Below are 567382 nucleotides of genomic sequence, written 5' to 3'. Positions count from 1 at the left end.
AGCATCAGTGGATCAGAAGGGGCACTGAGGAGAAAGGATGTTTTAGCAACTGAGGGTAAAAGGGACCTGCTCCCAGAACAGTCCTCAGTTTCCCCTTGAGGACTTCCCCTCCCCCAGTCTCAGTCCAGTTGCTGGGAGCAGGACACCTCTCCCCAGCCCCAGTAGTAGATGCTGAGGTAGACTGGCCAATGTGGGCCACAGCCAACATCTAGGGGCAGGCTCACGACCCAGGCCAAGCCAGTGAGGGACTTCAGCCAGAGCTGTTAGGAAGGGGACACCAGCAACCTGGAGCACAGTGGGGGATGGAGCTGGTAGAGTATAAACTTTGAGTGGCTGGTACCGTGTTTGGCACCATAAATGGGAGCCAGAGATACATCAAGAGAGAAAGAGAAGAAGTTGCTTCCCTTACCACGCAGTTAAGTACCTAGATCCAACCAGGCCTGAAGCTAGCAACACCAGCATAATCCTAGAACTCTGTGCGTACGTGAGCCAATGAACACCATCCCCTTTTCTACTAACGACCACTGAACTCCGTGTGTACCCTCTGTGCACACGGGCCCTGGCAAACACGGCAAGGAGGGAAGGCTTACTTCTGCACGTCCAGGAACTCGAGCAGCTTGGTGTCAGGGAAGAGGCTCAGGTTGGCAATGCCCTGGCTGTAGAGACTGTCCTCCGTCTCGTGAAGCAGGAGGTAGAGAGTGAAGAGCTCCGAGTAGAAGCTGGGCAGCATGAGGGGCAGCACCAGGCCATGCACCTGCAGGTCCCTGAGTGACAGCAGCCAGGACAGGTTGGGGGGCGAGCAGGGTAGGGGCCCAGGGGGAGGGATCCCTGCTTGGGCTGCCCCTCCAAGAGCCCATAGAGCTCCTTGTCCCACAGCAAAAAGCGTCCCTGCCTCCTCCATCCTCTAGAAAACGCTTCCAAAGCCTGTTCTCAGTCATTCACTCCCTCGGTTGAAATCCGTGGCCCCCTGATCCTCTTGTTAGACGCTGAGAACCACTATGGCCGCTGGGGCAGGACTGGATCCCCATGTGATTGAAAGCAAAACCAGGGCCCCAGACAGAAAGGGACTTGCGGCAAAGCACTCAGCCGGCCATGACAGGCTGGTCCAGTGCTGCCTCCTCGTTTCCTGGGCTTCCTAGGACTCCAGGGGGAAAGTTCTACCTAACATCTAACCCTATCTCCCACGTCTCCTGCAGTGTGGAGACAGGCCTCCCTGATCACGATCTCTGGGCCTGAAATCTGAAGGCAAACTGTAAGGTTTGGTCTTGGGGGACGGAAGGAGACAGATTTAAGGATGCACTTTAACTCCCGCTCTGTGTGGCCTCAGGCTCAGCCCCTGCCAGGTCCTGAGAGAGGCTCACCCTCTGCACACCTGAGAGAGGAGACCGGGATGGCACCTTTACAACGAAGATGCACCTTGTGGCGGCGCCCCTGCCCAGGTGACCCAAGGAAGAGGTCATGGGTCATTCTGATCTTCAAATGGTCAACAAACAAGGCTTGGTCAGTAGCATGAGCCCCCAACACTTCCCCGGAAGTACCCCTATCCCCCAAGGGAGGCTCCAGGAGTGAAGGTGGTCCTGAGCCTGGCTGCCTCCCGGGGGGGGGACCCTGCAGACCCCACGGGAGCGGTCACCTTGTCTCCGTATCCTCGTCCTCTTCTGGAGCTTGGCCCTTGCGCTGTAAGGCCACCTGCAGCAGACCCCTGCAAACCGGTAAGACAGACTGCGTAGTTGCCACTTCCCCGAGAACCCAAGTCACCGAAGACCAGGGCGGCAGGCTCCACCCTCCAGAGCCATGGAGCGTGAGGAGCCCAGCCTCCCAGACCTCTGTAGTTAGGAAGCTGGGAGCACAGGACCTCAGCCCGAGAGTGCTAGAACTGCAGCATCTGGGGCCCCCATTTGTAACGTTAGATGGGGTCTCGGCTCAGCCAGGACTGGAGATGGGGTCTGAATCCAGAGTCAGGCCCAGCCAGCGGAGGCTGAGAGCTGCCCTGGGGTCAGGGGTCAGCCCAGGGCCTGGTCAAGGCTTGGACTCTGGCTACAGGCAATCCTTGCTATAATCTCCTACCTTCTAACCCCTTTGCTCACCAGCGGGACATTGACTGACCCACTCTCTGGTTCTTTCTCAGCCTGGAGGCACCATTCCCACCCAGGGCGCTAGGCAGAGCACCTGACATCGGGAAAGGACAGAGCCCTACCTGCCTGCTGTCATAGACAGGGCTGCTGCGTGCTGCATGTGCCACCCCACTCACCTGTAGGCAGCCCAGAGTTCCCGGGCGTGCTGCTTCACCTCTTCCTGGGCCAGTGCCTGCAGGTGCTTGTTGGCCCCGATGCCTGCGTACGTGGCCTGGAAGGTCAGCATCAGGGTCCGGAGTAGCTTTCCCAGGGGGTGCAGCGAGTTGCTCAGAGCCTGGCAGGTGCAAAGGCAACAGAGAGGAGTTCGGGGCCAGGAGGTGGAGCACAGCACGCCCCAGCGAGGCTCCCAAGGCTGCTCCCATTTCACAGATGGGAGCACTGAGGCCCTCTGAGCAGAAGGGGTCAGCACCGGGGGCAGTGAGAAGGCCCCCCTCCGTGCACACTGCCTACCCTAGGGCCCTCACCTTCCTGAGGCATTCCCGCAGGGCCCTGGGCTCCCGGTGCAGCAGTAGCTCATCTAGGATGCCTTCCATTCTGTCCGCACAGGGCTCGGGCTGGGTCCTGGAGGACCAGGCACACGCGTCTCTCACCCACGCCTGGGCCCCGGCCCACCCCCTCCAGGGAGCCTTCCTCCCCAGCCCACTCGGAGCCCCACGAACCCCCGCCCTGGCCCTCTGGATGCCCCCACGGGTGCACCCGTGCACACGCGCGCACACACACACACACACACACACACACACACACGTGTGTACGTGTCTGCACCTACCTCTCGCAGCACAGGTACTCCTGGGACTTGCGCAGCTCCCTCGAGTTCTGCACGTGGAAGCCCAGCAGGGCCTCCTGCTCGTCCCCAGGGCAGCCAGCACTAATGAAGTCCCGGAAGGGGCCATAGACACCCTGCCAGTGGCTCTCCACGGGGAAGATGCCCACACCTAGCTGCCTGCGATAGAGGCGGGGGGGGGGGGGGGTGTAGTGGTGGGAGGTAGGGATGGGGCTGTGGTGGGCAGGGCCCAGTCCAGGCCCTTAGAGAGATGGGGACGTCCCTCCTGGCCCCGAGTCAGGGCCCAGGAAGGGTGGCTGGACTGGGGGGCGCTGACCTCCAAGGCTCCAGAAGAAAGGAGAGGCAGAGAGAAGGAGAGAGAGAATCTATTCCACAGTGGAGAAGAAAGGGACACACAGAGCCCTGGAAAGATCTGGAGAGCTGGAGGCCAAGTCCAGACAGCAGGTTCTTGGCCTAAGAGAGAACAGGGCCCAGAGTCCAGGATCCTCCCACCGCACCTGGCTCCTTCCTGAGCGTGATGCAGTCGTGGCCAGCAGGCCTGGGGGTCTGGCCACGTGTGTGCCTAAGGGAGCCCCAACCTCCCACGCCACGTTCACAGATTTTCCTACACCTGCACGCCACCCAGGCTTGGCCACACCTCTGGGGTTTGCTGTCTACTCCCAGCTCCTGCTGTCAGGGAGAAGCATGCAAGCATGAAGGCTCTATTAATCAACTCTACTCCCTTCCCCCAACTGAAATGCCGCCTGGGACCAGTAGAACTACCACCCGCACCTCAACAGACATGGTAAAAGTCACCACTTGAACTACAGTTTTCCAAGGAAGAACACCGTCCCCATGGGGAAGAAGTCAATCCCCTTCTCAAAGACCCCGTGATAGTGACAATGAGTCCACTTTGCAAGTTTCCTTCTTCACCCTGGCTGCCAGGGAACTCAGAGCCAGGTTCATGCTCGGTCATAACCATCATAGGACTTATTGGTCCCTTCCTTTCCTTTAAGTTCAACTCAGACTTTTATTCTCCATTTTATTCTTGTTTATTTGTGTTGTTTTTACAAACTGTCGTGCACCCTTCCCAGAAAAAAAAGCAGGGTCTAAGCAAAGCCTCCGCATAATATTTTTCTCTGGTTTTTTGGTGTGTGAAGTTATGCCGTGGCCCTTGATCCTAAGAGTCCCTGACTTGAGGGCGTGTGACCTGAGCTCTCTGAACTCTCCAAAGAGCTAAGAGGAAATACAGAAAAGCTCCCCTGATGAGGCCTGCCTCCCTGAGAACACACACACACACACACACACACACACACACACACACACACACACTCACTCCAGAATGCACAGGCCAGGCGGCCAGCCAGGCTCTCACCTCTTACGGGTGCTGCTTGGATCTGGTGGGAAGGCAGCTGTGTCCAGCACACCCTGGGTATGCAGTCCTTTCCCTGCCCCGCTGCCAAAAGAGCCCTCCAGGGTGAAGCCATTGGGGAAGGTGACCTTGCCCTGCAAACCAGGGAAGGGAAGCAGGGACGCCTGTCTGTCTGTCCAGCCGCCCTTCCCCCAATCAGGACAGGCCTCGTGCCTGTCCATCCTGGGTCACAGAGGCTAGGGACTGACAGGTTGCCTTCCCACCATCCATTCGAGGGGCTCATCATCCTCCACACCTGCAGGAGCCCCCGACCCAGAGCTGTGCCAACGGCCCAGGGGCTCAACTCAGAGGTGGGAGACTGGGAGGGGAAGGGGAAGGGACTCTCAGGTCAGAGCAAGAGAACCACTGCTGGGGGAATTGGCAGGGGGAGGGGGGGCGGTTAAGCCCAGAAGTAGGAAGGGGCCTAGGAAAGGCGTGAGGTATGCTAGCCCTGGGAGAGGCCCTCCCCTACCTTCCCCACCCACTGCCCACACCCTCAGTCCTGGGTCCAAGCGGGGAGGTTATAGGCTCCACCCGAGGCCTCGGCGGGAGTGGAGTGGGTCTCGGTGGTCCTCACCTTCCCCACAAGGGTCAGGTCCCTGGTGAAGGTGCCCTCATACAAGGAGTCGTCTTCAGAGAGGAGGATCCCGGGGCCCTAGGGAAGGAAGCCAGAGTAGGAGCAGGGGAAGGGCCAGGAGACTGCGGGTGGGGAGGGGACGGCAGGAAGACAGGAGGTAGGCACCGACCCAGGGCAGAACAGTCCTGAGCCCTGTCACACCTCCCAGCACTGTGCCGAGGTGGGATGCCAGCCCTTGGCCTGCTGAGCACTGAGCACCAGCCCCATGTACCTCATCCCTGGGTTACCCTGAAGCACATCCTGGGACCTGGCTCCTTCTCTCCAGCAGCCTCTCTCAGGAAGCCTCCTGGGGGGCCCTTCCTTCCCCACCTATGGCTCAAGAGGTGCTGAGCTTGGAGCGCCTGGGTGGCTCAGGTGCTTAGGCGACTGCCTTCGGCTCAGGTCATGATCCCGGGGTCCTGGGATCGAGCCCCGCATCGGGCTCCCTGCTCCGCAGGAAGCCTGCTTCTCCCTCTCCCGCTCCCCCTGCTTGTGTTCCCTCTCTCGCTGTGTCTCCCTCTCTGTCAAATAAATAAAATCTTAAAAAAAAAAAAAAAAAGAAGAAGTGCTGAGCTTCTCTTCAGCCATCCCCCCTTCCCTGTCACTGATCCTTGGTGACAGCAGAGCTGACCACGCCCCCTTGTTACACTGGCTGCCAGGAAGCTCAGGGCCCAATGGGATAGAATTTGTGTCCTACTTGAATTTATTCTGTGTCTGCTCTTTTCTTCCTCCTTCAGTCCTTTTCAGAACAAAGTGGAGCATAAGCCAATGTACAAGCCGTAATAACAATCATAGTCCCCAGGCCAGAGTCCTACTATGCGCCGAAGCATCTGGCTGGGTGTGGGTGAGGCAGGAGGCAGGTGCTGGTGTGCCTAGGCTCAGGGGACCTGGGGTGAGTCTCAGCCCTGCCACTCAATAGAATGTGACACCAGGCAGGTCCTCTGACCTCTCTGAGCCTCAGTATGTCATTCATACACTGGGGACAGTGACATGATCCGCAGGGTTACTGGGAGGATGCCCTGAGATCGTGCCAGGAGGCTGAGCCCAGAGCCAGGCCTCCAGTCAGGGGTCTATAAATGTCCATCGCAGAGGCTGCAGGCATCGTCGTTACCATGCACTTCGTTCTTGCTAATTTCCCTGAATGTTTACAGTCAGTAAGTAGTGAACCTGAGTTGCTGATGGGGAAACTGAGGGGGGGAGGGCCAAGGCCAGGGTCGGTGGCTGGCAGAACGGCATTCCTGCTGAGGTTCTGGCTCCCTCTACCACCTAGGAACCCAGCTTCCTGCCCCATCCACTTCCTGCCCAGCCTCTGCTCAGCATCGGGGCCCTGAGAGCAGGGCGGCGGGGGGAGGGGGGGCCTCCAGAATTCAGCCCCAGGACAGGGAGAGGGTAGCTCAGGACACACACGGGTCACCCCACTCACCACCATCTTGTCCGCCTGGAAGGTCCCCTGGTAGCAGACACCGGCCTGGGTGACCATGACCCCTGGGCCATGGCGCTGGTCGGCCTGCCACATGCCAATATAGCGCTCGCCCCTGGAGAGGAGCCAGAGCGGGATCAGAATCATTCCCGGGCACTTCTGTGTGCTTTGCTGGCACGGTTGGGGTGGGTGGAGAGCAGGTAAGGGGCAATGATATCACCTGAACCCACTCAACTCACACGCGGGAGAGAGAGGTGAGGACCTCCAAGAGGAAGAGAGGGTGGAGGAGGGAGGGAGCCTGCCTGCAGAAGCGTATCCTGGCAGGCTTCCTGGGGGAGGTGGCAGGAAGGGCAGATGGAGTGCAAAGCCATGGAGGTAGGAGCCTACAACCGACACAACAGGTACAAGGGGGCACCCAGTGGTCTAGAAGGCTGGAGGGGTGCAGGGGCGGCACGGCAGGGGTGAAGTCTCGAATGCCAGGCTGAGAGCCCTGGGCTTTGTCTCACAGCCCAGAGAGCCGGGAAGGGCTGTGGGCCTTACGTGGGGCTAGATGGGGGTGGGGGGGGTCAGAAACTCCTCCCGGACAGAGCAAGGAGGGGCCAGAGTGGAGTGGGGAGGCTCCTCGGTCAGGGGGCTCAGGGCCCCCTCATTCTGAACCTCAGCCTCAACCAAGCCTGCGGACAGGAAGTGAGGGGCTTCGGGGGGACTCTGGGAGGACAGATGGACTGGACCCACTGACGACGGGCCCCGCGCCCTGAGGCACCCTGGTCTGTGATGGGGCTCGAGCCCTGAGCCTGCGCTCACCTGGCACCGTCCTCCTCGACACCGTATCCGCTCCGCTGGCCCCTCTCCCAGTGGCCCGTGTACTTGCAGGGCTGCAGGGCCCGTGGGGCGCTCGCAAGGACCCCAAATCCGTGCCGCAGGCCCGCCCGGAAGTAGCCCTTGTACACCTCATCAGTGCCGTACCTGCAGAGGGCCACCGACAGCTGGCCCGGCCCCCCCGAGGTGAAGCCCGGGGGACGTGGCCACCCCACACGCCCGCCCTGCCACCGGGCCGCCGGGCACTTACTCACAGATGCCGTAGCCACACATGCTGCCTTCCCGCCAGTGGCACTTGTAACAGTCAAATCTGTCCTCGGGGCCCTGAGGCACCAGGCGGATGCCGAAGCTGCCGGTGTGCGTGTGGGGGAGGACAGTCAGCACCCGGGCCATCGCCTTGACCCAAGACACCCCACGACACCCCTCCATGCCACCCCGGTGTCCCTGCCTCTGAGGGGCCCTCTCAGACAATGGGGACAATCTCCCAGGTGCTCAGCCGTCTTCTCTTCCCAAGGGCCACTCTCAGGACGCCATCCCCGCCCTGCCCCTCATGCACCGTGGGAGCACCTTGGGGCCCTGACCACTCCGTCCACGGCCCGCCCCCTCCTCTGGGCTTTCCGTTTTGTGCACTAAGGGGAGCTGGACCAAATGGCCTCAAGTTCCTGCTTAAGGTTTGGGAACCGAGGATGGGGCCAGGCTGGTGACGGTGGCAGGGGCGAAAGCCACTCGCCTGCCCACCACCCGCTCCCACAGCAGCCCCAGCCTTACCCGTGCTCCAGGCCCTGGCAAAAGTTCCCCACGTGATTCCGGCCATCGGGCCACTTCAGGGTGCCCCTGGAAGACAGTCGAGATCCACGGTCCACATATCAGGCCCGCCAGACCCATCCTTCAACACACACAGGCCCCCCCCGGCTGACCTCCACGGTGGACTCTCTCAGAGGCCTACTTTCCCCTTGGACTGGACTCGCTGCCCCCAGCCAGCCCTCTTCTCTGACCCACAGGGGCTCTCAGCCCTTCTCGACTCCAGGCACAACCGCCCCAGCAGCCTCCAGCACACTCCCCACACTCCACGGGGAGAGCTCTGGAAACATCCAGGTTCCCTTTTTCCCTTGACCCACAGGAAGCTCCGAGCTAAACTTCAAGCTTAAGTCAAGTGCTAGTCAGTGGTTCCTAGCATCCTTCTCCCCTCTTCGGACGCGGCATCGTTTTTTTCTGGGGTTTTCTTGTTCATTTTTTCCTCAAGCCCTTTCTGGAAGTAGCCAAGGTCTCAGAAACTAACATGCTTGTGAGCATCACCTCGGCAAGGCCCTTCTGCTTTCTGGGCCTTGGCCTTCCCAGCTGTATAGCATGGGGTGGGGCGGGGGGAGGAGTCACATGTTCTTCCAAAGCCCCCCTGCTTGCGGGGTCACGCAGACCCAGAACCTGCCCTGAGGCCTTGGGCAAGTCATGCCAGTCTCTGGCCTCAATTTCTGCACCTACAGAATGGGCGAGAACACGCCCCCAGAGTGTTCTTGTAAAGACTGGTGGAGATAGGAGGTCTGCGAACCATTTCCACTACCAGCTAGTGCTGCGTGGACATGAGAATTATCCTTCTGTCCTCCCAAGAACAGCAACTGCAGACCTGAAGTCTCTTCCACGTGCTCTGGGCTCATGACCATCATCAAGACTCTACACGGCACAGACCTACAATGGGCCAGGTCCTGTCCGACGGGGCTTAAGACAGACTGGGAGACAGAGTTGACCGACTGATGCGGGAAGGAACGGCCTTTGGTTGGTGCCCGGAGGTGATTAGGTCCTGTCTGCCCCTCAGATCCCCAGGAGGAGCCCCGCCTTGCTGGGCCCGGAACCCCAGTCACTCGCCTGCCATGGGGCCTGCCCCGACACCACTCGCCCTCGTAGGTGGCCTGGCAGAGCCGGCCCTCGGCGCGGAAGGTGTATGCCACGCAGCGGCAGGTGGGGGGCTCAGAAGGCTCCAGGTCCGCCCCCAGCACAGGGAAGTCCTTCTTCCCACGCAGGGCCTGGCACACAGCCTGAGTCACTTTCCACTGCCAGACCATCTGGTGCGGACAGAGGAGACACAGGAGAGGTCACTGCTATACCAGTGGCCCCTCTGGGAAGCCTTGTGGGGCAGCTCCAGACAGTCCCTCCACCGCCCCAGCCCTGTTCTGGCACTTGGCAGAGCCTCCAACTGCCCCATGCTGCTCCCTAGGGCCCTGCATCCAGAGGGGCCACCTGCATCCTGAGATCCCTGTGCAGGTTCAGGGCCTGCCCAGAGGGGCCAGACAGAACCACCGGGACCCACACAGGCCCCGATCCTGGTTTCATAGGGAAAAATGCCCTGTGCTCTGTGGCATTCTGATGCCTCACCCCAGGCTGGCCACTGCGCCTCGCTCTCTGACCATGACCCCAGAGGCCTGGCCACTCCCATGGAGCCTCCAGGGTGGTATACCCGTGCCCTCCCCCGGCCCTCCTCTCACCCCAACACCCAATTCCCAGCTCGCCCACACTCACCCGGTCCTGGGGGGCCTTGGAGCAAAAGGAGAGCTCTTCCTCAGGTGTGAGGAGGTGAAACGTGCACCTAGACAGAGGGAGGTGACGAGTAGGCCCCAGCTCTGTCCAGGAGGGTTTTCGGGAGGCCCCACCCAGCCCTGGGGGGCGGGCAATTTCATGAGGGCAGAGGGAGAGAAGGCCCGGGGTGCCTTTGGAGGGGGCTGCTCACCTGTCCTGCCCAGGATCCACCCACACCAGCTTCAGATCAAAGGTGTGGACACTGTGACCCTGGAAGAAGATGGGGCACCGGGGTCACCTAGGGCCCAACCCAGACGCTCCCCTACTGCTCTGGCCCAGGCTTGCTCCAGGCACCAACCTGCTGCCACACCACTGGGTGTCCCCTGGCCGCTCAGCCCAACATGCCCAGCACTGAGCCTGCTCCCCGTCTCCAGGACGGCCCATCTTTCCCCCTTCCCATCTGAGGGCTGGCCGGGAACCCGGGAGCAGCCTCCCCCGCCCCCCACATCCTGCTCCATCATGGCTGCAGCCGAACACCATCGGCCCCTGCTGGAAACCTGTCTTAGGCTCCTACCGCCTGGGGGATGGAAACCTCGCTGCTGAGCCGGACCCCTGAGGCCACGCAGACCACTCCCGGCTCACAGGTCCCCCCTCCTGGTGCCCGCCACACCAAGGCGCCACGGCCCTGCCACACTCACACCTTCTCAAGCCTGCCCCCAACCCCCCTCAATCTGACCCCTTGCTCACGCTGCTCCTTCTACCTGGAAGGCCGTCCCTGCTCTGAGAGCTGATGAACGCCCCTTCCTCTAAAAGATTTTGTGGAGCGACCTCCTGCCCGGCCTGGGCAGGCCAGTCACTGCCTCACTGCCCCAGGAGGAGGAGGGGGCGCCAGGCCCAGGCCCAAAGGGCAGGAGGAGGGTGGCAGATACAGGCAGGGACAAGGGTGGGCCTGGCACAGGACATGCAAAGGCCCAGAGGCAGGAAAGGGTGCAGCGCATTTAAGCGACAGCATCTCATCAGTGTACCTGGTGTGCAGAACGTGAAGTCGGGAGTGGAGGGGAACTCAAACTGAATCAGAACCCCAAAGTCAGGTTTCAGGAGACACGGGGGTTTGGGCAAGTAGCCTCCCTGCCAGGCCTCAGCCTCCCTGTCTGCAGGGGAGTCCCAGACTGACATTCTGAGTGGACAGAGAGGACAGTGCTGCAGCTACCACAGGGGCAGTCTGGGTCCGGGGGGACCGAGGCACAGTCGGGGTTACGGGCCAGGGAACAATCCCAAACCCCCGGCCTGGCTCCCCGCTAACTTCGCTGATGTCCAGAGCCCAGGTACTGCTTCCAAGTGGTGCTCCTCCCTAGAAGCCTCGTGTGTACCCTGTCCCTCCGGCCCTCCTCAGCCGCCCACGGCCACCCAGGACCTCCCATCTGCGGCTCCTCTCCTATGTGAGGAAGACAACTGAAGAGTTGTCCGGCATCCGCAGAAGGACAAACTCACTCCCAAGCATCCCATTTTCCAGATGAAGAAACCGAGGTATGTTTAGCAGGGATGCCGGCTGGCCGGGGCTGGGGCTGGGACGCACCTGGAGCGGCCTTGCCCCACCGCGCACTCCTCCTGCAGGGATGAGTCCACCTGCTGCCACCACCCTGGCGCTGCCTGCCTCTCAAGCCCTGTCCCCTCCCCACAAGCCCTGAGTTCTTGCTCCCAGCTGTCCCCCTCCCACTGCCTTCTCAGCCAGACCCCAGGCCCCCACTGCAGCCCCACGACCTCTGGTCAGCCCCACCCCGACCTGCAGCAGGACAAGGGCATCGTCAAAGAGCAGCACGCGCTCCGCCCGCAGTGGGGTGACCGTCACAGGCACATCCTGGCTGTCCTGCAGGAGTCGGCGCTCAGGGGTGCAGAGCCCATCCTGGGGAGCAGAGCAGGGAGGCACGGGCTCAGGCACCCCCGGCCTGGTGGCTGTACCCGCGCCTCTGCCGGGAGCACCAGCTCCGCCCCCCCCACCCCACAGTCTGAGCATCTCCTGGAGGCCCCCAGCTCAGCGATGGACACTGGGGTCCAAGGTCTGGAGGGGCAGCTCAACTTGTCTTGAAGCTTTGCTTTGATGCCCACCGGCCCCCTGCCCAGAGCCCCCGACAACACTCACTAGGGCTCTGCAGTCCCCACCTCTCGCTGGCGAGTCTTGTCCCCTTGCCTGTTCACCTGATTATCTACACTGCGCCCCAGGCCTGTCACACCCTCCCAGGGCACAGGGGGCTTTCTCCCCCAGCGAGGCAGTGATGTGAGGATGTGATCGTTTGGTGGCATCCCAGGACAGAGGGTCAATTCTGACCGCTCTTCCCCAGAGCCAGTTCACGGCATGGCCGGGAAGGTGCTCCACGAAGTGTCTGAGGGGGGCTGGGCAGACGGCCCTCCCAGCCACCTGCTTGGGCCACTGCTCCCACTTCCAGACGGGGAAGCGGACGCACGGAGAGTCCGGCAGGCCCCTTCCCTCCCCGCCCGGCAGGCCTCCAACTCACTCTCAGCCGGCTGCTCAGGGAGTGCCAGAGAGCCTGTGTGGCCAGGGCCTGGTCCACTGCCTGCCTCAGGAAGGACTGCAGGTTCACAAAGAGGGTGGCTGCGTGCACCACCAGCTCCCGAGTGCGGTGAGGCTGTGGGGACACAGGGCAGCTGGTGGGGGGGGGGGGGCGGAGAGCTTGTCAGAACCTCCCCCCCAACCTGTGATGCTTGCCCCAGCCCTGGCCGGGCCCGAGCTGCTCCGAAGGTCTGGATCGAAACTGAAGTTTGTCCCTTTCTCCCTGCCGGCCCTTCCTTCAGCCAAAGGCCAGGGGGAGGGTGCTTCCAGAGGGCCGCTGGGCCTGGGCCACGTGTCCTCACACCCAGTAACACGACTCTTCATCTGCTCCTGGGTCTCCGCCGGCCCCACTAAGGCACAGCCACGTACCTCAGACAGGCCAGGGCAAGGACAGGCCCTGTCGACCCCCCCCCCACAGAACACGGCCCTGTCCCCAAAGTGCGACCAGGTCCTTCTCAAACCGGGGTCCCTGAGTAAGCGGAGTCCCCGGAGCCGGGGCCCTATTTCTCTCCTCCTTCGGCTTCCCTGCAAGCCACAGGCCCAGTGAGTGGCCCCCGGCCCCCCGACGTCCCTGCTACTTACCTCCGCAGCAGTGTCCCCGAAGCTCAGCAGGAGGAGCACATACTGCTGCACGTGATGGGCCAGTGGCTGGTGGAGGGCCTGGGCCAGCACCGTGCCCACTGAGGCCTCGGGGCTCACACCAGGCAGGAGCTGCCACAGGGCCTTCCGCTGGCCCCGCCAGAACTCCCTGGGCGGAGGGAGGGCCACACACCGCCTTCACTCCCCTCCTCCATTCCCGAACCCACCGCCATCCACCCCACCCTCCACGCCCCAGCTAAGCTCCCAGATCCCAGGAGCAGTCCCAGACCCCAAACTGCTCTCCTAGCAGAGAAATACAGCCACCCTATTGGAGAGTCAATGGCAATAACCACCCACCCTGAACAGGACGGCCCCCCCTTCCCCTTCCCGGGGTCAAGCTTGGCCAGTGGATATCTGGTTTGTGCTCACGGCCCCCACAGCCTTCCCTCCCTCTCTTCCGGTGCGGAGCAGTGTGGAATTGTTAGACCCAGGAGCGCTCAGGATGAGTCATGGGCTGTGACACTCTGCTCTGGGGCTGGGACTTCCGTGACCTTCCCGCCGGGGCACCCCCCGCCTGCGCAGAGGGCCCCTGCAGCATCCTGGGCTCACCTCCTCTTCTTTGCTGCCTTCTGAAAGGCCTGCACCACCACACAGCTACTGTAGGACTCGATGTACCTGCAGACAGCACCGAAGACAGCCTGCAGGCCCAGCTCACGGCTTCACACCCAGACCCCTGCGCTGCCGGGGTCCCCGAATCCCGCTCGCTGAGTGGCTGCAGCCCCGCCCCAACCAGACAATTCCAACTCAGTCTTTCTCCCCTGGGAGGCCCCAACGCTCAGGTCTGGGGTGTCTGAGCCGGTGCCGGGCTGAGGCCCAAGCGCCTGAGGCCGACGCCAGGTGAGCCCCACCGCAGCCTAAACCCAAACCTTGGCCTAAGCCTGACCCAGGTGAGCCCTGGTGCCCAGCGGCGAGCACGCTGATGCCCAGGCCTAGCCCCAGCCTTCCTCGTTGTCTTACTCCACGTGGGCCTGCAGGACGCGCTCCGCGTGCTGCAGCAACATCAGGGACTCCAGACCCACGGTGTCCTGGTGGCACAGCCTCTCCCGCAGCGAGTGCAAGCTCTCCTCCGTCACCTCCCAGAGCCGCTGGGAGCTCCAGTGCAGCCGCTGCAAGAGCCGGAGGCACTCTCTGCCCTGGGGGTCCGAGGGCTCCGGGGCTGGGGCGGGGGGCATAACCGCAATGTGAGGGGGGGCGGCGCCCCACAGCCCAGGAGCTGCAGCCGGGGTCCTGCCTCTTCGGGGCCCCTGGGACAGGCCAGGAAGCCGACGTGGCCCCTTGAGCTCAGCAGGGACGGGCAGGCTGGAGCGCGGGGCAGCACCCTTGAGGAGTCAGTGGAGCACATATCCACCCCCCCACGAAACAGGGTCAGCACTCATGACCCAGGGCCACCAAGTACACTAGCTGCCCTGAGTGTCTGGGCTTTCTCAGGTCTGGGATATGGGGTCCGTAGGATCCCGTGGTGCCCTGGCACCCACAGATGCTCAGACAGAGCCCCCAAGTGGAAGGCACCTGACCAAGGTCACTTCACAAGTGGCCAGGGTGAGAGCAGGATGCGAATCCAGGCAGAGAATCAGGCCCACACCCTGGAAGAGGTGGGATTTTGACTCTGTGCACAGCTGGGTCTAGACTAGAGGTTCACGGCCCGACCCCTGGGGCGCCTCGGAGAAGGGAGCAGCCAGCGGCTGGAGCCAGAGCCCCAGTCTCATCGGAAGATGTCGATACCAAGTGTCCCCACTCCTGTTTGAGACGCAGAAAGCTGTGCCTCAGGAGGTCTAACAAGGTAGGACTCGGATCCCCAGGATGCTTCCTGTGTCCCCCACCCTTGCCACCGCCAAGCCGAGACTCACTGGTTTCGAGCAGGGGCAGGAGGACAAGGCTGTTGACGCGGGCGAGGGTAGCCGAGAAGACCTCCTCCAGCCGCAGCAGGGCCTCCTCCTCCGGGCTGCACATGGCCAGAGCACCGCCCTCAGGAGCTGTGAACGGGGCACAGGCCGGAGTAGGGCACCAGCGAGGGCTGGGTCAGGGCCATGCCTTCCGTCCGAGTGCCCGAGACTGCCCACAACAGGTGTGAGCAATCAGCCCGGGCAGCCTCAAAGGGGAATTTCTGGACTAGCCGCTGACGCCTGCCCTGCTCTGCCCCTGGGCCCAGCTGAGGGGACCTGACCGAGTGGGAGAGAGACCTCAGAACTGCCCAGGGAAGCATCCCTTTTTAGCCAAAAAGGCAGATGCTCTTCGAGCCCAGTTCTGGCCTGGGCTCATTCCCCTGCTCACACATCCACCATGGCTCCCAAGGGCTCAGAGTAATATCTGATGGTGCTCTGACCTCACTCCCTCTCCACCGAGTCTCTGGAAATGAGGACATACTGTCAGAGAAACCCAGCCTTTTTCTCAAGGCCATGGCTCAGGACCCCCTGTCATCCAAAGGGCTGTGTAAGCAAGGAGAGGTCTGGGGGAATAGGGAGGTGCTCTCCTGCTGGAGCCATCATGGATAGGCAAGAAATAAAGAGGCAGAGAGGAGGGACAAAGCATGCAGGGGGAGACACCATGAGAGCAAAGGATCACGGGCATGAGGGCCCAGGCTCCGAGGGTGGCCCACCAAGAGTGACCTAAATGGCCATGGGAGGAGCCATGGAGGATCTCAGGGCAAGGGAGTGGTAGGACCCAAAGCCAGACTTGCAGATGCGACGGGCGTGATGACAGCTGTAGAGGGAGCTGAGCAGTGGGAGGGTGAGGTCAGTGTGGGTGACAGCTAGATCCTCCGTGCCCCCCAAGCCCACCAACCCTACTGTGCTCAGAGGAAAGAGGGAAGGGCTGTAGAGGTGGGCAGGTGGGCTTGAGTCTTTGACCTTCCCACCCTGGAGTGAGGTACCCACCAAGCAGGCAGGGGATCCCCTGGGAATGTGGCTTTCTGATGAGAGGGAGGGGCAGCAAGCAGCCTGGGCTCCAACCCCCCCACCCCCCCACCCCAGCCTCCAAGCAGACAACTCTCTCCCACCAGAGCTGGGTGCCCTCACCAAGCAAAGTTCATCTGCCCCAGTGACCTGACCAGATGTCTCAGGGTTGAGAGTTGGAGGGGTTTTAGCCCTAGACCCTCGCACTGCCCCTCCCTGGCTCTGACGCCCTGAGGCTCTGCAGTTAGCTGAGTGGGGCGGGGTGGGAGATATAATCGAAGATGCTGGAATGGGTAGGCAACACAGACAGACCCAAAAGGGTGAAGAGGAAGGGGTCTCATCCCTCCCAGCCCAGCCCCAGGGGCACCAGAGGGCATTCCAGGCCCCTGGCAAAATCTACAGCTCCCAGGGAACAGACTTTGGGGCAGTGGGACCGGTGCCTCAGAACTCTGGCCAAGGGCCCAGGCCCAGGCATTCCTGCCCCACCTTTCCTGCTGCTATGGCTTCAGGAGGGCGAGGCCTTGGGAGGGACAGGCAGGAAGGGGAAGCAGCTAGACACCCAGACGTGGCCTGCTCTCTCTGCGGGCCCCTGCAGCAGCCCCGGGAACCCCCGCACCCCGCTCCCCGACCTGGGGCAGGTCGCTCCAGGTCAACTCAGGCAGACCAGGAGAGCCCAGCCAAGGGGCCAGGGTACAGCAAGTGTGGTCCGCCTGACCCTCCCCCATTATCTCCAGAAACGGACAGAATGGAAAAGCCCTTTGGGGGATGACTTTTCCATCCTCAGTTGGCAGCCCGTCAGTCGGGGTCTGAACTGAGAGATGAGGACACGGGCTAAAGAGGAAGAGGGTGCAGCCAGCACAGGAGGTGCGGACTAGGAACCAGATCAGGGCGAGTGCGGACCTGCAGTCAACAGCTCAAGGCTGGGAGGTCCTGAATACCAAGTATCCCCCACACTCACACTGACCTAGGACCCACCCCAGCCACCCCGCACCCGGGACATGGAGCCTCTCTGTCCCTCTCCACCTCAGACTACCCCCTTTCCCCCCCGCAGGGCTCCCCCTACCTACCTGCCTGTACCCGTGGTCCACACCTCAGCTGCTCCCACAGGACTCCCTGCTGACCCCCTACCCACTGCTCAGTCCTGGTCATGCTCCAGCTTAGCCAGAGCCCTGCTCCTCTCTATGCCTCTGTCACCGCCTCTATGAAATGGGGGTCTGATTAGATCAGAGCTTTCAAACTATCTAAGCCTTCCGGACCAACTGGTGGGGGGAGCTGCTCTGGGTGTGGAGACCTGGTCCTCAGCCTCCCTCCCCGCTCAAAGCAGCCCGGGCCCCTCAGGATGTGTCTTACAGACCCAGACTGGCAGACACGGCTCTAGGACCCTTCCAGATCTGTGGCCCCAAAGGGATGTCTACCCCTAGGAAACTGAGGCACACTGCCCAGAGAAAAGGCCAGAAGTTAAGCATGGCTAGTGAGGTTGTGGGCAGGGGAGGAAGGCTGCAGGAAGGCTGCAGATGAGGTTGGGGATTTGGCCTGGTGGCGACCACGGGGCCCTGCTCCTTGGCTAGGGAGCTTGGGGCTTCGTCCTGGAGGCAACCAAAGGCTTGAGAGCAGGGAGCAGACCAGGCATGAGTGTGTTTGGGGGTGAGGGGAAGTTCTAAGCCATAACATGACAGGGACCCAGCAGGAATAATGCCTGCTCAAACCTGGCATACCCCCAATCCACCCGGCTCTGGTCAAGGGCATGGCCTCCTTACCCTCGCCCTCTAGCCAGGTTTAGTGGTAGGTTGCACATAAGGTACATAAGGAGAAACTGAGGCCTAGGAAGGAACCGGAGGGTCAAGACACTATCTGTAGAGCACGTGCAGGACTCAGACCCACGCCTCTGGCTCCCTGTCCCACCAGGCTCACCTGAGTGAGGTGGTTAAGAAAGGCTAGGCAACTTGCCTCAGGGTAAATAGCAAATTCCCAGCAGGGCCCAGCCTCCTACCTCCTCAGGCAGCCTTGGTGCTCCCTGTGGGGCGGGGTGAGGACAGAACTGGCTAGTCTTGGCGTGCCCAGGTGAGTCAGCTGCCCGTCCCCGTGTAGATCTAACCAGCAGCCAGACCTCTCTCTCCCTGCATTCCTGGCCTCTGGCTGCGCCAGACTGCTCTCAGGCGGGGTCACTGAGGCCTCCCCTACCCTCTCCAAGGCCCCTCAGGCCCCTCAGGCCCTCAGGCCCCTCAGGCCCCTGGGCCACACCCTGTCATGGCACCCATTCTGGTATTTCCTGGTCTGGACAGGCAAGGAAGTTTTGCTTGCCACGGAGACTTTTTCCTGGGCTGCCCCAGGGTGCCCTAAACAACCAGCAAGTGCAGTGGTAGGCAGAGAGGGCTGCCCAACTGCCACAGGTGACCCCTCAGTCTCCACTTTGGCCTCTCGCCCCGCACCCCTTCTCTGGCCCTCCATAGCTCCCAGCTTCTTGTCCTAGACATCTCCCCCCACCCCCCACTCCCAGTCTCTCACAGCTCCCCTGCCCCTCCCTGCCCCCGCACACGCAGTCCCCAGAGTTTCCCAAACATGGGATCCTGTTCCGGCCACCAGGCATTTGCCCATGCCGGTCTCACTGCAGGCGCCACCTCCTCCTGGCAGTCTCCCAGGCTGGGTGAGGCCCAGGGGGCGGCCCTCGCACCCCAGGCGAGGGTGCGGAGGCTGTCCCTGCGCTGCCCCTAAACCTGAGCAGGGTGACCACGGGGCAGGGAGGACGAGGAGGTCGGAGCCCGCTGGCACGGAGGGCGCCTTGGGACAAACTCGGACGGCCCCCGTGTGAGTGCCGCCTGGGACCGTGGAGTCGTGGAGGGACGGCGACCGGCCGGCCCAAGGGGGCGCTAGGCGAAGGTCCCACCTGGAGTGAGGGGAACGCGGAGCACAGGAGCCCGCCCACAGACGCGCGACCTCCGCCCCGCCCTTACCTGTGCGGTGCGGGTGCCGGGAGCCTGGAGTGTCGCCGCGGCCGCTCGCTCCCCGCCGCCGCACACTGCCCCGCGCCGGCGCCCGCCACGCCCCCGCCCCGCCCCCGGGCGCCCGCCACGCCCCCCCCCGCCCCGCCCCGCCTCCAGGAGTTGCTCGTAGAAGTTGGGGCGGGCGCCGACGGACCCGGCGGGCCGGAGGTGGGACGCGGCGTCGGTCCGCCCCCCCGCCAGAGGTCTACTCTTAAGGCTTTTCCCCGGAGTTCTCCGGGGTCCGAAGGCTCCTGGCACCCAGCGGGAGTGAGATGAGAGGGACTGAGTCCTCCGTGCCCTGAAAAACACACACACACACACACACACACACACACACACACACTCCCTCACTCATTCGCCGGCTTGCTCACACACACACTCACTCACGCAGGCCCAGGCTAGCCTGGTTTCCCGGGAAAGGCTCCCAGGACAGCAGGCGGTTTCCAGGAAGCAGCCTGGCTTTTTTGGTCCTGGCAGGTCCTCCGGTGCACTCGCCCTGGCGCTCTGGGGCCTGGGTGCAGCCCTGCGATCTCCACCCTTACCGAATCACAAGAAACTTGAAGCCGAGAGTGGGGAAAACCGAGGCTGCCCCGCGGCCCCTTGGGCCAGATGTGTACGGCCAGCCGCTACTCCTTTCTGTGTGACCTTGGGGAAGTCCCCCTGCCCCCACTCCTGGGTCTCCACGGCCCAGTAGAGCGAGAAGCCAGCGCTTGTTTGCGCTAGGACCTGCGACCTTGGAAAGGGTGATGGAAGCCTAATCCCAGGAGGGGGAGGACAGTGGTTCAGCCTGGAACAAAGGAGCCTGCTGTCTGCCGCCTGGTCCCCCTCCAGTGGACACGCCAGTCCCCCACATCACTTCCCCTGGGACACGGGTTCCAAGGGATGACAGGAGTCATTGCCCCTTTCATGGCTGACAACACTGAGGCCAACAGGCCTGGTACAGGCAGTGGAAGAGCAGAAAGGGTGGCCCACCAACCCCTACTCAAGTCTGAGGGGTTGGGAGTCATACCCCATCCTGCCAAGCTGAAGAGAAGATCCCCAGTGGAGGGGGCACATGATGGTTCAAGGGGTTCCTTCCAGAGGAGCAGGGTCTTGGTGGGTCTGTGGGTCCCCTGGCACATGGGGGTGGCCAGGCAAGGGGTTTCTGGGGCTTGGGAGGAAGGGTCTAGGCTGGAGAATGGCCACGGCCACATGTAGAGAGAGCAAGACTCTCCAGGAGCGTGTGTTCTCACACGCGTGACAAGCAAGGCAGGCAGGACAGAGTCCAAAGCAGGAGGAAGCTGATTTTCTGTTTGGCTTCTCTGGGCCAGTCCTTCCCCTCTTTGGGTCTCGTGTCCTCATCTGTACCTGTAGCTGAGGGAGGAGCTGGGCTTGAGCAGGAAGGGACAGGCCCCCTCCGCTTCCTCCCCACGGCGCAGACTTCCTGTTCAGCCACATCTAGGGGAATAGGAAGGCTGGGGCTGGTGTTCCTTTCACCACCACACCACCCCCAGGCTGGGTGACCTCACCAGCATTGCCAAGCCCGGTATTATCATCTGCGAAATGGGGCAAAACCTGCCAAGCCTCTCTCTCTCTCTCTCTCTCGGATAGGGCCCAAGTCATTTGTAATGCCCCAAGTAGTGCCAAAAGACAGCCTCCCCCTGCCCTTGGTCCCCTGCAACATAGCTAAGGGGCCCTGCCCAGTCCCACCACAGATCTGCACACACCCACACACACCACTCCCACATCCCCTGCACACAAGTAAAGATTCCACAGCCACGGGGATGTGTGGGTGTGCACACACACCCATCTACTATTGAACACACTGCAGGACTCCCATGTAGCACATCTCAGGAGGCAGCCCTGTGCATGGCCATGCAGACATGTGCCCATCCCATGGACACAGACTTACTGCTCCACAGAACACACACTAAAACTCACACTCAGACCCACAGAGAGGCAAGTGCAGAGTACGCCTGCACTCCTGTGTACATGAGTGCCCTGGGACACAAGCACATGCTTCTGTACACAGAGGTCTCACCAGGCCCAGCCCAGCCCAGCCCCAGAGCTATTCTGGGCCAGGTCTGGGGCCAACAAGGTCAGATATGGCCAGCTCCCAGCAGGCCCCAGCCACTGTGTCACAGGCCTAGGCAGCCCAGTTCCCCGCCCCACCCCGCACCACCTCCAGCCCTGGCTAGGTCCAACATGTCCGGATCCCAGCCTAGTTCTGCGACTGGGAAGATACCCACTCCCAACCCTCTGCTTCACCAGAGCTGAGCCCTGAGCCCTGGCATTTCTGGCTCCATGAAAGAACTGTTGCAGTTTCCTCTGGCCACTATCAGCTGACTCTGCCCAGGGCTTCCAACCCAGAGGCCCAGGAGACTGGTCTGGGTCCCTACCGGAAACCCACAGGAGCTAAAAATAGCACACAAAGGACAAACAGGGTTCCGCAGGCCAGCATTCATGCCACCATGTATGGAGGGGGGACACTGTCTTCCAGGGGAGCCCGGCTGGGGAATCTGAGGAGTCTGAGGGTCTAGAGCATTGCCACCCCAGACTTGATGGGCCCTACTGGTAGGATAGGGTGCAGGGGTATCTGGGGACCTCATAAGAAATAGAAATAGTACTGGACAGGGGGCAGAACCCTGCGTTAGGGGCCACAGACCGAGTTTGAGGCCTCAGTTCCTGTGTGACCTAACGCAGGGCACAACCCCTCTCTGGCCTCAATTCCTCATAAGTACAAAGAGGAGAGGAAGAAGAGCCTTCGAAGATGGAAAAGACTTTAGCTTTCAGGGTGTTTCTCTCACTGTGGTATTTCACATTTTGGAGAATTGGGGAAAATGCAAATGTTTGACAATAGGGCATTGAACGAGGGCCGTTGGGTTTTACTACCCTGTAATATCACACTGCACAAAATCCACAATAACCACAACAGTCAGAACAACTAGCACTGCCTGAAGGCTGGTGATGTTCAGGTGCCATGATACTGTTGTTATGCCCATTTTACAGATGAGGGAATGAAGCTCAGAGAGGTTAAGTAGCCCACGGAGGTCTCACAGCTGTCAAGATGATCATGGCCCAGGAGTCTTAGTTTTAAGCTTTAATAATTTTAGAAGTTATAAAGTATAAAGCTACAAATCTATAAGAAACGTAGTTTGAAAATGTCATTACTTAAATTTTCTTCATGCTACTTTAGTTTTGTGAACTTTGGATAATAACTTCAATTTTTTCAGTCTTCTGCCATCTCTACAGGGCATTAAAAAAAAAGGACATTTAAAAAAAATGATAAATAAATAAACTTCCAAACTGCGTTTCTTATAAATCTGTAGCTTTATACCTCTGAGGTTATAAAAGCTTAAAACCGTCCTGTTTCAGGACACCCTGTTCTTTTAAGTCAGTTTGACTTCAAAGCCTGTGTGAGAGTATTTGACAGAGCCTTTGGGAGACATGGGGATCTAGGATTCTCGTGTTGGGTAAAAGCCCTGGGTAAAAAGGTATAGCATACAGCGAGATCTCAACTATGTTCAAGAGCCTGCAAAGAAAATGGAACCCATGCGGAACAATGACCATCTCAGGGAGCGACAGGGACACACGTGACTGTATTCCTTTTCAGATTTCTTCACTGAGCTTGCCCTACTTCTTGGATGGAAAGACTGAACTTTACACAGGAAACAATGTCTCCCCACCTCTCCTGGGCTGAGCCATCCTATGCTCAGCCCTCCCATATTCCTTAGTTTCATGTAATCCTCCCATGAGCCCCTTGATGAGAGCCTTGTCCTTTCCAGTCCACAGATGAGGAATTCAAAGCAGAGAGGAGTGATGGCTTGCCCAAGGCCACTGTCAGGCCCACTAACCTCAGCGCACTCCAGCCAAGCCCTCTCTGACCCTGTGTCCCAAGGGTGACCTCCCTGGCTGGTCAGTGTGGCTTTCTCAAGCCTGGCCTATAACAGATGGCCTATACCAGTGGGAGCTTCAGCAAGGGACTTGAGCTTTAGTAGAATTCCTGTTTGCCTGGCTAGGACAAGCCTGGGGAGCCTGGAGTGGCCCAGCCCACCCAGCCCCCAGACTTGGCCACCTACTGGCGAGGATCCCTTGGGCCAGCGGTCCTTTGCCAGTGGCTCTTCTGTTTTTCTGCCTGCCTTGTGTTCTCCCACACTTGTCCCCTGTGAGTGTCCACAGCTGGCCTTCTGGTCTCTGCTGTTGCTCGCCTTGGTCCTTGCCCCTCTGCTGCATCTCTGGGCTCTGAATCTACGGGGTCCCTAGTTCTGAGGTTGGGCCCAATGCCCAAAGCACCTCAGCCTGCTCCACTGTCTATGGTGATGAAGAATGAAGGGGTCCAACAGTTAGGCTGCTTCTCCAGCACTCAGCAGGCAGGAGATAAATAACAACGGAAGGAAGGAGGGGGGAGGAAGGAAGGAAAGGAGGGAGGGAGGAAGGATGGACCAGAGTAGTCTCCCCACCCCAGACCTCCCTCCTCCTCCTCCAGAGCCTTCCTGGTCTCCACAGCTCCTCAGATCCTCCCTCCCTCCAGCCCTGGGTTGTCAAGGCTCATCCCCGGGTGAGGACCAGAGTACATGTGGGCCAGGTTCAGTGTGAGGTCAGGATCATGGCTCAGACTGGAGTGACAATTGGGGCTCAGACTGGGGCAGAGGCTCAGGGTCAGCCAGAGTCAGAAAATGGTCCTCCAGGCTTTCCAGGTGGAGCCTTCCCTGTCCCATGGGGCAGCAGATGTTGGCTTCTTCAGGAACCTCCCATAGTACCCACAACTAGAGACTCTGACCATACCATCCCCTGGTCCCCATCCCCCACTCTAGCTCCGGTGTCCAGAGTGACCAGAGCCGTTTCTGGGCAGGAAGCCAGCCCAGAAAGCCCAGGACATCCCTGAGCGCCTGTCCCTATGGCAACCTGCCTGCCAACCCCCTCCCCCCCCCCCCCCCCCCCGCAACTACCGCCACAAGCCTGGGTCCAGTAGGGTTTTTCAAATTCAGAACGTCAGACTGGGAAGGGCCTCCTAGATCAGCAGATGCTAGCCCCTCCCCTTGCCCCAGATGGAGAAACTGAGGCCCGAGTGGGGCGGGGGTGCGGGTGGGGGGTGGGACCTGTTGTGCAAGGACCGGCCCCCAGCCCGTCTTCCCCCTCCCACCCACTCCCACCCCTCGGCCCGGCTATCGGGTTGGGGGAAGGGGGATCGGGACTCTGATCCCCCGGCAAGGGGGCGGGCCCTCCACCCGCCGGGAGGTGGGGGCGGGCGGCCCTGGAACCGGACACCGACGATGAATAAATGATGCTCACTCGCGGCCTGCGACCAGATCGCCACCTCGAGCGCCAGCTGGCGGGGCAGTCACCGGGCCACCCGCGCCCGGCCCCGCGCGGCAGGGTCCCCCCACCTGCGGCCGCGGGCGCGGAGCTGCGGGCGCGGAGATGGCGGGGCCCCTCTGGGCGCTGGGCGGCGCCGCCCTGGGACTCTGCCTCGCCAGGGTCGCCGGGCAGCTGGTGGAGGTGAGGCGGGGCGGCGCGGAGGGGTCGGGGAGGTTGTGGCCGGCCGGCCGGAGGCTTAGGGGACGCCTTTCTGACTGCGAGCTGGCTTTTCCCCTTCCAACTGCCCCAGCAGACCTGGATTCCTGGGGTGACACGGCCCTGCCCCCAGGCTTCCAGGCTGTGGGGGAGACTCAGCCCCCAACCTTAGGTTCCCTGGTCTGATGGGAGGGCACAGCCCCAGATTTCAGGATCAACTGTCTGGTGGGGGAGACTCACCCTGATTGTAAGGATTCCCAGTCTGGGGATACAGCTTTGCTCAGCCCTTACCTTTGGTCTAATGGGGGCCAGGGAGGGGTGGGGGAGGTATAGTCCTTGGTTTCAGTGACCTCTAGTCTAATAGGGGAGATCTAGTCCCTGGTCTTAGGGTCTGCTGGAAGAAAAAGCTTCTGCTTCCAGAGATCCTTCAGGCTCCCCTGCCTGATGGGGGAGACCTAGCCTTGGGAAGGAGGTGAGGGTTTGCCAAGCTGGAGGGTGGGGTCAGGAGACCCTTTATAGAGCAGCCATGTGTTGAGTTCAGCTCCCTGTGGGGCACTTGGCCCTGGAGGGGAGGTGCAGGCAGGGCAGGACCCAGGGCTCGGGGGATCTTACTTGGTCCTGGTGATGTTGGAGAGCCAGCCAAGGTATCTGAGCAGGGGAAGAGTCGTGGATGAGTCTTGGTGTGGAAGGAGGAGGGTAAATTGGAAGGGGGCATGTAGCTGGGAATGCTGGGGGAGCTGCTGAGATAGCCCAGCAAGAGGTAAGGAGGGTGGCTGGGGTGGCTGGCCAGGAGCGTGGCTGGGGACAGGAAGGGCTGGGAGGAGAAGAGTGGGGGCCATTGCAGCTTCCCTGTCCCCTGTTCCCCATTCCTGCTGAGCTGTGAAGGCGAGCCAAAGAAGCAGACCAGAACCAGAGCCAGAGGCCAGAGGGAGAAGGCCCGAGAGGCAGGGCTAGGGAGGAGCAGGGTTCAGAGCCTGTGCAGGCAGGGGCAGAGAGGAGAGAGCAGAGAGGCAGAAGAGCAAGGGACAGCAAGGCGCCCAGGAGAGCCCTCAGGGGCAGGTGCCAGGGGACAGGGATGGGAGAGGGAGGACAGAGTCTTATCCTGAGGACCGAAGAGGACACAGCCCTGAACCTGAGGGTCCGAGGGACAACAAGACAGAGCGCTGCACCCCGATACTAAGCCTGTCTGTGCTGCTGACCAGGGGGTGTGATCAAAAGGCTGGGCTGGAGTCAGATGTCAGCTCCAGTGTCCCTGTAAGGGGAGCCAGGCTAGCTTGAGCCCCACAAAGTGTACATGAGCCCCTTATTGGCTGCCCCGAGGCCTCAGGTGCAGAAACTGAGCTGGCCTGGGCACAGGAGAAGGCTGAGGGTGGGAGTCATGTCAGTTCTGAGCCAAGGACTCTTCCCTTCAGCCCCCAGGAACACATCTTCTCCCTGCTCATCCAGGGAAATTGCATTTGGAGTCCATCTGCCTGCCATCTGCCTACAGCCTGAGCAAGGGCCTGGCTGAGCCCAGGGGATCCAGGGAAGCACTAGGAAGATGGGTAGGGCTGGAGTCCACAGCACCACCCACGACAGCCCCTACAGGCATCAGTCTCCAGCTGATGGAGGCCGGGGCTCCCAAGCTTTAGAGTTTAGACCTCCAGCAGTGCCCACCCCAGAGATGCCCGACTCTTACCTGTTACCCTCTACCCAAGATCCCTGTCAGGGTGAGAGTATAAGCTCAATTCCCCCTGAAACAAGGCTAGAAAGAGAAGGTGTCAGAAGTGGGCACTCAGCTGCCCGGGCTCAAAATCTGAGATTCGCTCCTCTGGACCTCAGAGTCTTCCAGCCATACAGCCCAGCCGGACCAAAAACATTGAGCCTTAAGATCGGGAACCCCGCCACTGCCCAGACCCTGGCCCTGACTCTACAGACATATGTCTGACCACACAGACACCCTCCAACCACACGTGTGCTCTGTACCCACAAATATGTGCCCCAACTCCACACACATGTGCCCTGAACCCACAGAGGTGCCTGACCCCACACACATGTACCTTGACCCCACATACATGTGTCTGACCCCGCAAATGGATCCAGGCCCCTGGGATGACGCTGAGGAAGGGTATCTTCATGTCAATGTTACCACTCTGATTACGTAGAGAGAGCTTCCCAGAGAGCCCTGGAACAACCCCACTCAATTTACAGACCGAGAAATTGAGGCCTAGAGGTAAGAAGCCGCCCACCCCAGTTTACCCTGGTGAAGATAAAAGAGCTGGGGATCATGTGCCAATCCCAAGCACACAGATTACCTGGGACATGCTGAAGGGCAATGTTCTTGAGATGAAGAAGCACCTGACTTGTGGTAGGTGCCCAGTCCACGCTCATGGACCAGGGGAAAGACTGGATGGATGGTTGAGGTGTGAGTTGCCTTTCCTTCCAAGAGAGCCAGAAGAGACTGCAGGTCTGTCCTTATTCAGTTAATCAGGAGACAGTGAATTCCACAGATGCCCCAGGGTCCTCTCCCTCTGAGCATTAACCACCACCCTCCCATCCCTCAGCCAAACTTGGTGACAGAGACAGGGTCCTATCCCTCTCAGACCCACCAGGGCAGGGCCTTGTTCCCTCAGTCCCCCAGGGTAGGGCCATGTCCCCTAGACTCCCAGGGCAAGGTGGCGTCCACTGGGAAGGTGGGAGGTGGCCGACTGTGCTCAGCTCAGGCTTGTTCCAGTCATGCTTACAACGTTTGGCCTCTAGGTGTCGCTGCCGCATTGCAGACTATTTATCCGGTCCTGTCCTGGGAGGACTCTGGCCTAGCCTCTGCTCAGAAGAGGTGACTCTGGCAGGATAGGCAACTGTTGAGGTCACCTGGTGGGGGTCCTGGCCAGGCAGCAGAGCCGCAGGCCCTGAGTCCAGCTCCACACCCCACCCCACGCTGAGGATGCTTGGGAGCAAAGTCCCCCAAGGAGAGTACCAGCCTCCCCTTGTCTCTGGCCTTGGTCCTGAGACCCCATCAGCCTGCGGGGCCCAGGACTGGAGCAGGAGGGGAGACTAGCAGGCTGCCCTGATTGGGACAAGCCATTCACCTTTGCCCCTTCAGGCCTTGGTGTCCCCGAGCATCCCCAGGCTCCACGGTTCTGGGGCTCTGCTTTCTTCCCTTGCTCTAAACCTGGAACCTCCCAGGGTCCAGGGCGTTGGCTGTGACGATAAGACGCTTGATTCTAGGAGATTCTGGAACGCTCGGGCTGAGTCCTTGCTGAAACCTGGGCCTCTCTCGGCCCAGCCCCAGCCTCTGGCCTCTGCCTGGCTTCACTTCCCTCTCTCCCGACCTGCAGCCCAGCACGGCCCCGCCCAAGCCCAAGCCGCCCCCGCTGACCAAGGAGACGGTGGTGTTCTGGGACATGCGCCTCTGGCACGTGGTGGGCATCTTCTCACTCTTCGTGTTGTCCATCAGTGAGTAGCTGCTCCCTGCCCTCCCCACCCCAACGCAGCTGCAGGAGCACAGCACCCCCTGCCCTCCCCCCCCCCCCGCCAGCACCACCCCCAGGGGCTCAGAGCAGTAATTCCGGGCAGTGCAAGCAGGCCAGCCGCCCGCAGGAGGCCCACTGTGGTTTCTGGCACCTCCTGATCTACACAAAGTCCCTGTGGAGGGCTGACAGGCTGGTGGTGACCTGAAGTATTCTGCCCAACTGGGACACAGCCACATGGCAATTACGATAATTACAGGGGACTCCACTGAACCAGGATGAGGACGTGTCATTTTTCCCTATCGCTGGCCTCCTGATGCTTTTCCTGCAGTTTGGCCCGCTTAAAGGGCCCACACCCAGAGGCCCCAGCAAGGCCATCCTTGGCCGCAGCTCAGCCTAGAGGCTCCCCAGACGCCCGGCAGATGTGGCTCCCAGGCTGCAAACCATGCCTTGTCAACTCCCGTTCCCCTGGAATGACTCACACCCCCCTCAGTTAAAAGCAGGAGACCCCTTCCTCTCCTGGGACTGGGAGTTGCTGGATGCAAACTCACAACAGAAATGGGTTTGGCATGCTCCTTCAGCCTTTCCAGATCAGGGGTCTGCAGTTGGGGAAAGGGGGGCAGAGAAGTGCCAATGGATGGGGGAGGCTGCCAGGGTACAATGTAGAGTCTGACGAAGTTTCCCACACACCAAAGGATACGGGGAGACGCAGGCGAGGAAGGGAAAGAAGACCCACTCTGCCCGCACAAGCTTCTTAGAGGAGGGTCCTCTTAGCCGCACATCAGTGAGAGGATGCGTGCAGTTTTGCCAGGTGGGCAGCTGGAAAAGGCAGATGGGACGGTGTAGGCAGAGGTGGGAGGAAATGGCCCCCGCACAAGGGCTCAGATAACCCCTACAGGATTTTCACTGCATGCGCCCCAGGTCGGGGCAGCGAAAATGGCATTTAACTTCCAGCTGGAGCTGTCCCTGGATGAGGTCCCCTGGAGGGCAGCACCCCAGCGGAAGGCCCACCCACATGTAAGGACTCCAAGGGAGACAAGGACATCTGATGGGCATGTGCTTCTCCTGACACCAGGGAGGCCCTCCTTGGGGGAAAATATCCACACCCCACCATCACCATTTCTTCATGGCTGGAGTGGAAGCAGGATCTGAGCAAGAGGCTGCATTTCATTCCTGGCCAAGGCAAGAACTAGTGAGGCCTCTGGGCGGAGGCCCTGAGGATAGCTGGTTGTGGCTGTAGCCCCAGCCTAGGTGTCCAAGGAGGAGATCGTGGACCCGCCTGCCCCCCCCACCACCACCCCGCACCTCAGCACCAAGAGGCAGGGTTCAGGGAGGCATCTGCCTGCAAGAGCAGTGTAGGGTGTGGGTCCAGGGAGCCACTCTGGGGCACTCCAGGGAGCAGGAGTGAGGACGCCAAGGGGCCTCTAAACACACACTGGCCTCTCCGGGCTCTGCTCGGCCCCAGATGGGGCCTGGGGGGGTGCCTAGGGCCACACCAGAAGGTTGCAGTGTCAGACCCAAAGAGGCGCTTGGACATAAAGCACACAGACCAGCTCTTATTTTCTAGAGAAGAGTAAGGGAGAGTCCCAAAGGCCTCTGAGCCGCTGGTCACCACTCGTTACCTTCCGTGCAGGGCCCTAGGAGTAGGGATGGCACAGTCTTTCCTACCTCCCAGTCAGCCTGGGCCTCGGTGGCGTTGCTGTCTGGGGCGTGTCACCCCAGAACCTTGTGCAGAGGGCCTGGGCTTGGATGGAGGCCCCTCTGGAGGTCCCTCCAGCCTGGGGACTCACATTCCAAGCCCCTGCCTGGGCCCTGGAACTCCATCCAACACACATTGTTTTTTTCCCTTCTTTTGACGAGAAGTGACCCGGCCAGGCTGGGTGGGGCAGGCCTGGAGCGAGAGGCAGCGTCTGAGCCCTGCTCCAGGTGCCAATAGCTGAGCTCCCTTCAAAGCCCAGGCCCTGTGGGGCCTGAGACCTGCCTCTGTGGCGAGCCTGAGTAAGCATCGTGAGAGGACGTGCCCGGCGGGTGGCTGGAAGAGGTGACCCAAGCCAGCGGGATGGGGACCCGTCAGGCATACACACCGGCGCCTGGAGAAGACTAGAACCCAGCTCTTTGGATAAGAAAAGCTTGCTGTTTGCCCCTGGACAGCGCTGTACAGTCAGACCTGCTGCTAGGGTCTCCTGCAGCCCCCCAGAGCTCCTGATTGCTGGCAGCTCCCCCATCCATCCATTCGGGAGTCCAGTTCTGTCCTCAGGAACAAAGGCTTTGAGACCATCTCATGCATTCATTCATTTTTTTTTTTTTTTTTCTTCATTCTGTGAACCTGGGTGAGACTTAGTGGGGCCACAAGATTTGGCTGAAGGGGTTGCACAAGTTGACCCCCAAGGGTGCTCCAGCCCCAGCTACATTGGTCTGATCCATCTTCCCTAAAATAGGCCTGGCTTGTCCTGCTTGGCCATCCTGCCCCCAGGAGTCTGCCAGGAAGTTATGTCTTGTCATCCGATTTATAATAGGAAGCAGCCCCGTCCCCTCCCCTGAGGCCGGGACCAAGGTGGTCAGACTGTGGAGCCTTAGAAAAATAAACTCAGTCCAGCCAAGTCCCGGCAGCCCTGCCCTGTCCTGCCAATCACTAGACAGGCCAGCTCCATTCCCTGGCCCAGCTCGCGTGGGCACAGCTGCCTTCAGCAGAAAACCGCCCCTGGGATAACTGTCTGGGGTGAACGCCCCAGGGCAGGGTCTGTGCCCTCTGGTGGGCCCTCGTGGCCAGGAGAAGCCCAGGCTTGTCCTCAGTGAGGTTGAGGAGGACACGGCCACGTCCTCGGGTGTCGGAGGTCCTCCCAGGAGCCTGGGGAGGAAGCACTAGGAGCCGAGAGGCCTGGGTGGGAACACAGGACAGCCCCGGGGCGGTTACAGCTGGAGTCACCAGTGCAGGTCTCTGCCCTGCCCTCCAGGGGCCTCGATCTAGTCAGAAAGCGAGACCAGCGGCAGGACTTACGGACCTGAGACCCCCCCTTGTTCAGAAATTGTTAAGAACAGCGATTGCAGCACATAACGCCCAGCGCCAGGCCCTTCTGAGAGTGGGCCCCTGTGTGCCTGCCCAAAGTCGGCTCCGCTCAGGAGAGAGAGCTTGGAAAGAATCCCAGAGCCCACAGGGGTCTCATCCAAACGCAGAGCCTCCTTGCCAGAGACTCCTGGGTGAGACACATGTAGGCGGGTGAGGGCAGGTCTGAAATGTGGGGATCATTCCTGGGGTGTCTGATCTCCAGCCTTGGCCAAGCCTGCTCTGTCCCCCCTACAGTCATCACTCTGTGCTGCGTCTTCAACTGCCGCGTGCCCCGGACCCGGAAGGAGATTGAAGCCCGCTACCTGCAGCGGAAGGCAGCCAAGATGTACACGGACAAACTGGAGACGGTCCCCCCACTCAACGAGCTCACGGAGATCCCTGGAGGTGAGCAGGCTGGGGGGGGCAGCCCCCTCCCCCCCTCAGTCCTGCCACCCAGAGTGGCCCTGCTCCTCCCCTCCCCTGGTGTTTAGGTTCTGGTCCCTAGAGACCAGCGCGCAGAAACGGGCCCGAGTGAGGCCCGTAACACAAGGAGCTCTTCTGCAGGTGGGAGAGGTTTGGAAAGGAAGAAGCAAAGGGCTGGGTGTGGGGGGCTCTGGTGTGGGCCCTGGGACCCCCGGCCTCACTCCTACCACCCACCTCTCCTCCACCCCACAGAGGATAAGAAGAAGAAGAAGAAGAAGAAGGACAGTGTGGACACAGTGGCCATCAAGGTAGAGGAGGATGAGAAGAATGAGGCCAAGAAGAAGAAAGGGGAAAAATGAGGAGGGCTTCCTGGAGGAGGCAGCTGGGGCTGGCTAGCCCTGGGGCTCAAGTCCTGGCCAGGGTCCAGGCATCTTAGACTCCCAGCTCATCCATGGACCACAGAGGTTGCAGAACACCCTTTTCTTGGCTCCGAGGGGGGGCTGCTGAGGCCCCATCCTGACAGCCCATCACCAGGACTGCACCTGGCATCCCACCTCCCAGCCTGGGCCCCGCTCCTTTCACCTCACCCACATGGCTGCTCAGCAAAGGTGGTCTCGGGCCACTGTCCCTCTGCAGACCTGGAGTGGAGTGGCCCCGCGCCCACCCAGACACACTTCCGTCCCTTCTGCCAGGAACAGCAGTGGCTCTACAGGGCATGATGGGACGCGGCTTGCCTCTTGGAAGGAGATGGCCAAACTGCAGGGGCTGGGGTATGAGGCCACACCCAGGCCGGCCACGAGGAAGAAGAGGGTCACTAGGGGAGGCTGTGGCAGCATGAGGCTCTCAGACTTCTCTAGGTAGCAGCCCTGGCGGCCAGGGAGCTCCCCCAGGCCCAGCAGGGGTCCTGGCCGGGGAGGTGAATAGAGCGCCCGCCTGGAGGCAGGGGGACTCCGGCCCAGCAGATACCATGGGCCAGGCCACTGCCCTGGAGCTGAGGCTGCCAGACCGCGCGCGAGGCCTGGGGGTTCGGGGCTGGGAGCTGCAGGGCTGAGTCAAGGGTGCAGAAGGCTGAGGCCAGCAAGCCAAAGGGAGAAGGGAAGAAAGCCGGTAGCGGGGCCCCATCTCGGGGATCCAGGGAGCCCTGGAGAAGCCAAGGGGAGCATCGGGCTGCCGCCAGAGGTCCTTTCCAGGTGGTGGGGGGCCGTCAGGGCCCCGGGGGTTCACAGCACAGGGCACTCGGGGGCTGAGGCAGCAAGCAGCCTTCCGCCCGATGAGCAGAGCCACACACAGCCTCCTCTTCTACCACCTCAACCTTCTATCACCTCAGAGAGTCACTGCTGACCGGAGGGGGAAGGCCCAAACACCACCCGGGGACTGACGGCAGAGGCATTTCAGGAGGGTGGCAAACCCCCACCGAGGTGCGCACACCTGGGCCTGGAAACGCCAGGGTTCCTGAGCTGGGGGAGCTGCCCCGTGGCCTGCCAGGATGTGTAAATAAAGCTGAGTGCCTTCCGCTCAGACGACCCCTCAGGATGCCCTGTCCCCGGAGCATATACGTGGAGGGTGACGCCGCCATGACAGGGGCGCCGGCCAAGCAGAAGCTCCCTCCCCTGACTGTTCTCCCAGCCTGAACTGGGATGAGCTGGAGGGCGAGGTGGCAGCCAGCTGGGCATCGAGACCCCGGGAGGAAGCCGGCCCCCCTGCCCGCCCCCCTCCACTTTGTGGCCTGCAGTAGGTCTTCCATGGCCTGAGCCCCACGCTGGGGACACAAGAGGGGTCCAGTCTGGATCCTGCCCCAGAGCTGGATGACTATGATACAAGGAGAGGGATCCGGGCAGACACGGGTGCCGTGAGGGCGCAGAGAAACTGCAGAGGCCCTGCGGTGGGCTCAGAGTCAGAACCCTGACTCTGCCCTCACGGTCCGGCCTGCGGTTTCTCCCGCCCAAGGTTAAGGTTGCGGCCAAGGTCATACGACGCATACAGGCCAGAGTCTTCCTGTGTGGCCCAGGCAACCGAAGCCCAGAGGGGCAGGGACGTCCTGAGGTCCAACAGAGAAGCAGCTGATAAAGCCCCGGGGGAAGTCCATGCCTGGGCTGCATCTGCCCTGCCCCCTGGCCTCTGACCTGGGGCCTCTACTGGTCTTTCAGGGACAGGCACGGCCGCCAACGGGTAACATCTGAGCCCAGTGGGCACCTGCCCCAGGCTCTAGGCAGGGTGTGGGGCTGGAAGGTCAAAGTGCACTACAGGGCTTCAGGGCAGTGACAAGGTGTGCTCCAGCCACTGGTCAGGAGAGCCTGACTCCCACTAAAGAATCACAGCAAACACGCTCCCCTCCCCGACCCAGACAGAGCCGCACCTATACCCCAGCCTCACACTGCGTCCCAGCAGCCCAGCTTCAGCCTGGATAGTACATTCTGGACCCCAGTATCATCCCTACACACTCCCTCCACTTTCTGCGGGAGCCACCCCAAACCTATAGATGGAGGCAGACCCAGCGGCTCTGCACCTTTCAGGAGAGAACAGTCTGGAGTCCCCCCTCCCACCCCCATCTGGCTGGCTCACCTCCCACTCAGGCAGGCCCAGGAAGGAGGCAGCTTGGGGAAGAGAAGCGTTTAATTGAGCACCTCATCTCTGCCCTGCCCTGCCGGGTGAGGAGAGCTACACCTGCAGCATTCTGGGCCCAGAGGGTGAGGACGGCCCCCCGGGGGGACAGCACGAGGCTGTCAGAGGGCAGCAAGGAGGCTGAGGGGCAGTGGTAGCACCAGGAGCAGGGCCCGGGATGGGGCTGGCAGGGCCTGCCCACTGATGCGTTCCCAGATCCAGCGCTGGTAGGAGGTGACCTGCAGGTAGATGGGCGGGGCCTCGCTCTTCCGGCAGCCCGGGCCCCAGCTCACCAGGCCCACCAGGTACCACGTGGTGTCCACAGAACAGGCCAAGGGCTCACCACTTATCTCCTGTGGGGCGGGGTGTGGAACAAAAAGGGTCAGGGGGGCCAGGGGTGGCCAGAGGGAGACGTGCCCCGGTTCACACCACCTCGGTCCCACAGCACCCCCCGCAACCCAGGGAGCGGCCACCAAGCTGAGAGGTGCCCTCGAGGTCCAGACCCAGGAGACCTCCCTCAGAGGGGTTCACCTCCCCTCGCTCATGCCAGGCCCCACCCCCCTTCTTCCCACCAACCCCCCCTTCCCTCTCCTCTCCGATCTTCCTCTCCCATCTCTCCCTCCGCCCTCCCCTCCCCTCTGAGCCGGGCTGCCCTGCGCCCCGGCACCTCTCCAGGCAGCCCTGGAGGTGAGGGAGCAAGGAGGAAGGTGCTCACGTAGCAGAAGTTCTCCCTGTCCAAGTCCTCTGCACAGACCATCCGGGAGTCCACCACCCGAACCAGAGAGGGGACTTTGGAGATCTTGTGGTATAACTTGTCACATTCCTTGCTGCTCAGGACGGTGACTCCCTTCTCCTGAATGGTCCGGAACTGGGGCCACACGCCTGCAGGGACAGGTCCCCCCCCCACAGTTCAGGCTTGGCGCCCTCACTGCCGCCAGCCCGGTGGCTGTCCTCGCTGCTCCTGGCCCACTGCCCCAGCCTCTGAGGAGCCCCTCCTAAAGATTTTGGAGCAGGCTGCCCTCAGCCTGGCCTCGCTGGGCCTGGTCTCACCCCTAACAGAGTCCAGCCCACGGGGTCTGTTCCTACCTCAGCAGCTTGGCCTCTGCCCTTCCATCTCGAAGGCCTGCCCAGCCCCTCTCAGGTCCAAATCTGTCCTTCGCTCAAGCCTTCCCCAAAGGCCTCTTCCACCCTAGCTAGCCCAGACTCCCCCTCTGCGGGCCCCAAGCACTAGGTCCTTCCCTCCTTCCTCCTCTCCCTTCCTCTCTCTCTCCAGGGTGACTCTGTCTCTAGCTGGAGCCCCCCGGGGGACAGTCTTCCAACCATCCCCAGCCACTCCCCAGACGGGCCATGACAGGAAAGACAAACAGCCACCCACACCCCCGGGCTAGAGCTGCTGCGGGCTGCTTTTAGGCAAGATGACTCCGTGAAGTCAAAGGGAAGAACACCTGTCTTGTGAAAAAGAGGGGCTCCCTGAATGGACCGGGCCTTCCTAAAACTCACAAGGAAATGCTCCCTGGATAGGCCTAGGACGACACTCCTGCTCTTTGGGCCTTGCTCCATCCCTGAGGATGGTAAAGGGCTTGAGGTCCACTGGGGGCAGGGGGCTCCCAAACTCGGGGTACAGACTGCCCTTAGCCAACCATGGGGGTTTTGGGGGGGAACTTTTTACAGTCACACAACCCTGCTCCTCCCACTGCAAGATGCTCTGCTTCAAATCCTGGACGTCCTGGGATTGCATGCACACAGCAAGATATTACTCGGTGCCCCTCTGCCTTCAAGGAAGTCCTGTTTATAGGTCCTGGCCTGGGGCTCAGGGCTCATGGGCAATCTGGGACCCCGCAGGCCTGAATGGCCACAATGCACTCACTGCCCAGACGTCCAAGGGGAAGGAGACGAGAGCCCGCCAGGAAGACGTCTCAGAAACAGCTGTCCACGGAGACCCCGGCCTGCACCCGGGTCCTCTCCCCCACGCACCCCCCACCCGGTCTGGGGAGGCTCGGACTCACCGTCAAACCTGGGGAGTCCCCAGCCTGTTACAGTGCAGAGGGAGCCGTCCTTCACCTCGTAGTCCAAGCCGGGCAGGCAGATGGGCCAGACATACTTGTTGTACTTGAGTGGCCACACGAGCTTGAGGAGGGCAATGTCATGGGCCCGGCCCACCCAGGACCAGTACCGATGGGGCCGGTACCGTTTGTTCAAGATAACCTGGTACGCCGGGACGTCAGAGGTAGTCGGAGATACCTGGTCAATCCTTGGGCTCCCCACCCGCACGGAATAGGTAAAGTTATGCCTAGGGGAACAACGAGGGGAGTCTGTCATCAGCTCCAGGCACCCCACCCCAGCCTCCACCCCACCATTGCACCCCAAGTCAATCCCGGGAGGCCACCCACCTACTTCAAGCCCCCCCCCGGCCCCCACCCCGAGCCCCTCTCTCCCAGAAGATGTGAACGGGGGACCTGCACACACCCTGTGTGGTCCCGCCCTTACAACGACCCTGTACTTCACGGAGAGCAAACCCGAGGCTCGGAGAAGCCCAGCCAACAGCTCAAGGCTGCACAGCTGGGAAATGGCAGAGCTGGGACATGGACCCCGTCTCCTCTGGTTCCAAACTCTGGACTCTGTCTGGCACCGCGTGCCAGGCCCTGGAAGTGCCAGAGGCCGGGCACAATCAATCAGCCACGGCCTCGCCCTCCAGGCTCCTTTCCCAGCATGGCCCTCAGGTCTCCGGGTCGGCCCTTAGGCTTGGAGCAGGCTTTTCCACAGATGCTGCCCTCGGGCCACCGCCCTGGCCCCAGCACATGGGCATGCCCTCTCTCCGGTCCCCACGCTGCCCGGACTCCCCTGTGAGCACCTGTCTTCCCATCTATCTTCCCCAGCAACCCAAGGGAAGCGATGCGTCTGTCCCCTCTCTACCCCTAGGGCCCAGGCCAGGGCCTGGCTTCAAAGGAGGGTCAAAGGCTGCGGGTGGAAGGAAGGAAGGAATGAGTAAGTGAAGCAAAGGGTGTGGGATGGGAGAATTAGGGCCTCCTTACTGTGGCCAGGAGGAGGGAGGCCTGGCCAGCGGCTTCCGAGCCCCCATGGCCTATCTGTAGCATGACTGCTGCGGACTGGGGAGCCAGGGAAGGGAGAAAGCGCCCAGCCCTCCCTCCGGGGAGGAATCAGCAGGACTCAGCCTCCACCTGAGGAGAGCCGAAGCCAGGGTGGGGCTGGGACCACAGCGCCCTGCAGAGGGCACAGCTTGCTGCTGAAGGACCAGCGGGCAGGATGACCAGGCCCCGTGGCTCCGGACACCTTTCCACCCACCCACCTAGGCCGCGACTCACTGGATCAGGCAGTGGGCCGCCGTCAGCACCCACCGGGAGGAAATGAGGGTGCCTGCGCAGACATGCGTGCCGTTGGCCTGCACGCTGACCATCCATGGCCACCGCCGAGCCATGGCGTCTGGGTCCCTGAGGGTGGGGTCCTGCTCATGCGAGGAGCCGCAGGCTGAGGAGGAAGGTGAGAGCTTGATGCATGATGGGACCCTGCAGCCCCATCCCAAGGCGCCTTCTCTCCCCTCCCCTTCAGCCCCACCTCCTGCCTCTCTAGCCGTGGCCCGCACGCATGCGGCGATTCTCTTTTCCCACTGGGATTTCTCTTTTTCCACATGAAGACTGAGGTCTGCAGCCTCCAAAGGGCCTCAGTGCTCCCCAGGTATCCCTCCCCCTGCTCCCCCAGCCCCGGGGCCCCAGCCACCAGCCTGGTACAGCAGTGGCCCCCCGAGCTCTGACCAGATCCTTCAGAAACTCATCCGTGTTTCCATCTGGCCCCCCGTACTTCGGCCAAGGCGGACCCCTCTCCCTCCTCTGGGAACCATCCTGTGATTCAGTGAGACTACCCAAGAGAAAAATGGGCCATGGGCGTGAACAGATACATCCCGAGGACGACACCCCAGCAGCGGGCCAACACCGAAGCTACTGAGCCCCAGGAGTCCTCGGGGGAGGGCAGACGCTGCAGAGCCAGGCTCTGCTCCACACCACCTGCCAGGCAAAATTCAGTGGCCCTGACCCCAAGTATTGGTGAGGGTTCCCCGCCCAGACTGCTCACTCCTGGCTAGTGGGAGTGTCTGTGGGTGCAGCCACGTTGGAAAAGTTCTCAAACTGAAGATGCACATATCCAACCTCACAGCAGCCCACCCCCCAGTGTTTTCCAGGGGGTGGGTAGGGGATTGGGCGATCAGCGTGCATGGGCCAGCACCAGCGTGCGTCAAGCCTAACATAGGAGAGGGGGTGTCTACACGCACTAGGTCCTGTGTGAGAGGCTTTCGGGGGCCGCTTAATTGTGTGCACTGAGTTCCGGGATAAGAAGTAATTCTGGAGGTCTTCGTTCGAAATGAGAAGGTCGCATAGGGGTGCCCCCAAGACGCCCACGGGGAGGCTCCCTGAAAGCTGTGCTGGGGATCTCCTAAGTCGTTGGCTGGGAGCCTGGGTCAGTTAGTTCAGGGCGGCGGGAACATGCAGCCCACCGCAGGCTCCTCGGACTCTCCTTCCTTCCCACCTCACCGGGTCGGGAGGCCTGGCCCACAGCAGATGCTCGGTAAACCCTTGTAAAAGGAACCTCTCTTCTCACTCCCCCTGCCCCTTCCTCCTCCGGACCGCCTCCGTCGGCAGGGGTTGCTCCCGCACCCTCCTCCCCCAGGGAGTCCATCGTACTCACTGAGAAAGCTGATGTCACCGTCAGAAACAGACACGGTCTGGGTTTGGAGGGTCGTGCGCTGCGACGGGTCAGTGGGGGCCTGGTGAGGGCGGCGAGGCTCGTCTGAGGGACAGGTGACACTGGGGGCACAGGGCACGCCAGGGTCGACGGAAGCAGGCGCAGACGGTGTCCCTGGCGCTTGGCTCGCCAGGCAGCCTGCGGAAGGACGCAGAGAGGGTCAGACCAGGCCCGGTGAGGGGGTCAGACGAGGCCCGGCGAGGGCGTGGGGGTAGGGGGGCGCGGCGGGGCTCACCCGCCGGCCTCGGCGACACCAGCAGCAGCAGCAGCAGCAGCAGCAGCAGCAGCAGTGGAAGGGCAGCCGCCCCGGGGCCCCGGGGGGCCTGCCTGCGGGCCGGCGTCCTGCACCGGGGCTCCATTCCGGAGTAGCAGCTACGGCGCCGCGATGCTCCTCTCGCGACGGCGCCCCCCATCGGCCGCCCGCGCCGGCGTCCGCTGTGTGGGGAATGCGGGCGCCCCCCAGTGGCCCGCGGTGGCGCTCCCCGTGGCAGCCCACCGGCGCCCCCACCGACTTGGCCTCCCTTCTGCCGGCACCACCACGCCTCTGCCTCCTTGGCCCCTTGGTCTCGCTCCCTGCGCGTGGCCAGGCACTTCCTGGGGACCCTCAGGCTAGCGCAGCCAGTTCCTGTACCGCCTCGCTCCTGCAGCCCCCTGCCCTGGGGCTGGGGGCCTGCTTTCATCCTTCCCGTGGTGAGATGGGACACAACCCCTGGGGCTGGCCTCCAGGATTCCCAAGTGGAATTGCGGGTTCCCCACCCCCGCAACCCCCAGCCTGGTAACTACAGTGGGGCTTTGCCCCAGGGCACTGAAATTGACCCAACAAGATTGCATAATTGTAAGCAGCACCCCCGCCCCTCCCCCGCCCCCACCGCCATTCAGCAAATGCTCTTCTCTGACAGATCCATCTGCTTAGGAAAGACTGTGTTGGTGAGGTTCCTAGTCACAGATGAAGAGTGATGGCAGTAGCCAGCCGACCCTTCTGGGAGCAGAAGTCCACTTTAAGGTATGTTGGAATTGGGGGAATATTTTGATGGCTCAGTTGACGTAGACAGATAACACATTTAATAAGGAGTGTGGGAGATCCTATGAGCAGCTTTGGTTCAAAGCTGTTGGGAAATTCTAGGTGAACGTGAAATAAAGTCAGAACACTCTAACTTTGCCCGGGACCTGCGGTCTTGGGAAACACTCAGGCTGGCCATTCAGTGCTCCAATCTCTTCAAAGACAGCAAATCATACCCACTACCTTTGTGGCACCCGAAGGACAAGGGCTCTGAACCGGAGGCCCCCCCAGGTCTGAGCCGCCCCCAGGCTACCTCCACTCTGAAGGCAGGGCTCTGGCTCCCCTGGGCTAGCCTGGCCTTGCCCTCCTGAGTCTGTTGGAGGTTGCTGAGGCAGCTTGGAAGCTCAGGGGGTTGTCACCTCCCACAACTCATGCCAGCAAACACTCTGCCTTGGCCCCTTTTTCTCCCCCCATCATCATCCACGTCTGCCAGGGAAGGAAGAGGAACTGATCAGATTCTGTAGACCCTTAGGGGGATCTGAAGGGTTGGGAGAGGTTCACGGGTTCTGGAACGAAGTCCATAAATGTAAGTCCAGTCATTGAGTTTCTTGGGAAGAGAACAAATTCTCTTAGGAAGTCCTGAGGGAGCGGCTGGTCAGAGACCCAAGGGAGGGCCATGGGGACCAGGGTTGCTGGGGTGCTGAGATGATTAAGCAGGGACTAGAGGTCACAGAGTCCCACCTGGTATTTGGCAGAAGAGGAAACTGCAGCCCAGAGCGGGAAATGTGGTAAGCAGTGGTACAGGGAAGCCCCTCAGGGAGGGCTCCCCTTGAGAGGACAGACAGGCCTCCCGGAGCTGGGTAGGCTCTGAAGGGTTCTGGCCACGGTCAAGAAGAAAGGTGACTTCTGTGGCGTAAAACTCAAGAGCATCTTCATTGAACAACTTAAAAAACCAGTGGCTCTGGGACCCTCCCCCAAGGGTGCTCTGTCCTGATGTCATGCGCTCCCTGGGTCTGCACGGCTCCTGAGGGCAGACAGGGAGGAAGCAGCGGCCTCTGGGAGTGCCTGCCCCAGAAACACCGCTCACAGGAGCCACAGGGAGCCCAAGGACACCAGCAGAATGTAGCCAGTGAGGGTGACTGGGCTCAGGAAGGCAGGGCCAGCCCTACTGATGAACCTCATGTCCGTGATCTGCCTCTTGATCCAGTGGGTGAAGTGGGAGGTGCTGGTGTAGATGCCTGGGAAGCGGTGCTGGTTGCAGCTCCGGCTCCAGCTCACCACCCCCATCTGAATCCAGGAGTTGTTCACCTGGCAGACGAGGGAGCTGCCAGAGTTATCCTGTGGAGGGGAGGAGGGGAGGCATGAGGGAGGCGGAGGGAGGGCCTCACTGCAGGCTCTGCAGAAATTCACACCTTCTTGAGCCAGATCCTTAGCAAGAGCTGCCTTAGGCTTATGCTGCCCCTGAAAATGAGGCATGGCTAGAAACCTGCTCCGTGACTTGGAAGTTCTGCCCTTGGGCCCCAGCTCAGGATCACACTGGCCTCTCTCTTCATTCTCCTGCTAACTCTCTGACTAGAACCCCCCGGTCCCCACCTCTGTCCTCCCTTAAATCCCGGTGGGCCTCCAAGGTGCCACCCTTGACCACCTTCTTTCCTACACTACTGCTTTCAGAGTGACTATCTGAAATGCAACCCAGCCCCCTTTTTTTGTGCAAAGCAGGTGCGTGTATAAGAATAATGTTTATAACAGCACGCATCAAAAAGTCATAGTTGTTATGCCTGCTGAAGGTAGGTTTAAGACTTTTTTTAAGCTTCCTCTATAAGGAAGCTGTAATTGTTGACAAGCTTTATAAATCAGAAAAACAGCTTTCTCTATATTTATATACATATCTATATATATTTAATGTAATTCAAACCAAGATTTAAAGAACATAATCTAATGAAGAGTGCATGAGACACTTAAGGAAAAAAATAATAAAACTATACCTAAGAATTAAATGAAGACTTACATGAAGGTAAAGAGATATTTTGGTTCTTAGGTGAGGCGACTGAAAACAACATAAAAATGCCAATGCTCAGCATTTGGCTTTCTGCACTATGGACGACCAGATACACTGCCTGACCTTGCTGTAGATAACTAAATACGTGTGAGGTTAAAAACTTCTCATTTTAAATACACAGATGAGCCGGCAAGAAAATAAAGACTCCTCAGAGTCCAAAACCCCGGGAGGTCAGCAAAGCCCACATGGCTTTGGTCACAAGGCTATTTGTCAAACTTGGCAAAACTGACCTTCCATTTTCACAGTGTCCTTCATCGATGTGGGAGATAAAAGGCAAAACCCAGGGCCTGCACAAGGAGGAGAGCCTAAGACAAAACCTCCTGCAAAAAGTTACACCTCCAAAAAAGACCACGCCCTCTGAGGGAGGAGAAACTGGGAGCACCTGCCCTCATGTGAACTTGTGATTGGAATTCACACTATGTGGGTGGTTCCAAAAACCCAAGCCAAGGATGCCATTCAAAGTGGTCCTGGGTTAGTCATGTACCCAGAGGATTCTCACAGAGAACACCCAAGAACATTTCCTCACTCTTTAAAACATCACCCCACACACAGGGAAGTTGAGATACCATGAGCAAATGCCAGCCAGCAGAAAAAAACAAGAGCATAATTAGAAACTGCTCATCTTGAAACTCAGGGATTATCACACGTGGAAGGTTCAGAGTTTCTGGTAATGCAGCACTATTTCATAGGCTTGGGAGGGAGTGTATGGATGTTGGTTGTGTTATTCTTTATTCTCCATATATGTTTTATAAATATGCTTTTGTCTCTTCAATAGAGAGTAAAAACTATTTTAAAAGATTAAAAGGGTCAGTCCTCCTTACATTAATCTCTAAAGTTCAAGCAATTCCAAATAAAATGCCAGATGGATTTTTTTTTCAGGACCTTGACAGTCTGATTCTAAAATTGATATTGAAGGATAAGAGTCCATGAATTCTATGACAGGTCTGAGAAAGAAGAGCAAGTGGGAGAGTCAGGCTGGGGGCAGATATGACCTACTGGAGAGTTAGATATATGTCAAAGCTGTAATTACAGAAACTGTGGCACTGGCATAAAAATAGGAAAATAGACCAGTCATGCATCGGAGAGCTAACCTGATGCCTGCACGTGAGAAGTTGTAGCACATTCTCCAGAAAGCTCTGGGAAAGGGGATCTCTGTTTTAATGAGGGGAAACCGATGAAGAAAAATGAAGTTGGATCTTACCTAACAACACTCCAGAGGAATTAAAACTGTCAATGTGAAAAGTTAAAACGATAAAGCTCATTAGAAACACGTAGGACTATGACTTTGACTTGAGATGAAGCATATGTCTTAAGATAAGACTCAAAGCCCACAAACTTAAAGAGGAGAGATGTGTTGGGCTTAATTACATCAAAGCTATGACTAGTCAGTGAAGGACACCGAATCTCATTGAAGATAGGTGATGAATTAAGATAGGGCATGTACTCTGTCTAAAAGTAACTAGAAGTCAATGTTTAATATATGTAAGGACACTCTGAACATTAACAAGCAGAGAAAGAGAGTTGAGAGACTTCTGGGGAAGATGGAAGAGTAGGAGGATCCTGGGCTCACCTCGTCCCATGGATACACCTAGATATCACCCACATCAGAGTAAATAAACCAGAAAATAACTCAAAGACTGGTAGAGCAGACTCACCACAGCTAAATGTAGAGAAGGAGCCACACTGAAGAGGGTAGGAAGGATAGAAACCCAGTCAGGGGCCAAACTGACCTGTAATACTGTCTGTGGGAGGGTGGGATGCCACAGGTGCAGGGAGGAGAGAGGAGCAGACCCCCACCCCAGCCACAGGGGATGCCCTATGCAGAGACAAATGCCCATTTCATTTGGCTTTGAAAACCAGAGAGGCCTAACTTTGTGAGTCCTTATAATCAGTGGAGCTTAACACCTGGAACTTTAAAAAATCAGTGGCTCAGCTGTGAGACAGCCAGAGGGTGACAGGAAATTGAGCCCCTGCTCTTAAAAAGACAGCATAACAAACAGCCCTTGAGATACAGCATAGAAGCAGCAATTTAAAAAACACCTAGGGTATATGAGAAGGAGATTTATTTACTAATCTCAGAGTGTGTGCTAGAGGGGCAGGGATCTTTGGGAGACTTCCCCAGAAACAAAAGGTCAGCGGGTGCATTTCCCACCCCTACCCTCCCAGTCTAGATACATGGACACCTGCAGGAACCAGCCCCTTGAGAACAGTCCCCACCTAGTTTGCTAACAGTGCATCTCACCCCCACATTCTCCTATGGATGTACCCCCTCCATCCCAGCTGGCCTCAGCAGGAGTTTTCCCAGGCAGCTGCAGGTCATCCTCCTGTAGTGGACCAGCACAGACCTGGCTGGCGCTGTGCATCCTGCACCACGTTCTCCTGAAGATGCACCTCCTCCAACACACCTTTGGGAGGAGATCATCCAAAGCAGTGCCACAAGCCTGGCAGGGTGCAAGCAGCCTCAACAGGGGCCAGCACCAATCCCAAGTGACTCTTGCCCTGGAGAGAGGGGAAGATAACCACACACACCAATCCCACTGCAGACATCTGGTCTGACTGCAAGTCCCACCCACCAGTGAAAGTTTTCAGGGGACAACACCTAAAAAGAGCACCCTGCAGTTCAGTGCTACCACCGTTCTTGCAAATACCTGGTCTGACCCAACTCAAGTCCATGGCAACCCCAGACAGACCTAGTAACAACATAGGTACCAAATCCTGCCCACAACAGGCAAAGAGAACCATTGTAGATGACTGGACTGGAGGCAAACATGGCTCGGCCACAATAGTAGGGTGCACGCAACACACATAGGAGACACCCCGGAAGTGCCAGGTTCTGGTGAACAGGGAACATTGTACTGCAGGGCACTACAAAACCTCTTCTTCATAAGTCTCCTACTTGGAATAGAAGGAGATGTAGCTGACTTTCCTAACACATAGAAACAGACACAGGGAATTAGACAAAATGAGGAGACAGAGGAATATGTCCCAAGTGAAAGAACAGGACAAAATCACAGCAAGAGAGCTAAGCAAAATGGAGAGAATATGTCTGATAGAGAATTTAAAGTAATGATCATAATGGAGTACCTGGGTGACTCAGTTGGTTGAGTACCAACTTTTGATTTCAGCTCCAGTCATGATCTCAGGGTCATGGGATGGAGCCCCGTGTCAGTCTCTGTGCTCAGCAGGGCAGTGGGGAGTCTGCTTGAGATTTCTTTCCTTCTGCCTCACCCCTCTCCGCCCTGCCCCATGCACGTGCTCTCTGTCTCTCTCAAAATAAATCAATAAATCTTTAAAAAATAATAATAAAGGAATGGTCATAAAGATACTCACCGGACTTGAGAAAAGAGTGGAGGACCCCAGTGAGTCCCTCAACAAAGAGATAGAAAACATAAAAAAGAATCAATCAGAGATAAAGAACTCAATAACTGAAATTAAAAATACACTAGATGGAATTAATAGTATATTAGAGGAAGCAGAAGAATGGATCAGTGACCTGGAGGACAGAGTAATGGAAAGCAATCAAGCTGAACAGGGGAGTGAAAGGTAATAATAATAAATTAAAATAGATTAAGGGAACTCAGTGACACCATTAAATGTAATAACATTCACATTATAGGGATCCGAGAAGGGGAAGAGAGAAAAGGGGGGACAGAAAATGTATTTGAAGAAATCATAGCTAAAAATCTCCCTAATCTGGGGAAGGAAAGAGAAACCCAGATCCAGGAGGCACAAAAAGCCCCCAATAAAATCAACCCAAGGAAGTCCACACTAAGACACATAGTAATTAAATGGCAAAAAGTAGTGAAAAAGAGAAAAATTTTTAAAGCAGCAAGAGGAAAAAAAAACAGTTACACACAAAGGAAACCCCATAAAACTATCAGCTGATTTTGCAGCAGAAACTTTGCAGGCCAGAATAAAGTGGCATGATATATTCTAAGTGCTGAAAGGAAAAAATCTACAACCAAGAATACTCTATCCAGCAAGGCTACCACTCAGAATAAAAGAAGAGATAAAGAGTGTCCCAAACAAACAAAAGAAGGAATTCATTACCACTAAACCTGCCCTACAAGAAATGTTAAAGGTGACACCTTGGTGGAAAGGAAAGACCATAAGCAGGAGTAAGAAAAGGAGGAAGCACAAAAGCAGTAAAAATAACTATATCTTTAAAATTAATCCAGGGACTCACAAAATAAAAGGATGTAAAGTATGACACCATATACCTAAAGTGTTGGGTAGAGGGGAGAGGAGTAAAGAATGGGTCCAAACTTAAGTGACCACCAACTTAATAGTGCTATATGCAGAAGATGTTATATACAAATCTAATGGTAACCACAGATAAAAAAAACTGATAATAGATATGCAAAAAATAAAGAGAAAGGATCCAAGTATATCACCAAAGAAAGCCAGCAAACTGTGAGAGAGCAAGAGAAGAAAGGAACAGCGGAGAACTACAAAAACAACCATAAAGCAAGTAACAACATGGCAATGAGTACATAACTATCAATAATGACTTTGAATGTAAATGGACTAAATGCTCCAATCAAAAGACATACGGTGACAGAACAGATTAAAAAAGCAAGAATTATCTATACCCTGCCTACAGAAGGCTACTTTCAGATTTAAAGACACATGCAGACTGAAAGCGAGGGGATGGAGAAGCACTGATCATGCAAATGGAAGTGAAAAGAAAGTTAGGTAGAAAGAGAGTTAAGGGAGACTCCAGAGTGTACACCCCAGTCACCAGATCCCTGACAGTTTGGTGAGGTGGGGACCCCCACCCCCTCCCAGGAGCACCGAAGGAGGGAGATGTGGTAGGGCTTGGCAAAGTAAATCAAACTGCTGTTTAAATCTAGACTTGTAATCAGACAGGGCATGTAATAACTAAAAGTGACTGCCCAAAATGATGTTTGAGGGAGGGAAGAACTTTGACATAGGGCGTGTGGGGAGGGGGCGGGCAGGGACTTGAAAGAGTAGCCATTTAATGTGGATTCTCTAACAAATTGAGACTTCTCAACAAACAAATACAGGAGGGAATAAGTGGCATGATATCATTTATGCACGTGAAAATACACATACAGCGACCCTATGCCTTTTTGAAAGATACAGGTATATCTTTAAAGATATGTAATAAACAGATTTGAGTAGGTGCCTTTGCAGGGCGAGAATATGGAAGATGAAGGGGAAAATCAAGACAGTGATAATCAAGCTAATGATGATGACGTGAGGACCCTTACCTGAGAGAGAAGACTAACTGGACTCCAGGGCCCATAGGAAGAGAGAACCCAGAGAGAATGGTGGGGAGAGAGAAAGATCTCAAATGTGGACATTCTCTTGCCACAGTGAAATAGAACCAGAGCCCCTGACAGAATGTGAACTACCCTATCAAAGGAAAAGTAATTAACATTTAAAAATGTTAAAGTAAAAACAGAATTAAAATCTATGTGTAGAGAGAGAAGAATACCACATATGGCCAAGCCCATGGGATATGGGCCTGAATTGCACATAAGAGTCCCGGTCTAAATATTTTCGTCAAACAAGAGAGAATGAAAATAAGTTATTCACTATTGTCCTCAGTTATGTATTACCACACATTCAGCTCAAGACACTTGAAAAGGAATTAATAAAGACAAAAAAGAGATAATCCCTCCTTTAGAAAGCAGAAAATCATAGCCTTGAGAAATGAAATCAATAGCTAGTTCTTAAAAAAAACAACAACAGAATAGGTAAGCACCTTGTAAATCTTGCCAAGAAAAACAGAAAGGGAAGGAAAACGCAAATACTTCATGGTGTGAGTAGAAAAGAGGTGAGAACTGCATCCTGGGAAAATACACTTCTTCAGAATCCGAAGAATGTTTGTAACCTCCTCTTTGTGGATTTAAATTCTGGATGAAATGAGTAATTTCTAAGAAAATGCAAATCACATAAGTCCAATAATCATGGGCAAAACAACTTAAAATTTTGCCCACAACCAGTACCCCTTAAGGGAAAACAGACCCACATAGTTTCATAGGCAACTTCTGTCCAGCATTCAAGGAGCACATCATTTATATTGTTTCAAATGTTCCAGAACTTGGGCTGACATTTTTCAAGTGAAGCATAGTCTTTGATTCTGTATCTTGATACAGGGAGCGCCTTCCTCAGCGTTCCTTAAAAAGGAGGCCAGACTCACTGGAGAAAGAAAACAAAATGCAAAGGCCAGGTGGGTCATGCTGCCTTGATGTTTCTCGCAGGATGCTTCCTTCCCAGGCCGGTACCTTTCCTGGGCCCTGCACCCACAGGGCCCTGTGCCTGGCCCAGGGCCCAGCACAGGCCGTCTGTTGGATGAATAAACAAATTAAACATGTTCTAAAAAAAAAGATATTGTAAATCTGAATCTGACAGATGAATGAAACAGAAGGACACGGTGAGCAGGGAAAGACGATCCTGGCGCACAAGCTGGGCAGACTTGAGGAGTCTGTTCTCGGGGCTGACTCGGCACATTTGATCAAAGCAGGGAGGATCTTGAGAGCTGCAGAAAACACATTTTATGAAGCAAGGCATTCACTCCTGAAATAAAATGCTATAGCAGAACAGGCTGGAACGGCTCTCTCCCTGGTAGACGATACGCCAGATGAGCACCATGCTTCATGATGAAGGCCAGCAACAAGAAAAGGCCCAGCTACAAATTCCATTTGGAGACGTGCCCAGGGGACTGAAAAAAACAAACATCGTGAGCACCAAAAAGTCAAAATCGTTACTAATTACAGCTCCTAGGAGTGTAGGCCTGCAGACCCCGAGAGAGTCAACTAAAAACTCTTAGATCTAATAAAAGAGTTCAGCTCGCTCTTGTCAACAAGATATTTTCAACAGGAGGATGAGTCTGGGGGAAGGAAATGAAGAAGGTGAAAATGAAGGAAGGTGTTGTCCCGCTGTGGAGGAAGTTGTAGACGCTGATTAACTCTATTTGTTAATTCAGGTCTAAATATGTGTGTGGAAAATATAAGGTGACCAGTCGCAACCTGAAATTGAGACGTGACAACTTCTAAACCATTACAGCAGAAAAGTAGAGTGGAAAAAATAAAAATCAACCCAAAACATAAGGAGGGGGCACCAAACAAAACATTCTTCTTGGTAAATGGATTAAAGAATATTCTCCCAGATATGCTAACAAAAACAGCATCCAACTTTATGCCGTTTCACAAGAGACACACTTAAAACAAAATGACACAGTGTCTCTCAGAAGACAGAGCAATCGTTCTGGAATATAGTTCTTGCACTGCAGTAGACAAGAAAAGTCAGAAGCATACACACTGAAAAGAAGGAGTTAAATTGATCACTGTTTGCAGATGATAGGTCTCTGGACCTGCAAAATTAAAGAGAATTAACTAGATCCAGAAAGGATGCTTGTTACACACACACACATACACAAACCAAATATATAGTTCCAGCAGAAAATAAAATGAAAGAAAACACACTGCTCACAACAGAGATATAAATCACGTAGGCATATTCTTAAAGCAACAACGTGCAGCAACTTTGTGGAGGAAACTGTAAACTCCTTGCTCTAGACAGAAAGAAATAGAACAAAACAAAATCGCCACATGATTTTCTTTTTGACATTCTCCTGAGATTGTTCAGTTGGAATGCACATGGAGAACAGCCAGGCAAATTCTTTAAAAGGAGAATAATGAAGGAGGACTTGCCTGACCACAAACAAACAAACAAAAAGAAGGAATTAAATAGCTACAATAATTTAAGAAGAGTGGTGTTGGCAGAGGAATGAGACTGTAAGAGTCAGAGACAGACCAAAATTAGATGGGAATGTAGAATATAATAAAGGGGACATTTTTTTTTTTAAGATTTTGTTTTTAAGTAGGCTCTATACCCAGTGTGGGGCTCGAACTCACAACCCCAAGATCAGGAGGCACACACTCCACCAACTGAGTCTGCCAGGCAGCGCCTAAAGGGGACATTTCTAATTCATTGCCAAAAAAAAAAAAAAAAAACCTAAGTATTCAATAAGAGATTATTTGCAAAACTGGCTATATTTGGAGGAAAATAAAACAGATTGCTTCTCTCAACCTTCCAGATGAATCAAAATTGCAATATTTAAAGAAAAGAATTAAGAACATGCATGAGTGAATATGTTTATAATCTTAGGGTGGGAAAGGTACTTCTAAGCACAGCACAAAAACCACTTCACCAAGGGAAATAATGATAAATTTTTAAATAATTCTATGGAGAAAAGTCCACACTGAAAAAAGGCAAATGACAAATAGGGTAAAATATTGTAAAGCATTTTATGAAGGGTTAAAACTTCCAGTTCCCAAAGTTTTAAATAACTTTTTATTTTGAAATAATTTGAGACTCACAAAGAAGTTGCAAGTATAATATTTTTACCCAGATTTACTAATTGTTAATGTTTTACCATATTTGTTTTATATTCCCTCTCCATATGTGTGTGTGTTTATATAAAAAGTATATATATTTATAAACCATTTTAAGTTGAAAAAGACATGATGTTCCTTTACCAATAATTACTACAGCGTATAATATCCAGAGATTTTATAAATCAATAAAAACAAAAGTGGTTTAATAGAAAATCGTGAGCAAAGGACAGAGAAGAGTGTAAATGGTCCACTGAACACCTCAAGCATCTTAGTCTGGACTCCCTTTGTTCTTTTACAATTTATTTGGAAGTCGAGTTCTTTCCCTGACCCTGGGGAAGAGCTTGAGCAGAACCAGAAGTCTTTGCTCACTGTGGTTAACGTCATCGTAGTTGCTATGATGACACGGTCACAGAAACGTATCTCAGTTCAGAAATCAGAATATCCATTCCCACACAGCAATCACAATGCCAGGTTTGCTTTAAAGTAAAAGTTCTCCCCACTGCTGTCTAGGGCTTTTGGCAAACAGAAGGCCTGGGAAGGAGGAAGCCTGGTCTGTTTTCCCCATTCCTTCCCTTAAGCTCTTGACCCTGTGATACACACACATTGTGGAATGTCGGTCACACAACTACCTTTGAATCCTGATACACAGTGTATTTTGATGATTTTGTTGAAACTTCCTAATAGCCTGTTGTATAAGCAATTTACAAAATTGCCCGATTTCATGAAATTAAAGCAGAAATAAAAGTTTTAGTCTACCAGAGGAACAAAAGTTAAAATGAAAATAATGCCTAATTTTGGGGATGACACAGAGAAAGGGACACTCGTATACTGTTGGTATTGATATAAACGGATCAAATATTTGAGAAGACTAATTTGTCAATATCTTTTAAAAATTTTAAATGTGCATACAACTGATCTTGTAATTACACTTCTAAAAACTTATTAGAGAAATATTTGAACAAATGTGCAAAGATCTATTGAACAAAGATTTTTACTCTGGCATGGTAGAAAAATACTGAAATGAGTTCAGATGTCTATCAATAGGAGAATGGGTAAATAAATTATGACATAACAATATGAGAGACTTGTTCAGTATTCAAGGAGGATGGAATGTATTTATATAGACAGTCCAAGATAGTTCAAGATCTATTTCGAGTGAAAGTAAAAAATTTGAAGAATAAAATTATAGTACAGTCTTTCATTAAAGATAAAAACTAGAAAAAAACCTAAACCTTTTTTAGAGTTTCATATATGTATAGAAAGAAGTGTTAAGGATAGAAACTAAACAACTTAGAGCAGAAATTTCTAGGTAGTTTGATTATAAGAAAGTTTCATTTCCCAACTTTTTCATTTATGTACTACTTTTTTAAGGAGATGCATGCATTGCCTTTCAAATCACACTATATAATTTTTAAAATAAGGTAGTCATAAGGGAATCACAACAGTACAAAATTTAAGAGATGAAACCACGTTTAAAAGATGATTTCATGGTTTTAAATGCTTTAAAGACAAAACTAGAAAGAGTAAATCTTTTTGCTCAAGAAGACAGAAAAAGAAAACCAAATCAAGCCAAGGGAAGAGGAAGAAAAATTAAGAGAAATAGAAAACAATGAAATAAATATTAAAAACTACATACCAGGCCACTAGGCAAGTTGCAACATATTCCATATCACTGGTATCAGGCAAGTTGCAACATATTCCATATCACTGGTACTGCCATAGAGCCAATTTTATGACCACGCGACAACTGGGTCAGAAATGATTAACAAAACAAACAAGCACACATGTATTTGGAAATAAAAAAAAAAAAACACTTCTAAATAAGTCATGGGTCAAAATGAAATAAGAATGAGAATTATAGAAAATATTTAGAACTGGATAACAGTAAAAATGCTACATATTAAGATATGTGGCATTAGGCTAAAGCAGTATTTAGAGGGAAATTTGTAGCCTTAAACATCTTTATTAGAAAAGAAAAAAGTCCAAAAATACATTGGAGGTCTTCTCTATCCACTCATCTATCAATGGACACTTAGCGGCTTCCATATCTGGGCTGTTGTAAATAATGCAATAAATGTAGGGATGCATATATCTTTTCAAATTAGTGTTTTCATTTTCTTCAGGTAAATGCCCAGCAGTGGAATTATTGGATCATAAGGTGGTTCTACTTTTAAACTTTTCGAGGAAATTCCACACTGTTTTCCACAGTGGCAGCACTGGTTTGCATTCCCACCAACAGTGCAAGAGGGTTCCCCTTTCTCCGCATCCTCACCGAGTCCTGCTGTTTCTTGTGTTGTTAATTTTAGCCATTCTGACAGGTGTGGTGATATCTCATTGTGGTTTTGATTTGCATTTCCCTGATGATGAGTGATGAGCATCTTTTCATGTGTCTGTTGGCCATCTGTAGGTCTTCTTTGGAAGAAATGTCTTTTCGGGTCCTCTGCTCATTTTTTAATCAGATTGTTTGGGTTTTTTGTTTGTTTGGGGTGTTTTTCTGATGTTGAATTGTATGGGTTCTTTACATATTTTGGATATTAACCCATTATCAAAAATATCATTTGCAAACACCATCTCCCATTCCGTAAGTTGCCTTTTCATTTTGTTGATGGTTTCCTTTGCTGTGCAGAAGCTTTTTAGTTTGATGTAGTCCCAATTGGATTGTTTTCATTTTTGTTTTGCTCTTGTTGGCCTTGCCTGAGGAGACAGATTCAAAAACATATTGCTAAGACTGATGGGCAAGAGTTTACTGCCTATGTTTTCTTTTAGGAGTTTTATGGTTTGGGGTCTTACATTTAGGCCTTTAATCCATTTTGAGTTTATTTTTGTGTATGGTGTAAGAAAATGGTCGAGTTTCACTCTTTTGCATGTAGCTATTTGGTTTTTCCCAACACTACCTATTGAAGAGATAGTCTTTTCCTCATGGTATATTCTTGCCTCCTTAATTAACCTTTGTCATCGGTTAATTAACCACGTAAGCATGGGTTTGTCTGGGGGCTCTCTATTCTGTTCCACTGATCTGGGTCTATTTTTGTGCCAGTACCATACTATTTTGATTACTCTAGCTTTGTAGTATAGCTTGAAATCTGAGACTGTGACACCTCCAGCTTTGTTCTTCTTTCTCAAAATTGCTTTTTCTATTCTGGGTCTTTTGTGGTTTTATACAAATTTTAGGATTTTTTTTCTAGTTCTGTCAAAATTACTGCTGGTATTTTGATAGGGATTGAACTGAAACTATAGATTGCAATAGGTAGTATGGACATTTTAATGATTAATTCTTCCAAACCATGAGCATGGTATATCTTTCCATTTATTTGTGTTGTCTTCAATTTCGTTCATCATTGTCTTATAGATTCCAGAGTACAATTTCTTTCACCTCCTTGGTTAAATCTATTCCTAGGCATTTTATTCTTTTTGATGCAATTGTAAATGGAGTTGTTTCCTTCATTTCTTTCTGCTACTTCATTATTAGTGAATAGAAATGCAACAGATTTCTGTATATTCATTTTGTATCCTGCAACTTTACTGAATTCCTTTATTAGTTCTGTTAGTTTTTTGATGGAGTCTTTAGGGTTTTCTATATATACTATCATGTCATCTGCAAATAGTGACAGTTTTGCTTCTTCCTTAACAATTTGGATGCCTTTTATTTCTTTTGTTTGTCTGATTGCAGTGGGTATTCTGTGCTGCAAGATTGTCATATATGGCCTCTATTATGTTGTGGTATCGTCCCTCTATACACACTTTGCTGAGAGTTTTTTACTATGAATAGATGTTGAATTTTGTTAAATGCTTTTTCTACATCTAATGAGATGATCATATGATTTTTATCCTTTTGTTAATGTGCTGTATCATGTTGATTGATTTGCAGACATTGAACCATCTTTGCATCCTGGAACAAATCCCACTTGATCATGGTGAATGATCCTTGTAATCTATTGTTGAATTCAGTTTGTTAATATTCTGTTGAGGATTTTTGCTTCTATGTTCATTAGGGGTATTGGTCTATAATTTTTTCATGTAGTGTGTTTGTCTGGTTTTAGTATCAGGGTAATGCTGGCCTCATAGAATAAATTTGGAACCATTCTTTCCTCTTCAATTTTTTTGGAATAGTTTGAGAAGAATAGGTATTAACTCTTCTTTGAATGTTTGGTAGAATTCACCTATGAAGCCATCTGGTCCTGGGCTTCCGTCTGTTGGGAGTTTTTTGATTACTGATTCACTTTTCATTACTAGTAATCGGCCAGTTCCAAATTTCTATTTCTTCCTGATTAATTCTTGGAAAATTATGTTTTTAGTAATTTATCTATTTCTTCTAGGTTGTCCAATTTTTTAGTGTATTATTTTTCACAGTCGGCTCTTATAATTCTTTGTATTTCTGTGATGTTAGTTGAACTTCTCTTTCGTTTCTGATTTGGTTTATTTGAGCCCTCTCTCACTTCCTTGATGAATCTGGCTAAAGCTTTATCAATTTTATCTTTTCAAAGAACCAGCCCTTAGTTTCGTTGATCTTTTCTATTGTTTTTTTAGTCTCTATTTTATTTATATCAGTCCAATATTTGTTATTTCCTTCTACTAACTTTGGGCTTTTTTCTTCTTTTTCTTGTTCCTTCAGATGTCAGGTTAGATTGTCTGAGATTTTGTTTCTTGAGGTAGGCCTGCATCATTATAAACTCGCTTCTTTTTAGTCAAAGCATTGCTGATTTTTTTTTTTAAACTGGTCATTACTTTTGATGTTATATTATTGTTTATTCTGGTCTCTATTTTTATTTCTTTCTGATTTTTCTTTGTTATTTCCTTCCTCTACTAAATTTCAGCTAAGTCTCTTCTTTTTCTAGCTCCTTGTGGTGTAATCTTAAGTTGTTTATTTGAACTTTTTTCTTAATACAAGCATTTATAGCATAAATTTTACTCTAACATCTGCTTTTGCTGCATCCCATAGGTTTTAGAATAGTGTTTTCTTTTTCTTTTGTTTTGAGACATATTTTGACTTGCCATATTATTTCTTATTTGGCCCACTGCTTGTGCAGTAGTGTGTTGTTTAATATTTACATATTAAATATTTAATATTTACATTGTAGATTTTCCAGTTTTGTTTTATTATTGATCTTTAGTTTTGTTTCATTGTGCTTAGAATATATCCTTGGTATGTTTTCAGTCTCAAATTTGTAATATTTATCATGTCTCTTTTTTGTGATTTAATCAGGGGATTCTTCTATGTATACTTGAGGAAAATATGTATTCTATTTTCCTTGGATGGAATGTTTTCTACACATCTCTTAGAACCATGTATTATGAAATATGCTTCAAGTAAAAAATGTTCTTGTTGAAAAAAAAATAGTAACTTTAACTGAGGGTACTCATTTAAAATAAAGCATATCAGAGGGGAGGTGGGTGGGGGATGGGTGAAATCGGTGATGGGGATTAATAGTCCACTTACCATGATGAGCACTGCATAAGGATGCATAAAATTGTTGAATCACTATATTGTACACCTAAAACTAATATAACACTGTGTCTTACCTAGACTGGAATTAAAACTAAAAACAACAAAAAATTTTTAAAAAGAACTGCTTTTGCTGCATCTCAAAGATTTTGAACCGTTGTATTTCCATTTTCATTTGTCTCAAGGTATTTTTTAATTTCCTCTTTGATTTCTTCATTGACCCATTGCTTATTTGGGAGTGTGTTGTTCAGCCTCTACATTTCTATTTTTTCCAGGTTTTTTTCTTGTAACTGATTTCTAGTTTCATACTGTTGTGGTCAGAAAAGATGCTTGATAGGATTTCAATCTTCTTAAATTCAGTGAAACTTGTTTTTGTGGCCTAACATGTAATCTATCCTGGAGAATGTTCCATGTGCACTTGTGCACTTGAAAACAATGTGTATTCTACTGTTTTTTGGATGGAATGTTGTGTGTGTGTGTGTGTGTGTGTGTGTGTGTGTGTATACACACACATATATATAATATATGTATATATAAAACATTCAGTATATCTGATCTAGTGGATTGTTCAAAGGCACTGTTTCCTTACTGATTTTTTGTCTGGAAAATCTATTCATTGAGTAAGTGGTGTGCTAAAGTACCCTAATATTATTGTATCACCATGAATTTCTCCTTTCATGTCTGTTGATATTTGCTTTACATAATTAGGTGCTCCTGTATTGGGTGCATAGAATTTACAGTTGTTATATCCTCTTGTTAGATTGATCCCTTTATCATTATGTAACGCCCTTCTTTATTACATTAAGGTTTTTTTAATCTCTTTTGCCTAATATGAGTATTGCTACTCCAGCTTTTTTTTTCTTTTTGCTTCAAATCGCATGGAATATCTTTTTCTATCCCTTCACTTTCAGTTTGTATGTATCTTTAGTTCTGAAGTGAGCCTCTTATAGGTAGCATATAAATGGGTCTTGCTTTTTTTAATCCATTCAGTCAATTGGAGCATTTAGTCCATTTACATTTAAAGTAATTACTGATACTTATATATTTACTGCCATTTTGTTAATCGTTATCTGGTTGTTTTTACTGTTCTTCTTTGTTCCTGTCTTCCTCTCTTGTTCTCTTCTCTTGCGATTTGATGACTTTATTTAGTGTTTTGTTTGGATTCCTTTCTGTGGGGGGGGGATGGGTACTATTGTAGGCTTTTGACTTGTGGTTACCATTGAGCTTCATAACATCCTATATATATAACAATTTATTTTAAGTTAACATCACTTAAGTTTGAACATATTCCAAACACTACATTTTTATACGCCCACCACCTCCACATTTTATGTATATGATGTCATATTTTACATCTAGGAATCGGTTTTTGCAATGCAAGCCGTTGGGACAAATGACAGTCCACATGAGGAAGTAAATAAAAATAGTCCTCTCTCTATCTCACACCATTCACAGAACCAATATCCAAAATATAAAAATATAATAAAAAGAAAAAGGCAAACAATAGAAAATGTGCAAAATATCTGAAAAAGTGATTCATAGAAGAAGAATCACGAATGGAGAGCGAGCATGTGAAAAGAGGCATAACTGCACTAGTAACTGGGGACATGAACACAGCAACCACATTGCCATACGATTGTTCTGTTTCTCATCTAACAGAATGGAAAACATGTTATAGTCTGCCAGTACCAAAAATGTTGGCAACAGTATGGAACAGAATTCTCAAACACTGCTATAAGAATATGGATTCACACAAAACTTCGGAAAACAATTTGGCAATAACTATTAAAGATGAAGGTATGCACAGCCTGTGACCCACCAGTTCCTTGCAAGACACATCCTGTCGAGAAATTCTGGAACATATAAATAGGGAGATGTGTGTGAGACTATCTAGCAGTTTGTGATAAGAGAAAACTGAACACTGGGGCGCCTGGGTGGCTAGGTCTGTTGAGCGTCTGACTTTTGATTTCGGCTCAGGTCATGATCTCAGGGTCATGGGACGGAGCCCTGCGTTGGGCTCCATGCTCAGCAGGGAGTCTGCTTGAGAGTCTCTCCCTCTGCCCCACCCCCGCCCCCTGTGCATGCACATACCTTGCTCTCTCTCTCAAAAATAAATAAATAAAATCTTTTTTAAAAAATTAAAAAAAAAGACCTAAGATGCATTGCCATTATTACCATTATTGTGGACAAGTGCAAAGAATATTTTCTGCCCTATTTTACAGACTTGGAAACTGAAGGCCAAGGAAAGGAGATTTTCATAAGGTCACACAGTGCCCTGTGAAAAGGAAGACATGTCCCCTGAAAGCCCTCTCCCTGCCCTGGGCCACACACCCCGCACCTGACAAGAGTCCATGCCCCATTCTGAGCTGACACACAGCATGTCGTGCCCAATGAACTTCTTCTGGTCCTTCAAGAAGAGGAACTGGTACTGCTGATGGCAGGTTTCACTGTTTATGATCTTGACAGCCACCTCCTGAAGACTGTATGGGGTCTTTGGGGTTACTGAAGAGACTGAGAGAGAGAGAGATCCTGCCTCGTCATCCCTTCAACCATTTGGCATGCCTCCATCTTGAAGTTGTCCAGATTTACTAGGGTGGGAGGCAGGGCCATTTCCTGGGATGGCACTTTGTAAAGACCCTATCACCACAGCCTGACATTTTTGGAGAAAAAAAAAAAAAACCTAAGCTCATTAAAATGACTGAAGCAAGAGTATCCCCCTGAGCAACATCTAGGCACTGAATGAGGACAAGGAGAGACTCCTTCAATAATTCAGGTTTCATGAGGGTGGGGGCTGAGCACTGACTGCTCCATGGCTACCTGGCAAGATGTCAAGACCCCAGAGCCCAAAGTGTGCCACCCCCTGGAAGGCAAGATCCCACAAACACTCTTAGATTCTAGGACTCGAGGGTGGCACCCACAGAGGCCAGATCTTCAGGAATTATTGGTGCCTGGAGGTAACAAATATGCATGAATGCAGCCCAATGCCTTACTGCTTCCTGAGACCGTGGCCCATGTGCCACTTGCAGACAGAGAACCCCATTGATAGCCAAAGATCGATTGCCTGCCATGCTGCAAGGTGAGGGCTTGGCACTAGATTTAACTTCACTTTGGCAACGGAGGTTCATGCAAGCCATGTGTATCTTTTACACGAGAGCACTGTGTGTATCTTCCTAGCAACAGAGGTCAGGATAGTGTGCAGCATGTGTGAGCGCTCAGGAATGTTTGTTGATGGAGGGAACAAGTGAATCAAGGAATGAACAAATGAGAGGTGCCTGGGTGGCTCAGTCGGTTGGGCATCTAACTCTTGATTTTGGCTCAGGTCATGATCTCGAGGGTTGTGGGATCAAGCCCCATGTTGGGCTCCGGGCTGGGCATGGAGTTTGCTTGGGATTCTCTCTCCCTTTGTCTCTCTCCCCGCCCCAGCCCCCGCTCATTCTCTCTCAAGTAGATAAATTAATTAATTATTTTTTTAAAAAAGATGGGAATAAACAAATGACCCCATGCTGAAGTTGTGTTCTGAAGAGGTCGGTGTCTTGGGACCTCTGCCTGCCTTCACCCACCTCCAGTGCTTTTATGTCCCCACCCGATCACCCAGCACATGGTTCCGACAGAAAGCTTGAATCTGTTGTTGGGTAGGCAGACAGGCTGGATGAGCGGGGACCAGGAGATGGGGTCTCTGAGCTTCAGGAGGGCAATATCCTGGGATATGAGGTTGTGGAAATCCTCATGAATCACGATGCGGGTAAGCAGGAGCTGGGTGCCGTTGTCTGAGAGGCTCTGGACTCCCACCCTCACGGAGTACATTTTGGGGTCCTTGGATCTGCAAGGCCATGGGTAGGAGGCAGGTTGCCAACAGTGAGACCATAAGTGGTTGGAGAGACACAGACTGAGCACAGGGTAACCCAGCCAGGTCCCTAGTCCCAGGTCCCCAGATTTACCAGGGGGCCCCCCAGGCCAGAAAGCAAAGCCCCCGGGACTGGCTGGGTGCCCTGACTGACCTCTGCAAGCAGTGCGCAGCCGTGAGGACCCACTGATGGTGGATGAGGGAGCCGCTACAGATGTACACGCCCAGAAACAGGATGCTCACCTGCCATGGCCACTTGCCTACCTCCACCAGCTTCCCCTTCACCATCTTGCAGGCGATGTTGGTGTGACCGCAGGTCTGGAACCAGCGTTCTAAGGAAAAAGGTAGAAAGGGGACTGTGCCAGCCCCGAGCAGGTTCTCAAGCGGCCCTCCCAGCACCATACACAGCAGACCATCGAGGCAGAGAGGGCCACATTCCAGCCATTGCACAGGTGGGCGAGGGCGTTTCATACAGCCCTAAAAATGACAACCAAAGGTCCAGAGGCAACAAGTGCCCCACCTGATAAAGCAATCCGCCAAACGAGGGGGACCAGCCAGCCCCTCCATGGCTTGTTGGGAACCACCACCCCAGGATTCATCTCTGTGTGCTTGTTTACAGGGGCAGATGGTTAGAGTAGCAAAGGAGGAGACTCATCCGAGGAGTGAGTTGCCGGTCAGGGGGTAGGTGATGGGGCACAAGTGAGCAGGATGGCTTGTAGTTGTGCAGTGATGTTGCATTGCACAATTCCAGCACCCGCCTTCACAGCCCCGCCAAGGGGTGTGCTCTCTGTGACCATATGAGGAAGTGAGTAGAGATGCTTGTCGGTCCCCTCCTTGCCCCTCCCTGTCCCCAACAACAGGAGTGGGAGCAGAAGGAGCTACACGGAACTGGTTTTGAGACTGAGGCTTTGAACTGGCCTATCTTGGACTGGTATTTATTAACTGAACATTGTTGAGGACAGGAAAGGGAGAAATTCTACAGCAAAGGTTGGGGACCAAGATGAAAGACAAATAAAAAGTTTTTTTTATGTATATGGCCTTCTGTCAAGTTTGGGCTGGCCAACAAGCTGTTAACACGCAGTCATGGATCCTCACAGAGGCAAAGCTAGACAAGTGTTTACACCCGTCAGAAGCTGGCGTGGTCCCAGAAAGTCTGTTTCCCTCCGTGTGCATGCCAAGCAGAGCATCAGGGACTCAGCAGCAGTAACCAAGACTTGTCCTTGCCTGGGGGAGGGTCCATGATGCTGGTGGAGGGGTTCATTAATAAACAGAGCAAGGCTAATAATCTATGGTGGTCCATATACATTAGCAGAAGCACTTAGCGGGCCCTGCCTCATGGAAATTCCCCCCAAACCATCCTACCACGTCCCAGGGCTCCTGGTATAATGACATGTAGATGGCCGGCTCCCTTGCCACAGACTTTGTGGCTGGACACCCTCACCCTCAACCAGGGCCTTCCACAGGGTCCACGGGCACCCTCATGAGTCCCCACATCTCCATGGACTTTTGTCTTGCCTTGTTCTCTTGCTGCTCCTTTCTTGCTCGTGTCCCTGTCCGATGGTTTGCCGTCCTATGTTCCACCTCCCCCCAGGGGGAGTCACATTTCCAGCTCCTCTCATGTGCTGTGGTGGGGTCGTGGCTACCTTGTTGTTTCAGATTACAGCCTGCCCCATGGACACTGTCCCATTCCGGGAGGAAAGAGGAGTTCCAGAGGCTTGCCCTTTCCTTTCTCACAAAGCTGTGGGCCCTGCAGAACCAGGGCTCTGTAGAATGACCTTCAGCACCTAAAAAGTGACAGTCCTGGGGGGCAAATGTGGGCTTCGCCTCTGCGCTCCACACCCAGCGTGGGTTCCCCAGGCTCAGAGAACTGCCCTCCTCAGAACTCACATCCAAAACAACACCAACTCCAACCTCCTTCCTCGAAACCTCACGCAGGAATGGCAGGATTCAGCCTGGAGATGCCAGGCCCCCCCATATCTGGGGGGGAGCCATGATGGATTGGTTGGGGGCAGGAGGTGTTGCAGATCAACCTCGCCAGAGGCCCAGCCTCACCATCCCACACACAGGGGACACTCAGGGGCTCAAACAGACTCCATTGCAGATAACCTCTACCCCTTCTTGGAGCCTGGAAGTCACGCACACCCACTTACAAGCCGCACCTCGATGTCATGGCCCACACTCACCTGTGGTGACAGGAAGACCTGTTGTAGCTCATTGACCTCTGTCTTTGTAAGGTCACAGCCTGCCACCCCCACCCCCACATCATCATAGGCACCTCAGTCAGCTCTGTGGAGCAGTGCCCATCCTCACCATCCTAAAATGTCCCCGATGTCTAGCGGCAGCCCGGAGTGGGAGAACACTCACTCACTCGCTCGCTCGCTCGCTCTACAAGGCACTGGTCTGGGAAGGGGAGTCGCGCAGTGAGGGGAAAAGGAAAGGTGAGGTCCCTGAGTTGGGGAGCATGTCCCTACTCACAGACACCATGCGAGCATGTGTCCTGCCAAGTGGGAGGACGGTCAGCGGGCAGGTGACCTGAGCCAGGGCCGCCACCACCAGATCACGTGTGGTTGCTTAGTGCGGGGAGCCAAAGGGCTTCTGTCACACGGTGGCCCAAATGTTTCACCACGGAGAATCTACTGAAAACTGGTGTTGAATCCTGGCTCCACAAGTCACTTAAGTCCCCTGGGCCTTGGTTTCCTCTCGTGAAATGGGAACACTGTAAAGCCCAGCTCACAGGGGCGTTGAGACCTTAAGTCGGTAGCGTTAAGTGGTCACTCACGCCTCACGTTGTCATCCCAAGTCCTGGTCTTCTTAGATCGCGCTTCCCAAACAAGCTCATCTGGTCCATGGTTGTTAGCTTGTTCCCCAATTTCTTTTTTTTTTTTTAAGATTTTTTTTTTTATTTATTTGTGAGAGAAAGAGCCCAAGCAGGGGGAGCAGGGGCGGAGTGAGAGGGAGAAGCAGGCTCCCCGCTGAGTAGGGAGCCCGATGCAAGACTCGATCCCAGGACCCTGGGATCATGACCCAAGGCGAAGGCAGACACTTAACCGACTGAGCCACCCAGGCGCCACTATTCCCCAGTTTCTAACAAGGCTCTTCCCTCGTGGTCATGGCCACCCTGCAAACTAGAACGGCTGTGACACCAGCTGGGTCCCTAGGCTGGCACACCATGCAGGCTGGTGACGATGTGCCCCTCAGGATACAGAGAAATTTAGGCATGAGGACAGCACCCAGGCAAACAGACCCCTCCTGCCTCTCTCCCATGTCCCTAAGGCCCTACCTTCAAAATACAGTGGGGTCCCAACTCTGGCAGAGGAAAATGGAGATGTGAGGCTCTGAAGATCTCCTGGCCCACACGCCATGGCTAGCAGGTGCCCAGCCTGCACTGGTCCTCATAAAGGGACGTGGGGGTGGGGTGGGGCAGGGTGTCTCCCCTGTGTGAGAATTCTAGAACTCATGGTTTGTTTATTCACGGAAGCGGGGATTGGGCCATTGCCCCAGGGTCGGGGGCTCACCCAGCTGCGGCAGAAGCAGGATCCCGAGAAGGAGACAGTGTGGTCATGGCGAGGGCCCACCAGGGTCACTGTGGGATGCTGCCACCAGGCCCCTCCCTGGAATGATTCTCCTGGTGCCTACCCCTGAGCCTGTGACAGCACCCGGTATCTGGCCCACGACAATGCCTCCTGGGCTCTGGCTTGGCTTTGATGGCGCCCCTGTGTACCCAATCCTGAGTCTACTACAGCCCCCCTGTAGACCCCGGTGCCCGGTCCAGTCTCCTTCATGAAACCCTTCTGAGGGCACCCCGAAGGTGTAGGAACTGAGGCACTGGAAGAGGATCATGGCTCATTCCTGCTGCAGGGGGGCCTGAGCCAGAACTAGAGTTTTCCTTTCTCCCACAGGCTTGGCTCCTGGGTAGAGGAAGGCCAGGTGTTCTGGGCCTGGGAACGTGACTTTCTGAGAGGAAGCAGCTTGCAGGCCTGGGTCTTCATGAGCCAGCAGAAGAAATGCCTTCTTGGGACCGCTCCCCAGCACCTCACTGAAGTCCCCTCCCCAGGGACCCCATGCTCCTCACACTGTCCATTAGGACTGCTCACTCCTGCCCACCCCATCACCAGCATTGCCGAGGACGCAGGGTAATGAGGTTGCTGACACACTACTGGCGGGGCGGTGGATGAACCAGGCCACCATGGCGGGGAACTTCGGGATCACTTAGTAAAGCAGAGTATGTGCCTACCCCACAACCTGCTTGCGTGCCCTAGACACGGTCATGCACAGATGCAGCAGGAAAGGTATGAGAGACGGTTCATGGCAGTACTGCTGGTTAGAACCCCAACTGGAAGCTACCCAACAGCCCCCAAAGGGCTCAGCCCTCAAATGTGGAGGCTCAGAATACTCACCAGCAGTGAGTGGACTGCTACACGTAGCGATGTGGCCAATCTCAGAAACAAACAAACATAGAAGAAAGAAGTCAGACACAGAAAAGTACATGCCGCATGAAATTCAAAAACAGGCAAAACAAACTATGTCTAGAGATCCATGGCAGAAAATCAAGGAAATGATTATCCCTACAATCAGATTTCCCGTAGGGGAAAAGGGGGAGAAAGAGGGAGAGTGAAAAAGGAAAAAGAAAAGAAGGGAAGGGAAGGGAAGGAAATCCAGGGAAGAAAAACCCTCTCTACTCTCTGGCCTTGGTGGAAAATAATACTCTAAGGGGATCAATCAATGAAACAAAATAAGAAAATTCAATAAAAACCAAGCATATCCATCATCACCACCGATGTGAATACAAAAACCCTCTACTTTTTAAAAGTCAAAGATTCTTACATTGGGTAGAAGAAAAGGCCACTCACATGCTACTTATCGGTGAGCCACCTAAAACAGAGTGACAGGAAGCAGTCAAAAGTAAAAAGGCAAAAATATAGTAAGTATATGCAAGCGAAAATAGAAGTGTCAGTGTTGCTCTCTAGAGATGTGATTCAGGACCAAAGCTTTACACAGAAAAAGCTATTTCATGCTGGGAAAAGATAAAAATTAGAATGACTATGTAACATCATAAGTTCTGAACACCGATCACATAACATCCAACCTATAAAGCAAAGTCAATCAGTGATCTGCGAGAAACTGAAACACCTCACTTTAGGGGACGGCCTTCTCCGACTGTCTTTGGGGGATGAAATAGCTATAAAAACCAACCACACACTAGATTACCAACAGCACCGTGATAACCGCCCTAAAAGCTGAACAGTTTGGGCCACGGTTTTGTACCACGATGCAATGACACAGGGATTTAATAACGGAAGAGTGCGCAACTTATCTGAAATTTTTAAAAATACACTTTAACTTATTTTGTAGAAATAACATTCTATAAACTCTTCAGGAAATATTAATAATTAGAGTAATGCATTAAACACTTACTGGGTGTGTTCAAGGCAAATCCACAACCTTAAAGGCATTTATTATTGAATAACAAAGAATGAAAACAAATCAAATGCTCAAATCAGGAAACCGTAAAAGGTATACAATAAAGCCAAGTTGGGTGCCTGGGTGGCTCAGTCATTAAGCGTGTGCCTGGGGCTCGGGTCATGATCTCGGGGTCCTAAGATCGAAGCCCGTGTCGGGCTCCCAGCTTAGCTGGGAGACTGCTTCTCCCTCTCCCTCTGCCCCTCCCCCGTTCCTGTTCACTCTCTCTCCCTCTCTCAAATAAATAAATAAATTTTTAAAAAATAAAAAAATAAAGCCAAGGAAAATCTTTTGGAAACATGTACAAAATATAAAATTATACCCTAATCAATTAGAACAGCAGAATTATGAATGAACTCTATGATCTGGATCTTTGAAAAAACAAATAATATCAATTGGGACAAAGATAAATTTTATACTGCTAGGGTATAACCCACCAATATGGGTAGTAAGCATATACTTTGCACTCCTACCAAAATAGACTTGAAACATAAAGCAAGAATTGCTAGAACTGCAAGAAGTCTTAATTCTCATGGTAAACCTCTCAGAAATCGATGGATTATATAGACATAAAATATTTGAAGTGTTGAAAGGATTTGAATAATACAGTCAACAAACCTGGTTCAGTCAGTTATGGCTAGAACTTTGTTTCAAAACACACAATGCTTTCATTTCAAACACACATGAAATATTCACTGAAACTGACCAGATACTGGGCACAAATGAAACCTCAATAAAGTGCAAAACATAAAAATAATTAAATCCACACTGTGATATAATTTCTAATGAGGGGGGGAAGAAGTCCCCATCCTCCCCAAACTATCCATCAGGAGATTAAATAACACCCTTCTATGGAACTCTTGGGTTAAATAAGAAACATACCACAAAATTAGAAACAATGAATTGAATGATAATGAATGATAATGAGTTCAGTACATATCAACTCCTGCGCAATATGGCCAAAGTAAGACCCAGAGGAAATTTTATAGAATTAAGTGAAAATATTAGAAACCAAAGAAGTCTGTAATAACTGATTCAGCATATGACTCAAGAAGTTAGAAAAAGGACAGTAAAATAAGTCCCCCCAAAAGTGGGTTAGAATTACTAAAACTAAAAGAGCTTTAGTGAAATGAACAGAAAAGAAGATCTGATTACCAAAACCAAAAGTTAGTTTGTACCGTTTAGGAGTCTCCAAATAAGAGAAACTTCCACTCAAATTAGGCTTAAAACTTGTGTCCTCTCTTCAGTGGTAGCAGCTTCCTCCTGAGTTGGTCCCCTTGTTGAGAAATGGATACCAGCTGCACTGGGTGATGTACAGAAATGTTGAATCACTGTATTGTACACATGAAACTAATCTCACACTGTATGTGAACTAACTGGAATTTAATTAAAATTTTCTAAAAAATGGCTGCCAACAGCCCACATCCTTCTGCTTTCTCACCCACATTCAGAGAAAGAGTGTGCATGTCTCTCCTCTAACCATGCCTTATGCTGGCTGGGTAACCCAACTGGAGCCAGCTGTCCGGGGCACTGGACTAGGCTAACTCGGTCAGACTCCTGGGAGCTGGGAGTGTGACAGCTTCACCCTGAAGAACATGAGCAGCATGGCAGAGTGGCAGGGCTACAGACCAGGACCTGGGGTAATATGAGGGAAGGATGGAAACCATAAAGCTAAACAATAAGGTATACCAGATGGATTTTTTTAAAGATTTTATTTATTTATTTGAGAGAGAGAGAGAGCAGCAGAGGGAGAGAGAATCTCAAGCAGACTCCCCACTGAGCGTGGACCCAACACCGGGCTTGATGCCACGACCCTGAGATCATGACCTGAGCCGAAATCACAAGTTAGACCGTTAACCGACTGAGCCACCCAGGCATCCCTACCAGATGGATTTTTTAAAACGCCTATGAAATAGACAAAAATCTGGCAATTCTAATCTTTAATAATTAAGAAAGGGGAAAGAATACATATATAAATAATATTAGAAACGGGAAAGAGGCCATAGGTTCAAATTTTATCCATCAGTTTGAAATGTAAGAATCTAAGCTAAAGTAAAGTGATTTTCTACACTAAAATTACTGCAAAAAGAGGTGGGAAACCCAACTAGGCCAATAACTATACAAGATTTTTTTTAAATAGTCAAAGATTTGTCTGTCCCTTAAAAAAAAAAAAGCCATCAGACCCAGTGAGTTTTATGTGCACAATCTACCAAACCTCAGGAACCGATAATGCTGGCATTGTATAAATTGCTCTAGGGCACAGGAAAATACTAGAAAGCTTCTCAACATGGTTTATGAGGCTACCACAGCAATGACACCAAACTTAACAAATGGTGGGGCAGAGAGGAAAAGTGGAGACCAATCCAACTTTAGGGCAGAAATTCTAAACAAAATGCCAGCAAATAGAATCCACAGTGTATTATGGGATTTATCTAAGAAATGTACTAAGATCTAGTAATGAATTTCATTATGTGAACAAATTAAATAAGAAAAACCACATAATCTATCTTAATAGTTCATTACTGTGTCACCAAGGCCCAAAACAGTGCCCGGCACAGTGAAGTCTCCCAGGAAATATCTGTGAAGCACATGAAGGCTGAGGTCAGGGTCAGCACATGGACCCCCACCATTACTGCCACTATTTTACACTGTGTTAGCAGTCACAGGCAATGAGATAACAAAAGAAATAAATGGTAGGATTTTCAAAAAGGATACGACGTAACTCTCACCATTTTAGGGAATTTGATTAGCCAAAAATAAGCCAAAAGAATCCACTGAGAAACTGCTGAATTAAATAAGTCAGTTTTGCAAGATGACCAGGAATCAAGATCACTGTTTTTTTTTTTAAATCAGCAGCTTTAAAATACCTAACATATAAAATTAGAAAAAAAAATATAATGGGAGGAGATATCATCCACAATGAATATAACCAAAATTTGCAAAATACTTAGAAATAAACTCAATATTTTTCCAGACATCCATGAATAGAAGAGCCGAATGAATGGAGACATATACCATACCCCTGGTTAGGAATTCAACAATGTAAAATTAGTCTGCGTATCTAATTTCAATTCAAATACCAATAGTCTCTTTAATGAAAACTGACAAACTGATTGTAAAGTTTACATGGAAGATAAACTCTGTAGATTAGGCTCTTTTTTTTTTTTTTAAAGAGACCTTTGGCTACCATTTAACAAAACGTAACCTAAAGCTGTTTGAAACAGTACAGCACTGACCCAGGGACAAACAGATCAGTGGGAAAACAACAGAGGTTTCAAAAACATACACATGGATATGTTAAGATTTCCTTATTATAAATGCAGATATTCAAATCAGCAGGAAAAAGACAGGCGCTACAAGAAATAGTATCAATGGGATTGGCCCTGCAGTTGGAAATAGAGTTGGATCCCCACCTCACACCACACATAAAAAGAAATTTCAAACGGATTACAGAGTTATGCATAAAAAATAAATGTACTGAAATAAAAAGAAATACGGGAAGATAGCTTTTATAATCTGGAGATGGAGAAGACCACCTTCAGCTAGACACAAAACCCATAAAGTAAGTAAAGACTGACTGATTTGATTCCATAATAATTTTATTTAAGAAAAAAAGATTTATTTATTTGAGAGAGGGAGAGCACACGCAGGGGGAGGGAGAGACAAAGGGAGCAGCAGGCTTCCTACCGGGCAAGGAGCCGATGCCGGGGCTCGATCCCAGGATCTCCGGATCATGACCTGAGCCAAAGGCAGACACTTAACCTACTGAGCCACCCAGGCACCCCTTGACTCCATGATAAATTTAAATTTTAAAGGTCTGTATGGAAAACTTCCATCATTCCCCCCATTCCACATATTTCTAAAAGATAAAAAAATGTTTGTAAAATAATTGACAAAGGCTTAGTGTTCAGAAAAGATAAAAACTTTCCTAAGAAAAAGAAAAGCAACCCAATCTTAAAAATAGGCAAAGCGTATGAAGAGAGGATTTACTAGAGAAAAGGCATATCTTTTCATCAATAAACACATGAAAAGATACTTTTCCAATCAGGAAAATACAAATTAAAACAGCAATGATATAATAACGTTCTATCATTGGATTGGGCACATTTTTAAAGATTGATAATATCCATCTTTAGCAGAAGGGGAAACGTTCACTCTCCCATGCTGTAGGTATGAATGTAAACTGGCTCAGCTTTGGGGAGGAATACTCTTTGATCGTACTCATCCAAAACTATTAAATTTGTGTGTCCTTCGATGACTGTCCTGCCCTCAGCGCACTCCCAGGAAGAGAGGTGCAGAAATGTTTCAGAGTGCCCTCCCCCCGCCCCACCACATGCACGCAGCCCTGCCGCCAGGCTGACGAGTCTGAAACGGCCTAAAACCTGGTCCCGGTTACAGAGCCTATGTCCCAGCCGCACAGAACACGTGCAGTAATGTCACATGATGACTAGCTCTAAGTACTGACGGAGAAAGTTTGTCAACGTGTGTAATTTTTTTAAAAATGTGGATTATGAACAAGACATATAAAATCCCACTTATTTTTTAAGAATCATAAAGACATTTTATTTAAGGATGCCAACAGATTACTCCTGGGGAAGGGAGCAGCACTGGTGGTGGGAGGTGGTTGGGGGGGGCGGAATCTTTACATGTATTTCTGAATATTTTCAGTAAATCACAAGAATGTATTCAGAATTGCCTATAATTTAAAAAAAAGTTTTAAAGATAAAAACATAGATGATGAACATGTAATACTTCTGTAAGCAGTTTTTAGTGCCATTAAAAAAAAAAAAAGAAAGAAAGAAAGAAAGAAAGCCAAATTTGGAGCACTTTAGGTGAGTCCTTCCTACAGTCAGCCTATGAGGCACGTTTCAGCTGCTCCCTTGCAGCAGGCCCACTTTACAGATGAGGAAACTGAGGCCTCGGGCTCAGGCCCTTTTCCTATGCCCCTGCACTAGTGACATCGTAAAAACCATCAGCCTCCACTCTGGGGAGCCTGCTGACAGAATTCATTCCAGGAATCCCTGCCCTCCCACCCACCCTCAACCCCCCAGGGTCACCCAGAAAAGAGAACAGAGCCAGCTCACATTTGTACAAATTTAATCCCTGCTCTCCTGGTCCCCAACTCCAGAGCCCTTCTAGGCCACACTTCCCTTCTCCCGGTCACCCAAGGCCTAGCCATCCACCACATCCCTCCCCACTGGGATCCAGTGCAGAGCCCCATCTCCCAGGGGCCACTCTTTCCCCACCTTGACTCCTGTTGAATACAGACACATGACCTTGGTCTAACCTTGATCTGGACCCATCCAGCAGAGGCAAAGCAGGAAGAAGAAGAGAGAGCGGCGATCAAGGACCCATCTGGGGCTGCAGCAGCCAGAACAGGAGTAGGAACCAGGCAGAGGTTTGGGGGCCTGAGAGAGGCCCACTGCTTATTTGCTTCTTGATCCACTTGCTGTATTTGGTGACGCGGGTGTACACGCCTGGGTTCTCTGCTTTGGCACAGGCCTTTTCCCAGGACAACACCCCAGCCAGAATCCATCTGCCCTCGACTTCACAAGCCAATGGGCCCCCAGAATCCCCCTAGGTAAAGAGAGAAGAATAATGGAAGCTCTGGGCCCCACTGGGACCCAGGACCCCAGAGGACCCAGGATGCCCACCCTCTGACTTCTCTTGGAAGATTCTTTCACTCCCTGAGGATCTCACTACATCCTTCAGCTCCTCCTTCAGCTCCTCAGCTGTAGACCCATCCCAGAATATCAGGCAAAATCAAAGTCCCAGGGCAAGGAAGATGGGAGCAGAGCACTACCTGGTGATGGTGACAAAGAGGGAAGCCAAGCAAACGCCTCCCCGGAAATTCCCCCCTACACCCTGGGAGTCGCTCCCAACCGAAGAACTGCCAGGACCTCCCAGAGACTCACAGAGCACAAGTTTTCTCCATAATTGGTGGCACAGACCATGTCCCCCAGGACGAGGGGGGCAAGGTGGGGGATGGGGGACTTCTTGCGGTAAATCTGGTCGCACTTCTTGTTGTCCATGATAAACACCTCAGCCTCCTGCAGCTCTGCGGTCAGTGTGGAGTTCGCTGTGGAGGAGCCCAGCGGGGTGAGAAAGGACTCCTCACTCCACTCAGCCCCGGCCTCTTGCCAGGGCCCCATCGCCTCCGTTTCTGAGACTCAGCCAAGCCACGCCCCTTCTCACCGCCATGCCCTCCTTCACCCGTCTGTCCCCCTGCGGTGGGGACCGTGTCTGACAAGCCCCTCACCCTCTCAGGCTCTCTTTCCGGATCCTTTTCTCTGGGAAGCTTTGGCTTCCGAACCAAGCGGACCACGATCCAAGTTTCAGTGCAACCACTCACACACTGAGACCCCAACCACTCACACACTGAGACCCCAACCACTCACACACTGAGACCCCAACCACGTCCTGCTTCTCTCCGGCCTCTGGTTGTGCCCTCTGTCACCTGGTTACACTCGCTCCCCGCCTCTGGCATCTCAGATAGACCCCTGCCCAGAGCTCATCCCAGATCCCTCCCGGCTTGATCTCAAGGTCACCTGACAAAGTCTTTGCCTCTTTCCTCGTCAGCCTGGGCCCCCACCCACACTCAGTGACGAGTGCCCTGCAGGTAAGACACGTGTTAACTGACTTGAAGGGTTTGGTGTGCGGCAGACGCTTGGGGCTTGTCAGGTGAATGAATGAGTGGGCGAGTAAATGTAGGGTTCCCTGACTCTGAGCTGCCTGCCATAAGAGGCAAAAGATCATGCCCAGCCCAGGTGCTGCTAGACCTGGGTGAGGTGCCCACAGCAAGCACAGTGGTGTAAACCATGAGCATGGTTTCCACATGAGGTGAGTCCTAACACATCCAAAGAACCAGGGCCCGGAGGTAACAGCCACAAGCTTCCTGAGAGGCACCATGAAGGGCTCCAGCAGGCAAGGCCCCAGAAGGAAGGCGGTGCCCCCTCTGTGGTTCTGGACCCCACCCTCGACCCATCACCTCGTGCTCACCTGAGAAGCGCTGTTTAACCTGGCCCCAGCCAGTCACCCAGCACTGGGTCCCAACCTTGAGGTTGTAGCTGGGCTCCGGGAGGCAGATGGGCTGCACATACTTGCTGAAGGTGGCCGGGCTGTGAAGCTGGAGAAGGGCAACATCCCCCATGATGAAAGTCCGGCCCCAGAACTTGGGGTGCATGACGATGTCCTTCACAGGGATCAAGGCAGGCTGCAAGGGCTTCAGCTTGGAGGTGCCAAGAATCACTGAGTATTCTTTGGTGCTACAAGGAGACATACAGCCCCGGCTAGTAGATGTCAGGTTCGCCAACAACACAATGCTCCTACCTCCACTGAAGACCCTCTCCCTTGGCAGAAGCCCTGCATGATTTGCTCTGCTCACTCCATCTTCCTAATCCAGCCTGGAGGCTCTCAGGGTCAGAGGTATGACTGACTACCTCCCCATTCACTGTCCAAGTCGATCCAAGGTGGCCTCATCTCTGTGCAGCGTACGCGAGCACGCAGGTGTCGGTACACGTGTATGTTCTCGTGTGTGTGAGGGGTCGGGGGGGGGGTGTGAGGTGTAGGAGCTGTCTGCTGGGTTTCCCTGCTGCCCTGCTCAAGATACAGTCTTTGTGGCTTGGGGCTCCTGTGAGACCCTGAGCACGACTCTTCCCCATTCTGGACATCCCTTCCTCCTCCCCCTCACCTCCCGACTCCCACACTGTTTCACAGAGGAAACGGGGGGGATGCGCTAGGCCCGCGGCAGCCCCGGGTCTCCAGGCTGGGGACACAGGAGCCACACTCACCCTTGGATGCAGTGGGCAGCCGTCACCACCCAGTTGAGTTCAATGAGGGCCCCTCCACATATGTGCTCATTCTCCAGCCGGACGCTCACCTCCCAGGGCCAATGGCGGGTCACGTCCAGGTCCTCTGACCACCAGGGTCTGCCACAAACTTCAGGGACAATGTGCCAGAGAGACACAGTGACCACATACTGGAGGATGAGGACAACTAAGACCAAGACGCCCCCCACCCCAGGACAGTGTGCCCAAAGCTGTAAACCAGGGGCTTGTCCCCATTTCAAAGATGGGGGACAGGGTGGGAGAAGGACAGAGGCCTGCCCAGAGGCACTGTGCTAGACAAAAAATGACAGTGACAGAGATGCAAGGCTTCAAGACAGAGACATAAAGACATCACAGGGGAGAGAGATACTGAGACAACAGGGAGCAATTAGCAGGGCGCCCCAAAACAAGGGAGAAGCCCAGGAGGAGCCCCGGGACCAGCCGTGCATTCTCTTGTGTCTGGCTTAAGTCCCGAGGCCGTGCTCCTGAAGGGCTATAACGCTGGCTGCATCTCTTCGATGCAGAAGGCCTCTGTCCCCACATTACTTGTAGCTGAGAAAACTTCCAGACGTCTGTGTCAGAAACCATTACACAGGCCATTCAAGAAAGAGCCTCAGCATGGAGCCCACAGAGGTCCCCCACTCACAGCTTATATAGTCTTTGTCTGCACGGAGTCCCAGCACAATCAAGTGGTACGGCTGTATGAACGAACACAGATGCAAAAATTTCTAAATAGAATATTACTCAACATTATATTTTGAAAAAATAACGCACCACGATCATGTAGAGATTGTCCCAGGAGTGCAAGGGTGGTCCCACAATGGAAAAGCCCTCAGTGTATTTGCCACATAAACGGTTCTTTTTCTCTAAAGATCATATGCTCTTCTCAAAAGACATAGAAAAAGACATTTGAAAAATTCAACACATATTTATGACTAAAAAAAAAACAGAAACAAAAACACCTCTTACTTAGTTTGGAACAGAAAGGAAATCCTTAACTTTATAAAAGTTAGAGACCACAAACCTACCAGCAAATACCATATAACATTAAGGAACAGGCAAAAAGATTCTATACGGTCAGAAGCCAGGAATAATGGTACTTTGTGGGAGGAAGGCAGGGGAAGTAAACGAGAGAGCATAAGGGAGATTTGGGGGCTGGCATAGCTCTACTTTCTGACCAAGACAGTAAGTAACACAGGTGGGTTCACTGTGTGATAATTTCCTAGGCTGGACACTTAAAATTTGTGTACTTTTGTGTGTGTATATAATATTTCAACAACTTACTTTTCAAATCAGTTACTTTTCTACTCCAGCACAATCAACTAGAAAATATATTCAAAATATATCTTATCTTCCATAACAAAAAATCATAAGTACCAAGAAATTAACTTATCCAACACTATGCCAGATTGCTGTGGTGATACATTTAAAACTCCAATAAAGAAAAAAATAAATAAAGCCCTAATAAAGGACACTGAAAATGATCAGCATAAATGGAGAGACATCCCTTGCTTTTAAATAAACAACTAAACATTTCATGGTGTACTTTTTCCCAAAACTAATTGATAAAGTCATTTTCCAAGTTAGAATTTTAGGAAACTTTATAAACTTACTCCAAAATTGAAGTAGAAAAACGAAAGTCCATGAATAGCTCAGTCTCTGAAAAAGTAGAACATAAAGGGACACTTGTCCTAGCAGGTATCAAGACACATATCAAAGCCATAACAGCAAAAACAGTGTGATATTGACAAGGACAGACAAATGAAGCAATGGAAAAGAATAGAGAGCTTGAGATTGTCCTGGGGACAAAGGAACTTAATGTAAATAAAGAAGCCACTACCATCAGTGGGTGAAGGATGGATGTTGAATAGATGGTGTTGGGAAAACTGACTCACTATAAGAGATTTAAGAAAAACAAAACTGGATTCCTCCCTAGCAGCACTTGGAGATCTAAATAGGAAAGTGAAACTCTAAAGTTAACAGTAGGCCGTATGACATGGGGTGAGAAAGGGCTCCCTAGACAAAATCTCAAAACAAACCATAAAAACATCAAATTGATTAATTTTATTACATCAGAATTAAGGATTTCTTTTTTTACCCTGGGAATAAAGTTAACTGGCAGATGACAGATTGGAAGGCAATATTTGCAATATCGAAAATCAATACAAGGGCGCCTGGGTGGCTCAGTTGGTTAAGCGACTGCCTTCGGCTCAGGTCATGATCCTGGAGTCCCGGGATCGAGTCCCGCATCGGGCTCCCTGCTCAGCGGGGAGTCTGCTTCTCCCTCTGACCCTCCCCCCTCTCATGCTCTCTCTATCTCATTCTCTCTCTTAAATAAATAAAATATTTTTTAAAAAAATTTAAAAAAATTTAAAAAAAGAAAATCAATACAAGACTTTTATTAGGAATATACAAGGAGCTCTAGGAAATCAACAAGAAAAAAAAGAACAGATAATATGCAAAGGAGGACAGGCAATTTATTAGAAGAAGAAACTCAAGAGGCCAAAAGCATATTGAGACAGGCTGAAACCCATTCACAATGAGAAAAATGTCAATTAAATCAAGAAGCCATTTTTTTATGTTAGATAAAAAATCGGCAAAAAGATATAAAAGCTGCATCGTACCACGGTTGGTATGTCTGTAACAATATTACACCTTTACGAACGGCTGGTAGGAATGCAGAGAGCTGGCCACATTAGATTATGGACGGTACATAAAAGCACTGTATCAATGTACATTTTTGAAGTTGAGAAGTGGTTTATAAGCGATAAGTGAAGTTGATCAGTTGACACTGTGGTTATCTAAGGGAAGAGTCTTAGAAAAAAGCATGCCTAGGTATTTAGAGATCAGGAGTCAGGCTGTGTATTACCCTCAACTGATTCTGAAAAAATTATATATGTGTTCCTTGACCTAGCTGTATTTTTTTTTGCAGTGTTTTGTAAGTTTAAAATTATTTCCAAATTAAAAAAAAATTTTTTAATGGAACTGGTGAAAAGAGGAGGAGACAGAAAGAGATCTAGAGTATACACCATTTATGTAAGTTACAAGCACATGCCCACGAAACCACAATATGTATTTTGACAAGAACACACACAAGCAGACACACACTGAACATACCAGAAAGGTTGGGTGAGGAGGGGGAAGAGCAGCAGGGCACGGACATCAGCAGGAATAACTAATTTCATCAACCAAACAATTCATAACCAATCAGGGAGGACCTATGACATTGGCAGCCCATGAACCAGTGAGCAACCTAACCCACCATACCTGACGTCTAAGGAAAAAGGCCCTTTAGCAAGCAGGCCCTTCAGACTAAATTCCTGCTTCCTACGGACCCAGACACACCATCTCTGTGACCCTCTTCAGAACACATCCTCCCAGCAGCTGAGGGTTTTCTGAAGCAGCGGCTCACCCTACCCACCTGGTATGGAAGTGTTTTCTTTATAACCTGGAGGAGAAAAGGGGAACAGAGATGAAGCAAGAGATCACGAATTAGTTCACTCGTTAGTTCACCAAATATTCCCTCATCTCCCACCTCCATTCCCAGCCAAGACCGGCGGGAAGACAGAGTGTACCAAACAGGTAACACGCTGTCCAGCGGCGGAGACGGAAGTAAACAAAACCACCTGTGTGAGATCAGTGCAAGCACAGGGCCACAGGTTTCAGGAGAGCCCAGAAGAGATGGGGGACAGGAGGCTCCTGAGAAGCGGGGTTATTGTGCCAGGTGTTAAAAGACGGAAAGAGGGAAAAAAACAGAAAAGTGACAGTGGCATTCCTTGCAAAAGAAACACCATGGTGTATGCCAGAGCCTCCAAAGAATAAAGGACAAGGCCAAGGATGGCAAGAAATGATGGAGGAAGAGTCCGGGGTCAATCACCAGGGGCCTCATAAGCCAGGCCGAGAAGCCAAGAGACCCTCTGGGAGGAGGGAGGCCGGTGGAAGGGTGACACAGTCAGGCTTGGAGGGTGAAGAGTAAGTAGGAAGGTGACAAGACTGCAGGCAGTCCGATCCCACCAGAGCCTCTGCAGGACCCAGCAAGAAAGGAGGTGGTCTAAATGAGGAGGCAGCAGTGAGAATAGACCTGGTGAGCTGGATGTCGGACGCAGGCAGATGGCTCCGTCTAGGATGACCCCCAGTTTCTGCTTTTAGAGAGGAGTGCCTACTATCCACCGCCTTAGAGAGCTGAGTAAGAGAACCCAGTTTATAGGAAGATGAGAGGCTCCGCTTTGGACCCCAGGGAGCTGAGATGTTTCTAGGTCATGCAGCAGGCGGTTGCACTTGCAGATCCGTTGCTCTGTGAGGCGCCATCACAGGAATTGCAGCTCAGTGCCCGGGGCAAGTGAAAAGGGAACCCAGACAGCACGGCAGGGAACAGGCATGAACAGAGCATGGCTGGCCTGGGAAGCACGCGGGGAGCAGGAGAGTTACCCTGAGGCAGAGGCGAATCGGGAGGCACGGCCTGAGAAGCCAAGGGCCTCGAAAAAATGAAAACGGAGGAAGTGGTAGAAAGGTCGGGGACGGGGCAGGAATGGGCCAAGGATTCAGGGGGAAGTGAGGAAGCCCTGGATGGAAGCATGAAGTGGAAACTGCTACTTCGAGAAATCTGGCATTGAGGGGGAAGGGACGGGGAGAAGAAACTACAGCGAAGAGGAGAGGATGAAGATGGGCAAGAATTTGACGGAGGAGCACAGCGCGGGGAGGGCCTGCCGCGCAGAGCAGGGTGAGCGCGCTGACCTCGAACAGGAGGTAAGTCTCTGATTGCTAAAGAAACGGGGGGGGGGGGGGGGGAGGACGGCGTCGAGCCCTGGGGCTCGGAGGGGCCCCTGGGGGCTGGAGGCCGTCAAGGGGGACAGCACCCGGGGGCCTGCGTCTTCGGGGTGAATGAAGCAGCGGCGAGCGGGGCGCCAGGGGGAACAGACGCCGGGGATGAAGAGGGCCGGTGGGAGCCGGGTTTCAGCGCAGGGAGGCCACGGGAGGCCTGCCCGCAGCGCATGCGCAGCGGCCTGCGGCGGCGGCGAGAGAAGGGGAAGCGGGAGACCTGACCAGGCCCCGACGGGCGGCTAGGGTCTCAGCCACGACGTCCGCGGGTATGGACTGGGGAGCAAGTGGCCGCGAATCGGGAGAAGATGCGGGGGTCCTCGGCACTGCTGGTCCCCAGGAGGCGGCAGGGCGCGTGGCGCCTGAGGGAGGAGGCCAGAGCGGGGCGGGCAGGAGTCTGGCGACATCCTGGGGGGTGACAGTGGAGGACAGGGGACCAAGGGAGGGGGCACAGAGTCCCACAGGCCAAAGAGCTAGAAACGCGCTCAAGTTCGTTGACGGGGGGATGGGAGGCAGAGGGGAGGGCAGCGGGGGTGGGGTGGGTACAGGGAAGGTGGCAGACGGGGCGGACGGAGGGACACACGCTGGCGGAGGAGGCGCCGCCCTACCCGAGGTCAGCAGCGGCAGCAGCAGCAGCAGGATGCAGCGGCTCAGGCCCCAGGGCCCCGAGGCTCGAGGCCCAGCGCTGCGGCTGAACGTCAAGGTGGCCATGAGGCCCAGGAGGTGCCACCTAACGGGGCAAACACGGCGCCGCGAGCCCCGGCAGGTGATGGCGACCCTGCCGCGAGCAAGGGCGCCTCTAGCACGTGATGGAGTTCCGGGCGCATGACGGCCGCGCCAGCCCGGGACAACGCCCCGGACATTCCCCCTGCACCCATGGGCGCGTCTCCTGCATCCGCACCCACAACCTCGTGCCTGTTCCTTGAAGATGGCCTCGGAGCCCGGGATCTGAGATTGCCTCCAGGGTGGCCAACTCCATGAAAGCACCCCCAATTGCTTTAAGTTGGGGACGGTGCCCCCAGTCTCTGGACCTCTGAGGGTACCTTTGTCGCCCAGCCTCTGACACACCCTTGGTCCCCTGGGCTTGGTGCATGGGAAAGGTTTGCAAGTTATGTTGATCTGAGAATCTGAAAAGATGTGGGAAGCACAAGAAAGGAAGAGAACGGTGAGGGAATCCCGGAAGATGTCTTCAGGAAACTAACATTGGCGCTGGATCTAAGACTGGAATAAGGAGTCTTGGGGAAGTCCTGAGAGAGGAAAGGCATTCCTCTTCTTCCACGGACAACCGATCAGATGGTCGCACCCGAAAGAGATGGTGGTGGATGCCAGGCCATCCAGGCAATCCAAAATTGCAGAGCAATTTTGCAGGATACAGTCTTTGCATCTGCTGGGTGTGGCAGAATCAGGAGCAGACCACCAAGATTCCTGCTTCTCTTGTCTAGTGGCAGGGAGGGGGCGTCCAGTTCTAGGGTCCACCTAATGAGTTCCCACCACTGACAGGTGAGTGGAAGTACTGTGTGCCACTTCCATGTCACGGTGGTCAAGAGGAGGATGCCTTCTCTACTCGTGTTCATGCCGAGCAGTGGTGCCCAGAGCGGCAACACCATCACCTAGAGCTTGTTAGAGATGTAGTTCTCAGGCCCGCCCCAGACCTACAGGACTGAAAACTCGGGGAGTGGAACCAGTGATGTCTATTTTACCAAGCCAGAGAGAGAGAGAGAGAGAGAGACGCTGGGACACTGAGCCAGAGAAAGAGGGTAAAGAGCCAGTGCCTAATACAATAAATCTCACTTGCCTTCCTCCCAGTAGGAGCACAAATGTTTAACAAAATGGAGGGGACAGGGCGCCTGGGTGGCTCAGTCAGTTAAGCATCTGCCTTCAGCTCAGGTCGTGATCCCAGGGTCCTGGGATTGGGCTCCTTGCTCAGTGGACGCCAAGCAGAACTGGAGGAAAGGGCATTTGAGTAGGAGTGGGAGGTCGGAGGAGAGGCCCAGTGCGAGACCCGGAAACAGGAGGGGGGTGGGCCGGGGTGATCACGGGGCCACCAGGATGCCCAGGGGCAGCAGCAGACACAGAAGTGGGAAGGAGCCTGCTGAGTCCCAAGAGCAAGCCTGACTCAGGTGATCAATGACCCAGTCCTTGTAGAAACTAACTTCTGTATAAACTCCAGGATAATTTCTGCGACCGCAGCCAATGCCCCAACTCACAATCCCCACCTGGACCCATGTTTCATTAAGTTCACGGACCAGGGGCCCCCCAGAGTCTCCCTGGAAAAAGAGAAAGAAACAAACACAGGAATGGAAGAGAATCAACATCAGAACTGGTTGATCGCACTGTGAGGGTTGGGGAGATGGGCACACGTGGGGCTTCCCCAGGACTCCCCTGAAGGCTCCACCAGCCCTAGGTTTCTGGGAATATTTGAGAGTTGAAAACTAAGTGAAAACTTGAACAACCTCTGAGAAATACTCCTGCTTCGCATGTGCTCATGGATGCACACAAGATATATAACCAGTAGGCCCCAGGGCAACAGTACTGTTAATAATGTGTTGAAATCCTCTTCGAATGCCCCTGTTCCTCCATTGCCCCTGACCTGTCCCCCGTGGTCCTCTCCAAACCTCCCATGACCCAGCAACCAAAGGGGTACCCCTGGCACAGTACGCAGCCTCCAGAGCCCTACTCCAGCTCTAAGGCTCATGTCTGTTCTGATTGGCCGGTCCTGGGCCTCCACGGATGTGAAATACTTTGAATATCAACCCTGCATTGGAGGATCCCATAATCCTCACCTCCAACCTGAAATACCCCCTGACCTTAAACCCACAGAGCCAACACCACACACACATCAGTTCCCTGTCTCCAGACTATCCCAGACATCCCATATACACCCCATCTGATGCAGAACCCTGCCTGTCCTCTCCCAGACCTGCTCTGGGGCCCCCGCCCCCACCAGCCAGCTCAGACAGAAACAGAGAGCCCTCCCAACTTCGCCCTCGCCCCCACCCTCCCAGCAGGCAGTCACCAAGAACTCACGACTCAACCTCAGACACACCCCCTTCACCCCCTCATCGCCCCGGGTCCTGCTCGGGACCCCGCATCATCGCCTAGGTGATGGAAACAAACACCTAGCCTACAGTCCTGCCCAGATGGCGTTGAGAAACTCGGCCCAGCGCTCCAGGCCACACGGATTCCGACTGCAGCCCTCTTCTCTGGCCACCTCATTGCCCCAGACCTGGAAGACAGGCCCTACACGTGACAAGTTCCCTCAGACCTCAGAGCCGCTGTCCGTGCCGCTCCCTCTCCCTACAGCGCTGTTCTCTTTCCAAGAAATCCAAATACTCATCCTCTGAGACCCAGCTCAAACGCCCCCTCCTCCGGAAGGCACTCGGAGCAGGAGGAAGACGGTGGGCCCAGGAGGCCTGCAGGCACGCACAGGGGTCCCTGAGCTAGCACCTTTGGACGCTCGTCTGTGTGACAGGTATGATGTCTATGTGGCAGGCTTATGACGGGGCTTAACAGAGCTCATGGGGGTAAATGCTCCCACTGGCTCACACAGGAAGTGCCACATAGGGGGAACTCAATTCAAGGAACGTAGAGTATTAGGACGACCCGCCCCCAACTTCCCCACACCTTGGCAGGGCCCCCAGGCAGCAAGGAGCAGGCCCGGCCAGCTCCGGGGAGCCACGAGGGGTTCTCCCCATGAATCTCCTTCACTAAGGAGGGAAAGGAGGATGTGGCAGACCACGCAGGCCCTGGCACTTGGGAGTGAGGAAGCCTGGGGGGGGACATTGTTACCGAAGAAGCCACAACGGAGCCAGGAACTGACCTTGCAGAGACTCTTCCCTTCTCGATAGCCACAGACCATCCCTTTTTTCACTCGGTTGCGAAATGTTCGTAACCATGTCCGCAGCATCTTGTTACATTTCTTGTAGCGAAGAATGAGTTGCTCGGGCTCCTGAAGACGAACTGACACGGGTGCTGGAGCGACAAAGTCGGGGTCTGCGTGAGTGGACAGCACAGGAGTCCCTCAAACCCGCTCTGTGCCCTCACACTCTTGCCCCCTCGGAGGCGTCGGGGCAATGGATACTGTCCCATTGACAGGAGGGAACGGAGGCTGTGGGGGTGAGGGGAGAGGGAGAGGAAGAAGTAAGAAAGGTCATGACAGGAGAAGGAGGGACCCCTCAGGACAGAAAGAGCCCAGGCCTTACGAACCGGAAGAGAAAAGCAAGCATCACTCTGAGTCCCAAGAGTAAGTGACAAGTGTCCTGTGCCGAACAGAATCACAGACTCTCAGACAGGGAGTGCCCCCAAAGCTTGCAGTCCAGCCTCTTCCCCGAGATAGGAGGCCCTCCAGCCTCCCCAGGAGGGTTGCTCTGGCTCAGCCCACACCCCCTGGCGCGAGCAGCTCCCTCCCCACCAAGGGGAGGTGGGACTGGTAAGTGGGGACCCGAAGGGGCAGCCTGGGGTGCCGGTGTTGGCCCACAGGTGGTCGCACCAGGCACAGGGAGGCTGAGGCTTTAACAGGGGGACAAGAGAGGATGTCCCCACCAGGGACTTCCATGGAGGGGCAGCTCTGACTGGCAGCCAGCTCATCCCCCCCGGAGCTGAAATCCATGCTGAACAGAACCCACCATCCCTGGCCCCCAAGCCCCCACGTGCTAACATTCTCACAGCCATTCTTGTTTTAATGATTTTCTTTTATTTGAGAGAGAGAGTGCGCACAAGTAGGGAGAGGGGTCAAGGGAGAGGGAGAAGCAGACTCCCCACTGAGCGCGGACCCTGGGATCATGACCTGAGCCGAATCAGATGCTTCACCGACTGAGCCCCCCAGGCGGCCCTCATTAAGCAATTCCTAGCGGTTCGGTTACTCCCTGGCAATACCTCTCATCCTCTCTTGTCCGCCTGTTAAAGCCTCAGCCTCCCTGTCCCTGGTGCGACCGCCTGTGGGCCAACACCAGCACCCCAGGCTGCCCCTTCGGCTCCCCACTTACCAGTCTCACCTGCTGCCAGTTGGCCCCAGCCAGTCACCCAGCATTTTGTCCCACTTTCCACGTGGAGAGACCTTTCGGGGAGACACACAGGCTGGATGTACGAGGAGTAATAACCGAGAAGGCCAGCAGAATGAGGGCGATGTCATGTCTCAAAGCTCTATTGTCGTAAAAGTGATGGCAAACGATGTCTTCCACCGGAACCAGCAGCGTTGTTTCGGAATGAGAATGTACCAGTTTGTCTCCCAGCCTCACTGTATATTCCTCGTGGCTGTGGGAAAGGACATGCCCTTCCCAGAGATCCCGGAGGGTCTACACTCCCCTTTCCACAGTTTCCAGCTTCTTCCCAGCCTGGTTCCGTCTCCTCGGCCAGCATCAGGCCCTTGCCTGCTTGCACACCACATACAGTCCCCAAGCCCCGAACCACTCCAGCCAGTGGTTCTCCAAGTGAGGTCCCGAGACTACCAAAGCAGCCCCAGGGAACTTGGTAGACATGCGAATTCTCAGGTCTCACTCCAGACTGAATAAAACCTAGGGCGCCGTGACTCCTTTCCAGAGGAGGAAGGGGAAGCTCGGGGATGGGGACCCAACGGGCTCCAGGTCACAGAGCCCCTGACACTCACCTAATTATGCAGTGGGCAGCGGCCAGCACCCACCGACTGGCAATGAGAGAGCCTCCGCATATGTGTCTGTCATTGATCTGCAGGCTCACCTGCCAGGGCCACTTCCGCTCTGCGGTGGGCAATCCACTGACTATCCTCATAGACCTCTGGCCGCATCCTGGTCGGCTCACTGAAGAGAAGGGACTGGAGGTGAAGCTACTGTCTGGCTCCCCGCCCAGCGCCCCTGGCCGGCCACCAACCCGCAGAACCAGGTTTCCTCTCCAACCCTTCAAGACAGAGTCTGACCCTTGTAGCTCCCCAGCCAAGCAGCTTCCCTTCTGGCCTCCCAGGCGGACCTGTCCAGACCTGTCCAGAAGCAGTACCCTGACGAGAGAGCGTTCCAAATACAGTGGTCTGGCTGGACTCCACTGTGAGTGTTAGAGGTGCTGTAGCTGCAGTGGATATTGGCATCCGCGGGGACTCGGGGGTTCCTGGTGGCGACGGCGCCTTTGGGCTCGCTGGGGTCATTGCAGAATCCGCGCTGGGACTGTAACCCTCACCTGGGGAAGATCAGTGAGACAGGAGCTGGCCCGAGCGCACCCCTTCGCCTGCCCCTTCCCCCCGCACCCCCAGCAAACCTCCCCCTTCCACTCCCCACCCCGTGAGCAGCCCAGCACGGCCTCGCCCCCCCTCCCCCGACCCCACCGAGCCGGGGCTGGAGGAGCAGGAGCCTGAGCAGGAGGCCCAAGGGGCCGCGGGGGGACGCCATGGGCCCGCCCGCACTGCAGCCCACTCAAGGCGCCCTCTCGCGGCGTCCCGCGGCCCTGCGCTCACGTTGGCGGGACCCCGGTGCGCGGGCACAATTCCCAGCCAGCTGCACCTCCAGGATTCCCGCTTCCTGGTTATACGACCGGAAACAATCCAGGTAGTGCTCCTCGGGCGCTTGAAGATGTCGTTGCTTTTATCGACCTTAAAATAGAGATCTTCTGGGTTAAACGCCCGAGTAATCTAATCGCTGGAGCCCTTGAAAGGACAAGGACATGCATTCTACCCCATGGAAGGTGAAAAACAGAAAGGAAGTATGATAAATAGAAAATACAAAACCAAAGGGCAGTATCGAGTCCTAATATGATAGCATTTGCAATTGAGTGTGAACAGGCTGAACACACCAGACAAGCAAGAACTTTCACATTGGTAAAAAAGATAAGGTCCAGAAACATACCAGATACTAAAATAAAGAGGCAGATACATTGGTAATAAAGGAATAGGAAGGAAATACCAGACAAATCTGATGCAAAAGGAAGGTGGGATAGCAAGTTTCTATCAGATCATAAAATCAAAGGCAAAGATTACGTAAGACGGGGGAACCTGAGGGGCTCAGTCAGCTAAGCCTCTGACTCTTGATTTCAGCTCGGGTCATGATCTCAGGGTTGTAAGAGCCCCACATGGGCTCCACACTCAGGACGGAGTCGGCTTGAGATTCTCTCTCTCCCTCTCCTTCTGCCCGTTCCCCTACTGGTGCGCTCTTTCAGAAATTAATTAATTAATTAATTAATTAAAATATTATATAAGGGACAGAGAGATTTATATACAGTTAAAATAAAAAAATAATCAAGAAGATGCAATGAGGGGTCGCCTGGGTGGCTCAGTCATTAAGCGTCTGCCTTTGGCTTAGGTCATGATCCCGGGGTCCTCGGATCGAGCCCCGCATCGGGCCCCCTGCTCGGCGGGAAGTCTGCTTCTCCCTCTCCCACTTCCCCTGCTTGTGCTCCCTCTCTTGCTGTCTCTCTCTGTCAAATAAATAAATAAAATCTTTAAAAAAAAGAAGAAGAAGAAAATGAGGAGCCCTTAATATGTAAAACAACAGTTGACCAACTTCATGGGAAACCAGAGTTTTTCAAACATTCCTCTTAAGAAGCCAATAGCTTATAGAGGCAAAATTAAGCAAAAATTACAGGATATTTGGCTATGACCAGTGATAACCTTTTTTTTAAAGATTTTATTTATTTATTCATGAGAGACACACACACAGAGAGAGAGAGAGAGGCAGAGGGAGAAGCAGACTCCCCGCTAAACAGGGAGCCCGATGCGGGGCTCAATCCCAGGACCCCGGGACCATGACCTGAGCCGAAGGCAGATGCTCAAACTGACTGAACCACCCAGGCCCCTCACCACTGATGATCTAATAGCAATATGATGAATTTTACAACTACCAGCAGAGAACATTCATTCTTATTGAGCACTTAAGAAACATTCAAGAAGAAGGCCACAAAGGAAGACCAGTAAACTCAAGGAATCAACTTTATAGCTTCTGTTCTTGAGCCACACATCTATAATACTAAAATCAACTTCTACAAAAAATCCCGTAGTTCTGAAACACACAAAACTCTAGAAGATGGTCCTCCTATTAAAAAGGAAATCATAGGGGCACCTGGTTGGCCCAGTCGTTTGAGCATCTGACTCCTGATTTTGGCTCAGGTCATGATCTCAGTGTCATGGGATCAAGCCCTGCGTCGGCTCCACGGCTCCATGCTCAGCGCAGAGTCCACTGGAGATTCTCTCTCCCTCTGCCCCTCCCCCACTCACCTGCTCTCTAAATGATTAAATAAATAAAAGCTTTAAAAAAAAAAAAAGGAAATCATGAAAGGGGCGCCTGGCTGGCTCAGTGAGTAGAGCATGGGACTCTTGATCTCAGGGTCGTGAGTTCAAACCCTACGATGGATGTAGAGCTTACTTAAAAATAAAATAAAAAATTTAAAAAAAGAAAATCATGAGGTAAAAAATGACAATTTAAAGATTACTACCAATGAAAGCACTATATACGAAATATCGCGTGATGCAACTATAGTCGTCCTAGAAAGTAATGTAAAGCTTCAACCATATCAGAGCTAAAAATGCAGCTCAGAAAGTTGAAAACAATCAATGGAGTAATCCCCAAGACAGGGCTTGGGAGAAAGAAACGACTAGCAAGAAACTGCAGCAGAAGTCAATAGAGACAAAATTATGAAGAAGATGAACACAATCAGAATTTTGTTCTCTGAAAAGCTTAATAAGAGACAACATTCTAGGAAGAATGAATAAAAGAAAAAAATACAGAATAAATAAAGGGAAGCAACTTAAAGATATAACAGATATTTTTCTTTTAATTACAGAAGAATGTTATTAAATGCATGTGCTCACTTGTCCTTCCGGCCAAGATGGACTAATAGGGATTGCCCTTCCCACCTAAACAACCAAAGGTGGGCAAAAATATGAAACGACAGTTTTCAGGACACTTGACACCAGGCCACAAAGGGCAGGACCACTGATAGATGGAAACCAAATGGGATGAGTCCTATCATGGCTCTGCTTGTGGACTTCAGAGAGTTTCTAGGCCACAGTTCAGAGAAGGGGAACCTTGGCAGAATGTCACAGGCTCCCTGAGGTGATCAAGTGAAGCTGAAAAGTGGGGGGGGGCACCCCAGGCAGCTATGCAAAGAACACTGGGGGGCGGGGACAACTCTGGAGATCTGCAGAGGCTCCCCCTTGAGTACTCCCCAGTGTAGTGATCAGTGAGGGGGTGGGGGGGAACTACCAGAAGCTAGAGAGATAACCACTTGAAAGGATTAGAATTAACAATGCCCGGTGTTCACCGGGGGGCCCAGGAATAGTGCCTGTTTCCAGCAGCCAGACTGGAAAAACTCAAAGATTCACAGAGCCCTGGGTAGCATGTTCAGAGAAGTCTTGTCTCAGGCGGGCCGCCTAGGAGGCTCAGTCCACTAAGCGTCTGCCTTAGGCTCAGGTCATGATCCCAGAGTCCCAGGACCAAGTCCCACCAAGTCCAGCCTTGGGCTCCCTGCTCAGCGGGGAGTCTGCTTCTGCCTCTGTCCATCCCCCTTGCTCATGCATGCACTCTCTCTCTGTCTCAAATAAAAATCTTTAAAAAAAAAGTTCTTTTTTCAGCGAGAACTAGACTGAGAAGTGCTCCAGTCCTGTCTAACAAATCTTTAAAGCGAGCCCTGAAAATATCCATTTCTTTTTTTTTTTTTTAAGATTTTACTTATTTACTTGACAGAGAGAGATACAGCAAGAGAAGGAACACAAGCAGGGGGGAGTGGGAGAGGGAGAAGCAGGCTCCCTGCTGAACAGGGAGCCCAATGCAGGGCTCGATCCCAGAACCCTTGGGACCATGACCTGAGCCGAAGGCAGATGCTTAACAACTGAGCCACCCAGGCGCCCATGAAAATATCCATTTCTAAGTAATTTCACTGCATTCCAAATAAAGCTCAAGAAAATTTCTAGGAAAATATCAAACATCCAGGTAAAAGTCACAGTGTCTGGTATCCAGTCAAAGAATACCCAACACTCAAGGAGCATGAAGATACAATGCATAAGGAGGAGAATAGCCAATCAATCCAAAGAACTGACACAGGTGTTAAAATCACTGGCAAGAACATTAAAACAGCGATTATAACTGTAAGCTATATATATGTACTCAAAAGTTAAGTACAGATATTGAAGATGTAAAAAGACCCAAATCAAACTTCTAGATATATAAACTACCATGTGTGAGATGAAAAAAAGACAGTGACTGCTGGGATTAACATTATGTTAAACATGGCGGAAGGAAGAGATGGATGAACTTAAAGACATGACAATAAAAAAAAAGAAAATTACCAGAATGAAACACAGAGAGAAGAGGGAGTATAAAAAAATATAACACCGTGGGCTTGTGGCACTTCCACAAGGGAGAGGTGCTGCGTGGGAGAGACAAAAATATTTAAAGAAGTAATGGTCAGGTGCCTGGGTGGCTCAGTTGGTTAGGCGACTGCCTTGGGCTCGGGTCATGATCCTGGAGTCCCGGGATCGAGTCCTGCATCGGGCTCCCTGCTTGGCGGGGAGTCTGCTTGTCCCTCTGACCCTCTTCCCTCTCGTGCTCTCTGTCTCTCATTCTCTCTCTCTCAAATAAATAAATAAAATCTTTTTAAAAAAATAAAAATAAATTTAAAAAAGAAAGAATGGTCAAACATTTTTCCAAATTTAATTAAAAAAACGATTACCCCAGAGATCCCAGAAGCTCAACGAATGCCAAACAAATGAAGCTAGACGGAAGCACAACCTAATCAAGTGGTGCTCCAAACCAGTAATAATGTGAAGAGGAACACAGGGAAGTGTGACAGTAGATACCTCATCAGAAACAACACGAGCACCATTCTCAGCTGAGGTCAACAAGATGACGCCATGCCTTCCAGTTTCAGCTCTCATAGCGTAAACACTTGTTCCCAGTCTACCATGTGCCATATTTTTCCATTTTTGTGCTTTTTTTTTTCTTTTTGCTGCTGATTTTGCTGTTTAAAATGATCCCCAAGCAAAAAAATAAAATAAATAGAATGATTCCCAAGCATATTGCTTAGGGGCTGTCTCGGGTCGCTAAGGACTCCAGCTGTGATGTGCGTCGCAGAGAAAAGACATGTTAGGTGAGCTTCGCACGGGTATAAATTACACTTCTGTGTGCCCTGAGTTCAGTAATAGTGAATCAACTGAGTGTATTAAATAAGGTGTCTTTAGCCAGAAACAAACAGAAAATAAAGCTACATATTGACCACCCGGTGACAATGTTGTGCAGCAAGACTCCCAGGAATCTACTCCTGTATTTCTCTGAGGAGCAATTGTTCAGTATTTGCTAATTCAGTACTCATGGCTACTTCACAGAACATAAAAACCAAAAAAAAAAAAAAAAAAAAAAAGAAAGAAAGAAAGAAAGAAAAGAAACATGTTACTTTTAGCAACTGGGTTTGGGGTGATTGGTTACTCAGCAATAGGGAACTGAAATCCTCATTGAAACTCACATTGTCCCATGTTGGCTGGACCAAGTGTCTCAGATGGGGTTCCCCGGAAGCAGATCCTGAGCGGGAACTGTATGTGCAAAGCAGAGTGTCCCACCCCGGCCTCCCTCAGACAGCAGAGGAGTGCTCTCGGGAGATATGTGGGTAAGCGAGCAAGGGAGGCAGAACTGGGCAATGGCAGAAGCTGAGCTACAGTGCATTTGCAACTGAGGTCTCAGCTGATCCTCCAAGAAGCCCTTCCAAGTTGGCCCCAAGTGAGGCAAGTAGGCTGGGCGACACCTGTCCAAGGGTGGGATCCTGAGCGCATCCCTTCCCTCAGACGAGTGCAGCTTTTGGGAAGGCTGCAGCTGAGGCAGTATTTTCAGGAGCTGGGAGAATGATGTGCTTTCTCATGGCGTGGCAATACCGCCTGACCCCCGGGGTACCACTTCCTGTTGGCTCCTGAGTCCTTCTAATGTGATCCTGGCCGTTTGGATGGCTTCCTCGCCAGCCGGTACGACATGACGTTTTCGTCTCCTCTGACACATTCCCTGCTCCACACCCGGACATTCTGCAGATCACTTTCCCAGGAGGCCCTGATTTCTTTTGGGGGGAAATTGTATTTCAAGACCGCAATCTGGGCCCTAGGAATACTCCTTGCTAGATGTCGCTTGCTTCTTATGACCAGAAACCCCCAGCACTTTTTGTTTTGTTTCCTTTTAAATTCTAATATTTTTAGGAGAACACATTGCCCACCCCTCAACCTCCTTCTTTGCCCGTGTCATCTATATCTTTCAGAGGGTGGCTCTGCCCAGCCACCACGCCCCTGACCTGAGTAAGAGTCATCCTACCCACGGGCTCTCCCTTCCCACCTGCGGTCCACGTCTTATTCACGGCCACAGCCCAGTGCCTAACTCACAAAGGGTATTCCACGAATATTGGTTGAGAAGACTAAAAGTGGCTACCACTCTCCTGGCAGTTGGCGTCCCACTCACAGGGAGGCTCTGCCTAGCTTTTCTGGTAGCCAGAGGCAGATCTTCGGTAACTAAGCTGCTGGACTAAATTCCTGTCTCCACCCCCAGCAAGAACCACATGCTAATATCAGCATGCCACAGGGCATCCCATCTGGACCATGCACTTCCCAGAGCCAGGGACTGTTCCTACCACCGGGACTGTGACTCCTGGCTAGCCAGTTGTGGGATTCCCTCTTTGCATTTACTGAGTTTAGCTGTAACCAGCTGGGGTTTGCAAAGCACAGTGTCCCACCCCGGCCTCCCTCAGACAGCAGGTGGGACTATCCCAGACTGCTCGCTGAGGTCCTGGATAACTGGGAGTGTTAGCACTGACCATTTGGAAGGATGGGTAGGCAAGGGAGAGAGAGGCTGGGGGATGATCAGCAGCCAGTACCAGGTGACTGTGGGACACTAGATCGGGTGATTGGGAAAAAGAAACTATACACACACACATACACACACACACACACACACAGAGCCAGGCCCTTCCACCTCCCCTCCCCGTGTGGGAGCTCTTTGGGCTCAAGGCGGCCTGACACCCAGCCCACGGTGTCTCCTCAAAGCATGTCTGTTACACGGCAGCAAGGAGAGACAGGAGGCTGTGTGAGTGGGACATGCCCCAGTCTCTGTCCCCTCGCCCCCCTGCTCCTGACTGCAGGGGCTGCCAAACTCAACTATAACACTTCCAGCCAGAGATGTTGATGGCTCTAACAGGAGGACAGGCAACAGGACCCACGGGCTAAGGCCACCCATCAGATTTACATCAAGGTAGACAAGCTCCCCACCTCTGACTCTTCTAGAGTTTACTGGACACCATGAAATGCTTTTTTAAGCTACACTGGAAACTAGTTCTCTACAGAGTATGGTATACGCAACACTCCAGAACTTTCAGGAGACCAGAGCTTCAACATAAATAAGAATGCACTCCAAACATTTATTCAGTTCTGCGATCTCCGCACTCCATCACTGCCTCCACGCACCTCCGGGTGAGCCTGGATGGGGCCACTAGGGACTGAGGAAGGGGGCCCCATCACGGGGCTGCCCCAGGAGGGCCTGTGTGCCACAGGCTGGCCACGCACGGCTGGATCCGCGCTGGGGGCAGGGGAAATGTCTCCCAGCCCCAGACAGCCCGGTCAGATGTGGAAACTCCAGGCCTCACAGCTCAGCAGGGACATGGTGATGCCTCCTCCCTCTCTCTGCACAATCTGCAAGCTGTCCGCTTCGACCCAGTCTCAGGTGACAGCCTGAGACCACAGCCAGGTCCAAGGCTGCCTCACTGCTCATGAGGTGTCTTCTCTGGTAGAGGCTCTCCAAGATGGCAAGGAAGCACCGGGCTCCACCTGGCAGGTCGGCTGGCTCTCGGGCTGGGATGCTTGACCCCTCTCCTTCGGGGCAAGCAGGGCACAGCCAAGGTCGTGGGTGTGGCCGAGGCAGGTGACTGGGGGCATCAGGCTGGGACACTTTCGGGGCTCCAGCCTCGCTGGAGAGCTCCTGTGGGGCTTTCTACAGGCTCAGTGGACGCCAAGCAGAATTGGAGGAAAGGGCATTTGAGTAGGAGTGGGAGATCGGAGGAGAGGCCCAGTGCGAGACCCGGAAACAGGAGGGGGGTGGGCCGGGGTGATCACGGGGCCACCAGGATGCCCAGGGGCAGCAGCAGACACAGAAGTGGGAAGGAGCCTGCTGAGTCCCAAGAGCAAGCCTGACTCAGGTGATCAATGACCCAGTCCTTGTAGAAACTAACTTCTGTATAAACTCCAGGATAATTTCTGCGACCGCAGCCAATGCCCCAGCTCACAATCCCCACCTGGACCCATGTTTCATTAAATTCACAGACCAGGGGCCCCCCAGAGTCTCCCTGGAGAAAGAGGAAAAAAGTAAACACAGGAATGGAAGAGAATCAACATCAGAACTGGCGGATCGCGCTGCAAGGCTTGGGGAGACAGGCACACGTGGGGCTTCCCCAGGACCCTCCCTCCGCCAGGCATCCACCAGCCCTAGGTTCCTGGGAATATCAGATTTAAGGGTTGAAAATTCAGCAAACAAAATTCATATACGTATGCAAAAAAATCATGTACCAAAAAAAATGGAATATAAACAAAGAAAATGTCCATACTCTGAGCTAATCATAATGAAGAACGTCTTTACCTGAGCACACTGCCGGTCACATAGAAAGGGGTACGAAAGATGTGACTTGCATTTTTGGTATTTTCCGCCTGAATCTCCCCTCCTCTCCCAACCCCCTCCAGGCAGCACCAGGTCCTCCTGCTAAAGGATCCAGGCAGGCCAGCCCTGCCAAGCCTTGGCAGCTTGTCCCCTTGAGTCCCCTTGCCGTGAATTAAGGGTGAATGGAGGGGCTGCTGGATAACACGGGCCCCGCTGCCTGTCAGGGGACCACAGAATGGCAAGACGGCCAAGGGCCTATGAACTCACCTGGCAGGCATCCTTTCCTTGGGCATTGTAACCACAGACTGTCCCTTCCTTGACTATGTCACTACTAGTTTCCATCTGGGTTTGGAGCATCGTGTTACATTTCTCATAACGGATAATGTTTAGCTCAGCCTCCTGTAGCCTTTCGGCAGCTTCTTTGGACTGATCTGTAGAGATAATTCAGGAGTAGGTGGACCTGCCTAATGGAACGGGACAGGAGCCCCTCATACCCACTCTTGGTCTCAATACAGTGTGTTCACATACAGACACCCTATTAGGGGAGTGACTGTGGTCCCCATTTGACACCGAAAGAGATGAAGCCCAAAGCTGACGTGGGGAAAGGAGGAGGTAGGAATCAAAACGAGACCGGAGAAGGAACAGATCAGGACAGGAAGAGCTGAGGCCTTACCAGCCCCGAGAAATCAAAACCAGACTCCCTGTCACTCTGAGTATCCTTAGTAATCGTGACAGTTGTCCTGTGCATCAGTGAAGGGACTTTACTTTTGAGCAGGATCATAAACTCTTGGACAAGTAGTGTCCCAAAGGTACCAAATCCAACCTCTCCCCGGGGATGGGAGGCCCAACAGCCTCACCACGAGGAGTTCTCTGGGCTCTTTTCATTCACAGGAAGCTCCCCGTCCACCAAGGCAAGGACTTGCAGTTTGGGACAGCTCCCACGAGCAGACACATCAACACCAACACCCCACCGGCTAAAATCCACCCTAGAGAGAACCCACTTTGCTCGTCACCTGAGACCCCAGGTCCTGAAATTCTAATCGAAATCTGAAACACCATCAAATTACTCCCTACCAGCATCTTCTCCACCCGCCTCCCTTCCCCGCTTGCTAGAAAATGGCCTCCTTGCCTCCCCTTTTAGCTTGCAAGCCAACCACAGGGCACGAGGCAGCCTCTTGCCTGGCCTGAGCTTCAGGTCTTGCTTCAGTCTTACCTGCTTCGTTGAGCTTCCCCCATCCAGTCACCCAGCACTCTGTACCAGCTTGTACCATGAACGCCTTTTTAGGGAGGCACACGGGCTGGATGTGGGAGGAAAAATTCACAGGGAACTCAAGCAGAACAAGGGCAATGTCATTCTCAATTAATCCAATAGGATTGTAATGTTGGTGAATAACGATGTCTTGGACGGGGATCTCGACTGCCATTCTGGAGGTATGCTTCATGAAGATGTCTCCCAGCTTTGCCGTGTACTCCACATGGCTGCAGAGAGATCCTAGAGGCTCTACACTCCCCTTCCACATCTTCTGGGCCTTCCCAGCCTGGGCCTCTCTCCATCAACCGCTTCCCTCCCTCCATCACCACGTCCCATCCCTGGACCCCTGGTCAATCTATCCAGCGGCGCTCCAAGGCTGGCTCCCCGGGGAGGAGCGTCAGCGTCACCTGGGAACGCGTTAGAGATGCAGATGCTCGGATCCCCCTCCTGATCTACTGCATCAGAGACGCTGGGGGTGGGGGCCAGGCAATCTGTGCTTTAACAAGCTCTGCAGGTTTATCCAGGCTCGAAAGTTGGAGACCCCCCGATCTAGCCACAGTGGTCTACTACACTCCACTCTTCTTAAATATTCCCCCTCGCCAGTCTTTGCCCACACACTGCCTCTCAACTGGCATCCCTCCCATTTCTTGCCACTTGGCTTGAAGGCGAATCAGCACGAGCTTTGAACCTGATTTGGGGTCTTGACTTTTCAGGCTACCAAGGGCCCTACCATCACCTTCCTCTGACTGCAGTGTGCAGAGCAGAGTCTACGACCCCCTTTCTCAGATGAGGAAGAGGAAGCTCAGGGAAGGGGTTAGGACGGGCTCCAGGTCACAGAGCCCCAGACACTCACCCAAATATGCAGTGGGCCGCGGTCAGCACCCACCGACTGGCAATGAGGGAGCCTCCACACATGTGTCTGTCATTGATCTGCAGGCTCACCTGCCAGGGCCACTTCCGCTCTGCGGCCGGCAATCCCCCAACTATCCTCATAGACCTCTGGCCGCATCCTGCAGCAGGTCAGTGAAGGGAGGGGACTGAAAGAAAGCCACTGACAGCACCACCCGCAGAGCCGGATAATGCTCAGAAGTCTCAGAACCCTCAAAGCAAGGCCCATGTCCCCTCAGACCGCCCAGCCCACCCCCAGAGCAGCGCTCTATCCCCTAAGGCTCCTCAGAGAATGGCCACACGTCCCCTCCGAGCTCAAGCGCAGGGTTGGGGTCACTCCGAAACTCCCTTCCCCGGGAAAAGCCATCTCCCCACGAGACCCTCCCCCAGAGCACGGTCCCGGCCCCCGCGGCCCCGGCCAGTTGTCCCCGGCAGGGCCTGGCCCAGAAACATCACCTGCAGGGAACAGCGGCTTTGCTGTGGTTAGTGGCTTTGCCATGGCCCCAGCCCTGTAGGAGCCAGAGGCCCCTGGGGTGACGGCCACCACTTGGGGGGATGCGGCAGCCTCTTGGGGCCCGGGGGGCGCAGACGGTCCCTCAGCCTTCCACACGCTCGCGCCGGGGCCCTCGCGGCCGCCCCCCGACGACGACGGGGAGGTGGGCGCCGGGGACGGTGGGGGCGCCGCGGACCCCCCCTCCGCCTCACGGAGCCGAGGCTGGAGGAGCAGGAGCCAGAGCAGGAGGCCCAGGGAGCCGCCGGGTGGGGACGCCATGGGCCCGCCCGCGCCGCGCCTCTCGCCGCGCCCTCTCGCGGCGGCCCGCGGCCCTGCGCTCGCGCGGGCGGGAAACTGGGTCCCGTCGCGCCCCCTGGGGGGGGGGGGGGCCTGACCGTCGGGGAGGCTCTTCATCCGGGCACCGACCGCCGCGGCCGGGCGTGCAGCGCGCCTCGCCCCCCTCCTCCGTTGCCTGCTCGCCGCCGAGATCTGGTCCGCCGGGCGGACTCGAACGCGCTGCCCCGGGCGGCACCGAGCGCTGCCTTGGAGATGACACTGGCCCTCCGCGGGAACAGAGCCCTGAGCCAAGTGCAAACGGAAAGCGCGGTGAGATCTCACGACCCACGGAACAGACTGGCGAAGATAAACAGTCGTACAACACCCAGTACTGAGGCGGCTGCAGAGGTACTGCATCACTCAGACGTTGTGGTAGGAAAGTAAAACACTACAGCCACTCCGGAAGACAGACTGGCAGTTTCTTATAAAACAAAATATGCGATTCCCATACGACCCAGTCATTGCATTCCTGGGCATTGACCCCAGAGAAATAAAGCTGTATGTACACACACACACACACACACACACACACACACACACCCACACACACACACCCCTGTACGAATGTTTTTAGAAGCTTTATTCTTAATAGCCACCCTCTGGAAACAACCCTGTAGTAGACAGAATACTGGCTCCCCAAAGATGTCCGTATCCTCATCCCTGGAACCTGCGAATATGTTACGTTACGTGGCAAAAGGAACGTGAGTAAGTTAAAAATGCTTGAGCAGGGACATTATCCTGGAGTACATACATAAAAGTGGCCACAATGTCTTGCAGTTCCTCCTATCAAGAAACGAAGTCAGGCTGTGGTATGAGCAGCCTATCCCTTGGGCTACACGACCCTGCAAACCCCATGGTGCTAGAGTTTGCGGTGGTAAAATAAAAATGCTGGAAGGAGTCTCTGCTATGTCCTAATTATAGAGTCACAGCATAGACTCCTGCAGTACTGGAGCAAGACCACACTGTCTGCAGCTGACAAATTTGAAAAGCAACTCCTAGCACCCTACTGCACCCCGGAAGGAAACTAACTGCCAGACCAAGGAACATCAAGTAACTGAGAGTCTCATGCCTCCTATCATAAAGTAGATATTCAGCCAGACTAAACAAGCCATAAACTCGGCCGGACAAAGTAATTCATCGTTCAATGGACAGGAGACATTTGGAACTGGATTATTACGACAGGTCTTGAAGACACAAGTAAGTTGCACAAAAATAATGGCCTAGACCTCCATATTTCCTGCTTGTATTGAATTAAAGTTTCTCCCTCACTTCGTACCCATAGCCTTATAAGGAGTATCCTATGACCAGCTGATGAAAGGAAAAAACCAAGGCCTAGTTCACAGTTGGACTTAAAATCTCAGTGCCAGTTGAAAACAGACTGTTGTTGCACTAGAACCTCACTCAGGGGTGGCCCTGAAAGGCAGTGATGAGGAGAAATCCTGTGCATAGAGCTTCAAACAGTACACCTGGTCATCAACTTGGTATAAAAAGAGAAGTGGCCTGAATAAGAATATACATGGACCCCTGAGCGGTGATGAATGGGTTGTTTGGTTGGTCAGGGGCTTAGAAAGAGCAAAACTCCATGATCTGGGGGAAGAAGCACATGAATGGACCTATGGCAGCAGAAACAAAGTGTGTAGCCTTGGGATGCCTGGGTGGTTCAGTGGGTTAAGCATCTGCCTTCAGCTCAGGTCATGATCCCAGGGTCCTGGGATTGAGTCCCACCTCGGGCTCCCTGCTCACAGGGAGTCTGCTTCTCCCTCTCACTCTGCCTCTCCCCCAGCTTGTGCATACACACGCTCTCTCTCTCCCAAATAAATGAATAAAAATCTTAAAAAAAAAAAAAAGTATGTAGCCTTTTCTCTTCTGCACCAGTGCCCGCCAATGTGTGGCCACTCAACAACCAAGTGGATAGGATGACTCCTCCACTAGAGATCAGCTAACACTTGTCCTTGTCAACCTCCATGCTTGCCCAGTGTGTCCAGGAACAGAGTATTGTGTTGGCAGGATTGGAGGCTATTCATTCACCCAATAAAGCAACGTGGGCTTCCTCTTACCAAAGCCGGCATAGCTACTACTCCTGCTGAATGTCCAATCTGTCAGCATCAAGGTCAACGCCAACCCCCTGAAATGCTACATCCCTGAAGGAAACCAACCAGCTATTTGGTGGCAAGATGATACCGATTTCTTTCCACCCCGGAGGGCTAGCACTTCATTCTTACTGGGATTAATGCATTTCAGTACTCGGTAGTACTATGTTATGTAGGATCCCAAGATGCTAAATCAGACACTCCATGAGTCCACTGATAGTGGTGCTGGCAAAGACATGATAGGTAGACAACACTTTACATCTTTCCAATAATTAAATACTTTTGTGACAACAGGAGTGATATAAGTAAATGTGATTTTTTATATTGTGTAATGAAACGTGTCAACATTTGGAAAATCTACGTAACTACATAACTAAATCTACATGACATAGTTTTCCAAAGATTTTACAAAATTAGGTATGGTACAAGATCCATTCAAGGTGAAAGACCAATAAATTTTAATGGAATGGGTACAAAAAGTTCAAAGAGTTTCATATTCTACATTACAAGATATTTAAAAATGGGAAGTCTTTAATATTTCCTAACAACACTACCATTTCTGGCCCACCTCATGTCTGTACAGACCAATTTCCATCTGATATCATTTTCCTTCAACCTGAAGAACTTCAGAATCTCTTCAAGTCCAGGAAGGAATTCGCTCAGCTTTTGTTTGTATAAGTCTTTACTTCAATTTCATATTTGAAAGATATTTTCATTTGATGTAGAATTCTACCCTGACTCACTTGAGGATGATCTTCTCTCTACTATTTTCTAAGTTGCATTGTGTCTGGAGAGAAGTCTGTAGTCATTCTTATCTTTTCTTTTCTTTTTTTTTAAGATTTTTTATTTTTAAGTAATCGCTACACCCAACGTGGGGCTCAAACCCACAATCCCAAGATCAAGAGTCACAAGCTCCACTGACAGAGGGATTCCTGTACAGCAGGGATTGGCCAACTTGCCCTGTAAAAGACAGACCGTAAATATTTTAAGCTGTGCAGGCCACACATAGACTCTGCCATATATTCATTTTAAAAAGCAACTCTTTAAAACTGTGTAAATCATTCTTAGTCCTATACAAAAGCAGGCTGTATCTGGAATTGGCCCCCAAACCATAGCATGGTAACCCCCACTCTACACGATTCTGACCTGCAAACTCCAGATGCCTAGCCTTCCTGAGCCCCAATCTGTCTCCTTAACTTAGTGATATCATTGTGTTCTGTTTGGGTTTCTCTCCCTGTTTCATGTGAAAATGGCCTCCGCTTAGGAAGCCAGGAGAATTGTAGGGTTCATCTCACTTGTTACCCTTCTCTCTAGGGTCATAGTCCTACATTGTCATACAATGCTCTTAATAATTCTAGTTTTCCAAAAAAGTAGAACAACCGGGTTCCTATGTATATTCTTGGTGTATTTTCACTTTTGATAATGAGTAACCCTGCTTCATTGTGTGTCTTTTGAATTACCTGTGTCATCTGCAAGAGTTACGACCTTGGATGTCAATGATTCATGTGTAAATCTATTTTTCTTAACTCATGATGCCAGTTTTCAAACTAATTTTACCAAACTACACTCCCACCATCAGTATATGAGTCTTTCTATTAATCTCCATCTTCTCAACACTTACCGCAACAGTTCTGTTTTTTCTCATATGGTGGGCATAAAATTATATCTTAGTATGGTTTTAATTTGCATTTCCCTGGAGTATATTTTCATATCTTTCCTGGCCATTTGTGCTGTCTTTCTATAAAGTGTTTGTAACATCTGCCCAATTTTATATTTGGATTGCTTTTGAAGTACTTCTTATTGAGGTTTTTTTTCTTTTAATGCATGCTAATCCTTTGTTAGTAATGCCTGCTCCAAATACCATTTTGCAATCATGATTTGTCTTTTCAGTTTATTACAACTTTTGATGAATAAAAGTTCATAGTTTTAGGGGCGCCTGGGTGGCTCAGTCATTAAACGTCTGCCTTCAGCTCAGGTCATAATCCCAGGGTCCTGGGATAGAGCCCCACGTCCAGCTCCCTGCTCAGCAGGAAGCCTGCTTCTCCCTCTCCCACTCCCCCTGCTTATGTTCCCTCTCTCACTGTCTCTCTGTCAAATAAATAAAAAATCTTAAAAAAAAAAGTTCATAGTTTTAACGTAGTCAGAAGAGCAATCTTTCTCTTTATCATTTATGCTTTTTTGTGTCTGCTTTTAAGAAGCCTTCCCTAGGGGCACCTGGGTGGCTCAGTCGGTTGAGCATCTGCCTTCTGCTCAGGTCATGATCCAGGAGTCCCGGGGTTGAGCCTCACGTCAGGCTCCCCACTCAGTGGGGAGTCTGCGTCTCCCTTTGACCCTCCCCCCCTCATGCTCTCTCTCTCTCTCACTCTCTCTCTCAAATAAATAAATAAAATCTTTTAAAAAAAAGCCTTCCCTATCCTGAGGTCTTAAAGATATGATCCTGTATTTTCTTCTAAAAGTTTTAAAGTTTTGTTTTTGATGTTATGTCTTTTATCCACATTTTTTTTTGTTTATAGGGAGAAAGGAATTCAGTTCATTTATTTTCCATTTAACCATTTATCCCAGCACCGTGTACTGAATGGCCCATTATTTTTATTAAAGTATAGTTGACATATTCTTGATTACTAGAGCTTTTGAGCAACAGTATGTGATAGAATGCATTCTCCCATCTCGACTTCTTCTTCATTAGGGTTTTGGCTCTTCTTGGTACTCCATATAAACTTTAGGATAAGTTTGACAATTTTTTTTAAACTGTTGAAAATTCTATTCAAATACGCATTAAATCTAAGGAACATTTTGGGGAGAATTGGCACCTGCGTGCTATTGAGCCTTCTTATTCATGAATTTGGTGTATCTCTATTTAGGTTTTCCTTCATGTCCTTCAATAAAATTTCATAAATTTTCTCACAAAGTCACACACATCTTTCAGAAATGCAATTACATTATTCTATTCAACAATCTGATCAAATTATTTTATCAATTTTGATAATTTGTCGATTCTTTGGGGTTTTCTATATTGAAACAACCAAGTCATGTACAAATAATTATATCTTTTCTGTAGTGGATACGCCCTTATTCTTCTTGATATGTTCTCTCATTCTGTTAGGACTAGTCCTGTCTTGCTATTTTTTAAAGAAAAAAGAAAAACCTACAAATTAGAAATTATCATTGTTTTACACAGTCATGATTTTAGATATTTGTTATTACTTGTTGTTTTACTCACTATATTTGTTAAGGTAAAGGCTAAAGTGTGGTAACAGAGATATCCCAAAGTACAGTGGTTAAAAAAAAAAAGTTTATTTCTCTCTTACTTAACAGTCCAAATGTAGGCAGCCAAGTCCAGTTCTGCCACCCTTAACATGGGCACACATCTCTGCATCCAAGATGGCACCTCCATCTTTCTCATCTTCCCCTTTAGAAAGGGGAAAGAGCCAAAAAACACACTCATGTCCCTTTGAAGGTCATCCCCCCAAACAGCACACTACTTCTACTTACATCTCATGGAACATAACTTAAATACATGGTCACCCTAAGCTTCAAGGGAAGCTGAGAAAGGCAGTTTTTAAGTGCATAGCCACCCAGATCACCTGGGATCCATTTTACCTGTTTGGTGTACCCATCTCCCAACTATTGGTACTAGGAATTCCTACCTGCATCCTTCTTAGGAGGCTTACATGGAGCCACATTACAGAAGGTGACTAGGAATTGTATTCCTACCTTCCATTCCTCCAGTCAGCCTGTAGCCAAAGACATAGTGGTACAGGGCACAAAAGCCCAGCTCCCTTGCCTTAAGTCTGATGAATTCTATAAAGTAGACTCCAGGATCTTGCTTAGCCTAGACTTCACCTATAATCACATTCTTATTAAACTTCTTGCCTTTTCCTAGCCTGCTTCCCTCACATCCACACAGGTTTTTCCTGAAAATAACACTCTTAATAAGTTACTTGAACATGAATCCCTGCCCCAAAATTTGCTGGTAGCCCAGTGGATGCTGGAGCTGGCTTGTCCCAGCTCATGAAAGCCAACTGTTAATTGTCAGGAATTTTATGAGCTGGTTGTTAAACACAGTCATTAAAATTTAAATTATAAAACCTATAATTAAAGAAATTACACTAAAAACAAAGGTAATAAATACTCAAAATTCATTACTTCCTAGTTATTTTTCTGAATTTTCTAATTACCTGTGCTCTTGAGGTGAGGTCTACTACAGGTGTATGGTAGAACTTCTATCTAATGGTATACATCTCTTCCCAACTCCAGATTCAGTAATGTCATATTGGTAGCTTGAAATCAGCCATGGTGGGGGCACCTGGGTGGCTCAGGCAGTTAAGCATCTGCCTTCGGCTCAGGTCATGATCCCAGGGTCCTGGGATGAAACCCCGCATTTCATCAGACTCCTTGCTCAGTGGGGAGTCCGCTTCTCCTTCCCCCTCTGCCCCTACCCACCAGCTTGGGCTCTCTGTCTGGTGTACTCTCTCTGGCATTCTCTCTCTCAAATAAATAAACAAAATCTTTAAAAAAAAAAAGAAAGAAAGAAAGAAGGAAGGAGAGGAAGGAAGGAGAGGAAGGAAGGAAGGAAGGAAGGAAGGAAGGAAGGAAGGAAGGAAGGAAGGAAGGAAGGAAGAAGGAAGGAAGAAGGAAGGAAGGAAGGAAGGAAGGAAGGAAGAAGGAAGGAAGGAAGGAAGGAAGGAAGGAAGGAAGGAAGGAAGGAAAGAAGGAAGGAAGGAAGGAAGGAAGGAAGGAAAGAAGGAAGGAAGGAAGGAAGGAAGGAAGGAAGGAAGGAAAGAAGGAAGGAAGGAAAGAAGGAAGGAATCAGCCATAGTGAAAGTATTTATACTATGGAAATCTGAAGAATGTCATAAATCTGGGCTTTTTTCCCCCTCCAGAGCTGATCGTTAAGTATTTGCTGGCACAACACTAGACATCGGGTCATTGCATAAGACACGTACTATGCAAGAGGAAGAGAATGGACACTGGGGCCAAACTAGAATATGTCACATTAACCTGTTTCTTTTTTTTTTTTTTTGAGGTTTCAATATTTTATTCAAGTTTTACTTTAAGTGATGTTAATTACAGCATTTGAAGGGGAGGATCTAATTCCACGCAAAATGGAAGACTCTAAAATGTACCCATTAAACGGCTAAAAAATAAACCAAGTGGCGAGACTAGAACAAGTCCAATTTAGATTCCGAGTGTTGTCACAATGTGATTACAGTCACAGAGACTCTTCCCAGCTCAGAGCTGGGACTTTTAGAGGCCATTTCATACTCTGGTGCAGGGGCAGAAAACCACAACATGAGAGGGAATTAAGTCCTGAATTAGTGGCTTTATCACATCCATCTTCTCTAACCCAAAATGGCACAAAAGAAACAGCTACCACAGCCTGCAGACTACTTTTGGTGTAAAAGAGGTAATGGACTGGGGTGGAAACAGGTCAGGAAAAATCTGTCTAAAAAAGTCTCTTTCAGATGGGTTTATACACACCATCAGTGAGTCTCTCCTTCCTTCGGGTAGGAAACCCAGTTCAATTCTCAGGAAGTCATAATTTCATTCATGTACTCCATACCAATTAACAAAGTGCCTATCAATTATCAGCTTTTGCTGATAATTTGCAGCCATTTCTAGATAGAAAAGAAACCTGAACTCCCTGGAGGGGCCACCAAGCTCCCCCCAAGTCTACAGCTGAAAGGACTTTTCGTGGACTTGCGTTTCTTCTGTACCTCTGAAAGGGTAACACCTTAAAGCTGAATCATCTTTAACATGGAGGTCTAAAATGATACTTAGCAATACTTGCATCCCAGACATACAACATTAAAAAGGTACACTAAATTCTGAAGGTAGCTAGGCTCAAAATAGTTTAAAATTAAACGACTGTACAGTATTCATTTATGCCTAAAATTCCAGTCCTAGACCAAGCTTGTGGCCACCAGCATTGACATTCTTGCCATCCAGCAGAGCTGATAGGGTCGGTTTGATACCTGGCTTTAGGGTCTGAGTATATCCTAAACCTATCAGGCTGGAGTTGTTCACTTTAGCTGAGAAGCAGGCGTCAGGGTCGATCTGATACTTGGCCGCTATTCCAAAGTGAGTATTACTATTTCCTGCTGTTCAGGCCAGATAGACAGTGGTCTCTAACTTCTTGTTCACCTTCTGATAAATGGAGCCACCAAATTCTGTCCCATCGTTTACATTAGTGTGGAGCTGGAATTCGTCAGTCTTGTAGACAACTGCAAAGTTGCTCTGGGTCACTTGAGACTTTGCAGTCTCAAAATTCATCTGGTAGCCAGCCAGCCAGCCATCATATCCCAGCACCACAGCACCCGGACTGAAGGACCTGCAATGTCGAAATCCACGTTGCAGCCCAGGTTGATGTGCTCCCGCTTATACCCTGTCTTGATTTTAGCATTTTTTCCCCCTGTGTTTGGTGAGAAGGATGAATCAAAGGTCAGCTTCAGTCCATGTGCAAGCTGATCTTCCACAGTGATCTCTGTGCCTAGAGTGTTGTCAATGTTCCATTTCTCTGTAAACGTCAGACCATATTCGGTCCATCTGTACTTGGTTTCCAGACTGCCCGTCACTTTGGTGGTCTCAGTGTTGGCTGAACCTGAGCTTGTAAATTCCAGTCCATTCTCAGATTTTGTTTTCAAGTCAAGTTTTATTAAGCCAAATCCATAACCCTTGGTGAAGACATCCCTGGCAGATTTGCCAAGATCAGCATACGTGGGAGGCACAGCCATCCTCTGCTCAGGGGCAGTGGCGGTGGGCTCAGAGGCTGCTACCGCGGAGCAACCTGTTTCTTTTTAACTAGGAAAAATTTGCATACGGTTAAATAGATCTTAAGTGCACAATCTACTGTTTTAATAAATATATAGATCCACATAACCACCACTTCAGTCAAGGTATAAACCATTTTGAAACCCCAGAAAATGCCTTTGTGCCTTCTTCACGTTCATCATAAGCAACCACTGATCACCTATTGTGCCTATTTGGTCTTCATATAAATGGAATCAGAAATCTGTACTCTTTGGGTCTGGTTTCTTTCACTCAACATAATGTTTTTGAATTTCCATCCATGTTCTTGTGTCTACCAGCAGTTTATCCTTTTTTTTATCGCCAAGTAGTATTTTCATTGATTATCATTTATCAGTTAGCAGACACTTGAGTTGTTTCCAGATTCTGGCTATTATGAATAGAGATGCTATGCACATTCATATATAAGTCTCTGAGTGGATATTTCTGCTATTTTCTTCCAGCCTGTGGCTTTGATTTTCATTTTCTTAACAGTGTCTTTTAAGGAGCAGAATATTTTCATTTTGATGAAACCCAATCATTTATTTTCTTGTCTAGTTCATGCTTTTTGTGTCCTATATAAAGAATCTTTGCCACTCAAGGGTCACACAGACTTTTCTGCCTTTTTCTAGAAGTTTTCTTAGATGTAGGTTTTACATTTAGTTCTAGAATCCTTTTTAAGTAAATTTTTACATATAATGCAAAGATTCGGGGTTTTTTTTGTTTTGTTTTGTTTTTACATAGGAATGTCCCATTGTTCCAGTATCATTTATTTAAAAGACTATCCTTTCCTACATTGAATTGTCTTGGCACCTTTGTTGAAACCAACTGGCCGTATATGTGTGGATCTATTTCTGGACTCTCTATCCTGTTTCACTATCTATTTGTCTGCCCTTATGCCAACACCAAACTGCCTTGATTACTACACTTTTATGGTAAGTCTTAAAGCATAAGAGTTCTTTCTGTTGTCCTCTACATCCTTTGCTTTTCTGTATACATTTTAGAATCAACCTGTCAGGGGCGCCTGGGTGGCTCAGTCGTTAAGCGTCTGCCTTCGGCTCAGGTCATGATCCCAGGGTCCTGGGATCGAGCCCCGCATCGGGCTCCCTGCTCAGCGGGAAGCCTGCTTCTCCCTCTCCCTCTGTCTCCCGGCTTGTGTTCCCTCTCTCGCTGTGTCTCTCTCTGTCAAATAGTTTTTTTTTTTAAATCTTAAAAAAAAAAAAGAAAGAATCAACCTGTCAATTTCTACATAAAACTCCACCTTGAAAAACATGAAAAAATTGGGAGGTGTAACATGACTGAATTTCAAGACTAATTATAAAAGCTACAGTAACTAGGACACTGTAAAGTTGGCATAAGAATATAAAGATAAAGATATATATACAAATAGATAAGGAACTAAATAGAGAATCCATAAAAAGATGCACATATATGCTGTCAATTTCTGATGAAGTACCAGTGCAAATCAATGTGAAAATAAATATATTTTCAACAATGGTACTGGAACTGGATAAATATTAAAGATACAGAAAAATATACTTTGATCCCTATATCTCATACCATGCTCCCAAATTAATTTATAGACCATAGACCTAAACGTAAAAGCTAAAATCATAAAGCTTCTAGGAGAAAAAGTAGAAGAAAAAACTTCACAGCCTCCAGCTAAAAGTGAAAAAAGTGAAAAAAATCACAGACTTAGGATTCCACTCAGAATATAAGAAGACTTCTTAGAAGTCAGCAATAAAAAAATAAGCATCCTAATTAAAGATGGGCAAAAGAACTGAAAACATACTTCATAGAGATATGCATATGACCAATAGCACATAAAAAGGTGTTCAATATCTTTAGTTATAGGGAAACAAATAAAAACCCCAATGTAGTACCATTTCATACCTATTAGAATCGGACCCCCCCCAAAAAAAGTCTGAGGACCAATGAGGATGTGGATCAACTGGAACTCTTTTATGGCTGGGAATAGCGTAAAATGATACAAATAATTTGGAAAACTCTTTGGAAATTTCTAATAACATTAACCATACATCAATTTCATGAGCCAGCAGTTCTGCTCCTAGATTTATTCCCAAAAGAAGTGAAAGCACATAGATACAAAAAAGTCTTGTACTAGAATGCTTATTAGCAGCTTCATTCATAATAGCCCCAAACTGCAAACAACCCAAATGTCCACCAACAGGAGAATAAACCAACTGTGGAATATTCATGTAAGAATATTACTATTCACCAATAAAAACGAATGAACTAGGGGCGCCTGGGTGGCTCGGTCAGTTAAGCGTCTGCCTTCGACTCAGGTCATGATCTCAGGGTTGGAAGATCGAGTCCCACATCAGGCTCCCTGCTGGGTGTGGAGCCTGCTTAAGATTCTCTCTCTCCCTCTCACTCTGCCCCTCCCACCTCCCTCTCTTAAAAAAAAATATATATATAAGGTTCAATAACATGCAAATAAGCTGATAATAATCAGAATAGTGGTTACTTCTGGGAAGGGATGATTAGAAAGGGGCATAAGAGAATATCCTGGTAATCCAGGATATGCAAATATTTTCGATCATGATTTGGAGATGGTAGCATGGAGTATACCTCTGTTAAAACTCATAAAATTGTATATCACCATGTGTACATTTTGCTATATATAAATTACACCTCAATAAAGAAAATAATAATACAGAAATGCATTAAGAAAGAACAGTCGTTCATCAACATAAGCTTTTAACCTTACCGATCTTTAAAAATGAATAGAAAAGGAAGCAGTGGTGTATAGTGAAGTGGGAATTAAAAAGAATTTAGCCTAGGGGCACCTGGGTGGCTCAGTTGGTTAAGTGTCCGACTCTCAATTTCAGCTCAGGTTATGATCTCAGGGTCCTGAGATGGAACCCAGCATTGGGCTCTGCACTCGGCAGGGCGTCTGCTTAAGATTCTCTCTCCCTCTCCCTCTGCCCTTCGCCCCCTCCCTAAAAAAAAAAAAAAAAAAAAATTAGTCTAAATAAATGAGTTTAAAAACTTATATTCATATAACAATCCAGAAATAAAGCTCCACATGATACCCACTGAATTGGTTAGAATGAGATTTTTCTATAAGTAACTGAGACAGAAGATGACAATGGCTTAATTAAAAAGAGTTTCTTCCTCTGTTGCATGAAGAGCTATGATTGCAGCCCTACAAATTCCAAGGAGCCGAGTTCCTTCCAAAATCCTGCTCTGTACCCTTAGCATGTTCCTTGTGTCCCAAGATGGGTGCTCAAGCTCCGGTCACCATGTACACATTCCAGCCAGGAGAGAAGAAAGAGATCTGAAGAAGGGCTTGTCCTCCATTAAGGATATTTCCCCAAATTCACACCCAACATTTCCGTTTATATTTTATTGGCCCGAATTAGTGCCACACTTAGATGTATGGGACTTGGAAATACAGTCTTTATTCTGACTGGGTATCTATCCAGAAGGAAAGGGATGGAAGGTGTCAGAGGCGACAGTTATGGATCCAGACCCCAGTCCACTTCTTTATTCACCTAAATATTCACAGGCTCTTTCTTCTCTCATGCAAAAGGCACTAATCCCCTGCTAAAAGAAAGTAACCTCAAAGTTTCAAGAACAGGGAAGGAAATTGGGAGCAGTGGGGTAAATGCTCCTCATCGTGACAGACGGCTGATCCGGGACCACACGAGAATGAAGGAAAGGAGCCAGCACAGAAACGGTAAACGCTCAACCTGTCCTCTCCCCGAGCCTCAGGCCGGTGTTCTTCAGAGCCAGGCCAAGGCAATGTGGTGCTCAAAGCAGAAAATAAGGGCTGCAGTTTGCAGGCACTGCCCTGACCTCTCTCTTGCTTCCACTCTCTCTCACGTCCTCCTCCCTGGATGCAATGGCCAGCAAACTCAGCTACGAAGCTCCCTGCGGAGATGCTGGTGGCCGTGAGGGGCACAGCAGCAGGACCCAAGTGCTAAGACCATCTGTCGGACCCATATCAGAGTAGATGAGCGCCTCCCCTCTCACTCTAGAGTTTAAAAAGCATCATGAACACATTCCTAACTTAAATGTGAGATAACTTCTCCTCAGTGTCCCCACACCCCAGACCAGGAGAGAGACAGAACACGCAAGTGACAATCCAAACATTTATTCAATTGACACCTGAGATCTCTGCACTCCATCACTGCCTCCACACACCTCGGGGTGAGCCTGGATGGGGCCACTAGGGACTGAGGAAGGGGGCCCCATCACGGGGCTGCCCCAGGAGGGCCTGTGTGCCACAGGCTGGCCACGCACGGCTGGATCTGCGCTGGGGGCAGGGGAAATGTCTCCCAGCCCCAGACAGCCCGGTCAGATGTGGAAACTCCAGGCCTCACAGCTCAGCAGGGACATGGTGATGCCTCCTCCCTCTCTCTGCACAATCTGCAAGCTGTCCGCTTCGACCCAGTCTCAGGTGACAGCCTGAGACCACAGCCAGGTCCAAGGCTGCCTCACTGCTCATGAGGTGTCTTCTCTGGTAGAGGCTCTCCAAGATGGCAAGGAAGCACCGGGCTCCACCTGGCAGGTCGGCTGGCTCTCGGGCTGGGATGCTTGACCCCTCTCCTTCGGGAGCAGGGCACAGCCAAGGTCGTGGGTGTGGCCGAGGCAGGTGACTGGGGGCATCAGGCTGGGACACTTTCGGGGCTCCAGCCTCGCTGCCACTTTCTCCTGTGGGGCTCTCTACAGGCTCAGTGGACGCCAAGCAGAACTGGAGGAAAGGGCATTTGAGTAGGAGTGGGAGGTCGGAGGAGAGGCCCAGTGCGAGACCCGGAAACAGGAGGGGGGTGGGCCGGGGTGATCACGGGGCCACCAGGAAGCCCGGGGGCAGCAGCAGACACAGAAGTGGGATGAGGAACACCACTGGACACAAAGAGGCAGCCTGGTTAATCACTCCAACTATCCACTCAGCATAGCAAGCAATATCTGTATAAACTCCAGGCACATCGCCACGACCACAGCCAATGCCCCAGCTCACGATTCCCACCTGGACCCATGTGTCCTTAAATTTACAGACCAGAGGACCCCCAGAGTCTCCCTGGAGAAAGAGAAAGAAACAAACGCAGAAATGGAAGGCCATCCATGTCAGAGCAGGCTGACTGCAGCATAAGGCACTGGGTAGTCAGGCACATGGGGACCTTCCCGGGGGACCTACCAGGCCCACTTTTCTGTGAATACGAGAACTGAGAATTGAAAAGTTAATGGGAAGGGACAGCTGGCTGGCTCAACCCTGATCTCGGGGTTGTAAGTTTGAGCCGCACACTGGGTATAGAGAATACTTAAAAATAAAATCTGAAAGAAAGAAAGAAGGAAGGAAGGAAGGAAGGAAGGAAGGAAGGAAGGAAGGAAAAAGAAAAGAAAAGAAAAGAAAGAAGGGAGGAAGGAAGGAAGGAAGGAAGGAAGGAAGGAAGGAAGGAAGGAAGGAAAGAAAGAAAGAAAGAAAGAAAGAAAGAAAGAAAGAAAGAAAGAAAGAAAGAAAGAAAGAAAGAAAGAAAGAAAGAAAGAGAAAGAAAGAAAAAGAAAGAAAGAAAGAAAAAGAAAGAAAGAAAGAAAGAAAGAAAGAAAGAAAGAGAAAGAAAGAAAGAAAAAGAAAGAAAGAAAGAAAAAGAAAGAAAGAAAGAAAGAAAGAAAGAAAGAAAGGAAGGAAGGAAGGAAGAAAGAAAGAAAGGAAGAAAGAAAGAAAGAAAAAGAAAGAAAGAAAGGAAGAGAAAGAAAGAAAAGTTAATGGGAAAACTTTAATATCCTTGGGAGGATATTATGACTGGTCATTTCCCAAACCAGAGTGGCTGTTAAACACTTTGAATATCACCTCTGCATGAGAGTCCCCTAAATCCATACATCTAGTTTAAAGTTTCTCTAGAACTCCTAACCCATAAAGCCAGCTCCCTCCATATTTGACGCTCCACTCCCAGACATCCCATATACACCCCATCTCCCAGACCTGCTCTGGTGCCCCCGCCCCCACCAGCCAGCTCAGACAGAAACAGAGAGCCCTCCTAACCTCTCCCTCGCCGCCTCCTCCGGAAGGCACTCGGAGCAGGAGGAAGACGGTGGGCCCAGGAGGCCTGCAGGCACGCACAGGGGTCCCTGAGCTAGCACCTTTGGACGCTCGTCTGTGTGACAGGTATGATGTCTATGTGGCAGGCTTATGACGGGGCTTAACAGAGCTCATGGGGGTAAATGCTCCCACTGGCTCACACAGGAAGTGCCACATGGGGGAACTCAATTCAAGGAACGTAGAGTATTAGGACGACCCGCCCCCAACTTCCCCACACCTTGGCAGGGCCCCCAGGCAGCAAGGAGCAGGCCCGGTCAGCTCCGGGGAGCCACGAGGGGTTCTCCCCATGAATCTCCTTCACTAAGGAGGGAAAGGAGGATGTGGCAGACCACGCAGGCCCTGGCACTTGGGAGTGAGGAAGCCTGGGGGGGACATCCTCAATGTGGAGGTGGAAAAGGGTCCATGAAGTTACCTGACAAGAATTCTTCCCAGCTTCTTTATAGCCACAGAGCATCCCTTCCAGTACTACACTCTTCTTTGTTGTTATGGCTTTCTGAATCATCGTATGACACCTTTCATGGTGCATGATGTCTTGGTCGACCGCATGGAGAACAGCTGTAATGGGGTCGCCGCCTACACGGGAAGAAACTCAGCAGTGGGTGGTTGTGCCCAGGCGGACAGTAAGACCCTCAGCACCTAGAATCCACTTTGAAAAAAGCAGGGCAGTGGGTATTGTCCCCATTTGGCACCGGAGGAAACGGAGGCCCAAAGTAGACAGGGGGAGAAAAGGCTCAGTCGGTTAAGCGACTGCGTTCGGCTCAGGCCATGATCCTGGAGTCCCGGGATCGACTCCCGCCTCGGGCTCCCTGCTCGGCAATAAGTCTGCCTCTCCCTCGGACCCTCCCCCCTCTCATGCTCTCTCTCTCTCTATCTCATGCTCTCTCTCAAATAAATAAATAAATAAAATCTTTAAAAAAAAGAGAGAGAGAGAGAGAGAGCATAAAGAAGAGCCAATCCGGATGGGAAGAGGGCAAGGCCTCACCAGCCCGAGAAATGATAATCAAGCATCTGTTACTCTGAGTATCAACAGTAATAGCGACAGGGATCCTGTGCATCAGCAAAGTGTCTTTACTTTTGAGCAGGATCACGGACTCTCGAAGGGGTAGTGCCCCAGAGTTACCAACCCAGCCACTTCCCAGAGATAGGAGGCCCTACAGCCTCAGCAACAGAGACCTGGCTCTGCCTACACCTAAAAGCACAGGAAGCTCCCTGACAAGCAAGGCCAGTACTTTCGGAGACGGACAGCTCTGACGGGCAAACAACTCATCACCTGCTGAGCAGATACCCACCCTGGAGAGAACTCAAAGCCTTTGGCTCCGTCCCTAGGGAACCTAAAAATACCCCCACACCAGACAGTCATGGTCCCTCACAAATTTACAGAAAGAGACTTCACCCAGGTGTCTCTTCTCCTGAGAGCAGCTCCGGTCCCCGGGACCCGTGCCTTTCCTTAAATGACTACCATGAAATATTTGTGCTGCAACAAAAAACCTCTACCAATTTCCAGGCTCAAGCCAATCAGGAGCCATTACTCTGGCTGCTGCTAAACTGCCCCCCCCCCTCCAGGCAGTCCGCCTCCCTGTCCCTCTCTATAGACTTTTTGCCTACTTCAGGGTTGGGCTGCCTCCCTCTTCCTGGGTATGCTACCTGCCTCACAGTCTCACCATATTCCTCTTTTCTGCCCCATCCGGTCACCCAGCACGTGGTCCCAGCTTCCACCCGGAAGGTCTTCTGAGGGATGCATACAGGCTGGATGGTCACAGTGAAGTTTACAGGGTGGAGGAGCTGGAGAAGGGCAAGGTCCTTTTGAATGGTTCCGACTACTGAGAGCTCGGGGTGGATGATGATGTTTCGGACAGGGATCACCACACTGGTGATTTCTTTATAGACACTCTGACCTCCCATCTTGACACTGTAGTGGAATTGGCTGTGGGAGAGAGGACATGCCCCTCATAGAGACCTCTTCCACACATTGCAGATGCTTCCCAGCCTGGCCCCAACGCCCCTCACCACTCTTTCTACCGCCCTGTCACCCAACAGCCCTCCTTAATGCCTCTCGACATTGGTATGCTCATCCAAACGATTGGTTTTGTTCACTAAATTAGTACTCCTAGTAAGGAGACGGCCAGTGCCCAACCCAGCCTGTTTCTCGGGGACGCGCGCCCTGCCTGGGTTGGACTGGGTTTGGGTTTTGTCAAGTTGCTAGGGCAACAGAACCTAATGGGTATTTGAGGAGAGCAGGGCCGGCTTCAGAACTCGGTCTCTACTTGTCACTCCTCACCTTAAAATACAGTGGCCTGCAGTCAGCACCCACTGCTGTGTGATGAGGGAGCCTCCGCACACGTGTTTCTCGTTGATCCTCACGCTCACCTGCCAAGGCCACTTCCCCTCTTCGGCCTCCTTTCCTCCCAAGATTTTCGCAACTACTTGGCCACACCCTGGGGTGAGAACAGCGTGGGAGGAAGAACCTCAAAGAAACAGAGCCCGGGCTTCCCGGGAGAGCACCAGGTGCCCCTCGGACAGGGTGGGTAAAGGCCTCGGCCTCTTAGACTCCAGCGCAGTGCTGCCGAGTCCCCAGGCCCTGCACCCGCAGACCTCCAAGGCCACATGGCCTCCCGCTCAGACTCCACAAGTGGGGCTGCATTCCTCAGGCCCTCGGGGCACGGGAGGGGGGACCCCTGGCTCCCCCAGACTCCCCGGGGAGCACCGGCTCCCACTCGCGGGCCTCAGCCCCCTACGAGGCTCCCAACACCAGGCGTCACCTGGGATCAGTTCCACCAACTGGGAGAATACAGCAGCCTCTTGGGGCCCCGGGGTCGCAGACGGTCCCTCAACCCTCCCCAGGCTCGCGCCGGGGCCCTCGCGGCCGCCCCCCGACGACGACGACGACGGGGAGGTGGGCGCCGGGGAGGGTGGGCGTGGCGCGGGCCCGTCCTGCGCCGCCTCCAGCGGGGGCTGGAGGAGCAGGAGCCAGAGCAGGAGGCTCAGGGAGCCGCCAGGTGGGGACGCCATGGGCCAGCCGGCGCCGCGCGTCTCACGGTGGCAGGTGGACCGGTCCACGCAGGCGTGCGCGCGGCGGAAACGGCGGCTCCTGGCGCGGCGGGCCTGAGTGCGAAACATCGCACCCCCAGGTTCACCCGGGGCCTCTCTCCGCTCCGAGTCCCGCCGTACCCCGTCCAGGCCGCAGGGGCCGGGGTGCTTCCGAAGGCACTGCCCTTGACAGGGACCTCCCGGTTCCGGGGACACCGCCTGATGCCCCTGCCCCTTCTGGTGCGGTCTCTGGGCTGGAGCTGTTGAGGCCAGGCGGCCGGAGCATTACCCGAGGAGCCTTAATTCTCCATAATGGTTCCTCGGCTCAGGACTTCACCCACCAGACCGAGATTTTGGGGTGGGGGACTATACAGATTAAATAGTTCAGACAAAGGAGTAGGCTGCTGTTCTATTTCAGTGATAGTGGCGCCTTAAAAAATTAGCCAGCACCAAAGATACCCGCAAGTCAGTCCATTCTTCTTAGCGCTTGGTCCCCGGCATCCGTCCTGGTGGCGTGTCCTTTGTCTTTGTGGCCTAAAGGCTTCTGCTAGGCCTCTGCCTCTCTGGGCTTCAACCTCCCCGTTGGAGTCAGGGAGAAAACAACAATCACAGCTTCTGAATTGCAGTACTTCCCACTTTTCCCTGGCCAAAACGGGACAGCCAGTCACAGTGTTTTTCAGGAATGGGGATGCTCCCCCTGGCAGTTTACGTCTCAACATCCTGGTGAAGGGGTTATTCTCTCGGGCCTTCTTGGAGGTTGGAGAAGTGAGGGAGTAGGTCATACATCATGAATCCCTTCCAATATTCTCCACTCTCTCTTTACATTCCATTCTCTATGTTAAACCAAGGAATTTCTGGCATATCAACTTCCTTTAGTGTGGTCCACCATTGAGTTCAGGCTTCAAACAACCAGCATGTAGAGGCTGCAACATGTAGAATCATGCCCACCTGTCTGAACCAGGAAACCGAATTCAGAATTTCTGGTACGTGTACTCCCGATAAATGTGGGTTCAGGCCTCCCCAGTCAAGCAAGAGTCCTTAGAATCCAATCCTATCATACACCTCTGGTTTGTTCCGATGTAGACGAGAAAACTCTTGCAGTTCTTTTTGTAAGGAAGGCTTCTCCTCCTGGTTATACTTTGTACCTGTCCAAGAGCATGCTGGGATCTTACTCCAGTTACTAGGTCTACACGCAGGGAAGACCTGGCAGGGGTGATACAGGTAAAGAGTTGGCATGCACTTATAATGTCCTCAGATGAAGTCAATACAGTGTCTCTAAGGTAAAGAGGACCAGCCTTATCAAATGGGAGGAGGCACTATTTCTACTGGCAAGATAGGTTCAATCTGGCTGAGGATGAGGGTGTCCTAAATCTATCCAAATGTACCCCCGTTTGAATTTTCAGGGTCTCTTTCCTGACCAATCCCCTAACTTTTCTTTAAAAGTTCTGATGAAGCTGTTACTTCAATTTATGTTGAAACTCAGCAACCCAAAAGATTGGATACTACATCTTATTTTCATTTCAACTGCATCAACCCTACAGTTCTGCAGTATATGAACTTATTTTAGGGAAATCAGAGAAGGCTTTAATCCAAGAAGTTAAATCTCCAGATTGCCATTTTCTATCTTTAAAATCATCAGTGCAATAAGAAATAACCAGCCCTTTTCACAATCTTTGTATTCTTCATTTCCACAATAACATCTATTGTGGCAGTCTTTGTGTTATCTTTTAATGAACTGTCAAATGTGAAGCATGGGCTAGTGTAAGACTTTAGAACTTCCAGGAGCTGCAGACACAAGGTGAGCTTGCACCCACTCATAGGGCCTTCTCTACAAACTCCCATCAGGTGTTCCTGAGAAAGATTTGCGGCAGGGCAAGAGACCAGAGAAAGCCTTGCTTACAGTACAGGCATTAGGGAGGGGAGCCGGAGCTGCTGTGAGAAAGGCATGATGTGTGGCCTGAATCCTTCAACTCTGTCCCCCATCCCACCAGGCAGCCAATACAAGACCCAGGCCAGCAGCAGCCACTGCCACCACCCCCACTGTCACTTTATGTGACCAGGTGAGGGGCACAAACCTGTCATTTTCAGGGCACAAGTTAAAGCCTACTATAGCTGGGTAAAGAGAACATAAAATAACGCCTACGCCTAAAGGGGGAGCCAGATCTTTGGAGATCTCCTATGCTGGGGGAGAATCAAGATTACTGAGAAGACCTCATCTCTGAGAGCCAAGAAGATAGGACCCGCCTAACAGTGAGGCTGAGCCAGAAAAACAAAGAATGCCTTCACCTCCACTACCAGGCTAGCAAGTGTCCAGGAACAAATAACAGCAGTTTACTGCTGGGGGGAGGAGTAAAAGCATGGAAAGGCATCCTCTTTGACACATAAGCACAGAGAAGACTGACAGCTGAGTGTAGAACAGACACAGAAAAAAATCCAACTAGTCAGCCATCATTCAAAGCAAAAAAATAACGGAAGAATTCGAAGCCTGGTACATAAGGAGGGTAACCACACAACAAAAAAACTTGGCATGATTATCTCAAGACTCTCTACTAAAGAGAAGACTTGCCCATTTCTGAACATATTGTTTGTTTTAAAGATTTTATTTATTTCTTTGAGAGAGAGAGTACAAGCTGGCGGAGGAGGTGGGGGAGAGGCAAAGAGAGAATCCCAAGCAGACTCTGCACTGAGCGTGGAGCCCGACGCAGGGCTCGATCCCAGGACCCTAAGATCATGACCTGAGCTGAAATCAAGAGTCGGACGCCTCACTGACTGAGCCACCCAGGCGCCCCATGAACATATTGTTTACGGAAGTCTCTATTCACCTACGCAGAATGACTAGCTTTCAAACAAAAATGATGAGATACACAATGAAAAGGAAATTGACAACACACTGTCAAGAGACAAACCAATCAATAGAACCAGATTCAGATAGGACATGGGGTTTAGAACTATTACACAGGGAATTTTAAATACTAGGATGAACATGCTCTAGCTGCCATCTTGCCCGTCCCCCCGCCCACCTGCATGTGTACACCTAATCTCAATCTCAGCTGGTATGTCCGAAATGCCCTGAGTGCCTACCCTGCCCCCCATTTCCACTCCAACAAGAGCGGAACTATCATGAACCAGGAGAAACTCACCAAGCTGCAAGCACAAGTGTGCATTGGTGGGAAAGGAACTGCTCACCAAAAGAAGGTGGTTCAAAGACCAGCTCCAGCAGATGATAAAAAACTTCAGTTCTCCTTAAAGAAGTTAGGGGTAAACAATATCTCTGGTATTGAAGAAGTGGATATGTTGCAAACCAAGGAACAGTGATCTATTTTAACAACCCTAAAGTGTAGACATCCCTGGCAGCAAATATTTTCACCAATTCAGGCCATGCTGAGACAAAGCAGCTGACAGAAATGCTACCCAGGATCTTAAACCAACTTGGTGCAGACAGTGTGACTCATTTAAGGAGACTGGCTGAAGCTCTGCCCACACAATCTGTGGATGGAAAAGCACCACGTGCTACTGGAGAGGAGGATGATGATGAAGTTCCAGATCTTGAGGAGACTTTTGGTGAAGCCTCCAAGAATGAAGCAAACTGAATCGAGTCAACTTCTAAAGAAGAAAAACCTTGAAGAAGTTACTGGGAGCTGCTACTTTGTAATTATGACTGCTTTTTAAAATTTTGATCATGGACCTGATAAAAATCTAGGTCTCTAATATTTTTAAGCCCAAGCCTGTTGGACATTGCAGGTCTTTTCAGTTTTTGCTTTTACACAATTCATTCTCTGCAGCTAATTAAGCTGAAGAGGCCTGGGAATAAAGTTTGAAACAAGGTTAATAAAGTTCTTTATGTAGTATACATACATACATGCTATGATGAACATATTTGAAGGCTCTAGTTCAGAGGTCAATAAATGTTTTCTAAAGAGGGTCAAATAGCAAATATCTTAGGATTTTGAGGTACAAGTAAGGATATTATGTAGGCTTCTATAAAAAGAAGGAAGGAAAATTTTCCATGAAAATATAGTAATAATAGTAATTGGATATAACATTTTGTAATACCAATGTAATGAGAAGAATTTGGGGAGAATAACATTTTACTTAATTGGTTCAAAATTAGTGTTCTCCATCATCAAAATCAATTGCAAATTTTCTGTAATGGTGATCTATAATGGTATTTTATGCATTTAATCTTTTTAATGTCTTTTCGGGGCACCTAGATGGCTCAGTCATTAAGCCTTTGCCTTCAGGTCAGGTCATGATCCCAGGGTCCTGGGATCGAGTCCCACATCGGGCTCCCTGCCCTGCGGGAAGCCTGCTTTCCCTCTCTCACTCCCCCTGCTTGTGTTCCCTCTCTCACTGTGTCTCTCTCTGTCAAATAAACAAATAAAATCTTTAAAAAAAATAAAATGTCTTTTCATGTAGATAAGTGCTGCCCAATGCTGACATTAATCTGTGAATATATAGCTTTGAGCATATTCTTCACTTGGAAGGCATTTATTGAGCTATATAAGGTTTTTCTCTTGATATTTGCCTTTGTCATGTCATTAGATTGCAAATTAATCATTTCACTGAAGTTTAGGTGGAAGCTGCTCAACTACACTTAACTGGATTTTGAAATATGTAAATTTCCTTTGCAGCGCTTACACAGAGGTCCAAAAACTACTTCTGGAGTTGTAGCAGAAAGCTCAGAAAATACATTCACTGCAAATTTGTGTGGGAATGCATATCTTGCTTGTTTTAACTTTTCACAGCACGAGAACTGTATAAAGCAGCTTGACATAACTTCTGATTCAAAAAACATTAGCTATCACCAAAATGACTTTACCGTAGGATAGACAGCAACAGAAAACTAGCAGAGGATGAGAAAGAAGAAGAGAGGATACCAATATAAGGTCCTTGCACTATTTAAAAAGCAGATACTATTGTTTGAAAGAGGAGGGCAATTAGTTAAAGATATACACTGTAAACTCCAGGGAAGCCAGGGGAACAAAAAGTTAAATAACTATCAATAAGACAATAGCAAAGATAAAATAGAATCATAAAAAACATTCCATTAATTTCAAAGAAAGCAGGAATAGAGAAAAAGAGATGGTACAAATAGAAAGTAATTGGCATGATGGTAGATTTCAATCCAACAATATCAATACTTGCATTAAAGCTAAGTGTTCTATTAAATGAATTAATGCTTCTATTACATAAATTAAAACAGATTGTCAGACTGGATTTTTTTTCTAAAGCACAACTCAACTATATACCCACCTTAAATATAAAAACATAGATAGGTTATAGGGAGAGCAACAGAGTATGATATACAATGCAAACACTAATTAAAAGAAGGAGTAGCTATATTACCATCAGGCAAAGCCAGCCTCAGAACAAAGGGTATTACCAGGGATAAAGAGACATTAATTACAGAATGATAAACAAAATTCTAAATGTGTATGCAGCTAAATACACCTAACAACAGATCTTCAAAATTTACAGAGCAGGGAGAAAAAGACAATCTAGCCAAAATTAGAATTCGGAATTTCAATATGTCTTTCTTAATAATTGATAAAAACAAGTACACAGAGAATTAGTAAGAATATGTAAGATCTGCAAAACACTATCCATTAATTAGATCTAATGGACATTTATAGAATACTCTATCCTAGCAACAGCAGAATACACTTTTTCTTCCCAGCATACGTGCAACATATACCAAGAGAGAGCATATTATGATCCCTTAAACAAATGGTAATAAATTTAAAGAACTGAAACTATACAAAATACATCCTCAGATCATAACAGAAATTAGAAGCCAATAACAGAAAAATATCTCGAGGAGCACCTGGGTGGCTCAGTTGGTTAAGTGTCTGACTCTTGATCTCAGGGTTGTGAGTTCAAGCCCTGCATTAGAGCCCAGCATGGAGCCTACTTTAAAAAAAAAGAAAAGAAAAGAGAAAAAAAGAAAAATATCTTGAAAATTGCCAAATTTTTCAAAAAATTTTTAAAACTTTGATTTTGGGGACGTCTGGGTGGCTCAGTCGGTTAAACGTCTGCCTTCGGCTCAGGTCATGATCCCTGGGTCCTAGGATAGAGCCCCACGTCTGGCTCCTTGCTCAGGGGAGAGTCTGCTTCTCCCTCTCCCTCTGCCTCTCCCCCCTGCTTGTGCACTCACTGTTTCTTGTGCTCTCTCAAATAAATAAATAAAATCTTAAAAAAAAAAAAAACTTTGATTTTGGACTTCCAGAATGTCTTCATGAGAAACTTGGTTGATTCCCTCCCTAAAGAAAAAGCTATTTAACCGGTGAAAATTATTTTTTTAAAAAAAGAAAAACTATTTCAGGTCTCTGGAAATTGTCCTATGGGTATACAAAACATTGAGAAATATTTATATGAGAAAATCTACGTTTTGTAGATTGGTAAGAACAGCAAGAGTCTGTGGCATTTGAGCCATGACCACCTCCCATCCCCCCTCCTTAGCTCCATATTATGGAACTCTACTCTGGACAAGTGGCCATGATGATGGGATCTCCTTCTCCCCCAGCTAAGATTTCACTTCAGAAGAAGCAAGTAGCTGGTGTCTCTCATTCCGCCAAGTCCATCGGCAGAAGCCCTGTTCCAACAGACATGCCCAAGAGAACTGGGGCTCCCTTCCCTCACTTTGCTCCTGCTCATAGGGTAGAAGCTCTACCCCAGGCACTGCAGGCTGAGAATCCTGGGGCTCCAGTTGCCCCATCCCAGCTCACTGTTAGACCAGAGGTTCCACCTTGGGAAGGGCAAGTGAGAAGACCGATGGGATTGCATCCCTCTCCCCGGTGCCCACTCAGAGAAGAGCAGTTTCACTCCAGGAGAAGCAAGATGCCATCCCCATCCTCAGCTCTGGTATAGCAGCACAAACATTCTGCCCAGGAGGAGAGGCAGGCTGAAAGGAGTGTGCCCTGCCGCTCTGCCTGAAGTAACTGAATTTATTTGGAACAGACGGTAGAGAAATTCTTGCCTAGGGGAGTTTTTTAAAAACGGAGATCATCTTGATGAGCAATTAAGAGAGTTGATAGTTCCATAATCCTGGCAGCTAAAAGTGAAACAGAAGACTAGCTCGAAGTTGAACACAGAAAACGAGTGAAAGAGAGAGAGTCAAAAACACTGTACACATACCTTTGTGCACAAGACTGCAGTCTCAGGAGTGAATGGATAAGGAACTTCCAAGCTACTAGTCCCTGGCTGAACATGTAGGGGAAAAGTAAATTCCCTAAGCTGTGAAAGCCATCTCCAAGAGACACACACATATCCAGTGGTAAATAGTGAAAATAAAACTGACCAAAGGAGATTACTCACCACCATTTACCATTGAGTGGCTTATGCTGATCCAGGGAAATAAGGGGAGGGGGGGAATCTGAGCAGGAATATCAGAGGCTGCAAAATGAAAGGGAAGCACACTTTACAGAATTATCGTACCCAAGTCACTAAACAAACAAATGACCAAATAAACACCACCACCATGAGTCTGGGGTGGGGTGGGGCGGGGGGACATGGAACCAGTGTCCAGATTTGCTACAACATATTACATGTTGTCCGCCTTTCAATGACAAAATTGCAAGACATGCACAGAAATAAGAAATACACAGAAAAAGAGGTGGATAATAAAAAACTCTCCTTAAGGGGACAGTGTTATATTTCAACTCATGCAAGAAAGCATTTCACGAAATGTAACACATTTCCATGAGAAAAACATTCAGGAAACTAGGAATAGAGAGAAACTTCCTCAGTATGATAAAGACCATATATGAAAAACCCAGAGTGAACCTCCTACTCAATGGTGAAAGACTAAAAGCTTTTCCCTAAGATCAGGAATAAGACAAGGATGCCCACTTTCATCACTATTTAACATAGTACTGAAAATCCTAGCCATGGCAATTAGGTAAGAAAAAAAGCCCCCCCCGCAATTCACAAGAAGGAAGTAAAATTATCTCTGTTCACAGATGACATGATCCTACATATAGAAAATCATAAAGATTTCACAAAAAAGAAAAATCTGTTAGCAATAATAAACAAATTCAGAAAAGTTGCAGTATACAAAATCAACACACAAACATCTATTGCATTATCTAGTGCATACACTAACAGTGAACAATCAAAAAGGAAATGAAAAAAAATCCCATTTCCAATAACATCAAAAAGAATAAAATACTTAGGGATAAATAAATTAAATAAATGTAAGCAAGGAAGTGAAAGAACTATACCTTGAAAACTATAAAAATATTGCTTAAGGAAATTAAAGACTTTAAACAGAAAGACATCCTATATTCATGGATAGGAGAACTTAATGAGGTCTTGTTAAAATGACAATATTATCCAAAGCAATCTGCAGATTCAGTGCAATCCCTATCAAAATCTCAATGACTTTTTTTTGCAGAAATGGAAAAACCCATTCTAAAATTCATATGGAATCTCACGAACCCCAAATAGCCAAAACAATCTTGAAACAGAGAACAAAGTTGAAAGACACATTTTCTGATCCTGAGGATGGCACAGCACAGAGCAGTGAAATACAGGTCCTGGGTGTACCCACGGAAGCCACCTGACCTCTGAACTCCTGAGGAACAGCCATCCATTGTCTTTTTTATCCTCAGAGACACTTGCCATCAGTGTTCTGTTCCTTACCACAGAGCATCTTCTGATTTATAGGCATTCATTTGACTTCCCCTTTTGGAGTCTGTGCATGACCCTCCCGGTCCCCAAATCCACTTCCAGGCCCAGTTTGGGGACAAAGCCTTCTGCCCCTACCCCAGGGAAGCCATCAAAGCTACATGATGGAGATACTGCTCATGGAGGCTCTTCTGAAATTTTAAATTCTCAGTTTCATGAGGGGAAGGTAGGAAAGTAGGGGGAGGAAGAAACAGCAGGGGAAGAAGGAAACTAGAAGGGAAAAGTAAGGAAGGGAGGGGAGAGGAGGGAAGGGAAGAAGGAAAGGGAGGAGGTAAGGAGAGCATAGGGAGGCAAGGAGAAGGGATGTGGAGGGAGGGAAAGAAAGGAAGAAACCGAGTTATACATAGGTGGGAAGATACAAAGGGCATCATTTGCAGAAGACAGAATTGCCTTCTAAAACGAATCCAAATGAACTGACTGAAAAATTAATCAAACTATAAGAAAATAGACTAAGAGGGCTGGGGGGAAAGACCAGCATTCAAAATCAATAACTTGCTATCCTGCAGCAGTAACACATTAGAAAATATAATAGAAAACAAGATATTCCATTAATGATAGCGACACACATTTTTTAAGAAGATTTCTTTCTTTTTTTAATTTTATTTATTTGTCAGAGTGAGAGCGAGAGAGAGCATAAGCAGGGGGAGCAGCAGAGGGAGAGGGAGAAGCAGGCTCCCCGTTGAGCAAGGAGCCCAATGTGGGACTCGATCCCAGGACGCTGGGATCATGACCTGAGCGGAAGGCACACGCTTAACCTACTGAGCCACCCAGGCTTCCCCGCGACACACATTTTTTAAAAAATGCATAGGAAGTGGCATTTCACCCTTGGCCCAGGCTCCTCTGACCCCTTCTTAACCCTCTCCTCCTCACTAGTAGGGCTCCAGCCACACTCACCTCCTTGATGTGCCTCACTGGCGGCTCCCTCTGCCCCCAGACATCCAGACAGTTCATTTCCTCCCCTCCTGGGTCTAAACCAGGGCTGGCAAACTTTTTCTATAACGGGCCAGATACTAAATATCTTAGGCGTTGTGGGCCAAGAGACACAACCGAGAATATCATACACATACTTACGTAGAAACAGAGAAAACAGGCTTCCGCAAAATATCGATAGATGAAAAAAATATATATATTTATAGATGAAATTCAAACTGTGTAACAACCGAGGACTGTTTTTTGTTTTTATTTTTTGGGTAACAGGTTTACGAAGGAGAAGAATGGAATTCTTTTAAGGGGATACCATCAAAGTAAAGTGTTTTCCAATCACGGAACTGATTGCAAATGCTCTTCTGTAAGAACCAATCTCAGCTAAGAGGTGATGGGTCACACTTGGTCTGTACTCAAATGTCACCTCATGGGTGAGGCTCTCCCAGGACACCCTCTCAAAAGTTGTACCCCCCACCCAGTCTTCCGTCTTAGCCTCTTGATTTTCTCCGCTGCACTCTGTCTTTTACTCCCGTAGACAGTTACTGTCCCTCCCTTCCATATGTAAACTTTATGTAGGCGGAGTGTGTCTTGCCAGTACCTGAAACGTGTCTGGCACATGGCAGGCACCCGATAACCACCTGCTAAATGAATGAAAGCACAGAATCCTAGGAAAGGGAGAATGTGTGGATACCTCTAAGCGTTTAGAGCAGTGCCCGGCACATGCTGGGCTCAATGAGTATTAGTCACGGTTATTTTAGGACGGACCCAAGCATCTGGAAAGTGCAGGCCCCAGAGCAGACACACAGAATGTTCCAGCCACCAGACACCCCCACCGCCCGCCTGCCTACCTGCCTGCTGAATCTCCTCTCTCTGTCTCCCTGCTCCCTCGGTGGCTCCTGGTCTCTGTCCCCCCCCCACACACACTGGACCGTGGGTTCCCCCCTCGGGCTCTCTCAGTGTTTGTCCCTCAGGACCAGCTCCCAGGGCTCCTCCCCTGCACAGGGCCTGGGGCAGACGCTGCACTCACCACCCAGATGCCTTAGCTCCACTCTCCTCCATTCTGTCCCCCACCCACCCCACCCCCTCAGGGCCTAAAAATCCTGGCGCCCCATGTCTCCCTCTGTCTACCTGCACCTCAACTCAGCTGCCTCTCCTGTGGAAAGCCTTCCCTGACACCCTCCCCAGGCCCCTGTGCTGACCCTTCACTCTGCACTGTCATTCTGCCTGGACACCTGAGCCGGCCCTATGTACCCCGGGCTGACAATTCCCCAGGCCCTACCCCTGCCTCCCCAACCCTGCTCCAGGAATCTCAGGCCTGATCTCTGACCGCCCCCCCCCCGCCCCCCAGCTCCCGAAAGCCCCCTCCCCCCTGCCCTCTGAAAATTACTTGTCGCTGGTCCCCTCTAATCCCACAAACAGCCCCATCCTACGCCGGAGGAAATGCCTGGTGAGGGGTTGCGCACTCTGCCAGGTCACACAAGGAGGCAGGGGGAAAGCGGGACCCTGGGCAGGGGTTTGGGCAGTACTGGCCCAGGGTACGCGACAGCAGACAGGAAGATGGACAGAGTTTTGGGTGAGCCGCAGCTGAGCAGGGACTCGAAAGCTCTCGGAGCCTCTCCTTCTCCGCCCGACTTCTCCGCAAGACCAGGCGTCAGGGGCTCACCCAGGAACCGGCTCCCGCCCCCTGGCCCGGCGCCAGCCGTCATCCCCGTGAGGTCAGCCACCGGCCCGCGATTTCGGGGAAATACCAGCTCCTTATTAAAACCAGGCGGTGGTCGGGCCCCTGCTGCCTCCCCAGTAGAAACTAGGGTGTTTGTTCCGAGAGGAACAAGAGTGGGCAGGGCCTGGCCAGGGCCGCGGGCGGGAGGCTTGAGCCGCTGCACCTACCTGGCCGAGGGTCCGGGCGCCCTGGGGAACCCGGGAGGGTGGGGGGCGCACCCCGAAGTTTGGGCAAGGGCAGCCGGGTGAGGGGGGCGGGGGGGGGAACTCGGCACGGGAAAGCGGAGCCGACCAGAGAGGAGGGGGCGTGGGCCGGTGACCCGGAAAGCACGCGGGGACAAGGGGGGCAGCCCCCCCGTCCGGCCGCCCCCACCAGCACCGAACGCCGGCGGCGGGTCGGGCCGCTGGGAAACGCCGGCTGTGGGGGTCTCCGGCCCTCCCCTTCCGGGCGCGCGGCGCGCCCCGCAGCCCCCCGGCCCCCAGCCGCCCGCCGCCTCCTGCAGGGGGCGCCCGAGGGCCGCGCTGCCGGCCCGGCCCCGGCATCTGGAGCGAGTTAGGCTGGGAGGCCCGCGGGCGGCGGCGTGAGCTCATCCCGGCCCGCCCGCTGCGGTCCCGGCGCTGGAAGGGAACAGAACAGAAGCGCCGCGGGCCCGCTCGGGGCAGCGCGGCGGGAGCGTGACTCCTCCCGGAATGTGGGTGTGAATGCAGAGGCGGCGGTATGTGTGTGTGTCGCTGGCGCGTCGCCGAGGGAGGGCCGAGCCCCGGGAGCCGGCCGCCAGCGTGTGTCGCTGTGGGTCACCGTGTGCCGTGGCTGGCGAGGCTGTGTGTGTTCCCGTGGGGGAAGCGCCGCGTGTGACAAGTTACACACATCCCAGCACATACGCATTCCACCAAGTGCACAGGAGGGAGGTGGCCGGCTCCGTGGCCCAAAGCTGGGACTCCCGGCTGCCTGCCCCTGAGCCCGTGTGTGTCCCTGTGCTCGCGTGCAGAAGCCCCGAGCCCGCCCGCCGTGCCCCAGAGTGCGGGGGCAGGGCCCTGCGCCCACCTCCCCTCTGCCCAGACGCAAACATACTCTTCCTAGTCACTGCCCCAGGCACTCTCCTCCTTCGGGAGGGAAGGCGAGCCCTCTTCACTCCAGGGTCATGGCTAACAGTGACTCACAGAGACCACGTGGGGAGACACACACCCAACATTCATATAAGAAACACTTCCTATTAGCAGGACTCCCGGCTGGGAGAACCAACCGGCAGTTTGCAAGGTGGTGGCAAGGCTTGGAGAGGCTACTTGGTGAGAGAGGCTCATCCCTGGCCAGGGTGGGGAGCAGGAGGGGCTGGAGGGCGCCGAACCCCGGCGCCTTAGGTGCTCCAGCCCCCTGCAATGGGCCCTGAGGTTACTGCACAGGGTATGAAGGGCCTCGGAGGCCCCAGGACTCCCAGGGCCAGGAGCCAGGGTGGGGACATGGCATTGTGGTCGTCACCAGACAGAGTGGGGACCTGGGGCTAGAAGAGGTGCCTCGGAGAATCCCAGGCTCCCCTGACCCATCAGGCTGGTCCTTGCCTTGGGCCCTCACCTAAGGGATCAACTGTCTCAGCTTTGGGTACTGTAGTCCCAGCTGTGCTAGAGACCTCAGGGAGTGGCCCTGGCCACCCAGCACCCACCAGCCTTCCTGGCTGGGTTTGCGGCCCTGTCACGCCCCCAGCCTCCTCCCCTCACCCCCCCCCCCCGGCCCCCAGCTGGGCAATGGCTCTGAGACAAGGACCCTGCCTTGCAGGACGGGGCACATGAGCCCTCCACCCTTCCTCACCAGCTATTGCTCCTGGGGCCCAAAGCACACGTTTGCAGAGGGTTGGCCCAGAGCTCTAGGCCTCTGAGCTGCCTCCACATCCCCACTGGTGAGACAGAAAGGACACGCTGTCCTGGGTAGGCCTCCACAGGAGGTGGCTCTGCATCTAAAGGGACATGCATCTATGGCAACCACGGGGGTCCTCAGCTCCCCAGACACTGGGACAAGCTGGGTGAGGGATTTTTTTTAACTGGAATGACTCTGGTTTGTATAACCAGAGCTTCCAAATTACTTAGCAAAACATGTTTGCTTTTTAATTAACATGTGCTTGCAAAACAATGGTTTTAATTAAAGTGGGTGGGGAGGAGAAGGGACAGGAGGGAGAATATTTCAAGGAGCTCCAAGTCCCGGGCCAGGCTTCTTAAAAATAAAGTGGGAGCTTTGCTCCAAGCCAGCAGAAGCTGGGAGGCCAGGCAGGCTCCTTGGGAAGAGCCACAAGAACAAGCCTTCCTGCCCTCCACAGCTCTCCAGCTCCCTTGCTGAGAATTCACCTTTTCGCTGATGGTCTCAGTACTCACTTACCCCACTGTTCCCTGGGCTCCCTGGGAAGGGGGTGGCCTTTTAGGAAGCTGTTTCACAGGTAGATGAATGGGGATCCACCAGATAAGAGCCAGGGGACAGCATAAGCGAAGATATGAGAGTGTGGGCCTTGTTGGGGGAACATTAAGGTCCCTGGGGAAGGAGAGAGCAGAGGTGGGGGAAAGTGACCCGTGAAAAAGCCAGGTCCCCCCAGACTGGTGGACTGGAAGGGTAGAGCGGGACCGGGAGATGCTGACGTCCAAGCCCCAGGGAGATAGGTAGGGGAAGCTGAGCTGGGGCCAGGGATATAGGGGGTGGAGGGAAGGGTAAAGCTACGTTGGGCAGAGTAAGGGGAGGGCCTGCAGGGACTAGCAGCGGTAGGTGGCCTGGACTGGGGACTCGGGGCTTCTGGTCAGAGGCTGCGCGGCCCCACTGCGGGTTTGGTCAGTCCAGCAGGGGGCAGCGTTGGCCCCATCATCCTGGACTCAGGAGGCACCCACCCAGTCCCAGCCAGGAAAAGCTTCAGGAAGAGTAAAATGAGATCATCCGTCCAGGTCAGCTGCGCTTTCTCCCGTTTCTGACTTTTAGACCCAGCCCTGGGGTGCAGCCCAGGGTCAGAGGTCAGCACCGGGATGGGACGGTGCCCCCTCCCCCGACACACATGCGGACAGAGGGAGATTGACAGGAAGCTTTTAGGGAGTGAGGGGACGCCCAGGGTTCAGATCAGGTGGCCCCAAACCCCCAGATCCCGGTGGCCCCACCCAGGACCCTGTTTCTCATTAGGGGCCTTCCAGACTCCCCCCAGCCCGCGCCCCCACTTGAAACGTGCCTCCCTGTACTTAATTCATTGCGCCAGGCAGGGTGGGAGGCCCAGTGGGCGGGGGTTATTTTTTCCCCTGAGCTCAGACATTCCTGGCTTTATTATTCTCCACATTTCAAAGCAGCTGTCGCCTCCCCCTACCGCCCCCAGCCCGAAGCTCAGAGTCCAGAAGGGGCCTCTCCAGGGCTCAGAACACCAGAGGCTTCCACACCTCCAGCCCAACACAGGAGAGAAACTGAGGCTCAGAACTAGAGCACCAGGGCAACCTGCAGGGACCTCCCCCAACAGTCTGCACCTGAACTTACCTAGCCCGAAACTTGGATCCTCATGTGTGCCCCCCACCACCCTGTCACCCTCTGTAACACTGTGTTCCCTGACTCTCTTAACCCTACCTTCCACACTGGTGACCTTAGAGGCCCCCTCTCCAATGCAGAGCCAGCCCTGCCGTCCCCCGGCCGGGAGCAGGTGCAAGGACAGTTCTCAGGGTCTCTGCCCTGCTCCGGGCCTTAACAAACAAGAGCTCTGGCTGGGTCAGCCGCCTGACGGAGGGCAAGGCCCACCCTGGATCAAGGGATCAACCCAGAGGATGGCAGGGGTGGGGTCAGCCTAGAGAGTCACCTAGAAGCTAGGCCAGGGAGCAACAGTTCTAAGGACCCAGTTTTGGAGAATCAGGGAGGCCCTGGACAAATTTTTGCCCCACATCAGAGAGCCACCCACCTGGCCAAGTGCCTCAATAGGAGGTGAACTCCCTGTTGCTGGGGGTGTTCAAGCAAACAGCAGCTCATCAGACTTGCCCTGGAAAAGAGGTTGGCCCAGGTGTCTGAGGCCCCTTCCCATCCAACTCTGAGGTCAGAATCTGGGGCTGGCAGGGAAGGTACCCACTCCGGATTAACAGAATTAGGGGTCCCTCCTTGCTCACTCAGGGATGGCAAGGCAGGTCTGAAAGCACAGGCCAAGGCACAAGGACCAGGAGACCTGGGAGCTGGACCAAAGCCAGAGCAGGACCTGGCGAGGACATTTTCTTTGTGGGCTCACTACAATGTCGTGGCACCTGGGGAAGAACTGGGAGCCCAGCAGATACACCATCATCGTGTACTGATCTGACCCAGGGGGTAGGGTCTGACCCAGGCCCTACTCCCAGAGCCTGCTGGGGTCAGGGTCCCCACCTAGGGGAGGGACTCTGCCCACAGGGAAAGCTGAGACAGGAGCCCAGGTGGGGCAGGCAACCTGGGGGTGCTGAGGACTGAGTTTCGAGGCCACTCTTGGTATCATTTTGCCTCTGCCGGCCCTACAGCCAGGCACGTCCGCCCTGTGTGGGGGGCTTGAGGGCTGGATCCTCAGGTGCCCAAGAGGGTAGGAGTCACTCCTGATGTGGGCCCAGAGCGTTCTCGCCGTCCACACAAGCCTGGGGGCCCCAGGACCTGCCCGTACCTCCAGCTCTACTCTTCAGACCTACCCCAGGGACCCCCTCACTACAGGAAGACACCATCTGGGGGATGGACTGCACAGAGCCTGAGCTCCTGAGAGAGGAAGGAGGGGTCATGGGCCGGTTGGCCCAGAGCTGGTGGATGTGGGTATGTCTCCCTCATGGGGGCTCCCAGCCCTGGGCCCCTTCGCTCAGACCAGGCCATGCGGAGGGATGTGCCCATGTTCCCCCTTTATCTGTCCCCCAGGCCTGAGCACTGTTTCTCTTCCCAGGGCTAGAAACCATGGGGTATTTGTGCCTTCCTGCCTCGGCCGCCCCCACCCCGCCCCCGTGCTACTACCACTGGCTTCCCACCTCCAGCTGCAGGGGGAAACAGGTATAGGCACCCACGGGTTCGGGGACATTCGGAATCACAGGATCCCAGACACTGCCATGGAGGAAGCGGAGGCATCATCCCCACCCCCAGCCCCGATCTCCATCAGTGCCCGCCTGTCTCAGGGGCTCATCTGCCCCTCTGCAGGGTCTCCACTCCCCTTTGCATCCCACCTGGCAGGGCCAGGCCTGTCAGTCACCCCAGGCATCTGATAATTACACTATGCGTGAATGAATGAATGAATGAATGAATGAGTCAGTTCAAATGAGCCTTGGGCCTGGTAACGATGGGCCCCATTCAAGGGTCTCTATGCAGGGATTTGGGTAGATGTTGATTGCAACAAACTGTGAGATTTTCTCAAAACTTAAAATTTGACTTCTAAGGTCTGATTTTGCCAACTAAAGACATGAAAACAACAGCCACCAGCTACCATCACCATTGTTTTGTAAACAAAAGGATATTCTCAAGACAAAAAAAAAAACAGTAGGCCGCATGGGATCTTGGAAGAAAGACAGGCCTTGAAGATGCAGAAATTGAGCTTCACAGCAAGGCCATGGGCCACCAACATGGGCCTTCCTTTTCTCTCATGAAAACTTTCTTGGACATTGTCACAAGCTGGGCCCTGGGGCTTGGAGACACCCATATGCTTCCAACCTCTACCAGCGCCAGAACCCCTTTTGCAGCATTTGTGACTGGAACTGGTTTCCCTCTGTTTGCACACCTCGGGACAAGGTGCTCACTACCTCTTCCAGTTAGCTCCAAAGCTGGGGATGTCATTCTGGAGCACCTTTATGTGGCTTCCCAGCCTACTGTGGGAGGGAGAAAAGGGACCACAGGGCAAGTGAGATGGAAGAGGTGCTGGGGGAGGAAAGGCAGTGGTCTCCAGAACCAGGGCATGGGAACCGTGTGGGGAAAGGGCAGCTCATATTCAGCTGGCCCGAAGTATAAAAATTCAGAAAGTTGGTCAAGACCTGACACGTCTCCCCAGCTCTGGAGTTCCAGAATCTTCCAGCTGCCTCGCCCCAAGCCCCCACCCTCTAGAAAGGCTCTGGCACCCTCATTCTCACCGAGACCTCACTGGACAGATGAGGTACCCAGACCCACGGGCCAGAGAAGGGGACACAGGTTGGAAGAAAATGGTGGCCCTCGAGGTGTCTTCAGCAAGGTGGGGGAGGAAGGGGGCAGGCAGGGGCCCTCCCAACCCTGACCTTCTAGGCCTTCCCCTGTCCAAGGGGCCCTGGGCCCTGGCTGCTGAGACCGGAGGGGGCCTGTTGGGCAGCCGGCCCCGGGGAGCCTCGTGTACGCACACTCACACACACTCCACATTCCAGCCGTGCTCTGTCAGCGTCAGGGCAAACCAGGATTGTGTGGCTTTGGGAAAGCAGTAACGAATAACCCCCCAACTTGGGTGAGGGCGGGCCTGGGGCCGGGAGAACCCTCAGGGAGCCACTTCAGTGCCCGGTCACCGGGTTCAAGGTCTGGGGTTTTCCTGCATTCTCCGAGGCCACCGGGTCAGCAGTCCTGGGCATGAGGCTGGCCCTGCGCCCAGGCAGGCCTGTCCTGGCCCCCTCCCCTCAACCCTCCCCACCACCCAGGGCCTCAGGACGCACAGCGCAGCGCTCCAGCCTGGTGCCCCCAAGCACCCACTTCCATGGCATGAGGGCGGCAACTCACACCCCCCACGGCCTGATTTCTTTTGCCTCTCCTCTGAAACTCCTCTGCAGCCCACCCCACCCTGCCCCTGACTTCATACAGTCCGTGGTTGGACCCTTTTACTCCAGCCCCAAGTTCTCTTAAGATGGTCACCAGCTTTCTGTCGGCCCCTCTGCTGTGGAGCACTTTGGGCCCTAGCACCCAGTTTCTCATACCCGCAGTCTGATTTCCTTTCTTCTCGTGGCCTAGGAAGATCTTCCTCTAATACTTGATGTCTTCAAGACCCTGGCTGACTTCATTCTACCTCCTCGGCCTGAGTGTCTGGCCTTCTCGGCCACCCAGTTAAGTGCTATCTGCTCCATGTCCCAGGGGTGACCCCTTGAACCGAGGATGGCGTCTGGGGAGAAGCTGCAGGGTGTAGCAGGCTGCCGAGAGCCAGAAGCAGCCAAGCAGGGATGTTGGAGCAGAGGAGGGACAGTTGGTTCTGGGGTCCTGAGGCTGACCACCACCCCCGGCCGCCAGTTTCCCTGGGCTGCCCCGCTGACCCTCTGGATCAGCCTGGACCAGGACTGAAACCAGAGGTGAATATTCCTGCCACCTTAGAAAGACCTCAGAGATCAGGCCTCAGGGATGGGGGAAGGGAGGCATAGAGAGACCCCAGATTGGACCCCATCTTACAGAGCACGGGCCCCGGCCCTCGAGGCATGGAGGGGACCAGGTTAACAGGGGCACCAACCCTCTGCCCCCTCCAATCCCTTTCCACCGGCCACAGGGCCACAGGCTAGACCACCCTGCTTGAGGGGGGAGCTGGGACAGTGTTTATGTAACTGTGGGGAGGCCACAGCCCGGCTGGCAGGGCTACCCGCTCGGCACCGGCACAGACTCAGCAGAGCCCCCCAACACGTACACGCTTAGACACACATGCCAACAGACACAGACATGCGCACACGCAGAGGCACACACACTTGTGCAAATGCACAGACCAGCGGCACACACAATATACAGGCATACACGCACCCACAGATACACTCACAGGCACAGATACACAGGCCCGCCTGTGGGCACGTGCCCACGCAAATACACGGGGACACACGGAAATATGCATTCCACCCAGCAGAGGTGGGGGACGAGGGATGCGGGGTGAGGAAAACGCTCAGCCCTGCAGCCGAGTGGCACCCTCGGGGTCCCCCACCTGTCCACTCTGACACCTGGACCTACAGCCAGTGACCTGAGTCCAGGAATGACAGCCCCCCTGGGACAGAGACCTACTCCAAGTGGAGTAGAACCCCAACAAGTGGGGCCAACCCACCCCAGCCCGAGCACATCAGACACAACAGCCCCCGCGTACCCCGACCGGCCACCTCCAGCCTTTCCCCCGCTTCCTCCGCAGTCTGCAGAGGACGACTGGCCGGTCTGGGCTGCAAAGTGTCTTGGGGGAATGTGTGGGATTCTGCCTCCCTTCCAGGAGCCAAGGGAGCCTGGGAGCACTGCAGGACCATCCTGAAAACCAGAGCAGGGACAAGCATCCCTGAGAGAGCTCATATCCCCAGGGATCCGGGACATACATGAACTTGGAGGCAGGGTCCCTTCTTGCCTGAAGATGACAGGACAGGTGCAACCCCCTGCCCGCAGGACCCCAGCCCAGGGTGGGCATCCCCAGAACGAGAAGGCTGCGACCTCCCAGTCCCATGTGGCCCCTGGAGACTTTTGACAGGGAGCTCAGCCATTCCAGGAAGGAAGTGGCTGGGGCAGGCAGGAATGGGGAGCGGGGAAGGGGGCAGGCAGAAAGTGGGGGGACTGCCCAGAAGGTTATCAGCCCCTCACGAGGCTCCCCACCCTGATTGGGACCAAAGGGAGGTCCTGCTTTCCTGGGGGGGGGTCCCCAGGCCCAGTTGTCCAGGGAGGCTCGCCAGAGTCCAGCAGGGTCACACGTCCACAGGAGACACCCCGACTAGCAGAGGCCGCCACAGCAAGGCCACACGTGCCTCTGTTCCCTGCCCCACCAGCCAGCCGGACTCTGCACCATAACGAGCAGACCCTACAGTCCCTCACCTGCCACCCCGAAGGGGATCTGGGGCTGGAGTGGACTGTGTGGAGACAAGGAAAGGAACCAGAAGGCCTCAAAAGCCTCAAAATCGGCCCAAGATGTTGCTAAGACTGGTTTCAAAGGGACTTGCAATCTGACCGCTTCTCATCTCCACTGGGCCAAGCACAGATTTGCTTCTCTCCCCCGCACCCTCCTGCCTCGTCCCCCCGCTTCTGCTCGTGCCCCCCCAGTCTACTCTCCTTCCACCTGGGGCCAGAGTGATGCTGATAGAGTCTCCCCCCAGCACATGCCAAAGCCCTTGCCGTGGCCACAGGCCCTCGGTCACCTCTGTGACTCAGGCCCCACCACCTCCCCATGGCGCTGTCTGCCCCCATCTCAGCGGCCTTTGTGCCCCCAGCAGGAATGTCTTCCCTCGATGCCCACGCAGCTGCCCAGAGCAGATGCTGAAGTGCCCCACACGAACAAACGTTCCAACCTGCCTAGGAGGCCCTGCCCCAACCGGTGAAGACCCGAGTAGCTGGAGAGTCTGATTTCCTCATCCCCTCAGCAGGTCAAGTCTCCTGGAGGTGCCCAGAGGGCCCAGGCCCCCCTGTCCACAGTGCTCTCTGCTCCCGGCCCCCGTGGAGACTTCCTTCCCTTCTAGTGGCTCTCCCATGCTCCCCGGGGTCACCTCCTGGGGAGACGACTTGCATTCCAGCTCGGTCTCAGCTCTGCTTCTGGGGAAGCGCAGCTAAGACACTCCATCGAGAGATGGAGTGTCTCTTGCTTATTTCTCCGCTTTAACAGCTCCTCACTCGCCCCTGCCCCCCAGCCCCCTACCACCACCATTCTACTTTCTGCCTCTATGAATTCGATGACCCAAGGTATACCTCCTTTAAGTGGAGTCACACTGTGTCATCTGGGTCTGGCCTATTTCACTTGGCGTAATATCCTCAAAGTCCATCCATGTTGTAGCAAGTGTCAGAATGTCCTTCCTTCTTTGGGGCTGAAGATTGGGCTGTTGTGTAGAATACATTTTGTTTATCCATTCATCTGTCGATGCGCACTTGGCTTTTTCCACCCTGGGGCTCTATCAACATGGGGGTATGAGTATCTCTCTGTCCCTGCGTTCAATTCTTTGGGGAAGGCACTTAGAAATGGCATTGCTGGATCATATGGGAACGTGTTTTAAAATTTTGTGACAACCCTCCATAGCGTTTTCCGCACCATTTTTGGCGGCTGCACCATTTTGCGTTCCCACCGACAGCACCCGCGGGCTCCGATTTCTCCACATTCTCACAACCCTTGTTACTTCCTGTTTCTTGAATAAGAGCCCTCCTAACTGGGTGTGAAATGGGATCTCCCGGCGGTTTGGATTTGCATTGCCCTAACTAGTGATGTCGAACATCTACACACATGTTAAATGGCCATTTGTAGATCTGCTTTGGAGCAATGTCTATTCAAGTCTTCTGCCCGTTTTTGAATGGGGTTGTCTATTATTTTGCTGTAGACTTGCAGGAGTCCTTTATATATTCTGGGTATTATCTCCTCTCTTTTTAAGTCTTTTGCCTGGCTATTACCTTCTCCGGTCATCACTGGCCTCCTGATTTAACATGTCAGCCCCTCCCAGCTCTTACACACACACACGCGCCCGCCCGGCCTCTCCCCTACTTGGGTCCCTCCTCAGCCTTTATCACTGGCTGACACACTTTATGGGCGGTGATTTGTCAGGTCTTTGTGAGCTCCGTGAGGGCAGAGGTTTTGACTGTTTTCTCCACTCTGGGGTTCGCAGGGATAGGACAGAGGCTGGCACTCAGGCGGTGCTCCAGAGACTCAGAGACAATGAAAGGAAGATGAGACAGACTCCTGCAGAGACGCTCACACCCCTCGCATATACAGCCTCACATACGCTGCTGGCACATGCCCCCCACACACTCATACTCACGATCCCAACATGCTCGCAGGCAGGTCCCCACACCACACCAATGCCCACAGGCAGCCCGAGCTCTGCTCGTCTTCAAACCCACTCGCGCAGGCTCCCCTCCCACGCAGACGCGCTCGCATGCACCCTGATGGAACTGCCCTGACCTGGGTCCTCCTGGCCTGCAGGCTGATTCCTACCCTGTGTGGCCCACTCCCCATTCTGAGCCCTTGATCTCCCCCACACCCCCTGTCCCTAGGGCCCACAGCCTCTCTGCATGGTGGGTCACCTTCTCCAGGAAGCCCCCTCTCACTCTCCCCACTGGGCTCCGAGGGGAGGGAAGGAGGGCCTCCCCCCGCCGCCTGAGCAGGGTATGGGCAATGGGGCAGGGATTTGCAGGAGGTGTATGTACCTCCTTCTGTCATTGCAGGGACTGCACACTTATCTTCTGTTGAGAAGCCCGGGGCTAGGGAACCCACTGCGGACCCCAGATACTGCCCCAGTAAAGCCTCTTCCTCTGGCCTACAGCCACACCACAGGCACAGTGCCTCAGTTTCCCCATCTGAGCCAGTCGGGAGTCTAAGGACCCTTCAATTCTGAGAGCCTGGGGACAAAGTTAGCTCCCGCCCTGCCATTCATTCCCAGGGTGCCTCAGGTAAGGCCATTCTCTGCTCTGGGCCTCAGTTTCCCCACCTATGACATGGGCAGCCCTGGGCCAATGCCCCATGGATCCCTGATTGCTGGTGGTGCCACCTCCTGAAGGGAGAAGGGGAGGACAAGAGCAAGGGAGGGGCACCCAGCCCTCTTCCAGCTCAGCCCTGCTCCTACCCCAGGATCCTGGTGGGCAGGCTCAGAGGGTTTGGGATAGTTTTGCGGGGGAGCAAAGAGGCAGGATTTCGGCATGACTCCCCTCATTTTGTCCAGGGCTCACCATGTGGGGCTCATAAATTTTACAGAAACAACCAAAGGGCCACAGAGGGGAAAGAAGGAAGGAGAGAGGGAAGGGAAGGAAGGAAGGAAGGGAGGAAGGGAGGGAGGGAGGGAGGAAGGAAGGAAGGAAGAAAGGAAGGAAGGAAGGAAAGATGCCATTTATTCATGAGGCCCATAGGGTGAGGACAGAGATGCACAGCTTGTAGGGGGAGATGACAGGCACCCAGAGGTCTGCAGGGCCGGTGGAGGGGGCTGCTGTAGGAGTCTCGATGCGCTCCCCTCCTCCCCACAACTCCAGGTGGCTGGCGTCAGCACCATGAGTGGGGGATGAGCTGTCCCCAGCATGGGCTCTCCCTGAGAGTAAAGGTGGGCACAGGTTACAGTGGATGGGATGGGGTGAGAGAGCGGGGCGTCAACTGAGAGCTGGGCTCGGTGGAGATGGGGAGGTAGCAATGCAGGATCTGGAAGCTGGGGCATGAGGCGACAGCAGCTGAGGTCGGCAGAGGCCGCAAAGGTGGCAGCAGGTTTGGAAAGGAGTGGAGGTCTCACCTGGGACGAGAGGTTCAGCTGGCCATGATGTGCTTCACAAAAGCTGCAAAGAAGGGCAGAGCAAGTGGCAGGGGTTGAGCACCCAGTGGCCATGGGCAGGAGCCCAGGGTCCCAGTGCCCCACCCCAGCCCCCAGCCTGCCGAGCTAGCGCACCTTCATAGTTGATGCAGCCATTGGAGTCTTCCTGCCCCGCCATCAGTTTCTCCACCTCATCTTCTGTCAGCCTCTCACCTGGCCCGGGAGGCTGAGTCAGCACCGTGGGAAGGGTATGAATTCGGGGGGGGGGGGGCGGCACAGAGCCCCTCTGGATGGTGGGATGCCTCCCTAGTACTCCCACACCTCACTTTGGCACAGTCATCCCGACTCACAGGGCCTTGGCCACCACCCCCATTTCTGAGACCAGGAGAATCAATGACAAGTCAAAAACAGGGGAGACCTGGGTTGCAGGACTGGTGCACCCTCCAAGCCTGGGCTCTGTCCATAACAGTCCCGGCTTGGTGTTCAAGTACCCAGCACACACTGTCCCCTTTTTTCAGCAGGCTGCTGGGGACCCCTTCCATCAAGAGGAAGCCAGGCCCCCCATGTCCCTGGAAGCAGTCCCTTGGGGCAGCCTTTTGAGGCTAGAGGAAGGGCCCATGGGGCGGAGCTGAGGGCCTTGGGGGATGATGGTGGAGGAGACAAGGAGACAACATCTCTGTTCTCCAGACAAGTCTGCCACTTTCCTGCCTCTGGGTATTGTGTGCTACACTGGTCCCCCCACTGGAATGGGGGGGGACCGCCTACCCCCAGCCACACACGCGCAAAACCCCAGAGACCAGCCCAGGGCCAAACACACCATAGGAGTTCAGTTAATGTCTGGTGCAGGGAAAAGTTGCTTTGAGCAGATATAGTAGGTGCTCAATAAACATTTCTGTACGAAAATCTCCTTTGAGAAAGGGGTCAGTCAGCCAGATGATGGAGTCAAGATGCCCAAGAAGCAGACCCCTTACCTACTGGGCCACTTCATTGCTGTGTCCCTGGAATCTGACCTTGAGACCATGAACACCAGGACTGAACCGGTCATGCTGGATGCACCACACTGCCCCCGGCCTCCGACCCTGTCCCCAGAGCTGTCCTTATCCCCCTTCGTTTCCGTGAGCTGCACCAACACACTTTCTTTGTCCCTACCTAAACTTCCAAACTCCCCACATCTCTGTCACCTGCCATGGAGGGCCCTGGACCATGTCACTCTGTCCATTTCACAGATCAGATGCGGGCTCCGCGGGTGACAGAGGGGCCTTCCCCAGGATGCCTCCCCGAAAGGAGGAGTGGGGGTGAGGAGAAGGGGGCCCTCACCTAGCGTGGCCAGCACGTGGCGAAGCTCGGCGCCCATGACCGTGCCGTTGCCCTCCTTGTCGAAGACCCGCAACCCCTCCACAAAGTCCTCGTAGGTGCCCGTGTCCTTGTTCTTGGAGATGTGCTGGAGCATGGGCAGGAAGGTGTCGAAGTCCATCATCTTGGTGTTGAGCTCTGGGGAGGTAAGGCCTCTCTGAGGGGCAGGGCAGGCACAGCCGTCCCCCCCGGACGGCAGAGTGCAGAGCTACTGCCCTCACACAGTCCCAAAGCACTCTACACCAGCTGGCCATTTACAAACCACATCCCCATCACGGGACACTCTACAGTCAAGCGAGACATGCATCATTTACGTAATCGTTTGCTGTTCACAGGGACAGTTTGCTGCTGGTTTTCTTATAGACCCCACCCTCCCCACCACCGGGGATTGCTCAGGAGCAGTGGGGCCAATCAGAGAGCTTCCCTGGGACTGTGCAACCTGTGGAGGGGGCCTGGGTCCCATGCCTCCCTGGGGCAAAGTGGCAACCCTGGCAACCCTCTTGTGGCAAAAGTGGCGAGGGAGTCTGGCCCCGAACGCCAGAGAGACATGGCGGAGACCAGGAGGTGGCCACTGAGGCTGGGTGGCGAATGAGCATGGGGCGGGATGGTTCTGCAAACTCACTGCTTGTTACCATGTCAGCACAGCCTGAGACCTGCCTCTGTATGCATGAACGCATACCAACCTTCCTGCTTTGGTCTCCCTAGGACACGGAGCACCTCGGCCTGTGTAGGGTTCTGGCCCAGCGCCCGCAGGACGTCCCCGCACTGCCCGTACGTGATCTTCATCTCACACTTGGGCGTGCGGTCAAACAGCATGAAGGCTTCCTTGAACTCTGCCAGGAGAGGGTGTGAACTGTGGACACTCACAGAGTCCGCCCCACTCACCCCACACTGGCCAGACTCTCAGACTGGGGGCCCTGGGTCCAACCCTGCAGCCCCTGGGCTCAAGACCCTCACTTACCTTCAATCTGCTCCGGTGTAAACTCGATCTGAAAGGAGACCCCAAAGATTCTGAGTGCCCGGCTCAGAGGGTGGGGCCAGATCTCCACCTGCACGCTCCATGGGCACAGCCCAGGCCTCAACCTCTTGGCTGCCCCATGTGTCCCCCTGGCTCTCCCCCATCGGGCTGGCCAGTGAAAGCCAGGAGGCTTTGCCAGGAGGCTGGCAGTCTCCCCCTGCCAGCATCCCAGCTTCTGCCCCCATGACCTGCCACCTACCTTGGCACCTTCCTGCCTCCTCACCCCCCCCCCCAGTCTGTGCAAGCTGAGGGCCTTGGGTCCGCGTGTGCCCAGACCCTGATGGCTGGTGGGCCATATCTGGGGAAGGGCGAGAAGGCTGGCCTGGTGCCCTGAGTCCCCAGCCCAGGGCAGCCCACCTTACCTGATGCCCTTGGTCTGAAGCCAGCAGATCTGACCAGGCTGGCTTTGCCACCCCCCAGCAGGCCTGGGGCTCGGTGGACAAGGCTGTCCACATGAGTGAGCGTGGGTTTCTGTCAGCATGAGAGCATATCCACAGGGATGTGTGCGTGTGCACGCACCCGCGCGCGTGTGTGTGTGTATGTGTGTAAGATATGCCTGTGGGTGTTCACACACGTGTGTCTGCAGGTGTTTTACATATGCTTGCCCTTCACAGAGACCTCAAGGCTGGGCGCTGTCACTCACATGGCCCTGACTACACCTGGGTCTTACACACCCCACCCACAAGCCCCGGGCAGCCCCCACCCCAGCACAGCCTGGGGACACGGTGGTGGTATTGAGTGTCTACTGAGGCCACATCAGAGAGCCACTTGAGGTCAGGAGGCCTCCTGGGACCCGGTTTCCCCCTCCTCACTGGATACCAGGTCTATTTTTATCACTGGAGTCACTCGCCCCAAGGTCAAGGTCGCAGGAGGGAAAGGAGCTTGGGAGAGAGGGCATGCCTGGCACATCTCCCACTGCCGCTCCCTGGGAGCCCCACCAACCGGGCACATCCCGGTGCAGAGGGATATCCTGCCCGGCCACCTTGCCATGCTCGTCTCTTCTGGCTCTCGGATTCAACGCTGTGTTGGAAGAACAACTTGTTGCTCCCGGCCCCTGACACCTCTCTCACCACCAGGAAGCCTGCTGAGGTTAGACTCCTGAGCCTCCTGGCAAAGCCTCCTGCCTTTCACTGGCCAGCCCGATGGGGAGAGCCAGGGGGACACATGACGGGCTTCACTGTGCCCTCCCCTCACAGGGGAGTCTGTCAGCCGGTGAGACTGGACCAGGGCACCAGGGGGCCCGCGGGACACAAGCTTAGACCCTGGGGGTGGTTGGGGGCTCAGAGAGCCAACTCCAGGGCACATTTTCCCCAAACAGTTCCCAGGAGCCTGCAAGGAGGGCTTCTTGTCCCATGTCACATCTGAGGAAGCCACGCCCCAGAGCAGGGAACAGGATGGAGCAAATTTGGGATTGGAGCCCATGTCTTGAGGGACAAGGTAGCCCCCACCCCCGGAAGGGATCACAAAGATAGTCTGTGCAGTTGGGCTTCAGGTCTGGCTGGACAGGCAGGAGCCGTGAGGAGCTGGGAGGACTCCACAGGGCCCCTCAGCCAGCAGCCCGGACAGCGGTGACCGGTGGCCAGCCAAGAACAGGGAGCAGGCAGGACACACGGTGCGTGCCACTCTGCAAATGTCACGGGAGTCACGGCTCTTCCTCCAAGTTTAGGCTCGGAGAAAGACTTCTTAACTGGGGACGGGCTCTGGGTCCACTGGTCACAGCCCCAAGACCAATTTCCTGAGTGAACTACTCAGCCTGTGCCTCAGTTTCCCCACCTAAAAGCTGAGGTCCAACCAGCTCTGGGGCTCGGCCACCCTGGTAGGGGTGAGTGTGACCCAGCCTGGGCAGGGGCCTCACTTCCCCATGCCCCCCACCCCGGTCACCCTGGGGGGCTTGGCATGGACGTGACACCCCACAGTGGAACAAGGGGGGGGCCTGCCCTGTCTTTCCTGCCGAAACCCAGCCCCCACACCCACCTTGATTTTGGAGGCATCAAACTCAGGTTCCTTGGGGCGCTCGGGCTCAGGTCGAGGCGCAGGTGCAGGCGCCGGAGCGGGAGCTGTCTTGGAGGCTGCCTTGTCGTCCTTCTTGGGGTCTGGCTTTTTGGGGGCCATGGAAGCTGTAAGCACGGAGAGGGACACGGAGAGAGGGAAGCAGAGAGCAGGGTAGGTGAGGCTCCGGGGCCTGGCCTTTATCCTGTCCGGACACCTCCTGACCCCAGCCCCACCCCCACAGTGCACAATAGGGACAGGGCCATAAAAGGACATTGGCTAAGCTCAGGGGCTATTTTGGGGCCTGGGGAGGGCATTGTTCAGGCTCAGGAATGGGTGGGGGAGAGGGAGGACTCTCATTCCTCCCAATCACCTGTTGGGGAGAGGGAGGGGGAGGGGGAGCAGAGGACCGAGGCCACTGCTCAACGCACACTCACCCTCCAATGCACACGCACCCGTAGGCACAGCACCCCTCAGCAGGTGATAAATTGAACAGGACCAGAAGGCTGGACCAAGCGTGTGCCGTGGTGGGGCAGGACTGTGATTACCTAAGGGCACCTCCTGAGTTAAACTTCCCGGCTGCGCATCGAATTCCGAATTCCCACGTGTCTGGGTCTGTGTGTTTGTGGCGGGGTGGGGGGGGTGTGGGGGGTGTGGGGGGGGTCCGTGGCGGGGGAGGGGGACTCTGCGTGTGTCTGTTTATCTATGGCGGGAGCATCTGTGTGTATCAGTGTATTGTCTAGCTGTCTTCACATTTGGGGGGGGTCCTTGTGTGCTTCATCTGTGTGTCTGGGGGGGAAGGCCCGTGCCTGCCTGTGTGTCGGCTCGGCGGGTCTGCGTCTGGGTGTTTACACGTACGCACGTGTCTGTGTGTGTCTCTGTGCATGTGTCTGTGAGTGCCGTCTCCGTGTGTTTGTGGCTGGGTGTTTATATGTATCTTGTGTGAGGGTCTGGTCATGGCTCGCAGGCAGCTGCAGCCCCAGCCTGAGGGGCCCCAGAAACACCGCCGGGGGCAATGGAATGGGTCCCACTCCCCCGAGGGCACAGCCACCCAGCCCAGTCGGGCAGCCTAGCGGCCCCCACAGCCCCCTTCACCTGCACCTGGCTGGCCCTGCCCCTAGCTCCTCCATTTCACTCCACTTCCTAACTCCTTTCTTCCCTGCACCGGCTGTGGCCCACTTTACCCACACAGCTCGGGGCCGGCCCTCGCCGGGCCCCGTACCCCCTGCCCCGTTTGCAGGGTGCCCTTGCCCCTGCTCTGCTTGGCGCATTCCAGGCCCCGCAGCCCCCTCTCCCTGGAAGCTCCTTGTCGGTGTCCCACCGACCCACGCTTGCCTCTGCTGGTCCTTTTCGGGGCGGCGGGGGGGGGAGCTGGGGGAGGTTCTGTGTCTCTGAGGAACCTCAGGGAGCTGAGCGAGGTTTGCCCCCTGGTGCCCACCCCAGTGCCCAGCCCTCAGCAGATGGCAGTGACGGAGGGCAGCCTGGCCAGGCCACTATTTGGGAAAGTCAGGGAGGTGGGAAGGCTGAGGTGGCATGAGGCCCCTCTGGGCAAACGTCCTTACTTCTGAGAGTAAGGACATCTTGCAAGCACATTGGGTTCCTTTCCTCTCCTGGGCGTCTGTGCCGGGGCGGCGGGGGTGGGGTGGGGGGGTGGGGTGGGGGGGGTGGGAAGGAGGTGCTCCTTGTTATTTTTAAGTGCCTGGAGCCTTTGATAGAAACTTCAGAGGCAATGCCCCCCCTCTCCAGGCCCTGGGGGGAATTCCTGGGTGTGGAGAGGGGCTGGGGCCAGAGCCTGAAGGCAGGATTTATGGGGGGAGGGGGACTCTACCTGGAGTCCCCGTACTGTCTTCCTGCTGAGGCCAGGTCCCTCTGATCTTATCACTCATCCTCCTGGAGAGGGAGACAGCAGTCGTCGAGGGATGGGGTCCTGCCCCCTCCTAGCTGAAACACAGGACATTCCTCCCCCCATCTGGAGGGCAGAACACCCCACATCTGGAAATCTGACAACATCCGGTGCTGGGGGGGAGGCAAGTTTTTCACTTTCCTTCCAGATGTTTGGCAAGAGTATTGAGAAAAAAAGGGGTGGGGGGAGGGTCCACAGAGACAAGCCAGAAATACCACAAGAAAACACAGCCAGAGGGGGACACACAGAGAGAGGCCTCTGGGCAGCCCCATTGCCCAGGCCCAGTGGCCCTCATGGGGACTCCGGCCACCCACAGGCACAACCAAGATATTACCCAACCCCCTTTCATTCATCATGGGTGAAACCGAGGCCCAGGACAGAGGACATACTCAGGGTCACCCAGACTTCTGATCTCATTTCTTTCATCCGCACATAACTGCCATGCCTCAGAAACCACCCAACACCAGCCTGAACAGGGGCAGGTGAGCGACGTGGGCCTCCTGAGCCTCAGCCTCCAGGTCTGTGCTACGGGGTGGGCAGGCTCACACAGCCAGTCAGAATCACACAGCACCACCTCCTCTGCCTGGGGGAGCGTGGCTGCGGGGGGGGGGGGGGCAGTCTCGGTCCCCTTCCCTCATGCACGGGGCAGATGTGGTCCTGCAGTGAGGACACGGGGCACAGAGCCATTCTCCGCTCCCTCCCCAGGGCTCAGATGGAGAGGCTGGGGCTGGGGCTCCTGGGAGCGCTCTTAAGCTAGAACTAACCCCCAGCCCCCAGCAGGGGCTCTGCTGAGGTCAGCCCCGTCTACAGCCAGCAGGCTAGGCTGTTGAGGCCAGAAGCAAGGCAGGGGGTGGGCAGGTGGGCCGGCCGCTGAGCAGGGGGCGGGGCATTATAAGAGGGAGGGGCAGGCAGTGGGTGGTAAGGGTGGGCCACACTAAGGCTTGGCTCTCCTCTCTCCCCCAGGTCCCAGCCTGAGCTCTGTGCCCCTCGGGAATGACAGCCAGCAGGCAAGATCCAGGCAGGGCCTGAGGGGTCTGGAGAGCCTGGGGACAGGGGTAGGGGTCGGGGATACTACCACCCCTTTGGTTCCTCCAACTCCAGCACCTGAGTGGTGACCCAGTCTGACGCAGACTCCCGAGTCCCACATTCCAGAGCCCCCCCATCTCCCCAGCCACTGGGAAAGATGTGGGCCCTGACTTCTGAGGGGCGCGTGTATAGAGGCAGAAGACACTTGGCCCCACTGGCCTCCTTCTAGGTTAATGTCCAGCCCTGATACCTTTGCATAGGCTGTTTCCTCCCCTCATATCCTTGGCTGGGACCCTGGCCGTGGCTTGCTCCTGGTCAGCCCCTGGTCTCGGGGATCTGTCAGCTCCTCTGAGAAGCCTCTTCAGACGACCCTGGGTCTGTTCGCTCTGCCTTGTCTCTCGCCCTGACTCCCCATCCCCAGGAGCGTCCGTCAGCCAGCGCGGAGGAGTTTTCGTCCCACATCTATATATCCCCAGAGTCTCCAGCAGAGCCTGGTACACAGTAGGCACTTAATGAGTGTGGGATGAGCAAATGTCCCAAACATCTCAATTTACCCATTTCTCACAGGGGGTGGGGACCCATTGCCAAACACTATCCACGGCATGGGGTCGGGGGAGATTGGGGTGGGGGCTGCTAGCAGACTGGCTAGAGTCTGGGTCACTGCAAGGGGCGCCCCGGGACAGCAGGGCAGCCAACAGCTGCTGCCGCCTCAACCCAGGCCTGCTCTGCCTGTCACTCCCACCCCCTGGCTGAGGGTCTTCTCAGTAGCCTGAGAAGGCCAGGTGACTCCATGGCCTCGGCAGCGATTTGACCATGAGGAGCAGCCAGCAGGGGGCGTAAAAGGGATAGAAACCAGCCTTTGGATCCAAACCCAAACCCCAGAACCCAGGATCCCAGCCCAGAACCCAGACTCCAGACCTGGAACCTGGAACTCCAAACCCAGACTCCAGACTCCGGTCTCAGGATCTGAATCCCCAGCTTAGAGCCTGGAACCTGACCGCACTCCGGGGACCCAGACTTTCAAACCCAGGATGCCAAACCCAGACCTTAAATCCAGACTCCAGACCCAAGAGCCTAGGGGTGGAGGACCAGGACCCTAAACCCAGAGTCCGGATCCAGGACTCAAGACCCAGGACTCAGGACCCAGGACCCAGGACCCAGGACCAGGACCCAGGACAGGGGCTGCTGGCCTTCCAGAATGGCACTGCCTATGGCTCTGGGTAGACAAGGGCGGGAGAAGGGGAGAGGGTAAAATCTTGGCAAAAGGCGGGGGTGAGTGCTTGGCAGACCTTCCTGGTAGTGTTCCTCTGAGGGGCATGAGGAATGTCCCTCATCCTGTCGGAGCCAATTTGGGGAGCTCAAAATATGGTGGCCACGTGGAGGGGGTGGTGGAGGGTGACGGGAGGGAGGGATGGCTAAGGCCTGGCCATCCTTTGGGCCTAGGAGCCAGGGGCAGGGAAGGAGGGTCGGGCTCTAGTCCCCCTGGCCGCAGGCCCCACAGGCTGCCCTGGCCCGCCCCAGACCGCCCCTCCTGGCCCGAGGCCTCTGGGCTGGGATGCAGGCCCACACTTCCCGGAGGAGTCGAGAACGCGGCCTGGGCCAGACCCAGAGCCTTAGAAGTAGGTCAAGTGTTGCTGTGCAGCAGGTCCTGGGGACCCCGTCCAGGCGCGGGCAGGCCCGTGGGCGGCAGCTCACCCACCAGGGCACGCATGTATATCCACACACATGTGAACCCACCACCACACGGTGGGTGCCCAGAAGCACAGACCCCATGCAGGGCCCCCAGCCCCCGCTCAGCTGCACAGATGGGGGCATTGAGGCCCCAAGTGGGGCAGGAGCTGCCCAACCACTCTGGCCAGAGGTGGCACGAGGCAGCCACGAGGACCAGGAGGAGAGGAATTTCTGCACCATCCCGCGGTCCCGGATCCTTGGGTGAAAGTCTGACTCCAAGGAGGACTTCCCAGCAGAGCTGCTGTGCCACCAGCAGGATGTGGCCGGCTTCCCGGAGCACAGCCCCAGGCCTTGAAAGATGGGAAGGAGCGGCCAAGGGGGAGGCAGGAGACTCCTTATTACTCTTGGGATCCAGGCTGGTCCTGGCTCCTCTGGGCCTCCGTTTCCCCATCTGTACAATGGCCACGGGTGTGGCGAGGAGACAGTCACTGCCCCGGAGCCCTGGCCCATCCTCAGCACCCCCACACCACACACAGACAACTCTGTCCTCCGCAGGCCAAATACAACCCTAGGCCCCTCCCTCTGCCCACTGTGCTGACGGGGACCAGATGCTCCAACCTTGTGGTTCTGGGGTGGGGGTGGCAGGACCCAGCGGGCTGGCAGGCAAGCCCTGGGTTTGGCCCTGGGACCTATAATCAGCTCCTGCCCCTCTGATCCCTGCCCAGGACTGACGCTTGGGGCTGTGGTGTCCTGGCCGGCTGTGGCCACGGCCGCTATATTTGGGAGCCCAACTGAGCATGAGGGTGGGGTGGGCAGGCAGGAGCCTCCAGGGACCAGTGCCTCATGGGAGGACAGGATGGGGGACACTGTTGGCCAGGCTTGGTCCTCTACAGAAGGAGGGCGTAGCCCTGACTTCAGGGGCCCCGTCTGAGGGGGATGCTCTGCTCTCAGGGGCCCGGCCTTGGGGGCATCAGCCCTGTCCTCCGCGGCAGGGTCTGAGGAGGTAGACTGAAAATGTGTCCGGGAATACTGAACCCCTTATTTAGTCCACAGAGTCAGACTGTAAGTTGGGGCCAGGCATCCTGAGTGTGTGGGGAAGGGATGGGGGCTGATGAGGGTGACGGGAGCAGAACGGCTTTCGATGGGTGAGTTTGGGCGTCAAGCGGTCTTGGATGAGAGGGACAGGAAGAGGCTGCCAATGTGCTCAGCCAAAGAATGGAGAAAACAGGGCCCGAGGAAGGGGTCCGAGGGGACGGGGCAAGGGGCCACCCAGCCCCCCCCCCCCCAGCGTGGCCTGTGGCCTCCCTGAACTACCCTGGACATTCCCGCCACTGGGCCAAACCCTGTCCCCTCCCACCAGCAGTTTCCCAAAGAGCAAATATTTATTGTCCTTGGAAGAAAAAAAAAGAGTCCCCTTTTAGGATCAGGGTCTGGGAGCTGCTACTGAGGCTTACAGAGGCTCAGTGGCAGCCCGAGATGACCAGAAGCCTCACTGAGACCAGCCAAGGGTGGAGGAAGGTGGCCGGGGCCAAGCTGGCCCCGGAGGAGAGGGGTCGCGGCAGGCGCGGGCGGTGGGGCAGGGGCTCTGGCCTGGGCCCATTTCCCCAAGGCTTCCCCAGAATAGGTCTGAGGGTGCACGGACCCTGTCACCATGGCAGGCGGTGTGAACGTGTGTGGAGGTGTGTGCTCACGTGTGCCCCACGAGGCTGTGAGCACATGTGTGTGTGAGCATGTCCGGGGGCTCCTGGTTCTGGGTGGGCGGCCATCTGGGAGACTGTTCGTCTGCTGGAACGGGGCGGGGTGGGGGCATGTGGACACAACCTCTGTTGAATGGCCAATTCAGTCAAAAATGAGAGTAAATTTAGCAGGGGGAAAAAAAAAACCCCCGTCAGTCAGACGAGGAGTCTGAATTGGGTGGTTGTTTGACTGGATGGACCAACTGTCTCAGGCAAACGGTCCCCACCGGCTGGAGGAGGAATGGCCCCCCCTTCCCGGGCCTGCATGGGGACACTGGAGACGGGACCCCGACCGAGCAGAGATGAGACACTGAGACAGAGATGGGCACAGATTCAGAGATCGGGGAGGGAGGGTCGTGAGGCCAGCCCGAGACAAAAAGAGCCCCCAGGGCAGGATGCCACCTCCCAGAGCCCCAGACAAGGTGTGAGCACGCACGACCCTCAGCTCTGAGCCAAGGAGAAGGCAGATTCAGCCTGGCCCTCCAGCAGCCCAAAGTGCACCAGACCGGGAGGCAGGAAGAGAGGTGGGCCTGGGCAGCCACCGCAGAGGGGACAGTGGCTGGAATGCGGACAAGGCAGGGGACGGGGTTGGCAGTGGTGGAGGTGAGGGCAGGAGGGTGACAAGGGGGTGATGGTGGTGATGGCAGAAGAGGCCATGGTGCCCAGGAGGGCCTCCCTCCCGGTCCCCTTGCTGTGGTGGCCCCATGAGACCCAGGGCTGTCCCCACCCCACTCCACCCGGCACCAGCTGTGTCCTTGCCTCCAGTGGCCACACAAACACCCTCTGTGGCCCAGGGTGTGGAACTGCATTAAAAATGGCCCAAGCCCCCAGCCAGGAATAGTTAGGGTCAATTCCAGTACCTGCCTGTGTGGATATTTATATATCTGCCCGCCCACCCTGTCTAAAGCAGCACGCATGCGCACACACACATACACACATGCTCAGAAATACCAGAGTCAGGCTAACCTGCTCCTGCTGTGTGTCTGTCCGGAGACACTCACTGGGCCCTGGACACTCCCCTCACCACCTGGTCTCTTTTCACCAACACCGGGGCCAACAGGAATCACATTGATGAGTGTGTGTGGGGTGGGGGGGCGCGCGCGCGCGCACGCACACATGCCTTGCCTGTGGGTGCTTGCACCGAGAGCAACCACAGCCCATGCACACACCTTTCAACATAAATCCTCATGCAGTATAGATGCCTTTGCACATATGTTTATACACACGTATGCATGCCTGTGCACACACATCCACACACTTGTGCACACGTGCCCTTTGCCCGAGTATGTACACACATTCACATGCCTTTGCATACACACACACCTAGCACATCACACTTCCAAGCTCACTGGTACAGAAAGAGCTCAGGGTAAAAATTAGGAGCACTGGGGAGGAAGAGAGACCAGAGAAATCAGGGAACCATAGCAGGCCCGTCTGTGGAGGTCCGGAAGCTCATGTGAGTACATGTAAGTGTGAGCGTGAATATATGTGTCCAGGTGTTTGGGACCTTTTCACTGCCTCCTCCCCGGCCCCCTTGAGAGCCATCCTCCACCCCCAACCCTGTTCGCAGAGGGAAAAGAGAGGCCAGAGCACAGCAGCTGGGCCTGGGGAGGTCAGCGTCCCCAGGTTTGGGGCTCGCAAGCCTTAGCATCTGTGTTATTCTTGGCACGCTCTGGCCAGATAAGCACGGGGGTCAGAGCTCGACTCTCGTGGGAAAGGACTCTCTGGAAGTCTCCCGGACCCATTCCTTTCCCAGATCCGGGACCCCAGAGCAGGCAGGGGTGAGGACAAAGGGAAAGAGGGGTGGCTGAGGGACAGGCAAGTTGCCATCAGCGTGGCCTTGAGGGCTGGTGGGGGGGAAGTGGAGAACATGGCAGATTCAGAGACTCAAACCAGCCCCGGGACGCCCAAGTGCAGGGGTCAGAGCACATGGAGAGGGGCAGTGCCAGGCCCCCAGCTCTCTGCAGCAGCTAGACCGGAGCCCCTCTGCTGCAGGACACCTCCTGAGGTTTTGGAGCCGGGGCTAATGGCAAAGCTACTTTAGAGAGATGGTTGGAATGTTAGCGGACCTCAAAGCATCATGCCCCATCGATAGCAGATCACGAGGTGCTGGTCCTGGGGTTAGTTATCTGTCCCCCGTCTCATCACTGACTCCTGGAGCCTCTTCCCCTCCAGAGACCTCAAGGTACACACTTGCACAAGGGAGTGGGGTCTTGGGTCAGATTGGAAGGCACACAGTCCCCCCAGCACAGAGGCATGCTTGGGCCTGAGTCTCCTCTGTCCTGCACTTGCACCAACCTTTGCTCCCGGCCCCAGTTATCAGGGCCATGCAGAAGGCTAGGGTTTGTCTGCTGGAGCTTGGAGCTCAGAGCCGGGTCAACAAGGGAACAATCAGCTGGAATTCTGCGGGAACACAGGGCTCATCCAAGGCTGCAGATAAGCAAGGAGGAGCTGGGGGCTTTCTCTGACCCTGGGAGCCTGGCCGGACAGCAAGCCCCGCGGCTCTGAAGAGGGTCCTTGCCTTCAGGAGTTCTGGGCCTGGCTGGGGCGGGGGGGGGGGGGGGGGCGCGGATAAGCGGGCCCCTCCTGCAGCCCACCCTCACTCACACGCTCCCGCCCCAGCCTGTCCTCTGGTCCTCTAATCACAGCAGCAATCTGGGGTCAGTGACCACAGAGAGCAATCATCGATTGCAGTTGCCAAGAGCCTCGGCCACCTCCGGATCCATGAGCCTGACCTTGGGGTCCAGAGAAAGGACATGCCAGTCTCCCCACCCCCATCGCCCCTGTGAGGACAGCACCCACAGGGGCTGCCTGGTTGGCCAGCGCTGCAGGACTGGGGTGCACCCTCCCCGCAGCCCCCCGCCCCACCTCCCAGACCTCAGTCTCCCCTTTGAGAGTTGGGCTCCAGTCACCTCCAGCTTGACCCCCCGGGCTGGGGTTTGAGCTTTTCACTGGCTCCTGAGGAGACGGAGTGGCAGCCCAGGGCAGGCAGGGGCTGCATACGAGCAAACTACGTGACTTCAGACAGCCCTCCCTGGTCCCGACCAGCTGCCGGGGCCCCTCCAGCTCTGGGGAGGTCTCCAATTTATGCATAGCCACTCTCCTGTTATCTCTGGAACCTCCTCCAAGGTGGCTACCTACGAGTCCCCAGTCGGGGCTCTTCAGCCTCTTCCACAGCCAACACCTGGGTGTTGGGAAGACCTGGGTACTTGGTCTGAATGAGCCTGGTGACCTCTGGCACGCCATTGCCCCTCTCTGGACATCGCTCCCCACACACAGTTGTATAAACTTCCCCAAGTGCTTCCCCTTTCTGGCCAGTTCAGCCAACGTCCACGGCGCCTCTGGGCCAGGCTCCGTGCCGGGCGCTGGATAGCTGGACAGACACAGCCCTGGTCCCAGCCCGAGATGTTCCCAGTGTCGTTGCCAGCTCATTGCTTCACGCGGCTAGTGTTCTCTGAGGCATGAGAGGAAACTGAGGCCCAGAGAGATGGCCCAGCCGTCCTCAAATGGCCCAGCCTGACCAAGGACCACCCACATAGAGCATCCCTCCAATCCAAGCAGGGCCAGGGCCAGGACTTAGGGGTCCCCGACCCTGGGTCTCCTCACCACAGCACCCAGCCAAGACCCAGTGTCTGAGCTAATCCCCTTCCCTCTGCTTCTTCCTTCCTGGCCCCCCTGTCCCTTCAAACCGCAGGGCCCGGCCGGCCTCTGGAACGCGTGCCCAGGACCTCGGTGATATTTTGAGTTTAAGAAAACTTTGCAGTCGGCAGGAGCTCTTAAAAGTTATAAATAGCAGCAGCGGGAGCCCATGCTGGGAGAGGCGGAAACACGTGTCAAACACGCCTGGGAGGGGGTATTCCGAGGCACAGACACCCCACCCCCAGGGACCCACCACTTCAGGGGATTTTACAACCACTGCAGCGGGAAGTCACACCCCACCCGGAAGGCGTCTGGGAAAGGAGACTCCGTTCTCGCGCCCCCCCACCAGGGTCCCAAGAGGTTGGCCAGGTTGCCCAGGCGTGTGGGGACGCTGTTGAGAAGCATCTGGGCTGGGAGGGCTTGCTCCTGCCCCTCCCCACCACCAGCTCCCCACTCAGCTGCCCAGCATGGGAACCCTAGGGCTCCAAGGACTTTGGGAGCATGTCCGCACTAACCCCAGCCAACACGGGCTGGGATGGGGTGGGGTGGGGGCGGGTAAGCCTGGAGCGAAGAAGGGACAGTTCCAAGGTCACGCGGGAGCTGAGTAGCCTTCAGACAGCCTCGCCGTGGTTCTTCCCACTGAACACACACCTCGGCTGCCTCCTGTCCTAATACCTGACCCTCTCTGGTTAAGCAGAGTTGGAAGCCTGAAGACAGCTGGATGCTGGGTGCTGGAGAGGACGAGGGACTCCCTCCACCGCAGTGGGAGGCGCACCCATGCCCACCCCAAGGCCAGGTGCGGGGTCTCAGGCTTGCCTTGAAGGCCGTGGGATTTGAGGACCTGCTTTCAGAAGCCTGGCGTGACGGGACACAGCCATGAAGCACCCCTCGATTTTCTCAACTGCTCGTCAACATTCACGGGCAACAACCAATACTCCGACAACGGAGAGGTCAGGAAACTGAGGCACATCTAAGACCATCCCCACCCCACCCCCATCCCAGCAGGTCTGGGGGCGGCAGCCAGACCTGGCGTCCAGGCGCTCTGAACCTCAGGGAGCCCCGAAGGGTTTATGGGGCTCCCAATGAATAGGCCTGTTGAGCTCAGAGGGGGCCGGGCCCGAGTAAACACGACTGGGTCTGAGCTGCCATTCTCCCCCTGCCTCCTTCCCCAGGACCCAGGACCAAAATACAACTTCCTGTCCCCGGAGCTGAGGGCCAGACTCGCCCCTCAGAGCCCTGGGCTGGGGCTCACTGCAGGAACACAGCTGGGCCTGCATTGGGGGCCCTCAGGGGGAGTGGGGGGAGAGAGGACTTCAGGTTTTCAGATTCACACGTCTGCATCCAAGCCCCAAGTGCCTGGGCCCTTGACGGAGCCCCTTCAAACCCTGAACTGCCCATCTGTTAATGACAGATCAGGAAACCACGATCATGAGCAGGAAGAGGACCCCGCAGATCAGGGCAGAACAGGCCCCAGCCTCCCACTCCCCTGGCCAGTGAGGGTAGGAACAGCTGGAAGAGCAAGGGGGCATGTGGGGGCTCAGAAGAGGGAGAGGTTGCGCCAGTGGCGGGTCAGGGAGTAACAAGCTTGACAGAGGGCAGAGAAGCTTCTTCCCCTTGGACACTGTTGCCCACTGACCTGTCAAGCTGAAATCTGCTTCCCCACGGGTGCTGGTCACAGAATGGCCTATCCACCCAGGGGCCCCCGTTGGAGCTGCACACCTGGGAGCAGCCCAGCATGAGGAGTGGGGCAGGAACCCTATAAAGGCTTGTTTGTCATAGCCTCACTCCAGGCCCCCCCAGCCTGCAGCGTCATCTGCCCCACCCGGCGGCCAGGGATGGACAAGCTCTCCGCCTCCCTTTCCAGTCTGCGAACGTACTAGAAAGTACCTTGGAAACTGTAAAGCATGGTACCCTCCCCAGGAGCCTGGAAGACCTGGGGAAGGGTCGCCCCCAGGGATGGGGGCCCTAGGAACGTGCCCCGGCTGCTGGGGGTTGGTTTGGGGCCAGCCGCCTCACGTGCCGGGCGCTGGGGGCTCCGGCTGGAATGTGCTGAGCGGCGGCTGCCACGTGAATCATTACACCTCGTCAGGCTGAGCCTGGGACTTCCAGACCCAAACCAGCTCAGGCTGGGCTCAGGCAGAAGGACAGCCTCCAGCCAGGGTCTCCAGGTGCTGCGGTGAGGGGCCGGGACCTGGCAGGGCCTCTTCCCCTCCATCCGTCTGCATCCTCACTCTCGGGGTCTGGACCCAGCCCATTCCACAGAACAGAGGAAAGCAGGTCATCCTGTCCACAACCCTCTGCCTCTGGGACCTACCTGTAACTGCATACGCAGACCCTGAGCCTGGGTGTCACTGGCTGGTTTCATGCCAAGAGCCCACATTCCAGTGGGCAAGGAGTCAGATACGGAGTGGTTATGGGGCTGCAGGGTTAGGACAAAGACTGGAATGAGTGTCCTCACATGTCCCCTGCCCGGGGAACGCTCAGTCCCTGGGACTGAGAGTCGAGGGCTTCTCAGGTCTCAGTTCTTCTGCCTGTGACCTGGGTATGAACTACCTTCAGCCTCCACCTGATGTCTTCAGGTGCCCCAAACTTGAATGAAATCACTCACAGGGGCTGTGTTCATACCTCCTGGGGGCATGAAATTTCTGAGATGTGGAAAAGGCCAGGAGGGGCAGACAGGGACCCAGGAACAGATAGAAGGAGAGTTAGCTCAAGACAGGCTTGGCGGGGCCAGGAGAGGACCACTGAGACACACCCACGCCGGAGGGGCCAAGCTGGCCTGGGCGCCTGGCAGGCACACCGATGGCAGTGGGGGAGGGCCCCACTCAGGGCACCGAACACTGGTACCCTTGGACCTGCCTCTGCTCCCCCACCAGGGGTCTGGGACAAAGTCCTGGGCCGGTATGGGGCTTGGTAAAAAATAATTAATTTTTCTTCTCAAGTGAAAGCTCTCACTCAAGCCTTTTCCTGTCCCTAGCAGCAATATCCTTGCTTAGGCCTGAGCCACTGGAGCCGCTAGGAGGATCCATGACCTCTCCAGGGTCAACCTGAGTCTGCACTGAGTGTCCAGACCCTACTTGGAAGACCTTGTGGGCTCCAGGTGAGTGGGGTTCAAGGCAACCCTGGGACCTGAGCACAGCTGGGAGGGGCAAGGCCGGGGTACCCCATTGTGTGTGTGTGTGTGTGTGTGTGTGTGTGTGTGTGTGTGTGTGTGTGTGTGTGTTTGAGCGCCTGTGTCACGCTGTGGGGCAGACAAGGCATCCTTGCGTGGAGATGTCTGTGGCTCTGGTATTACTGTAGCAGGGGATCTGTGACAGGAAGCCCACGCCTCCAGGCGCCCCTGGAGTGCTCCCTGCCTCAGACAGAGGCCCCTGGCCCCCCGTGCCCCCAGCTTCCCTCCCTTTGCCTTCCTGAGAGGTGAGAAAACCAGGTTTCCTGCTGCAAGGGGAGGGGGCTGCCCGAAAAGCGGCTGTGGGAGCCTCCAGTGACTCATCCGGGTGGGGGGTGTTTATGAGCAGCCGAAACGGCTGTAAAAGTGGCACCTCGGTTCACTTATGGCCTGGCCATCCCCTCCCCTACCAGCCCCTTGCCTTGAAAAGCTTCCAGAGGGGCCTGGAACCAGAGAAAGATCTGGGATTGAGGCTTGGTGGAGGCTCAGCCTGGGGTCAGGGTTCAGCCAGGGGTTAGAGGTCAGACTGGCATAAGGACTCCACATGGCCGGGAAAGCTCTTTCTGGGATTAGGGTTGAGATGGGGATTCAAGCTGACTTTGGGGCTAAGGTGTTGGAGGATGAACTGTGGAGGGTTTGCAGGCCAATTTTCCCAGAGAGCCCCCAGAATGGGACGAGGGGTTTTCTGAGGGACTGAGGCCAGGCTGCAGAGCTTAGAGCTGAGCCTCTGTCTTTCGTTTTTTGAGTCTGGTGCCCACCCTGGCCCTAGGGTCTGTATAGCTTGGCTGGAGCCCTACTCACAGCAGCAGAGTCCAGTTTAGGGCCACTGGGCTAGAGTCCAGACCCTGCTCCAGCTCTGAGCTCCAGTGATCTCCTGGGCTCTTCCTCCTAGGTCCCCATCAGAGAAGGGAGTCCCCATAGCCGACTCCCTCCCCCCAACCAGGCCTTTTCAAACGCCACTGAAACTGACCTGAAACTGACCCCTGGGGCCCTGGGACTTGCCTGGCGAAGAGGGCAGGCTGGCTCTGCCAGGCACTGGGGTGCTACCAGTTAATGTGTGACACCCAACCCCCACGGTGGCACTTTAACCAGAGGCCGGAAGGTGCCTTAGGGGATCAGCCTCACCCAACAGTGGTGGAATAACCAACAGGGCCCTCTGGGGTGAGGCACAGGCCTTATGGCTGGAGGAACACCCTTAAGGGGCCCATAGCCCATGGGACCCCTCTCCGGAGCCCTACCCACAGCCCGCTCTGGTCCTCCCCAGTACTAATATTGTTTGTTTCCCAATCTCAAGCTTTCTGGTGTCAGATCTGAGGACTCCCTACATCAGTCCCCAGTTGTACCCCAGTGGTCCCAACCCCTCCGTGAATGTTCTTTTCCTATCCCCATGGGGGGAGAGGTGATCAGTCATAAAACCGCAAAACAGAGTAGAATGGCTTAGAAACAGAGACATAGAACTGAGACCATCAAAATATAACACTGAAGAACCACAGATGTTCTTTAGGCACCCACTCTGGGCACCTGAGCCTCTGTCCCTGTTCCCAAGTAACCCACACACCATAGGGGGTAGCCCCCAAATCACAGCCTTCCCCCCAGTAGTGGAGGAGATGGGGTCACAAGGAGGGAGGGATGTTCTTGACACCAGGCACAGAGGCGTGATCCCAGCAGAGTAAACTCCAAAGGCAAGGGCAGGGGCGTGAACATGGGGAGCAGGCCAGGAGTCTAGTGGACAGTACCTGTTGGAGAGAGTCGCCTCTGGAGGAAACTGCCTCAAACAGCACAGTCCTTAATCATCAGGACAAGAAATTTGAAAGTAGTGGGGCACGGAGGAGGGTGTGGCCGCAGACTCATAAGGAAGAAGACAGCTGTGGGTCCAGTATGGTAGATGGGTGGGTTTGGGCCTGGAGAAGGGTGGGCTGCCAGGAAAGCTGGCTAGAGCTGACCTTAGGAATTAGGCTTGCAGACGCATTCACGTGGACGGTAGGGGCCATCCCTGAGATGGTGGGGGGGTGCTGGTTTGGGGCTCAATTTCCACAGGCTGAGTCTGGGGAGCCCACAGAGCCCATGGGTCTGGACACTCACCCTCTGCAGCACTAAAAACAGTAAAGTTAAAAGTGCCCTTTGAATCAGCTGGTCAAGTCCCCGTTTTACAGATGAGGAAACTGAGGCCCAGACAGCAGGAAGTCGTCCTGCCCAGGATACACAACCGGTAAGTGGGTGAGCAGGGACTGCCACTTAGCCCAGATAATATCTCCAAGGGCCCCAACAGTCACATTAGCTTCCTCCTGACCATCCTTAAAGCCCTCCGCTCCAGGCATCCCAGGCCTTCCCAGCATCTCAGCTTCTCTGCGTGATACTGAAAGGTGGCAGGCTTTGGGGTCTGAGACCCCTTCCTCTTAGCGCTACAGCGTCCCCTCCCGGGCCGGAGCACGTAACCCCGCCACCCCCCGCCCCTGCCCCCAAAGACTCCTCCCGCTCATCCCCCAAGTTGAGGGTCCCCAGTGGACCAGAGCCCGCCAGGAGTGTTTGGGGGTGTGAAGGGGTGGAGAAGGAGGCGGGCCTCGGGAGTGGGGGTCCCGGCGGAGCCCCGGGTCTTGCGGCCTGCAGCCGCCCGGGGTGGAGTCCGGGGCGGAGCTGGAGAGGCGGGGCCGGCGTCTGGAAGGGTCGAAGACTCTGAGAGACCCCGGGGAAAGACTCGGGAGGGTGGGAGAGGGACGTGAGCCCCGAGACGCGGGCAGGGGCGGGGGGCGGGTCTAGAGCACCGCGGACCTACCCACTCGGGAGTTCCCGAGGCTGGGGGTCCAGGCGAGGGTGGGGCGGGACGGTGGTGGCGGCGGAGCCAGGCCGCGGGGCTGGCGGCCCAGCAGCCTCCCCAGGGACCCCGGTCCAGCCCGAGCGGGAGTAGCGCGGGCGCACACACAGCGCCGCGGTCGGGGGCGCGCGGGGTACCTCCCGTGAAGAGGTCTTGCTTCGCGGCTGAGAGCCCCTATTCACCGGCCCCGGCAGGCCGATCAGAAAAAATAACGTCTGTACTTCCCGGAGAAGAGAATGGAGCGGCGGCAGCGTCCCGGGCTACGTGCCCGGGCCCCGATGTCAGAGCTCCCTTGGCTCCGTCCCCTCCACACTCACATCCCGCCGCTGGCGACCCGGGGCGCGGCCTCTAGAGAAACGTCCCGGGGCAGGGGCAGCGGGCTCCGCTCGGCCGCTCCGCACACCCGTGGCGGAGGCGGCGCGGGAGGGGGGGGGCGGGGGCGGGAGAGGCCCAGGGAGGGCGCGGGGGGAGGGAAGAGGCGCCCGGCGGCGGGGGGAGGGGGAGCGGCAGACGCCGAGGCGAGGGACGCGCGCGGCGGGCGGCGGCTCCGAGCGGCGGCCGGGCGGGGGGCGCTGGAGGCCAGGCCGGCCAGAGGGGATCCCGAGGGCCCCATGAAGTTCCCCCGGGGCCGCGGACGGGGCGCTGTCCTGGGGAGGCTGTCGGGGGGTCCCCGACATCCATGGCTAGGCGGGGGCCGCGGCGGCGCGCTCGGAGTAAGTCGGGGTCGGGGGGGGCGGGCGCCCGGGGAAGGGGGCCGGCGTTGGGTAGGGGTGACTCCGGGCCTGGCCGGGGCGGGCGGGCTGGTCCGTCTCGGTGTCAGTCGGCGGCGCCTCCTCGGAGCCCGGTGGAGCCGCCAGCCCCGCGCCGCTCGGCTCCGTGGCTTTTTTGGAAACTTGCAAATGTTTTCGTAGAGAGAGAGAAGGGGGAGGGGAGGGAGGGAGCGAGGGAGTGACCGAAACGGAGCTCGGGGCTGCTGGAAGAACGGAGGCCAAGGCTGGGGGAGCTAGAGACGGACTGACAGACAGGCCGACGGGCAGAGCGTCCCGGCGGCAGGCGTGCTTCAGCGGCGCGGGCGCAGGCGGGGCTCCGGCCCAGGATGGGGAGAGGGCTCGGGAGGCGGCCGCGGGCAGGATGGGGATCCGAGGGGGCTGAGGGGCAGAGAGCTGGCGGCCTGAGCACCGAAGGGCTCAGTGTCGTTGCAAAGTTGGGATCGCGTCCCTAAGCTGCACGCCCCGAGCGGCTCAAAACGCGCCCCCCGCCCCGCCCCGCCCCCCCTCCTTGCGCTAGCCGCGGAGCTAAAAATAACAGCCCGGTTCGCCCCCCGCAGACCGCGACCCCAACCCCTCCCCCGACCCCTCCCCCACTGGGCGTGGGGCGAAGCCACAGCTCCCAGTTCCCCAAAAGAAAAAAAAAAAAAGAAAGAAAGAAAAGGCGGCGCGGGGGGGGGGGGGTGCGGGGGGCGGGCCGGGGGCGGGGGGCCCGGCCATATGGATGTGATTTCTCCGCTCCGAGGCAGACGGGCAGCTCCGCAGCGCTCGGCGCCCGCCCGCCGCCCGCCCGGCCCCCGGCTGCCTCCCTTCCTCCCTCCCTCTCTTTCTCCTTTGCGCTCCCTCGCTCGCTAGTCCTCGGCGCATGGGCCCCGCGCCGGGCCCCGGGGCCTCGGGCCGCCTGGCCTCCGGGGTCCCCTAGGCCCGGGCGTGGGCGGGGCAGCCCGGCCTGACGCAGCTCTGTACCCCACCACCACCACCACCAGGGCCGGCGGCGGCGGCTGCCCCGAGGGACGGGGCCCTAGGCGGTGGCGATGGGGGCCGTCCGGATCGCGCCCGGCCTGGCGCTCCTGCTCTGCTGCCCGGTGCTCAGCTCCGCATACGCGCTGGTAAGTCCCTCGCCGGCACTCCAGGACAGGCTGCGGGCTTGCTCTGCAGTCCCTGGGGTGGGCCCAGGGCGCAGAGGCTTGGGTTCCCTGAATAATCCGAACTTTGGATGAGCGTCCCCTCCGACCCGAGATCCCGGGTGCCTGCTGTCTCTGGGGTGTCTGGACTCGGTTCCAGATGCCTATGGTCCCCTTATTTCTGAAGCCTGGGTTTGGGGTCCCAGGTCTGGAAATCTGTGGTTGGGGTTCCTCTGTCTTCTGCTACCGTGAGCACCACAGCTCTGGTTGTGTCTCCTTCAGGGATGACAGTGTGGTCTAGCAGTAGACCGGGCTTTGGCCCTGATGTAGGGTCCCACAGACTTTTGCTCCTGGGCCTCCTGTTTTCTGCAAGTTTTGTTTGCAATCCAGGACACGGTTGTGGGTCTGAGGTCAGCATCACCCAGGCAGGGGGTAGGATTTAAGGGTCCCCTCCAGCTCTCACAATCACACGCGTGTACACACGCGGACACTCTTGCCCAGAGAGGCGGGTGTGGTGTGGCTCGGAGGAAGGATGGAGGTCCCCTGAAGGAGACCGAGCTCACAGAACACTCCTCCAGGAGAAACATGCTGGAGGGGGACTCTGGTGAGTGAGGGACCCCCATGTGTACCCTCCTGAGACCAGAAGCCAAGAGGGGACCAGAGGAGCAGAAGAGGCAGGTTGGGAGATAAGGCCAGAGAGAGATAGAGAAGGGAGACAAAGGGGGTGCAGATGAGAACTCCCCAGAGCAGAAGGAGCAGACAGACCAGGAAGAGCAGAGAAAAGTAGGGGACTGGCAGAGGCCAAGAGCTGCAGACACGGAGGGGAGCGGGAGCGTCGTCCTCCTCCCGGGCCAGAGACTGGGGGCCAGGACCTGGGGAGTCAGTCAGATCTCACAGCAGCCCTGTCCCGGGGGCCTAGCCCATTGCTGAGGAGGCTGTCTGCCTGTGTGTCCGACTTCAAGGCCCCTGCTGCCTCGCCAGTACCTCCCAGGTGGGGGCATCTGCCTTCTAGAGAAACAAGCAGGCAGGCCGGCAGCCACTTTCTCCTGACCAGCTCCCTACCCAGGCAGAACCTGAGGGGGGAAGGCAGGAGCTCTGGGATGCCTCCAGCTCTGCCTCAGGCCCGTCTGACCTGGGGCGATCCTCCATACCTCAGTTTCCCTATCTGTAAAACAACAACAACAACAACAAACAAACAAACAAACAAACAGCGAGAAACCTTTGCCCAAGAATCTCCTGATCTGAGTGAGGCTCTCTTCTCCTCCGGGGCCTCAGCATGTCCCATTCCCTGGTGCCCGGGCACTCACGACTCTGGCTCCCCAAAGCCAGAGACCTCACCCCATATGAGGACTTGTAGATGGGGCAGTCAAGGCTCAGAGACTTGTGCTGAGGTCAATGCAAGGACCCAGAGCCATTTCCCCACCCTCCCCTTGGGCCAGGCTCCCCTTCTCCAGGGTCCCCTCCAGGGTGTGCACACAGCCAGCCCGCAGTCTGTGTGCACATCCCTGGGGTAGACCGGACGATGGGCGTGAGTGTGCTGAGAGCCATCTCTGTGCCAGAGCAGGGCTCGCTGGGCCTCTGGGCAGACTGTTCTCTAGGTCCGTGTGAGCGCGTGTCACCTGTGAACACATGTGTCCGAAGCGGTGGGTCTGCACATGACTTGCAGGGGCGTAGTCGTGCATATATGTGGGTGTGTGAGTGTATTTGTGAGCACATGTGCACCCAGGTCTATTGTCTCTTATTTTTATTTAATAAATGCTTTTTTAGCACTTTCTACTTGCCAGACACTGTCCTAAGCACTTTAGAGTATTAACTACTTTAATTTTTCCAACAACTCTCTAAAAAGGGTTTGTTATTGTTCCCATTTTTAAAGTAATCTGAAGCACACAATCAATATGACCATTTTTTATTGCATGCCAATCTAGTGCCAAGCCCTGTGTCTCCAGGGGGAGGGGGTAATGGGTCCCCAGGGTCCCACACTGATTTCTGGGGAAGCTGAGGCATGTGCAGAGAATTTGCCTGGCTTAGCCCTGGTTCAGGTCTGAGGGCAGGGCAGGAGGAAGGGTGCCATGGCTGGGTCTGCCCTGAGACCTTGTTGGGACATCAGTGGCTGGATGCTCAAGCCGTGTGCGCCCTGGGTTTAGGGCTAGAGGACGTGGCCCAAGGATGACCCAGTACCCTGTAGGCCCCCTGGGCTCAGCTGGAGCCAGCGAGAGACTGACAGCCGGCCAGCTTCCTCTTTTGAACCCAGGGGCTGCCATTCCCACCCAGATCTGTGCTGCCACCCACCAAGCCCACCAAACTCAGCCGATAGCCACTGCAACCAAACCTGTGCGCTGCCTGCCCAGCCAGCCCCAGGAGCAGGCTCACACCTCCAGGGACCTCAGGGTTCGGGGACCAAAACGCATTCCACTGGGAGGACACCGGCTGTGGCCAGACTCAGCTAGCTGGTCCATCTTGTCCTTACAGGGAATACTAGCTGTGAGCTAGGGGTCAGGTGGAGTGAATTTTGGAGGAAGGGATGGGCCCACAGATTGTGAGTAGGGGGCAAAGGGGTGGTCTTATCCTTGGGGGTGCCTCATCCTAAGGACGCCCTCAGCACGCACACATGTGAAGGAGAAGCCGCAGTGCGAGAGGTGGCAGGTCAACAGGGGGGGCAGGCCTTGAGCGTAAAGATGTGACCTCGGGGTCTGACACAGAAGGGACTGTGGGGGCTGGGAGTATAGGCGATCCCTCCCCTGCTCCAGGACCAGCGTGGCCACAGGCCCTCTTTTAAAGACCACCATGTATTGAACAATGACTGTCCTCCGATTCTGAGCTAGAAACCATCACAAATGTTTTCTCAGTCTGCCCTTTCACCGCCCCCCCCCCATTTTATGGGAAAGGGCCCTGGGGTTCAGGCAGTGAGTCTGTGGTAGAGGTGGGACTTGAACCCAGGTCTTCAGACTCTCGCACCCAGCTTCTTCCTCCAAAGCAAGGTGACGGATCGTGCTGATCAGAGAGCCACATGTCCCACTGTGGGTTTTTAAATTTTTCTTCCTTTTCTTTTTTTCTTTCTTTGTTCCTTTGTTTCTTTCTTTCTTTGTTTCTTTCTTTCATAAAATCCTTCTGTTATTTTACTTTTATTTTCTTTTGTTTAATTGAACTAATACTTGAATATGTTCTTTCTTATAAAAGAGTCCTATAATACAGATTAAACAGAATTCATCCTTGATGACTCCCAAGCCCCAGTGTTCCTCTAGAGAAAACCATTTTTAACAAGTCTGGGTGGGGGATATCCTCCCAGACCTTTTTCTGTTTATTTCCAAAAGATCTCTTTTTGTGTCCGTACAAAGCAGACAGTTTTGTTCTGTTGTTTTCTGCGTGTTGTAAAATGAATGCTATCTGTCTGTAGCTAAGGCTCTGGCCATGTACTTTTTTTTTACGTAGAGGTGTGTCTCGGAGATCTTCTTGTCAGTAAATATAGATCTATTTTCTTTAATGGTGCATAGTATTCCAAAATCTGGGATGCATTAAGCAGTCCCTAGAAATGTACATTTAGATCTTTTCTGCATCCTTTTTGTGTGTGTGCGCGTGTGATTCCAGACAGTGGCAGGAAAGCTGCTGGAAATGCCGTCTTGTGCCCCTGTGTGACCGTTTCCCTGTAGGGTATTTCTAGACTTTGTCAGTGCTGGGTCTGAGCACATTACATTTTTTTATTTTATTAGACACGGCCACACTGCCCTCTAGAAAGCCTGTGCCGATTAATACTCACAATAGCAGTAGGGACCAGGAGGGTCTCTCCCCCACACCCTCTGTCTCATAGGGTAGTATGAGGATTTTCACCTTTGCCATTCTGAGAGGTGAAAAATTGTGTCTCTTGCCATTTTAATTTGCCAATTACCGGTAAGCTTTTGGACTTTACATTGGTCTATTGTCCCTCTTCTAAGACCTTTGCACAGAGCCATTACTCATCTTTCTATGGGTTGTCTTTTTTTGTATTGATTTGTTGAAGCTTTTTATATCACCTGCCCTTAAACACCCCCCACACACCCCAGCTCTGGGAACGGCCTGTGGACAGAGCAGGAGGAGGGGGGCCGAGCCCTCCCGGGAACTTGGGTTTTCTTCGGAATGTTTTAATGAGGCGTCAAGCGGCCTCCCCCAGATTCCTGTTGTGGGCCTTCTGGGGACACTCCCTGGTCCAGCCACCACACCAGGAAGGCAGCTCTTTCAGAGAGAGAGTCCCTAGGAAAAAGAAAGGGTGGGGTGAGGGTTTTGCAGACCCCAGAAGTTGTCTGCAAAATGCAGTGTGACGGGGAGAGAGTGCAGAGTTTCGCTCAGATTCGCAAAGACGTCGGACACCTCCGAACCCTAAAGAACCCCAACTCTGGGACCAGCCTCGTGCGGCGGTGAGACCTGGTGGGACCCTATTCTGCTGACCAGGCATACGGTCAGGTTAGGCCATACTACCCTTCCGGGCCTTAGTCCTGCAGGCCAGGTAGAGGCCGCCCGTGAAGATCCACCGGGTCCAGCAGCCAACTCCGCCACCCCAGGCTCCATCCCACCGCCTGCCCTGAAGGCTGGCCAGGATGAGAGGCGTCACGGTGCCTCCCCCCCACCCCCAGCCTCTCCCAGCCCTGAACACAGGCAGCCTGTTCAGGAAGGCCTGGAGAGGGGGAGGAAAAGTCAGCACTTGTCAGCGGTGGCGGGGCAGGAGTGTCCCCGGCAGGGAGCCCGTCCCAGCCTGCTCGGGCCAGCCGGACAGACGGAGGGCAGCAAGGGGCGGGGAGCAGTCCCTAGCCAGCTGGCACGGGAAACATCAAGAACCTGGAAAAGAGATGCAGGAAGGCCAGGAGGTCACAAGGGGGGGGGTCCCCTGTGAGCCAAGGTTTTCTCCCTCTGCCTTTTCTGGAGATACAACTCCCCTCGCTGCTAACCCCAGGGCACCACTGTCCTCTGTCCTGTTAGAGCTGGGCACCAGATGCCACCACCTGCACCATCGCCACGTGATCCCCTCTCTGTCCGCCCCCACCCCTGAATTCCCTTTGTGCAGGCTGCCTCGGAGGCTCTGCTGGGAGGCGCCTGCTTGATGCCGCGGAAGATGCAGATACGGTTCAGAAGAACTCTGGACCACTGGGACTGAGCCTCGCACCAGGGGGCCCACGGGGCTGCGTCCTTCCTCCAGGGCTGCTGCTTCTTTTTACCTGTGACTCTGAGCCTCAGTGTCCCCGTTTGTAAGATGGGGATGTGGCGGAAGGTCAAGGAGATGGGGACAAAGCGCCAGGGTCAGTGGCTGGTGCTAACAGGCAGAGGGGCTGGATGGGCCCCAGGCAGGTCTGCTTTCTCTAGAGGTGAGCGGGAAGCCTACAGCCGCCTTCCCCCAGGGGGCCAGGTGGAACCCGGGCAGAGGGATGGATGAGAGGACCCAAGAGGGCATCTCGAGGCTAACAGCATCCAATGGAAGAAGCCCCTTTCCCAAAGGCAGAGGTGTCGGCCACTGAAGAGGCAACCCTTATATTTCCTTCTTAGTTTTGCCTGGAGGAGAATGTAGGCATGTCTGGGATCACAGACAGCAAATGTGTAGAATTTGGCAGTTAGGAGTGAAACGGAGAGGAGTGGCCCTCCTTTGGTCAGTGGCATGGAACTGGCTCTCTCCACCACCACTGTCACTGTCACACCTCCATCACCATCACCAGCCTCGATGCTGCCTCCTCACTGCCCTCACCTCCACCCCCACTGCCACCACTGCTCCCACCCCCAACTCCGACACCATCCTCGGTCGGGCTTCCTTGCGAGCTGAGGTCGAAGGAGCTGCTTGCCCCCCAGGGGAGGGGTAGTGAGCAGATGGCTTTTCTCTTCCTCGTCTGAGCTTCTGAACTCAGGAAATGAGAAACACATCGGGCCTCTTGACCACACACTACTCTCTCCCTGGGACAGCAGCGTCTATGTTTGTAAATAACAGACTGGCTCCCAGCCTTCACCGGCACCCTGCCTGGAGCCCCCAAGACACCAGCTCATTGCTCCCAGGCTGCCCCTGTCCCTATTCCGCCCCCCCCCCCCGCTCGGGGCTGAGGTCAGGGCATCACCCCACTCCCTGTACGTTCACAAACTGTACATCATGCATGCGTGTGCACACGGGAAGGCTCTGTGGGGGGTGGGCGGTTCAACATGGGGAGTGTGCTACTGTGAGGGACACTGAAGCCGAGCCCTAACCCAAGACCATAGGAGGGATGTAGGTGGGGATTCGGGATGCCTGGTGCCAGGGCTGGGTGGCCCCATTGGTGGTGGGTGACCCCGGGCCATGATCCAGCCCTTGCCCCTGAAACCCTGAAAAAAGGGTCCCTCAGCCCTTGCCCCTGAAACCCAAGATCTGCAGGCTCTCTGGATGTAAACTAAGGCAAGCCTGAGTCCTTCACACCAGGAGCTGGGCCAGAAAGACCTGAACCCTGCCAAGGAAGGGGAAGAGGGGCATGGTGGGGAGAGGGACCAGCAGACAGTCACCAGGCCAGGAGGGGAAGCACAGCTGCCGGCACATCCCCCTTCACCCCCAGGACATAAGGCCGCCTGTCAGGGCAGAGGCTGATGGAGGGCCCTCTTGCCCGCCCTCAAGCCCAGGGGGCCTGGCAGTGACCCGGACTCTCACTGTGAGCCCAAATTGGATCACCCCCAAAGCTCATCAGGCACACTTCACCCAGTAGGCCCTCCTGTACTCCCTGCTCCCGGCCCTCCTGGAGTCCCACCTCCTCCCCCCACCCCTCACTGTGGCCCCCTGGACTTAGTCATCTACCCAATCTCCCCCTGCCACTCTGGGTCCGCAGCCTGGGGCCACCCTCAGTGTGCAGAAGCAGGGGTGCCCAGAGCCAGAGTAGCAGGGCCATGATGTGCTGCTGCTAACGGGAGCTATTCGAGCCACCAGCTCGGCCCCACCCCCACCCATGCCCAGGCTCTCACTGAATCCTCACCCACAGCCCTACGGTCATCCTGATGGCAAGGGTTAAGCAACTTTCCTAGACGGAGAGCCAGTCACTGGTGGAGGTGCGATTCAAGCTCCCGTGCTGGCCAGCAGAATGTGCTTGGATGAGGAGAGGGTGCAGTGGGAGGGAGGGGAGAACAGGGACCGTTGCAGGCAGGGGAGGTGCCCTCGAAGGCAAGTGGCAATGAATTTGGTGCGGAACTGCCCTCCTTTCCTTGGGTAAGTGCTTCCTGGACTCAGGCTTGGATTCCTCTTGCTGCAGCGTGCCATCACTGGGGGACAGAGAAATGGGTCCTACAAGTTCAGGGAGGCCAGAGGTGGGGCCACCATCCCTGTGGATGAATGGAAGAGTTTGGGGGCCCTGGGGTGCTGGAGGCATATCCCTTCCCTTCTCCTGGGCACTCCCAGCCCCACCATGGAAACCGGACTCCAGAGAAGAGGGGGTGCCCCCTCTTGGCCACAGAGAGGGTAAAGCCAACAGCAGTAGGTGGAGGCTGAGCCGATGCCTCAGTCCTGCGAGAGAGCGTGTGTTAGTTCCTGGTCATCACCCAGCTAGCATACCTGTCCATCTGTCAGTCTGCCAAATGGGCCGTTTTCAACCTGTGACTGCCTGCCTTCAGTCACATCGGTGGGCTAGTCTGTCTATGGGGAGGGCTGGTATGCCAGTCTTTGGGGACTGGTAGAAGCCTCAGTCACTCAGGAGCTTTCCATCAGCTGGAAAAAATAAGGTGCAGTATCTGCTTGTCTTGAGAGAGATGGAGGTGGGCAGAGAAGAAGGGGTGGGGACAGGGCCATGGTGAGGGAGTCAGGATAAGACGACAGCAGAGGCGGTACCGACAGTGGGTATAGGGCTGGCGGCAATAATGGTGATGGCAGTGATGGGGTTAATGTTGCCTTCGGTGGTGATGGTGATAGTGGTGATGCAGGTGGTGGTAATACTGGCGGTAGTGGTGTGAGTCATGGTGGGAATAGCCCTGGCGGTGGTGATGGTAATGATGTTCTGCCAGTTGGGATGGTGCTGATGGTGGTGGTGGTGGTTAGACTCCTGGTAATAGTAGTTGGTGCTCATGGTGGTAATGGTGCTGGTGCAGGTGGTGGCGGTGATGGGGGATGGTAATGGTTGTGTTTGGTGTTGGTCAAGGTGATGACGGTTGGTGGTGGTGATGGTGGGTGGTGGTTACTGATGGAGGTACTCTTGTAATGATGGAAATGGTAGTGAAGGGGCGTGATAATGGGTCCGAGGGAGCAGGGCAGCTACGTAGGGACCAGACTCCTCAGCAGCCTGGATCCGCAATGCCAGAGGCACAAAGAGAGCTTCAGGTTAATCTTGGAGCCCCTCGGATTAGGGCAGGTCCAGCTGTCCTCCCTCAAGCCCCATCCTGCCAGGCTACTTCTGCCCCAGTCCGCTGTAGCTGGGGGAGGAGGGCGCAGAGCCCCGAGAGAGGAGCCAGCACATGGGAATCTGCTCCAGCCCTTCCTGGGGTGGGGGGGGGGGTGGTCCATGGGCACTGATCCGGCCGAGATTTCAGGGCCCAACTCAGTCTCCAGGGACACGCAGAAGCACAGACACCCGACAGACACGCCTGCTAAGGAACAGCCGCATGACACACTGGCAGACGCGCGCACGCACGCGGACCTTTGCCCAGAAAGCCACGTACACACGCATGTTCCCAGACACCTGAGGCTCACGTCCCAGATGTGCACGCCGCACGGTCCCCACGTGAGAACGCACAGAGACTGGGGGCCCGCCCGAGCGCACCAGCCGGCCGGACGCGCCGCCGTGCACGCGCACGCGCACACACGCGCACGGGCCTCCGCTAAGTGAAACCAGCGGATCCCGAGCCCAGCCGAGCCGATTGGAGACTCCCTGGCCCTGGAAGCCCCCGCTGCTGCCACTGGGAGACGCGGTCAATTAACTTCACCCTCGCCGCCGGGCTCCCTGACCCGCCCCGCCCGGCCAGCCCGCCCCTTCCCCAGCCTTCCTCCTTCCTTCCCTGCCTGCCCCCGGCTCTCCGTCCGCCCCGTCCGCCCCGCACGGTTCCGCTCACACACCGGGGAGGGGACCGGCCCTGCGATGCCTGAGGGGCGGCAGCTCTGCCTGTTGAGGGTGTGAGGGGGCCAGGCTCTGCCCTGTGGAACCTGAGGGGACACAGCCCTGCTCTGGGGCTGAGGGGTCTAAGGGGACAGACATGTCCCAGGCCCGGGTGTCTGAGGGGACTCGGCCCGACTTAAAAGGGGGAGGGGGATGTGAGGGATGCATTAACCTCTGTGGGTCCCACTCATGGAAGTGGCTAGGCTTGGTCACACTGATCTGTCCCCAGGGCAGGATGCTGCCTTTACTCTGACCCGCTTCGAACTCTAAGTCGGGGGAACATAGGTTCAGGGTGAGACCCCCCCCCCCACCTCGCGATGCCCATGATGTTCTTGTTCTCTTCCTCAAAATGACGCCCGTGTATCCCAGTGGGCCCGGGGTGTGCAGGCTGGAAGGAAGAGAAGGAAGCACATTCTAGAGGGAACAGCAGGAGCAAAGGCCTGTTGTTGGCACCGTCAGAACACAGGGTCTGCCTCTGCCTCGCGGGGGAAGGAGCTTCTAGATAAGCAGTGGGATGGGGTGACTCTGGCTCACAGCCGGCTCAGGAGTGCCCACCCAACCAGACCACTTGCCAGTGATTCCTCCGACCTCTAGCTCTTGGGACTGCAAGGCTGGGAGCGGCTGAGGCACTCCCCATTCACTGGGGAAAGCAGTGACTGCGGAGAGGGCCAGGATGGAAACTGGTGACTCCCAAGGTCCCCCAGGGCACTAGGGCTTGAAAGAATCCAGGCCTGGTTTATTTCCCCAGAGTTCACCGCTCCTTATGCACCCGCTCTCCCCACCAGGTCCCCAGCAGACAGGATCCTGTGAGGATCCATCCTGGGACATTCCATCCCTTTCCCATGTACCCTTGGGGAACAGACTGGACAGAGAATATCAGTGGCTGCAGCCTACAGGGTTACTAGCGGACAGGCAGGGGACATCCCGCCTCCCTCTTTTATCCTTCTGGCTCTACCCTTTGGAGCCGCAGCTTCCCATCTGTAAAATGGGAGCTCCATAAGGCAGAGTTCCCAAATTCTAGACTCAGAGCCTTTGGAAAGTGGGGGAATCCGTCAGGGAGGTTGGGATGGTTGTGGGACCTGTCAGTGCGGTGGAAAGGCCGGCCTGCAGTCTGACGTTCAACTTGGTAGGTGGATGCAGATGACGTCATGACCAAAGAGGAGCAGATCTTCCTGCTGCACCGCGCCCAGGCCCAATGCCAGAAGCGGCTCAAAGAAGTCCTGCAGAGGCCAGGTGGGGGCGGAGCCGGGTGGGGCGGGGCCAAAGGAGGAGGGCCTGGGGGCGAGGTCAAGAGAGGGAGGGAGGGGCCCAGTGAAGGTGCGAGCCTAGGATGCAGAACCAAGTGGCACCAGGAGAGGGGGCGTCCGGTTAAAAGGGGGGCGAGGTGTGATCAAAGTCAGCAGGCTGAAATGCAGAGCCTTCCCTCCCAGGGTGGGATCAGGCAGGAAGAAGGCAGCCACAGTCCGAATCATCCCCAGCGGGCTTAGATCTGGCAAGGCACAACAGGATCAGGAGCCCCGAGTAGGGTGCCGCACCCGCCTGGGGTGCACTGGGACAGCTTCCTGGAGGAGGAGGTATCCAAGGCAGGTCCAGAAGAATAAGTAGATCTTTGAAGAAGGCCACCTGGTCCAAGGACAAGGCTGAGGTGTCCAGGGTCAGTAGAATCAAGGGTCCATGGGACTGGACGGGGAGAAGGCTAGAGGGGTAGGGATGGGTATCTATGACTCTGAGTCATGGTCACTGTCCGAGAGAGGGTGTTTGACCTGGGGTCGGGAGGGCCTCTGCACACCAGCACAGCATCTTCAGGGACCCCTGCCAAGGTCAAGGTGGGAGGAGCCCCTGCCTTTCCAGCTCCTGCCCCATCTCCAGCTGGTCTCTTTCCTGAGTCCACTTTCTGGAAGCAGAGATGGGAGCTCATTAGCACCCATCCAGGCCTCTGCCGCCTGTCTGATTAAATCTCATCACCAGGAAGAGGCCCAGGCCCCGCCTGACTTGCCGAGGAGAACAGCTTCCTGTCTGGAGCCGGTTCCCCTAGACTGCTGGGGACCCAAGGGCACGCAGTGACACACTCTGTAGCACACGGACTTTGCTCATAGTCACAGGCATTCACAGGGTCTCTGCAGTCCGAGCCCTGTCCACAATGGCCCCGCTGGTGGCTCTTTGGTTCCCCGCCCCAGTCACCTCAGGGTCTGGGGGTCAGGTGGGCCCCCGCCCTCTGGGTCTTGAACCCAGCGCTCTTCCCAGTTGTGGAAGCCCGGAGGCACCTTCTGCCCCCCATCATGCCCCATCCTGATGGAGCCCCTCTCTTCCTGCTCCATCCCGTCCTGCTGCCCTGCTCCCTACTAATGTCCCGGGATCAGGCAGGATAAGAGGCACAGCCGTTCCAGCCCCGCCGAGGTGTCTGCACTCAAGCTTTGCATTGCTGTCCCAAACCCTGACCTGGGAGGGCTGGGGGCCCTGCTCGGGCTGTAACTGAGGGACACGAGTCATATAATGAGGGAGACATTTCAGCGACGCAGAGAGACCTCAAACAGCTCTCTAATGGCGAAAAGGCCAGCCCAACTCAGAGAGCCTCCAGGGTCCTTCTGTGGACTCTGGGGAACTCCTAACTCAAGTATCTGAGGGCAGGGGACGGGTAGGTAGACTTGCCTGAACACCCTTGACACCTGCACACTCTTGCTCATGTGGTCCACACCACCAGCTTCCTGAGCTGCACCGTGCCCTGGCCGGGCTTCATTTTCACCGTTGAGCCTTTGCTGACATCACCCCTACTTGTCCACTTTTGTCCTGCGCCCCCTGGCGGGGCCCTGTCCTCCTGCACGGGCTCTGACTCCAAACTCCTGGGTCGGAGGACATTGCTGCTGCCCATGTTTTGCCCGCACTTACCATATTAGCCCACTCAGCCCGCTGACCCCACCCCTGCATGGTGTTCGCTCCCATTTGGACCTCCTGTTGACAGTCTCCGTGCTCTCCACTTACTTCTGCTCCGGCCTGTTATCTCAAGCTCTCCCAACAGCCTGGGCTGTCAGCAGGGCAGGGATCAACCCCCACCGTACAAAGAGGGTGCCTTGGAGGCAGGAGGGTGCCCTGGGTCTCCTGCCATAGCACAGTTGACAGCCATAACTGCCCTGATTTCTCCAGCTGACATAATGGAATCAGACAAAGCATGGGCATCTACATCCACATCAGGGAAGCCTAAGAAAGAGAAGGCATCTGGGAAGCTCTACCCGGAGTCTGAGGAGGACAACGAGGCGCCCACTGGCAGCAGGCACCGAGGTATGTCTGTGCTTCTGGGCATCCATCCGAGATGGGCAGGGACCCACCCACCCCACCGCTCTATCCCCTTTCTGTGAGCTCATGCTCTTCAGCTCTTCTGGAAAGGAAGAGGCTGTGGCCCCCTCCCCAGGAAAGCAGAGGAGGGGCTGGGAGGACACAGAGCCCAGGAGGTATCATGTGCAAGAGGCTGGCAGCTGGATGGGGCCAGACCCCCAGGAGATTTGGGCAGAGAACTTGCCCCGCACTACCCCAGGGGTGGACCCGGGGCTGTGGCCCCTACCATGGAGAGGGATGACAGAGAACCTGGGAGACAGAGGGGCAGGGAGAGATACAAAGAGAGGGAGAGACAGAGAGGGGACCAGGAGCCATAAACCAGGACTGGGACTCAGTGTGTCAGAGGAGGGTGCACCCAAACACGTTAGTGTGGTGGGCCATAGACACAGAGCAGGGGAGGAGAAGGCCACGGAACAGCAGGGCTGAGACAGTGGGACGAGGAGGGGAGGAGAGAAGAGAGGGAGGGAGATGCAGGGCTGTGTTGTCCCTCAGGAAGGTAAGGAGAGACAAACGCAGAGCCCAGACTGCAGCCACAGGGCCGGTTTGAACCGGCTGGGTGGGCAGCAGATTCCAGATGGGCCACATCTGGGAGGCTGTGGTCACCCTGTGGCTCCCCAGGGACCAGAGGGAATTGTGGGCCTAGCCAGACGGGGCTGGGAATATGGTGCCCAGGACAGAGAGCCTTTCACCAAGCTGGGGTGGGTCCAGCTATCAAGGCAGCCTTCCAGGACGGCTGGAGAGTCCTGTGGTTGGAGTCCTGCAGGGGGGAAGAAGGGACCTGGGCGGGGGGGAGTGGAAAGCAGAAGATTCAGAGGCTGGGGACCTTCCCAGGTCACTTAGTATCTCTGCTGTGAGACTGGAGCCCCAAAGTAGGATATGTCACCCTGTCTTGAATCCCACAATTAGCACTTGGCTTTGGGGGATTATACCTCCTCCTATGAGTGATCATTGGAGTCTCATAGCAGGTGCTTAGGGTGGTCTGGGATGGTGGTGAAAGCACAGGCTGATCTGGTCAATCCCAGCTACCCAGTGAAGAAACTGGAACACAAAGAGGGTGGACACCTGCACGAGGTCAGCAGCTCTTTGGGAGTCCAGCAGGGACTGGAAGCTAGACCTCCTGCCTCCTACCCATGGATCCTGGGCAAGGGTCACATGGAAGGCATTCTCAGCTAAGGGAGTTAGTCTGGGCACTTGCCCTTCCCCAGGGACACCTGGAGGTGGAACCAAGAGCAGAGGAAAAAGAGAGAGGCCTGGCCAGGGGCTGAGTACCTGAGGAGGGCATGGGCCTAGGCTGTATGACCTCGGCAAATCACTTGCCTCTCTTGGCCTCCACCAGCCGATCTAGAAAATAGTGCCAGTGCCAATACCCGCATACAGGGGCTGTGGGAATTCTGTGAGGCCAGGGATTCAATGCTATGCAGGACACAGTAGGTAGTAAGGCTCAATACATTCTCTCCAGACCGCTCCAGGCCTGAGTTCTCCAGTCCTGGGGCACACCTGTCCCTGAGGGAGCCAGCGACCACAGGTGTGTTCATTCTTCTGGGTCACTAACCATGGACTTGACTGGTGTCCCCCACCTTGTCTGTCTGTCTCTGTGGGCACAGGGCGCCCCTGCCTGCCCGAGTGGGACCACATCCTCTGCTGGCCGCTGGGGGCACCAGGTGAGGTGGTGGCCGTGCCCTGTCCTGACTACATTTATGACTTCAATCATAAAGGTAAGGAGTAGGTGGAGTAGGGTGGGAACCACAGGGGTGTCAGGACGGGGAGCTCAGGGCTCCAGACCTCTCTGCCTGCCCTGACCCTCCCCGTGGTCCTGCAGGCCACGCCTACCGACGCTGTGACCGCAATGGCAGCTGGGAACTGGTACCTGGGCACAACCGGACATGGGCCAACTACAGCGAGTGTGTCAAGTTCCTGACCAATGAGACGCGTGAACGGGTGCGAGCTTAACCCCCTCCCCAACCTGATCTGGATAAGGTCACCCCTGAGCGAGGCCTGACGCCTCCCGCAACCTTAACTGGTCTCTGACCCTTAACCTGAGTGCCAGGGCTCTGACGCTGTGTCCCCTCCGGCACAGGAGGTGTTTGACCGCCTGGGCATGATCTACACCGTGGGCTACTCGGTGTCGCTGGCCTCCCTCACCGTGGCCGTGCTCATCCTGGCCTACTTCAGGTGGGCGGGGCGAGGGGCCGGGCCGGGCCGGGGGCGGGGCCGAGGTAGGGTGTCCCGCAGCCCCCTCCGCGGGGGCCGGGCGTCCCTCCCTTCCCCCCCCGCCCCCGCCCCATGCACATCATGGTTTCCTGGCCAACCCCCCCACAACCCGCGTGTCCCCGGGCCCCCACCCACGGTGTTGTCGCGCGCCCCGCAGGCGGCTGCACTGCACGCGCAACTACATCCACATGCACCTATTCCTGTCCTTCATGCTTCGCGCCGTGAGCATCTTCGTCAAGGACGCGGTGCTCTACTCGGGCGCCACGCTCGATGAGGCCGAGCGCCTCACCGAGGAAGAGCTGCGCGCCATTGCCCAGGCACCCCCGCCGCCCACCGCCGCCGCCGCCGGCTACGTGAGTGCCCCCCTCTGGCCGTCCGCGCCTGGCACCCCCGCCGCCCCGCCCCGCCCCCTCCAGCTCGCCCCCCAACACCCCCAGCCCCCGCCGGCCTCCTGCTACCCCGGGCGTCGGGCCGCTCACGGCCACCCCACTGTGTCCCTCGCACCCCTCCGCCCAGCACCCCCGGACCTACGGCCAAGGGCTTTGTGATTGTCCCGCCTCCCGGCACTTTCCTCAACACTCCTGCCTCAGCCCAGTAGCCCCAACCACCCCACCTCTTCACCTTGGCCCCTGCCACTGTCCTGAGTGCCATCTCCGACCCCCGGCTCCTCAGCTCCGCCCTTGACCAGAGAGCCTGGCCCTTCCTCCCCGCCGGCCCAGAGAGACTTGTCCTATCTCATGGGCACCCCCAGCCCATCCCCGACTTCCCCAGATGCAGGCCTGCTTTCTGGCTAACACCAGCTACTCTCCTAGGCCGGCTGCAGGGTAGCTGTGACCTTCTTCCTTTACTTCCTGGCCACCAACTACTACTGGATTCTGGTGGAGGGGCTGTACCTGCATAGCCTCATCTTCATGGCCTTTTTCTCAGAGAAGAAGTACCTGTGGGGCTTCACGGTCTTTGGCTGGGGTATGCAGGCGCGGCGGGCAGCCAGGCGCAGACAAGGGGGGCACCACAGGCGGCGGGGTCAAAGGGGCCACTAAGGGTGAGGCACCTGCACGGCCTCTCCCATCCTGGACGTGGGGCAGCCAGTGGGTGGCTTGCCCACCCCCCTTCTTTGAGTCTGACCCCATCCCAGGCTCAGGCGACAGGGCTTGGCTGGGGTCAGGGTTCACCGCTGGCCTCAGCCTGGGGCTGGGGCTCACCTGGGTGCAGATTCACCTGCCATTGAGGTTCAGCCCGGGAGAGGGAGGGAGTATTTTCAGGTCAAGATTTCAGCTCAGGATCAGAGTGGGATGGTGGGCCAGAGGTCACCCTAGGGCTGGAGTTGAGGTCTGGGACACTCCCTGCACCGTGAGCCCTGTTTCCCTACCAGTCCCCTTACTGCGTGGGGCTGTCCACACCACTGCCACCCGGCCTGCAGGAGCCATGACCCAGAGCTCCAGGCCCCCCACTCGGCATCCTCCGCGCTTCGGCAGCCCCTCTGCAGGATGGGTTGCTGGGGCTCTGCACTCCTCCCCCACGGGTTCCGGGATGGAGTTACCGATAATTGTCCATTATTGTTGGCAGCTCCAGAGCTTGGCTGGGCTCCGGGGCAACTGGCCAGACTGCAGAGGGGTAGGCCCGGTGGCTGAAGCCCTCCCTGCACTCGGCACCCAGAAGCTCTCAGGTCAACAGCCACAGCCCCTTGGTACACACTCTGACCTTGACCTCACCCACGGCAAGCCCCAGAGTTGGGGGAGACCTGGTCCCGGCGACTGACCTGTGGACTCTGGGGCTAGACGGTTTCGGGGTGGGCAGGAGACACACAGATCTGGAGCAACACAACTTGGTGACACAAGAACGTCAGAGCTCTTTTTTCCCACCGTAAACCCGGGTCGCACCCTGCCCCTCCCAAGGGTGCACCTGACCCAGAATGAAGTGTGAGGGGGTGGAGGGTAGAGGCAGAGCTCACTCAGAGGTACCATGTGCCATCTGGGCTGACTCAGGCCTGGGAACACCAAGGTTCCCCTGTGGCCTTTACTCAGCCTGGAACAACTGTCATTCCATCCAGCCTCATCCACGGGGGCTAGGACCTTTCAAACTGGGTGTGTGTGTGTTGGGGGGGGTGGTGCTGGGGCAGAAAAATGCTGGCCCTTGGCCCCTCCCCCACAGGAAATCCCAGTCCAGAGCCTAAAGGGAAGGGGGGATTGGACTGGGCGTGGGGAAGTTAGCGATGCCCTGTCTTCCCGTGAGCCCCAACAGGCCTGCGTGTGTGGGTAGGACATGTAGAACCAAGATGAGGGCGGAGGGCTGACCGGGTCCTGAGTGTGGGAGCCCCGAGAGGAGGCCGTGGGGGAAGCAGAATGGCCCACACCATCATGTGGCTCTGTCACCAAGCAGCCCATGGGCCCAGGCGGACGGGGCTCAGGAACAGGGTGGGGGTCAGCTGGGGGGTCATCGAGGATGAGAGGAATGGGCTGAGGGGAGAGACACCGTGGGCAGCACCTGCATACCCTCACATGCTGCCCCTTCTGCATCCACAGGTCTGCCCGCTGTGTTCGTGGCCGTGTGGGTCAGTGTGAGAGCCACCCTGGCCAACACCGGGTAGGTCCAGGCAGAGAAGGGGGCCACGGGGCCGGGCCACAGGCCAGAAATAACACTGGCACGCCCTTCCTCTGTGAAGCATGGGGGGGACCGCTTCCTGTGGCCTGGCCCTGAGTGGGCCCAGCTTCAGTTTTCTGTCCAGCCATGAGCCAGGCACCCCCTCAGGGTCAGGCTGCTTCAAAAGCAGTGTCTGAGGGGGGTGCCTCAGGCCTGGCCCTACCCAACACCCCCCTGTCCTTTGTCCCTCCCAGCTCTGGGGCCAGGCTCAGGGTGGGAACAGGGGGCTGGGAGCTGATGCCTCGGCCTCCCCCAGGTGCTGGGACTTGAGCTCCGGGAACAAGAAGTGGATCATCCAGGTGCCCATCCTGGCCTCTATTGTGGTGAGCAGGGGTGGCAACAGGGCTGGGTGGGGGCGTGCACTAAGGGGGCCGGTGACCAGCCCCTGACAAGGGACTACAGAGGCTTCCCTGGACCCCAGGGTTGGAGCCACGGGCCTGAGTCCAGTCGGGGAAAACAAGGGCCCACTTGGAGACGCAGTGGCAGAGCAGAGCCTGGGCGGGTCCGTGGGTCCCGGGGCCGTCGCCCCCACCCTGCTAGGGTGCAGCTCGAGATGCAGCCCTCCCTCACTCCCACAGCTCAACTTCATCCTCTTCATCAACATCGTCCGGGTGCTCGCCACCAAGCTGCGGGAGACCAATGCTGGCCGGTGTGACACGCGGCAGCAGTACCGGTGAGCTGTGCCCACCGGGCCCAGGGTTCCTTGGAGCGCCGGGGTCATCACACCCCGGCACCATGTACCAAAGCAAAGACATGAGCCTGTGTCGAGGGAAGCACCCAGCTCCCGGCTCCCTGGCTGGCCCCACCCAGCAGTCATGGGCTCTCCCCCGGTCTCTGGGGCCGCCCCGGAGCCAACCTGGGCCGTTCAGTGCTGGGGTCTGCAGGGGAGGGGGGCAAACCCAGACCTCTCCTCAAAGAGCTGACTGTAGCGAGTCCAAGGGACAGGTGGGCAGTGGGTGGCTTCGAGAGGACAGCAGCCCCGCTGAAACCTGAGGAATGGGCTGTGGGATGAAGACGTAAAGCCAGGGGGAAGTGAGGGCCAGTAGGGGGACCAGCGGGTGCAAGCACCGAGGGCCCTTACGAACACTTTGTCCCAGGTTAACTGGGTCGTCCTCCGCTCAGGCCAGAGCCGCAGGTCCCTTCGTGGCTCCTGGAGCCTAAGAGCTTGGGGCGGGCAGGTGCGGGTGGCTCGGTGCCTCCCCAGGGGAAGTGGCCTGTCCCTGAGCCACCTGCTCTGCTGGCCCAGGAAGCTGCTCAAATCCACACTGGTGCTCATGCCGCTCTTCGGCGTCCACTACATCGTCTTCATGGCCACGCCGTACACCGAGGTCTCAGGGACGCTCTGGCAAGTCCAGATGCACTACGAGATGCTCTTCAACTCCTTCCAGGTGCGCTTGCATGGCCGAGGCCTGGCGGGGGTGGGGGGGCGGGGGGAGGGAGGGCAGGGCGGGAGCGGCAGGTGTGGCCTCTGGGCCCTGACGCCCAGTGCCTCTCCCCGCAGGGATTTTTTGTCGCCATCATATACTGTTTCTGCAATGGTGAGGTAAGCGGGGTGGGCAGCGCTGGGGCAAGGCAGGGGGGCGCGGAAGTGCCAGGGTTCCCCGAGTCCTGTTCCTCCATTCTCCTGTCCGGTTCCTCTGTTCCTCCAAGAACATCCCTGAGGATATTCTGAGGGCAGAGAGTCTTTCCAGATGATTCAGGCTCAGGATGTGCTAGGATTTGCGGGCTCCTCAGTCTCTGGCAGAGCCCTTGTCTTCCCTGCCCCACGGCTGAAGGCTCCGTAATCCAGAGTGAACGACTCAGCCACCCCTGGGGCCATTTGAGCCTGGTAGACTCCGGGTGTGTCGGTTGCCTGCAGCCAGGCACCACGTTCTGAGGATGACGGGATTTTACTTGGCCTTGGAATTTTCCAGTAACATCCCACGCCTCCGGTTCTGCTCAGGAGCAGGGATGAGGGCACGGCTGGGGCTGGGGGGGGACCATGTGGCGGAGGGCAGAGAGGCCTACCTGACGCCCCGCCCTCCTACGGGCCATCGCAGGTGCAGGCCGAGATCAAGAAATCCTGGAGCCGCTGGACACTGGCCCTGGACTTTAAGCGGAAGGCCCGCAGTGGGAGCAGCAGTTACAGCTACGGCCCAATGGTGTCTCACACGAGCGTGACCAACGTAGGCCCCCGCACGGGACTCGGCCTGCCGCTCAGCCCCCGCCTGCTGCCCGCCACCACCAACGGCCACCCCCCGCTGCCCGGCCACAGCAGGCCGGGGGCCCCGGCCCTCCAGGCCACACCACCTGCCGTGGCTGCTCCCAAGGATGACGGGTTCCTCAATGGCTCCTGCTCAGGGCTGGACGAGGAGGCCTCGGCGCCCGAGCGGCCGCCCGCTCTGCTGCAGGAGGAGTGGGAGACTGTCATGTGATCCGGGACCCGAGCCAGGGTTGGACCCGTGGGCATAAGGGCTGACAGACGGACCAAGAGACGGCTGGTTGGACGGTTGCCCACTCAGGGCGGGGCTGGGAAGACAAAAGAGGAAAAAAAGGAAAAAAAAAAGAAAGAAAGAAAGAAAGAAAAAGAAAAGGGAAAGGGAAGCGGTGTGTAGCTTCCTATGGTCTGAGCTGGGGCTCAGGAGGGGAGGCGAGGGCCGGGAGCCATGGAGCCTTTCTTGGGTTTCACCTCTGGAAGGGCTCCAGGGGCCAGGGGCCAGTCCCCGGGGGCTGGGCACAGTCCAGCAGGAAAGACCTGGGAGAAGCCAAGAGCGGCCCGAGTTTGCTGGGGTCACACGGGGGCCCGGCGGAGCCATGCAGGAGCTGGGCCACAGCCTCTCCCCGCCACCAGCTGCTGCCTCCAATGCCTCTGCTGAGGCCCCGGGGTGGGTGGGGGGGACCCCGGCTCCTCTCTGCCAACTCTTCACCTGTTGCCCCGTCACTGTTCACCAAGGGCCAACCGCAGATCCCTGGGTCCCTGGCCCTGCTCCAGGCCCCTTCCTGCCTGTCTGGTGGCCATGCTGTGTCCCTTGGGGCCTGGAGCACTCAGGGAGCTCTCCACACAGGATCCCCAGCCCCCACCCTGGATTTGACACGCCTCTGGCCACCAGACTGAGAGGGCAAGGGAGCGTGCCGAGGCCATCAAGTGAGACGTGGGCTGAGGTCCGCGCTGGGGCTCAGGAACTGTGGGGGAGCCTGGGGTCATCCCACAGGTCCAGCTGGGGTGAGGGCCTGCAGGACTCAGCACATCCACCCACCGTGGATCTGAGCCCGTCACTAAGCATCCCTAGCCCACACCCACCTGCCACTTTAGCCACATTACTTGCACCCCTCACCCCTGCCCACCTCAGTCTTGGGCCCTAGAATGGCACAGGCCCTCCTGGCCTGACACTGAGAATTGACCCAACTGCATCCCCACCCCAAGCTCTGACCAGAACAAGCTTCGTTCTCAAGTCCGAGGACGGCCTTGCCCCCGAGCCTATACAAGCTAGTGCCCCTGCCTGGCCCTGCCTTTCCTCATCTCCAGCGCAAACTTGTTCTTCTCCGTGGACGCAGCATCTGGAAAGCGCCCCCCATCTCAAACAGCACCCCCACCCCACTGGGGACTGGGTGAGGTGTCATAGTCAGTGGGTGGCATAGACGTACTCTGAGCAGCCTCAGGCCCAGCCCCGCCTTCCTTTCCAGATGGCAGGTAGGGCAAACAGTTGCTCAAAGGCCCGGTGCACCCATGGGGCTCCACGTGGTGTGATGTGCTTGGAACCCTGTGAGAAACGTGGGCCAGGACCTGAAGGGCCACTGAGCCAGCTTAAGCATCGAGGACTCCTGTGAATGCCGGGAGCTATTGGAAACTGTACAGGGAGAGCAACCACGGTCTGAGACACATTTAGAAGAGTCCCTGCTTCATTGGAGAGGCCAGAGGAGGTTACTCAGGCCTCAGGGGAGAGGTAACCTTGTGGAGGAGGTAGCAGGCAGGAAGTACCCTGCATGAGGCACTGGCTGGGAGAAGGAGACCCAAGCAGAACAGACCCCCATCCCCTCCCAGGGCTCAGAGCTACGGGACCTCTGGGAACCTCATCCACCCACCCCACAGGCCCCATCTTCCAACCCAGACTTCTCCTCAGCAGTCTTCTGAAGTAGAGTCCACGAGGCCCACTCCCCCTGAAACACTCAGACTGGGTACCCCTAGGACAGGGCTGGCCTTCCCACTCAGAGAGGCCCCTGAGCAGCGCCTGGGCCATCCAGGTGTTGGCAGAGGAAGTGGGAGCCCTCAATGGGCCTGGCAGGCAGTCAGGACCCTGTTTGCCTTGAGCAGGGGCTGGAGCCAGGTGGTCACTTCTCCCTTCAAGGCCTCCCAGCCCAGCCAAGCCGCAGGGAACACGTAAACACCAGCCGAGCTGGGCGCGGGCAGGCAGGGAGGAGGGCACCGAGAGACCCCAGCTCCTCAGCCTCCTTGGCCAGGGTGTCTGGCACCTCATGGGCTGCCCTGAACCCCAAGTGGGGCCAGTAAGGCGGGCCTCAGCTCCCACCTGTCTTGGGCATGTGAACAGGCCCTGCCCTCTCTGGCTGGTCTTCCCTCAGCTCCGACTGGGAGAGGAACCTCTGAAGGCCCTTGGAAGGAACGTTACCCCTGGCTGGGGGCCCCTGGAACCCAAGGCCAGGCCCCAAGCCTGGGTGAGACCATAGATCCCAGCTCAGAATGGGGCCTCCAGGGGGCAAGGGGCATCAGATGGCTCTGCCCATCTCAACCTGCAAGCCTGTTGAGAACAAAGATGGAGCCGGGCCCCCCACGCCCACCCAGAGTGGGCAGGCTGTGACAGCCTCACCCTTCTGCCCTCACCCTGGGGCAGGGTGGGAGGGAACAGCACAGACACAGGGGAAAGGGTACTGAGTTCTCTGGAAGTTCAGAAGGGACATGACCCTGCCCTAAGGGGTCTTAAGGGGGACACAGCCCTGCTCTGATGGTGTGTGAGGGACCATGACCCTGCCCGGTGGCCTGAGAGGGTCCGGGCTCTGCCTTGGTTGTTAGAAGAGGTCTGGCCAGGGTCGGGGGGTGGGGTCCGTCAGAGGGGTCGGTCAGGAGCCGTGGGGCTGGCTGCGCAGCTCCGGCACACAGGCTGGGGTGGGCCCAGCTGCTTGTCCCTCATGCCTCCTCAGCCAGTTCCAGAATGATCCCAGCCTGAGGTTCCCATGACCAACGGCAACAAGCCCCGGCTGGGGCAGAAGAGCCTCCTCTTGGGCAGAGGAGGGGACTCCAGAGCCAGGCAGGGGCCTGGACCCTGGCTGGCTCCCGGGTGTGCTGTGTGATCCTGGGCAAGCTGCCTTCCCTCTCTGAGCCTCAGCTTCTCCTCTGAGCTCAGGGCCCTGTTCAGGGCCTGTGCGGGCTCAGCACACAGCAGCCTGCTCCTTAGTGTAAGGCCCCTAGGACACCAGGCCAGGACATCCCCAGTGACAGGTTCCCTCCTTCTTCAGTGTCACAGTCATGCAGGCTGTGGGGGCCGAGAGGTGGTGGGCATGGATTCTGCGCTCCTCCCTGTCCCAAGGGCTGGGGATGAGGAGAGGGGCCAGGGTCTGGGAGGCAGAAGAGGCAGAAGACCAGATTCCAGCCTTTCATTTTGGCCTCAGCTTTCCAGAATGTGCGGGTGAGGGGAAGGAAGGCGGCTGCATTAATTATGCGCCTACTGTTTAGGCCCCCTCCCCCCCCCCCCCCCCCGCAGTTTTAGGGCAGATAGAGAGATCTGAATTCCCCTAAAGGCTTCCTTCCAATCACAGTTCTCAGACGGAAACACTGGTCGGGGAGCTCTGCAGATGAGCAGCCCTCATGGGGTCCTGCTGGCTTTGCTTCCCAATGGGGAAGAGGAGGGGACAAGGCCCGGCTGGGAGGATGGGGCTCAGGGCAGGGGAGGGCGGGCTTGTGGCCACCCCAAGCTCCCTTCCCAGAGCTCCAGGGCCTGTGGCTGCGAACTCTTCAGCTCCCGAGGCCTTTCCCCTGCTCCTCACACCCCCCTGGGCTCTGCTCTCCCGGCAGCCCAAGGTTGGAGACCCTGTCCTGGGAACCCTCTCCCCAGCATGTATCAGTCAGGGGATGGCCTTGATGTGAACTGTCCAGAGGCCACACGGGCAGCCTCTGCACCCCCACCAAGCTCACCCACATCAGTGAGACAGAGGGACGCGTGTGGGGCTGCTAGGTGTGTCTATTTGTATTAGTGTATGCATATTGGCATCTGTGTATTTATTTGTACTTATGTATGTATATTTATGTGTGTGTCTGTTCATATATGTGCTGTGTCCATCTGTACTGCGTCAGTCAGTGGTTCTACCGTATATGTACCTGTGTCTGTGTGTATATGGACATGGATGTCCATTTGCACGTGTCTACTTGTGTGACTGTATTGTGTATCAGTGTGCCTGTTTGTATGTGTTTGCATGTGTGTCTGTATACGTGTGTCTATTTGTGTGTGTGTGTGTGTCTATGTGGACCTGTGGTCTGAGAACGCCGCCTGTGGGTGGAATTTGGCCCGGGGACGTGTTTGGTTTGGCCCTCACAGTATTTTCAACATCTTGAGCCAACATTTAAAAATCAGGATATTTCACATAAAAATTCAGCTTTCCAGTTTCTCTTTAAAAATTCAGAAGCCCTGGCAGCCCTGGCCCATGTTCCCATGAGGCTACTCTCCTCCAGAGCTCACGGGGGCTGCCCATCCGCCCGCCCCCTCACCGCTCGTCTCGCCTACCAGCGCCTTGAGGATGACTGAGTTTGTGACCCCAGAGTGTGTGGTCACAACTGCGTGTAAGCCGAGCTGTCAGGGAGCGTGGGCATCAACTGAGTCTGCACTGGGGGGTGCGTACTTGTGATTGCAAGTGTGTGCACGAGGCACAGCTGAGTGCATGGGGGACACGTGGGGGCCTGCACGTGCAGGGGTGGGTGGGAGGCACTGTGCGTGCGGGGGTGTGTGTGTGAGTGCATGCGTGCACACGTGTGTGCGCGTGGGGGTGTGCATGGCCGTATTCGTGGCCATGTGGGGTGTGTGGGCCACTGTGGTCTGGCGTGATCTGCACAGGCGCCTCTTCCGGCCTTTGATGGGGAATTGGATTCCCGGCTTCTGGCTGGGCTGCCTTGCGGGATTTATTTCTGTCTCAGTGCCGACCAGAGGCCTGAGTAATGGGAACATTTAGGGAAAACCAGTAAATACATAGAGAAGGGGCAGGCTGGCCGGGAAACTCTGCTTAGCCACCCCTGCCCAGCCCACGGCCGCCAGAGGCCCCGAGGCCAGGCCTGAGCCAGGGAGGGAAGCAGCCTTAGGACCCGGCACACGCACTCATGCGGAATGCCCACGGATGCCCGTCCAGGCCCAGCAAGGGGGTGAGGCCCCCTATGCCCCCTGGATGGCTCCTGGGACAACAGGCATCTTGGGAGCTTGGCTCCAAACAAGAGATGCTCAGGACAGGCTCTGAGGATGCCACGTGAGGTCTGGCTCAGGGGCTAAGGGGCCCTGACCAACCAGGAGATACCCCTTCCCAGGCAGACGACAGGGGGTCCACATCCCTGGGCATTCTGTCCACAGATGCCTCCCACAGGTGCAGACCCTCCCACAGGAGGGCTGAGGCTGCCTGTGACCTGACAGGGCCGGTGCTGCCCCCAGAGTGGAGGGCCTGGTGCCTGGAACCTGAGTGAGGCGGCGGGGGGGAGGGGGCAGGAGGTGCCTCAGCTCTCCTAGGACACGGCCCCCACTGTTCTGGGTTCCACGCTGACGGAGCACCACTCGGGATCATCTCTCATATCAGCCGCCTCAATGACACAGGCCCCACGGGGAAGGACAGGCCACTTTCTCTGGTGGGGTGATGCGCATTACGGAATACCCACTTGAGCGGCGGGAAAACGGCTGCGCCGACCCACACTCCCTTCCAGGGGCCCCAGGTCGGTGTCTTCTGCTGCCCCCCAGCGGCCATGGGAAGAAGTGGGGAAATGAGGCTGCCGGAGCCTTGTCCCGGCAGTCTCCAGACTGGGTGGCCTCGCAGGGCCCTTGAGGCCCCAGGTCCCAGCACTCACGATGCCCCACTGTAATGCCCAGCCAGACGGCTCTAGGGGAAGCGAGGTCTTCCAGGCTGGTCTGAGGGAGGGGCTCACCTCCCACCACCGGGAGGTCAGCTCCGGAAGGGCAGGAGAGCATCGGATTCACAGCTGCATCATCAGCCCCTAGCACGGTGCCCAGCACAAGGTAGGTACTCAGGGAGCAGATCTGAATCCCCAGCTCTTATAGCGGTGGGCAAGCTTGCAGCTAACCCTGGACATGGCTCAGAGCTCCACAGAGGGGCCCCTGAATGAAGGTGAGCAGGCATCTCACACTAGAGCCCCAACGGTGGTGAGCAGAAGCATGCACCCCAGCAGGGGACTTGGCTGGGAGGATAGGCAGACTCCAGGGGACCAGACTTGCCCAAACTGGGTGCCTTCACACTCTCGACTGCAGCCTGCTGGGCTTGTAACTTTAGGGGCTGTGCATTCTCTCTGACCCCAAGCCTGCTGTTCCTCACTGTGGTACAGGCCCTGTACCAGCCCCTGGGGGCCTATCTCCGCGAACCCAGGTACAACTTCCTCCTGGGCCTCTTGCTGCCCCCTTTCCCCAGAGGCACCACGCCTTGGTGTCTGGGCCAGCAGGCCCTGTCCTCTGTCCTCGGCTGGGGAAGGGCTGTTGCTGAACAACCCAGGCCTGACACCTCTCCAGAGATGACCCCAAGGATTTCAAGCAGGAGGGACCTGAAGTGTTGGGAGGTCAGTTGGGGCTGTGCTGGAGAAGTGCCTGGTGAGCTGGGGAGCAATGGGCACACGAAGGCTTCCTCCATCCACAGAGGTGGGCACTGGCCCTTGCTCATTCCCTCAGCCCTGTGACAAGGGGGCTGCTGGGGCCTGAGAGCCCACACCCTGCCCCTCCAACCCTGGCCAAGACTTGCTGTGACCAACGCTGAAAATCTGTTATGTCACAAGACTCTAGGAAACTTACCGTGTCTTATTTTTAAAATACTTTTTAATAAATACCCAATTTATTACCATGTTTTACCATTCTTTGTTCACTGCTGAAAACACCTCAAAACTTTTTATTTTGAAATAAATATAGATTCAGAGGCAGTTAAAAAGGTAATACAGAGCAATCCTGTGTCCCACTCACCCAGCCTCCCCCAACGGCTGCCCCTTCCCAAATGGCAGAATATCAAAACCAGGAACCTGACGTCGGCACAATGTGTGCGCAGCCCCTCCCCATTTATCACATACACAGATTTGTGTCATCACTGGTGCAACCAAGAACTATTCTATCCCCTCAAAGAGCTCCCTCAGCTACCCTTTTATACATAGTCACACTTGCCCCTACCATTCCTAGCCCCTGCACCCACGGATCTGTTCCTCGGGTCTAGGATTTTGTCATTTCAAGGATGTTACAGATAGGGAATTGTACGGCACGTGATCTTTATATATAAAGTTATGTACGTGTCTGCTTCACTCAGTGTAATGCCCCTGAGCTTCACCCAAGCTAACCGCTTTAATCAACAGTTGTGTTCCTTTTTATCACTGAGTAGTATTCCATGGTATGGAAGCAGTGGTTTAACGGGGCACCTATTGAAGGGCACTTCATGGTTGGTCTGTTTCTTCACAGAATAAAAACTTAATTTTCCACTCCATTATTCCCCAAAGTACAGGACCAAGTGAAGGAATGCCCTCGTACACTGTTTCCCGTATGTCAGAAATTTATTACCATACTTATTTCACCCATTTTTGTGTAATATTTTAATTCCAAAATGAAGGATGGGAAATTACATGAAGACCATGGTCTTCATCTGATGATGACTTGGAAATCTCCATTAAACTAGAGATGGGGGCTCTTTTAACTGACGTATCCTGGACAAGAAATGCAAATTATCTAGCATTCAATGAGCAATAACACATGTGACATTGTTTTTTCCTAGCCTTTAGTGATCATAAAGAAAGCGGTTATGAACATTTGTGCAGTCTTTATTTCTCCGGAATAAATGCCCAGGAGTGTGGTTGCTGGGTTATTCGATAAGCGTATGCTAGTTTCTTAAGAAACTGCCAAACTATTTTCCAGAATAACTGTATCATTGACAGTCCCACCAACAATGTACGAGAGATTCAGCTTCTCTACATCCTTACCAGCATTTGGTATTATCGCTATTTTTTATTTAAGCTGTCCTAATAGGTGTGTAATGATGTCTTATCATGGTCTTTATTTGCATTTCCGTAACGGCCAGTGATGCTGAACATCTCTCATGTGTTTGCCATTTATATACCCTGTTCAGTGAAATGTTTCTGTTGCCCATTTTCCAATTGGGTCCTTCCGTCTGTCCGTCCTTCCTTCCTTCCTCCCTCCCTCCCTCTCTCCTTCCTTCTGTTGTGAAAGTTCTTTATATATTCTAGATTTGAGTCCTTTATCAGATATGGGGTTTGCAACTTAGTCTGTAGCTTTTCATTTTCTTAATAGAATTTTTGTTGGAGCAAAAGCTTTCCATTTTGGTTAAGTCAAATGTATTTTTTTCTTTATGGATGTGCTTCTGGGTCTTGTGTTCAAGAACTCGTCACCAAGTTCTAGGTCCAGAAGATTTTCTCCTAAAAGTTTTTATAGTTTTACACTTTACATTTACACCTATGACCCACTTTAATTTTTGTATATTGTCTGGCTGGACTTTAGGTTGGGGTTCTTTTTTTGGCCTATGGATATCCAATCACTCACCATCTGCTGAAGCCTATCCTGCCTCCCGTGAGCTCGTTCTGCACCTTTGTCAAAAATGAGTTGGCTGTACTTGTTTGGGGCAACTTGAGTTCCCTACTCTTTTCCATTGATCTGTGTGTCTCTCTCTCCACCAACATCCCCACCTTGATCACAGGGGGCTTAAAATCATGAATTCAGGGGGCGCTTGGCTGACTCAGTAGAGCATGACCCTTCATCTCGGGGTCGTGAGTTCCAGCCCCACGTTGGGTGTGGAGATGACTTTAATATAAAATCACGAATTCAATATCCTTAGTAGTCATGGCTATGCAAGTTATCTATTTCATCTTGGGTGAATTGTGGTAGTTCGTGCTTTTCAAGGAACTGGACCATTTCATCAACTTTTCAAATTGATGTGGATACCTACAGTATCCCCTTATTGTCCTTCCGAGGCCGGTGGGGCCGCCAGGTCTGCCTTACTGCATTCCTAATATTTGTAACTTGTGTCCTTGTCAGTCTTGTTAGAGGTTAGTCAATTATTGATTTTTGCAATGTTTACCAGTTTCTTTGCTCACCACTTCTTCCTGCATCCTGCTGGCTGCCTTCCCAGGACTCTTTCTACCCTCCTTCCTTTCTGGTGGAACCTCAATTTCAATCACAGTGGCAATGTGCCCAGCTTAAAATACCCTTACTCCCCACACGTCTGCAGGGAGGGCTGGATGTGACAGTCATGGCTGATCAGATGTGAAGGTGATCCTGGGGGACTGACTGGGCTGGAAGCCACGGTTCCCTCAGCTGGCTTGCCCCTTGCCCTTCCCCCTCCTGCCGAGAGCTCCCACCTGGGGGTGCGTAGGCTCCTAGGGGAGCTAAGGACAGCAGCTGGGGAGACAAAAGGGATCTGTGTCCTTGGAGCCACTATATGGCCATGGACTTCATACAAGAATAAAGCTCTCCTGGTCTGAGATCCTGTTTGTTGAGGGTCTGCCAAATGTAGCCCTGATTCTCCCACCCCTCTCCGGGCTCCCACCACAGCTCCTCTTGCTCGGGAGCTTTCCCTACCAGTTCCTCCAGCAAAGATCTGTGCGTAGTCAACACTTGGTATCAGAAGCCCAAAAATGTCTGGCCCTGATGATGGATGATAAGCAAGCAGATTGACATTTCTGTTTCCTCAGCACTCGGGGAAAAAACCTGTCTTGGAGTATTTACTACTGATGAAAATGAACTCATTCATTCATCGGCTGTTGGTATTTTTCCCACGTAGCTCGAATGGTTTTTCTCTTCACCCTCACTGTTCTAACCCGGACCACTCTAGTGAAACTGCAGATGTGGCCATTTAAAAAAATCCCAGTTCATACTTCCCGAGTAGTTTAGGTTGTGAATTCTGGAGATTTCTCTCCTTAAAGATATATGCGTGTGAGGGGCGCCTGGGTGGCTCAGGTCATGATCCCAGGGTCCTGGGATCGAACCCCGCTTCAAGTTCTGCATCAAGCTCCCTGCTCTGTGGGGAGCCTGCTTCTCCCTCTGCCGCTCCCCCTGCTTGGGCACTCTGTCAAATAAATAAAATCTTAAAAAAAAAAAAAAAGTATGCACGTGAGGTATAGCATATATACCAAAAAAAGTGTATAAAATGAATGGACAGAGAATAAAAGGTATTCCCGCCAGTCAAGCCAAGCTTTTAAAGAACATTATCAGTACCTCAAAAGGCCCCTTCCCTGAGCTGACTGCAAGCAAGCCTGATGCTGAGGGCCATCACCTTGCTTGTCTGCACCGACTCTACCATCCATGTGCCGACCCTTAAGAGAGTACCTTGTTCCACTCTGCCCGTTTGGAACATCACACAAATGGCTCATACTCCCTTTCTTCCCTTACGTGTTTTAGTGTGCACGCGCGTGTGCACAAGCAATGCATGCACCTGTGCTGTTAAGGAACAACGCTCCTAAAAGCACCCTGATCCTGGTCCCGGTCCCTGGTATACCTGTGCAACGGTTCCCTTGGACACTATTGGTGGAATTGCTGGTCACGGTGTGTGCATGTGGTCCAATTCTCCAAAGTGGTCGCACCACTTAGCACTTCCATGTGTGGCAGGGGGCACCCCGGGGCTGCGGGGCACACTGCGTAGCTAATCACACTTCCAGCCCAAAGTCTCCCCGTCTGACGTTACCCCAGCCACTTCGGCTTCCTTTGTGGGTTCTGAGCTTCACAGAGCTTTTCTTTTTTCTTCAGATTTTATTTATTTATTTCAGAGAGAGCACAAGCAGGGGAAACAGTAGAGGCAGAGGGAGAAGCAGGCTCCCCGCTGAGCAGGGAGCCCGACATGGGACTCAATCCCAGGACCCTGGGATCATGACGTGAGCCGAAGGCAGACGCTTAACTGACTGAGCCACCCAGGCACCTCTTCGTAGAGCTTCTCTAATCCCTTTACTTGTGATCTTTGAGTTTAGGCTTTTTAAAAATAGCATTAGACTGAGTTTTTAAAAAAGGTGGTTTAATACGCTGATTGTAATTAATGATGTATTTGGATTCATTTACTTGCCTTACCTTTTCTCTTTTTCTCTACCTTCTTTTGGGTAATTTTTTTTTCATTCACTTTATTTTTTTTAACTGCTATGGAAGTGGTACACTGTTTCTATTCTGTGAGGGCTACCCTAGAAATGTCCGCCTGCCTGTGGAGCAGAGTCTAGAGTCTAGACTGAGTCTTTTCTCTCTTCCCGAGTGAGCTGAGCTTCGTAGGGGGCTACAATCCTGACCACGTCTCACCTGGGGCAAGAACGTGTAACTACTACTATTGTTACATACTTTAGTAACCCTAGTCTTACCTCTACTCCATAGAACATTTTCATTTCATAAGGTCAATACCTATTTAGATTTCACTTTCTTTCTCTTCATGCCTACTTATATCTCAGATTCTCCATCTGGAATCATGTCTCATTCCAATCTTAAGACATAGAGCTTTTTCTTTTTTTAAAGGAGAAGGCTTATTTCATGTTTTTTAAACAGCTTTATTGAGATATAACATACATCTCATACACTTTGCCCACCGCAAGTGTACAATTCAACAAGCTTTTGGCATATTCATAGATTTGTGCAACCACCACTACAATCCACTGTAGAATATTTTCATTACCCCCAAAGAGACTTTCTTTTCATGTGAGTCTGCTGGTGACAAAATCTCTGAGTTTGCTTGTCTAAAAATATCTTGTAAGATATATTCTCTGGGTATAGAATTTTAAGTTGACAATTTCCTCTCATCTAGTTAACGCTGGTACCAGAAGGGATCGTGCCCGATAACACTGGCTGTGGCTGAGACATCTGCTGTCTTGCTCCTTAAAAGGTAATGTATCTTTTCTAATTTTAACATCTTTTCTTGCTCTTTTTTCTGCCAACTTATTGCACTTAATTGTCTAGGTATGCGGTGGTTTTAAAATAACACCCACAAATTCTTAGACCTCCCTTCCAGAGGTAGAACCTAATTCTCCTTTGAACATAGCCTGGATGTTGTGACTTGCTTCTAACAATATAACGTGGCAGAATATCACTTCCAAGCCCGGGTCGTAAGTCTCTAAAGCTTCCCCCTGCTTTCTGTCTTGGATGGCTCATTCTGGGGAAAGCCAGTTGCCACAGTGCACAGACACACACTCACGCAAGCCTTATGGAGAGAGCCATGTGGCAAGGACTGTGCGCACGCCATGCTTCCATGAGCCTTCCCGGGGGTGTAAGGCATCCCACAAGCATATCTTCCAGCCCCAGCCAAGCCTTCAGATGACTGCAGCCCTGGGGGACATCTTAACTGCAATCTCAGAGACCCCAAACTAGAACTGCCTGGGTAAGCCACGCCTGCATCCCTGACTCACAGAAAACGGTCTGATATTAAAGGTCTGTTTCAAGCCACTGAGTTTTGTATGGAATGTGAATACAGTAATTGACGATTAAGGCAAGATATGAAAAAGTTTAAAGTGAACTTGCTTATTGAGGTGTAATAAACATACAAAAAGTGCACAAGTCAGATGTGTGGGGGTCAATGAACAGTCAAAAACTGCATATACCTAACTAATCACCATCCATACCAAGAGATGGAACATCTGAGTGTTGATTTCTTTTTGTTGCCTTGCTTGAGATTTGCTGACCTCCTTGCATCTGTGGATTGGTGATTCTGAAGAGTTGCTCCCAACCATTAAAAAAATATACATATATTAGGTCCGCTTCATTTCTGCCTTTTTTCCCTCCTGGAACTCCAATCATATTACGTTGGCTCTTCTCACTCTATCCTCTGTATCTCTAAGCTTCTTCTTTTAGGTTATCGGTCTGTTTACCTTGCTGGGCGGCATTCTGGAGAACCTCTTCGGGCCTAGCTTCCCATTCATGAACTGTTTCTTTAGCTCTAATTCACAGATCCAGGGCCTCTAACTGCTATGATAGTTTTTATTTCCAGAACATCACTTTGGTTTTTTTGGCAAATCGATTCCTATTTTCAAGCCTTTTAGTTCTTACATCATTTTTCAACATTTAAATCATGTGCCTGGTAATCCTAATGTATGAATCCTTTGCAAGCCTACCATGTCCCTGCCAATGTCCTTTGCTCTCGGTGCCTTGCTGCCTCGTAGATCTAGTGACCTTTCCCAGAAGCTGCTCACTTTTCTTGGAACTTTATCAATGGGGCTTCATCGAGGACTGTGATGAATCGAGGTTCATTCAGGTAGGATCTGCATTTTTTTTTTTTTAAGATTTTCTTTATTTGACAGAGAGAGAGCAGGAGAGCACACGCAGGGGGAGGGGCAGAGGCAGAGGAAGAAGCAGGTTGCCCGCTGAGCAGGGAGCCCGATGTGGGGCTTGATCCCAGGACTCGGGGATCATGACCTGAGCTGAAGGCAGTCGCTTAACCAACTGAGCCACCCAGGCACCCCTAGGATCTGCATTTCTATCAAGCATCTGAGACCACCCCTTTCTGGGACCACTTATACTCCTGGCTTGAGGTTTCTCATGTGCAAACCCATATGGAGGCCGGCTCAGTTCTCAAGGGAGACCTTCCTTCACTCCAGTCAGTGGCAAGGTTCAGTTTTTCTCTGCGATGCCAAGGGAGCAGCTCTATTATTAGTTCAGAGGGCCCTGACCTTTGCAGCCCCAGCCTTCTGGAGGGCTCTCGTACCAGGCCCCTCATCACGCATGGGTACTGGGTTATCTTAGCCCCAGGCACCGAGGACCCCAAAAACCAACGCTCAGTATTACCTCGTTTGTCAAATACCTTCAAGTCAAAGGTCGGGCTTCAGCATTCTGCTTCTCCTACCTTTTTGCTTGAGTGTTCTTTACTTTCTTGCCTGGTCAGTGAGGTATTTAAAAAGTATTTGTTGTAACTATTTATTTACCTAGTATTTTTAGCTATTTGCCAAGGGAGGATCAGTTCAGGCTGCTGTGGTCCCATGATACCACAGACAGAAGTGGTCAGCCATTCCTTCTTTCTCCAGTTTTCTTTTCCTGATCTCCCATCCGCTCAAGGACACCTGGCAGTCTGTCAGCTTTGCAACCTACCCTCTCTCTCTGTCGTCTTTTGGGGCTTCAGCTTTAACTTCCAATTGATCAATCCCTTCTTTGACACTTAGTATTTAGCTCCTCAAGGGAGCTGCTTATGTTCTGTGTGTGTTGCTTATTTTAATAAACATTGTTTCCAAGATTACTAACCAGGTCTTCCTCATACCTAATCCCCGTTCCTGAGTTTTGGGGTTCAGTGCCTCTTTTACTTCTCTGGTGAGAAAACAAAGTCTCATTTTAAAGCCTGGTAGGATGTCATGGTTTCAGTTTCCTTGGCTTTCAACTCTTCTACCTGGTGGGGTGGTAGCCCTTCTTCAAGGCATGGATCTCCTCACGTATTCTCTAACTTTTGTTTGCATGCCCATCGTGAGTGACGCTGTTGGTTTTGCTCTCTCTCTGCACGGTGGTTTTCTGTAGGCACACGGAGCTGTCAACGCAGGAAGCAAACCTTTCCTCAGCTCTCGGGGCTCCCATTCTGCGGGGCCGGCCACAAGCTAGTCCCAGCGCCGGTGAGGAGTAGGAATGTCGCCGGGGGCCTACACCGCCACGGACAAGCACCCTGCTTCCTACGGCAGTCCCAAGGCGGGGGGCCCCTTCTCGTCCTTTATTCCCAGGAAGGGAAGGCCAGTCCCAGACGCCGCGATGCAGAGGGAGTCTGGCTCCGGCCTTGTCGCCCGTGGGCATGTGTGACCCCTGCTCCCGTGGGAACCAGAGTCCCGGGCCTGACCGCTGCTCAGCCAGCCACCTACCGCTTTGGCCCCCAGTCACGCCTGCTCCCTTCCTACACCAGTCACCTTCTCAGGGTAGCTGCGTACTTCCAGCTGAAAGCACTTGCTGTATCGTATGAGCGTGCTGCTGTCGCACGCACTCGCCCCAGCCCTCTGGCCCGGGTCCTCCGCACCGTCCACCAGAGTCAGGCCAATGTGTTCCTCCAACTCAGCACAGAGGGAAGGGCGCACTGGGATGACACGGGGGGGGGGGGGGGGGGTGGGAGACTCGAGGCGAGACCCTGAAGGCAACTCAAGTGTGTTACCACTTTGGAGATGAAATTCTAGTCGGCCACAGGGACCTGGAGTCAGAGCTGTGGCCGGTCAGTCACTCTGGAGAGTCAGCCCCACAGAGGCGGCTCATGGTCCTAATGCCAGGACCCTGGGGACCCAGGGCCCAAGACCACACCCCAAACCCAGGCTATAATACCCTAGTCTATAGGAGCCACCCTCCCCAATGCAGGGGCCCTGTCCCAGGGAAGCCACGGTCTAGCTCTGACTGTGACGTAGGGACAGGGGCCACCGGGGGTTGTGAGAGGGGGACACAACAGTGCCAGGAGCCTTGGATCTGGAGTGGCCCGGGATGGAGGCTTGCCAGGGCACAGCTCACCCCCTCCTCATGCCCAGCCTCTCCCTTCTCTCTCTCACACTGTGAGGGGATCCACAGAGGACCAGGCTGGGAGACTCTCCAGGCTGACCGGACACTCCTGCAAGGTCCGGGCCCGTGGGAGGGCTTGCAGAAGCCTCCCAACCCACAGGTTTTGACATGACCGCCTGACTGGACCAGGACCTGGCCTCAAAAGGTCAGGCCTGGGCCTTCTGCACCCCTCCAGCCTCAACATGCCTGGCCCCACACAGGGCTTACTCCTGCCTTGGGGCCCAAACCCACAGCGCCCCAAGGACCGAGAAAATATTTAACAGGTTTCTGCCACACACGTGGGTCTGCTTGCTTCTATTTCTAGAGATAAAAGGAAGTTCCAAATACACACATATGTAGAGACATAGCAAACCCACAGGGTTGCTATTGGCTCTGCCCCTCGGTCTGGTGGGCACCATTAGGAAACAAGGAGCTGATCTCACCCCATGGCAAGGGTTTTGGACTGATGAGGCAATGTGGCTCTTTGAAGCCAAACTGGAGGTAACAGCAAGCCCAGCCCCCATCCCTACCCAAGGCTACCCGCCCACAGGCCAGGCCTGGGATACGGCGTGCCTCAGTCGGAGTCACAGGCCTCTTGCTCGGTGGTGGCGTCCACTGCAGAGGCCAGGCTGTCCTCCTGGCCTTTCAGCCTCTCACCTGGATGGATGGCAGACAGAAGGAGTGGGGAGGGGCCCTGTGCTTGGGCCACCACCCAGAGGGCAAGGACCCCACCTTGCTAGGCCCTGTACTTACGGATCAACTCGGCGATGGCCCTCTGGGTCCGCTTTTCTAGCTTCTCCAGCTTCTTGGCTACGTCTCTCTTGAGGTCCCTGTGGCGGGCAGGTACGAGGAGGCCAGAAGCTAAAGCCTGGCTTGGTGTGGACTTGGGACCCTCCCCTCCCAAAGCCCCTCTGGCATCAGGAATCACATTCAGCTGCCTGAGGAGACCACCCTGGGGAGGAGGCCAAGACGGTCCTCCCTCCCTCTCTGCACCCTCCCACACCCAGCACCAGCCACCCTGCCCCGTCCTGCCGAGGCAGCGACTGGTGCCGCAGATCCACCAACGTGGGACTGAGTCAAGGTGCGCAGGGTGGATGGTTTCTCAGAGTTGCCCTCTCGGTCTGGTTCCGCTGTGGGTCCCGCTCCCCCTCGCCACCAGGCGCTTCCAAAAGCGCACACACAGCCTACTCCCCCTATTCAGGGATTCCTAGGGTGTACGCCCCATGCTTTTGTTTCAACAAATAAGAACACCTTCAGTGGTGCGGTGCCTGCCACAGGATCGCAGGTGAGAGGAAATGCGGCCCACGCCTCTGGCCCGAGGTCAAGGACAACGCCAGCCCCAGGCCATATGGCCCTCTCTCACCCTCTGTATCAGCCTGGTCATAAGGCACCGGGGAGGGAAGATTAGCCCCACTTCACAGAACACGAAACTGAGGCCAAAGCAGAACAGGCCAGTTGGTGGCAGAACCGGGACAGGAATCAACATCCCCCCTTCCCATCACCTTGCCTCCATCCTGTGGCTCCCTGAGGGCCAAGGCTGGCCTTGCTCAAATGCAGCCGAGGTGGGCCGGAGCCTCGCCCTTGCAGAAGGGCCTTCTGGAGGAGACGGCTGCCCCTCGCTCTCCCCGAGCCCCTCCTTGCCCTCCAGGCGTCACCCCCCACCACACACACACAGGCTTCCCTCTCGCTGTCCTTCTATGTCCTGTCAGGATGTACTGTGGACGGTAATTATCTCATGTAGCTGCGCGTCCACACTGTCCGTCTCCCTGCTGTGAGGGCGGGACAGGCTCAGCCTGAGGGCCGTGCCCGGCACCACGAGTGGCCGCTCAGTCCACGCTAGTCCTACGTGGCAGCGCTCACCAGTCAGGCTTCCGGGGCGCGAGGTTGGCCAGGTCCTGGGGAGGGAGGAGACGCATGTCAGGGCTTGAGGGGCCCAGCTCAAGGGCACAGGGGTAGAAAGCAGAAGAATGGGAGGGAGGGAGGAGGGGGTGTGGGGGAGGAGAGAAGGGCCCCCAGTGGGCCACCCCGGGGCACTAAGGGTGCTCACCACTTCCTCGATGATGGGCTCGGGCTTGGCGGCCTCCAGCTGCTCCTTCACCTTCTCTTCCACTAGAGGGTGCAAGACAACAACACAGGCCTGTCAGAAAGGAGCCCCGCTCTCCCTGGGGTGCCCGGGGGAGGGGGAGAGGGAGCGGGCGGGTCCCCGCGGAGACCCTGGGCTTTCTTGGCCCCTCTCCCGGGCTCCCAACTTCCAGAGGCGAAGACTCTGCAAAGGCCGCCCAGGAGGAAGGGCCTGGGTTTCCCGGGATGAAACAATCCTGGGGCGAAGGAGAGCCTGCAGGAGGCAGACCGCTAGAACAGACGGAGCCCAGACCTCCAGCCAGACGCACAGCTGCTACACTCCCCTGGGAAATGGGAGCACCGCCCGGGTACTGCCACGGTACGGTTTTGTGAAGAACCACGAGGACCGGCTTTCCCATACTCTACAGGGGCTCCTAGGCTCTGAGGATGTCCTCTGGGCCATGGACTGGCCGGGACACAGGTGGCTCTTCCTCCCATCCCACTCAGATATGTGCTCCCAAGAGCAGGGGACAGTCACTTTGGGGAGGCGCTAAGCTCCTCCAGGAGCTTCCTGTGACCCCGTCACTGTTGCCATGTGCTGCCTCATGGCCCGGGACCACTCCCCACCCCTCCCCCCTGGCCTGCCTCACCGTCCCCACCACAGTGTGGCCCACACCATGAAGCAAACCACCTGGAAAGCATGTGAATCTCGGGGCAAAGAACATGGGGAAGCAGACTGGAGTGTGGCTGAAGGGGTAACACTTTACTATTTTCAAGATAAATGACTATTCATTTAGAATTTGTAGAATTCAGAAATGATCACAAAAATGAAGGCTACAAACAGGGCCAGGGGTCTCCGGGATAAGAAGTGCTCTGCGTCTCCAGTGTGGAGCAGCTCTAGGAGCTCGCGGCTGCTCGCCCCGGCAGGAACGCCGCTCCCGTCCTCTGCGTCCGGCGGGCGTCGGCCTGCCCACGGCTCGCTGAGTGCCTGAACGCCTCCGCTCCTCTTCAGGGTCTCACTCGGACCCCAGGACCCTCCCTACCCTTCCCCCGGCCCTTGCTGTCCCAGCGTCCCAGGGCCACTTCCACTCCTCAGCCCAGAGAGGTCCTCCAGGGGGCTGCGGCCCCTTCCCTCGCAGGCCCCTAGCAGGCCCTCGGGTGCCCTGACCGCCTCTCTGCAGTCGCTCAACACGGGTTACTGCCGCATGGCTGTGAGATGGTGCCCGGGGGTCCTAGAAGCCCACCTTCCAGCCCTGGCGCGGCTGGTTACTCTCCAAGAGAGCGCGACCCCTGCCGAGGTGGAGGCATCCGTCGGTGCCTCCGAGCAGAGGTGGAGCGAGGCAGCCCACCTACCGGCAACTGGCTTGGCCTGGGGCACCCTCCTCCTCTTCAGGTCCTCATCCTCGGGGACGTAGTTCCGCAGCCTGAGCTCCCTAGGAGAGCAGAGAACAGGCAGAGATGGAGCGGAGGGCCTCGTTCACCTCACACACTGGCAGGTCGGCCGGTGAGGAAGCCGCGTGAGCTGGGGTGTGGCTTCTCCACTTCCCTCTGCTCTCTCTGGAGACAGCCTGGGGAAAGGGCAAGCGCAGGAACTGAAGAGTCACTGGGACTGGCCCCCGTCGCCGAGCCCCGTCACCTGCCAGGTGGCAGCTGGGCGGGCGGCTCTGCCATGGCCCCAACTGTGCCGTCGGTTCTCGCCCAGAGCTGGGGCCAGGGAGGCCCCGGGAACATTCCCTGGCCATGTCCCCCGGAGGAGCTCCATCTGACAGTCAGGGGACCTGAGGGTCGGAGGGACTGCACCACTGTCCTCGGCCCCACAGCAGTGGCCACAGCGTCCGACCTGGAGTCAGGGCCAGAGCTCCCGGGCTGAGTTTCTCCTAAAGGAGAAAACCGGTGATCACCCACTGGTTCTCCAAGTGCCGCCGCCTCCTCAGAGCCTTTGCAGCCCGGCGCCGCCAGGGCAGACCTCAACTCTTGGTGGCAAGGCTGTGCGTGTGCCAGGAGCAGCCAGCAAGGGTCAAGGACGGGCACGACAGCGCGCAACGCTGGACAAGCCGGGCCCCCGGGACAGCCGGGGGAACGGCCCAGCCCCGCGGCTGCAAGAGCTCTTTAAAGTGCTACCGGCAGACCCCAAGAGCTCTGCGAAGGGACAGGAGCCATGGGCGACCAGGATCACACAGTGGGCCTGGCCAGTCTCCTCGGGCAGGGCTGGGCATACCAAGCACTTGCTGGGCCCTCCCGGGGTCAGCAGCTCATCAACCCCGACCCCCACACCCAAAAGCCTGCCCACAGGAGGAGGGGCCCTGGCTAACCCCACAGGGTGGCAGAGTGACAGTTCCGGGGGGGGGGGGGTTGCTGCTTACTAAAGGCCAGAGACAGTGGACAGACCATTTCACCCTTGGGGGAGAAGTGGCCCCTGATCCGCCAGCCAGGGGAGCCTGGATGTGGGTCCTCCTTCCCTACCTCTTCAGAGCCCCTCTAGGACTGCTGGCCTCTCAGAAATCCCGGGACTCCAGGATAGGGCACATCTTCCCAGCGGGAGGGCTCCCACAGTTCGTCTCCCACAGAATCCTGTCTCTGCCGGGCAAAAACGCTGCCGAAGTCCCCAGCCCCTGGGCAGCCTGCTTTTCTAGGGCTGAGACAGCGGGTGGTCCGTGGCCACCCACCTACCAAGTGACAGTGGTCTGAGTCTGGGAGCTCTCTGAGGCCAGTCGTCCTCGAATTCACCAGCTCCAGCAGCCCCGCTCTCTGCTAGGGCCCCGAGGGGCAGTGCGGGCAAGGCCCACATGCGGGAAGCCGGCCGTCCACTCCCACAGGCTTCCTCCAAGGAGCAGGGCCACCCCCCACCCCCGTCCTCTACCCACTAATGCCTCCCTCGGGCCTGCTGGTAAATGCCACTGAGGCACCGGGAGGGAAAGCAGAGCATGATTTTCCTTCCCAACAGGGTGGGGAGGAAAGTGGAAGAGAAACTGCGTGTGGACAGAAAAACTACAGGGATTAGTGAGGAACAGAAGAACCCTAGGACTCTCAGAAACCAGCTCCAGGGCTGTGTGAGCAACGGGCAGGAGAGAGGGGAGGCCGCTGGGAACTGGACCCAGGGCTCGTGGCGACAGCAGTGAGTGCCCGCATCCTCAGGCCCCTTGCTGCCCAGGCTTCAGAAGACGCTGGAATGGCGAGGCCATGGCAGGGGGCCGGGCAGAGGCCAGCGCAACAGCAACACTGGCCAGAGGGGCTGGCCACCCAGCACCCCAGCCCCCACAGCTGCCCTGCTGCCCACTGTCCCCTGCTCCCCCTGGAGCTGAGCATGGGCCCAGCAGTCGCGAACACCTGGGTCCCGGTCACTGTGGGACTGGCCCATCCTGGGCCTCAGTTTCCACATCTCTGAACAAGGAGGGTCTGCCAGCTGTGTCAAGCTAGGTCCGAGCCCTCCCTGCTTCACTCTGTGAGACCTAATGAAGAGACTGCCTCTCCCTAAGGCCGAATTAACTGGCCCTCCCCCACAGCTACCACCGCCAAAGGGCAAGAGTCTCGGGGGCAGGTCACGGGGGCACTGGGTTCTGCTCGGGGGCCTGGTCTTTCCAACACAGGACCAAGGTTTAACCCCCTGCTTCTGCAAACAGCTTAAAAACCTGACAACAGATGTATTTTTAAAAAAATCTATTTGTTAGCCTTGGAGAAGTACCAAGGCAACCAGGATTGGAGGGGCTGCGATCATGGAGGGAGGGGCAGTGTGACAGGTGAGTCCAACCTTGGGCGCCTCTTCTCCCTTAAAGCATCTACTTACACGCGGAGGTTGAAAAGCGGAGACCCGAAGCAGAGCTTCCTGCCAACCCATGGGGCTGAAGAGACAGAAGTTTGCATCAGTTCGAGGAAGGAAGCCTCTTCCTCAGTCCTGAGAGGGTGGGTGAGGGCACCCATAGCCTAACCGCTTGCCAGAAGCTGGAATACATTTTCTCCAGAAGAAAATAAATGATTCAGAAGCCAAATTATCCCTAGGACTTTTCATACACAATATCCAGGATTCTACCAAAGCCATGAGGAAAAAAAAAAAATGACAGAAATACACTTAAAGGAGATCCAAATATTAAAATGATTAGAAATGAAATATAAAACAACTGAAATTAATGAAAGTTCAGGAAGGTGTATCACACAATGGAGAATTGCAGCGGAGAATCTCAAACTAAAAATTAATTAAATGGGAATTCTACAACTGAAAATATAACCAAAGTTAAGAGCTCAATAAATGGGTTCAACAGCAGTTTAGAACAACTAAAGGGGGGATTAGTGAACCGCAACTTAAGTCAGAAAATATCCAGACCGAGGCACAGAGGGAAAAAAGTTGGGAAATACAAAAAAGAACATGAGAGACCCATGGGACATGGTGGAAAGAGCTAACATAACATGTAATGAGAGCCCCAGGAGCAATATTTAAAGAGATAATAACTGGGAAAGTTTCACAAAATAAGTGGAAAACATCAAGCCAAGACACACACAGATTAAAGAAACACTAGAAGCTCCAAAGAAGAGCACACTTGGGCAAATCATTATCAAACTACTCAACACCAAACACAAAGAGAAATTCTTAAATTAGATAAAGACACCTGGCCTTCAAAGGAAAACCTAAAACAGACAGCTGACTTCTCGACAGAAACAATGGAAACCATAAGACAATGGGTTGATACATGGGCAATGCCAAAAGTAATTAGAATGTCACACCAGAATGATAAATCTAGACAAAACAGCCTTCAAAGAGGGCTGCCTGGGTGGCTCAGTCAGATAAGCGTCTGACTCTTGATTTCGGCTCAGGTCATGATCTCAGGGTTGTGAGACCGAGCCCCGCATCGGACTCTATGCTCAGTGGGGAGTCTGTTTGGGATTCTCTCTCTCTCTCTCTCTCCCTCTGCCAACCTCCCATCCCCAGCACTCGTGCTCTCTCTCTCAAATAAATAAATAAATCTTTAAAAAAAAAAAATAGCCTTCAAAGAAAACCTTGGCCAGAAAAAGCAAAATTGGTGAAACTGGTCATCAGGGAATCTGTCAAGAAATACTAAGGGGAGTGCTTCTGACTGAAGGAAAATGATCTCAGATGGGAGCACTGAATTGCAGAAGGAATGAAATGCATCAGACAGAGTAAACATAAAGGGAAATCTAAAAGAATACTGACTGTACAAAATACTCATAATGACTTCTGGGATTTAAAATGCAGCATCAGGGCGCCTGCTGCACAAGAAATGATATGTTATCCACCCCCCCTTTTTTTAAGGAGGCTCCATGTCCTACATGGGGCTTGAACTCATGACCCTGAGATCGAGAGTCGGATGCTCTACCAACTGAGCCAGCCAGGCGCAAATGCCCTGGGCCACCCCCAGTCCCCTCCATGTGGGCAGCCACAGAGGCTACCTGGTTACCCCCACTTTCACCCTCTGATCCACTGTCCCCTAAACAAGACTCAGCCTCTTCACACAGTCCTGACCTCATTCCTCACTGGTCCCCACAGCCTGCTTTCCAATCAAATGTCCCCTGGGTCACTGCCAGTCCGGTCTGCTACACACTTTCTTGCCCCTTGGGCTTCAAGAGCTAGCTCAACAAGATGGCACTGTGGGCAGCCCAAAGGTTGCCACCCACCCCAAGATACAGCTGACGGCTCCTCTCCTGGGCCTCCCCTTGGCCCTACACGGCCCTCTGCCCTCTCCGCAGCAGCCCTCACACCCCACGCACGTGCCCTCTCCGCAGCAGCCCTCACACCCCACGCACGTGGCCCCTTCATGGCCGTCCCACAGACCCTGCCCCACAAGCTCCTAGAGAGAGCCAGCCCCAGCACTCCGCTGCCAACTCCCAACTTGTCCCCACTCCACCGAGGAATTCAGGGGGGGTGCGTGGCAGGCGACCTGGGGCTCTCTGGGCCTTTCAGTGCTTGGGGAGACAACCCCGGAAGCAAAGAATTTGTGCCCAGGAGATTCACAAAGGGCAGGAATATGGCCAGGCCAGGCCAGCCAGCTCCTAAGGGCCTTCTGTTGTCTCGAAGCAAAGCAGCAGAGTGATGCCCACGTTTACATCCTACTGAGTCTCCTTAAACTGCAGAAACGTGTTTTTCCATCTCCTCTCCTCCACTCCCTCCCCGGGTATCTGAGGAGACCGAGCAAGTGCCTGAGCAGGTTTGGTGACCGCTGTGAGGTCTCCCTCAAGGCCAGCTGCGGGGACCCCGGGTATGGGCTGGCCAGGGAGATCCCGGGAAATCACCTTCCACACGTGCCCCTCAGGGGAAGGGGGAGGAGAAAGTTGGTATTCTCTGTAAAATATGAAACTTACCCAGGAGTAGAGTTCTAGGATGTCCAAGGGAAAGGAAGTTTCCAGATGATCTGGTCCAACCCCTTCGCTGGCAAACGGGCCTCTGAGAAAGCCTGATGCTCATGGAGGGCTCCTAGCCCTGGCCTACTTCACCCTCATCCGTGCTCCCAGCCTTACCCTCGGGGACGTGAGGCCCTCATCTCACCCCTTCGCACTCAGCCCCTGCCCTGGGCCCCTGGAGAGAGGCCAGAACGAGGCAGTCCCACCTGGCCTGTGCCCTAAGAACACGGCCCACCCCACCCAGCTACCTCAGTACCCCCTGCCAACACAGGCTTCTCCAGGACCAGAGAAAGGGGAGTCTTGAAGCTCTCCTCCAAGTAACTGAGCACAGGGCAGGCCAAGCCCAGGATAGGCCTGGGAGGTCCTGGAGGCCAGCCCTGGCTGAAGACAGCAGCTCTGACCACAGACGGCTTTCAGCCTGCACATCCGGGGTACAGAGTCATGGGGCTCTTCCAGGGACACGCACACACCCCCAACAACCTGCTGTACGCTTTGGGCTCTGCACATGCACACTCACCCCCATGTCTCCAATGTTAACAAGGCCTCGTTTGTGGCTGCCAGAGGCCAGACAGGCCCGTGAAAACAAGGCGACAGGCAACTGTCCCAAATGGTGCTCACAAATGCTCCCGAGGCTGGTGGTCACCTCCTTCAAGATAGATTAGGGCGCTCAAACCGCATGACCTGTTAAGCCTGATCTGAGGAAATTACACCATAGAAATAGTACCAAAACAGGGTCAAACAGAACCAAATGTTGCACACAAAAATGCTTCTGGTAGCATCATCTGTAACAGCCCCCAGCAGACACTTCTGGGCTCTCTTCTGGCGGAGTCCCCCAGAGGAGGCTGCGAGCACCCCTGCAGAGGATGAGTACCCGTCCAGACAATGACCACGATGGGAGTGAGGAATGGTCCAGCTCAGGACAGTGCCATCAGAACACCTGGAAACTTCACTAGAAGTCGAGTACAAGGTCGGTATGGAACACGGACACAGGAACCAGATGGGCTATGGCGATGTTTTTGTTTGGTGGTTGCTCAACAGTTTAACTCGGGATACTTGATGGTTGGCTTAATAGCAAATGAAACTTTGGAAGAGCCCAGTGGCTTCCCCACTCATGGGCAGAAGGTACTGTACTCCAGCTGTCCTCCCAAAGGGCCACGCTGGCCACACTATGGGGACAGGTACAGATATAGGGCAATCAAGGCTCCCTCCCCTCCTACCCACCCCAGGTCTCCTGTCCTACAGACAGAGAAAATTCGGCACAAGAACAGACCACGTGCTGGACAGGGCCACATCCCATGGACAAAGCCTCCCAAGCAACCCCTGGCCAACGCCTCCTCCGAGGGCTTCAGGAAAAGGGGTGGGAGCTCCCGCATCCTCTGGACCTTGATGTCCTGCCCCCACCCCAAAGCGCAGGCCGAGATGAATGGGTTAATGCTTCCCTCTCAATAGGAACACGCTCCATATGCTGCCTCTCAGGACTGCCCTCCAATGTAAGGCGGCTACTGACAGTTTCCAGATGTGGAAAATAGTCACAGAGAGACTCATGGATGTGCCCAAGAGCCTCAGAGTTAGGGAAAAGCCAAAGCCTGAATCCCAACCCAGGTCTCTGGCCTTGAGGCGGACCCCAGTCCCCACCACCAAGCCCCTTAGGGACCTGCAGTCATGTCGAAGAGTAAAGGCTATCTGACAGCATGCCCAGGAGTCCCGCCAAGGGCTGCAGGTGCATCAGCCATGCTCTGGGCCCTTGGTGTGCCTTGAGGGAAAAAATCATGCTGGGCATTCCTTCATCCTCCTACTCTAGGAGTCTGGCTTACAGCACCATTCTTGAAACAACTCCTCCCTCCTCAGATCCCATCCTCCCAGCTCCCCAGCCTCCAGGACCCTCCCTCAGCCCCTGATATCGCAGTGGGTCACAGGCGTTAGATGAAGAAGGGGTTTTAGAAATCTGGAATAGAAAGGCAGTCAGGCCTTGCCTTAAAAACAGGGAGGCCAGAAGCGCCAGAGCTGGCCAGGGGTGAGACCCACATGGAAGCCCCACCCAAGTTCACCCAACTGCGTCAGCCCCAAGGCCCGTCAAGATCACCAGGTGCCCAGCCCCTGATGGTTCAGAACAGCCAGCAGCTGGTCAAGGCCATGCCCAGGGCCAAGCGTGAGTCAAGTCAGATCCCTGCCCAGCCCTAGCTGCCCTCACATCTGGCTCATGCGGTCTGTACCCACTGCCACCCTAGACTCTGCAGGGCCCAGCCCACGTTCCCTAGACTTCCAGGCTGGGCTCTGCATCCATCCTACCTGAAAATGCACACCTGACAGGCACGTGGAAGTACTAGCAACAGCTAATGTACCAAAAATCAACGGCTGAAAAAGAAACGACAGATAGTATTCCCAAAGAAATATTAGGCAACCATTGAGAATTTTGTAGAAGTGTTATTTATCAAAAGATGATCAGGACATGGGTGTGAAAAAGGTCATAAACAGCAGGATATGCTCAGACACGTGAGGCTGTATTTTCTAAATTTTCCACAACTGAAAAAAATCTTTTTTTTCAAAAGTAAGTACTTTAACTATCAATTTAAGTTTTAAAAGAGGAGGGGCGCAAAAGTTTGGACAGCTGAGCTGAATCCCAAAGGGCACACAAGATGAGACCTGAACTGGCCACACTGGCCGTCCGGGGCACAGATCGGGGTGCAGAGACAAGGAGCCTGCACAGCCCACTGTCTCCCATCCTCCTGGGCCCCACCTGTCCCACAGGCCACACTGGGGAAGTGGATGGTGTAAACCACCAGCCCCCGCTGCAGGCTGCCAGAGAAACCTTCCCTTTTCACCACACAGCTGCCCGGCCTCCCTGATGCCCACCCCACCGGCCCCAGCCAAGAGGGCACACAGCCAAAGGCCCTGGCGCCTCCGCATTTGGGAGCGGCACTAAGGGTGAAGGCGGCAGAAGAGAACCAAGCGGGGCCTGCCTTGGCAGCCTGCAGGCAGAGGGACTGGGGAGGGACTCCCAGGGCTCGTCCCCTTCCTCTCAGTTGGGAAATCGTGGACAAGTTGCTTCACCTGCATGAAGTGCGGTTTCTTCACCTTGTGGTCGGATCACACCTACTCCCAGAACAGGGAAGGGGATTTCATGAGAAGGGCTTTGGAAGCACTGACGATCATGACCTACAAGATCAGGACTTCCTTCCAGGCAGAGAGGACCCAGCCATCCTGCGCGCTTTCCCCTGCACAGAAGGGAAGTGCCTGGCCCGCTTGCATGGTGAACGCTGCCTTCTTAAACCAGTCCTCTCGTCCTCTCCTGATGCGTTCTCACGCGACCCAGGGCCTACCCTTGAGCAGCGGGGTCAGGAGAAACAGGGCAACTGCAGGCCGTCTCAGCACGAGCCATGGAGCCACAGTCCATCCCACTGCCACGGATGGGAGAGCCCTGGGCCCGGAGCGCAGTGAGGTGACTCAGGAGGAGCGGGTGACAGCCGCCCTGTGGTCACCATGACAGTGGGATCAAGCTGACGTCATGGATGTGCAAGCACACGCCGGGCACAGACACCGTCCCAGGGACCCAAGTCGAAGACGAGAGAAGGCCTAGCATTTGCCAACCTCTGGGGTTTGGGCACTGGGCCAGGCCTGGGCAGGGCCTCAGCTGGGCTGGGACCTCTCTCCACACGGAGTTGGAGAACTGGTTTTTCATCCTGAAGGATGAGGGCTCGTGGCCCAGTTTCTGTGGCAGCAGTCTGTGGCACCCACTCCAGAGTGAGCCGCTGTCCCTGTGTGGTGACTGCCCCAGCTGGGTGCACACCTTGATCCAGAGCAGGAGGGGGGTGGTGGTTGTGGGGGCTGAGGGTTTGAGGCTTGCTTGTTCAAGCACTTAACAAGACACGCTCCCCTGCCCCCTGCCCACTAGGGTGTGCAGCATCTCCCCTCTCCTCCCCTCTGCCAGGGTGGCCGTGGCTGTCAGCCGCAAACCCACCCCCAGACACCCCTCCGTGGCGCATGTATCAGCTGACCTGCCATCAGGAGGAAGTGACTGAGGCCTTAAAAAAACACAAAAGCAGCTGACAGAAATGCCCCTCTCTGTGGGCCAGCTTTCCATGGCTGCCGGGCTGCATCTTACCAAGGCCATAAGCAGGGGCTGTGTTAGAGAAAAGTCTCCGACGCCCCTCAAAGTTAGCTGTAGGGAGGGGTGGCTGGAAGAGGGCAGATCCAGCCCAGATGACAAGCAGGGCCCCCTCTGGGAAGGCAAACATGTCTTTCCTTCCCACAGGGTCTGGCTTGGGCTGGTCCACCTTCAAGGGACACTGACTCCCCACCCCAGTGGGGATGTGGCTGTATGGGGACAGGGCAGGATCTATCCTCGAGAGAGTCATACAAATTTTAAGAAGGAATTTGGATCTACAGATTCCATGCAATTCCAATCAAAATCCTAACAAGCTTTTTTATAGATATTAACAAGCCAATTCTAAAGTTTATAAGGAAAGGCAAGGAACAGGCTAAGATTCTGAGACGTGTCCTTAAGGCAAATGAGCAGGAGCACGGGGAGAGAGGAAGATGGGTGATTCTCCAGCATGGCTGGTGAGGTCCCAGGGTGCCTGCCTCCGATCCTGCTGGGTTTTCCCATTTCCTCAGCCACCTGCCCTGGCCCCACACTGCATCTGCAAAACCACGTTCCTCAATGACTTTGCTGAGGATGAACTCTATCAAGGAGGGGAGGTCCCACAAAGGATCCTAACGATTCATTTTTTTGGCCACAGGTACTTACTTCTTCTCTCATCCACTGACCTTGCTGTTTCCCCAATGTGCAAAGTGAGCACAGCCTGTGTGAGAGTTCTGCCTTCTCCACGTGTGTCTGGAGTCCTTCAGCTCTCTCAGGAGGGCCTAGAAGTGTCTTCTTTCTGCCCAGAGCCCAGCATTCGCCAGATAAAAAGTGATGGTATTTGCTGTGCTCATCAGGGAAGCAAGCTGCTCTTTCTTCCCCTCTTTAGTCGAAGATACTCGGGTGAGGCCCACTGAGGCAATGTGACTTGTCAGGGCCAGAAGGCTAATAACAGGCAGGCCTGGCCTCACACCCGGAGCTGCTTCCAAGTCCCGAGCTTTCTCCATCTGCCTGGTTTCTACAATTTTGGGGCCCGCTGTTGCACAAAGAACTGTCTCAACTTTTATTTTGCTCAGTCCTGTCCGTGTTAACAAAAGTGCATGATGAACTTCTGGGAAGTTCATCACCAACCGAAGACACAGCCCACAGGCTGGGCCGCCCCACAAGCTTGTGCAGCGCCGACGGGGCCACCACATTAAATCTCCCTCCCTGCTCCAGTGACCCGTACAAAGCCCGGGCTGGGCTTTCCAAGCTGTGGATCAGAGGGTGTCTGTCCATGCCTCCCCAACAAGAGGTTACCCCAATCTCCCTTTCATCCTGCTGGTTCACACCTCTGGGCCTTCTCTGCCCAAATCCTACCCACTAAGATTCCAGATCCAACTCAAGAGGAATGTTCTCCACGAGGCCTTGTCCTGCTGCCCCTGGCTGAAGGCAGCCTGGAGTGGGCCCTGCATTCCTCTCAGGACACTTCAGAAGGGCTGGTGCCCACAGGGGTGCCCACCTGGCACCTGGGCTCAGTGTGGGCTGACCTGGACCAAAGCAGACTGTTCTTACCTCCCGGGAGCCAAGGAAGCGAAGATGCTCAGTGGTAACTGGCCTCAGAGGTCATCCCTGCCCGCCCCCCACCTCAATGGAGCTGGAAGGTTTCCCCTTTCCCCCCATGGCAAAGGGGGCCATGGCAGGGGCTGTGGCCTAGGGGCTCCACAGAGCCTGCTCCCAAGCCATAAACATCCTGCTGGGAGCTCCCTTCCAGACCTGGGGTATCGATGAGGAGAAAGGTCCCCTCTCTGCTATGACAGACACAGAGTCTGCTGCCTCAGGCTCTTCCTGGAAAGCCCACACCCAAGGCCTAGACCCTGCAGTCTGGGGTTAAACCCACAAGGGTCTGGTCACTTGGTACAGGGACTGAGGCTCTGCCCTGCCTTCCCGAATAATCCAGGCAGCACCTTCGCTCTAAGCCTGTTCAAGGTAAGAGAGTCCCCTTTTCCTGGGGGGGCTACAAATTCCTGCACAACTCCATGCCCAGCGAAGGCGGGGTTTCCTGACAACCAAGGTGGTGACTGAGCACCACAGGGACCACCACAAAAGCAAAGCTCTTGATTCCCAGGCCAGACCGGCCCCCACACACCCGGCCTTAACGGAGCCGGGGTCAGAAGAGTGGAAGAACAGGGTGAGCTGAAGCAGAACTCAATTCAGTGTCCCACGTGTTTGGTCCCTGGGCTGCTGTGAGCAGGCCCTCCGACCTCCCCCACCGCCCCCCACGGGTCCAGCCAGGCGGGCTCAGCAGGGGATTTCAGAGGGGGTCTCGGGCTTCGCCACAAATGACTCATTAAGGCCTAGAAGGTGAATGGGGGCTTTTTTACCCAGAGCTCTGGTGTAGGAACCTGGGGCCCTGCACCCCTTTCTTTTTCACACAGTTTTTGTGATGAAATCTCTCAGGCACACAAACATTCAGAGAATAACAGACACTTGTGCTCACTTCCTCCAGAGTCAACAAAAGCAACACTCTGCCGTTTTTGAGACAGGTTTGCTCCTCCCCACTCCCCCGTTTTTGTTCTAGAAATCCTATATTGTGGCCGGTGACAGGCTTTCCCTAATCCTGTTTCCTCCCAGCTTCCCAGCAGCTAATCTGAGGGCGGGAGTGGGTGCATGGCGGAGAGCGTGGTCCCATGTCTGTAGCTTCCACTTCAATGCCCTCTTCCCACACACCTGCTTTTCTGTCCAGTCTGTCTGCCTCCAGAGAGCATCCGCCCCGTGAGGGCAGGGACTGTGTTTTGTCCTCTGCCGCCTCCCAGGCCAAATCAGACAACCAACTGAGCCGGGGCTTGGGAAGCGAGTAACACCTCTGTCATCGTGTGGGTTTCCGAAATATATATATAAATGATCCTGCCCTGTTCTCACTTCTGTAACCTGCTCTTTCCTCCACTGACACCATGTTTGAGATTCAATCCCACGGCTCAACAATCAAGTGTTCTAGCGTATGACCCACCCATCTACTCACCAACATCCCTTCTCTTTCTCATCGAGGAGGAGGGGGATGAGAGCAGGGACCTCCCAGCAAAGCGAAAACAGCCCAGAAACCTGGACTCAAGGCTCTAGCCAGTGATCAACCGAGAACCTAAGTAAGAACAAGCCAAAAGAAAACTGAAAGTCCCCCCAGCAGGTCCCACAGAACGGGGGAAACTGTGCAGGCATGCACCCCCAAACCACACAAGTGGGGTCGCTTGGCAAAAGAGCAAGGACCTGGCCTTCATCTCTGTCACCGGTGAGGGCCCCCTGAGGGGCTGGTGGAGGGGGCCAGACCCAACAAGAAAGCAGAGAGCCCAGCACTAGGGTGGCGGGGGTCCCAGCACCACCACTGCGCACAGAGCCGTTCCCATTTCTGGTAATAGGTGAGGTGGCAAGGACCCTACAGGGCTGCCTGTGGGGACGGTGTGAACCCACTCTGTAAACTGTCATGCAGGCGCACACACACACATACCCTGTGGACTTGAAAAAGCCCCACCTCCTGTGAGATCAGCTGCCGATGAGGGGCCCGCACCCGGGGAGGTTCCACGCACACTGGTAAAGTTAAGTGGCATCAGGAAGTCCTGCTTCCTTCTCCAGGGAGGGTCCTCCACCTTCTGCTGACCCCCTCAAAGCACAGCCCGCCCAGGGAAGTTTACTTCAGACATCAAGATCCACTACCCCACGTGAGCAGACGCCTTCAAGCCCTGGGCCTGAAGGAAACTGCTCAGGACGGAGGACATCAAGGTGACCTGTCCATTCAGAAACCAAGTCTGATCCCAAGCACAGTTGACCCGCGGCCCTTGTGGCCTGAGTTCAAGGCTGGGCGTGGGAGGGAGGGCACGAGACTCCGGAAGGCTGGTGTGGAAGTGCTGGGCGGACAGGAAGGTTCTCCCCAGCTCACGAAGATCATCCACACAGTGCCTGCCCACCCCACACTTTGGATTTGCAAACGTTTCCCAGGTATTTTTGATGCAAGGCAGCACCCACGCTGTGTGGAGGTGCCAGCCCTCGAGAAGGGGCGAGGGGAGACTGTGTGCCCGCAGTCACAGGGAAGAGCACCGTGTTCGGACAACTGAAGTGGACTCAACCAGATGACAGGATCTGGCAAAGAGAAACACTCTTCACAGCCTCCTGAGAGAGGCCGGGGAGCACAGACAGGCAGGCAGCAGCGGAGGCTCCGAGCTGAGCTCCACGTGAGGACCGAGCTGTGAAAGGTGGAGAGGAGAAGACAAGGAATCCAGGCCGAGGGAGCAGCACACACAGAAGACACCATCAGGAGACTCCGAAGGGCCACGGGGCTTACGGGGAACCGGAAGGGGCTGGACGAGGCCAGATGGCCCACACAGAGTGAACATGCCAGGCACGGTTTGGACCTGATTTTGCAGGTGCTGTGGACCCACGCCACGCCAAGTGGTTTGGAGAAGAGGGATAAGCCTTCATGAGGGTCGGGAAGAAACTGCGGGTGGCTGAGTAAAAGGTGGCTGGCCAGTGGGGGAAAGGGAGCAAAGAAAGCTCCGGCTGGGGAGAAGGGTGAGCTTCTCGGGCCTGCACAAGGCAGCCACGGGGTGGTGGTGGGGGCACGGGGTAGAGACTGTCAACACCAAGGCGGGGCGACACAGAGCCGCACACGGGCCTCACCTGTGCTTCTCGCCTTCCTCGTCCCCTTCTCTGAGCTGCTTGGTCTTGGGCTCCCCGTCTTCCTTGTCCTGCAGAGGAAGGGAGAAAACAACTTGCTCAGATGGATGCTCCTACTTCCAGTCCTTGATGCCCAGGGAACTGGGGAAGAATGGGACACCTCAGGAGCCTCTCACCCTGGCAAGGAGCAGCTTGGTGTTGCAGCCTCCAAGGGGTGCACAACACCGGAGCCTCACTGCCCAGCCTTCAACTCCCCCGCCACGATGCCCACAAAACCTAACAGCCGGTGACCCCAGCCCGGGCCAGGCTCATGGTGACCCCCAGAGAACACCAGCAGGAGGAGCTAGAAGGTTTGAGTGGTGAGAAATGCAGGTGGTCGGTGACCCCTCAATGGGTCTGGATGGAGCCAGCCACTCAGCTGGGAAGGGCAGTCACCAGCGACCAGGGTGGGGCAAAAGCTCGGGCCTCCTGACCCCCGCTTCCAGGCCAGGGGCCTCTCTAGGAACACCTACTTCCTTACCTTAAGGAGTAGCATAACTCAAACTAGAACCAGGCTGAGAATAAGACTCCTGCCATATACTCAGGGGATGGAGAGAAGGCGAACTAGTTTGAAGTTTCTATGGGAAAAACTTCTAAATCTGCTTTGTCTTCCTCCTGCCCCCCATCTCTTTGTAAGTTTCAAACCTGACACAACATACTCGCTCTCCAGGGACACCAGGGGCCGCAACAGAGGACACCACCATGCTGCTTCCAGCTGCAGAAGCAAGTGTCTTCCTGGGCTCTCTCCCTGACTCTGTAAGATCCGACGGGCCCTGGGGACAGACAGACATGCAGGGTGTGTGCCCATGTATGTGCTCACATGCAGGACCATGTTCTCGATGCACATGCTGAGGCACTCCAGGGTCTCCGTACCTGCCAGGACCGGCCCTCTGAGGGTGTCACTGTGCACTTTGTTACTGGCAGCAACGTGCCTTTGACCATCGGGCTGGGGCAGCATTCTGAGACATCAGTAAGGCGCTGCTACAGGGAGGCCACTACGACGTAAGAAAGAGCTACAGGGGTGCCTGGCGGGCTCGGTTAGAGGAGCATACGACTCTTGATCTCAGGGTGGTGAGTTCGAGCCCCATGTTGGGGGTAGAGATTACAAAAAAAAAAAAAAAGAAGAAGAAACTAAAAAAAATCTTGCCATTTGCAACGACATGGATGGAACTAGGGTATTATGCTAAGAGAAATAAGTCAATCAGAGAAAGACAAATACCGTATGATTTCACCTATGGGCAATTTAAGAAACAAAACAGATGAATGTAGGGGAAGGGAAAGAAGAAATAAAATAAGATGAAATCAGAGAGAGAGACAAACCGTAAGAGACTCTTAACTCTAGGAAACAAACTGACGGTTGCTGGAGGGGAGGGGGGTGGGGGGATGGGGTCATTGGGTGACGGGCATGAAGGAGGGCACGTGATGAAATGAGCACCGGGGATTATGTGCAACTGATGAACCACTAAATTCTACCCCTGCTACTAATAACACAGTATATGTTACCTAAATTGAATTTAAATAAAAAGTTTACAAAAGGAAAAAGCTAGAGCTGACATATAAATTTTAAGTAAGACAGTTCCATGCGCTAACTCTCCTCCAAGTTTGTTTATACCACTGACAGCTGCCTCCGGAGAGTGGCGTTTGCTTTATGAATCCCTTCCTAACAGTGATCATCATGGACACCTGAGAACAACCAGACCCCACCATTCCTTGGCCTCATACTTACAGGGAAGGAGACTCCCCCCCCAAACCAGCCTAGAGGCGTCTGGTGCAGCAAAATGCTTTTATGATGTGAGCAGATCAAGGTAAGCCCTTGCTCTTTCAGCCCAGAGCAGCCTAGTCCCAGGGACGAAGCAGCAGGAACGAGTGACGGCAGCCACGTGAGAGAGGTCAACATGGTTCTGTGGGGTGAGGAGGGATGGAGAGAATGTGGGGGTTACAGGAGTAGGAAAGGCCTTCCCGGAGCGGGGGCGCAGTCTGAGCAAAGGTGGGTGTGGTCTGCAGAACACCCAGGTGGTTGGAGTAGCAGGCCTGGTGAAGGTGAATGCTGGTCAAGTTGTCAAGGCAGGTGGGGCCGGTCTCAGAGGGCTCTGACCAAGGTCCTAAGTAAGGCACGAGGAGCCAGAGGAAAGCCTGGGGGACCTGCTGGCAGAAGGACCTTTCCTAAGGGCCTGGCCACCTCGCTGGGCAAGCAAGCCCTGGGGCAGAGAGGCTTTCGCCTGGTGATGTCCAAAGAGGGAAGGGAGGACAGAGTACAAACTCTGAAATGAGAAACAAGCTAGGGTTCTCGGTATGGCCTCCAGAGCTGCAGGAGCCTGGGTAGGACCTTCCACAGAGGCCCAACGGAAACACGTTCCCCTTTCCCTGACGAAATGCCAGTGGATTAAGCAAGCCATGAGCCTGAACAGTCAAAAAAAAAAAAAAAAAAAAAAAAAAGCTCCTTCCCAACTGCCCGTCAGCAGGCTCCCAGATGGCCTGCCTCCCCTTGGTAAGTAAGGACAGAGGTGGAAGGGCAGAGAAAGGCTCAGCTCTCCCCAACGTGGGCTGGTGGGCAAACCCCCCAGGAAGGCACCTTTCCACGGGGCTCTGTTAACCTGGACCTGCTGGCAGAGGAGGGTGGGGAAGGACCGGCCTCTGGGAACCAATCCTTTGCAAACACCGAGCCCCTTCTCGGCAGACACCGCCACCACCGCCATCCTGGAGTCCCAGAGACACTCGAGTGCCTTGGCACAGGCTGGTTATTCATTAATAAATGAGAAAACACGCAACTATCTCTGTGACACCATTAACTCTGCCCACAGCGTGAGGTTAAGGATGATCCCGGCCTGGGCTGCTGTGTGAAGAGCAGGTGCTCAGGAACGATGAAGAGATGCGTGTGGGGCAGGAGCAAGGTAACACATACACAGGCCACAGAAATACAAGGACGAGATGCGCTCCAGTCTTCACGCTCAACAGCAACTCAGGACAGTGAGCATTCCTGAGCAGGGAAACAGCTTCTGGGTGATCCTGGCCTCGGTCCCAAGGCAGGATACTCATTACCCGGGATGGCGGCAGGAGGTGGAGACCACCCTCATGGCCCACCCCAGCCTAAGGGCCTCAAAGGGCCCCCAGAATGGAAGGTCCTCAGTCCAACCCACAGGGAGCCTGGCAAACGGCCATCAGGGAAAGGGAAAAGATTTGCCCGAGGCCACAGAGCCGGTCCATGGTGACTGCAGATGTGGATCAAAGTCTTTCTGACCCCTGCCCTGTGTTCTCACCGAGGAGAGAGATAAGAGATAGTGTATGAAGAGTGGCACTCAGTTTCTAAAAACAGTTCTGACCCCAGCCACCTCTCCCCAGCTCTCCCAACGTTCAGCCCTGGTTCTGACTGGCTGCAGCCAGCCCGAGTCCAGGTCCAGGCCCTGGTGGACACCCTTGGAGGGCAGACAGGGCCCGAGGGGCACAGCATCCCTGGCAACCTGGAGACACCCCACCCACCCTGAGACAGTTAAATCTGACTCACTGCTTAACCCCTCCCCCCACACACACCCTTCCCCAAATTTCCCACCTTTCTCCCTCCTTCCCAGTCCCTGTTCTCTGGTCCTTGCCCTCTCCCTTGCCACCTCCACCAGTGCCCACCACAACCCAGCCCACAGCTGTTCCTCCGCCTTGCCGTGCTTGCCTGCCAGCCTGCCAGTTGGCTGCCCCTCTGCCCCGGAGAACACAGCTTCCTGCTGCACTTGCCTCCTTTTCCTCTTCCACCTCCCCTAAGTCTCCCTCCACTTTACCATCCACATCCCAGGTGCTGGTCATATCACACCGCTCCTCTGCTCAAAGCTCTCGCTGGCTCCCCAGAGGCTTGGGACAACAGCCATTCTCCTGAAGCGGCAGCCTCATGAGGCCCCAACACCCGCCCTACAGCCCATTCACACTCGCCCCCGTCCAGAATACCTTGACACCACAGCCTCTCCCTCTCAAATCCTGATATGCCCATTCTCACAACCCTGAAGAAAACCCACTCTCTGGCCAATTCTGGAGGTCGGCTCAAAGGCCACCTCCTCCGGGCAGCCTTCTGAGGTTCCCAGACAATAGGCAGATCACTCCTCTGGGCCCAGGCATATGGTCATTCCTGTTCATATCCAGGCCTCCCTCAAGTCCATCATGTCTTCCTCAAGTGTGGGGCATCTCCTGGAGCCCCTCCTGGCCTGGACTAGACAAACTTCACCAACTGTTTGCCAATTTAACTACTCTCTCCACCAACTCCAGAAGAGCCAAACTCCTGGAAACAGTGGTGGCGGAGGGCAGAGGAAAGCCACATCCTGGACGAGGGTCCTCTTGCCTCTTCCTGGAAATGCCTCCCACAGCCTACACAGGGGGAAAGGGTCTTGATGCAAGACTTAAGGGGCCTCAGAACAGCCCTGCCCAAAACAGAGACCAACCGAGCTGTTTCATACTGTTTGAAAGCCTTTTGCCAGAAACCAAATTTTTGCAAATAAAGTAAGGGTTGTGCAAGATTGGTATTACTTCTTCCTTAAATCTATGATAAGACTTCAGCGAAGCCATCTCGGCCCAAAGTTTTCTTTGTGAGATTTTAGGTATGGGGCTCTATAGGTTTTCTATTTCGTCCTCAGTCTCATTAATTCGTATCTTTCAAGGAGTATCCATTTCACCTAAGTTCCTGAACGTATTGGCATAAAACCGCTTATAACATTCTCTTATTATCCCTTTAACGTCTGTAGGATCTGTAATGATATCCATTGGCACTGACAACCTCTGTCTTTTCTCTTCCTCTCTTAGACCAGCTGGAGGGGCACCTGACTGGCTCAGTCAGCAGAGCATGCAACTCTTAATCTCGGGGTCATGAGTTCAAGCCCCACGTTGGGCACAGAGCTTACTTAAAAAAATAATAAAATATTACACCAGCCGGAGGTTCATCAATTCTGGGACATTCCAGACTTGGTGTCTTCAACAATGTGTTTGCTCCTCAGTCCCTTTCCAGAAGAAGCGCTCATTAGCTGAGTACCCCTGCAGGGAATGGGGGGAGCACATCAATCCATATTTGCTGCCTGAGCCCCATGAGAAACTCAGTCAACCATCAGAAATGCAGAAGGTGGGGGGAGAAGGGAAGTTACTGCCTCTCCTCCTGCTCCCCTCCCCATCCAGGCAGACTGGGTCCCTCATCCCTCGTAACTCCGCTCCCCTTTGTGCGCTGGGTCCGCCCTGGGCACAAAGATAAAGGAAACAAGAACATTACCCTCAAGGATCTCAAATCTACTTAAAGGAACAGACTCAGAAAATATAAGTGTGCCATGTGTGGTTAGGAAGACTTTGTTCCATGTTTTGTACACCTGGGGAATTGGCAAGGGACAGGTGTTGTCAGAGAAGGAGGTAACCCTTAAACTCAGCTCTGAATGTCCAACAGGAGGTTACCAAACAGCTAAACAAATGGTAATTGCCTGATACAAAGCCATGAGAGCAGAGTAAGGGCACTGTCCAGACCTGCGGGGCCATCCCACAAGGCTGGCTCAGCCAGGACTGGGGGAGGTCAAGGTTGGAGGGGGCTGACAAGGCCTTCCTCCAGGGCTGTGGGCGGGCTTAGCCGAGCCAAGGCCGACACTCTCAAAGGGCATTGTGGCAGCCTGGAAGGGGAGTCGTGGGAGATGGGGAGACCGGAAGCCAGGTGCGACGGTCCACTCCCAGCATAGACCTGTCCCAGCCCGCTGCTGGTTAAGAGTAAGTGAGGGTCGGGAAGTGCCATCGGGGACACAGCAGTGCTGAAGGAGGAGCTCCTGAGCTGAGGGGACAAGGAAGAGGAGCTGCTGCCTAGGGTTCTTCCTTCCAGAAGAGAAAGAAGGAAGCAGGAAAGGGTTCACAGAGAGACACTCCAATCTCTGATCTAGGTTCCCCCTACCATTAGCCCATAACTGAAGCAGCTGGAGACCCGACAGAAACTCACAGGTACAAAAACCCTTTCCAATGCCCAGGCAAACATGCCTCATTAGCTCTGGGGATGCCCGGTGAGCTGTTCATGGAAATGGCCCTTCTGGTCAACAATCAAGAAAGAATAAGGCCCCAAACCTAGTCCCCTGAGAAGAGGAGAAGCTGGCCCCAGCTTGAGCCTTTCCGGTTGCTGTGGGCCCAGGGTGGGGAAAAGTCAAGGCGAGACAGGCACAGGAAGGGGGTGAGGCGGGACAGGAAGGGGCTGATGCTGCCAAGGACAAACCTGGCAGGTTTCACAGTCTCACCCTGTTGCCCATCCTCAGAACCAGAGCAGCCCCCCCATCGGGGGCAGGGACTTCCTGTCGGGTGCGGCTAGGACAGGCGCTGTGCTCTGAGGGCACTTAGGGGGCAGGGCAGGCACCCAGCGTCTGACTCACCCTGAAGATGCAGTGGTAAGCCCGGGGCTTAATGCCACCACACCTGGGCACACACACTGCAGTCCTCAAGTGCCCAGGGTGAGGGGAAAGGGTGGGAGGGAGGTTCTGAGTCTCCCAGGCAATGATCCTGGCAGGGCCCCCAACTCGGGGGTCCCCAGCACTCAGTTTGCTGTGGGGACTACCTGGCCTATATGTCCACTCTGCTCAGCAGGTGGGGAGTCCCTCGAGGGCAGGTACCTGCCTTACTCGTCTGTACCCACGAGACTGACCCCACCTACAGCTGGTACACTGGTGGAGCTCACAGGCTCTGGGCCGGACCCTGCCTGGCAAAGCCCAGCTCCATTTCAGCCTGCTGTGTGACCTTGGGCAAGTTACTTGACCTGTCTGGCCTCAGTTTCCTCTTCTACGAAAACAGACACTGTCACCTATATCACGGCACTGCTACAAGAGCAGAATGGCCAGGGAGGAAGGAGAAGAGCCTGCAGCCCGGGTGGACAAGGCCGCAGCCCCTGAAGGGCAGGGAGAATGGGGCCAGGGCAGGAAGGGCAGGGCTGCGGAGAAACCACAGGGCTGCAGGCCCAGACTGCCTGCATCTGACAGGTCATGATAAGCTTTCATTTTCATCAATCCTGAGAGCAGACAAGCAGTGCCACAAAGTCTGCTTCACGGAGACATCAGAAGATGTGTCTGACCATCTGTGCAGGGGGACTGAACTTCTGATTCCACATTCAGCGCGGCACCGAGAATTGGACTTGGAGCATCGATCAGGGAGGGTGGGGACCAACATCCAAGGGCTGAGAGTCACTGCTCTCCTGCCGGGACAGGCGTTCCCAAAGGCTTGTGAGCAGAGAGGACAAAGTGCCAGGGAACAGTACGGAAGCTGGAGATAAGGGCCTGGAACTAGGCCATTGGTGCTGCGACAGAACAAGGGGTGCCTGAAGGCTCTGAGGGACAGGGAGGAGTCAGATGGCCGACTCCAGGTTCTGACCAGGACTCAGGGAGAAGAAGGCACTGGGAGCCACAAAGGTGGCAGTGTTCAGGGGACTGGAAGCAAGGGCCCAGCAGCTCTCAGGTGGACCGGGCTCAGGAGGAGGTCTGGAGTCTGACGGAGGCCGGTGCAGGCACAGGCCAGGGGTCCAGTGAGGTGTCCCCAGCAGCAGAGAAGAGGGCCGGCTCCTCTGCAGAGGCAGGGCCAGCCCCACCACCAAGGCCCCATCACCTGGCCTGGCCCCAGGATGGAGGCTGACGCCCTGCATGGGGCAGAGGAGGAGGGGGGGTGCCCAAGCCAAGCCTGCTGCTGGTCCTGCCACAAGCACAGCTGGGGCCCAGGCTGTGTTCAAAGGAGGCGGCAGATAACCCCTCCAGCAGATTATTGGTTCACAAATATTGACTGGCTCCCTGTGCTAGGGACGCCACAGTAGGTCCTGAGGAGGAAAAAGAACAGAACGGAGGGCACCTAGTGTTCACAGACCCGGGGTGGGGGGGGCAATTTTAGCCTGAGCCCATGGACGGAATCCCAGAGGTCAACCGTCAGACACACACAGCAGGCCAGGTGTGAAAAGGCTCATTTCTCTGGACTACGAATCCACAGCTCTTCAGATTCTCAAGGGGGTAATGCCCCGGAGGAGGAAAGGGAAGGTGTCAACAACATGGCAGGGGTGTGGGGGTGGGGTGGGGGGAGTTCTTTAGGCAGCACGCGGGGGTGGGTATCTGGGGAGGCTCTCCAAAGGAAGTGCCACCTGTCCTGCACCTCAAGGAGTTGGGGGGAAGTGAAGAGGCTTGGCAGGGCCCCCGTGGTCCCTCACCATCCACAGCAGGAAAGAAGTCCCTGAAAGGTCATGCTGAGGGCAGGGCAAAGACCAGTGCCCCCCCCCCCTTTCCCTCACACACAGTCGGCCTGGACCGGTTCCTCTGGGCTGCCAGCAAGGCTCCAAGCTCCCACAGGGCCCTCCCTGTAGGGGACACTGTGGGCCGAAAACAGCCAGGAGCAGGCCTGGCCTGGCACAGACCGCACCCGTCCAGCTTACCAGAGCTGGCGCCCAGGCCAAACCACAGGACCTCTCTGATCCCCCCCCCTGTGGAGCGGGGCCGGCACTACTTCAGCGGGGACACTGAAGGTAGAGAACCTGGGTCCACCTTTGGGTGCAGGGTAGACACCCTGCTGACACTGACACCCATGGTGGGCGAGAACCTGCTGGCACCCTGGGGTCCTGCTATCCGACGGCAACGGGCCTGACCTGAACCCCGCCTCTCGCCGCACAACGCTGGGGAACCAGCTGGTCCCTCTATTTTCACCCCCCACCCCTTGCTCCGCCTGCTCCCCACAAACAAACAAACAAGAAAGTGGAGAGCCAGCTGAGTTCTAGGAACCAAAACAGACCTAAGAGGGGCCCAGGACCCAGGGCCCAGGACCCGGGCCAGGAAGCCAAGGATAGGTTAGGGCCGGTGCGATCCGCAGAGAAACTGCTCCCCCACAACACGGTAAAAGGTAGTGGCCTGGGAATGGAAGGCATCCTCCTTTTCTCACAGTGCTTCTTTATTTTTTGCCAAGTTTCTGTAGATGACAAACATGCAATTTTTAGAAACTGAAACTCAAATTAAGAATGACCTGTCCGATTCCCCAGGGGATGAGGGACAAGGAAGCACGGGCACCGAGGGCGCAAGGCTTCCCCACAGAATCTTTCATTCCGCACACGCCACCACAAGGCATGGAGACGGACAGATGGCGGGTGAGCTTCAGCCCCTTCGAGGCCCTGTGGCCTGAAGGTTACACCCACGCTCAGCAGAAGCGCTTTCTTCCCGGGCAGGCCCTCCATTGAGAACTGTCCCAGACGTTCGATTTTACCTGGGTGCGATTTTGTTTGTCATCTGTCTTCCCTCCTTGACTGGAGGCTCTGAGGGGCCTGTCCGTCGCTGTCCCCTAGCACCTGGCACCCGCAAAGGAGAGAAGGAGCAACCCAGGGGAGGCAGGACACACGTGCTACTTCTTGCCCTTACAGACAAGCCTCTCCTCCCTACAACTGCATACATCAGGCATCACTAGGCCTCCTGGACGTGAGGACTGAGGCTCAGTGGCACCTGACTCAGGCCTGTGCATGTCAGAGCCCTTAGCCTTCCCCCTGGTTTGGGAACCCAGCCAACAGAAGCCCACCCAGTTCCCTGCTGCCGCACACGCAGTCCTTTCTACCATCTCCATCTGCGTGCTCACCACTGAGTTGTCTGTTCTGTCCCCCGCCCCCCGCCAAGCACCTGCACCCCTGCTTCTTTCCTGTAGACCGAGGGCTAAAATCTCAACCGCGTCCACTTCTTAGGGGTGTGGTAAGGATCCAATCTAACTAGGCCCATCAAATCAGAAGACTTCCCAACAGAAGGGGAGCTCTGAAGAGGGCTGGCCCCCACTGTTATTCATCCCTGCTCTGCTGTATTTCCTATAATAATAGTGCTCATAACAGTATGCCAGGCAATTAATTATCCAATTAATTGAAGGAATCATTACTTAACTAATCATCATAAAAATCTAGGGGCGCCTGCGTGGCTCAGTAGATCAAGCGTCTGCCTTCGGCTCAGGTCACGATCCCAGGGTCCTGGGATCGAGCCCCGCATCAGGCTCCCTGCTCGGCGGGAAGCCTGCTTCTCCCTCTCCCTCTGCCCCCCCACCCCCGTGCTCGCTCACTCTCTCCCTCAAAAAAAAAAAAAAAAAAAAAAAAATCGAGTAAGGTCAGCACTGCTTTCTTTCACAGATTAGAAAAATGGAAATCTAGTGCAAGTAAGTAGCCTACCCAGCGTCACACAGCTTGGGCTGCCAGGGTCAAAGGACAGGGTGGGTGTCAAGCCTAGGCTCCTTCCCCCTTGAAGTCAGCCCTCTGCTCTGGCCATGCTCCCACGCCCACCTCAAACACACAGTGTCGAACGGCACGTCAGCGTCAGCATCCCACCGCCTCGCATCTCCTCCTGGTGTCATTTCAGACAGACATCAGGAGCCCCAGATATGGCCATTTCTGGGCCAGGAGCTTCAAACCCAGCAAAGCACAAGGAGATAAAAGAGCGATGCATGGAGCAGTGCTCACAGCTGTACTTCTCTTAACGGAGAACTGGAACTGCAAGGGGAGTCCGACGTGCTCATGCACCTGGCCTGTGTGGTCACAGGAACAGCACCACGACACAGAACACCCAGGACCGTGAGAGGTGCCGAGCCCACGCACACAGCCATGAGCCAAACCATGCTAACATGACACGTACGTGGCCCAAGACTTCACGGGCTCACACGACTGTGGGTAGTACTTTTTCCATTTCCTTTCGTTCTGCTGTCAAAATGATTTAATAACAAAATGATCTAAAAACAAAAGCAGCTAGAGGAACCCAGTTGCCTGTGGCTCAGTCTTGACTACTCACACCCTAAACAGACTCTCCTGACCTTTACCTGGCTCAACGGGAAAGCAGGAAGCTGGCCCCCCAGGCCCGACACAGCCCAGTCAATGTTTAGTGACCGTTCTTGAGCTTAAAAACACACGAAACCCAAAGGACCAGCACGCTGTGGGGCAGGGGGAGGGGAAACTGAGGCCTGCAAACACCAGCGTCCGTCTGCAGCCCGGGACTGGGCCCAGCAGCCAAACCAGCAGCTACAATGGAGGTCAAGTGCCCTCCAACCAGACCAGACAGCTCCCCCGTTCAGGACAAAAATTTCCGTTAAGAAACGAACTGATGGTGAACAATGAGGTTACCTCCCCACCCTCTCACCCTGCCCCACCATTTCCCGTTTTTCCGAGGGGGAGAGTGCCTCTCTGCCACAAAGCAGAACTCACAACCACCAGGACTTCCTCACCGCGGTAAAGCTCACAGCTGCAGCAAGGGCAAGCAAGTCACAAAGGCCAACAGTAAGGCCCCTGAAGCTTAGAAACCCCCCTGCCCTAGTAGGAATCAGCCCCGTGTGGCACTTGGGGGCTGGCCTGGAACCCCCTTCCCGTGGCCTCAACGTGGACAGCTGGAGTCAGGAAACCGCACGGGGGACCCAGCTGGCCAGTTCTGGGGAACGGTACAGCCACCTAGAGTCTCTGGTCCCGAGGACATGCGGTTGGTGTCTTGACCCCCACCAGATCCGTCCTCTGCACGTGAACTCTGGATGGTGGACGGGATTCTCCGCCTGAGCCCCAGAGGGAAGAGGGAACCTATCTATAGTGTGTTCACCATCCTTGGATCCAAGGGAAAGAGCAAGCAAGGGACTGAAAACCCCAGTGGGTGGCCCTGAAAATCACACCCTTCTCCCTCCCCACCTCACCAGGCCCATGTGCCCATTCAGAGCAGTGCCGGGTCCCCGAACCGTTCCCTGACAGCCGCCAACAACAGGACCACATCAGGGCTCCTGTTTTCCACGTGACGCCACTGGCTTGCTCAAAGCCTGTGATCAACAAGGTGTGCAGCTCTTTGCCATGTGGGCAGGTGTCAAACTGCCCCCAGTCCGTGCCTGACCAACTGATTTTGGAAACTTCACGGTCTGGATAGACTTCGTACCCAGTCAAGTTCATCTTGCTGGGTCTGGCTGCAGACTACAGACTTTTAAGAAAAGGCAAGTCGGCTTCTCCCTGAGAATAATCTCAGCTCAGCCAACTCCCAAATCCACGTGCCTGTCCAGTTGCTTCATTTCTTCATTCAAATATTGTCATTGGGCGGAAAGGTGACAAAGCCATGACCAAGTGAGCGCCCTGGCTTCCAGGGTGCTGGGGGAATGCCCAGTGACTAAGAGCTGACAAGACGAAACCTAACTCACCCGGAAGAAGTGTGGGCTGTCCGGGGAGGGCAGAACGGGCAGGGCAGGGGGCTCTAAGAGTACCTGGGAGGAGCAGGTATATGGAGCCCGAGCCCTGCGTCCGCGGAGAGGGAAGGAGGAGCCCGCAGGGGAAAGGCTTGCCCCAGGGGCTACCGACTTTACCCAGAGCTCTGAGAAGCCGGCAAAATCCAGAGGACAGGCAGGGAGGGGGCAAGAGCGGGACTAGAGTGTTATTTATAGAGAGCATGAGGAAAGGACCAGAAAGGGAAGGGCAAGGTTTGAAGCCGCTGAGAAACGAGTCAGATATGGGTCAAGAGAGCTACTTTCTCAGCCCCAGGACAGCAGACGGCGGACGGCAGCTGCCTGTGAGTCTGGGCGGAGGGACAGCCCCGTCCCCCTGCACAGTGCCGTGTGGTGCTCACAAAGCCGCGCACCCTTCCCTCTCATGCACACGGGGCCTCTGCCCCCACCCACCCCCGCCCGGCTTCCCTAGGGTCCCGTACTGTCGTCCCAGCCGCCAATGTCCAACGTCGTTCAGAACAACTAAGGGACGTACTCAATGGCCCACAGCTGATAAGAGATAGGTCAGCACTTAAACCAAGGTTTTCTGATTGCATCATGCTTCCAAAACTCTCGCAAATAAGGTTTGGGCGTGCGTTCTGCACAAGAGCCGGAGAAGTGTGACCACGTCCATTCTTACCAAATGAGAAAAGAAAAAAAACCCCACAAACTGTCAGGGCTGCAAAGGCCTCAGATAACATCTGGTACGGGATGAACTAGATCCAGTGGCCCATGGAACGTGTTATAAATAGAACCTACCAAATCGGAATCTTCCAGGCTAAGACCTGAAGTCTGAATGTTCCCAGAGCCTGCCTGCCCCCAGGTCATGCTTCTACCACACTGTCCAACTGAGGAGGCTGTGAGTGGGACCACGTCCCTCCTCTTACAGAGGTCGACCCAGGGGAGGAAGGGATCTAGTCGAGGCCATGCCAAGCTGCCTGAGGGCTCCTGTAGCGACCAGGGAGGGCTCTGGACACAGAGCAGGCAGGGTGGGAAGAAAGACGGAGAAAGCGCTCACACAACAGAAACATCGAGGGCAGCAGGACGTCCAGGGAAAGTGTGCAGGGCAAGAAGGGCAAGAGCTAGCGCTAGACCCCAGGTCTCCTGACTTCAAGGGTGTCACCCACAGCCCTGGAGGAAGGAGATGGAACCCGAGTGCCCAGCATTCTACGGGCCGCCTGGTGCTTGCACCCCTCCCTTACTTGGGGAGCTCTGACTGAGGCTTGGGGAAGGAAGAGCCAGCTGCAAGTACGGAGGCTGAAAGTGCCCCACACTCGCTTTCCCAGTGGGGCAGGACGGGGGGCCAGCGGCAGGGACCGCTCTCTGGTAGCAGCTGCAGCATGACGGACTCCAGAAGCCCGCTGCAGGGTCTCGGACCTGGAGGCAGGAGGGCTTCCTCACTGAGCCACTTCTGAGAAATGCTGGGCTTCTTTCAGGCTGCGGACCTGCAAGGTTGGTGCTCTCTCTTTTTTTTTTTTTTAGAGAGAAGGGGAGGAGAGGGATGGAGAGGAAGAGAATCTTAAGCAGGCTCCATGCCCAGTAAAGAGCCCGACGCGGGGTTCCATCTCACAACCCTGAGATCATGACCCAAGCCGAAATCAAGAGTTGGATGCTTAACCACTGAGCCACCCAGGCACCCCTGGCTCTCTTTTTTTAAACCAACCAACCAACAAACCAACAACCAGCCAGCCAGAACAGATTTCTGTTGCTTGCAACTAAGCACCCTGGTTACACATGACCTTTTATGGCAATAACCTAAGAACAAAGTATGTGCAGTGCTTTCAGGGCTCAAAGCCATCTTAGGTCCCACAGCTCATTGGATCCACAGGGAGACCCTAGGATGCAAGCAGAGCACAGGTTCTGATGCCCACTTTGCAAATGGAGAAGCTGGGCACAGGGTGTAAATTGTTCTGTTATTTGGCCCCAGCATCCCCGCAAAGTCCATCACAAAGGCCAACCGCTGACGTAAGCCAGGAACTCACATGGCCTGGGGTCCATCTCCCCATCCCTCCATCCCAACATGGAGTTGAGCCCCCACATGGGCACCCAGGCTGGAAAAGCAAATTCTTTGGGCATCAATTCCCAAGCAAGCCAGAGATTCACAGAGCAACAATGTACGCTGAGGCTTCTAGGAGACTGGAAGCTATTTTAACCTCCAATCAGCTGCTTCTCAGAGTGTCACAGTCTGGGGAGAAGTAAAGGCAAGACAGTTGTCTCCTCTCTGGTGTGATCCACAAGTGATAAAATCCTAACTGGAACCAAACTTAAACTACAAGTCAGAACTGGCACATCTATTGGTGGGAGGAAATACTGCTTAAACAAGGTCTTTTAATCCTCACCTACACATATTTCGAGAAGCCAAGTGTACTTTTTTATTTTTATTTATTTTTTAAAGATTTTATTTATTTGACAGAGAGAGCACAAGCTGAGGGAGAGAGAGGAAGAAGCAGGCTCCCTGCTGAGCAAGGAGCCCGATGTGGGACTCGATCCCAGGACCCTGGGATCATGACCCGGGCCGAAGGCAGCCGCTTAACCAACTGAGCCACCCAGGCGTCCCTTTTTTAAACCCTGTGCTGGGCTGAGGGGCTGAGAAGGCAGAAGCGCACAAGGAAGCAGCCTGGCGCTGACCAGTGTCGTGTGGTGGACTTGGGTGACCAGCATGCTGGGCTGTGCCGTGGGGTGGACCTGGGTGACAGCAAGCTTCTTGGGGCTGCACTCTCCTGCACAGAGCTGCTAAATGAGAGTGGAAGTGGTGTGAGGAGCCCTGTGCGGTGGCCCGCACAGAGGAGGTCCTCAGTGGGCAGGCACCAACCATGGTGATGACGGTGATGACAGGGGAGCCTAGCATGAGGCCTGCACCCTCTGCGTGAGGCCCATGACATCCACCCCCCAAGCCATGCTCACTCCCCCCACCCCACTGCAAAAAGGGTCACAGAGCAGACTCCCACACGAATGCCTCTTCCCTTCCCTGAGTTCACCCAGAGCGGCCACCAGCGTCACCCAGGGGACGACCTGGCCCATGCCCTTGGGTGGACCAGTTTCGAAGGGCAGATCCTACATGCGTGCAGAAAATGTGAGTCCAAGTCAGAAAAGGCTAGCCACAGGATGTGAGGGCCCTGGAGGAGGCAGGGGGCTTCCACAGGTGGGCTTCCCAAATTCGGACTACCTCCCCACCTGCCTGCTCTGCCCCTGCCACGCCTCCAAAGAGCTATCACCTTCCATGCCCTGCACTCAGTCCCTCCTCAGGCAAACTCAGAACCCCCACCCCATCGGGCTCCATCTTAAGAGCTGTGCAGCCTGGGGCACAGAGCCCGAGTGGGGACATGCCCCATAAGCTAACCAAGGAGATAAAGTGGGGTCAGTGCATTCACGGCGCGTTCAGAAGCTCCCTCCTCTGCGCAGTGTACTGTGTACTACTGTGTACAAGTGCGCCCGCTAGCCCTCCATCCCCAGGATGCTCACAGTTCTAGGATACCCCTCCCCAGCATACAGCAGTGCACTGTATTATAATTACCGTAGGTGGTACGCGGGTCCACAGTCTCCCCAATGAGCCCCAGTCCGCCCTTGCTGACCTCAGTCCACAGGCCCTGGGACAGAGCAGGCACTCAACAGGATGCATAAGAAGGGCTCAAAGGACTCACTCAGTAAGCTACTCCTTGCCCCAGAGAGCCCAGCGCGCTCTCCCACTCCTGACCAGTCCCGGGCTCCTGGACTCAGGGCAGGAAAGTTCTGCTCTCATCTGATGGCTTCCTCACCCAGGTAGCAAACACAGGTGCACTTTCTTTAGGATTCAGTGACCCTGCAAGAAATCTAGTGGTACCCCACCCAGAACACAGTGTGGAGGCAGAAGGGAGGGGTTGTCCTTGAAAGGGCAAATGTCTTCTGCTCCAGCCACTCACATTTTCTCTAGACAGAGTAGCTCTTTAGAAGCCTGACTCAAAACAGCTCTGGAGTGTGGATTTTACTCCCCACAGGGCGTCGTTACCACAGTGACCGTTTTTCCTCTTGGAATTCTTTCAAGAGTACAAGCTGTTGCTTCCCTCCAAAACAAACCCAGGGAAAAGCCAGGGCACCTGGGGTTAAGGGAAGAGCCCCGGAGGAAGCAGGGCCAGACAGGACCCAGCCACATGGAGCTCTCCAGTGGGGTCTCCTGAAACTCTGCAATGGCGTAGAAATGCCAAGTCCCTCCCAGCTGCTTCGGGTGTGTGTGGGGGGGGGGGGGAGGGTTGCTGAGGGTATGGTGGGGTTGTGAGTATGGGGGGTTGTGTGTGCATGTGTAGGTGTGGGTGGAGGGTGCTGGGGGCTGGGTGTATAGTGGGAGTGGCTGTGTGGTGTGTGGGGATTGGAGAGTGGGCAGGTATGTGTATCCATACTTGCGCTGGAGGTGGCTTTGGGGGCGTGTGGGGAACATGTGAGGGACATGTGGGGAAACGTGTGGGTGTGGGTTGGGGAAGTGTTCCCCGCTATCCTGAGGTGAAACATGGGTCACATTTTCCCCTGAAACAAGAACATGAACTGCATTTCGAAACTGCATTATAATACTTAGTACTACAGATCAACCACATCCTGGTCCAGATGTCTACAGCGGTCCATTTACAACATAGAGCTCAAGGCTGAAACAAGTGACCTAGAAGCAACTGTTTGAGACAACTCGGATTTCTAGTCAGAACAGCCCCAGTCAGTTGGTCCAGGGCCCGGACGGCAGAGCCCTCTAAGAGGCTCTAGAGGAACTGGCGGGGCGGGCCCCTGCCTTCCCTGCAAGTCCGCGGTAAGTCCTCTGCTGGCGCACAAAGTGTAGGGGGGCTCAGGGTCCCAGGACACAGAATACCCCGCACGGGGCCACTGCCACGGGCACTCGGAAATGTCTGAATGCTGTGCTAGGTAAGTTTAAGAGTTATCCCTGCCTACAAGGAGCCGCCCGTCTCCCGTGCTGGACTGAGTAACATCCCCCGAAAAGGAGGAAAGAAAGCAAGCCACTACACTACTCTTACTACTTTTATAATAACTACAATGATTATCAAGAGGGTGTGGGAGGTCAGCAGTATTATCAAGGGTGCTGCGTGCCAAACACTCACAAGAAAACAGTCTTCTTTCTAAAAAAACAAGTGCCAAATAATAGTGCTGAGTCACTGATACCCACATTGGGGGGATCTTGATGCCTACCTCACACCACGCAAAGATAACTTCCGGATGGACTGGGGGCGCCCGGGTGGCTCAGCTGGTTAAGCGTCTGCCTTGGGCTCAGGCCATGATCCCGGGGTCCTGGGATGGAGGTCCCAGTTGGGCTCCCTGCTCCGCGGGGTGCCTGCTTCTCCCTCTCCAGCTCCCCCTGCTTGTGCTCTGTCTCTCTCTCTCTCTCTCTCTAATAAATAAATAAACAAAATCTTAAAAAAAAAAAATTCCAGATGGACTAGAAATCTAAAGGTGAAAAGTAAGACAATAAAACTTCTAGAATAGGAAAAATAAAACACGAAGGCAGAGAGGGAGACAACCCATAAGAGGCTCTTAATCATAGGAAACAAACTGAGGGTTGCTGGAGGGGAGGGAGGTGGGGGGATGGGGTAACTGGGTGATGGACATTAAGGAGGGCACAGGATGTAATGAGCACTGGGTGTTATATAAAACTAATGAATCACTGATCTCTACCTCTGAAACTAATAATACATTTTATGTTAATTAATTGAATTTAAATTAAAAAATGTTTAAAAAAAAACAACTTCTAGAATATAACATAAAAGAATGTCATCATGACCTAGGAGTATGCAACTATTTCCCTAAGCAGACCACAGAAGATATTCAAGAAAAAAAAAAAAAAACCCTGATGAACTGGATTACATAAAAATAAAGAACTTCTTTTGTTCACCAAAGAATGCAATTAAAAGCGTGAAGAGTCAAGGCCCAGAAGGGGAGAAAATGCAATACATATACGGAACAAAGCACTTACCCAGGTCTCAGAGAACACCTAGAAATTAACAGGAAAAAGTGTCAGGCAACCCAACAAAAATGGACAGGAGGCAAAAAGGCTTGAGCAGGTACTTCACATAAACATATGAAAAGACACTCAACAGCATCAGTTAGGAAGGGAATGCAAATTTAAAACACAAAGGGATAACCGCTAACACCTCCACCAGCGGGCCAACTTGGAAAAGACCAACGGGGGCTGGAGCGCTGGAGAGGAACTCTCACTCACTGCCGGTGGGAGTGTGGACCGGTGCAGCCACTGGGAGAGCTGTATGGCAGTGTCTCCCCTATGACCTAGCAATTCTCCTCCTAGGGATATACCCAGCAGACAGACGTACACGTGTTCACCAACACATGGACAAGACCAGAAATAGAAAATTATGGCTCCAGCCTGAAAATGTAGAGTAGGATGGATCTAATGTGGTATGCTCACACAATGGAATACCGGACAGCAGGAAGAATGAACTGATGGCCACATCCAATGGCTCACAGACACAATAATGAATAAAAGAAGCCAGATCCCAGAAGAGTACGTAGTGTATGATTCCATTCATCTAAGGTTTGAAAGAAAAGCCGACCTCTGGTGTTAGAAGTCCCAAGTGATTACTCCTGGGACACGAGCACCTGGGCAGGGAGCGGGGGGGGGGGGGGGGGGGGGGGGGGGGGATACTGCCGCGTTCCTTGATCTGAATGACTGATGACATTGTGGGTTTGCTTAGTAAAAATCACCGGGCTGATGTGTCTACTTGTCTCTATGTACAGTATACCTCAATTGAAAAGGGAAGTTTTCTTTATGCCACAACAGAGTTGTTAAAAACAGAACTTAAGCCCATGTAGAAACCAAAATTACTAAAATCTAAAGAGAGGACGAATTCTGTCTCAAGGACAGTAAGAAGTCAGTCCTCAAAGAGGGGAAGACCTCAGGACCCCAAAGCACACCGAGAAGACAGCTACTTGGAGGGAAGCAGGGTCCCTCCTGCCCTCCTGGCTCTAGGAAACAGGCGATAACAACAGAGAGATTCGCCATCAAGGTCACAAAAATTCTTCTGTCGCAAAAGCTAACAGATTAAAAACCAGCTTGAATTTCAAGATTCCTTTGCTTTCCAATTCCCTGTCCCTGATCAGTGAGGCCTTGCAAACAGCTTGTTAGGTCTTGTCACAGGAGTCACTCAAAGGAGAAGATGAGGCCCCGACAGCATGTCAGGAGCAGAGCAAGAAAAGACATTCCCTCATGGCCTCCTGTCCAGAGGTGCTTCAGGCAGCTGCCTCGGCCATCATAGGCAAGCTAAATAGTGAAAGATCCAGAAGAGCATGCATCTGCCTCGAGAAGCCCTGCCCTCTGAGGGAAACTGAGAGAGAGGCCCACCCCTAGCCCAGGCGGGTAGGTTCTCCCCAGGAGAGGAGACCAGCTGAAGGGAAGGCCCTTTTCCCTTCACTGCAACCCACTGCAGGGCCCTCCCTGCACAGCTCCAGGGGCAGCCAGCGCCACAGGGACAGCGCCCTGGGACTCAGCCAGGAGGTGTGGGGCTCCCCAAGTGCCCAGCTCCGGGGAGGGGACCAAGGGGGTGGGCCCTGCGGGATACTGGCTAGGTCTCCACTATCACATCTGTAAAATAAAGGGGCTCTCCCCAGAGGTAAAATGAAAGAACAGCAGGAAGAATAAATGCACATGCGTACTTCTCGCTTCTCAACTTCCTGCGCGCACCATCGCCCTTCATCTTCGTCCTGGGAGGCAGGGGTTACTGTGGCCACTTCTGGCCGAAGACTCGTAAGGCTCAGGAGCACGAAGAGCCTCATCTACCTGCTGGTCCCAGAGTCAGCGGAGCCGGGTGGCAAAAGCCACCCGTGCAGCAGTCCCCAGTGCCGGGAACGGTGAGTGAAGCCGCTGGCCTGCCTCAGGGGCAGGATTCAGCTCATGTGGGAACAGCCCACCTGCAGGGAAGGGGGCAGAGATGAATCCAACACAGCCTGGGAGCACTTCAACACAGGGAGGGAGCCCTGCAACACAGCGGGGAGCCCTGTAATACAGCGGGGGAGCACTCCAACACAGGGAAGGAGCCCTGCAACACAGCGGGGGAGCACTCCAACACAGGGAAGGAGCCCTGCAACACAGCCCGGGAGCACTCCAACACGGAGGGAGCCCTGCAACACAGCGGGGGAGCACTCCAACACACGGAGGGAGCACTGCCACGCTGGGCCAGCCCACACAGCAAAGCCACAAGAGCACCGCCGCGGCCTAGTGCTGCCTCTCCTGAGATCACTGAGCCTCACAAGTGAGGGCTGCTGAGGCCTCAAAGCAGTGCGAAGGCCCACTTCATAGTGCAGCTGTGGCTGGGACCCCAGTGGCACCTTCCCCTCCGCACACGCTGCCTGCAAAGTTGGACCCAGCTCGCCGCCCCAAACCCACTCCAGTCCTCACCCGGCTTCTCTCAGCCCCGCTGCCCCCCGCCCCAAGATTCCTCTTCCCCTTCCTCCTGCATACTGCAGAGTGAGGCCCTGGGCGCCGTCTGTCCCCGCGGTCCCCCTGTCTGCTGTCTAAACCCTGTCCCCAGGGGACCTCATCTGGCCCCAGGGCTTCAGATCCTACCCACACAAACTTCTTGCAGTCTCGACGCCTGCCGGATAGGCCCAATGTGGCCCACACCAAACTCCTGGTTCCCCTTCAAAAACCACTCTCCCTGCACCTCTCATCTCAGGAGCGGGCCCCGCCTGCCCCCGAGCCCACCTGCCGAGACGTCCTGTAACCCTGAGTGCCGATGCCTCACAGCTGAACCAATCCAGCAGCCTCCCGCCTCCACACACACTGAGGGCAGGAACCAGCACTCAGGCCTCCAATGGCTCCCCAGCCCCTCTGCAGTGAGGAGGTCTTGCCCTGTGGCCCCAGCCTGCCAGGGCCATGCTACCCCCATCCCCACCCTACCCCCCAACCCTTCACTTGACACCTGCCATGAAGGGGTTCCTTCTCTCCCTCAAACAAGCCAAGCTAGTTCTCCGCTCAGCTTAGAATGCTCCTCCCTAGATCTGGCATCCCATCCCTCCCCTGCAACCACCCCCATCTCCAACCTCCCACTCAGAGCGGCCTTCCCGTCTTAGGGCATTTGCGCCGGCCCTCCTTCAACACATGCACACACCCACCCCAGCACTCACAAGTTCCTGACACTCTCTTCCCTGTTCACAGGTATACACTGTCTACCTGCCCCTCCCATGGAAGCCCCTCGAGGCAGAGAGGCGGTCTGATTCACAATCTGGATCTCCAGGCCTGGCACACAACAGATGCTCAATAAATACTTGTTTGATGGCTGGTTGCAGAGTTCCCACAGTGAGGATGAGCACCGAATGCTCCAGGGAAAGGAGAGATGTTTTACTTCCTTTTGTCAAGGGAGAAATGTCAAGGAAGTGATTAGAGACTTGCAGAAAAATGAATCATCTGCGTATCTTTAAAAATGCATGATTTCCAGGCTCCCTACCAAGATCCCAACAGGAGATCTGGGGTGGAGCCAGAGAAAAGAATGTACATTGTCGCCCCAGGTGATCCTGACACACAGGTAGGTCTGAGAACCTCGGACTGATCCAACATCTTCATTTCACACATGAACAAGTTGAGGCCCTCCAAAGGGATGACTCAATGAGAAGTTGCAACACTGGTTCCTCAACAGGTGTCTATGTTTGGGAGTCCCAAACTTCCCATCCACGAGGTTCTCTCTCACTGGCTCCCAGACCTCAGGGTCTGAGCAGAGCTTGGGAAGAGGTCAGTCCTTGGGAAGAATGGGGAACACATACCCCACCTCGGCTGAGGCTCTGCAAATCCACTTTTTTGTTAATCTAACACTTTGCACTACAAGTGAATCCACCTTCAAGGAAGCAGGGCTAGGCTGAGGAAAGCCGGGTGACCAGCAAGATGTCCTCTTTTTTCCCCTTGGAAACAGGGTCAGCTCCACCCACTGTCACCCAGTAGGGAGGGCTGGAGGACCACCCAGACTTCCTCACTTCAACAGGGTGGGCGAGACAAGACACATGTCTACGTTTATAGAAGGCCCATGGGCAAGACCTTGAACTAGCCACTTCACAGACATCTTTCCCTATTCTTCCAGCTACTGATGAGGTCAGAAGCCATGTCTTGATTTTACAGACAAGGCTAGGGAGGTATAGAGTTTTAAAGACCTACTCGGGGTCCCACCGATGGGATGAATGGAGCTGAGACTTAAACCAGATCCATCTGGCTCTAAAGCCCATGCTCTCCACTACGCCACCCAGCTCCCACCAGGCAGCCTGATGGCAGTTTCTGTGTGGGACACGGGAAGAAGACCCTGTCCTGGGGGCTGCTTCTTCCCAAGCACCTGGGCATGACAAGTGGAGAGGGATACAGGGCCCAGGGCTTAAGGGACCATCTTGGGTCAGCAACATCCCAAAGCACAGCCACGAGAGGTCCCCTCAGCCCAGGCTTCCTGGTCTATTAAACAGGGATAAACTGTTTTAAACCCACCTCAAAGCGCTGCTTCTGGATTGAGCAAATCATGAGATCCCATCACAAAATGCCATGTAAATGTCAGGAGGGCTGACCTGTAAGAGGCTGTCAACACAGGGGCAGTGACCCTCCGCTGACTTGGACATCAGGCTGCTGGGCATGGGGACATAGCTGCATGTGGCCAGGTCAGAGGCAACTTCCTGAGGGATGAGCAGGACATGGACCAGTCTGACTCCGCACCCAGAACACTGGGCGCCTTTCCACCCCCACCTCCCCACACCTCACTGCCCCTTCCTCTCTGCCCCCCAAACAGTTGTCAGCCCTTCCCTCCAGCACCCCCTTCCACCCTCAGCCCACAGTGGCCAAGCCTCTCCCCAGTGCACCCAAGTTCCGAGACTATCGATGAGCTCCCCTCCACCCTGGCACTGCCCCCGCTCTCCAGACTGCCCATTTCTCGAGTGTATAGATCATAACTGTCAGCATTTAGCTCCACCGGATGCACACACAGAAGGCCAGAAATAAGCACCTGCCAGAGTCACTGGCCATGAAGACTGACTACTTCGAAGCCCTCTGCTCTAGCTTCGAGGCCCTAGGCTCCCCAAGGCTGAGCTTGTGGTCGTCTGGGTTTCCACCTACCCTCTCCTTAACAGCTCTCAAGAAATGAGAGTTCAGGCAGAGACAGAGTCTCTTACAAGTTAGGCAGGAGGGAGCAAGGTCTCCAGAGACGCACTGTCCAATGAGGCAACCCTAAGTCAAGTGTGGCTGTTTAAATATAAAGTAATTAAAATGGAATTAAGTAAAACATCACGTTGGTCACATTTTTCAAGGGCTCAAGAGCCATACGTGGCTCCTAGCCGTGGTACCGGGCAGCACGGATTCTATGCAGAACTGCACAGCACTGCCCTGGTCCTGAGAGGCAGGTGAGAAACAGGAACTGCTGCACAGCCTGCAAGCTCACAGCCAGAACCTGCTCCAGAGCTCAGGCGCAACCCCGGAGGGGCTGGGGACAACCACCCGCCCTGTCCTTCCAGGGCGCAAAGAAACAGCCCAGTCCAGGCTAGATGCTGGCGAAAGCCCACAGCCAAGGGCAAGTGTTTGTGCCAAGTTAACAACCTTTAGGAGCCTCCTCTGGCTGCCGAGAAAGAGGTCAGAACAGGATGAAGTGGCCCCACACTGCCCTACTGGGCAGGACTGTAGAGAGAGGCCCCAGAGCTTCGTCTACACAGCCTGGGATGGTTCCCCTACTCACGCAGCTTGGAAGTTCTGGATGAGCATCAAGAAATGAGGTTCAAATACAACACAGATGTATGGGTGGCTGCCCTCCCCGCTGCAAGGCCAGGCTCCTGCAGAACTTGGCCACCAAGCACCCAGCAGCACTTTCAGATCTCACCCCTACCCCAATCACTGCCAACTGCTTGCTGTCAAACCCTCTGGAGCATCCCTGACTGTCCCCTCTGTGCTCACCGAATGTTCCCACCTCCGAGCTGCTCCCCTGGAATACTCCTTTCCAGCTACTTCAATATGCGCTTCCCGGTCCCATCCTCCACGGTGCGGCCCAAATTCCACTCTGCCTTCTCATGAAGCATCCCAGGCCTAGCCCGGCTTTCCCAGGAAATGACGGCCAGCAGGACAGTCTAACAGCCTATGTGCTCTTCCCACCTATCATGGGGCTGGCTCACCTCCAGGCATGCTGCACCCTGCAGAGACTCCCCCTCCTCCAGGGGGCTAAGCGTGCAGGAATCCAGAAGTCACTTATGCTCCTTGACCTTGGGCATCCCAGCACCTGGGAACCTCATGGCTTACGCCCTCACAATCAGTCAGGTGGGCCGGCATGGAAGTACCCTGTAAAACTGCCAGCCACACAGCTACAACCGAATGTCACTGCGGAATCAAGTGTGGAAACCCTACAGCCCGGATCTTGTCTCCCCATTTGTCACAATGTCAGGATTGGCTCCTCCAGACGATCACTAAATTGAGTTCAGAGTCGGGTGCGGGGAGGAGAGGAAGCTAACACCATGAGGGAAATCAACCCCGAGCATGAGATCTTCATGTCTCCAGCAAAACCATGTGCGTGGTAGGCATCAGCAAGGGAGGGGCCGTCCTCCTGGGGCAGACAGGACACCCCAGTGGCAGGGGCGGGCTGAGAAAGTGCTGGACCCTGGAGTCCATCCTGCAGGGGTCTCATCTTCACATCAGACGACAGAGCTAAAAGTGGGGAGCCCCTTCCATCTGAGGGGTATCTGCCCATAGCAGGCCGGCCTTACTTCCTCTCCAGCCTCCCCACTCATCGGTCTCCCAAGAAATGACCGGGCTGGAAAAGTAACTCGAACTTGAGACCTTTGACTGTCTTTCTCTCAGGCACTGACCCTAACAGAAACATCACTCAGGAACTACAGAGATTAAATACGACGCAAAAAGCACTCTTATGAGAAAAAACAGGTAACTTGGGCTTCTCCAAAATTAAAAAAAACCTTTGGGGATCAAAGCACACTACCAAGAGAATGGAAAGACAGCCCACAGAATGGGGAAAAAAAAATACCCGGAAGTCCCCTATTTAGTAACAGTTTAATATCCAGAATATATAAAGAATTCAACTACAACTCAACAACAGAAAGACAAACGACCCGATGGAAAAATGGGCAAAGGATGTGAATAAATATTTCTCCAAAAAACATATACGAATGGCAAATAAGCACATGATTAGATGCTCAACAGCACTTATCATCAGGGAAATGCAAATCAAAACCCCACTGAGATACCACTTCACACCTACTAGGATAGCTATAATTTTCTTTTTTTTTTTTAAAGAAAGGCAGACTGCCGGATGCCTGGGTGGCTCAGTTGGTTAAGCGACTGCCTTCAGCTCAGGTCATGATCCTGGAGTCCCGGGATCGAGTCCCGCATCGGGCTCCCTGCTCAGCAGGGAGTCTGCTTCTCCCTCTGACCCTCTTAACTCTCGTGCTCTCTATCTCTCATTCTCTCTCTCTCAAATAAATAAAATCTTTAAAAAAAAAAAAGAAAGAAAGGCAGACTGCCACATGCAGCACCTCATTTGGATGTGTCTGGAATCTTAGAAGCTTGACTACCTACCCTACATTCTCCTACAAATGGACCTTGAGAGCTTGTCTGGAGGTTCCAGCAGGGAAGCACAGCTAACTCGTACACCCTTGACGGAAGAATGGTCCTCCTCTATCGGAAAAGGTCATCTTCTTCCACCAAGCACACAGTTTTGGGAGGGATGGCACGTGAAGCAGTGAGGGAGGAAGGAGATGCCAGCCTAGCCAGCCAGAAGAGCCCATCAGCCCTGCCAATCAATGGGGTGACAGATGTTGCAGCCAGATCACCGCCCCCCCACATCCTGTAATTTTTTTCTTTTTTAAAAGCAGGCTCCATGCCCAGCATGGAGCCCAACACCAGGGTTTGAATTCACAACACTGAGATCAAGACCTGAGCTGAAATCAAGAGTTGGACGCTTAACCAACTGAGCCACCCAGGTGCCCCCATCCCATAAAAGAAAAATAAGTGTTGGGCAAGTCTGTAGGGGAACTGGAACGCTCGTGCACTGCTGGTGGTAGTGGAAAATGTACAGCCGCTGTGGCAAACTGTTTGGTGGTTCCTCCAAAAGTTAAAGATAGAATTGCTATACGACCCAGCAATTCCATTCTTCCTATACATACCCAAAAGAACTGAAAACACGGACTCAAATTACACTTGTAAGCCAATAAGTACACCAGCCCATGCCAATGACAGCATTAGTCACAATAGCCAACAGGTGTCCATCAACAGAACATCCACTGCGTATGGTATAATACGTACGTATTATTTCAGCCTTAAAAAGGAATGAAATTCTCTTACACGCTAGAACGTGAACGAACCCTGAAAACTTATGCTTATGCCAAGTGAAGTAAGCCAAACACAAAAGGACAAATATTGTAAGATTCCACTTACATGAGGTACTTGGAATGGGCAAACTCCTGGAGACAGAAAGTAGACTAGAGGCTGCAGGGGCCTGGGGTAAGATTAACAGGCAGTCGCTGCTTGATGGGGGTAGAGTTTCTGTTTGAGGTGATGAAAAAGTTTTGGAAATACTGGTGATGGTTGCACAACATTGTAAACATACTAATGCTACTGATAAATGCTTAAATGGAAAATTTTATGTTATATGTATTTCATCATTAAAAAAACAAAACCAAACAAAATGGTGGCAAATAAGGGCATCCTCATCAGGGGAAAGGAGGACCAGAATCAGGATCCAGAGGGGATTAAGACATGCACATCAGGGCAGACTGACTTGGGGCCTATACTCTTTTTCCACCGTTGTTTTTTGTTCTGTTTTGTTTTTGAGCGCGTAACTCACAAAACCAAAAGGTAGTAGAAAGTATACAACTGGTTGATCCAGTTTCTCCCCTACCTTGCATCTGGGCAACCAGTCCAAGTCAGTACATAACGAGAGTCACCACCTGTTCCCATGGCCTCTCCTAACCTAACACTCACTTGGGATACCTCCGAGCCATGTGACCTTAGGCAAACCCCCTCATATTTACTAGCCTCAGTGCTTCCACCTATAAATTAAGCCTCCTCCTTCGTTCTCAGGGTTGCCATCAAGACCTAGATAAGATAAAGCAGGCAGCTGGCATCATTTCCAAAACACTGTTGTCCTGAATAAAGAAAATTAAACCGTTACGTGCTACAGAGAAAACAGGAGCACGATGCACTCCCCATCTCACTCTCCTTCCTTCCTTTTCTTGCACCTTCTCTAACACTACGTGTGTTGCCTGACTGTCTCTCCAGCTAACTGCAAGCTGCCTGGGGCAGAGACTTCCATCTGCTTTGTTCTCTGCTATACCTCTAGTGCCTAATGACTGGCACAAAGGACGTACCCAGTACACGTCGACTGAAGGAATGAATTACCAGCTCCAATAACCCATTTTGAACCAAGCCAAACAACACTTCATCACCTGCCACTGATCCACCCACTGACACCACAGCCTGGAAACTGAAGAGTCAACAAAAAATTCTAACTTCCCCTTTGCAAGAAATGGACTAAAGAAAGTAGAAAAATCAGGAGCTCCTGGATAGGAAAGATGCACCCGGAAAGAAAAAGGCTTCCAATGGAGCAAGAACGTGGCTTCACAATAACTCTTCCTTAAGAAGAATGAAAGGAGGGCGCCTGGGTGGCTCAGTTGGTTAAGCGACTGCCTTCGGCTCAGGTCATGATCCTGGAGTCCCGGGATCGAGTCCCGCATCGGGCTCCCTGCTCAGTAGGGAGTCTGCTTCTCCCTCTGACCCTCTTCCCTCTCGTGCTCTCTATCTCTCATTCTCTCTATCTCAAATAAATAAATAAAATCTTTAAAAAAAAAAAAAGAAGAATGAAAGGAAACTCCAAAGGCCAGTGAACTCTCATTTCCAAGACAGAAGCCATGTGATTTCCGACTGCACATTTTTTAGAAATGAGTTTACGGCCAAGAGCTTTCTGAAGCCAGAAATGTGAAGATTAAACCCAATTAAATTAGCAATCAATATACCAACAAATTGGAAAATCTACATGAAATGGGCAAATTCCTAGAAACACACAACGTACCTAAACTGACTCATGAAGAAATAAAAAATTTAAATACACATCTATAAATGGTAAGGAAACTGACTAAGTAATCGAAGCCCTCCCAACAAAAAAAAAGCCCAGAGCCAGAGAGTTTTACTGGTTAATTCTACCAAACATTTAAAGAAGAAATAATACCAATTCTTTTCAAACTCTTCCAAAAAATTGAAGAGGAGGGAATACTTCCTAACTCATTTTATGAGTTCAGAATTACCCTGATTCCAAAGCCACACACACTACAAGAAAAGTACAAACTCATATCCCCCATGACCACAGATGCAAAAATCCTCAACAAAATACTAACAAACTGAATCCAGCAAGGACCAAGGACCAGGGGGAATTTACTCCTGCAATGCAAAAACAGTTCAACACACAAAAACCAATTAACGCAATACAATAATAGGATGGGGGGGGGGAAATCACATGATCATCTCGATTGATGAAGAAAAAGCATTTGACAAAATTCAACTCTCTTTGATATTAGAGTGATATGATAAAAACACTCAACAAACTAGAAAGAGAAGGAAACTTCCTCAACATGATAAAGGCCATATTTGAAAATCCCACAGTGAATGTCACACTCACTGGTGAAAGACTGAAAGCTTTTCCATGATAAGGAACAAAAGAAGGATGACTGCTTTCACAACTTCTATCCAACATGATACTCAAAGTTCTAGCCAGAACAATTAGGCAAGAAAAAGAAACAAAAGACATCCAAATTGGAATAGAAGTAAAATTGTCTCTGTTCACAGATGATACGATTTTATATGCAGAAATGTTTAGAGTCCATGCAAAAAACTGTTAGAATAACTAACAAATTCAGCAAAGTTCCAGGACGTCGATTTTGTAAATCAACAGACAAATGTCAATTGCATTTCTATATATACTAGCAATGTACGACCTGGACAGGAAATTAAGAAAACAATCTCATTTACAACAGCACCAAAAAGAATAAAATACTTAGGATACATTTAACCAAGGAGCTGAAGACTTGTACAATGAAAACTAGAGAACACTACTGAAAAAAATTAAAGACTTAAATAAAAATTAACGACTTAAAAAATGGAAAGACATCCTATGCTCATGGATTGGGCGATTTAATAGTGTTAGGATGGCAACACTCCCCAAAATTATTTACAGATTCAGTACAATCCGTATCAAAATCTCAATGGTGTTTTTTGCACAAACAGAAAAATCCATTCTAAAATTCATACGGAATCTCAAGGGATCCCAAAAAGCCAAAACAATCTTGAAAGAGAACTAAGTCAGCGGATTCACACTTACTGATTTCATAACTTACTACAAGCTATAGTAATCAAAACAGCATGGCAGTGGCATAATGACAGACATATAAACCAATAGAACAGAACAGAATAGTCCCGAAATAAACTCTCACAGATATGGTTAAATGATTTTCAACAGTTCAATAGGGAAAGGACCATTCAATAGGGAAAGGACCATTCAACAGGGAAGACCATTCAATACGGAAAGGACAGTCATTTCAACAAATGGTACTGGGAAAGCTGGATATTTGCATGCAAAAGACTGTATTAGACATCTACATTATACCCTACATAAAAATTAACTCAGAATGGATCAAAGACCTAAAAATAAGAGCTAAGAATATAAAACTCTCCTGGAAGAAAACATGGGGAAAAAATCTTCAGGATCCAAGGTTTGATAATGGTTCATTAGGTATGATACCAAAAGCAGGATGAACAAAAGAAAAAATAAATTGGACTTTATCAAAATTAAGAACTTTGTGCTTCAAAGGACATTACTGGGAAAGTGAAAAGACAACCTTGGAATTGGGAGAAAATATTTGCAAATCCCGTATCTGATAGGGCGTTAATATTCAGAATATATTAAGAACTCCTACAACTCAACAACAACAAAAGTCAATTAAAAAACGGGCAAAGGGGCGCCTGGGTGGGTCAGTCGGTTAAGCGACGGACTCCTGGTTTTGGCTCAGATCATGATCTCATGGATTGTGGCTCCATGCTCAGCAGGGAGTCTGCTTGAATATTCTCTCCCCCGCCCCTCCCCCACTTGTATGTGTGCGTGCACATGAGTGTGAACTCTCTCCCTCCCCCAAATAAATAAATCTTAAAAAAAAAAAAAAAAATAGGCAAAGGACCTGAACAGACATTTCTCCAAAAAAGATGTACAAATAGCCATAGGCATATGAGAAGATGCTCAACATCACTCACTAATCACTATGGAAATGCACATCAAAACTACAATGTGATACCATTTCACACCCGATAGGATGGCTATGATCAACAAAACAGAAAATAACAAGTGTTGACAAGGATGTGGAAAAACTGGCATCCACGTCCACTGCGGCTGGAAACGTACAATGATGCGGCTACTGTGGAAAACAGCATGGCAGTTCCTTCAAAGGTTAAACGCAGAATTGCTATATAATCCAAAAATTCCACTTCTGGGTTCATACCCAAAAGAACTGAAAACAGAGACTCAAACAGGTATTTATACATTCATTACTCACAACAGCCAAAAAGTTAGAAGCAACCTAAAATGAAAAGATAAAATGTGGTATAGTACAAAGGAGTATTATCCAGCTTTAAAAAGGAATGCAATTTCACATATGCTACAACATCGATAAACCTTAAAAATGTTACGCTGAGTGAAATAACTCAGTCAAAAAATGTCAAATACTGTATGATTCTACTTATATAACATACCTAAAAGTAGTCAAATAGAATGGTGGTTGTCAGGGACGAGGGTGGGAGGGGAATGGGGAGTTACTGTTTAATGGGTACAGAATTTACATCTGGGATGATGAAAAAGCTCTGGACACAGTGGTATAGTTATATAACATTATGAACGTATTTCAAAAGGTAGACTTTATGTTAGATATATTCTGCCACAATAAAGAAAAAAAAAACAACAATCAGGCCATATTTTCAGCCCATTAAAAGAATCCCTCATTAAAGGCCAGTTCTCCTGATGGCCTGGGCATCCTTCCCAGGGCAATGAGCCTTGAGGATGCTATGTTGTCCTTTGTATTCTGACCTCAAGACCAGTCCCAGTAATCTGGGCCCCAAATCTAAGCCAAGAAGTTGGCCAGCCACTGAAAAACTGAGGCTTGAGCTTCCCTAGGCCAGGCAGTTTTTGAGCAGAACCATCTAACAGGGCCAACAAGTTGCCAACAAAAGCAGAAGCCAATCTGGCTAGTTTTCACTCTCTATTACTTCCCCTTTCACTTTCCCACAGGATGGCCATGCAGAAAGGAAACGGGCCAGATTGACCAGCCTGACTCTTTAAAGGTGGAAAGTTGAGTCCCTGTTTTCCCCCATTCACCGAAGGTCTAGATATTTACTATCCTTTATATGTTGTAGAATTAATAGTTTTTGCTCATCCAACAAGAGCAGAAATGACAAGCTCCACCCTCTGTGGTCTCTAGTGCCCTTTCACAGATGACCCTGTCAGATCTCAAAATAACCCAGTGAGAATTAATATAGTTATCCTCCACTGCAGACATGAAGAAACAGGCTCAAGGAGATGAAGCAATTTGTCCCAAGTCCCACGGCCCCAAGTGACAGGGCCAGGGTTTGCACACAGGTACTGAACTTCGGAGTTCTCCTTCCTCTTGACTACTCGGACAGATCAGAGGTGGAAATGGAATTGGACCATTTTGGTGTCAAACAAAAGCAAGGAAGATGCTTCCAAGTTTGGTAACTAATAGAGGACTCGGAGGTCCATCCCCAGAGAAGTAGCCTGGGAAGAACTAAGTGCCCTGCTCTTTCCCTGAGGTGCACCCTGACCTAGAAATGGGTCTTTCTTTCGGACTTTCGTACTCAACGATTCCAGCTGGGCGCTCAGAGCACGTCCCGTACTGCCCTGCCGAAGGCGCGCTGGAGGACAGGGGAGGGTCTGCCAGATGCACTGAATTTCACCAGGTTGGAAGGCCGGCTGGGTCCTGGGGAAAGGGGGTGATTCAGGGCGCTCATAGGCGAAACACCCGACGGTAGCCAAAAAGCGCGTAAGGCGCTAACCACTGCCCACCCCGCCCCGCGCGTGCGCGGCGACGGCACCGGCGCCGAAAGATTCCCAGCCCGCCAGCAAGCACACTGGGGGGGCGGGCTCCGACTCCTCGCGCAAGCGCCACCCGCGCGCGCATGCGCGCCCTCAGCAGCTGCCTTTTCCTAGTAGTCCCCTGTTCTCTCGTCCCTGTTCTGTTTCCGAACACTGGCTACCTCAGTCACAGTCCTCACTCTGCATTCCTCACCTTGCGCCCGGTTTTTTCCCGTAGGGCTTTCAGCCGTTCCTTTCGCCGCAATGCCTCTTCCTCTAGCCGGCCCACACCAGCCGCAGTACCCGCCATCTTGCCCACCCTCCTCTTCTCTCGTCCTGCATCGCGCAGGCCCAGGGAGTAGATGACTCTCTGGCGGCCAATCCAGGGACGAGAACGGGAGAACAGGAAGTCGTGAAAGCCAATCAATACTGAGTTGCTAGAGGGCCCGCCCTACCTCTCCCAGCAACTCGCCTCGCCTGGTGGGGAGGGCGTGGCAAAGAAAAAGGCCGTAAGGCTCGATTCGTCCAATGCCAATCAGTGAGAAAGCTGCGAGTGGAATCAGACCTGAGTGAAGGAGGATAGAGCGCGTCGATCGCTCTGCTTTTGCCTCAGCAAGCGCCAACCACAGCTCGTTCCCTGCGGGCCGCTTGGAAAGCGCTTGGCCCAGCCTTGTCCCCTTGTCCTGATTCTTCAAGGCCTGAATGCTTTCAAGAAGTCTTCCCTGACCCTACACTCCGATCCCAGTTCAATACAAGATCTGCCGTTCTTCCTCTACAGGTACCAGTGACTCCCTGGATGCACTGGTTCATGGGCCCCTAGGCCCTCTGTGTCCACTCTCAGCTCAGATAAAGCTGTGCGGTGCAGGGCTTGGCTGGATGGCCATGTCCTCCAGGCTCATGGACGAGCCCCTCCCACCTCCAAGCCCCCTGAAGCAGCAAAGTACTCAGGGTCAGACTACCTAACCTGGAGAAGAACAAACCCCCAACCCGGGCCCAGTGGGCCCCAGGAACCCCCTGAGCTTAGTTCCAGAGAACTACTGAGAGTTGATTTGGCCTTGACTGCAACAGGCGGCAAAGAGGTGCACTGCTCGCCGGCAGGGGCTGCCAGGGTCTTCTTTCCTGTGTTAACCAGCATGCCCCAACAACCAGGAGACCACTCTGGCTGAAGTTAAGACCTTCTGACAGGATGTCAGGATCCCCAAAGCCACACAGAGGCCTCCCTCCCCGCCAACACATACCATGACTCGTCTCTCAGCAAAGCTGTTTCCTGCCTGGGGCCTCCCTTCCCAGGCTGGTAGCAGGTGGATGCCCACTCCTCCCACTTCCCTTCAGAGGCCCCTGTGCCATAAGACCTCTGTCCAGCCCCTCCAAAACGACCCTCCTGACCTCACTAGCCGGGGCCTTTCGGTGCCCTGTTCCCCAGCATCCGGAGGGGTGACTTACCAGAACCTGTACCAGGATCACAGGTAGTACCAGGTAGTAGGTGCTCAGGAAATGTCAGCTCAGAGGTAGGATGGACAGGGCAGGAAAAAAGGCCAGAGTGGAGAGGCTGCCCAAGAAAAAGTCAGGAGGATGGAAAAGGATGGGAATGGGGAAAGAGTCTGTTTTCTCTTGGCCAAGGTCTGAGGGACTCCAGACTCCAGTTCCTCTAACTTACAGCACCTTTCTGGGCTCCACAAACTTCTCCCCAACTCCAACACAGGGCCTGACTCCTGCCCAACACCGGGGCGGGGGTGGGGGGGTCCTCACCTCCCAGGCAGGCTGGTTGGGGGGGGCAGGGAGAGATCCAGGGGGTGATGGTGGCAGTGGGCCAGCAAAGAGTCAGTCAGGCCTCCATCCCCGCGCGCGCTGTCCCCGGCTACCCACGTGATTCTCATTTGGCCCATCTGGGCTTCAATTTCTCCATCTGTAAAACTGAGGCACGAGACATCCTCTTGCCTTTAGCCTCTTGAGGTTAAAGAAAACAAAAGATGTGAAGACAAATGCTGGGCCCTAGAGTGGAGGATGCCTCTACTGGAGAATCTGGGAGGCTTCTTGGAAGAGGGGACCCGTGAGGATTGCCTAAATCTCCCAGGGATCTGCAGGGCAGACGAAGGGCACTGCTCTCTGATGTCCCCCCTCCTGCTCCACAAACAGTAAGAGCAAAAACGTGGCAGTCGGTCTCTGCATTAAAACGCTTAGAACAGCACCAGGCACGTGGTAAACTCTACAGGTGGCCGCTGCTTGTCGTTACCATTTGTTGAAGGACTCTGGCCATCTGAACGCGGCCCGGAGCCCCTGCCCCCCGACCCGGAGACCCCATTCTTGCACGAAGGGTGGCAATTCCAGGCAGGCGCACTGTGCGGCGGGCAAGCCTGGAATACCTGACCCCGACCCTCGTCCGGGAGGCTCGGACCGGCCCTTCCCGAGGCACCGTCGCGGGCGCGGACTGCTGAGGGCGGGACTGCGGGGCGCCCTCCCGGGCCGCCCTGACCTCAAGCTCCTCCTCCCTCCGGGCTCCCCGCCCTTTGCACGGTCCCAGGAGAGGCGGGGCGGTGGTAGCGGCAGCTAAGTGCAGGAAGCCGGGCGGCGGCCGGCCGCGAGGAGGAGGAGCGTGCAGACTTGGGTGGCTCAGCGCGGCGGGGGCCAGCACTACTTCCCCGAGTAGTACCGCGCCGCTCCGCCCCGGAGTGACGCCCTCCGCCCATGGGCCTGGCCGAGGGCAACCGGCGGGCGGCGCGGAGGAGGCGGCGGCGGCAGGTGGCGCGCAGCAGGGCCGGAGCCGGGCCGGGACATGGCCGCCTCGGAGCGGCTGTACGAGCTGTGGCTGCTCTACTACGCTCAGGTGAGCCCGCCCCGCGCCGCTCCCGCTGTGCCCCCAGCTCCGCGCGCCCCGCGCCCGCTGCACCTGCGCCCCGCGTTCCCGGGGCCGCGTAGATGCGCGCGCGCGCAGGGCGGACTCGGGCCCCGCACACACGTGTGCGCCGCCCCCGGCCCGCCGGTGCCTCTGGCCTTCTACCTGGGGGATGACCCCCGCGGGCGTGCACCTCAGAGAGCCTCTCGGGTGGGGACCGCGCAACCTCGGTCGCGCCTGATGAGGAGAGGGGCCCGGATTGAGGCGGCCGGACACCTCCCCCTTTTACAGGTGGAGAAACTGAGGCTCGGCAAATAAATGAGAGACCTTGTTGGGTTGGGAGGGGCAGGAAGGCTTAGTCTGCATTTGGGCTTGACACTCCTGTGGGCGCGGTCCTATTGGATGGTCATGGCCGAAGGGTCTGAGGGGGCTCGGGGCGGGGGGGGGGGGTGTCGGCAGGCGGGGGGCGGGGAGAGGTAGGTGGCGTCCCTACTTTGGTCCAATTTGAGTCAACTCGGACTACTCCGCATCAGTGCGCTGGCAGTGATGAGGTCCTCCCTGACCCTGAGCCGAGGAGGCCCCTACCCCACCCCTGGGTAGACCTGGGGGTCCAGCCAGAAGAAAAGATTTGCCTTGGATGCAGAGGGAGGGAATAGGGGAGGTGAGGTAGGAGGGATGTTTGAAGGGGTTGGAGCCCTTTCCTCCTGAGCTCCCTGTCCTGTCTCAGAGACTACCTCCTGTGGCCTCAGAAGGTGAAGGGAGTGACTGACCCAGGTGTCCTGTCAGAGCTGAGAACCTCGTGTCCCCCAAACTGTGTCTCACGCACATAGGCTCCCACTTTCCTTCTGCTTTCACAGCAGGGAGGGGTCCCAGGGTAACAGCCCCCTCCTCTTCACCTCGCTTCGGCGTCCCTCCCTGCACCTGCCTGGCATCATGCTTCTGGCTCAGGTGTACCCTGGGCACAATGGACTATTGTGTGCCCCTGATCTCGTCACTAGGGGGAAGTTCATGACCAGATCAGCTGGCCCTCTGTGAAGAGGCTGGCCGGCTGTCTCCTAGGACTGCAGGCTGGGTCTGGGGCCCTAGGGACCTGGAATCCAGGCCATAAGGACTGCAGCTTCTTGAGTCCACTTCGGTGGTGAGAGGTCCAGGCCCCTGGTAGGAGGCATCGTGTGTAGAGTCCCCCTTCGGTGTGACCCAAGGCAAGCTCTTTACACCTCTGAGCCTCTACTTCTCTATCTGTAAACTCGGCGCAGCCCTGACCTCAGGGTGGCCTAGACTCTGCAGAGGGGTAGCCCGTCTGGCTTGTCTGGGCCAGAGAAAACTCCTGCTTCCCTGGCCCCACTGGGTGCCCTCACTCAGGCCTCTCTGTCTACATCTCCAAGGGTTGGGGTCCTTGTGAAGGGAAAAGATCCAGAAGGAAACCCGCCCCTGGCCCTCCTGCCTCTGATCGCCCAAATGGCTCTGGGCGGATTCTCAGTCCTCAATTTTTTCCCCTGTGACTAGGTGAAGGGGGGCTTGAACCAGGTAGTGAGTCCGAGGGATGTTAACGTCAGTGCTGCTGGGGGAAGGCTGTCTCCCAGGACTGGACCTCCAGCGGAGCATGGTTGCCTCCTCCTGCCCCCTCCAGCTGAACTCTGCAAGTGGCCAGCCCCCCATTCCCTCAGCAGGGGGTTAGCACTCATTTCGGCTGAGTTCCCTCTCCCCATCCAGCTCCTCACCTCACCAGGGCAGGTCTGGGGCACGGGCCGGCTGATTGGAGCCCCAGAAGCCTGGGCAGTCAAGGGGCAGCCTAGGGCCTGGCAAACAAATCCAGGATGTGAGTATGAACCGGAAGCTTCAGCCAACCTCCCAGCACTGCCTTCCTGCCCACTTGGTCCCGCTCCTGCTCCCGGAACAGGTCCCCACCCCTCCATGCTGGGCTCCCAGGGAGTGGTGGCTATGCTACTTTGAGTCCTGCTAGGGACCTATTGTGTGGGTGTGCTTGGGGGAGGGAGGAAGATAAGGGAAGAGGTTGAACTGATAGAGGGTGTCAAGAGACCCCTGAGTTGGCCAGCCACCCAGCCAGAAGGTTCTCCCAACAACCGCGCCCCTCCCCTCAGCTGAGAGAGCTGACATCAGCTGGCAAACCTGTTTTCCCAGTTGTGGGTCTAGGCCCGCCCAAGGGAGCACCCCCTTTCTGCCCTTCCTTTCTCCTCACAGACCCCAGGTTCAGACCCGCCTGCCCCCCTCCCTCTGTGGGCCCTGCTCAGCTGGGAGCCACAAGTGGGGAAGGTGGCTGCAGGTGGCTTCGGAGGGAGGAAGGAGGGCCAGACTGCCCCTGGACATGACTTAGTCTGAGCCCCTCGGGGCCCTGGTGGGGAAATCAAGGCGGGGTCATACCAAGGTCATGGGACACGTTTGGGGTAGAGTCCATCAGAGCTCCAACCCAGTCTTCCTCCTGTGTTCCACTGCCCGGGAAAGGTCTAGTCCTGTGGGCCGGAGGCCTGGGGTGGGTCTGCACCCTGGGATGGCACAAGCTGTTTCCTCTAGCGTGGAGCCTTCTCTCTCCCGTTTGAGGAGTCTGTTGTCTCCTGTCCCCCTGACCAAGCTGGACCTCAGGTCAGGCCAGTCCCCATTTTCACCCTCACTGTGCTTGCCGCTTGGCAGTTTCCCCACACGCCACATTTCAAGAGGCCCCTTGGGCATCAGCTGAGTGGCTGGCTGCAGGACGCAGACCCCACAGCAGTGACCGGTCGAGCCACAGGAGCCTGAGTTCGGGCCTTGTGGGCAGAAGGGCTAGGAAGCCCAGGAGCAAGCTCCTGGAGAGGCCAGTTGTCGGGGTGGGGGCGGGGCCTGGGCAATGGGCGGGGCTTCCCCGGGAAGGGGCCGGGGGGGTGGGGGGGGGCCGGGGGGGGTGGGGGGGGCGAGGATAGGAGAACTGGGAGCAGCACCCAGCCGGCTGGTCCGCTGGGCAGCACGGGCAGCACGTAAAAGTTACGCAAAGTAACATGCAAATGATCAGCCCCTCTTTGGACTGGAGCGAAGTGTTGCTCAACAGCCCCCCAGTGAAAGGGAGCGCTGGGGGGCCTGACCCCTGGGGCACTCAGGGCCACAAAGGTCAGGACAGGACAGACATTCAGGTTCCAGGTGGGCAGCCCAGGCTGAACTCTTCAGTTCTGCCATCGAGGACTCAGGGTTCACCCTCATTGTGGACCCTGGTCAGGGGGTTCAAGGTCAGAGCTGGAGTTGACCTTGCTCTGCCCACCCCTCCCTGGTCCCTCACCCTGACTGATGAGCTCTGTTGCCTCATGGAAACCTGGACAGGCCCTCTGCTCCCTCTGGGACCTTAGCTGGGTCATATGCCTCCCTATGCCTCAGTTTACCCTCTTGAAATGGGAAAAAAGGAAGGTAGAATAGCCTCCTTAGTGCCTGCACCTCAGAGGGGCAACCAGGGTTTCCTCTTCCCTGCGTTTATTACCAAGGCAACTGAAGGGGGCAGGACTGAGGTGATGGGGAGACTAGCACAGAGCCCAGGCTTGGGGGGAGGGGCTGGTAATCCCTGGAGTTGTTATGGCAACTGGGGAGCTGATGTGGAAGTGTGGGGTCCCCATGGAAACAGGGTCGGTTACTATGGGGACCCTGGAAAGGAATTCTTGGTTTCCATAGTACCAGGACAAGGGGAAGGTTAAGCCCTGGGGGGCATTATGGAGACCAGAAGGTCCACCCCTTGCAAGACCCTGTCCCCAGGTAAGGGGGAGACACTGGCCCAACCACCTGGGCACTTGCACCACTGTGACTCAGTTGCCCCTGCCTCTGGCAAAGTCCCCATCTTCCTGCTTCCTTCTTTGACCTGAGCTCCTCCCAAGTCTGACCGCCAGGCACCCTGGTATAGCCAGAAGCCACCTTTGGCTTGACATTGCCATCCCCCTCCTGATGCTGAGTGGGGAGATTCCCCAGGCCTGAAAGAAGTTCTCCTGATCAGACCCCACCCCACCCTGTCCCATTTCTGCTTGCCTGTCCCTGGAAATGGGGTGCTCACTACGACCCAGACAATTCTGACTAGGTGGGGTCACCCACCTTGGAGCTACCCTCTTCTCCCCTTACCCTGCTCCTAGCTCTAACCTGGGGACCACCCACACCTTTCCACCTGCCTGGAACAGCCACCCCCTGAGACCTTAGTTCTGCCAGTGAACCAAGGTCGGCTACTCATTGGTCACTCATGGGAGTGGGTGGGGAGAACGTTAGTGTCGCCCTAGGATGCCAGGGGCTTGGGAAAGCAGAACCCTTGGATTTGGGGAGGGAGCTCCCACTCACCTTCTCTCATGCTGGGGGGTGGGGTGTGGTTTGGAGAAGCTTTACCTGTGAAGCAGGTGTGGAGGGATGGATTTCAAGGGGCAGCTGAAGCGCAAAGAGATTAACGGTAAGTAACAAGCTACTGAGTCTGAGAACCAGGGCTGGACTCCAGAACCCGTGCCCTCAACCACCGATTGGGCTTGGCAGCCCTTCCCTCTGAAGTACCAGACAGGGCTGGGTCTCCAAAAGGTGCCGGCTCTGGGGAGCATTCAGGCAGAGGAAGCACGGAGGGCAAAGCGTTTGCAGACCTGTGGGTGTGGGGACAGCGAGGAGTGCCCTTCGGCTGGGCCATCCGGAGTGGAAGGAGGGCTGAGACATGAGGGGAGGCTGGAGACCTGACCTAGAGCTTGTGCTGGGGTGGGTGACTGGAGGCACATGGGATGCCAGGTGGTAGTTGAGGAATTTCTGTGTATTGCACCATTATGAACTGCCGAGAGGAGGTGATGGGGTGGGGTCGGGGTTTGAAGCAAAGTCTGGGTGTCCCCTCGGGGCAAGCCAGGGCTGGTCTCAGGCCTGGGGCAGGGCAAGCAGGTAGAGGGGCAGCACGATGTCCAGCAGCTCAGTCGTCCCTGTCCCCCAGCAGACAGCACCCCCACCCACCCATCCATGCCACAGCTGCCTGCCCTCGGCCCCCCTGGGGTACCTCCTGCCAAAGTGGCAGTTCCGTGCCCACCCGGGGACTATTTGGGCCTAACTAGCCCTTGGGAGCCCCCCACCCCCAGTACTGAGTGCCCTCAGGGCTGGTCGGGCATAAACTGGGGGCCCCTGCAGACGTGATCATGAGTGCCCCCTCCTCCCAGGGTCACTGACCTCCCCCTCCCCACAGCTTGCTCCCTGGCCCATAGGGCCTTGGCACCACTTACAACTGAGCCCCAGGGCCTGAGGAGGAGCGTGGCTGCTCCTGACCTGCCGTCATGGGGCCCTGGCCCCTTCAAGTTAGGGACTGGGCTGGCCCTGCCCAACATTCCTGCTTGGAGCTGGGAAGGGAGGGAGGAGCTAGTCGAAGAGTGTGGGAAGCCCAGGCACCACAGCCGCCTCTCCCAGCTCTAGACCCCTTGGCATTCAGCATTGCCACCACTGTCTCGACCCCTGCAGGGACTCCCACACCCCCCAGCACTGCAGCCGGAAGCCGTGGGGCCCAGGTCAGAGGCGGGACAGGCAGATACCCCTATCCCTCCCTAGTACTGTGCTTTATTTATTTTATTTACTTATTTTTAAAGATTTTATTTATTTGAGAGAGAGAGAATGAAAGAGAGAGCACATGAGAGGGGGGAGGGTCAGAGGGAGAAGCAGACTCCCTGCCGAGCAGGGAGCCTGATGCGGGACTCGATCCCAGGACTCCAGGATCATGACCCGAGCCGAAGGCAGTCGCTTAACCAACTGAGCCACCTAGGCGCCCCCTAGTACTATGCTTTAGAGACCCCTCATGCTCTCCCAGAGCCGGGAAGTCTACCTTGACTGCCACAGCCCTGAACCCAGCCCAGCCTGGCAGGCTCCTGCTTAAGTACCAGAAGCCCAAGACACAGACGGCAGTGGGGCATAGGGTGGACAGAGGCCGGGACCAGAGGATGTGACTCAGATGGAGAGGGGCGGAGACGCTGGAGAAGCAGCTGTGATTGGACTGGGGACCTGGAATGCCAGGCTCAGTTGAGCCCTCATCCTCAGGCCAGGGTTGGGGGGACATGGTCAAATTTGGGCTTTCAGGTGCTCAGCAGAACGGCAGTGGGCAAAAGGGACCCACATTTTAGGTGAGAGATGTCTGTGGCTTGACTGGGGGTGGTTTGGGGGTAGAAGAGTGGGGGGATGGTGTGGGCCAGTTTTGAAGGTAGACCAGGATCTGTGGGGTCACTGAGGCAGGGGCTACATGGTCAGCTCGGACTGGCTGGCCAGCAACCACGAGTGGCCCAGGCCTAAAACAAAGATCTGGCCTTCAGCATCCTCAGAGGAGTAGCTGAAGGGGTTGTAGTGGATGAGGCATCCTCTCTGGAGCCCCCCTTTTCCCCATATGCGGTGGGAAATGTTCCCAAGAAATGGTCTAGGAGCCCTGGCCTGCTCTGGTGTTTCAAGGTTGGGCACTATGGGGTCCTTGAGGAGGGCCGTGGACAGAGGTAGGTGAGCAGGGAGGCGGCCAGGGCCAGAGGGTGGAGAGAGCACCAGAGGTAACTAACTGAGGACAGAAAGTCCCAGCGGCAGCATGGGCCCGCACCTCGGTGGCCCCAACCCCTCCCTCCGTTGCCTAGGCCTCAGATCTGTGACAAATGCACAAGGAAGGTGCCCAACCACAGGGTGAGGGCTGCTCTGCCTTGGTTTCTCGTGGACCTGGCCCGGTCTGCTGGGGTCTGACCCCTTCCTTCCCTGGGGCCCATTCAGTCCCTACCCTGTGGTCAGGAGCCTACAGGCAGCAGAAATGAGCCATCCACTCAAGGTAGTTCTGGAAGTCGTTGAGTTGAGGTCCGTGGCCGCAGGGACGCAGCACCTATGATGTGTCCCTTGCCCCTTCAGCCTTCTCCAGTCTGGTCCCTGCCCTACCCCCTGCCCCTGGGAAAGAAATGTGCCTTCTGGCCTCAACTGGTTCATGAGGAGCAGCGGATGAGGCCAGCACCTAGGAAAGGAGGGCAGGGTGGGAGAGGAGCTCCAGGCCACCACCCACTCTGTGTCTGGGAGGGGCTTAGAGGCCAGAGGAGACTGGGGCTAGGCTAGGACCTACTCAGCTGTGTCCCTGGAGTGGAGACCAGTAGGGCGCAGCAGGGAGGCCAGGACACAGGGGAGGGGGGCAGGGCAAAGGTATGACTGAGTCCTCCATATCCACTTCATTCCCTAGGCCTGAGGTGTTGGACCCAGGTCAGGTAGCTGTGGGTGCCTTGAAGGAAGGGCCCTATAGCAGCAGGGATCAGAACCTGTCTCTAGACTCCAAGTCCTGACCTCATGCCAGAAAAAGGGCAGGCCACACCCAGGGCAGTGTGACCCCACCCCTCTGCACTCCAGGCCCCTCCCCCGGTGCTGGGCCAGGTCCCTCACAGCTTCTCTTGCAGGGCCCTGGGTGCCCCGGGGGGGGGGGGGCCCACATCCCTGCGGTCTGCCGGGAGGAAGCGGCCCCCCTCCCCCACCGTGACTCTGCGCTTCCTGCCCCTGGTGGGGCGGGAGGGGACGTTTCCCGTTCACACCAAAGTTTCCCTGGCGGCGGGCGCCCAGACTCGGGCTCAGCCTCTGCCCCTCTTGCCCATGGAACCAGCTTTGGGGCCTGGGGTCCAGGTAACCAGCCAGGGTGGGCATTAGGTCCCAGGGTGAGGTAGGGCATTCTGCCTGTGCGTGTGCATGGGTCCGCCTGGTCCATGGTGCTCATGCGGCATGGGATCCACAGTCAGGGAAGGTTTTCTGGAGGTGGTGGCTGCTAAGCTGGGTGAAGGTGCAAGGCTGAGGCCAGCCCAAGGCTTTGGATCAGGGGTGGCTGGTGGGTGGAAGACCTTCAGCCCCAGCACCAGTGTGGCCCATAGTCACATCCCGGAGTGTGCACACTTAATCCCCTCCCCTGGCCGTGTCAGGCTTGCCCGAGTCCCCAAGGGTTAGGGAGGTGGGAGCAGAGACTGGGAGACTGGGAAAAGCAGACAGGAGGCCCTGGGAGAGTGGTCAATATGCAGGGCAGCCCTCTGACGCTGACCTTCAAACTTCCTGTCCTCCCTCCTGCCCTACCCATCCCTTACTCTGTCCACCCGCACTGCCCTGCCTCCGATCCCTGTCCACGGCACCCGGTCTGCCCCTCCACTTCCTCCCCCTGCAGAAGGACCTGGGCTACCTGCAGCAGTGGCTGAAGGCCTTCGTGGGTGCCTTCGAGAAAAGCATCTCACTGTCATTTCTGGAGCCACGCAGGTGAGGCTGGATCTATCGGGAGGGCGGGGACGGGGCAGGGAGACCAAGGGTCCTCAGTGCCCTAGCAACCCCCCTCCCTGCAGGCCGGAGGAGGCAGGCGCGGAGGTACCGCTGCTGCCGCTGGACGCACTGCATGTCCTGGCCGAGCAGCTGGACGAGGGGGACCTGGAGCAAGCTTTGCTGCTGCTCAAGCTCTTCATCATTCTCTGCAGGTGGGTCCCCGTCACCCTCTGAAGGCGGGTGGGCAGCTCAGGACTGCGGGCTGGAGGCGGGGCAGGTGTATTCCTGGGACCTCTCTCCTCATCCCCTCCCAGGAACCTGGAGAACATAGAGGCGGGCTGGGGCCAGGTGCTGGCGCCCCGGGTGCTGGCCTTGCTGACCCGGTTGATGGCAGAGGTGAGGTGGGCTCTAGACTGGCAGGGGGGAGGGGCAGTGGTAGGCGGTAGCCGGGGCCCAGCTAACCCTCCGCCCTCTCCCCATGCCTGCAGCTGAAAGGAGCCCCAACATCGCAGGAGGGCCGTGGGCTGCTGCTGGAAAACGTGGCCCTGCACGCCCTGCTCCTCTGCGAGGGCCTCTTTGACCCCTACCAGACCTGGAGGCGCCAGCACAGTGGGTGAGAGCCGGCCCACCATGGACGACCTGGAGGAGGCTGGGGAGAGGATGGGAGGGGGGTGGACGTGGGAGGGGGCCCAGGTGTAGGTGGGAGGGGTGGAGCGCCTGGCCTCACCCGGGGCCCCTGCCTATTCCCTACCCATTCCCTACCCCCACCCCCAGGGAAGTCATCAGTTCCAAGGAGAAGAGCAAATACAAGTTCCCACCAGCTGCTTTGCCCTGTGAATTCAGCGCCTTCTTCCGAGGTCAGGCCCCGCCCCTGCCCCTTAGGCCCCACCGGGCCCCACCCCCAAACCTGAGCCCCTTCCTGCAGTTCCCCATCCTGGAGGCCTGAGGGATGGGGCACCCTTTGTGGTGTCTGCCAGCAGGGCTGGGAGCACCATGGGAAACCAAGGGGGCTTCCAGAGGCGAGGGAGTTTAGGGGCAGAGAGGAGAGAAAGGGCAGGTCTGGGCAAAATGAGTAATTTCTTTTCGGGGCTGGAGTGAAGGCCTCCCGTAAGGTGGGGGAGAGCAATTTCTTTCCCTCTTCCCTCCCACCTCCTTGGTCCGAAAAGCCACTTGGCTCTCACTCTGATCTGGACCATCTTCAAACTCCCTGGTCCAGTCCCTTTACGCCTGTAGGTGACGCCTGTAGGCGCCACCCTTCCTTTAGACAACGTCTGCACCATCTCTGCTTCTTGCTCCCACGGTCCTGGAGGAGCTGAGCCCCAGGACATCTCTGGCCCCTGGGGACCCTCTTCTCTCGGGTCCCCTGTTTTCCTCTCATCAGAGGGAAGCTGTCCAGGACATTAGATGGGACGGGGCAAGATGGCCCTGGAATGGGGGGCAGGCCAGGCTTGGTGAGGTGGTGGGCCTGTTAGCACAAAAGGTGTCCGAGTGTCTCTGGGGTGCCCTATGTTGCTGCAGGCCTGGGGTGTGGAGCAGAGGCAACAGCTCCAAGAGGGGAGACACCCCCTGCCCCTCCCCACCCCCCGCCGTACACACCACTCCTGTGACCCAGGGCTGGTCCCTCTGCTCTCTGAGTTTCACTCTGTGGCCTGGCATCCTGTCCAGCTTTGCTGGAGCGGGGCCAGGTGGGCCTCCCACATAGGAGACCGTGAAAGCCCCTGGAAGTCCCCAGCGGGGGCATGGGTGGGGGTGAGGGCCATCTGTATGGAAGATACAGCGAGGTCCCCGGAGCAGGTCACAGGAAGCTCCAACCGTCACAGGGTAGCGGGACCAGATTTGTATCTGAGAAGCTAAACCCTGGGTTGCCATGGGGAAGTGGGGTGGGGTGTGTGTGCGTGCTTACCCTGGGGTCCCCACTTTGGGGATTAAGGATCTGGGGGACTGGCTAGGCTCTCAGGGCAGGACCACATCCCCTCCAAGCTCCCCAGCGAAGGGCCGTGTCTTCCCTAGACGCCCCCTGGCAGGGAGCCGTGACATTTCAGAACCCCAAGGACAGAACTGGGTCTTTTCCCTCACGTGGGACGTCCCAGCCCTCTCCCGCCCACCCCAGGGCTCCTCCCTCTTGGGTCGTCCCCTGCAAGCTTGGTGACGTCCTCCTGTCCTGCCCGCCTACCCCACCCAGAGAGCCTGCGGGATGCTGATGGCCTCCCTCCCATGCTGTTGCTGTGTCTCGTCCACCTCTTTGGTGCCGTCCTTGCAGGAGGGAAGGTAAGCCTGTGGACCAGAGGGCGGCCACCTCAGGGTCTCTGCTGGTCGAGCCCCTTGACCACTGCCATCTCTGCCCACACCTGCAGGAGAACGGGCAGATGGCCGTGAGCGCTGGCTCCGTGCAGGGCCTGTTGGGTGTGGTACGGGGCTGGGACCATGGGCCGGCCCAGGACCCCCGCCTAGTGCCGCTGACGCTGGAGGCGCTCGTGGGGGCCGTACATGTCCTGCATGCCAGCCGCACGCCCCCTCGTGGGCCAGAGCTCCGCACCCTGCTTGAGGGCTACTTCCACATCCTTAATGCCGACTGGCCGGCGGGTCCAAGCCCAGGCCCTGAAGAGGCCCTTGTCACCCTACGGGTCAGCATGCTCGGTGGGTATGGGCTCCCAGGCTCTTGGGGAGGTGGCTCCAGCAGGGGAAGGTCTGAGCGATGATGGAAGGCAGGACTGGGCAGCGTAGGAAGAAGGTGTGAGGCTGAGCGCAGAAGTCGCCGACGGGGTGGAGCAGGGCTGACCCGAGACCCCTCCACAGACGCCATCCCCAGGATGCTGGCGTGTGAGGACCGGCCAGTGCTGCAGGCCACCTTCCTCAGCAACAATTGCTTTGAACACCTTACTCGCCTCATCCAGAACAGCAAGGTGGGCAGGGCCCAGCTGCGGGTGGGCGGCCTGGGACCCCGAGGCTGGGGAACCACTTGTGGGGACTGCACTGCTGCTGAGCAAGCCTGGGCTGGACCGGGCTGGGTGTTTGTGGCGAGCGGGGCAGCCTAAGGCTCGGGATGGCTCCGCACCCCATAGGAGGGGGATGTTGCAGAAGGACAGGAGCTGCCCCAGCCCCTTGTCCCTCTTTCCCCAGCCCCAAGTCCAGGGGCAGGAGGAGGGCCCTGCTGTTTTAGATACAGTACCCACTCCTGCCCACTTACCTGCCCCCCACCCCGGCTCTGTTCTGAGCAGGGCATGGGCGACTCTTGGATCCCTGCCTTCCTTAGTGCCTAGTGGGGCTCTCTGCCTGGGTCTCAGGGCACACAGAGCCTTCCCTTGGGGGCAGAGTCCTGGAAGCTGCCCTGGCCCTGCTCTAACCGCCCCCCCCCCATCTTCCTCCTCTTTCTCTTCTGCCTCCTCCACCTTGTGCCCTCCCCCTTCCCCACAGCTGTACCTGCAGGCCCGGGCGCCCCCTGAGGGGGACAGTGACCTGGCTACCCGGTTACTGACCGAGCCCGATGTCCAGAAGGTACCACCTTGGGGCTGACCTGCTCAGGCACTCACCTCCTTGGGCACCCACCCCCTGCGGCTCCGCCGTTGAGCCCTTCCCGCCTGAGCAGGGGGACGAGCAGATATGTGTAAGGCCTGCTGCGGCCTAGTGATGGGGCTGGGCCCCCCATGCTGTTTCACCCACCTTCCGGACGCTTATCCTAGGGAATGGGCAGGAGTGATCCGTACCCTACCTAGTATTAGTATTGGGAGCTAGGGTTTGGCTTTGCCAACCTGGAAGGAACCTTCGAAACTCAACCACCTACGCCCAGAGGGGAAACTGAAGCCCAGATACTAAGGGACATGGCTGTCGTCACTCACAGAAAAGGAGGTTCCCCGACATGGGCCCACTTCTTCCCATGGATCCTCGTCGCGACCTTAAGCAGGTCACTGGGAATCCCTCATCCCCTTATGATGGGCTCCCTGCCTCACCCTGCATGGGAGCTGGAAGAGGCAGTACGCTGTCAGCTAGGGGCTCTGCGTGGAGAACCCTCTCTCTGGGAGCTTAAAACCTGGGCCCCAACCCCTAGAGGCCCCCGGCTTTGTCTTCATGAGGCAGCCCCCCGTGGCTGTTACTCTTACCTGTTTTCTGGGAGCCTGCATATCTATTATTCTACAAAGCACACAAGGCAGCTGAGACCCCTGGTTTTTATAAATAGGAAACCGAGGCCTGGGGAGGGGGAAGAAGGTTGTGCGAGGTCACTTGGGGAGTCAGGCCCCATGGAGCCAAAATACAGTCTAGCAATCTGGCGGCTGTGGACGAATTCTCTAAGCCCTCCTGACCCTTCTTCAACCCTCTGGGGTTGAGGCCAACCCAGACCCAAAGCCAAGTGAGCAGCCTACAAATGAGCAGCATGTTTCCAGCTGCCGGGTTCAGCCAGGGTGAACCTCAGTGTCTCCGCCTGGATCTAGGGGCAAGGGGGAAGGTAGGACTCAAAGGTCTCGGAGGTTCTTCCGGTTCCAACCTCCTGTGATTGCTTGTCCCTAAATTTCCCAACCCCTTGTCAATCATCATGGGTGATGGAGCACTTGCCTTGCACATGTGTGTCTAGCTTGGGTGGGGATGGGTGGGGACTGAGGCCTGTAGGCCTCCCAGGCAGTGGGGGACAAAGGGGGTATGGCGAGAGGGTCCCCTGTTGATCCGTCCCAGGGAGGCCCTTCCTGGTCTTGGTTTCTTCCCTGGCCTCTTTGTCAAAGTGGGTCTGGCCAAGCTACCCAGAGAGGGTCCTAGGGTCAGGGTGAGGGTCACAGTAGTTCAGGCAAGGAGTAGAAGGCCTGGCACCCCACTCCCAAGGCTTCCAGCTGGCTCAGCTACGCGCCTTGGGGCACCTGCTCCTGGCCCTACAGCAGGAACAGGGGGGCTGTGGGCTGTCACATGCTAGCAACCTGCTGCTTCTGACTGCCCCTCCCCACCCCAAGGTCCTGGACCAGGACACAGATGCCATCGCAGTGCACGTGGTCCGAGTGCTGACCTGCATCATGAGCGGCTCCCCCTCGGCCAAGGTGAGGACGCTGCAGTCTGGCTACTGTAGGGGTGTGGGGTGGGGGTTAAGCTGACCGCATGTCCCCAGAACTGGTCTGGTTGGTGGCTGTTAGAGCGAGGGAGCTGAGTAGGCGGGGATCTTGCCCTGTGGGGTGCAGCTCAGTGCTGGCAGCTGGATCTTCTGGGTCGGGGCTGGACGGGGGAGGATACTATTTGTGGGCCGACCGCCATCTATAGCCTTCCGAGGGGGACCCTTACCCCCGCATCCATCCGCGGCCCCTTGCCCTCGCTAGCACTGCGACCCAGCGGCAGAGCCAGGTGGGGGAACCTGGAAAGATGCTCCTTCCTCCGGAGTTTCCATGGGGTGTGGGTTTGCCCCGGGGCCCACATACGTGCTCCCTTCTTCCCCACGCAACCCTGCACAGGAGGTGTTTAAGGAGCGCATCGGCTACCCTCACCTGCACGAGGTTCTGCAGAGCCACGGCCCCCCCACCCACCGGCTGCTGCAGGAGCTGCTCAACATGGTGAGGGCCGGGGGCGTAGGCTCAGGGTCCCAGGGGTGGTCAGGACTGAGTCAGGGTTACCACGGAGGGTGAGCTCTCCACCTTGGGGGCTCTGTTGGCTGTGGGCAGTACGTAGTGTGACCCGTGGCCCCGGGATGTCCAACCACAGGTGTCCCTGGGCTGAAGATCCGGGGCATGGGAGCCAGACCCCCAGATCATCCTGGGAACATTGCAGTCGGGGTTGAGGCCAACCCGGACCCAAAGCCAAGGCCCAGGGTGTTAACGGCGCCGGAGGCCTGTCGTAAATGGTAGTGCGTGTGCTCGCGCCTCCGACTTTCCTGCGCCCGAACCACGACGTGTGTGAACGGGATGGGGTAGCTCGCGTTGCTGTCCCGCTGAGACGCGGCGGTCCCGCGGTCGGCGGCGTGGCCCATCCCCTGCTAGCTGCCCGGGACCCGTCACGTTCTCTCCACCCACAGGCTGTGGAGGGCGACCACGGCAGATGTCCACCGCCACCGGTCGTCAACGAGCAGCCCGTGCTGCTGCTGGTGCAGTGGCTCCCGGCCCTGCCCACGGCGGAGCTGCGCCTCTTCCTCGCCCAGCGCCTCCGGCGGCTCTGCGACAGCTGCCCGGCCAGCCGGCGCACGTGTGTGCAGGCGGGGCTGGTGGGCCACCTGCTGCACACGCTCAGCACAGGGAGCGCCTTGGGGACCCACTGCCAGGAGCAGCTGTTGGCGCTGCTGCAAGCCTTGGGCCGAGTGTCCCTAAGGCCCTCGGAGCTGCGTTGCCTGCTGCGCCCCCCACCGGCGCTGGACTCGGGGCACGCCGGGACTGAGGCCCAGAAGGCCAGACACGCTGGGGCCGTCCTCCGTGCGTTGTCGGGCATGGCCCGGTGCCAGGGCCCCGCGCGAGCCCTACACTACTTTGACCTCACGCCCAGCATGGCGGGGATCATGGTACCCCCCGTGCAGCGCTGGCCGGGACCCGGCTTCACCTTCCACGCCTGGCTCTGTCTGCACCCCACGGCTGCGGCCCCCAGCCCGGCCCCCTCCCGGCCCCTCCAGCGGAAGCAGCTGTACAGGTGGGTGACTGCCAGGGAGCAGGGCCCAGTGCTAGGGCTGAGCGGGGAAGCAGCCGACGTAACTGGCTTGGCCTGCCCCCAGCTTCTTCGCCAGCAGCGGCTCAGGGTTCGAGGCCTTCTTCACGGCAGCTGGGACGCTGGTGGTGGCCGTGTGCACCCGGAAGGAGTACTTGACCATGAGCTTGCCGGAAGTGTCCTTTGCCGACTCCGCCTGGGTGAGCCTCTCTCCTCGTGTGGCCCAGGGGGCTGGAGGAGGCACCAAGTGCCAGCCCCCAGTCTGATGTCGTGGCTTCTATTCTAGCACTGCGTGGCCATTGTCCATGTGCCTGGGCGCCGGCCCTTCAGCCAAAACCTGGTCCATGTCTACAAAGACGGCCAGCTGGTCAAGACGGCACCCCTTCGCTGCCCCTCCCTCAGTGAGGTGTGCCAGGCAGGGTTTGGGGAGGCCTGGGGTAGCTGGGGCATCTTGGACAGGGTGAAGCCTGGGGTGTCCTCCCCGCCGCCAATGTAGGCCTCAGACTTTAACCTCTGGGGTCTGTGTGGCCATGGGGGTCCCTGTGAGGAACTAGCTGCAGGTGGAGCCCCGGACTTTGCTGTGATCTGACCACTTCCCCAACCCTGGCCCCGCAGCCTTTCTCCTCCTGCTGCATCGGCTCTGCTGGGCACCGCACAACGACCACCACCACGGGGCTGCCTACGCCACCAGTCCCTGCTGCCCTGGCTCCCACTCACCCCTCCCTTTCCCGCTCGCAGTCGGTCCCGGCCACCGCAGGGCTTGGCTGGGGGTCCGGGCTGGTGGCCCCCCTGCAGGAGGGCAGCATCAGCTCCACCCTTGCAGGCACACAGGACACCCGGTGGGGCAGCCCCACGTCCCTGGAGGGTGAGCTGGGGGCCGTGGCCATCTTCCACGAAGCGCTGCCTGCGGCGGCCCTGCGAACCCTGTTCACCTTGGGTATGCAGCACCACCCACTGGGCCCTGCCCCAGCCCCAGCCCAGACCTGGGGGGTGGGGGCTCCTAAAGGGCCCAGGGCTAGAAACTAGGGGTCCAAGAGGGAGAAGGCGTCCCTGGGGTGTACGTCCTCTGATCAGGCAGAGAAGAGGCAGGCTCTGGATGGGGTTTGGCCAGAGGCCCAGCCAGGTCTGAAGCCCCCTGCCCACCCCACAGGGCCCAAGGAGATGGCACCCTTCAAGCCCGAGGGTGAGCTGCACGAGCTTAGCACCAAGCTGCTCCTCCATTACTCACCTCAGGTATTGGGTGTGGGGCAGTGGGCTCGGCGCTGCTACCTTCCCCTGCCCCCCACACTCCGTGTGCCACCTCCTCTTCTAACTGACCCTGGCTGCCTGCTCACCCCCTGCCCCCAGGCCTGCAGGAACAACATCTGCCTGGACCTGTCCCCCGGCCACGGGCTGGATGGCCGCCTGACGGGCCACAGGGTGGAGACCTGGGATGTGAAGGTGCATGTGCGATCGGGAGCGCGGGCACGTGCATGTGCGGGGCGGGCTGGCAAGCCGCCCCCCCCCCCGGGCCCTGCGAGGTCATTGGGGAGGCCCGCTCAAGAGATCCAGACTCCCCTGGACCCAGCTTCCCAGACTGGAAGGTCGGCCGGGGCGGAGCGGGGCAGGAAATGGCCGGGAGCTGCCCTCCCACAGCCAGCCCTTCCCCTAGGATGTGGTGACTTGTGTGGGAGGCATGGCTGCCCTGCTGCCCCTGCTGGAGCGAGTGGCCTCACAGCCCCAAGAGGCCGAGGCAGGTCCAGCTGAGACACATGACCTCGTGGGGCCCGAGCTGACCTCTGGCCACAATACCCAGGGCCTGCTTCTCCCACTGGGCAAGTCCTCAGGTAAAGTGGCCCCGGCGCCTGGCTTAGGGCGGCGAGGGAATCGTGGCATGATAAGGAGGCTGGAGGGCCTGGGGCCTGTGCCACTGGCAGGCCCTTGACACACATCTGTCCCCTTTGTGGTGGCCGGTAGAGGTGCGCATGGAGAGGAACGCCGTGGCTGCCTTCCTGCTGATGCTGCGGAACTTCCTGGAGGGCCATGCGGGGAACCAGGAGAGCCTGGTGCAGTGCCAGGGGCCGGCCATCATCGGAGCCCTCCTGCGCAAGGTGGGGCAGGTGGCAGGGACCTTGCCCTGTCTGGCTGAGGGGACTGCATCAGGGGGCTAAGGAGGGGAACCTGATGTTGTCCGGGAGCTAAGGAGGAGAACCTGACGTTGTCGGGGAGAGCCTCCTGGAAGAGGGGATGGCATCTGAGCGGGGCCTTGCCATGCTTGGCAGGGTTTGGCTGAAGTCCCAGCCCCCACTGGGGCAGGGGACCCGCCCAGCAGGCTGGGAGCTTGCACCTCGGAGGCAGTGGGGGGCCACAAAAGGGCTTTGAGCCGGCAGGATGCTCGCGTCCGTCCGCCTGTGCAGGGCAGCGTAGGTACTGGGAGGCTCGGAGGCACCCAGCCAGGGCCTGCCCCCTCACCCTGGCTCCTTCTACTCCAGGTCCCCAGCTGGGCCATGGACATGAACGTGCTCATGTCTGCCCAGCTGCTGATGGAGCAGGTAGCAGCCGAGGGCAGCGGGCCCCTCCTGTACCTGCTCTACCAGCATGTGCTCTTCAGCTTCCACCTCTGGAGCCCCAGTGACTTTGCTGTGCGCCTTGGTAGGTGTGGGGACTTGGATGGGGGGACGCCACCAGGCGGGGTGGGGGTAGAGGTTCTGAGAAGTTAGAACCCTGCTCTGGGCGATCTGAGGGGCCATATCTGCCCTGGGGGGATCTGGCAGGGACCTGGCCCTGAGTCCTCTGATGATGCCCATTCAGGCCACATCCAGTACATGTCTAGCATAGTCCGGGAGCACAGACAGAAGCTGCGGAAGAAGTACGGGGTTCAGTTCATCCTGGATGCGCTGCGCACCCATTACAGGTGAGGCCGGTGGGGGCAGATGGGCCATGGGGCTGACACAGCTGCCTCTGGCCTTGGGGATGGGGTTCGGTCCCCCAGCTCACCTGCCGCTCTCCCTGCTGTCTCCCCTCCGTTCCCCTGTGTCCTCCGGCCCGGGCCGCTGCGCCTATGGGGACCGGCCCAGCCCTCCGCGGGAGCACCCCCTAGCGGCCGACGACGTGCGCACAGTGCAGACTTCACTGCTCGGCCTGGTGCGGGAGTTCCTGGCTCGGAACTTGGCCACCGAGGACATGCAGGTGGTGCTTAGCTTTCTGGCGGCGGCAGCTGATGATGGCCAGGTAGGCTGGAGGTTGGTGAGGGTGGGGCCTGCGTGAGGGGTGGGGTGTGGACCGTGTCGAGGGGAGCAGCCGACCCAGAGGAGACTTTGGATCCCCCAGGTGGCAGGTGTGCTGGACCTGCTGCTGGCACTGCTGCAGGGTTCACCAGCACAGGAGTCTCTGGCCATCTTCCTGGTGGAGCAGGGGAACCTTGAGGTGCTGCTGGCTCTGCTGGTGCGGCCCAGGGCACTGCCCCAGGTGCCCGACCGAGTCTGCAAGGTACACCCAGCCTGCCCCTGGCATCCCATTTGCCGTGGCCCCTGCCTAAGGGCCGGGGAGGTGGAGCGGGCCCCTCTTGGAGCTACAGTCCTGCATGGTGCCTTCCCCCCTCCAGTCACTCCTTCCCCATGATGACAAACCCTCTATGACCTCCCGCCCCCGACCCTCCAGATCCTGCGCAAACTGCAGCAGAACGAGCGCTTACCTGAGCGGAGCCGTCAGCACCTCCGGCTGCGAGAGTATAGTCTCCAGGGGCTCGTTGCCTGCCTGCCGGAGGGCGCTGCTTCCCCCCAGCTCTGCCAGGGCCTCTACAAGCTATTCCTGGGGGCAGGTACCACCCTTCCACCTGGGTGAGACGGGGCCAGGAAACGGGGCAGGTGGATAGGGGGAGGCGTTGGCACAGGGGCCCAGGCTGGGCCAGCGGGGAAACGAGGTCCCCCTCCTGCGGTCAGTCCCTCAGGGCCTCTCTGGCTATCCTCCCAGATTGCCTGAATCTCTCAGATCTGTTGGCTGTGGTGCAGCTGTCCCTCCAGGCTGACCTCAGCATCCGCCTGGACATTTGTCGCCAGGTGAGTATGGGGGGCAGGGTGACAGCTTGTGGAGGTGGGGGCTTCTACCCTGGGGGCTTCGCTCTACCTGCCCGTGAGGAGGCCTCCCCTGCAGAGGCCCTAGGGTGGGAGTCCGGGGGCAGACCGCCGGACGCGTCCCTCACCTGCTGTGCCCTGGCCCGGCAGCTCTTTCACCTCATCTACGGACAGCCAGACATAGTGCGGCTACTGGCCCGACAGGCTGGCTGGCAGGACGTGCTGACCCGGCTGTACGTCCTGGAGGCGGCCCCAGCCGGCAGTCCCCTGCCCTTCTCCCCAGAGCCACCCACCTCCCCAGAGCCAGCCTTAGGCCAGCCGCCCACCGAGTCGCCTGAGACTTCGGACGTCTTCCTGCCCTCGGAGACTCCCAGCCCCGACCCTGATGCCTTTTACCATGCTCTCTCCCCATTTTGTACACCCTTTGACCTGGGCCTGGAACGGGCCAGCGTGGGTTCGTGTAACACGGCCGGCGGTGGCAGCGGCAGCGGGACTCTTACTCCGGCCAGCCAGCCTGGCACCCCTTCCCCGCTGGATGGGCCCCGGCCCTTCCCTGTGGCCCACGGCCGCCACAGCTCCAGTCTCTCCAACGTGCTGGAGGACGGCAGCCTCCCGGAGCCCGCCGTCAGTGGGGACGATACCTCAAATACCAGCAACCCTCAGGTGAGGCGGGCCCGCTCTGGGACACCGGGCAGGCGGTATAAGCTTTCCAAAGGTGGGGTCCTCCCTGACGTCGGGGCTGTAGCCACCGGTCGGCCCCGGTGCTGCCCCCTTGGAGCGCTCATCTGCAGTTGTGTTCCCGGTGGGGGCCCGGAATAGGACAAACGATGCCAAGCCAGAGTGGGGGCGCCAGCCAGGCTTTGGGGAGTCCTCAAGAGATCCTGTGGGGCAGAGACTTTACAGGGCCCACGGGCAGCGTCGCTCCAAGGGATCTGCCTTGTGTTTCCGGGTTTGGGGATGGGTTTCTGCTTATACTGTGGCATTCTTCCAGAGAATTCCAGGACAGTTCTTGGGGCCTGTGAGAACTGTGGGGTAATTTTGTGAACCCCTGAGGAGTCACTGAAACCTCAGGATCCTCCCTGGAATTCAGGTGGTGGCTAAGGCCCCTACACCATTCTTCCAGGCCCCAGGCTGTCTGTTGGCTGAATGCTGTCCCTCCTGGTTAGGGACACCCGGTAGTGGTCGGCAAGGGGTGCTCAGTGGGGATAGCAGGAGAGTCTGCAATTTCCTCCCTCCCTGCCCCGCCCCCACCCCCACCTGTGCCCACAGCAAACCTCTGAGGAGGAACTGTGCAACCTGCTCACCAACGTGCTGTTCTCGGTGACATGGCGCGGCGTGGAAGGCAGCGATGAAGCCGCCTGGCGGGAGCGCGGCCAGGTCTTCTCGGTGCTCACCCAGTTGGGGGCCTCAGCCACACTTGTGCGCCCGCCAGACTGCATCAAGCGCAGGTGAGGAGGCCACTCGGGAGGGCGAGGGGCCTCCGGGAAGCCTGAGGGTGAAGAAGGCAGTCGGACAGACCCCCGAGTCCCTCGTCCATCCCCAGCCTCCTGGAGATGATGCTGGAGTCAGCCCTGACCGACATCAAAGAGGCCCCTGTCGGGGTCCTGGCCAGCCTCACCCAGCAGGCGCTCTGGCTTCTGCGCCTGCTGCAGGACTTCTTGTGTGCGGAGGGCCACGGTAACCAGGAGCTGTGGAGTGAGAAGGTGCGGTAGCTCCGGGGCCTGGGAGCCGCAGGAGTCTGCGTGTCCCTGTGAGCCCGCGGGCGTCTGGTCCGGGAGGTGGGCGAGTGCATGGGCACGCTCATGGGTGCAGCAGAATGGTGTCTGTGTGTGCAAACCCCACTTGGCCCGCAGACTAAACCTTACCTTGCTCCTTCCCCATGGGCTGCTGGCCTCCTCTGATGATGGCTGCCGGGGTTATGTGGCGCTGCAGCTCTTTGAAGGGGTGTGCAGTCTGCTTGACCGCCTGGGAGCCTGGCCTCACCTGGCCAACGGCACAGCGGATCTCCGCGAGATGGCCCAGATTGGCCTGCGCCTTGTGCTTGGCTACATCCTGCTGGAGGACCCACAGGTGAGCCCGGGGTGGGTTGGGGTCCAGCAGGGGAAGGTGTGGGGAGTCTGCGGAGTGGCTGGACGCCACCCACACCCCCTCCCGCCCCCAGCTGCATGCCCAGGCCTACGTGAAACTGCACTCGCTGCTGCAGACCACAGTAACCATGCGGCGGGAGGAGGCCTGCTATGTGCTCTCCAAGCTGGAGTCGGCGCTGGCGCGCGCGCTGAACACTTCCCCACCAAAAACCACCTCCGAGGACAGGGAGCCCCCAAACGCAGCCGCTGCAGCCGCGGAACGCTGCTCGTGGCTGGTGCCCCTGGTGCGCACCCTGCTTGACCGTGCCTATGGGCCGCTGGGCCTCCAGTGGGGACTGCCTTCCCTGCCGCCCACCAACGGCAGCCCCACCTTCTTCGAGGACTTCCAGGCCTTCTGTGCCACACCTGAATGGCGCCACTTCATAGACAAGCAGGTGCCTGGAGGTGCGGGCGCGGGAGGAGAAATGGGGGCCCCGGGGCCCGCGTCCAGCGCTGATCTCCTCTCCCTGCCCAATCCTCCAGGTGCAGCCGACCATGTCGCAGTTCGAGATGGACACCTACGCGAAGAGCCACGACCTCATGTCGGGCTTCTGGAATGCCTGCTACGACACGCTTATGAGTAGTGGACAGCGGCGCCAGCGGGAGCGGGCACACAGCCGGCGGGTCTTCCAGGTGTGCAGCCCGGGGCCAGGGTGGGGAGCTGCCCCACCCCTGCGCCCAGACGGCGGCTGGTGGGATGGCAAGCCGCCGGCGGGACTGACCCATTCCCTCACCCCTGCAGGACCTGGTGCTGGAACCTGCGCAGAGGCGGGGGCGCCTGGAGGGGCTGCGCTACGCGGCGGCCCTGAAGCAGCAGGCGGCGCAGCATTCCACCGCCCTGCTGCACTGGGGGGCGCTGTGGCGTCAGCTCTCCAGCCCCTGTGGGGCCTGGGCCCTGAGGTGGGCGGGGCTCGGGTGGAGCCCGGTGGGGGCGGGGCCTGGGAGGGCTGGAGGGACCTGGACCACCACACAGGGTGTGGGGCGAGGCCAGGGAGGAATGGGGGCTTCTGCAGACTCCCGTGCCCACTCATGCCCACCGTCCCGGACGTATCCGCAGGGACCCACCTGTTCCGCGCTGGAAGCTGTCCAGTGCCGAGACATATTCGCGCATGCGTCTGAAGCTAGTGCCCAACCACCACTTCAACCCTCACCTGGAAGCGAGCGCCCTGCGTGACAACCTGGGTGAGAGAGGGTGTCCGGAGCGGGGTCTGCCCAACCCCCTAGGCCCTGCCCTGCCCAGCTCTGGCTGAACACCCCGGGGCCCACTGCAGGTGAGGCCCCCCTGACCCCTGCGGAGGAGGCCTCGCTGCCTCTGGCAGTGACCAAGGAGGCCAAAGTCAGTACCCTACCAGAGGAGCTGCAGGAAGACCAGCTGGGCGAAGATGAGCTGGCTGCGCTGGAGAAAGCGTGAGTGGGGCTGCCAGAGCGTGGACCAGGAGTGGGGAACAGGGCTCTACTCCAATGCGCGCATGCCTCCTGTGAGACTTGACTCCTGAGCCACTTCCTCTTCGCTTACGGGGCTGAACACCCTGAAGGGACTGTCCAGAGTCAGGTGGGCAGGTGGGCAGAGCTGTCCAGCAGAATCGGCCGTGGCTCTTTCATGACGAGGCACCCTAGGGCAGGACCGAGAAACACAAATCAGACCAAGCATGGGGGCCCAAGGGAGTGGGCAGGGGCTGAACAGGGGAAGCCAGGGGTAGGAGTTGGTGTCGTGGCAAGACGTTCAGAGGCCCAGTTTTGGGGTTGGGGACCGGGGGTCCGTGGGCACTGGAGCCTGGGCAGTCCCTCCCTCTCCTCTGTGAAGCACGAGAGTCTGTACCCTGTGACTTGATGTGCTTGGAGAGTGTGGTCCTTGGGCTTATCCGGAAGGGGGTCCCAGAGCCTTGAGCCTGAAGTGGGTGCCGGCCCCCAGGATGCAGGCAGCGGAACTGGACGAGCAGCATGAGAAGCTGGTGCTTTCCGCGGAGTGCCAGCTCGTCACGGTGGTGGCTGTGATCCCGGGGCTGCTGGAGATCACCACCCAGCACGTGTACTTCTACGATGGCAGCGTCGAGCGCATGGAAACGGAGGAGGGTGCGTCCTCCTCTGGCTGCTTAGAAGGACGGCAGGGGGTGGCTGGGGTCTGGTGGGGCCGGGGTGAGTGACTGCTGCACCCAATGTCCGTCGGCACAGGCATTGGCCACGACTTCCGGCGCCCACTCGCCCAGCTGCGCGAGGTCCACCTGCGCCGCTTCAACCTGCGCCGCTCAGCGCTCGAGCTCTTCTTCATTGATCAGGCCAACTACTTCCTCAACTTCCCGTGCAAGGTGGGCGGGACCGTAGCCTCGTCTCCTTACCAGGCCCCCAGGCCCCAGCCCTGCCCCATCCCGCCCCATACCCAGGTGCGGAACCAGGCGTACTCGTTGCTCCTGCGCCTCCGACCCCCCAGCCAAGGCTACCTAAGCAGCCGCTCCCCCCAGGAGATGCTGCGTGCCTCCGGCCTCACCCAGGTGAGAGAACTCGAGTATGGGGGGCGGGCAAGGCCAGGGCCCTGTGGTTGGCAGGAGTGCTGGGCAGCCCAGCTGACTCACCTCTTGCCTGCCCCTGCCCCCCAGAAATGGGTTCAGCGTGAGATCTCCAACTTTGAGTACTTGATGCAACTCAACACCATTGCGGGGCGGACCTACAACGACCTGTCTCAGTACCCTGTGGTGAGGGTCCACTCCTTACCTCCACCCCTGCCCCTCTGCTCTGCTGGCCCTGGTTCAGCCCGGTCTGGGCGCCGATGGTGGCCCAAGTCCTAAGCCTGGCCCGGGTGGGTGCTGCCTGACACCTGGCCTCCGTTCCCTGCCCCTACCTGCCTCCACCCCCCCACCCCCAATGCTACCCCCCTTCCCCCTGAAGGGAATCCTGTTCTGGCCTGCTTCCCTGGGGTCCCCCCAAGTGGTGCAGCGCCCCCCACCCCCACCCCCCTGCGGGCTCTGCCCATCTTCCTGAGGGTGAGGGCAGGGCAGGCTGGGCAGGTAGGCCGTCAGGACCCTCATGCAGCTCCTTCCCTGGGTGGGCGGCCAGTTCCCCTGGGTCCTGCAGGACTACGTGTCCCCAACTTTGGACCTCAGCAACCCGGCCGTCTTCCGGGACCTGTCCAAGCCCATCGGTGTGGTGAACCCCAAGCATGCCCAGCTCGTGAGGGAGAAGTGAGTGTGTGGGCGAGGCCAGGCTCGGGGGTTGGGATGGGCGAGGGCAGGGCTTTTGCTGACTCCCCTCCAACGGCGGCTCCAGGTACGAGAGCTTTGAGGACCCAGCGGGCACCATCGACAAGTTCCACTATGGCACCCACTATTCCAACGCAGCAGGCGTGATGCACTACCTCATCCGCGTGGAACCCTTCACCTCCCTGCACGTCCAGCTGCAGAGTGGCCGGTGCGGCCCCGGGCGGGGGGGCGGGGGGAGCTGGCAGATGGCAGGGCTGAGGGTGGGTTGCTGCAGATGAGGGGAAGAGGCAAGATCCTCCGGGTGTCCCGGGCCCTTCGGCTCCCTTCCAGCCCCCTTCCAGCCCCCTTCCAGCCCCCAGCTGCAGCTCTCCTTCCTCATCCCCGTTCCCCGCCCCGCTCACTGCAGCCTGTGCCCCTCCCCCAGCTTTGACTGCTCCGACCGGCAGTTCCACTCCGTGGCGGCAGCCTGGCAGGCCCGCCTGGAGAGCCCTGCCGATGTGAAGGAGCTTATCCCGGAGTTCTTCTACTTCCCCGACTTCCTGGAGAACCAGAACGGTAGGAGCTGGAGTGGGGCTGGGGGGCCCTGGGGGCGGAGCGCACAGGCCGGGCCTGGCCAGCGACGTGGGTGAAGCTACAGCGAGACCGCTCACCCCGTCCTCCGGGCCAGGCTTCGACCTGGGCTGCCTCCAGCTGACCAACGAGAAGGTGGACGACGTGGTGCTGCCGCCGTGGGCCAGCTCCCCGGAGGACTTCATCCAGCAGCACCGCCAGGCTCTGGTGAGGGCTGAACATGGACAGAGAGACGGCCAGGGTTGAGGGGCAGGGTTGGGGGCGGCGGGGTGGGGGTGGGGGGGCCAGCCGTCCCTGGACTGACTGGCACCTCCCCACCCGCAGGAGTCCGAGTATGTGTCTGCCCACCTGCACGAGTGGATTGACCTCATCTTTGGCTACAAGCAGCGGGGACCGGCTGCGGAGGAGGCGCTCAACGTCTTCTATTACTGCACCTATGAAGGTGGGCGGTGCCCTGGACTCCCGTGGGGGCCGGGCCACTGCGGAGGAGGGCAGAGTGCAGAGGGCACGGAGCAAGTCCTGACTGCTCTGCCTGCCTTGCCCAGGGGCCGTGGACCTGGACCACGTGGTGGACGAGCGGGAACGGAAGGCTCTGGAGGGCATTATCAGTAATTTTGGGCAGACCCCCTGTCAGCTGCTAAAGGTAAGACCAGCTCGGAGGATCACGGGTCAGGGATGCCCAGGCCGTGGTGCTGACCAGCCGCTTGTCCACAGGAGCCACATCCAGCTCGGCTCTCCGCCGAGGAAGCAGCCCAGCGCCTCGCGCGCCTGGACACTAACTCACCTAGCATCTTCCAGCACCTGGACCAGCTCAAGGCCTTCTTTGCGGAGGTGAGTGGAGGCAGGGCTTCATGTTCCTGCTCTGTGAAATGGGTTTAACTTCACTGTCCTTACCAACCTCTTAGGGCAGACGAAAGACTTAAATCAAGGTCACTGATGTTAGACATCTTTGAAAAAGAGGTAACGGGAGCGGGGCTGGGGTACCTTCTTTGCCGAGGCCAGGACAAGTTGTTGACCCCCCCTAACCATCTCTGAAAACTTAGGGAGACCCTAAGGAAGGCAGGCAGTGTAGCCTTGGATAATTTCCCTCATGTTCCTGTTCCCCTGAGAGGGTCCCCCAGGCCTGACCTTTTTAGTGACCCCTCCTGTCCTGCCAGCAGGCCGGGGGGACGTGAAGTCCGAGGGTGGGAGGACCAAGGTCGAGACGGAGAGAGTGGCCTTGCATCCCAGCTTCTCACTCCCTCACTTTCGGGGACGCCCTCCTGAAGGCACACTGAGCTCTCCCGACTGTGTTGCAGAGGGACCTCTGCCTCTGTGACCCCTAGTCTGTGAGCCCTGGGGGCTGGGAGGAGAGGAGAGAACGGCGCCCCAGGCGGCAGGCAGGGGAGTGCGGTCCGCAGCTGAGCTCTGCTCTGCAGGTCATCAGTGATGGCGTGCCCCTGGTGCTGGCCCTGGTCCCCCACCGGCAGTCCCACTCCTTCACCATCCAGGGCACCTCAGACCTCTTGGTAAGTGCACCGCGCAGCGCCCGGCTCAGCTCCGCCCCTGCTCGGGCTTCCGCCCCACACCCACCCCTGGCCCCTCTGGCCCACAGGTGACCGTGAGTGCCAGTGGGCTGTTGGGCATCCACAGCTGGCTGCCCTACGACCGGAACATAAACAACTACTTCAGCTTCAGCAAAGACGCCACCATGGGCAACCCCAAGTAGGACAGAGGGAGGTGGGCAGGGGTGGGCTCTAAATACCCTGCACCCCCGAGTTGTCGCCCCACCCAGTCAGGGTGTGGGCCAGCGGCAGGGTCTGGCCGAGGCCTCTGAGGGCCCGGGTCTTCTGTGTTGGCCTGGCCTCACCTGTCCCCCCCACCCAACACCGGGTCAGGATGCAACGACTGCTGAGCGGCCCGTGGGTGCCGGACCGTGGCGTGAGTGGACAGGCCCTGGCAGTGGCCCCCGACGGAAAGCTGCTGTTCAGTGGTGGCCATTGGGATGGCAGCCTGCGAGTGACCGCACTACCGCGGGGCAAGCTGCTGAAACAGCTCAACCGCCACCTTGGTATGTGCAGCCTGGGAGCTGGGGTGGTGCGGGTCTGGGTAGCGGGCCAGGGAGGGGGTGACCGCTGCATTCCGCTTGCACCCTCCCCTCCCCGTGCAGATGTAGTGACTTGCCTGGCACTGGACACCTGTGGCATCTACCTCATCTCGGGCTCCCGGGACACCACGTGCATGGTGTGGCGGCTCCTGCAGGAGGTGTGCTGGGTGGGCAGCCCCATGGGGCCCCCGTAGTCCACGCCTGCAGCCCATCCACCCCTTATTTCTGCCACTGTGAGCAAGGCTGGGGCTCCACCACCCTCCAGCGCTCTGGCCAGGGTAGTGAGGTGTCCCCAGTCCTGAGCCAGCCCTGACTACCCACAGGGTGGTCTCTCGGTGGGACTGGCATCAAAGCCTGTGCAGGTGCTATACGGGCATGAGGCTGCAGTGAGCTGTGTGGCCATCAGCACTGAACTCGACATGGCTGTATCTGGATCTGACGTATGTGTGGGTGCCTGTGCCCAGGGGAGGCCAAGTTTGCTAGGCAATGCCCCTGGAGATTAGAGACCCGTGCCCAGAACCCTACGCTGCCTTCCTGCAGGATGGAACTGTGATCATCCACACCGTACGCCGTGGCCAATTTGTGGCAGCACTACAGCCCCCAGGGGCCACATTACCCGGACCTGTGTCCCATCTGGCGCTGGGGTCTGAGGGCCAGATTGTGGTACAGAGCTCGGCGTGGGAGCGTGTGGGGGCTCAGGTATGGAAAAGGGGTGCTCAGCCAAGAACGGGGTAGTTGGGATTCTGTTCTTGCTGACACCTCTTGCTTCTCCCAGGTCACCTACTCTTTGCACCTGTACTCCGTGAATGGGAAGTTACGGGCTTCACTGCCCCTGGTAGAGCAGCCCACAGCCCTGGCGGTGACAGAGGACTTTGTTCTGCTGGGCACCGCCCAGTGTGCCCTGCACATCCTCCACCTGAACAAGTGAGTTCTGCTCTTCATGAGTTCATGGACCTGCAGGGTGACAGTCATTGGCAGAGGATACTAAAAGGTGCTAGCCTCCCAGCACCCCCTGCGTCTCCCCCCCACCCCACAACGGTGGGCCTACCCATAGCCCCTTTACATGTCATGGGCACATTCTTCAGGGCCTGTCTTCTGTGTCTCCACCCCCCCCCCCGCCCCTGGGGGTTGATCTTGCCCTGGGCCTCCCTTAGCTACACACTTGTGGAAGGTCCCTTTATGTATTAGGGTTTCAGTTGAGCCATCCCTTCAAATGCGACAGAGAGGGTAGGGTACACGGGAGAATGAAGACACAAAGCTCCCTTGCCGCTGAGAGTTCAGGTATATCCCTCTCTCCCTGCAGGCTGCTTCCGGCTGCGCCTCCCCTACCCATGAAGGTGCCCATCCGTAGCGTGGCTGTGACCAAGGGGCGCAGCCACGTGCTCGTGGGCCTGGAGGACGGCAAGCTTATCGTGGTGGGCGCGGGGCAGCCCTCTGAGGTGAGGGTAAGGGCAGGGCGGGCCTCGATCGGGGGGGGGGCGACGGTTCTGGCCCACCTCTCCCCAATCCCACTTCTCCCCCCACCTCCCCCCCGCCCCAGGCGCGCAGCAGCCAGTTCGCGCGGAAGCTGTGGCGGTCCTCCAGGCGCATCTCACAGGTGTCCTCCGGGGAGACAGAGTACAACCCAGGAGAGGCGCGCTGACAGCCGCCCCGCCCCGCCCCGCCCCACCGCGCAGGCTCCTCCCCCAGCGGCCTCCGCCCTTGGAGGCCCCGCCCAGGAGTCGGCGGGAATCCGGAGGAGGAGACCACGCCGCGGCCGTCGGCCCGGCTCCGGGGGTGGGCGGGACCCCACCCCCGCCCAGCTCAGGGATTGGTGGGCGGTTCACTCCAGGAAGTCCCGCCCCTCGCCGGCAGAGGGGCCGCCCGGAGTCTGGCACTGGCCTTAGCGGCCGTACCGCACTTTTTGCACAGTATGGGGCTGGAGGGAGCTCAGGCTCCCAAGCCCCGCGTCCCGTCGGAGCACGGGGGCCGGGCTGTGGCCTTAATCTCTAAAGGCGGCCCCCCGCTCTACCACTCTCGGCAATAAACCTGGCCTAGTTTTGTATCCGCTTCGCCTCCGAGTATACGTGCGCGCGGCGGTCTCCGCCTGCCCAGGCCACCGTCCTGGGCTCGCGTTCCCCTGGCCCAGGAGCCCTCCAGGGCGTCTCGCCCCCTCCGCGTGGCCTGTTTCCCCAGCCGCGCCGCCCCTGTCCCGGGGGACCCCGCCTGCCGATCCTCCCCGGCGGGTGCTTCTCCCGGCCTCAGCGCGTCCTCGCGACACCGCCGCACGTGTGCGCGTCCCTGCGCGGGGCGGGGCCGCCGACGGCCGCGCCCCCGCGCGCCCCCGCGCTCCGGCCTAGGCCCCTCCTCCGTGGGCGCTCTGGCTGACTCCCGGGACCGCCCGTCCCGCCCAGCCCCCGCGCCTCGCCGGAGTTGGCCTCCCCGGGGACTGCACGCAGCCTTCCCGGCTGGCCCACGGGAGCTTGGCTGCACAGAGGCCCGAGTCCGGCCAGCCAGGACTGGATCCTGGGAGCCGCGGAGGGGCGGCCACCGCAGGTCAGAAGGGGGTTGGGGACAGAGCTCCGGGTCTTCCTGGACTGAGAGAGCCGAGGGCTGCTTTTCTGTCCCCCACCTCGAGGCCCGCCATCCTGCGGGTTTCGGCCGTCGTGGTGCCGGCGTCCGTATTGGCATGCATGGGCGTGTTTTGTGCCCGGAGACGGGTGTGTGTGGGGGGGGCGGGAGTGGGGATGCGGGGGGCGGGTAGAGGCTCCAGCCCCGCAGTAGCCCTGGGGTGGGTCGGGCAGACACAGGCCTGGCGTGGCTAGGCGCGCTGGTCACAGGCCCACCTGCCAACCGGGATCTGGGAAGGGCCCCTTATGTGGTAAGTGACACAAATGTACAAGGGCCCCTGCAGTCTCTGTCCCAGACCCAATTGCTGACTGGGCAGGGAAGTGAGTTTGGAGACCAGGCCGGATGTGGTGGTGGATGTTGGAGAGTTGGAGGGCCTGCCCCCAGCTTTGCGTGCCTTTTCCGGGCAAGATCCATTCGCGGCCCAGATGAGGCTTCTCTTACCCAGGCCTTAGGAAGTGGGTCCCAGCGGGATCAACCCTGTAGGTCCAGACGGGCCCTGTCCCTTAGCTTTCTGGCCTCCAGGGCATCTGAACTCCCAGGTGAGAAAGGACCAGGGGGCCTCTGGGCCCGGATACTCTTCTGCGCTTGCCGAACCCACCCCAGAACCCTCCTGTCCAGTTTCTGGGCAGGAGGTGAGGGCTGCACACTGACCCTGGAGGCAGGAGTGGGACTATCGTCACAGGAAGCCTCGCCTTCGGGGCTTAGGGTGTTGGGTTCCCCGGGCTCATGCAGAGAAGTCTGGGGGAGCTCCCCCCACCCAGCAAGTCTCCGGCCTGGCTCTGACTGAGGTGGGGATGGGAGTCTCTGTGGCGCTCCCTTGCCATCCCTGGACTCAGGCCAGGGGTTGCTAAGGTTCCCAGCCTGCTCCCCTCCATCCTGGCCTGCACCCTGGCTCCTCCAGCTTTGGCCTGTGGGGACTAGCTCTGTCAAAGCCACCCCATCTAACACAGGAGGAAACTGGTCCAGGTTGGTGAGTGGGGAAGTTGCAGGGGGGTAACCAGCCCTGGAGTCAATCAGGATGGAGCCAGGAGAGGGGGACAGAATATACCAAGGGACTCCCGACATCTGGCCTGAAGAAAACCCCCCATCTTGCTACATGTAGCGGAGAAGTTTCCCAGCTCCCTGGCCTAAGTGTTGCCATGACACTCCAACCCCTTCTCCAAGAGATGCAGTCCCTGGGAGCACTGCTAGCCGGCAGAGCCATGCTTCACAACTCCAGCCACAGGGAAGGCATGGTCCATGTGGGTAAGTGCCTTTGGATCCAGATTTGGGGCACTGGGTAGGTGGGTAGGTCACACAGCTCTGGAGTTCCCCGTTCCCTCGGCCCTGCCTGCGCGCCGGATTGTGGAGTTAATTGGCCTCCAGGCAGAAGCGAGCAGCAGCGTTCACTTGCCTTCTAGCTCAGCTTTATTTTGCAAAACTTTACAAGGTCTCGTGTGCAGAGGCCCCTGTGGGGTTCCAGACGTGGTGGGAGAGACAGGACACACAGGGTAATGCCCCAGTAGACAGGGGAGGTTCAGCAGGAGCCAGAAAAGGGAGAGACTTGGGAGAGATCGAGGAAGCCTTCCCAGAGTAGGCGATGCCTGCCAGCTGGAGAAGGTCATAACAGCAAGAGCAGACTTCGGGACACCCGGGAGGCGGGTACCCCCAGGAAGGGCTAGGTGTCCAAGAGCGGTGAGCAGAGAGGAGGCTGTGGGAGTTGAGGGTGGGTAAGGACGCCAGTCTCGATGCCGTGGTATGAATTTTTGATTCTATGAAGTGTAGCGACTGTTGGTTCAAACCTTTTTGGCAGCGAAGTCTAAGTGACCACTAGTTAGGGCCTGGCTTTGATTCCTTGTCCTCGACCCTGTTTGTCCTTTCCTCCATCCACAGACAAGACGCAGAGGGTGCCGGACAGGGACAGGGAAGGGGTATGGGTAGGGGGAGCTCTGGCCCCCAATACCTCCTCCCCATTCCCCCCTGAGCCTCCAGGGGCCTCAGGCAGCATTATCCCCGTCTACTGTGCCCTCCTGGCCACCGTGGTCCTTGGTCTGCTCGCCTACGTGGCCTTCAAGTGGTAGGTACTCCCGGGCACTGCCCTGTGGCACGCCCCTCCCCAGCTGGACTCGCAGCCAGCCCCCTGTCTTGTCAGCGTGGGCTGGAACAGGTTGGCGGGTCCCCCCTGCTCCCCACAGCTGGCGCTCACGTAAACAAAGACAGCAGCTGGCCAAAGCTCGGACCGCAGAGCTGGGGGCCCTCGACAGGGACCAGAGGCATGGGGACAGCACTGCCTTCCGGGACAATCCCAGCGGCCAGGAGCCCTGTGCCCCCAGCCAGGGTGAGCGTCCTTCCCCAATCTGAAGACTTTCAGACCCAGCTCTGCCATACCCCCCAGCCCATCTGACCCTCTTGTGCCCCTCACGTCTCCCACCCCAGGGCCACATCCTGAACCTGGCTGCCGGCTCTACCTTCATCTCCCTCGGCAGCAGCAAGAGGAGGTGGAGCGGCTCCTGGAAGCGTCAGGCCAACCTGACCAGGGCTGGCAGGGCCTGGCAGGTCGCCTGGGCTACCAGGCTGACGCTGTGGAGATCATGGCCCGGGGCCAGGGGCCAGCCTCCGCCCTGCTGCGGGACTGGGCTGTCAAAGAAGGCAGTGGTGCCACCCTCAGGGTGCTGGAGGACGCCCTGGCTTCCCTGGGCCGTGACGATGTGGTCCGGGTTCTGGGCCCCCCAGCTGAGGGCTGCTCTGTGGTGTGAGTGAGGCCACCACAGCCCGGCCTCTCGGGGAACCTGCTTTGGTGCCTTCCCCTGTCCCGCACGCAAATACGCTTTCCCTTTCGTGAGCTTTCCGGCATCGGTGGCCTCCGCCTGCTCCGTTCGGAGGGAACACAGAAGATCCAGCCGCCGCTCACCTACCCTCGCCCTACCTTCCTCCAGGACAGGGACCAGGACGTGGGGGGGACTGAGCAGCAAGGAGTGGCCCTGCCCTCCTCCTCCCCGCTCCACCTCCCCTTATTTAGCCTCAACTGGTTTTTCTACTTTTGTATCTCCTATTAAAGGCCACTTGGGACTACTGTGCCGCCTCTGACTCCTTGGGCCTGTGGGACAGTGGGGTGTCTGTGAGGCAGAGAGGGTCCCTGGGGTGCGGGAGGAGCGCGTGAGCCTAGGAGACGGGCCTGCGCCGGAGGCACGGCTGGCCTTCGCATCCTGTGTCCGCCATTCACTGGCTGCGCGTGGGAGGGAGCTAGTTTGCCTCTCCGAACTTTAGCTTCCTTAGCTGGAGGCCAGTAACAGGATGGCACATTCAGTAGGCTCCCCCCACCCCTTCCACTCTCAGACTGGCACTGAGGGGCCTTGGGATGGAGGCCATTTTTGTGACTTCTGCTGTGACCAGCATCAAGGGGAGGCTGGAGGCAGACGTCCTGGGAAGCAGGTCAGCTCTAGATGAGAAAAAGGAAGAAAGACTCTCCTTACAAAGCCCGTTCTTACCAGTCTCAGGAGGGAGTTCCAGCCATGCTTCCATAGCTGCTTCTGCGACTTCCACACAAGCCAAGGGCAAGCGGGTCGTCCCACCCACCCAAGGGGCAGCTGCGGGCAGAACAGCTGCCACCAAGACACCTGCGCTCCCCCCCCCCGCCCACGTATCTGCCCGCCCGAAGGAGAGGAAGGCAGGCTGGTTACTGCCTTCTGAAGCGGTTGCTACAGCAGACAGGCCCCCGCCTGGGAAGGAGCAACGGCCCCCATCCTGGCGCCCACGAGGGTCGGGGCCCCTGGAGCAACATGGCCACCCAAACTCCAGAGTCGTGGGATTCAGCGGTGGCCCAGAGAGGCCTCGGGTCGGTCCCTGACCTCTTGCTGACACGTGACTGGTATCGGCTGCTCTGGGAGGGCCGAACATCAGCCTGCTGCTCCTCAGAAACCATCTCATGGGGCTGCTTAACCCTGGAAATCTTGTCCTTAAGGAAGGGCAGGTTTATGGCTCCCTCCATCCGGAGATGACCATTGGGCCATGACCCAGGAGAGGCTCAGCGTGCAGTCAGCTGAAATCAGCCCGGCACGCTTGGGAGCGAGCTCGTACCTCCGTGGGCGGGGAGCCGGCCCCAGGGCTCTCGAGCACTGGACTGGCCCCGAATGTGGAAGCCTGTGCCGAGTGGCACCCAACAGCTTCTGGATCAGCTGGCACCCCTCGTCACAACTAAGGGATCGGAGTCTGAAGGTGTCAAGGGGTGTGTGGAACGGGGAAAGTTTTCGAAAAAAAACTCTGTAGGGAGCTAAGAGAATAGAATCTCTTTTCAGAGGTGTCCTATCTGAAACTCTACAGCTCCCTGGTCACCACCCTTTAATGGAAGGCCACCTAAATTTCCTTGGAACATCTGAAACTGGAGCCTCAGGTCAAACTGTGAGTTTGACTTGGTTGCCAGCAGCAGAGCATGGGGCCGTACCCCTGCACCCCAAACCCACCCGAGAGCCACTCCCTTTTAATGTGCACATTAAGTGAGATATATTCTGTTAATAACTCTCAAATGTTAAGAGGGTTGAATTAGAGTCCATCCATTTGATGTAATGTGCTTTAAATAGTTTTGAAGGCTGCAGTAGCATGAGAAAACACTTTGGCTACATTATTAAATAGCACGTCTAATGATTAGGACTTGAAAATAGGTGTTCTTATCCTCTTTTAACAATGAGGATATGAGTTCCTGAGCCTGAGGCAGAATTTCCTCATCTGAACAGTGCCAACTCATGTCCCTAGGGTTGTAAGGATCAAACGCGCACAACCCAAGCTCCAAGTGCCTGGCCCAGCACCCAGCAGGCGAATGCTCTATCCACCATCCTCCCTGCCCAAGACTCAGTGGGCCGCGGCCCCTCCCCCAAGGGCATTGCTGCAGGGAGCAAAACAGCCCTGGTGAGGAAGACATGGGACCAGTCTCTTTGCAAAGACAGTTCCAGACTGGCTGGCAGCCTACAGTCCTCCTCACAGCCCAGACAACTTACCCTTCAAAGGGTGGTGGGGGAGGTGGGTCGGGCCACTGAGCCCTGCCTCCTCCAGGAGATGTCCAGTCTCATCACAGCCTATGCACTGTACCCCTTTATAGGGGTCCTCTAGTGTCCAAGCCCAGGGTCAGGCTGCATGGTGGGGGAGGTCGGGGAACCCACCCATCAAAAGAGCATTCCAGTGAGCTTGGGGAACTCAAGTTCTGGAGGGAAGAGGGTCAATGCCTTCCTCTCCTCAGCCAGGAGGTATAAAGGGGAAGACTCGTGCCTTTCTCCTGCCTGACCTATGAACCAAAGTAAAGAAGCCCAGACCCTCTGAGGCCCTCAGGCCCACCTCTTTTGCTCTGGAATACATGTAGTACAAGTTGACTCCACCCTGAACACAGGCATAAGATCCCAAGGCCACAAGTGTCAGTCCCAGTGGGACCTGTCAGGAACAAGGCCTGTGACTGAACTCCAAGCTCAAGGATTAACTCTGGACTTCCATCTCTCTATGGCCACCATCTCTCCTTTCTCTCTCCAGTGACACCACTATATACAAATATGCTTGACTAGCTTTTAGGGAACACACATTCCAAGTTCTTTAATCGATTTTATTTTTTACATAAAAAGTTCAGTAAAAATTGGATAAAGTAAAGTGATTTTAAGCAGTAAATCAATCTTATCAACATAGCACAAGGCTGGCCGAAACCACAAGGCAGCCTGCTTTGGAATATTTACATGATAACAAATTAAACCTTGCAGAACTTAAAACCATCCTTACAAAGTCTTCCTGTGATCTAGCACGTAGAGGCTAAAAGCAAAACGAAAAACAAACAAAACCAGGAAAAAACAAAATTATTTTCAATATATTCACATATACATTAAAATATAATACAGATCGTCAGGGTGAGGGGTCATGGGTGGGGATGCGCATGGGTCTGTGCGCTGACAGCACCGCCAAGGAGGAGACCCAGGTTTGGGAGTGGGGCTAGGCCTGGCCAGGATCTTAGTGGGGTCCTTCCCTAAGCCCTTGCCTCTGATGGGCCTCCAACCACACCACACCCCAACAGCTCAGGACCAAAGATCGCTTGTAGATGGAGCTCATTTTCGTGGCTTTCAGCTGAAATCTGCAGGTCTGAGCTCCCCATTCCCCAGGGCGACGTGTCACCAGTAGCACAGCCCTGACGGGGGGGGGGGGGGGGGGGGCAGCGGGCCTGCAGGGTTTCTTCTCCCGAGTCTGTCCCACCTGCTCACCTGTCCTCCCACCCTGGCCCCACAAGTCACTCTAATTCAGTGTCCTCTTTGGGTTTGTAAACGGCCCCAAACTTCTGCATGTACTTCTTAATGTACTCCTTGGTTTTGTGTTTCACATTCTCATTGCACTCCAGATCCTCAGGGTTCTTACAGTACTTCAGCTCCTTATTCATCACGCCGTGAGTCAGCTGTCCAGGACACAGGAAGAGAGACCAGAGTGGGAAGGATTTCAGGGGGTAAGGCCAGCCTGGTGCCTCAGGGCCCTTCTCACCAAGACTGGGATTGAATAAAGAGAGAGGCTGGGGCAGGCTGGTGCTGGGATCAGCAGAAAGGGGAGGCTAAGCCCCGCGAGAGTCTGTGACAGGACCACCAACCCTACCCTCAAGGAGGATGCCCTCCCTTCCCTAACCTTCCCTCCCTCTTCCTGGGTCCCCAGCCCAGGCATCTGGCAAGGAAAACCCACTTTCTATGATGAAAGGTACACGGTTTGCCCAGAACGTCGTCAGAACAGAGGGGATACCTTGCGAGCTAGGTGTTTGAAGTCTTCAGTTGTGGTGATTCTTCCCACTTTGCAGTCAGGTTTCCGGTAAGGGTTCAGGCACTGGACAATGAACTGGGACATCTGCAGGCAGGAGAAAGAGCACATGCTGCTCAAAAGTCCAGAGAGGGCAAGGGGTTGCACTGGGGAAATAATGAGAAAGCCGGTCCTTCCCTTTCCGCCGCTCAGGCTGGCTGGTTTGGACAGAAGAATGCTACTAGGCCAGTGGGATAGAAGGGGAAAGGACCCTAGGTCCGCCCCGAGAGGGAAAGAGCTGCCTTGGATAGACGAGCCAGCTGACTCAGAGCAGGAGGAGGAGACCCGGGCGCAGGACTCGACTGCTGATCTCATGGCAGCCCCCCGTTTCAGCTGACAAACCTCATGTCCTTGGCCTGAAGAGACTAGAGCCTTGGAAGCCACGCAGAGAGCGCGTTCCAGTGCTCCTAGGAGGCTCAGCAACCCCAGGATCACAGGCGTTTTGTTACGGAAGGTCACTTAAATTCTATGTTACACGTCACTTGACCCACACGAAGGCATGGTATGCTAGCTGGTGGGAGAAGCCCCAGGGCGGGACCCTTTCCCACACACGACGTCCAGTGTCCTCCTGAGTGGTCTCTGCAATGTCTGTCCTACCGGTGGCTCTCAAAAGAGATCCCACACAGGGCCTCTGAAAGGATCTGTGGTGCTAAGATCCCAGGGTACAAAGGAAGCAAAGAGGCCAACGATCACCATCTTGTCAGGGAGCACCGTGAACGGGGTCTCCCCATCCCTGAAACTCCAGGAGGCTTCCGACATTCAGAGGACAAGGCAGGCACTGAACAAACAGCTGCGGGCTGGCTGAGACACCAAAAATCCCACGCGGCGAGAACAAGAAACTAAGTTCTAGCCCTGGAAAGGGCTTTTATTCAGTTTTTCTATGGTCTGGACTCCATACTCTCTCACTTCAATCCACTGCCCCAAATACAGTCAGGGAATTCCTTCTTCCCGGCTTCAAGCCCTGCAATGGCACCCTGTACCTCCCACACACACAGGCCCTAGAGGAAGAAGCAACACTGTTCAGCCTCATCTTCCAACACCCCTCACATACCCTGCACTATGGCCCATGGACTACTTACAGTCCCCTCAAAGGGATGAGGACTTTTTTTGCTACTGTACATTCTACTGCCTGAAGTTACATCCCTCCTGATCTACCTGGTCCATTCCTACGCCCGACTCAACAGCCGTTCCTGACACCCCGAAGAGTGGCCTCCAGCCCTAAGATGGCATGCTCTGCACACAGCCGCCATAACTTATTTACAGGCCTGTTTCCTCCAACAGCTGGTGAATCAAGACTGGAGTTTAGAATCTAGATGCTCTGTGGCAGACAAGGCTGGTGTCCTGACAGCTGGAAACACACACTTCCAGCAGCATGAAAAGGAGCTACTTTCTCCCAATCCCGTGAGGATGAGGCAGCCACCAAAGGAAACGTCGCAGAAATAGAACTGGACTTTGAGCCAGAGGGCCTGAGTTCAGGTCTTCTGTCTAGAACTTACCATCTCTGAACCTTAAGAGGTCCTCCACCTGCATAAGAATGACAGTTCCTGCCTTGCCTACTTCCAGAGCGGTTACAGGGATGAAATGATAACAGATATGAAAGTGCTTATCACCCACCTGCAAAGGACCGTTCCAATGGGCCCCCTCACATGACAACTATACAGTCACACCACAGAAGCAAGGGAACACTCAAAGGCAGGGCAGCCTAACACTTAGGACAAGGAAAGGGCTCAGGCTTAAGTCTATGGAACTTAGGGCCCACACCCACCAAACCTTACCTCTTTTCTGAATACTTCTTTGCTCTTCTTAGCCAGCTCACTGGAGGTGTCTGCTTCTGCTGTCTTAGGCTTTTTTGAGGTCTAGAAATGCAAAAGAAAACACAACAGTGCTGGCATGAGAGGTCAGGTCAGTGATATCCCGCTGTTCCAGAACCCTCCTTTCTTTCTCCCAGTTGGGACACCTGACTCATAGTATTAGGATCCATTTAGAATCCTAAGTGGGCATGGCTTGGAGTCAGCTTGGCTACTGTTGCCAGTCTTAAACCTCACATTTCAATCCCGTCATCTGGCTGTGGCCTCCTTCCTATAAACCACATTCTCCGCCCTAAGTTAAAGTTACATCCTCGATGTTGCTAAACATTTCCAGTTGTTTCAGAGTCACCTTCTCTGCACAGGAACATGCTGTGTGATGGGCCACTCAGGTCCCTGTTCTGGGCTTCAGTACCCACACTGTCAAGTGAGGCCTGGTCTCAGTGAGTCCCACTTTCTCCCAGCTCTGACATCCTAGGATTCCAGGACAAAGGCTTAAAATGCTCTGTTCTGAAGACCTTTCACCACACAGCGGGAAGGTCAGACCACACCACGGTCCTCATGCAGGCCTCTCCACTCCCCCATGTACTCATCATTCCTCCGAAGGTAGAACTGGCTGGACTGCACGGAACAGTCTCAGCATGCAGCAGTGGCTCCCTGGAGGGTGGTATCTCCAGCTCAGGAATGTAAAGACTAAAGACATATGGCAGTCCTGGGGGAGGAGGGATGGAGGGGGCGAGGGTCATCCAAGTCAGTGAACAGACAAATAGATGCTAAGACACAGAAGATACTCTGTCCCAAGCTGGTAAGATGATGACAAACCTAGAAACACTCCTTTCCCGCTGTGCTAGAGGAGGCTGCCAAGTTCCCCTTAACCAGACCCTGCCGAGAGGTAAGGGGGGCTGGCAGGCCTGGCATTCAGAGCACCTGCCATGCAAGGCCATCTCCCCATGCCTTTGCCCACCACCAACAATCAAGCGCCTCACTAGCAAATGTACTTTTCCACAGAAAAGATTTATGAGCATTCCCTTCTGCAAGATTTCAGATGAATGTAGAAACCACAGTTGCTATTATAGGTACTTCTTGTTTCTGCTAGCCGCTGAGAGCAGAGAGTTTTTCGACTCCCCTCCCAGCCCCCAGTGCTGATTCTTCCATTTCCATAAACAGTCTGAAGGCATTGGTGATGAAGGAGCTGTTCAACTCCCTTTGCTCTGGACTGGCTCCAGAGAAAGGTGGCACTCCCTTGGCTTTGGGCTGCTACAAATCTGCTTTCTCTGATTTGTTATAAAAGCTTTACATATTTTCCATTTTTCTACTTTCTGCGGCTGTGGGAGCAGGAGGGGGGAGGGCAAAGAGCAGAAAGAACATACAGATTCGACCTGTTTTCAGAAAACAAGACCAAAAAGCACACTGTAACTCTATTTTCTAATGTTTGGCTTTGGGATTTTGTGGTTATATTTTCCAGTAGGAGAGTGTGCGGCTGTACTTCACAGTAAGACCTCAGGTAGCAAGGGATCAAGAATGGTCTGAATAAGCCAAGGCAACTTCAACACACCCTCAGCTGTTCTCTTATAGATCTCAGAAATGAGGAGCGACAGCAATGGCTACAGATAAGCCCCTGGAGGTATGACAACCATGTCAAGGCTCCTGATCCTACAGAAGAGGCCAAGCTCTCATTGAGGGTACTGTGTAAAGAGGAATTTCCTCTTCCCTCTGAGTGGGGTTATGTGTTCAGAAAGCTAAATAAATCTAGTGCATATTTAATAGCTTCCTAATTTAATCTCTGACTTGGTGACGTTGGGAGGGCTTTAAAAACACAGTTACAGAGCACAGTCCACTGAGCTCTGTCTAGCTTTTGTGGTTGTTCTGAGTGCTGAGCAATTGGGACTGAAAAAGGAAATGTTCAAATGAAGGGTGCCCAGACTTACTTCATGGAAATCATAAACCAAATGGAGTACTCTAGGGAGTACTGAAATTCATGTACCCCTCTTGGTCTGTGGTCTGCAAATGGCATGAGAAATGATTTCAGAAACTGGTTAACACTTACTCAGGCCCAATGCCAAGCAATACCTGGAGCCAGTCAGAGCCAAGGATAACACTTGATGAACACTGACATGAAAAACCTCCCCAACTCCAGAAAAGTCCCATTTAAAATGTTAGCATCTCTACAATATGTAAACTTTTAAAACCAATGTTATTAACCTTCTCAAATGCCTACTGCCAATTAAAAATCCTTTAGCACCAGAAAAGGCCATTAGCCCAGACCAATGGTCCTAAAAATATAACAAGCTGTATGATGGGGTAGAGAACATCTACCTGTCATGCACGTGGTCTCGCTGAGATTCCAGGAACCCATCAGAGAGGGGGAAAGCACTTGGACAGGCAAAAAAGCAATGTTTGCCCAGGGCCTCAGCAATAATCAGGTTGCCTTTTCCATCCACTGGCTCATACGGGGCATTATCAGCCAATGGAGGATCCTGGCGGGAAACTATGTGAACAGTGGCCAGATGAGAGCACACAATGAAATGTGGGCAGAGGGCCTGGTAGATAGCCAGAGTTTACTGCCTTTAACAGCTCACCCTGCTGTCAGCCTTAATCTGGGGCATGTCTGGATTCCAGGGAATCTGGCTAGAATATGACCAGATATGAATATAACAGAGAAGGCCTAAGTACCTTCACATTACCCAAGGTGAGGTTTCAAGTCTTTTGGCTTAGAAAGGGAATGACTTTAAGCTTATTGGATGGCTCTGGTAACCATATACTGGCTGTTTAACACAACAAACGCAAACTCCATCCTCTGTTATACAGGTGGAAATGACCATGTCACAAAGCCCATGTGCCTTGGAACTCAGGAGTGCAGGCTGGCTGGAAGGAGTCCTGACAAAGAGAGCAGGATATACCGCCCTAATGCTTCTCTCTCCCTGAATTTAATTAAATATCCTTTGGAGCATGAAATGTAAAACATTATTCAAGGAGGAACTTTATCTTTCAGGGCTGCATGAATCCAGAAGAAAAAGTTGAGGTTATCAGAAACACTACACATGATTCACCTAAATTCTGCAATGCATAAGCCTGTGTACATCAATTAAAAGATGAAGTAAGCAGGAGCCTTGAAAGTAATAAAAGCTCAGTATATTCTGTTTTGGAGTTACGACCACCTTTGGCAGTAGAAAGAACAAAAGTACTTATTTCAGGGTTTGGTTCTAAATAAGGCACCACACTTCATTCTGTCAAGAAAAAACAAAAAGGTGGGGACTGGAGAAGGAAGGACTGGACAGGAACAAAAAGATCGCCAAGGCGGTTTCTAGAAATAGTGTTTCAAAAGCCCAGACTAGATTACAACAGTCTCCATCTACTTCCCTCAGAGAAAAGTGGAGCTGATACACCTGGAACTAAGGTCCTAAAGACATCACTAAGAACCAGGAAGGCCTCCTACTCGTTCCATTTGGCCTTGAGTGTAGTACAGTCCTGGGAGTTTCTCTCTGGTCCCCCAGCTATCAACCAGGCTGTGCTTATTGGGCAACTTAACCATCTGCTCTGCAGAGATCTGGGCTCTGGTTTTTCACAATCCTCTCTCAAATGTGATTTCCTGGATCCCTCTCCATTGCTGGGAAGTGATTTCATATGGAATCCTTTTGCAAATTACCCCAATGCCGAAGACAGGAGCATCACCTGAGAAGACTCCTAGGCTCTAATCCCATCATCTTCCATCTCCCTCAACCCAACAAACACTCCACAACTGCTCTTTTCACACAACATGGTTACGCTTAGAATATCTACTGCACTTATGTCTGAATGTTCATTAAAAGCCAGAAAGCAGCAGTGAAAACTGCTGTCTCTCAGTCCTGCAAGCAGTCAGGAATGAGTCGCATCTGGACTCCTCAAAGGGAAGGCTTGACTTTACACTCACCACATGATGGATGATGGAAGAGAGCACAAGATGATCAAGAGGAGGGAACAGCACTGGAGGAAAACAGAGAAGGAGGGCTCTCACAGATGCTTAGTCTCACCAACAAAAGCTTTCAAAACCACCCATCCAGCATCACATAGCACTCCTCAAAGAATTCTCTGCCCATTACACACCTTCCCCGTGTGCGTACCATATCCCCGCTAATGTTTCAAAAAAACACCAATTTACTGATGACTCAAACCATCTACCAGCCATTCTTATCCTGGATCCGGTAAGAAGCTCAAATGCCACACTGAACTTATTTCCAAACCTCTTCCTGATCTTTCCTTCACCCCCTAGACTGAATAAAGGGATTTTATCTCCCCAAGCCATCCTTGGGCCATCCTTGCCTCTTCCATACCCACTTGTTTGCAAAGCCTTGACCACAATGCCTCTCAAATGTCTTTGCATGAATCCCCAACATCTCCACTCTTAGTTCCTCACTTTGCCTAAGCTATTATAATACTCTCCAATCTGATTTTCCTGCTACCAATCTCACCTTTTCAAATGAGCCTGTTTTGCTCAAGGGAAACACAGCTGACTGATTCCCCTGCTTTAAAAGCATTCACTGGCTCCAAGTACCTATCATACAGTAATCACATTAGTAGGACACCAAGATCTTAAGACAATTTAAAATTGACCTACATTTCCATATTTTTTCTTGCTCACTATCCCATATGCACCAAACTCTCACTGTGCCAAATTATATTTCCTATATACACTCTGTCTTATCCTGACTTTATGCCTTTGCAAAAACTGCTTTATCTACCTAGAATGCTCTTTCCTGCCCACCTTGACTATAGGTAAAATCATGTTTTCTGTGACATATCACTGATGCATCTTCTCAGACCATTAATCACTGTGCTCCCATAGCATTTTGTACATACTTTTTTTTTCCTTTTAAAGATTTTATTTATTTACTTTGGAGGGAGTGAGTGAGAGAGAGAACACAAGCAGGAGGAGCAGCAAAGGGAGAAGTATGTGCAGGGCTCGATCCCAGGACACTGGGATCATGACCTGAGCCAAAGGCAGATGCTTAACCAACTGAGCCACCCAGGTGCCCCTGTACATACTTCTAATATAACAATTATCCCACTGTGTTCTTGGTGTATAGATGTGGCTATTTCTTTCTATCTTTTCTTTTTTTTTTTTAAGAGAGAGAGAGAATCTTAAGCGGGCTCCATGCCCAGTGCAGAGCCTGATGCGGGACTCGAGCTCACAATCCTAAGATCATGACCTGAGCCAAAATCCAGACTCGGGACACTCAACCGACTGAGTCACCCAGGTGCCCTGATGTGCTCTTTCTTTAGAATGAACTTCCTGAAGACTAGTATCCAGTTTTATTTCTCTTTCTATCCCTAATACCTCACACAAGGCCTATAAGTTAATGAAAATATACAACGGTACAATCTGTATCTCCAAGGGGATTAAAACCTACCCAAAAGCCCTAAAGATGAAACAAAGTTGGACAGAAGGAATAAAAACATAACCCACAGGCATCCTTCTCCTGTCTTTTGAGATGCTAGTGAGGTGAGTACAGGTATAAACTGGTTAGGAAGGTTGGATCCAGGTAAGTCCCTAGTTATCCAAGTCAGAGTAGATATTGATGTTAGAACTATGGTCTGGAAAGGGATCCAAAGACTGACACCTCAAGCCTTTGACTTGTGCTTCAGGGCAAGTTTGGTTGGAAGATCAAAACTCATTTGTTCTTTCATCTGTTATACCCAGTTCAAACGGTTAATAACAAAGGACAGATAGATGCCTTTCATTTAGATCTTTCTCACAGAAATACAAGAAATGGTAAAGCTGACAAATCAGAGATAAAAGGCTAAGAAGCTAAGATACAGAGTGAATGTCCAGAGAGTTTTTTGCTGGAAGCACATAACACTTGTGGGATTTTCCCCTTGGATACCTGTTTCTATAGAAACTCTCCTACAGAACCTTCACACACTGCTGGGGTAGAAATGTACAATGATACAGCTACTTTTTTTTTTTTAAGATTTTATTTATTTGAGAGAAAGAGAGAGCACGAGTGAGGCAGGGAGAAGGAGAAGGAGAAGCAGACGCAGGCCTCAATCTCAGGACCGTGAGATCATGACCCAAGCTGAAGGCAGATGCTTAACCCACTGAGCCACTCAGGTGCCCCTGATACAGCTACTTTAGAAAAATGGTTTGATAGTTTCTTAAAAGCTAAACACAAATTAATCCTCTGACAGAGCAATTCCACTCCTAAGTATCCACCTAAGAGGACTGAAAATGCATGTCCAAAGACTCACAACACAAAGGTCTATCAACTGGTGAATGGATAAACAAAATGTGGTACATCTATGTGAGGGAATATTATTCAGCCATAAAAATGAAATCTGGATACATGTGGTAACAAGGATGAACTGTGAGAACATTACACTATGTAAGAAACCAGTCACAAAAGACCACACGTTATACAATTCCACTTATATGAAATGTCCAGAAAAGGTGAATCTATCAAGAATGAAATAAATTGTGGTTGGGCTGGGATAGGTAAGGGGACTAACTATAAAGGGATATGAAAAATCTTATTGGGGGGCATAAAAATGTTGTAAGAACAGATTATAGTAATGGTTGCATAACTTGGTAAATTTATTAAAGCACTGAACTGTAAACATAAAACAACTACATTTTATGTTAGGTATGTTATACCCTCAATAAAGTTTTTGTTTTGTTTTTTTAAAGCCCTCCACAGACTTGTGCTCCTGGCCATGACAAGTTAACTGTTAACACACTATCCCTCTCACTGTAAACAATGAAAACACCAGACAAAATACAGGAAACAAGTTGCCATACACTGAACATTAAGCAGCACTGGATTACAATCCCAGAAACAAGGGAAGAAAGGAGGTATGCCCTGAGTATCCTGGCTTTCCACGTGTACCAGACCCCACAGCAGGGAGCAACACCTAAGCACAGCATAGCATGCTAGTCTCAGCGAGCTGAGGAGATAAGACTGGAGTTCAAAGTGTCTGAGATGAGCTATAAACTAACAATTTCCAGAGCTCACACAAGGCTGGGAAACATCTGAGCTTCTACCAGTTGGAGTGAAGAGACCTTGGTGTTAACCCAAGGCATTCAGCAGAGACCCCAGAAAGACCATATCTTGGAAAGTAGTCATTCCAAAAGAAAAGACTACTCTTGACCCAACCTGACAAAAATTGAAAACAAAACCCGTCAGTCTTTAATGGAAAATAAAACTCTGAAACTCAATGACATAACAATCACAATGTCCAGTGTTCAAATGAAAATTACTGGATGCACATGAAGCAGGAAGATTTTAATCTGATAACCACAAGAAAAATCAATCACTAGAAACATGTCCAGAAATAAAAGGGAAGCTGAACATTATAAACATTCAAGGATATAAAGGAAAACATAAATAGCAAAGAAACTGATAGTATTAAAAATAACCAAACTGAAACTTTAGAGCTGAAAAATGTAACTGAAATAAAAAAATCTATTTCCATATTTGATGAAAAGTATCAATCCACAGATCCAAAAAGCTCAAAAAACCACAGGTTAAACACAAAGAAGACAACACCACGGTACAGCACAATCAAATTCTTTTAAAAACCAATTATAAGATTAGGGTTTTTCTCCATGCAGACAGAAAGGAGGAAAGACATATTTGGGGGTACAAAGTCTAGTCTTCTTATTAGAAACAACTATAAGTAAGGAAAAAATGGAATAACATCTTTTAAAGTGGTGAAAGGGGGAAATAAAGTATCAACTTAGAATTCTCTATCCAGTGAAAATATCCTTCAAAAATAAAGGTAGTCTGGCAGTTTCTTACAAAACTAAACATACTCTTATCATATGATCCATACCTGTGATTCTGGGTATTTACCCAAATGAATGAAAAATTTATGTCCATAAAAAACACACACAAACTTGGAAGCAACCAAGATGTCCTTCAGTAGCTAGAGGACAAATATATAAACTGTGGTCAATCCAGACAATGGGATATTATTCAGTGCTAAAAAGAAATGAGCTAGCAAGTCATGAAAAGATATGAAGGAACCTTAAATGTATAATGCTAAGTGGAAGAAATCAATCTGAAAAGGTGACATACTATATGAGTCCAACTATATGAACATTCTATAAAAAGCAAAACTAGAGAGACAGTGAAAAGATCAGTGGTTGTCAGGAATAAGGATGAGGGAGGTGGCAAAGGAGGGAGGGATGCACAGAAGATATTTAGGGCAGTGAACTATTCTGTTTGATACGGTGGATACATACCATTACACATTTATCAAACCCACAGAGTGTACAACATCAAGAATCCTAATGCAAACTACAGACTTTGGGTGACAGTGACATGTCAATGTAGGTTCACTGTAATAAATGGACCACTCTGGCAGGTTGCTGATAGTGGGGGAAAGCTATGCATGTGTGGTGACAGGGGGTATTATATAGAAACTCTGTACTTTCCGCTCAATTTTGACATGAACCTAAAACTGCTCTAAAACAGTCTATTAAAAAAAAGAAAAGAGGAAAGACAAGGACCTTTTTCAGACAGACAAAAACTGAGAGAATTCATCACCATTAGACCTGAAATACTGGAAATATTAAAGGAAATTCTTCAGTCTGAAGGGAAAGGATTCCAGAAAAAGCTCAAATCTACGTGAAATAAAGAGTACGAAAAATGGCAAATATTGGGTAAATAAAAGACTGCTCCCAAGTTTAAAAAAATTTCTTTAATGTAACAAACTGCTTAAAGCAAAAAATAATAATGAATTCGGGGGTTCAGAGCATATGAAAGAATAAATAAAAAGGATGTCAACAACAGAACAATGGACAGGAGGGAGCAAAATGTAAGTAGGTTTTTAGAATTATCGATAAAATGGTATTTGATACAACAGGACACTATAATAAGATAAATATTCATATTGTAAGCTATAGAGCAGTGGTTCTCAAACTTTTAGGTCTCAGGATTCCTTTCTGCTCTTCAAATATTGAGGACCCCAGAGAGCTTCTGTTCATATGGGTTCTATCTATCCAAATTTACCATATGAGAAATTAAATTCAGGGCCGCCTGGGTGGCTTAGTTGGTTAAGCATCTGCCTTCAGCTCGGGTTATGATCCAAGGGTCCTGGGATGGAGCCCCACACCTGGCTCCCCGCTCAGTGGGGAGTCTGCTTCTCCCTCTTCCCAACCCCCCAGCTTGTGTGCACACTCTCTCAAAGAAAATCTTAAAAAAATAATAAATTCAAACAGAAATATTCATTTATTTTGAAACAGCATTAACAAACCCATCATATGTGAATATAATTTTTTTGTGAAAAGATGAACTTTCTTTTCCAAAACTAAAGAAATAGGTAAGAGTGGCACAGTTTTACATTTTGGAAATCTCTTTAATGTCAGGCTTAACAGAAGACAGCTGGATTCTCATTTCCTCCTGTATTCAATCGTTTCATGTACCCTTTGGAAAAATCCATGGTATACTTGTGAATGGATGAGAGTGGCAAGGGCATATGATATTTTAGTATTACTGTGAAAATAGTTTTGACCTCATGGTTCCCTTGAAAGGGTCTTAAAATCCCGAAGGTCCCCCACACTACACTCTGATAACCACTCCTTAGAGCAACTACTAAGAAGTAAAACAAAGAGGAATGATTAATAAGCCAATAGAAAAGCCAATGAAATATTTTAGGGAAAATATAAATTAGTCCAAAAGAAAGAACCCCCCCCCATAGAAGACAGATGAAATATTAGAAAATAATAAGGGGGTAGATCTTAAACCCAACCTTACTGACATATATACTAAAATGTCCATTGATTAAACACACCAATTAAAAGGCAGAGACTGCCAGAGTCATGGGTAATGAAAAGGTATGTTATAAAACCACTTGTAAGAATCTGAAATGTTCTGCACTGGTGCTTACAGATTCCTCTATCTGTAGCCCCGTTCCAAATTTTAGGGTTGTGACAGAAGCCTTGAGACATAAACATTGTAGAAATCAAGGAGCCACTCAGCTACTCTCCTGACAGATTCATTCAATCACTATTTTATTAAGTACCTCTATGTCATAGATAAGTTGAATAAACCTCCTTCTTTTGTTCTTGATAGGTAAAGAACCTAAAGCCAGAATCTGTATAAAACCTTAAATATTTAACCTGTGAAAATTTCATATATAGTTTATTTCTTCTCTGTGAGATTTTGAAAAATCTCTGAAGAACAGCTCTCCTACATGGCCAAAAGTGCCCTTCACCAAGTAATGTAAATGTTCCTGAAGTCAGGCAGTTCACCCCATCACTGCCCACTCAGAAATTACCCATATGGATGGGGCAGCCTTCTGCTACAGGTGCTTGTCAGCCTTCTCCCAGCTTCCACGGGTACACAGCACTTGAGTGGATTTCACAAGTATTCTCTTCTACCCTCCAGGATAATGGACCAAAACAATGCCAAAGTCTTGCTCATTATTCATACTCAAAGATCACTGAACTCTTACTTCATAAGAGCTGAGGGTGACTCAGCTCCTAGTGATCCAGAAACTAATCTGACTGATTCTATATGTGAATCACTAACTGAAAATCAAAGACAGTTAACACAGGACTCTCAGTGATCACCCCATGACGAGGTAATAAGCTATTTGAGTGGTGGGGGCTCAGGTCACACCACTATCACCCTTTACCCTCACCCACAGCACACAGTGCTTTTTACACATGACTCCCAACTATTATTGGGCTGTTCTCCTTAAAAGAATTTCCAGATTTGACGCTTGCCATGTTTATTCAGGGAAGCAGAACCAAAGATTGTAATAATCTTTGACTCCCAAGTATACAGGCCAATATGTCTCTTTTTCTGTTCATGCTGGTTTGAGCTGCATTTTTGTTATTCACAACTGAAAGAGCATTTGCAAATACAAAGGTGTAATATTAAAGATGCTGCAAACAAAGTATTTTATGTGCAAGAATAGGGAGAAAAAATTTAGGCAAAAGTAAATGGCCGTAGAAAGACAATTTGTTTTCCTTTCTTCTGAATTACATGGCTAGAATGTTTCAAGCTGGTTACCAAAGGTGTCATTTACATAAAATTGAACATTAGGTGTAAAACCTGTTCAAATTGATTTTTATCTTCTGCTCAGGTAGAAATGGTACAACTATTTCACTAACAGTCAAATGCACTCAAGGAACTGAAGTTATAAAAGCCCTGTTTTGGTCTGACTCTGATTCCATGTGGGAGAGAAGATACCTCTAACCTATCACTATTTGTTCACAATAAGAACTTTATTTGGCAGCCTAATTACTTTGTGCACACTCATCATGATTTGAATTCCAAGAGAGAGTTATGTATGTATTTGTACTATAGCAAAGAAGAATAGAAAAGTTTCTCTCCTATTTTCTCTGAAAGCAGACATCTTTGAATCTCCATTAGACATCTCACTCTGGGGATGCCTGGGTGGCTGAGTTGGTTAAGTGTCTGCCTTTGGCTCAGGTCATGATCCCAGGGTCCTGGGTTTGAGTCCAACGTAGGGCTCCCTGCTCTGTGGAGAGCCTGCTTCTCCCTCTGCCTGCTGCTCTCCCTGCTTGTGCTCTGACAAATAAATAAAATCTTGAAAAAAAAAAAAAAAGTCTCACTCTGTAACCCCTCTTAGGCAATTAAGAGGTAGGAGGAGTGTTTCCTCTTTCTAATTTCCCACTCCTTCTCATCCTTACACATGCACCATCCCTTTATCCTGACACACAGAAGCATAGCGATATATGAGAGTTATTTTTGAGTTAAGCACTGGATTTATATTTGCTTTTGCAGACCCCTGAATGGACTCCTTGTTGTCTGTTGCTTAACATTCCTGAAATAATTTAATGATATAATTGAAACAAATGTCAGGAGGCTAGCCTTTAAGAAAGGCTAGAGAAAGGCTACACTATACGCGTTGGAGAAAATCCTAGTACTCTTACAAGTATACAGTACAGTCCTTCAGTCAAACACCTCTCTGCTATAAATGTAAATGTGCAGATTTCTTTTTTTTTAATATTTTATTTATTTATTTGACAGAGAGAGAGTACAACCAGGGGAAGCAGCAGGCAGAGGGAGAGGCCAAAGCAGGCTTCCTGCTCAGCAGGGAGCCCAATGCGGGGCTCGATCCCAGGACCCTGGGATCATGACCTGATCCAAAGGCAGACACTTAACCAACTGAGCCACCAAGGCACCTCTGCAAATATGCTGATATCTTAACTTTCCTGGTCTGTCCTTCTGTAACAAATGAAACACACCTTGAGGGATAAAATACATGCTCACGTATTAAACAGAAAATAACAGTATATAGTTAAAATATATTATTCTTTCAGAAGCCTATTACCAGGCTTCAAAAAAAGTATTAAAAATACAGAGTTCTTTGCAGTCTCTTACATTAGACCACTAATTTAAATTTAAGCTCATGAGTGATGTGGTACCGTTATTTGAAAACAGAAAATCTTCCCTCTCATCGCTGATATTTTATTTATTTACTCACTTATTTATTTATTTAGAGGAGGGAGGGGCAGAGGGACAGGGAGAAAGAATCTTAAGCAGGCTCCATGCCCAGTGCTTACGCAGGGCTCAATCTCACAACCCTGAGATCATGACCTAGCTGAAATCAAGAGCCAGACACTCAACCAACTGAGCCACCCAGGCGCCCCTTATCGCTGACATTTTAAGAAGAGCATCAAGGAACACCCTTCCATTATTAGACAGGGAAAATTCCACCATTTTGGTCATTCCCAAGTGGAATTTCATCTTGGAGGTCATCTCATTATCTCACTACACAATTAAAACAAAAATTGTAATTTTTAGTTGGTTTAAACCCCTAAGTAGAGATCCGAGGAGAAAACACTTCTCTGTAGCCATAGAAAGCTATTTTTTTCCTTCTGAAGTTCCTTAATCATAGTCAAGTTATATCCACCATACTCTCACCAATTTCCTGGCTGAGGTCTGGCCCTTCAAATTTCACACAGGCTTTCACAACATAGGCATGCAGTAAGAGCTTCATATTTACAATTCATGAAAGGGATACGTGCATCCGTACACAGTCCACCTGTGGACTATTCTCTCCCAGCTTTCAAATCTGATCAACCAAACTAACAGTCTGTTACTTTGCCATCTATTAATCACAACAACAGTATTAATTCTAATCCTAACTTTGAACTGATGCTCCAGTATGTTTATAGATTAGAATAGTTTTCCACTAAAACCTAATTATACACCCACATATTTTTCCACAGTTGTCACTGTATCATGTGAATTTAGAGCACAGCAGCTTTTCTGGAATTCAGTGTATGTATCTAGTATAACTAATCGAGGGCAGGAACTGAGAACCCACAGCCTTGACTAGAACATGTTACTTACTTTCTCTGTATGTTATAAGATACACCCTGGTAAATATACTCACTTTGAGTAATATGTATACTGCGAGCTTCTGCCTTACACTACTCCTACAACCAATCAAGCAGTATTCTACAGACCAAAAGACTGAATCATGATTAACAGTCAAGGTGCAAAAGGTAATGTCTCTTGACATGCTTGATAAACGTGGTCTCAGAGCTCAGCTGTATTTCTGTATGTACCAGAGATCTCTTCTCAAACCTTCTATTTTTCAAAAGATATAACTAACATAGCTACAGAAGTCTGGAAAGAGGGAGCTACTGTGGTTTTTTGTCTGTAAGCTTCTGGATACTTTAAATGGCAGTTGCCTGACAATTCTGGGCATATTCCTAAATGATTCAAGAAAATGTGACAACACCATAGCTACAGTGATGAAGTGACTCAAATGATTCATTTGAAATTTAGCAAGTACCACATGGATTTAACTTAAGTGCATACTTTTTTTGGCAAATGCCAAATATATGAAGGAAGAAAAACATTTCTCCCAAAATGAATAAAATGTGAAAGAAGGTATGTTGTTTTCACTTTATTCTCTCACTCCAGCTCCTTCCTTTCTGCCCTCTTCCCTCTCCCTACCTCTCCAATGACTTAACTAGTTAAGTCCCAAACTCTTCTTGTTTAAAAAAACTATATATATATATATATATATATATATATATATATATATATATGGGGCGCCTGGGTGGCTCAGTCTTTTAAGCGTCTGCCTTCAGCTCAGGTCATGATCCCAGGGTCCTGGGATCGAGCCCCACATTGGGCTCCCTGCTCAGCAGGAAGCCTGCTTCTCCCTCTCCCACTCCCCCTGCTTGTGTTCCCTCTCTCGCTATGTCTCCCCCTGTCAAATAAATAAATAAAATCTTTTTAAAAAAAATAAAAAATAAAAAAATACTATTCAGATTTTAGGACACAGAAATATGGTCTTTGATTTCACTCAAGACACCTCACCCTAGGAGACAGTGAGTCCTGTTACAAATAGGGATAAAAATGGTTATAATTCAGTCACTGCGTATTTACTTGATCTCTAATCCTATTTACTGTTTTGTCAGAGGGAGAGATGAGGAATAGGCTTTTTGCCTTCTTTGTTCTAAAATAGTATCTGCATAGTAAAATATTTCTGTCCCAACTCTAAAAAAAAAAAAAAAAAAAAGGTGGGGGGGTGTGGAATACTCCTTTGGTGAGGTTTTATGTAAACAGTTAACGTTTTCCCAGACCCATCAATCCCAAATGGCAGGACACTGAACTATACCATCTATATAAGATTTCAGTTAATGAGCTAAAACACACTGAAAAAGAAACAGAGCATCAAGGAGAATGCAGCAGATCTACAAGGAAAGAGCTAAGAGAGATATTTTTAAGATTTTAAGTAATCTCTACACCCAATGTGGGGCTCACATTCACAACCCCAAGATCGAGAGTCACGTGCTCCACTGACTGAGCTGGCCAGGCGCCCACAGAGCTAGGATATATTAAAGGAGGTGATGACGAAGTATAAATACCATGACTGTATTTGTGTGTTTAAAATGGAAAAAAGAAAAAAAGAAAAAGAAAAACACCTGTGTGCATGTTTTCCAGAAAGGTCTAGAAGAACATATGCCAAAGAAAGGTTTCACAACTTTGGCACTATTGACATTTTGGGACAGTTCTTTGTTGTGGGAGGCCATCCTGTGCACGGTAAGATACTTCATGACTTCCCTGGCCCCTACCCATTAGAAGCCAGTAGCATCCCCTCAGTTGTAACAACCAAAAATGTCTCTAAATATTATTATCAAATGTCCTCTGGGGAGCAAAACTGCTCTCAGTTGAGAATTCCTGCACTAGTTAACAGTATTTATCTCCACAGAGGGAAGACGATAGGAGAGCAGCTGAAAAGAAAGTGAGGGCTTTTATTTTTTGCTCTACATACCATACTTCTGTACTGTTTGGATTTCCTAGTCCTGTCCAGTATTTATTACATGTGTTAATTCTCCAGAGTAAGGAAAATAGAATCACAAGACCACATACTACTGGCCCTGCAAAACAACGGGACACAGACTCCCAAACAATCAGAAAACACGTGTAAGCCACTCACCTTCATGGGGTTTTCATCATATGTCGGGGTTCCCAGGTCCATCTCCGCTTCATGCTCTAGGCTGGCATCATCTCCTGGGCTTTCCCAAGTAGGAGGATCCCACTGAGTCTGCCTAGAAGAAGGTAAGAACAGCCATGCTGTCATGGCCAGAAAGCAGAGAACTCTGGCACAGGCATCTCTGCTCATATACACATAAAATACAACATATATAATGAGGCATAGAATAAGTCAGCTTCTTAAGATAGAGACATTCTTTTGCTATCTTCCCAGCAGCACGATTCTATCCCAGAGACATATATCATCTAGCCCACTGTATTTCTCTAGCCAATGAGGTGGCAATGTTTACTGGGTGTCAAAGGAGCAGTAAAACCAAACATCCTATTTCTCACCTGGCTCTTAATGTTCTGGAAGAGGATTCAGCAAACCCTAAGAAGTACATGGAGTCAGTGCTTGCCTCTGCCTCCCCTCTGCAGGTGAAGAGACCAATAGTGACTGTACCTAGCATGTACTTGGAGCAAAATAAAATGAATCACAACACACTCCTCACAATCCTTGGCCATGTGAGAAAATTGTTCCTTGCTTTAGGAGCCTTCTCGTATGTGGTTGTGCCCCTTTGCTTTAAGGACTGATAGCATGGAAAAGACTTCAGGTTAAAAACTTGTGCCCTCGGCTCAAAATATTCTTGACTGCAAGAAGAAGGGTTCTACCATGTTAACTCACTGCATGTTTATTAGTTGCTTTGAAAATATGCAAGCACAGATTTTTTTTTTTAAGCTAGATCTGTGAGATAACAACTGGAAGTAAGAAAACCTGTTCAGGAGTCTGAAGTCAGCTGCCACAGGGAATGCTATAAGGAAAATCACTTAAAATGTCAAAAGCCTCAGAGAACTAGCAGCCTATCTGGCTGGCCAGTCCTGCCACTGCGGTCTTCTGCTCTCCTACCGCAGCATCTTTAATCGGCAACATCACAGACACTTGATAAAGCATAAAGGAAAATATTTGACTGTATGAAATTTTTAAACTCGTAAGACATTCCAAAGACATCTGCAATACTCTTGATAAAAAGATCTAACAATAATGACAGAAAATGGGTAGATGTCCCCAACAAGCAATTCACAAAAGATACAAGTGGCTAATAATTTACTGAAGATGGTCCATTTCAACAATAATTAAAAATGAAAGTAAGATTTCTCACCTATTAGATTTACAAGATTAGAAGAGACTACATGAAGAAAAAGGCACTATTGTATACTTTTTGTGGGAGGCTACATTGGTACAATTTTTTTTTAATGGTAAGCTGACAATAATTATCAATTTAAAATGTCAATCTCTTTTAACCAACAATTCCACCTCTAGAAATCAACCCAAAGAAGGTAGTAAGATTAGTGTCTGTAAGGATGTCCAGGGTTGGGAGTTATATATAAAACAGTGAAAATCCAACAATGAGGGTGGGTTATTTTTGTACAGCCATACAAGAGAGCAGGAGTTGGCAAACTTTTTTTCAAAGAGTAAATATCTTTGACTTTGTGGGCCATATGGTCTCTGTCACAACTACTCTATTCTGCCATTATAGTGTGAAAGCAGCCATAAATAACTCCTAAATAAACGGGGGTGGCTGTGTTCCCCCAAAAACTTTATTGGCAAATACAAGTGGCATATGGGCATAATTTGCTGACCCCTGAAACAAAGTATAAGCATGCACTAAAAATAATGTAGTTCTATATATCTACAACTGATAAAGTTCTATACAGATTGGTAAAAAGATTATAAAACATGTATCCCAACAACTCACTGAAGATTATATACCAATGAGTGTATACACACACACACACAAACACACAGAAAGCACATATATTCACATAAAGCTATCTAAAAGATGTATGCATTTTTTAAACTTCTAGGTAAAAGATAAATTGGGCTTTTTACATACAGTAGGGGTCATCAAACTATGGCTCACGGACCAAATCTGGCCTCCTATTTTGTAAATGAAGTTTTTTGGACACAGACATGACCATTCACTTATATATGGTCTATGGGCTATTTGCACAACAATGGCAGAATTGAGTAGTTGTGACAGAGACTGACCGGCAAAGCCTAAAATATTCATTATATCTGGCCTTTTACAGAAAAGGTTTGCTCATGACCCCTGGTACCTACACAATGTTAGATGAAGTCATTACCTTTTTAACATTAGTTTTCTCCAAGAGTCTTGCAGATTAAAAATACACCAAAATATATCTATCTAAAAAGGACTAAAGTCTAAGGTATGACATAACATTTAAGATGTGATTCTGGAAATCTAGCAGCCCTCAAGCACAATGAACAGAAAATGACATCAAGCCAATATCCATAAACCTCCGCTTATGATGGCAGCTCCTTTGAACAAATGAAAGCTGATCTGGGATGCCCAACAGCCCTTTTTTTTTTTTTTTTAAGATTTTATTTATTTATTTGACAGAGAGAGAGAGAGAGCACAAGCAGGGTGAGTGGCAGGCAGAGGCAGAGGGAGAAGCAGGCTCCCTGTAGAACAGGGGAAGTCCGATGTGGGACTCAATCCCAGGACCCCGGGATCATGATCTGAGCCAAAGGCAGTTGCTTAACCAACTGAGCCACCCACGAGCCCCCCCAAAATCCCTTCTTACCTTGTGATCACATGGTAGTAATAAATCTTCCCTTCTGGATCTCGGGCTGTCTTCCAGTTGGGAGGTAAGACAATGGTTTTTGGTTTGGGAGGAGAAGGGGGTGGCAGATCCAGAAGATTATTTGTCACTACCATTTCAGGCTAAAAAGAAACACACAAATTCTTGATCAGTGACATCTCTTCTAATCTAGCTGAAAAGGACAACATAGCCTACTTAAGCAATAAATTCTTGATCAGTGACATCTCTTCTAATCTATCTGAAAAGGACAACGTAGCCTACTTAAGCAATATGTAAAAACATACATCCACCTCTTCTTTTAAAAAAAAAGATAAAGCAAGGGCCAATCTGGGAAATGATCAGAGACGGCATATATGAATAGCTTTAGGGATCTATGAGAAAACTGACAGTTGGCTCCAAGTTCACCATCCAAGAGATCACATTTGAAAATATTCAGCAGCTCAATATATAGAGCAGTATCTTGCAACCTTAATAAAACCAATGCTAAATGGCATATACCAACTTCAGGATACTGATGAGCTGAATTAGCTTTATATAGCACTCTCTCTCTCTCTCTTTTTTTTTTTTAAAGAAAAAATCTGAAAAGCAAGTATGACAGAATGTTAACATTTATCCATTATCGATTTTTCTGTATGTTTGAAACTTCATATTTATATTAAAAAAATGTAATGTCACATTTTGAAAAACATAAAAATTTCACAATTACTATTAGGGACTGAATTGTTTCCCCCAAATTCATATGCTGGAGACCTAACTCCCAATGTGACTATTTGGAGAGAGCACCTTTAAAGAGGGAATTAAAGTTAAATGAGGTCATAAGAATAACACCCTAATCCAACAGGACTGGTACGCTCATAAGAGGAAGGGACATCAGGGAATGTGGGCAGAGAAAAGGCCAGGGGAAGACCCAGTGAGAAGACAGCTGTCTGCAAAGCAAGGAGAGGCCCGGGAGACACGAAGCCTGCCAACGTCTGATCTTACAGACCTCTAGCCTCTAGAACGGTAAGAAAATAAATTTCTGTTGTTTAAGCCACTCGGTTTGTGGCATTTTGTTATAGTAGCTCTAGCAGACTCATAGTAAGTTGCTATAAGAATATATGCCCTTAATTTTTCATTCTATGTAAGCCAGTTAACATAGAATCATTCTTCCAGCTTTACCTTTGCTTGGGCAAAGAGGAACCCGAGATCCCAGGCTCAGATAAAATGTGACTTTTTTTTTTTTTTAAGATTTTATTTATTTATTTGACAGATAGAGACACAGCGAGGGAGGGAACACAAGCAGGGGGAGTGGGAGAGGGAGAAGCAGGCTTCCAGTGGAGCAGGGAGCCCGATGTGGGGCTCGATCCCAGGACCCTGGGATCATGACCTGAGCCAAAGGCAGACGCTTAACGACTGAGCCACCTGGGTGCCCCAAAATGCCCCACTTTTAAGCAAACCTAGGTCTTTGAGCATCACTGCTTTGTGTATACCACTAATCCCTATTTGAGGTAGCTGGTATTTTTTGGTGTCCTGCTCAGTTCTGCTTCATTCCTGTAGTCCTCTAGCCTATAAAGTGACCCCTTTTCCCTAAGCTTCTGTGTCACTTAATACTTCCAATTCCAAAAAAAAAAAAAAAGGAATACTTCAAATCATTCAGAACTTACCACAATACTAATCCTTCCCACACTTGGGAATGATTCTTTCCCTCCTCAAACTATCTGCACCTTTTGTGACACTCATCTCTACTTTTAGGATTATTCACTGTGATCCTCAACTCTCTTAGTGGAATGTCAGCTTCTAAGGATAGGAATGCAAGCTTAGGTTTGTATTCAGAGTTCCCAGAAGGGCCCAACTCATAGCAAGCCCTCAAATACCTGCTGGAAGTGCAAACAGTCTTAGCCCCCAACTGTCTTCACGCGCTGTCTTTATACTCCATCCCCACTCACTCTCCTACCTGTCAAAAGCCACTATCACTCAGATGATGCTGCAGGAGGCTTCTCCGACTATCAGAATTCCAAAGTGCTAATGGGTAAGTTATTCTGTTTGGCTGCTCAATTGCTTCCAATGCCAGCCTCCTATTTCCAACTTCATCAAGATTTCACCATATCCTTCTCCATATGTGGCAGAATACCATATTGTATAACAAGTATAGTGAAGTATATCACTCATTTTTTTACCCCTAGTCCATGGTGTCTAGTGTAGTATCATATTCTAGTGCTCCATAAAATAAAAACAGCTACTCAAGAAAACTGTTACGTTAGAAATTCATAGCAAAGTATAAAAATATAAGGTCAGTTAAAATTACAAATAAAAGGGATACCAGAAGCAAAATATGTATCTATCAACACTGCCGTTAATTCTACAGAATTTTTAAAAAAATGGTTGAGTAATGCTTCCTCAGGGACACAAGCACTTGAGTCAAACTGGGGACTACAAAAGTTAAAAACAAAAAACAGAGTAAAACAAAAACAAAAAAACAAAAGTAAACCTTCTAAAGATGAGGTACGCAGCCAATGAGCATTTTATCAACTGAAATATTTCTTACTGGCTGTAAGGGCTGAGGCTGCCCTGGGGCGACTATTGTCGTCACGGCCGCAGCTGGCTGGACCACCACTCCTTGCGGGTGAGCTGTGAAAATCTGTTGTCCCTGGATATACTGAAGACTTGGCTGGGCATAACTCTAAAAGATAAAATGAAGAAATCCACAATTTAGATGTTTCTAGCTCTAATACAGCAGTAATTAATTTCAAAGTTGGCATCATCTTACTGGAATCCATTAATTTTTAAAAACTTTTAGTAAAGAATATTTGGATACAAATGTGTAAAACTCTTTCGTTGCAAACAGAAGTTTTTTTTTTTTTTAATTCTCTAGTCATTTACTTACCTTGGTTTTATCATTAAAAAAAAGAAACCCAGAAAAAAAAAAACAACTGGGGGACAGTGGCAGGGGTAGGGGGCTCCTAGGAGCTGTCCGAGGCCACAGTACTGGAGTGCGGCACTTAGGATATCCAAGAGACCGCTACCCAGGGCTCTTTGCAGAGAGCCTTTATACCACCAACTAAAAACTACCAGGTTGTTCTGACCAGAAAATGTCAAAGACAGTGAGGGATTTATAGCAGAGGAAATAAGATGGTGATCAAATTTTTAAACTTGTCTTTTAGCTTTCTGTAGTCTTCGATAATACAGCTCCTTCCAAGGAAGACGGCAGAATTCATTCCATCCAAAATTCTTACCACGCACGGATTCATACCATGCTTTATGAAGCTTAGAAAGCCCTTTCATATACATTGTCTCATTTAGTCCCAACCACCGTCAAAGGTTGGTATCTCCCACACCTGGAGTTACCTAAGAAAGTGCCATGGCTGCAACTTACACCTACTCCGGAATTAGTTCTCATCGAAAGAAAAACTGCTTAAAGAAGAGGTGACAACAGGGGCACCTGGGTGGCTCAGTCGGTTAAGCGGCTGCCTTCGGCTCAGGTCATGATCCTGGGATCTTGGGATCAAGCCCCACATCCGGCTCCCTGCTCAGCGGAGAGCCTGCTTCTCCCTCTCCATCTGCCTGCCACTCTGCCTACTTGTGCTCTCCTCTCTCTCTGTCAAATAAATAAATCTTAAAAAAAAAAAAAAAGAAGAGGTGATAACCCTAAAAAATAACCCTGTTGTCTTAAGGGGTAATGACTACCCAAGGAAATGAACAGGTATCCTGTACTTAAAGACAGATTTTGATCCTCAAACTGAGACTCTACCACATAAAATGATTTCAGAGGCATATATTGATTGATAAGTACCCAAAATATAAAATATAACCATTCCAAATGATACCAGTAAATAACCAAGGAGTCTGAATAGGCCAATGGAGCTAACAAGATTTCTGGATGAGTAAGTACTGACTGAGAGGGCACCGAGAAAAAGAGAAAAAGAATACAACATTTTTTTTTAAGATTTTATTTATTTATTTGACAGAGAGAGACACAGCAAGAGAGGGAACACAAGCAGGGGGAGTGAGAGTGGGAGAAGCAGGCCTCCCACTGAGCAGGGAGCCTGATGTGGGGCTCGATCCCAGGACCCCGGGATAATGACCTGAGCCAAAGGCAGACGCCCAATGACTGAGCCACCCAGGAGCCCCCCAAAAAGACTTTTCATCGCTGATGCATACCCACACAATACAATCAGAGTTCAGTACAAAAGGATATCAGCAAAAAAGATGATCGAACACTGTTCAAGAAATGTGAAAGTATAATCTCAAAAGCACGTGTAATTCTTTAAGTTTAATTTCAACTTTGCTAAAAATAAGCCATAAAACAAAACATATCTACCTGGGTTCTAGTCTATCATCACCAATTTATCTGGCAAGTGAACTTCCAAGGGCCCTGATGCCCAGTAGGAAGCATCCTGAAGAGTGGATACAAGAGGCAAGTTACTGTGCATACAGGGGGTTAATATATATGTGCTGGTAAATCTGATTCTGAGTAAAAACAGTTTCTGGGGGACGCCTGGGCAGCTCAGTAGGTTAAGGGTCTGACTCTTGGTTTTGGCTCAGGTCATGATCTCATGGGTGGTGAGACCAAGCCCTGCACTGGGCTCTGTGCTCAGTGGGAGTTTGCTCAGAATTCTCTCCCCTTACCCCTCCCCACACTCATGCACACACACGTGCAAGCGCACGCTCTCTCAAATAAATAAATAAATCTTAAAAAAAAAAAGTTTCTGGGAGGTTGAAGAAGGCAGTAAACTGATAAACATGTTATCTCCAGAGTGATCAAGAGCTTAAGCACCCAAATCTACAACAGAAAAATGCTAGTATTTTGGAGGTTAAAAATTCCTTTGACCTTCAGTAATTCTTTGCTCCTAGAGAATTTGTCTAACAAGATGAGAGTTAATAAGTAAGGCTCATCAATGGAGACACTTTAAAGGACCTGATTAATGTGAAGTAAAGCTATGGTTTCTTTAGCATGAAGACTGACTCCAAATGCTGGCTGCGCAGTGACTTCTGAACTGAAATGGCTTTATCTAGCTTGATCATTCCCTGTATTTACCAGATGAGGCTCCAGACAAATTTCACCTGTTTCTAAAATGCAAACATATATTTAAAGGATAATAATTTATCATCAGGAAAGAATGTAACATATGCTGGAAATAACTTCCAAACGAAATGCCAAAAATATCTGAACGGTATCAGCCTTGCTAGACTTAAAAAAAAAAAAAGTCACCCAAGATAGCAATAATCATTTAGAGGTACAGTGTTTAAAGCCCAAACTGTCAAAAAGAAAGAGGAAAATGAACATTCTTCAGGGTTCTATAGAATCTGTCCAAACCAGCTGACAATCACATACCAATGCCAAAACTAAAAATAGCAATGAAAAGGGAAAATGGGTTTGCAGTTCCACTGAGGTTCATATGAAAGATGTACACACTTGTGAGACATAAATAGCATATGCCTATCAAGTTTCTCTATCTGCTGGGGGGAAATCTGTAGGAGACTGGCTCTCCCCTTCAAGAGACGTGAAATTACACAAAAGCTAATTTCTGAAACATAAAATCCAGTCTACAAATATCTTTAAAATAGGACTTTCCATGGAAATTACAAGAGAAACCTAAGAAGGTCTAAAATGTTATAAAAGGGAAAACATAATTATTCTGCCCCTACTTCTAGAGAGGGGAAAAAAATCACTATTACTTGATATCTGAGTCACTTCACTTCATAATGTGAAAAATTATAGTCCTTACCACTGCATTTTTTGAGATGTGATTTAGTATGACTTTGTAAGAATAGGTCACTTAGTAATGTCACAGAACCACTATAAATCATGTGGCCTCAGTTGAAATTGGGCTTTTATGTTTAATAAGCAATTATGGCAAAAAATGAAAGTCACCTCTGATTGCACATCTGCTCCAAACGTCAAAGATACTGCATACGTACACACACAAATTTGTATTATATCACATACTACCTTCACTGTCAAAGTTATCATATCTTGCAAACTCTCAGTAGCTCATGTTGGTACAGTCAATACTACGCTCAAACACAAATCTCAAGGCCTCCTCCTGGAGGTTAGATCTTTAGACCAGACACCAGAGAGATGACCCCATTTCACACCCCACTAATGTTAATACTCTCTCAGTATCATTAAGGTAACTGAATAATAACTATAATTAAACCTTCAAGGTACATGGTGTTTTAAATCTATCATTATTAGTATCCATTATCTCATACAAACCTCAACCACTCTGAGGCATTCAGCTCATTTCATAAATAATAAACTAAAACTGAAGAATATAAACCTAAGCACTTCTCTCCAAGACATACATTAAATGATGGACAGGGACTCGAAACACATAGCCACTCATAACATGTTCTATGTTTCTCATCACCCACAGCCCAGCATTCTCTCTGATAACTAATCTCACAGAGAAGGAGAGGACAGTCTGAACCATCCAAATCCATTTATCTCCACTCTGGCACACACAAAACAGATTAGGGAGCCAACAAATGACTCTTGGTAGGAACAGAATGGAAAACTGTAAGCAAGCAAAATTGTGATGCTTGAGTCTTAAGGCTGAGACTAAACCTTTTGCTCAGTGGGATGGAAAAAATAGACTCCATTTTATAAGAATGGCCAAATGACCAGGAGGTCACCTCTCTCCTGGGGAGTCTTATAATAAGTGTCCTCCACGGCTTTTGCTTATGCTCTAAAACCTAGGTTAAGGACATGCTTCAGGAATAGAAATGGGACAGAAGTAGACCATATTTCTTATATCTGATATACATCCTCAGGGAAAAACTCAAATGAATGGCTTGGTCCTAGAAAGAATATGGCAAGACAGCAGGAGAAGTTAGAATCTAAGAAATTTCTTTAAGACACTTAAAACAGGGGCGCCTGTGTGGCTCAGTCATTAAGCATTTGCCTTCGGCTCAGGTCATGGTCCCAGGGTCCTGGGATCGAGCCCCACGTCGGGCTCCCTGCTCCGTGGGAAGCCTGCTTCTCCCTCTCCCACTCCCCCTGCTTGTGTTCCCTCTCTCGCTGTGTCTCTCTCTGTCAAATAAATAAAATCTTAAAAAAAAAAAAAGACACTTAAAACATTCTGTAGGAGGCAAAATTAAACATACAAAAAGAAAAACAATACTTAAAAAAATCGACACCCGATGGCGAATAACACCGATTTTCTTTCTTTCTTTTTTTTTTTTTAAGATTTTTATTTATAAGGGGCGCCTGGGTGGCTCAGTAGGTTAAGCGTCTGCCTTCGCCTCAGGTCATGATTCCGGGGTCCTGGGATCAAACCCTGGGTGGAGGTCCCTGCTCAGTGGGGAGCCTGCTTCTCCCTCTCCCCACCCCCTGCCCATGCTCTCACTATCTCTCTCAAATAAATGAATCTTAAAAAAAAAAAAAATTTATTTTTAAATAACTTCTACACCCAACATGGGGCTTGCACTCACAACCCTGAGATCAAGAGTCGCATGCTCTACAGACTGAGCCAGCCACGCACCCCAACACCCATATTCTTACTAGCCTTATTTAGCACTGTAACATTCATTTTAAGCCAAACATGAAAGGAAAAAAAAAAAAAACCTAAGAATGTTCAGTGCAGTGCTATTTATAATTACAAAAAGAACTTTTAAATGACTATCCCCAGGAAAATGGATAAGCAATGATTTGATAACCATTGGGAAATAATATAGCCATTAAAATGTGTACCCGTATGTATATTCACACACACATATAAAAATACAGAGTAATTTGGGGAAATGGTTAAGAATCATGTTAAGTAGAAACAATAGGATAGTTTCAAGTCTTCAAAGAGAGAGAGATAATACAAAATGAAAGTAGTTAACACAGTTAAAATTTCAGGAATTAAAACTGGATACTTTGTCATGGCCTTACAAACTAAATCTTGATGCAGCTTCATCACAAAAATACTAACAGAAATAATATTACCAGTTAGTGCTAAGTAATGTGTGCAGGAAGTATCCCTCCGAGTCTCCCCCATCCACAATAATTCACCTTTAAAGAGTGATGTGAGAGATGTACGAATGTGGTGAGGATGCTTTATACATTCTTCTTTTTTGTTTTTTTAAGCTTAAAATGTACTGCTGTATTCTACAGAAAAGAAACCTGATTCAAAAGCACAAAAATACACCTTGAAATATAAAATCAGTACACTCAGCTTTACTATTTCCTACCACAGTGATACCCTCAGGCTCAGTGCATCAGAGACACTCTTGACAAACTTCATGATGATAAACATGTAGGGGATAAAAAAATAATATACACACTGGGTGGGTCTAAGAAGAAAAGGGCAAGCCATCTCCTGACTCAATTACCATGACAAAGAGTTCTCCCATTGTAGGGATATGAAAGAATACACTGTATATTATTCACTGCCTATAAGCAAAAAAGAGAGAAGCATCCAAAAGCCTCTCTCTGATCACTTGCTTTGGGGAAGTCAGCTGGAACATTGTAAGAAGCCCTACTGAGAGGTCCACGTGAAGATAGAAAACAGAGTTAACAATCATGTGAGTGAGCTTGAAAGTGAATCTTCCATCCTCTGCCTAACTACCGTAATTTCATAAAGACCCTGAGCTTGAACCATCCATCCAGACAAGCTACTTTTGAATTCCTGACCCACAACAATGAGATAATAATTACTAGTTGTCTTAAGCTGCTAAGTTCTGGTGTAATTTGTTACACAACAGTAAATAGCTAATACAATTGATTGATATAAAAGTAATCAATGGCAGGACTTCAGTTTCACATCAGATTTAACATCCCATAAACACCAAGACACACAAGAGCGGTTCCAAAATTAGTTACCTGTACAATTGGTGGAGTTGTCTGTGAATAGGGTGATGTCACACCATAGACAGTTGGACAAGTCTGTCCTTGATAATATATGGTTGCTTGAGACTGTGCAGGAGAATATTGCTGCTGGACACTGACTGACTGTTGATTTGAATCCCAAACACCATAATTCTGTCCTTGGACTGGGCCTGGGGCTGGCACTGGCAAGACGGTGACGCTTGAGTCTTGGTGTACCACACCATCACTTTGGGCCACATATTGTGAACTGGAAACTTCCACAGGGGCTGCCACATGGGGCACCACTGGCACGGGTGCAGGGGCAGCAAGGGGTTCTGTAGAATGTCCCACCAAGGGCTGAGAATGATCGTAAGGGGAAGGAGAACACACGGGGTCCATGCTGGGTGTGGGAAGGAGCACCTTTCCAGCATTAGGGTTGCTGGGATCCACATAGGCCTGCATGGGATAACCTGGTGGGTAGCCGGCGAAGGGGTGATGAGGGGCATTGTAACCAAGAGAGTCATACGGCAGTGGAGACGTCATTCCCAGGGTCTGCATCTGCTGCTGTTGTTTCTGAGCCTCCCGCTGAGCCACCTCTTGCTCGAACAACTTCCGACGCTCCTCTGTAGAAAGTTTATTGCGGTCTTTAATTCGTACTTTCTTTTTAGAAGTTGGTGTATCATATCTAGAAAGAAAATGTAAGAGCATCACAAACGGTTTTCCCTAAATCAAGGACATAATCAAAGCATTAATAAAGGTTATGTCACTCAATACTAAACCATTAATCACACCAACTCCAATTTGGCATTGGTTAAAAATCGGTCAAAATTACTTAAGGAATCCTGCTGATAGAAGAGAATCCCAAGAAAACATTTAGAAAAAAATAATAACTTTATTCTCAGATTCTTGAACTTCAAATTAAAGATATATATAATATTCTAAACAGATTCTTCTTTATAGTTGTATAGTCCTCTATACAGTCTACAAATTCTGAAATTAAAATACGCTAATAAAAGCTAAAGAATTTGACGTCTGTCTGACCACAAATATTTACGATAAATTCAACAGACGGCAGTTAAGTGAAGGATGAGAATGCACACAGTTATATTCACCTCCTCTTCTCTGTGCAATACCAAATATAATATTTTACTGCTAAGCCTAATGCCCTATGATGGTTTTGACAAGGCCTCCTGGAAACCATCAGCTCTAACATTCACAAGAAGAGAACTGAGGGCTTAAAAGAGTCTGTTGTGAAGTTCTATGGAGTGAATCAAACTTTTGAGAAAGTTCTCTTGGCAAAAATTTAAAAACAACAACTAATTTCAAGAGGTTTCATTGCAAAGAAACCTCTAACAACAGCTTCACGGACAAGGGCATAACATTTATCCAAACAACAAAAAACATATGGTCTAAAAAACTCGAAACTGAAAATTTCCTTTAAAGTGTTAATGGGATGGTAGTACCCTTAGCTGCCTGGCAGAAACAAATGCAAGTAGTTATAGAAGAAAGCCCCTTAAATCCAGGCTTCAGTGAATTCCCACAGATCAAATTCTAAGGAACATGATGAGTTCATTAGAAAATAAAATTATAAAAATATTTATACATACATCTATATAAACAAATGAGAGGAAGAAACCCACAAAAACTACTGGCACTGGAATTATCCAATACAGACTATAAGAGACATTTAATATGTTTAATGAAATAAGAGGCTATTAAAAATATTACTAAGGAATGGGACCATAAAAAACTATCAGGTAGATATGAAAAAGAACCCCATGAAACATCCAGAAAGGAAAAAGAGTAGAAATTAAAACTCAATTATCATATAAAATTGAGCATGCACATACCTGACAATTCAACAATTCTACTCACATACCCAGGAGACCCTGTTGCACATGTACATCATGTACATCAAAATTAGGTAATAGCACTATACATAATAGAAAAAACTCTGTAACAAAATGTTACACACAGCAATGAAAATGAATAAACTGACACATACAACCGTGGATAAATTCTAGCAATACAATATCAAGTTGAAAACAAAGCAGACTCAAATTAAACACAAAAGAGCAGCCTTTTCATAAAGTTAAAAACTAATGTATTATTTTAAACTATATATTAGAGGACATAAAATGGTATTTTAAACAAGGAAAGCCAGGGTATAATAAACACAGGATGCAAGATGGTGTCATCTCAAGTAGTAAAGGCAGGGGATAGTATAGAAAGAAATGGCTTAGCTAGATTTACATGATGGTTAAGATCACAGCACAAAAGCATTATAATATATGGAGAAGTTGATGTACAGAAATGGTAAGTGTCATGAACCAAGAAATAATCCAACATTCAATTCAATGTCCCTAAGATCCATGTTATGGTTAAGAGATGAGATCTGAAGAGAATTAGTTACATAGAAAACGATCTTCAAATTCAAAAAGCCCAATGAATTTCAACCAGAGAAAAGAAAAAGAAATCCTCATATAAACACAGGGTAGTGATACTTCGGTACACCAAATACAAAGAGAGCATCTTAAAAGCAGACCAAGAGAAAAGCCAGATTACTTAAAGAACAATCAGACCAAGAAGTTTCACAAGAGAAGTAGGGGAAGCCAGAAGACTAAAGAATAACAGCTTCCAAGTGTTGAGAAAAACTTTTAACTCAGCAAAACTTCCTTTAAAAATGAGAGTCCATGTTCACATAAAGACATACATACACAAGTCTTACACTTGTAATATTCACAACAGCCATCTGGAAACAATCCAAATGCCTATCAACTAACGATTTTATAAACAAACTCTGGTAATACCTACCCAATGGACTACCACTCATTAATAAAAAGGAACTACTGAGACACATAACATAAATGGATCTCAAATGCAATCTGCTAGGTGAAAGACACATCAAATACTATCTAGAGTATGACGCCATATATACATGACATTCTGGAAAAGACAAAAACAGAGGGTCAGAAAGCAGTGGCTGGCTGCCAGTAACTAGGGGTAGAAGAAGGGGACCACTCACAAAGAGCTCAAGAGAATTTTCTGAGATGACAGAAATGTCTATATGATGACCGTCAGTGGTTACTTAACTGCATGCATTTGACAAAACACACTGAATTATGTACTTATAATTAAATATTTCTATAAGAAATTTATATCTACTGACTAAATAAAGCTGATTTTTAAAACAGGGTGAGCAATGCAAACAAAGAAGATTCTTTAGACAAAAACTGAAAAATACGATGAACAAAAAGTCACTAAACAAAATCTTTTAAAGGATTTAGGTCTGAGGAGAAAGGAGAACAAAGAAACTGATAAATGTAAACAAATTAGTAAGTCAGTTTGTGTACATATATAAAATTGACAATAACTGATGGGAAGGGGCGCCTGGGTGGCTCAGTCATTAAGCGTCTGCCTTTGGCTCAGGTCATGGTCCCAGGGTTCTGGGATCGAGCCCCACATCAGGCTCCCTGCTTAGCGGGAAGCCTGCTTCTCCCTCTCTATGTCTCTATCAAATAAATAAATAAAATCTTAAAAAAAAACCAAACTGATGGGAAGAAGAAGCAACAAGAAATTATAATGCTGGACAAAAACAGAATATAAATTGGGAAGGCTGAATGATCAGAGTATCCTCAAGTAGTAATGTTGTTCAAGATACTGATTAGCTTTAGATTTTATTTAAGTGAAACATACCGGTTAAATGACACAAAGAATTAAAAAAAAAAAAAAAACAAATCAATCTGCCATAAAGCTATTAATCTATCAGACACAGAAAAGTCAGTAAAATCCTACCAACAGGAAATAGCATACTTCTATTAACATCAAATGAAATAGACTCTAAAGCCAAGTCTCAATAAAATTCTAAGAACTGGTATAATACAAACCGATTAATGGCAATTATATCTGAAATTTAACAAAAAGAAATTTAAACACACTGCAAACCATAATAGTATCTAGAACTAGGTTATGATAAAACTGCACTATCAAAAGAGTAGTTCAAATAGTACTTATGGAGAAATTTAAATCCTTAAATACTTTACTTTGAAGAGAAAAATACTGAAAATTAATGAGATAAAAATCCCAATTATTCCAATTAAAATTTTTAAAAAATATATAATAAGCCCAAAAAAGTGGAAAAAAGAAAAGACTAGAAGTCAATTACCAAAATAAAAAAACACTGCTATTCTGTGACTTGTACTGAATCAGGTACTGCTAGCAAAATAGCAAGAGCAAAGAAAAAGGACTAGAAAGGAAAAACAAAAATTTACATGATGGGGCCTGTTGACAAAGACAAAAAAAAAAAGGCAAAACCCCCTATACTTCTGAAATATCAGTGAGAGTTCTATATGGTCACCAAATGAGATCAATATACAAAAGTCAATTGCGCATCTACACACCAGCAACAAACTGAAGATATAACCAGAAATTAAGGTTCTCAGAAATGAATATACCAAGATACCTAAGTTTTTCTGGAAGAAACTATAAACAATTAAGGAGATTAATGAAAAACTTAATATTTAAAATATTAAAGACCTAACTAGACAGAGCATATCTGAATACTCAATTTGAATATAGGAACAGGAATACTCTAAATTATAAAGATGTCAAGTCTCCTCAGAATCATCTTGGTGGGGGGTGGGGGTGTGGAGGAAGTAGGAGAAATGTGACAAGCAGATTCTAAGAAGAACAAGTCTCAGAAAAGAGATGACACCCCAGAAGATCAAGTAGGGGTTTGCTCTACTTGCTATCAAGACTTAATATAAGCTACAGTCACATTATTAGCCCCAAAACAGATCCTCCCACATATAAAAACTTATTAGAGACAGTGCTACAGATCAAGGAGAAAGGATGGGCTTTCAAGTGAATGGTGCAGAGACAACTGGGTATTCACTTAGAAAAAAATGAAACCATATTCCTACCTCACAACATATACAAAAATTAATTCCCAATAAATTAAGCACAAGAAAAGAGCATCATCACCTCAAGGATAGGGAAGAATTTCTTTTTTTTTTTTAAGATTTTGTTTATTTATTCATGAGAGACAGAGAGAGAGAGAGAGAGAGAGAGAGGCAGAGAGAGAAGCAGGCTCCCAAGGAGCAGGGAGCCCGATGCGGGACTCGATCCCAGGACCCTGGGATCATGACCTGAGCCGAAAGCAGACACTTAACCATCTGAGCCACCCAGGCGCCCTAGGGAAGAATTTCTTAAAACACAGCACTAACCATGAAGGAAATATACATGTGACATATTCAATTACACCATAATTAATAAATTCTATATATCAAAAGACACAAAAGAGTCAAAATACAAGCCACAAACTGGGAAAAAAATACTCGAAAAATTATTACCAAGGCAGAATATTTAGAATATAAAGAATCTCTAAAAAATAAATCCTAAACTCAAAATGATAAATACTAAACGAATAGTACCTATAAAAAGACACTTCACAGAAGAGGAAACAGGAATGGCCAATAAATACATGACAAAATGTTCAATCTATTTAGCAATTAGGGTAATGCAAATTAAAATCATGATGAATTTACTATTACAAACCCTGACAATCCCAAATTAAAAATTCTGGCAACTGCATTATATGAATGCAATATATCATTTTTTCAAAAAATAAATTTTATTTTTAAAAGATTATTTATTTGAGAGAGAGAGAGGGAGCACATGGGTGGGGGAGGGGCAGAGGAAGAGGGAGAAGCAGACTCCCTGCTGAGCAGGGTTAGGGACTCGATCCCAGGATCCCAGGACCCCAGAACCATGACCTGAGCTGAAAGCACATGCTTAACCGACTGAGCCACCCAGGCACCCCCAAAAATAAATTTAATTTTAAAAAAGCTTCTCTGGAATAAATGTTTTCTAGCACCCAGTGGGTCATCATGTGGCTTGTTTTTCTACAAGCATGACAAAGACAGCCTCTGACACAGGGATCAATCAGCATTTTGACTGGTATGGCACAAGATTCACTAGAAAACACAGTTCTGGCTTTAGAAAATTTACCATTATCTTTGAAGAGTTATCTCCCACCAATTTCCACTTCCCTTTAAGGAACAAATCTTTGGCTCCTCTAATAGCAGTTAAATGTTATCAAGTAGAAACCTAGTCTTCACTGTCAAAAGAGACTCTAACTCAATATTTACCAGTCAAGTTTTATACTCACTCATTAAGAGAATATACTTACTCCAAAACCCCTTGGTGCCCAAAATCAGAAGTACTGACTTGGGAACTTTTTGACTGGCTCAGAAAAGAGAGTAACTCACACAGGCCACTTACCTGTCATCTGGCCTTTTTGTTCCCCGCTCATAGGCAGAAGAAGGTGGCGAGAGAGAGCCCCTTCGTTTCCTTTTCTCTTTATTTTGAGTTTGCTTGTCTGGGTCTCTCTCTCTTGACCTGTTAGGAGTCTTTGGGGCAGCTGTTTGATCTCTGAAGCCAACAGCATCCCTTCCTCGTTCAGTTACTAAGGGAAAAGCGTTTTTAAAAATTTACTTGGCAGACTCTTCTCCATCATGATAGCATGTCAACTGTATAATACAATTTCTATCCAACAAATGGGTCTATGGACTCCTCCCTCACAGGCCCATCCAGAATTCGGATGAGACACAAGGTGGTGTGGTGTGTGTGTGTGTGTGTGCACTCTACTTCCTGAAAGTCTCTGCCATGAATTCTCTTTTCCACCTTCCCCAACCAAACTGAGTCCAAGCCTTCAACATTTCTAACAAGTTCTGTGGAACACACTCATGCAAAATATTCCCATTACCTTTAACAGGGAAGTCTGCTTGCAGTTCAAAATGTAAAAGCCTTCAACTGCCTCTGTAGTTCTGCACATTTACAGTTTACAGAAGAGCAGTCTGGCATGCTAAACATAAAAACCTCAAAGGGAAAAAGTCTCTTCAATTAAAAAAAAAGGAGGGGGTGGAATTAGACAAATTTTTTAACAACTACCATTTCAAAAGGAAAACATTACAAACACAGATGATGATAGGTAATAACTCAGGAAGTTATCAAAACCAGAGAGCTACATCTTCAAAAAAAGAATGCCATTTTCCTACTGAAAGATAATACTATTAACATTTTCTACTCAGTTTCTTTACCTAGAATGGTCCTCACCCAACTCCACTGTCACTGCTCCCAAAAGCTGTGCAAGGTATTACTTTTCACTGACCTCACTTCCTACTTTCTCACCCCCCTAAGAAGCCTAAATCCCACCACTGAATATTTCAATATAAATTAACTGGTACTACATGCTGCTGCTTTGTTAGCACGGCTACCCTGATTAATCAGATTGCTCTCTTCTTAAGAGAATTTCTTATATCTCTCATAGCACAGAGCAGACTCACAATAAACACTAACGGCTTTTTCTTTTTCTCATCTCAGAAAAACATGCTATTACTTGTTTTCTTCCCTAGTGGCAGGGTTAGGTTTACATATGCCGTTCTTGTAGTTCTCCTGCTGGTGGGCCCAAAACTCCATTTATTTGCAAAAACGGTTAATCGATAGCCATGTATGAGCACTTGCCAGTGAGAACTGAACTCATCTCTACCACACGTTGGTAGAAAATGCTATACAATTAAAACAATTGTTCCAGCTCACAGGGTAGTAGAACACATCATTCTTTTGGGAAGTACTACTATCTAGTTTCATCTGGGTCTGCCCATGACCACCCTATTTCCTTCTTAAAATAAGGTTCCTTGTGCTGGTGTTAACTTCCTTAAAATGTAGCTATTTCTTCATTATATCCTGGTAAAGTAAGAAAAGGAATCATACTAACAGTTCATATTATGACTCTGCATCTTAGAATATATGAGGTAGAGAAGCTGTTCCATTTATTCTGGCTGATTTTATATTATATTATAAAATGAAAGTAAAGCTAGACTACATATTTCCCAAAATATTTTACAGTTCATAGGAATTTTAAAAGTGTTAGGCTCTTTAATTGCTTGACACTGAGGGGTAACACAGAAGCCAGGCTTTAATCATACGTATTTCTTATAAAAAGCCTGAGACTGATGCGGGGGGGCACGTATGTGAAGGAGAGACTAAAGCTGGCACACAAAAAGGTGGCTTCCTGAAAAGATTACAGTCATCCATTATAGACAATTTTCAGAAGGCATCTCTCAGAGGGCACATCAGACTAGATATTGGCAAGATATTGGGGGGAAACCCTCATAGATATTTAAGTATTGCCCATCTTGTTAATGATTTCAACTCACTGAACCCAGAGAAGCTAGGCTCACCTGGCCAAGGTTACAGTGCCACTGGTTTTGCCAACCAGCACTACTCAACCCTGCCTTCTTTCTTATGGGAGAAATTCTCTGTAGCCGTAAGTAGGATGTTTGGCTATGAAGAAACTAAACCAATAGAGTTAAAAATATTCAAAACAAAAATAAAACCCCAACAATGATGCAAAGTACACCTCACAGGGCTTTAACCTATAAGATTATTTAACCAATAAGACTTAAGATTATAAAAGCTCTTCATGCCAAAAATATAGAAAAAGACCAAAAACAAAACAAAAGAAAACAAAAAGGAAAAACGCCAAAAATATCACACTGGCTCCTTCCCTCTATTTATGTTGGGTCAATACTGGAGGGCTCAAGAGATCGACAATAGCCACGATAACTCATCTATTGCTTTCATCTTTAAAGAAGCATATTGGAAAATAACCAAGTGGTAAAATCCAGAAACCAGACTACCATGGCCTCCCTATTATCTTTTCTGTAATAATGATTTTTCCCCCCAAGATTTTTAAGTAATTTTTAAGTAACCCAACGTGGGGCTCAAACCTACAACCCTGAGATCAAGAGTCACACGTTCTACTGACCTAGCCAGTCAGGCACCCCTGAAATAATGATTCTTAACCTTGTAAGGGATCACTGGCTTCCTGAGAATCTGATGAAAGTTTTGAATTTTCTCCAGAAAAATTCATGTAAATAAAGGATTTTGCATATAAACATCTACAGGTAAAGACTTACACAGATACTTAGGAATACAGGTTTAACAATGCCTGCTCTAGAGGAATAAATGGAAGAAAAGCTTCTAAAAGCCATGACTTCAAGGAAAGCAACAACATAGGCAGTATAAAGGGACATCTCCTTTGACAAAAATTCACTAAGAAAGAATCAAAAGGCAAGTTTCCAAACTTTTACACCAAATATTTCATTTACCTAATTACATACTGTCCGGTTTCAAAAACAAAATAGCTGAAGTTCTTATCATTTACCTCTGCATATTTCCAAAAGAGTATTTGTAAAGCCATACACACAGAGTACCTCTGAATACCTACTTGTGTTCTCCTTTTCAGTTTGACTTTTCTTTGGAATTCGATATACCTCCTGTAAAAATAAACCAAGAGAAGGGTTATTAGTATGGAGTGGAAGTGATTGTGTTTAAACTGACTGATTTCACATGGTGACAAAGAAATAGGAATGGGCTGGTATTTAATTATTCTCCAAAATCTGATTTACATCTAGCTTTAAATAAGAATAGATGCTGGTCCCTTAAAAACAAGCAAAAATGTGTAGCATATAAGCTACACACACACACACACACACACACACACATTTATTATGTATATTTATGTTTCATTTTGTTTTTTAAACATCTACCAATAGGCTTATATGATCTCATTAGCCAAGTAGCAAACTAATTATATTTCTGGAAGGAATATACTTCCTGATAATCTTCTTTCCATATGCTTTCTGCATATAAAATGAAGTCATCTATAGTTCCTTTACTGAGAGTATTCATCAGAACACTCTCATAAGAACAATTCTAACCTCTCACTTGCCATCCCTCTTAAGGGAAGAAGCGTTAGTAATTACTTAGCTATATAAAAACACCTCAGAAAAACTGTATGTGTGAAGATAATGCCCTTTTTTCTTATTTTTCTATAAATGAAAAACTAACTTGGCTAATGGCCAAATGTAGTATTTCCTTTCATATTATTTTAAAAAGAAAAGATAAACATTAGATCATTGTTGCTCTTGAAACAGCATCTAATAGTGTACCAAAATTGTTCTTGACAAATGTGAACTATGTTTACATAGTTACATACATAAGCCCTGAATACCTTTTCTTGATGTAGGAATCTAAGGCTTAGAACATGTTCTGTCCCCTGACAATCCCTTGCTGTTTCAGTCATCAAGTAGCTCAACATTTCCTTATCCAGTCACCTTGGTAAGTGGGCAAATGGTAAATCCACACATTCTCAATGGAATATCACATGCTACTCTCCATTTAGAGTAATCTCGTAATATTGACCATACCTATATGATTTGGTAATTTCATTTTTTTTAGCAATTGTACTCCAAGAAAATCAAAGAACTCCTCTTTCCACATGATTATTGGTTCTAGCAGTATTTGCGGAAAGTAAGAGATAATCCGCATGCCATACAACTGGGGAAGGGTCAAGATTTAATATTCAGTTGCAATTAAAGATGATAAATACAGACCAAACAGATACTGGGCAATCTATATGAATGTAGATTTTTTAGAAAAAAATCCTTCAACACTTCATGCATGCTGATAAATTACCTAATAAAGCTGATGACTGTCATGATTAGATGTGTATTTATCCTGTGTGTCAGGTTATCATATTAAGCATTTCAAATGCATTACCTTTTTTGAGCTTCAAAACATCTCTATGAGGTTAAGTACTATTATCTCCATTTTACAAATGAGAAAATCTACTTAAAAATCTTAGCAACTGACCAAGGTTATGATGCTATCGGACAGCATGACTCCACAGCAATTTTATCTTCTGTACTATATGACCCAGGATATGGTTAACAGTAGGCATTATCTGGGAAGGAGTACCACTTGAGGAACGTAAGCATAAATGTAGGTGGCATCCTCTATTCCCCCAGCCCCTCTTTCATATGTAGGACTTCCACTAGAGCTGTGATTGTCAACTCTGGCTACACAATTAGACCACTCCAGGACACTTTCATAGAAATACTATGCCAGACAAATAAAATCTAAAATTCCGGGCATGAGTCCCACGCATCTGTATTTTTTTTTTTTTTTTTTAAGCTCTCCACATGATTCTGTTGCCTACCTGTAGAAGGTTGGGAACCACTGAACTACTATCTTCTCTTAGCAGCCTTCACTCATTCCTCCTCACAAGGGAGAATTTGAGAGAACAAACTGTGTATGCCTGTCCTCAGCTCAAAGCCACTTGGGGGTGGCTCCTCCGAGGAAATGTCTGGAGTTGTCAAGCTGTCAGTGTCTAACTGTGGGTAATAGTGAATCGGGGTATTGTATTTTACAGTATTTACACAGTATACAGGGTACTGTATTTATACAGTAAGGACAAAGCTGACATTCCTAGCTCTGACTCCTCTGTCCACCCCCCACGGGGTTACCAAACTTGGGGAAAAAGTAAGAATGCCACTTATCAGCACCTACTCACACTGTAAGAAAAAACAGGTATTCTATTAATTTTAAAAATTAATAGGCTTGGAAATGACTGTTGCATTTGGTACTCTGTAAATCTAGGCACTCCAAAAGGTAAATGTTCATCATAAAGTCTGCTTAGAACATACAGATATGCGGGTCTGTGTCAACTAAGGATTATGTAATTTTTACCTGTTTAGTTTCTTTTGCCTAAGGTCTTGGGCATTACAAGTGTTCATTACAAGCATTTATAGTAATTTATCACACACACCTCAAGCTGGGACCCATTCTATGGTGGCAATTAACGTACCAGAGGAAATGTTTCTCAAAAATATATTAACTCTATCAAAAGTTTAGAGCAACTGGGGGCTATTGGGTGGCTCAGTTGGTTAAGCATCCAACTCCTGATTTCAGCTCAGGTCATGATCTCAGGGTCGTGGGATCATGGAGCCTGCCAGAGCCTGAGATTCTCTCTCTCCCTCTACCTCTTCCCTCACCCCCTGTCTAAAAAAAAAAAAAAAAATTTAGAGCAAATGCTAAGTAGAAAACGTATTCCGATATTCACAAAAGGGATGATTATTACTGACTTGTGACCAAGAGCTATTGACTTTTATTCTGTACCTAATACTATGGGGAACAAATTCCATCAACATGCACCCAAGCGCTAAGGAGCTACTAACTTGATCCTCCTCTTCATATAGTTAAAGCTGTATATAAAATTTTGGGGCACCTGGGTGGCTCAGTCGTTAAGCGTCTGCCTTCGGCTCAGGTGATCCTGGGATCGAGCCCCGCATCGGGCTCCCTGCTCGGCGGGAAGCCTGCTTCTCCCTCTCCTACTCCCCCTGCTTGTGTTCCCTCTCTCGCTGTCTCTCTCTCTGTCAAATAAATAAATAAAATCTTAGGGAAAAAAAGCTGTATATAAAATTTAAACTGGAAACTCAGATTATCTACTTCGAGGCCCTGAATTTTTCCAAAGTCCCACAGTAATGCAATCTGAGAAGGAAGCAGTCATATGAAGATTACTATATTTTTTAAAATTATTCTATCTTGTGGATAAATAGCAATAAGTTTAGCTTACATGATATGGAACACTGGAATAACGTCATACACCTGCAGGCCATTGCAGAAAAATGTTTATCTGAGTTGGCTTCACTCACATTAACACTCCATGTAAAATCATTTTCCTCTGTTAAAAATTCTACTCAAGAGACTGGCATGTTATGAAAGAACACTCAATTGTGAGTCAGGAGGCCTGGGTTTTGGGATTATCCCTGCCCTCAGAGAGGCCTAAAAGAATCTGGTTGCCCACTCCCCCCAATATTCTTTACCTATCACCCTGTTTTACTTCTTTAGTATCTAGGTGCTGCTCCTAATTAACACACACTCGCATGCACTCAAAGCTATAATTCTTATTTTTTTAAGTGGTTTTTTAAAAAAGATTTTATTTATTTATTCATCAGAGAGAGAGAGCAAGTGAGCGCACGAGCAGGAGGAGTGGCAGAAGCAGAGGCAGAAGCAGAGGGAGAAGCAGGCTCCCTGCCAAGCAAGGAACCCAATGTGGGACTCGATCCCAGGACTCTGGGATCATGACCAGAGCCGAAGGCAGACACTCAACTGACTGAGCCACCCAGGTGTCCCTTGTAGCTACAATTCTTAAGGGCCAAGACTGTCTTACTCTTTGCTGTATCTCTAGCAAAAAGAAAATGCCTGGCACATAGACAACACTCAACTACTTGTTGAATGGACCAGTAAGTGAAATACTACTCATAATTTACAGAAATCACCACAGTGCTAAAAAACTTCAAAGTATTACACAGCTCATTTTTTAAAACTCACTAAATCTATACCTTCATTCTCTTTCATCCCTGGTAAGAATGCTGTTTACAGGCCTCACATATAACCATGAACATGTTTGTGGAGTTGTATTTCCAGGGTCAGATTAGTAAGTGTGCCTCCGCAACATTTTGAACTCTTATCAATGCTTAGAACTGCCCACCCTTGGGCAATTAATCATTCCTCTTCAAAGGCTCAAAATCAATCTTCAGAAATTGTTTCATAAACACTAAATCACTGATAAGTTCATGCACAAGCAATGCATCCAGCATCCCTTTATAAAAGTATATAAATATGTGTGGAGTTGTTTTTAATTTGTAGACACAAAGAACAAGTTCTTTGATGGCTATTTGTGGAAATCTGGTATGCTCATTTATATAACAAGTATTTAGGTAGAAATTAGGTGTTAAAAGCACATATCAAGGGTCTCCTATTTTTAAAGGACACTGGAGATACATAGTAGCCGCCAGCAAGAGGTTCACAGGCTAACAATGTGGCTGACAATTCTTACTGTGTGCCATGTCCTTTAACTGCATTCTCATATACTCTTACGCTGCCATGAAAAGTACCTTTGCTCTATCTACAGTACATAGAAAACAGGCTCAGAGAGGTTAAATAACTATACTAGGGTCATACGGTGCCACAGTGAGCTATAGATTGGATCCAGGATCTAAGCCTAGGTTTGTCTCTGTCCAAAGCATACACTTTTAACCACCTCTACTACCTCTTGAACACTCAAGGAAAAGAGAAAGTAGACATACACTATCTTATACTAAAACTGGCCTTAGGAGAGAGGACTGGAAAAAGCATTCTGAAGGAAATAAACATTTGAATTATATTGAAGGATGACTAGGAGTTGTACATAGAAAAAAAGAGGCCGAAAATAAAAATATGGTAGACTGAACACATGTGTTTATTACAACTCTATCCTGAAGTCCTATAAAATGACAATGAAAGAACAAGAAAGTATAGACCCATCCATATTATCTTTTCTTTCCAGGAAATGAATACTGAATGTACATGTATACTTAAATTTCTTTTATTCTATGCATTCTCTTTCATGTTCTTTCATTGGATGATTCACAAAGAAAAAAAATACTGTATCCATGAAATAAGATGCGCTTTAAATAAAAGACAGCAAAGGAGCGCCTGGGTAGCTCAGTTGTTGGGCATCTGCCTTCGGCTCGGGTCATGGTCCCAGGGTCCTGGGATGGAGTCCCACCTCAGGCTCCCTGCTCAGCGGGAAGCCTGCTTCTCCCTCTCCCACTCCCCCTGCTTGTGTTCCCCCTGTCTCTCTGTCAGGTGAATAAGTGAAATCTTTAAAAAAAAAAAAAAAAAGACAGCAAAAATAAGAATAAGAACTAGGAAGAACTAGGATAGAAAAAAGAGCTGAAGGTCACCCAGAAAGCAGAACAAAAAGTCAAGAAAGAAAATGGGAGATCAAAAAATAAAATTAGAGTCCACAATAGCCAAACTGTGGAAAGAGCCAAGATGTCCATTGACAGATGAATGGATAAAGAGGTGGTATATATACACAATGGAATATTATGCAGCCATCAAAAGGAATGAGATCTTGCCATTTGCAACGACGTGGAAGGAACTGGACAGTGTTATGCTGAGTGAAATAAGTCAATCAGAGAAAGACATGTATCCTATGACCTCACTAATATGAGGAATTCTTAATCTCAGGAAACAAACTGAGGGTTGCTGGAGTGGTGGGGGGTGTGAGGGATGGGGTGGCTGGGTGATAGACATTGGGGAGGGTATGTGCTATGGTGAGCACTGTGAATTGTGCAAGACTGTTGAATCACAGATCTATACCTCTGAAACAAATAATGCAATATATGTTAAGAAAAAAAAAAGAAGAAGATAGCAGGAGGGGAAGAATGAAGGGGGGTAAATCGCAGGGGGAGACGAACCATGAGAGACGATGGACTCTGAGAAACAAAGTGAGGGTTCTAGAGGGAGGGGGGGTGGGGGATGGGTTAGCCTGGTGATGGGTATTAAGGAGGGCACGTTCTGCGTGGAGCACTGGGCGTTATGCACAAACAATGAATCATGGAACACTACATCAAAAACTAATGATGTAATGTATGGTGATTAACATACAATAAAAAAATTAAAAATAAAATAAAATTAGAGGATAGGTGATAGATGACTTACATCTAATAGCAGGTATGCCAAAAAGCAAGGAGAGAGAAGACTGAAGAAGTATAAAAGTTTTTTTTAAAAAAGAAAATTTTTTAGAACTTAAAGACATGAGTCACCAGATGGAGTCAGAGCACCTACAAAGGAATTGAAATGGCATCAGACTTCAATAGACAGCAACGCTGTAAGCTAGAAAATGATTCAATGTCTTGAACATTTTTTTAAAAGATTATTTATTCATCTGAGAGAGAGAGAGAGAGAGAGAGAGAGAGAAACAGCATGAGACGGGAGAAGGTCAGAGGGAGAAGCAGGCTCCCTGCCGAGCCGGGAGCCCGATGCGGGACTTGATCCCAGGACTCCAGGATCATGATCTGAGCCGAAGGCAGTGGCCCAACCAACTGAGCCACCCAGGCGCCCTGTCTTGAACATTTTAAAGAAAAATTTATTCCCAAATGATAATTACATGATCTGCCAAACAAAAAAGAATAAAATATTAGATTTATAGGGTCTCAAGATTTTATCTACCAGAAGAGAATGTTGAAAACCAAGACTGTGGAGGGTCTAAAATTCAAGATTCTCAATTCTGTGTCACACATTTCATAAATTATCTACAGTGTAAAAAGTACCATACTAGATACTTAAAAAAAACAAACAACTAAACAATTCCTGAGAGAACAATGGAAAAACAGTGGAAAGTTAATGTAAATCAATTACTTAGCATTTAGAATATGACACAGACATATACATATTTGTATATAAATTCAACAACTGGGCATTCAATACAGATCAATTATCCAAGCTCTATCTTTGAGCAAATAACCAGGAAGTGGTGGCTACTTAAAAATAACACCTGCAAAAGATCTAAAGATGTCATTCAAATCTGTCATAACTTTGAAAAAAGTTATCTTTCAACAATACTGTCCCTAACAGAAAATCTTAGTTATCTAGAAACTGCACCTTTAGAGTGACTGCTACAATTAGCAATAGCAATTTTTTTTAAAAGATTTTATTTGAGAGGGCGTGTGGGCTTACGTGCGCTGACAGGCTCACACACCCAAGCGTGGGCGGGGGGGCGGCGGGGAGTAGGGGAAGGGCAGAGGGAGAGGGACAAGCGGACTCTGCATTGAGCTTGAAGCCCAACATGGGGGCTCGACCCCACCACCCCACCCGGAGACCATGACTTAAGCTGAAATCAAGAGTCTGATGCCCAACTGACTGAGCCACCCAGGCACCCCAAGCAATTTTTTAATTTAAAAAAGGAGATGGATGTTTTGAATATGGATTACTAAGAAAATGATGCTATTAATAAAAATGTACATCAGAGAATGATGAACCAGCTTGTAAGAGAAGACTATGAACTTGCATCTGAAAGGCAAGTGGAAGAGTCAACAGGAAGCTAAAATACAGATCTGAAATTTAGGAAACAGGCTAAGGAAAGAGATCCACATTTTGGGAAAATCTTAAAAGATGATAACTTAATATGATTATGGTACTTAGGAGATTGCCAAGAGAGAAAGTACATAAAGAAAAATAGGCTGACTTGAAAGAAAATAAAATTTAAGGGTTGAAGGTCTTTACACTTAATTCACACAGTACGTTTTCTATTTTTTAATAAATACTTCCCAGCCATCCCACTTCTGAGCATATATCCAAAGAGAATGAAAAGGGGATCTCCAAAAAAAAAGAAAGAAAATGGGATCTCCAAGAGAGCTGCACTCCCATACTCACGGCAGCATCACTCACACTAGCCAAGATATGGAAACAACCTAAGTGTCCGTTAACAGACGAATGGAGAAGATGCAGTGTACAATTACATGATGCGACACTATTTAGTCATGAGAAAAAAAGAAATCTTGCCATTTGTGACAACATGGATGAACCCTGAGGATATTATGCTAAGTGAAATAGTGAGGATGCAGAGAAATTGAAAACTTTACACACTACTGGTAGGAATGTAAAATCGAACAGCTATCATGGAAAAATGTCTGGCAGTTCCTCAAAAGTTAAATATGGAGTTACCATGACTCAAAAACTCCACTCCTAGATACATACCCAAGAGAAATGAAAGCCAGTATTCACACACAAGTTTGTACATAAAAATTCATAGTAACTGTATTCCTAACAGTCAAAAAAGTAGAAACAACACAATGTCCATCAGCTGATAAATGGATAAAATGGGTTAAAAAATATCCATACAAGGGAATATTATTCAGCTATAAAATGGAATTAAGTACTGATCAATGCTACAACACAGACGAATCCTGAAAACGTTACGCTAAGTAAAAACCAAATACAAAAGGCCATTACAGGATTCCATTTATCCTTGTTCACAGATTGTGCAAATTCACCAATGCACTAAAATTTCTTTGTAATCCTCAAATCAGTAAGTTAGAAAAAATGTCACTAATTCTTCCCCAAGAAGTCAAGACTACCACTGATGTTTTTTGGTATACTTTTTCCAAATAATGGACTAATAACATGATGCAACACTATTCCCCAGTCTCTCAGAATCCTTTCAGTACTCTTTTTGAAAATGCTTCTAGTATACTCATACCCTTGTATATTTTCTTTCCAACTTCTTTAATATCATTTTCATTGACTTTATGAAATCAATGCATTTTTATTTTGTAACAGGTCTACATTGTATTTGTACTGCATTGCCCAATTTTTATAACGGTGAGACTTTAGCTAAGAAAGACAACAACCCTTTAGACAAAGACAGATGCTAATGTTAACAGAGATGGGATGTTTAGATGACAATTTTTTAGTGTTCAGCTCATCAATTAAATGTTTTTTGCATAATGTTTGCTTCTCTAAGCAATCTTGAAACTGAAGATTAAGATACTGAGAACACCCTATATTTGTGTATCTGTATGTATACATGAATGTGGACTTACCTATTTAATTACATGTGAGAAAGAAGCTTTTCCAAGGTAACTGAATGTTTGAAAATGATTTCAAAAAACCCCACCACATCCCAGGATTTTTAGGCCTTTGTGAAGTTGTAGTGTCAAAAGCAAACATACCAAATATTTATCTGGATTTACCCCATGCTGAAAATCTAGAAAAAGAGGTAAGAACTTAGAGAAACATACAACAACTTTCGGTAAGATATGACCACGTCATGGAACCTAATTCAAAATTCTATACACTAGTTTAAAGATTAAAAATTGGGGCGCCTGGGTGGCTCAGTCAGTTAAGGACTCTTGGTTTTGGCTCAGGTCGAGATCTTGGAGTTGTGGGATCGAGCCCTGCATCGGGCTCCGTGCTCAGCAGGCAGTCTGCTTGGGATTCTGTCTCCCCCTCTGCCCCTCCCCCAGCTTGTGCAAGCTCTCTCAAATAAATTAAAAATAAAGATTAAAAATCCATTTTCTCAATTAACAAAATAAAAAAATGAACATACAACATATAACTGCAATGTCTATGGCCTTACACCACCCCAAGACCTAATCAAAGAAAAAAAATTACTGGACAAATACTGCTATGTACCCTAGCTCCTGGGAATAAACACCTTCAGTGGTAAGGGCTCTATAAGCAGGATTTAGCTTCTTTTACAGAAGGAAGAATTGTTAACTCCTATCATCATGTCCTTGTAGAGCATAAGAGTCTGCGGTTTTACCTCACAAACTGTATTACGAATGGTGGGAGTAGAGGGATCTCCATTAGGTCACAGAGGTCTTGAGATCTGACTACAAAGAAAATTTAGAGGAGAGCATAAATGTCTGGAGATTTCATAAAATCACACACATGAGAGGGGCAGAAGAAGGGAGATTGAAGAAAAAGCAGAGAATAATTTTATTTATTTTTTTAAACCCCTGAAGATACTCTTCTAACTTCAGACAACTGGGCTCTCATGAAATGGAAGATAGTAAGATTGAATTTCAGTTTTCAGCCACTCAAATGGGTAAAACATATGGTCACAGTTCTTAAAATAGGAAATACAAATGTAAAGATACTCAATACTTCATGCATAAGAGACATGCAAATTAAAACTACAATAATAGTCTATTTTTGCCTATCAGTCCAACCAAGATAAAGTTAGACAATATTTGTGTTGGCCAGGGTGTAGTGAAATAGGCACCCTTATGCATATACATTACTGATGAGAGTGAAATTGGTATAACTATAAAGATCAATTTTGGCAAGACCTATTAATTACAGATAACACAGACCAGGACTCAGATATACTACTTTTAGTAATTTATCCAACATGTATATTCCAAACAGGTATATGCGAATGTGTTTGAAATGACTTACATAAAAGTTCCATGCTAAGCTAAAGAAAGGAATCAATCACAGTGGCTATCAAAATAGGGGACTGATTAATATGACTAACAGGAGACTGATGATGGCGTATCTTTACAATAAAATATCACACCAGTATGAAAACTAAATTCTTTAAAACTTGGTGTAAAACAAGCTTCATAATGTGTTAAATAAAAAGTAAGGAGCTAAATAGTGCTTCCAGTTTTATAAAAAAGACCAAATACATGCATCCACTATGCACAAATTATCTCTGGAAGGATACACAAGAAGTCGGTTGTGCTGGCTGCCTTCAGGGAACAAGACAGGGGGGCAGGAGTAGGAGCAAAACATTTCACTTGTGTGCATACTGAACTTTGTATCATGTACAGGAATGGCCTATTTAAAAATTAAAATGAAAAGAAGAGAAAAAGATAATGTGCCTCAGAAGGAGGCCTCAACAAAGTACCAGAAGACTTTTTGGGCATTATGGCTGTATTCATGGTAAAGACCACCACCTGAGGGTTGTGAGGTCTCCGGCAGAGAGGCCTAAGGAACTGGACATTGTCAAAACAACTTCTAAATGCTGCTCTTCAGCAAGTGCCATACCTTAAAAGCCCTCCTAGGACACTGCTGTTCACTTTAAACTTGTCCCCCCGGCCCCTCCTTCTTCTCCAGCCTTACCCAGCTTGACTCTAATTCAAAGAATCTATCTTAACAATGCTCAGTTTTATTCAACGCACACCTAAATGTGCTGGATTTACATACGCTAAGTACTAAAGCACAAAGTGAACAGTGGACACCAGTCCCTGCTTTCAAGGCCTCTCTAGCCCAATAGTAAATATGTGTGTAGAAAAATAGTGTTTTCAGGGCAGCTGGGTGGCTCAGTCTTTAAGTGTCTGCCTTCAGCTCAGGTCATGGTCTCAGGGTCCTGGGATCGAGCCCCACATCGGGCTCCCTGCTTGGCAGGAAGCCTGCTTCTCCCTCTCCCACTCCCCCTGCTTGTGTTCCCTCTCTCGCTGTGTCTGTCAAATAAATTTTAAAAAATCTTAAAAAAAAAGAAAAGAAAAATAAGTGTTTTCATGCTGATAATCACTGAAGAATAATCAAAGTCATGATGATTAAATGTTTCTCAATTTCAGAGTTCTGTTTTCTAGGCAAATTAATTCCAAATCTAAGATTTTTCCTTACACCTTTCAAGTAATTTTTCTAACTAAAACTTAAAAATCACCACAGCTCTCCAAGTGATTGCACTGAAGTTAGTATGTTGCACTGGTCAATCCAACGCTGCAGTTAAGAGTAGGTGGTCATTATTTAACATAGCACTGGAAGTCCTAGCCACAACAATCTGACAAGAGTAAGGAATAAAATGCATCCAAATTGGTAAGGAAGATATAAAACCTTCACTATTTATAGATGACATGGTACTATAATATAGAAAACTCAGAAGACTCCACCGAAAAACTACTAGAATGATAAATTAATTTGGTAAGGTTGCAGGACACAAAATCAACGTACAGAAATCCATGGCATTTTTATATACCAATAATGAAGGAACAGAAAGAGAAATTAAGCAAGCAATCCCATTTATAATCATACCAAAGATAACACCCAGGAATAAATTTAATAACCAAGGAGGTAAAAGGCCTGTACTCTGAAAACTGTAAAACATCAATGAGAGATATTGAAGACAACACAAACAAGTAGATATTTCATGCTCGTGGACTGAAGAATACTGTTAAAATGTCCATACTACCAAAAGCAATCTATAGATTTAATGCAATCCTTATCAAAACACCACCAACATTTTTCAAAGAACTAGAACAAACAATCCTAAAATTTGTATGGAACCAGAGAAGACCCCGAATAGCCAAAACAATCTTGGGGAAAAAACAACAACAACAACAACAAAGCTGGAGGTATCACAATTCCAGATTTCAAGTTACATTACAAGGCTGTAGTAATCAAAAAAGTATGGTATTGGCACAAAAATAGGCACATAGATCAATGAAACAGACAGAAATCCCAGAAATAAACCCATGTTTATATGTCGATTAATCTTTGACAAGGGAGGAATGAATACACAATGGGAAAAAGCCTCTTCAACAAATGGTATCAAGAGAACTGGACAGCTAAATGCAAAATATTCAAACTTGGACCACTGGCTTACACCATACACAAAGATAAATTCCAAATGGATTAAGGACCTAAATGTGAGACCTGAAACCATAAAAATTCTAGAAGAGAACACAGGCAGTAATTTCTCTGACACCAGCCATAGCTGTACTTTTCTAAATATGTCTCCTGAGGCAAGGGAAACAAAAGCAAAAATAAACTACTGGGGCTTCATCAAAATAAAAAGCTTCTGCACAGTGAAGGAAACAATCAACAAGAGTAAAAGGCAACCTACAGAATGGAAGAAGATATTTGCAAATGACATATCCGTTAAAGGGTTAGTATCCAAAATATATTAAGAAGTTATACAACTCGGTGCGCCTGGGTGGCTCAGTCATTAAGCGTCTGCCTTTGGCTCGGGTCATGATCCCAGGGTCCTGGGATCCAGCCCCGTGTGGGGCTCCCTGCTCAGGGGGAAGCCTGCTTCTCCCTCTCCCACTCCCCCGCTTGTGTTCCCTCTCTTGCTGTCTCTGTCAAATAAATAAAAAAAAACTTAAAAAAAAAAAGGACTTACACAACTCAACACCACAAAAACAAATAATCAAGTTTAAAAATAGGCAGGGGCATTTTTAAATGGGTGGCTCAGCCGGTTAAGCAAATGCCGTTGGCTCAGGGTCCTGGGATCAAGCCCCATGTCAGGCTCTCTGCTCAGCGGGGAGGCTGCTTCTCCCTCTCCCTCTGCCTGCTGCTCTGCCTACTTGTGCTCTCTCTGTGTGTCAGATAAATAAAATCTTTTAAAAAAAAGTTTAAAAATGGGCAGAATACATGAACAGGTATTTCTCCAAAGACATCACTCATCATTAAGGAAATGCAAATCAAAACCACAATGAGATATCACCTCACACCTGTCAGAATGGCTAAAATCAAAAACACAAGAAATGAGTGTTGGTGGAGCGCCTTGGTGGCTCAGTTGGTTAAGGGTCTGCCTTCGGCTCAGGTCATGATCTCAGGGTACTGGGATTGAGCCCTACGTGGGGTTCTTTGCTCAGCAGGGAGTCTGCTTCTCCCTCTCCCTCCCACTCATGCTCTCTCTCTCAAATAAATAAAATCTTTAAAAGAAAAAAAAAAAAGAAAGAAAGAAATGAGTGTTGGTGAGGATATGGGAAAATAGGAACACTCCTGCACTGTTGGTAAGAATGCAAACTGTTAACAGCTACTGTGAAGAAAGCTTGGAGGTTCCTCAGAAAGTTAAAAATGAAACTACCCTAGAATCCAGCAATTGCACTGTTGGGTATTACCCAAAGAATACAAAAACACTAGTTCGAAGGGATTCATCACCCCTATGTTTATTGTAGCATTATTTACAATAGCCGAATTATGGAAGCAGCCAAAGTGTCCAACAATAGATGAATGGATAAAGAAGATAATATATACATATAAAAGAACGTCATTCAGCCATTAAAAAAATGAAATCTTGCCATTTGCAACAACATGGATAGAGCTAGAGAGTATAATGCTAAGCAAAATAAGCTAGTCAGAGAAGATAAATACCATATGATTTCACTCATACGTGGAATTTAAGAAACAAAACAAATGAGCAAAGGAGAAAAAAAAAGAGGGAAAGAGAGAAACAAACAAACCAAGAAACAGACTCTTAACTATAGAGGACAAACTGATGGATACCAGAAGGGAAATAGGGAGGAGATTGGGTGAAACAGGTCATGGGGATTGAAGAGTATATTTATCATGATGAGCCCTGAGTATGGAAGTGCTGAGTCACCATATTGTACACCTGAAACTAATGTAACACTGTATGTTAACAATACTGGAGTTAAAATTAAAAACTTAAAAAAAATTAAAAAAAGAGTAGGTTGTCAACCCAGCACTGCAGTTAAGAGTAGGAACCCCCCTGGTGTCCAAATCATCTAGAAAATACTTTTTGGACCACAGTTCATTCCTTTCCCAACTCACACATATACACATTCCTGTTTGAGAAGCTGCTCATATTTATGAACCCTTGCCCCACAAAACCCCAGTTTTGCATATGATTTCAATCATAGATCACAGGTTGAAAATCTCTGCAGGATTAAGGGAAAAAACGATACTTGAATAAAACACTAAAATGGTAGTTTCTATGATTTCAGAATGAATTTGGACTTACTACAGTTTCTAAATCAGAAGCAGATTAAGAGAAATCTGAAGTATTCACCGAAGATACATAATTATGTGAACTGCCTAGCAAGGATATATCCACTATTAACTGGAATAGAAAAAGAAATGGTAAGAATATGGGATTTAAATCAGAAGACCAGAGTCAATTTTCAGCTCTGTCACTTAAAAGCTAAGTCACAACCTCACAGGCCTGTTTGTTTCCATTTACAGGGGATAAAAACACCACTACTGACTTCATAGGTTTGTAAAGATTATATGACACTCATTCAAATGTTTTCTGATCACCTATCAAATAAAATACACATACCACAGATTCAATAAGCAGCATGATACCATGGAAAAAGATGGACCTTCTTCACATCTTCAAAGATTTATGAAGTGCCAAAGGACATACCTGGCTCTCTCAGTACCCTGGGGAGACTTGAGTGACCACGACAGAAGTGTTCTCTGCCCTCACACTCTGTACAAGTATGAAACGTTATGTGCTATGGCTGGAAAGGATGTTATGAGAGCATACAGAAAGGGCAGAATACTCTTAGAGGAATGGGAATGGCTTTCCTGGGGAAAGGATGAAACTTTAACGAGAAGAGACATCTAAACAAAAGACAGTGTTTTTCACACCTGAGTGAATGTTTGTGTGTGTATGAACATTAGTAGCACAGACCCACTGGTGGGCCAGAACAGCTGGAGGTGATACAGCATAAATGAATAAGGACCAGACTACGCCATGGTATGCAAGCCTCATAAGAAAAACGGATTTCATTAGAACAGTGTAATGAGGAACCATTTAAAAGTTTGGGGTTTTTTTTTTTAAGATTTTATTTATTTATTTGACAAGAGAGACACAGCAAGAGAGGGAACACAAGCAGGGGGAGTGGGAGAGGGAGAACCACCCAGGTGCCCCTGTATTAAGATGTTTAAAAGAAAACTCCTAGAGGCGCCTGGGTGGCTCAGTCGGTTAGGCGACTGCCTTCGGCTCGGGTCATGATCCCAGAATCCTGGGATCGAGCCCCGCATGGGGCTCCCTGCTCAGCAGAAAGCCTGCTTCTCCCTTTCCCTCTGCCTGCCCCTCTGCCTACCTGTGCTCGCTGTCAAATAAATTTAAAAAATCTAAAAAAAAAAAGAAAACTTCTAAATTTTGCATTTCATGCCATCAGATAGTATTTTCTTCCCAAATCAAAATAAACCTGATTGGAGTTTGGGGAAAAAAATCCATAGCTGAATGCAGGCCTATTTTTAAAATAAAAATATTTTTAAAATGGATTTCCTTCTTGAAAAATCAGTGTAGTTTTGTTGTTAAAAATAAATGAACAGGGACACCTGGGCAGCTCACCTGGTTAAGCATCCAACTCTTGATCTTAGCTGAGGTCTTGATCTCAGGGTTGTGAGTTCAAGCCCGCCCCCCAAATTAACTGAACAAATAAAGTTTGCTCTGAGATACACTTTTCAAATTATCTCACATTTAATTAAATGTGTAAAGCTCTCAGTCCTTTGTTATAATTTTCCTTCTTCGTATAAGTTTAGTTTAATTATCCATATTTATCTTTCTTCCTAGTTTTTCTAATGCTACTGTGGTTTCTTGTAATTCAGTAAGAATACAGGGTAAAATAATGCTTTTGGAAGAATGTTTAATAGAAAATTAAAATAGCAAAAAAAATAAAACCCACACACACACACACACACAAACAAAAAACCAAAACTCCATGAGTCTAAACTCATTAATCAATGAATACAGAACTACATGGGACAGCATGGAAAGCTCTTGCTTACAAGAAGGTCAACCAAAACATACAGGAGTGAAAGGAATGATGGGTTAGAAAAATCACCACTTGGCAACCATCACAGCTGTAAGCGATTAAGGCAAATTCACCAGATGTTGAAACTAATGAATAAATTTGATAAAAAACAGAATATTTACATACTTCCAAAGGTGCTCCTCTATGATACTTTTTAATTATAAGGAGAAAACAGTAATTTTACACTGGAAAAACCTGGGAGACACCACCTTAACCAAGTGATCAAAGCTGACATGCCAATAATAGGACAAATCAACATCATGTGGACACTATTTAATATTCCTGACAAAATGTATGACCTGAATCCAAAGGAAAACTTCAGACAAGCCCAAACTGAGGAATATTCTAAAAAATTCAAAAGTATTTTAAAAATTTGAAGTTTATAAAAGGCAAAGAAAGACTGAGGAACTATTCCAGATTAAAGGCTACTAAAGAGATACAACTCAATGTAACACTTTAACTCAGATTCTGGATCAGAATTGTTTGTTTTTCTTTTTTTGGCCATTGAGGACATTATATATACAACTGGCAAAAACCTGAATGAGATCTGCTGGTCAGATAATAGTATTAAGTCACTGTATTTTGCTGGTTTTGATAAATATATTGCAATCATACAGAAGAATGTCCTTGTTTTTACAAAATATACACTAAAATATCTAGGGGCAATGGGCATCATATCTGTAACTTATTCCTTAAAAGTTAAAAGAAAAAGAGAAAATGACTAAGTAAAATGTTAACATTGGGGAATCTGGGTGAAGGGATAAGAGGAATTTTCAGCTGACTTTTTTCTGCATTTGTCCCTAGAATGTATCACATGAAGAATACACCGAATAGTATTCTTGTAGTTTTCCTGTAAGTCTGAAATTACATCAGAAGTAAAAGTTAACAATATTAACAAGGAAGATCTATATATTTTTATTATGGTTACACATAAGACTATATTACACCAACTTATCTATACTCGAAAAGTCCCTTAAGTTTCCAACTAACGTGATCATGGTCCTGCGGGAAAAACAATATTCCTTAAAGGTCTCTTGGGCCAGTAGTTCTATCATATATACCCTCTCCCATTTCTCAGTCTTACATCCAAATCATTTAAAGTTAACTTTTCCTAAACAGAGTCAAGACTTTTTTTTTTAACTTCATGAGCTATAGAAACATGATCATTATGTCTTTGGAGAAACAGAATTAAGAGCTCATCTAAAAGAATAAAGTGTCAAAATGACTTCACTTAAAATGAGAATGTTTCAGGGCACCTGGGTGGCTCAGTGAGTTAAGCATCTGCCTTTGGCTCAGGTCATGATTCCAGGGTCCTGGGATGGAGCCCCTGCTCAGCGGGGAGCCTGCCACTCCCCCTTCTTGTGTGCTCTCTCACTCTCTGTCAAATAAATAAATAAAATCTTAAAAAAAAAAAATCAGAATGTTTCAAACAGCCAGGCTCTGAACTTTACCATTTAGATCACTTACTGGCAAACTTTTTCTGTAAAGGACAAGACAGTAAATATATCAGGCTTTGTTGGCCATCCAGTCTGAAGCAACTACTCAACTCCCACAGTGCAAAAGCAGCCATAGATAATATGTAAATGAATGAGTATGGCTCTGTTCCCAAAAAATTTTATAAAAACAAGCAGTGGGGCAGATGTGGCCAACCCCTGATTTAGATGAAAGGATTTATCTGGTAATAACAAAAGGGACTACTAGTAAGTTTTAGACCAGGTTTGTCTTTTACCAAGTCTGATACTTATAAAAAAAATTTCAATGCAGTAGTATCCAAGACTGTGTTCTTTAGGGGCAATTCTGAATTTTAAAGAAAAGGATAATATTGATCCTTATGGATAGAGAATAATCTCAATGAAGGATTCTGAAATTTATTACAGAAATCCAGGACACATAATTTCATTTTGAAATGTTGCAAAGCAGATTCCACATACAATATCTGTTACAGACCAAAATTCCAAGTAGTGACTCAAAACTTTTCAGCTGGGTAACTCTGTATTTTATTTAAACTTTCTACAAAGAGTTTAATGCTTAATTTTCCAGACAAATAATATGTTTGTTGAATTAAAGATGATGTCTTGAGATAAACATGAATAAAATAAGAATAAGAATATCATAAGGGCGCCTGGGTGGCTCAGTTGGTTAAGCATCTGCCTTTGGCTCAGGTCATGATCCCAGGGTCCTGGGATCAAGTCCCGCATCAGGCTCCCTGCTCAGCAGGGAGTCTGATTCTCCCTCAACCCCTGCCCCCTGCTCGTGACCTCTCGCTCTCTCTCATGCTAATTCTTTTTTTAAAAAAGTATCATCAAGAATAGTCCAACTTGGGGCGCCTGAGTGGCATCTACCTTCAGCTCAGGTCATGATCCCAGGGTCCTGAGATCAAGCCTCGCTTCAGGTTCTCTGCTCAGCAGGGAGCCTGCTTCTCCCTCTCCCTCTGCCTGCTTGTGCTGTCAAATAAATTTAAAAAAAAAATAGTCCAACTTATCACATATACAGAATGTTGCCTCTAAATCACCTAATCCAGGTGTAACTATAACTACCCAGATCTCTTTATAAGGAGAGATGCACATCCTGTAATCTAAGTATTTACAAGAGAGGCTCTGGAATCACTAGCCATCATCATCTACTGGGCATTTAACTGAAACGAAAACTGCCAAATTTTATGGGAACCTTACCTCTTCTTCTCATGATCCAAATGAATGAAGACTTTTCCAGCCAAATTATAATTAATCACCATTTACAAACAGCTGTTTTGCCCTGTGAAGTCTAGGGTAGATTTTCAGCATGAGGGGTGATGTACAATAATTCCTTTCACAAACAGAAATATATGCACATGTCCCTGCTGAAAATGTAGCCTGGTAAATTTGCATGTGAAAATGAATCCATGTTATGTGTAGCAATGTGTTAGGTGATGTTTCTTGTTGAGGTCTACTTTAGGAGTCAAAATGTGTATGCCCTGTGAAGCCAAGGCAGCAGTCCTGTGTATAGAGGTATAGAAAAAGTAGCTCACTTAATCCTTTCTCGCCAGGAGTCGGGATTTTCCCAGAACGACATCCATTGTCGGCAATGGACGCACCAAAATAACGCCGGCGCCAGTGAGTTAACCACCTCTGTCCTCTTTTCACCTATTATATTTTTCATGCATCATCCAACTTCCCAACCATCTTCCTGTTTCTTCACAGAATGCACGCTAGGTTCTTGTTTTTCTTCAGCACGAAGTTGAAAATGGAGTTGAGAAAAGGAGACACATGGTCAGCTGGTGATGTTAACAAGCTCCTTGCTGCCCTGAGAAGCTAGATGGAAATGGTTCAAGTTACAAGGGGGATCATCATCAGATCTGGGAGGACAAAGAGTAATTCATGAAGCTTCATTCCCTTCCCTCCCACCCTCTCTCATTTACTGATGATCCCTATGGTCTGCCTTCACAGCAAAATCAAGATTAAGGATCTGAAGCAACCTCTTTCAGCTCTTCACTCCATCCAGTGTGTAGAAGGCCAAGTGGAACACATGTCCAACAATGTTACAGTGGCCCCAGAAGGTCAGGGAAGCTTGGAGTGGCTAACCACAATCTTAGATCAATGCTTTTTAGTATGATCTTGGAATTAACATCAGCAACTAACACAGTGCTTGGCAACAGGTGCTTAACAAAAGTTGGTTGAGTAAGACATTTTCTTTTCTGCCAACGTCTACTTGAACACATAGGTGGAAGTCAGACAGAAGTAGTTAACTCTTTCAATGCCGGGATAGTATGGGTATATAGTAATCACATCAAGTCCATGTATTTATCTAAGATATGTTCATATTATGGGTTTCTGATTTCAATGTTCTGGTTAGATGCTAGCTAAAATATTTTATTTAAGGACAACCACAATCAGAGTTTTGGAATTAGAACCATGGTAAATGTTAATTAGAATGATAGATGAATTAAGAGCCCCAGGACCAATGTGTAACAAAACATCACAGTTCAGTCAAGTGACAACCTCTTTCAGTATTGCAATTCTAGATGGGTAATGATTCCAGAGCAAACTAGAAGTCTGAAGAAGGAAAATCTTATTTAATGGCTTCCTTGATGGTAAGAATCAAGAGAAATCCAAAGTACGAAGGTTAAGAAGGATATATTTTAAGTATGAATAAAATTTTAAACCTCAAGTCAAGAGGATCATCAAGCCACATAGTACTATGCAACTGCTTTGATCTTTCAGATAGGAGGGAGGACAACAAGCAGGGGAAGAAATAATTTTGTAGGACTCAAAAATGTCTAGAGTGTGAGTTTAAATGACCAGTTATAGCTAACTGAGTTAAGGATATCCTAGAGAGTAAATTCATACCACTACCATGACAATAAAAAATTACCATATAGAGAAACAGAAGCATTTACTTTTTCTAGATTTTAAGAGACAGGTTTTTAAGAAATGATGATTATGTCTCGTTTTTAAAAATTACGTCAACCAGAGACTTAGCAGGCAAAAGTGAACTACTGGGTCTGCCCCCCCACTCTTGCTCTATAAAACCATCTCTGTAAGGCCTTTTCTATGCCCACTCATGTATGTTTCCATTCCCACCTTCCTTACAAAGCCAGTCTTGCCAGAGGCTCTACTAGCAGTCTAGGAACACAAGAGGGACTTCTTCCAGACTCTGTGCCCTCACAAAGCAGGCCTTAAATAAAGGTCCACCCAAGTGACCATCCCAGCATCTCTTTCAATTTAACTGCAATTTTGGTTCCTGCAGTTCACATGTCATATCATGTCCAGATTTACTGTGAATCCTTCCTTTTACTAAAGTTTATAAAAAGGAAGGATTTCATAAGGTTTAATAAGGTTGAGTTAATGATAAACTGTAAGTGGTGAAAGAGTAGCATGAGCAGGAGTTCAAATAGGTCAATGAGAGCTGAAACCACACAATACTTAAAGAAGGGTCTCAACACAGCAAATTACAAATGCCAAAAGTAAGCACAGTGCACAACCAACCAACTACTCATTTTGCTCAGTGTAAGGCCAATTCTGTATGGGTCAAATCGCAGGATCTAGTGGGTGAGCTTTGTAGTCATAATTGGGGACAGAGGATTCATATGTCCATCTCGCTGCAAATAAACCTGTACTGCTGGTTTATCTGGTTGCTTCACTTCTGGCAGAAGAGAGGAACAGAAAAATAGAAGCTAGCAAGTAACCTGTTCCCACAGGGTCCTCAAGACCTGAATCCCAGTTCCAGATCCCTTACAATCAAAATGTAACACCTCTCTCCTAGGCTCATCCTGTTACTCACTTCTGTGTTTATGCAAGACCCAGACTGGGTTTTCTACAAAGCAAACCCTACACATCTTGCTAAATTCTTTAACAAGAGATTATGTATGTATTAAGTATAAGAGTTCCAGACCTCTCTATTTTTCCTCTAGATAACATCTTTTGTCCAAAGAACTAGGAATTTAAAGGCAGGCCTATTTCAGAAACAATAAAGGAACTGAATACCAACTAGCTCCATATAAAGTTGTTTTACTGGAACAGAAATTTACGTTCAATCATTTTTGAGGAGAAGTTGCTAAATCACCTTGGTTTTCCAATTAATTTTTTAATTTCTAGTTAATTCAATACATTAATTTCCAATCAATTTAAACATTCATTTTTTTTTCTTACCTAGACTCTTACAAAGAATTTTCAAACATAGAATATCTTTGTTACTCAAAGGATTTCTGGTTTTGTTTTTAATGTAAAGAGCACTTGAATAACTGAATTCGCTGCTGCGATATGCTTTTCTAAATGAAGAAAAGGGACATGTGTATATTAGTTTGGCTGTTGTATATCTCGCTAAGGTTTAAAAGATGTTTGAGACATTTATAACCAGCTGTCAGTAAGAGACATGGTATTCCATTTTTCAAATACATGTATAGCTTAAGAAGTAGGCAATTCAACTTAAGATTTGTGGAACTCTAGACCTGAGTAATTCAGGTTAAAATAAACAAAAATGTTTTCTTACCTTTAGGTCTTTCCAACTATCCAGGAGCTTGGTGGCCAAATCACTTATATCTACTGTTTTATCTGGCTGTTCCTGGCTCCTCTCACTCTCCACATCAGACACACCCTCCTCTTCATCTTGGGACGGGGTTTCCTCAGCAATGGTTTCTTCCAGTTTTGTGCCATTGCCCTCTTTGGGCTCTATTTCAGGGTCAGCCTCTGGTTCAGATGTGGGTAGCTTACTGGCTTCCATAGTGATTTCACTCTCAACTTTAGATTCAGGTAGCTGTTGTGTGAGTAGCTGTTGTGACTGTAACTCTTCCTCTTCTTCTATAGGGACGTTTTCTAACTGGTCAAGGTCCTCTTTGCCATCCTTGCCTTCCAGCTCACTGGTAGCATCAGAGATAGCACTGTCCATGCTATTTTCACTTATAATTTTAAGTCTGCGAAACATGAGCTTCTTGGGGGTGTCTGTGTCAGCTTCTGTGCTCAGCTTGGCAGAAGGATCAGGTGTGTTGAGTGGTGTGTGAGCCCGTGACGTATTCTCACTTGAATACCCATCTCCTTCACTCAACTGAGGAATGACAGTTTTGGTCTGAGACCAGCGTTGAATAATTGGAAGTACTTTGCTTTCCTCCAACATATTTTTAGTAGGAATGGGTAAGTGTTCCAAAGTCTTTATAATCTGATTAAACACAATAAAAAAAAAAATCACATCGCTTTGCGACTCAGATCATTTCTGAAACAGCTGTGGGTTTTCTTTACTGTCTTATTAAGACTGAAGTCTAACTATAGAAGGATTAAATGTCATAATATTATTTTCCTCTAGAAAGGAAGGAAAAGTTTTTAAAGACTGACCAGCAAGAATAAAATGTGGAGCAGGTAACTACTCACAATATCAAACAGGACCGATTAATATCCTCTACCAGTAGTTCTCAAACCTGTGTAGATTTTTTAAAATATATATACTAGCGGACCTCATCCTGGCTATGTTTTTCTGAAAAGTTTTCCAAGTGACTGCGATATAGGCTTGGGAACTATGCAACAACATATGTAGCTATTGCTTACCTCTTTTAGCCTCTGATAACTAACAAAGAAAGACTCTCTTCAGAGATAACCATCCCCTCCACTCTGAAATCCAAGCATTTATTCCAAAGTACTCCCCAACGTAGTTCTACAGAAATCCCAAGGTAAGTTGTTCCCCTCTACTTTCTAGATGGGATGCTGAATTCATTTAATCATTAATCACAGAATCATTTATTAAAGTCAACTAGATCTTTACAAAAAGGAAAGGGGTGGTGGGACGAAGGGAGGAAGGGAGGAAGAAATTCCAAGTCTTCCTCAACTTCTATTTATTGCCAAATCTCCTGGGAGAAGAATAGAGGCAAGACAACCACTTATTTGCTCATTCCTGTTTTTGTTTTTAAAGTGCATTATTAAATGACCTTGGTATTATATTAGAGACCATGATTAAATAGAACTACATTTAAACTAGGTTAAAAATACTATTTCTTCGGAAGGTTTAAGTATCATATCTCCACTAATGACACTGCCAAGGAACATTTATTTAGATCTTTAAAACACTTATTGACTCCTCAAAATATTCTTACTCTTGCCATTCTAGAATTTGGCTCTTTACTTTTTTAGAGCCCCAGAATTTAAGTTTCACATGGTTTCCTATCTGTTTGAAACTATGGCTTTAGCAACAAACTGGATCTTTCCCTTAACTATGATATAATATCTTGCTCTTGCAACTCCCAACTATGCAGTATCAATTATAGGGATACTCTAGGAAAAACCAGGGGGCAAACTCACTACTAGCAAGGTTTATGTGTAAAAGGTTATAGTTACAGGAATGATACTGAGATGATAATATTTATTTAATACCAGTGGTAAATATAATGCTAAATTCATTATCACTGATATTATCATTCAACCTAAGCAATCTATATAGCGGTTTTAAGAAATAAGCAAGTTGAATGTGAACTGACCTCTTCCTGAAGTTTCTGGTTACTTTCCCGGCCATCACCTAGTTCTGCCATCCAGATCCATAACAAAGACAGCCCGTGACGTTCCAGAAAAGACTTCAGGCAAGACTGTGAATGTGTGTTCTTCCATGGGGGAAGGGAAGCAGGATGCAGGGTATTGGGGTGGAGATGGGTGGGGTGGGGTGGGGTGGGCAATATCAGACAGAACATTAAGAAGGGTCCACAGAGAGGAATAAAAAGTTTGCTTATATTCACAAGACACCTAAAAACTATTGTGATTAATGCAACTAAAAGTGTACAAATAATAAATGTTTTAAAGTAAGAGATTGTAATCTTTTTTGATACCTAAATTGCATCCAGTCAACTTGGAATTTATATAAACAGACTTTACAGAAAAACATATAAATATCAATATGTCATTTACAATGAAATTCAATTCTGAAGGACTAAGAAGCAAATTACATTCACCATTTTTATTGAAAAACCTAAAACTGTAATAGTCTAAATCATTTTCATTTCTCTCTTCTTTTCAGATGCTTGTTCAAAAGGCTTTTTTCTCTTAGTTTTCTTTTAAATCATCCATTTTTTACTGTTCAACTTCTTGTGGCATACTCAATAAACTGGAGGAAATGAGATTGCCGTTAAAATTCCTTGCTTCAAAATCCTGTGGTAAAAATGGCCTTGGCATACTAATAATCATGGGGGGGGGGGCTGTATCAAATGTCATGAATTGTTACAAAAAAAAATCCCACCATGTTCTTTGACTAGAGAGAGAGAATGCAAACAAGATCTATTAAAAAACTAAATGATGCTGAACTCTTAAGCCATTTTTAAGACTACAAATTTTCAAAGTCATACAGAATTCACAAGCCATTTTAAAAATAAGAGTAACTCTTCTCAGAGTTATCCCTTCTCCTGTCATCATTCTAGATTATAGTTTAGATGCCCCACCTCAAATTCAGAAATAAAAAATAAACCAATATCAAGGAACTCACCTGTATAAGCTCAAGACAGGTGAGTTTCTGCTCCAAAGTTTCAATTCTAACCATTAGCCGGGATAAGCTGAGCACCTGGTTTTTATCAGAGAGACCCTCACCATTCTCCATCAGAGCTTCTAGCTCTCCATCCACCTGCCATAGCAAAGAAAACTATCTGGTTATAAAAACAAATGCACCACTAATCTAAGAATCAAACAACCTAAAAAGATGCTCAACCTTGCCAGTAATAAGGAAAACACAATTAGACCCACAGTGAGAAATCATGTCATATTTACTAGATTACTCTGGGGGAAAAATTAAGTCTGATAATATCAAGTCTAGGCAAAGATGTGGATCAAAAGGAATTTTATATACTGTTGATGAAAGTAGAAATTGGTATGATCGATTTGAAAAGCATTTCATTCACTCATCAAATATTTACCAAGTATTTATTATATGTCAAGTATAATCCTAGGTGCTAAAGTCACTGCAATGAACGAAAACAAACAGAAATCTGCCCTTAAAGGAGACAAAGAACAAATTAATGTTAGGTGAAAAGTATGCCAGAAAAAATAAAGCACTGGCTTCAAAAATAAAATATTTGTATCCCCTATGCCTAGGATTGCACACCTAAGAATAAATCCTAGAGAAACTTCTAGACATACGTATTCACAGAATTATACCAAGCTCACTGAATGACCATTATAACAGCAAAAAACTACTAACAAATTTCTGTGGCCAGGTTGTATAAATTAGCATTTTCATAAAATGGATTATTATAGCACAGTAAAATGAATCAAGTGCAGCCAAATGCAACAAGATTCATCAATCTTATAAACATAATGTCACATGAAAAAAGTTCCAGAAGATTACATGCTGTATGACTGTTTTTATAAACCTCAAAAACAAAATTTTCAGAGATGCATGTCTAAAAAATTGATTTTAAAAAGGCATGGAGGTAAGACACAAAATTCAAAACAGTGGTATCCTCTAGGGGCTAAGCAGGGAGCAGGAAGGAGAGAGGTGCTCACAAGTGGTTCTTCTATAATTATGCCTTATAACATACATCTATTCTCTGGATGTTTCAAATATTACATTTATTTGTTTGTTTGTTTTAGATTTTATTTATTTATTTGACAGAGACACAGCAAGAGAGGGAACACAAGCAGGGGGAGTGGGAGAGGGAGAAGGAGGCTTCCCGCGGAGCAGGGAGCTCAAAGTGGGGCTCGATCCCAGAACCCTGGGATCATGACCTGAGCCGAAGGCAGACGCTTAACCGACTGAGCCACCCAAGCAGCCCTCAAATATTACATTTAAATAATGGGGAAACAACAACAAAAAGCCCACCAATGGTTGTTTTCCAGCTGTGTTAGAAAATATATAAAGATGCCTTACAGAACTTACTATTGGGGAGATAAAATTAATTCATATGAAAACAAACAATGAAGCATTAACTGTAAAATGTTAAAAAAAAAAAACAAAAAACTACAAAGGAAGGGAGTGGTTAGAATGAGAGTCACCAGAAGCAGGGTTAGCAAGAGGTAAGATAAAGGAGCGAAGCAGAGGGAAAATCTCAAACACAGGGAAATGGAGAATTATGATAGTGCCTAGTGTGGCCCGGCTGGAGCGGATAAGGTGTGGTGAGGAAGTGAGAAAAAGGGGTGCCTGGGTGGCTCAGCTGGTTAAGCGTTTGCCTTCGGCTCAGGTCATGATTCTGGAGTCCCAGGATCAGTCCCACATTGGGCTCCCTGCTCAGCAGGGAGTCTGCTTCTCCCTCTGACCCTCCCCCCATCATGTGCTCGCTTTCTCTCTTTCTCAAATAAATAAATAAAATCTTTAAAAAAACAAAACAAAAAAAAAGGAAGTGAGCAAAACCTCACCAAAAGGAAGGCTGGTGTTAGATCAGAATATCTTGAAGGTGATACGTAAAAGAACCTGTATTTGATGTGACTGAGCAAGAGAGCTCTATTACTGAATCCAAAAAAGGGGAATAATCTGATCAAAATGGAATTTGAGAATAATTAGTGTGGCAATAACAGAATAAAATCTCCACAAGACAGTAACCAACGCAGAAGAGATATAAAGACCGCATTAAACCAACACAGCCTGAAATGATAAAAGTCTAGAACGGGCTGATAATAAATTAGAAGAAAGCAAATCTGAAAGACAAGAATCTTAAGGAAATGTTTTGTTACTTAACTTTTTATCATCTCAATATAATTTTGGGCAAGGCACTGAACATTTTTATTTTATATTATACCACAAAACTCACATAACTCTAAGGAACAAAAATAAGAAAACATGAAATGCTACCTGCAAGAAGCTGAAGAAATGTAAACTCATTTTTTCCTTCTAAAATGTACACTTAAGGCTCATTTCTTTTTCATTTCTAGTATCATTTCTGTTTTTTTAAAGATTTTATTTATTTGACAGAGAGTTAGCGAGAGAGGGAACACAAGCAGGGGGAGTGGGAGAGGGAGAAGCAGGCTTCCCGCCAAGCAGGGAGCCTGACATGGGGCTCAATCCCAAGACCCTGGGATCACCACCTGAGCCGAAGCCACCCAGGCACCCCTCATTTCTTATGTTTTGAAGAGAGTAAGGACATACACAGAAAAACCAACTATGGTTAAATATTAATCCAAGACAAGTTCCTTAAAGATGTTTTATCCCTGCATATCCTAAATGTAAAACTTCCTGTGTCTCAAATTCTAGAGGATTAGAATAGGAAAGACCAAGGGCTTTAAAATTCCACTTTCCCCCCAAATGCAACAGCCTCACTTTGGACAGAGTTTTGAGATGCAAATACTACTGGGCTAAGAGATGGGGTTTTCTGGGGCGCCTGGGTAGTTAAGCTTAACAGCCTCTGACTCTTGATTTCAGCTTAGGTCATGATCTTAGGTCATGAGATTGAGCCCCACATGGGGCTCTGCACTCAGGGCAGAGTCTGCTTGTCCCTGTTCCCCCCCCCCCGCAAAAATAAATCTTTTTAAAAAAAGAGAGAGGTGGGGTTTTCTTTTCATAATTAGGCAGGAAAGGATTCTCTAACTCTAAACATTTAAGAGATAAAAATGAGTTCTTTTTCATTTAATAAACATTTATTGAATACTACAGTATATAAAGCTCCACTGGTAAATAAAAACAGTAGCATTCTTCTCTTAAGGCAATAAACAGTAAAAATGTAGAAACTGAGGTAAAAATAACAAAATTTTGCAAACAAAATACAGAAGGTGAACAACCGCTGAACATTCCTACTACAATTATAAGCTTAATGGCTGCACTGACATACATAAAAGTTATCATGCCAATTCCGTGTATAATACAGCTTCCATGATTCTGGGTACTCAAGTGGACAATCAATTGTGAACTGGGGGATTAATAACTCTTAGGATATCTGGGAGGAAGGGACCCAGGAGACCAACTGATTGCTTTCATTAATTTACATTTACTATAAGTATTTATTTTTAATTTATGGGTCACCACCTTCTAGAAAGGATCTGAAGTAACTAAAAAATCAAAATAAATGTAAGAAATGATTAAGGTATATTTTAATAAATTATTGGTAAGTGAACATTTATACATATATGCAAAATTCTATAGCAATTAAACATTTATTCTGTTAAGTACTTAATCAGTCCAAGAAATTATTTACTTTTCTTTTTAAAGATTTTTTTATTTGTCAGAAAGAGAGCACGAGCAGGGGAAGTGGCAGGCAGAAGGAGAGGGAGAATCAGGTTCCCCCCTGAGCAAGGAGCCCGATGTGGGACTTGATCCCAGCACCCTGGGATCATGACCTGAGCCAAAGGCAGACGCTTAAGGGACTGAGCCACGCAGGTGTCCCTATTTACTCTTTTTTAGTATTTTAGTACTTTGGCCATGAACTATCTTTAATGGCTCTAAGCGGTATTTTTAATACTTTCTGATGAAATACAGTATAAAGAAAAGTATATCAAGAATTCGTAAAGAAGTTAATAAACAGGTGTGCAATATCCATGCAACCAACATGCAGGTGAAAAGATGGCCGGGGGATGACAACATTGCCAGCATCCCTGAAGTGCTCCATGTGCCCTCCCCTTGTTATAATACCTCCTCTTTGCTCTTGACATAACATCTCCTTTTTTAGAAAATCATTCTCTGATTTTTAAAATAGGTTTACCATCTGTGTATAAAATATTATAATTTAATTTTGTCTATTTTTTTTCTCTTTCTGGACAAAACTTGTGTCATGTTTGTGTTTCATTCATCCTTACATTTTAGTCCTCCACACTGTTGCATGCAGCCATAGTCCTACACTTTCATGACTAATTTTTCAGTCTAGGATTACATTATAATTTGTCTCTATTAGTGTTAATGGATATTTGAGTTGTTTCTACTTTTTCTAATATAAGCAATGCTGCTGTGACTCCAGATACACACCCATTCACTTTCAGTAAATAATTCCAAAGTGTTTTCAAAAGTGATTGTACCCAGGGACACCTGGGTGGCTCAGTCAGTTAAGCGTCTGCCTTGGGCTCAAGTGATGAGCCCTGGGATGGAGTCCACATCAGGCTCCTTGCTCAATGGGGAGCCTGCTTCTCCCTCTGCCTACCACTCTCCCTGCTTGTGTGCTCCTTCCCTCTCTCTCTCTCTCTCTGACAAAGAAAGTAAAAAAAAGTGATTGTACCCATTTATATCCCCACCAGCAGTGTAGGAGATCCTGTTTTTATGAGTCATCAGACTTTTTACCAATCTGATAAGCCCGTAAATGACATCTCATAGTTTTAATTGACACTCCCCTGATTACTAATGAGGTTGAACATCTTTCTGTATTTATTGGCTATTTGGATTAGTGAAGTGTCTGGATGTTGTCTGTTTATTTTTCTTTTGTATTGGCTATTTTCTTATTAATCAGTAGGAGTTCTCTATATATTCTGGATATTAATACTTGTTCTGTGTTGAAAACAAGTAGGTACCTTTTCACCTACTTTACTGTGTAAATTAGTTACCATTAGTTTCACAAACTCAAAGGAAACTAAGAGAAGTTTCAGACTATTTCCTGTTTGTACTTTATAAACTACAAATATCATCAGGTATTAGGGACTTAATATACCTCCATCAGCTAAGTATTTAGTTACCTAGTAATTACATCAGGTAAAACATTACCTGGTTTGTGGCATCCCCAAAAAAGACAACCACCTTCGATTGGAGGAACTTATAGCTTTGTTAGGGAGAAGACTATATATAGACGCAATCATAAGAGCAAGAAATAAAAAAATGTTTACCAATCAAAGGCTGATATGGGGGGGTACAGGCTATAGTACTATTAACATATTCTTCTTAATAGTTAAAATATGCAAAACTACATTTTAACCTGTGCTATCTTGTCCTCTCCATGGCATCCTCTACCCAAAGAATTCCCAAGACTCTCAACTATAGTTGACTAGAATTCAGAATCTAGGCATGCAGAAGGGAATTTCAGTAGGAGACAATCCAAGTAAAACTAAACTAGAATTCAACTCTTCATTACAGTCAGGGCAAATAACCCTCCTAGGAACCTAGAATCATTCTGGGTCATTCCTCTATCTGGGCAAAGTTTTATCCAAAGCATTCTAATTCCAGAATAACTTCAAATTCATACCTGGAGCAACCCATGATGACTGGATTCATGTTACACCTAATTCAGTCTATAATGCCAAAGCCTATACTGATACCAACACACCATTATCAGAATAAACAAAAGCAAACAAAGGAATGCCTATACTTTGGTGCCTTGGGATTGTTCTTGCATCTTATCAGATAGAAAGCCATCTGATAATGGTATGATGGAGGTATAACACTGCCTAAGAAACCATCATATTACAAGGATACTCCCCACCAATAGTTTTTTTTAAAAAATGCTTATTCTGTAAGTTTTGAGAACAGGAGAGAGCCAAAGGGAAGTTTTTATGGAGATTTTAGCATAGGTCAACATGTTTAATGACTATTTTGTGGCTGTTCTGATAAACTATCCATTACAGGAAAATGAGAGTTAAAAATAAAAGCAATCTTAATGGAGCTTAGAGAAAAATTTCCTGCAACAGTCAAGTCAAGAAGGCTAACAGGCTATGACCCAGTGACCCCACTTCCCTGGATACACCTTAAAAGAAACATGTGCAGGGGCGCCTGGGTGGCTCAGTTGGTTAAGCGACTGCCTTCGGCTCAGGTCATGATCCTGGAGTCCCGGGATCGAGTCCCACATCGGGCTCCCTGCTCAGCAGGGAGTCTGCTTCTCCCTCTGACCCTCTTCCCTCTCATGCTCTCTATCTCTCATTCTCTCTCTCTCAAATAAATAAATAAAAAATCTTTAAAAAAAAAAAAAACATGTGCAGAACAGACATGTACAGATACTGTGACATTAATAGCAAAAGCTTAAAAACATTAGTGTTCATTAGTAAGACTATATATAAGCTTATATGAAAAACTTTATAGCAGTTAAAATATGTTTACATATTTATCAATGTGGATCAAATTTTAAAATAAGAGTAAAAAAACAAATTGCAGAAATAAACATATTACACCATTTCTAAAACTCTATACAAAACAGCTTAATAAGTTTTAAAATTTATTTTCTGGCACACAGAAACACTGGCTGTTAGGACCACAACTGTCTGAGTTGGGAGAGAATGGAATGATCTCTACAACTTGCAGTGCAACATAATGGTTAAGAGCAAAGACAAGGGCCGCCTGGGTGGCTCAGTCATTAAGCGTCTGCCTTTGGCTCAGGTCATGATCCCAGGGTCCTGGGATTGAGCCCCACATCGGGCTCCCTGCTCAGCAGGAAGCCTGCTTCTCCCTCTCCCACTCTCCCTGCTTGTGTTCCCTTTCTAGCTGTCTCTCTCTCTCTGTCAAATAAATAAATAAAATCTTTAAAAATAAAGAAAAGAGCAAAGAACTAGTTCATTTCCATTACCTACTGGGTGATGCCTTAGTGTTCTCATCTGTAAAAAAGGAAAAATCCTTGTACCCAATCTCAGGGCTTATTGTGAGAATTACATGAGTTAACGTGTCAAGTGCTTAGCAGAGTGCCTGGCAGACCATTACGGTATATATGCTTTCCAAGAAGACAGCTGAAGCACCCACAATACTCTAAAGAACATGTGTTCATCTTGGGTGGTCTGAAAACATGGGTATTTGTTGAAATTTTCCTTTTTGGCACTTTTTAAATGGACTTTTAATTTTTCAATTGCCCTTTCCAATGCTTTTTGCTATCTCTATCTTCTTACAGAATTCAGATGTTCCATAATTAATTCTCTCCAATTAATTTGGGCTTACTGACATCACCTTTTAACCATTACATTTTTATCCCCTTGCCCCAATACGTCTTCTATCTCCTCATCTAAACAGTAATTTATACTTAATTTATGCAGCCATTTATAATTCTTACTGTATTGGTTCCTAAAAAGCCCAGGCATGAGCTAACTGCTAAAGAATCATAGGGGAATTTGCTGACTAATCCCCTCGGTCCCCTACTCCCTGCTCCTAGCCCTCCACTAAGATTCATAGGTCTGGGGATGGACCCGGAAATGTGCATTTTCACATATGGGCCCTGCCAAATGGTTCTGAGGCTGAAAAATACTGTTCTGGTGAAGGAATCCTCAGAAAAAGGGAGGGGGGATTTTAAAAAACAACACAAAGTCCTTGTCCCAGGTAAGAGTCCCTTTATTAACAAGATAGCTCTTTCCTCCAGTAGTAACTGGGGTGAGCTGGGGAAGAAAAAAGGCTATCAATTACTATGCTAAGTAAGCTAGTAGATAAACATTTTATTTGTACTTAGGATTAGGAGTTTTACAGGCTCCAAAAAAACTATTAGCCCATGTGTTTACAAGATGACTTCAATAGTTCTTAGTACCTAATTCTAATCTCTATGAACCTGAAATAAAAATAGCAACCATACTTCTTTTCCTGATTATCTCATCTGATCCTTTCTCTGGTTGTAGTTTGACTTTCCAAATTTCAATCAGAAAAGCGACCTCCCTCCTTAAAACATATATGGTAATAAAAGCTGAAAGAAAGGATAAAACACTTACTGAATCCTTCTTACGGGATCGCTCCTTCTTCATTTTTCCTCCTGCTGCTCTGATACTGACTCTGTTCTCTCCTCCCAGGTAACCTCGGCAATTAGCCGACCCACAGAAACATTTCTGAGCTTCTTTTCTATTTAAAGAGCATAGAAAAGATGTCAGTTATGTGAAAGTAAACCATACAAAAATGTCAACAATATAACAATCACATACGAAAGAGAAGTCAATTCAGCCTAAAACAAGTAATTAAGAGACTCCAATAAACCTGACACTATTTAAAAGAAATGCCTGAAAACTGCTCTTAAAAAATTTTTCCAACCTTCCTTTATTAAAATCAGCCAAGAAGTTAATGAGTAATTTCTTCATTTTATGAGTACCTACTAATGTATAAAAATAAAAGATCGTATTATTTGAGCTGAGAACAAAACTGCTTAATTAGTTCAACATCTCTTATATGTAAATATTTAACTGGCACACAGAACAAAATGTATTGTTAGAAATACATATACACAGATATAAAATTCAATTATGTCCAAGATACTTAAAAGGAAGCACATGATTATTAAAAGTTACCACATAAGGATGAGATACTAATAAGAAACATAGTAATAAGTAAATATAACCATGGAGTCAAGGAAAAGTGGTGGAAAGAACACAGACCTAAGTCTACAAGCCTGGGTACAAACCATCATGGCCATTCATTTATTCTGTGACCTGAGAAAAGCATGAAAAACTGTACCAAAGTAAACTGGTAGATTTAGTTTATTTATAAAAATAAATTATTAATATATATAATAAATATTAATAAATTAGTCCATAAATAGAGCAGGACATCACAAACAGCACTTGATTTCTAGTACCCCTTCCTTCAAAGAGGACAGTGCAAACATAAGACGAAAAAATATGGAGCTCTACGTACAACGTGGTCTGCACTCATCCCCTGACTGCTACACCACTGACTGCCTAGATCCATTAGTTCACGAGGTGCTGCAAAAGGGTGATACCATTACTACTTCATTTATTAGCTGAAATGATCTCCAAAAGAACTTCCTCTCATCAACTACTGGGTTTAACCTAAAGTAGAATTCACTTGGGAAAGACAGGATAAATGCTTGACTTTTTTTTTTTCCTTTTTTAACTTTACCTTTTTAAAAATCATGAATTGATTATTCACCAATGTTCACTGCAGCATTACCCACAACAGCAAAAAAGTGGAAACAACCCAAATGCCCATTGACAGATGAATGGATAAACAAAATATGGTATATACGTGCGGTGGAATATTATTTAGCCATAAAAAAGGAATGAAATACTGGTACATGCTACAACATGAATGAACCTTGAAAACACTGAATGTTTTTTTTTTTTTTGGATTTTATTTATTTATTTGAGAGAGAGAATGAGAGAGAGGAGGGTCAGAGGGAGAAGCAGACTCCCTGATGAGCAGGGAGCCCGATGTGGGACTCGATCCCGGGACTCCAGGATCATGACCTGAGCCGAAGGCAGTTGCTTAACCAACTGAGCCACCCAGGCGCCCCACACTGAATGTTTTCTAAAGAAGTCACAAAGGACCACATTTGTATGATTCCATTTATGTGAAACATCCAGAAAAATCCATCAATATAGAAAGTAGCTTAGTGTTTGCCAGGGCAAAGAAAAGGGGGAAATGAGGCATGACTGCTTAATACATATGGGGTCTGCTTTTGGGGTGATGAAAATGTTCTGGAACTAGATAGTGGTGATGTTGTACAAAATGTGACTGTACTAAATGCCACTAAACTGCATACTTTAAAAATGGTTAAAAAGGTGAATTTTATGTTATGTGACATTTTCCACAATAAAAAATAGCAACATGAAAAAAATAAAAATCATGAATCAGTTCCCTTCTATTACAACTAATGCAGTTTTATTTTTAAAGTATCATTAAATCTCATGGGTTTTACATAATAGGTTTCAAACCACTGTAGTTATTATCCTCATTGATGCTTCAGTGTTAATAAGAACTCTCTATTATGAGAGCCTATTCAAGCTATCTCCAAGTCCCTTTGACATGACTCTCATCTTTTATAACTGGTTTTCTGACACAAAAAAATAAACCAAGATCACCTTGTTCAATTTCTGTCTTAACTTGACATCAGACACTTCTCCAAGGAACCCTGTTCCTTTTAGTGGGGTCCTATGAAACCACAATATAGATGCTAGGGGTATTCATTGCATCAGTTATTAGTTTGGTTAGAGAGAACAAGAAAATTATCTTTCACAGTACAATGTGGTACAGATCAGAAAAGATCAGCCATGAGCTGGTAACTAACTGATAAATGATGGATACACAGGGACTTATTATACTATTCTTTTTTTTTTTTAAAGATTTATTTATTTATTTATTTATTTGACAGAGAGAGAGACACAGCGAGAAAGGGAACACAAACAGGGGGAGTGGGAGAGGGAGAAGCAGGCTTCCTGCTGAGCGGGGAGCCCGATGCGGGGCTCGATCCCAGAACCCTGGGATCATGACCTGAGCCAAAGGCAGACACTTAATGACTGAGCCACCCAGGCGCCCCTATACTATTCTCTTTACATGCGCACACACACACAGTAAATATTTCCATAATAAAAAGGTTTTTTCTAATTACATACAAAACAATTATATAAATAAGACAGCATGAAATTCAGAGGAAGATTATGTAGTTCCTGTACAAATCCCTTAATGGCTGCAAGTGTCATACAGTAGGAAAAACACACAAAACTTTCTGAAAGAGTAAAGACCTGGTGGTACATATAACTTTTTAAAATTCACCTCAAAGTTTTTATCTCTATATCTGAATAGTCCATTTCCCCATCAGAAGCAGCAAAACAGAATAAAAACAATACTCACCCATATCTTTGGAACTGATAGTCAAATGTTAACTCTGAGCCTGAAGGAACCAGTTTGGTGGTAAAAAACCCGACCCTCAGCTGTCCGTTCACAGTCCACTGAGATATTGTTTTTAAAAGAAAAGAAATTAGTAACTAATTAATCTGTGTTTTTCTTTAAAGATCATCTGCTTTAATTATGTATGTGCCTTTAGACAATAAAAGCTTTTCCAAATAATAGGGAACTTTTTTCTTTCTTTTTTTTATTATGTTCAGTTAGCCACTGTATAGTACATCATTAGTTTTTTTTTTTTTTTTAAAGATTTTATTTATTTATTTGACAGAGAGAGCGAGAGAGCACAAGCAGAGGGAGCAGGAGAAGGAGAGGGAGCCCGATGTGGGGCTCGATCCCAGGACCCTGGGATCATGACCTGAGCCGAAGGCAGACGCTTAACCATCTGAGCCACCGAGACGCCCCAGTACATCATTAGATTTTGATGTAGTGTTCAATGATTCATTAGTTACATATAACACCCAGTGCACATGAAGAAATCAGAGAGAGAGATGAACCATGAGAAACTATAGACGCTGGGAAACGAACTGAGGTGAGACGAAGGGGGGGTGGGGGAGGGTGTAACAGGGTGACAGGAACTTTTTTCTTTAAATAAACTAACATATTTAAGTGTTACTCTTAATTTAATACCACCAGATTGGGTATCATCTAGAATTTGTCTCTAATAAAACTGCTACTTTAACTTGTCTAATATACATTTCCACACAGTAAATATTCACTTGTACTAAAAATAGACAAATAGGGAATGCTTGGTGTCATTGACTATAGGCAAATTGGTATTGCCTTATGTTATAAGTAAATGTATTCTAAAAAAAAAAAAAGTAAATGTATTCTAAGATAAGATGGAGCAAGGAACCATGTCAACAATGATGCCAAATGTTTAATTTCATGAAGTGGTAGTCATATGTCATATGAGTGTAGTGAAAGGAAAGGAAAGCATGAGAACAGCTGCATGAAACTCAAGAATTAAAATGGGAGTAAACAGACAGGGGTTAGAACTTGTAGCTCCAGAACATGTAAGATGTAAGTCAACTGTCGAGCTCCTGTCCAGACCATGTTAACATGTTACTGATGAAAAAACCCAGACTTTAGGGGATGAAGGGACACAGTACAATTGGAGTCTCACAGTTAGACATATGGCCACCAGCTGCAGGCAAAACTGAACCAGAACTTAGGTTAAATGATTATGGACTGGGTTCTCCTACTCTTAGAAGAGCCATATCTAAGGTCTATTAGTACACAGATCAAAGGACAAAAAATACCCAGGAGTCTAAAACACTATTTTAATATGAGAGGGAAACATTGTTATTACTTCTCTATGGAGTGGGTCCATAGCCTTCTTAGCCTAAAAAAGAACCAATGTTCTAACATATATATATATTGTTTCATCTAAGCTCAAAACACAAATCAGAGAGTACTAAAATCATTATCTCAAAATGTTTTCTCAAATTCAAAAAATGAATTTACAAAGTGTCAGCTATGTACCAGGCACAGGGACACAGAGATAAGCAAGACCCAGAGCCTAGCCTCGTTGAGAAGCAGTGTAACCACATGTACATCACATGTAATCCCTCTCATCTGTGGCTATTCAGCCCCTTCTGTTATTAAAACAGCCAAATTTGGCACCTGGATAAGAGCTGATAAAAATCTGAATATAATAGTACATGATGGACTTCATCAAAATAAAATTTCAGTTTTATATTTTGGTACCTTTGAAATAATAGCTAAAATTTATGGGCAAAGAGAGGTGACAGTTAAATGCAATGGGAGTTCCTAGATTGGATCCTAGTCCAGAAAAATGACAGATGGCAAAATCTGAATAAAGACTTTAGTTAACAGTTAACAGTATTTCTTGGATTGGGTAATTGTATAATGGTTATGTACAATGTGAGCATCTGGGAAGGCAGGTAAAGTATATGGAACTCTGTATTGTTTCTGCACTATTTTATAAATCTAAACTTATTTCAAAGTAAGATTTTTAACAATAGAGTAGGAAAAAACAATTAAAATGATTAAAAAAATAAAATCCACAGGTACCCTTGATGTACTTGATATAGAATCTAAAATTGAGAACAGCAATCTTGGAACAAATATCCCAAACTCTAAATCTACCTCAACTTACTTTTTGAGTTTCACAGTTTGGCTCACAGCTGTGATTCATGAAACGAGAGCAGTTTCCTTTCTGAGTGGCATCTATTATCTAGGGAAAAGGATCATTTTAAGAATTAGAAATGAGACCTTAAAATACATGTATATTTTGCAAAGGAAAGGCATTAGGCAAATGTATGACCTGCATTCCCAACCCCTCCTCCCTCTTTCATGTACAGACACATCCAAGTGACAAATATCCAACTGCTTTCTCTGGGAGATCTGCTAACTTATAAACATCTTACTTATAAGCAAAATTATCTCCATATCTATCAACGGCTCTTCCATTTACTTTTAGTTACTTCTTACATCCTCTTATATTCCAAACTCACTTCATGAGTATAAAACTCCATTTTAAAGTGCACGTTATACCACAGTGCAGTAGCTCTCAAACTAGAGTGTATATCTGTATTCCCTGGAGAACTCGTTAAAACTCCTGCTGGACCCACCCCCAGAGTTAGATTCAGCAGGTCCTGGGGTAGGACCTAGAATTATATTTTCCAGGACTGAATACAGTGACAGATATGAGAATCTAGCTAAATTTTATTACACCAGACATTAAAAATGTATAAAAATGTAAAACAATGGCACTCCTGTTTAAAACAAAAACTATTTGAAAATGTTTGATTGTCATAAAAACACTAATGTCAACATAAAATGGGCTTATTACTTTTCAGTGGTTTAATAAATATTTTTCAATTTCTCAGCTTTAATTTTTATGTAAGTATTGACAAATATAACCCACATCAAAAATACTCTTTGGGGGTATCAGTAATTTTTAAGAGTTGTAATATGAAGCATGTATGTTTACATTTACATATATATGTAAATATCTCCCTCTCCCACTTTTTGTAAACAGAAACTATATATACTATTCTGCCCCTCTTTTTTGTCACTTAATGTCTTTTAAAGATCTGTCCATATCAATGACCCTTTCAAACTCAATAATTTCCAGATCTGTTTCAAAGCAAACACATTCATGTTGCTCACCTCATCATTCTTCAGAGCCATGAAATAGTAGTGGATGTTTTTGTTTCGTGCATACTCCTTTACCCGGGCTTTAAACTCTTTATGATCAAGTACTTCTCCACAATATTCTAGGACAAAGGTGTTCCTGGCAAAACAAAAGGGAAACAATAGCACTTCCTGCCTAGGAGGTATATGGAAAACATACATCCACATAAAAAATAATGGATTTAATGAAATATTGCAAAGTGGATAAATTTGATATTATACAAGATATAATTAAAATATATGTAAAGTACCTAGCATCTAACTGAGGTTTTCTCCTTCCTAATACTTTTTAAAAAATGTTGATTCTAAGACACTTTTACATTTATACATACTACCAAAATATGTATCCCTGATCTAACTAGATATTAAAACAAACACTCAAGTCTGGTTTATTATCATGAAAACAGTGATTTACAGCCAAGAAACAGCACTGAAGAAATCAGAAGGCACTGAAATATTAGATGCTTTATGTTCTAAGAGAAAAGATGGCAATTTAAATATAGCAGCCGTTCTACTGCCTTTACTCAAAGGTCTCTGCTGATGTTAAAGGTCAAATAGACCTTTTCTCTCACTGCATTCTCTGTGAGTTTTCTCTAGTATTTAACAATAATTATGATTAATCTCTCTCCTTGGCGTCTTCAGTTACCCTCCACCCGTGACTGGTCTTTCCTTGCTTATTCAGCATCGTCAGTAGAGAAGAAATAGGTATAATATATACAGAGAATGTCATGATATTTAACGCTAACTAGCAGATTAGCTCCAAAGTCCTCATCCTGTGCATATGTGACAATATGTCCTGTTCAATGGGAATGCTCTACCAGTGAACATCTAAATAGTTTGGAACTAAAACATGAAACTGACGCTACCATGAGCATATGGAAGTTATACGAGTAGGAAAATGTGGGAAACCTGGAAATATTCAGTCGTAGTGTATTTTACCAAAATAGGGTTCTTTGTGAGAAGCTTAGAAAAGCTAAAAAGCTTTAGGAAACAGTTGTAAATATTTAAAATACTTTCTTTTTTAAAAAATTTTTATTTATTTACTTGTCAGAGAGAGAGCGAGCGAGCAAGCACAAGCTGGGGACACTGCAGGCAGAGGGAGAAGCAGGCTCCCCACTGAGCAAGCAGCCCAACAGGGGGCTCCATCCCAGGACCCCAGAATCATGACCTGAGCCGAAGGCAGATGCTTAACCAACTGAGCCACCCAGGTGCCCCCAGTAATCATTATTAAACTCAGTGTAACAGGCGCATTATTTTCCTACAAAGTAGCTAACCAACTTCAACAACACAAAAATGAAGTGAAAGAGGATTAAAACATAACTTACGAAGGAAGGTCTTTGGCAGCTCTCAAGCCCCAGCCTTTCTTTTCTGTGAGTATGACTTCCACGTCTGCGTGCTGTTTTCTCTGAAACCGTCTATTGGAACAATAATCCCCATTTGGACACCGAGAAGAACTGAAATCAGAAGAGAAAATTAATTCTTCAAAGCAGAATCTCTAATGACACACAGGATGTGGATAAAAACAAACAAATAACAACAACAACCAAGAGATACAAGGGTGCCTGCCTGGGTGCAGAAACAGGAAACAAGGCCCACTTGAGGAATGGAGAACAAAACAGCAGAAGATGAGCAGTAAGAAAAACGGGCTGCTGGAAGATGGAAGGCCAGGTTGTTGATCCATGAAGAGCTCTGAACACCAGCTTAAATCTGAACCTGATCCTGATAACTACTCTAAGTTTGACTGTGGGAAACACATGAGGAAAGGTATCTTATACTTCCTATCTCTTTAGCAAGGTTGGAAAGAAAAGTCAGAAAAACACAAAGGCCACAGCAACAATGTCAAGTTTGGAGAATAGTGCTAACTCTTGTCTCTCCTCTTCTTGTCATCTCTACTTTTAGTTTAGATAAAGGAATACCAATGTGCTTTCTCTTTATTTTTCTGAGGTATGGTTTTATGCGCATAACATTACAACATGAGCAAAACCAAAAACTGAGTTTGAAAGAAAATACTTTATTAACACTAAAAACAAGGTATCTATACTATAAATCACCTTCATATTCTCTCCATGTTAAAAATGATACAATTTTTCATCAAGTGGTAAAAAAAAATTAATCACATTTTTAATGTAAAGATGCTTATGGTTTATAAGAAAAATATAGAAGCAAATGCCTCACAATAGAAGATGAATAATTATGAGTTAACTATAAATAGACATATAAAGCAGCCTAGGGAAGATTTAGGTAGGTCTGTATGTGTAGCTCTGAACAGGTCTCCAAAACATATTTGTGTGTTCATGTATGTTTGGGCTGGGGTGAGGGGGTAAAATTCAAAAAAGTACACATGGTAAAGATTTCATTTCTATACATAAAATGTGGAAATATCTATGAATGTTGGTATAGGCATAAAAAGTACCTGGAAAGATCAGAAATAGAGGGATTGGGGTTTGGAAGACATTTAACTTTATGCACTTTTGAAATGCTAGGGTTTTATCTCATTTTATAGTAAAAGCTAAAAAATACCAACACTTACCTCTCAGGACGTGAACGTTATAAGAGATAAAAGGTTACTGTTAGTATTAGAGCTACTTTACAGAGCACTGATGATGTATACTATAATGTACAACACAAGGGAAATTTATCTCCTTATAAACACTATTATACGTTGGAGATTTCATTGCTTATCAATACTCGACAAGAGGTAGAAGAAGAAAGGTTAAATCTGACTCATTACTAATTCTTTCTACTATTTTGAGACATTTAATAGAATGATTGAACAAAATCAGAGCATTTTAATTTACTTACCATTCAATCATGAGGAGACGATTAAGACAATCTTCTCCACATGCTATTTCACCTTGAGCTCTTTCATCTTTAGAAAGAGGTGTACACTCACACTGCATTCGCTTAATATCTCGATGGGATTTATTCTTCTTTCTATTAAGTAAAATTTCATAAGAATTGGTTTAAGAAATCTCCCAGCAATGATACAACATACACAATCAAATATGTGCAAAATCTCCTTAGTTTCACATTTAATGATTCTGGTTAAGTCAAACATTCAAAAAAGTCAAACATTCAAAACATTCAACATCTCCTCACTAGCATCTGTGAGACTGAAAACACTAAGAGTTATGTTGCAAAGAGAATGAGAGGCGATCTTTAGCCCTGGCAAATGGGAAGAAAGGGTAAGTTCAAGTCTATCATTTTGGACTCAGCCCTCATTTCCTAGTCCATTTCAGCTAAGCCTCAAATTCTGAGCAGTTTCAAGTGTTAACTGTCATATTTGTCTCAGAAGAAAATAAGGAAAACTTGTGAGAATCAAAAAGTGACATAGCTGATTAAAGTGAAGTTTAAGAATCAGTCCTCCTGGATGAGCAAATAATGGCTGAGGAAGAAAAGATGTATTTATTTAATTTATAAAATATAAATAGAGACTGAGGAATGAAAGAAGTTGCTAAAAAAATAAATTAAAAAGTAAGAGGTTTTTTTTTTCTTTTAGAGAGAGCGAGCGAGCAAGCACATGCACACACAAGCAATGGGGGAGAAGCAGAAGGAGAGGGAGAGAATCTTAAGCAGGCTCCATGCCCAGCTCAGAGCTCGACGCAGGGCTCGATCTCACAACCCTGAGATCATGTGAGCCGATATCAAGAGTCAGACAATTAACAGACTGAGCCACCGAGGCACCCCTAAAAAATAAGACTTTTAATTAAGAGTTTAACTCAATCTTTTAGAGAATCTTTCAGTAACACCACAATTCTAAAAATCTTATTTAAAAGAAAATTGAATGATTAAAAAAAGAATGAAGTATAATTTACAGAATAATCAGATATTACAGAATAATCAGAGGACTAAACTTTCTCAACACAGACTAACTGATTTGGGGGTAAAAGAGAAATGGTTCAAAATTGGGTTCATAAATACTTATGCCAGAGTATGCAAAGAAAAAGTGAAAATATGATTATTTCCTGGCCTTTATGAACTCTTTCTGACCCTTGTCAAAAAGAAAAAGAAAAAAAAAGTCTAAGATGGTTGAAGAAGATCTTGAGATCAGGGCAGTCTGAAATAAGTCAATCAGAGAAAGACAAGTATCATATGATCTCATGGATATGAGGAATTTGAGAAACAAGATAGGATCATAGGGGAAGGGAGGGAAAAATGAAACAAGATGAAACCAGAGAGGGAGACAAACCATAAGAGACTCTTAATCTCAGGAAACAAACTGAGGGTTGCTGGAGTGGAGGGGGGTGGGAGGGATGGGTTGGCTGCCTGATGGACACTGGGGAGGGTATGTACTACGGTGAGCGCTGTGAATTGTGTTAAGACTGATGAATCACAGGGCGCCTGGGTGGCTCAGTTGGTTGAGCGTCTGCCTTCGGCTCAGGTCATGATCCTGGAGTCCCAGGATCGAGTCCCACATCGGGCTCCCTGCTCAGCGGGGAGTCTGCTTCTCCCTCTGACCCTCTTCCCTCTCGTGCTCTCTCTCATTCTCTCTCTCTCAAATAAATAAATAAAATCTTAAAAAAAAAAAGACTGATGAATCACAGACATGTACCCCTGAAACAAATAATATACTATATGTTAACTGAAAAAATTAAAAAAAAAAAAGATTAGGACAGTCTGACCCTCCAACTATCAGACAGTGAAGAGCACAGCTGCTCTATGTGGCTGTCTTAATCTCCTAACTAATCTGCTTTCATCGTCAACATATGTTCTATTAGAGTCCCAATTTATAAAGTACCTGAAGAGTGTCCTGATAGCTTCAACTAAGTTTGAGTATCAAGAATGACTCATCTGGATCAATTCAAGGTATCATTCATTAATGAGTGTATAATTATTCTTAGCTTGAAGAAACAGAACTAAAGATAAACCAAGTATCTATTCACAAGTACTTTAAGAACTGTAATTTTGAAAAATTAGCAGTAGCCTGATTTTGTATTGCTCTGTAAGGACTAATGGGCAAAGATTCAGGTAACCCTATTTTCATTAAACATAAAATTTTTTCACTATACTCAACACCATTTTATAATAATCTGTGTTCTTGGTGGCCCCTAAAGGCCCAGCATACAACAACAGGCACTTTAAAAATGTTGAATATAGGGGGTGCCTGGGTGGCTCAGTCATGTAAGTGTCTGCCTTCCGCTCAGGTCATGATCCCAGAGTCCTGGAATCGAGCCCCGAATCGGGCTCCCTGCTCCGTGGGAAGCCTGCTTCTCCCTCTTCCACTCCCCCTGCTTGTGTTCCCTCTCTCACTCTCTCTGTCAAAAAATAAATAAAATCTTAAAAAAAAAAAATGTTGAATATATATAAATGCTTCCCACTCCAAAAAGGCTCTCCAATGTTCCCACCAACCAGATCTCTATGTATGGTCTTATATGTACCTGGATCTCACTGCGGAGTAAATTCCAGAGGACTGGGTTGATCAGTTTTACTTCTAGTCTTTTACAAAGACCCTGGAGATTTCATCAATGTACTCACCCAATTCCTAAAAACTACTACTTAAAATATTCAGTATTTTATTTTTTTTAAAGATTTTATTTATTTATTTGAGAGAGAGAGAGAATGAGAGAGAGAGAGCACGAATGGGAAGAGGGTCAGAGGGAGAAGCCGACTCCCCGCCAGGCAGGGAACCCGATGTGGGACTCGATCCCGGGACTCCAGGATCATGACCTGAGCCGAAGGCAGTCGCTTAACCAACTGAGCCACCCAGGCGCCCTAAAATATTCAGTATTTTAAATTCAAACCTAATTTACTAGATGTAAATGAATATAACTCTAAGAGGCTCTCTATATCATAAAAAGATTTTTATTTTATTTTTTAAAGATTTATTCAGAGAGAGAGAGCGAGAACACGTGTGCAGAGGGAGGGGCAGAGGGAGAGAGAGAGAATCTCAAACAGACTCCACGCCCATCATGGGGCCTGACATGGGGCTCGATCTCACAACCCTGAGATCATGACCTGAGTCAAAACCAAGAGTCGGATGCTCAACCAACTGAACCCAGGCACCCCAAAACAGTTTTTTTGTTTAAATATGAAAAACTTCTCATGAGACCTAATTTTAACTTTACCTTAACCACCGTGAAAAAAATTTCATTATTAAAAAAAAATGTTTAACACTTAAAGGGATGATGGCTAGGTAGATTCTTAAATAGAGGAGAAATTTCCAAAAGGAGAAGGTGAAAAGCTGGAAGACTACAGATTTTTTTAAAAAGGCACATTCAACACACATTTTTATTGGGAAAACAAGAAGACAGTTGAGGAAGGGTGTAAGAAAGGAGGCTGTGAAGCTCTGCTCTGGAGGAATATGTTTTCACTACTCCTATTCTCATTATACCTATTTCATGTTAGGGATCTGTAGTAAACCATTTCACCATTTAATTCTAAAATAGTGGTTATGCTATTGCCAAATTTAATCTATTAGCAATAGACTAAAAAACCAGGCAGAAAACAGTTCTAGTCTAGTTCCAGCTTTATAAAGTATCTTTCAAAGACACTTCATTCTGAGCATTTTTGAAAAGGAAAAAAAATCCAGCACTACTTTTTTCTTCTCTAAGAGCAGACTATTTTGCTGAGATTTTGTTTCATTTTTCATCACAGTTAAATATGTAAAAGGAATTTAAGAAAAATAGGGCTGGCCTAAATCATACTTTCAGAACCAAAGAGATAATGAGACACCCCCCCCCCAAATAAAAAATAATTTAGACATCCCCTTCCGGGGGTGGGGTGTGAGAAAAGGGATACTGAGGGAAGGACCCTATGACATCAAATCTAAATACTTTTTCAATTTTACTATATTTCATATGATTGACCTCACATATTCTGAACTGTTGAAAGCTCATTTTTTTAACAAAAAGAGGTTAAAATTTGTTGGACAAGTATTAAGCAAGCTTACCTTTCTGTTAAATAAACATTTTCTTCAATCAGATCAAAGTAACAGGGCATCTTCCCTTGCTTGGCATATTCCTTCCATCGCTGTGGGTCCCTGAAGTCCTCCATGACACAAGAAGGCCCAACCAGTGCTGAGCCTGGGGGCATTGCTGTTTCCCCCCGCTCTACCGCCACTCGAACTTTCTTTCTGTCCTGAAGTTCACCATCACTTTCAGAATCACTCTCCAATTCCTGTCTCCTTTTTTTAGGAGGCCCTCTATCTTTCATATCATTTTTTTCTAAGTTTTTTGAAAGATCTTTCTTTTCATTCACAGCTAAAGAGTCCTTAATGGAATTGCTGCTTATTTCATGTGCTTGCACTGACCCCTTGTCCTTCTGAAGGGACAGAAAAAACTTACTGGACTGGCTTGAAAAATGAGATCCTCCACGTTGATCCCAATTCTCCTCCTCTTCACGGTCATCTGTTAAGGAATCTGGTACCTGCCCTTGAATTCGATCATATACAACCCCAGTTCCAGGAGGTCTACCTGCTGATCTTGGATCCCAGTAGCCGTTGCCTTGCCAGTAATTACGTGCCCCACCATAATGTTCTGCACTTTGCTGATACTTGTGTCCACCACAGGCTCCATAGCTGCTGTCAGGTTGCTGATATGTGGTGGTAGGCTTTTCTTGTTGAGAGAATTCCCACCCTAGGTTTCGGAGCTCTTCTGATGAGCGGAAACCATCCACTCGGGAGATCTCACAAGAGGAAGAAAAACTCAACTCTGTTTTTCCCAGTCTACTATCTGGCCTGTTAGGGAAAGTGATCTGTTGCCGAGACTTATTTGGGACATCTTCAAAATCATCAGAAGAATAAACTGGCAGCTCTTCTTGCTGCCTAGAAGCTATTTTGGCTTTTGTGGTTTCCTCAGAATTTGGATGACCTAGAAAGTCAGATTTCACATCTGTATGACTTGTACTATCAACCCCATCACTCTGAGGATGAGCAATTTCAGACAGGTGGTTATCTATTTGTTTTCTGCTGGGCTGTGTGAAAGAAATTTCCAGATTCTTCTCTGTCCCTTTATGATGGAAGAACTTCTCGGTTTGAGAACAGGGTTTGCTTGCTACACTCTCAAATTTTTCCTCATATGAATGTCTCCTTGACTCCAATCTCTCATCTTCCCAGTGGTCAGAATAGTGTCTGTAACTCTGACTGCTCCGAGAAGAACAAGGACTCATTTCTTCCATGGGCAAAGTAGAATTCTTTGGCACTACCACAACAGACTGAAGACGGTTTCTTGGAATACTGCTATCATCAGAATCTGTATCTTCAGAGTCACTTTCATCACTTGAACTTTCAGAAGAACCAGAATAATCTTCATGGACAGTAGATACAATCTCTGAGGCATGCCCACTACTGTCACATTTTAAGGTGTATGTTACACCATCACTGTCTTCCATGGTTAAATTCAAGTCACAAGAAGAAAATACAACTTCTGAGTCATCAGAAGTATGCGCATGTCCTCTTCCTCCTTCTTCATCTAAAGAGATTTTTGCTCTTCCTCTTCTATCAGGCAATATGGAATTCCCTTCTTCTTGAGCCTCTTGCACACATTTCCCAGGTAACCCATTATTATGCCTATTTTCCCAAGAAGCAAATCCCCTTCCTGAATCAGGCAGGCCGCTACCTACTTCTACTATTGTTTCTTTCTCTGCATGCTTTAAAAACTCTGTGCTTTTACTCTTCAGCACAGCATCCAAAACTGGAGATGTGTTCTCTCCACACTGCAAGAGAGTTAAACTGTCCACTTTTATTCCTGGTGGAAGACTTGGAAGAGAGGAAGCAATGCCTGAACTCTCTATAGGCTGATATAAATCATCAAGATGATTAACAGAAGCTGAGCTAGTGCTACCAACACTCTGCTTATATTCTTCACATGCAAATTTTGAGTGATCTGTCAGATTTCTATTATCACATATAACTGTTTTTGATTTCAAATGCACATTCATAAAGCTATTTGAAGAAATCTTCGTAACTGAAGGCTCAATCTTTTCAGCTTCAGAATGATGCAAAGAAAGGCTGTCATTTGAAGTACAGTATATATCTGAATCTTTGGTTTTACAGCAAGAAACTGTCATATCAACTGGTTCTTTAATTACAGTTTTAGAATAATCTATAGTCATAACTGGCAAAGACATGAGTTTATCTTGGTGTGGCGACACCGGAGGTTCTGCTTCTCTAAATGGGCTTCCTGACTTACTATGCAGCATGCAAGTATCATCTGAGTCTTTCTCTTTACATCTATTAATATTCTGAAATCCATTTGATGGAAGCTTCCATGCTTTGACCAAAGGGGATACCTCCGATCCAGTCACACTATCATCAGAAGACATCAAAAGAGTGTCAGTTTTAGAAGTGCAAAATGTTGCCAAATCAGATTCTGCTCCAGGAGATCCATTTATATTTAATTCTATGGGACAATAACTTCTTAATTGATCATTCTTCACTTTAGATAAAGAGTCTAATTCCTTAATACTATCATGTCCTATAAATTCAGATTTAAAAATAAGTGATTCATCTAGCTTTTTAAAAGTAGGTGAATCATTTAATCGACTTGATGGAGATGGAGACCCAGTCTTTTCTCTTTCAGGAATTTTACTAATCATTCTTAATTCACTACCTTTTGAACAAGGAGCCTGTAAGTTAAAAGAATGAGACGGTTTGATTTCCTCATTTAATTCTGTACAACAGAAAGAATTTTTAAATTTATCAGACTTGGATACAGATTTTGAAAGGGCAGATTTATAACGGGAAGCACTGTTATCATGCTTGGAATAGGATGACCCCCGTCGGAATCCCAGTTCATTAGGGGGAGAACAACATCTTTTCACTGCTTCATTTTCTGAAGTCCTTTTGGATTCTCTTTCTAGTTTTGAAGAATACTTTCCTCTCTTCTCCATCTCTAAGTAAGAGGACTCAGTTTTGCAGTCCCGATCGGATTTAGAATAGGATGATGATGTCCTTAGGTCTCTGTAAGAGAAGGAATGAGAGGAGGTGCGCCTTGAGTAAGTCTTCTTATACTCCTCTTCTGAGTCAGAGCTCTCTCGAGCTCTGTTATCTGTATATGGGCGAGAATAGCGTGCCCTCTCTCGATAAGGGGAACTCCGATGGTAGCGACGATCAGAGTCATAATAATGGGATCGTTCCGACCGGGAATAGGATAAACTAGTTCTAGAGCTTCTGTCAGATCTAGAACGAGATCTGCTCCGCCTTCGCTCTCTCTCTGATCTACATCGAGAAGATATATACCGAGTATCTCTTTCAAGTTTTGAGTAGCTAAAATATTTATCATCTCTCTCTGTTTTAGATCGTGAAGATTTCCCTAAATCCTCACTTTTTAAAGGTGCTAAGTTCTTTTTTGAATCTCTTTCCTTTTCAATGCTTGTTGAAAATTTTAAATCATGTGATCTTTGACTTGAGGAAGTCCGTACAGAATCTTCATCAGATTCTGAAGCAAGAAAGGTGCCTTCAGATTGTGAGGATTTCTTCTTAGAACCTGTTTTTTTGGAGCCCAGATTACTCTTAGAACTATCTGGAATTTCTTCTTCCTTCCCAATATGGGAATCTTCTTTCTGTGAGGGAATATCTACTTGCTCATTCAAATGTTGAGTTATGTGTTCTTCTGAACTATTAGATACAGCAGCATCCTGCTTAGTGTCCACTTCTGAAGATTCTGGTACAGTTGTAACTGGTGGTTCCTTCAGTGCTCTAACTGCTACATCTACTGGTGCTGTCATCAGAACTGGGACTGGTGTGTGTGGCAAGGCCACTGGCTCTGTTACTGGTGCTGGTGGTGAGGGTGCTGTGGCCTGGGGAGGTGGCGGTGGTGGAGGGGGAGATGAGGGTGGCGAGTCTACAGTTGTTGACTCTGGTATGACTGCTGGTAACGGTACTATGGGAGGAGGTGGAGAGGCCACTGCTGTAGCAGTCGTCAGCAGGGGCCTGGATGTCACATGAAGCAGATGTTTCTTAAAATGAATTTTGCCCAGTTCTACCCTTGATTTTGGTGGGGAAGATTCTTCTGTAGTAGATAAGGTATCTCCAATGTCCATTTTAATTTTAGAGGTCAAGTCTACTTGAAGAGGTCCAGCTGGGGAGTTTGGAGTATCATTTTGCTTTTCATTGCCAAGTGCAGTCAGAAACCTGTTCTGCAAAGTTTTCTTTGTAAGGCTGAAGCTGAAAGACACCTTCTGTCGTCCCTGTTCCTCCAAATTAACTTTTGTCTTGGTGCCTTTGGGTAAAAATCGACTAGAAGCAACACCTTTGAACATTGGTCCTTTGATGAAACCTGTTTTCTGCACATTTTCAATCTTTGCCTACAAATGAACAAACATGCAGTTACTACAACAATAAAGTTACTTTCAAATGACCAGCATTACAGTTTAAAATGTCAGGAAAATGAAAAGTCCTTTTTAAGGACAGTATGAATTTCACTAAGCTAGATAAGCGCTTCTTTATTATAGAAAATTTCAAACATACTCAAAAGTATAGAGGACAGTATAATAAATCCCTTAAGTACCCACTCCCAGTTTGAACAATTACCCATATTTTTCTATTCTTGTCTGTTACACAAAGAATTTATCCATTTTTATAATTTTTTTTCCAGGCAGAATTTTTAACAAGAAAAAAAAAATCCTATATACTTCAAGATACAACACAAAAAGACAAGTAGCTAGAGAGCAATGGCTAGCAACTCAATGAGGAGAATAGTTTGTTCCTCTGTTCTGAGAAGAAACAGCAGAAGTCATCCTGGCATCACATAGCATCACTTAGGTGCTTGGTAAAATATGGATCTGCAACAAAACTCTAAGGAATAGAAATTCACTAGATCTAAGGGAAGGCAAGAATGTATGTTTTTTTTTGGTTTTGGGAAATAAGCATTTGAGGCAATTCCAATGGACTTTCCAGATTTGAAAACCACTGGTATAGAGCAGTCTCCCATCTTATTTTATAGATGAGGTCAGCAAATGAGGACCAGACTTTCCTGCCTTCCTGTAAATTACTCCATCCTAGCACACTACCACTGTTTCTGCCTGGGCCCCACATACTCAGGCCATGCTAATTTACAGTCCAACCCTACTGTATGAGTATGAACCACAAAGTATACATTTAAGAAGATTTTTCCCTCCATCATTTGCCAAACCACCAAAGGAAATAGTGGGCTTTAGAAGTTAAAGGCATAACCTAGGTGGTAGACAGAACATCAGAAAAATCCACAGCAACACACTCAAGCCTAAATTAAAGATGGTACACTGGCCATCTGCAACATTTTTCTAATTGATGTTCTTTAATCAACTTTGGCTGTTTAAGAGAACAGTTTTCCCCTTCAATAAGGTAAAATCTGAAATCAGTTTTCAACATTATACAGTAACAATTCAAGTGGGAAAGTAAATGTGTTCTCACACATTATCACAGAACAGTGGTCTTCAAATACTTTTAAGAAACAGAATCCACCTGTCAAATGAAATCTTCCATGGTAGCTCAATACATAAAAACAAGTAAAATACTGTCTCCAGAGCTGCCAGTTTCCTCTACCTTGCCTAAAGCTTTTGAAGCTCCAAAGTTTAAAAACCATTTTCTTGAGATATAAAACGTTCCTCACTGGAATGAGTTACTACAGATCCAAAAATTCAGCAAAAACTATTACTTCATTTCACATTCAAAATGATAGCTGGGGTGCCTGGCTGGCGCAGTCGGTGGAGTGTGCAACTCTTGGTCTCAGGGTTGTTGAATTTGAGCCCCACATTGAGTGTAGAGATTACTTAAAAAATAAAAGCTTAAAAGAAAAATAGCTAAATTTTGAGTTATTGTGGGGGTTTTTTGTTTTTTTGTTTGAGAGAGTGAGAACGCACACGCGAAAGCAGGGAGAGGGAGAGAGAATCTTAAGCAGGGTCCATGCCGAGCTCGGAGCCCAACACGGGGCTCAACCTCACAGCCCTGAGATCATGACCTGAGCCAAAATCAAGAGTCAGATACTTAACCAACTGAGCCACCCAGGCGCCCCATCGATTTTGAGTTTTTAATCCAATAACTACTGAATAACTAGTTAAATTATACTTACCTCATTTTCTTCTTCTCTATTGTCATCCAGCCAAGAAAGCATGCAAAAGAATAAACAGAAATCATAAATACTTAAAACCAATTGAAACCAAAGTTGCTTTTTATTAAAACCTAGGATACCTACAACCTATTTGACATGGTATTCAATTACGGGCTGTCCACTCCTTCAAAGTTTCAATTACATTTAGTATAGCAAATATTTATTGAATATAGCACCCTGTACTGTGAAATAAAAGGTGAATAAAGCAGAATCCCTGCCCTTAAGAAGCTTACAGTGTCCTGTAAATACAAAATATACTTTTGTTACAAAAGTTAATTCCAACATAATAAAATACATACAAGGATAGAAATATGCACAGTGTAACAGCAAAGAGGGAGATAACTCAGTTTAGTAGAAAGATAGGAAAGCAAAGAATCCTTCCTAAAAGAAGAGTAGTTTCTGAAGAATATACCTATGGGGAGATCCTCTCCTCTCCTTTGTGGAGGAAGACTCTCCACAAAGGCACAGAGATTAAAACATAGAACAACATGTGCAAGAAAACTATAAACAGTTCAACATTACCTGAGTATGAAGGCAGAAAGAAGCCAATAATTAGGTGAAGTAGGGGGCAGTAGCCAGGTCCAAAGGCCAGATTCTCATGAGGAGAAATATATTTTATCTTAGGAATTAGGTGTTCTCAGTCCTTTGTGGTGTCCATTCAACAGTCCCTTTGCTGAGTACAAGGTATACACTCTGTTCCACATCACGCCATGTGGCTCTCTGAGCGCATAGTTATGGCCTAACAAAGCCAACCACACTGTGTCCTGAGACTGAGGAATCAAAAGCCAAAACTCTGGTGTATACCAGTGCACCAAGGCATACTGGGGAAAGGGAAGCTGCAAAAGGGCGTTAGGTTATGATAGCCAGATTAGTATTTTAAGCAGACCACTCTATGGGCTATATGGCAAGACTGGAATATAATAATCTGTTTTAAATGCCGCTTAAAAGAAACGTACAAAAACCCTGTCTCTAAATGTAGGCCTGACCATCATAATTCAGTCCATTCACCAACGTCTACGTAGCCATACAAAAACCAAGTAATGAAGCGGGGGGGAAAGTTGGCAATATATGGATGAGATGTGAATCAAGGTCAAGGTTAAACACTTTTTTCTGCTCCAAAACCACTAAAAACTTCACAGATGCACACTTAGAACAACTGTATTTCACTAATTCTGTGATGTACATTTTTCCCCACATATAACACCTCTGTATCACACCATTAATAACATCATAGTTTGGCAGCATTTTTTCCTTTCTTAATGGTTCATAAGATAGTTGTGTCTTGCAACCTATGACATACTAAATTTGATTTAAATTAGTACCACGTGGAATTTTTTCAAGAATATAAAAGGTACCTGTACACATCCAAGCATTTAGAATGTCATTCATATTTGTACTCTCCTTTCCAGTGTACGTTTAAGAACATTCATGCTTATATGCATGGTACCCATCTATACCCATACAGAAGTGCTGGAAATACTGGGGTGACCAGAACTCTTTCCTAAGCCTCAGCAGTTCTACTTTGGACAATCAAATGAACAGGATAATCCTGACAAACTATAATCAAGGTCATCACATGATCAAAAAGCTGATGAAACATTATAAATGTGGGATTCAGAGGTAGGGAGAAAATAATGGTCCACTTCAGAAATCAGAGAACTGCTTGACAGACATAGCAAGACATTTCCCAGAATGTGATAATAAAATGTTTATAATAAGAATATAGACATGGGCGCCTGGGTGGCTCAGTTGGTTAAGCGACTGCCTTCGGCTCAGGTCATGATCCTGGAGTCCCGGGATCGAGTCCCACATCGGGCTCCCTGCTCAGCAGAGAGTCTGCTTCTCCTTCTCACCCTCCTCCCTCTCCTGCTCTCTGTCTCTCATTCTTTCTCTCAAATAAATAAATAAAATCTTTAAAAAAAAAAAAAAAAGAATATAGACATATGTACAGAAAATATGGGGGACAATATAAAATTTTCTCATTGTAAAGGCATGTCATGTTAATAGAGAACGATCAAATTACAAACAAGCAAAAGGAAAAGTCCACAATCCAACAACCAGAAACAACTGCTATTAACACCTTGGTGTAAACAGCCTTCCAATGCTTCTTCTGTGTACATGGTGGTGGTGGGGAGGAGAGGGATAAACACAGATCTTCCTTTTTAAGTATAGCAGTCATAGCATACAAGCCATTCTGTATCTTCCTTCCCTCCCTCATCATAAATAGAGCAGGTGAGCAAACAAGGTGTTTAGATCACAGAAAAAATATGGAATCACTACAACAGATTAAAGGGAATGATCTTTTTTTTAAATTTTTTATGTTAATCACCATACATGACATCATTAGTTTTGGATGTAGTGTTCCACGATTCATTGTTTGTGCATAACACCCAGTGCTCCACACAGAACGTGCCCTCTTTAATACCCATCACCAGGCTAACCCATCCCCCTACCCCCCTCCCCTCTAGAACCCTCAGTTTGTTTTTCAGAGTCCATTGTTAAAGGGAATGATCTTGAAAGAAGGGGATATAGATGAGTGAAGACATGGTTAAATTTTAAAACAAAGCAAACAACCTTTTGGCTTCTACTTCTCTCTCACATCCTCATTTGAACATTGAGAGAAGGAACAGGGCAGAATACTTAAACAAAATTCAAGTGTAAGGAACAGAAATGGAAGCGGACTATAATCCTCAATGTTGCTGCCCAAAGTTGGACATTACTAATTTATAATACAGCTTGTCAGTACACTTATTCTACTTTTGCTGGAAGCATTAAACTATCTAGAAGCAACTGAAGGAAACAACTGGTAAGTTACTCCAGCAAGTTGGGTGGGACAAGAGAGGTAGAAGGCAAGGAGATGAGAACTGAAGGCATTCATTCCCAAGAATACGTAAATGACTGACCTAGTAATCCACAGATAACAGAAGAGAGTGAAATCTAAAAGAAGCTGATAGGATGCCTGGGTGGCTCAGTTGGTTAATCGACTGCCTTCGGCTCAGGTCATGATCCTGGAGTCCCGGGATCCAGTACCACATCGGGCTCCCTGCTCAGCAGGGAGTCTGCTTCTCCCTCTGACCCTCTTCCCTCTCGTGATATCTCTCATTCTCTCTCAAATAAAATCTTTTAAAAAAATAAATAAAAGCTGATAAACTGAAAGAACAGGGTAGGGGCAAGACACTACAAGCTTCAAAGCATAAATCTGCTGGAAACCAGAAAGAGAGGTAGAAGGGTAAGGTGAAAGAACTGGAAATTATGGTCAGAGCACCAGAGTTGGGGTACATTTCCAGGAAATGACAACACCCAGCTGTGGCCATGGAAGCAGACTGCCATTTTTGGAAGCAGATTGCCTTTTTTGAAGAAACAAAATTGTAAGGCCACAATTAATAGCAAGAATCGGTCACAAATGTTTTTTAATAAAAGAACACTTGTTTTGGTAAATAGTATAAAATAATGTTGAAGGTTGACGGAACAAGGCTATGGAAGCCAGAGCTAGGAAGACAGAGTCCCCAGTATCCCTGCCATAAAAAATAATGAGGCATGCAAAAACAGCCATTTAATTCTCTAGCATAAGATCGTGCTAGAATGGCCTTATTTCTTCTTTTGAAAAGCTAATACAGAAGAAAAAACAGGAAGACTGAAGCCAGCTGTCTGTCAAAAATGTACAGTATAAATATCTACAGCTTGCTGAAGAACTGTATTTAAAGAATGTCGATTAATCCATGTCAGCATGGTGATAAATCTCCACTAGGTCACAGGGCACATGTGGAAAATGAATCAAGAGATACAGGCATAGCAAGTACAAAGAACCAATGAAAGACATGATTATTAAAATCAATCAACTGACTACCTGATCTCTCTGGTTAGGACACTAGTAAAAACTAAAGTTTCCAAGGGCACCTGGGTGGCTCAGTCGTTAAGCATCTGCATTCGGCTCAGGTCATGATCCCGGGGTCCTGGGATCGAGCCCCACATCGGGCTCCCTGCTCAGCCGGAAGCCTGCTTCTCCCTCTCCCACTCCCCCAGCTTGTATTCCCCCTCTCGCTGTGTCTCTCTCTGTCAGATAAATAAAATCTTTAAAAAAACAAAAAACTAAAGTTTCCAAAGGGAAGCCTGGTATCAAAGATTTGGCCCTATCAAGGATATTCACAAATATAAACAGATAGTAAGGGAATCTATTCTGGATACCAAGTCACACAAGAAATGATAAAATTAAACAGAAGTATTTTTTTTTAAGATTTTATTTATTTGTCAGAGACAGAGAGAGAGCACAAGCAGGGGGAGCTGCAAGCAGAGGGAGGAGCAGGCTCCCCACTGAGCAAGAAGCCTGTCTCAGGACTAGATCGATCCCAGGACCCCAGGACCCGGGGATCATGACCCGAACCGAAAGCAGACACTCAACTGACTGAGCCACCCAGGAGTCCCAAACAGAAGTATTTTTATTTACACTGGAAAAAAAGACCACTTACAAGACCATAGTGATTTATTTTGAAATATCAGAAAACTAAGAAGATAAAATAATCTTATTTTGCACAACTCCAGAAGTTGGACCTGTGACCAACAGAAGTATAGAATGACAGATTTTAAGTCTGAACATTTTAAATTTTCTTTATTTGAAAAATACATGCACTCGGGGAAAATTCATAATATAGGGATACACAACTCAAATTAGGTCTTTTTCTCTAGTGGCAACTACTATTAAGTTCTGTACATCCTTCCAGAAATTGTGTGCATATACGAGCATATGTATCTCTTTTTAAGGAGAAAACACATACACAAAAGAAAACATACTTTTCATACCTTGTTTTTCTCCATTTAAAGCCTTAGATATTATATATCAATATATATATACACGTAGCTTCATTTTTAGTTCTACCATCGTAATAGCTTTTCATATTTATGTCATTGGCATTTTCTTTTTGTTGGGAAGTCTTTTTCAGGTCCTTTGCCAATCAACTGAGTTGTTGGTCTTTCTTACTGATTTATAAAAATCAGATGTGAGGCATCTGCAACTGGAATGTGTCACTGTATGGGACACTGAAGTTTCCTTGTCATCAGAAATGTTTAAGAAGAACCTGGATGAGAACTTACCTCAAATGAGACAGAATTCCTGTCCTAGATATAAAGCTAAAAGTGAGGTCCTAGAAGGTCTCATTCCAGGCCTTCAGTTTACTGAATCTCCTGAACACAAATCAGAAGCAGCATTTATTACTTTATCTTGATTTTATTAAGACTTTAAAGATGAGGTGGAAATGAATCTTTAAAGATTTCTTACTAAAACTCATATATTCCTCAAATGCTCAAGATCAGTGTTCCTCACATTTAAGTGATACATGGGCCTTTTTTAAAGAGACAAAAAATTGTCAGATATCAAAGGCTAGATCTCAATTTAAGAACACTGACTTAGGAATCTAAAATTAGTATATTAAAATTTATTTTACTTGAAAATTACCACCGACAAATGGTAGTTTTCAAGTGAAACAAATTTTAGAACTTCAAACTGGTCAAAATTTTTAAGGTGTGTGGGTTAGAAAGTAGTATTGTATCAATGTTAATTTCTCAAAATTGGTAACTACAGTGATTATATAAGAGGATACCTTTGTTTTTAGAAAATACACATTGGAAGATACGGGGATAAAAGGCATCATGACTATAACTATCAAACATTTCAGGAAAAAAAAGTAATGTGTGCATATGTGTGTGTGTGTGTGTGTGTGTGTGTGTGTGTGTGTGTGTGTGTGTGTAGAAAGAATGATAAATAGTAAAATGTTCACACTGGGGTGAAGTAGGTATATAGGGAAATCTCTGTATTATTTTTGACCATTCAGTAAGTCTGAAATTATTTCAAAGCTAAAAATTGTTTTTTCAACCTAAGATAATCAAACATCAAAAACTTTTATTTTTATTTTTTTTAAAGATTTTTATTTATTTATGAGAGAGAGAGACAGACAGAGGCAGGCAGAGGGAGAAGCAGGCTCCTTGCTCAGCAAGGAGCCCGATGTGGGACTCGATCCCAGGACCCTGAGATCATGACCTGAGCCGAAGGCAGACGCTTAACCGACTGAGCCACCCAGGCGTCCCAAACATGAAAAACTTTTAAATACCCTCACAAAATCTCCACCCCTTAAGAATTTGTTAAGAAAAAGGCTATGTGGACTCAGAGATCCTAGAGCCTCAGCTAGAGAAACACTACCTCTAAATTTTCCAAAATCGTATTATGGAAGGCAGTGATGGGAATAAGCTACATAAAAACTAGACTCTATACTAGACTGATGTTTTGGACACAGGGTATTGTGAAGAACTGAAAACTCAAGAGATAAGACAAGAGAACTGTTATAACAAAAGGAAGGAAGCCACCAATGACAACCTGAAGAGTGTTTCCCAACATTGCTTGTAACATATCCTTGCCCAGCGGTACACTCAAGTAGTACTCTAAGCTGTCTGGAAGAAAGGTAACTTGCTGTGTGTACCCAGTCTCAAGGAAGGGTCATGGAGAAATACTGGCAGAGAGACCTTCTCAAGTACTTAAGTGATTATCTACACCTTTAGGAAAGAAATGGAATTTCATAGCTTTAGTCCTTCTCCTCCCCCCCCATTTGTTTCCATTTTAGGTTTCTACGTCTGTGACCTGCTCCCCAACAAGTACAAACAAAAACATCTGTTGTGGAAAAAGAAGTCAAAATGAATGCACTGAAGTCATGCATGTTTTAACACTTTTAGGTACTTAGAGTGTCATACATTTAAAACTTTAAATGCCTCAGATATTCAATGATACGGAAAAGTAATACATCAGGGAGAAAGTCTTCATAAATAAAACTTTTATTAAAAAAAAACTTTTATTACAAAAGATCAGATCTACCTAGTTCAAAGCTTGACCTATGGTCATACACATTTGTAAACCTCTTCTCAACAAACTGTGTTAATCCTTCTGTAGGCCAAGGTTTTTGTAGGAAAGAGATGTCCTAACTACCATGAGTTAGGTAAGCTTAAGGCAAATGTGGAGACTACATCACAACATGTTTTTCAACAGCACACAACCACACTGATGGATTGCCCAATGACTTATTTTAGAAAGGAAACACTATTAACTACAAATATTAGAACACACATCAATCACAAGACTATTTGTTCAACAATTATTTAAGGATGTATCCTTCTGAAGGCAGTGTTACTGTTAGGGCAAGATGTCAAGTTCACAGAATTTCATCCTTTACTTGAAATAATATGGCACAGAGGTATACCAAATAACCACAATACAAGGTAATAAGTAATAATTGCCATATATGAGAAGGCTAATGAGGGGCTTTCTTTTTAATTTTCCTTTTTTCGGTTCAACCTCATCTCACTTTCCTGATTGTCCTTCATGAAAGCACACCTTCTTTAGTATTTAATACTTTATTAGGATGGCAATGTAACAGAGCAAAAAGATCAAACTTTGATGACTCCTAGATTGAAATCCTGCCTGTCTCTACCATTTACACACTCTATGACTTGTGCCACTCCATTCCCTTTCTTATTCTCGTAGATGCCTGTTTCACACATCCCCCTACCCCAAATCTCCATCACTACCATCACCCTGACCACTCTCAATTGATGATCTCATTATTTTACTCAGTGCCCCATCCCCTTGCCTTCTGCCTTCTCAAAGACTCCCATTTCCTATTTCTTTCCTTTCCTCTATCATCAGTGTCTGTTTCTCTTTTTCTTCATTCTCATTAGTCAAACAGCTTTAGAGATACCTTACCTTAAAAAAAAAGGCAGGGGTATAGGTGGGGTTCTCACTAAGGACCAACATCTTAAAAGCCAATGGTCAGTTTCTTTTTGGAGACCACATTCTCCTGTTTTCCTCCTACCCTCACTGGCTAATCCTTCCCTAATCTTATTTGCTGGCTCTTCCTACCCTGCCAGACGTCTTCAAGTTGGAGTACCCCAAAACTTGATCCCTCCTTGGCCTTCCTTCTTTTCCATCTACTCTTCTCCCTCTTATCTCATCTCATCTAGATTCATGACTTTCAGTATCATCTATAGACTGGTGACTCCCCCATCTCCAAATCCAACCACTCTGCATTTATTTACCCAAGTGCTCACTGGACATCTCTATTTGAATATCTCACATGTATCTCAAATGTAACACAGTCAAAATGGAGCTAATGATGATTATTCCACACGTGTACACACCAATTATAATGATTCTTACACACATCATAAATTTACGTAACAGCCAGATGTTCTTTTAAAAGCATAAATCAGATCATGGCACATACCTGCTTACTCTCTCTTTCTGACCTTACCTCTTTTCACAATCCTTCCTCATTCCCTAGGTTCTAGCCATATAAGCCCTCTTTCTGTACCTCAAACATTCCAAACTAATTTCTGGCCTTTTCACCTGAAGGTGCCTTCTTAGAATACCACTCCCCTAGATCTTCAACAGATTGCTCCCTCTCAATAACAGGATGACAGCTCAAATATTATCTCCAAGATTCCCCCATCACTCTATCTCATTTTATTCCTTATTTTATTCCTAGCATTTATCAATACGGGATTTTTTTTTTCTTTTTAAAGATTTTATTTGTCAGAGAAGAGAGCACAAGCAGGGGGAGCGGCAGGCAGAGCAGGCAGAGGGAGAAGCAGGCTCCCCACTGAGCAAGAAGCCCAATGTGGAACTTGATCCCAGGACCCTGGGATCATGACCTGAGCTGAAGGCAGCCGCTTAATCGACTGAGCCACGCAGGCGTCCCTCTTTTCTTTTAATCTAGTGCCTGTTCCCTTCCACTAGAAATAAGCTCCTTTGGGGCAGGTGCTTGCTTGGTCTATCTTGTTGACAGCAGCATTTATTTTATTTTATTTTTTAAAAGATTTTATTTATTTGGGAGAGAGCATGTGCATGAGAGAGCACAAGTGGGGGTGGGCAGAGGGAGAGGGAGGAACAGACTTCCAGCTGAGCAGGGAGCCCAAAGGGACTCAATCCCAGGACCTGGGATCATGACCTGAGTCAAAGGCAGGCGTTTAACTGACTGAGCCACCCAGGCGCCCTGACAGTGGCATTTAAATGCCAAGAACACTACTCAGAACAGAGGAAGTACTCAATAAATATCTGACATCATTCCCACTTTCCTATCTAGCTTAAGCTTGCTTTACACTAATCCCCAGAAGGAATTTCAATGGTTAAGATGGTCTCCTCCAAATTCAAACATAAATCAGTCTTGACTTCAAGTAATTTTTCATACTGCTCTTCATTTACCATCCTCCTCCCTCTCTCCCAGCCTCCATACACATATATCACCCCCCACCCCAAACCCATCTTAATCGCCTCAGCCACTTCGGTCTCACTTTCATTTACTTGGCAATTACCTAGTATGTACTCAGCACTGTACTGCCTATTGCCATCCCTTTCCTTACCATTCCAGACACTACTACTAACCTCAACCCCTACACCATGTACTTTGCAGAGTGACAATCACATACAACCTTGACTTCTATTTACTGTTTCTGCCTTCCCAACTAAGGTTTAAATAACAAAGAGACAAAGGCAATTATCTTGCCCTTATTGTGTAATCTCCATGGGTTGACCATTCCCATTCCTGGCATAAATTCTCATTACTTTTTGAATTAAAAAAATTCCTTAACAATAGTACCATGTTTTAACTTTCTCATTTCAAGCAATTCTCAAAGGAAAAGAAGGAAACACCTAAAAAGTGACCTGTAGGAAAAAACAAGCCATACAGGCCATAAATTAATTTATAACATCTGCCATACTCTCTCATCCAAAACATAGGACCCAAGAGAACAAGTGAATTAAACATCCATGAGAAATATATGTGATTTATATAGACAATAAAGCCATGAATACCACCCTGCTTTTTATGAAAGGCCTGGAAACTTTAGGCAAAGCACTTTGGGATGAATACACTAACCTGACGCAGTACCAATGGACCTGAAAAACAGAAGCACTATTTCTCACTTGCTTTAAGTCCACATCTTCAACTAGCATAGTATCTCAAACATACAGAGAGCTCCTGAGAGAGGCTCATATATACAGATTAAATCCAGGAAAAAAAAATTAATGAAATGTTATTAAAAATACAGGCAAGAATATTCTCAGAGGAAATAATTTGATCCAAACACTATCTCTGATATATATAGGTCAAAATAACAGCTCTCTCCCCCAGTGTCATACCCATTAACCATTCAATAACATACCCCAAGAGTTGAAACTTTATTTTCATATAGTGTCTACATATGATAGTGAGTAAAGGTAATAATTTATTTTCTTTAAACAAGCAATCACTTTGTAAACAAACACAGATGATCTCAAATGTGTCCTTGTGGAGTTCCACAATCAGTGAGGAAAGGTAAAAAATATCATCCCAAATGTTAAAAATTACATATTTACCTGAAATGTTTCTAAATTTGTCTTCCAAATCGGTTTGCATGAACACCTGCATAAAGTGAATTATGTTCTCCCCTTCAAGCAATCTGCTTTTTCTAAAACCCATAAATTAGGATGTGTGGTTATCTAATTTGAACATTTTAGGGCCTATTATATACAAATGAGTTTCACTATTTTTATTTACTATTGGGAGTTAAATCTTTTAAATTACCTGTTTTATTTTCCTCATTGGGTAGATGTGGGAAGGGGATACCCATTACCAAATAACCTTCAAAAGACAGAAATGTGTAAATGCTGAAATTCAGTTTTAGTACCAGCCAATGAATCACAACAGAAAGAGTTGAGGGTAAGTTCTTAGTGAGCTGGTCACATTACATTGTACTATTGTCTTATAGCCCCCATTACTAGACCACCATCACCACTAACAGCAGCTAACAGAATATTTTCTATTTGGGGGATACTAGGTTAAATGTCTTACATTCATCTAGTTCATCTGCAATCCTCAAACCTATGAAGGGTATTCCCATTTTGCAAATGAAGAAACCTAAAGTCATGGCTAGCAAAGTGACAGAGCCAAGTATGCAGGCTTTTTAACTGCAGAGCCCTTGCTCTTTAAATCAAGTATTTATTAGCTATTACACAGAACTGGGAGCAAAGGGCAAAAAGTTTCAGAGAAACATATTCTGATTCAGTGTACTAATAAATTTTCTGCCTACCAACAGAAGGGGGGCTGTATCATGAAATAAAGACTAACAGTCCTGATGATCTTGTGTCTAAAGAAACTCCCAAACTGTATGCAAGAAATCACTAGGTTTGTGAGTTTTTTTCCCCCACAAACTTCAAACTAGATTCTTCTATGAGGAAATACTCTACTGAAAGCAATGTGGACTTCCAAGAGTCTAGGGAGATGGCTACCTACAGACAGACTGTAGGATATAAAGTATTAAAAAGCTGTACCTACCCTGTATTTTACCAGACTGAATACTTATGCCAGCCTTCTAGTCCTACTTTTGCTTAACCACATTAAACAGAAACATGAAAATAGATGGTCAGTTCCTTCATGTGGTTATAGACTCTGATGCAAATTAGCTCTTTAAAACCCACCTTCAAAGTTAAAACAATGAAAGTAAAACATGTGGGCGCCTGGGTGGCTCAGTTGGTTAGGTGACTGCCTTCGGCTCAGGTCATGATCCTGGAGTCCCGGGATCAAGTCCCGTATTGGGCTCCCTGTTCAGCAGGGAGTCTGCTTCTCCCTCTGACCCTCCCCCCTCTCATGGTCTCTGTCTCATTCTCTCTCTCAAATAAATAAATAAAATCTTAAAAAAAAAAGTAAAACGTGATGTGATTAAACCTACACACATGAGATAGAACACGTTTCTCTTTTTATACACAAAGATAATAATTCAGGATCTTTCTCTTCCATAAATACCTGCTTTCTTTGGTGTTAATATTAAAAATGATTCTGAAAATAATTTTATTCTTTCATGTTTCACAAGCAAGTTTTTTTTTTTTTTTTAAGATTTTATTTATTTATTTGACAGAGACAGACAGAGTGAGAGAGGGAACACAAGCAGGGGGAGAGGGAGAAGCAGGCTTCCCGCTGAGCAGGGAGCCCGATGTGGGGCTGGATTGCAGGACCCTGGGATCATGACCCGAGCCGAAGGCAGACGCTCAACGACTGAGCCACCCAGGCGCCCCAAGCAAGTTTTTTTGTTATAACTATAAAAAAATCTACATGGGCTGGATTTTATTTTGATAAAACAATGAATACAGCAACTCGGAAAGTTCCTAGAATAAATTACCTCCACACCAAAATCAAAACACACTGAAGAGGAATGAAACTCAGTTTAAAAAAAAGAGAGAGAGAAACTCAGTCTTCTTCAGGAACAACAGTTTAAACACAATAAAACAGCCATCATTTATTTTCTGATTGTTGTCAAGTTTAAGCATTTTCCCAAAAATAGCAAATTAATGTTCGAGGTGTGAAAGAGAAAGGTAGTCAACTAACACAGGCACAAGTATGACAAAGATACCCATGCCTCAAAACAAACAAGTGCTGAAACACTCTTACAAGGCAAAGCCCCGATGCTAAAGTAAGATCATTGTGGATTACAATGCACTGATTACACCGTCTCTCACCATTTCATGCATAGAAAATGAAGGTTAAAATAAAATGCAAAGGTTATCCAGGTGAGAGCAAAAGACTGGAACTAGCCTAAACGTTCACCAAGAGTGGCTGAATAACTCTGGTACATCCATTCAGTGAAGCAGTATATAGCAGACAAAGCAATGATGAAGAGCTCTGTATACTGCTCTGGTATGATCTCCAGAATATATTGTTAAATGAAACAGCAAGACACAAAACAGTATGTTTTGTATGCTTCTATTTTCAAAATGGAAAATGGAAGACTCAACAATAATTAAACATAATGATTACGTATTAAAGTAAATGGTGAAAGGAAAACAGGGATGAAAGTTATTCCTCTTTGAACATTCTTTTATTGCAGTAACTTTGGAAACATGTAAAACCTTGCATTTTTTTTTAAATGAGAAAGTAAAAAAAATAATAATTTCTAGAAACTCAAACTATAAAAAACTATACCAAATTGGTGATTGGCATAAACACAAAGAAAAGCTAAACTAAACTATTTTGACTACAAACACCTTACTGAAATACATCCTGAGGGTAAAAAAACAAATCTTAAGCTGTTAGTAGTCTTATCAAAACTGTCATATACAGGGGCGCCTGGGTGGCTCAGTCGTTAGAGCGTCTGCCTTCGGCTCAGGTCATGATCCCAGAGTCCTGGGATCCAGTCCCACATTGGGCTCCCTGCTCGGCAAGAAGCCTGCTTCTCCGTCTCCCACTCCCTCTGCTGTATTCCTGCTCTCACTATCTCTATCTCTGTCAAATAGATAAATTAAAAAAAAAAATCTTAAAAAAAACCTGTCATCTATAAATAGATAAAGCAAATAAGTTATTCCATTAATGTCATTAGGAACTAAGACTTTCAACATAAAAGTAATATAAGTTTTAAAATAAAAACTCTTCAATATGAATTGGAAAGATCTGTATGTGGGGCACCTGGGTGGCTAGGTTGTTAAGCATCTGCCTTCGGCTCAAGTCATGATCCCGGGGTCCTGGGATCCAGTCCCACATTGGGCTCCCTGCTTGGCAGGAAGCCTGCCTCTCCGTCTACCACTCCCCCTGCTGTGTTCCTGCTCTCACTATCTCTCTCTCTGTCAAATAGATAAAAAAAAAAAAAAAAAAAAATCTTAGGGCGCCTGGGTGGCTCAGTTGGTTAAGCCACTGCCTTGGGCTCAGGTCATGATCCTGGAGTCCCGGGATCGAGTCCCACATCGGGCTCCCTGCTCAGCAGGGAGTCTGCTTCTCCCTCTGACCCTCTTCCCTCTCGTGCTATCTCCCATTCTCTCTCAAATAAATAAATAAAATCTTTAAAAAAAAATCTTAAAAAAAAACCCTGTCATATATAAATAAAGCATATTCCATTAATGTCATTAGGAACTAAGATTTTCAACGTAAAAGTAATATAAGTTTTAAAATAAAAACTCTTCAATATGAATTGGAAAAATCTGTATGTGGGGCACCTGGGTGGCTGTCGTTAAGCATCTGCCTTCAGTTCATGATCCCAGGGTCCCAGGATGGAGCCCCGCATTGGGCTCCCTGCTCAGCAGGGAGCCTGCTTCTCCCTCTCCCAGTCCCCCTGCTTGTGTTCCCTCTCTCACTGTATCTCTCTCTGTCAAATAAATAAATAAAAATCTTTAAAAAAAAAAAAGGAAGAAAAATCCGTATGAACTGTAAAGTTTTTTTTTTCCTAAAAAATACATGTATCTTAACTGTCCAATGAAAAGGCCTAAGCATTGACAACCCAGTAGCCGTAAGTAGCATGACTAGTATTTAGATTATGGTCTCTAAATACCATTTTCACTAAAAGGAACCAAGGCTCACAGAAGAAATGGTTGACTCCAGGACTGAGGTAAAAAAGTGTATAAATGAGCTAGGGCCAAGGAATTTATCAAAGATTACCATGATCATGTAAAAGGTCATAGAAACCAATCTGAAAAGATTTCTACTGGACAAAAATGAGGCAATTTAAGCAACACTAAGAACAAAAAGAGTGCGATGTATCAAAGTACAACAAACATATAAAGATAAACTCATAAAAAAAATAAGTCCCCATTGATCACCTTTGGAGGTTAGATTGCCAATAGACATCCACTCATCTGAAAACTGACAAAGGAAAAGAACTCAGTATTTTTCCTATCTTTCTCATATGAACTGTATTTCAGCACAATCAGTAGGATTCTAATAAATTCAACAATCATCAATGGTAACTAAAATCAGTAGGTGAAAGGTTGATGGGGAACTTTGTAACAGATGGATCAGAATGACTACACCATAATCCACTGGTTAATTTTGCTATCACTAAAATAAGACAACCTGATATGTATCCCCTGACATGATGCAATAGGTAATCAATAAAAAGCTGGAGTTGGAGTCTAATGTAACTACCAGTCTCCAAGAAATATGGGTAACAGAAAAACATGTTAAAGGACACCATAAGGATGCACAGGGCCAATAAATGTAATAAGGGTACTATTATAGACTAAGAGATTTGAAATCTGGTAATCACATGATTTAGATCCTAACTTAAAAAAAAATGAAATTAAGTAACAGTAAAGAATTACTGCCATTGCACGAGGCATGATAATGCTATTGTGGTTATTTTTTTTTTTTAAGATTTTATTTACTTGAGAGAGAGGAGAGCATACACACAAGCACTAGTGAGGGGACAGGCAGAGGGAGAGGGAGAAGCAGGCTCCCCACTAAGCAGGGAGCCCAATGTGGGACTCGATCCCAAGACCCTAAGATCATGACCTGAGCTGAAATCAAGAGTCAGGTGCCCAACCAACTGAACCACCCGACTCTTGGTTTCAGCTTAGGTCATGATCTTGCAGTTGTGTGATCAAGCCCCACGTCAGGCTCTGCACTCAGAGCAGAGTCTGCCTCAGATTCTCTCTCACACTCACTCACATTCTCTCTCTCTCTCTCTCAAATAAATTAAATCTTAAAAAAAAAGTAAAAATAAAAAGCCTTTATCTCTTAGAAATATAAAAGCATGAAAGAATATCTGGGGTGCTTCAAAATATTCCAGTAACAACAACAACAACAACAACAAAAAATGGGGATAAATGAAACCTAAATGGCGAAGTGTTAGTAACTATTGAAGCTGGGTGAGTATACTGGGCAGGGGCAGGCGGAGTATTCATTGTACTATATATTCTCTCTCGTATGAATGTTTTGAAATTTTCTATAATAAAAAAATGTTAATGTTTAATTGTAATACAAGAGAGGATAACTAATCCCCAAATAAGTAAACCTCAAGGGACCATGTGTCCACATGTACCAAGTAAGGGTGGATGGTTAGAAGCATACTAGCAAGTACTCACTTCACCAGCACATATGCTTAAAAAAAAAAAAAAAAAAAATGTGCTGGCAAAACTTATATATTCCTGTTACCATCCAATCATCCACCTACCCACAATCAGGACCCATTCACCTGGTTGTGGCTGAGCATTAATCCCTTTACCCAAGCAGAAATAATCCAGGATTTACCCATCTGATTCAGACTTTATTTCTATGGTTGCATAGAATTTCATTACCCAACAATAAAATATATGTCATAAATATGTAACCACAGTGAACATTATGCTATGATGGAAAATATTTTCTATAAATTAACTTTTGATAAATAGCATCAACACATAGTTCTATTTTAGGGGTCATTTAATTTGCAAAGACTTGCAGTTGAGAAAAAATTTTAAAAAAGCAAAAATTTGGCAACAGTAGATATAAAACCATTTAACTCAAAGGAAAATATTAATATTCTGAATATTTAAATCTCTTTTCCACCCATTTGCCAATCTTTAGGATAAGTCACCACAGTGCTGTATTTCCATCTCCTGAGAAAAATCTTTTTGAGTTCTCAAGGTAAACATTAAAAAACAATAGAGTATTTTGTACATCATTTGGCAAATTAGAAATCTGATTACAATTTCTACTTCTAGATACCAAATTCCAGATACATAAGATTTATAAAATAATGTAGAATATAAAGTTGGTTTGGTTCATCTATAAAACAACTGTATCACAACTTCTATCCCATGGGGGTTTTAGGTCTCAAATGTCAAGTTATACTACACAAGAATTTAAGAAAATGCAGTTGGTCTACAGCCCTAGCCAACAAGTCCCTAGCCACTTAAAAATATTCCACTAATCACAGAGAGATGTTAAGTACCATCAAAAGCTCACTAGAAGAGGTCAAATCTTATTCTCTATGAGAGAAATATTACCAACTGACAAGGCAGATGTACACCTCATAGAAACAACCAAGGGTAAAATGACAGAAGGACTTGGACCTGGAATTAACAACACTAGCCAGTATCTTTTTTTCTTTTCTTTTTTAGTAGGCAGTAGCTAATATCATATACAAAAGTCAAAGTAGGCAGCTGGTTTTCATATCTACATCTATACTGATGAGAACAAGGAAAACCAAAATGGACAACTGTAAACACCATTAACGAGTATGATGAAAAAGATGAAGTAATGCCTGAGCAGCTCAGTCCATTGAGCATCTGACTCTTGGTTTTGGCTCAGGTCATAATTTCAGGGTCCTGTGATGGAAACCCGCATTGGGCTCCATGGTCAGCACAGAGTCGGCTTGTCCCTCTTCCTCCCCCTCTGCTCCTCCTCCTGCTTGCTCACTCTCTCTCAAATAAATAAAATCTTAAAAAAAAAAAAAAAAAAGACCTATACAGTTCAGCATAAGTTTTCCACTCTAGGGCCTTTCTAGTGCCTTCCTACCAGAAGGTATGTCCCAATTCCTTTTCTCCTCCATTATGTGTTGATGGGGAGGCATTACAGTTTAAGAGGTTAAAGCAAAACCCTGAAAGTCAGTCAACCCGAATTTGAATACCAACTCCAGTACTTTTTAACACTTACTAAGAAAAATGGTGGCCAAAGAGTTTATAAAACTGAAATAGTAGTACTATATTTACTTCAAAGAGAGGATCAAAGGAGAATATCTATTTAAAATCCTCCATATAGTGCCTGGCATATAGTTAGTACTCAATAAATGGGAACCTTTAGCAATTTGAATTACATATTTGTAAGATTCTTTCATTAGCAACAGTCTTTACTCATAATGTATAAAAATATGAATCACTATGAAATACACCTGAAACCAGTAAGATATTGCATATTAATTATACTTCCTTCAATTTTAAAGTCTCCACTTTTAGAAAATAAGCATAAATAGTAAGGACCTTGCTCATTTTTATATCCCCAGGTCTTGGCACTAAAAAGGTGCACAGTAAATAATTTTGAACAAATGAGTAGAGAAGTAGAAGTAGAAGATGAAAGAGATTGAAGAGAATGGTAAAAATACAAAGTAGCTGCAGAAGGAAAGGGGAGTTAACACTTAACTGTAGTCTTTTCGCCAGTGTCAACTGGCTAAGTTTGTTACACATCCATAAGTACAGAAATTGAGACTAGAGTCTGCAAACTTTTATAGCAATTTTACCTTGACCAGTGATCAGTAGGCTTATACTTTTTTAAGCTTTTTATTTTGAAATAACTACAGATTGACAGGAAGTTGCAAAAATAGTACAAAGAGTCTCTGTACACTTCACCCAGCCCCCTCCCTTGGTAACATCTTATGTAGCTGGAGTCCAATATCAAAACCAGGAAATTCACATTGGTACATTACTGTTACCCAGACTAGACCTAATTCACTTTTCACCATTCTTCTCAATCTGCATTCATATTCATGTGTGTGTGCATACAGTTCTATGCACAATTATTCCATACATAGATTCATGTAACCACCACCACAATGAAGATACATAACTGTTCAACCAGTGGTGCTGGATTCTGAATGTCTTAATTTTTCACTTCAGGGGCGCCTGGGTGGCTTAGTCAGTTAAGCGTCTGCCTTCGGCTCAGGTCATGATCCCAGGGTCCTGGGATCGAGTCCCACATCGGGCTTCCTGCTCAATGGGAGGCCTGCTTCTCCCTCTGCCTGCCGCTCCCCCTGCTTGTGCTCTCACTCTCTCTCTCTCTGGCAAATAAATAAATAAAATCTTAAAATAAAATATACCAATCCATGACAGACTAATAGTTTGAGAAACACTAACTAGAAGATGTACAAATTGGCTTTATACTATTTGGAACCCCTTATTTCCTAAATAATTGATAACTGGATTTATTTTTCTCCTGTTGGGTAGCAGACAATCCAAAATTGAAACATATAGAGAAAGTCCCCACTTTTCATATATCGGGGGTCCCCACTTTTCATATATCGGGGGTTTTACTGCTATCTAACAAAGTTCAGATAGTCTTCATTCTTCAGTCTTTTCCTCCTATTGTACCCAACAGACCAAGGTAAACAAAAGCCAGGATTTCACCTTAAAACAATTCCTCCAAAAGAATGCAATGTGTGGGGCACCTGGGTGGCTCAGTTGGTTAAGCATCTGCCTTCGGCTCGGCTCAGGATCCCGGGAGTTCCAGGACTGAGTCCCTTCTCAGGCTCCCTGTTCAGCAAGGAATTTGCTTCTCCCTCTCCCTCCGCTCCTCCCCCCTACTCATGCTCTCTCTCCACTCTTTCTCTCAAATAAAAAAAAAAAAAAAAATCTGTTTAAAAAAAAAGAATGCAACGTGTGGGGAATAGACATCATGACCTAAAAAAAAGAAAACTCCAGATGCTTCACAACGCTCATCCAAAAATCTTCCCTTTGGATTTCTTTTTTACCTTCCCAGATTCCAATACACTAGAATCATTTCTTACCTGGAGCTTGGAGAAATCTTTTTTTTTTTTTAAAGATTTTATTGATTCATTTGAGACAGAGAGATAGAGATAGAGATAGATAGAGAGAGAGAGAGAGAGAGAGAGAGAGCGAGCGAGCGAGCAGGAGCAGTGGGGAGAGGCAGAGGTAGAAGCAGGCTCCCCTCTGATCAGGGAGCCTGATGTGGGGCTCAATTCCCAGGACCTGGAGATCATGACCTGAGCCGAAGGCAGATGCTTAACCATCTGAGCCACCCAGGCGCCCCTTGGAGAAATGTTCTGATATGTTTAGACCACCTGTCCTTTATTAAGATGCTTTCTTTTAGCTCCTAGCACACTTTCTTTTTATTTTATTTATTTGACACTTTTACACGCTTGTTTGTGACAGTATGATCAGGACCCTGTAAACTACATTTTTCCTCTGGCACAAATAGCATGTGCTAGAGGAAGACTGAAAGACTGGAAGAATAAGAGGGAATGTGCTCCTTCCTGTTGGTCACAGTTCCTACACGTACTGACCCACTAATACATTTCATCCTGGCTTTGATTCCAGTTTCTACCTTTTTTTCACAATCCCAGACTAGCTTGACTACAACCCTTCAGACGCCAGCACCAGTTGTCAGGTAACCCTTCCTCAGAGGTCTCAGCTCCAGGGGGCCCTACCTACTCCAAGCTTCTGGGTTCTGAGAACCACACCCTCTTCCCTTTTCCCTCCAGCCCTAGGATAGGCAGCTACTTCCTGCCTTTCTGTTGCTGTTACCTTCAGTGTCCCCTTTTCATTTTCTCAGTTCTCCAGCAGCCCTTTCAACCAATTCCTTACATTAAATTCTACCTTCTGACTAATAGAGAAAAGCAGCCTGAAAGCTTAAGCTCCTTTCTTAAAAGTTTATAATAAAATAGAAGTAATTATTCTAACATAACTGTGAGATTCATCACTAATGCCACATTGCAGTACAGTGAACTTCTTACCAAGCCACTCTAAAAAGCATGAAACTAGGACGGGCCATGCCTTCCTGAAAATTTAACGTATTTTAAAACTGTACATAAGCAATCTTGCAAATTAGACACTCAATATATTTTTCACCAGTGCTAGAGCAAGCGTAGGCAAATTTTCTATAAAGACCTAGAAAGTAAATATTTCAGGCTTCACAGGCCATGAGTCTCTGTCAGAACTACTCAACTCTGACATTTTTGTGGGAAAGTGGCCATATACAATAAATGAATGAGCATGGCTGTGCTCCAATAACTATTTACTGACACAAAAACTTCATTGTCAGATCATTTTCACATGTCACAAAATACCATTCTTTCAGTTTTTTTTAACCATTTAAAAGATATAAAATCATTCTTAATTCATAGGCTATATTGAAACATCCAGGCAGGCTGGATCTGGCCCACTGGCCAATTTGCCAACCCCTGTTCTAGACTGTACCTATTACAAAAATCAAAATTCGATATTCATTGATGGGCTCAAAAAAAATTTAGTTTAAAACTAGGCTTGGGGCGCCTGGGCGGCTCAGTCGTTAATCGTCTGCCTTCGACTCAGGTCACGATCCCAGGGTCCTGGAATCAAGCCCCGCATCGGTCTCCCTGCTCAGGGGGAAGCCTGCTTCTCCCTCTCCCACTCCCCCTGCTTGTGTTCCTGCTCTCGCTATCACTCTCTCTGTCAAATAAATAAAATCTTTAAAAAAATAAAGAAATAAATAAACCTAGGCTTAAGCCATAACTAACCTGAAACTTCACAGAAACAAAACAATGCTAATTACGCTCTTCAAACTTTTTTTTTTTTTTTTTAAGATTTTATTTGAGGGAGAGAGAAAAAGCACAAGCAGGGCGGACAGGCAGATGGAGAAGAAGCAGACACCCCGCTGAGCAGGGAGCCCAATGCAGGACTCGATCCCAGGACTGCAGGATCATGACCCGAGCCTAAGGCAGACGCTTAACTGACTGAGCCACTCAGGTGCCCCAAACTTTCTTTTGATGAATACAAAAGATTAGAAAATTTACTAACCAGGAAATTTTGAAGTATTATCCAGGCTCAATTTAAGCATTCACCAATCTTTTATATCTTCTTTCCCCTTGTATAATACCATAAAAATAAGCACTGGCTTTTATTTTGTTTGGTTTGTGGGTGTATGTGGCTGTGTTCCAATAAAACTTCGCTTATGAGTAGTGAAATTTGAATTTCATATAATTTTCATACAGCACAAAGTATTTTTTTTATTTTATCCCCCACCATTAAAAAATGTAAAAACCACTCTTAGCTCATAGGTACAGCACAGGTGGTCAACCAGATTTGGCCTGTGGGCCATACTTTACTAACCCCTGTTTTATTTTTATTTTTTTTACCTTTCATCTCCATGACTTTTTTTTTTTAAAGATTTTATTTATTTATTTGACAGAGAGATAGAGAGCACAAGTAGGCAGAGTGGCAGGCAGAGGGAGAGGGAGAAGCAGGCTCTCTGCTGAGCAGGGAGCCGGACATGGGGCTCGATCCCAGGACCCTGGGATCATGACCTGAGCCGAAGGCAGCCGCTTAACCGACTGAGCCACGCAGGAGCCCCATCATCTCCATGACTTAAGCACTGTTTTTTTTGTGTGTGTTTGTTGTTTTTTTTGGGGGGGGGCAGACATAGAAGGAGAGGGAGAATTTTAAGCAGGCTCCACGCCCAGAGCGAGCCCCCCACATAGGGCTCGATATCACAACCCTGAGATTATGACCTGTGCTGAAATCAAGAGTCAGACCCTCAAGCAAATGAGCCACCTAGGTACCCCCAAGCATTGGTTTTTAAATTAACCTTGAATAATGCAAATTTCTGAACCAGGGAATCATTAAGTTAGGGTCTTGATGTTCAACTTAGAACAAGTTAAGTTAGAGCAATATGGTCTCATTTCCCAAACAATTCAAATAGAAAAAGTATCCACAGACATCCAAGCAAGTTAGGTACAAGTTTATTTCAAAGTAACCATGATTACATAGCCTCTCCTATTAATCTATAACTACTCTGATCAGCATCGAGGAATGATGTCTCTGGCATCTTATGCTCTCACAAATATGTTTATTATTACTACCTGTGAGCTCTGTCCATTTGTCCAAAAACCATGAGTTAAAGTCCTAAGAGAACCCTTGAATTAGAACTACCTCATCACGTGGACAGAGCAGGAACTAGTAAAACAAAAAGAGCACAAGCAGCAGTGAGGTTTTATGCAGGACATGAAGAAAGGCAAAAATACACATTAGCCCTCTTAACAAAAGGCAAGTTATCTACCCATGTACTTCTCCCGGTTTTCCTTAATATATGGAATGACAACAAACCAAGGCTGGAGTTTCACTTTAGTACAAGTTCCTAGAAGCTCATTTCCAATGAAGATTTCAGACTATTTAAGGCACTTGGCCAAAGGAGCAGATCTGGATGGTCCACATATCCAGTGTACCTTCTGCTGCAATGATGTTCAGCCATCTAATCCTCTAGTATACATATATGCAAAGTCAAAGAAAAGAAATAACTCAAGGAGTAAATCCCCCACACCCTCCAAATTGAACTATTATAAGCACCTCAAGACTAATCCAGAAGATCCCTAGGAAAACAAGTTAACTCAGAATACAGGAAACCAGTTGATTATAAATGGCCGCTACTATGTTATTCCTTAGTATCATTAAAAAGTTAGTCTTGGGGCAGCCGGGTGGCTCAGTTGGTTAAGCAACTGACTCTTGATTTTGGCTCAGGTCATGATCTCAGGGCCATGGGACAGAGCCCCTCCTTGGGCTCCAAGCTGGGCATGGAGCCTGCTTGAGATTCTCCCTCTCCCCCTGCCTCCCCACCCACTTTTTTTTTTTTTAAGATTTTATTTATTTATTTGACAGAGAGAGAGAGACAGCGAGAGAGGGAACACAAGCAGGGGGAGTGGGAGAGGGAGAAGCAGGCTTCCTGCTGAGCAGGGAGACTGATGTGGGGCTCAATCCCAGGACCCTGGGATCATGACCTGAGCTGAAGGCAGACGCTTAACGACTGAGCCACCCAGGCACCCCCCCCAACCCACCCTTAAAAAAAAGGCAGTCTTTGACAAATTGGTAAATGAAAAGACCCTTGCTCAAGCTGTGGTGGAGTCACTAGCTAGTGAGCATAGCTTGAACTTCTTTGGGCCTTCTTTTCCTACCTTAATTCATAAAATCAGAGGTACTATCTTCCATGCCCTTTAAAATCACAGCCATGGTAAACCATGGTAACAAGTTAAGGGGAAAAAAAGTGGGAAGCCACAGTAATGAGAAGTCATTAGGTAAGGTAATAAAGCCTCCCTCCATGAGTACTGCTTATGCTGCTCAGCAATTTACACTGGGGAAAATGCAGAGGAGTCTAACTGGAAACGGACATAGGGACAATTTTCCCTATGTACCCTATCCTTCAGTATGGCCCTTGAGCACCCTCCATCCATCCTTTTTGCTTAATTCCCATTCTTTCAGGCCAAGTATACATCCTCTGGGCAGCCCTCCCTGACTACCCACCCCTCTTCCACCAGTCTGGGTTAGGTGTCCCTGCTATAGCTCACTGTACTTACTGCTGTATCCTTATCACAAGGTAGGAATTCATCAAAAGTTCAATTCAGCTAGTTTTTCTTAACATCAGTCAGGTTTTAAAAGGTGCGATTAGGGGCGCCTGGGTGGCTCAGTTGTTAAGCGTCTGCCTTCAGCTCAGGTCATGATCCCAGGGTCCTGGGATCAAGCCCCACATCGGGCTCCCTGCTCCGCGAGAAGGCTGCTTCTCCTTCTCCCACTCTCCCTGCCTGTGTTCCTGCTTTCGCTCTCTCTCTCTGTCAAATAAATAAATAAAATCTTAAAAAAAATTAAAAATAAAAGGTTCGATTATAATGAAAAAAACTTTATAACTTTATAATTGCTTCATAAAGTTTAAGGCTTAGCATATAATTTTTCAGTTTTCTAGATATAAAGAGCATTAGCCATCCTAGAGAACAAAAGCCTCAATTACAGAGTTATCAAGTTTTCTACCATTTTTCAGTGTCACAGCCTTATGGTATACCCCAAAACATCCCTTGATTTATCACTGCAACTGTAGTTGCCTCACTTCCTTTTGGCCCCTAATCATAAAGAGATAAATGAGACTATTGATTGAAGGATTTGAACAGAAAGACAACTAAGCAAGGGTAAAGGGCTATAATTTAAATAGATTATGCATCCTGGAAAAAACACAAATACAAAACAACAACTAAAAAGGCTTGGGGGGGGGAACTGGTCTAGCACAAAACACAATAGGCTATCCTACCTTAGGAAGCACTCATGTTCTCTCTCAGACCACCATCATGAGATCTCCAATTTTCATCAGTTTGTCTCCACAAGGACCAATAGAAGAATAAAAACTTCTCTCAGCACCAATCACATTCCATAGCCCAACTCATACCACTCAATTCCCTGACTTTCTCTGTCCTAATGCAATAGTTATTTAAGAATGTCTTAGGACAGATGCCAGTAATTATTAATGCTGCTATTCACTCTATCAGAAAATTAGAATGACAGTTATGAAGAATCAGGTCAACTCAAACATTTACTAAGCACATACTACTTATGTACCCAACTGCTAGTTACTGGGATTCCTCCATCTAAAAGAGTAAGTCTCTATAACATATTTGTCATGTTCCTTGGATTTGCTAGTACATGGGACAAAATCCTGTAGGTCCTAGCAATAGACAGAACCAAACAAGTCTATATGATGCAACAGAATGGATGAATGCTTATATAGACAGGCTCCAATGAAATGGTCAGCCTTTCTTGATGCTTCATTATTAGTAACCACCTAAAGGAGCTTAAAAGTTGGAGAATTATAAAAACACACATGCAAATATATCTTTTAAAATATTAATGTGGAAAAACAGTAATGATGGAAATAAAAGTACTTAAGCAACAGGTACATTTCACAAAAAGCACACAGCTAACAAATTTTGCAGCTATCATATGCACAACTGAAAAAAATGCCAGGCTCCAACTCTTGCCCCAATTTTTTATCTTCTAACACTATTATTACCTTCTCTAATAAGAGTAGTCAAAGATAGATGGATATCAAGTATTTCTTGGTAGTCTCACTGTCTAATGAACACAAGCAATATAACTGAGGAAACATTGGTTTTATATTTAACTACCACTGTTTCAATGTATTAATATTCAGCTATTAACATTATTTTCTTATACAAACTGCTATTAATCGGCCAGAAAAACTACATCATACTTTTCATGATTGCAGTAAGTGGTTTCCTGAATAATTACAATAAACAATTTTCTAATGGACATGGTAAACTTAAGCTAAAGAGCATACCTATTAAGGTTCTCTTCGGGAAAACTTCAGTGGTATACTGTCACCTACTTCTAACAATGTTTTATCATACCTCAACAAAATTCATCTCTTTACTACAGATAATTTTCAGCACAGAAGCAGTATCGTAAAACGTGTAGCTTATGATTTAGAGTTCATAGAGATACTCCGGTCTAGAATTGATAAAATAATGGAAGAGGTATGTTTTTGTTTTAAGATTTTATTTATTTGACAGAGAAAGAGCGAGAGCAGGAACACAAGCAAGGGAAGTGGGAGAGGGAGAAGCAGGCTTCCCGCCGAGCAGGGAGCCCGATGTGGGGCTCGATCCCAGGACCCTGGGATCATGACCCCAGCCCAAGGCAGATGCTTAACTGACTGAGCCACCCAAGCGCCCCGAGGTATGTTTTTACCCAAGTAATTTTAGCAAGTCTGTATGTGCTCCAAACTAGAATTAGTGGATTTCCATAGAAAGGGTCTGCAGCCATCTATGTACTTTATGAAAAATAATGGTAGCTCTACTTTACAGTCATACAAAATTCATAAAAATTTTCACCTTGGCAGCATCTGCCTACTACAGTAAAAACTCTTCACTAAGAGGCCAAATATCAGACAAAAGACTCAAAGTACAAGTTAGCCCATAGGTCTCCACAAAGAGCTAATCATGAGACAAATATTGGTGATTACTATACAACCAACCCTCCCCCAAGAGAGGATCTAACTGCATATGGCAGGAAGCGGACAGCGGGAAGAGCTATAGTCAGAAACCACCACTTGCTCCAGGTTCTTGCAAGCCCACAAGCGGTGCTCCCAGTAAACAGACCTCCCAGCAGCCTGCCAGCATGATCACACTCCTATCAACACCCACACGATCCCAAGGATATTTTCACTTGTGAGATGTTAGCATCTGACAGAAAAAGCACTCTAAAATAAAAAGCATCTATAAAAATTTATACCAACTTTAAACTTCCATCTCAATGACCAATGTATTTGCTTAGCTGGAAAAGACACTAGTTTGATTTAAAAAAAAAAAAAGACTATCAAACTAAAACACATTATACTTGAATCCCAAACCTAAGGGACTCAAATACAACATTTCACTAGCATACGATAACCAAAAATTATACAAGGTAATCTGCCTCTCATTTGAATCCATGAAAGTAGACTTCCAAATATAGACCCCATTATGAAAAACAACAAACCTATTGAATTTTCAGTTGGCCAGCTTCAAACCAACTATTTTCAAAAAACTGTACTTAAATGCCTTGAGTTTTCTTTTTAAAATAACCAAGCAACTAATCAAAGTAGGGCAGGAATAAAAACTACTTAATCCGGGGTACCTGCTGGCTCAGTCGATGGAGCATGTGACTCTTGATCTCTGGGTTATAAGCTCAAGCCCCACGTTAGGCGCAGAAATTACTTAAAAAGAAAATCTTTAAAAAAACAAAACAGAACAAAAAAAAAACTTAATCCATCAGCACCAGACAGGGCGAATAGAAATAAATATATATACAATATATTTTTAAAAAGAAAAAAAAAGTATAGAAGTCAAAGTCTAAACAAAATCATTGAAACGCTATCATAAAATTACCAGATATACTCACCCAGTGGGGAAACATATTTGCAAGGAGACGCCTTCCACACAGCACAGTATGTCCTAAGGCCTTTTTAAACTGCTTAACATTACAACCAGACACCGTAATAAAGCAACTCAATATTGCCTGTTAAAAATGAGTACATCTTATATGTTAATGTAAATATGCAGAGGATACAGTATGTAAAAAAAAGGTAGAATGATATATGTAGTAGGACTCTGCTTATATTAAAAAAAAAAGGGAAAAGATCTGGAAAGGTATACACTAAATTGTTAGTAGTGGTTACCCTCTTGGATGTGGGATTTGGAGAGATGGAGCAATGAAGAGATGTTAAGGGTGGATTTTTACTTTTTCCTCTATTAATATCTGTGTTATCTTACCCTTCTGCAATAAGCATTTATTGTTCTGGTAATTAAAAAAAGAAACCATTTAAAACGTACTAGCAGACACTGTTATTGTTCTTAAAATATCACAATTACGGTAAATCCAAAGACAACAGTAGAGTACCTCCAAAGCTTGAATTTTAAAGCTCTATCCTCAGAGATTAAAGAGGACTAAGAGACATCACAATTAAATGCAATGTGTGGGCGCCTGGGTGGCTCAGTTGGTTAAGCGACTGCCTTCGGCTCAGGTCATGATCCTGGAGTCCCGGGATCGAGTCCCACATCGGGCTCCCTGCTCAGCAGGGAGTCGGCTTCTCCATCTGACCCTCTTCCCTCTCATGCTATCTCTCATTCTCTCTCTCTCTCAAATAAAATCTTTAATAAATAAATTAAATAAATAAATAAATGCAATGTGTAACCCTAGACTGAAAAGAGAGGACACTGTTGAGACAACTGGCAAAATTTAAATATGAACAGTCTAAGAGTTAACAGTATCATTACAAATATTAAATTGCCTGGTTATTGGTTATCCAAGAGAATGTTTTTTTCTTAGGTAATACTATGAAATATTTAGGGGTGAAGGATCGTGAGGTCTGCAACCTGATTCAGCCAAAAATAAAAACATGTATATTCTTTTATACAGAAAGATAAACCAAATGTGACAAAATTTCAATTACTGGTTAATGCAGATAAACAGTATGTGGAAATTCATTATGCTATTCCTGCAACTTCTCTGCAAATTTGATATTTTTTCAAAATAAAATGCCTCCCCAGTCCCACTCTGGCTCCCGCCCCCCTCCCATCCTACCCCTATGCCCTGGATCTCTCTCAAAGGAAGGAAGGATTCTAAACCTGATGTTTGGTGACTCCAGATGTAATGGTTCAGTTTCTAATATGAATGGTCTCTCAGAGCCTTATAATAATAGCTCTTAGTGCATGACAAAATAAGGTACTCTACACTACTCTGGAAGAATTAACAGAAACGGAGCTGGTCAACTTTGGATTCTGTAACCCAGGCTAGTCATTCTTTGCCATCCAGCATATGACTATTCTAGCTTCTCTGCAAAAACTGACAAGACTCACGGACCACCACCAGTTATCAAGTCAAGAAAAATTGTTATCTGTCAAAGAGTAAATTATAATACATTTCAATTTTTTAAAAGGGAACAGATTAAATCAGTCAGTACAGTGAAAAGTGGCAGAAAAAATTTGGGAATATCAAAGTTCCACTGAGGAAACTAGGAAAGCATGATGGACTGATGGATATAAAGTATGTCTTGGCAGTTTGTATTTCTTAGTAGAACACAACTGTATCAACAGTTGCTTGATACCTTTCTAAAGACATAATGTGTCAGTTTAAGAACGGTCAGCCTGAAATCTAGAAAAGAGCAAAGAGGAACATGAATACTGGAGAGGTATACTTTCTTCTAAATACTAGGATAGTTCATCAGGCTGTCTCACCAGGAAACCCTCCCAGCAGTATCTTCTCTTAGTTGGCTTCCTATGGCATCTCCATTCCCACCGTAACTAAGATGAATTACGAGAATTCTGTGAGAACTTCACTAATCTCACTCCTTTATATTTTTTAGAACATGTAGAAATATTTTTTCCCAGTTAATAAACTTTATTTTGGCCAAATTCACCATGCTTTTCTTATCATGATGCCCTGTACTCTTCTTTCTATCCAATACCTACAATAAAAGAGCTAACACTGTCCTAATTCTTAAATCCTCATAAAACCCTTTGCAGAAAATACTATTATGATCCCCACTTTACAAATAATGACACCAAAGCACAGAGTAATTATGAAACCTGCTCAGTTTCATAAAGCTATTAAGTAAAAAAGAGGTGAGATTCTAAAAGCTAGCTCCAAAGCCCAGAATTTAACTTTTTTTGTGTGCTTTGGACAAAAAAATTTTGGTAGTCTAACGAAACCTGTGGATTTCTTCTCAGCTTAATATTTTTAAATGCATAAAATAAAATACAAGGATTACAAATGAGACCAATTATGTTGAGAACAAAAACCCCAAATGTGTGACACAGTAATACACATGCTTCTTAACAATGTAGTGGTAGATCTCTACTATAATGCAGAGATGTAATGATATACATAATGTAATGTTTACATTACCTTACATCAATGTTTTGACGTAATGATAAACATTTTGAGATACCTACAACCACAGCATATCATAAAAAATATTTGACTTGTACTAGTAGTAAAATCACAAGTACTGTTGGTAGTACTGTAGTTTGCTCTTTATACTGGCAATTAAAAGAAATGCTAACTTCTAGTCAGAGGTTAGTGAAGAGGTAATTTTTCCCCCTAAGTTTAAAGGTGCCATCCATCTTAAGACCCTATATAATAAAAGCCTCTTAATACTGCAATTTAAAGGGACCACTCCCGGGTCCTTGTCTCTTTCTTCACATGTTCCCTTGGTAATGTCGTCCAGTGTTGTGGTTCTAATACTAAGCTGATGACCACAAAATGTATCTCCAGTCCAGACCTTTCCCCTGAACTCCAGGAGACTGACCTGGTTATCAATTCAACCTGAATGTCTAACAGGCATCTCAAACTTAACCATGTCTAAAACTGAACTCCTAATCTATTTCCCAAACTTGCTCTTGTCACAGTCATACCTACTCTCATGGTTGATGGCAACTCCATCTTTCTAACTACTCAGACGAAAAACCTTGGAATCATCCTTGGCTCCTCTCTCACATGCCACATCTGATCTATCAATGAATCATATTGGTTTATTCTTCAATGTATATCCAGAATCCAATCATTTCTCACCATCTCCTGGTTACCACCTTTACAAGTCATCAGCAGCTCTCTTCCAGATTGCTAACTTCATTACAAGTCTCCCTGCTGCTTCTGTTCTCCCCTGCAAAGGGGGTGATCCTTCTGAAGCTGAAAGCAGACCATGTAACTCCTCTGTTGAAGACTCTGGGCAAAGTCCTTATAATGACTCTACAAAGCACTATGAATCTGCATCCCACCCTGACCCAAGTTACTATTTATTGCTCTTTTTTGTTTATTCTGTTTTAGCCATACCAGGCAGAATTCACTACTTCTGCTTTGGCACCTTGGAATTATTCCATTTGGAATGCTTTCACCCCAGATATTAACATGGCTCTCCCTCCCTTTTAAGTATTTGCCTAAACATCATTCTCAAGCAGGTACACCCAGTCTACCTCATTTTAAATTATCACATCTTAAAAAAAAAAATCACCTTTCCCCGAAATTCTGGATTCCCCCTTACCCTGCTCCATTTTTCAAAGCACTTACCTTTGAATATTCTGTATTATTCATTACTACCCATCCCTAGGAGGGGTGCCCACAAGGGCAAATTTTGTTTTGTACACCACTCACCTCTAGTGCGCCTATGTTTGGCACAAAATAGACATGCACATGTTCAAAGAACAGCACTTCCATGGCTGTTAAGTACTTGCCTCTCTCATTAGAAGAGTTCCTTAAAGACTTTAACTGGATCTAATTTGCAGTGTCCTCAACACCTGGCCCCAACAGCAGACACCTAATGCACAGATACTCAAGCGATTACAGCCATTTTCACCTGAAACACAAACCTATATGCCACGGGAAGAAAAGCCAGGTCTCACAGCTGTAACTGATTAAAGAGTGAGTACAAGACAAACACAGAACATCAGGTTCCAACAGTTACTTCAATCAAACTGAATTTAGTTTCGTGCCTCAATTTCTTCATGTGTCTAAGAACCATTTCAAACTACCCGAAGTCTAAAAGGGGCACTCAGTCATTCCTTCCCCCGGGGAACGTTACCCCCTCAAGCCCACCTAATCTTTCCAAGCTTGACTTAAAATCCTACCTCTTAAGTATTCCCTGATGATCCCAGCTAGAAGCATTTATACACGCCACACTCTGTGCCAAGGGCTTTTCATACATTATTCTCATCCAATCCTCCCCAAAGCCCTATGAGGTTGCTACCATCACAATTCCTACTTTGAAGATGAGAAAACCCAAGCTTAGAGAGATGAAGACACTTGTCCAAGGTTCAACTAGTGTTCAAACCCAGGGATGTCTGACTCTGAAATCCAAGTTCTTTAACCCTACACTGTACTGCTTTTCCCCCTCCAGTGGCATAATGACTAACTAGCTTCTACATACTACCTCAGAGGATCTCCTGTCACTTCATTTCTCTAGGTTTCAGTTTTTCCATCTGAAAAACAGGTGTTGTTCAGGATGCCTACTAAGATCCCTTCTAGTTCTTACAGTATTATAACAGAAAACATTTTATAATTATTTTTATACTCCATGCAGGTTAATACCTACACACACACACCTTGGAACTTAAAAATGCAAAGCAGTGGCGACATAAAAGCAGAGGAAATAACTCCAAGACCTTGTGTCAAAAAATAAACATTCTTGATTCCTCCCTACTCATGTCCATCAAAGATGCACTTCTGAGTTCATTTTCCCACATTACGAAAAATTATGTTTTCCCCAAGAAGTGTAAGGATGTGATCCTTAAGGGTTCTGGACTTCACCACACAGCCTGGTAAAAAGAACGGTAAGCAGGCACTTAGTCCAATCAGGGGGCTAGCATGTTATTTTGTACAGGACAACTGTTCAATAAGTGTTTATTGGATCATGATACAGAACGGTTTGAGGTTCTCCAAGTCTCACACCAAAAGCCTATACAACATGACCTTTGTAACTGGACTGATGATTGTGCAGTAAATTAAAACAATCTAATCAAGGTAATGTTAACCTAAAAGCAAAGAACCCATGAAAGGATAAAGCCATGCTGAGACAACTTACTATCAAAAATAAGAGTTGGGTTTATCTAGAAAGGTAGTGTAATTATTTCTCTGTGTGCAGAAACAACCATCAATATCCCAACATAATGCTTCTGTGTTGCAAATGAATCTAAGAACTATCAAGGAAGATCCAGACATTACGGACCAAGTTGAAAAGCTTTGGCAAAGGGTTCAAAGAAAAAAAAAAAGCGATAGCAGAGCTAAGGTAAAATGTGTCAAAAGAACAAATCTCCTGGAATCCTTCCGCTCATAAAGTGACAGTTTCATCTGAAATCCCTACCAACGGTTAAGTTTGGAAATGAGTCGTATATTCATTCGTAGGTCTAGACTTCAACCAACACCAGCAAATGGAGTTTCAGATAGCATGTTAAAACAATAGTCTTGTGAGGGCGTAGGGAAAGAAGTGAATCCAGGCTCTGGAGTGGAAGCTCTCGGAGGTATCAATCAGATACAGTAGCAGATACAGCCCTCCACAGAAAAAAAAAAAAAAAAAAAAAAAGTCCAAGGCTGAAAAAATACTTTCGGGCAAAACTCGATTTCAGTTTTCTAGAATGCTGTCTCTTTAGAGAATCCTCAAACGATCCTTGGTTTTTAAGTAAGTCTTTACGAGAAGTAGAAAGTCATCCATTTAGGGTACAAGGGTCCTGTTACCAAGGAAGTTGTGTCCGAAAGTGTGCAAATCCCACAATCTGGAGGAGAACGTTTGCCTCTCCGGAGGATTTCATTTTCAGGCGGAAAAACAAACCCGGTGTCACCTCAACATCGGGGCCACACAAACCTCGCCACCATTACAAAACCGAAGTGCCAAAGGTGCAGAATCTGAAGCCGGAAGCACTACGAGGCCAAGATCGAGTTCCAGGAGAAAAAAATCAAACCCGAGAGGGCAGAGCGGACCCTCCGCGGCCCCGGGCCGAGAGAGGCACGCTAGGCCCTTCCGGTCCGAGCCGCGGTCGCCGGGAGGCCGGGCGACAGGCCGGGCGACGGGCCGGGCTTCCACCCGAGCCCGGGGATTCGCGGCCTACCCTCGCCGGTGCCCTCTCGCTGACTCCCGACACCGGCAGCTCCTCCGCCTCCGCCCCTTCGCCTGCGGCGCGGCCTGCGCGGACCGCGGGGAGCCGGAAGAGACCGCCGAGCCTCCAGCGGCCGGGTCGGTGCGGACGCGGCGGCGGCAGAGGCCGTGTCCGCGGCCGCCCCTCCCCCACCGGCCCGGCCCAACCGCCGCTGCGACGCGAGCAGCCGCGCCAACGCCGGGCCCAACCGCCGACCCGCCGCGGCCCGGGCGAGGCGGCGGCGGCGGCGGCGGCGCGGGCCTGCTCCCCACGCCGCCCGCGCGAGTCCACCGCGGGCCCGTTACTCCTCGAGCCGGCCCGCGCCGCCGCCCGTCAGGACGCGCCGCCCGCGGGGTTCTGGCCGAGGGCGGCCGCGGGGGACAGCGGAGCAGATACTTACTCAGGGGTCGGGTGCTCGGGGTCGTAGAAATCCCCCATCTTCGGAGGCGGCTGCGGCGGCAGCTGCTTCATCGGGAGCGGCTGGAGGCGGCGACGCGAGCCCCCTCCCCGCGGCAAGGAGACGCGCGGGAGGGGAGGGGAGGAGGCCGCTGGTCCGACCGCGGCGGCGGCGGCAGGGGCGGCCCGCGTCGCTTGCTCGCTCGTTCCCTCCCTCCCTCCGGCGCCCGCCCGCCGCTCTCTCCCCCACACACTCACACGGGGAGCGACGCGCACCCCGCCAGCCCCTTCGCCTCCCAGGCCCGGCCCCTTAAAGGGACACGCACCGGCCGCGCGTCCGCCGCCAGTCGGCGCTCCCGCAGCTGCCCTGCGACCCCAGGCGGGGGCGGGTCGGCCGGCCCGATCCTGCCCGCGGCTTCCCGGAACAATAAGCACCGGACCCCGAGTGGTGGCGGCGCCGCCGCGACCCCTCCCTCGGGCCCACCAAGGCGGCTGGGGGCTGAGGCGTGACCCGGCCTAGTCCCAGGCTGTTGGCTGGCGACGTCGGGGGAACGGCCCGAGCCCGCCGGGACTCTACCCTTCCTACCCCGCCGCCAGGGAAGACCTGACCGCCCGGAGCAGAGGAGTCCGCGGCGGCGGCGCCGAGGGCCCCTCCCCCGGGCCTCCGAGGTCTGAGGTACCGCGGTCGCCGCGCCTCCCGAGCCTCTCGCCCTTCTCTTTATTTCTCCTCCTCCCTTTCTCTCCCCCTTGCCTCTTCATCTCACCCCTCAGCAGCTACGGAAACGGAGCCAGGCCCGGGATTCGCCCGGAGGCCGAGCTCCCGGGATGCCCCCTCCTCCTTCCCGCCTCCCTCTGGGTCTTCTGCCCCCACCCCAACTCTGCAACGCCACAGCGCCGGTCTTCCGCGGGGTTCTTAAGGCCTCGGAGCAGACGTCCTTGTCGAAGGCTGTCGATCACTTTCCTGCGAAAATGACGAGGTGAGAGTAAATAGGACAGCTTGAAAGGGCTACGTTTTTAGTTATTTTTGGAAGGAGAAACAATGCATAAAGCCTTTAGCTAAACGCTCAGGACGTTGAAGAGTTATGATAATTGATCATTTTGAAATTGGGAGTTCATAGGATCGACCAGCTTTGGGGGGGGGGGTTACTATAATTTTAAATAGGATTCTACCAGCAAACAGTGGCATGGAAGTATGTGTTGTGGACTGACTGTGTGCCTCGACCCACCTAGTTTATATGTTAAAAATCCTAACCTCCCAGGTTTTAGGAGGTGGGGCCTTAGGGTGATTAAATCGTAAGGGTGGAGCCCTCCTGAATGGGATTAGTGTCCTTATAAAAGAGACCCCCCATTGAGCTCTCTTCCCTGTCTGCCTTGTGAGGGAAGATAGCAGAAGAAAAGGGCAGGCTACAGCCAAGAAGAGTTCTCCCACCAGATCTCAGCCATGCCTGCACCCTGCTCCGGGATTTCCAGCCGCCAGAACTGTCAGAACTAAATTTCGGCTGTTTATAGCCACCCAGTCTATATGGTATTCTGTTACAGCAGCCTAAATCAAGACAGTTGTGTCCTAATTACTGAAATGTGATCTAAGTGAACAGACATCCTTTACTGGCTCTTTTTTATATCCTGAAAGTATGTGTGGATGCGCATATGCATAGGCCGGCAGTGTCTACTATCTTTTTATCACCATTTTTCACTTGGGGATTATTTTAGAATTTTTTTTCTGTTGCCTTTAGACATAGGATCCAGGTATAGCGCCCATCTGATTCCCTAAGTTCAAGTCTCTCATGACCACTTCTTTACAGAATGTTACATAATTTCTCTGTGCTTTTTTTCTCATTGTGAGATGAGAATGTTAATGGGGATAGGTCCTGTCACTGTTGCAAGGATCAAAGGAGAGAATATTTGTAAAGCTCTAAACTTCCAGTAAATGTCAACAGTTAATCAGACATTTTATTTTAGTGCAGTGGTTAAGAGCTAACTCTGCTTTGCATCGTATACCAGCCCTGCCACTTTCCAGTATGTGTCACTGGGCTTGGTTACTTTTCATGCAAGATTACTAGAATACTGAATACTATTAAATGCCCTCATCTGTTATTGTACCAGGGGTTTTTGTGCACATATTTTTTTTAAAAGATTTTATTCATTTATTTGAGAGAGAGAAAGAGAGAACAAGAGGGGGGAGGGTCAGAGGGAGAAGTAGACTCCCTGCTGAGCAGGGAGCCAGATGTGGGGCTTGATCCCGGGACTCCAGGATCATGACCTAAGCTGACGGCAGCCGCTTAACCAACTGAGCCACCCAGGCGCCGCACTGGGCATGTATTTTAAATTCAAGAGAATGCATCCTCAGAACATATTCTTGGGCCTGGCCTCTTGATCAAAGCTGTGGAATAATTTTGTCTTTAGCATTATTAGATATTGACTGTCTCCTAGTTTGTTACATAAAGCCTTCTGCAAATGTGTTTGAAGGAAAAATGTCAAAAAGTCTTAAGGCGAAACCTAAGAGGTATTCATTCATGGAGTGCTGAAAACCATAAAAATCTTTATAATTGCTCCTGCCATTACTGCTTCCTGTTGACCCAGACCACCCCATCCCAGGGGACCCTAGGGTAGCCTTTAGTGATCCCGAAACAAAGTTGACTCAGACATCTCTTGCCTTAGGAGAGCCTTTTGGCCCAAGTTGGACAATTGATCTCTTAAGCACAGTCTCCAAATTACTATTTGTAAAAAAAAAAAAAAAAAAAATTTAAGATTTTTATTTGTTAGAGCAAGCGCACAAGCAGGGGAAGCGGCAGGCAGAGGGAGAAGCAGGCTCCCCGATAAGCAAGGAGCCAGATGTGGCACTCAATCCCAGGACCCTGGGATCATGACCTGAGCTGAAGGCAGGCGCTTATTTGACTGAGCCACCCAGTACGACTGAGAAAGTACCTAGTACATGTAAACTAATAGCCATGCACTAAAAAATTAGCTACCTTACAAATTTAAGGCTCAACATACTTGAAAGTTATTTTAGATTTAATCAATGTACAAAAGAACGGTAACATAATTTAGAATGATGGTTATTTTAACTGTTCTGCACAAATCTATCACACTCATTGGCTCTGGAATTCCTTAGAGAAAAAAAGTATAATTACAATTGATTTTTAATCATGTTCAATCTGCAGATCTCAACACAAGAGGAATCTAGAAAGCAATACGCAACCTATATTGAACCCTATCACATACATTATTTGTATCAAGTTAGCACCTTCCTATATAGTAGCATTGTACTCTGTAGTTGTCTTTTTCTCTTCCGTATTTCTTTGTTAACTGATTTTCATTACATAAGTCTATCTTCCCAACTCTTTTTTTTTTTTAAGATTTTATTTATTTATTCATGAGAGAGAGAGAGAAGCAAGCAGAGGGAGAAGCAGGCTCCCAAGGAGCAGGAAACCCGATGCGGGACTCGATCCCAGGACCCTGGGATCATGACCTGAGCCGAAGGCAGATGCTTAACCATCTGAGCCACCCAGGCGCCCTTCCCAACTCTTAAAAGTTCACTGAAGGCAGAAGCATTATTGTCTTTAATATTTTATAGTGTTTGGCTCTGTATATGCCAGGTGTTTAATGAATACTTAATTTGCTACTCTTTTGAAAGCCTTACTTTTTTTTTTACTCTTTTTCTTTTAGAAACTCTAAAGTGTTCACATTTTATTTTCCTGTCCAGACTAGATTATTGAGCAGCTGATAAGCTATTGGCATCCAGGTAAGCACTGTCTTCTGTTAAGACTCCTTCATAAGCTCCTAGGAGCCAACCATTTCATTGGGCTTGAAAGTGCTGACTTGAAAGAACCATACACTTAACCCTCAAGTACACAGGAATATTATTAATTCCTTTTCAATGTGTGTTAATTTTGTCTTCCCTACGAGAGTATCAGACACGAAGGGAAGTGATTATAGTGTTTGTTTTGTTGTGTTTTGGATCTTGACACCCTTTCAAAGAATTCATCTCAGGAGCTGTTCATTGCATCTTCCTTCCCAGCCTTGTCTGTCCCAGCAAAGGATGAAACTCAGTTTTACAAATTAGTAAACCAAAGATCCCAGAGGTTAAGGTACTTATCTAGGGTCACATGACTAAGGAAAGGGAGAGCCAGGATTTGAATCTGGCTATCTGATTAAAGACATTTTCAGACAAAAAAAATCTGGAGTTTACCACCAACAGAAGATACTCGCTGATACAAGAAGGAACAATGAGCAAAGAAATTGGTAAATAAGTGCTTAAAACTAAAAACGTAACAAAGTAATAATACATAATTTGTGTGGTTAATAAAGTAAGGCAAGATAGAACTAATATCCAGGAGAACAAAATCAAAATTTGGAAGTGGGAAGGGTGGAGTGATGATTGGAGTTGAAGTTTTCCAAAGTCCTTGTATTGTTTGGGAAGAGGGTAAAAATATGGATTAAGCTTTATTCTTTTAAGTACTCAAGTTAAGGTATCTCAAGTAACTACTAAGAGTTCCAATTTCTAAGTTAATAGAGGAAAGAGAACAAAATTACAAAAAAAGCATCATATGGAAATAGAAAAAAAAGCAATAGTGAAACAAATTGAAATCACAAATAATGTGGTAAAAAATAAATGCAAATATTTCAATAACTACAGTAAATGTAAATTGAATAAAGTCTCCAGTTTTAAAAAAAAGAATGTAAAATAGACAAGGAAACAAAATCCAACCATATGCTATTTTTGAGACATTCTTAAAACCAAGAACATAGAAAAATGTAAAAGAATGGAAAAACATGTCAGGCTAATATATCAGTAGAAAGCTGACAACATCAGACTAAGAATAAATGAAAATTACTAAATGAAGTTCACTAGGACTTCAGAATTCCTTTTTTTTTTTTAAAGATTTTATTTATTTGAGAGAGAGAGAGGAGCAGGGGGAGGCAGAGGGAGAAGCAGGCTCCACGCTGATCAGGGAGCCGGACGTGGGGCTCGATCCCAGGACTCCAGGATCATGACCTGAGCTGAGGGTAGGTGCTTAACCGACTGAGCCACCAAGCACCCCAGGACTTAAGACTTCTAAATATGCCTGCATATTACATGTCCTTAAGATACAAAAAGCAAAATTCGACAGAACTACAAGAAAAATGAATATCCCAGTATAGTGGAGATTTTAACACACCTCAAAATAATGGATAGATCTTATAGACAAGAATCAGAAGATATAAACAACATAATTAAAAAGATTGAATTTATAGATATATATAAACTGTTGCACTCAACAGAACACTCATATCCTAATATGCATGTGTGGAATGTTTATGAAAATTGACCACATACATGTAAGTCCATGTAGTAATTCTCAACAAATTCATATGATTGGTGTTGCATAAGCCATGTTCTCTGACAAATTTGAAATTAAGTTAGAAATCACTAACTAAGGGGGCGGGGCACCTGGGTGGCTCAGTTGGTTCAATGTCTGCCCTCAGCTCAGGTATGATCCCAGGATCCTGGGATTGAGCCCCACATCGGGCTCTCTGCTTGGCGGAGAGCCTGCTTCTCCTTCTCCCTCTCCCTCTGCCATTCCCCCAGCTTGTGCTTTTTGGCTCGTTCTCTTTCTCTCTGTCAAATAAAAGAATAAAATCTAAAAAAAAAATTTTTTAAGGGTGCATTTTTTTTTATTTTTTATTGTTATGTTAATCACCATACATTACATCATTAGTTTTTGATGTAGTGTTCCATGATTCATTGTTTGTGCATAACACCCAGTGCTCCACACGGAATGTGCCCTCTTTAATACCCATCACCAGGCTAACCCATCCCCCCACCTCCCTCCCCTCTAGAACCCTCAGTTTGTTTTTCAGAGTCCATCATCTCTCATGGTTCTTCTCCCCCTCCAACTTACTCCCCTTCATTCTTCCCCTCCTGCTATCTTCTTCTTCTTTTTTTTTTCTTAACATATATTGCATTAGAAAAAAAATTTTTTTAGAAAGAAATCACTGGGGCGCCTGGGTGACTCAGTCGTTAAGCATCTGCTTTCAGCTCAGGTCACCTGGGATCGAGCCCCTCATCAGGCTCCCTGCTCACGGGAGGCCTGCTTCTCCCTCTTCCACTCCCCCTGCTTGTGTTCCCTCTCTCGCTGTGTCTCTCTCTGTCAAATAAGTAAATAAAATCTTAAAAAAAAAAAAAAACTGGCAAAACTGACTCAGTGAGAAATGGAAAACCTATCTGGTCCTAAAACCATTAAAAATGAGTCAGTAGTCAATTTTCTCTCAAAAAGAAAGGAAGGGATGGATGAATAGATGGACGGGCAGACCCAGACAGGCAAAGATAGGACAAGAAAGGAGAAGTTACAAGCTATTCTCATTCTTTTTTTTTTTTTTAAAGATTTTATTTATTTATTTGACAGAGAGAGACAGTGAGAGCAGGAACATAAGCAGGGGGAGTGGGAGAGGGAGAAGCAGGCTCCCCACGGAGCAGGGAGCCCGATGTGGGGCTCGATCCCAGGACCCTGGGCTCATGACCTGAGCCAAAGGCAGACACTTAACGACTGAGCCACCCAGGCGCCCAAGCTATTCTCATTCTTGAACAAAGATGGAATAATCGTGAACAAAACATTAAAGCAAATCCAGCAATTTGTTAAAAAGATAAAAATCAGGATCAAGTTGAATTTATTTCAGGAGTGAAAGTTAGTGTTCAGTTATGCAAACTTGTTAAAGTAATTCACATATTAACAAATTATGATGGTGTGGTAGGCAGAATAGCTCCCCAGAGATGTCCGCTTCCTAATCCCTGGAACCTGTGACTATGTTTCTTTGTGTGGCAATAGGGACTTTGATGTGATCGAGTGCCAGACCTTGGGATGGAGAGGTTATCTTGGATTATCTGGTCCCAATCTAATCACAAATCCTTAAAAATGGAAGAGGAAGGCAAAAGTGTTGGTCAGAGAGATGAAAAGGACAAGCACTCAACCTGCCTGTTGCTGGCTCTGAAAATGGAGGAAAAGGGCCATGAGCCAAGAAATGTGGCAGCCTCTGCAAGATGAGAATGACCCTCGCTCATTTTACAGGGAGCAGGAAAACAGGGACTGTGGCCCTACAACCTCTGGGAACTGAATTCTGCCAATAACCCAAATGAGCAGGAACTAGATTTTCTCCCAGAACCTCGAGAATGGATATAGCCTGCCAACACTGTTTTTAGTTCAGTTAGACCCATACTGGACTTCTGGTGTGCAGAACTGTAAAAAAAATAAATGTGTGGGGCTGTCTTAAGCTTCTAAGGTTGTAATACTTTGTTAGAGCCACATTTGAAAGCTAATAAAGATGGTACATCCAAATACTTTTATTTATTTATTTATTTATTTATTTATTTATTTATTTATTTATTTAAGATTTTATTTATTTGAGAGAGAGAGAGATAGCGAGAGCAGGAACACAAGCAGGGGGAGTGGGAGAGGGAGAAGCAGGCTTCCCGCGGAGCAGGGAGCCCGATGCGGGGCTCGATCCCAGGACCCTGGGATCATGACCTGAGCCGAAGGCAGACGCTTAACGACTGAGCCACCCAGGTGCCCTATTTTTTTTTTTTAGATGCAGGCAAAAATATTTGTTAAAATTCAGTAAGCATTCTTAATTTTATTTTATTTAAAAGATTTTATATATTTATTTGAGAGAGAGAAGAGCACAAGCAGGGGGATTTCAGCAGGCAGAGGGAGAAGCAGGCTTGTCAGGCCCTCTGAGCAAGGACCCTTGATGCAGGACTTGATCCCAGGACCCTGGGATCATGACCTGAGCCAAAGGCAGATGCTTAACCAACTGAGCCACCAAGGTGCCCCCATTCTTAATTTTAAAAAAAGAAAAGAAAGAGGAACAAAAAAACCTTTAACAAATCAGGAATAGAAGAAAACTTCCTTAACCTGATAAAGACCTAGAGCAAACATTATTCGTAATTGTGGAAGAAAGCATTTCTTTTGAAATTGAAAATAAAACAGAATGTTTGCTGTCACCATTTCTATTCAACATTGTATTTGAGTCCTAGCCAGCAAAATAAAACAATAAAAGAAATAAAATATGTAAGGGGCTCCTGGGTGGCTCAGTTGGTTAAACCTCCAACTCTTGGTTTGCTCAGGTCATGACCTCAGGGTCATGGGATCAATCCCGCATAGGGCTCTGCACTCAGTTCAGAGTCAGAGTCTGCTGGAGATTATCTCCCTCTCCCTCTGCTCCTCCCTCTCCCTCTCTCTCTCTCAAATAATAAAATCTTTTTTTAAAAAGAAATAAAACATGTAAGGAATGAAAAGGACAGTGGTTATTTACAGGTGGTATGATTGTCTACTTAGAAAACGCAAAATAATTTACAGAATAATACTTAGAACTAATGACAATTCTTCAAGTTTTTCAGATAAAAAAATCAACTGCATTTCTATAATCCAGCAAATGGAAAGCACAAGCAAATAAAACATACCATTTACAAAAACAACATCAACACCAGACTATTAGAGCTAGGTTATCTTACTGACTATCCATCTGAAGAGAAAGTAAAAATGGATCCTTATTTCATATTTAACCCAAAAGTCAGTTCCAGATGGATTGAAGACTTCAATATAAAAGGCAAAACATGAAAAGATTTAGAATAAAATATAGAATAATACAATATCTTTGGGACATGCCCATGTGATAGAAAAAATGTTCTTAAAATTCAGAGTACAAACCAAAGAAGTCAAAATTCAGCTCCCTTGAAACTTTGTCCTCAAAAGACAAAATGTGAAAGGAAAAATCATAAACTAGAAGGAAAGGTCTGCAACACCTATAAGAACAACAAAAGTATCTAGAGCTATACCCCAGTACAGTAGGTACTAACTACGTGTGGCTCTTGAGTACTTAAAATGTAGGTAGGCCAAATTAAGATGTGCTGTAAGTATGAAATAGATTCCAGATTTCAAAAAGTTAGTACAAAAAAAATTTTTGTATGTATTAACATCTTGGAATGATAATATTTTGGTAAGTAGATTGTATTATTAAGTAAAAAAACTATTAAAATTAATTTTGCCCAGGGATACCTGGATGGCTTAGTCAGTTAAGTGGCAGACTATTGATTTCAATTCTGGTGATGATCTTCAGGGTCCTGGGATAGAGCCCCACGTCAGGCTCCCCAGTCAGTGGGGAGATTGCTTCAGCAATCTCTCCCTCTGCCCCTTCCCCACTTTCTAAAATAAGTAAATCTTTAAAAAATAAAATTAAATTAATTTTTCCTGTTTCTTATCACTTTTTTAACTGTGGCTACTAGAACATTTTAAATTACATCTGTGACTTGCATTTTATTTCTTTTGGACACCACTGATCTAGGATATACAAAGAATTCATGCAAATCAGAAAAAGGCAACCCAATTTTTTAAACTGGCAAATACCACAAAAGAGGAAAAATTAATAGCTAAGAAACATTCGAAAAGATGCTTCAGGGAAATCAGGCATAGTGCAGTGTTAGTGGGAATGTTAATTGGTATAATGGCTTTGGAAAACAATTTAGCATTACCTTGTAAAGTTAAATATGGGCATACCCCACAACCAACAATTGCATATATCTTAGATATGCAAACTACAGAAACTTGCATGTGTACACCAAAAAGGCCATGTTCAGAAACGTCCATAGCAGTATTGGCAAATGTCCATACAACACAGTGCATTTATATAATGAATGATTAAACAGCATTGAACATGAATGAACTTTTCAGCTCTACCCATCAAAATAGTTAAATCTCAGGAATATGACCAGGCAAAAAAAGGACATAAAAGAATATATAATTTTGTTTTCATTTATATGAAGTTTTACAAGTCAAAATTAAAGAACAGATTATGCAGGGAATTAAGCATGATAAGGAAAAGTAAAAAAAATTCAGGATTTTTTTTTTTTTCTAAAGGGGGAAAAGGAATCATTGGAGCACCAAGGAGGCTTCAGAGAATCACTAAAGCTCTATTTCTTAAACTAGGTGGTAAGTCCACAGATACTTGTTTTACTGTTATTTTGTCTACCCTCTGCTTGATTAATAAATGTATCTATTTACTGTTTAATAAAAGCTTGTATGTATCCTTTGACCAGCAAATTCTATCAGAAATTCTAGTTTATAGAAATAAAAGTACTAGTACAAAGAATAAATGTACAGGGCGCCTGGGTGGCTCAGTCATTAAGCGGCTGCCTTCAGCTCAGGTCATGATCCCAGAGTCCTGGGATCGAGTCCCACATCGGGCTCCCTGCTCAGCGGGAAGCCTGCTCTCCCTCTCCCACTCCCCCTTCTTGTGTTCCTGCTCTCGCTGTCTGTCTCTGTCAAATAAATCAATAAAATCTTAAAAAAAAAATGTACAAAGATATTAATTATATCATTACTTGTGTTGGGGGAAATAAAGAGAATGCTCATAAATAAGGGAATGGAGGAATACATTTTACAATATCCATACTAAGAACTATTACACTGTCATTTAAAAGAATGAATTTTCACTATACTAGATAATTCTGGAGGAGTTTCCATGAGGTTTTGGGGTTTGTTGAATGGGAAAAGCAAGACACCTAAACTTATATATACATGCATATATTTGTTTGATTTTATGAGTATGGGGAAAGATACGAGTGGATATATGCTGTTTAGTTGAGTTATCTTGATTTAAGAGTGGGGAGAAATGAAGGAAGGAGGAAGTGACAGAAAAAAAGAAAAAGCTGGGGTGCCTGGGTGGCTCAGTCGGTCAAGGATCTATCTAACATTGGTTCAGGTCATGATCTCAGCGTCCTGGGATTGAGCCCCATGTCAGGATCAGCACTCAGTGGGGAGTCTGCTTCTCACCCTCTACCTCTCCCTCTGCCTCTCCCCCCCACTCATGCGTGCTCTCTCAAATAAATAAAATCATTAAAAAAAAAAAAAGAAAGAAAAGAAAAAGGGAAAATAACCACCATACCCCAGTAAATATTGAAAATATTGTGGTCCTGTGTATATATATATAAACTACAGGTGTTTGTATGTATCTAGAAATCCATTAAGAAATTGGGAGAAAAAGGGGCGCCTGGGTGGCTCAGTTGGTTAAGCGACTGCCTTCGGCTCGGGTCATGATCCTGGAGTCCCGGGATCGAGTCCCACATCGGGCTCCCTGCTCAGCAGGGAGTCTGCTTCTCCCTCTGACCCTCTTCCCTCTCGTGCTCTCTATCTCTCATTCTCTCTCTCTCAAATAAATAAAAATAAAAATCTTTATAAAAAAAAAGAAATTGGGAGAAAAAAACAGTTGAATCTGTATTTACTGATATGGGGATGTCAACTGAAAAAAGTAAGTTCCAGAGTAATATGTGTTTGGAGTCTATTTCAGTAAAGCCAAAAGCCATATATATGCTTATTTATGTAAGTGCTTGTATAAGTATATCTGAGCTGTGAGAGATGCAGATGATTACACACCAGTCTTAATATTGCTGATGGCTTGAATGCAGGGAGTGAGAGAAAGAAAGCAATCAAAGATAAATCCTAAATTTTTTACCTCAGCAACTGAGTGATTGGTGGAGACTAATGGAGACTGGGGGACAAAGAGGTCTGGGGATGTGGGATTAATAATTCTGCTTGAGGGGCATCTGGGTGGCTCAGTTGATTAAGCGTCCAGCTCTTGATTCCAGCTCAGGTCATGACCTCAGGATTGTGAGATGGAGCCCCGCACTGGTGTCTGTGCTCAGCAGGGAGTCTGCTCGAGATTCTCTCTCCTTCTGCCTCTGCTCCGCCCCTCCCCCCCACACAGGCGCACACCCTCTCTCTCCCTCTCTCTCAAAATAAGTAACTCTTTTTAAAAAGTGATTCTGGGGCTCCTGGGTGGCTCAGTCGTTAAGCGTCTGCCTTCGGCTCAGGTCATGATCCCACGGTCCCGGGAGAAAATACAGCTAGAGAAAAGGGCAGATACAAGGACAGGGCCCAGGATTAAGCATTTGGGAACATTAGTATTTACAGGTCATAAAGAATGATAAGCCAGCAAAGGGACAAAGGTGAAGTTGAAAACAAACAGGAGAGTGTGGTCTCGTGGAAGCCATGAAAAGAAAGCTTTTAGATGAATGGACAGAAATTCAGAAGCAGTATGCTTCCCACTCTCAACTACTTTTTGGATTTATCTTTTTATCAGTTGTCAATTGCTGTATAACAAAACAGTGATTTAAAACAAAAATAGTGGGGTGCCTGGGTGGCTCAGTCAGTTAAGGGGCTGCCTTTGGCTCAGGTCATGATCCCAGGGTCCTGTGTTTGAACCCTGCGTCAGGCTCCTTGCTCAGTGGGGAGTCTGCTTCTCCCTCTCCCTCTGCCCTTCCCCCACCCCTGCTCATGCTCACTGTCTCTCCTCTCAAATAAATAATATCTTAAAAAAATAAAACAAAAATAGTCATTGATTGTGCTCACAAATTTTCAATCTGGTCAGGACTCAGGGAGGGTTAGTCTCTGTTCCACATCGGATCAGCTGGGACAGCTCTACTGAGAGCTAGCAGATTAGTTTCCAAGGTCGCTCACACATGTTGCTGGCAAGTTGGTAACAGACTGTTGGCTGGCAGCTCAGCCAGGGCTGAGGACTAAGGTCCTTAGTTCTTCCTGTTAGACCTCTTCATGTGGTCTTAGCTTTTTCATTAGTATAGTGGCCGTTTCTAACAGTGAGCCTCCTAAGAAGAGCCAAGTGAAAACTGCCTTACCTTTTATGACCTAGCCTTAGAAGTCACATAGCATTTACTTCCACTGTACTCTGTTAGTTGAAGCAATCACAAGGCCCACCCAAGTTCAAGGGGAAGGAGCATAACTCCACCTCTTAATGGGGGAGTGGCAAAGTTTTGGAAGAGCACTTTGGAAGGGAAACTGTTGTTACCATTCGGGCAAAATATCTACCCAAACCGGGTCACACATGATAGCTAAAAAGCAAAGCCTAGAGATATCTGCACAGATGGGTACCAAATGTATTGACAGACTATGTTAGAAATATTGCAACCAAGTGTATAAGAATCACATTTAATGTAGTACCTCTAAGAGTTCTGTGCAATATATACTTCCTAATCAAAGAGGGAAAGCCGGGGTATAAGAGGAAGCATAGATTAAGCAGATACTTGTTTAATGTTAAGTGACAATGACCACAACATTATTAATATTAACAATTATTATTTAAATTTAGTATGTCCATATAAAAATCTTTTTTGAAAAATCAGGCTTAGTATTACCAGTTCTTGGTTATTTCATTTAAAAAAATTTTTAACGAAATAAAAAGTAGACAATGGATGATATTCTTGGAAAAATGAAAATTCCCAAACTTGAATCAAGAAAAATCAGAAAGCAAGAATAACCACAGAAGAAATAAAGGGCTGGGGCACTTGGGTGGCTCAGTCGGTTTAGCATCCGAATCTTGATTTCGGCTCCGGTCATGATCTCAGGGTTGTGAGATCAAGCCCCACACTGGGCTCCATACTCAGCCAGGAGTATGCTTGAGATTCTCTCTCTCCCTCTCCCTCTCCCTCTGCCCCTCCCCCTGCTCTCACACACACCCACAACACACACAAACACACTCTTTCTCTCTCTCTCTCAAATATATAAATCTTTAAAAAAAAAAAGGATAATCGAATATCTATACCTAAAAGAGATGCAGACTGCTTCATTAAAGAAAAAATTATATGATTATCTCAATAAACAAAAAAATATTAATGAAGTTTAACATTCATTACTGATAAGTACCTTCAGTCAATCAACTAGAAGCAGAAGAAAATTTAATATGAAAATGTTTACTGGAAAAGTATAAAAACATTATAGTTAATGTAGAACATTGAGAACTTTCCCATTAAAACTAGAAACATAGAGCACCTGGATGGCTCAGTTGGTTGAGCGACTGCCTTCAGCTCCAGTCATGATCCTGGAATCCCGGGATCGAGTCCTGTGTCGGACTCCCGGCTCGGTGGGGGGTCTGCTTCTCCCTCTGATCTTCTCCCCTCTCATGCTGTCTCTCACTGTCTCTCTTTCAAATAAATAAAATCTTTAAAAAAAAAAAAAAACTAGAAACATAATGGGTGCCTGGGTGGCTCAGTTGGTTAAGCATCCAACTCTTGATTTCGGCTCAGGTCACGATCTCAGGGTTGTGAGATCGAGCCCTGTGTCGGATTCCCCACTCAGCAGGGAGTCTGCTTGAGGTTCTCTCTCTCCCTCTCCCTCTGCCCCTCCCCCCCAAATATTTTTTTAAAAACTAGAAACATAAGGGGCTGGATGGCTCTGTTGGTTAAGCATCTACCTTTGGCTCAGGTCATGTTCCCGGGGTCCTGGAATCAGGCCCCGTGTCGGGTGCCCTGCTCAGTGTGGAGTCTGCTTCTCCCTCCCTCTCTGACCCTACCCCCTGCTCGTGCTCTTACTCGCTCTGTCAAATGAATAAATTTAAAAATCTTAAAAAAAAAGAAACATAAGTATACTGATAGACTCATATAAAGGGCCTAAGATTAATTAAAGCCTATAAATAAAGAAGAAGAGAAAAATACTACACATTTTCTGCAGACAATGTGATCTAGACCACTTAAGAAAATCAACTGGTAGGGTGCCTGGGTGGCTCGGTTGGTTAAGCGACTGCCTTCGGCTCAGGTCATGATCCTGGAGTCCCGGGATCGAGTCCCGCGTCGGGCTCCCTGCTCAGTAGGGAGTCTGCTTCTCCCTCTGACCCTCTTCCCTCTCGTGCTCTCTATCTCTCATTCTCTCTCTCTCAAATAAATAAAAAAAAAAAAAAATCAACTGGTAAACTAGTAGCTCTCATAAAAATTTACTATCAATGTGGTTGTGTATGAAATTAGTCTAATTTTTTAAAGTTTAGGAGTCCCATGATCATTCTCAAGTTAGGTGGTTTACTAGAATGATTCACAAGACTTACTAGCAGGTTTGGGGCGCCTGGGTGGCTCAGTCATTAAGCGTCTGCCTTCAGCTCAGGTCATGATCCCAGGGTCCTGTGATCAAGCCCCGCATCCGGCTCCCTGTTCTGCCAGAAGCCTGCTTCTCCCACTCCCCCTGTTTGTGTTCCCTCTCTCACTGTGTCTCTGTCAAATAAATAAATCTATAAAAAAATAAAATAAATTTTAAAAATAAAAAAAAAAGACTTACTAGCGGGTTATACTCACAGCCAAGGCTTATTACAGCAAAAGATACAGAGTAAGAGCAACAGAACAAAAGTATACATTGGGTAAAGTCCAGAGAAATCACACATAGGCTTCCAAGTCATTCCCCTCGTGGGACCACACAAGATACAGTCTTTCTAGCAGCAAACTGGAAGGACAGTGTGAAATGTCTGCCAAAAGAAGTTCACTCTGGTCCAAGGGTTTGAAGCTTTTATCAAAGGTTGGGGGCATATAGGCAACTGTTCTGGCTATATGACCATCCGTGGTAACTAAAACTCAGGACCCCAACAGCGAAATGAGGCACATCATCAATTGTCATGCTTGTGCAAAACAATCCTAATAAACTGGTACAGCATCATCCATTGCCCTGAGCATACAGAATGTCATCAGAAACATAAAGAGCATTCTGAAGGCCATATTCTCAGGGGTTAGCCAAGGGTTGACAGGGTTCTAGGCTTCCCAAAGACAGGCAACCATTAACTCTTGTCTTCACAAGAGTATTAACTGTATTAACTCTTTTCTTCATAAAAATTAACAGTATTAGCCAATTTTAAAATGTAAGAAAGAAAAAGAGAATCCCATCCATAATGGCAACAAAAGTTATAAACAATGAGAAATAAGTGCACCCTATATTAAGAAAACTTGAAAAGTAGAGTTTTAAGAAACAGGGAAATATATGTTGTACCTAGAAAGAAAGACAACATTGACTTCTGATTCTGGATAAAGAGGGAATAAACACACATCCTGTTCCTTTACAAACAGCAGCTAAAAAAAATAAACAAAAACCTGGACATTATACATAAACCAAAATGACTCTGGAATCTTAGTGGCTTGGGACCTTGGGATCACAAAATGACACAGTGATGAGATACCTGGGTTTTCTCTTTTTGTCTCCTATACCCTAGACTGGGTGCTAGAGTAGCTGGCAACTGAGAAAGGCCAACAGGAATACACAAAAATGCTCCCCAAGCTGCTTCTCTAGCTAATGGCCCAAGAAATGTGCAACCTACCAAGAAAGAAAAAGACAATACTTTCCTACCCTACCAAACATGGAACAAAACTATGGTCTCTCTTTACTCCTGTCAGCAATACCTTGGGAATGGGGAGCCTAGAGTTCCACTCTGTCCCAGCTGTAATGTGGGTGGTATCAGAGAAGACTGAGTGGGAACTTAGGGTTTTTCATCCCTGCTTGGTAGTATTGAGGCCCCTTTATATTATCAATGGAGGCTACATGGGGATTCTGGACTTCTCCCCACCAACTGTATAAAGGTACCCTTCCCTTTACCCTTCAGTATCAGAGGAGGCTGAGTGTGAAGATGGAACTTTCAGCAACACCCAGCAATAATGAGGCCTCCCCTATCACAATATTGCAGGACCTAACAAGTCACCCCCACCTTCCCAACCAAGGTGGTGTCAGGCATAGTGGGAGGCAAGATATCCAATTTCCATACAAAGGAACAAGGCACCAAGGTATCACTTCCCTCTGAGATGCCAAGAAGGTCAAATGGGAAGTCCGGAATTTCACCCTCATCTGGCAGAAAGGAGGTGGGTTCCCCATTCCTCTCTAGGATGGTGTCAGAAAGAACCTGCTAAAATAGATTTATATAAGATCCAGAGTCTCATGTCTCTAAATGTCCAGGATACAATTTATTTTTTTAAGGATTTTATTTATTTGAGAGAGAGAGCACGAGAGCAAGCAGGGGGAGGAAGAAGGACAAGCAGACTCTGCACTGAGCATGGAGCCTGATGCAGCGCTTTGATCTCAGGACCCCGAGATCATAACCTGAGCTGAAATCAAGAGTCAGACACTTAACTGACTCAGCCACCCAGGCGCCCGTGTCCAGGATACAGTTAAAAAAAAAAAATCACTCATCATACCAAGAACCAGGAAAATTTCAACTTGAATGACAAAATATAATTTTAAAAATACTGACACCAAAATGAATCAGATGCCTGAATTATCTGACAAGGATTTTAAAACAACCATCATAAAACTGCTTCATCAAACATTTATGAATCCATTTAAAACAAATACATTTGAAAATTCTCAGCAAAGAGGGGCACCTGGGTGGCTCAGTTAGTCGAGCGGCTCCCTTCGGCTCAAGTCATGATCCCAGGGTCCTGGGATCGAGCCCTGCACCAGGCTCCCTACTCCACGGGAAGCCTGCTTCTCCCTCTCCCACTCCCCCTGCTTGTGTTCCCTCTCTTGCTGTGTCTCTCTCTGTCAAATAAATAAAATCTTAAAAAAAAAAAAGTCTCAGCAAAGAAATAGAATATAAAGTAGAACTAAATGGAAATGTTCAATTCAGTGGGTGAGCTCAACATCTGAATGGAGAAGACAGAGGAAAGGAACTTGAAGATAAGACAAAGATACCCAATCTAAACCACAAAGAGAAAAGAAACTGAAAAAAAAAAAAATGAACTGGTCCTCAGGAACCAGTGGAACTATAACAAAAGATACACATTTGTGAAATCAGAGTCCCAAAAGAAGCGAAAGAGGGTGGGGCAGAAAAAGTATTCAAAGAAATGATGACTGAAATTTTCCAAATTTGTCAAAATACATAAACCTATAGTTTCAAGAAGCTGGACAAATCATAAACAGGTCAGATCCAAAGATATCACCCCAAGGTACATCATACTTAAACTTCTTAAATCTGAGGTGCCTGGGTGGCTCAGTCAGTTAAGCATCTGCCTTTGGCTCAGGTTGTGATCCCAGGGTCCTGGGATTGAGCCCCAAATCAGGTTCCCTGCTCAGCGGGGAGTCTGTTTCTCCCTCTCCCTTTGCCCCTCCCCCCACTCATGCTCACTCACGCTCTCTCTCCCCCAAATAAATAAATAAAATCTTTTTAAAAATAAACTTCTTAAAACTAAAGACAAAAAATCTTGAAAACATTGACAGAGAAATAACACTTATATAGGGGAACTTTTTTTTTTAATGACATCAGATTTCTCATGAGAAACCATGGAGGTCAAAAGAAAGTGGCCTGTTTTCCAAGTACTCAAGGAAAAGAACTGTCAACCCCAAATTCTACATCTAGTGAAATCATCCTTCAAGAATGAAGGGAAGCTACAGAAAACTTAGAAGAACTAAGAATTTGTCACCACTAAACCTACTCTAAAAATTGCTAAAGAATGTTCTTAAAATATAAGGAAGATGATAAAAGATGAAAACAATATCAGGAAGAATTAAAGCACAATTGCAGTCATGAAATTGTTGGCAAATACCTTCCTTCTCTCAAGTTTTTAAAATTATGTTTGACAGTTGAAGCAAAAAATATAATATTGTCTGATGTGGTTCTCAGTGTATGTGGGAGAAACATTTAAGACAATTATAAATAGGGGAGGGTAAAATGACTTAAAGGGAGGTAAGGTTTTTATACTTCATTTGAACTTAGTAAAATATTAAAACCAGTAAAGTGTGATAAATAATGTATGTATAATGTAATATTTAGAGCAACACCAAAAAAATCTATACAAAGAGACACACCAAAAACACTATAGTTAAATCAAAATGGAATTCTTTTTTTTTTTTTTTTAATGCAGGGCTTGAACTCACAACCCTGAGATCAAGACCCAATCTGAGATCAAGAGTCGAATGCTTTTTAAAAAAAATTTTTTAAGATTGTATTTATTTATTTGTCAGAGTGACAGAGCACAAGTAGGCAGAGTGGCAGGCAGAGGCAGAGGGAGAAGCAGGCTCCCCGCTGAGCAAGGAGCCTAATGCCGGACATGATCCCAGGACCCTGGGATCATGACCTGAGCTGAAGACACCTTAACCAACTGAGCCACCCAGGTGCCCCACCAAAATGGAATTCTTAAAAAAAATCAACTAACTCACAGAAAGGCAAGAAAAAGAAAAAGAGAAATGGAAAAGAGAAGGAATAAACAAAAAAGAAAATGGCAGATTTAAGCTCCAGCATTTCAGTGATTACATTAAATATAAATTCTCTAAATATAGTAATTAAAAGACAGAGATTAGGAGAGTAAATTAATAATAATAAGAAAAAGATCAGTAACCCCGTTTTTAAAAATATGCAAAGAAGTTGTATGGTGACAGATGGTACCTACATTTGTGGTGAGCATGACATAACATATAGAGTTGTCAAATTGCTGTGTTGCATACTTGAAACTAATGTAACATTGTGTGTCACCTATACATCAATAAAAAAATTGCTAAGAGAATAAGAAAATGTATATGCAGAATTTAAAAGCACAGGAAGAACCATGGTTTTAACTTTGTAACTGTAATGTATCAAATATTAATTTTAGAAACTAAATAAACTTTTTTTAAAAGATTTTTTTTTTTTATTTTTAAGTAATCACCACACCCAACATGGAACTTGAGCTCACAACGACAAGATCCAGAGTGGTATGATCCAGATATGATATGCTGACTGAGCCAGCCAGGCGCCCCTAGAAATTAAATAAACTTCGAGTAATCTCTTCTGTGCAAAAATTAATTAATTAATTATTAAAAATAAAATGGGCAAAGGATCTGAGTAGACATTTCCCCAAAGAAGATATACAAATTCCTAATAGGCATATGAAGAAAATGCCCAACATCATTAGTCATTAGGCAAACGCAATAATGAAATACTGATTTACATCCACCAGGATGGCTAGAATTAAAAAGGCAGACTACAATAAGTGTTGACAAGGATGTGGAGAAATTGGAACTCATACATTGCCAGTAGGAATATAAAATTGTGAAGCCCTTGGAAAATAGTCTGGGCAGTTCCTCAAAATATTAAACATAGAGTTAATATATTACCCAGCAATTCCACTCGAGTATTAAAAACATGCATCTACACAAAACTTGCACATGAATATTCATAGAAGCATTACTTATAATAACTAAAGGTAGAAACATCTCAAATAAGTACATTAATTGATGAATGGATAAACAAAATATGTGATATCCATACAATGGGAATAATATTTGGAAGTAAAAAAGGAATGAAGTCTGATAATATGCCACAACATAGATGAGCCTTAAAATCATTGTTTTAAGTGAGGGAATCCCACTGCAAAAGACTACATATTATATGATCATATTCATGTGAAATGTGCAAATAGGCAAATTCATAGAGACAGAACATAGAGTAGTGGTTGCCTATGGCTGACAGAGGTGGAGTGAAGAAATGGGGAGTGACTGGTAATAGACATGAGGCTTTTGGGGGGTGACAAATAAATGTTCTCAGATTGCGATGGTCTGTGGATATACTAAAGTCCATTGAATTACATTCTTTAAATGGGTGATTTTTGTGTGTGAATTATATTGTAATAAATCTTTTTATAGAAGAAGCCACAGGAAAAAAAGTCAATTATATTTTTATATACTAGCAATGAATAATTGGATATTGAAATTTAAAAAAACAATATCATTAATAATAGGAAGTACTTAGGGATAAACTTACAAAGGATATGAAAGATCTGTATACTGAAAACTATAAAATACTGCTGAGAAAAATTAAAACCTTATAAATGGAAAGATAGACCTCCTTTATGGTTAAAAGACTCAATATTGGGCGCCTGGGTGGCTCAGTTGGTTAAGCGACTGCCTTCGGCCCAGGTCATGATCCTGGAGTCCGGGGATCGAGTCCCGCGTTGGACTCCCTGCTCAGCGAGGAGCCTGCTTCTCCCTCTAATCCTCCCCATCTCATGTACTCTCTCTCTCTCTCATTCTCACTCTCTCAAAAAATAAATAAATAAATCTTTTAAAAAAAAAGACTCAATATTGTTAAGATGTCAATTCTCCCCAAACTTATCTATAGATTCAGTGCAATACCAATCAAAATCCCAGCAAGCTTTTTTGAAAACATTGACTTACTGATTCTAAAATTCACATGGAAATTCAAAGAAACAGAACAGCCAAAATAACTCAGAAAAAGAAAAAAAACAATGTTGGAAGGTGAATACTATATAATCACAATAGTTATTATAAAGCTACAGTCATCAAAACAGTTTGGTTTTAACATAAAGCTAGGAACATATGTATCAAAGGAATAGAAGAGAGTCCCAAAACAAACCTACACATGTATGGACAACTATTTTTAATGAAGGCATAAAGGCAATTTAGTGGAGAGAGAATACACTTTTTAACAAGTGGTACTTGAACAACTGGACTTCCATATGCAAAAAAATAAACAAGCTTGGATCCATATCTCACACCACATACAGCAATTAACTCTAAGTGAATCATAGACCTAAATGTGAAACCTTAATTATAAAACTTTTAAAAGAAAATGGAAGAAACCCTTGTGACCGTCACTTAGGCAATAAAAGCACAACCCAGGGATGCCTGGGTGGCTCAGTTGGTTAAGCGTCTGCCTTCAGCTCAGGTCATGATCTCAGGGTACTGGGATCAAGCGCCACATCAGGCTCTGTGCTCAGCGGGGAGTCTGCTTCTCCCTCTCCCTCTGCTCCTCCCCCTTCCCCGCTCATACTCTCTCTTTCTCTCTCAAATCTTTTTTTTTTTAAAGATTTTATTTACTTGAGGGCGCCTGGGTGGCTCAGTTGGTTAAGCAACTGCCTTCAGCTCAGGTCATGATCCTGGAGTCCCGGGATCGAGTCCCGCATCAGGCTCCCTGCTCAGCGGGGAGTCTGCTTCTCCCTCTGACCCTCTTCCCTCTCGTGCTCTCTATCTCTCATTCTCTCTCTCTCAAATAAATAAATAAAATCTTTTAAAAAAAGATTTTATTTACTTGACAGAGAGAGAGGGAACATAAGCAGGGGGAGGGGGAGAGGGAGAAGCAGGCTCTCCACTGAGCAGGGAGCCCAATGCGGCGCTCGATCCCAGGACCCTGGGATCATAACCTGAGCCGAGGGCAGACGCTTAATGACTGAGCCACCCAGGTGCCCCACAAATAAATAAACCTTTAAAAAATAAGGAAATGAAAAGACAAAACATAAACTAGGAGAAAATCTTTGCAAGGCATATATATGATAAAGGACTTGAATCCAGAATATTAAAGAACTCTCAAAAATCAACAGTAAGAAAACAACACAATTTTAATCATTAAAAGATTTAACGGGCACTTCATCAAAGAAGATATCCAAATGGTAGGTAAGAACATGAAAAGATGTTCAATGTCATGCAAATGAATTATGCAAATTAAAAATGGAGCAAGAAACTACTACACAACTTAGAATAGCTGAAGTTAAAGAGACTGACCATACCAAATATTGGCAAGGATATATCGTGCTTTCTTCTTGGTGATAGGAGGTACAGGATGCAATTTGTCTTTCATTCTGGAGGTGATACCCCAGACTACTAGACTCCTAAAAATTTTACTGAATGTGATGGACCCCTGAATCTTCATAAGATTCATCTCCCAGCCATTGTAGCACATGAGTCTCACCAAGGACTTTCCAGTGCTATCCATTTATTGCCTATTTTGTTCAATTAGCATGATGTCATCAATATGGTGGACCAATGTGATATTCTGACAGATGTCCAGATTGTTTAGATCTCTCCATTTTATAATTTGACAGAAGTCAAGGGAGTTAAGATAGCTTTGGGCCAAACTGTAAATGTACTGTTGTCCATCCCAAATAAATGTGAACTGTTTTTGAAATTAGAGATATGTTTAGTATTTATAAATGCTACCTTTGAACACTATTGTAATATGCACAGCTTTGGTCTGTTTAGTTCACATCATGTAACCCTAGCATATGACTGAACATAATTCACCCAAGTGCCTCATATGGTAGAAACAATTTTGTGTCATTTTATCCCTCTGATACTCTAATTTCTGCCTCCCTATACAGTACTCACAACTATTTGTGTCTCAGAAAGAAAAATGATATGTATACTCTAAGGAAGTACAGTAACGTCCTACACTTCTTTTTTTAATTGAGAAATTGGTTTGTCTGATAAATTGTGCTCAGATCTTACTGAAAAAGTAATTTCTATTGAGTTACACAAATGTTACCTTTTTTTTTTTTTATTGTTTTATCTAACCCAAGCTATTTCGCCCCAACCATGAGAAACCCAAGCAAGTCAAAATTAATCCCAAGCTTGGAGCAATAAATTAGTAGATTTCTGCTTCTCTCTGTGAACATCTTTTATTTTTATTTTTTGGTTTGCCAGGTATAGTGACCTTGTGACCTTCACTTAGGCAATAAAAGCACAACCCAGGGATGCCTGGGTGGCTCAGTTGGTTAAGCGTCTGCCTTCAGCTCAGGTCATGATCTCAGGGTACTGGGATTGAGCCCCACATCAGGCTCCCTGCTCAGCGGGGAGTCTGCTTCTCCCTCTCCCTCTGCTCCTCCCCCTCCCCTGCTCATGCTCTCTCTTTCTCTCTCTCTTTCAAATAAATAAATCTTTATTTTTTTTTAAGATTTTATTTATTTACTTGACAGAGAGACAGTGAGAGAGGGAACATAGGCCAGTAGAACTTTTCCAAAAAAAGTGTTCTCTCACAGCAATCTATTGAATGCTTTCTATCTGCCAACTCCTGTGGGTAGAAATAGAGGATATGGAGATAAATGAGATCATCTCTGCCTTTGGGAAGCTCTCAAGCTAACCAGGAAGCACTTCTAAACAGTTAACATTTCCAGGCAGTGAACGTTAGCCCCAGTGAGTTTGTTAATAACTTTAGACCATACTTGAAGCCAAGAGGGTTGGTCTCTCATTTCCTACAGAGAACCAAAGCAGTAGTCAGCTTTATGTACTAAGTTAGGAGCATCTGAATGTCTTAACATGGACTTTCAACAATGCGGCAGCAGGTAGCCCAGGCAGGGGCTGAGATGCAGTATTGACTAAAATCATTCTTAAACACATGCACATGTGAGAATGTCTGGCTTACCTGGCATGTCTGGCCCCCAAAGTACATAGTTCGTACTATGGTGTAATATTACAGCCATCAGGAAAGAGCCTCCCACTCGGTTGGAATACATTTTTCACAGCTTTTTCATTTAATTTTTTACAAATCCATGAAGAATGAGGACTCCAATGGCAATCTAGAGTTGAGCTCCTTGTTGCAGTGAGGGCTGATTTTTCTTTCCTCAGAGGACACTTAACAACTCTTGGTCAGTGGGTCATCACAGCTGAATCATGGCAAAGGATTTCAAAACTGAAAACAGCAGGACACCTCGGTGGCTCAGTCAGTTAAGCAACTGCCTTTGGCTCAGGTCATGATCCCAGGGTCCTGGGATAGAGTCCCGCATGGGGCTGCCTGCTCAGTGGGAGCCTGCTTCTCCCTCTGCCTGCCACTCCCCCTGCTTGTGCTCTCTCTCTCTCTCTCTGTCAAATAAATAAATAAAAATCTTTTTTAAAAAATGTTTAAAAAAATTGAAAACATGACTTATACAGATATAAGGGAGCTATTAAGATGTTAAAGCTGGTTCAAAGAGCATGTTGAGAAAATGGGTATTCACAGACATTTATAAAGGAATATTGGAAGAAAAAAAGGAACGTTAGTATTAAAATGTTGGGTAAGAGGTAAAACTGGTTCGTGTCGAGCAGAGCAATCAAACTGTAACCTTTGGGGTTATCTTTTCCACTGGATAATATTTAGCATATAACTTTAGAGTAATTGATAGTAAATAACAAAGGCACATTCCTTTAAGATAGGTAATTGAATAACTCTTGGATGAAACCATCATCCCCCTTAATTCCCTAATGACGTTGAAAGTACATGTCAACTATCTTTTTGCCTTTTTCCCAAGTAATTTTTCTTAACATCTTCATATATCTTCAGCCAAGGATCTGAGCCCTCTCTCAGCCACTCATCCATCCCAGCATGCCTTTATAAGTCCATCTTCCCTCTACACCTTTCCCATAGTCACCTATGTCAGAACTACCTCCCACCCTCCTATCAACCCTGTGGTTCATTGTCAGAGGTCAAGGTACCACTCCTCCCTGCTCCCCCTCAGAATCAGTGTGGTAATGAATTGAATCCCCCTTGACACTATTCCAAATTACTTCGTACCAATCTTTCTTGGCTGGTATAAAATAAAGAAAAAAGGTTTCATGGGATTTCACTATTTTATTTGCTTGGAACCTCTCTAGAGACAGCCTGATGAAAAACTAAGTCTTCAACTATTAGGTATTTGGTCCTATTAAATTGGATTTGACAGCTTGGGCACACCTGCACAAAAGCTTTCAAATGAAATGTGCGTTTTGTTGCATGAGCCTAATTTAGAACTGACCCAAGGGGATATTTTGTACGATTGGTGGGAAATTTATGATATCATGTTGAAACTTAGCTTGACTAAATTTAGCTTTAACAATTTTGATTAAAAAAAATCACAAAACCTTGTTAACTATACCAACAAAAAGAAGGATATAGACTGTTAACTCTGGCAGTTGATAATGGGACAGTCACATATCTACATGCAAAAGAATGAATCTGGTCTACCTCCTCACAAAATCAACTCAAAAGAACAAAAACTACAAAACTCTTAGAAGACAGCATAGGGGTAAATCTTCATGACTATGGATGTGGCAATGGTTTCTTAGATATGATAACAAAAGCACAAGTAACAAAAGAAAAAGCAGGTGAATTGGACTTCATCAAAATCAAAAACTTTTGTACTTTAAAGGACACCATGAAGAAAGGGAGCCCACATATGGGAGAAAATATTTGCAAATTATGTATCTGACAAGGAACATGTATCAGACTGTATAAAGAACTCCTAATAATAAAAAATTAAATTAGCCATTAAAAATGGAAAAGGATGAGATAGGTATTTCTCCAAATACATACAAATGGCAATAAGCACATGAAAAGATGCTCAACATCATTAGTCATTGAGATGTAAATCAAAACCACAATGAGATAGCACTTCACACCCACTGGGATGGCTATAATAAAAAAGACAGATAATAACAAGTGTTGTTGAACATGTGGAGAAATTGGAACCCTTCAACCCTGCTGGGGGAAGATAGAATGGTACAGCCACTTTGAAAAAGTCTACTCAAAAGGTTAAACACAGAGCTACAATATGACCCAGCAATTCCACTCCCAGGTATACACCTAAAAGAAATGAAAACGTATGTCTACACAAAAACTTGTACTTGGTTCATAACAGCACTATTCATAATAGCCCCAAAATGTAAATAACCCAGATATCCATCAGCTGATGAGTGGATTAAACAATTGTGGTATGTCCATACAATGGACTATAATTCAGCTATAAAAAGGAATGGAATGCTGACACATGCTACAACATAGATTAACCTTGAAGACATAATGCTAAGTGAAAGAAGCCACTCATATATTGTGTGATCCCATTTATTTGAAATGTCCCAAACAGGCAAATCTGTAGACAGAATATAGATTGGTGGTTGTCTATGGCTGGGAAGGTGGCATGAGGAAATGAAGAGTGACTGCTAATAGGTACAAGGTTTTTTTAAGGGGTGACAAAATGTTCTAAAATTAGATTGTGGGGATGATTGCATAACACTGAATATACTAAAAATGGAGTTGATAGTTGTGACAGAGAGTTACAATCCACAAAGCCTAACATACTTACTGTCTAGCCCTTTACAGAAAAGTTTGCGAATCACTCCCTTATACTAAGTTTTAGATTGGGAAGTGTGTGTCCTCCAACTTTGTTCTTTTTGCAGATTGTTTTGGCTATCCTGGCTTCTTTGCATTTCCATATAAATTTTAGGATCGGCTTGTCAATTTTTGCAGAAAAACAAAAACAAAATCCTGCTGGATTTTGATAGTAATTGTGTTAAATTTGCAGGTCATATTAGGAGGTCATTTTTAAAAATTAATCTCAAATTGTCTCAGATTTAACTAGTGAAAGCCTCTTTGACTGTCTTCTATGTCCCTTTGATAAAAACCATATCATTCTTTCAGCACTTCCTTGTCTGGCATAAATTATTCCAAGCTCATCTCATAACTTTTCTTGTCACAGCCAAGGAATTCTGGTTCTTTTCATGGTGAATGGTATTTAGAAGCCAAGATCTTGGTACTTGGTATTAGATCTGGTACACTGCCTTTGAAGGTGTTACTGCTCCAAGGCCCTCTCTGTGCCCAGAGCTAGGGGATATTTGCATGTGAATACATACATATGTACATACTATATTAGTCTATATTATGTATATGTATATATGGTAGGATTGGATTTTCCATCACCTCCATGACTAGCAGAGCCGGCCTGTCTTCTTTCCTCATGTACTAATTGGGAACCCAAAAGGTCAAGGAACACTCCCAAGATCACACTATTAGTGATGGACACAGGCCGGGCTGAACACAGACCTCTCTACCCTCTGATGGGTTTGCTTGTTTCCTGTGATTCTACAGCTAACGCGGGCCTGACTCCCAGTAGGAAGCCATCTTAGCTTGGCTTCCCTTGACAGACTCTGAGCTCCAGAGCATTTGTTCAGCAAACTTGTACAGCCAGTTTGCTAGAGAACATACTCAGTAGACAAAACTTTAAGAATATAAGGGAGGCTGAACTGGGCAAAGGGAGAAGCTGACTCCCAGTGAGGTTGCAGATGGGGCCTCAGATAATCCTACAAGCAGATCTGGAGCTGGGGAAGTCCCTCAGAGTTGACTCAAATTGTGAGCTGAGGAGCAGGCTTTTAAATTCTCCACATCTACCAGCCGTTGGCCATCAGCCTGGAAGGGGGAAGAGCCAGCACAAGGCCGTTCCCTATAGCTGAGGCCAGTTTCTGGTGAGGAGTGTAGCTAGGAACTGTCAGCTAATATCATGTCCAGCAGTGGAGGGGTGGGTGCATCAGCTCTGAAGAGGGAATGGAATAGAGCCCCCCAGAATCCACTAGAGAGAAAGAGGTCCAGCCTGCAGGCAGTGGGTCAGACAAGCGTCCAGCATTGCGCAGCAGGTAGAGCTCAAAGAGCAGAATTGGAACAGGCCAGAGCAGCTGACATTCTGGCTCTGGAGACAGACTGGGCACAAAGAGGCCACGTGGTGCAAGGAGGCTCTAAGCTAGAACTTTCACCTCTGGCCTGTGTGTTCAGGGGCTGGATGGTCTAAGTAAAAAAAAAAAAAAAAAAAAAAAAAAAAAAAAAAATCACAGGGTCTCTGAGTTGCTTCCTAGTCCATCAACTTCAAGTGGCAGTTGTGATTTAGTGTTCAGCGTTGCCTTCCTCATTTCATAATTGAACAGAAGACAATTGATACATTGACCTCATAAAAAAGCATAGGAATCATCAGAAAAATTCTGATTCTTACAATGGAGTCTTAGTCTGAGACTGGTTATGACCTTTGGATACTCCTACCAGCCACGTAATGATAGCCTAAAATTGTCCTGATGCTGCCCTGTTGTAAGCTCAGCCCCCAGGGAAAGCCTAGGAGGAGGTACTTTTCTGCTCCACTCCGGAGACTTTGGTGTTTGGGCCTGTGGGATTTGTGCCTGCTCTCCCTCTCCTACTGTTAGCCCCTGCCTGCAAAGCCCAGTCACCACCAGGCTTCCAGCATGACTACTGGGTGCTGCTCAGGCTTTCTAAATAGCCGCTCTGGAGAACCCAGGACCAGCTGCCCACTGTGGGATTTCTCACCCAAACCCAGAACTCTTGGGTCCTTAATGCACGTTGTCCTCTCAAGTTCAACCCTGAGAAAAGTGTAGAAGTAGAGTCTCACCTCGGACTTCTTTTCTTCTTTTCCCTCTCTTCCAAAAAATCATAAGAAAGTAAAAGTCACCCATTACCCCACCATACAGAAATACCTACTGATGATATTCGCATAATATTTTTATTTGTATGTGCATGTGTATTTGAAATGAAACACATTATATGTTTTATAATATTTTCATTCAATAGCATATTTGTTTACCTTATTTTTATTTTTTTAAAGATTTTATTTATTTGACAGAGACACAGCAAGAGAGGGAACACAAGCAAGGGGAGTGGAAGAGGGAGAAGCAGGCCTCCCGCCAAACAGGGAGCCTGATATGGGGCTCAACCCAGGACCCTGGGATCATGACCTGAGCCAAAGGCAGATGCCCAACGATTGAGCCAAAGGCATCCCTGTTTACCTTATTTTTAATGTGTACTCTTCCAGAGTATAAACGTACAACTCATTTGATCAATCCCCTCTTCATTTTGGGTGCTAACAGTTGTTCACTCTTAAACAATGGTACATATCTTTGCAGATAAATCTCTGTTCATCGCCATGATATTTTCCTTAGTAAATTCCTAGAATTAGAATTTCTATGTCAAGGGATAAACAAAAGTGATGCATGTTCATCCTAAAAATCTAGACAACACCGTAGTTTATATTGCTAACAGGTGTATATCCTTCCAGGCCTTTTTCTCTGCATGTTCATTCACATTTGTGCACATATGGACACACTTTTATAAAAGGTAAAATGGTTTCATACTATGCCTTTTATTCCACAGCTTGCTCTTTAAAAAAAAAAAAAAAAAAACTACAACACATCATGAACATCCTCTTAGTCGGCAACTGTAATTTTACCTCATTTTATGTAAGTTGCAAAGTATTCCAGAACAAAAGTGTGCTATTTTTCATGAACCTTTCCATTATGGACAGACACTTAGTTGTCTATAGCTTCTCTCTCCTGGAAATCATGTGGCAGCAAATATTCTTGTTTGTATAAATTTGCACAGTTGTATGAGTAACCTGGTAGGATAAATTTCTAGAAGTGAATTGCTGGGTCAAAGGGTGTTAGGAATGTACTGAAATTCAGCCTCAGCCTTGGCATCCTACCAAAATCTGATATTTGAGTTTGGCTTTACCCTAATAGCAAAATGTCTACTTCATAATCACTGCTGACTTCCCTGACCTTGTTGCCAGTGAACACACGGTAGCCCTGGACATCAGCAAGTCCATCTAGTCAGCGAAGCTCCTCCTTCACGTGATAACTGTGCTAGGTAGAATAATGCCCCTCTGTCCAAAGATGTCTGTATCCTAAATCCTAATCCGTGGAACCTATGTAGATGTTAGATTACATGGCAAAGGTGAATTAAGGTTGCAGATAGAACCAAGTTTGCTGGGCGCCTGGGTGGCTCAGATGGTTAAGTGTCTGCCTTCGGCTCAGGTCATAATCCCAGGGTCCTGGGACTGAGTCCCGCATTGGGCTCCCTGCTCCTTGGGAGCCTGCTTCTCCCTCTGCTTCTCTCTCTCTCTATCCCTCTGTCTCTCATGAATGAATAAATAAAATCTTTAAAAAAAAAGAACCAAGTTTGCTAATTGGCTGGTTTTATTTATTTTTTAAAGATTTTATTTATTTATTTGACAGCGAGACAGAGAGGGAACACAAGCAGGGGTAGAGGGAGAGGGAGAAGCAGGCTTCCAGCAGAACCACCTAGGCACCCCTTGGCTGGTTTATTTTTATTTATTTATTTTTTTTTTTAAAGATTTTACTTATTTATTTGACAGAGAGAGACACAGCGAGAGAGGGAACACAAGCAGGGGGAGTGGGAGAGGGAGAAGCAGGCTTCCGGCAGAGCAGGGAGCCTGATGCGGGGCTCAATCCCAGGACCCTGGGATCATGACCTGAGCTGAAGGCAGACGCTTAATCCACTGAGCCACCGAGGCGCCCCCCTCGGCTGGTTTTAAATAAATTATCCTAGATTATCCAGATGGGGACAATGTAATAACAAGTCCTTAAAAGTGGAAGATGAAAAGGATAGTTAGAGGGAGACATGACAATGGAAGAATTTTCAGAGAGATGGCTTTGGAGATGGAAGGAAGGGGGGCTGTGAAATGAATGAAGTGTAAACTTCCTTTAGAATGGAGTCGGGAGGCCAGCAGGGGGAGCTTTCATGCGAGTCACTCGTTGTCAATTGCAGACCCAACAGGAAGAGATGCACCTTGCAAGTACCTACTACTAGAGCTAGAGCTACTGCTTAACTACCCCAGCAGGGGAAGAAGGGCTTTCCTCCTCTCTTGGCAACAGCCCAGCCAATGAGAGAGTGGCACAGTCCAGCCAATGAGAGAATGTCACAGCCCAACCAACAAGAAGCCACTTTACTTTGGACTCCTACTTTAGTCCAGTGGACTTTCTGTTTCTAACAGCTTTCCCAGCTTCCCTCTTTCCTCAATGGATAAAAGAGGGTTCCCCTCCTTTGTTCTGCAGGAGGTGCCTAGGGTTTTGCCGACAGCCTCCCTGAGCCAGATTGAAATTTTCTGCTCTTCTTAAATTCATTTTTGCCAGTAAAATAACTGGCAGTTTCATTTTTACGGTTAACAGGGCCATAAGCCAAGGAATGTAGGCACCCTGTAGAATCTGGAAAAGGCAAGGAAACGGATTCTTCCCTGTCATCTTCATCATGAAATAGCGGCCATTAGGTGCTAAGTACAAGGAGACTTGTCACTATTTTTTTAATAACAATACCAGCATAGGACTTACTAGCAACCAGTGGTTGCTTACAACAAAAGTAGTTTGCAGGAGCCTGATAAAGAGAACTAAAACCAACTTAATTTCCTGTCTCTGGGTTAAAAAATACCAGGCATACTTTCCTGTCCTTATATTAAATAATATTGGGAACAAGCAAAATAGCTATTTGCTCCAACAAATAGTTGATCCCAGAAAACTATGAACTAACAAAATGAGATTACTTACTGAAACTAGCATTTTACTCATCAACACTTGCTTAAAGATTGTTGCCCTACCGGGTGTTGTATGGAAGTGCTGAATCACTAAATTCTACACCTAAAACTAATATATTACACTGTATGTTAATTAACTGGAATTTAAATTAAAAAAAAAAAGATTGTTGCCTCGCTGTGCCTACCAATCCAAAATTGTTATAAACTCTGCCTAATCTCAGTTTCTTGCCTTGCAAGACCCTCCTTAAAATCACCCACTTTAGGCCCTAACACCCTATAAATATCCTCCTCTGAATTTCCCCTTCTGAGAAATTATTACGACTTTCTCAAGTTGGCATTCTTAATGCAATAAGTTTAATAAATTTAGCTCTACTTGATAAATAGCTTTTCAGGCAGTCTTTTGGAGAGTCTACACTCAATAGAAATAACCTTGAGAGCGCTAGTATGTCTCCTCTGAAACCTGCTGTAGAGATTCTCCAAATGCCCACTCCAGGGAAGATGCTAAAATTGGTGTGTGTGCAATGGAAGCTGACTACCACATGGATACTCAAGGACAATCTTCTTCCCTTAAAAACGACTTACACTGCTCCACAGCCACAGTTCGAGGTCCAAGGTCAAAGGATGGTATAATAGGCAACTATTAGAAATAAAAAAAACGTAAGCGGAAGTAGCAATGTTGCACCTAATATTCAGTACGGGACTTCTCCAAGTAACGCAGAACTCTGAAGTTTCTGTGTTTGCTTCAAGGACATTGTATCCTCACCCTAACCTCAAGTGCAGGAATTATAGAGGAGATAAATCTTTACCCAAATACTATTGCAGAGGAAGGAAACTTTAGAAACTTGGTGACATCACTGTCAGCTGAACCCTTTCCTGCAGAACCGTTGCAAATAAATCTGGCTCCTCCACTCACCTTTGCTGAAAGCTGTGAAAAAAACACAAAATTCGGGGGCGTCTGGGTGGCTCAGTCGTTAAGTATCTGTCTTCGGCTCCGGTCATGGTCCCCCAGGGTCCTGGGATGAGTCCTATATCGGGCTCCCTGCTTAGAGGGAAGCCTGCTTCTCCCTCTCCCACTGCCCCTGTTTGTGTTCCCTCTCATGCTCTCTCGCGCTCTCTCTCTCTGTCAATTAAATAAACAAAATCTTTAAAAAAAAAATTCGGCTGAGTAAATTTGAGTATCTCATTGGCTTTATTCATTGATTCATGAATCAGGCAGCAGTGCATTCAGCTAGTAGAAAGGAACTCCAAGGAGCTATGCAAAATGGAAGGCTTTTGTTGACAGAGGGGCTGGAAAGGAAGTTTATAACAAAGAGTGGATTGTCTCAGACGAGGTTTCTTTGGGGGGGTTGGTCCTCTCATGCAGATGGCCTCACTGGTGCTGACCAGGTAATCCCAGATGGACTGGTTAAAGGTCACATTCTGGGAGTGGCTGAAACTGCAATTCAGTCTTGGTTTGCTGTTGGGGGGGCAAGTGACTCCGTCTGTGTCTGTTGTTCCTTTTTGAACAAAGTCACTGTCTTTTTAGTATCTCGGAAGTACACATAGCAGTTGAGCAGCCAAAGGTGCTTGGAAATTATGGTGCCCGTAAGTATGAAAATGTTAAATTTTTAAAACTTGGCTACTAAAATAAAATAGTTATAATTATTATATAATTAAAATAATTATACAATTAAATTATATAATATATAATTTCATGTTATGTATTATATCTTATATAATATGCATTATAATATACAATTATATATTATATAACATGTAATTATAATAATAAATTATATAATTATTTTAAAATAAAATAACATTTGCATTCGAGAAAAATGTGTTTGTGGTATAACTCTGGTAGACGCAATTAAGTTTTAGGGTATTGCCAAATTTTTATACAAAATGTAGGTACTAATGTAAACATGCTGTATGTACCAATATGTATATTTTAAGGCTCTGGAGATACACTGCCTAATAGTCCTCCAGAAAACATGAGCCAATTGATTCTCTCTCCAACACTGAAGAAGAATGCCCATTTATCTGTTGTTAGAGGAGAATTTTTCAAAGAAGTTATAATCATGATTATCATACAGATATAAAATGAACATGTGCCAAAGATTTTTTTAATTCATTAATTAACGAGGACACCACTAACATGTTACAGCTAGTTCAAGGAGAATATAATCCATCCTCCTACCCAGCCATCTGTCCATACTTCCATCTATCCACCCATCCATTCATCTACTCCAGTGGTTCTTAACCCAGGTGATTCTGTCCCCAGAGAACATTTGGAAATGTCTGGAGACATTTTTGGCTGTATAACTGGGGGATGCTTCTGGCATCTTGTGAGTAAAGGCCAGAGATGCTGCTAAACATCCTACAACACACAGGATCACTCCCAAAAAATAATTATCTGGCCTAAAATGTCAATAGTGCCAAGGTTGAAAATCCCTTCTCCATCCCCATCCAACCACCCACCCATTCATACACCCTTCCATTCAACCACACCCATCTATTTAAATGTTTATGGAGCACCTGCAACAATGTCTCTCAATCTTTTTTTTTTTTTAAGATTTATTTATTTATTTATTTGACAGAGATAGACACAGCGAGAGAGGGAACACAAGCAGGGGGAGTGGGAGAGGGAGAAGCAGGCTTCCCGCCGAGCAGGGAGCCCGATGTGGGGCTCGATCCCAGGACCTCAGTTTCATGACCTGAGTTGAAGACAGACGCTTAACGACTGAGCCACCCAGGCGCCCCAATGTCTCTCAATCTTGACTGCAAATCAGAATCACCTGTTCAGCATATGAAACATACAAGTGCCAAGGTATTACCTTTGAGTACTCGGCTTTTTGTAATCAGAATCTATGGAAGTTTGTGAATTGAAAGTTAATCAGCAGAGAAGTTTCTGTGCTTGTTTCTAAGACAATATATGATATTAAATAATAGCTAATTAAGATTAATCAACAATTCATCACCATATTAGGTAAATAAGAGCATACCAAAAGTGAAAAATAAATGTCCATGTCTCTTATCAGGGCGGTCTCAACTCAGTCTACACATTAGAGTCACTGGGAAGCTTTTAAAGAATACTGATGCCCAGATCCCAGAGGCTCTGATGTAATCGGTCTAGGATGTGGCCTAGGCCTCAGGATTTTATAAAAGCACCCTAGGTGATTATAATATGCAGCCAGGGATAAGAACAGCTGTGTCAGAACTCAAAAAAATGCACTTCTCTTTTTCTTTATTGGCTAATTTATTTTTGCATGTACATAGCATGTTTTTTTTTCTTTTTCAGTTTAGAGTCCAATCTTAAAATAATGTTTGAGGTAATAATCTGCATTTTTTTTGCCCTTGGATTCTTGGTTTGCTTTATTTATTGTGTGTGTGTGTGTGGGATTGACCTAGAATCCCAGGCCCCCAGGATCGCAGGATTGCCAACCATCAAGGGAAGAGCTCGTAATCCATCTTCTGCCTCTGGAGCTTTTCAAGAAAGTGGCATTGGCAGAAGACCACGAGGCTTGTTACAGGAGCTAATTATACATCTTGACTAATATTAGAATATTCAAACAGATGGTAACAGAATTTAGATGAAAAGACTTAAAGGAATGGAAACACCTAAATACCATTAGATGTTCCTCTCACTAATATCCAGTCAGCCATCCGTGCTTCATGAGATCCTGGTTTCTTGTCCGGTTTGAATAAACTCACATTTCATGTCCAAAATCTTTCTTAGATTTGGACACCACCACCACCACCACCACACCACATTTTTCTATAGCTCTGGGACTTTTTAATGCTCTTACTAGGTGTCAAAACTCCCACTCCTTTCTGAGGCTCTCACCCCAACAGAAGGGATTCTTACTTAATATAGCTTCCTGCCATTCAGAGGGAACAGGAATAATAACAGATAGTTATGGAAGGCTTTAGACATTGTAAGGTCTTCATAGACATTATCTCCTGCAATCCTTTTAGCATCCTTGCAGCGGGAGAGGGCAGTGATATCTGCTGTGTCCATTTTACAGATGCAGAGATTGAGACTCAGAGAAGGAAGAGCACCCAAGGTCTGGATTCTGAGTGGCAGCATCTGGACTTGGGAGTTCCCAGATCCTGTGTTTCTTTCTCATATACCTGACCACATATGTGGCTGTGTTCTCCACCCTCTCAGCCTCTCTGGGAGCCTTCCAGGTCCCTCCTTCAGCCTTCACACCTTCTGCAGAAGGCCAGGGCACAGCCCCATAGCACATCATCCCCAAGTGTAAGAATAGCAGTTGTCTACTCCACACACGCAGAACCCCAGCCTCATAATGCTTTTTACACCTTTTCTGGACAGAGCAGATTCTTCTTCAAGGGACTTGTAACAGAAAAATCCCACCTGCGTTCAGAAATCCATTTTTCTTTTTTTTTTTATTTTTTGGAAGTCCATTTCTTAACAAGCCACAATCACACAATCATGGCCAGCCTCGAGGTAAACCCCTTCCCTACATGTAAGACCCCTGTTTTCCTTCCAGGGTTTGTGGATACATTTCTGCAAATGGAGTGCCTCTCCCTTTATTGTTGTGAAGCTGAGCTGCTCATTAGAAAGACTGTTTTTCTTATTAAAATATTTTCTAAATTTGATATTTTTGTTAATAAAAACAATATTTAATAAATTAAAAATTCTAAAGGGGAAAAAAAATCCTCGTTTCATCCAGAAACCACCATAGACCTTTTGACATTTTAGTCTTTATTCAAATATAAGTGTGCCTACGTATATGATGTGATTTTCAATTGATACATTAAATAACTCCACAGCTGCTTTTATAGAATCACAGAATTTAGATTTAGAGGGAACCAAGAAGCCTCCAAGTCCTCACTTCCTGGTTTGAGGATTTCTTTCACATGGACCTTAACTGGGGCTGCCAGGACAATGCCTGTGTCCTCCAGGGACTGGGGGCCCAATTTGCAACAATTTTCCAGGTTTGGAAAACTCGTCCTGTTTTTTCCTCCTGAAATGACAGAAAATCTGCCACCACCACTGCCCCACCCCACCCCACCCCGCCTTGGCCTTCACTTCTCAGATTAAATGTCTCTAATTTCTGGGACTATTCCTTGCTTGACAGTTTTTTCAGAGCCTCTCATGATGCTGGTCACCCTCCCCTGGGGAGTCTGTCCAGCGAAAACGCTGCCTCCAGCCCCCAACATGAAGTTCCAACGCAGCCTGGCAGCTGGGGTATACAGTGGGACTACGACTTCCCTGACCAAGACACTTGACCTCCAGTAACACCGCCCAGGATGACACTGGGTGTATTTTTAGCAGCTACTTCTCTGTACTTCAGCTTGTGGTCTTTAAAAGCCATCACAGTCAGGATTAATTAGAGAAAGATAATGCCAGTCTGAATGCTGCCTTTTCAAATTCAAAATCCATTTTGGGGAGTGGAAAGGGAGCCTAACACTGAGGTGTGTGTGTGTGTGTTTACCATCTATAAGACATAATGCTGGGCACTTATTATTGTTATTGTTAATGTCCTGGCTGTTTCAGTTGGTTGAGGCCCTGCTGTGCACTAGACATACACGGCCCCAGGGTCATTAATCATTGGTTTTACACATAAACAAAGGCTGGGAAATTGGACAACTTGCCCAAGATATGGAGTCCCAATTTAAACTCATAGGTCTTGGCCCAAAGCCTGTGCTCTACCACTATATTGTATTGCCTCAGAAAAATGCAGCCCATTATCAAGAGTTATGTCCAAAGTGAGACTCCCCAGGGCCAGCTGGTAGGGGGGCAAGTGGATTGGAATCTCCATTCGATGCCAGAGGAAACAGTAATAGAGGTGTCTGAACCCTCCAGATTAAAGATCATGGAGGACAGGGAGGACTACTCTGAGTTCTTTGTCCTATGTTGAATCTCCAAACTTCAGAAAGAAACCTTGGGTGCTGTATTGGTCCAATCTTATCCTTTTCATTATACTCTATCATTAAAAATTGTATCATTAACTACTTTAAATATTTTGTGGTGTTATTTCACTGATAATTCCACTAAATATAGCAACCATCTTTTGTTCCTTTGGTTCATCTGTGTGTGAATTTGTACTTTTATTGGGAAGTCCCAGGAAGTAGTGAACATGCCTCAGAGAAGTCCCATCCAAGGGAGAGGTTAGGATACTCATCCAACTCATTGGTTGAGGGTTGCTCCTCAATGTGTTAACTCCCTGGCATTTGGGCCCCCTTTGCAGCAAGTAAGTCCCTACAGTTGAGAAAGCTTTTGTGTAGAAAGTCGCAGATGCTTTCAGTAGGAAAACCCACTAGCAGGAATGGCAAGGGCAATGGTCTATGATGAAGGCCTGACGGTGTCTGCTACAGAAGTAGCAGAATAGACTTGAAGGAAGTCAGAGTGAGCTATGAGGACATCTGGGAGAAGATTTCAGGCAGAAGAAACAGCCGGTATGAAGGTCCTGAGGCAGGAGCTGCTTGGCATGTCTAAGGAACAGGGGGGAGGCCCACATGGCTGGAACAGAGTGAGCAAGGGGGCAGAAAAGAGTCAAGTCACAAGAGGCAAGATCACGTAGGGCCTTTGAGCTGTTTTAAGGAATTGGGTTTCACTCTGAGAAAACAGGAACCATTTGAAGAACGCAAAGATGTGTGATGTGGTCAAACTTACATCTCAAAAAGATCAACCAACCAGCTGCTCTGGAAATGGACTATAGAAAAGCAGGGGAGGAAACGCGGACACAGGAAGTTGCTGCAATATCCAGACAAGACGGAACAGTGGCTTGGATCAGAATCAGGGCAATAGAAGTGGGGAGGAGTGGTCAGATTTTTAATGCAGTAGGAAGGTGAAGTCCACTGAATTGGACAGATCTGATAATGGGGTGTGAGAAGAAAAAAGGAGTTTAGTATTAAACTAAGGATTTAGCCTGAGCTAAATAAGGGGATAAGGGAGATAAGGGAGACTGTGGGAGGGGCATATTTGGAGGACAATTAAGTTTTATTTAGTTTTAAACATGCTGATTTGTAGGTGTCATTTTTTTTTAAGATTTTGAGACACACAGAGAGAGAGAGAGAGAATGAGAGTGAGCACAAGCAGGGAGGAGAGTCAGAGGGAGAAGCAGACTCCCCAATGAGCAGGGAGCCCAATGTAGGGCTCAATCCCAGGACCCTGAGATCATGACCAGAGCCGAAGGCAAAGACTTAACTGAGCCACCCAGGTGCCCCTGATTTGTAGATGTCTTAATAGACATTCAAATGGAGATGCCAAGTTAGCTGTGGCTATTACAGGTTTGGAGTTCAGGAGAGCAGTCTAGGCTAGATGTGTAAGATTGAGAATTGGCATATGAACAGACACTTAAAGCCAGGAGACTGGACGAGCGCACAAGATCTCCCTGGGGCTGCCTCTGGATCTGTGATTACATGTGTCCTGGCGCTTCTCATTCTGCCCGCCATGTCTCTTAGCCACACTTTCAGTTTTCTGTCTTGCCATCCCTCTATGCTCTATTCCAGGCAGCTTCTTCAGATCCAACATCCAGGTCATCGATTCTCTTTTGCTGTTTCTAGTCTGTCATTTTAACTTTTAGAACATATTTTCATTCCTAGAAGTTCTGCTTTTTTAAAAAATCTGTGATCAGGGTGCCTGAGTGGCTCAGTCGGTTAAGCGTCTGCCTTCTGCTCAGGTCATGATCTCAGGTCCTGGGATCAAGCCCCACATCAGTCTCCCTGCTCAGTGGGGAGTCTGCTTCTCCCTCTCCTTCTGTGCTCTCTCTCGCTCTTGCTTTCTCTCTCAAATAAAATCTTTAAAAAAAAAAATAAAAATCTGTGATCTATTTGGATGGCCTTTATCATATTCCTACTTTTGTCCTTATTTAAAACATACATATATGTTGTATAATCTTTATTCAATAATTTATCTGATCATGCTCTCATTGTGCCTCCACTATGATAGCTTGTTTCCACATGGGCACGCATGTGTGTTTAATCTTTGGAGCTCCTGTTTACTAGGGTTTTGTGGGAATGCTGTATGGCTCAGTAAAGGGCAGGTGCAGATTTTTTTTTTTTTTTTTTTGATCCTACTAGGTGTTTCAGCCTTGGGCTAATTTTTAGGCTAATTCCTCAGCCTAGTGGTTCCTGGACCACACCATGTAAATCTGAATCCCAAACCTGTGCATGGTTGCAAATTCTCATAGGACCTGTTCCCCTGATCCCTGGGAACTTTTCCCCCAAAAGCAGGGAAACTTTTTCTAGCTTACCTCTTCAAGGATGAAGCCTTCAAAGTGCCAGCTTTATGCAGAGGGTCCCACTTCCAACTTCCTAGGGAGCATGGGCTGAGGTCTTATTTTTCACACTTATGTGGACATTAACACTCACGGGCACCAACACGCTCACACACCTTCCTATCCCCCGCGGCCACAGCCAGGTCACATGCTGACCACTCTGGGTTTTCAATTCTCCAGCGCCTGGCAGTTCCCTTTCTTTCCTGCAAATTTAGCTTTGCATTTAAAAGAATTTCTAGAGGCGCCTGGGCGGCTCAGTCGTTTAAGCATCTGCCTTCGGCTCAGGTCACAATCCCAGTGTCCTGGGATCGAGCCCCACATCAGGCTCCCTGAGCCTGCTTCTCCCTCCCCATGCTTGTGCGCTCTCTCTCTCAAATAAATACATAAAATCTTTTTTTTTAAGCATTCTTTTTTTTTAAGATTTTATGATTTCATTTATTTATTTGACAGAGAGAGAGCACAAACAGAGGGAGTGGGAGAGGGAGAAGCAGGCTTCCCGCTGAGCAGGGAAGGAGGCACCCAATAAATAAAATCTTTAAAAAATAATAAAAAATAAAAATTTCTACCTGAGCCAGCATTTCTGTTTGTATCAAGAGTTGTCAGGTTATCTTATCTGTCACACGATGGAACTGGAAGTCCCCTCAGGGGTGATTTTGGAACTAGTTTCTAGAACAACAGGCCCATCTGAGTGGACATGATGCCCCCTAGCTCCCTGTCATGTTGGAAGCATCTGCTCCTGTGAGGAGTTTGTGCGAAGGGTGATCTACCGAGCACCATCCTGGCTTATTCCTGTGGCTCTGCCCGCGCTGACCACTACCTGTTTCACATGTGCCAAAGAGGCCTGTGTAGTAATGAATGAGCTAAAGACAAACGTGCCCAACTGCCGTGACAGAAGCCCAGCTCGCCCTGGCCAGCAGGCCCGAGACTGGCCATCTAGGAATCCTAGGGAGCGATGTCCAGCAGGGCCATGCCATTCTGGCCTGTGGCCCTGCTGGAATGAAGGAAAGGGGGTTGGTGATGCCACAGACAAATGCTTCCTGTGGCCCCAACAAGATGATGTGACCTGTTTGCTATGTCCTCTTTCCTGAGATGCCCCAAAGACCCGGGAACCCCCAATAAGTCCTGGTAAGAGTAGGGGCAGCCAAGAAAGGGAAAGAATCAGAACTCTCTGCCTAAGGCCTCCACTAGCTGGGAGGGTAGGCACAGCCTGGGCAGACTTGTCTATTTGGCCACAATCAAAGGAAACATGAGGACTGACCAACATGGCTGTGTGCACACCATTAGTGATGGTCAGGGACAGTCCCCGTGTGTGTCACCCAGGGGGATGAATTTGGGGCACTTCAAAGTTGCTCTGCGAAGCCTTGGTGTAGTAGAAGTCTCTGAAAGCTCTTTTAGGATCATTGTGTATCAGTCAGTGAAAGAGAAAGGGGCTGAACAGGAAGAGGGCAGAGACCCTAAGGATGCCTTTCTACTTTCTGTCTTCCACAAACCCCCATCCATCTGCTCACTGAGGGGCTGAAGTCAGAATCACGGGGTCTTTGGACCAATGCCATCCAGTTCAACCTTCCATCCGGTTCATGTTCTGTAACCTCCTTGCCAGAGAGCCTCCTACGGTGGGGCTCTTCCTGCTAATGTCATGGTAACACTGCTCTCATTTTAAGCCTCTTCTTATTGTGAGATAAAAAAAATCTGCCCTTCAGCCATTTCCACCTAAACCCATTCGTCTTCTGGTAGCTGAGGAAGGAGGGCCTCCTGCCTTCACTGGCTCAGGAGCACCTGATGAGCCTATGACCTGAAGGAGCTGTGGGAAGTGGGGCTCCTCAGACGCAGCTCACCCCCAGGATGTCTATCCAGGGAAGGAAAGGGGCCGGCCAGTGGGACAAAGCCGTGCCAGGAGGAGGGTGGCTGCGCTACTTTTTCACCTTCTCACTGGAGACTCAGTTCTGACCCCACGTGTACACAGGGAAGACATCCTCCTGGACGGGAAATAAAAGCAAGTTCTTGAGTGAGCATCAAAAGTCCAGACTAGAAAGTTAGTTTATCCTGTCCCTGCGTATAAGGCAGTGAACTGAAACCAAAAGTGTCTGTGAAGGTGAGCAAGGGTGTCCTGTGAAGGATGTTCGCGTTGGGAGGCAGGCAAGCCCTCGTGAGTTCTCTGCGCTGGGCCCCAGCCTCGGAGCAGAGCGTCTGGAGCTCCGGGCAGGTGGTTTAGCCTCCCACACGGAGCAGCCGGGGGCTCCTGGGAGTCTTGTCCCTTAAAGTATTGGCGAGCAGTCTCTATTTCCTGTGTCCCTGCTGGAGGCCCATCATGGTTTTCAAGTAATTGCGCTGGACACAGAAAAGAGGAGAAAACAGGCATTGATTAGGAGGTATGGACCTAAGGCTCAGAAGCCATGCCATTTACAGCCACCCCATCATTCTTCCTGCAAACATCACAGTTTGGGAACAAGGATGCCCTCTGACCAGTCCCAATTCTGTGAGAAATAGGTTCCATTCATCCCCTTTCATTCTTTTGTCCTAAAGAAAGTGTGTAAAACTGGGGCGCCTGGGTGGCTCAGTCATTAAGTGTCTGCCTTCGGCGCAGGTCATGGTCCCGGGGTCCTGGGATCAAGCCCCGCGTCGGGCTCCCTGCTCCGCGGGGAGTCTGCTTCTCCCTCTCCCACTCCCCCTGCTTGTGTTCCCTCTCTCGCTGTGTCTCTCTCTGTCAAAAAAAAAAAAAAAAAAACTTAAAAAAAAAAAAGAAAGTGTGTAAAACTGTTTTAAAATGGTGTGGTAGGCATATTTTTTAAAAAAGATATTATTTATTTGAGAGAGAGAGAAGAGAAAGAATGAGCAGGGGTGGGGGAGGGGCAGAGGGAGAGGGGGAAGCAGACTCTCCACTGAGCAGGGAGCCCGATGCAGGGCTCGATCCCAGGACCCTGGGATCATGACTTGAGCTGAAGGCAGATGCTTAACCGACTGAGCCACCCAGGCGCCCCAAAAAATGGTGTGGCAGGCAGGTTTAAAAGGAAACATGTATGTTCCAAGGGCCCACTTGAAAGTTTCTGTCAAGAATTAGGTTCAAAAAGAAAAGGTTTCTATCTGCAGAGGCGTGGGCACACATGTACTCTGGAGGGCCCTCCCTCCCCAAACCAACTAAATGTTCACAAATTCTTCCCTATTAATGCACTGCTGGGCTCTCAGAAAGCAGGCGTGGAAATAGAAACACTGGGCAGTTAAGCAAACAAATGGGAAACCCAACTGGAAATGTGGGTATGAATCCAGAACCCCCACAGCGTGGGGGACTGGAACTGAAGCTCCTACATTAAACTGGGATTCTTTTGCGCCCCCCCAAGTGTTTTTATTGTGGTAAAATACACACTACATAAAATTTACCATCGGAGCCATTTTAAGTGTACAGCTCAGTGGTATTAAATACATTCCTAATGTGCAACCATCACCAGCATCCATCCCCCTGACTCTTTTCATCCTGCAACGCTGAAACTCCATAACCATTAAGCACTAACTCCCCATTCCCTCCCTCCCCCAGCCCTTGGAACTGCCATTCTCTTTCCTGTCTCTGATTTTGGCGACTCCAAATACCTCACGTGAGTGGAATCCTATAGTGTTTGCCTTTTGGTGACTGGCGTGTTTCACTTAATGGCTGTACCATTTTACATTCCCACCCACAGCACACACACCAGGGCTCCAATGTCTCCACGTCCTTACCAACACTTGTTATTCTCTGGCTTTCAGATAGTTGCCATCCTAATGGGTATGAGGTGGTTATCTTGTAGTTTCGATTTGCCTTTCCCTAACGATTTGTGACCTTGAGCATCTTTTCATGTGTATACTGTCCATCTATATGTTTTCTTTTGAGAAATGTCTATTCTTTGCCCATTTTTGAGTTTTAAAAGTTCTCTATATATTCTGGATATTAATCCCTTCTCAAGTTGTAATTTTTTTTTTTTTAAGTAAACTACACCACACATGGGGCTCGAACTCATGACCCCAAGATCAAGAGTTTCGTGCTCTACCAACTGAGCCAGCCAGGTGCCCCTCACGTTGGAATTTTTGGAGGAGATTAAAATGGTCCTGCGTTGGCAATGCCCCATGGCTAACTGCAAAAGCAGTGCAAACACTGTCGGGGGGAGAGAATGCACTTATGGACTCGGGACTCCGACAGCTGCAGGTCAATCAAATGTGAACTTATGATTTAAACACACACACGAATAAAAGCTACCATGAGAGAAATTCAACAAAATGGAAAACGTTTTGACCTTGAAAAATCTGATCCTATCTATTTTGTGTGTAAAAATACATGTGAAAAGGTTTAAATAAACATAAGATGGAATGGCTCAAGTGCAACATCTGCATATAAAGCGTGTGCATTGGCATGTCTTAAACAGAAGAAATGTCCAATGCAGAGAGTTCTCCTAGAGACTCAGGGAGGGTGGGAGAATATAACACTGACTACAGAAATGCAAGATTCCTCTGTTGAATGATTTAGAATTTAAATGTTTATCTGAGACTTTGAAAGTAATGAAAGAAAACACAAGGTCTGTCTGGAATATCAAGAGAGATTCATGGTGGCAACCACGCAAATCACTTTGGTTCACCTTTTCTATGATCTTGAAATAATTTATGCCAGTCAAAACAAGTTTACAACAATTTACAATAAGGAATAAAATTTTATCAATAAAAGACCTTGTGGTCCTCTTATTCAATATACACAGTGACTTTAACCAACTGATCAAAATTAACCTCACCAATAATAGGACAAAGCAACATCTTGTGCCTCCTGTTACAGACTGTTTCTATTCCCTCAAAACACATTTGTTGAAGCCTTAATCCCCACTGTAATGGTATTAAGAGGTGGGAAACTTTGGGGAGGTAATAAGATTTAGATGAAGCCATGAGGGTGGAGCTCCTCATGATGGTTTAGTGTCCTTATAAAGAAAGGAAGAACACATGCCTAGGAAAGCCATGTGAGCACACAGCAAGAAGATGGCTGTTTACGAGCCAGGAACAAGGCCTTCACCAAGAAGCAAATCTGCCAGCACCTTGATCTTGGACTTCTCAGCCTCTAGAACCATGAGAAAGAAATGTCTATTGTTTAAGATCCCAGCCTATGGTATGTTGTTATAGCATCCCAAACTGACTAAGGCACCTCCTGATATGATGTACCATGAAGAATGTAACATCATTTCTGTGGTATTCCTGCCCAAAATGCATAACTCGAATTTAAATCACAAGAAAATATCACACAAACCTAAACTGGGGACATCCAACCAAAAAAATTGGCCTGGACTCTTCAGAAATATAAAAATCATACACAAAGAAAGACTGAGGAATTGTTCTAGATTAAAGGAGACATGGCAACTAAATGTAATGCATGATTCTAGAGTGGACCCTGGACAGGGTGGGAAGGGAGAATAATCATAAAGGACATCATTAGGACAACTGCAAAAGCTAAAATGGACTTCGGATTAAATAATATAGTTGCATCATTGTTAATTTTCCTGATTTCAACTACTATATCATGATTATGTAAGATAATGTACTCGTTCTTAAAAAATAAACACTGAAATATTTAGGAGTAAAAAACCAGAGAATAAAATGTTCTAAAATTCACTGTGGTTATGGTTGCATTTAACTGTGGATATATGAAAAACCACTGAGTTGTACACTTTAAATGGGTGAATTGTATGGTATATAAATTATATCTCAAAGTTATTTTTTTAATATTTTATTTATTTATTTGACAGAGAGAGAACACAGTGAGAGAGAGAGGGAGAAGCAGACTGCCCGCTGAGCAGGGAGCCCAATATGGGTTCGATCCCAGGACCCTGGGATCATGACCTAAGCCGAAGGCAGACGTTTAATGACTGAGCCACCCGGGCGCCCCTATCTCAAAGTTATTTTTTAAAAAAAGAATGAAATAAGAGTTTATAAAAAATGACCAAGTAAATTTGAAGAAGAACCAAATAGAATTTTTAGATATGGCTGATTAGACATAGCTGAAGAGGGCATTAAAAAACTGAAACAGGAATGTAAAGAAATTACCCAAATTACAGTATAGAGATGAGGAGCTGGAAGAAATGACTGATTTTAAGAGATACAGAGGACATAATGAGAAAGTCTAATGTGCATCTAATCAGAATCCTAGAAGAGGGAATAAAAATAAAAAGACAGTATTCAAAAAGATAAGGCTCCAATATCCCTTTCTGATAAAAATACTCAATGAACTAGGTACAGAAGAGAATTTTTTCACCCTGATAAAAGAAAGGTTCTAAAAAGGAACTTCATTTTTTAAAATTTTATTTATTTAAGTAATCTCTACACCTCATGCAGGGCTCAAACTCACAACCCCGAGATCAAGAGTTGCATGCTCTTCTGAGCCAGCCAGGTGCCCCCTAATAATGAACTTCAAAGTGTGTTGCTCAGAGGGTGTTCCCTGGACTAGCCACATAGGCATCATCTAGGAGCTTATCAGAAAAGCAGAATCTCAGGCTCCACCCCAGGGCTGCTGCGTCAGACTCTGTCTTCTAACAGCCTGGTGAGTCATGTGCACAGCAGAGTGAGAAGTGCTGCTCTAAGACTCTTCTTTTCTAGGAAACCCCACAGCTAACATCATACTTAAGAGTGAAAGAATGAATACCTTCCCCCTAAGGTCAGAAACAAGACAAAGATGGCGACTTTCACCTCTTATTTCAACTTTGTACCAGAGGTTCTAGCCAGGCAAATTAGGCAAGAAAAAGATATAAAAGGCATTGGATCGGAGAGGAAGAAGTAAAACTATTTGTATTTGTAGATGACATGATCTTATATGCATAAAGTCCTAAGGAAGCCACTAAAAAACTATTAGAATTAATAAATGAGTTCAGCAAAAAATAAATAAATAAATAAATAAATAAATAAATGAGTTTAGCAAGGTGATGGAATACCACATCATTATACAAAAACCAACTATATTTCTATACAAATACAATGAACAATCCAAGAATGAAATTTAAAATACAACTCCATTCATAATAGCATCACAAATAATAAAATACTTGGGAATAAAACAACTTTTTAAGTTCAAAACTTAAACTCTGAAAAGTACAAAACTCCACTGAAGGAAATTGAAGACTTAAGCAAATAGAAAGATAGCCTATGTTCATGGATTTGAAGACTTAATATTGTTAGGATGGCAATATTCCCCAAAGTAATCTATAAATTCAACACAACCCCAGTCCCAGCTGGCTTCTTTGCATAAACTGACAAGCTGGTCTGAAAATTTGTATGGAAATACAAGGAACCCAGAATAGTCAAAACAATCTTGGAAAAAAAAGAACAAAGATGGAGAATTCATACTTTGCAATTTCAAAACTAACTACAAATCTACAGTAACCAAGACATTATAGTACTGGCATAAAGACAGACATACAGCCCTGCGTCGGGCTCCCTGCTCAGCAAGGAGTCTGCTTCTCCCTCTCCCTCTGCCCCTCCCCCCGCTCATGCATGCTCTCTCTTTCTCTCAAATAAAATAAAATCTTAAAAAAACCCAACAGAATAACTACAACAAACCAGAGGTAAACACAAAAGAGAAATGACAAACAGGAAAATATTTGCAGCTCATATCATAAAGAGCCAATCTTCCCAGTATATCAAGACTTCCTACAAATTAGTAAGAATAAAGACCAAAAAACGATAGAAAAATAGGCAAAAATACAGATAGGCAATTTACAGGAAAAGAAATTAAAATGGCACTTAAACATATGAGAAGCTCAACTTCATTTATAATAACAGAAATACAAATTAAAGCTCCCCTGAGAGGCCATTTTCTCCTTTCAGATTGGAAAAAACCAAAAAGCAGGATAATATATCTTGTGGTAAAGCTGTGGAGGTACAGACGGGTCCAGCTCTAAGCAGGTGATTTGGCACCATCCATTAAAAGTACACATGTCCGGGGCACCTGGGTGGCTCAGGCGTTAAGTGTCTGCCTTCGGCTCAGGTCATGATCCCAGGGTCCTGGGATCGAGCCCCGCATCGGGCTCCCTGCTCCGTGAGAAGCCTGCTTCTCCCTCTCCCACTCCCCCTGCTTGTGTTCCCTCTCTCACTGTGTCTCTCTCTGTCAAAAAATAAATAAAATCTTAAAAAAAAGTACATATGTCCTTGTGACCAAAAAATTCACTTCTACAAAACTTTCACATATATTCACTTATATGTGAATTTGCACTTGTACAAGGTTATCACAATATTGGTATTGTAAACAAATGGAACCGCCCAAATGTTCCTCAATACGAGACAGGTTAAGTACATTTTGATACATCCTCACAATGGAGTACTAGTATACAGCTTTAAGAAAAAAAAGAAATGGAATGATCTTCAGAATACACTATTTAGTGGGAAAGGCAAGATACAGCACAATGCGCAATGGGAACACAAGAAACAAGTGACAGGGGTTCCGTGTCAGAGAGGATGGGGGACTGGGTATTTGTATTTATATTTACATTTTGTATTTATATTTTTTAAATGATGTGCTCTCTTTGGCAATCTCCCCATGTGCACCTGCTACCTGCTGTATAAGAATGGCCTGTTGGGGGCGCCTGGGTGGCTCAGTTGGTTAAGCATCTGCCTTAGGCTCAGGTCATGATCCCAGGGTCCTGGGATAGAGCCCTGCTGGGCTCCCTGCTCAGTGGGGAGTCTGCTTCTCCCTCTCTCTCTGTCCCTCCCCCTCCACCCCCGCTCATGCTCTCTCTCTCAAATAAATAAATAAAATCTTAAAAAAAAAATAAAATAAAAAGAATAGCCTGTGGGCACACCACGGGCCCTCTGTGTTCTGGCTCCAGACTGAGCCTCAGCAGAGCAAGCCCCTCTGCTCTGGCCCAACCTGCTTAGGGAGGAGAGTGCAGGCCCAGCCTGTGGCCAACACCCTGTCTAGCTTTGCCTCAGCTGCATGTGATCCTCTGTCCCCTGCCTCCTATTTGTGGTGGCCCCCACTGGAGAGGCGGTTCCCAACAGGCAGTAGTCTCAGGAGATTCCCAGACCCTGCCCTGGGCTGTGAACCACACATGGGCCAGCTTAGCTCCCAATAACCATCTCCAGGTCTGTGGGACCCCTGCTGGATGTAACCCAATCTAGGACTCTGTAGAGTTGGCAGAAGATACCCATGACTCTGGGTGACTCTGTATTTCCCTTGGCTGGCATATTCCTTCTTTGCCTCTCCAAAGTGGGGAGTGTGATTTTGGGTGTCCTAATAATGTGGTCCCTGAGGCCCCACCTTCCTGGAGACATGACCCCCCTCCTCCCCCAGTTACCTTCTGTTCTGTCTTGACTTTGGCATTGTAGAAGGAGATGGAGTCAGGGCCCTCCGGCAGCATCATCTGCTGCAGCTGGCTGAACTTGTCCTGGTCATCTTCTCCCTAGGGGAGGCTCAACTCAGCACAGTCCCTTCAGCCTGCCATTGTTAGGAACTACCCTGACAGGGCCTGGGGCGGGGCGGGGGGGGCCATCAGGGCAGCCCCTTGTAGGGTCTATAAATCCCCACGCAGGGCAGCTCACACCCCCTGGTCGCATATTTGCCAGATATCCTGTAGCTGCCACCTGGGCAGGATGAGCCACCCCGGAAAGGTGGCAGCAGCAAGTGATGTTTTCTGTGTCCCCATCCTCCATAACTAGGGAGAGACCTGGACCTGTCCATCTGCCTGGGCCAGCCGTGGGAGAGGCTGGGAGCAGCCCATACACAGCCATGTTTGCGGAGAAAACAGAGGATAAAGGGTACTGCCCACCACCCTGTGCTCATCCACTGTCCCCACGCCGGCCCCTGTGCCACTCACCAGAGCCACGAGCCTGCTGATAGGCACCATGCCTGGCCGGATGCCACTAGCTGGCTTCAGTGACACTTGCATGTCCTCGGGGATGAAGAAGGACTCGTTGTACCAGATATCAAATTCTGCAAGGAGGCAGGAAGACAGCACTGTGAGGTGTTGGGAAGGCCCTGAGGAAGCAGGTAAAGCCTGAGTGTGTGCCTGTCACAGGCTCACCCTCTTCTTCGCTTCCTGCTCTAGGGTCTCACCCTTTCCCGTCTCCCTCTCCAGCTCTCAGAGTCCTGGAAACACTTCAGAAGCCCCTGTCCAGCCCCAGCTGTCAGAGAGAAGCTCTGAAGCCGCTTCAAGAACCCGGGTGGTGGCCTTGCCCTCTGACTCCCGGGAGATTAGGCGGCCGGCCGACCTTCCCAAATGGCACACCCGTGAGCAGGCGGTGGCGACACTGATCCACCAAGTGCTGGCAGTACTGGACCTCAGCCCTGAGGTCACGCAGGTCCTGATACTCAGCCCGGTACTGCTTCTTGAGGTCTTTGAGCTTCAGGATCAGCAGGAATTCCTCCTCGTCAATGATCATCAGCCCCTTGTTCTCGTACTCGCCTGCAGGGACAGAGGAGGTCAGAGAACGAGCTGTGCACTTGGGGCATGGAGAGGGAGGAATTCTGGAAAGAGGGAACAAAGTGCTGGCAAAACACGAAGACCAGACACCAGAGGAAGGGCTGGGCTGTGGGGCCGGTGTGGGCAAAGCACAAGGAGGCCAGGCCACCAGGCCACGTCTCACCGGAAGAGGGAGTTCAACTCAGAGGGGGCCACACAGGCAACTTTAAGAACAGGAGGGCTGAGCAGGGGAGAGGGTAGAGATGGCGCATGCTTCACACTTATTTTGATCTTAAACCTTATTGGCCAAAGATAGCTCAGGAGTCACCTCAATTAAGTGAATGTCTACCTTTTTTGTGAGTCATATACATGAACTGCCCCCACGGGCTAGTACCACAAGGCACCTGGGCAAGGTTATTAAGAACAGAGCGTGTAAATCTGTATTATGTCAAGAGGCTGTCAGAGGCTCCAGGAGGAGAGGGGTCAGTTGTGCTATCTGTCAACTCATGGTCTTGGCATGAACTTTTAAGGTCTGTCAGATGAGGGATGCTGAGTTGAGACAAAATGACATGGTCTGTGGAGCCATTCACTCAGCCAGCCACTGCCCACGGGACCTAGAAAGCTCACCACAGGCATCATGTCAACTGCACCAGGGCCGTGGGGCTTCCACCCCGGGGAACCCTGGAGAGTGAGGAGGGGGGTGCATAAGGCAGTCTCCAGGTGTCCTTCCACTGATATTCAGTGGGGGGAAATTAAGGTACACTGTCACACCATTTATGGAGAGGCAACTAGGAATCTTGAATTGGTCCCAATTCAGGAAGTCTAGAGAGGGAGGGTACAGAGTGGCCCCCCCCAGGTCCCTCCCCTTCAGTGCAGAGAGGCCTGGTCTGTGTGCTGTGGGCAGTTCCCAGTGTGGTCACTGTGACAGACACAAGTTCTGTACAAAGTAAAGTCTTTACAGTATTCTGATGACATGGGGAGGGACCGTAAACACCTTGTGTCCCACTGGGGGGTTCTTGGATTATTGCCAAAGAAAAAACTTCAAAGAGTTGAACCTAAAATGATTTTTCATTTTTCTTTCACAAAACACTAATTAACATGCCAAATTTGCTGACCTTGCTGGGCCAATAAGTGGCTATCAATCAAAATGAATCAAAAAACAAATTTACTTGATCTATTCCCTCAAAATAAAAGTATTTTATTTAGTATTTTAACAACCAATGGGAAAACAACTCGTGTTGGGGGGAAAGAGCAAAAATGTGTGTTTTGGGGCACCTGGGTGGCTCAGTCAGTTAAGCGTCTGCCTTCGGCTCAGATCATGATCCCAGAGTCCTGGGATTGAGCCCCACATCAGGCTCCCTGCTTAGCGGGGAGCCTGCTTCTCCCTCTCCCTCTGCCCCCCACTTGTGCTCGCTCTCACTCTCTCTCAAAATCTTTAAAAAAAGTTTTTATACTGATAGATAAAATTTTAAATATTTTATTTCATTTTAAGTTTTTATTTATTTGAGTAATCTCTACACCCAGCATGGGGCTCGAACTCACGACCCTGGGATCAAGTCACATGCTCTTACGACTGAGCCAGCCAGGCGCCCCCAGATTTTAACTATTTTAAAATATTGTTTGTTGAATCTTCATCTCATTCCTTAAAAATATCTGTTTTCAGGTATGTTTAGGCATAAATGATATGTCAGCATAGCATGAATATATATTACTTAAGATATGTAAATAGGTAATAAGAAGTTGCACAGTCGAAGAAGGTGTGGGCAGAAGGGACAAGGAAGTCCTTGGTCCTGTAAGATCTTCACCCTGGAGGTTCTGGGTTGGGGCATATCTGGAGCCACCATGACCAGCCCTCCCCCATGCCCAGACCCAAGGAGGCTTAGCCCTCTGGAATAGTGTGTCACGGTTGGTGTGTAGAGTATGAGCAAAGTGGCCTCACAAATTTGGAGTTGCCCTGAGATGTAAATGAGTAAGGTGCACATCTCACTGTGAGATGATGCACCTAGCCTGCAGAAATAAAACAAATGACATCTGGAGATGCCCTGACGGATCGTCACCCGGGAAGCCTGCCTGGAACAGGGCTGTGATTTAGTCAGGGAAAGCCCAGTAACCTCCAATGTGCCCTGTTGGAAGGACAATGGAACTAGGAACGTGAACAAGAATGTGGCTTCTGAACCTTGGCCCCAGAGTCGGGGTGGTTACTCATTAAAATGCAGGTTCTGGGCCTTGCTCCAGATCTCCTGAGTTAGAACCAACAGTCAGGGCCTAGGAGTCCGTGTTTGATCAGCCCTCCCCGACGCGTCCTCCGCACACTCAAGGTGTGAGGGCACCTCAGGGCAGGGCTGAGCGCTGTCCACCATTGGGACAAGGGCACCAGGGTCAGGGTAACCAGTGAGCACCCTCCTCACACTGAGGTCCCTGTTCTCTGAGCCTGAGGACCGCCCCCCCCCCCCCCACACCACCTGCCTTAGGAGACTAGACATTCCCAGGCCGTGTTGAGGGTTTGGCATGAGGAATGATCTCAGTGACAATGACTCCCTAGGCCCTCTGGTACCCATATTCTCTTTCCCTCCTCAGTTTCTTGTGTCTTAACCAGCACCCCCACGCCAATCAGACTACCCTGGGCAGTGAGGAGACCACACAAGGACCTAGGGCCCTTGTGGGGGTCACCAGCTGCCCATCTCCCTGGGGAAGCCCCTATAAAACCAAAGGCCTGCTTCTCCACTGGGAGCAGCACATATCAGGGAGAAGGCCCAGCACTTAGGTCTGAGATAACAAAATAATGGGAGACCCACAGGCGAAGGCCGACTGACAGGGAAGGAGCCTAAGGCTCCCCGGGGCTGACGAGAGCCACATGATGACCCAGGCGTGAAGACCACACTTCCACATGCTCTGCCGGCCCCCACCCACTTCAGTCCTCCTGTGCCCAAGACAGCCCCGTTTAGAGCAGGATGACTCAACTCCCACAGCCCCCGGCCACCTTCCCACCACATTCACCTTGCTTCTCCCGGAGTGACTTCTGAAAATTTAGTGCCTCCTTGGTCATGTCCATCTCCCGCTTGATGGCATTGATGCGCTGTGTGGTCTCACTGGCCCTTTTCCTCCGCTCGTTCAAGATGGATTTGTTCTCTTTGAAGATGCGGTTGATCTCACTGCCCCGCTCGTTCTTAAAGTCCTCAAAGGCCACAGGTTTGGGGGGTGGGGTACTGGGCCTGAAGACAGAAGGGGAGGGGAAGGGGAGCCAGAGCCCAGCACCTCGCCTCTCTTCCCGGGGGAGGAAGGGGGGCTTCTGTGGGCCGGAGGCCAGAACTCCCAGGCACCCTGTGCAGGAACCACGCCCCGGTCTCTGTCTCTCCCCGCACACAAGGGCACGTGACCACAGCAGAAAGTGAGGACAGCAAGGAAAAGTGTAGGGAACAGAAAACAAAGCAAAAAACCAGGCACTACCTACTGGCAACTACACCTTGGTGTATCTCCTTCAGGGATTTCTTTGATACATTTTTTAATGTTTGAGGTCATGCAATAGATATAATTTTACATCTTACGTTTTTCACAGAGGCATTCCTTCATGCTCTAAAGCACTCTGAGAACTCTGGTTAATGAGATGTAAGGTGAAGTGCTGGGGGCCAGGGGATGTGGACTGTCTGCAACTTCCTTTGAAACGCATCAAGAGGTGCCTGGGGGGCTCAGTCAGTTGAATGGCCGGCTCTTGGTTTTGGCTCAGGTCGTGATCTTGGGGTCCCAGGATCGAGCCCCGCGTTGGGCTCCCTGCTCAGCAGGGAATCTGCTTCAGGATTCTCTCTCTCTGTCCCTCCCCCTGCTCACTCACTCACTCTCTCTCTCTCTCTCAAATCAATGAATCTTAAAAAAAAAAAAGTTAGGGGCGCCGGGGTGGCTCAGTCGGGTAAGCATCACCTTCAGCTCAGGTCATGATCCCAGGGCCCCGGGATCGAGTCCCATATCAGGCTCCTTGCTCAGCGGGGAGTCTGCTTCTCCCTCTGCCTCTGCCCCTCCCCGCCGCTTGTGTGTGTGCTCTCTCTCTCGAGTTCTCTCTCAGAAAAATAAATAAAACCTTTAAAAAATAATAAAAAATTTTTAAAAAGTTAAAAAAAAAAAAAGAAATGCATCCAAAAAATACGAGGGATGGAGAGAAAGACAGGTGCATGATGAAGTCAGTAACGTGTTAAATGTAGAATCAAGTGGGTGTTTGCTGTACAGTACTTTCAACTTCTCAGAGTTCTTGGGAATGTTCACCTGCTGGGGAAAAAGTTCTTCATGCACATCCTTGTACATCCCAAGGGCAGAGATGATAATTCACTTAGTACCTTTTCCGTAATGTTAGCTACTGAAGGTGTTTCCCAAAATCGTTTTTGGCTTTTTAAACGAATGATGCAATGAATATCCATTTGCATAAATCTCTGTCCACATCTCTATTTCCTCAGGATACATTACTGGACACTCAGTTACTGGCTCACCAGGGAGAGGAACTGCGTATCTAGAGGAAGGGGTCTCATACCTTGAGAATTTGAGGCCTTTTGAACGCCTTAGTTATTTTTGTTAATGTAAATGTAATTATTTAAATAACTGCTATTTGAAGGGCCTAAAATGATTCCATGAATAACTGCGTATATTGGAGAACTCCCGAGGTGCGACCATTTCACCTGTGGATAAGCCATCACGTTGCTTCTTTCTGGACTGTGCTCCTAGTCTTTGCCTATTATCCCCTATTTTATTTCTCATCTATCTGCAGGCGCTCTTGACATGCTGAGGATCACAGTCTGGTTTTGAATGATCTGGTGAACTTGCATGAGGTGTTACCTGGGTGGGCGTGATTCCTCCTTCGGGGAGTCTGAGGGAAGAGGCTCAATGCTGGAGGTCTCCCGGTCCCGCAGAGGCAGCTCTTTGACATCCCCCTCCTTGGAGGACGGGGTCAGCTGGGTCTTGGAGGTAGAGACCTCCAAATCCTTGCCACTCACAGGGCTGCCAGCACCTTCCTTTCTTGCTAAAGAGCTGGAAGGAGAAGGCAGGGAGGCCCCAGGGCTCAGTCATGGGCAGTAAGGTGTCTCTGGTACTTAAGGGAGTGACATTTCCAAACCCTCAGACATCAGAAGTCCCATCCCAGCCAGGAGACACCTGGGAAAACTAGGCAGGCTCCAGGTCTGAAAGCGGCTGGACCTGTGGGGCGGGCCACAGGCTTCTGGAGCATCCGGGCTGCTGAGGTCTTGATCACACAGGCCTCCTGGGGAAGGGATGGTAGAGCTCCCACCCAGGGTAAGTCTGTCTGCGGACCAAAGGTAAAGCAAGACATGTCTGCCCTGCTGCCCTGACCAGTCCATGACCTGCTCTCTCGCCTCCACTAGTGCCCACACCCACCCCCAGGAAAGTAGCTGCCCTCGCTCTCCAAGTGATGGCACCCAGGGTCTTCCTCCTCAGAGAGGCACATCTGAGCCAGCCTGAGCCATCAGGAGGAGGCCAGGGGCCTCGGCAACCCCTGCTACCCGACTCCTGTTCCGCATGGAACAGTTTTCTACAGTCAGCTCTGGCCTGTGTCCTTTAGCAGATGGTAATAACAGCAACACCACATTCGCATCGCCTACTTTCTAGGTACAGGGACTGCCTTCACCCATTTATCTTCCCAACAACGCCCTGACTTTGAAGCTACTATTAGGATTCCCAATTTAGGGAGAAGGAAACGGAAGCACAGAGAGGCTGTCATGCCTCCCATGAGGTGACCCCTTCAGCGAGAGGAGCCTCCTAGAGCCTGTGTTCACGTCCACCACTACCAGCATCTTCCAGGGACGGCATCTCATGAAGTGAGCCTAGACACTCCTCCCACCTGGCACACACAAATGATTCTTGTCTGGATGGCGAACTGGGGTTTTTAGGTGACATGAGTAGCAGGGAGCTGGGTCACAAAAGGACTCCGGTTAGGGGTGGTTTCCGCATGTAGTACTGGGGGTGGGGCTTCTCTCTTCTACTCTATCACTCCTCAGTGGTGTGACCTTGGAAGTGATTTCGCCTCTCCGAGCTTCGGTATCTACATCAGTAAAATGGAGACATGAACTCCTACCTCTTGGGGTTGCTGTGTGGACAAGAGGCAGCCAGCACAGCCTGGGCTCCACAGGTGTTGCTATAGTATTGGCAGCAATATGAGCAACTGGGACCACCCAGTAGCGAAGACACTAGCTTGTGTCCTCTCTTTCACCAGCCACGGAGGGCCAGGTGCTGAGCAGGTAAAGCAACAGGAAGGTTCCTCACCCGAGCTGTTCTTTGAACATCTTCTTGGACTTGGATTTCTTCCCAGGTTTGGTAGAGTAAGGGGTGACCCCGAGTCCGAAGCCTTGTCCATCAGGCTCACCCACTAGGTGGCCATCAACGTCCACAAGCCCTGCCTGGATAGAGGCCAGCCACAGGGCCGAGGGTTAGATTAAGGGTTTTGGCCTGTGGGGGACCCAAGTATACATGTACTCAGGTGGGCATGTTCACCCCACATGCCAAGAGAGCAGGCCTAGGCTGCTGGCTTCAGGCCGTCTCCAACAGCACTATCTCTGACCACCCTACCAATGTACACGTTCCACATCAAATCCACTCAATGGTCTGGTGTCTCCTTGAGGATCTTAAGGCCTGTTTCCAACCTAACTCCAGGAATTGGTCTTGTTTATGGTCATGTTTATGGTCATGTCCCCAATATTGTAGATCATTTTGAATTCATATACAGTTTACTCTTGCCTGGGTCCCACTCATCCTGGTGCTATCTTTATCTGTTGCAACCCCAGATCTGCTCTAATGCGGAACACCTGCTGTTCCTGGAAAGGTCTGGGGATGGAAAAAATCTGACATGAATACTGTCAACAAGAAGCAACCATGCATACCTTCTGGACTGCAGAGATGGCGGCAAAGTCATTCTTGTCTATGAGGGTGTATTTCCTGCGCAAAGTGGCCTCCACTTCCTGTTCCTGTTGGCTTGAGAGAGAATGAGAGAACACCTCGCACCTTGGCGCTAGGCTGAAACTTCCAGAGCAAGAACCAAGTATGGGAATTAGAAGTCATTTGGGTGTGGCCCCTTGGGATGGAACCATACCCTCATCATGAACCAGGCTAGAAAACAAGCCCATTCCACACCCCGATTCCTCAGTGCACACACCCACTGTCCAGCCCTAAAATCCGCAGTGGCCACCCTTGTGTGCCAGGCACTTCTGCTCCAAAACTTTAACAAGGACTGTAAGCCTGCCTCAGGACCATGCTTTCCCACCTAGGTTCTATCTTTAAAAGGCCCTTGGGAATCATGTGACCCATGTCTGTGCTACTACCCAGCATGAGCTACTCAGTCTACAGGTGTGTCTGCACCCAAATAAACTGCAAATGACTCCTGAAGTGGGCGTTGGACACAGGGAGTCTTCACGATGCCCTGCTCTGGCCACGCTCAGGGCTGGTACTCCAGAAGGACCTCCCGTCTAATTAATGAACTCGGGAAACACCCACCAGGAACCACTTCCTCTCTGAGCTGTCCTTGATTGGAGGGCTCTCCTCCCTGCTTCCCCCCAGGGGATAGGGAGGGCTGGAGGCTCTGAGAGCTCAGGGGCCTGGGCACAGCCCAAGGACTCTGAGCTGGCTTCTCACCCCTGAGAAACACAGCAGTGTGCTTAGAGGCCACACCTTGACCGTGGGAAACAAAAATGGCAGCCTGATGTAGGAGTCAGGTGGGTGGGTGGGGGGGTCCCTTACCTCAGCACCACCCGGAACTGGTTGAACACCTCCTGGATCTGTCTGAGGTTGATGATCTGGAGGGAAGGCAGCAAGGCAGCAAAGGACTGAGGGTGTGTCTATGGTTAGTAGAGAAACCAGGACTCTTTGGCTAACCCTTTGATCATCTGTCTTAATGGAACATCAGAAATCTCAAGAACAGAGAAACAGGGGCGCCTGGGTGGCTCAGTAATTGGGCCTCTGCCTTCAACTCAGGTCATGATTTCCAGGTCCTGGGATCAAGCCCTGTGTCGGGCTCCCAGCTCAGCGGGGAGTCTGCTTCTCCCTCTCCCTCTGCTTCTCCCCCTGCTTGGCTCTGTCTCTCTCTCTCAAATGAATAAATAAAATCTTAAAAAAAAAAAAAGAACAGAGAAACAATTGATTCATAGTTTTCAAACTAAGTATTTACTGAGGTTATAAAACTGACCTCCCCTGGAGCTCCTGAGTGGTGCAATCAGTTAAGCAGCTGACTCTTGGTTTCGGCTCAAGTTGTGATCTCAGGGTCGTGAGATCCAGCCCCGTATCAGGCTCCATGCTCAGCAGGGAGTCTGCTTGAGATTCTCTTTCTCCCTCTCCCTTTGCCACACTTGCATGCTCATGCTCTCTCTCTCAAATAAATGAATCTTTAAAAATTACCTTTTCTAAGTGAAGGTCTCTATAAAATTAAAATGACTCTAGTTCTTGAAAATACTAAGAAAAAAATGTTAATAACATTTATGGTCTTCAGCTCTCTCCTGTTTCTACAAGGTTCCGTTATGAACTTTCTGTGTGGCACATACACATCTGTGGCTAGAGGAAGGCCAATGGCTTCCCTCTTGGCCCTACAGACCACAAGCATTACCCTTGACGGAGGGTCATTCTGGGACTAACCCTGCTCCAAGGCCAGAGGAGCCGCCCCTGTTGTCCCAGGCTTGCCAGTTATAGCTGCCACAGTAACAGGCCGGCGGCGGGGTGGGGGTGATCTGCCATGTAGCTCCCTGATGAGGGGTTTGCTGGCCTGCACTGTAAAAGCAGAATGCATCCTTCCCTCTGAGGACCCTTCCCTGTGTGGCTGCAGTCTCCTCCTCCTTGGCCTACTCCAACACAGGCCCTGAATGTCTGCCCTGTCAGCCCGCATGACCATCATCCTTGAATGACCTCACTCCACCCAGCACAGCTGAGCACCTGAGCTGCTGCAGCTCAGTTAGTTCCACTTTGGTTTCCCTCCTCACTCCAAGTACACGAGATTGAGCGTTTTGCTGAAGTCACTCAGCAAGGAGACAACTGAGCTGAGCTGGGATCCAGGGCAGCCCGGCTCCAGGGACCGCACCTGTGCCCGGGGTGATGGACCCCCCCCCCCGTGTGGTCAAATCTGTTCAAGGCCGCTGGCCACTCTGAGGGGCACACCCATCCTTGTAACCCTCAACATGGATGCTGAGGCCTCGGTAGGCTGTAGGGCCCGAGGCCAGGGGTCCAGCACCACCCACCCCATACCCCCTGCACCCACTTGGTGTGAGGTTCCAAGGCCAGCCCAGCCCAAGGGTGGAAGCCCAGGATAGGAAGGCCATGGTCCCGAGGAGAGGCTCCTTACGTCGATCTCGTCCAGCGTCCCCTCCAGGTACCTCCGCACCTGGGAGTTGATCTCAGCAATCTGGATTTCATCCATGGGATCATAGTTCACAAGGGTACGGTTGGCCTTCGAGGAGGATGAAGAACATGTCAACAAGCTCCAAACATCTGAGCCCAACAGGGGCCGCAGGGGTCATTCTGAGAACCAATCAGGGGAGGCTGGACACAGGGCAGGACCACTGGGTCCTGGCCAGGTGCTCGGGTCACAGAGGGACAACTGGGTCTCGAGAGCCGCCTGACACGGGCTTGCCACTCCAAGCAAGGGGACTCTGCTGGCTGAGTCTCAGCAGACTCTGTAGCATGAGGGCCATGGGAGGGGGGTGGCTGCCTCTGCCTTAAGAGCCCCCCTGGACCGTGAGCAGGCCCAGGCAAGCCACCAGGGGTCTCCCGTTCCCACCCTCTGCCCTCAGGGCCCTCTGCTGCCGCCCCCTCCCCCATTGCCCAATCTGCCCCACTTCCCCTGACCCTGACCATCATGCTGTCTGCCCCTGCCCTAGCTGCCTGGGACCTGGCCCCCTGCCCCTCGTTCTCCTGTCAACCGTCTGACTCCGCTCCCTGATATCTGACACCCATGCCCACATCCTCCTGCTCTTCCAGGATCCCTGCCCTTCAGGCATTCCTGTTCCCCAGCACCCCCCCCCCCCCGGCCAAGTCTCCCTGCCTAGTTGGCCCTCCCACCCATCTGGCTCCTGTCCACCCAGTACCCTGACCCCAGCCCCTCTAGCAGTCCGGCCAGCCCCCACTCCAGACCCCTGCCTCTAGCCCCTTACCAGGCTGTCATGGATGGCCAGCTCCTGCTTGAGCAGCACCAGCTCCTTCTCCAGGTTCTTGACCATTCGCTGCCAGGAAACAGTTTGGGGAGGGGCAGGGAGGACAGTCACAGAGGCCACCCTGCCTCTTCCACATCAAGCCCACAATTCCCTAACCTATGCCTGGACATCTCGGCCCCTCCTGTAAACCCATGGGGTGTTGATGTCAGCATCTGGACAATTCCCTCCCCGCTGGTGACTTTTCCCCAACTGCGGTGAGTTTAGGGTCTTCGGGGGCCTCAGCAGTCCCCTGGCCTCTGCTTTTACAGCAGCGGAGACAGAACAGAGTGAGTATAGGCACCCACAGGGCATCCTCACACCCCAACTCCTGGGAGCTTCAGATTTCCAGTCTACCAGGGTGATGGCCCTCTCAGTGCAGCCCACTGCCGCCAGGATGCTTTCCAAGTACAGCCGTACCTTCTACCCTCATCCTTCCCAACCACTGCACAGATATGTCACGGTTCCCTGCTGACGATCAGGTACATCACCTCTAATATTTTTGCCGCTACAAACAACGCTGCACAGCATTTTTGTCCTTCTATCTTTGTGTCTTTCTAGGTTTTTGTAGGATCATGCAGGCTCTTTGTGACCTGCCCCCATTACTTCTTCCCTACTGTTCCCCCCCTCCCAGTTCCTTCCAGTCCTACCAAATTGGCACACTTCCGCCTCTGCCTTGCCTGTCCCCTCTGCCCAAGGACACTCTTCCCCCAAGTATTGCCCTGGCTCACCCCCACACCTCCTTCAAGCCTTTGTTCAAAAGCTTCTAAATTAGGCATACGTCAATCACCCCACGGAAAACTGCAATCCCCTCCCCACCCCCACACCACTCTTTTTTGCAAATCTTGCTCTAATTTTTTTTCATAGCACCTATCACCAACATACCCTAGAGCAGTGCTGTTTAACAGAACTTTCTGTAATGATGGAAATGGTCTGTATCTGTGCCGTGAGCTACATGTAGCTACTGAACACTTGAATGTCACTAGTGTGACCCAGGAAGTGAACTTTTAATTTGATTTAACTAATGTAAGTAGCCCCAAGCAAGTAGCAGCTACTGTACTGGATGGTGGGGCGCTAGAACTTACCTATATCTCTCTCTCTCTTTTTTTTTTTTACATTTAAAGAAATCTTTAAAGAGAACTGTATGCAGGCATACCTGATTTCATTGCATTTTGCTTTACTGAACTTCCCAGATACTGCATTTTTTTTTATAAATTGAAGGTTTGTGGCAACCTCATGTCAGGCAAGTCTATTTTTCCAACAGCATTTGCTCACCTCATGTCTGTATCACATTTTGGTGATTCTCATGATATTTCAAACCTTTTCATTTTTACTATATTTGTTATGTGATCTGTGATCAGTGATTACGACTTGCTGAAAGCTCAGATGATTAGCATTTTTTAGCAATAAAGTATTTTTTTAACAATTATTTACTTATCATTATTATTATTATTATTTTTTTTTTTGCATAGGCTCCCCGCCCAGCATGGAGTCCAACATGGGGTTTGAACTCATGCTCCTGAGATCAAGACCGGAGCTGAGAGCAAGAGTTGGATGCTCAACTGACTGAGCCACCCAAGTGCCCCATCGAAAGAGCATTTTTTAAATTAAGGTATGTACATTTTTTTTTAGACACAATGCTACTGCACACTTAAGAGACTACAGAACAGTGTAAACATAACTTTTATAGGCACTGGGAAACCACAAAATTCATTTAACTCACTTAATTGTGACAGTCAGCATATTATAGTTGTCTGGAACTGAACCCATGATATCTCTGGAGGTATGAATATTTAAGGTGTACAACATGAAGTGATTGAAGTGATTACTACAGTCAAGTTAATTAACATATCTATCTCCTCACCTAGTGACCGGTGGTAAGAGCTTCTGAGGTCTACTCTCTTAGCAAATTTCCAGTATACAATACAATACTATTAACTATGGTCACCATGCTACACATTAGATCCCCAGGACTTATCCATTCCATAAATGAGAATTTGTGCCCTTTGACCAACATCTCCCCTCTCCTCAGTCCCTGCCCCTACTCTTCGTAACCACTGCTCTACTCCCTGCTTCTATTAATCTGACCTTTTAGGTTTACATATAAGTGAGATCATGCCATATTTTTCTTTCTATGTCTGGTTTATTTCACTTGGCGTAATGTCCTCCAGGTCCACCCGTGTTGTTGCAAATAGCAAGATCTAGACTCACTTCTTTTTTTTTTTTATAGCTTATTTCTTTAAGTAATCTCTATACCCAACATGGGGCTCGAACTCACAACCCGAAGATCAAGAATCACATGCTCTCCCAACTGAGCCAGTCAGGCACCCCTAGACTCCCTTATTTCTTATATTTATTATCTCTCTCTCTCTCTCCCACCCCCAGCAGACCATCAGCTCTTTGAGAACAGACGTGTGTTTATTTGTATACCAACACTCCAAGTGCTTCAAAAGTGTCTGGTACATGGTAAGTGCTCTGTAGATTTCAAGTAACGGATAAATGATATTTCTAGAAACAGAATTGCTGAGTCATTTTACAGTTGATAGATACTGCCCTAGAGTCTTTCAGATGAGAGCCACAAGGGATTTTAAGCTGAGAATCTTCACTGTGAAGAGGGCTTCAGTTGTCAAAAAATGGCCACTGGAGGGAGCTCCTGACAACTGGATCCTGGGACTGGTGACCAAAGCTGTGACCAGTCTGCAGCAAGGGGTGACAGAACCCTGGCATCCTGGTGGCTCTGTGGCAATTCAGGGCACAAAGCCTGGGACTCAAAGCACATGGCCAGGGTCCAAATCCTGGCTCTGCCCCTCTGGGAAACCCCAAGATGGTCTCTTTCAGGTAGACTTCCTATGAGGTCAATGGGAGAGGCTTGGTGGCCAGCCCCTCTCAGCTGAGGGATCTCCACTCTGGAAGAGACATCATGCCCAGTTAGGGAAAGTCTGGTTGCACCGTTGAGGGTCCCCGGCGGGATAACTGTCCAGTGTGGCACAGGGAGCCGGGCTTAGATCTCTGGGCCAGTCAGGTGATGTGGGGAAATGGGCCATAGGCTCCCAGGGTAACCAGCTTCCATGTCGCAACCTGAGAGCATAGGAGCTGCTCCCCCTAATGCCTGGCAGACTTAGTGGCCTCCACCTGGCCCCCCTATACTGATTGGAGAAGCTGCTCAGAAACACAGGGCTAGAGCAGCAGTCCCCACAGAACAGGACCTGGCAGCACCTCCTGGCTGACTGACTCCTTTTTTTTTTTTGGTACCCCAGGTAGAACACAACACCTGACCAACTCCTTTAAAGATCAGGGACATTTTCTGGATGGAATCAGCACAGACTTACATAAGTTTCCTGATGGTCAGGGGTATTCAGCATAAACGTAATGAGGATAATTCAGAAAGTTCTGTTTAAGTAGCACGCCAAGCTAGGAGTGGCTTTCTGCCCAGGAAGCTTCCCTCATTGACCTCCCGCTCCCTGCGGCCTGCAGGCCCTCTCTTCTCTCAGCAGAGCAGAATACCAAGTGTCTCTCTGTTGCTTGTTTATGCCCGAGGCTCGCAACTTTTACACCCCCTCACAGAATCACAGACTCCCAGAGCGGGAGGGTCACTGGAGTTCATCAGTCCAACCCCTAGTTCAAGGGTGAAAACTCCGAGGCTCAGAGACAACTGTGGCAGAGGCAGATCAGGAATCCAGTCTCCCGCCTTACAACCAGCCCCACCGCCAAGGAAATTCTGTGAAGCTCCCCCACCGCCTTGAAAACAGGAATCGATACTGAGAATGGCACTAGAAATAACACAGGCAGGCTGGCTGTAGTCCAGGGAAGGGGGCCACCAAAGTAATTTCTCAGGTCTCTCTCAAGAGCTCATGCTCATAAATGCTGATCATTAAGATTATAGACACGGTCACGTTGGATGTCATGGAGACTTGGTTGGCCAGGACCAACAATGCCAATTTCAGAAAATTACATGGAAGGGCATAGAAGTTCCCGCACAACGCCTACAACCCAGCCAGGTTTGTACGCGGCGATGCGGGGGTCCCGAGCTCAGAGAACACCGGACGAAAATAAATAAAACCTCCAAGCTACAGAAAAGCATAGTAAATAATGCCATGAAACCTGGGAAGACCACCCCAAAACCTGACTTGAACAGCATGCTGCCCTATTGGCTTCAGTTTTTTTGTTTTTCATTTTAAGAGATAAAACATGGCAGATAAAAATGAAGCCCCTATGAACCTCACTCTATCCCCCCTGACACCCCAACCCCTGCCTGCCTGGGGTTCAGATACCTGCACATGTTTGAGAGCCCATGGCTCTAAGCCACTCCCCTCCTCAGCCTCGGTTTGGTCTCTCCCCCCCCCCCCCATGCTTTTTTCTTTCACTGCACTTGCATCTATCCATTAACGATATTCAGCTTTGCTTTGCACATTTTTAAATTCGGTGGAAATGAAAGAGGCTATCGTTTTGCCCGCTGTAATCCCACTTGAGATTATCTATGCTTGCAGCTCGAGCCCCAGCTCCCTCCCTCCATGACTCACTTAGCTACTCTCCTGTTTATTGAAGGCTACTGATCACAGCCCCAGCTTCTCACTATACAATGAGCAGCATGAGCTCTGTTCTGCTCCAAGGTTGTTCACACACATATGCAAAGAATGCTTCTAGACTATCCACCCAGAAAGGGACACTGCTGACCTGTACAAGTGAGTGAGTAGAGGACTAGCTAAAATATTTACTGAGCATTTACTCCATGACAGCACTGTGTTAAGGGGTTTCTCCCTATTATCTTATTCTTCACAATGTCTCTTTGAGAGTGGATTCTGCTACTTCTCCAATTTATAATCAAAGACCCTGAGGCTTAGAACGGAGAAGCATCTCGCAGAGGTCAGGCAGCTGATGGAAGGAAAGAGCAAGTGGCCGCACCAGGACAGCCCGATGTGGGGGCCACAGCTCTTGACTGCTGTGCCAGTGGTTCTCAAGTGTGGCCCCAGAACAGCAGCGGGGGACTTACTAGAAATGTGAATCCTTAAGCCTCACCCCTCCACCAATGGAATCAGAACTCTGAGAATGGGTCCAGTGAGCTGCTATTCCAGAAGCCTGCCTGGGGTTCAGATACCTGCACATGTTTGAGAGCCCACGGCTCTAAGCCACTCCCCTCCTCAGCCTCCAAGCCATGGGTTAGCTCCAAAAAACCACAGAGACCGTTATTTTCCGTCAGGATTTAGAATCTGGAAGGTTTAATTAACTGCTTTGTCATGAGCTTAGGGCACGCATATGCTCCGGTCTCTGGTAACCATGATTCTACAAGCATCCCAAAGGAAAGCCAAATTATTGGTAAATGAGTTTTGATTTTGCCAGCTGTTGCCAAAATGCTCTCCAAAGCAGCTATATGGATGACACTGGCCAGAAACAGACAAGTGCTCCTGTCTCTGCACATCCTCACCGTCATTCTCCATGATTGGAACAATTCTAGTTTTGGCTAGTGTGAGGGTGGAATTCCACTAAGCTTTCAACCTGCATTTCCCTGGTTAATGGTGATGCTGAGCATGCCTTCTGGTTGGTCAGCTGTGCTTGCTTAGAGGGATCATACAGGCTGGGAGGAAAGAGGTTTTGTAGTGACATAACCAGATGAGTCTAAGAGTCGGTCCACACTTACTTAACTCTGAAATAGCTCGAAGGAACTCTCATATAGAAGCCCCGGGTAGTCAGAGGCCCTGAAGCCTCGCATATGAACTGGGTGGTAACCTGAGCCTTTCACCTGTGTCAGCACCCCTAGGGTGTCTCCAGTGACTCTGAAGACTCTGGCCTGTCCCAGCGTGTAAAAGGACTGACCCAAGATTGCATGGGTATCTTTAGTTGAGGCAGGAAGGGAAGTCAGGCTTGTGTGACCCAGGCAGCACACCCACACACCTTCTCCACAGTGACACACCTGCCCACAAGCCCCTTAATACCTCAGCATCATACTTTTCGTTGATGGCAGGTTCTGTGGTGACCAGCTTCATCCGGCTGGCAAACCGCAGGGAAGAAAGCTGAAAAACAGATCAGACAGACCTCAATGTCTCTGGCCAATTGCTTGTGAATGGAGATATTTGCAAAGCAGATCAAAGGAGTCCACCAGGAAAGATGAATCTCTGCACATAGACATATTCCAAAGTGAAGCAGGGGGTCTCCTTCTTCGGGGTTCCACCCAAGTCCCTCTGCAGGGGCAGCCAGGCAGGGGTAATTATGGCTGGAGGCCATGAGGCAGCCACATAAGCAGGCCCTTGAGAAAGAGCCCCGACACCATGCCCCACTGCACTGCTGTTGCGTGCGAGGCAGAGGGCTGCTCCCCGGCAGGGGGGAACAGCCAGTGATAGCACAAGGCGGGCCCTGAGATCCCAACCTCACACCATGCCGGCTGACTCAGGGCCCTGAAACAGAGGGGCTTGGGCGGCAGGGGGGCGGGGGGGTGGTCACCCAGGAGTGACCCAGAAGAAGGCCTGAAAGGGCTCTTCCTTCAAGCAGTCTGGTCTAGTGGTTAAGAACTCTGCCGCTGACCAACTGCGCAACCTCAGACAGGTTTTGGAACTTCTCTGTAAAGTTGGGGAGAGCTGCCTCCCAGAGCCTGGGAGGCTTAGTGAAGAGGTATGTAATGTGTTCTCCACAGAACTGGCCCACAGCGAGCCCTCAGGAGGAGTCCCCTGTCACCGCTGCTGGAGCGGCTTCTGTGTGGGCCAGAATCAGGCTCTCCTGCTCCGAGCACAGCAGCAAGTTCAGCCAGGACTCCCTCGCTGCATCTACTCCCACACATATCACAAGCAGTGCCACTGAATAAAGCAACATGATCCTTGACAGGAACTGTGTGAACGTTTTAAAGCCTTTGAAAAAGAGAACCATTAGCTTCCACACCCCAATCGGCCTTTGTCCCAAACCCTTGAGGCCCCTCGAACAGCAGCTCTGGGCTCTGTGGGCGCCGCCCTGGGTCACAAAGCTCTGGGGATGGCAGGTACCAGGAGAGCTGCTTCCTGCACAGTGACCATCTCAGGGGTGGGGATAAGGAGAGAGAGGGGCCTTCCACTGTCCTGGAGGGCATTTCTCAACAAGGCAGTCAGGAGGCCCAATTTTCATATGGGTCCTCTTGGGGTTCACCCGTGCTTTGTCAAGCTATGAGACTGGGAGGATCCTGAAGACTTCCTCCGGGGATGCTGCCTGCACGTCAGCAGGAGCTCCCTCCCGGCCCCCCGAGTCCCAGGGCACCCTCTCTGGACGCGCAGGGCTGGTTCCTAATGCAAGAAACTGGGAGGCCCTGCAGTGTGCCTCGAAAGGACCTGTTTCGCCCAAGTGGATTCTCCAGATGACTGAAGCCTGCCATAAATACCCACACTTGACAAAACAAAATGCCTATGGAGAGCTTTCCAAATCTGCCTTATTTATGGTGAGTGGCCCTTCAGAGGAAGAAGGGAGCCCCCACCGGGGGGCCCAGCTGTGTGAGCTCACCTATGTCACCGCCTCAGCCATTAGGGCTCATATGACTGCCTCTGATTCTCATAAGCTTGTCCCCTCCCAGGTCACCAGGGTCCTGCAGCCTGGTTAATCTCCCTGCATCACAACTCAGGCCACAGCCCTCCCCTACTCAAATCCCATGACACCCCAGCAACTGGCGGAATACCCAAGGCGTCAGCCTGGCCACCTGCGCCCACGAGGCCTCTACCATTTTTTCTCCCCCTCTCCTTCCCAGGCCCTCCCCTGCAGTGGCCAGATATTCCTTGCAAGGCCCACACCTTCCGGCCCACAGTCCCCTCTGCCAGGAGCATCTCTGCTTTCTGTACCACCCATCCTTTAACCCCAGCCGGCTCAGTGCCCACCCTCCTCACCCCAGTTTCAGGAAAAGTCCCGCTTCCTCTGACGGGCTCCTTCATCTGGGCCTCTCACGTTCCTGAGGGCCATAGCAAGGAACTCTGAGGCCTCGGGCCACAGATAACTCACCTCTACCCCCCACCACCCTACACACAGCACATGCTTATCTCCTGTCAGCTCACACAGGCCTTATAACCACATGGTACTTCTAAGATTTTTAAGTGTATAATTATGAAGAACAAGAAATCCACTGTCCTAGATCCCAATTCACAGGAGCAGCACCCCAGGCAGCATGGTCCTTGCCCCCTGCGAAACTCTCTCACACAGGCCCCCACACTGCGCCTGTTTCTTGCCTTGTCTCCTCCTCAATACAGCCTCTGCCCCTTGGTACTTGGTATGTGGATCCTGCCTGGGTCTCCCACAGCAATTTTGGCTGATTCATCCCCTGGATCCCTTCCCTCTTGACAACGTCTATGGCTAAGTATGCCAGCTTAGCCAGCCCAGAGCCAGCCCTACCCAGCCCTGGAACCCGTGAGAAGGATTCCAACTAGGCCGCATGGGCTGTCTTTACGTACCGTCTCTTCTAACTGGGCAGCTTCTCCATAGATGTTCGTCAAGAGGACCATATTGCAATTTCCCCCTGCAGAAAGCAGGACACAGAAGGGCCATGAACCATGTGGGTTTTCTGCCAAGAGAGTCCTTTAAGGCCGGTGGGGGTCTGTTATGGATTGAGTGTTTGTGTCCTGTCAAAACTCCTATGTTGAAGTCCTATCCCCCAATGTGATCGCACCTGGAGATGGGGTTTGTGGGAGGTAATCAGGTTTAGATGAGGTGCTGAGGGCGGAGCCCCCATAATGGGATTAGTGCCCCTATAAGAGAGAGAGAGACCAGAACTCTGTCTCCCTTTCTGGTCCCTCTCTCGTTTCTTTCTTTCTCTTGACCATGTGAAGGCACGGCAAGAAAGCAGGCGTCTACAAGCCAGAAAGAGAGTCCTCACCAGAAACCATCCATGCTGAACCTTGATCTGGGACTTGCAGCCTTCAGAGCCTTAAGAGATAAATGTCTATTGTGTAAGCCCCCGAGGTCTGTGGTGTTTTGTTAGGGCCACCCGAGCTGACACAGGCAGGGTCACAAGGGACACATCCAAGCATGTATGAGGCTGGAGGAGGGAACGGAAGGGGAGAGGCCACTGGATGTACCTAAAAGGGAGGGGAGACAGCAGAGGAGAGATGGCAATGGGGCAGGGAGGGGCAGGGGAGAGGGCTGTGGGCCAGGGCTTTGCTACCGGCGGCACTCCATGAATAATCACACACCCGTGACTGTGCCATCAGGCCCAACACGAAAGCCTGGAGACACAAGGCCATGAAGGATTCTGCCAGGTTTAGGGAGGGGAAAGGAGAAGGTATTCCCAGCAGAGGCAAAAGCTCCAGCCAAGGTCCTGAGGGAACAGCAGTGCACACCGTGGGTGACATGAGAGGGTACCCCACATGCTGTGTCTGTGTCTGGGGTCACCGAGAAAAGGCTGCAGGGAAGTGCAGGCCAGCGGAAGGGAGCAAGTCCATGATCGCCAGCAGCAGCTAGGCAGGGCCTGTCCCTCCTCCCCGGATACCAACTGCACCCTCACCTAATGAGTCCTTCAGGGCGTGGGTGAGCTTGCACTGCCGGAAGGGGATGTGGTCCCGCTTCTGATCCCCGAGGGCAATGATGGCCTGCTCCAGGAATGATAGCGACTTGTTGATGTAGGTGGCTTCCTTCAGCACACGGCCCTCTGACTACAAAGCAAAGGTCAAGTCCACTTCACACCAAATAGGGAGGCTGCCCCGCGGAGAATGCTGCAGGTGGGTGGCCAGGCCAGAGCCTCCTTCCCCGAGCCAGCTCTCCTCTCAGTGTCCTGGGATTGTATCCCATCTCAGGCGAATACTAATACTCCCAGGAATGCTCATGCAAACATTCATGGCAGCGTTCACGTGAATATGAATACTTACGTGAATATTCATATGAATACTCACTTAAGAGTCACACCAGCATGAATATGCACAGGAGTATTTGTGTAGATACTTGAGGAAATCATCCTGAGGCTATCATACACATAAAAACGCTTATACAAATGCACATAGGAGGAGCACCTGGGTGGCTCAGTCAGTTAAGTGTCTGACTCTTGATTTCAGCTCAGGTCATGATCTCAGGGTTGTGGGATTGAGCCTGGTGTCGGGCTCTGTGCTCAGCGTGGAGTCTGCTTGTCCCTCTCCCTCTGCTCCTCCCCTCCCTGCGCACAAGCTCTCTCTCTCCTTCTTTCTCTACCTCTAAAATAAATAAAATCTTTTAAAAAAAAAAAGGCACATAGAAATGCTCACTGCATACTCCTGTGAATACTTCTGCTGCTATTCACGTTCATATGAATATCTGAGATGAAAGACTCATGTGAACACTCACCCTCATACACAGAAATGCTAACACTAGCACAAAGCATTTACTGAGCACTTACTGACAGCCGAACAACACCTTGCTAAGAATTTAGGGGCCATCATCTCATTCAATGTTTACAAAAATGCCATTAGGTGGGAACTGCAACTATGTTGCTGCTGGTTCACCTCTACTAATTCCGTCCCCCTAGCAACACCTCTACTAATTCCGTCCCCCCAGCAACACGTGGTCAAGCCCACGTGCTCTAGTGTGCCTAGCTGAGGACTGGGCTCACAAATGCCCCCTGAGGGACGGCCTATGTGCACAGCCGCTATGCCGGAAACAGGGCTGTGGTTTGTTGGGAAGGAACCTCCCGCTACCCACTTACCCCAGACTTCCCCAGCCTTTCCGAGCCCGCTAGATCCACCAAGTTAATTTTGGAAGTGATGTACTTTTCGTCTGATAAAGTCCGTGAATGGGCCTACGAAACATCCAAACAGAGGTGAGACGTCACAGGGAGAAGCTTCTGACAGAGCCGGGGCCCGCGAGACTCGGCCGCCCCTCCCAGGCTATTTAAGGAGCTCGCACTCACCTCCACGTAGATGGTGAAAATGCAGTGTGACCGGGATGAGTTTTTGTTCATTGTGTGGGAGGCGATAATCCTATTGGTCTCTCCCTGAAGAGGAGGGGGAACATAGAAAACATTTTGAAAAATTACTTTTAAAAATTATGAGAAATGAATTAATTTGTATTTTTAAAGGCACAGCAGGCCCTTGTTTCTAATTCACAGGATTGGGACCTATGACCAGAATACACTTAAAGATGTGGTGGAAATGGCTGTTCTTAGGAGAAAAAGATCCTTGTGGGAGGGACTCCACAGTCCCCTTAAAGGCCCCAGAGAAATGCTCTGAACAAGTCCCAAAGCAGTGATGACAGGGCCCCCAGGGGAGGGGAAGCCCTGAGCTGCGGAGCAGACCTGGCTGACCCCCTGGCTGACCCCCATGGCCATATCTCCAACAGCTTCTCACTGTCGCCTGTCCTACAAATTCAGTGACATTCACCAAGAGCGTAAGGGGTCACGTCACCTTCATCCTTCAGTCCCCTTTGTGAAGTGCCCTCTGCCCTTGTCTTTCTGGCTTCCACTAGACAACCTCTGATGACCTGAGAAGTGCGCTTCCCTCCGTGAAGAGTCCTTTGCTAACTGCCCCCGAGCCTTCCTTACGCGGCATGGCAGTCTAGGAAACTCCACCTGACCTTCCCTCCCGTCACCTGAGGTAGGACTTGCATCGTGGCCTGACAGCTGTCCAGCCTTACCCAGTTCCCTTCCTGCTTCCTTGACACGGGAACCTCTCCTCTCATAAAACCTATGCACATTTAATCCCATCTTGGCATCTGCTTCTCAGAGAGCCCAGACTAACATACTTTGAAAAGACTGCTGAATAGACTGACAGTTGACTTCTCACTACTAATGATGGAAACCATAACTTTGCAATGATGTCTTTAATATGGTAGAAGTGGAAAAAATGCCAAAATAGAATATTACGCCCAGCAAAAATATCTTTCGAGATTGAGGATAAAATAAGGACATTTCAAAAAACAAGAAACTCTTTGTCACCAGCATGCTCACCGTAAAGGATGTAGAACAGAAAGAAGGAAAACATTCTCCAGGGGAAGGTTATGGAGAAAAGAAAGGAAAAGCAATGAAAGTGGTAATATGAGGGTAACTGTGAAAGAATGCAGACTATATAAGATGTTAATAATGATGCCCCTGCAGAGTCAAAAAACAAAAACGTAAAAGACAAGGCGATGATCCTAAGGTTCTTACAGAATCCAGGAGGAGGGGGAGGTTTTTATGAACTTTAGATTTTGAAAGGTGTGATTTTAAAGTAATTATAACATGAATAAAATGGTAATGTTATAGTAAGACATAACATTATGATAAAATGACATTTTATTTTGATCCACCACAGGAAGTTTCAAAGAAATGGACAGGCAAGTCCTCTGTACCCTTCACTCAGCCTCTCCCCGTGATAAGAGCTTGCAAAACCACAGCACAGTATCAAAGTCAAGAAGCTGACACGGAACCATGAGAGATGATGGACTCTGAAAAACAAACTGAGGGTTCTAGAGGGGAGGGGGGTGGGGGGATGGGTTAGCCCGGTGATGGGTATTAAAGAGGGCACGTTCTGCGTGGAGCACTGGGTGTTATATGCAGACAATGAATCATGGAACACTACATCAAAAACTAATGATGTAATGTATGGTGATTAACGTAACAATAAAAAATTTAAAAAAAAAAGAAGCTGACACAGGTATAACCCACAGAGATTATTCAGATTTTACCAGGCAGATATGCTCATTTGGGTGTGCATGTATGTGTATTAACTAAATGTGCAAGTTGTTATTTCTAGGATAAACTGAGAGAGTGAGGGAATATAAATATGAGTGAACATATAACCTCTAAATTAGTAAAGAGGGCAACAGGACAATAAAAAATTAAATATTCAATTAAAAAGAGGGCAGGGGCGCCTGGGTGGCTCAGTTGGTTAGGCGTCTGGTCATGATCCCGGGGTCCTGGGATCGAGCCCCACATGGGGCTCCCTGCTCAGTGGGGGGGGCCTGCTTCTCCCTCTCCTTCTGCCCCTTCCCCTCCACTCGTGCTCGCTCTCTCTCTCTGTCTCAAATAAATAAAATCTTTAAATAAATAAATAAAAGAGGGCAAAACAGGTAAGAAAAATAAATGTAGAACAAATGGAACAAAGAGAAACCACACAGTAACACGACAGATGTAAACCAGCTATAGGCGTAATTTACATTAAGTGCAAGTGGAATGAAATGCTTCAGTTAAAAGACAAAGACTGTCGCACCACCAAGACTGAGTTATGATGAAACAGAAAATATGAACAGACCAATTACTATTAGGGAGACTGATTCAGTAATCAAAAACCTCCCAACAAATAAAAGTCCAGGATCAGATGACTTCACTGGTGAATTCTACCCCTGGATTTTTTTTTTTTTTTAATTTTATTTGTTTGGGGCGCCTGGGTGGCTCAGTCCGTTAATCGTCTGCCTTCGGCTCAGGTCATAATCCCAGGGTCTTGAGATCGAGTCCTGCATCAGGCTCCCTGCCCGGGAGAGAGCCTGCTTCTCTCTCAGCCTCTGCTCCCCATGCTTGTGCTCTCTCTCTCTCCCTCCCTCCCTCTCTGGCAAATAAATAAATAAAATCTTTAAAAAAAAAGATTTTATTTATCTATTTGAGAAAGAGAGAGAGAGAGTAAAGAGAGAAGTGCACAAGTGCCGGGGAGGAGCAGAGGGAGAGGGAGAAGCAGGCTCCCCACTGAGCAGGGGGCCCCATGCAGGACTCGATCCCAGGACCCTGGGATCATGACCTGAGCTGAAGGCAGACACTTAGCCAACTGAGCCACCCAGGTGCCCCTCTACCCCTGGATATTTTTTAAAGAAAATCCTTTTATATGCTCTTTACACAAAAAGCCAAACAAAAAATTCACACACAATTCACTTAACCTAAAATCAGGAATTTTTTTCATTAAATAACACAAAAAAAGAGAAAGAAAAAAAGAAGCCACAGGAAACATAAGATATTTGCAATACGTATAATTGAAAAAGAATTAGTTTTCCGAGTATATAAAGAATTCATGCAGATCAGTAAGAGAAAGAAGAAAGGACATCTGTAAAAACAAACAAACAAAAAACCAAAAGACAGGAAAAGGGAAATCCACATGGTCAATAAACACATGAAAAGGTCCTTAATTTCATTAGTAATGAAAGATGAAAAGGGAAGACCACGGTGGGAAACACCACACACCAGCCAGATTGGTCAAAATTTTAAGGTCAGAACACTCAGGATTCTGATAACCTGCTGTGGGAGTGTACCATTATGGAAAAGAGTTGGCACTGCCTAAGAAAACTTAAGACACACATACTCAATGACCCATATTGGCAGTCCTAGAAAAATTCATGCTACGTGCACCAACAGATATACAAGAATGGTCCCAGTGGCATTGTCTGAAATATCCCCCGAATTAGGAAAACCCAAACGTCCATTAGTAGAAGAGTGGATAACTAGCTTGTAGTATATTCACCCAATGTAATACAATGATAATGACAATGAAAAATATACAGCAAGAATGCAGATGCATTTCACATAAAAAGTAGATAAAAGGGAAAAGTAATCAGACAGAATTCATCCTGCGTGATTCCTTTCATATAAAAAATTTCAAAAAAATTAAACTACACTTGCTGTTGGAGGAAACATGGGTGATAAAGCTACAAAGACCAATGAAATGATCACAGGTCAGGAGGGTGGTTATTACTAAGGGTATGAATAAATACTTATTCATGATAAAAAAAAAAAAAAAACTCTTCCCAAACTTGGACCTTCTTTAACCTGAAGCCACCAAAATCCTCCAGCAAACATCATTAGTCACGGTGAAATGTTAGGAGCAACAAGAAGACAAGAATGCCCTACAGCTGCCTCCTGGGACGCTCTCTTCCCTGTAGATGCAAGGGCTCCAGGTGTAAAGCACCCCTGAGGACACCTAGGTGACTTTTAAAAAAAAGTTTTATGGACACATAATTTAAATAGCATAAAATTCTCTGTTTTAAGCATACGATGCAGTGATTGTTTTTTAGCAAATTTACAGAGTTATGCAACCATCACCACAGTCCTGTTTTAGAAATGTTGTGTAACTCCAAAAAGTTCCCTGGGCCCATGTGCAACCATTTCCCACTCTTTCCTCTGGGCAACCGCTAATCTGCTTTCTATCTCTAAAGATGGTGTCTATTGGGACATTTCAAATGAGTGGAATCATACAGTATGGATCTTTTGTGTTTCTTTTACTGAGCATTTTTTTGAGACTCATCCATCTTGTAGCATATAACAGTAGTCCATTTCTTTTTATTGCTGAATAGTTCTCCATCATATGGATGTACCACATTTTGTTGATCCATTCACCATGTGATGGATATTTTGGTTATTTCCAGTCTTTGGCTATTATGAATAATGCTGCTACAACATTTGCCTACAAGTCTTTGTGTGAACACATGCTTTCGTTTCTCTTGGGAAGATACCTGGGAATAGAATTGCTAGATCTGATGATAAAATTAGTGTTTAACTTTTTAGGAAACTGCCAAAATGGCTGCACCATTTCACATTTCAGCAACAATGTTTAAGAGTTCCAACCTAGGGGCGCCTGGGTGGCTCAGTCGGTTAAGCATCTGCCTTCAGCTCAGGTCATGATTCCAGGGTCCTGGGATCGAGCCCCACATCCAGCTCCCTGCTCAGCGGAGAGCCCTGCTTCTCCCTCTCCCTCTGCCCCTCCTCCCCTTCATGCTCGCTATCTCTCAAATAAATAAATAAATAAACAAATAAATAAATAAAATCTTAAAAAAAAAAAGAGCTCCAACCTATATGACTTTTAAAAGAATAGCATACACTGGGGAATTTACAGTTTTGTAAGAGCTCTTATATACTAAGGATGCTAATCCTTATTTTTTTCTATACTGCAAATGCCCATGATTTCATGTTGACTGAAAAAAAAGGACAATTTCAACTATGTTAAGAAAAAATTGCATGGGAAAAAAAGACGGAAATTAGCCAAAACATACATTATTGTTGCTGTATGTAGGAAACAGATGAGTGAATTCTTTTTTTGTTCCTGTATTTTTTTCTTTACTATCTGAACTTGCTAATGAGCATATATAAATATTCATTCTGATTATCAAAGTAAGTAAAAAAACTAGGGAGGGAGGGAGGAAAAGAAAAAAGGGAAGAAAGGGAGGAAGGAGGGAGGAAGGGTGGAAGGAGAGAAGGAAGGAAGGAAAGGTCCCTTAGACTTGGTCATCTCACCTCAAAAAGGAGGCTGAAGGCATCCTCCTCCTGACTTGTAAGGTGGACTGACAAGCCCTTAACGAAGACCCCTTGAGGGTTTTCCACAATGGTCATTGGTGTGACTGACGGTCCGACATAGGGCAGAGTGGACAGGAGATCAAAGAGACTCTCGTTGTAGATTTCCAGGTAGGAAACACGCACAGTGATGGCATGTGTGGGGCGTTCTGCGATCATCCTAAAAACCTGGATGAGGGATTGGACGTAGTCACGAAGAGAAAACTCCAATGACCAGCCAGTGTTAGGAGGGTTCTGACCTCAGCGGGGAATATCAAGAAGTACAGTAAAAAAATATTTGTCCTGGGGCGCCTGGGTGGCTCATATGGTTAAGCGTCTGCCTTCAGCTCAGGTCATGATCCCAGAGTCCTGGGATCAAGCCCCGCATCGGGCTCCTGGCTCAGCGGGGAGCCTGCTTCTCCCTCTCCCTCTGCTTCTCCCCCTGCTCATGCTCTCTCTCTCTCTCTCTCTCTGTGTCTCAAATGAATAAATAAAATCTTTAAAATATTTGTCCTAAAAGAATTTACAGTCTAGCTGGCATGATGGTCATCATCATCAACAATCACAATTATTAGTCCACTGAGTGATAATTATTATCATGTAGTTTTCTGAGGCCTGACTTAACAGATTGAACAGCCCCATGACATGATAAATGGAAAAGACTCTGGAGTGAAGATCCCTTATTTTATGGGGTCTCACCATATAGATGCCTCTTTCACAGCCATTATTTAATTCCATTCTCACAACTCCTCTGTGATTGAAGCAAGGCAGGGGCAATGCCCACCTGTGAAAAGCTCCATGCAGTGAAAGTATTTGTCTATGATCACTCAGTTACAGAGAGAAGCCAAGCCCAAACTCAGCCTTCCCAGCTCCTAATACCCTCCCTGGTACTTATGGGCAGGTGACTTTGGACTGGTCTTTTCCCCTCTCTTGACCTTAACTTTCTTAATTGTCAAATGGGCGGTGGGGGTTGGGCTGGATGATCCCTGAGATCCCCACCTTGCTCTAACAGTCTGGGTGGGTGCTGTCCAACATGGTAGACACTAGCCACAGGGGGCTGCTGAGCACTTTCCCCACCTTGCTCTAACAGTCTAGGTGGGTGCTGTCCAACATGGTAGACACTAGCCACAGGGGGCTGCTGAGCACTTTCCCCACCTTGCTCTAACAGTCTAGGTGGGTGCTGTCCAACATGGTAGACACTAGCCACAGGGGGCTGCTGAGCACTTGAAATGTGGCTGACACAAATATGAGGGGCGGAATTTGAAAATTTTTTTAAAATTGTAATTAATTTGAATTTAAATTTCAAAGCAGTCCTAAGTTCAGTTACTGGTAAACTTTTCAGTATGTTTGGAACAACTTGGGTTTATAAATCTACTTTTCCAACTGTAAATTTTATGAAATCTCAACACAGATCAAGTTTTCCTGATGAGTATTTAGTGTCTAAATTTTGAAATGGCCCGTAAGTGTAAAATACACACTGCAAAGACTTGGTGTGACAAAAATAATGCAAAATATCTCAAGAATTTTCCTACTGACTATATGCGGACATTATATTTTGCATATACTGACATAAAATATATCATTAAAATCAACTTCGCCTGTTTTACTTTTCAAACTGTGGTTACTAGAAAACTCAAAATTGCATGTGTGGCTTCCATTTTATTTCTACCAGGCAGTGCTGGACTCCACTACTGAAGTCGAAGATGCTGAGCTCCTAAAGCTTTTGACAGCGGGGCATGAAGGAGATTGCTTCACCAGTTAGAGCATGGGTGGTTTATACACTAGAGGGTCCTCTCCATTTCTTACAGGACAGGGCTATAAAACCTCAAGACGCTTTTGGGGTAAAAGCCCTTTACCTCCTACCTCCCAACAGAGGATCCTCACAGAACTCCGAAGGAAGGGCCCTCTGTCCTATCTTCAGTCAGAGTTCCCAGACCCTCCAGGGCTGACTCAGTCCTGAACGCTCATGTTGTGCCTGCTTTTTCCCTTTGCTCTTTCTGGGGCTGTGGTGGTGGAAGAAGCCAGAGCAGGCCAGTAAGGAAGCTCTCTAAGAGTCCATACCCCCCTCATTAAAACGAGGAAGGAACATAATGATTAGGACCTCCAAATCCTCAATTACAGGATCACCGACCAGCACAGCAGCAAGAAGCCAGTTGGCACGTCCTCACAAATGAAACTGGCTCTGCACGGGCTTGGGTCAGACTCTGCAACCCAAACTCCCAGTTTCCTGAGGCCTCTGTACCCCCACCCCCTCAACGTATATCCTGTATCCGGTAGCAGGCCTGGGGTCAGCAGCAGCTGTGGTAAGGGGCGGGGAACTGTGAGGCACCCCACCTGTGGGCCCACTCTCTACCTGCTGTAGGGCACGAGGAAGGATCCCCCGGTGCTTGTAATTCTCAGTTGCCCCTGTCATGGTGTATGTCTTGCCGGCTCCTGTCTGCCCGTAACACATGATGGTACCTGCAAATATTTGGAAACACGTCTTGGTGATGTCCAGGAAAAGAGCTCCGAGGATAGCTCTCTTATCCCCCAGCATGCCTGGTGCCAGTCTGGATCCTGGTGTGGAGGTGGCCATCAGAGCAGCTGTGGACATGAGGAATTCCTGCCTTGGGGGGGGGGGGGGCGGGTGATGGGTGGGCAGGGAAACAGGGACATAAATGGTCTAAACACAGACCGCCGCTCTGAATCTGGCCCATGTAGTGCTCTATTTGATCCCTGTGCCAAGAGAGGATCTCACCCTCGGGCTTCTGAGCAGAGCAGGGAATATCAGGGAACAGAGAAACTGGGAATTTTCCTAGACAAGTGAGGAGGAAGACAGAAACACTGAACTCCAGCCCTTCTTTTTTTAAAGATTTTGTTTTATTTGTCAGAGAGAGAGCAGGAACACAAGCAGGGGGGAGGGGCAGAGGGAGAAGCAGACTCCCTGCTGAGCAAGGAGCCCGATCCCAGGACCCTGGGATCATGACCTGAGCTGAAGGCAGACGCTTAACGACAGAGCCACCCAGGTGCCCTGAAGTGAAAAATTAAGACATTCAGAATCCGGCACCACTGGTTGAACAGTCCTTCTTTAGCAAAGCCATGAACTGCCAGGCTCAGGCGTAGGCCTCCCTGGAGCTGGCCAGGCAAGAGGCAAGAAGAGCTTTCAAAATCCCCAGGAAGAAATGGGCGTGGAAAGGGCATTTCCTGTTAATGGTGAGAATTCTCTGTAGACTGCAAGTTCCCACAGGATCAAACAGGGCGGCTAGTTGGTCCCATGTCACTTTGAGAAACACCGCCATGACAGGTCCTGATCTGGTCCCACCACCCTCTCCAGGAAGACTTCATTTGCACCTGTCACGTCTATGAGGTCTACCATCACCACCAGGCTCTTGAGCGCTGGTTCCCATCCGCCCTTCCTCCTGGCTTGGCCAGCCTGAGCCAGACCCATCCCAAACGCTGCTTCAGGGCAACGCTGGGCCGTGAAAATCAGTGTTTGCCTTCACCACACCAATGCTCTAGTTCCCGGGATTGGTAGGTTTTACACAAGGGGCTCTAATTCAGGAAGTGAGCCGAGGTCAGAAACAGTGTCTACTAACACAAGTGTGCAGGAAGGAGTCACGGCAGCTGGCCCTTGGGGCCCATATGTGATTCCACAGCACCCAGGGCCCAAGACTCTTAACCTCCCAGGCCTTCTTAGTTCCTCGTCTTCTACCTCTTCAAGGCCACATCCCCTCAGGGTCAATGAGGACCACGCCTATGTATCACAAGCAGGATACATTACAATGTGTGGGTGTCAACACTAAACAGACTTTTATTTATTATTTTTTTTAATATGTTGGGTACTTTTTTTTAAGATTTTTATTTATTTATTTGACAGAGAGAGAGAATGAGAGATAGAAAGCACGAGAGGGAAGAGGGTCAGAGGGAGAAGCCGACTCCCTGCTGAGCAGGAAGCCCAATGTGGGACTCGATCCCGGGACTCCAGGATCATGACCTGAGCCGAAGGCAGTCGCTTAACCAACTGAGCCACCCAGGCGCCCCAGATTTTCAAATCTTAAGATTTTCAAGCAATCTTAGACTGAACTAGTTTATAAAACTTTCCCAATAAAGCTGCTTTTAATTTGTTAAGACAATCAAACTCCACTCCATTTTTTCATGCTATATGTAAACAACCCTATACTAGAATAGGAAGGGTAGACTGATTTTGCTGGTAGAATGAACGGAAGTAGCTCCTAGCAGGTAGCCAAGAGAAAAGTATTTGGACTCAGTCAAATTCATAAGGACATTACCTTCCAAGCTAATTTCTGAGATATGTGAAACAGGATAATAGTTCATCCCCAGGACCTAGAGCGACAGCCATTGAATCTTCCTATGAAGGTAGGATCCCAGAACTTTGGATCAAGTCATGCCCACGATATCACCAAGCAAATAATCGGTTTTCCACCGTAAGAATGCAGAGACAGACAAATAAGCAAACAGAAGTTAGCATGAGAGGTTATCTTTTCTTTCATTCACCATAAAATGCAACTCTTTTGAAGGGTTCTGAGGGTTCTTATGTAAAACAACTGACAATTAACTAAATTACCATTGTATCCATTGAGGGCTTGAGCAACCACGTCCTTTGCAACTGTCTCATAAACCAAGTCCTGGGAGGCATTGTGGAGAACTCCATCCAGCTTGAACGACCAGTCTGTCTGCTTGTTATTGACAACTCCTCTCTGAAGATCCTTTTTTAAGTGAATATCAATGCTCTAGGAAGAGAGAGAGTTAGTGTTTAGAAAACTGGTATGAAAAACTCACTACTAGCTGAGGCCTGACCTGGAGAAAATAGAGGAAGTGAACTTTAGGAAGAACAGGGACTCCCACCAATGGGCCAATATTCCAATGAATTCTTTGGGATGGGAGAAGGAAGCTCCTGCAGGGAGGCCACACAACTCTTCAGGTGGAAGGATCAGGAAACTGGAGCACTTACTAGTTTCAGAATTTGTTACCCTAGGTTACAGGGTGCTGTTTGTCTTGGTTCCCCCATCTATGATATGGGGTCAAGCATATTTATTATGTTTCTATTAAATAAGCTTTAGACACATTCACTAAGCACAGTAAGGCCTTGGATTAGGCCAGGGAAAACAGTGGGCTTCCTGACAGAGGCCTGGGCTTGAGCCACATCTCTTACATGCTATGGGCCATTGTGAGTAATGATGAATAGCCACAGAAAAGGCTCCTCTTGACTTCTCATCGTTCCTCACTGGTATTACAGCAAATCATGGGTGCCTACCCATTTGTAATCAGCATATTTTTAGATGCACAGATTTCCAAAAAAAAAAAAAAAGTTAGATTTTTACATCCCTCCACAGCAAAACACTATGGCAGCAGCTGGGTTAGGAACCTGTTGTGTTAGGTCAATGGTAGATTCCAATCTTCACTATGGGGACTTCTGATGTAAAGAGCCTCTTACTGGATTTTTATCCTGGCTGCCCTAATCCAGGAGCCAAGACACAGCCACATGCAGAAAAAGTAAGATCAAGAGGGGCTTGGTGCATTCATACATTAAATGATCTGCGCTTCTATGTTTGTTGAAACCATGCCCCATTTGAGCTCTTTTCTGACTGCCAAAACTTGCAAAGCTTGGGGAGTTTGCTCTTGAATTCTTCCCTTAAGGAACGTCTCAGTGCCACCCACAGTGGATTCACAGTTGTTTGCTGAGTGAAAACACAGGACTCTCTCAACCTGTCCCAAGCCTGTCATGGGCTTCAGAAAGACTGTGAGGACAGTGGTAAAGGCATGGGGATGGATAAACCTTTCCAGTTCTCTCGGGGAGTTCTTCCCACTGGTTTGGTAAGTTTAACAGTTATCAAGTTAAGACATTCTACCTGGACCCCTGGGGAGATTATGTAACAGACCTGATCACCAGAAAGTTTTATGGGTGTGGACAAACATCAGCTTTTCTGTATCAGATACAAGGCTGGAGGTTAAATGTATTAACCAAAAATATAATTAAAAATGGGAGTTTCGAGAGTTTCCTCATCGAAAGCGATTCAGGGGGAGGGGTTTGGACTTGTTGGACTCTGGAGTCCATCTGAACTTTCGTCAATTCTGTCTCGGTCCTTAAAGGCTATTTAGAAACAGGGTCACGCTGTAGCAAGGGGGGACAGAGAGCACCGGGCCGGTGAGGGCAAGCACGTTGCACTTACTTTATTGTCATCTCCATATTTGATCATTTCGTGAGCAAAGTCATCGGTGGGTTTGACACGGACAAATGCATGAACTTTTTTCCTAGTGCCCATTCTAGCTAAAAAGAAGAAAATAGTGCAGCTTTCAGTAGTCGTCATCAGATGACAATTAGTGGGGAGGTGTCATTCATGAAGGAGATCAGAACAGAGTGACACGGAGTCTGTGTTTTCCTATTCCACTGAGAGCCAGTCTTCCTTTTTACCCCTAGCATGTCAGGGCTTTACCCACAGGACACGGCTCAACAAGTACAGGGGTTGACTCATCGTTTTCCACCAATGGCCCCCTAAGAGACAGATATACAAGGCAAAAAGAATGCTCCCTTGAGGGGCCTAATCTTAGATATGTTTCCTAAAAATGTTCTGTAACGGAGTCCACTTGTGCTTTGCCTCATTCATTATATTTTCCTCTAAAATACTTAGGAAATGCATTTAAATTAATTTTCTTTTCTTCACTAACATACATTACTTCAGATGCAGCACCTCCTCCTCTACCTCCATTTGACACACCAGAAAAATGATTCCCTAGAAGTATATTTAATCTAGCCCATGCATCAAATATTCTTTCTTCTCTGGCAGTCCATTGAGAGAAAAAGTAGACAGTCCTCTACTTCCTCTTCCTCTCTCAAACCTAACTATATTTTCTTTCAGGTAGACATACTTAAATTTGTATTTCTTTAATATACTACCATGAATAACTACCATGTGTAACAAAATGTTAAAATAAATGCTTGGGGTAGCTTCATGGAATAGGATGTAAGCTTACAGATGTAAGGATTAGGAAGGGAGATTTGGGTAAGTGGCCTTCCTACTATGTAGAGCTGTCCTATAATGTTAAAAACTCAAGCAAATTCAAGATGCCACCTAGCAGGGATGCTACCAAAGGGACTGTTGCATTGAGGGGAGAGTTAATTAATCTCTTAGATCCTGTCTAACTGAAGTATTTTATAAAAATTTTTAAAAATCAAGGGCACCTGGGTGGCTCAGTTGGTTAAGGGTCCAACTCTTGGTTTTGGCTCAGGTCATGATCTCAGGGTTGTGAGATCCAGCCCTGTGTCGGGCTCCATCCTCAGCAAGGAGTCTGCTTGGAATTCTTTTCCTCTCCCTCTGCTCCTCCCCCCACTCGCATGCTCTCTCTCTTTCCCAAATAAATAAAATCTTTAAATTTTTTTAAAAATTGAATTACACAACCAAACGATAACTAATAAATCTCCTATTTCATTGGATATCAGTCTCATTGGCGAAACCACACGAGGTCCTCTCCTGAGAATGACTATGTAAAAATATTTAATACTAATTAGACAGAAAATTTTGGTTCCAGCACTGACATAGAGAACCAAAGAGGGCTTTTAAGCAGAAGGAATGATTGTGCTATTTTTATTGCTTTGAGGGGAACTTAAAACTTAGCTCTTCACGTGCCTCTTATATACTGATGACAAAGGATTAAATATTGAGAGAAAATGTCAAGAGCTCTAAGGAAAGCTAAGGAAAAATCAATCTCTAATCATCATCAATTACATTAAACCTAGTTAATACTAGAAAACAAGATGAAAGTCTATGAAAATATATTAAACTTCATTGTTTGAAACTATTAGGGAAATTAACATGATACAATTTTAAGTTGTTCAAAGAGGAAACGTTTCTAATTTTACATATAAGGTTTCCTAATATTGATTGAATATTTTTTCTTTCTTTCTTTTTCAAATAATGGGAACAATATCATCAAGTAGTCTATGGTCGTGTACTCCTAACACTGGGCTTTCACATTTCGATAATTTCACTTTTATGGAACTATGCATATAAAGAATGTTAAAAACTCATTTATAGAGTTCATGCTCCAAATGTACAAAACACACTTGGAATAGAGACAAGGCCCAAGGGTCTGGATGTGTGCTGCATGGTATGCTTCTCTTCTGACCTCCCTCTCAGGGTTAAACCAGTTCAATAAGAAACGAGGCATTTGCCACTAAAATTACCTGTACCTTCATGGGGCAGGAAAGAGGAGTTGAAGCCAAAGAAATCTTCTAGGTATTTTTGAAAAACAAAACAAACAAACAAAAACACAAAAAAACAACCAGCAAAGGAATTTGTTCAATTTATGAGGAGTTAGGGAAACATGAGACACATAGGGAGCTGATTCAATTTCATATTCAAATTGGCAAATAGCAACAGCATGGTGGTTAAGGAAAAAATAGCTTGCTTGAGCAATTGTGAAGAACTCTAACAAATAAACTGATACGATGCTTATTATCTTTTAAAAACTAATTGTTAAGACCTTTACTGTAAAGAAAAAGTCATGCATGACAGGGATTTCTTCTCTGAATTACAGTTAATTATTTCACTTTTTTTTTTTAAAGACTTTCATTTATTTATTTGAGAGAGAGCACTGAGGGAAGAGCGAGAGGGAGAAGCAGACTCCCCACCCAGCAGAGAGCCTGACGTGGGGCTTGATCCCAGGACCCCAAGATCCTGACCTGAACCGAAGGCAGACGCCCAGCCGAGTCACCCAGGTGCCCCTAATTATTTCACTTTTTTTAAAAAAGCACATTAAATAAAGAATATTAACCTTTTACATGTATTATCTAAGAGAGGTTCATTGAATGTTACCTGATAAAAAAGATTACAGATTTTGAAAATATTAATGTCTCTCTACATTTCTAAATACAACTTGCAATGATTTCCTATTACAATTATATTAACTGTCATCAATGGCATTAAGTATTGCTACAGAAGCAAAATAAATAGATGGGCCCTGCCCTTTGTTTACAATTTCAATGATGTCAACAAATGAAACTCTAACCTGTTACAAGGCCTTCAGATGTCAAATCAAATAAGCAAACATGTCACTTTCATATTTGCCTACTGCAGACCTGTGTCCACTTGCTACATTCCTCAAGTAATTATTTCATGGAAGTCTTTTCCCAGCCACCAGGGGACAATTCAGACCTTTTAATTTTTAGAAAATGGATCTGAAAGGTGATCGGGGTAATGGCTTATCCAATTTCGGTCCTAAAAGTTTTGTCTGCAAAATTGAGCTCAAGAGATACAAAGCCACAAATGGCTCTAACATGGATCCCAAATTGAGGAAACTGAAGAGAAAAATCTCAACTTCAAGTTCACTTTGATCTAGGCTATTGGGAAGTTGAGAGTGGAGGAAGGTGTGTTTTGACACAAGCAAACTTACCCTCAATCTCTAAAGCTCTGGGAACCATTGCTCACACCAGTCTGAGGGCTCAGCCTCCTGCCCTGGGTGCCCTCTGAATGGAACCAGCCCAGGTGGCAGGTGCTCAGACCTCCCTCCTGGAAGCCCCCACCCACCCAGCACAAGAACAGCATAGGAAAGCCAAAGCATGCCCTCCCCTCAGACTGGGGCCTGCAACTTGCCAACATGCACATGCGCATGCAGTCCCCCTATCTTCCCAAGGTCCGCCCCATACTCACATCCACCGCTCCAAGTATGCCAGGAGCTATACCCACCTAAGGCAAGCCTTCTCTATTTTTTTTTTAATTTAAGATTTTATTTTTTTAAGTAATCTCTACACCCAACATGGGGCTTAAACTCCCAACCCCAAGATCAAGAGTCGCATGCTCAAAGGACTGAGCCAGCCAGGCCTCCCTCTCCCCCTGCACCCCGCCCCGGCAAGCCTTCTCTCTTTAACTCCTCTTGTAAGGCGCTATTCAGCAGGCACTCAACACCCAGATATTTAGAGACCCCATGCCATCTTGCACTTACTGAAATAACGCTTGTTACCATTCTTACGCCGCATCATTTGAGTGGGTTTCCGCTCCCAAATTAAATTACAAGTTGCTTGAGGGACAGAACTGTGCTTTATCTCTTTTGAATCCCCCCTCAGTGTCCAGAACAGTGCCCAGCACAGAGCAGGAACTCAAGAGATGGTGGTTGGTAGTGATGGTCATGGCTGGAAGTCAGAGGACAGCTGAATCTCCACATGTGGGTCCATCTTCCGTCACTACTGAGAGAGTCCCAAGGGGCATATGTCACTCCCCTCCCACACCACCTCCAATCCCTGAGCCCACAGCCCTTCCAGGAGGACACCTAGTTTCCAGGCACCATTTGCAAGAAGCCATATTCAGCCCCTCATCATGCCCTCTTTCTTAGCAGTGTTTTTTCCCCGTCACTACCGTGTGGGGAATTCTCCTCTCTCATGGGCACCGCCCTTAGTTCTGGTGTAAATAAGTGAACCTCTGAGTGGTCACCAGGAGACCTCTCTGAAAGGCACGTGATTTCCTTATTTATTTTAAGGGTGGAAATGAAAAGAACTGCTGAAGCACCCCTGAAGGCTAGATAAAAGGAGAGGGAGCGTCTGCTGGGACGAGTCCCTAGCTTCCAGCGCTCCTGCCCAGACCAGGCGCTCTCATACGGAACTCTCATAGTTATCAAGAGCGGCGGCAGCATCTGAACCCCAAAACAGGGTCCAAACGCACCAGGCCTCGATTCCAGGCAGAACTGGCTTTCTCCCTTTTCCTCACCCAACATACCGGACCCCTGCGTGGATTGTGGGAGGCAGTTGGCCTTGGGACCATTCCTGTCCCTCTGTGGAGCGTTTTCCTCATCTGTAAAGCGAGCGGGTCGACCTGGCGATCCTGAAGCCCCCTCCAGTTCGAAAACTGTCCAGACCTCTGGGCCCCCACTTCGCGCCCTCTCAACCTAGGCAGCGACGCAGAGCCCTCGTGCGGCCAGGGAACGTTTGATTCAGAGACCCTAAGTCGCAGCCAGCCGGAAAGGGCCCCCAACGATGCCGCGCCCTCTCCTCCGCTCGGGTTTCACAGATCAGCGAGCTAAGCCGGGGGACTCCCGGGTGGAGCGGTGTTCGGATCCCAGTCGCTGCCCGCCCCTCTCGAGCCTTGCTTCTCCCCACCCTGGCGGCGCGTGGCCCCTGTTCTCCGCCCCGGAGGCACTGGCCCTCCTGCCGCCCTCCCGCTGCCTGTGCAGTGACTGCAGGCCCGCACTCGCCGCTGCAGAACTGTGTACACAGCCGCCATGGCAACGGGCCGTTTCCGCAGATCCCGGAAGTATCGGGGTAGTGGCGGAAATGAAGTCCGCGGCCTGGGTCGAGATACGATTAAGGCCAGGGCCGAATCGGGAAGACGGGAGATGGGACCGGTTAATCTAGAAAGACTGCGGCAGCTGCAGGCGCGAAAGCACGGTCTGGACAGCGAGGGAACGAAAGCTAGGCTCGCACCCGGAAACGGGGCAGCGGGGCTTCCGGCGCAGAGCCTCCTGAGACTACGGCAGCCGCGCAGGCCCGCGTGCTTCCAGCCCCGCGCTCCGGGCGGCGGACGGCGCGGGCCCTAGCCACGCCCCGTTTAATATCGAGCCGGCCGGCCAGGCCTGCGCAGTCGCGGCGGCCGGGGAAGATGGTGGAGGACGGCGCGGAGGAGCTGGAGGACCTGGTGCACTTCTCCGTGTCCGAGTTGCCTAGTCGCGGCTACGGCGTCATGGAGGAGATCCGGCGGCAAGGCAAACTGTGCGACGTGACGCTGAAGGTACCGAGGGCTGGGCAGCGTGGAACTGAGGGATAAGGAGCCGAGTGGGGAGGAAAGAGGGGCGGGGGTAGGGGAAGAGAGGTCTAGCGGACAGAGCGGTGGGGCAAGGGGGTTGGAGGGAGATCGAGTAGGGGACAGAGAGTTGCGGAGTGGGAGAGAGGAATTGGGGCTGAGTGGGGAGACGGACAGGGACAGCTTCTCAGCCCTTAGAAGGACAGGCTGAGAGGAGCGCGGCTGAGGCCCTCGGGGTGGGAGACATTGGGGTGCCCGCCTCCCTTTTCTGTCACACAGACGGGAGAAAATGGACTTGCAACCCCTCTGGAGAGGAGGGGGCGGTGGCCGCCTCTACATTCTGATGGGCACCAGTGAAGCACCCTCTCTTGTCACCGTAGACATTTCTTTGTGCCCCTCGAAGTTAGCTGTGCCGTTGTAAGGCGCAGGCTTCTCCTTCAGAGTCATTGCTTGCCCTTGATTGTTAGATTACTCCTTGTTTCTTAAGAGCTTTTAAAGTCGGATCTGGACATCTTTTGAGGTGGGCATTTACTCTGCCCCCCACTGGAAGGTGCACCACCACCACTACCTCCACAAAGGTCTCGGAGGATGGATTGGGTCTGCGTCGGGGGGTGGGGGGGGAGGGATTCCTTAACCACCTGTTCCCTACTGGCATCCTGGGCCCAAGAGCCAGGCTTCCTCCCGTGCTTTGCATCTGGAGAGGCATGCTGTGCTGCTCCTTGGCCTCACTCCTGAGTCCTCTGGAGCCCTCCACGTGGGAAGGTGCTGCTGTGAACTGTGTTCCCTGTTGGGCTTTGGCTGGAAGGCTCTCAGCATCTGTGGAGGACCACATGAAATATATATACACATGCAGCGATCTTTTCACCCTGCTTGTTTTCTACAGAATTAAGGAAACTTTTCTTTTTCCCGTATTTGAGTCAGACCTCTGGAGACAGGAGAGTAGAATGCTTAAGAGTGTGGAGATGGAAGGATTTGGATTAAAATCCTAGTGATAACCTTGGGCAAGTTTCTTAATCTCTCTAAGCTTCAGGTGTCCAAATTTAAAAACCGGGATGATTTCTAATTCTCAGTATTAGTGTGAGGATTCAGTGAGAAAATTTGTAGTATTCTTTGCATGATGCCTGCCTTAAGTTTTTCATTCTCCAAAGGAGGTTGGTTTTCTAGGAGAGGAGTGAAGTGGCGTGAGAGGGAAAAGGATCTTTAGCGGGGAGCCAAGGGGTTTGAGAAAAATGAGCTGGACTAAAGGAGGCAGAGGAAGTAAATATAAATGAGAGATTTTTGTCCATGGTGATAACATGGTAGAAGATGTCGCGGCTCCTAAAGGTTTGTAAGCAGAAGAATGATCTGGTTGTGGCAGTAACACTTGGAGTGAGTAGAGACTGGTGAAAAGCAGGAATAGGGGAGAATTTGGGGGTTAAGATTTAGGCTGTAAGGGTGAGCCAGCGAAAGCTTGTGAGACAGGGAAGCAAAAAGGGTATGATAGAGGGGGATGGTTACAGATATTTGCTACATAGAGTGAAGCAGTGTGTTTTGCCTCTGCATTTAATGCAAATACAGAATATAACAACCCTTTAGCACAGGAATGCTTGTGTGATTTTTTTTTTTTTCCCATTACACTGCTTTTTGTTCATTCAAAGGGACAAGAAAATTATCAGAGGTAGTTCCAGCTGAGAGTGTCTGTCTAAATTGCTGTGTTTTAAGCATCTGGGACATAAGGACTAGTATAAAGGGACAGGCGGAGCTGGGCAGGACCTAGAGAGCGTTTGCTTCACTGGTTTTCTAACTCTTCTGTGCAGCCGGAGGAGTAGCTCACGGCAGTGTGATGGTGGGGGCCGGGGAGAGGCCAAACAAACCAGGCTCTCCTTCATTTCACCCCCTTGCACTAGAGCTGCTCTTGTGAAATCTGTTTTGGTCTCTCTCTCTCTCTCTCTTTCTCTCAGGGTAGAGTCTTTCCTGAAACTTCTGATGTTTCCGGACTGTCTTCCAAATAAATAGGTACTGAAAGGTCAGTTGGAAGCTTTTTGGTGTGGGATGGATTTATTGACTAGTGGGCTAGGGCAGTGCTTCTCAGTCTTTACCAAGTATTAGAATCACCTGGTGGCCTGTTCGCACATTGGTTGTTGGACCTCACTCCAGAATTTTTTATTCAGTACGTCTGGCATGGGCCTGAGAATTTACATTTCTGACAAATTCCCCAGTAATGCTACTCCAGATGATAAACCTCCAGTCTTTTGCTGGGGTAGTACTAGTACTGCCTGACTTCAGCCTCCCTTATGCTCACACCTTCAGAGGAAACCTGAGTCTCCAACAGTTGAGGTTTGGAAGGGACTCCGAAGTGGCTTGTCATGTGCAGCACTCAGTGTTCTGCATCGAAGTCAGTCACTACTCATCTTCCAAAGTTTGGTGATATTTTTGATCTGCTCTCTTTGTTTCTGCTTCTTTTTCCTTGGGAGCTTTGCTGTTCCTTAATTGTCAGTCTGAGAGGTGGTATAGCATAGACTCAAGCCAGACTGCCTGGGTTGGAATCCTGGCTCTGCCACTTACTAGCTGTGGAAACTTGGGCAAGTTCCTTAAACGCTGGGGACTCAGTTCCTTCACCTGTAAAATGGGCATCATCGCCTCCCTAATAAGAGTGTTAGGGATTCCATTAGTTAATACACTTAAAACAGTCATGTAGTAAATGCTCAGTCGCAGCAGGTATTTATGAATAATGACAATTTTATGAATAATAACGATGGGGTTTCTAGAGAGAGAAGAAATAAATGGGTATGTTCAACCTGCCATTTTGAATTTGTTTTAGCTTCTGATGAATTCTGGATGATTTTATCTAAACATAATGTTCATTGTCTTAAAAGAGTTTGCAGACCACTGCTCTGCTTCAGTAAACTGCATTTTACAGATGAGAACCCAAGCCCAGAGGAAGGGACTCGTTCAAAGTCACAGATGGGAGTTCGGTGGAGCTAGGACTAGAGACCGGAATCCTGGTCTCTGTTCTCCTGCTCAAATGTTCTTTCATGCTCTCCTGTGGCCTCTTCTATCACTGGGAGTGACGGAACTGATTCCATCTGCTACCATGTGAATTAATCTATCTCCGGTCAGTTGTACTCAACAACTGATCCGTCTTTTCTGTCTTCCCAAGCTTTAGGGAGTGTGTGAAAGTTAGCATTAGCAGGTATGACGCATTCTCAAAATTCACTGCCAACTCTCAAACCTTACTTAATTTTGTTTTTGGAAATATTTGAAATTTAAATTCCTTGGGCACCTGTTGGATAATTAAGAAGAGGCAGAACAGAAAGGGTAATAATACTGGATTTTAAAAATCACATTCTATGTCTATGTTGACTTGAACCTTTTTTTAAAAACTGAAAATGAACCCTCTCCCCAGAAAAATGCACATACTTAACATACATGCAAAATTTTGTGTTCAGTCTTAAGAGCAATTCCTAAGGCCTGTCTCTGGCTCATGGGTTAATGAATCCAGCTGAGTATTGTTTTCCTATCAGAAAAAGCCCATGGTCCGTCTACATGACAAATCATTTTATCTTAAAAGTTAGGAGGATAGCAGTGCAAGACTTCTTGGCAACCTATAGCATCCGGCTTGGTCTGGGCAGAGAGGTTTGCATCCTTTGTGGTTCTCATCCCCTCTTCCCATCAGCCGGTTTCCTCTCCTTTCCTCTGGGCTACCAGTTGCCCAGTGCTCAGGCCGCATCTATCAGATTCACGGGGTCCAGCAAGTTAGGCAGGCTCCCCAGATTCAATAAGTGTTCACCACAGTTTGTTATTTATAAGATCTAGACCCACCACTTTAACATTTTTCTATTCTCCCCTCACCTCACATTCTCCTTTTTCTTTATTTGTGAGAGAAGAATGGGGTCACCAAACCTGCGTATTATTCACTGACCCATAAGCTTAGCAGAGGAGCTTCCTACTCTCTCTCTCTCTCTGTTTTGCAACTACTAATGAACTTCATTGATTTGCTGGCATCGGTCTTCTAGCATTTTCCCAAGGCCCCTGCTAAGATTTTGAACCCAGATCTGAGAATTTATCCTCCAGAAGGAAATGTCTTTTCCATGTGTAAAAGGCACAGTGTTAGAATATTTCCTTTTGACCCACTAAATCCAGGTACACAGTTCGCATTGAAACTGGCTTTAAGAGCCACACATTTGAGTCTAGAATCTTGCCTCATTTGCTCTCACACTGGTTTGGTGATGAAAGAGTATGTGGAAAAGGATATCAGGAAGTGAAGTAAGGACTTGTTGGTGCATGCCCTTTTTATGTTCTGTGTGGTGTAGTGAGTTACACAGGTATAATTAGAGAGCTGGGAGACTCCTATGAAAAGGAGCCACAGAGGTCCTCTCTCAAAGCCATTCATTTTAAAAGATTAAAAAACCCTGAGGCTTAGAGATATTAAGGGATTGCCCAAGGCACAAAGCTGTATTATCTGGGATCCAGCATAGCTGTTTGTTGGTGGAAGGAATGCTTTTGCATCCTCTGTCCGATTACTCACCTGCCCTGCTGATTTTATGAAGCAGAGCAGGGAACACAAGCCATCTGCAGTGTCATTTTCGAGCATGGAGGACAGCGATGTGTATGTCCAGATGCAACACCATTGCTCTATTTCAGGAGAGAAGAGAGATGCAGACTTAATTGGCTAGTCTTTTGCACAATTGAATTCTGGACTCTCTTGATTTTGAAATGGCACCGCATTGGAAAACTTGTGCTTCTGAGTAGTGTTCATTCCCTGGTGTTTTCTACTGACTCTTCCCAGGCATTTGTGTTCATTTGCAGCCTTGCGTCTTTTTGTGAACAGTTAGAACCGAGAAGAAGAATGTGCTCCTTGACAGGAGCACTTAGGATATGAATCCATATTCATCGAAAAGTCAGTTTTGCTCTTTCTCAAGTTATGTTGTGGGTCATGCTGTTACATTTGGACACCAATCAGAAGATGAGAGAGCTTGCTGCTGCCTGATGTGTGGGTAGGGAAAGGGAGTTGGAGGCATCCTGGAAAATCAGTTACCACCCAAGCAGCATTCATGGGGTTCACCCTGAGGTTTCTGCGTGAATTTAAGAAGCCTGTATTCAGGGATGTTTCTCACGGCAGGCGGTTCCTTTATTGTTTTGTACATGAGACTCCATTGTTTGCCCCTTGGCCACACCTGGTTCAACTTAGAGGCTGGTTGATGGAAAATGAGATCACATTTTTCTAAAGGTATGTTCCTAGCCCCTTCTACATTGCAAGCCTGGCATCTCCTGTCCTACTTTTGATTTGTTGAGTGTTGGCATTCCTGTTGCCTCTTTGGTATAGAGCCAGCCAGTTTCCCCACAGTTTAGGAAGGCCTCTTCCACATGAACAGCTGACCACATCAGCACTCGTTTCCAGCTGGGGAGAAGAGAATGTACCAAGATGTGTGAACCAGGAGTTGGCAAGCATTTTCTGTAAAGAGCCAGGTAGTAAATATTTTAGGATTTGTGGGTCATACAGTTTCAGGTGCAACTGCTCAGCTCTGATGTTGTGGCGCCAAAGCAGCCATGCATAACACATACATGAATGGGTATGGCTTTGTCCCATTAAAACTTGATCTACAAAAACAGGTGTAGGCCAAACCCGTTGGCTCTGGCTGGCAGACCCCTGTTGTATAGTGATATGGCCTCTGTCAAGTTTAAGGCTTTTGAAGTAGGTTACACTTGCTTTATGGCCCCAGCATACGCTTCTGTCATTCCAGCACAATATCTAGCAGTTGGAAGCATCTCTTGTTAAAGAGTACAGATGAACCAGAAGTGAAGAACTTTTTCCAGCTCACTGCAGGTGATCATGGGACTATCCTGGTTGGTGACTATGAATAACTGACATAGGAGAAGTTACTGCTAAATTTTGCATCTCATCTTTAAAAGTCTTGTAGCTCTGCTGGAGCTTGAAGCAGACTGTTTCCAAAGCATTAACTAAAGACACCATGCTCCCTTTCTGTCTCAGTTGAAGCTGAGGATGCTTAGCTGCTTGCAGAATGGCAGGCCAGAGGAGACCGTGTTGGCTCCTGTGTTCCAGTGGACCTGACCGGCTGTGTTCAGGGCCGTGAAGGTAAGGGCCAGAGTTGGGGCTTCTGGCAGGCAAAGTAGAGAGTTCACATATGGACCAGTATGTCTGGGCAGTGTGCTGCATATCTGATCAGAACACAAAAATGCTTTTCAAAAAATGAGCTCAAGAATAGGTATTTGTATATATTCATAGCAGAATTACTCACAATAGCCAAAAGGTAGAAGTAACCCAAGCTGTACCGACTACCGACAGTTGACTGGATAAACAAAATGTACTCCCATTTTGTTGAAATGCATACAGTGGAATATTATGCAGCCTTAAAAATGAAATTTGAGGTGCCTCGCTGGCTCAGTGAGTAGAGGGGCACCGGCCTTGATCTCAGGATCATGAGTTCAAACCACATGTTGGGTGTGGAGCCCACTTGATTGAAAAAAAAAAAAGAAAGAAATTCTGACACCTGCTACAACATGGACGAACCTTAAAGACTTTATGCTGAGTGAAATAAGCCAGTCATAAAGGGACAGACGCTCTATGATTCCACTCAAAAGAAGTAACCAGAGTACACAAAGAAAGTAGAATGGTGGTTGCTCAGGGACTGGGAGGAGGAGGGAATGGAGAGTTAGTGTTTAATGGGGACAGAGTTTTGGTTTGTGAAGATGAAAAAGTTCTGGAGACAGATGGTGGGGATGGTTGCACAACAGTGTGAATGTACTTGATGGCACTGAACTATATGCTGGAAAATGGTTAAAATGGTAAATTTTATGTTATGTATGTGTTACCACAATTTTTTAAAAAGCTAATCTCAAGATGGGCAAGTGAGATTTCTTATAGTGCTGTCATTGCAGAGACCCTAAAAACAGAAGCTGGCTCTGTGTCCAAACCCACTGATGAGAAACATGGGATGCTAAGGAGTAATCGTTCCTGTTCTTTCGCTTTTGTAGTGTGCTGCCTCAGCTCTTGAGAGCCAGATTTTATCAGCTCAGCCCTGTAGCCACACTTCCAACGGTCACTTAAAAGGAATCGATTTCTAAGAGATACATATTTAAGTGATGCACACATGCACACATGTCGTAAGCTTATTTTCCTGTGCTGATTTGTAAAGTCTTAAGTGTCCCATAACCTTGACAGAGCTATCCTGAGGACCAGCAAAACACTGCTGACATGTCTTCCAAGTAAAGGTTTGTTGGCATACTCTATAAATTACAAATGGCTTTCAAATCTATGTTTGTTTTGCTTATTTTGCTCCTAAATACTAGACCTGCATTTCATTTGTCCTGTTGATCCTCATGCTAATTTATGTCTCGAATGAAGGCTCTTTCCCTCCTAAGCCATGGCTGCTTTTGTTCAATTTGTGTATGGATGGCACACCATCCATGTAGTCAGGATTGAAACTCTGGAATCGGCTTTGGCTCATCCTGTGTCTTTTCTGTGTGTTTGTGGCATTAATCACAATGACAATGACACAATTATTTAGAGTATCATAACTCCATGAGAGCAGGGGCTGTGACTGAATTGACATGTCTATATAACAGGCCCTTAGTAAACCAGTGTTCCAATTCAGATCCTCTTCATCTTTTCCCTAACCCAGGATTTCTTTTTTTTTTTAATTTTTTTTTTAAGATTTTATTTATTTATTTGACAGGGAGAGACAGTGAGAGCAGGAACACAAGCAGGGGGAGTGGGAGAGGGAGAAGCAGGCTTCCCACGGAGCAGGGAGCCCGATGTGGGACTCGATCCCAGGACCCTGGGATCATGACCTGAGCCGAAGGCAGACGCTTAACGACTGAGCCACCCAGGCGCCCCCTAACCCAGGATTTCTTATGTAGCGTATTGAGAGAATTCTTACAGACACTTTAGGGGATGGTCCTCGTGCAGCTACCGGACTGTTTTTCCCCAGGCTCTGGTCCGATCCTGTAGTTCTCCGGCTCTGAATGGCTTCCCATTTCATTCTCATTCCCCAGGGTACTCAGCAGATAGGTCAGCACCTTCCATGTGCTAAGCACTGTTCCACATGCTGGGCACATGGCTGTGAGCAGGGTAGGCAACGCCTCTGAGCGTGAGCTTCCATTGTGGTGGGGGATAGAGTGGCAGACAATAAACAAATACGGATAAAATGTCCAGTGATGATTAGTGCCATGAAGAAAAATAAAGCAGGATAAGGAGACTGAGAGTGTTATTTTTGTTAGAGGGAGCAGCACCAGCCTCTCTCAGTAGAGATCTGAATGAAATGAGGGAACGACCCATGAGCATATCTGAGGGAAAGTGTTGTAGGTGGAGGTAATAGTGAGCACAGAACCCTGAGGCAGGAGCATACTTGGTGTTTTGGGAAGCATCAGGCAGCTGGTGTGATAGGAGCCAAGTGACCTGGGAGAAAAGTGGAAGGATATGAGGTTGGAGAGGTAGACCACTAGGCCCAGCACAGTTCCTCACGTGGCTCAGTGAATACTTGTTGAATTTAATAAGTGAATGAATGAATGAAGCTAGACAGTCATTACTCATTTATTTGTTTATGAGTGAAAAATCAGAGCAGGGTGCTTGAGGCATAACATAAGAAAGGTAGGGTGCATTTTCTGGTGTTCGTGAAGAGAACACAGAGTTTCACCTGGACTCTTCACAGGAGACATGGTGCTAATGGCCAGAGCTAGAGAGACCAGTTCTGGCTTGTTCTTGAAGTCACTTCTATTTGTACCACAGAGAAAATCAGAGGTGAGAGACTTGCCAGGGGAGCAGGAAATAGACCAGGGCTGCTCAACTCTTGGTGGTTTAAAAGGTGCTCCTACTCATGTTCGGGATAGCTTGTCATGTTTCCCCTGCCCATAGGCTGCCCCTTTAAGTGGTCAGGACGTCTGGGGAGAGCCGCGGGGTGGTAGGTGGCTGGAGTGCCAGAGCAGCAGGTGGGGGCTGGTTTTCTGAAGGATTAAAGGAAAGGCTGCTGATTTAACCGCATCTCTGATTATTCTAAGCTGCTCACAGAAATCCGTCACTGCGTCACTGCATCTGTGAGACGTAAGAGAGAAGCTTAAGCATGTCCTGTTGGTGCTGACCGCCACTCCTGGTTGACTTTTCTAGGACCGCGGGCCGTGTTCTTGATATTCAGGATCCTCCAGACCGGGCCCCCTCTCCGTTCTTCCCTAGTTCCCGCAGGCTCCTCCTGCTGGCTGTGCCTTCATGACCTGTCGTCTCCAACTTCTCAGCCGTGGCTCTAGCATTGCTCTGACTTGGAGCATCGCTCACCTGTGCCAGCGATCTTTTCTTTTCTTTTTTTTTTTTTTTAAGATTTCTTTATTTGACAGAGAGACAGCGAGAGAGGGAACGCAAGCAGGGGGAGTGGGAGAGGGAGAAGCAGGCTTCCTGCCGAGCAGAGAGCCCGATGCGGGGCTCGATCCCAGGACCCTGGGATCATGACCTGAGCCGAAGGCAGACGCTTAACGACTGAGCCACCCAGGCGCCCCTGTGCCAGCAATCTTACCTGTGCTCCAAGGCTCCTTTCACATCTACTTTTTTTCTCAGGGGGAAAGAAGTGGCCAGACACTCCTTCCTCTGTTCTCCTGAGGCACTTTGCATTGTGTCTGTTCAGCATTGTCTTGTGGTCACACACCACGTGCCTGTCTGTTTCTGGGAAGCACAGACCCGAGCCATCTTCTTTCTTTGGCCCTGCCCTCTTATGGGGGGGCTGGTGTGAAATCCCATCTCCTGGGAGTCTTCTCATATCCTTTCAGGTGCACTCAATCTTTCCCTCTTCCTTTGGACCTTAACCCCTCGTTACTTAGTATTGTCCTTGCATCCGTGTCGCCTGAGAGCCTGTTTGGAATGCAGACTCTCTGGCCTCACATCAGACCTACCGAACCAGAATCTGGTGACTCTTCCACCCTGTGCACACAAAGATTTGAGAAGCATTGCTTTCACACTTTGCCCCTACTCCCCTTACTGTACTGAACACAGTGTAGATGTGCCTGCGTGATCACTCTTCCTGTCCAGATGTCGAGCTCCTGTGGCCTGTGAGGCATCCATTATCCAGCACAGTTCTTGGCATGTTTCAGGTGCTCAAAAGTGTTGGCTGTATAACCCGAAAGGGCCCCTGGTATTATGTTTGAGATGCTCCTTCAGTCAGCCTGTTAATGAAGTGCATAACTGCATGGAGCTTTGCTAGGTGCATGAGGCACCCTGCTGTGGAGTGGGCATCGGCCCCTGTCTTTGGCATTTAAAGATCAATCGATGAGGGAGAGGGATGCCCGTAATTAATTATGAGATGGGCAGGGTGTGACACGTTCTGTAACTGCACAGCTATTACCGGAGGCCTAAGGGAACACCAAAGGAATGGCAGTTATTTCCAGTTCACAGGATTTGTGATGGTTTTGTGCAGAGGATGGTGTCTGATTGGTGCCTTGGAGGATGAATAGGACTTTGACAAATAGACACTGTGGGAGGAGGCATTCCAGGCTGGGGAGAGCCAGTTCAAGGGCTCAGGCATGAAAGTGCACACACAGGATGTTTCTTGAACAAGTAAGAGATTGAGGTGGAAGGTGTGATTGGGGAGGTGGGTGAGTGTAGACTGAACTTGAATTCTTTTTTTTTTTAAGATTTTATTTATTTATTTGACAGAGAGAGACACAGAGAGAGAGGGAACACAAGCAGGGGGAGTGGGGGAGGGAGAAGCAGGCTTCTGCTGAACAGGGAGCCCAGTGCGGGGCTCGATCCCAGGACCCTGGGGCCATGACCTGAGCTGAAGGCAGATGCTTAAAGACTGAGCCCCTCAGGCGCCCCTGAACTTGAATTCTTGTAGTGTGGAGTCTGGACTGGTAAGGAACATCTGTAAATCACATGCTGCTAGGACAGTTAGCTGTTCAGTGGTTTCTATGGACTCTGCCCTCCTGTCTCCCTCCCTTCTCACATTCTACCTTGCTGGACATGGGTGGGAGGCAGGGGAAGGGCTTGGGAGGGGTGGGACAGGCCTGAATGTTTTACCTGGCTCGTCACTCGCTCTGTATGAGACCATGGCCCACTTCTTTTTTTAGTCCTAGCTGGTCAGCCACTTCCTCCCTCACCCCCTTCCGGAGTCACTTACTCAGTGGGGCCCCCTAAAGCAGAGAGATCTAAAGCTCCATCAATAGAGGGTTCCACACAGTGTGCTTTAAAATGCCATCAAAACTCCAGACTGAACCCACTGTGTTTTATTATACTTGCTGTCTGCTTCTCGACCCCATGGGTCTGTGAGACTAATCATTTCTGCTTTTGGTGGGGGACTGGACTAGCTTCCCTTTGCCCATATTGTGGGCTGTGGGCAGGCCATCCAGCATTCGGATGAAAGGACGCTCCTCTTTCCTTATATGCCACCTTGATGGAAATGCACCTGAACAAGGCAACCATATTGTGGCTTGTTTATTTCTTCTGCTGTTGGGAATGCACTGTCAGCCCAGACGCCAAGTCCTCCTCAAGTCGTCCCTAAACCTTACCATCTTTTTCTTGAGCCCCCTACTTCAGCTAACTGAATTTCCAGATAAGATTAGATAGTAACCCTCTTGATGCTTCAGTGTCTTCCGCCCACCAGCCCTGTCAGTCCTGAGCCAGAAGATAAAGGTTAAAAAGAAGAGATGAAACATCAGAAGTTTTGTTACGCGTTTGTATCTCAGATGAAAGACTAAGAGCTATCTCTTAGATGAAATGGGCTCTAGGATTCATTAAGTACCCTTGGCAATGAGGCACTGTGTTAAGTGCTAGGGCGTAGGCTTTCCTTTCTGTGGGGAAAACATACATCCTGGAGGGGGAGACATTCATTAGGAACAATAAAATATATGCTACAGTGTATGCTGGAGGCTTATACCAGGGGCTACAGGACGGAGAGCAGACTGCCTGGGAGTCTGGGAAGCCCCTCAGAAGACGGAGCGTTTGAGCTGGATTTTCCTGGATGAGGATCCAAGTAGAGGAAATAAGGTGATTTAGGGGAATTACCAACAACCAAGAAAAAAGGCATGATGGGGGATAAAACTGGTTGGGGTAGATGGAAGCTGGTTTAGGATTTGGATCTGACTTGTAAGCAGTGGGGAGCCCAACAAAATGGGGACTAACATGACAATTATATTTTGGATTGATTCATTCAGAAATTTGAGTCATTCAACAAATACTGCATGTTCTTTGCTAGACTATTCCAGGAAACATACAAAGATTGCTCCCTTGGTGGGACGCATGTTTTAGTAAGATAGGTAAGTTAGTTACGTCAGGCCACCACCATTTGCACTTGTCAAGGTTACCCGTGACCTCCACATTCAGAATGATCTCCACAGTATAGAACTATGCCATAACCACGAAGATTTCCCTTGTGCTACCCCATTATAGTCACACCCATCCCCCTTCCACCCTCCATCCCTCGTCTCTGGCAGCCATCAATTTGTTCTCCATCTCTCAAGAATGCTATATAAATGGAATCATAAAGTATGTGACCTTTCGAGATTGGCTTTCTCTACTCAGCAGAATGCCTTTGAGAGCCATCCAAGTTGTTAAATGTATTGATAGTTTTTTCCTTAATATATCCAAGTAGTATGCCAGGGTATGGATTTTGTTTAACCATTTACTCATTGAAAGACATTTAGGTTCCTTCCAGTCTGGGGCTACAAATAAGACTGCTATGAACATTCATTTACTGGATTTTGCATGAAGATAGGTTTTCATTTCTCTGCCCAAGATCACAGTTGCCCAAGAGCACAATTGCTGGGTCATCCAGTAATTTGATTTTTAGTTGTTTTTGTTTTTAAGATTTTATTTATTTATTTGAGAGAGAGAGAGCACGAGTGGGAGGGACCGAGGGAGAGGGAGAGAGAGAATCTCAGGCAGACTCCACCCTGAGCACAGAGCCCGACACGGGTCTGGAGCCCATGACCATGAGATCGTGACCTGAGCTGAAACCAAGAGTCGGAGACTTAACCAGCTGCATCACCCAGGCACCCCTGATTTTTAGTTTTAGCAAACATTGCCAAACTGGTTTTCACAGTGGCTGTACCATTTTACATTCCTACCAGCATGTATGAATACAGTGATTATGGTTAAGTTTATGGATCAAGTTGACTAGGCAATGGTGCCCAGTTGCTTGGTCAAACACCAGTCTAGATGTTGCTTGTGAAGGTATTTTTTTAGATGTGTTTAACGTTTAAATTAGTATACTTTGAATAAAGTAGATTACCTTCCATAATGTGGTAGGCCTCGTATAATTGTTGAAGGCCTCACCCGCAAAAATTGAGGTTTCCTGAAGAAGAAACACTTCTTCGAGATTCTAACATAGACACCCTGTCTGATTTTCCCACCTGAGGGGCCTGCCCTGCAGATTTCAGGCTCTAGAATACAACATCAAATCTTATCTGAATCTCCGTCCTGTCAGCCCACCCTATAGATTTCAGACTTGCCAGCCCCCATAATTGTGTGAGCCTATTCCTTAAAATCAATCTCCCTTCCACTCCCTCCTTCCCTCCTTCTTTCTCTCACTCCCTCTCCATATGTGCACACACACACACATACGCACACCCACACCCACACACCCACACGACTTCTGTTTCTCTGGAGAACCCTGACTAACATAGTGTTCTGCATCCTCACCAGCAATTGCTATCACCACTGCTTTTTTATTGTAGCCATTTTGTTAAATGCATAGTGATATCTAATTGTGATTTTAGACTTTTTTTTTTAAGATTTTATTTATTTATTTGACAGAGAGAGAGATAGCGAGAGCAGGAACATAAGCAGGGGGAATGGGAGAGGGAGAAGCAGGCTTCCCGCGGAGCAGGGAGCCCGATGTGGGGCTCGATCCCAGGACTCCGGGATCATGACCCGAGCCGAAGGCAGACGCTTAACGACTGAGCCACCCAGGTGCCCTCTAATTATGATTTTAAGTTGCATTTCCCTCTTGGGTAGTGTTGTTGAACATCCCGTGTCTGTTATTTGCCATCTGTATATCCTTTTTGATGAAATGTCTTTTCATGTCTTTTGCCCATTTTCTCATTGGATTGTTTTTGTTTGTTTACTATTGAGTTTTCAGAGTTCTTTGTATATTATAGATAGGAGTCCTTTGTTAGATGGACTCATATTTGGCAAATATGTCAAAAATATAGTACTAAATAGTATCAAGTCCTATTATTAAATAGTATTATTTGCAAGTAATAGTGCAAATTTACAAGTATAATTTGCAAATAATACTTCCGTTTTTATTCCATCACACATCTCTCAGAGTGTGTACTGGGAGGATTTCTACACTAGCCTGGTCTACCATGGTGATGAATCTGGGAATCTGCTGCTTGCTTATTCGGTTCTGGGGAAGCCTTTTCCTACCATACAGAAAACATACTCTTTGCTGATCCCCTGTCCTTAGATTCCTGAAGAGAAAGGACAAGATCCAGGATCTGAGGTCTTGAGATCCTGCTGAGTGTCTTTTTAATTTAAAATACCTTTTCATTTCTTTTGTATCATTTAATCTTGAAAAAAGGATTTTCTTTTGAAATAAAGGTTTTCTTTTTTTTCTTAAGATTTTTATTTATTGAGAGAGAGGGAGAGAGAGAATGATAGAGAGAGAGCATGAGAGGGAGGAGGGTCAGAGGGAGAAGCAGACTCCCTGCTGAGCAGGGAGCCGGATGCGGGACTCGATCCCGGGACTGCAGGATCATGACCTGAGCCGAAGGCAGTCGCTTAACTAACTGAACCACCCAGGTGCCCCTGAAATAAAGATTTTCTTAAGGTCAGTATAATTCTCCCCATTTCACAGCAGACAAAGTTGAAGCCCAAGGAAACCAGGCCAGTATTTAATTTGAAAATAAAATTTAATTATTTATATTGCAAGTTTGCAAATATTTCTCCCAGTCTGTGAATTGTCTTTTAATTTCCTTAACAGGGTCTTTCACCAAGCAAAAGTTTTAAATTGTGATTTAGTCTAATTAATCAAATCTTTTCTTTATGGATTGTAGTTTTGGTCTCGTATCTGAGAACTCTTTACCAAGCCCTGAACTTGAAGATTTTCCCCTATGTTTTCTTCTAAAAGTTCTATATTTTTTTTTTCAAGATTTATTTATTATGAGAGAGAGAGTGTGCGTACCTGCATGGGTCGGGGGAGGGACAGAGGGAGAGAATCGTCCAGCAGACTCCACACTGAGGCTTGAGCCTGAGGCAGGGCCTGATTCCACAACCCTGAGATCATGACTTGAGCCAAAACCAAGAGTTGGATGCTCAACCTACTGAGCCACCCAGGTGCCCTTAAAAACTCTATATTTTTAAAGTTTTACATTTAAAAAATCTGTGATCCATATTGAGTTAATGTTTATATAAACTGAGGTATAAGTTGAAGTTCTTTTGTTTTACCTGTCGATATGCAGTTGCTACAACCCTATTTGCTGAAAAGACTTCCCTTTCCTCCATTTGAGGTACAGATGCTTTTGCACCTTTGTCAAAAATCAGTTGGCCATACTTGTGTGGGGTTCCTTCTGGACTCTTGGTTCTGTTCCTTTGGTCGAGGTCCCTATCCCTGTACCAGTACCATGCAGTTTTGCTTATTCTGGCTATATGTAAATCTTGAAATGGGGAGACCGATTCCTCCCACTTTATTTTTCCATTACACTATTTAAATTATTATTATTATTATTATTATTATTATTATTTTCCTTTTAAACCATTTTTAAGTGTATAATTCAGTTGTCATTATGATGCCAGCAAGCTGGGCCCGGGGACCCAGAGGATGAATGGAGATCACACACAGGCCAGCAGGAGGTAAAAGCGGAATTTATTGCAGGTATAGAGAGAGTGCAGGTACAAATAGAGTGTCTGGGAGACTCGTCTTTGTTTTGGGTCTGGGAGTTTTTATTGAAGAAGGTGGTCTGGTGTATGTGTCCCCTCAGGCATCCAGGAACTGTTTGGAACAAGGATGACGGCCCAAGTGCTGTTCCTTGCAGCCATACGGCCGGGGCATCTAGATATCCAGAGCCAAGGTGGTCTGAAATGCGCATATGATGGCTTCTGGTCATTCTCACCTGGTCCTTCCTTAAATATTATCTATTCTAAAAAAATCGTTAATTCCTTGTCCCTTAATTACATGGAGGACATACACTATTTCCATTATGAGGCATTGTGTAAAGTGGGGTGGGGGTGCGGGTACTAGCAAGAATAGAAGCAGGGGAAAAAAAAAAAGGAATAGAAGCAGGAAAAGGAGCAAAAAGCAGATTTTTATGGAGTCCTTTAGTCTCCCTGGCTGAATTAAATGCATTTACAGTGTTGTGTAACCATCACCCACAAAATCTATTACAAAACTTTTCCATCACCCAAAGCAGAACCCTATAACCATTGAGCAATAATTCTCCATTGCCCCCTCCCCTGGCCCCTTGTAGCCTCCTTCCTATCTCTGATTTTGCCTATTCTAGACCTTTCCTATAAGAAGAATCATATACAATATTGGTCTTTTGTGTCTGGTTGATTTCACTTACTATAATGTTTTCAAGGTTCATCCACATTGTAGTATGTATTAGAATTTCATTCCTTTTGAAAAAAAAAAAAAAAAAAAAGGCTTAGGGCGCCAGGCTGGCTCAGTTGGTAGAGCATGTCACTCTTGATCTTGGGGTCGTGAGTTCGAGCCCCACGTTGGGGGTGGAATTTCCTGAAATTAAAAGAAAAAAAGCCTTTATGTTTTAGAGTAGTTTTAGGTTTACAGTAAAATTGAGCAGAAGATGCAGAGATTTCCCATAATCCCCTTAACACCACTATCAGTGCCTGCACCAGAGTGGTACATTTGTTATAATCAAACTCACATGAACACATCATTATCACCTGAAGCTTATAGTTTACATTAGGGTTCACTCTTAGTGTCATATGTTCTGTGGTTTTTGGCATGTATGGTGACATGTAAGCACCATTATTGTATCATACAGAATAGTTCCACTGCCTTAAAACTCATCTGTGCTCCACCTATTCATCCTTCCCTCCCTACAACCCCTGGCAACCACCGATCCTTTCGTTGTCTCCATAGTTTGCCTTTTCCTGAATGTTGGAATCATGCAGTATGTAGCCTTTTCAGATTGGCCTCTTTCACTTAGTAATATACATTTAAGGTTCCTCCATGTCTTTTCATGGCTTGATAGCTCTTTTCTTTTTGTGCTGAATAATATTCCATTGTCTGGATGGACCACAGCTTATTTACCCATTCAAGTCCTGAAGGGCATCTTGGTTGCTTTTAACTTTTGGCAGTTATGGATAGAGCTGCTATAAACATTCATGTGCAGGTTTTTGTGTGGACATAGGTTTTTAACTCCTTTGGGAAAATCTCAGGGAGTGTGATTGCTAGGTTGTATGGTAAGATTATGTTTACTTTTGTAAGAAAATGCCAAACTGTTTTCCAGAGTGGCTGTACCATTTTGCATTCCCAACCAGCAATCAGTGAGAGTTCCTGACTCCACAACTTTGTCAGCATTTGGTGTTGTCAGTGTTTTGGATTTTGGCCATTCTAATAGATGCATGGAGATATCTTGTTTTAATTTGCATTTCCCCATGACATGGTATGGAACATTTTTTCATATACTTATTTACCATTTGTGTATCTTCTTTGCTGAGATTATCTATTAGTTTTTTGCCCATTTTTAAAATTCACTTGTCGGGGCACCTGGGTGGCTCAGTCGTTAAGCGTCTGCCTTCAGCTCAGGTCATGATCCCAGGGTCCTGGGATCGAGCCCCACATCGGGCTCCCTGCTCGGCAGGAAGCCTGCTTCTCCCTCTCCCACTGGCCCTGCTTGTGTTCCCTCTCTCGCTGTGTCTCTCTCTGTCAAATAAATAAAATCTTTTTTAAAAAAACAAAATTCACTTGTCTTCTTATTAGGTTTTAAGAGTTCTTTGTATGTTTTAAGTAACAGCCCTTTATCAGATAGGTCTTTTGCAAATATTTCCTCCCCGTCTGTGGCTTATCTTCTCATTCTCTTGATTTCATTTCTTTTTAAGGCTACATAGTATTCTACTGTATGCATATATCACATTTTGTATATCCATTCATCTTTTGATGGGCACCTGGGTTGTTTTCACCTTTTAGCTACTGTGAATAATGCTGCTGTGAACATGTGAACACACAAATATCTCTTCAAGACTCTGCTTTCAATTCTTTTGGGTATATACCTAGGAGCAGAATTGCTGTGTCATATTACCTATGTTTAACTTTTTGAGGAACCTCCAAACTTTTCTGCAGTGGCTGCACAATTTTTTATTCCCACCGGCAGTGCAAGCAATGCACAAAGCTTCTAGTTTCTCCCCATCTTCACCAACACTTGTTTTTTTCTGGGTTTTTTTGTTGTTGTTTTGGTTTGTTTTTTTTTGCTAATAGCTAGGGTCTGTGTAAAGTAGTATCTTACTGTAGTTTTGATTTGCATTTCCCTGATGACTAATGATATTAAACATCTTTTCATGTGCTTATTGGCCATTTGTACTTTATTACTCAAAATTATTTCAGCTATTTTAGTTCCTTTGCCCGAAGAATCTTGACTGTATCTATAAAAATAACCTTGCTGTGGTTTTGATAGGAGTTGCATCAAATCTGCCCATCAGTTTGGGGAGAAATGACCTCTTCACTGTTTCCTGTGTTATAATCCTTTAAGACCTGACTGGTGAGCAGAATGGGGGCCTTGAGGCACCACAAGAGCCCATTCAGAGCTAAAGCCACCTTTTTTTTTTTTTTAAGATTTTATTTATTTATTTGACAGAGAGAGTGCACAAGTAGGCAGAGAGGCAGGCAGAGGGAGAGGGAGAAGCAGGCTCTCCACTGAGCGGGGAGCCCGATGTGGGCCTCGATCCCAGGATTCTGGGATCATGACCTGAGCTGAAGGCAGCCGCCCAACCGACTGAGCCACCCAGGCACCCCTAAAGCCACCTTTAGATGTAGCCTATCTACTAAAGCCAGGAAGGAAGGTCCCTTTTTTCTGATTTCCCCCAGGGCTTTCTCTGGACCACGGTGCTCAGAACTCTGGCTCTTAATAGCAGAACTACCTTCAGCAAGACCAACCATTTATTGGTTCATGTAATCAAACTGGAGAAAAGACAGTGTTGATGATGGGCCAGGGACTGAAATGCTGCTAAGACACTTTCCCTCCATGGTCAACACCCTCCTCCCACTGCAGACTGGTTTTTCATACATGGTGGTGGTGGAGCATCTGATGGTTCCTTGCTATTCTGGGGGGATTGTCCTTCTTTCTCATTTCAAAAGTCATGAGGAAGGGTCTTATTGGTAGGGCTTTTAGATCGTGTGTTATGTAGTGTGGTTGGAATGAAGATAGAAGATCCCAGAAGAAGGTAAGGAGCACTAGACAGAGCTGACATGAGATGGAGTCTATAGCTAGTCGCATTTTTGGGAGGTTTTTAGTGGCATGTATTGAACCACAAGTGTTTTCTGTTAACCTTCAAGTAACCTAAAATAGTTCAGTAATGGATCATCATCATTACATTATAGATAATTGATAGTTAATGCACTATGCATTGTTAATATATAGTTAATAGCTTTATCTATATTATATAGCAATTTAGAGAGCTATATCTAGTTAATGGTAAGTGATAGAATGTCATGGTAGTAGCCCTCAAGTGTTACGGTTATTTGAAGATTTACTGTACCTATTTATGTATGTAAGAAAAATTTGAAGGACATGGGTAGGAAATCATAAGGCCCCCTGCTTAATCTTCAATATGCTTTTCTAAATTTAACCAAGAGAGCTGCTGTCCATTCTGACTGTAACCTTCAGTGAAACTGCCATTCTTCTTCAGGGTGAATTTATTTTCACAGGGAATTGTTGACTTTCTGGGCTGAATTGAGGGTAGAGTTGGTATTTTAATTTCAGTGACTATTTACTGAGCTATATAAGGGATGTATAAGACCCTTATTCCCCTCAGGGAGTCTGAAGTCCACCGGAGTGGGTAAGAACAGAAAAATGTAGTGCGTGTGACTGTGGCTTGACATCTCTAGCATGGGATAGCCCTACTCGTCTAACATCTGAGTAAGATTTTCTTTGGGGGGTGGAGTGCTGGCTTGAGCTGGCTTTGTGCTTGGCGCTTGCTGAATAAGGTGTTGGTTGATACCTGAGGTAGGAAAGCAGGTGCTTTCAGGCATCTCCATGCAGTCTACCTCTGACATTTCGGATGGACAAGGCTGCTTTATTGCTGAGCCTAATTAGCAGTGAAACTCCGTGGGTGTAGGGGTCGGGGCGGGGGGCAGAAAGAGAGAATAATTGTGTAACTATGGTTAAGAAACTGAAGTTTAAAAAAAAGACACATTGGCGGTGGGCAGGGCCCATACAGGCCATTAATGGCTCGAGTGTGAATGCCTCTATTTCAGGCTTAGCTCATTTCCTTTTTAAAAGGAGCATTTTGGGGCACCTGGGTGGCTCAGTTGGTTAAGCTGCTGCCTTCGGCTCAGGTCATGGTCCCGGGGTCCTGGGATCGAGCCCCACATCGGGCTCCCTGCTCTGCGGGGAGCCTGCTCCTCCCTCTCCCTCTGCCTGCCTCTCTGCCTACTTGTTCTCTCTCTCTCTGTCAAATGAATAAATAAAATCTTTAAAAAATAAAAAATAAAAAAAAATAAAAGGAGCATTTTGTAGAAGACCCTGTTTATCTCGGTGGTGGATTCCACAAAGTGCCGACAGTTCATACTAGTTCAGCAGGAGGAGTCGTGAATACCAGCAGATCAGGTGTGAAGTGGGTTGAGGGGGTCTTAAATAAGTGATCAGCATCTTCTGAATACATTCTGATAGAGAATGTATTCACATCCCTCTTCATAATATGTTCCCTGTGACTCTAGAGCAGAGGTCAGCAGGTGGTAAATATTTTTGGCTTTGCAGGCCATTGATCACTGTCAGAGCTACTTAGAGTTGCCATGGTATGGACATGTCTGTGTTCCAATAAAATTTTGTATGTGGACACCAAAATTTGGATTTCATTTGATTTTTACATGTCATGAAGTATTAGTCTATCAGTCATCTTTTGACTTTCCCCCCCCCAAAAATATATATAAAAATGTGAAAACTACACTTAGCTCATGGGCCACACAAAAACAGAGGCAAGCCGTATTTGGGCCCATAGACTGTATTTGCTGACCCCTTCTCTAAAGGTCTTAAAAATAACTTCATAAAATTTTAAATTTGAGAACATTTTATTTATTTAACAAGCAGTTATATTGCACTCAATATGTGCTGTGCACTGTTTTAAATGCCTTATGGTTGTTAGCTAACTTAATCCTCACAATAACCCCATGAGAGAGGTACTGTTTAACCCCATTTTGCAGATGTGTGAATTGAGGCTCAGAGAGGTTGAATAACTGGCCCATAGTCACACAGCTAGCAAACAGCAGAATCTAGATTTGAACCCAGGGCATCTAGCTCCAGCCGTACTTGTTCTTTTTTTTTTTTTTTTTTTGGTAAGATTTTATTTATTTATTTGACAGAGAGAGAGAGAGAACATAAGCAGGGGAAGTGGTAGGCAGAGGGAGAACAGGCTCCCTACTCAGCAGGGAGCTTGATGCTGGTCTCCATCTCAGAACCCCGAGATCATGACCTGAGCCAAAGGCAGACGCTTAACCGATTGAGCCACCCAGGTGCCCCCAGAGTACTTATTCTTATCTACAATGGTATGCTGTCTGTCTTAAAAGATTTATAATTATTGATTTTCTAGGCTAAAGGAATTTTAGAGATTAATCCATCCGTACTACATCTCCATTTCATAGACACATTCTCACACCAGCTTCATAGCCTTTGTGATTCAAATTTGTGTCTCAGTAAAATTATGGATTACCATTATGCACTTTCAGCATCTCTTGTGACTGCCTGGAAGCTTAGTCTTATATCCCACTTACCCCACGGGTAATCTGTCTGTACAGGCTGGGCACTTAACTGTTCACTTAGTGTTTTATCTATGTTCATTGTGAGATGCTTGAAGGTAGGAGCAATAGTATCAAATTGTTTTCCATCAAAGGGAAATCTGTTCTGGGCATATCTTTTGCTTTCTTTGGGAACACCTGTCTCAGATTACTCCCAACTCAGATTTTGCCCTGCTGCTTTTCCTGCTTGAATAAGCAGCTGGTTGAATCTTGAGCCCCACCTGCCTGTTGATAGGGTACAGAATTTGTGGTGTCATGCTATACTATCCCTGTTGATCTAAAGATACCACCAAAGCAGGGCTGTGAATGGAAAATTTCCCAGTCTTTCCAAAGAAGAACGTGGAAGCTAGGTGTGTGTGCATGCGTGCGCACACGCGTGTACGTGTGTGTTAAGGCAAGTCAAAACTTAGGTGGATGATGAGGTGCTCAGGATTTCTGGTTCCTTTTGCTTATAGTCTCAAACTCTACTAACCAGGAGGAGCCTTGGAGAACCTACAGAGGTTTCTGTGCCCCCGGGCTTCTGTAGAGTTATTGCTAAGGGCCCTCATATCCACACGTGCTGCAATCTGTTGGCCAGAGAAATGATGCCTTTAAGATGTGTGTATAATTACTTTTCATATGTATGTAGATGCCATCATGATCAAAAAGAAAAGCTTTACTGAATTCGTGTTAGACTACTGTTATTAATACAGTGACTAACTGTCGAGAAACCTGATCCAGTTAGAGCCCCTTATTTACAGATGAAGAAACTGAGGTTCAGGGGTGGAGGGAAGAGATTTGCCTGGATTATTACAGAAAGAACAGCTGGCCTGGAAGCTGGCGCAATATGTATGTACCGTATGGCTTGTGCTGTCTGTCTCCCCTGGGATGAGCAGATAAAAGAGATGGGCACATGTTTTGACGTTTAATGCTGTGCTTTCTAGTATTGTCTGATAGCATGGTTGATCACAGTACCGTTTACCAGCATTTATAGTGCTTCTCTTGAGAATCTTAAATTTTTTTTACTATATTCCTTGCTATACCACCATAAGTAGTAATCCTACCTGGAAATCCAGTCCAACCTGGAAACAAAGCATAGTAACTGGGCAGCTCCCTTATATCTGTAGTAGAGCTGGCTCTGAAACTCAGAGTTTTAATCTCTGTGAATCTGAACTCGTGAGGATTTCAGTTATTTATATCTTAGTCTCATAGGAGACTAAATAGGGCTGTGGCTCTCAGCTGGATGCAAAACAATAACTTTTGTTAAATCTCTGCTAAGTGCCTGACACTGTGCTACGGTATTTTCACGTGTATTATATATCACTTAATTTAATAAGCCCAACATTGCAGTTAGGAGGCCCCACTCAGAAAAAGCTAAGTAGCTTCAGTCTTCTCTAGAGCCCATCCATCCGGTTATTTATTCGTCTGTGTACCATTGTGGAGCACCTCAGGTTTGTAAATGTGCCCTTGAGTCCTATCCCATTGGTGGCCAAGCTGGGACAAATCACAGATCCATCCCTCCAAACAAGACCCAGGATTGGCAGCAACATCAGCGTGGTCTGCACAGGACCATACTTTTTTTCCACTGGAACTTCAGAAATTTGGGGTGACTGTGGTGATTTGGTCAAATGACATTCATATCAACCATTTTCATACTCCTTCATGTGTGATCTTCTCAAAAACTCTTGAGAAGTCAGAGGAATAGGAATGATCTCATAAGTTGGGAAGCCAAGGAGGGAGGAGGCCTGTAAAAGGTGACCTTGCTGGTGCTTGCTCATGTGGACCTTCTAGCTTCCGTGTTCACCGCCACGGCTCCCACGCTCTTCCCTTCCTCCAGGCATCCTTGCTTCTCTTCTCATTTGCTCTTCCTTTCTGTCCTTTCCTTCTGTTGCATTGCAGAAGCATCTTCTTCTAGATGAGCTTTAAATGTTAGAGTTCCTCAAGGCTGTCTTACACCCTCTTCAGGCTCTGAGCTCTCTCCCTCAGTGACCTCTTCTTGTCTCTACACTGATGACTCCCAAAAGTGTCATTTGAGCCTAGACTCCATTTCTCTGTGTTCCAGACGTACCTATCCACTTCCTACACAGTATCTCTGTTTGGATGCCTCCCAGGCAGTCGGTGGCATCTTGTCGAAAACTTGACTCGATCTTCTACCCCCAGCAGCCCCTTTCTGTCATTTCTGATCTAAGTGAATGGCAACTCCCAGTTAATGTTCTCCCTGCAGAGAGTGACCCCATCGCTTTAGAGACCCTTCCTTAGTACTTTTGCCTGGTTTCCTAATAATCTTAAAGTAAAATGTAGAATTCCTGAATACCGTATCTACTTTTCCAGCTTCACATCACATTACTTTCCTTTTCATATCTTTCCTTACATCCTGGATGCCACTTTGATTTTTAACATTCATTGGAGGAATAGTGTGTTCCATGATTTTTAAAACCAAGTATAGAGGAGTTGCAGCACATGCAGATTTAAGCCACCCATTGACTTTAAAACCTTATCTTCCTCCCCTTTGTATAACTCCATTATCTCTTAATTTTCCAAACAAAGCTGTTAAGAGGCATTAAGCTACAGGGGCTTCATCATTTAAAAAATATATGGAGGAATCCTATAGGTGAGCAGGAATGCTTCAGTCTCCTCTCCAGATCCTATTGTACAGAGCCCTGCTTAAAAAGAGGTTCTGCATCCACTCTTTGTAGAAGCCAAGTGGCACGAGTGCTGAGTCTTTGCTGCAGTTTTAAGTGGAATTTGTTTGGGCTCTCAGTTGGAATTGATTTTTTTTTCCTTAGAAGCAATTTTGGAGGTGTTTATGTACCCAGGAAGTCCTGTGATTGCCCCTAATTTACTTTGTAGATGCTAGTCATTGCATATCATCCCACATTGGTTATGTGGCTGGTGCCGATACACATGCTTGTTAAGTGGTAGTGTGAGCACAGGCGCTAGGTGTGTGCTGTGTGCACAGAGACCTGATATACTGATCCAGCCCAGGCAGCTTCCATATGTGGTCATGAGTTTAACTCTTTTAGCTCAGAGTGTTTCATTACACCACAGATTGACTTCTTTCCTTCTGCCCTAGCTTGGACTTGGAACCTGACTTTTTTTTTTTTAAGATTTTATTTATTTATTTGACACAGAGAGACACAGCGAGAGAGGGAGCACAAGCAGGGGGAGTGGGAGAGGGAGAAGCAGGGAGCTCAATGCAGGGCTGGATCCCAGGACCCTGGGATTATGACCTGAGCCAAAGGCAGACGCTTAACTGACTGAGCCCCCCAGGCGCCCCTATTGGTAATACTTTTAAACAAGTATTGTCTGAAAGTGGGCATAGCAAAATGTGATTAAAGGTAGGGATGTATGCCAAGTAGTATTGCCTTTCTGACCAACCAGTTATATGTTGCTGATTATTTTTTTGTAAATTCTGTTGCACAGCTTCACATTTCTTTGCCACCTTAGGAATGGAGAAGTGGGGAGATTTGAGGTAACAGTATAATTGCAGATCAGTGGAGAAAGTGGCCTTTGCGTGGGTCTGTGTAATTCAAGATGTCAAAACAGGGAACACGCTTGTCCTCCTATGTAGGCCTTAATTTACAGTATTAGACTTGTCAGTAATAAAAGAATGTTTTTATTACCCATTTGCTTTGTATTTATGTTTTTAAAGATTTATTTTTTTAGAGAGCACGCAAGTGGGAGGGGCAGAAGGAGAGCGAGAGAGAGAGAATCTCAAGCAGAGTCTTGCGCTGATTATGGGGCTTAATCTCATAACCCTGAAATCCTGGCCTGGGCCGAAACCAAGAGTCAGGTACTCAACCAACTGAGCCACCCAGGGGCCTCTGTCCCTTTTTTTAAGTGAACTTTTAATTTTGAGATCATTGTAGATTCGCATATAGTTATTTGAAATAGGAGCAGTGAGATCCTTTGTACCCTTTGCCCGGTTTCCCCTATGGTAATAGCTCACAGACCTGTAGTACAGCATCACGACTAGGTATTGACCTTGACTTAATCCGCCACTCTTACTCAGATTTCCCCAGCTTTCCTTTCATTCACTGGTGTGTCTGTGTGTGTTTAATTCTGTATAATGTTTATCATGTGTAGGTTTTTTATTATTAAAAATTTCCCACTTGGCTGAGAACTTAAGCTGGGAGGAGGTGTGTTATTTACTGGGTCCCTCTCAAGGTCCACTAGTAAACAGCTTAAGCAGAATGCCTTCTCTTTTACATAAAAGGCAAGTTACTAACTTTTAATCTTGGTTTCCTCTTCTACAAAATGAAATTCGCAGCAGCTACTTAATGTAGAAGGTTGCCATGAGGACTAAAATGAGAAAAGAATGTGTAAAAGGTACTTAGCAAAAAGGAACTCAATAAATGAACATCTCTTTTTTTAAGTGACTTTTTAAACAGATTATAAATGAGAGTATTTGGGTTTTTTAAAGCTTTTCACAAAAATGTGGTATCCTACGATTGTAGAATTGGAAGTTCCCTTAAAATTTTGGAACTGGTGAAGGACTCCCCTAACCATTCTTAGGTGATGATAGGCTCTTATTCCTTATAATAAAACTAAAGTCTGCCCCCCTGTCACTTCTAGATCTGCCCTTGTCCATGTAATGGCCCTTCTAGGGTTTGAGGACAGCTACTGTGTCCCCCCCCCCAAAATTATGTTTTACAAATGAGCTATCCTTAACCATTCCTCATAAGATGTAGCTTCCAGACCTTTTCCCATCTTGGTCTCCCTCTTGTAGATAAAGACAGATTTGTCCTTCCTTTTAACAGAACACAGAATCCAGTTGTAATCTGGCTAGCATATCCCAAGATAGGCCTGTCTTTTTAGCTGAGCTTTTTGGGGAAACCAGGTCACCTAGTTTATGCACTTACAGTTTGTTCTTTTGTCTTCTGTTTACTTTCCAGATGAAAAATAAATGCATGGCAATTTAACACAACTAATTGAACCCTTGTGCCCGGCTGTAATACCATTAAAATGATAGTAAGAGGGAGAAGAGATATTAGCAAATGGGAGATCAATGGAATGTTGCAGCCAGAAAGTCTGAAGTGTGATGAACTTAGAGAGCCAGAGGAACTGAAAGTGCCTGCTGGGGGAGAAATAAAGGAGAGAGGATTTGTAATGCAGAACCCTGGAATAGCTCCAAAATTGGAGAAGCAAAATACTGAAAACAGGAAGATTAGTTGAAAGTCTGTGTGAAAAGCAATTAGTTGCCTACAGCTCCTCCCCCACTTTCCCAGGAGACAGGAGTTTTAGTCTTCCACATTGAACCAGGGGCATACCAAACATAGAAGAGGGGATGGAATATGGAGCAAAACTGAAAATAAGGGCTTTAAGACAAAGGTCTAAATAGTGAATGGTAGGATTATCCCCCTCTCTCACCCAGTTTCCAGAATACCTACAGGCAGACACTCCCATGCAAGAGATTGGAAGATCTGTCTCTGATAAAGTTTGCCTCAGAGAAAATGTCCTAAAGATACTACCTTTAGCAGTCCTCAATAAAATGGCAGGTTCTTGCTTGATCACCCTGATGTGAAGTCCACCAGTTGATGAGCCTAGCCACCCCCACATAAAACTTTAGATCTAAAAATATAAGCAGATAGCCAAGTGTCATAAGGCATTTATTTTTATTTTTTTTTAAAGATTTTATTTATTTATTTGACAGAGAGAGAACACAAGCAGGAGCAGGAGAGGGAGAGCAGACTCCCTGCTGAGCAGAGAGCCCGATGCGGGGCTCGATCCCAGGAGCCTGAGATCATGACCCAAGCCCAAGGCAGACGCTTAAGCGACTGAACCACCCAGGCGCCCCTCACAAAACATTTAAAGCAAGCCTCTAGCATAAAAGACAGAGACCAAAGCAAATGAGGGAAAAAAGAACTCAGAGGAAATAGTAAAAGCAGGGAGGAGGAGGAGAAAAAGAAAAAAATTAACTATAATATCTTGAGAGAGGTTAGAGAAAATACAGCATTCATGAAAGATGAATACGATTCTTTCAATAAAAAGTGTGGTGGTGGGGTGCCTGGGTGGCTCAGTTGGTTAGGTGACTGCCTTTGGCTCAGGTCATGATCCTGGAGTTCCGGGATCAAGTCCCACATTGCGCTCCCTGCTCGGCGGGGAGCCTGCTTCTCCCTCTGACCCTCTTCCCTCTCGTGCTCTCTCTCTCATTCTCTCTCTCTCAAATAAATAAATAAAATCTTAAAAAAAAAAAGTGTGGTGGGGGACCTTCAAAAAACAATACCTCTTGGAAATTAAAATACCATAGCCTTATAAAAAGCTACAACACAGAAATTTTGAAAGATAAAGTTTTAAGAAGATTCCCAGGAGATAGACCAAATGAAAGAGGTGGGAAATGGGGAACAGGTGAAAAAATGCAAGATCATTCTAAGAGGCCTAACACCTGACTCATGGAAATTTCAGAAGAGAAAAAATAGACAATAGAGAGGAGGAAATTATCAAAGAAATAGGATGGAAAGGTAGTCCCAGAACAGAAATAAAGTCTGTAGATTGAGACAGCATGATGCATGAAAGGACACCAACACCAAGGTATAACCCTGTGAGAATTCAGAACTCTGAGGATAAAGAGAAAGCACTAAAAGCTTCTAGAGTGAATAGTCATATACTAAGGGTTAGTGTTCAGAAGGGCATTAAATTTCTCAGAAGCAACAAAGTAGAAGACAATGGAGCAATACCTTCAGAATTCTGATAGAAAAAAATATTCCCAACTTAGAATTTTATAGGCAGCTAAACTATCACCCAAGTTGAAGGCTAACAAAGACATATTCAGACATACTGCGCATATGCCCTATGATGGTGTGATATAATGAGAATGTGTATTTGGAGGGCACCTGGGTGGCTTAATCAGTGAAACTCCTGCCTTTAGCTCAGGTCACAGTCCCAGGGTTGTGGGATTGAGCCCTGTGTCGGGCTTCCAGCTCAGCAGGGAGTCTGCCTCTCCGTCTGCCTCTGCCCCTCCCCCTGCTTGTGCTCTCTCTCCCTCTCCCTCTCCAATAAATAAATAAAATCTTTAAAAAAAAAATATGTATTTGGTCTTTTTCCCTTGTTCCTGGCACAGAGCTTCTAAAACCCTTGAAATTTCCTGAGTGGTAGGGGTGATAAGAGCATCTTTTATTATAATATTTAGTCTTTGTTCCCAGTTCCTGACACAAGAGCTTCTAAAACCTTGGAATTTCCTGAGAGGAGTGTCCTTTGTTATTCATAAGAAACCTCTTTCAACCACACCCGAGTTTATGCTAATAAGATGACTCTGGACCCCTGGATAGCTTTCAACATGGGCCTGGTTGCCAGATGGGGCAACCATATGATTAGGGGGTTGAACTTTTCAGTTCCAACTTGACCCTTGACTGCTGGGGAGCTTCCAGGTTGGTGAACATAGGCACGTGTGGGGAAGGTGGTATACCCCAGTTCCACAGGGACAGAAGCTCTGTGCTCAGGACCCTTCTAGACCTTATGCTATGTACCTCTTCAGCTGGCTGTTGTTCTTTTGTATCCTTTGTGATAAACCAGTAACAGTAAGCAAACTTTTCCCTGAGTTCAGTGAGCCATTTTAGCAAATTATCACACCTGAGGAGGGAGTTGTGGGGAACACTCACACCTCCTACCCTCACCCCTCCCCGACTTTATAGCCAATTGCTGAGAAGCACAAGTGGCCCAGACTTGCAGTTGCATCAGAAGCAGGGGCAGTCTTGTGGGACTGAGCCCTTAACCTGCACTGACCCTAGGCAGTTCATGCCAGATTTGAATTATATTACAGGATACCAGTTGGTTTCTGGCGAGTTGGAAAATTGGTTTGTGTGAGGGGAAAAATAAAACCCACACATTTGGTGTCAGAGTGCTGTGAGTAAAAAGTTTATAGGATACCCTTTCTTAGGCAACTCTGCTAGAAGATGCTTTTCATCAGAACAAGGGAATAAATCGGGAAGAAGACTAAATGGACATTGGGAAATGGATTCCAATGTAGGTGAAGTGAGATTCCTACAAGGACAAAATTCCAGTAGGGATGCCTCCAGAACAAGCAGGAACATACTGCTAGGGTACCTGACTGAACATATTAAAAGGAGTTTTACACTTTATTGTTATCTCCGGGGGGGGGCGGAATTACACAAGAAAGGAAATGTAATCATAGCATACATCATGGCTTGGCTACATGTAATATTCACATAGACCTAATAATGCAACTCTTAATTTAACCGAGAGTAGACATAATTATAATGGAAGGATGGAGAAAGTAAGTGGAGTTGTATGTGAAGAGAGTGTCAGAACAAAATCCTGATCTTCCATCACAGGAATTAAGTAGGTAATATAATAGTTATCTTTTGCTGTCTAACAAATTACCCCAAAACTTAGTGACTCAAAATAATAAATATTTATTATCTCACAGCTTCGGAATGCAGAAGTAGCTTAGAGAGGGCGCCTGGGTGGCTCAGTCGTTACGCGTCTGCCTTCGGCTCAGGTCATGATCCCAGGGTCCTGGGATCGAGCCCCGCATTAGGCTCCCTGCTCCGCGGGAAGTCTGCTTCTCCCTCTGCCACTCCCCCTGCTTGTGTTCCCTCTCGTTGTGTCTCTCTCTGTCAAATAAATAAATAAAATCTTAAAAAAAAAAAGTAGCTTCGAGATCTGTCATGAGGTTGCAGTCCAGTGCCACCTTGAGCTGCGTTCATCTGAAGGCTTGACTGGAGCTGAGGGCCCTCTTCCAGGCTCATTCAGATAGTGGTAGGAAGAAGCCTCGGTTCCTTTTCATACACCTCTCCTCGGGATATGTTGTTATCTGGCTCTCCCAAGAGTGAGTGATTTGGGAGAGACAGTAAAAGGAGTGTGCGGTACCTTTTATGACCCAGCCGTGAATGTGACATACATTCAAGTAACACCATCACTTCTGTTGTATTCTGTCAGCCACACAGACCAACCCTGAGACAGTGTGGGAGAGGACTGCGCAAGGGGGTGAATGCCAGGAGGCAGGGATCATTGGGGGTTGTTTGGAGATGTGCTACCACGAGTAATAACTAAAAGTGAAAATTCAAGAACTATTATAGGCACATTGCTTAGAAAGGTGGAGATAGGGATATGTGAGTGGCCAGTTGGTTAAGCATCCAAACTCTTGATTTTGGCTCAAATCATGATCTCAGGGTCATGGGATCAGGCTCTGCAATCAGCAGGGAGTCTGCTCGAGGATTCTTTCCCTCTCCCTCTGCCCCTTTGCCTTCCTTCCTCCCTCCCCCCCCACCCCCGCTCACACATGCTCACTTCTCTCTAAAATAAATAAATAAATCTTTTAAAAAAAGAAAAGGAATGGAGATAAATACCAGAAGAAAGAGGCAGCCCCTGAGAGCAGGAATGGGGGAACCAGGAACTGCTGGTTTTAAAAACTTTGTAGAACAACTTAAGAAATAGTTCCATGTTTTACTGTGATTTTTTTTTCAATTATGAAAACCTCCAAAGCACACAGCCATTTAATGTCCCCAACACCAGTAGAAGAGCCACACATGGATTATGTGAGGAAATCCTAGAATCTGAGTCGATCCTCATTGATCCTTTGGTATTTGGAAGATTCTATGATCTTGAAGGACAGCTTACAGACAATAAACCTGAAGTGGTGAAAAAGAGGCCTTAGTGACAGAACCTGAACTAGAATCCTTGAGTAAATGTGACCAAGAAGAGCATCAGGTAGTGAGATGCTCTGGCATTTCACTAATGTGGAACTTGCGGGGTGGGGGGAGACTGTTTTGTTCTTTCTGAAGCCTAGGAAGTTCTTAAGTGGAAATGTTTATGTGGCTAGAAGCTATAAATGGCAAAGCTTGTTAAAAGGACTATCCTTTTGGCAGATAGTTGGAAAGCACGTTATAGGACTCCCCAGGCTAAGGATGTGTCTGTCAGGAGGGTTCGATACAAGTTGGAGAGAGTCTGCCTCCGTCCCTGTGTGACCTGAGCCCTGTGGGCCATGCAGAGCACTAGCAGTACACAGTACCAGTCTCTTGAGCTACTTGCTGCCGGGGTCATTTTCCTAAGAGGAGCTCTGGGCTCCACAAGGCCTACCATAGCCCGGTTGTTGCCCCCAGGCCCCCCAGCACACGTGCCCACCATGCCTGCTCTGTCCTTCATCCCCACGTGTTCTCCTATTCAAGTCTGGTTTTGTTTCTCCTCATCTCTTCCTGTATGTGTATCTACTCTTCTTGAGGAGCCTCCTGTCAGGAGCTCTAGGGTTCTTGGACAGTTTGTCTCCTCCATCTGCCTTCAGTAAAACTGGGATCAGGATAATGTGTTAGAGAGTCAGGTCTCTGAGTTGGCGGGGAGTCGGGAACAGGGCAGTGCGACTGCCGTAGAAGTAAAAACTACCGCTGGAAGCATTCGGGCTTCCATTTTTTTTTTAACCATTTTAATGCCTCATGAAACTGTGTTGTTTGCGCTCTTCCACTGCAGCGGAGTATGTGGAATTGAAGCTCTCGGGGTCTCCATGATAAAATCTGTCATGTACCGGGATGCCTCCAGTACCATTTCAACGGGCAGAAGCTTAAGCCGGGGAAGGGGCCGGTTGGGTTTTGTATTTGCCTTCCTCAGTATCTCTCTTTGTATCTCACTTTGCCCACAGATTGGGGACCACAAATTCAGTGCCCACCGGATCGTCTTAGCAGCTTCAATCCCGTACTTCCACGCTATGTTTACAAATGACATGATGGAGTGCAAGCAGGATGAGATTGTAATGCAAGGAATGGACCCCAGGTACTCAATTCCTCCACTGGGTCTCTCAGTCTGCAGGTTTCCAGGCGCAGCTTCAGCCCCGTGCATGGTGCTGTTGGCAGGCCCGTGGCGGGACACAGCACTATTAAAGTAACACATTTAATAGGGACCAGCGTCCAAGCTATTTTTTTATGAGGACTGGGTACAAAGGTGGTAAAATGGTATCCTCTGCACTTTTCTGTGCTAACCATTATAGCCGGCAAAATAGTTTTCCCAATAAGTGTCTTCATTCCGTACTCTCCCTGACAGTCTAGAACAGAGTCATCCGTTCGAACTTCTGCACTGATGGGAATGTTGTGTTTGTACTCTCCAGAAAGGTAGCCACTAGCCATATGTAGCTACTGAGCACTTGAATTTTAACTGGTGGGATTAAGGAACTGAATTCTACATTTTACTTAATTTTAATTAATTTTAACATAATTTTAAATAGCCATGTGTGGCTGGTAGCTACTACATGAGACAACACAGATTCAGAAGATGGGCAAAATCATGGTTATTGGATGGTTGAGAAAATTGAAGCCCAAAGAGGGTAAGCCCAAAAGTTATCCCATCTAAATGCCTTTCAGTGTCCAGGACAGCCCTCCCTAGCAGTTACTGGTCTCAAATGTCAGTCCTGCCGAGGCTGCAAAATTCTGCCCTAGATGAATTTTAGGCGCAGGAGGCAGTACCATAACTGCTGAAATCATGTCATTCAGGCATTTCCTTAACGTTGTCCTGACATGTAAAGTCACTTACTACTGGACCCTCTTCGTGGAAATACCTTCCTAATGACTATATGAAGACTTTGTATAAAATATTCCATAGTGTGCCTTTTTGGGCCTTGAAAGGGAGAAGGATGTTTATGTGAAAGATTCTTCGTTTGATTTTGCTACAAGTCTGTGAACTGAGGCTGCATGTTTATAACCTAGGCTGTATCCAAGGGTCCACTGTGCCCCTGCTATGTGTGTGGCACTGTTCTGAGGGCTGGGAATGCAGTAGCAAATGAGACACACAGGGTGACTCGGGGCAATGACGTTCTTGTTGGAGGGGAAACAGTAAACAAAGCAGTGAGTTGGCAACCTCACCCAGTAACCTGTCATTTGTTGCCTACCTTCTTAATCTTAGAGTGGTGGAAACGAGGGGTAAAGGAGCCAGGAAACCGTAGTACCCTCTGGATGATTGAGAGTGATCTGCCCCAGCACGTGGAGAGGATTTATATACCCACTGCAAGGCAGAAATCTCAGGCCAGCTACTTATAAGGAAAGACACAGAAGTGGGTCTGCAAGGGCACTTGTACACTCTCTTCTCTGAGGTCTGTATCTCTGAAGGAGCTGTGCTCATTGCCATGCACAGTCAAAGTGCTTCATTTAACAGAGGTAGACAGCACCTGTCATGTGTGCTGCTGGAGGCACTGAGCTGTAGCACTAAGAAAACAGCGCCTCTTGTGCCAACTTTCTAGCTGTGGGGATCTGGCCATGACCATAACCACACACTTGCATGATAGGGTTGGCAAGTGAAAGCGAGGCGAGAACAGTAAAGTGAGCGATGGTGGGGGGTCTGTGTCATTCCAGGGTGATCAGGGAAGGCCTCTGTGATGAGGTGACATTTGAGCTGAGACCTTAATCGAAGTGAGGGAGTGAGCCGTCTGGTGACAGAGCCATCCAAGCGGAGCCGACAGTACAAAAAGGCCCTGCGGTGAGGGTGTGTTCGGCATGTTGGGACAGAATGAGGGCTAAGAGTGGAAGGTGATGAGGTCAGAGAGCCGGAGAGGGGCCAGACCACATGCAGCCCTGAGACAGAACTTGGAGTTCTTTCCCAGTGGGAATTGAAAGGCAGAAAAATTTGTCGGCATCTCATTCTGGAAATGTATCCCAAAGAAATAATAAAAACGCTATTTATGATGGCAATAAGATGTTATTAGCTATGAGGCCTACCAATAAAGGAAATAAATTATGGCATGCTTGCCTGTTGAAATACTATATAGCAGCCACTAAAAATGATAAACATGAAGACAGTGTAGCAACATGGGAAAGGACTCAGTAAGTATTATGTGATTATCTCCGTATCCATTTACGCATGCAGGCGAATAGGGACTAAAAATGAACCCAAAAAAGTAACCACTTTTGACTCATTTAGTAGTGAGATTGTGGGTGCTTGCTTTCTCTTTTTAAAATTTTCTGTAATAAGATTATTTGGGCAATAAAGACAGCTTACGAAGTAGAATGACTCTTCAACTCTGGTGAAGTCATTATTCCTGTCATGCAGATTCTCGAAGGGCATGGGCTAAATGGGTTTTAGAGCAGGGCCCACGCATTCCCCAGGTAGGCATGTCAGCTCAGTGAGGGCCAGAGTCTCTGAAGCGGATCTTTTCTCTCCTTTCTCTAGCGCCCTGGAGGCTCTGATCAACTTTGCCTACAACGGCCACCTTGCCATTGACCAGCAGAACGTGCAGTCGTTGCTGATGGGGGCGAGCTTCCTGCAGCTGCAGAGCATCAAGGACGCCTGCTGCACATTCCTTCGAGAACGGTGAGGCCATGGACTCGGCCATGGCGGGGAGCGCGCCCAGGTCGTTCCTGGAACCCCCTGCCGATTCGCTCAGTCTGGGCATACAGAATTTTATGAAGGGAGTGAGCCAGGGAGCTGACTCTTCAAATCGCTGTCGAGTGGTGCCCAGTTCTTTGGGGTGAACCTTTGAGGAACAGATTTACAGACCTCTGCCTGTGCTCTCTCCTGACCTGACACGCACCTCTTCTGGTCCCCCAGTTTGACCAGTGCTAACTTAGCTGACTGTTACCACCAAACCGACGGATTCCGTACTGCCTCTCTGTTCCATAACCTGTCTCCATCTTTGTGTAGATCCTTTCCCCTCCTTGAATGTCTTGACTTCTTTTTCCTTCCACTCTTTAGGGGCCCACCCAAATTTCACCTCCTGGAACTCTGTGTCCCCCCTCAGTCCCCTGGAAGCAATCACTGTGTGCTCTCTTAGGGTATGGACCATGGAGTATATCCCTACCTAGGTCCAGCGTTCAGCAATGCCCCTTTGATGACCAAGCTGATAAGAAGGCTCTTTCTCCCCCTCAAGAAGGGGAGCTCTTAGCCATAAGATCAAAGCTGCCTCTTAAGCACTAGAGACTTGGGGGTGCACGTTAGTGCTGGGCTCCACACAACGTCTGTGGTGCTCTACGAGACCTGGTCTCCATCTGAGCTACTGCGATCACAAGGTCCCTGGCCTGAAGACCAGCATTCTCTCTGTCTCAGATCTGCCCTCCTGAACCTCATTTCCTCTTAGAGCTGACCTCTCCCTCTCCCATTCCGGCTCCACAAATCCAACTCATTCAGCAGCTCTGTGGACCCCACCTGCTGTCCCCATCCTGCCCCCGTGGTGCTCATGGACATCACTGAGCACTGCTGTGTGTGCAGCTAGTCTTAATAACCATGGTAATGATGCTTAGCATGCAGGGCACGCTGCTGGGTGCAGGGTGAGTGGTTTCATCGTAGGTCCTATTTCAGGTTTTACAGATGAGACCACAGAAGGACAATGTAGCCCCAGAGCCTGGCTTGACCCTCTGCTGGGATGCCTTCTGGGTCAGGCTGGAGGGATGCATGCGGGGGGATGTGAGGCACACACTGGCTATCCTACTCACTTGTGAGCTGCTTAAGGATACAGGCCAGACTTGGTTTATCTCTGTCTCCACAGAGCTCAGAATGATTAAGTAGGCATTCTGGAAAGGATTAAGTTGGCCACTCTCACAAGGGGACAACAGCTCCACCTAGGGGCTTTTGAGGTCATCACTCTCAATACTGGACCTAGCCTCTTACAAAGGAGTGTCACGCAAAAGATGCTTAGAAAAGTGATTTTTAGACCAGTGGAGTTTTTACATGCATCAGTGATATTTTGGGAAGACGCACTTAAGCACAAAGCCTGACATTATGAGTCTGTCCTTGACATTCTCCCTTTCAGCCCTGCAAGATCCCTTCTGAGCCTCACTTCACACCTTATTCCTGTCTTTATTCCTTCCCACAGGCCCCAGAGGCTTGACCTGCTTTCTGTTTTCTTTCCAGTAGTTACCATCACTGCCTCTCTTCCTTGGAGTGGTTCTCCCTGAGCCTGGCTGCGGAGTGTGTTAGGGGGTCCCTCCTGCCCCCTTCCCATGTGCCTGTATTCAAAGACAAGCACGTGGGCCCTTTGTTGTCAAGCTGTGATTACTAATGACTTGAGAGAAACCATTCTGAGCGTTAGTGGAAAAGACAGGACTTCTGTCTTTTCAGCACAGAGAAGCTGTAAAGCTCTCAGAGTTTTCCATGAGGTTGGGGTTGATATTTTTCTTGTGGCCCCTTTCCAAGCCTTCAGATGTATGGGCCTCCTTGTTTTTAGGTGAGCACTGGAGCTATGTATTTTCCAAAACTCTTTTCTCAGAATTGAATCAGAACATCAGATAAATCAGTGAACCAAGCCAGTGACTGACTGACTTCAGGTCACTGCCTCCTGCTTCTGATAAAGCATTACATCTTATTGTGGCCTCCCTGCTGACAAAGTCAAGAAGGTGGTTGCCAGTTGTGAGGTGGCTAATGGAAGATATGGGTCTACCTCTGCCCTTTGGGTTCATCTTCCCTCTTATCTTCCTCCGGCTCATCTGCTGAACGGTGCCCTCTCCTGCATGGTAGACCTCCCTCCTCCTTCCCCACCAGCTGCCTCACAAGCAGGCTTCCCACATCCCATCCTCTTCGACGCAGAAGCCCAGTTCAGTTGAAGGTGTGTTTTGCTCTCCTTATTATGCCATGCCAGTCAAAGACAGCCAAAGGCAAGGTACAGGAGTCCTTACCTGAGAGCCAGCAGATGGGAATGTGCTCCAGGCAGTATATTGACCATCCTTTCCCACGTCTTTGGACTCTATCCATTTCCCAGTCCGTGGCATCTTGAGTTGATGTCGTTGCAGTTGGAATCAGTGAATCACATGGTATAGAGGCCCAGGGAAGGTTGAGCCTCATATCTGCCATATGTGTGTAAAGGCCTATAAACAAATCTCATTCAGTCCCTGTAAGTGCTCCAGGAGAAAGGTGGTATTTGATGACTGAGCCGACATTCTGACCTTGAGCGCTGTGTTCCTGACTGGCCATGCGGCCTTGCCTAAGTGTTAGTCAGTGCTCATGCTTCCCTGGCCTTTGTGGAAATGCACAGAGATTTCCAAAGCCATGGACAGAGCCTCTTCAGGCTGGAAGGGAAGCAACAGCTTGTGGAATTTAGATTATCCCAAAGGCAGGCTCCTGAGAGACTCTGCCCTTCAGGTCTGCTGCTGGGGGACAGTGGTGATTGTTGGCTAGCGAGTATAACTCTGCCTATAACTTTAAACAACATGGCAGGGAAGGAAAGCAAGCAGTCTAATAAAGAAAACCTGGGCAATTTCCATCTGATAAACACCTTCTCCCTCCACAGATTATCAGTCACAAAGTCAAAATAAGAAAAGCAGAAAAGCCCCAACCCCAGAATCTCTTGCTGTCACCAAGATTTCAGAACCACGTTGGGTGCATTTGAGATTTTGTCACATGCAATAGTAGTAAGAAAAACGACCACGATGAAAATTAAGACAGCAGCTGACTTCACGCCAGGCACCATGCTGAGTGCCTTTGCCACATTCTTGCTTAATCGTGGCCACAGCTGTAGGAGCTGGCTAGCTCTTGTCCTCACCTTTTTCCAAGTGAGGCTGTTACGGACACTTGAGGAACCCTCCCATGTCACCTGGTGTGACGCAGGGCCCGGATTTACCCAGACGGCCCCAAGGAGGGCAGGTCTGCTTCCAGGTCATGGAAACGCACACGGGGTTCAGTCTCCACACCACCACTTGGCTTGTAGAGGGCTGGGAGCACGTGTCTTAGTTTCTCTGAGCCTCAGTTTTCCATCTAAAAACGGAAGTAATGACTACTCTGCAGTGCTGTTGAAAAGATTCTCGCTGGCAAAGTACCGGACGCGCTGATGGTGCTGAGTGAGTGGTAGCTACCGCTGGTGTTCCTGGGGGTCCAGTTAGACCATAGAGTCTAACCGCACTTCTTCCTGTTTACAGAAGATGAAGCGTAAGGGTCCTGGTGTTAGAGAAGTCATCTCTCCGCATGGTTTAAACTCTCATTCTACAACTTCAGTGCCCGTGTGGGGAACAGGTAGATATTTGACCAAGAATGTCAACGGCTGAAGGAAAGCAAACAGTATGTGTTCTCCTATTCTTCTGTCCTCAGAGCTGCTTCCCAGACTTGCCAGAGAACTCATCCCATCTAGACACAGTGAACACTAGGTCCAACAGGCAGTGTCATTTTAAACCTTCACAATTGAGTCCTGAGCAGCACACCTGGGATCATGCACGGAGTTTGCAGCCAAGCTGAGAGCAAAGCAGGGTTTTCTCCATTCTGTAGCTCTGAGAATGACCAAACATACCATTCTTCCTCTACATTTTTTCTTTTCATCTTTTCTTATGCCAAAAGTCTCCACCCCAAAAATTGCCTGGGTGTCCGCCAGTTTGCTGAGACCATGATGTGCGCTGTGCTGTACGACGCAGCCAACAGCTTCATCCACCAGCACTTTGTGGAGGTGTCCATGTCGGAAGAATTCCTGGCCCTGCCCTTGGAAGATGTGCTCGAGCTGGTGTCTCGGGATGAGCTGAATGTAAAGTCAGAGGAGCAGGTCTGTAGAGCACAGTAGCCGTCTGCAGGGGACTCGGGGGCTCCTGTTCTTTTTAATCTTTGTTTTCTTTTTTTTTTTCCATGAAGACCATGTGTGTGCAGCTTGTTTATTATGGGTTTGTTTCATTACACTATGTGCATGTTTCATGAGAACTTTGTATCCATTTCAGTGTCTTACATTCAGTGGATTTTATCAACATTGCACCCCTTATTCTTAGATGTCAGGCGATTTCCAGTATTTACTATTAGAAGTAATGCTGCCTCGAACTGGAAATTAGCATAGATAACGCTTTCAAAGAGTCTTATTCTAAAGGAGAGCAGAGCACTGGGGCAATCACTGGGGAGGAATATGAAGTTGGAAGGGGTTGGCTGGTTTGTTTTTTAAGGTGAGAAAAATGGCAGTACATTTGACTACTGGTGGGAATTTTCCAGAAGAGAGGGAAGAGTCAGTGATGCAGGAGGAAGGGGAGAATGGCTGCTGACATGACGTCCTGGAGGAAGCGAGAGGCCGGCTTGAGGGCACGGGGTATCCCTGCTGGGAGCACCAGCCACTCGTGTCCGTCCCCACAGGAGGGAGAACCCCCGCAGCCAGGGGCACGGGGAGGCGCAGGGTGGGAAGGGACATGCTGGCAGATTCTACTGACGTTCTCTTCTGCCATGTGTCTATTTTCTTACCTGAGAATGAGGATCGGGAGGAGGGTGAGAAATGTGAGGAGAGATGAAAAGTCGTGAGCCAGGCCTCTGGGAGCGGGAGAGGAAATGGATGATACCAGGGAAACGAAGAGGGGCTTGGTGGGAAGCAGGGCCTGATGAGATTACCGACCACAAAGTTGGAATGGACCCACCAGGGGATGCCTGGCTGGCTCAGTCGGAGGAGCATGTGACTCGATCTTGGGGTTGTGAGTCTGAGCCCCATGTTGGGTGTAGAAATTACTAAAAAGAGAGAAGAAAGGACCAGCCAGCTCTGTCAGCTGCATATGCTGGCACAGGTGCAGAGTGCAGGTGGGGGTGAACTTACAGAGCTGGACCTCACCAGGGTAGAGACTTTTCAAGGTGGGCGTGATTAAGGGAGGAAGGTGCACAGCATGGGCGCTGAGGGCACCCACCTCAGAATCCGCGGAGCCCATGCTGGGTGAGACGGCAGGGAGCAGGCGGGCCAGAGGGGCCCTGAGCGCGAGGTTGAGAGAGAGGGAGCAGCGTCAAAGGCCCGTTGGCATCAGTTACTGAGGGGAAAGGACTGGAGGTGGTGGTCAGCACCGGCAGACTGAAACTGATGGAAGAGGCGAAGCCTTTGAATGACTAGGGTCCTCGAAGGACAAAGAAGACCTCTTCCCAGGGGTGGCCAAGAAGAGCGTGAATAAATGAGAGTGCAGGGTGTTAGCAGTCAGGGAGGAGCAAAGGGCGATCCCTTTGATCAGCAGAGGTGTGGCACAGACACATGAAGAGGACCATGAGGAGACATTACTTGGAGCAGAGGGTGGCCAGGGCTGGACAGCGAAGGGCTCCGGTGCCGGGGTGAGACGCTCGGACCTGGCCCTGCAGACGCGAGGAACTCCTCTGCGGCAAGGCCTCCACTGGTCCAGTCGCTGGGAAACCTGTCCAAGGCCCCAGGTAGAGCAGCTTGGGATGCTTGCAGTGTGGAGTCCTGGCCTGCCGTGAAGCTCTGCTTCTGCAGGAGGAACCCCAGGCTCTAGGAGGCAAGCTGTTGGGAGGTTAGTCCCAACTCGGCTCATTTCCCTAATGTCCGAAGAGCAGTAGTAAAGGGGGCCCTGAGTGTGGCCGTGCGGGCGCTTTAGGTGCAGGGAAGAGCCCCGTCCCAAGAGCAAGCCGTGTCCCAAGCTCTCCCACTAATGAATATGACCTGGGGCAGCTCGTTTACCGGTTATACATTGGATCCCAGGTTTTAAAGGGAAGTACCCTCGTGGCTGGAGCCTTTAGGGAAAGCTCCAGAGAACATCAATCTGGAACCAGGCCTTAAGGAAAGTGGGGGTGGGTTTAGATGAAGAGGAGGATATGAGGGGCCTTCGAGGTGAAAGGGACAGTGTGCACAGAGAACTGGCCAGCCTGTGAGAACAGAGGGTGGAGGGGTCGAGGAGGGAAGACAAGCAAACAGTGTGGGGAGATGCACAAAGGAGTAAGGAACCATGTGCAGCTTTTCACTAGGAGGATGTGATGAAAGCCAGGAAGCTGTTACAGTCACTGAGGCTTGCCTTTCAAGAGGCTGGGCCAAATGGGGCAGCTTGGGGAAGCAGAAGACAGTGACTTCAGGAGACAAGTAGGAGGAAAGATGTATGGGCCTGAGGGACTGCCTCAGTATAGGGAGTGGAGGCATCGAGACTGGGGGGCCTGGGGACGTGGCCCCTGGGAGCGAGGAGTAACTACACGGCTTGCACTCTCTGCCATGGCAGGTCTTTGAAGCTGCGTTGGCCTGGGTCAGATATGACCGGGAGCAGAGGGGGCCCTGCCTGCCCGAGCTGTTGTCCAATATCCGCCTGCCCCTCTGCCGGCCCCAGTTCCTGTCAGACCGCGTGCAGCAGGATGACCTGGTGCGTTCCTGCCACAAATGCAGGTGAGCGAGGGCCAGCCTGCACAGGATGCTGTGGGGGGCGGTGGGGGGGAGCAGGCAGAGAAGAGAACTTGGCCACTTAGGCTGTTTGTGTTCCAGCTCAGGGGTAGAAGGATTTGGAGTGGTCAGTCCTAATTCACGGCACGCAGATTGATCTGCCTTGTGTCTAGAGCCTGAAAGAGCCCGAGTCTGACCTCTTGGGCAAAGAAATGTGCCATGAGGGAGCATTGAGGCAGAAGGGGCTTCCTCCCCTACACTCCCTGAGGATTTCCTAGCATCTCCAGGAGCTGACTTAGTGGTGACTCCCTGGGGCTCCTTGTCCTCTCCAGTAAACATTAGTCAGTGCACTGGCCTCAGGTGGGTTTGGGCCCGTCCACAGTGATGGGCAAGGGGGGACATGTTTACCAGCATGGAAAACTTTTACCCAGGGTAAATCGGTGATGACGTGGCACAGCGGAGCTCCCAAAACAGCTCAGAAGGCGGTAGCCATATAGGAGGATCATTATAAAAGTAGAATAGCAAAGGAAAATGTTCACCTTCCTCCACACAGCTTGCCATATTCACAGCAGGGCCAGAGGAAGTCAGTGGCTGTGTGTGAGCCGTATGAAGGTGTGTGGCAGGAGGGGGTGGAGGTGTGGCTGCAGGTAGGGGGGCCCCGTGACAAGCAGTCTCAAGGGGGCTTTTGGAGTTTGAACTTCATTCTGTAGGCAATGGGTAGCTATCAAAGGTTCTTAGACAGCTTGGGCTGTAGTGTGGAGGGTGGATTGGAGGACTGGAGAGGCAGGACTGGAGGCAGGGCCATCCGTCAGCAGCAGTCAGCTTCTGCTGCCACAGTCTGGGTGAGGAATGGTGCATTGCAGGGTGTGGGCCAGACGGATAGGAAGGAAGAGCTGGGTCTCAGTGGTGACAGGGTGCAGGCTGCTTGTCGAACCTCCCTAACACCAGCTGTTGTACCACCACCCTGTTCTCCTCCTGCTACGTGTGTGCCTATTAGAAGATACTCATTCTCATTACTCTCGCTGAGGTGGGCTCTGCTCATCTGCCCCTCTGATTCTGAGCATGTTTCAGTAGCTGTGTGTGGTTCCCCCTGGACTCACTTGGGTTCAAGACCAAACCTTCCAGAAGGCTTCTCCTCCCATTTTTCCCTTCCAGTTGGGGGTGGGGCAACCAGACTCGGAAATACAAATGTAGACCACTTGGAGAAATACCTCCTGTCCTAACATGCAACACCTTCTTCCAGGGACCTGGTAGACGAAGCAAAGGACTATCACCTCATGCCGGAGCGCCGGCCCCACCTGCCGGCTTTCAGAACTCGGCCTCGCTGCTGCACGTCCATCACGGGCCTTATCTATGCCGTGGGGGGCCTCAACTCAGCAGGTATCTTGCAGCTCCCCTTTGCAGGGCGCTGTCTGGGACTTTGTGGATAAAAAGGCACCAAACAACCTAGTCTGGTCCTCTGGTCCCCTCCTTTGTGTGTCACACCCTGGTCCCTCTTGATTTGATACAGCTATTATGCTATGCAGTGAAAGCATGTCAGGTATGAATACCATCAAGTCAGAATACCAGAGCTAAATACCATCCCTGGGTAGAATGCAGTCCAGGACCCAGCTGTTACCAGGCTAATCACATTTGGTCATATGGATCTCTGGGGTTAGACTCTATGTCTGTCACCATAAGAAGGAAAATTCTCCAAATACATGGTCACCACTATCCATAATACCGCTTTCTCTCCACCTGCTGCCTCCCACGCGGTGCACACATGCTTTGGAGTCAGCATGTTCTCGGCAGCTCTTACCCAGCCAAGTTTTCAGGCAGGCTCATGAGGCCCTCTGCCCTCCTGCCCACCCAGGCACCACTGCAGGGCAGTGGAGATTTCATGGGGAGGGCAATGTGGCCTCCTGAATCTTGGTGGCATAGTGGCAAAGGGCGGAGTCACCTCCCACGTGAAGGCCGCCCTTTTCTCTGGGTCAGTCCAGGCTCATGGAGGGGGGCAGGTGGTGGGCAGTCCTGGGCAGTTTCATTTTTAACTGAAGCTTAATGAGAGATGGGTCAGTTTACCAGTCGGTTTACCATATACTTGTTAACCATGTGTCCTGGAAAGGGGGTGTCCTCAGCTAGTAAACACTGAAGTGTGGTAGGTGCGAAGTGCCCCACAATAGAATAAAACAGGGAGGGGGGATTATTTTATTTGATCTAAAAAAAAAAAACCCTGTTGTAAATGGTAGGGTTGGAATCATCATTCCTGCCTACTATAACTACTATTTATTGAGCACTTAGTGTGTTCTAGAACTATGCTAGGTGCTTTGCCTATTCTGTCATTTAATCCTGACGATAACTCTGCCATAGAGATTATCTCCATGTCACATGTGAGAACAGAAGGTGGGGATACAAAGCACCTTGCCCAGGGTCACACACTAGTAAGTGAAAGTCGGCGGGGGGACCCATGCCCTTCCTTGTGGGCATGCCTCCTGCACTGGGGAAACAGTGTGTCCATCTCCCTTCGACTTTGGCCTTAAGCAGGTGGCATACCTCATTGCAGTTTAAAACTGCCCTCTAGAAAGTGAATGCCTCCTGTCTGATCTGATTTTCCTTGAAGAATTCAGTTTGAGGTTAGCACGGCTGAAACATCTTAGTGGGCCCATCTGGCTTGAGTATTTCTGTGGGAAGAACTGATAGAGTCAAGTCGAACATTCCATGTAATCAGTGCCCAACAGCTGTGATCTAAACACATGGTCTCATTTGTTTTAATTTGAGTAGCAAATTTTTATGCAGGTGATTCCCTGAATGTGGTGGAAGTGTTCGACCCCATCGCCAATCGCTGGGAGAAGTGCCATCCCATGACAACAGCCCGCAGCCGCGTCGGTGTGGCTGTGGTGAACGGGCTTCTCTATGCCATTGGGGGGTATGACGGCCAGCTACGGCTGAGCACTGTGGAGGTCTACAACCCAGAGACGGACACGTGGACCAGAGTGCGGAGCATGAATAGCAAGAGAAGGTATTCTGGAAGCCACTTGTGCAGCCTGAGCATACACACTGAGCATCTGGGGAGCGCCATGCTAGACAGGCAGGGGCACATAATAATATAAAACACAAGCCAGCCTGGGAATTTCCTGCAGCCAGGCCAGCCACTGCCACTCCCGGGAGCTCAGCCCCGTCTGCTCAAAAGTAAAGTCCTTGCCTTGTCCTTTGAGGAGCTTAGGGAGATGAGACATGGACATGTGGAAGTTGTATTGTTATTTAAGTATCAGATAAGAATGGAAAATGTATGTTATGGAAGATTCTAGAAGGGAAAGAAACTGGATGGAAACGTCTGGAAGATTTCAGGGAAGAGGTGGGATTAAAGTTGAAACTTGAAGAATAAGGAGGATTTAACTTTATTAGTGATGAAAGGACATGAGAAGTGTTGTCCTTTATACTCTCTTCCCCACCCCCACCCCACCCCCCGGATCTCTGCCACACACGTGCTTCTGCCACCCTGGGAGTATGTGAGCCATAGCAACATGCTTCACTTCAGTCACCCCCCCTCCCCCTGCTAGGTGTGAGCACATAGGTGGACCAAGTTTATGTCTCTTAATACACTCAGATACTAGTCTCCTCCATCCCTTGCCTGCTCAGATTTCCTGAAGAAGAGTTAGAGGGCATCTGAATGACACCTCCATTCAGCCTTCTCAGTGCCGAAGGGGCAGGCGGCCTCTTCCCTTCCGTCAGACGTGTGGAGCATGTGCACGGCTGGGCTCTGGAGCGGTGGGTGGGGGGGGTCACTGGACAGGGTCTTCTCTTCTTCTGCCCTCAGTAGGGCCACCCTGGATCACCAGTTTCAAGTGGCGCTCAGCTTTCTCTTCCGGGGCTGACAGAGGAGAGGAAGTGGTCCGTTCCCCTATAACCAAAACAGTTCTGCATTTCTCTCTCACGAATTGAGCTTCCTTGACAGATGCCCAACTTTAGGGGAAAAGTTACATGAGTTGTTTTTGAAAGGGGCAGTTTGAAAACCACTGGGGCAGATGCTCTTCGAGGGCCTTTCTGCTTTGTAAATTCTGTGGCCCAAGCATTTGCCTGATAGGCCCCTTTGTCTGGCCCTGCTCTGGGTTTTCTGTGTGTAAGATCAAGCGACTACCTGTGTGGCGAGCAAGAAGTGTCAGGCCAGGAGGCACACGTACCACGTTCTGCAGTGTTAGCGTGTGGCCTCGGGCCGGGAGGAGTCTGCCTTTGTATGTACCAATAAGACCAGATTCACAAAGGGTCACAGTAGGTTCGTTTGGGAAGAAAAGAATTTGTATACATGATCTGCTCTTCCCTGAGCTAACAGTCTGTGGTTCCTTCCTCCCCCTCTCCCTACCTCAGAGCTTCCCTTTTCTGCTCCTTGGGCGCCTTGCAGCCTTCTGTGGCCTCGGATGACTCATTACTCCATTTCTCCAGCCATGAGTGCCCTTTTTGCTTTCACTGCAACCCGTTGTTCTTCCTGGGGTGTCTGCTCTGGGCAACTTCCTTGATTTGATGTCACAGAGTTTGGAGTGTTGTCTGGGAGGAAAGTCCTCTGGGCACCCCCTTCCCTCACTGTGGTTAATGCCCTGTTATTAGTAGCATGGACCCAGCTCCATTTCATCCCTTTGAAATTATAGGCTACCGAACAATGTTCTGAGTCACTTCTCTCCTGCTGTCCCACATGGCTCTCTGTCATGCCTGTGGTGACAAACTCCTTCCTGCCATCATCCTTCCCCTCGCCTGCCGTGTTCCATGCCAGGCCCCTCCCCTCTTCACACTGGCCTTTACCGCTTGGTTGATAGTTAACCTCACTCAGTTTTGTGGCATCTCTTCTGTCTCGTATTGTTGTTGAACTCCTGTGTTGTTACTTCTGTCCAGTTCTGGAAGGATAGTGACAGTGTCTGGTGAATTTGTGGTCTTCCCACAGTCCTTGCCTGAGGCCAGAGTCCTTTTCCTCTTCTGGGCCAGTTGAGGGGATCTGTTATGGTGTCCCTCAAAGGGACATTGCGCAGATCAGTTTGGTTTGCTGTGTACATTTGAAAGGTGGCAGTAAGCCTGGTGTATTTTATTTTCCTGTTTGTCAGCCACCCAGATTCATTTTGAATCTTCAGCACCAGATTTGAGAACAGTGAATTGGGCAGACTTGGCAGGCATTTTTAATTTCTCATGAGGCGTGGTATAGAACAGATTATATGATTACGCCAGACCGTGGGGTCTTTGATCTGAGGAGAGGGGGGCACGGTGGGCAGCATGGGAGTGGGCTCGTCTCATTTAAATCCAAGGCCTGCCTCTTGGGCAGCCCGGAGAAGGACCCAACCTCCCCAGCCTCAGCTGCTCATCTGTGCCATGAAGATGGTGCTGCTTCCTTGGTGGGTGGGGTGAGGGGGGCAAATGGCAAGCGCAGAGGACCTCCATCAGTGCACAGCGGGAACATAGCGTCACCCACAGAGCAAAGTAGGGGCCCTCGAGCCACATCTGTCATGAAAAGACATCTGTCAAACTTCACAGTGAATTAAAGAGGGAAATCAGGCTAACACAACAGATCCGTACAAAGCACGACACGAAGCATGGTCAGAGTCACATGGGGGAAGACCCCTGTCTTCCGGGAGGTCCCCACTTGTTACGAGGTGACAGGTGGCTTCCCAACACCCCCAGGCGCCAGAACAAGCCCCCGTGGGCAAGAGCTTCGGCTCGCTCGGCACTGTGGATCTAGGGCCCAGGACGGCACGCCTCCTCCTGAGTGCCGCATGGGATCCGAGGGGTGAATGAGTGACCACGACGATGGCGACGAGCGCTGGGGTAAAGAAGCTGCTCTGGCAGCGTGGGGCCGGGAGGGACTGATTCTTGCTGCGGGGTGCAGGACGGCTTCGTGAGCAGGAGAGAGAGAACTCTGACATAATGACACCTTGAGCACAGCCAGGTGGAAGGTGAGCATTTCAGACACAGCCAGGGCGGAGAGGGGTCCCCCCCAAGGGAAGCCCGGCAGGGGGCACTGAAGGGCAGCTGCTTTCTCCTCACTTTTACACTTAGTCTCACACGTGGGGCTTGGGTCTGCTCTAGAAAGAGGCAGCGTGGTCAGGTGGATCTCCTAGGGAGCGTGCAAGGCTGGCCTAGGAGGTCTGAGGCCCGTCTGCATGACAGCTCTGTCTTTTTTAGCGCCATGGGGACGGTCGTGCTGGATGGACAGATCTACGTCTGTGGGGGCTATGATGGCAACTCTTCTCTCAGTTCTGTGGAGACCTACTCACCCGAGACAGACAAGTAAGGACTCCAGCTCCCCTGGGAAAACTGGAACTGGTTAAACAGACAGTATGAGAATGAGAACGGCAGTGTTTTATTTAAGCTTCTCAAGGATAGAGAGCATCTTACTCACCGTTTCAGCCCCTTTCGTACCTTGCGTGTAATAGGTATTTAGTAACTTTTGGTTCCATGGATGAAGGATTGAATAAATTTTAAAAATAAATAGTAGTCTACCTAGGTAGTTTGAGATGTTTATTTAATGCTCTGTACCTCTTTGTTAAATCAGTCCACTTTAATGGATATGCAGGTGGAAAGGGATGAGAAATAAATGAACAACACTTTCCAAAGTTAAGAGAGGTATGATTTGGGTAGGATGTGATTTAGAGGGGCAAGAAATGTTACGTGGTCGGGTAAGCTTGGAAGACATTGATGTCCGTACTGCCAGAGTTCTTAATTTCCATCAAACATAGTAACATTTTAAAGACTGAAAAATTCTCCGGTGATATAATGCCTGTCACCATCTTATTTTGTGGAATACTCTTTGGAAAACAGCTGGCAAGGTTAGCCCAACTTTTTCATTTCAGTATTTGAATCTTCTCATAAGCCAGTTCATTGAATGGATTCATCAGAATGCTTTTCAGCCAACATTCCATTCACTTAACCAACTGACTGTGTATCAAGCTGGGTGTCTGAGATGCTTAAGGAGCAGCCGGTCCGCTGGGGCCACGGGTACATCGTGATTTTCCTACCCTGGGGGCCTCTGTCTGGAGCTCTTGGGTGCAGGGTGGGGAGCACCTTCATCTTTACCACGGCTGGCGGGGAGAGGCAGGGTGGCAGGGATGACTTCTGAGAGGTGACCCATCACAGATAGTGGGAGATGTGCATCGTAGGCAGGGAGACAGCACGAGGAGAGGCCCAGAAGAAGGAAAGTGCTCGTGAGGAGCCAGTGTGGGTGGCACACGGCAGGAGGTGAAAGTGGAAATAGATGAGGCCTGAGAGATAAAGAACTGCATAGGGAACTCGGACTCTGCCTTGGAGGAAATGGTGAAGAGCCCCCTGAGGGGTGTGCTGCACGGGGTCGGGATGGGCAGGGTCTGAAAGCCAGGTGACCTGTGCAGAGGCTGCGGCAGGCTGTTCCGGGGGGAGGCCCAAGCTAGGCCAGCGGTAGTGGGATTGGAGCAGGCAGTGACTAGAAGGCAGGCCAGGCGGACTTGGTGACCACAGGAATGTTGAAGATGAGGGAAAAGAGAGGCCATAAAAACACTGAACCTGAGTAGGACAACTAGATGGCCGGTGGTCCCATCCACAGGACCGGGTAGGAGCACGTCTGTAAGAGAGAGGGGCCTTATTTAGGACATGCTAATTTTGAGTGCCTACAGAGGTGGGGAGATTGTCCAGGATGAGAAGGAACACTGCACAGTTTGCCCCGCCCCTCCTGAGCTGTCCTGGGAGGACGGCAGCTCTGCATCTCATGGCTCCCTCCTCTGGCTCTTTCCTGCAGGTGGACAGTGGTGACCCCGATGAGCTCAAGTCGCAGTGCTGCTGGGGTGACGGTGTTTGAGGGCAGGATATATGTGTCAGGTGGCCACGACGGTCTGCAGATCTTCAGCAGCGTGAGTCTGGGCTCCCCCGGGGCTAAGGGCACTCACTCCCTTCATCTTGGAGAATAATTTTGTTGTTAAAGAAAGATGTATTTATTTTGGAGAGAGAGAGCACAAGTGGGGTGAGGGGCAGGGGGAGAGGGAGAAGGAGAGAAGCAGACACCCCACTGAGTGTGGAGCCCAACACAAGGCTCAGTCTCACAACCCTAAGATCATGACCTAAGCCGAAATCAACAGTCAGACACTTAACCAACTGAGCCACTCAGGCACCCCCCCCCCCCACCTTTGAGAATAATTTTGAAAGGCAGTTCTTCGGAAGAAACTTCAGCCTTGCCATAACTGGGCAACGCATCATCTAAAGAGGTTTCAGGCCATCTGCCACATGCTCGGAGATTCTTCTGAGACTGGAGCCAGGGGGCACAGAGGAGGGGTAGGTATGGCCATGCCACCCTCACCCCACCCTGCTCAGTTCTCCGCTGAACACTGCATGAGAGCTGGCAAAATCCCTGCCCAGAGTAAGCTCAGCTATAGACGGTGCAGATTTGCCAATAGTTGTATTCCGGATAATTTGTTGGAAATTGCATTTATTCTTTAAAAAAAAAAAAAAAACAAAAACCTCAACCGCCATCTAGTGGTAGATCCGTGGCGTCAGTCAGTGCAGCACTCTGGACAGATTTCAGGAGACCCTGCTCTCCTCGCGCCTCTGCCACTATAGCAGTGCATCCTCGGGCAACGCCTTTGTCTCCTGGGACGAAGAACAGGAAGGGTCAGAGTAGGCGGGGTCCCTCAATCAGCCCGAGAGCAGGTGTGCCGCTGCGGAAAACGGGCCTCTCGCTGGAGTCTGACTCGCGTGGGCCGCTGTGGCCGCGAGCCCCCGTGTGGCCCGAGCTTTGGCTCCGACTGCTGGACCCGTGCCTCTCTCCCTGCTGCAGGTGGAGCACTACAACCACCACACGGCCACCTGGCACCCAGCCGCCGGCATGCTCAACAAGCGCTGTCGGCACGGAGCCGCCTCCCTGGGAAGCAAGATGTTCGTCTGTGGGGGCTACGACGGCTCTGGCTTCCTCAGCATCGCGGAGATGTACAGCTCTGTGGCCGACCAGTGGTGCCTGATCGTCCCCATGCACACACGCCGGAGCCGGGTTTCCCTGGTGGCCAGCTGTGGGCGCCTCTACGCCGTGGGGGGCTATGACGGACAGTCAAACCTCAGCTCAGTGGAGATGTATGACCCAGAGACAGACCGCTGGACGTTTATGGCCCCCATGGCATGTCACGAGGGAGGGGTTGGTGTGGGCTGCATCCCTCTCCTCACCATCTAAGGCAGAGCGGGGGATGTGGTGGGGTAGGGATCTGGTACAAATATAGGCACTCCCTTCCAGGGACAGGCCATCTTGGGAGAGGTGGGAGACCAGAAGATGGGGTGAATGTGAGCTCGCTGGAGGTACAGCTTTTCCAGGTGCTTACATCCTCCCTCACCGCGCTGTGCTCGGGACCTTCAAGCCTAGGTCACCAAGGTGTACCGCGTGGGGCAGAGCCCCTCTGTGTTCCGCAGCTGGTGACACAGGACTGCTTTGCTGGTCCACACGTACACAGGCTCCATCCAAGCCCAGCTCCCACCTGCCACTTGCAGAAGGTCTGCCATCTGACGCTTCTCCTCGCCTGCTGCTCTCCAGCCATGGTGTGGCCAATATGCAGTGGGGTGGCTGCAGTGACCCACCCAGCCTGTTGGCAGTTGGGGTGCGGCTGGGGGAGGAAGGACGCGCTCGGGGTGTCCTCGTTGCCTGTGGTGGTGCCATCACAGCACCGTGCTGCTTGCACACGAGCACCTCCCTCTTCCATCCGAGGGCACAGAGGACTTGGTCCTCATTGCTGGGTAACCAGGGAGAACAGAAGCTCTTCCTGTGTCGAGTTTTGGGATTTCAGTGAGGTCTTTTCATCTTGTTGAGGAGTAACAGAAGAAGAAGAAGAAGAAGAAGGAAAAGAAGAAAGATACTTGAAAGAAGAAGAAGGAAATTGAAACAAAGAAACACTTGAAAGAAACTGGAAAGAAAAGTACCTTTTTTTTAAGTGAACATTCTTTGGGAGAAGAAAATGTTCAAAGACACTAAAGGCAAATACGTGTTTCAGTGGAAAACCGCCCACCATGAGAAAGGTGACGTCCACTCTCACATTCGGGTCCCAGGGTCCTGAGGCCTCGCACGGCACTCGGGGTCGCCTCTGAGCCCTCGCGTGTCCGGGATCAGTGCGCTCTTGACTGGTCCTCTAGCAAGGTGCTCACGGGGTTTGTATTCACACCCGCCATCAGAGGACTTTTTTTAACCGTAGGCTTAGCGAGTGGGCTGAATTACGGCTGGCCACTCTTCCAGGTGGGAGTTCCCAGTCGGTCACCGGAGGCTCCGGGTGCCCCTGTGGTTACCTCCCACGGCCACCATGGCGCTCACTCAAATTCCCTACCCCCCACTTTCATTCCTCACCTGACCAGCAAGGAAACAGCAGGTCCGGCCAGATTCTCGCCCATCTGTCATTCTTGGATCGTTTTCTTCATTGTGATGCTTCTAGGGTACATTGACCGTTGGTACCTCTAGAACCTAACCAGGGACATGGTCCTTCCACCAGCCATGGCTGGCTTGGTCCAGTAACCTCGTCTACCCTGCCAGTCCACTGCTTCTCCATCCCCTCGCCAATTCCAGGGGCCTGGCCTCCCTCCAGCCCTCAGTAGAACGACCAGCAAGGTGGGCCTTTACATTCGAGCAAAGCTGACTTTATGGCAGAGAACTAGAGGCCGAAAGAATCTCTTGCTGCTGCAAAGAACAGATTTTATATTTCTTCCTCTGATATTAGCAAATGACCTCTTGAAGAGACTCCATGCTCCTTCCTCCTCCCTGTACGGGACCTCAGTGTTGCACAGCAGGACCCGAACAGGAGGACACTTCTGTTACCAGTGCACTGGGCAGTGGGGCTGTCCTTCAACTGCTGCTGCCAAAATCTGGTTTTCTAAAATGCTTCCAGTACAGACTCAAAGAGGATACAGTTCCTTTCATGCAAGACTGGGTCTTAGGGCCCCCTTCTCCACCTGACTGGTCTCCTGTCCCTTGCTGCCTGCCTGGGGTGTCCTGGAAGCGTGTTCAGAAAGGCACAGTGTGGAGCCTGAGATGTCTTTCCCACCCCAGTACCACAAGGTTTACGAGTGTGTGCAATCGCCATGTATCCAGAGGGAAGTACCTTTGTTAGCTGCCACTTAGGAGCTGGGCCTCTGCTACAAGCACTTGAAAATTATGTTTTATTTTAAAAGACTCAACAGTCTGATACAGTTGAGCCTGGGCTCATAGTGGAGCCCCAGCATTTCTCACTCCCTCTCGGTTTGCCTACAGAGGTAGACTCGGAAGGCAGTGGGGTCTGTGTTTCCTGTTGGAGAGAAGTGTGTCCATGCCTGTCTTGTTATAAGCCCTTCTGTGAACTAGAAACAGTCCTGGCCAGCCCAGGTCGTGGAGGGGTTAAGGATCAGTCAGTGGGCTAACAAGTGGGCCTCGCGGGTCCTCAGGACGGTGGCACAGATTTTGCCATTGAGGCTGATAGATCATTTCCCTCACGATCTGCTGCTCTCGTAGTAGCTTCCTAAGTCCGCTCCCACCTCCTGGTGTGGAAGTTAACACCGCTGCACCTGAGGCCAGTGTTTTGATCTGGGTGGGCTCAGCACAAGCGAGCCAACACCAACATTATCACACTCTTCAACAGTCAGCGCCTCAGTCTGAGGGGGAGTTTGCAAATGGCTGGGCTGGCTCTTTGGTGTTCAGGCCTTTCCAGGAGCCCTGTGAAAAGGAGAGTTCTCACCCAAGGATACTGTGAAAAGGGTATAACCAGCGGGTGGGGGAGATGTGCTCAGTGGACCAGCTCTGAGCACAGGACTGCTGTCCTAGGCCATTCCCCTTCCCAGATAACACACACAGCCTTGTCTTCCGGGTTTCACCTGAGATCAAAGCCAGGATGGGAGCTGAAGACCAGCCTTTTGACTCGGCTACAGAGCTGGGAGTAGGTAGAAAATCTGCTCTTCCCACCCCCCCCAAGTCATTGTCCCCCAGCAAATCTTCCTTTTATTTATAGAACGCATGTCTTTTGTGTTAAGAAACCAAAGAGAAATAAAGAGTACACTCCTAATATCTTCTTATCCTTTCTTGTTTTATTTTTTCTTTTTATTGCCTTCCAGTGAAAAAATACATTGGACAAAGTAAAATATTCCTGTGAAAATAAGAGAGGAGCCAGATGTATAGCAAAAGCAGTCTTTGGAGAGACGTGTGTGTATTTTATAAGAACGGGTTCGGGTGAAAAACACGCATGTTACGTACTTGCTGCTTTCCAAATCACTCCTCCTAGATTTCCCCTTTTCTTCACTCAGTGCGTAGAACACCAGTTCCCTGATGGAATGCGGCTGGCCTGTTGACCGTCTAGAAACAAAACGTCCAGCTCCTTTCTAAAACTCTGGGCCAGAGGTGCTTAACTTCGGTGCACATGAAAGTCACTAGAAAATTCTTAAACCACACACATTCATTCATAGATCCCTCCTTGGGGACCTATGGCTGGGGTGCAGCGCAGGCACTCCAGTGCAGGCAAATTCCCATGGTGGTTTGTCTGCTCCTCAAAATGTGAGAGAACCCGACTCTTGTGTTTAGTTTCTACTTCTCCAAATACAGCCACATTCCAGAGCTGCCTTCCTGAGATTACACCCTGGTTACTGTGGTTTGGGATGTCAGGAAACTCTTCATTCACACTTTTCCAAAGTCAGCTATGGTCAGTCTTATCCACCGGGTGATGATTATACCTGAATGACAGCTTTATTTTTCAAGTCTTTGGAAGGGTATGTCTCTCCCACATAACATCCCACCAGCACATGTTTCACACATAAACACTGTTGATTCTCACCAGGGCCTCTCAGGACTCCCCACCGGGTAGTTAGCATGGTTCATGTTAGTACAAGGAAACAGCCTCAGAAGGGCCAGCTGACTTGATTCATCAGCTAACTGGTAGTGTTGTCAAGAATTGAGACCAGATTTCCACACTCAGTCCAGCTCGCTGGACAGGAGCAGTGTCTGGTCCATCCAGCCTCGTGCCCGGTGTGTGCGGGGCCACTGCCCGGTACTGTGACAGACCTTGCATTATAGAAGCAAGCCCCTTTGTGCCAAAGCAGAGGAAGCCAGATTATCTGCGGGCTTTGTGCTGTGGGAGAAGGGTCACTTGCCTCTAAAGTAAGAACAGCTCTTTCCTTGTAACCTACACCCTCTTGCTCAGAACCAAAGAGCCCATGCATGGAGAGTGGACTGTGAGCTTTATTCAGCTAGACACACCTGCTTGGCTTCCCATATCCTTTTGTTGTGGTTCCATGGATTCCTCTCCCTTCACAACCAACAGCAGAGCCCACTCCTCTTCACCCCAAAGGTGAGCACTACTACTCTCTACTCCTGCTCATGATGACGTAACATTGTACAACTGAAAACTGTTCTCACAGTGATTAGCCCAGACTTGCTGTTCCCAGTTTCATCTCTAGTGGTACACAGATGTTTTTGTCTCTAACGGAGCTGAGCTCCGGTTCCCTGTTCTCTTTTCCGAGCTTTGCAGTTCAGAATAAAAACCCAAACTCTGTAGCATGGCATAGAAGGCCACTGTGACCTGGCATTTGTCCCCACTTGGCCTCTCTGAAATGGTCCTTCCGGGTGTCAGTGTAGATGTTACTCCTGCAGGAAAAGCATCTCTGGTCAGCCTGGTGCCCCATCTGTATGCATGTCCTCACTGTATCCCACCAGGGAACGGCCTGTTTACCTGTCTTAACCTGGTAGATAGTGTCTTTTGTCGTGTACCCATCACTGGGCACATAGAGGAGGTGTAAGAACTATGTCACTTAAACCTGACGACACTTGGGTATATCAGATGCAAAGGTTGCCTAATCGTGCTTCTCTACTCTTCCTCCAGTTTGCATTGCCGATTTTTTAATAGTTTTTCTGAGGCATAACTTGCATGATGCACCTTAACATTCACCCATTTTAAGTGCTCAAAGATTTTTGGTAAATGGAATTGTGCAGCCATGACCACTGTCCCATCTTAGAATATTTTCATCATTTTGCAAATTCCCTCATGCCCGTGTGCAGTTAATCCCCACTCTCACCCTCATCCTCAGGCAAATGCATTCTGTCTCTATAGATTTGCCTATTCTGGACATTTCCTATAAATGGAATTATATAAAATGTGGTCTTTTGTGTCTGGCTTCTTTAGAATGTTTTTGAGGTTTATCTAGGCTACAGCATGTATCAGTTCTTTCTTTATGGTTCCTGAATAATATTCCACTGCATGGATATGCCACATTTTCTTCATCCGTTTTTTTCACTAATTGATGAATATTTAGATTGTTTCCAGTTTGTGGCTGTTACAAATAACACTGCTGTGATGTACAAGTCTTTGTGGACATAGATCTTCATTCCTCTGGCGTAGATTCCTAGAAGGTGGCTGTCACATGGTAAGAGTTTGTTCAGCGCTTTATGAAACAGATGAGCTTCTGCGCAGTAGCCCTACCATTCTACTGCGTTCCCATCAGCAGTGTGTGAGCGTTCGGTTGCTCCACAGCCTTGCCAACTCTTGGCAGTTGTCTGTCTTTGATTAGAGCCGTTCTAGTGGATGTGAAATGGCATCTCCCTGGAGTTTTAACTTGTGTTTTCCTGACCACTAAAGATTTGGAGCATCTTTTCACGTCCTTGTTGGCTGTATCTTTGGTGAAACAGCTGTTCAAATCTGGCCCATTTTTAAATTGAGCCATGTATCTTATGAGTGAACTGTAAGAGTTCTTTACATTTTCTGGATACCAATCCTTTATCAGATCCAGGATTTGTAAATATTTTCTCCCAGTATATGGTGTGTCTTTTCCTTCTGTCAGCAGTGTGTGTCTCTTGAACTGTACAAGTTTTTAATTTTGATGAAGTTTGGCTTATCAATTATTTGTTTTGTGGATTATGCTTCTGGAGTCATGTCTTAAGAACTTCATGCATAAGCAAAGATCATGAAGAAATTCTTCTAGAAGTTTTATGGTTTAGCTCTTATGTAGGTATATGATCCATTTTGAGTTAATTTTTAGAAATTCATTTTTGGGGGGCACCTGGGTGGCTCAGTCAGTTGAGCATCTGACTCTTGATTTCGGCTCAGGTCATGATCTCAACATCGTGAGATTGAACCCCACGTTGGGCTCTGTGCTCAGCGGGGGGTGGGGGGATCTGCTTAAGATTCCACCTCTACCTCTGCCCCTCCTCCCGCTTGTGCACACGCTCTTTCTCTCTCTCTCTAAAATAAATAAATTTTTTTAATTCCATTTTTTTGTGTGCGTGGACATCCATTTGTCTCAGTACATTTGTTGCAAAGACTATTCTTCCATTGAATTGCTTTCGCATCTTTGTTGAAATCAGTTGGCCATAAATACAAGGGTTTATTTCTAGCTTCTCAGTTCTGTTCCATTGATCTTATATGCTTGTCCATGAACCAATACCGCACTGACTGTGTGGTATTGATTTCTTAAGCTTTTTTTTTTTTTAAGATTTTATTTATTTATTTGACGGAGAGAGACAGTGAGAGAGGGAACACAAGCAGGGGGAGTGGGAGAGGGAGAAGCAGGCTTCCCGCTGAGCAGGGAGCCCGATACGGGGCTCAATCCCAGGACCCTGGGATCATGACCTGAGCCGAAGGCAGATGCCTAACTACTGAGCCACCCCGGCGCCCCGATTTCTTCAGCTTTAAAGTAAGTCTTAAAATTGGATAATGTAAGTCCTTAATCTTGTTCCTCTCAAAATTCTTTTGACTATTTTAGGTACCTTGCGTTCTCATACCTTTTATGATCAGGTCATCAATTTCTACAGAAAGACTTCTGGGTTTTTTGCTTGCTTGTTTGTTTTTTTAAGATTTTATTTATTTATTTGGCAGAGAGAGATACAGCGAGAGAGGGAACACAAGCAGGGGGAGAGGGAGAAGCAGGCTTTCCGCAGAGCAGAGCAGGGAGTCCGATGCGGGGCTCGATCCCAGGACCCGGGATCATGACCTGAGCCGAAGGCAGCGCTTAACGACTGAGCCACCCAGGCGCCCCCTTCTGGGGTTTTAATAGATATTATGTTGAATTTATAGATGAATTTGAGGAGAATAGCCATCCTGGTAATATAAAGTCTTCTAATCCAAGAACATAGAATGTTTGTCATTTGTGTAGATCTTCCTTGATTTCTCTCAGCAATATTTTGTCATTTTCAGTGTATAATCTTGTCCTTCTTTTGTTAAAATATTCCTATATATTTTTATTTTTTTATTCTATTGTCAATGGAATTGCTTTCTTTATTTTTAGATTTTTTGGTGTTATTTAGAAATTTTTTTTATATTGATCTTATGTCCTACGACCTTGCTAAATCCATTTATTAGTTTTATATTCAAAAACTATATATTCTTTGGGATTTTCTCTCTCTCTCTCTCTCTCTATATATATATATATATATGTTATATAATTTGTTAATAAAGGTAGTTTACTTTTTCCTTTCCAGTCTGGATGCCTTTAACTTTTTCCCGCTTGTTGCAGGAGCTAGAACCTCCAATACAGTGTTGTGTACAAGTGGCAAAAATGAATATCCTTGCTTTGTTCTCAGTGTTAGGGAGGAAAACATTCAGTCCTTTACCATTCAATATGTTAAGCTGTGGATTTTTTTTACAAAGATTTTATTTATTTGTCTGTTTATTTGTTTATTAGAGAGCATGACGAGGAGGTGCAGAGGGAGAGGGAGAAACAGGCTCCCCACTGAACAGGGAGCCTGACACAGGGTTCAGTCCCAGGACCCTGAGCTGAGGTCATATGCTTAACCGACTGAGCCACTCAGACGCCCCAAAGTTGTGGATCTTTCATGAGTAACTTTTTCCTTTTTTTTTTTAAGATTTTATTTACTTATTTGACAGAGTGTGAGAGACCATAAGCAGGGGGAGCGGCAGACAGAAGGAGAAGCAGGCTTCCCACTGAGCAGGGAGCCCGATGCGGGGGCTCGATCCCAGGATCCCGGGATCATGACCTGAGGTGAAGGCAGACACTTAACTGACTGAGCCACCCAGGCGCCCCTTTCAGTGACTTCTTTCAAGCGGAAGAAGTTTTATTCTATTCTTAATTTGTTGAAAGTTTTTGTCATGAATGGGTATTAGATTCCATCAGATGATTTTCCAGCATCTATCACAATGATCATGTGGTTTTTGTCCTTTAACCTGCTAATATGGCATGTAACACTGATTTTCAAGATGTTGATCCAACATTGCATTCCTGGGGTAAATGGTTTTATAATCCTATGCTGTTGGATGTGGCTTGCGAATATTTTGTGAAGTATTTGTGTGTCTGTGTTCACTAGAGATGTTTTCTGCAGTTTTCTTTTCTCGTGATGTCTTTGGCTGATAATACTGCCCTCACAGGAGTGAAGTGTTTCTTACTCCTCTGTTTCTGAAAGAGTTTGTGAAGGATTGGTATTATTTCTAAAATATTTGATAGAACTGGGGTGCCTGGGTGGCTCAGTCAGCTAAGCATCCGACTCTTAGTTTCAGCTCAGATCATGATCTCAGGGTCATGAGATTGAGCCCCATGTCAGGCTCCACGCTCTACTTGGACTCTGCTTGAGATTCTTTCTTCCTCTCCTTTTGTTCCTCCTACTTGTGCTCTCTCTCTCTGAAATAAATAAATAACATCTTAAAAATACATATATTGATAGAACTCACCAGTGAAGCCATCTGGGCCTTTTATTTGAGGGAGGACTTTAAAGTTTTCATTCAACTTCTTCACTTGCCTGGGGACCTCCTGAGGTGGGCATCTGCTTCTCTTAGGGGGTTGGATCCTGTGGTTAGGGAAATTCTTGACCCTTCAGCAGGGATTGAGACCCTCTCTCCCTTCTCTGCGGATGCTCCCATCTCTTTGTCTCAAAGATCATCTCTGTTCTCCACTCTTGTACTGCCCACCTCTGCCTCTTTCTAACTTCCAAATGTGAGAGGCCTCAGAGCTCTGTCCTGGGCCCTGATTCCATCCCATACATTCTCCCTAGCTGATAGTGCCCTTACCCATGTGTGAGGAAGGCATCTGGAGTCCCATCTCTGGACTGGCACAGAATCGTATATTCACTTGGGGGTGTCCCAGTATGACCATGGCCACTTTGGAGCCTCAACTAGTCACCCCCTAGTTTTCCCCCTCCTCATAGTACATCTCTCGTCTTCCGAGTTGCTCACTCAGGAACCTAGTGGTGGGTTTTGGATTGGGGAAGGGATGAGAGTCATTTATCTTTTTCTTCTCCATCAGCCAAGCAGTGACCTAGTTCTCTTGACCTTCCCTCCAGTCCAGGTCTGTCCTCCGCCTCCACAGCAGGCCACACCATCAGCACATCCCTTAGAACCTGGATCGCTATAATAGCTTCCTGACTGGTCTCCCTCCTTCCACCTTGAGCGCCCTGTAGTCTGCAGGCAGCACGGCAGCCGGAGTGAAATTGTAAAGCTGTAAATCGCGTCTTGTCACTACTCTGCTCACACCCCTCCAGAGGTTCCCCAGGGCCTCAGGCCCTGCTCTGTTGACATGGTTTAGGGAGCAGTTCAGACACTGCTCCTCTAACAGGTAGGATGTGTGGCCCCTGGAGATGGAGGGTTGAGGACACTTAGCTCCTCCTTCCCGAGCCGAGCTCTCCTCGGTTCTTTATAGAGAGTATTTGTCCGACGAGGCTTGTTGGGATCCTCCCAAAGAGACAGCAGGGATAGCCCCATTTCATAGATGAGCAAACTAAAGGCGAGAGAGGGGAGGAGATCTCCCCAGGATCACTCAATAATAAGTGACAAACAAAAAAATCAACAGGTAGACAGATAAATTGTGACCCATCCATACTTGGCAATAAAAGGAATGAACTATCAGTACAATATGAATGAATCTTAACATCATACTGCTTAGTGAGAAAAGCCAGACTGAAAAGAATGTATGCTGTGTGATTCTATCTTAGTCCATTCGGGCTGCTATCACAAAATGCAGTAGATTGGGTGTTAGAAACAATGTAAATATAGTTTGCATGGTTGTAGAGGCCGGGAAGTCCAGAATCAAGGAACTGGCAGATTCAGTGTCGAGTCAGGTCCTGCTTCCTGGTTCACAGACGGCTAACTATGCTGTGTGTGTCCTCACATGGTGGGAGTGGCGGGGCGGAGGGGGGGGGGTTGCTCTCCATCTCTTTTATAAAGGCACTGATTCCATTCATGAGGACTCCACCCTCATGACCTAATCACCTCCCATACCATCAGTGTAGGGGTTAGGATTGCAACATAACAGATTTTGAGGGGACACAAACACCCCATAAAAGAGAAGCTTCCATTTATATAAAACTCTGGAGATTGCAAACTAATCTGTATCAACAGAAAGTAGTGCTTGCCTGAGAACAGCAGAACTGGGGAGGGGGAAGTTAGGGAAGAGGCAGAGATTATAAAGGGGTGTGAGGAAGCTTTGCGGGGTGGTGGATGTGTGTACTATTTTGATTTTGGTGATGGTTTCAGGGGTGTATACTATGTCAAATGTATCTAAATGTACACTTTGAATGCATACGTGCAAGTTATGGTATGTCAGTTATAGCTCAATAAAGCTGTTCTATTATTTTGTTTTAAGATTTATTTATTTTAGAGAGAGTGTGAGTGGAGGGAGGGGCAGAGGGAGAGAATCTTCAAGCAGACTCCCTGCCCACTGGAGCCTGACTCGGGATGGGGCTGGATCTCACAACCTTGAGATCATGACCCGATCTGAAACCAAGAGTCAGATGCTTAACCGACTGAACCACGCAGGAACCCGTTTTGTTTTTTTTTTTTTTAAAGCAACAGAAGACCGATTCTCAACAACAACAACAAAAAACACTGATTCTCACTGCAGCTTCTGAGTCCCCTTAGGTCTGCTGTCTCCTCTGGGGCTCCGAGGCCTGGGGTGGAGTTCAGGCCAGATGGTAAGGGGACCTGTGGGCTCTCAGGGCATTGTGGTCCCCATCACATGGGGACAAGCCCAGCTCAGCAGCTCCCGGGCTGGGGCCAGCTGTGTCCTCCCGTGTAGGTAACTTTGGGGTCCTGCTTTTGCCATTTGACACAAACACTTTCCTCGATGTTACGTAGTCCTCAAGATTGCCGCTGTTTTGAAATGTTCGATTCTTTTATGCCTGTGCTCACCTCATACCTCCCCCTTCCTATTTCACACGAAGGAGAAGTGTGCCTCAGAGTTGGGCTTTGCTCCAGTGAAGCTCCCACTTTTTTCTTTTCTGCTTGACTCCCCCTCATTCTCCTACCACTTACATCAGCAGCTCCCCCAGCAAAGACCCCTGCTAACACTCGTGGATTTTCTTCTCTGTTTTTCTCCATGTTCATAGAAACCATCTGTGCGCATCTGCATGTCCATATTTGGGAGTTTTTGTCTGTTTTACAGAAAATGGACACTGCTATACAAAGTTTTTGAGACTTCTTTTCCCCACACCTTCTGCCGAAGCTCTAATCTACCCCATGTACTTGTCCCACTATTTATTCAGTCATTTCCCTCGCCTTTCCTGGTGTCCTCTTCATTCCCACATTTCGGCCCCTTGGTTTTCTTGAAAGATGTATTTTTTACACCCGCATCTTTAATCCAGCTGGAATTAATTAGTAAATGTTCCATGTTTTCCTCCAGTTAGGCTAGCCTCGCTTGAAAACTGTCCTTTTCTAGGGCGCCTGGGTGGCTCAGTCGGTGAGGCATCTGCCTTCGGCTCGGGTCGTGATCCCAGGGTCCTGGGATCGAGCCCCGTGTCAGGCTCCCTGCTCCGTGGAGAGTCGGCTTCTCCCTCTTCCTCTCACTTGTTCTCTCTCTCAAATAAATAAATAAAATCTTAAAAAAAGAAAGAAAGAAAGAAAAAACTATCCTTTTCCCACCGAAGTGCACTGCCGTCGTCATAGCCCTTCTCATACATACAGCAACCTGCTTCCAGGTTCGCTCCCGGCCTTCATCCCCCTTCCTGGACCACAGTCACTTCGTCCCAACTCGTTGTTCCTTTTCACAGTTTTCTCAGGCATTCCTGGACGTTGATTCTCACAAGTGAATTTTAAGATTACTTTATTCCCTTCAAAAACACACAAACCCTGTTAGGATCCTAACGGATTCCAATATATTAAGTTTATGTATTCTGAGAAAACAGACTTATTCATGATATTAAATCTTCCGATTTGTTCAGGATATATTTTTAATTAACAAGCACTGAATTTTAGTTACAGAGATAAAGCAGCAAACAAACTGATCAGACACTCCTGCTTTTGGAGCTTAAATTAGAAGGCTTCTCTTTCCATCTTTTTCAGATCTTATATTGTGTCTTTTAATAAGATCAGGCTCTAATTTGGTTGAATTTAACCTGCAAAAATCTAGAGGAAGCCCAAACTGGACGTTTTAGGATCAGAAAGGATTTGGCTTCGTATCTCCTAGTATAACAGCCTGGGTGAAGGACACTGGATTTCAGATCCCAGGGAAGGCAGGACAGCAGACACTATTACCAACATTATTACTCTTATTATTATTTGCCAATAGTCTACAGAGAATTGCTGCATACGTGATTTTTTAATACTATCTTTAAAAGAGGTTTAGTATCAAGTGTATTCTGAGACTGATAAAATGAATTGAGGAACTTCCATTTTTTCCCTTGATTTTGAATTAAATAACTATGATATGTAGATAGATGTGATTTTGTATATATTTTACATAAACTACAGATCTTCCTTGACTTACAATGGGGTCATGTCCTGAGAAGCCCATCATAAGCTGAAAATATTATAGGTTGGAAATGCATTTCATATTCCACCTAACCTACTGAGCATCACAGCCTAGCCTGGCCTCGCTTAGACATGCTCAGAACACTTTCAATAGCCTACAGTTAGGCAAAATCATCGAACACCAAGTGTATTTTATAACAAAGCATTAAACAGCTCATGTAATTTATCGAATGCTGTACTGAGAGTGAAAAGCAGCCTGGTTCTTTGGGTGCAGAATGGTTGTAAGTGTATGAGTTGTTCACCCCCGTGATCACACGGCTGCTATCACTGCCCTGCATCAGGAGAGAGGATTGCACTGCATGTCGCTAGCCCAGGGGAAAAATCCAAATTCAAAATTCGAAGTACGGTTTCTACTAACACATATCGCTTTTGCACCATTGTCGAGGAAAATTATAAGTCAAATCATCATTGAGTCAAGGAACATCTGTATTAACAAAGTTTAAATAACCTTGGAATGATATCCTTTAAAGCCTTGCTACTCTAAGTGTGATCCACTGGACCAGCAGCATCAGCATCACCTAAAAGCTATGTGCAAAAGCAGATTCCTGGGGCTCACCCAGGCCACCGGACTGGAATCTGTATTTTAAGGGGACTCTTGTGGGCACTGAGCAGCACCCCTCTCCAACCTAGGTAAATCTCAGCTGTGGGCTTTCTGGTCCTGGAACTCTAAATCACCTTTCCAGGCTTTAGTGAGAAAATTGGCCTTTTCACATTTTGCCTCGTCTAGTCCCAGATCAATGTTGATCATTCATATTTAGCTAGGAAATCATTCACTCCCTCCAGCTTTTCATTCTCTGCGGTAGAGTTGCAAGTAGTCATAAACTTTTTTTTTTTCCCCAAGGAGTCGTAAACTTAAATTCCATCACTCCGGTGTCTGGATGTCTGTGGTCCGTTTTCCCAGGCCTTGTGTGTTATGCTGTTTACCACCACAATAGGCCTGGAGCTTCCTGGGAGCAGTTGCTCAGCCCAGTCCGATAAGAGTCCAGGGCCCAAGGGGGCTGGGCCCGGTGTCCCCCAAAAGACCTGGATGAGGCCTGGGAGTACTCCCTTTTGGGGTGGGGCTCAGGCAAGGAAGTGGTGTGGGGGTGTGAATGAGGTGCCGGTGCATTCTGTGGGACGCAAGGGTTCGAAGTGGCCTCCAGCTGAACATCATTTCCCCACCATCGGGAGAGGGGCTGAGCGAGGGTCTAATTTATCCTACTCAGCCCAAACCTACCTATTTCCCAACCCCACCCAAGGCTCACTCTCTGCAGCATTCCACCCCTCCTCTCCTCCCTCCAGTGGGTGCTACCCAGGATTTAGGTGGCAAGGGGGATGGAGTGTGGGCTGCCAGTAAGTCAACCAATTTCCTTGAGACTTTGCTCACTCAAAGTTGTAGAGGGTACAGGCAGCTTGCAAGGCAGTTCAGAGAAAACCATACGGGAAGTGGCATTCATAAACAATGGGCAGTTTTATCATTAATGAAGAGGAGTCCTTGGCCTCCCCGTTTCCCCAAGGGGCTGTACCCCATAGCCCCTCAGATGGGAGAGTTTCCCTTGGATATTTCTGTAGCAAAGACTCCTGAAGAAGCAGGCTGCTGAGAAGGAATAAGCGTACGTCCAGTCAACAAGCATTTACGAAGCATTTATCGCGGTGTCCCAGGCACTGTTCTCAAGGCTGGGTGCATCCATGACCAAGGCCAGCGGTTTGCTGGTGGGCCAGGTGAGGGTTGGGAGAGAGCGGGGAGCCAAGGATGACACTCAGGTTTCTGGATGGATGAAGTTGCCATTAGCTGGACTGGGGTGGGCTGTACGAAGGGCAGGTTCGGAGGGAAGATACTGAGTGTGTGATACCCTTTGGACATCCATGGGAAGGTGTCCAGGAGGCAGTCTGCTACACAAGTCTGGGGTTCAGGGAGAGAGAGAGGAGGCGGCATTAAGGTAGTATAAAGGATGTAAAGGCAGTTGAGGAGGCTGGGGCAGGTTACTCTGCCTTCCCGAGCCTCCAGGGCAGCCCTCAGATGGCCTCCCTCTGCCCTCATCCCCTGATTCTCTCCACGGTCCCTGCCATGACCTCCAGGAGTCTGGGTTCCTATGATGCACAGTGGAATGGCCCCCAGGGCTGCCTCACTGGTCTCCTCCCCTCGAGTCCAGCCTGTCTCTAACACTTTATTCATTCACTCATTCACTGAATCATTTATTTCAGAAACATTTGGAGGCTCTCTCCTGTGGTTCTCACCAGGGGGTGAATTGACCCCCTGGGAGGAGCCTGGAAATGTGAAGGGACATTTAGTTGCCACAGTGGCTGGGCAGGGAGCAGGGGTGCTCAGGGTCCTGCATGAAAGGAATTGCCCTCCTGGGATTCCAGGGGCACCTTGTTAGAAACCCATTCCACAGCCACCCACAACTGGCTCCGGAGGGCCCAGCTGTGCGTAGACACAGTGTGATCTGGCTGGAAGCACAACAAGTAAGGCCAGCATGGTGTGAGGCTCGTGAATGCACAGATGGGGGAAGGACGCTTCTGGCTGGGGAAGGGAAGGGAGGCTTCCTAGAGGAGGTGACTTTGGAGCTGTGTCTTAAAGGATGAGTAGGATTTACAGACAGGATGGGACAGGAATTCCAGGCAGAGAAAGTAGGTGTGCAAAGGCAGAGGAGTGTGCGCTCAGACTGTGCAGAAAAGGAGGTGGTGGTCCCCAGTCAGCCCTTCCCCTGGCAGCCCAGAGGGCCCGGCCAGGCCTGGACTGTGAGACTCATTTCTGCACTGGCTGTTCCACTCACTTGGTGGCAGGAGGGCCCACCTCTGGCTTCTGTTTTCCCAAATGTGGGGCGGGAAGGAGGGTCAGTTTCCAAGGAGTCTCTGGGGCCCAGAGCTCAGGGCCAGAGCTGATGCATCGCCCTGAGAAACAGGAGGCCAGGACCACCAGTCTCTCCTCCTCTCACCACCTCCCAGCCCTTGAGCAGTCATCTTCCTACCCTCCTGGCAATTCACCTTGAGAAGAGCTTGATGGGCCCATTTTCTAGATGAGGACACTGAGGCCCCTTGTGCTGAAGTCAAGGGCCCCAGTGCCCCAGTGGCGGCCTCTCAGTGGTCTGATAGTGACCTGGCAGAGAGCCATCAGCAATGGGAGTGGGGAGGAGATGGAGGGTGGAGGGGAGGCGGGGAGATGGGAAGGGTGGAGCGGGGGTGGTGGGGGGGTGGAGGGGAGGTGGGGGGGTGGAGGGGGGGTGGGGGGGTGGGGCCCATCTCTGGTCTCGCGGCGGAGGCGCGGGAAGCTGGAAGGCCAAGGGGGCAGGCTGGTCCCTGCTGCGGGGGGCGAGCCCGGGGGAGGGAGCCCCGCGGGAACGCGCCCGCTGCCCGACCCGCCGGGGCCCTAGCCTCACGCTCCTCAAAGCAGGGATGCAGCCGGAAGCTGACACCGGAGCCGGGCGGGAGGGCGAGCGCCGGGAAGCGCGGGAGAGGACTAGAGGCGCGCCCACTAAATAAAGGCCGTTCAGTAAGTGATGCAATGGAAACAGGCCTCCATAAATGAGCATGCCGGAAGAGGCCATATCTGTGGAAAATAGAAGTGTGCACAGAGAAACGATACAGAGGACCATACACTAACGCTTAATGTCCGTCCCTGGGCGATGGGGTTGCAGGACATTTCCTATTTTATTTTGCGTCTTCACATTTTGTTAATTTTCTGTAATAAAATGTTATTTTCCTAATTTTATAAAAGCAGGATCATGGTCCTGCTTTGTTCCTTCTTTTTTTATATTAAATAATTTTTTAAAGCATGCGTAGCTTTTTTTTTTTTTTTCAGGTGTATTTATTTGTTTGACAGAAAGAGCACAAAGGAGGAGCGGGAGAGGGGGAAGCAGGCTCCCTTTTGAGCAGGGAGCTGGACGGGCTCCATATGGGGCCGGATCCCAGGACCCCAGGATCATGACCTGAGCCAAAGGCAGACGCTTCACCCACTGAGCCACCCAGGCGCCCCCCACCAAAACCTCTTAAGGGGGCCTCTTAAGTGACTTCCCCAGAGATTTAAGATGTACAGGGCTTTTAGAAACTAGCTGAAGGATACCACTTCATAGCTGTATCCAGCCTTGAGGGGGTCATTTCCTGTCTTTGCCCCTCAATCTCCATTTCTGTGAAGTAAGAAGAATAACTGCCTTGCATGTTCAGCTGCCAGGAGAAGGGCAGTAGGGCAGGAAAGGGACACTGGAATCCCCCCATGAGGCGCCAGTAGACCAGTCCAGTTCCTGTCTGTCCTTTGAAACAGCTCTGCATATTCCCTTATGCCCAGGGCCTGAGCAGAGGCTGAATTCCTAGACCCACGTTTCATCCTAGGGCAAACCCCAAATTTACCAGCTAGCCAGCTGTCAGGCCTTGAGATTACAATCTCTGTCTTAACCTTAGCATGGAAGAACCGTTATCATAAAAACAGCAGTAGCTAACGTTAACCAAGCACTTTGTGCCGGTGCCAGGCATTCTCTCCCGCCTGCTGCCCTCCAGGGCTGCTCGTTATAAGGAAGATGTTACCAGCTTCCCCAGCCCGGGTGGGCCCGAGAACACTCACCACACTAGGTACTGGGATGGCTACCAGAAGGCTGAAGAGGGGCTGTTCTCATTGCCCCTTACTGAAGAAACACAAGGCTTGGGTGACCATCTCCTCAGAGCTCGGTTGGTTGGCGCTGGGCCACACGGGCCACCGCTACCGAGCCTGCCGCTAGCACTAGAGTCCTCCAAGCCCCGGCCATTGTCCCTTCTCTGATCCACTTTGTGCAGCCTGGACTCTACACCCCGAAGCCATTCTGACGGTTGGGAGTCCAGCCAGAGATCCATGAACTTAGAGTGCCCCCTGCAGGCGGAGGCGTGCTAATAACATGCAGCCTGCGCAGGCTCTGGTGGGACAGGGCAAGGCAGCCAGGTCCTGGAACAGGAACCCGTGGTCAGGCAAGGCAGGCTCACGGGAGGGACCTGTTGAGGGGTCCTGGGCATCAGCCTCATAGCGAGCCTTCACCTACACAAATATGCATATTCTCCCTGCAGGCAAACCTGGAGGAAACAGCACTACCTTGCAAAGCTCAGCTCAGCATACTGGCTGGGGCATCCTCCAATAAGAGCCACCTGGGAGCCTTGATTGCCCCTGAAGCGCAGGACCCTATCAGGCAGCCCATCATCTATAAAGGAGAGATGACACCTCTTACCTTATAGGAGTGAGGAGATGAAAAGCTAATGTGGGTGGAGGATGTGGGCCAGCAGCTAAGGCAGAGGAAGCCTCAGGTGCGGTGGGTTGTACGGCCTGGTGGTTTTAGGGCAGTGACGGCCTAGAGACGCAGCTGAGACCATTAGGAAGTATGGAGCTCTAACCCCTCCAGGCTCTGACCAGGACCGGATTTTGCAGATGAAGAAAGAACTGGGAGGTTAAGAACTGGGCCCTGGCACAGAGCTGGTAAGCGAAGGCACTATGGTTTGTAACAAGAAACTTTCACAAGGGCCAAGGAATTGTGAAGACGCGCAGTGGCCCCTTGGGCAAGCCTCTGCCCTTCTCATGCTTCAGCTTCCCCCTTGCTGTAATGGGGTGGCCAAGGGGGGCACAAATTCCAAGAACCCTTAGCCCTTGCCCAGGTGGCCTGCACAAGTCTGTTGGGCTGGAGAAAGCGGCCATGGCCATATTGGGCCCAATGGGAACCAGCATTATGGCTCCACTAACCACAGATACTGAGACCTTGGCTAGGAAGACCCTGGTATCTGAGAATCCTGCAAGTTGACCCATGAGGTTTGGCACCCCTCCCCCGCCATGAGGTTTGGCACCCCCCCCCCCCCGCTTCCCGCAGGGCATGCTGCCCAGACTCCAGACTCTCACTGCAAAGGCCAGAATGTCTCGAAGTTCTGCCACGTTTGGCTGGGCTACTGCTTACTGCCTAGCACCAGGCAGTCCAGGAGGGTGTATTTATTTGGGCAATCCTGGAGTCTCTCCCTATCAATGGCCTGAACTAGGGGGTTTGTCCTAGGCACGGGAAGGATAAATCGTCCGTTGCTCCTTTTCTATGCACAAACACCGGTACAGGAGGGCCCCTCACCCAAGAATTAAATCTGGTCCTCAGCAAAAAACACCAGCCAACCAACCAACCAACCAAAAACCCATCATTTCAAATCTGCTGGGCGTTTGTGCTGCCAGTGACCCCTGGGACTGTGGCTGTGTTGGTACCATCTGCTGGCCAAGTGGCCTCTGGGAGCTAGGGGGGGAGTGTGGTTTCCTGGATGGGCCTCAGAGGCCCCTGACCTTCTCGTATATTTGCAAACCTGTCGTTTAGGAGCCTTTTCTAGAAGAAAGCAGCAACCAATGCTCCAAGGGTTCCCAAAGGGCCTGACACCCTCTAGAGGGAGGAGGAGAAGCACTCAATCACTGAGCAGCTTCTCCTTTGCTGCTCCCGTGGGAGCCTTTTCTGGGTCAGAGGGAGGGGAGCTGCCTTGGAGTCCCCTCCCCAAGCTCCAGGAAACTGGATGGTGGCTGATAGGGAAGGGATTCAATGGGGACCCCTCTGGCTCTGGCCTCCAGTTTGCCAGGTGTGAGACCAGGAGAGCTCCCTCGCCCTTCCCATCTTTCTCCCTCTTCCTTCCTCTCTCCTCTCCCCTTTTCTCCTTTCTCTCTTCTTTTCTCCCTTCCCCTGCCACACCAGACCACTCCCCTGACCCTCCCTCAGAGCCCACGTGGTGTTCTGGGCAGCCTCTTTCCCTCTCCAGGCCTCAGTTTCCCCAGCTGTAATGCAGTGGTTCTGGATTCTCACCCAAGGAAGGTGGCAGCAGGGGAGGGCTCCATGTCTCCTATTTGGATGGCTATGACCACTCTTCCTGGACGCAGCTCCTGGGGTGTGTGGGCAGGAGTCTTTCCAGGCTATATAGATACCCAGCAGTGGAGTTGTTGGGGCACAAGAGACATGCAGTGTCAACATGACTAAATAATACTAAATGGTTTTCCAAAGTGGTGGTGCCAATTTATTTTTATTTTTATTATTTTTTAAGATTTTATTCATTTATTTGACAGAGAGAGACACACAGCAGGACAAGGAACACAAGCAGGGGGAGTGGAAGAGGTGGAAGCAGGCTTCCCGCGGAGCAGGGAGCCCGATGTGGGCCTCGATCCCAGGACCCTGGGATCACGACCTGAGCCAAAGGCAGATGCTTAACGACTGAGCCACCCAGGCACCCCGGTGGTACCAATTTACAACCCCATCTGCAGTGGACGAGAGCTGCACATCCTCACCAACACTTCTTTTTGACTGATACTCATTCATCTGATTAATATAAAGTGGACTTTCATCATCCTTTGGGTTTGCATTTCCCTGGGTATCGATGAGGTTGGACATCTTTTCATATGTGTCCGGGTGTTCCCATAAGTTCCCTTACAAGTCCTGTGCCTATTTTTCTATTGGACTGTTTGTCTTTCTTTTTAAAATTTTATTTATTCATTTGAGAGAGAGAGAGCAAGAAGGAGTAGGGGCAGAGAGAGACGGAGAAGCAGATTCCTCACTGAGCAAGGAGCCCAATGCGGTACTCAATCCCAGGACCCCGAGATCATGACCTGAGCCGAAGGCAGACCCTTAACCGACTGAGCCACCTAGGCGCCCCGTCTTTCTTGAGAACTCATGAGAGTTTTTTACACATCCTATCTTTATTTATTTGTATTTTTTAAGAAGACTCCACACCTAACTTGGGGATCAAACTCACAAGCCCAAGATCAAGAATTTCATGCTTTACCAACTGAGCCAGCCAGGTGCCCCGAGTTTTGTACATATTCTGGATGGTAATCCTTTGTTGGTTATACCTTCTCCCAATTTGGTCTTGTCCTTCCACTTTCTTTATGGTGTTCTGTTTTTCTTTTAACTTTGTATTTTTACATAATTTCAGACTTACATAGAAAAGTTGCAAAAGTAGTGTAAAGAATTTCTTCCATACTCTTTACCCAGATTCCCCAAATGTTAACATTTTACCACATTTGCATCCTTTTCATCTCTTGCTCTCTGTATATAACATTATGGATATAACACATGTACACACACACACACACATACACACATACTTATCCCCCCCCACACTCCCACTTCCTGCAAGAGACTTGAGAGTAAGGGACAGAGGCAGAATGATATCTTTTCACACCAAATACTTAGGTGTATATTTTCTAAAAATAAGAACATTCTCTTATATGTAAACATACCATTGAAAAAGTCGCAAAATCAAGAAATTAACACTAATACACTACCATTATCTAATCTACAGACCTTATTCAGATTTCACCAATTTTCCTAATGATGTCCTTTAGTGCAAAAGAAACACCCATATCATATGTGTTTCATTCCATTGTTAGGTCTCTTTAGAGTGGGGTCTGTCAAGTTTCTTCATCTAAAGTCATTATTTTTCCCTTTGTAATTAATAAGTATATTGTGGGGAGATACTATGGGACTATATCATTACCGTGTTACTTTACTTCTTAAGTTCACTAGTTTTATGTCCATCAGTGATTTTGCCTAAATTATTAATATGATGGTTGCTGAAGAGTGTAATTTCATCCTTCCTAATAAATCTCCTCATTGGCTTTCTGTTGTTTCCCTTATTATTTATTTATACCTGTATAAATTCATGTATTCTTTTATTTGATGGGTTATAATTCCTTCCTATCCTTACATTATTTTGATTCTCAAATTGTCCCAGATTTGGCAGATGAAGCCTCTTAAGCTGGCTCCAGTGTTTTATGATGTCTTTTGCTCAACAGAATTTAACTCAAAAGAAGTTGAATTCATTGGCCTTCCATCATGGCTGGTACTTTCTATACCTCAAGAAATCTTTCCCTGCTCGACTTTATAAAGATATTCTCCTATATCTACTTTGAAAAGTTAGAGCTATTTGCCTTTCTCATTTCAGTCCTTAACATACCTGGAATTAACTTCTTATGTTAACTTTTTATTGAACTGTAACATATACACAAAACATGGTCAATAGAGAAGTGTACGGCTTGGTTTATCTACCTCTTACAGAAGTAAGTAAATAGATTCCTATAACCAGCACACGGATCGATCAAGAGATGGAACATTCTGAGAATCCCTGGAGCTCCTTGTGTGTTCCCCACTTCCAATCACTTCTCTTCCCTCACCCCCAAGGATGGCCACTCTCCTGACTTTACACATGACTGAAAACATGATGTGAGGTAGACTCCATGTCAGTTAGGGTTTTTCAGAGAAAACAGAACCAGTAGGAGACACATAGATAGTTCATAGATAGATTGATTTTAAGGAATTGGCTAACGTGACTGCGGGGTTTGCCGTGACCAAAGTCTGTAGGTAGAATTTCTTCTATTAAGGACACCAGTTGCTGGGTTAGGGCCCACCCTAATCCAGTATGACCTCATCTTAATTTGATTATGTCTGCAAAGACCCTATTTCTAAATAAGGTCATGGTCAGAGATACCTGGCAGTTAGGATTTTAACATATCTTCATGGGGGATACAATCTACCCCATAACAGACGCCAATTTAATTTTTTCCCTGTGGGGGACTAGTTGACCTGCCTCATTTAGTCAGTAGCCCTACCTTTCCCCTCTGGCCTGCAGCACTAGCTCTGGAGTCCACTGAGTGGACACGGAAGACTTTGGTCTCTTACTGGGTTTTCTACTCCATTCTAATGGTCTAGTGTTATATTCCTGAACAAATATCCACCCTGTTCCAATTACCCAGTTTTCTAACAGGACTGGACATCTGGTGGAACAGGTCTTC

At 49.0% G+C, this 567382-nt stretch overlaps 15 protein-coding genes, 2 long non-coding RNA genes and 2 pseudogenes across 43 annotated transcripts in view; 7 read left to right on the top strand and 12 right to left on the bottom strand.

The window, feature by feature from the left end:
• ALS2CL (ALS2 C-terminal like) overlaps positions 1-14827 on the bottom strand; it is a 17871-nt gene extending 3044 nt beyond the window's left edge. Inside the window, exons 1-20 of the mRNA XM_028087185.2 lie at positions 14725-14827; positions 13835-14033; positions 13427-13492; positions 12821-12986; positions 12183-12314; positions 11453-11572; positions 9881-9939; positions 9673-9739; positions 9022-9218; positions 7930-7995; positions 7412-7510; positions 7147-7308; positions 6346-6457; positions 4884-4961; positions 4271-4401; positions 2902-3075; positions 2600-2696; positions 2252-2409; positions 1634-1702; positions 591-764 (exon numbers count right to left, since the gene is read on the bottom strand). Coding sequence (XP_027942986.2) covers positions 591-764; positions 1634-1702; positions 2252-2409; positions 2600-2696; positions 2902-3075; positions 4271-4401; positions 4884-4961; positions 6346-6457; positions 7147-7308; positions 7412-7510; positions 7930-7995; positions 9022-9218; positions 9673-9739; positions 9881-9939; positions 11453-11572; positions 12183-12314; positions 12821-12986; positions 13427-13492; positions 13835-14033; positions 14725-14827 — 2429 coding nt within the window. The remainder of the gene's footprint in view (positions 1-590; positions 765-1633; positions 1703-2251; positions 2410-2599; positions 2697-2901; positions 3076-4270; positions 4402-4883; positions 4962-6345; positions 6458-7146; positions 7309-7411; positions 7511-7929; positions 7996-9021; positions 9219-9672; positions 9740-9880; positions 9940-11452; positions 11573-12182; positions 12315-12820; positions 12987-13426; positions 13493-13834; positions 14034-14724) is intronic.
• Positions 14828-27610: 12783 nt separating this feature from the next.
• TMIE (transmembrane inner ear) lies at positions 27611-31519 on the top strand. The gene is made up of 3 exons (XM_028086977.2): positions 27611-27677; positions 30993-31142; positions 31413-31519. Exons 1-3 carry the CDS (start codon positions 27626-27628, stop codon positions 31517-31519), a joined length of 309 nt encoding a protein of 102 aa, XP_027942778.2. The 5' UTR covers positions 27611-27625.
• A 2364-nt stretch (positions 31520-33883) lies between these two features.
• On the bottom strand, positions 33884-38872 carry PRSS50 (serine protease 50). The gene is made up of 6 exons (XM_028086976.2): positions 38749-38872; positions 38457-38651; positions 37085-37247; positions 35768-36051; positions 34477-34643; positions 33884-34114 (listed from the first exon to the last, which is right to left on the bottom strand). The coding sequence occupies exons 1-6, from the start codon at positions 38870-38872 to the stop codon at positions 33884-33886; spliced, it is 1164 nt and encodes a 387-aa protein (XP_027942777.2).
• Positions 38873-40596: 1724 nt separating this feature from the next.
• Positions 40597-62590, bottom strand: LOC114196350 (putative serine protease 46). 2 transcript variants are annotated; one of them, XM_088022219.1, is made up of 5 exons: positions 62509-62590; positions 59383-59560; positions 58945-59204; positions 57723-57895; positions 40597-40851 (listed from the first exon to the last, which is right to left on the bottom strand). In XM_088022219.1, the coding sequence occupies exons 1-5, from the start codon at positions 62588-62590 to the stop codon at positions 40597-40599; spliced, it is 948 nt and encodes a 315-aa protein (XP_087878345.1). The 2 variants fall into 2 exon arrangements, with proteins under 2 accessions (XP_087878345.1, XP_027942776.1); XM_028086975.1 differs by having other exon boundaries at positions 57723-57886.
• A 7441-nt stretch (positions 62591-70031) lies between these two features.
• PRSS45 (Putative serine protease 45) lies at positions 70032-78043 on the bottom strand. Its single transcript, XM_028086974.1, has 6 exons — positions 77941-78043; positions 75936-75962; positions 72479-72626; positions 71688-71953; positions 70604-70767; positions 70032-70265 (listed from the first exon to the last, which is right to left on the bottom strand). Exons 1-6 carry the CDS (start codon positions 78041-78043, stop codon positions 70032-70034), a joined length of 942 nt encoding a protein of 313 aa, XP_027942775.1.
• Positions 78044-79365: 1322 nt separating this feature from the next.
• On the bottom strand, positions 79366-83685 carry LOC114196348 (serine protease 44-like; annotated as a pseudogene).
• A 7669-nt stretch (positions 83686-91354) lies between these two features.
• On the bottom strand, positions 91355-94808 carry LOC114196347 (serine protease 44-like). Its single transcript, XM_088022216.1, has 5 exons — positions 94493-94808; positions 94002-94158; positions 93110-93375; positions 92164-92327; positions 91355-91588 (listed from the first exon to the last, which is right to left on the bottom strand). The coding sequence occupies exons 1-5, from the start codon at positions 94806-94808 to the stop codon at positions 91355-91357; spliced, it is 1137 nt and encodes a 378-aa protein (XP_087878342.1).
• Positions 94809-102806: 7998 nt separating this feature from the next.
• Positions 102807-103719, bottom strand: LOC114196457 (non-selective voltage-gated ion channel VDAC1-like; annotated as a pseudogene).
• Positions 103720-108551: 4832 nt separating this feature from the next.
• On the bottom strand, positions 108552-112817 carry LOC114196456 (Putative serine protease 42). Its single transcript, XM_088022215.1, has 5 exons — positions 112568-112817; positions 112087-112243; positions 111470-111732; positions 110221-110381; positions 108552-108788 (listed from the first exon to the last, which is right to left on the bottom strand). Exons 1-5 carry the CDS (start codon positions 112815-112817, stop codon positions 108552-108554), a joined length of 1068 nt encoding a protein of 355 aa, XP_087878341.1.
• Positions 112818-136237: 23420 nt separating this feature from the next.
• Positions 136238-140877, bottom strand: MYL3 (myosin light chain 3). 2 transcript variants are annotated; one of them, XM_028087152.2, is made up of 6 exons: positions 140587-140877; positions 138556-138583; positions 138278-138427; positions 137559-137732; positions 136377-136454; positions 136238-136266 (listed from the first exon to the last, which is right to left on the bottom strand). In XM_028087152.2, the coding sequence occupies exons 1-6, from the start codon at positions 140875-140877 to the stop codon at positions 136238-136240; spliced, it is 750 nt and encodes a 249-aa protein (XP_027942953.2). The 2 variants fall into 2 exon arrangements, with proteins under 2 accessions (XP_027942953.2, XP_087878338.1); XM_088022212.1 differs by lacking the exons at positions 138556-138583; positions 140587-140877 and having other exon boundaries at positions 136377-136439; positions 138278-138410.
• Positions 140878-157115: 16238 nt separating this feature from the next.
• Positions 157116-178201, top strand: PTH1R (parathyroid hormone 1 receptor). Of its 2 annotated transcripts, XM_028087149.2 has the most exons (15): positions 157118-157270; positions 158311-158433; positions 168623-168725; positions 170634-170768; positions 172427-172537; positions 172642-172760; positions 172900-172994; positions 173191-173386; positions 173846-173999; positions 175556-175616; positions 175930-175996; positions 176252-176346; positions 176920-177061; positions 177175-177216; positions 177713-178201. In XM_028087149.2, exons 2-15 carry the CDS (start codon positions 158359-158361, stop codon positions 178085-178087), a joined length of 1770 nt encoding a protein of 589 aa, XP_027942950.1. In that variant the 5' UTR covers positions 157118-157270; positions 158311-158358; the 3' UTR covers positions 178088-178201. The 2 variants fall into 2 exon arrangements, with proteins under 2 accessions (XP_027942951.1, XP_027942950.1); XM_028087150.2 differs by lacking the exon at positions 168623-168725 and having other exon boundaries at positions 157116-157270.
• A 15372-nt stretch (positions 178202-193573) lies between these two features.
• CCDC12 (coiled-coil domain containing 12) lies at positions 193574-243052 on the bottom strand. Of its 5 annotated transcripts, none has more exons than XM_028087023.2 (8): positions 242922-243040; positions 211124-211237; positions 210429-210496; positions 196706-196785; positions 195339-195400; positions 195152-195186; positions 194045-194121; positions 193574-193948 (listed from the first exon to the last, which is right to left on the bottom strand). In XM_028087023.2, the coding sequence occupies exons 1-8, from the start codon at positions 243015-243017 to the stop codon at positions 193866-193868; spliced, it is 615 nt and encodes a 204-aa protein (XP_027942824.1). In that variant the 5' UTR covers positions 243018-243040; the 3' UTR covers positions 193574-193865. The 5 variants fall into 5 exon arrangements, with proteins under 5 accessions (XP_027942824.1, XP_027942826.1, XP_027942825.1 ...); XM_028087025.2 differs by lacking the exon at positions 242922-243040 and adding an exon at positions 214232-214772; XM_028087024.2 differs by lacking the exon at positions 242922-243040 and adding an exon at positions 211338-211581.
• Positions 230345-231903, top strand: LOC114196385 (uncharacterized). Its single transcript, XR_003606663.2, has 2 exons — positions 230345-230477; positions 231784-231903. It is a non-coding gene; the product is annotated as an uncharacterized LOC114196385 (long non-coding RNA).
• Positions 243053-245334: 2282 nt separating the features above from the next.
• NBEAL2 (neurobeachin like 2) lies at positions 245335-274411 on the top strand. Of its 5 annotated transcripts, none has more exons than XM_088028635.1 (54): positions 245335-245531; positions 253654-253742; positions 253826-253954; positions 254057-254138; positions 254231-254355; positions 254517-254599; positions 255925-256010; positions 256097-256379; positions 256539-256645; positions 257157-257237; positions 258677-258760; positions 259166-259264; positions 259723-260324; positions 260407-260539; positions 260626-260745; positions 260955-261276; positions 261490-261572; positions 261687-261779; positions 261991-262165; positions 262296-262429; positions 262811-262970; positions 263130-263232; positions 263396-263549; positions 263649-263807; positions 263979-264138; positions 264291-264376; positions 264542-265054; positions 265661-265839; positions 265935-266094; positions 266324-266461; positions 266553-266912; positions 267001-267150; positions 267260-267417; positions 267575-267699; positions 267789-267924; positions 268430-268590; positions 268690-269006; positions 269112-269207; positions 269569-269693; positions 269779-269919; positions 270136-270266; positions 270379-270488; positions 270606-270723; positions 270827-270924; positions 270996-271112; positions 271700-271789; positions 271876-271985; positions 272159-272331; positions 272431-272525; positions 272691-272807; positions 272908-273066; positions 273143-273291; positions 273671-273812; positions 273908-274411. In XM_088028635.1, the coding sequence occupies exons 1-54, from the start codon at positions 245481-245483 to the stop codon at positions 274007-274009; spliced, it is 8253 nt and encodes a 2750-aa protein (XP_087884761.1). In that variant the 5' UTR covers positions 245335-245480; the 3' UTR covers positions 274010-274411. The 5 variants fall into 5 exon arrangements, with proteins under 5 accessions (XP_087884761.1, XP_027943002.1, XP_027943004.1 ...); XM_028087201.2 differs by having other exon boundaries at positions 245336-245531; positions 273671-273806; XM_028087202.1 differs by lacking the exon at positions 245335-245531 and adding an exon at positions 253026-253127 and having other exon boundaries at positions 273671-273806.
• A 694-nt stretch (positions 274412-275105) lies between these two features.
• LOC114196472 (death domain-containing membrane protein NRADD-like) lies at positions 275106-278029 on the top strand. The gene is made up of 5 exons (XM_028087199.2): positions 275106-275943; positions 276080-276222; positions 276850-277033; positions 277152-277294; positions 277393-278029. Exons 2-5 carry the CDS (start codon positions 276117-276119, stop codon positions 277710-277712), a joined length of 753 nt encoding a protein of 250 aa, XP_027943000.1. The 5' UTR covers positions 275106-275943; positions 276080-276116; the 3' UTR covers positions 277713-278029.
• A 2490-nt stretch (positions 278030-280519) lies between these two features.
• Positions 280520-406182, bottom strand: SETD2 (SET domain containing 2, histone lysine methyltransferase). 7 transcript variants are annotated; one of them, XM_028087260.2, is made up of 22 exons: positions 405971-406162; positions 372139-372154; positions 366039-370393; positions 361952-362083; positions 360475-360603; positions 359126-359249; positions 358110-358187; positions 355937-356034; positions 353068-353194; positions 345044-345178; positions 344052-344171; positions 342083-342745; positions 319699-319747; positions 316689-316872; positions 310422-311091; positions 304158-304292; positions 301616-301755; positions 298974-299085; positions 283533-283613; positions 281704-281805; positions 281184-281371; positions 280520-280740 (listed from the first exon to the last, which is right to left on the bottom strand). In XM_028087260.2, the coding sequence occupies exons 1-21, from the start codon at positions 406039-406041 to the stop codon at positions 281210-281212; spliced, it is 7683 nt and encodes a 2560-aa protein (XP_027943061.1). In that variant the 5' UTR covers positions 406042-406162; the 3' UTR covers positions 280520-280740; positions 281184-281209. The 7 variants fall into 7 exon arrangements, 3 of the variants coding, with proteins under 3 accessions (XP_027943061.1, XP_087884735.1, XP_087884745.1); XM_088028609.1 differs by having other exon boundaries at positions 280520-281371; XR_015769420.1 differs by lacking the exons at positions 280520-280740; positions 281184-281371; positions 281704-281805; ... (3 more) ...; positions 304158-304292; positions 310422-311091 and adding exons at positions 337372-337493; positions 339123-339405 and having other exon boundaries at positions 316846-316872; positions 405971-406182.
• A 135-nt stretch (positions 406183-406317) lies between these two features.
• On the top strand, positions 406318-425507 carry LOC114196426 (uncharacterized). Its single transcript, XR_003606680.1, has 4 exons — positions 406318-406943; positions 409633-409708; positions 415857-415928; positions 425383-425507. It is a non-coding gene; the product is annotated as an uncharacterized LOC114196426 (long non-coding RNA).
• A 22287-nt stretch (positions 425508-447794) lies between these two features.
• On the bottom strand, positions 447795-493463 carry KIF9 (kinesin family member 9). 8 transcript variants are annotated; one of them, XM_028087121.2, is made up of 22 exons: positions 493163-493463; positions 492396-492636; positions 488627-488724; positions 487021-487186; positions 484810-484916; positions 482421-482645; positions 477144-477227; positions 476940-477032; positions 475773-475920; positions 474724-474788; positions 472264-472341; positions 466298-466366; positions 465490-465594; positions 463902-463957; positions 463049-463139; positions 462435-462568; positions 460995-461186; positions 459174-459388; positions 456003-456179; positions 455592-455707; positions 455073-455177; positions 447795-448116 (listed from the first exon to the last, which is right to left on the bottom strand). In XM_028087121.2, exons 2-22 carry the CDS (start codon positions 492430-492432, stop codon positions 448066-448068), a joined length of 2412 nt encoding a protein of 803 aa, XP_027942922.1. In that variant the 5' UTR covers positions 492433-492636; positions 493163-493463; the 3' UTR covers positions 447795-448065. The 8 variants fall into 8 exon arrangements, 6 of the variants coding, with proteins under 6 accessions (XP_027942922.1, XP_087884715.1, XP_087884718.1 ...); XM_088028589.1 differs by having other exon boundaries at positions 492396-492633; XM_088028592.1 differs by lacking the exon at positions 492396-492636.
• Positions 493464-494013: 550 nt separating this feature from the next.
• Positions 494014-547985, top strand: KLHL18 (kelch like family member 18). 3 transcript variants are annotated; one of them, XM_028087140.2, is made up of 11 exons: positions 494082-494170; positions 500154-500258; positions 526643-526773; positions 529156-529296; positions 533242-533440; positions 535848-536008; positions 537246-537382; positions 538763-539000; positions 542144-542248; positions 543729-543840; positions 544761-547985. In XM_028087140.2, the coding sequence occupies exons 3-11, from the start codon at positions 526709-526711 to the stop codon at positions 545145-545147; spliced, it is 1545 nt and encodes a 514-aa protein (XP_027942941.1). In that variant the 5' UTR covers positions 494082-494170; positions 500154-500258; positions 526643-526708; the 3' UTR covers positions 545148-547985. The 3 variants fall into 3 exon arrangements, with proteins under 3 accessions (XP_027942940.1, XP_027942939.1, XP_027942941.1); XM_028087139.2 differs by lacking the exon at positions 500154-500258 and having other exon boundaries at positions 494014-494170; positions 538778-539000; XM_028087138.2 differs by lacking the exon at positions 500154-500258 and having other exon boundaries at positions 494014-494170.
• The last annotated feature ends 19397 nt before the right edge of the window (positions 547986-567382 follow it).

Source organism: Eumetopias jubatus, unplaced genomic scaffold (genome assembly GCF_037043125.1).
Source record: "Eumetopias jubatus isolate StellerSeaLion01/CBP00866 unplaced genomic scaffold, mEumJub1_p1.0 scaffold_1, whole genome shotgun sequence".
Taxonomy (NCBI): domain Eukaryota; kingdom Metazoa; phylum Chordata; class Mammalia; order Carnivora; family Otariidae; genus Eumetopias; species Eumetopias jubatus.
Note: the sequence above shows the minus strand (reverse complement) of the source record. Positions and strands in the feature narration are given on the sequence as shown.

Excerpts from the sequence above, each read along its gene's own strand:
- TMIE (XM_028086977.2), top strand. The coding sequence starts at position 27,626 with ATGCGCCTCTGGCACGTGGTGGGCATCTTCTCACTCTTCGTGTTGTCC. Across the intron at positions 27,678-30,992 it reads ACTCTTCGTGTTGTCCATCA|TCATCACTCTGTGCTGCGTC; the intron begins GTGAGTAGCTGC and ends TCCCCCCTACAG. Across the intron at positions 31,143-31,412 it reads GCTCACGGAGATCCCTGGAG|AGGATAAGAAGAAGAAGAAG; the intron begins GTGAGCAGGCTG and ends TCCACCCCACAG.
- PRSS50 (XM_028086976.2), bottom strand. The coding sequence starts at position 38,872 with ATGGAGCCCCGGTGCAGGACGCCGGCCCGCAGGCAGGCCCCCCGGGGC. Across the intron at positions 38,652-38,748 it reads GGTGTCGCCGAGGCCGGCGG|GCTGCCTGGCGAGCCAAGCG; the intron begins GTGAGCCCCGCC and ends GTCCTTCCGCAG. Across the intron at positions 34,115-34,476 it reads ACAGGGAGAACTTCTGCTAC|GAGATAAGTGGTGAGCCCTT; the intron begins GTGAGCACCTTC and ends CCCGCCCCACAG.
- LOC114196350 (XM_088022219.1), bottom strand. The coding sequence starts at position 62,590 with ATGGCGTGTGGGCCAGGAGATCTTCAGAGCCTCACATCTCCATTTTCC. Across the intron at positions 59,205-59,382 it reads GCTGCGCACTGCTTGCAGAG|ATCCAAGGACCCCAAAATGT; the intron begins GTCAGTCAGGGC and ends ATGGCCTTGCAG. Across the intron at positions 40,852-57,722 it reads GGGGCATGGACTCTTGTCAG|GATAACTCTGGCAGCTCCCT; the intron begins GTGCGGGGTGTG and ends TCCCCTCCACAG.
- PRSS45 (XM_028086974.1), bottom strand. The coding sequence starts at position 78,043 with ATGGCCACCTTGACGTTCAGCCGCAGCGCTGGGCCTCGAGCCTCGGGG. Across the intron at positions 72,627-75,935 it reads AGAAAACACTTCCATACCAG|TTTGTGGCAGACCCTGGTGG; the intron begins GTGGGTAGGGTG and ends TTGTCCCTGAAG. Across the intron at positions 70,266-70,603 it reads ATGGAGAAAACTTGTGCTCT|GGGGATTCTGGGGGCCCATT; the intron begins GTGAGTCTCTGG and ends CTCTTTACCTAG.
- LOC114196347 (XM_088022216.1), bottom strand. The coding sequence starts at position 94,808 with ATGGCGTCCCCACCCGGCGGCTCCCTGGGCCTCCTGCTCTGGCTCCTG. Across the intron at positions 94,159-94,492 it reads AAAGCCGCTGTTCCCTGCAG|GATGCGGCCAGAGGTCTATG; the intron begins GTGATGTTTCTG and ends GACCTGCTGCAG. Across the intron at positions 91,589-92,163 it reads AAGGAAAGGATGCCTGCCAG|GGAGACTCTGGGGGGCCCCT; the intron begins GTGAGTTCATAG and ends CTCTTTCTCCAG.
- LOC114196456 (XM_088022215.1), bottom strand. The coding sequence starts at position 112,817 with ATGGCGTCCCCACCTGGCGGCTCCCTGAGCCTCCTGCTCTGGCTCCTG. Across the intron at positions 112,244-112,567 it reads GTTGGTGGAACTGATCCCAG|GGTGTGGCCAAGTAGTTGCG; the intron begins GTGACGCCTGGT and ends TTCTCACCCCAG. Across the intron at positions 110,382-111,469 it reads GGGCAGAAAAGAGGAATATG|GCGGCGACCCCATTACAGCT; the intron begins GTGAGACTGTGA and ends CTTCCCGTGTAG.
- MYL3 (XM_028087152.2), bottom strand. The coding sequence starts at position 140,877 with ATGTCCTTTTATGGCCCTGTCCCTATTGTGCACTGTGGGGGTGGGGCT. Across the intron at positions 138,428-138,555 it reads TACACCGGAGCAGATTGAAG|AGTTCAAGGAAGCCTTCATG; the intron begins GTAAGTGAGGGT and ends CTCTCCTGGCAG. Across the intron at positions 136,267-136,376 it reads TGGCTGCATCAACTATGAAG|CTTTTGTGAAGCACATCATG; the intron begins GTGCGCTAGCTC and ends CCTTCTTTGCAG.
- PTH1R (XM_028087149.2), top strand. The coding sequence starts at position 158,359 with ATGGGGGCCGTCCGGATCGCGCCCGGCCTGGCGCTCCTGCTCTGCTGC. Across the intron at positions 172,538-172,641 it reads TTATGACTTCAATCATAAAG|GCCACGCCTACCGACGCTGT; the intron begins GTAAGGAGTAGG and ends GTGGTCCTGCAG. Across the intron at positions 172,995-173,190 it reads CTCATCCTGGCCTACTTCAG|GCGGCTGCACTGCACGCGCA; the intron begins GTGGGCGGGGCG and ends CGCGCCCCGCAG.
- CCDC12 (XM_028087023.2), bottom strand. The coding sequence starts at position 243,017 with ATGGCGGGTACTGCGGCTGGTGTGGGCCGGCTAGAGGAAGAGGCATTG. Across the intron at positions 211,238-242,921 it reads GGGAAAAAACCGGGCGCAAG|GGCCCGTCGGATCTTACAGA; the intron begins GTGAGGAATGCA and ends GTCTGTCCCCAG. Across the intron at positions 196,786-210,428 it reads GAGGAAGGCGAGAAGCACAG|GGAGCTCAGGCTGCGGAACT; the intron begins GTGAGGCCCGTG and ends CTGCTCTCCTAG.
- NBEAL2 (XM_088028635.1), top strand. The coding sequence starts at position 245,481 with ATGGCCGCCTCGGAGCGGCTGTACGAGCTGTGGCTGCTCTACTACGCT. Across the intron at positions 262,430-262,810 it reads TCGGAGCCCTCCTGCGCAAG|GTCCCCAGCTGGGCCATGGA; the intron begins GTGGGGCAGGTG and ends CTTCTACTCCAG. Across the intron at positions 263,233-263,395 it reads GCGCTGCGCACCCATTACAG|CCCTCCGCGGGAGCACCCCC; the intron begins GTGAGGCCGGTG and ends GGACCGGCCCAG.
- LOC114196472 (XM_028087199.2), top strand. The coding sequence starts at position 276,117 with ATGACACTCCAACCCCTTCTCCAAGAGATGCAGTCCCTGGGAGCACTG. Across the intron at positions 276,223-276,849 it reads GGAAGGCATGGTCCATGTGG|ACAAGACGCAGAGGGTGCCG; the intron begins GTAAGTGCCTTT and ends CTCCATCCACAG. Across the intron at positions 277,034-277,151 it reads GCCTACGTGGCCTTCAAGTG|CTGGCGCTCACGTAAACAAA; the intron begins GTAGGTACTCCC and ends TGCTCCCCACAG.
- SETD2 (XM_088028609.1), bottom strand. The coding sequence starts at position 406,041 with ATGAAGCAGCTGCCGCCGCAGCCGCCTCCGAAGATGGGGGATTTCTAC. Across the intron at positions 356,035-358,109 it reads CAAACTGTGAAACTCAAAAA|TGGACTGTGAACGGACAGCT; the intron begins GTAAGTTGAGGT and ends ACAATATCTCAG. Across the intron at positions 319,748-342,082 it reads ATAGTTGGAAAGACCTAAAG|GAGGTATATCGAATTCCAAA; the intron begins GTAAGAAAACAT and ends TTATTTTTACAG.
- KIF9 (XM_028087121.2), bottom strand. The coding sequence starts at position 492,432 with ATGATGCGGCGTAAGAATGGTAACAAGCGTTATTTCA. Across the intron at positions 477,228-482,420 it reads CCTTCAGCCTCCTTTTTGAG|GGAGAGACCAATAGGATTAT; the intron begins GTGAGATGACCA and ends CCTCCTCTTCAG. Across the intron at positions 474,789-475,772 it reads CGCCCTGAAGGACTCATTAG|GGGGAAATTGCAATATGGTC; the intron begins GTGAGGGTGCAG and ends TGCTTTCTGCAG.
- KLHL18 (XM_028087138.2), top strand. The coding sequence starts at position 494,042 with ATGGTGGAGGACGGCGCGGAGGAGCTGGAGGACCTGGTGCACTTCTCC. Across the intron at positions 526,774-529,155 it reads ATGCAAGGAATGGACCCCAG|CGCCCTGGAGGCTCTGATCA; the intron begins GTACTCAATTCC and ends TCCTTTCTCTAG. Across the intron at positions 539,001-542,143 it reads AGCATGAATAGCAAGAGAAG|CGCCATGGGGACGGTCGTGC; the intron begins GTATTCTGGAAG and ends TGTCTTTTTTAG.